This window comes from Gymnogyps californianus, chromosome 4, assembly GCF_018139145.2.
Source record: "Gymnogyps californianus isolate 813 chromosome 4, ASM1813914v2, whole genome shotgun sequence".
Taxonomy (NCBI): Eukaryota; Metazoa; Chordata; class Aves; order Accipitriformes; family Cathartidae; genus Gymnogyps; species Gymnogyps californianus.
In genome coordinates, this window is record NC_059474.1 from 45,495,594 (window position 1) to 46,072,309 (window position 576,716).

The 576,716-nt window shown below is 36.2% G+C and overlaps 1 protein-coding gene across 2 annotated transcripts; it reads left to right on the forward strand.

The window, feature by feature from the left end:
• Nucleotides 1-43,536: 43,536 nt before the first annotated feature.
• Nucleotides 43,537-481,811, forward strand: FSTL5 (follistatin like 5). 2 transcript variants are annotated; one of them, XM_050895669.1, is made up of 17 exons: nt 43,537-43,584; nt 149,399-149,460; nt 182,028-182,166; nt 205,046-205,079; nt 263,449-263,697; nt 334,873-335,069; nt 346,063-346,183; nt 384,658-384,824; nt 406,691-406,811; nt 414,848-415,009; nt 417,110-417,244; nt 435,102-435,128; nt 439,458-439,576; nt 446,712-446,861; nt 453,090-453,197; nt 454,760-454,884; nt 480,904-481,811. In XM_050895669.1, the coding sequence occupies exons 3-17, from the start codon at nt 182,044-182,046 to the stop codon at nt 481,604-481,606; spliced, it is 2,541 nt and encodes an 846-aa protein (XP_050751626.1). In that variant the 5' UTR covers nt 43,537-43,584; nt 149,399-149,460; nt 182,028-182,043; the 3' UTR covers nt 481,607-481,811. The 2 variants fall into 2 exon arrangements, with proteins under 2 accessions (XP_050751626.1, XP_050751627.1); XM_050895670.1 differs by lacking the exons at nt 43,537-43,584; nt 149,399-149,460; nt 182,028-182,166; nt 205,046-205,079 and adding an exon at nt 442,838-442,845 and having other exon boundaries at nt 263,454-263,697; nt 439,458-439,568.
• Nucleotides 481,812-576,716: the final 94,905 nt, after the last annotated feature.

Genomic DNA, 576,716 nt, shown 5'->3' on the forward strand with positions numbered 1-576,716 from the left:
TTAGCTTTTCCTATTTCAGACAGTTTTTGCTGTATTTTTCATAGCCAGCTGTATGGGTCTTTTGCTAAGACTATTAAACTATGATCTATGGCTTGATATTAGTTACGCTGCGCTCACTCTTGTGTTTTGTTTTTTTAATTGATCAAAGATCTTTTTTATTAGAAATTACTAATAACTTTGGAGAGCTAGCTGTTCTTATCTAATCCAAAACAACATTTACTTAAATGCCTACAATCTGAATTCATTAACCCCTCACTCACTGTCCCAATTAAAGAATATTCTTGAAAGCTATAGGCATACCAAGTACATATTCATAATAACTGTAATAAAACACAGCAAGATATTTTTCCTTTCATGTTCTAATAACCATAGAGCTGCCCTTACTTTCAGACTACAGCAGACCCTGATTAAAAACCTGAAGCTTATTCACGTTTCAAACAGTTTACTCCAAATTTATCTATCTTAGCAATTCCAATGCAGCTGCATACTTAGCAATGTGTTCTTGGAAGACCCTTGCCATTTCCCCCTGGGGGTGGCGGTGCCTGCTGGAGTGCTGCCGTGCTCCCTTCTGTCTGTCCTCTCTCTAGCTTGCTATGTAGACTAGCAATCTGTAGAGCAGGCAACAAGCTGTGAAAGGCATTTACTGTCCTGGTGCTGCTTCAGTTCTGTCTTATTACTGGATATAACGGCAATACTGTCCAAGAAAATAGAGGTTTTTAGCCTGCTCTTACTTCAGAAGGGTGAGTGTTAGTTTGGCCAGACTTCTAGGAAGACTCTAAAGCCACCTAAGTTTGTACAGCAGCTAAAAGAAGCACTTAACTTAGTCCCACTTCTGTGCCATTACTTTTCTTTTGTTGGCACAAGCTTTTGTGCAGCTGTGTGTTGAAATGAGTTAGGGAAACAATCCAGGTTAAAGTTAACACAATCAAGGAAACAGACAGAAATGGTTACTTTGAAATCCAGCTGATAGGTCAGACCTGATGATAATACTTAGAAACCCTGTGATCAGAGCCTTTCCAAAGAAGAATTATTCAGAACCATCCATCACATATATTTTCAAGAAGAGACCTTGTTAGGATGCCAGGTCTCATCTGAGAGATTGCTCAGATCTTAAGTAGTGTTCCTGAAATGAATGGCAAGGATTCCACTGATATTAAATCTGATGTTAAAGGCTATATTCTGCACCAGATTTAAAAAGTAGATTTTAGGACATCCATGAACACTGAACCACCTGTTTTTATGTTAATTCATGTACATTGTACATCTCTGAATTCAGATCCACAAAGCAGAAAGAACCTTTTAGCGCTTAAGGGGAAAAAGGATAAAAGGCCTTGGAGCACTTCTCAGGTAATTGTTTGGGGCATTTTACAGTATAGTTCCACGTTTTTATTCCCTGTGAATCAAAAAATGGGATTTAACAGATGTATTTCCTTCTTTGTAGTCTTTTCAATATTGAAATTCATGCAAGACATTTGGCCACAGCCAAATATATTTTTTTTAATAAAGAACAATTTTTTAATTAATTTTGGATCTAATTTTACTCCCTGTGCTGTCAAGACATGCTTCAGTCCAAAGTCAGTCAATATTCTATATTGCATCTGCCTTATATAGAGTATACGCAAAAGAGTGAATAGTTTATACATATCATGCACCATATGAAGAATAATTCAGCAGATTGCTTAGAGTGCCACCTTTTATTGTGCTCTTTGTGTTGTACATATCAGTGGGGTGGGTTCTCCATTACGTATAGTAATGAAAAAGATGGAACGAGAATAAGGCATCCTTTGGGATCTTCTCAAAGCTGCTCAGTCACAAATTTCTTTCAACTTTATGATTTGTCAACAGAATTACGTAACAAAGATGAGGTTTTACATACTAATATTTTCATTGTTAAACCATTAACTGCTTGTATGGTAGGAAAAATCACTGTACATTTGTCCTATCTAAAGGAAATAAAGTACACACACTGTTACTCTATGATTTATTAACTTACATTTGATCCTTTTTTTAAATTTGAGCACTTCTCATAGACATAAGCAATGCAATACCATGTTTAAAATGTAGGTAAATCAAGGAATCATTCATTATACCTTGAATATCCATAACACAACACAAGCTCTTTTTACAGCAAAGCAACCTGCACACTGAATTTATGGCAATAGCATTCATATAACTGTAATCAGTAGAATAAGTGAAATAGCCTGGAGTGTGAAGAAAATCAAGGATTAAAGACAAGCTAGAACATTTTAAATACTTACTATTTCTTCTCTAGCTACACATTTTCCATGTAATAATATATTATGCCAAATTTTGTCCCCAGTTGCACCCAAGGAGTTTCACTAAGGGCAGTACGTATGTGTGATATCAGAGTAGACAGTCCAGTGCACAAAACACAAATAGTGCAAGAAGAGCAGAATTTAGAGACTATGGAAGGGATGGCTTCCAAATCCATGGAGAAATAAACAAAATGAGACATTATATTCAGTTTATTTAGTTATACAATAATCTTTCATTTTGAATGGTGTTGCAGTTTCTAAAATTTATAATGTTACAATGGTATGTATTTTTACAAAACAGAAGTTTTAATACTTAATACATACTTAACCAGAAAATTGACTAGAAAATGCATACAATGATGAAGGAGTGAGATGTGGACAGAATATGGCGGTACCTAAAGAGATTTTAGTATACTTATTTTAGATATCCAGTCAGGTCTAAGGGCCTATTTCAAAACAGCAGATATATAGCTGTTGAATGCACACGTTGCACAAGCAAACTCTGATCATGTATTTGGTTGAATTATTCCTTTTGTCATCTGCAGGCTTTTTCATTGATTAACAGTGGTCTTCTCATTTACAAGACAGGACTTTCTGTTGTTTTCTTTTGACTCATGTAAGTGGTGACAGGAATAGGGCCCCGAAAGTCTTGATCACCCATGTTCTCTGAAACAGAGAAAATATTCAGACATGATTTGTGTAGCTATGATCTTGTCGTTTATGTTCAGCTTGTGATAATTATTTACTGGTCACTTGAGATTAGCTGAATATATATTGGTAAAACCACCATGACCAGATGGAATTTTAATGCTACAGAAGAGCTTTTTGCCATTGAGATCCTTCAGAAAGCATGCCTAAGGCAATACTGAAAAGTGAGGTTGTGTTCTGTATTTTATATGACTTTTCCAAGACATCTTTATATCTGTTTATCTGATAAACTTAAACATACTATCTTTGTATATTTAAGACAGATAAACTTAAAAAGTACTATCAAAACAGAGTCTAAAATGCTCACTTCTTGTTACCAAGATGTCTCCCATTAATCAGTAGTTCTTATGGTATTAGTAACAACTCTAAAGAGTTATAACTGCTCTCTAGAAGAAAATGCAAGACTGCAGTAATTCAGGATGAAGCTGTTCTATTTCTAGTCAGTTCTGACATGTTTGATTTCTTCCTTGTTTAATGTTCAGATCATAGCCAACATGAAAAATTCCAAAAAATCACAACATTTTGCCTACATCTAATGACCTTAAAGAATAGAAGAACATATTTTTACTCAGTTTCTTCATGTTTGATACCAATGAAAATTTAGGGAAAATTAAATACAAGCAGAAATATTAACATATTGCAATTATAGAATCATAGAATCATAGAATACCTTTAGTTGGAAGGGACCCATAAGGATCATTAAGTCCAACTCCCTGCTCCTTGCAGGAACACCTAAAACTAAACCATATGACTAAGAGCATCGTCCAGACACCCTTGAACTCTTACATGGTTGGTGCCATGACCACTTCCCTGGGGAGCCTGTTCCAGTGACCAACCACCCTCTCAGTGAAGAACCTTTTCCTAATGTCCAATCTGAACTTCCCTTGATGCAGCTTTATACCATTTCCACGTGTCCTATCGCTGGTCACCAGAGAGAGGAGATCAGCACCTCCCCCTCCGCTGCCCACCTTGAGGAAGCTGTAGACTGTGATGAGGTCACCATAGCTTCATTTGATTTCAGAGCAATGGCTAAAGTCACTTTGTCTTTCAAGACTCAAACACAAATTCAGTCCCAATTGTATAAACTTTGTCAATCCATGAACTTCGGGAACTATGGGCGGGTTCAATAACAATCTCAACCCAATAATAAGAACATGATATAAAATGCTAACTGTAGACCATTTCTTAGTCCCTATAATATTTAGCTGTTCTTTTTACAATACAATAGTTAACTTTTTCACAATTGTATTCAGTCTTAGAAATTGAGCTGCTTTGATGCAAGTTCTCTAAAATATCTCTGGTTTATTTTTTCAATTATTTATTTCTCTCTTTCCACCTTATATTATTATAGATGAAATGTATCCTGGATTACAAGTACTAAAAGTTACTGAAACAGCTCGATATAGCAAATCTGGATGTTTGTTGTTCCAGTTATAACAAACCTTTTTGCAATGTGGTAATACAATCCAAATTCCAATAAACTGTCACTGATATTTTTAGTCAGGTTTACTAACAAGTAAATGAGTAAACGACTAAGACTATTGGGTTAAATCTTAAATGTTTAGACTTCTCTCGACTTTAACTACATCTGGAATCTTTTCAGTAGGAACAGCTAAGTAGTGATATTTGATTGCTGCTTCTGTACATAGAGAAATTAAAGAGGAGGTTCTTCCTCTTAATGCTGTACTCAACCGCAGTTTGGTATTTGTTTTTTGTTTTTTTTTTTGTTTACTTGCTTTTTCTGACATTCCAAAATAATGCAATATTGGCTGAGTGCATTTTCTGCAGGTCCAAGTCTTGTTCTTCATGACTGTTGTAGTGAGGTCCATCCATTTGCAAGAGGCTTCAGGGAAAATTGAGTTCCCTTTTTTTTCCTTCCCATATTTATTCCTTTTTTTTCCCCTCAAGCAGGTTACAAAACATGCAATGGGCCAGATTAGTTTCAGATTTAAATAGGGCAAATTAAACACGTGTGATTTAGCTAGTTGTGGTTTCATGTATTTAAAACTCACAGGTTCATGTTGCTAAAAGGGAAGGCCTGGTGAACCATTTCCTGGCAAAAAAAAAAAGCTCTAAACATTCATTCCCTTAAATAAACCTTTTATCTTATTTTACATATAATTTTTTCAAATGTTTCCTAACCATAATAATTAGTACATCAGGAACCCAATTCTTATTGGCTTTACAGACCAATCTTTTATATTTACATAAATCCTACATCAACAATGTTTCCATGGTTACATAATTCAAATGTAACCTTGCAAGTGGCTTATCAAAATATCAGGTACTAAAAAGTGCTGGAAATGAGTCTACATATCCCAACCAAACAAGTATAATATTCTTTGTTTTCTCATTAACTACAAGTTCTTCTGTATAAAAATAGTACTCCCTAATCAACAGATTGTGTCAATCAAAATTCTCAAGCCTGCAATTTCTCTTTTTGTTTTTCCTAAAAGCTGAAAATATTAACAGAACCTATTGGCATGATTTTGTGATTTCCTGGATCAGCATCACTCTACTGAAATTTGCTTTCAGAAAAGATTTTCCTTTTGGAGGTGGTAATCTAATCCACTTGCTAGAATGTCTGTATTTCAGTGAAAGAGGACTTCAAACAGCTTTCATCATTACTTTATTGATCATCTGAGAATGAAGATAGCAGAAAGAGCTACTATTTTTCATGAGTGAAGAGAAATTACTGATATTGATCAGTTGGTGATGTTGGGATGGATTACATATCATTAAGTTGTCTTTTTGAAATGAAAGATAATAATGCCATTCAAGATACTCTCCTGGGTTTGCTAACAAATACGCTCTCCTTATTTTTTTTTTTTTAACTGATAAATAAAAGACTGCAAGAGGAAAAAGGCAAAAGACAATCCTACAGAACTTCTTTTCTTGCAAAAGAGATGCAAAGAAGAGTGCCCATTTGGAAAACTGATTAAATGGTGATCTTTGAGGTTTTTATTGATTTTTTTTATATAGACACTTGAGGACTATTTTTCAAATACCCTTGGAAAAATCAGTTCTGCAGAAAGTTTTGTTATGGTTTGTTTTTTCCCATTTTTATGGCCTTCTACAAATAACAGTTAAATATTCCGTTAAACTGAAAACTAAAGCATATCCTTTACTGTAGTGGATGTACAGATACTGTGATGATGGATCAGTAAACTGAGAATTTGATTGTAAGATAATATAATATTGTAAGTAATATATCCAGATGCTCAAGAATACTAGGTCTGTCATTTTATGTTTTACTTAGTTCTATTATTCAATTTTTTAATTTTACTTTGCATATAAAAAGTTTTCTTAGACATAAATTCATCAAAGTATGCAGAAAACACTCTAACAGTTTTAGTCATGTATAGTAGGAATACAGCTGTCTTTCATTAAAGTGATTGATAAATGTATTTTGGACACTTATGTAAGAATTCACACATTTTTAATCCATTGAGACTATTTCTCTAGTATCATCTGCTGAGAGATGTGGCTGGAGTAGGGGATTCCACTCATTTTGTTTGCACAGAAAAGACCAATTTCTGTTGGGATGTTCAGCCCGGGATGCTCCCTGGCTGGTGCACCTTCCCTGTGTGTATGGAACGTGACCTGTTCCTCTCAGCTTTCAGGGCATGCTGCAGGCTCCATCTGTCTCATTTGACTTTTCAAAATTAAGGCCATCAAGGCATAAACTAAGAGGTAGTGCTAGAAGGTGAGGTGAATTGTTAATATTTCCTAGGTACTGATGTGACTTGACTAAAAGTTTTATGATTTTTCTTTCAAGTTTATAACTGGTAACATGCTCAGACTGCAAAAATCACTGGGAGTTTTTTGACAACATCAGTGATTAATTGCTGAAAGCTTAACATTTCATAGGATTGTGCATGCACGTGATTTTGAAAAGTTTCACCTTCCATTCAGTGTCAAAACAACCCTGTGACTAATATAAATAAATTTAACAATCTGTGCCATGAATACCTATTCTTTCACAACATCATCTCAAGAGCTGGCAGAGAAGTGCTTCTGGACAGTCGTCTTATGCTCACTTAGCCTTTCTTAGGTGAGTTATTTCAGTGCGATCAGACACCTGCTGGCATCTCAGATAAAAACGAGAAGGTCCCAAATGACCTTTGAAGAACAACACATAAAAGGAAAAGCCCTGTAGCTACCTCATTGTTTTTCCAGACCATTTGGTTCGTAGTCTTTTTAGGAAGAAAAAGTTCATCATAGAACTTTACTTGGGAAGAGCCATAACATTGGAGACAATAAAAATGTACTTCAGTAGGTAGTGGTCCTCTACAACTTTCCCTTCCAGAAAAATTTGTATAGTAGTTTAATTAGTCCTGCCCCTCCAGAGTGCTGGTGCTTGATATTTGCAGTTTCTCGCAGTACAAAGTTCACTTTTTTCCTTTTTCATTAAACCTTTTACAAACATAGTAAAGAAAAGCACCTCTGATCACCAGTCATGTGTTTCACTTATTACTGTGCTTAGAATTTCTGGTACAAAATGCTTTGATTCTTCTTATTTTGTTGTTCTTGTTTTGTTGTGGTGTTTTGTTTTGTTTTAAACAACAATTCAAATATGGCAGTTGGACGCAGACTGTGGTAAAGTCCAGACTGCAGCACTTCATACACATGGGTCTAGATTCTGCAAAACTCCTCTGGGAAGCGGTGAAGGAGAATGCAAAAGGGAGAGGACTGCAGCTGTCTAACGCTGTGATCTCCTCTCTGTAAGGTTAGTAAGCTGTATCTTGCTCCGTAATGTCCTGCTACTTCTCTCCTCCTGAGTTGGGTCAAGGTAGTGGGAGAAAGTTACATATATTGGAAAGAAAGGTGAGGGGAAAAGAGCAGAACCTGCACCTGATGCAACTTGACAGCTTCGTCAACTTTTTATTATTTCAGAGCTGCCTAAGAACTCACAAGGTGAATTTTTCAGTACAACTCATGAAGTGTAGCTGACTTCAAGGTTGGCAGAATTAGGGGTCAATAACCCTCTTCAGAAAAGTACTATACATGTTTTGTCCCTTCTCGCATCCCCTAGCTGACTATGCAGAGATAAAAATGAAATAAATGTGGTTCTGAGTGCATGCAGATTTACTATGCAATGCTGTTGTAGAATTTGAGCATTACGGATTCAATTCCATATCATTATTATTCAACCTTTTTTTAACATACAGAAGCTCGGTTGGCATAAAAATTGTAAACCCTCATTTAAAAATTAGACCGTTTGTTCCCTGGGACATTTTTCATTTAGAAACAACATTTTTTACTTCAATTGTTTTTTTTTTGTTGTTGAGACTTGGCAGACTGAAGAGTCTCTCAGGGAGTCACTTATGTGAAAGTTTTTAGTTTTCTTGGGCTTCCCCCACTCCCTCCCCCCATGTTGCACTCTCTTTAGAAGAGGTAGCAGGTCTCGGTATGTTAATAAAACATTTTTATCCTCCTTCTCCTGTTCCTAACTTGTTTAAATTGCTAAGTCTAGAAATATTTACAAATTATGCTGTATACCTCCCTTGGTACAACAAGAAAAACAGGAAAAGAATCTGCTAGGCTGAAACATAATATTGTAACATTAAGACACTTAAAAATGTAACATCTGATGCCTGGATTATTTCCCTGTTGATCATTCTCAGCCGATGAAATAGTAATTAATCATGTAATTCGTAAAGTGAAGAATAACAAAACCTCTATGTAGACTCTGAGGAACCCTGCAGATTCTAAATTATGTACCTAAAATTGAGACACTTGTGACTACAGCATAATAGTTCAACTAACGCATCTCTTCTAGCCTGCTGCAGATATTGGTACTTAAAAAACATGTTGTCAGTAAATAAAAGAAGACATGATTTGATATTTAAACACCAAGATATTAGTTTTTTTAAAAACTTATTGTCAGTAAATCAAACAAGATTTGCCTCAAGGAAATATGGTAAGGACAATGTTTTGCCTCGTAATGTTTTGGTAAAATCTGACTCTTTGGATCAGGGGAATTCTGAATCGCTATATAGCATCCTACCTTCTGAAGTCTCTGTGTCAATATGAAACTTGCCTTCAATTTTAAAAACAAGAGTTGCCAGATCTCTATGCATATTATGTCCCTGTTGAACTAAGCAGTAAGAAAGAATAACATCAAATGACTGTCCTGCTTCTACATGTTGATTCTTCCCATGTCCATTACAGCCCAGTGTTCTAAATGAGCTTTCTAAAAGTAAGACTGTCTCATCCTTTATGTTTGCCACATCAGAAATTTAGTATTAGTGGTGAGGTCATCTTAAAATAAAGTAATTTTAAATTCATACTTTGCTCCCTCAGTCCCAAAGGCAAGACTGAACAGAAAATCTCATGGTCTCTACCACGTAATAAGAAATATTCATTCCAAACCACCTCTCAGCATCTTGCAGTGCAGCGTTTCTGATGAAACCACACTACTTTGGTTGTCGATCCCCTAGTGGAGAATAACATTGGCAAAGACAATGTTAATAAACCCAACTTCAGCAATGTCAATCCTTAAGAGGAGACCAAAGGCTACTTTCAAATTATTTGAGTATCCATGAATTTCTAATGATAGCTGATATTTTTCTGGGCCCACAGAGTAATTGTTACTTAAAACTATTTAATTTATTCTCAGCTGATACTTGATTTCAAAGAAACAAAACATTGTAACACCCAAAATCTTGCATGTGGAAAAAGATTGGGCAAAGTTCAGTAAAAGGAGAAGGAAATTACTCCAGGAAAACACCCCAAAAGAAACAAGACATGACATAACTAAGGAATGAACACCAATTTATATGTAAGTTGTGTTTCAATTCCCAGGAACACATAATCCAAAAGGGAATTTATTGGTAGATATTTTATGGTATTTATCATCATGTACATCTAAACTTCAAAGCATTGACTACAACTGTCATTACAAGAGATGACATTTCATGTTTGTAGATATAATAAATTACTGATGTATGTTTTCATCATGAAAATATTTATGATTATTCATGTGTGTTTGGCTGCTTTCTCTCCTGCTGCTTAAGTGTGCACCAGTGTGGGAGCAGTGTAATTAAGGAATTACTAAATCTTACTTAGCATTGCTATATTTCTTAAGCAATCAACACTTTATAGAGCAGAGTAATTTAACATAGAAAACTAAAACTCAGTGTGAGAACTGTCAGTAGATTTTGTCTCAAACAGCTGACTCTTGCTGCTGACAATGGAGTCTAAATATTAGATACCTGTGTTAGCCCATCTTCTCTGCCTGTTTTTTTTATAGCTTAAATTAGTCTTCTCTTTGTCCTCCTATTCTGAACAAATGCAGATGTATATCAGCTTTTCTTTCTCACAGTTTGGTGCTACAGACTTTCATTTTAATAGCAGATTTAGAGTGGGCTGTTTCTAGTGCCTAGTTATCAGCAGCATTTTTGCTGGTTTCTGAATCATTGTTTGAGACATCTGCCTGCACTGTCAACCTGAGAGCTGTCTTTAAAATCATACATCCTTGACATATATAATTAACTAGCTTGGAGAAAGATGGTTGACTGAAAGCTGTACAGGGTCAGGAAAAAAGCCCATTACTTGGCACATATTCATATGACCTAATTGACCTAACGGAGCAGAAGGAATTAATAATGGTTTCAGTCATTTCTCCTGCCATCTGTGTCTCTCCTTTTACTGTGTTTAACATTTTCAGTTTTCCCGCACAAGATATCCAACACCTTTCTGCTGAAGATGACCACAGTTTTGTCTGCTTTTTACTGACAGTATGTAATTGTCCACCAGGAACGAAGGCTGAGAGGACCAACTTCCGTTAGGTGGAAAACAGATTGAAGGGTTTCAACAATGGTGTTGACAACAGATCTGCAGAAATGCAGGTAGTGAGCAGTGTGGATGGCATGCTTAGAAGGGAAAAAAAAATGCTAAAAAGTGTAGAAGGAAAAATATCACTTCAAACTGTATTAGGCATCTGAATTGGGGCATTATTGACTGGATATCACAAATAATATGAATTTATTTTAATTCAAATATTAATCTGTGTTTTGAAAAGCACAGATATTTTGAAGTATTGGATCCAGTTCTTGATTTAAGAATTTTTCTAAGCAGGTCATGTGTAACTCATCCTGGATCAATTAATATTAGAAAGTGGTTGTCAGATTCACCTAAATGCCATTCCTTGTCACCAAAGTAAAAACATTTAGCCATTCTATGGAATACCATTCCTCCGTATTTAAGCATGGGCCCACTTTTCATCAGTGTAAAGGATCAGGGTGTTAAAAACCTCAATGATTCTAAATTGTTGTAATTTCTGTGAATTTGCACTTTTTCTGTAATATTTGAAAGAGACCTGCATATTATGAATTAAGCTGGAGTCATGTTTCAAATACATCCTGTGCCTTTTTCCTTTTGTTATTTAAATGTATATTACCTTTGGTTCTGCTGGAAATTATTTTGTCCTCACGCGCTATAAACATGAGTTTTGCACGCATGACTGCACACGGAAGGCTTAATCAATCTATCTTGAGCATTGTGGTAGGATTCTTAAACTGACTTAATATGTCAAAGTTTTGATTGCACATTTTGCAACTGAGAATATTTGTAGACATACATTTTGTCAGAAATATGCTTTATCCTTTTCACAGTTCAAGGTGAGACTGGGCAAGGGAGAACCACTGAAAGGGTTCCTAAGCAAATAAACAGCATCAAGCTCAGGATACTCTTTGGGCCGAAAACAGTTACATGATAGTAGATTACTTGGGAAATGCTTCAAATAAACTTCTTGCAACTTGGCAGCCTTTCATAGCCCTGCTGGAAAGAGGATGCTGGACTAAATGGTCCTTGGTCTGAATTAATACCACCATTCTTACACTCTAAGTTTTAGATTTACATGACTTTTTCCTGAGGAGACTATGGCTGGAGTAAGACTTGCTTTGTCTCTGAGAAGGAAAATTGACTTGCTGATTTTGCAAACAGGATTAAAAATAAATGCATAAAAATTGGTCTGCTTGTAATTATTAAGACTTCCAGCCTGCTTCAGTGGGCTAATATTAATGGGAAACAGTAATATTCTGGTCTTGTTTTTAATAACTTACTGGTTGTAACAAACATAGAATCTGCTTGATTGATTTCTTTTTAATGTTTTCTACTGTTCTAGGTAAGAAATATGTCCAAGATTTTCTTTTTATGTTATATAACGTGAACGTAGAGTAGTTCAGTAACTTTAGTCAAGGTGCATAGGATTTTCATTTGGCTAACCAAGTAAAAAAAGGCAGTAGCTTTCCATATTAATTTAACACAAGCAATATTTCTTATTTAGGTAGTATATTTGTTCATTAGGACATCTTTAAGCATATTATATTAGGTCATAAGCTGCTTCTCTTACCATGAAAAAACTTTGGCTATAAAGATCAGAAAAGAAACTAAAAAGAATAATTTCATAGAAAGAACTATATTATTCACAGGCCAATATTTGTACAGGTAGTATAACCCTACCCAAAAGTTATAAATAAAGATACTTGGACTTTAAACAAATATAATCAGAATGTGACCATTATAAACATTTTTTCTTACAGCTTCAGAGAGCTGAAAAGATCATGATTCAGTGCACACTAAAAGAGCTAATGTAGTACCATTATTTTCTAGCTATTTTAGCAAGTAACTTAGACATTGCTTTATGGTCTTACTAAGCCACATTTTGATTCTTTCAGGTTGCCTTTACTTAGATAACATAAAAAACTCAAGATTGAATGTTTATCTTTAGGATGTTTCTTGGGAAACATCTTTAATTGAGAGATAAGTATGACTGAACGTGAAAAGCAAATGAAGAATGCTATAGAAAACTTAAAGATTTTAAGTGTCTAAGTGAATATGTTTGGATTTTTTTGTCAACACCATCTTAAATTCAAGATGTAATCTTTAATTTCAATTCATAAAATTACTTTCATAAATATCCTTCTGTGTTCTATGTCTCGTTACTCTTAGTGATATGGGCATACTCTGAGTATCATAGTACTTGCGGAATACTAGCAGCTCCCACTTCTGATGAGACTATTAAAGCTAGGTGTCAGATTAGGCCTGACAGTTTGGTATTTGCCAGATGACAAATTATAAGCAAGGTTTTGGAGGGCTGTCATCCTGGACAAATATAAAATTAAAACATCAAGTCCTTTTGCAGATGTTGTCCTAAAGTTCAAAAACCGGCCTCTTGAACTTGTGTATTTACACAGATTCAATAGAAATTAACTTCAAAATGTAATGTAAAAACTGCTTTTCATCTTTCTGGGTCACATTTAATAGTACACAGATGACATCAAAACTAAGTTTAAAAAACAACATTATTTACAGTCCACAGGAAATTGGAATTTTTAATTTTAGCTTTGGTCTAAAGTTGATTGAAAATTATTTTAAAAAAATGTGATTTACTGTCTCTGAGGAAGGCCTTCTGGGATTTTAGATATAAACTCTCAAAATCTGTCCCTGGACATAACGAAGTTCATAGCATTCAGTGTTATTTTCTGGTGTAAACTAATTTGCCACAAACTTTGTAATCTGTCATGACTACTTTTTTGGTTTTATTTAACAGAATTTATATATTTAAATAATATAATACACATACATAAAATTTATCTTCAAAAATGTTTATCTTAAAGCATAAGAATTTCATTTAAACTGCAGAAGAAAACTGCAAAAGTAGGTACAGTTCTAATAGCTTTCTTATGCTGCTTCACTAAAATACTCCAACACAGCCTAGAACAGAGGGATGTAGACTATTTTCCAGCATGCTCAGCACTTGAATTCTGTGTTCTTAATGGCAAAGGGCTGGGTGCCCCTTATCCACTCTTACAATCATGAAGGGGTATTTCAGCACTGATGGGCATCTCTTCAGGCATCCATGCTTGTCAGGTTCCTTCCAGCAACTGCCACTTCCCATGCACCCAAACACCCATGTGCCTCCTGTGAGGCAGCGAATGACAGCACGTGGGTACATGTACCTCCAGTTCTCTCTCTTCTCCCCTTGCCTGCCAGTGTTATTCTTCTGTTTGATCTCCATTGTATCTTTGAATTTAGACAATAGAATCACACTTTTACAACTGTGTGTGAAGTCTATATACTTCCTCAAAAAAGGACAAACCACAATCCATAAAATACATGCTTAGGAGTTACTGTGCTACATAAGCAATGAGAAACTATTTTTTTACTCAGTCTAAATATATGAAAAACTATAGCGTATTATAATGACTCTAGCTAGGTAACTAAAACCAAGAAATCAATTATTATTTTGACTCTCAAAACTATGATAACAAAAGCCATAGCATTAATGCAACTTCATCAACTAAAATATTTCTACCCCAAGTATATCTTTTTCTGTTTGAAAACTGAGTATATACTATATCTCTGAAAGAACTATTTTGCTTGTACAAATATTTTGGCAAACTGGTTTACAAAACTTTTCTGGTGCAAACCAAAACTTAAATCTTCATAGAAGCATAAATGTAAATTCCTTTTCTGAAATACTTCAACCACTCTGAGAACAAAGTGTCATTGCACATACTTCTTACAGAGAAAGAATTATAGTATTTACCAAAAAATTATCCTCATGTAACTCTTACAAATCATTGTACAAAGAAAACAAAGGTCTAAACTTCATTTACCATGATCTCCTCCACAGAAAAGAAATTTTATAACAGATTTATCTAAAAGAATAAAATACACTATCTTAAACTCCAAGGGTAAGAGCGCTATACAGATGTGACAGTCTTCCTATAGTCATATAATTGCTGATGTCCCTTGCTGAGACACAGTAACTTAATCTTCACAGTGCTCTGGATTATATGTTAGACAATTTCCACTGTCTGTGGTAGACCAGGTCTAGAACAATAGATAAATTACGTAAAATGTTTTTGCAGATTATACACATGCTACAGATTTAGAGGGCCACTATATTATCACGTATTCTACTTCTAATATTGCACAAAAAGCACTGGATGTTCCTGTTTTCATAGACCTTCTTCATGTGAGGAAATAAAGTATGCTGAATCTGTTCTTCTCCAGCCTTCACATGCAGTGCCATCAAGTATACCAACCTGGAGGGGGACTGGAAAAGTGGCTGGAGAAATAAACTTGGAATTGATAAAGGTGTTCAGTGATTATTTCTGTTAGTACAGAAGAAGTTCTCATAAGTTACTGGAGAAATCCTTTGAACCCTAGCCTCTCAGGTAAGCCCTGAGAAAAAAAGTAACAGGATTCATTACTTCAGTCTGCCAATTTAATTAGGTGAAAGAAATGTCCATGGTTGAAAGCAGTTACTTGCATTTTATAATTTGTTCTTTGCTTTTTACTTCAGGCTGTGTACAAAACCAGTAACTCACTCTTGCAGAATCTATTACTGTACTTTGAATCTACAATGAGCAATATTTGCAATAATTTAATGGGAAAAAATGAAGTAAAACTCTTGTTCGTTTATCTTGTCTTGAGCATGACAGGTCAGCTTCAGATGAATGTACAGTTGCTGGACTGTTACATTATGCTTAAGACAGCTTTCTAGCAGTAGTTGCTGTATTGAAGCTTTTTTAAATTTAGTTTAATATTAGCTTATAAGTATGAACTGTTGTCTACATTGCACTTAATGAAAAAATAAAGCGCTGGCTTTAATTATTTTCATTAAAATTTGTGTTCTCATTTTAAGGAGCCAGTCTGATGTCTTGCATACCAAGAGAACTTACTATGATACAAGAGTGTCATCTAGTGAATGATTTGGGTGAAGGACACAAGACCAAATGCTTCGATAGTATCCAGATTTTGAATCATACTATAAGTATAGCTGGTTAGACAGCAGAAATACTCAAAGCATTTTAAAACTTTTCTTCTGATCAACGCTACACACTAAAGAAGAATTATTTGAAAATTGTGCTATTAAAAGAAAAAGGATAAATTGCCGTTTACTGCTTCAAGATATGGTACATATCCTTCCTTAATACCTTCAAATTTCATGAAGTCCAAAATTCCAAAACTCAAAGTCTAAATGTAAAGTAAATTAAATTAGAAAGTTAATTAGAAGTTTTCTTTTTCTAACAGAAGCTTAACATCCGAGTTGTTGAAAACCTTAAATATTTATTTGCTTTACCTTAGGAAACAATAAATAACTGTTTTCTCCAGAAGGGTCTGAAAAAGATACTACCTGTGGAGAGCACTTATGTTAAAGAATCGTTTATGCCTTTATGAAAGTTAGGTTAACTCTGCAGTAGTCTATTTTAATAGTTATGCCAATGTGTTATGTCTGCAGTGGAATAAAAGATTTAAGGTGAATCTGAGCATAAACTCTATTCTTATTATAGAGTCATCTTGTTCTTTGGTATTCAATAAATCAGTGATGCATCAGGAAAGATAATCAGGAAATACTTACAAAATTGTAGCTACAAATTGCAATTCTCACTAAACAGACCATTTTGTTGGGAGAATGAGGAATTTCACTGCATGTGAAGGACAAAAATCTGTGTTAGGCAGTGATTGTTGATAACTTTTATCCTACAGATAGCTACAGACTGGGGGAAAAAAAGAGAAGCATATTTTGAGTAACATGGTGTCATGGTTTAACCCCAGTCAGCAACAAAGCACCACGCAGCCGTTTCCCACTCCCCCCTCCCAGTGGGGTGAGGAGGAGGAAAGGAAAAAAAAAAAGTAGAACTCATGGGTTGAGATGATAAGAACAGTTTAATAACTAAAGTAAAATATAATACTAACAATAGCAATAATGAACTATAATAATAATAGTAATGAAAAGGAATCTAACAAAAAAGGAAGGGGCAGGGAAGGAAAAAAAAAAACAGTGATGCACAATGCAATTTCTCACCACCCGCTGACCAATGCCCAGTTAGTTCCCGAGCCGCGATCCGCGCCTCCCAGCCAACTCCCCCCTGTTTATACACTGGGCATGACGTTCCATGGTATGGAATATCCCTTTGGCTAGTTCAGGTCAGCTGCCCCGGCTGTGCTCCCTCCCAGCTTCTTGCTCACCTGCTTGCTGGCAGAGCATGGGAAACTGAAAAGTCCTCGGCTTAAGATAAGCGCTACTTAGCAACAACTAAAACATCAGCGTGTTATCAACATTATTCTCACACTAAATCCAAAACAGAGCACTGTACCAGCTACTAAAAAGAAAGTTAACTCTGTCCCAGCCGAAACCAGGACACATGGCTTTATTTTTAATTACACCAAAATTATTCATTGTAGGTTTTTGATGTTATATATGCATTCAAGGGTACTATAAAAAGAATGCTCATTGAAGTTCATTAGACTTCTAATCTGAAAAATTAAATGAAATTTAATTGTAATGAAATTAAATTTTCGGCTGAGCCACTTAAAGTGATAGCAAATGCTATTTTTATCCAGACCATGAGAATGGTTCATCTGCTTCATTTCAGCTGGTCCTTTATGTTCTTCCTATTTGTAATCATTCCTATTTGTAAGCGATTCAGTCATGGCTGACTTTTCATTGTGGGTTTATTGATAACAGTTACAGGTTCAACACTGTTCTAATCATCTGAAGCATGGAAATGCTATACTTTGAAAGTCTGTAGGCTTGAGAATATGGTCAGCAGAAAGCTACCCTTTTCTGGTAATCAGCATAAAATAGAATTAGCCACTCATTGTAATACTACCACAGATGTGTACCTGTCCCCAAAACACAGGTCTGTGATAACTGCTTTAAAAAGTTGCAGGACTATCTTTTCATTATTATAGCTAAACACTTTTTCTTGGCTGAATGTTCTTTTCCTAGCTATGGATTCATTGTGAACTTAGAATAATGATCATGTTTTGTAAAATCTTTCAGTTTGTCTTCAGTTTGTGTGTGCTGATTCTTTCCTTTAAGAGTACTGTCAAATTGCTCTACTCATTAACCAAGCTGTGGACAGTATTTTGTTATCATAATAAAAAATCAGGTTCTACTCTCTATGTAATATGTGGCTCTAAATCTCTTAACATGTTGAAGTTGGAAATGCCCTTTAATAATTCAAGCAATTACAATTCTTTTATTCTTTCATACTTTATTCATGAAGGAACATTTTTTCACATTATGATCATTAAGGATCATCTCTCCAGAGAGATGGTCATTCTTGGATAATGCCGACATCGGCTTCTCTTCTGCCATTTTTCAGACCATGTTTTCCCCCGTTTTCTCCTTGTAATGGCTTATATGTGTAATCATGTCCTCCTTCAGGGAATGTATCTCTCTCCCAATGTAGGAGACAAATCTTGTGCAGTCATAAAATCAAGTTTGCCTGGAATTAAAGAGAAAGATTTTAAATTGTACTATTATACGTAAAACACTGTAATCTAGCTTTAAATGAAAATAGTCTTTGAGTGCGTTGCCAGAGGCACTGTAGCAAGATCTATCATGCTACACTGCCGACATGGCAGATTTCATTCCTCTTCCCAAACAAAAGCCCATGTAGCTTCTTTGAGTTCTGAATGTGCATTTTTCCCTTAGTGTGCCATAAACAAACTTGGGATTTTTTAGGTATGTCACTGTTAGAATTACATCTGCTTCCACCCAATCTTCTTGCCATCTGTTGTATAGACTGCTATCTCTTGTAGAACAATAGCAATCTATTTACCAGTTTGTTTCTTATGGTACTAAGTTTCCAGCTATATTTTCTATTATACTGCTGGCAGCATGCTCAGAGCTGCATTTCCTGCCTTTCAACAATCTTTGGAAGATGAAGTGTTCTCTGGCACCACACTGAGACAGCCCTAGTTCAGACGCCCATGGAAAAAAATCAGGAAGGCAGTACAGCTTCAGATGCAATGTGTTCCTGGAGGTCTTGCAGCACCACAGACCACAAGGCCACCATGTAGTGGGTGGCCCTCAGCAAAAGAAAGATGATGAGGAACACCTCCATGATTGTGACACAAGGACTTTGCCAAAACAATGAGAATAGCACCAAACCCCCCCCATTTGGAACCATTCTGATTGGCTTCCTGGTAGTATTAAATCATTAGCTGCCTGGGTCAGTCTGCTAGATTCTGTCCTGGCTTCTTCCATCTGGCCATCATCTGGCCTGCTAGCCCTTCCTTGGGACAAACAGCTGCCAGGCTTTCACACCTAGGAGTCAGCTTCTTCTCCAACAGCCGTACTGAGCCCTCCTACTTACACAACTGACAGTATTTATGACAGCCTCTCCCAGGTGCTTGTGGTGGTAGTTACATCTGAGTGAGATCTCCTGTGTAAGGGAGATTTCCCTGAATCATCTGGGCTGCAGGTACAGTGCACTAGTGATTCAGAGTCTGTCTCATTCGATCCTCATGGAGAGGAGAGCAGCTAAGGCTATTCTGGAAAGATTTGAAGAGAAGGTTAAAAGCAGCAACTTGAAGCCACTCCTTACTCAGAGAATACAGGGGGAGAAGCACAGTAGTTCCCATTAAAAGGCCAGTAGCTGTGCTTCCTCAGCTGTACCCAACAGAAAGATCATGCTTGTGTGAGCAGCTCACTATTAACAGCACCTTTCCTCCACGTAAGTGCCATCTGTCCCAACATAAGAGGACATACTTGCTCATGGGGTTTGTTGTTTTTCCCAGAGAATCAACTGATGCTCAGTGATGGGGCTGAGGGGGACCCTGCCACAAACACTCACCCTCTAGCAGGACTGCACAACTGAAGGTAAAATGTCTTTGCAAACTCAAGTCTTCCTGGATGAAGAAGGAACATAGGACAACTTAGCTAGGCCACAGAGGACATCTTCTGAAGGTCAAATACACTGAGTAATGCTGTGTTTAGGAGAAACAGCTTGCCTTGCTGGAGGGCAATTCACCAGGAGTGTAAGCAGATGGATGAAGGCAGTGTTACACAGGTAAGCTCACTCCTCTTGCTGCTGTTGTGAGAGGCCTGCTAGGGTGTGAATGAGGCATCTCACAGGCTGCTCCAGTGACCAGATCTGCAGCTATCCCAGGGTAACTGGGAAGCCTAGGTGGACTATCCCCTATGCTGGGCATGCAGTTGAGCAGCACCTTCCACAACAGCCTGTTGGGAGGCACAGGAGCTGGTGTCATCTGCTCAGGAAGAAGAGGGCATAGACAGTAAGGGCATATCCTAAAAACAGGGGTCATTTGTTTGTTTCCTCCTCCACCTTCTTTTTTTTTTTTTTCTTTTTGTAGTACAGGGAGAGAATTTCTGTCTATAGTCTTTTGAAGACTGTGAAGGTCCTTAAGCAGTAGGTGGGAGGATGGACAAATGTGAACTAAGCTCAAAATGACAGAATGGATAAGGCTAATGACTGTATTTGTAGTAGCTGTCAAAGTACTAAATATATTAGAAATAATTTGCAATGTAAAGCCAAAGACTCCATTGACTTTTCAAGGCTGAAGAGGGTTGTTCCAGAGCATCTTCTCTCAATTCTTGGAAGTTTTGTTTTGCCTAGCTGGTAAACAGAGACAAACTGAAGAGTTGTTCAAGACTCTAGCCAAGGATTTAGAGATAGATTCTTCTGTTACATGGCTGGATAGCACTATGAAAGAATCTTTAGAACATGCCTTAGCAAGGTACTGAAGTAAGCAAAAAATTAAAATGTTAGCCTTTTGGCTTCTTACACAGAAGTCTTGTGCTTAGAAAATGCAGATTCTTTTGCTTTATTTTAAATCTAGGAGAAAGATGCACAGGCTAGGAAATTTCTGTCATACAGCCTAAACCACCTTATCAGCAAGAGTCCCTGTGAGAATGAATTACACAGGCTGTTCAAAACAATCATGTAATTGTAGTTAAGAGTCATTTGGAGTGTCATACGATAACTTAAATAGTTTTTAACAGTGTGTGTGAATAATCTTAGCTAGTCCATGAAAATAAGAAAAGCATTCTGTTCAATTTCACTTCTTTTCAATTATTTTTAGTCAATCACTTCTAAAAGCCACTCCAGGTGAGGTACTTCCTCATCTTAATCTTACCTTCTCATTTATATCAGTCTCCAGGAAATTGAGATGATAGAAACATTGAAGTAGATCAGGTTCAGAATAAAATTAAAATATCATCATAAAAATGTTGCCTCGGAGCATGTGATATTTCTGGAAGACAATGTCATTCCATTGACACTTTTATTCCTCCACTGAAGTGGACTGAAAATGCCAACCTTGTATGTCCATGATGCAAAAATACAACAAAGGAAAGCAGGAAGAAAGAGCAAAAACTTATAGGGCTTTTTAATGGGGAAATTGAATTAAAGGCTTTGATGTATACTACCTAAAGTCTGTGGTAATAGCAAACAATGAAAATGCTACAGATTTGAGAAAAAAATTAATTTCCTAGAAATAAATTAATTGGAAGTCTTTGAGCTGCACTTCTATTCAAAGGATATTTTGTTCTGTTGCTTCTTAAGCAAGTATCAAAAAAGGGAACTGTAAATCAATTTCAGATTTTTGGACTAAGTGCTTACGATGCTGGCACTTTCATGTCTTTACTGTTTCCTCTGGTGACCAGTTCCTTTAAAAAAAACTGGGCTCAGATAATTACTGTACTTGAGAGAAGTGTGCAATATAGGTACAGTGGAAAATCCTGTACAAAGAGCAGTTTCTGACTTGAGTAAACTCACCATTTGAAATTTCTCACTTTCTTCTGTGATATGCACACAACTTTTCAAAATGAAAAATTAAAATATCTGTATTTACATAATGTAATATGGACTTTTTTTGTGGAGGAGAATATGATGCTGTTACACTAAATAATACCTCAGAATTGCAGTTTAGCGGTGGGAATGAAGTGCAGTTCAATTGCAGCAACATTGTCAGAATTAAGCTTCATATGCGGGACTACATAAGATACTGTTAAGTTTAAGGTACTTTAAACCTCGTGCCCTTCCCTTATATATGCCTAAGTCATATGTAAGCATGTATTGTTGTCAACTTCAGCTGGACTGATTTCCTTTCTTTGAAGCTTTAGTGATAAGCACACAGAGTTGTATTAAAAATGTCCAGGGTTCCTTTTCTTTCCCCCCCGCCATCCTCAACTTCCCAACCTGAGCATTATAAGTGTCATTAGTGAAACTATTGCCATTCTTGGTATAGATCTCCAGTTGCAGAGCAAGCTTTATGTACTAAGATGAGTGGGTTTTCAGCTTATTTCTGCAGTTGAGTTTTCAATACTGCCATTGTCCTTACATGAAGCTATACGGTAATGTGCTACTTAAAGTTTGTGGGGGTTTTTTTAAGCATATTTTGAGCATAAAGTTGGACTAGAGGTCTCGTGAGGTCCTTCCAACCTTAATTATCCTGTGATCTGATGAGTGTTGCTTCTGAGGAAGAATTTTTCATGCTTGGTGAAATATGCTTCACATTTTTCATAACATCTTGAAAACCTGTAGAAAGTTTAAAAAAATTTCTTAACTTCTAATAAACAAAACCATATTTAGTAAAACACTCCACACATTTCAGTTTTTCTACTCAGAGAATCTATTTTTCAAGCTTTGTTTTTTCACCAAATTGCATAAAATATGTAAATTTTGGCTGATTTTTAATTGATAAAGGAGACTAGATGTGATTTTAAATTCAGTATTATTTTTGCTGTGAGAAGTAACTACATCAATGACCTTCAGCCTAGAGGTTCTAAACTTTTTCTTTAGACATTTTACTAGCCTAATATAGGAGGATCACCTCTTAAAATGTGTTTATTTATCAGTTCATGTCAATTAAAATGCTTCATATAGATGTCAGAAGGAAAGCATACTTGCTGTTTTTCTCCAAGCATCTGGAAGTCTGTGAGGGTTTTATGTAATTCAGATTACACTGGAATATGCATTACTGCATCTGAAAGTGGTCTCAGTATGCTCAGTATGTCTTTATTATTTCTCACATTAACTTCTTTTCTTGTTGTATTTTGTAGTGTCTGGGAATGGGTTGCTAAACTGGTCTTAGTGCTAAAGTGAAATATTCCATAGTTCTTCGTGCCAGTTTAAAACCTTTGAGTTATCTTTAACTAATGGCCTGAAACATTTAAAATCATGACTGGTTTAAAAAAAAAAAAAAAAAAAGCCTTGAAGTTTAAGTATTTTTTCAACATGTAACATTTTAAATATGTAGCCTGAATGAATGGCAAAACCGATCTCAGAAGAAATTCTTCAATCAATCATCCTCAGGCTGACTTAAGAAAGAAATACAAAGAACATTATTTAAATCATAGAATAATTTCAGTTGGATGAAATCTCCAGAAATCATCTGGTCCAGAGCCAAACTTAAATTCAACTTTTTGCTAAAGAAAGTTCAGCCTGACATTTATTATTGAATCTAAGTAGTAGATTATTCCATCAGTTCAAAATAATCTCTTTCCAAAATGTAAGATAAATGACTACTTATCAATTATATATTGATTTATGCATGCTGAGAATGATGATTTATGCATTTTATTTTTTTTCAAGGTGCAGACAGACTTTAACTCAATAGCAATTGTGCAAGCAAATTACTTCTTACAGCTTGTGGTAAAGATTGACAGCTAATTTGCAAAGATAATGGGATTGCGCCTAACTTGCATGCTTTAAGTACTGCTCTTTAGCACTTCCAAACACCTGTAGATTCAATTTTTTTTCGAGTTTGTTGCTAACTTTGGAAGCTCTACATTTTAATATATTCCTGTTCTCCAAATACTCATTTTCATTCCATTGGAAATAACATTGAATGAGACTGAATTATATTATCTTTCTACTAGAAGATGATAGAGCTTTGATTAAGCTAATACTATAACTTTTTCATAAACACCTGGAAAAAACAGGTAGGGTTTTTGTAGTTGTATTAAAAAGCCATGTATTTTTTGTCAATGTTATCTTGGCCATATAAATAAATCATATAATCTAGATAAATAGATCAGCCACAACAAGAAAGGTAACAAAGGCATTCACTCTGCTAACATAAATTCTCTTTTGTAACAGGATAAAATCAGGCCCTGAGTATAACTGTTTTGTTTTTCTAATCTGCTGGGAAGGGAAAGAAAAATTGTCCTAGTAGTGTGTCATTCTTATTAGTTGTGATAAACCTTAGGAACACCTCAAAGTGGAAGATATCTTTCTCTTTCAGGAACCAGCTAAAACCTGACCATCCTGTCTTATTACTAAATTCAGATACTAAATGTTAGAAATTTCCAGAAGGTGCTGAGTTTCCTAAGGCATGAGTGTAGCAGGTGTAGATCATTGAAATTAACTGTGACATACAGGAAATTATAGAGATAGGAAATAGGTGCTTTTCAAAGAAAAGAGGAAGGAAATGGGAGAAACAGGATTTGAAGGGGAAAAAAAAAAATACACCAGCTAAGCATGGCCAGAAATTTTAAATTTTAATTGATAAGGCTCTATTTTTAGATTGCAAAACAGAAGTTGACTTCCAGCTATATCAGTAGCCTTAATTTTGGTATTTTTGACTTTTTGATTGCAACTTTAATGCACTTCATGAAAAGTTACTTTGTGTTTATTTCTGTTTTAATTTAGGCGTATAAAAATAAACATATAACATGTTTGAGAGCATTTTTTATTGGAAGAAAAGAGGAATATTACCCCTGAAAATCAAAGTAATGGTAATACTATATTTGCTAAGCCAAACTGATATCATCATTAACCTTTGAGATAGGATATTGCAGCTTTGGAAAACCAAATAGATTTAAAGGAAGAAACCCCTTTGGAAGGATGGACTGCCTTTACACTTTTTCCTGAAATAATATTCAATGTTCCTTTCTTCTTCAATAAAAGAAAGCAACAAAACCAGAAAATTTTCGTAACTAAGAAAACAGATCTTTCAAAGTGCTTACTGCAAATTGAGTGTTCTCATCTCACAGTGAGAGCCTGCCCACCTCTGGATTCTAGCTCAGCTTAGCGATTTCAGTAGTTAACACATGCCTCTGTATTTTGCTGAATTGAGACATTAGGTTATATAAGGAGTGTTATTTGCATAAGTGCACTCATAGAAGGTTTAGAAAACAGTAATTAAATATAGAAGTATCCTGTGGATTTTACGTTAATTAGTGCCACTTTCCATAACACGCTGTAAATGGGATATACTAAATAAATGTGTCTGATGCACAGCTATATAGTTGTTCACAATGGATTTGAAACATGAGAGAGTCACTACAGATAATCAAGACATCAGTCTGTGGTATCCACAGGTACTTTGATGTGATATGGTAAATATTAGTTTTTCTTGAAGCTGTTCACCTTTCACTGAGAGCATCTGAGGAAGAGTCACAGCAGCCTCAGAGGTGACAGAAAAAAACCTTTTCCTAGAGACCTGGAGAAGATGGTACAGAGTTTGTCTTCTGGGTTCACAAATACAATGAAAGTGGCTGGATAGATGGCCAGCCTGGGGAAAGGACCATATTCTAGAAGAACACGGTGATTAAGGGAGGCTTGTGTAAAAACCATTTTATATTATACTTGTTCTGAGTCTGCTTTAAAAGCTGTTTGTCAGAGCTGTGTGTGCTGTTGAACACCACTTTAGCCACACTTTTTAGTGGCAATGAAGTGCTGTCCTTAGCAAGAAGGCATTGTTGTGGGCTGCTCTGCTTGCCACTTGTTAGTTGCTGCACTTGTGCTTCTTCCTGCTGCATTAACCCCTATTCCTGCTCCTGAGGAAGTGCCCAGTCTTGCACCAGACTTGTCAGCTCTTTACCTAGAATCTGCCTTCCTTGGGCCCGGTTTGTGATCACATTCTTGTTTTTAATTTGCCTAAAATATGTAATTGTGGTGTGATGTAATTCCTGGCTTATCAAGTTTTTTTGGATGGCTGGCTTGGATCCTGCGTAAGTTTCTTGCTGAAGTGCTTGGTGCCACCTGAAGGTGCTATTAGAAAGAGGATGCAGACAGCCCATCCTAGGTCTCACAGAGGACCATCAGACCTGCTTTGCATAGGCAGCAAGACCAAAGAAATATTTCTAGTGTGACCTGTCCTTGGCTCCATTCCCCTCGATCCCTCTAGTTCCTCACTTGCCTTGTTTTGAAGTGTCCTGGTCTCTAACTTCTGTATCCTAAAGTCCACATAACAGCCAAGATGTCCTCAACCTAAAAGGGGGGGGGGGAAGTTTTATGCTCAGGTGAAATTAAAATGGAGTTTAATGTTCAGTGGGTATTGTACACTACTTCAGATGATGATGGAGCTTTTCATAAGGTAATGCAGCTGTTCTCAAGTGCCTAATTTATTGAGAAGCGGGAATGATCATCACTAACAATTTTTACAGGTTCTCAGCATCCGTGTAAGGGAAGGACAGAGATTTTTCACGAACACATTAGTTGTTTGCAGCTACTCTTTTTCTTATGTTTCAATTTTTATTTTCTTCTTTTAAATTTGGACTAACAGTTTTGTGCGGTAACAAGTTTAACTGGGGTTGGAAGTACTCTATTTAAGTTGTGAAAGTACCACAGTTTTTAAGCTTTTCTTCTGCCGTAAAAAAACAAGATGATATAAAATATTCTGGGCTTAGAATGCTGTAGTTGAATTGTACTGCCAAACTGATTCTTTATTTAAAAAGAACCCTGTTGTGAAAAAAAGATTAATGTTATTGCTCTGCAGTAGCTTTGCCAGTATGTTTCGGACTCAAAAGTTTATGAAACTTTGTTCTTGTTAGAGTGAATGTTTAAAGATTTGTGTAATTTTTTGTAAAGCTAAAATGCTATGATTTTTGACTTTTCCAGTTCTTGTTTGTTTAACAAGGACTTCATAAAGTTATAGTAGGTTATACTGGAATCTTTCCCATAGCTTAGGTAAACTTATAGATATGTTTCATTACATAGGAATCAGGAAAGCTGTGAACTTGAACTTGGAAGAGCTCCACTGATTTTACTTTTCTCAGGGAGACTTCCAGAAACTGGGACAAATTTAAATTTTAATTTTGTGAGTTTGAATAAATGCAGCCTATCCAAGCTCTAGTTTAAATTATTTTATATGAGTTCGCCAGATCTTGCTTTTATTATAGTGGATCATAAATTTTTTGCTAGCAACTTCTTATTTCTCTAGATATAAAAAGTGCTAAAATTTATATACAAACATTTACTTATATATGCTTATTATTCTAATGTGTGTATGTATATTTGATATGGGGAAAGGTCAAGAATGCATAAATATTTTTGTATTTCAAAGTAACAGTTTACTGCAAATTTCTGAAATGGTTTGCAGAAAAAAGAAATGGAAAACACAAATGCTCCTGAAAATGGTAAAAACTGTTCTTAAGCACCTCTCAGCAGGACAGCATTTTGCCTTTGGTGGCTGGGGAGAACAGGGGCAGGAAGAAGACCCCCAGGGAAACGGAAGACAAGACACAGCTTGTTGCTGGATCTGTAGAAGCAACAAGAGCAGGAATGGCGTAATATTAGGAGCTGCAGCCTCTCAAGAATGTATTCTTATCATCTTACAGATTCAGAGGGGAAAAAAATATTTAAATGAGGCCTTTAGCTAAGGCTTTGCAAAGTACCCTTTTTAAAGCAGTCTACCGGAACTCAAAGTAATTTTGGTTAATATTGTTGGTCGTTAACACTACTGGCCACAAAAAAATTTTTTTTTAAATTTACTGGTATAAACCACAGCTTTACCAGGCAGAGGAAGAGTGCTTTTTATAGTGTGAGTGATGAAGCCTGAGTTAAGGATAGTTTTTTCACGTGGCAGAAAAACTTTGACTGTGCTTTGCAAATACTGCCACCAAATGACTAAAAAGAACATGTAAGGGCTATGTTATTTCTCACTAGGACATTAAAAATATTCCAAAATGTTTAATGAGTTTTCATTACAAGTATTCTTGCTACAATGACTTCTCCAAGGTCCCAAAATTCTCACTGAGGTGATAAGCAGAGATGACTACATTGTGCATTTTTGAAAGTAAACATCTTCTGGTTAGACAGAAGATTCTGAAAACTACAGAAGCAAAGTTATAGAAGAATGCTGTTTAGAGAAGCGATGTCTAGCATTGTTGAGAGCAATGCTTTTGTCAACTGCAACTGGCTTAATTGTGTTTTACTTGGGAAAGGACTGTGTGAAAAAGAAATACTTAAGAAATATGGAAAAAAGTTAAATAATAGGTTTTCCTGATTTTAGCCAAAAAACCAAAACCCACAGTGGTTGCATCCTACCCTGGAATGAGGCATATTTAAAAGAGTATGTTTACAAGATTTCTTGCCCCCATTGTTATGGGAATTGAGATACGGTAACACGGACTGCAACAGCTAGAGTGTGAAAATTCTTTTTCTGTTTCAACTTGTAATGACATCCTAAGCTGCAGTATACAGCAGTGGTTTGTACCAAGAAAAAGACCACTAAGTGATAAATCCCACATACAAAGTTCACTTCTAATTGTGTGATAGAACAGGATATATTTCCATACTGAAATGTGAATCTTTGTGTGTGAGCAAAAACACCTAATACTGTGACAAAGATAAAACAAGATGATGATTTTATGATATAATTAAGAGACCAAATCTACCTCCTGTTTAAAAAAAAAAAAAGTGTGTGTGTCTCCTTTGTCTCCTTTTACCATTAGTAGCTGTTAGAGTTTTCAAAGGATGGTCAAAAAGTCACAAATCCTGTTGAATTAGATAGAAATACCTAACTTGGTAATGAAACCATCCAGAGAATTGCTGGTTCTTTTTTGGAAGCTTGCAATCAGCACAGCTAAGAAAGGCAGGGCAACTAGAAACAATACCTGTTTTTATATTGTTGAACAACTGAGTCAGGAGTAAGGTTTCTTGGAGTAGGCTGCAATCCTAATGATCTGTCAGTTCAGTATTAAGAATATAGTTATGTCTTGTGGTCGAATCATAGGTAACTATTCATAGAAAATGCATTCATTCATCATTTATGCCCAAACTCAGGCAAAACAGGAGGACAAAGAATGATTTCCTGCTTTTCCTGAATAAGAAGCTGTCTTTTGAATGTAAATCTGTTTGTCATAGCTAAAGGCATAAGAATAGCTCATATTACCAGACAATTTAGGCAGTTCTAAGAAAATAGGTTAAGTGCTTTAGGAGTACTGGGTCATTCCTGTGGGATGGTCAGAAATGAAGATCAAACAGGAGAAATGTCCCTTTTGCCCAGAGTTCAGCCACAGCAGTGATTTTTTTAATGGCATATGAATTGCATGAAATGTCTTGTCTTTGACTTGCAGTGAGTAAAATGCTTATAGCAGTACAATCCCTATGCAGAGATGAAGGAGAGTACAGGACTTGCATACAGCAAATGTGCAGACTGAAAATTGCAACAAACATTGATTAGTAGAAACATTGGCTACCAAGCAATTTTCTTGGGCCAGTAGAGATGCATCCTGTGGACTGTTCCCTCAGTATCAGAACACCAGATGAAGTTTTATTATTTTTGCCTATTTATTTGTAAATAAATCACTGTAAATATCTATAGAGTTGAATAAAGCTATTTACATATTTCTGTTTCCAAAACTGCAGAGTATGAAGAAAAATAATTTTCCTAATACTGAAAATTATACGGAAGAGGTCTACTAAGGATGAATGTAACATGGAAGAATCTATTTTTGATGGGACAGTTAGCTCACTTACTATTTTGAGCCTACTTTTAATGGGACAATTAGCACAACTAGGATTTCAGTCTCCCTTCAGCTGTTTATAACATGGTTTCCAACATTTAACTTTGGTTTTGTTGTTGTTTTTTTTTAATGTGCTTTTTGGTTCCAGTATTTCTTAGAATCGGTGAATGATTGAATATCATTTTATTGTTATTTGCAGACTATTAGCATAGGTTATGTACCCTTCAAGAAAAAACAAATTCTTTCATGTGTATCTCAGCATACTGTCAACTCTGGGGAAAGAATAGAGTTGAGGAAAGACATTGTCTTTAAAATCCTTTTTAAAATCCTTCTTTCTTGTTCTAACTGTCTGTCTTCTCCTTTTACCCTACCACCCAAAAAAACCCCAAAACCCAAACAAACAAGAAAACAAACCAAACCCAACCCAAAACCTACCCCCCCCCCCCCCCGCAAAAACAACCAAACTTCCATTATGTCTTTTTAATGGACTGTTTTATAAATGAGTAATTGTCACAACATTCAGAAGATAACTAATTTCCATAGTATTAAGAAGTAGTAACATGTAAAAGTAAGAAGACTTTTTTCATTGCTTTAATGATAATGCTATTGTACCAACTTTTTAGAAGGGAAAACAGAGAGAGGAAAAAGTCAGATAGTTATTTAAAGCTGTGACACTAATACATGGTTCTCTTCTTCTCACCTGTGTTGGGATAAGAGCGCTCCAATTACTGTTGAATCTGCTGTTAATCATACCAATCTCATTGAAGACATTTTCTTCATTTTTTATTTTTATTGTTATTTTAGAACAATATTGTTTATTACAATATTTGTGGTTATTTATAAAAATACTCATCAAATATTAAATGCATTTCCAGTTATTATAAGATTGCAAAATTGCAAATTTAGGAACTTCAGGTTGGGATGTACTTGCATTCCATTTCTCCTCCCACTTCTGCTCCCACTATTTATTTTCCCCTCCTCGCTATTGCTTTGCTTTTATGCTCTGATATTCATCAGACTTTTGATCAGTTTGCTCCCCTTTTCAAACATTGTTCAGAGATAAACCTCTTATGCAGATTTCACATGGAGAATACTGGTATCTGTAAGCTTTGCTGTCCCTGATAAATGCCATAGGCTTCTGTGTTGGGTTTGTGTGGCGGGGGTTTGGTACCAAGGGAGGGGCTGCAGGGGTGGCTCCTGTGAGAAGCTGCCAGAAGCTTTCCCGGCTCCAAGTCGGACCCACCACTGTCCAAGGCCGAGCCCATCAGCAATGGTGGTAGCGCCTCTGGGATAGCGTATTTAAGAAGGGGAAAAAGACTGCTGAAAAACAGGCAGTGGAGAGAGGGGAGGGAGTGAAAGAGCCATGCAGACACTGAGGTCAGTGCAGAAGGCGAGGGAGGAGGTGTGCTGGAGCAGAGATTCCCTTGCAGCCTGTGGTGAGACAGCAGGCTGTGCCCCTGCAGCCCATGGAGGTCAACGGTGGAACAGAGATTCCCCTGCAGCCCGTGGAGGACCCCGTGCTGGAGCAGGTGGCTGGGCCCAGAGAAGGCCGTGACTCCATGGGAAAGCCCACGCTGGAGCAGTTTGTGGAGGGCTGCAGCCCGTGGAAAGGACTCGTGTTGGAGAAGCTCGTGGAGGGCTGACCCCTGTGAGAGGGACCCCATGCTGGAGCAGGGGAAGAGTGTGAGGAGTCCTCCCCCTGAGGAGGAAGGAGCGGCAGAGACAATGTGGGACGAACTGACCACAACCCCCATTCCCCATCCCCCTGCACCACTCGGGGGCAGGAAGGAGGTAGAGGAATCGGGAGCAAAGCTGAGCCCAGGAAGAAGGGAGAGGTGGGGTGAAGGTGTGTTTTTAAGATATGGTTCTATTTCTCGTTATCCTACTCTGATTTGATTGGTAACAAATTAAATTGACTTCCTGTTAGTCTGTGGTGTCCAGCTGCCAAAATATGTAAGCTTTTAAGGCTGTCTGTAGCATTTCCTTTTCCTCCATAGAGTTCAGGTGAAAACAAAGACAGCAAACCAAATTATCTACAGAATATACTTTTGAGAATTTCAGTATTTTTAAATTCCTCAGATAGAGGAGGGGATGGCAGTACTGCACATTCAATCAAGTCATCTTTATGTTCTCTCGCACTTTAATCCAGGCTGAAGACATGGCAGTTACCAGTGGGTTAAAGCTTTCTAAAAACCACAGGCTAAAATAATAACAGTTGGGAAGAAATTCTACTTTGTCAAGTGAAAAATGCCATCCAATACCATTCGTTATTAAAATCAGTGCATAATTCAGTCTTGTTCCTTTTAGTTCTTTTTATGAAAAGAAGAAAAAAAAAATCTTTTAGGCCTAATTTGTTTCCATGATCCACATCTGTGCACTTGGAGTACATTCTTCCTCATAATAGCAGCTGATGAGACAACTGATGTTTACTCTAAACAGGGCTGGAAATTTAAAAAAAAAAAAAATTAGATGATTTTTTCCCCTTACCCTAAATTTCACATGCTCAAGAAGGCTGTTAAGTACTTCTTTGCCTAAAGCAATAGCTACTCGACATTAAGAAAGTGTGAAAGTTGTATTTATAATCAAGAGCTAAGAGTGCAGGAACGTGTGGTTTGGATATGTGTGAAGAATGGCCCAGGCCCTTGAAATTTATTGAAGGGCTTGCTACAGATTGAAAAGCATATCTTTCCTTACCTCCTCACTCTTTCTGGTACACCTTTGCTTTCTAACCTCTCTTTTGCATCTATCCTAGTGCAATTTCTGAAGAATATCAGCTTTTCAAATGTACTTTGCTGACCCTTAAGGAAGGCAGTGTCTTTTTTTTTTTATGTTAAGGACCTAGGGACCACCTCACCCAAAAGTTCCACTCTGTGGGGTTCCCCCTCTTCTGTCTTTAGTGGAATATAGCTGCGGCCAAAAGCATGGAAAAGGCATTTTTTGGTAATTGTGGCCTGCCCTTTCACATAATAGGTGGCTGGCAGTGTAAAACAGTGGCGTATGCAAAAAGTACAGCATCAATTCCACTTAGGTTTTTGGGTATTTGTTGGGGCCATTCTCAAATTTTCACTGGCCAGCCACAGCTCTTCACCTATCCACCCTGTTTTGTTAAGCCTGTTTGAGACATCTGTACCCATTTTGGTTGCACTGTTGTCCTGGGTTCGGCTGGGATAGGGTTAATTTTCACAAGAAGCTGGGAGGGGGCACGGCCAGGGCGGCTGACTTGAGCCAGCCGAGGGGATATTGGATACCATACTGACGTCATGCTCAGTATAAAACTGGCGGAGCTGGCGGATGGGAGGGGAATCGCGGCTCGGGAACGGGCTGAGCATAGCGTGTCGGGTGGTGAGCAGTTGCATTGTGCAACACTCGCTGTATACATTCTTTTATTAGTATTATTGTTGTTATTGTTTCTTCTTTCCTTGTGTTGTCCTATTAAACTGTTCTTATCTCAGCCCACGAGGCTTTACCTTTTTCTTTCGATTCTCCTCCCCATCCCAGCGGGCGGGGCGGGGGGAAGGAGTGGGTGAGTGGCCGGGTGGTGCTTTGTTGCCGGCTGGGCCTAAACCACGACAACTGTAAATAGAGGGGACTGCGGATGGGTTTTTTTCCTTGAGTTGTTGTTATGGAAACAGGCATTTTTGCCTTCCTGAGAAGTCAGAAAAGAAACAATGTAGTACCTTGCTGTTCTTCCTAGTGCCAGGTGAGAAATGAATCTGCTGTCTCCTTGAATCTATTTGAGGAGATTTGTATCCATCCATAATTCCATCTGTTTACTGTATAATAAAGTAGAGAAGGATTTGCAACAGTGCTGCTGAAGGTGGAAGAAGGAGCACCTACACCACATTTCCCACCCTGGTTGGTTACACTGTAAGGCAGGGTAGGAGCTAAAACTTTGTCACATCACACTGTCATACTCATTTTCATTAATAAATCCGGGGACAGCTAGGATGGCCTGGTGATGTGCCAAGTAGCCAGGGACTCCAAAGGAAAGAAAGACTTTTGAACATAGCAGTCATCCGAGGACGAAAAACAGGAATTAAAAGTTAGCACAGCACTGGAGGAAGGGACTCTGCCAGCTGAGAATCACCTCACCTGTATGAGCTGAATGTGGGAAGGTCTGCTTAATCCTGTGAAGAATCTGTTTGCGACACAATAGTCATGTAGTGTTTACTGACTACGCGGTGGAAATTCCTAAATGCTCGAGGAGGTTTGAGCTCTGCAACTATTAAGAGTTTCATGAGAAAAGTCAAAGTAATTCTTGTTAGCCAGGGTATACTCTGATTTAGATAGTTTAGTGTGTTCATACAAGCTGAGCAAGTATGTTTTCCATCATTCATTGTCGAACCTCTTGGGAACAATTCGTGTTGCTCAGTGTTCTTCTGAAGATCAGTTTGTTGGAGGATTGACCTTTTGCTTAATCTTCTCTGGTTTGCTTTGGTGCTTTCCATTGTGTAGGCACTTTTTTGCACCTGCTAAGCCTTTGTTGTCACTGCCTTTTCATGTAGTCCTGGTGTGAATCTTGAAGTTATGATGGCTTTGGGACAGAGGTGAATGCTGTCCCTGTGGATGTTCATTCCACTGAAGATCATATTCTATTCAGGCTAAAGACATTTTTCCTTTTTTTTTTTTAATATTATAATCCTTAATTTTTGCGGTGGAGAGGGAGTAGAAGCTGGTGATTTTTACTGTTACCATTTGAAATTACCTTTTTTTAATATTCATGTAAAAGACAGCAATTTTTTTATAAATTATCAAAATAGAGCTTGAACTGATTCACAGAATGTATGGCATCCATTTCACAGAATGTATGGCATCCATTTTTACATAAAATAATTTCTAAAAATACCTATCTTATCCTGGAAAACCTGCTTGGCTAAATATTGAAATGAAATGTAGCAGCTGCTACAAACAGATATTCCCCCCCGCACCAAACAGTGAGGCTAGAATTTGACTATTCAATCATTCAGGGAGAAACTGAACAGAAGCACAGTGACAGTTTAATTTTTAAAAGCTGCCATGCCTTTCCAGGTAGCACAATTGGACACTATTTAAGTTAGGGAGCTTTAGGAAGCTTAAACCTGACAGATATGCAAATTCAGTAAATCAGCAAAAGCTTTTTCATCTTGGATTTCGTGTCTAGATGGGTTGCCTTCAGCCAAAGGCTGAAAAATACTGTATTTGTTTTCCTTTATTTTTCCTTCCCTTCCTTTCCTATTTTATTTAATTTTACACTGCAGCCTCTACAGCATATTAGCTTCAGTAAAAAGAGAGTAAGATAGATTTTGTTTTCAGTGACTTTTCAGTTGGCATTTTCATTTAGTATAGCTCACCAGGAGGTTCATGTTTCTTTCACAAAATTACATGAAAAGGTTAGACAATTCAGCCATTGAAATAGTGACTTTAAAACCTCAAAACATGTCAAATCCTTTTCTTAACAAAAGAAACAAGTGGATTATATGATGTTTTCCCTGAATCCCACAGTTACTTATCAATAGAATAGGAAGATATTCAACCGTGAATATTGTAAAGAAATTAAACATTTTTAACGTAAATCTTTTTTTTTTTCTTTGTCTCTAGCACTTGCAGATAACTTCTTTGTAAAGTACATTTAATTTTGCTTTAAGAAGCCAGAAAGATGCTGGTAAAAACTGTGGAAGGACTATTCAAAGAACAGAGACAAATAAAATTTTAATCATCCAAGTGTTATGTAATTAGAACTAATTGACATTTCAACAGCATCCATGTGGAAGTATAGCTCTCAATTTTTGTGAAGGAATATACTAACTAAATAACACCCAATAACATGTTCACAGAACGTTCATTATTCCTTTGGATACATACTGACTGATCTAATGAAAAAAAAGTGCGAATATTGTTAATATTTTGCAAATCTGAAAAAGTAGAATTATACCCTCTCTGTTCTAATATTTTCTGTTTGCTTACTTAACGCTAGTTGAAGAGGAGCCCATATTTTCTGTTGTTTATATCCCCAACAGGAAAGAAGATTCATGTGTTTGGGTGCTATGTCTTCATTTAATGAAGGTAGAATTAATGGAGACCTGAATGCTACCAAACCTGGCCTAATTTTACTCTTGCTTCCTAACCTTTCCCTTCCCTCCCCTGCTTCCCACTACTTTTTGTGACCAAAACCAATTCAGCTACAGTAGAAAAACACGCACAGTTGTAACACTGCTTATCCACCTCTCCAGTCATTTCACATTATAACTTTGCCATGGCCCTTACTTTGCTGATGCAGTTGTGCCAATCCTTGCTGCTTCTACAAAGGGATGGGTAAAATGCCATTCCTTCTGCTTGCCCAGGGAAGTCTACATGATAATTTGATTATAAAATACATTCTTTGCACGCTAGAAGAAAGAAGCATGGCAAAGCTGTTTGCACAAACTCATTTGTGATTCCTTGATTAGAAGTACTTATTCAATAACAGGCTGACAAAGGCTCCCGAGCAGTCATGTTTGGTGAAAGAGAGAGAATGTTGTGCTAAGAAACAGGATGTAATTATTCTACACTCCAGTTTGCTGGGGACTATGAACGCACCGTTCTTCGCAGAGGCTCTGCTCTGAGTGACTTTTAATGTGCAGCACAAAATCAGTATTTGTTTAGGCAGACATGATCTGGATATATATACCTAGAGCTGGAACCCTTGGAAGAGAGAGATCAGCTTTATTTGGTTGCTACAGAAAAACATGGTGGGAGTTTTCTGAATGGAGGTTCCCCACTTCCAGTACAGACTATTTCAAGCACTCCATGTTTTATGGACTTTGCCTCCAAATAATTAAGATGTTAATCATTATCTTGATTGTCCTTCTGTCTCTTCCACTGCTGCCTCATCTTGCTGGTATTAGACTGTATATCCTTTAAGACTTGATGTTTAGCAGTTACTGGTTCACAGCATAACATATGCGCTTTGAGGATAAGAACTCTAAAAGCTTTTGTAATTGCCTAAGTGTAAGAGAAAAAAAAAAAGTCCTTTGCTTTTAGCTATTATCAGAACTCCTCTATGTTGAAAGCGTCAGTGAAAGATGATTTGACATATTCTTCCCTACAGGGAGAATATGAATATGTAATGTTTGCCTTCTCAGGCTCACAGATATGTGCCATGTCTGCTGGCTTTCCACTAGGACATGAACCATTTCCCATCTGGAAGTCATTAATATGGCACTGTACTGGTGTTATGGAAGTCCAGTGCAAAGGCAGGCTTTATTAGTGCTACCACTTTCTTACTACTACTGCTGTCTGCTGATGTGGCTAAATGGCTTCTTGGCTCATGCGTCTGTGCAACGGCGTATCAGCAATAACCATAAAGAAATGCTCACCACTAGTCTCACTTCTATGACAAATGCAGTAAAGCATGGGATAGCACTGCTGTATTTTCATATTTTGTCTTGTGTTTTCATTATTTATTTGAAAGTGGGGTTGTGGTATTTGTATGTGATTTCAAGATATATCTTCATGAATAAATGATAAATCTGGAACATGGAACTGCTGAACTTAATCAACTATTTATAGATGGAGTATTATAACTCATGTTTTTCTTTCAAACTGACCATCTTTGAAGTGTGCATAGATATAAACTCTCCCACCAGACTTCTTTTCATTTAGCAACTATGTATATATGGAGCCAAGCACAATGTGCTTAAATTAAAATAAAAGTAACATGGACAGTTTTCAGCAATTCTCTTTCATTGCCATCTATTTTCAAATACTGTATTGTTTCATTTTTGTCATGGTATACCTTATTATGTTTAGCATTTACATCTTATCCGGAACTTTATTGGCCAAGATTTCCAAGAATTGCTCTTTTGCCTAGATGTGAAATGGGAGTTTCATCCAAAAAATCAGCGTGTGGTCAGGCCGTAATCTACTTTTCAAATGTAGCACAAAATTACAGTTTCCTCTGATACTGAGGGTGACAAACAGGAACTGTGTAGAGGGCTGTTGATTAAATTGAACAGGTCGTGTGCCAGCACAGGAGGATGTTCCCAAAGCTTTACTAATAACAGAACTGTTGGGCTAACAGCAGGCTAATTTGGAGAAGAAACTGCCATGTTTTTTAGGTGGTAATTTTTTTATTCTGTTCATAGCGCACTGTTGTCCACCAGGTTAACCCATGCATCTCAATTAGCTGAGAAGCATAATAATAGTACTCAATAATTCAGTAATCTTTGAAGCTTTTGTGCAGTGGCCAGCCATGTTGATTGATTTGCAGAGGTAGAATCTTTTACTATGACTTGATGCACATAACTTTTGTTTCTGTTAAGGAACATTAAGAAATGGCTTAGATTTGTAGCTGATGTCTGTAGCTGTTAGCAGACCAAGTGATTGACAATGTCATCTAATCCCTTTCGGCCTGATTCTGTGATACGGATATAGTTGGGAATGAGATGCATGGAAAAGCAGAAAGGAAATTTTTAAAATATATGAGCATGCAATTAGAATAACAATTTCTCTGTTGCAAAATGCATTAAGAATATGCCTGCTTTGCAGTGCTTGCAAGCAGCTGCAACTAAAATAATCAAAGTTGTTGTGTCAGATAATTTCATGCTAATATGGTGTCCTATTGCCTTTTCTAAGCACAGAGTAGGAAATGGCACAGTAAAGCATCCTTGTGTGATATACCCAGAGTTTTTAGGACCCTTCGCAGTGTTTGTCTGAATTATGCTGAATAATTCATGGTAAGCTAATTAGTTAATTAGTGTTCCATTCCAGTGGAACTTGCACTATCTCCGAATTTGGTTTTCTGTCTTTTTGCTGTCACATTACATTCTGAAAAAATGACAATACAAGTCCTATCTCTTGCATCTAAATTATTTCTCTACAGCATTTTTCTCAGTTTACAAAAAATATTTTGTCCACTATCTGTCCTAATTTTGTAAGTGTCTTGTTTTATTTTGTATCTGCCCCTGCATCTGTAACAAAAATTCTGCACGTGAAATGCAGTGAAATGTATCCTAGCAATGTAGGCTTCACAGTGCTGAGAGGGGTAGCTAGGGTAGAAGCCAGTGCAGGAATACAGGGGTATAAGCGGTATAAACTGATGCTGTTACTCTGTATTACGGCGCTATAAAGGCACCTGAATGGGACACTCAGCTGGAGCTGATGACAATACCTTAAGCTGTGTGCTCTTAAGCTTCCCTGATTTTAAGCAAGTTCTAGCATTTACAGTTTTCTGAAGCACTCTGACACCCCATTTAAACTATTACCACAGAAGCAGAGCTCAGTGGCTCCCTATTTTTAGGGCCAGGGATAAAGCTTAGCTGGTATACATGAGCTTTGTAAGATTCCAAACAAAGCACCATATTTATGGGTATGCACAGGATGACATGAGCACATGTACTTTCCATGCCTCACTTTTTCCTTGCTGTTCTTCAGGCATGTACCAAAGCCTTTTGTATTTTGGGTTTTACTGTTATTGTGGTTTTTTTCTGGATTACTCCTCTCCTCCTTCCATTTAGAACCTGAAATTTTTCTCCTCAAAATTTCAAAATACAGCAATGTTTTTTTCGTAACTTCTACTCCCTTGCTTTGCTGCTTTTTCTTTGGGAAAAATATTTTTCAGAATTAAAGACAAAAACATAAGAGACAAAAATACTGGTTTACTCTACAAAATAGCCAAGTCTTTGTCTGTGGGGACATCCGTTAGATTACATGATCACCAAGGTCTAGCAGTCCTCTACTGTAATCTTGAATTTTATCATCGCTTGTGTCTTCACATTGAGTTGGAAAGGGAGAACAACAAGGAATGGAGATAATCTATGGATTAGAATTTTTTTTTTTTTTAATTTTAAAATAATACTTAAAGGTGTTTTATTTCCACAGATTCAAAATCTCAAAAAGAAACTAAAAATTTTAAAATTAGCTATCCCTGATTTTGAAGTAAATATGATAGGAATTAAGTACACATGACCACCACATTGCATTACTGTGTAAGAAGTGAAAGATCATTGCATAATGAAGGGCATGATCATTTTGCATGCTCAAGATCAAGGTCCATGATTCAGCATCTCTTGAACTCCCTCCCTTGTCATGTCCAGTTTTGTACTGTCAGACATGTTTCAGCTGGAGGGTGGCAACTCCAAGCTGACACAACAAGACAGGAGATTCTTTTGGTGCCCCTCTTCAGCTGCTTTATTCAGCTGCAAAAATAAAGAGTTTTTGTTGTTACAGAAAGGCTGTCCATAATCCAGAAATTACCAGTACCACTTTAGGCTAACAACTAAAGCTAAGCTCTTGAACCTTTCCTCCCAAATATCTGGGAAGTGGTCACATAGTCATACACAGAGCCTTTACAAAGTTACTGAGCTGTGGTCTCTGTGAGTGCTCCTCTACTTAGGTAAAGTGGAATGGTCTGTCTTAAACCACTAGTGGGTGAAGGCTACCCAGGGTCTGGAAAGAGTAGAGACTGCTTGCTCACCTGACCACCACATCTGAAATACAGGGTGAAAGCCGGTGACCGGTAGTAAGGCTCAACTGCTTCTGTATTCTCTGTCTGACTTTTTGTCAGTGATCCCCTGCCTTGCTACTGGGTTTAAACAAAAGTCTCTGAATTTGCTACGTAGAAGAAATGATAAAACCCTGTAGGCAAAAAAAGAAAAAGACAAATTTCAGAAAGCTGTCTTTTTGCTCTTCTAGGTTACCAACTCCTCATATACCCAACCAGGAGGCAGTGTTCTTGCAACAGTAGCTGATCAGGCATGAAGTGGGCGCAAAATCTTTGCACACAAGGCAATGATAGAAGAAAGATATCTCTTTAGAGCGGACAGCAGAGCAAGGGGTGGGAATTTTATCAGTTCCCCAAACCACCCTGAGTCTCAAACTAAGAATGGTTCCAGGAAACAGCAGAAATGAGGAATATCACATAGATTACAATATGTAAGATGTGCAGGATTCACACTCCTTTTCTGGGCCTGCACGTTTCCCACCATAACTTGCCACAGCACAGGAAGAGGCAGGGATTGCATGTGAAGAGAGAGTTGCTCCCAATTGATGGTTATTTTGGAAGTTCTTGTAAAGAACTATGAGTGTGTGGCTGTTATTGCCTTTAGCAGGTGTGACTAATAACAGGAAAATACGCTATCAGATGAACAACTTCTTTCCCTGATAGTCATTATGTCTTTTTACATGCTTGTATCATTGGCCAAAAAAAATAAGGTAACTATGGAAACACAGAAACATCACCCAGTGTTTTCTTCGCTCATGTTTATTTTTAACACTATTGAATCTAGTGAATGTTGCTTCACAGGTTGAAAAAGATTTTTCTGAATGTCCTTTCTTATTGTGTAAAAGGTGCAAATGGGGTTTGACATAAACGTTCAGCCAGATTTGATTTAAAACACTTCTTGCTAAGGATATGTAAGGAACACAAGATATTCCTATTGCATGAAATTTTTGCCAACCTTTGTGAAAGTTCAATCTCTCTCTCAAATTTTTGTGAACTGAATTAGTGGCAGCTCAGTTCCTGAAATGAGGAAAAGATGGTCATGGACCTCAGTATGAGAAACACTAGCTTAGGGTTTTCGAGTACTTGAGTGCATGCTATTGCAGTCTTACATAGACAATCACAATTTTTGAAAGTACCAACAACTGAAGTTTGTAAGAACTGCTTGATTTCCATACCTTGAGAGTTATAGTTGCATACTTAGGTTCCTAAATATTGATTTAGGAGTTGAACATTAGAAATCAATCTTGTATGTCTTTGCCAGCTGCTTCTAAACACATTCTATGAAGAAAGGTGTCCATCTTTTTATCGGGCTGTGTAAGTTCATGCTGTTGGTGAAAAGCAGAGGTGTTATTGAAATGCCATTGTTCTTAGATTGATATTAGCACATAAATAGTGATCAATGCCATCAGTAAAAGTGAAGGCATAATTTTAAAAAGGGCAAACATTTTCTAGCTCTATCACTGTAATGAGCTGAAATTTTCCTCCTTCCCTTTCCCTCTTCTCCTCTCCTTTTTTCCCTACCCTCCCAAATTTTCACAACAGCAGTAAATTTCATTTCAGTGGTAGCCTACATATAATTTGAATCCAGTAGAATTTTGTAAGCCAAAGTTGACAGAATGGGGACACCCATTTAGAGGAAAAAAAAGAAGACATAAGACATACACCACTTCTTCCCCCCCCCTTAAAAACATTGCAGCATTGCTATTTGAAATCAAAGTAGCTGATATGTTGCATGTGCATATGCCCTGAATATGATTTCTTGTCAAAATCATCTTTCTCTAATGAACATCCATTGCAGATCTCAGACCCTCGTGTCAGTTGCATCTAAAGTAGGATCTAGTGAAATCTCTGAAAGTCTCCTGAATTCTGCTGTATGATTATTTATTTTTAGAAAAACAAACATTTTCTTTTTTTCAGACTTCCGTACCAGCTTGCCATGCTCCTCTGTTTTGATCCTGCAATTACTCCTGTAACTTAGGTAGACTGAGCCTTTGAGGTTCTGTAGAAGAACATATACAATATCCTAAGTCACAGACCTTACAGTGTGACCAAATCTTCCTGTGTGTTGTGGGGAATACAATATCCAAAAAATCTTATCAATGGACACAACAGTAGACAAGCTGAGAACTGTATTAAAATAATTTTCTTGAATGAACTTCCGAAATAGACCTTGGAACACAATTTGCACATGAGTAAGTGACTTATCCTTCAGTCAGAGTTCTAAAACTGGTCACTTTCCGGCGGAGACAACCAGCTCAATGACATTCAGCAGCACTCCTGCACAAGATGAGCCTTACTGCCTTGCCATAAATCATGATCATTTCTCAGTCAACATTTTCCTTCATCAGTCAACTCTTTGTCAGTTCAGCAAAAATATTGAAGACTTAATATAAGATTTCTTTAAGACAAGCTTTCTACATTGTACTTTCTACATCAATTTCTACATTCCAATGCCATTAAGTTTTTACCTTAATGTCTTTCCAAATAGGCACCGAAATTACAAATCCTTTAACCTCTCTATAGGGAGTAATGTTGAATTTCTAGTAAAAAAAAAATCTTATGAAGAATACTTTGCAGGAAAAAATTAACTGTAAAAAAATAAAACCCAAAATGAAATTATTTAGTGATTACATTTGAATGACGGAGCATTTAATGGCTTAAACAGTCAATATTTTACTTGTAAAAGCAAAATATTTGTTTCTCAGATTGGAGTACTAAATCTTTTTCTACTTTATTCAATATCGCTTTTGTACTCCCTAGAGCATTTCAGTTACAACAAAACATTAAACACAGTGCTACCAATGAATAGAAGCATTTTGCTCTTATAAGCATATACAAAGAGAGATATACACAACTTATCCTCACCACATGAAATCTAACCTAATTAATAATTTATCTTTTTTCACTATAGTAATTGAGAATGACATTTTTCCATTTAAATAGTAGCACAAAACATGCTAAAGGTTAAGTCCTCTCCTGCAAAGACAGCTGAAGATTTTTGAGATTCACCTTTCTTTGGCTTTCATACTGTCTTAGGACAAGTCAATATTTGTGAAGCTTTTTAGGAGCACCTTTAGACCAGATGGTAACTAGCCACTGTGATATCTTTTTGAGATGATGGAGAAATGACTTAAAATCTCATCTTGCACAGTCATGCCAAAGGCTCCACGGAGCCTTTCAAATCTCTGACAAGTGGCTTTAATACCAAATAATTGATATTCTTTAAATGCTTTCTCTTAGTGTTTCCATCTGAAGCTGCTCTATTTGTGTGGACCCGCAATGTGATCATGTCTTCCACACCCACATGATCATGCTGACCATTACTACAACTGTTTTTTTGGGATGATTCACTTCTTAACCCATTGATTATTTAATAAATAGCAGATGTAGTCTACTAGTAATGCTTGAGGAATTCCCTTTGAAGGATTACTACTGGCCATGTGATTATAACCCTTACCTGAGATATGATGAAACTTGCGTTCCCATGTGGAACCGTTTAAGAATTTCCTTCCCTGATCTTGACCAGAATGTTCTCCCTGAGAAAAAAAACTGTTTCTAAAGAGGGTTTCATTGAAGCAATTACATTTTGGCAAGGTTTTTTCCCTACTCAGTCAGTATTTGCCGAAGTAAATGGTGTCAACAGAAAATTTCTGACAAATTCTGGTCTCCAGGTAAATCAAATTTATGTTTTTTCCTGTAATGATATGAATATTTATTTTTCCTTTTGAATGTTTTTTTTTTAACTCAGTCCTTAATATCTGTTCTCCTAATTCCAGTTTGAAATAGGCAAAAACTCCTCTGTATATTGAGAAAGAATGAGATAAATCCAAAGAAGTAATTTTCCCCAGGAATGGCTGCAATTAGATTTCTCGATGAGTTTGTGCATCTAGCTACAGCTTTGCGGGGAAGCAAAAATAAAATAAAATTGTATCTAATTATATTGTACAGGACAATATGTGTATGTCCTATTTAATTACTAGTGAGAATAACTTAATTTATAGATGAATGAGGAACAGAATGTAGATGAGGAACAGGATGTCTTTGGAGATACCAGTGTATCAGACTGATAAGTTAAAGGGACATATGCTTATTGTGGTGGATTTTACTGAAGTGCTATCAATTTCATTGTGCAACTAGCACTCAGAGAAGTGGAAGAGAAATAATAATTAATGTGGTGCCTTCTAGCAAATCTTTTCTTTCTGTCTTGTGAAGAAGATAAACAGAGGTATAGCAGCTTCACAAGCAGAATAAATAATAGTTTGAAGTCAACTGTATGTAATTTTGCTGGCACTTTTCTTTTGTAGAAGCAGAATATTGCAGACCATGCTTGTCCAAGTCACAGTCTGCCACACACCCCATTGGGACTTTGCTTTTCCTGTGTAGGTTTCCATGAAATCCTTAGGGCTGCCATCATTATTTCCTGCTAGCACACAGTAGCTGCTTTGTAGTTTTCTGAGAAATGTTGAGTGGTCTTTAGGGGAGACAGTGAAAACTTAAAAAAAAAAAAAAATCAAGGTATTAGATCTTCATTTTCATGAAGGGTCTGAAAAACAGCAGGGAGCACAGCACATTGCCAGATTACCCCCTGCCTATTAACAGAGACGGTAGAAGAAACCTTGCAAGAAAGGTTAGGGACCTGTTGTCACTGTGTCACTTGGCAGCGTGCTAAATTGTCTAAACCTGTAGAAAGCTGACAGGCCTACCTGTGTGCACACAGTTCTGCGTTCTGCTGAAAATGGCCTTTGACTGCACGTAAGGCAACATATGCGGATTTTTTTTTTTTTTTATGGTCAGTGAACCCAACCTTGAAGGAGGCTCAGAAGTCTTGGAGATCTATCAGATGCAAATATCAGAACTCTTAACAGTTAAAGCCTGTTTCCAGAGGGGGAGTTGGCCCTTAAATGGGATTGAAGGCAAATCTTTACCTGTGGAAGTTCAAGGTATTTCTCAAAGGCTGTTTACTGGATGGTACTAAGGACAGATTGGTTATGAGTCCCTGCTTCACTATTACATATTGGTAGATAATACTGAAACATTTAATTAAAAACGTGTTTACCATGAATTGTTATTTTGTTAAAAATGGAAAAAAAATTAACTATTAGAATAGACTAGAATCTAAGCCTAATAAAAGGCTTTAACTATGTGCCAGAAGAGACACCTGAAAGAAGGTGTCAGCCCTGTCTCTGTATTAGGCCTTGAGTAATTCTGGAAAACATAGGGTTTTTTATGATTTTAGGAAATGAAAAAATTAATTGTATGTAACTCTAATTCTAAGTGGAAAATTGTGGTCTGAAGAAAATTATTGTAGCATAAAAGTATCAGGCCAAGCTGAGTTTGTAATCATCCACACGTGCTTGTCTTTTGAATGCAAGCCTTAGAGTACAGGAGTTTGTTTTTCTTTTCAGCAATTGTTCTTTACTGGTCAGCAGCACTAATCGGGAACCAATATGGTGAAGGTACAAGAACTAGTTCAAAAATTAAATAGGTGTTTGTAAAATACTTTGAGTAACTTTTGTGGAAAGTGCACTAGAACAAGTGAAAAACAGTAATGTTACTGTAACTGTTCATTTTAGCTGTTTGATATCAAATGGTAGTGTTTTGGAGATACTTTTAAAATATTTCTCCAGGAGTGTCTGTTGATCCTACCCTTTGTGTTACACCATTCTGAAAATATTTTTTTATGTTACAATTCAGAATACCTTGCTAAGATAATGAGATCTTAATTATATCTAATTATGCTTTTCTCATTTTTAATTTCTCTCATGCAATTCAACTTACTTTTACCAGAACCCCAGCAAAAGAAATTAGCTTCAAAACTGGATAATTTAATTTTTATTTCTGTCATCCAGCTACTTATTTTATTCAGCTTTATCAAGCACATTTTAAATCAACATGTTTACTTGTCACAGTGATCACCAACAATCAATCTAAATAGTCTTAATCAATCTAAATAGTCTTAATTTCCCAACTGCTTGGAGGATCTTAGTCTCATCCTTCCATGGAAAGAGCTTGAATTAAGTTTTTGGAGGACTTTTCCCTTATTACGTGAGCTAGAGTAAAATGGCTGGCTGACTCCATAAGGACACTTGACCAGAAAGCAAAAACCACAGAGGCTTAAACTTCTGTGAATCAGCCCTTTAAGCAGCAGGCTCCCACATTTCTGGTGACGGCTTTTGCCTGGGGTAGGACATTCCTCTCCTGTGCTTCACAGCCATGAGGTCAGTAATATCTCATCCTAGACAGACATTCACTGCTGCAGATTCCTGCAGAAGAGAGCTACCATGGCTAGAGGTAGGGAAGGTCTTTCCTCTGGTTTAGTCTTTTCCCCTGGTAATACAATGTATCTTAAGGAACTTAAAAAAAAAAAAAAAAAAAAAGAAAATCAGTCTGTCCGCTTGAAAAAAATGCTTCTACCAGTGCTTCATTCTGTTTCTCATGTTCTTGTATTTCTGAGAAGACACGTTACTGAATATACTTGGGGGTGGGGGGTGGGAGGAAGTATGCCTTCCACATAATTAATGGCATTTCTAAATATACATCTTTTGATCAGTATTTCTAAACTTGGACCCATCTGTTTTTCTAACCAGTTATGCAATCAGACCAGGAAACTTTTAGTAGGCTGAGGTGACAACGGCAGAAGAAAGTCACTGTACCTTGACCTTAATCTTGTGTCTGAAAAAGCATGCTCCTGCTTGAAAAAGAAAGTAGGAAAACTTTAAACATAAAAATATAATCCTTTTTAATCACATGGCTTGTGCAATAAATTAAATACATCTACTATTGCAACAAATGTCTGATTAGTACCTTTAGAGATAATACTATTTATTTGCAGCTCAGCTGCAAGTGAGGCTTTAGACCAATTCATGTTATGTTCAGGGGGAGGAAAAAAGTGTATGGGGAATGTAATACACCAAAATTGAGTGAAATAGGAGACTATAAATAAGGAAACAGTTATTTCACTTGTCTGAGGACTATATAACTAGAGAGATTGCATGGCACATTAAAGGTCATTCACTACATACATTTTGTTCTTAGTTAAATAACAATGACAAAGAAGGAAATCTCATTTGGAAAAAAGAGATTTTCATGGTAAAAAGAACCATATCTGATATATAGCAGGGATATTGAAAAAGAAGAAAGAGAATAAGGTCTTGGTTGTGTGATCTGTGCCTGCTCAGGTTGATTAGAGATTTTAGTGGTAATCCAGGCTTTAAAATACTTTTAGTTTCTTGTATCCTGAAAACCTGAATGCATTTCTTGATTTGAGGAAATCTCTGGTCATTTTCAAGTATAAAATAACATTTGAGAACATGTTTCAATTTTCAGAACATTATTGGAACTTGCAAGATATTTTAAAGTAATTTGAAAGGCAGGGTCATTTTTATGCATTTTTTTAATATATACATAAAATGGTATGTGTATATTTTCCCCTATACCATGTGCTGGGATGAAAACACATATCAAAATATTCTGATTGTATTCTGATAATTGTAGGTGGACTTCATCTTCTAATTTTGTTCCTTCTCAAGTATCTCTGGCTTTTTTTGTTTTTTCAAGTAGGCTGTGAACTTGGTGATATTTTTCTAGTTTTGGACTCTGCTGCTCTCTTTGGAGCAGCTTCTGTCATGTCTTATAGCACAATATAAAGAACAATCACTCTCATTTGGAAAAAAAAATGAATGCATTTTAGAGGACACACACTACTTAAAGAAAGGTCACATAAGTCTAAATATAATACCTTCAATAAAACATGGTAACACTGAACTTCCACCCCCCTGCCCCTTAGCTTCTGAAACTTCTTGAAAATGATCATTATTAAACTGCAAATGCTACAATAAAACTTTTCTGTAGCATGGGGACCGAGAGAATGATTTACATAAAATGCTGGTGTATATATGCTTTGCAGCATTGTGTGCTATAATTGAAGTCAGACAGAGCATATTTTTGTCTGAGTGTCAGGTATTTTTGTAGCAAATTATCTTGTCAGTTAATACTGAAAAATATCATGTTGAGATGACTGACAGTGTATTCAAGTTTAGACTGAATTTCAGAAATATGTTAACTAAACTAAGTTGGGAAGCTAAATTAAGAGGAAAATAAGAAGTTGAAACTCTTCATTTTGAAATTCCATCTCAGAAAGTCTGGTCCAGATCTGCCAGTCTCAGATGTCCTCTGTAATGTGTTGGTTTTCAGTGCTGCAATAGTGCCACACTAGCTCAGTTCTCCCATAGCTCAGTGCTTATGCACCTATGTCTTAAGAAAGCTGGGTACAAATCCTCTTTCTGATCCATTTCGAGCAGCAAGATTTCCTTAGAAATTTTAATTGAGAGAGATGACAGTCACTTTATAAACCCTTTGTCACAGCTTTTGTTTCTGTTTTTTTAAATAGAGAAGAAACACAGAGCTGTATGACCACAGCTGTGTAACCTGTGTAATCATGCCAGTGTAACCACAGAACCACAGAATGTATGAGTTTTGGAAAATGACAACTTCACATAATGTTCCTGCATACAGAGCAGAGATTTGATTTCTTTTTACAGTCTAAACCCTCTTTCTGGTTGATAAAGTAGTAGAATGGTTGTTATTGATTCCCGCCCCCCCCACTGTTCTCTCCCTGAAGATTTCAAAACAGTTTTTCAAAGATTGATTTACATCTATGAGTACAATCCAGCTTTGTGGGTTTTGATCTGGATTTTTTCCTGTTTTTATAGAGAGGTATAATACTAGCAATGTTTTGTAATGACAGTGGGAGAATAATTAATGTTGGAAATGGCTTTTTTTAAAAAAACAAAAAAATTACCCTCCTAATTCTGTTCCTCTATGTTAGATAAGTGTATGAAATGTGATGGTTCAGTGTTCTGCAGTGTTGAGATGAGCAATATTATGGAGTTCGGTAGTGCTGTACTCTGACATTTATTGCATAAGTATCAGGATTGCATTCTCCCTGTTTGCTGGACTATATGCTGATCTCTCTGTTGCTGGATTTAAAATTGAGTAAAGGAGACAGATTTCCCCCCCCCCCCCCCCAAGATTCTCTGGTATATCTGTACAGCATTTGCAAATTTGTGTTACTTATTTGGCATAATATTTTTAAACCCATTATGTGTTCTCTTTCTCTTTTCCAGCTTGTGTGGCTGCACAATAGGATGTATTCTTCAGTAGACTAGCTGTTCTAGTGATTTCTGATTATGGCTTTCTATGATTTTACCAGAATCCTTCTAGCAGAAAAGGAAGTTTATTAGAAAAAAAGTACATGTAGCCTTTTAAAATGTTTTGAAGGATCACTTTAAAGCACATGCAAGTTTGGTAATCCTTGCTTTAATCTTTTCCATTTTGATTGACACATGTCATGTTCCAAAGCAGCTGTGATTCTGGGTGATGTGTTGTCCACCCCTGGCTGTCCTGTGAGCCTCAACATACACTTCTTGAGCAGAATGCACCACAAGTTCTGACAGGTTTCTCAGTTTCACTAACATGAACAGATGTTGTGCAACATTGTCATACTGTATTTTCTAACATGTACTGAGAAGAAAAGATAGCTGACCAGATTTCTTCTTGCTGTTGTAATAGCATATAAGGTCACTACTGACTCAACAGCAAGCCTTGGTCCTGAATCTTATCCTTGATTACTAACACACATAGATAATAGGGTTTCTGAAGATATATTCTCTCTCTCCTATTAGGAAAGGAAAAGGCAGCTGATACTACTTTTTATAGTTTATTCACTAGAGGATCTTTACAGTTTCCAATTTTCAATGAATTCTTTAATAATGATAAGAACAAATCACAAAACTGTATTAAAACTAGTTGGCTTACAAGGTTTAACTGCCAGGACTTGAGAGTGTTTTCTCCCTGGATCTCCTGGTTTTATTTTAATGTATGCCTATTTTTGTTACGATGCCATCTTGGGGTAAGACGTGACTGTGCACTAGCCTTCCAACTCCATGGTCTCCATCCTACTGAGGGTTGGAAGGAAACCTGGGTGCAACAGGAGGTTACGTTCTGCTGAAAAGTGTCTAGTCTTCAGGGTGAATAGAGCCAAAGACTACACTGACTGTGGTCTTAGGAATGTCTTTTTTTCCATTCTTCTTAACAAACAAAACAACAAAACAAACAAAAAACCCTCTCTGACAAAAGTCAGAAGTTTTCTGATGTGGTTCTGGGGGCTGTTTAAATCAGCAGGAGAAGCTGACAGAGTTGCAGTTTTTGACAGAATTATGTGCAAAGTCATGTTGCTCTGAGCACGGTATGGATTGATAAAGATAGAAACTTCAAGCTGTTAGTAGAGAAACTTTCAGCCAGTGCTCAATGTAAAACATATTTCTGGATTTATCCGTGTTAATAAGGAAGCAATCAGATCTGAGCCCATTACTATTTCTGCTGTGTCTGTTTCCATGGTGTTCTTTGCTGCTTTTTTCCCTCTTTTGTCTTCAGACACACACGCATACATGCTCGAGATGTGGAAGGGAGGGGAGGAAAAAGAGACAGCAATGGCAATCCCTCCTTCACCTCTGTAAGTCTTGCGTACCTTTTCATTTTGGATAATAAGGAGTGCCTGCATGTACTCGCAGGATAACCCCTGTGGTGTCAGGAAGGTAGAAAGAAGCCTGATGTTTTGCTGTATCTACCTTGACAGCCATGTGGTGACAGGCATGTTAAGTATTAACCGTACTGCATGTGGCAATTAGAAAACAAGAGACATAAAGAACAGAAGATTCAGTATAAAGGTATATGAAATGAAAATATCAGTCAAAAAGTTGTTCTCCTCTCCCTGCCCCGACGCCTCTCACGCACATCTCTAGTATCTATGTAGCGTTATTCTTCTCCGCATTTTTAGTTAGGGATAATGAGTTAAATAACAACCTTCGCAAGGCTAGACAAGATTTCTGTAATGGAGCTAGGTTTGAACAAGCTGATATCCGAACTTGTGGCTTCACAATTTCAAAGTGGTAAATTCCTTCTCAAATTTACGTGGTTCTTTTGAATTTTGGAGCTAATATCAGCAGTTAAGGCCACTTCCCATTCCTACTTGATTCTCAAGAATCTACAGACAAAAACTTGTTGCTCCCTCTTTAAAATGTTGCAACAGCCTTGAAAAGGATGGGGTATTACCTAACTGTATCCATATACAACAGAAAATAATAATTGAACAAAGTAAATATTGCATTGTGAATTACAGAGAAAATTTGAATTCAATATCTCATTCTATGCCTGTAGCAAAGAGTGAAGTATTCTTATATGTGTGAAGACAGGTGTTGGGTTTGTTTTTTCTGGGTTTTTTTGGTTGTTGTTTTTTACTGAAATAGTGCAATAGTCAACACATAAACAGAAGCTTTTCCTAGAAACTGAGTTACTGGTAAAGGAAAAAAAAGATCCAAGAAACACAATCTGCATCACTTTTAGTACTCTTGCTCTACAAGATCTTATTTCCTTGGAAACCTATATTTTCACAGACAGAAGTGTTTCGTGGGTTTTGACAAGATTTCTGTAAGGAAAGTTGGTTGTTTTTTGGGTGGTTTTTTTTTTTTTTTTTGATCCAAGGCGAGGTGTGAAGGCAAGTTGGCATTTCCCTCCCTATTAAGCATTTCTAGAAGCAGTGTATACGTACCCAGTTAGTTACTTGCCAGTGAACATATAAGATTCAGGCTACGTTCCAGCTGAGATACCGAAATCTTTTTTTTTTTTGAAAATAGATGAGGAGGTACATACATACCCTTCCCAGCCTCAGACTGCGCTGATCCTCGGAGTATGAAGTCAGGGGCTTGAATGGGGGGCTGTTCTAATGTTTGTTAGTAATTTCTTACCTTATTGAGAATAAAACCTGTCTATACTTATGCACTGTTCCACCCTTTCCAAGGCTGGTACGATATTAAGAGACTTTACAGCAGATTCTTGTCCCTGTTTTTTCTCTGGATATTGGAATCAGAGAGAGATTGTGCTGACAGTTTTTTTTGTTTCAAAATGGCCTCGGAATGAGGCTGTCCTGTCTTCCTTTCCAAAAGAGGAAAAGGGCTTCTTTAGCTTTAAAATGAAATTAATTCCTGTAATCTCGGGATGTTCTAGCTCTTAAATACCTAATTTACTTGCAGAAATACAAAGTCTATAGCAATATTTTATAGGGATATCTTTCCTCAGTTGTGTCACGGTCGTGGGCTGTTCAAAGATGGGTAAATGGATGAAGCAATACATTATAGCTATTACATGAATAGTCTAAATTATATCAATAGTAAGTCATTAACAACAAATTAGACCTGTTCATTTTACCTGAATGTTGCCTAAAATAGTTGTGGTAATGTACACCATCTTAAATGGTTTTGTTATGGTATGGAGACTGCATGTTAGTGTACTGTAATGTCTTTTTGTAGTTTTAGAGTTCATATCTAAGGCATTCAACACAAGCAACATGCTTCATATGAAATCAGAAACATTCAGCACCATTTTAAAAAGAACAGTTTCCAAATTCTGATTTATTTTTTTTTTAATTTTTTTACCTTCAACACATGGATATAATTACTTTTCCTGTGCCCAATGCATATGAGGCTGGGAGGAAAGTTTAAAAAGTAAGAGCTTCAAAAGTTAAAATGGCTTATCCAGGAAAACTGCAATACTATTAACATATTTCCAGGATTCTTAGTCCTGTGATTTAACCACAACACTTGCCTTTTTTTTTTTTTTTTACCTGCTCATTTGCATTATAAAATCAGTCTTATGTGGTTTATTATGAATTTTGGGGGTGTGGGGGTGATGGTGTCTTTTGGTGGCAGTTCTCCCCCAAAAGGCCTGCAATGCTGAAGTGGCCTGTTATGTAGCTTACACAGAAATTCTGGACCTCTGTCGACATGAAATGCCACATAGTTTGTTGCAACTACAGTGATTTAAATGTTCCTTCTCAATCCTGTCTCCTCAGAATAGAAAAAGTAACATATTTCCCAGATATGTATCTTGCACCTAAATATATAACTTAAAACTTTTTCAGAAGTGGCCACAAAATGTGTGCATTGGTTCATGAGAAGTTTGAACTTCAATAAAAAAAGGAGAGATTTTTTGAGATTTAAAAAAAAAAAAATCCTTGTTTAAAGAAGGTTTCTACACTACCCACTTTTGGACCTTTTTTTTTTTTTTTTCCTGCTGGAAGTAGAATGGTGGGATTTTTTTAATAGCATGGAAGACAGCCTTTGGATAGAAAAGTGCCATCAAATTTGCATGAAGAAATTTTTAAGGAAATAGAAATTAACGCAGAAGATTAAATGATGTGTGTGAGCAATTAACCTCAACAATACTAGAATGAACCTGGCTGAGTAGCAAGAACACCAGCCATCCTGCTGCCATGTAAAGACTGTAAGAGTTTTTTTGTTGTTGTGTTTGTGGCTTCCCCCCCGGAGTCTCCTCCTGTAACTTTCACTATAAAAGGGAACTATCTGGTGGCAGTGCAGGCTTTTTACTTTATTATTATGCATAGTTCACAGAAGGTACTGGGAGTACATGCACTAATTTCTTCTTTCTTCAAGTTATTGTTGTTCCCCTAATGCATATGTTTTTAAAAAAATATTTTTCTAAACCTTGGTTTTCAGTGCAGAGACTCTTTTCCCCACTGTTTCAGTCACATGCCAGCAAGTTGCTAAAAACCAAAATGCAATTTGAAGAAACTGTGTTCATACACTGTAAAAAGATTCAGTATGAGGTCTTTGAACTCCCCAGCCTAAACAAGAAAAATACTACCTTCTTTAATTACTGCCAACACACAGTATATGAGTCTCTTTAATAAAGCCTTCCTTTTTTTTTCCTGAGCGACTGCATTTGCATTTTGAATAGTTGCAGAACAAATGCATTTCACCAGAACTTGAAGGGTTTGTAGAGTGTTTTACCATCAGTAGCACCTTTTAACACAGAATGCTGTTGAAAGAAAAAAAAAACCCAAACCAAAAGAAGTATATATAGATTAATAAACCAAATTACGGAGGAAATGGTTAGCTTCTTATTGCTTGAAAAATCTATTTAAATTTATTTGTTGGTTGGTTGGCTACTTCTGATGCTTTCCTAAGAGGGTTTCACCTTGATGTTGTTGCTAACCCTCTCAATTTTGTTCCCTGCCTGCCCAGCTACAGTCAAATGTTAATTTTACTTCCACAAAATTTAGTGATTTTGGACTTCAGAAACAACTCCTTTTTGTGGTTAACTAGATAAAATTATTCATGCTATTACCTATTTTATTGAAACAGAAAGGAATATAAACTGTATCTTGCTTCCCAAAGAGTTAATAAACACTGTATTGACACATTTTTGAATGACTAATTAGAATGTTATAATGAACTACGAGTATTATTGTCAACTATTTAAGGCCCTCTGACTCCAAAACTAGATAGTTTCCTATGTGTAGTAGACTACAACGTGCGGACCGCATACAATATAGACTAAATCTGTATTGGCTTTCTTACCTGTGCTTGGATCTTGATGTACTTAAGGGTGCTGCTGCTGCTGGAGAGGTCTTCTTGTGGAGTCCGGTCTCACCTAGATTTCTTTTCTCAGGTTTAAGCTCTAAGGGGGGCTGTGAATTGAGCCTGCTGACACCCGCTTTTACACCCTTGGACTCCAAAGCAGATTTGCTGCTAAGCAGGCAGGGAGTTGCATAAGAACTGGCGATCAACCTGAAAGTTCATTTAGCCTGAATCACCTTTGACTGTAGCCATCAGGAGGTGTGCAGGGAAGAGTAAATATATAGTCGTTTACATACATAGGAATGCTTTTCCAGTATACTCTTCCAACCTTCAATAATTTGTGGCTCAAGTCTTCCTTAGCCAGAGGAAAAATCTTTACATTACGGAGCTGTCTCCACCCTGAAACTGTGCAGTGACTTCTTGAAATCTTATAAAATATTAGCATCCACAACATCCCATGGCAAGGAATTTATAGGTTGATTGCACATTATGTGAAGAGCCATCTTTAGTTTGTTTTAGAGCCTATTGATTCCTAGGTTGATTTAGTGGTACTGAGTTCTTATATATGAAGATAAAATGAGTGATCACTTTCTGTTAACTGCTCCTGATTTGTAGACTTTTATAAAATTTACAGCAGTTAAGTCTTTTACAGTCTGTGCCCTACTATATTTGGACTTTAAATAAAAGTTCCGTATCTTTCATCCTTCTTGTTCTTTCTGTATCTCTTTTAGCTCTATTATGTTGTGCACACAGTTTTGAAACAGCAGAGCAGCATGGGGATGTTCTTCATTTTGTTCTCAACGTTGTGTTTTGCTTTTTCTGATTCCTGCTGACCTTTGACTGGATGTTTTCACAGAATCATGAACTATAGCCTCGTGTCCTGAATGGTCTGATTTAGCTCACTACTGCGGTGGGTAGACCCTGGCTGGATGCCAGGTGCCCACCAAAGCTGCTCTATCACTCCCCCTCCTCAACTAGACAGGGGAGAGAAAATAAAACGAAAGGCTTGTGGGTCGAGATAAGGACAGTTTAATAAAGCAAAACCAAAGGTCGTGCACGAAAGCAAAGAAAAACCATAGATTTTATTCTCTACTTCCCATCAGCAGGCAATGTCTGGCCACTTCCCAGGCAGCACGGCTTCAGTACGTGTGGTGGTTGCTCTGGAAGACAAACATAAATAACAAATGCCCCTCTTCCTCCTCCTCCTAGCTTTTATTGCTGAGCAGATGTCATGTGGTATGGAATATCCCTTTGGTCAGTTTGGGTCAGCTGTCCTGGCTGTGTCCCCTCCCAAGATCTTGCCCACCCCCAGCCTACTGGTTGGGGGGGGCAATGTTGGAGAGACAGCCTTGATGCTGTGTGAGCACTGCTCAGCTGTAGCCAAAACGCTGGTGTGTTATCAGCACCTTTCTAGCTACCAATACAGAGCACAGCACTAGGAGGGCTGCTATGGGGAAAATTAACTCCATCTCAGCCAGACCCAATACAACTACCCTTTGCTATGTGTGTTTTAAATCAGGAGTAAGGGGCATTCTCCTTCCTCATTTAATACAGCACTTCATGGTTGATGGAATTCCACATAGATAAACATAAAGACTATATCATGACCTATAGTCTAAAGGTGTCGTGGGAGCTCTCTAAGATGAGTGTGCTTTATGGTCCTGTAGAGCTGGGTAAATCTCTTTTGGACTTGGAAAAATGCCACAGAATTCTCCAGTAACAGATAGCCTAAAGATTGATTACTTAGGCTTCATTTTTATTGATAATAGACAAGTACAGACTTCATTTTATTATTTGTTTGGGGATTCTTTTTTATCTTTATCTAGTTATTTCTTTCCTCATCCCAAAGGTACTGCCATATCTTCCTGAGAGTTTGATTTTATCACTTTGTAAATTGTGCTCTTTGCTTTAGTCAAATCAGGACAGCTGAGAAATACTTAGCCCTCTTCTGGACTTGGAACTGTCCGAGAACTAAGAGCAGCTGTCTGACTTTGCTTTTTTGAGGCTTGGTTTTTGGTTTCTTTGATAAAGTTTCTTGTTTGAAATCTTTTATCTGAAGGCTTCTTGAATACTTGTATCTTTACCTTCGATGAACAAAGTCATGGGGATAAGCAGGGGAAACTTCTGTTAGTGACAGTGGTGGATTTAATATGGTGTTTTGTATGTGTGCGTGCATGTGGTTTTTTATTTCCTGGATGCTTTTGTTCCTTAACTCAGTAAGACAAAGTCTTAATAGTAGGAAACCCTCAAAGAAATATCTCAGGATTTTAAGAATTTTTGATGAAAAATAGCAAATTAATAAATACTTAATGAAGAGTAAAGAATGTTTTCTTTCCTGTGAACCATTGAATATAGAAGTCAAACTCTCTGAAGCAAATCAACAAAATGGCAACATGTTATAAAAAGCTAGCTGGATTGATTGAACACAGCAAATGAAATCTGTTCTGTTGGACCTGAGGAGACTATTACATAAGCATCCAAAATTTATAAGCACTAACTGGAGAGACAAAGTACTAAAATTGACTGCTCCTAGGGTGATATAGAGCTATATTAAATGGGTTGCGTTCTGATAAATAAATCTAATGGGTTGCAGAATTACCTCCAAACAAACAAGGTCAAATTCTGTTGCTTGAAATCTTAAAGGTAAACTGACAAAGCAGTATAGCAATAAGCAATCATTCTCTAATGTAGAAAACAAACATGAAGGGCTAAGTCCGTAAAATTGCTTAGTTGTGTTGTCCATATCAGTAGATAATCTAAAAATGTGTTCTCAGTCTCCGGAGATTCCTTAAATCCCACAGATTTGACTGAAGGTGCAGATAACCCCCCGCGTCTTGCTGTGGTGGAGGCTGACTCCAAATAAATTCCTGCACCCAGCATTCCTGTAGTCTTCAGGGGAAGCTATTTCTGTAGGCAGATTTCTAGACACAAACCCAAGCTGAGTCTTGCAAAAGTATCAGCATTCACTTCCTGAAAGCTTCCTTTAAACAAATGTTCTTGGGTCAAATAGATCAGGTTTAAATTCCTCCTTCTGCTCAATTGAGTCTGATACTAGAGTTATTGTGATGTGGGTCTGTAGCAGCCTACTGAAAATGCTGTAATTATATCCATGTTTTCTTGCCAAGTTGCAAAGAGCGTAGCCCTTAGATTTCTTTGTATCGGGCAAAAGCTGAGGGATTTCCCTGTACTTGTGATGAGTATCCAAAATACTGCAAAGCTGCTTTCTTCTATTTCTTTTCTTTTTCTTTTTTTTTTTTTTTTTGTTTCATCAAGCTTTTGAAAACTAATTGTGCAAACTCTGAAGCAAAAGCTACAGCTTTGACTTCTTTTCCTCTCCCCTTTTACCAGTTAGATCAGTTGAATCTCTGAGCCTGTAAGATTTCATGGTTTAGCAGACAACTCTTCTTCTGCATTGAATAAGTCTGAAATATTAACGTGAGCTTGAGAATTCAAGAATTTTGGTCCAGGGCCCATGGACATGCAAATGTTCCATTTGTTTAAACGTTCCTTGGCCTGATTCTTCTCCACCAAGAATAAAATACTATCCATACTGGAAGTTTTGAATTATGTTTCTGCAGCAGAATTTGTATTTCAGCTTTGACTGGAAGTGTAAATAGGGCAGATGATTTTCAACAGCAAGATAAAATACCAATCCATCTCAAGAGTTTTGCTATGAATGAAAGACTTTTAGTGAATGATGGTGAAGTCTGAGGAAACAAAAGTTTAAATGTTACAGTATTACGTATATAAACTTGCCAGATCACATTAATAGCAACAGCTGTGAGAAAACACAGTTGTAAGGGTATATATGCATTTTATTTATTTATACAGAAAAATGATACAGGGCCTAAACTAATCTTGCTCCAAAAGGTGGCTTGCTTTATCTATTTTTCTGACTCTCCAGCTGCTTCTTAAATATAGCTGTCAGTCTTTTTCAATGAAGGTGTACAGCACACTGTATATACTTGATTGTAACAAATACGCCAACCTATTTTCTACAGAGCTGCCAGCCAGCCAGCCTGTAGTAACTATTGGTCATTGCTCTGAAATGGAATCAGTGTTGCTTAATAGTTATTAGTGTAATGGATAATCTGTGCAGCAATAGTTCTAAGAGGTCCAGTTCTTTAAATGTCTTCTCTCCCCTGAACAATTTCATATTGAGAGACATGGGAAAGGGGAGTGAGCACAAAATGGTACACAAGAAATTTGAAGATCTCTCCATTTTTAGGGGGATTTTCAACATCTTGGGATGCAGCGTGTGTGATGATTATAGATCTATGTTGCCAACAGATTAGTTTTTATAGAAACAAGGCTATATTTTCAGGTGCTTAGAACTGACATGTTTTGCTGAAAATTGCTGGGTGTCAACTTAAATTGCTTAAGGCATTTGGTGATCTTTCTGTAATAAACGTAGAAACACTGTCTTTAGTAGAGGGTGACTCTGCAGAAGCTGTGGTATCTCAAAATGTATAGCTTGTCTGGATGAGGTGAATTTAAACAATGTCATTGCTTAGTAGAGTGCCTGGGGTTTTTTTGCTCTGTGTATGTGTGTGTGTATATATCTATATCTATCTCTCAGCAAGTGTATCTTCAAATATGCTACCTACACTGGGTATGCTTTGACCCAGAACTGCATTACTGTTGCACTGGGTTGCTCTGGGTGTCTGAGGACAAACCGATCCATGATGGACACAGGCAGGCTGGGGGGAGAAGTTTTTCCAGTCAGTGCAGAGGAGGCAAAAGTGAGGATTATAGGGAGGAGAGAGTAAGATAACTCAGAGGGACTTTGCCATTGAGATGATTCTCTCCTAATCATCACCTCACTTCAGGGAACGAGCTTATATGGGGAGCGTGTCATGCTCCCTGCTCAGAGAGGGCAAGGTGCCTGGCAGCTCACTAACTGCAGTCTGGTTAACAATGGTTATGAGTCCATAAAAGTACTGTCAATCTCCAGTGGCTGGAAGACTTCCTCGCATGTGGAACACTGCGGTGCTAATATCTCTTCTTCCTTCTGATCCCTCTAACAGGGATTTGAATTGATTTTTTCCAAGATAACCAGTGTCACTGATCTTTTTGATTTTTGGGTATGAAAAATTCTGTAAATTCTGAATTTTTGAAAGCTTTATTTTACTAAGGCATTTAAAAAAAAATAAAGAAAGGTTTGTGTGCGACCACAAGAGGGAAGAATACATTAATTTTTTGACAGAAATGCTCAGTTCTTTTCCTGATATCACTCACTTCCACTTTTCCCAGCTTCTGAGATTTCAGAATAAGGAAGGTGGGAAAGAGCACATTTCATCCAGTCTTCTAATCTCTCTATTTAAACTGTTTATCTACAACTCAGTCAGTATATGAAATAATACCTTCAGTTATTCTCCATGTAATCAGTATGAAGTGGCTAAGTTTGGATAATAGCTCTTTCTAAATTGCTTCCAGAAAGTATGGAGGAAGTGTTTGATAGATTTTTGTTGTTGTTTTACTTCATTTTGTCAAGACAATATATTCTACTATCTTGTTCCACCTAGGTCTAAACTGGCCCAAGAATGGAGTGCTAAATTTTAAAGTGAAGAATGTTTTAACAAAACCAATTGGAAAGCTAAATCTGAACAACTTATTTGCCTTTGTCTGGGTAATAAATAATACAAGGAAACAAAAATAAATTTGTCTCAAAGAAGTTGTCAAAAAAAATTGTATCTTATAGCAACAGATATTACTGGAAGAAGAACAGTCATTGTCTTTGTTCATGCCCCGAGCTTGATCAAATACCATGAAGAAAAGAGAAGCCTTCTCAACAATAAATCCAGGCAAAGTACTTATTAATATAAATCCTTAAATAATCTGTTGAAGATTTTAGGGGAGGAAAAACATTGTAAACTTTTTTTTTAAGCCAAAGTATTCATGTTTTGATAACTTAAAAAAAAAAAAAAGAAATATCTATTCAGAAACTTGCTTAATAAAGGGGAAAATTTGGCAATAAACCCCCAAACAAACAGAAAAAGAAATATTCCATTTGATCTGAGACTTCTTTATTTGTTGTTCAGCCAGCACAATGAAAAATCCATTATTCACACAGCTCAGCTCTGCAGTAGGCTCTAATACAAAAATACACTACATCAGAACTGTGACAAACTGAGACAGAAACATTAAATTGATAAAGCAGATCCACACCAGAGGACCGTACCTTGAAAGTTATATCAAGCATTACGAGAAATTGTGGGGAGTTCTTTGCATATTAACCCCTTTATAAATCATGCGCATACACTCAAAATTATGTGAGTTTATTTTTTTTTATTCTAGTTGTGTGTGTGAAAGCAGCACTCATTTTCTGTTTTTTCAATGGCTTTATGTACAGAAATTAGAAAATATATAATTTTTCACTGTGGGCGCACATCATATATTTTAAGGAAGGCCTGTGAAAAGCTGCTCATGCCATGGAAGCCCAGCAGTATTTCTAGCGCTGCAGCTCAAACAGAAGGCTGCAAACATTTTTGAGATATTTTGACAGCTTTTTTCCAATCAGTATCAACAGAAATCAAATCCTTTGTGTTCTTGTGTGGTTTGAAGGGGAAAATACAGGCCTGCAAACCATCCCAAAGTATCTAATAGCTGAATAATTGTGTCACATATTGAGAAAGCATAGGTTTAATTCCTGTCTTTACCTCACAAAAGAGGAGTGCCTTTTCACTGGGTTATAACTTCAGTGTGTCTCCTTCCTTTTAAAGTGTTGGGGTTTTGTTGTTCTTTTTTTGTTTGTTTGGTGTGTTGCGTTCCCCTCCCCCCCCCCCCCCCCCCCCCCCCCCGAATTGATTTGCTCCTGACAAAAGTTTAAGTTTTAAGAAGTGTAGTTTTCTAGCTAAAGGTCATTTTGACGAATTCTCCAACCAGCTTCTGCTAAGGAATAGTATTCTACCTGGTTTTAAAAGTCATTTTAATATTCAAAGCATGATTATTTTTAGTGCACTTTGCTGCAGAGCAATAAATATAGAAGCACCATAAATTAATACTTTTTATAGATGGTATACTGAAACTTTTCCTACCAGTGACAGGAATACTACAATTTCTGTTAAGTTTTAAAATGGTTAGTTTCTAGCCGTGGTGCCAATAATATAAAAGGAGCAAAACATGGGAGTATTAATATTTATTATCTGAAACAACAGAGTATGGTAGAAATGTCCTAAAGCCATATTTTCACTTCAAAAGAATGGCTCAACATGTTGTTTGCTGAAAGACCAGAAGATATCTGTTTCTGTATGTACTCTAAATGAGTAGATAACTTAGCCCAAGAAGTGGAATCCTGAATGGACCTGACTTACAGCTTTGTGGTTTGAGTTCATTTAGTACTTCAGAAGATGTTTAAGAAGAAGAGAATAAATAAGTTGTTGCAGATTTGCTGGTGAACTTGAAAGTGCTGACCATATACATTATGCTAAAGTTCAGGGTCATAGGAAGCTTAAATTGTTACAGCTAAATAATGAGACTTATGAACAAAATTGTTGTCTATGCTGAGAGAGGATGGGGAGAAGGAGGAAAAAGAAATACTGGTGTGTTGGGGTTTTTTTTGTGTGGTGTTTCTTTTTGTTTTGTTTTAACTCAGTGTGAACTCTGAGTTTTTGAGGCCTGGGAGCAAACATTGAGACTCTAAATATGGAATATTGTAGTAACAGCTGCTACCACTGATGCCTTATCAAAGAGTAATTTGTTCTTTCTGTTACTCCAGCCAGTTTTTACATCATTCCATTAACGTTATAATGAAAGTACACAGGGAGACGTAGACTTAAAAGCGGCTTTGGCATTCTCGGGCAGTCCAGGAGTCTCCTATAAAACAGGTTCTTTCCAGCTTCCCCAACTCTTATGCCGGTTGGGCAGATCCACAGTAGGAAGAAAACATGTGCCTTTTACAAATCAGAGCCTGGTGGTTCTTGAGGATATGAGGGGTGTCTTGGTGTTTTGAAGAATTGACAGTCTGTTGTGGGTGTATTACTTAAGACAAGCTAAGGGAATAGAAAGTGCAGGGAAAATAGTATTAACGGAAAAAAAAAAAGAAGAAAAATCTTGGACTCTTTCTAGATTCTACAGGTACTGTGAACTGTATTACGTGGAAATTGTAAGCTCATGCTTGGTGTGGAGTTGTTGAGTGACATACTTAGTGAGAAAGGATGCCAATAACTGCAAAAGCCCATAGATCTCCCACAATGTATTTTATTACCATTTTGTTTTCACTTCCAATTCTTTATAGCGACTTACTGAAAAAAATGAAAGTCACTTTCTGTTTTATCTGAGCCATTCTTCAATGTTCCTATTATGAAAAAACTTAGAACATTTTGACTAGTATTTTCTTTTTAGACCTTAAAAAGAGAGAAGAAAATAACAAGTCCCTTCTAGAATTTTCTGACAGACTACTTCCGCATCCAAATTTTTATTTTTTTACAAGTTCTTGGGAGATACATTTCTCAGAATATGTTTTTTAATGTGTCACAGAAATAAATTAACACATAGAGTTTTATTAGAAAAACTGTGGCAATTTGTGCTCCAGGATAAAATTTCAGCACTTGCTGATAGCACTAAATACAAAGAAACCAAACCATCTTCTAGAAAAATATGCAGATGACATAAAAGACAACGTTGTTATTTGTAAAGTGAAACCAGGAGTACATGAATTTGTGTCTGAAGCTGAGTTAGTTTGTGTGTGTAGTTCATGTCTCAAAGCCCATTAAATGTCAGTGTTAGGCTGTTAAAATTTCTCATGTTTTGAAGCAGAGTGCATGCAGTTCCTATGAGGGAAACAAAAAGCATTTTTATTTGGCAGAATGAGAATATGACATTGTGGAAAAAATATACGCAGCCTGGTATGACAGATGGTGAGGATTGCAAAGCAGCCATTGGTATTAATATCGAATTTAAAATGACCTAATGGTTATAAGTTTTTTCGCTATATGAATCTATGGTGTGTATAAATTGAGTTCAATAGGATTTGCCTGACGCAGATGCTCTCTTGTTTGCTTGGATGGAGCCACTGTAAATGGTCTGATTCTGTTTTTGGGAGATATGCAGGTACATGTTTAAAAGCCTGCCTTCTGTCTCTGAAAGGATTTGGTTTGTCAATGCATTCAAGAAATGTTGCTGTTGTGTGCTTGTGTTCATAAGAGAATGGGATTGTTGGGCTATGTAAATAATGCTGCATTGGGGCACTTTCTACCATCCATTTTAAGCATGGTGGAGGGATGTATCTGGGAGTGAAATGGAATTTTTTCTAGGTAAAAGGACAGAAATAGCACTTTATTTAACCATGTATTTTAAGAAGGCTAACCAGAATTTTAAATGTTGGATGCCTGCCCTTAAGCTTGTAAGCTAAAGCTTAAGTATATGTGGTTTGATTTTTTTTCAAGATGTTCAGCACTTCTCATAATGTTTAAAGGATACACTAGGTGCTGAGTGCCATTAAACTTCTGACCCTTTTATTTAAAAACCACTAGTGAGATCAGAAGGTTAAACTGGACTGACTTCTAACTTTAAAAATTGTCCTCTGATTTAATTTTCTAATCTTTGCTATATAAAATATCAGGTATGTTTTTGCAATTTTAATTTAACAAGTTCATTGGTATGTTCTCATTATGTGCTCTATCCATAACAAAGTGGCAGTAAGACAAAGATAAAGTATAAGTTCTGTTAAAGCAGCTCATTTTCTGGATAGTTGTACACAGGGATCAGGCTCAGCACTGAGGAGGATTGATGTTGTGAATAACATCTAGCTGAATGATAAAAGCTAGACATTGCAAAATCCTTCAGAAGATTGTTATAAATTTTATTTAAGCAAGGCTAGGCCAGGTCAAGCTGTAATGGCTGAAAAATGTGACCGTTTGCTAGCTGCTTAGTAAAAAAAAAGCCAAAACCAAACAACAGTTTAGTGGGGCTACAATTACATCTCCCATTTCAGAGTTTTTTATTACAGAAATTGACAGAAACCTAACAAATGATATTCTTTTAAAAGCTGGTCATATACTGAATAAGACAATAGGAATTATTTTGTAAAATTTGCATAGTTATGCATAATCGCCTTCATCTCTGGGGTCATATTATTCAGGAATATTCAAGCAAACATCTAGATGTCAATGAGAGTATTTTTAAATTTGTACTCTCAAAAAGAGCAGTTTCAATTTGTGTTTTCAATTTGTAGTTTTGCAAGCTAGAGGATAAGTTATAAACACCAGGAAAATACTTTTAATTTCAGAGACATGTTTATTCAGGCATTTCTATTTTGGTATATTCCAATCTTTAAAAAAAAAAAAAAAAAAAAAGTAAAAGGTATTTTAGAAAGCCATTGACGTGGGACTCTTTGGGGAGAGCTGCAAGAACAACACATATGGACGAGCCCATATGTTCTTAAGATGCTACAACACTTTCAAATTTGCTGACTTCCTGGAACTTTTGGATCTATTTCTGTCCAAGCCCAATGTGAGTGGAATTAGGATGTTTTATTTTTACAGAGAAGTGACCTAATCTAACTGCCTTTCATGATGTCAGAGACTTCAAAATCTAGTATCTCATTTGGATTTAAGTATTTTTTGAAAGGAAGCTGAACAGAATGAATGAGAAGAGCAATCAGCTTCTCATTTTCAATAACTGTATGATAGGAATATAGCTGCTAAAAATACAGTGTTTCATGGTAACTGTGTGTTTGGAGGGAGAGGCAAAATGGATGATATTTAGCTGGGTTTTCTTAACTAGTTTCCACAACCTGCCCTGCATAATTTCTTTAAGGATACATACTCCTGCCCTTTGAAAGTTTTATAAAATATACCGGGAAGTTAGACACTTGCTAAGAAATCAATTTGCTATTCCAGTAAGTGTTCCAGTTACTGAATTTCACACATGAAATGAGATGCATTAACCAGTTACCTTCAAAACCACTCTTGTGCCAGATTAAGTAAAATTTAAATGAACTATTTGAATGCAACATTCAAATTGACACCACGTTTATATTTCTTTATAAAAGACATCAGTGAAGAAAAGAGAGATCTTTTTGATTAAGCAGGGTTTTGGCTCTAGACTTTAACTGACATTATGGATAACTCCTTAATGGACTTACTTGGAGATTCTGTCCTTCACTTTATCTTATCTCAGGCTGTGCTCTGAGGGAGAACCATTTCTTATCCTGGTTTATGCATGCTGAATTTAATAACAAAAGCTTCCTTGGAAACCTTCAAAAGGTCTAGAAAAATACATTCCTTTCTGAAATATATTTACATCTAAATGTTTCAGAAAAAAACTTGGCACCCTTTTAAATAAACTGGGGAATGTGTCTCTCACCTGGCATTATAAGCATCACTGACAGAATTTGGGATACCTCTACGTAACAATTTCTTGGTTCAACAAAGGGTAAAACTGTTTCCTAACTTTCAGTGTGAAGAATCATTTGTGGTGAAATGTCTTCCTATGTGAACTTCCTGTTGTATATAACATTGCACATGATCAAACATGCTAGATACAAACATCTAAATACATGAATGTAGCTCATTATTGATTCATGCCTTAGACTAACTGTGAAGGTAATTTACTGCTCTGTGATCCCACGAAGTTTGAGATGATAGGTGTTGGTGAATTGAGCTGTTGAGAGACAGAGTAGTGCAATATTGATCATTCCTTTAATGAGCAAGGTGGTTTCAGTCCCTTACAGACCTCAAGAGATAAATATAATTTTGTTACCTCAAGGACAATTAACTTCCTAAGTTTATGTCCCTCGCTGGTTACTTCAACCAATTCTTTCCATTTAAAATATATGCCACAGTTTAAAGCAAGACAAATGTTACCAAAAAAAAGTTATAAATAAATAATTCAGCTAACACCAGTGAAAAATTCTTCAATAATGTATTACTCAAAAACCTGTTAGCCACCCCTACCATGAATAATAAATATTGAATAGTTGCAGTGAAAAGGTTCATAATGCACTGCAGCTAAAAATTGTTCAAGTTGCTGTAGGAAGACTCACAGTAAAAGTCTTTATTCCCTTATGGTTTTTTTAAGTACAAAATTTGGCCACATCAGCAAGAAATAACTGAATGGTAAATAAGTTGACATTGAATCCCTGTACACTTTATATCCATATTATGTGAATAGAGGATTTTCACCTTCTTTCATGCTTTTATGAGCACTGAGAAATGCTGAACTACTTCTCATTATGTGACTATATTAAACATAGTTGTCTTAAGTTCACAAGTTTTTCTGAATTTTCAAGAAAAAGAAAAACATAAAGGTATACATTTCCTCAATTTGTAGAAATGCTTGTAAGATAGTTCATGTACTTTTTATCTTGATTATTTCACTGTGCAGGATGTCAGCGAAGCATTTCACTTGGCACACTGCGGAAAACAGAAATGAAAAAGAATAGTGAGAACCCTGGCCCATTGTATCTTCAACATGTGTTGGACGCTCATTTTTTTCTCTCTCACACATACATTACTTTAACGTTCTTTACCTGGAACTGAGTAGAGATTAAACCTTGAAGAACAGTTGTCTGAAAGATTTATGTCACAGAATGTACCACAGCAGGATGAGAAGGAAAATACCTTTTTGTTCTTTTGTCTCTGGTCTGTTGTGATTCGTTTGCCAGAATTGTTTTCATTTGGAAGCTCAGATTTGTTTGCCTGCTTGACCAGGATGCTCCTCTTTGCCAACTATGCTGTCATAATAATAGCTTTGATACTAGCTATCTGTGAAATCACTTGGAAAACTGAAGATGGTGAAGAAAATAACAGCTCACTATCAGAAATTCTTACTACAAGTCTGTGTATATATGCTTGATATATCTGCAGAAGTTTCTGAGAGAACCTTCGTGTATTACTGTGATTTAGGACCTACCAGCCTAAGAGAGGTTTTCTGATTAAGCATATATTCAGTTTCTCAACTTTACACTGTATGGCTATACTCCTCTATCTTAGTAATAACAATCTATGGAAGATTATATATCTTTACATTTCTATAACTTCATAATTTTCACCCAATTCCTATTCCTGTCTTTAACAAAATAATCCTAAGTGAGTAATCACCTCAGGAAAGGATCAACGTTTGTACTGCTAGCTAGATGACACACACAGCGTTAGAAATTAGAAATCATGATTTACCGAGCAATCATAGACTATAAAAGTAACAAATAAATCCATGAGCATAAGCTTCTGGAGTAGTTAGCAGACTTTGAGCATTATTAGTATCTATTCCTTGTCAAGAATTCTTCCCCCCGCCCTCTTTTTTTAATGCAGATACTGGCACTTTTTCTTGTTTTAGCCAAGGAAATCCTGTCATTTATTGCTCCTGTCTACCTTTGTGTTAATGAGTCAATGTTATGACACGCATTTATGTGGAAAAAGTGTTTTCACTGAAGTTATTGAGAGCAACAGCAGAAGTACTGAGAAGTTTCATTTGAAAAGAATAAGAAAATATTCTGCCCTGTCCAATCAGACAGGATATTATTTGATGTGGACAGAATAGCATGCTTAACAAAAGTTACCCAAGATAACCGAGTTGACAAACCTTAGAAACTCATTTAGTATTTCTGGATCTTAATATTAGCTGTTAGTCTGATGGGGAGTGTCTGCCATCTGGTGGCTAAATGTGCAGTGCAATTTAAAGGTGAAGAACGAGATGTTCAGACGTCGAGGGTTGCCTTCATTGTCTGCAAGCAAATGCTATTAAGTGGGGACAAAAAAGTCCTGTTTTGGAGTAGATCTGCAAAGTTAATCTAATTTTGGTTGCCCTGAATAGCTGATATAAGTAACAGACAGATGTAATCTTAATGAATGCAATTTTGAATACACTTGGAAATACTGGAAATACTGAAACATGATCTTTAGATCATATGTCTGTTAAAATGGAGTATGATTACTTTCCCTGCTCTCCTGTTGGGGGGGGGGGGGGCGCGGAGGGAGAGGGAAGTCCATCAAAGTGCAGCAATAAACGTGCTTAATTTGGTCAGTCCTAACCACCAATAAATGGTTTTTCATGCAGGTGATCTTGGCCTACTGAACAGTGATGATGGTATCTTAGCTAGGCTACCAAACACAATGAATTGCTAAACCCAAAGATTTACAAAGAAAAGGAGGACTGCAGCTGAATGTCTGGTTGAAATCACACCCAGATATAACTTTAACTTTTTTCCTGCCTGATTAATATGTAATTTACACCAAGTCAGACATCCTTGCATTTGCACATGTGTGTAATTAGGCTGTGGGGATCCATCAAAATTGTTAAACTTCTCTGTTTATTTCTTCCTTCCTTCCCTCTCCCCTGTGGCCTTTAGTGGTTACTTTTTAATCTTCTTTCCTTTTATCCTTTACTGCTACCTTGTGGTGTATGGTCGAAACATCATTCAATGTCTTTTTTTTCCTCCCCTTCACTTAGTAAAAATGTTTAAAGAATGCTTTAAAGCAAAGAATGGCAAGTGATTTAGTTGTACATAGGCCTCCACTAAGCCTTACCTTGTATTTAAATATTTCTCTGCTTTTCAAGTACAAGTGGAATATGAACACCACTGAGATATGTTTCAGTCTGAAAGTTGATCTGACTTCCTTGGCATAGAAAATGCAGTTCTGAAAACTACCTACTTCTGGTAAAACATTGAGAGGAACAAGACCCTCCAGACACTAGCATGGGAAATTATTAAGTATCTATCCTTCAGAGTACTGTTTATTTATATAATTCATATCTCTCACTTTTGACAAATGAAATAATTGCACAGCAATTGCTGTGTAAGTGATTTCCCCCCTTCCGCACCAGCATGTTTAAGGTCTGCCTCTTGAATTCTAAGGCAGACCGTGACATCTTCCTAAAAATTAGAATAAACATCCATAGGTAAGTCAAAGGCAAGGGGTCTGAAAGAGTAAATGGGAAGGAGGAGTAGAAACATAAACTGTAACAAAGTTCAGAATGGATACAAGAAATGAAATTGCTGGAAGTAGTGGTTTGTCAATTGCCTTTAGTTGTATTTAAGACAGTTACAGAATCTGATACAAACTTTATTGTTGAAAAGGGAAGTTCCCAGAATCAGTTTTTTTACAACATATACATATTTTCTTTAAAAAATTCAGGTTTGCAGAATATAATTCAGAAGTAGACAACAAATGCAGAGTTCTGTTTCTTTCTGAGTCTTTGTTACCAGCTTTTGTAGTAAATTAAATGCCAAAACTTTGCAGATTTCTACCATTTCTACCCATGCAGATATTTCTACCATTGCCTTTCCATTCTTTTCTGTTTGGTGTGTATAGCATGTATGTAGCTCTTCAGCTTTAGTAACCAACAAAAACAATGTAATGTTTACTCCTCTTCTCTTTATTTGCCATATCTTTCATATGTAATTCAAATTCCTGTTTTCTATTTTCTGAATTTCCTCTGCTTTCTGCTTAGTTTTTGAAGTTGAGAGACTGTTTATATGAGACTGTTAAATGAATTTACTACATCAAAGATGATTGCTGTAAGTCATACGACTTCCTCCACCATTTATTACATTTGATTGGTTTCTCTCAGATTAAAATGCTGTCTCTAGCATGCACACTGAAAATTTTCTTGTACATCCAAGGTCCACTGTTGTCTTAACCCTGACTGAAACAAAACAAATCTATAAATTAAGTATAGTTCCATTGGTTACTTCCATCTTCATATTTGTACCTTTTGTACCACTAACACTTCCGTAGTCTGGTTTGTAGTAAAGACTTTTGCTGTAAAAGTTAGGAAACCAAAAACAGTAGCCTAAATGTGTCCCCATCAGCTTTCTTCCCCCTCCCGCCCCCCCCCCCCCCCCCCCCCCCCCAATCCCTCCCATGATGCTCAGTCCAGGCAAGATTTATTGACACTAAAAATAAATTACAACTAGTAGCTTTCATGTGAAGCTTCATGCTTTTGGTAGATACTTTCAGGTTCTTAATTTACAATAAATAATGCAGAGATTAAAATTCTGTTTATTTCTTTTTCTACACTAGTTAAAATTGCCCACAAAAAATGACATATTTCCATTAGCTCCTGTGATGCTACTGGTTCTGTACTTTTTTTGTCTTCATACAAGTCCTTTCTGGAATTTGCTATTTTAATGAAGGCTAGTCATCATATATTATGACTTCACATGACTTCAGAAATGCAGAATACAGTCTGATTTACTAGCGGTGAGCTTTCATGTCCATCTTTTTCTAAACGTTTATCACCAACTATTAGAAAAGAGGCATTAAAGTCATTGGCCAAAAAAAACCCTTTAACAAAAAAGGTTAAAAACCCTTAATCACATACAGAGATGAGCCAAGTTTAAATTTAGTCAAACAGTTGTTATAACAAGATTATTCTTGTGTAAAGCTAACTCAGTCTTTTAGCATAAATGTTAATACACACAACATGTCAAAAACTCATGTAGTTCTAATAAGGTACTGAATAAATGGAATGCTGCTTTGTTCAGCAATGACTGATACTTAAATTTGCTATTTTTTAAGCCAGTGCATGATTATGATATTCACTGATAGCAGTGGTAGGTCACAAAGTTTTAGGTCGGTTCTCCTTTCTGTGTGTAAGCTTAGTCTATTAAAGTTATTGTCTCCTGAATGTGCACAGTTGTGTCGGGTTTGTGTAGCAGGGGAGGGGCTGCAGGGGTGGCTCCCGTGAGAAGCTGCCAGAAGCTTCCCCAGCTCCAAGTCAGACCCACCGCTGGCCAAGGCCAAGCCCATCAGCAACAGTGGTAGCGCCTCTGGGATAGCATATTTAAGAAGGGGAAAAGACTGCAGAAGGAGAGAGAGTAAAAGGCTGGAGGAAGATGGAAGAGGAGCATCTACAGTAAAAAGAGAAGGAGAGGAAGACGATGGAAGAAGAAGAGGAGCTACAGTGAGGAGAGGAGTGGGATGTGAGAGAAACAACCATGTAGATACCGAGGTCAGTGCAGAAGGCGAGGGAGGAGGTGCGCCGGAGCAGAGATTCCCCTGCAGCCCGTGGTGAGACGGCAGGCTGTCCCCCTGCAGCCCATGGAGGTTAACGGTGGAACAGAGATTCCCCTGCAGCCCGTGGAGGACCCCATGCCGGAGCAGGTGGCTGGGCCTGGGGAAGGCCGTGACTCCGTGGGAAAGCCCATGCTGGAGCAGTTCATGGAGGACTGCAGACCGAGAAAAGGACTCGCATTGGAGAAGCTCGTGGAGGGCTGACCCCTGTGAGAGGGACCCCACGCTGGAGCAGGGGAAGAGTGTGAGGAGTCCTCCCCTCCGAGGAGGAAGGAGCGGCAGAGACAGTGTGGGACAAACTGAGCGCAACCCCCATTCCTGCCCCCCTGCGCCGCTGGGCGGGGAGGAGGTGGAGGAATCAGGAGCAAAGCTGAGCCTGGGAAGAAGGGAGAAGTGGGGGAAGGTGTGTGTTTAAGATATGGTTCTATTTCTCATTATCCTACTCTGATTTGGTTGTTAACAAACTAAATTGGTTTATTTTTCCCCAAAATCGAGTCTGTTTTGCTTGTGACTATAAGTGGTGAGTGATCCCTCCCCATCCTTGTCTTGACCCACGAGCTTTTTGTTGTATTTTCTCTTCCCCATCCCACCAGGGGGGGAGGAGTGAGCGAGCGGCTGCGTGGTGCTTTGTTGCTGGCTGGACTTAAACCACGACAGTCCTTTGATTTGGAGCCAGGGAAGCTTCTAGCAGCTTCTCACAGGAGCCAGCCCTGTAGCCCCTCCCCCACTACACAAACCCAACAGAACAGTTCAGACCCAAATATTCGAATAATAGTGACCCTCTTTACTTCTTTCAGTAAACCCACTGTGTTATATGTCAGTTCTCCTGTCCTTTTCCTAAAAAGTCACTTGGGCTGCTTAAAGCAATGGGGACGTCCATTAGCTGCTGCCTGTAAGAGGCCTCTGCTGAAGTCTGCTGGGTCACAAAACTTTACCTGCCAGTTCTAATAATTTGGGCAACAGATATTGTTTTTATTGGTACTGTACTGATTTTGGTCACTTTTTTGGCCTGCTTGATACAGGGGGAAAAAAGATAACTATACATGTGCAACCAGCCTTATGTTGTTACTGCAATGAGTTAGATGACCCAGAGTGTGTACGATTACCTTGCCTTCCCCTTCATCCCCCAAGAAATGTTGGCCAAAGTGCCCCAAGTCTTCAATGTGCACTGAAGGAAGAATACCAGCAGTTTCTCAGGTGGGCTGGATCAGGGGTCTAGGCACAGAGAAATTATCCAGAGCCCTGCCACTAACCTTCAGGAAGTCCCAGCAGGTCACTGTAGCCTTTGGTCCCACTTCTCATTCCATTTTGGAGCAAGAAGATCTGTAAGGACATCAACTGCTCATAGCAGTCTCTTATCGCTGTCTAGATGGGGACGAAAAATGCGTTTAAAATGCCAAAATGCCCTATAAAAAAGAGTTGTCAACAAAAGGAATGTGAATTATTGGGGAGGGGAGGTACTGGATGTAGCACACTTTAAATCAGTATTGGAAATGGTTTAGAAAGCAAAGGCCAATGTTATAATGTACTCAGAGGAAGAAAGTCATGCAAACAATAAAAACAAACTGTTGGAAGTTGAATGAGAGAACTCTGACAGCCAATGTATAGATAGTAGCTGTTAAAGAAGTGACACATCTGATTTTTTTTCTTGTGTGCACAGACATTTGTCAAATTTATAGAAGAATAAGCTGTCCAATGACTGAGAAATGCCTGGGAAAGTTATAAAGCATAAATCCAAGCTATAAAACCGTCAGGAGACGTATGTATATAAATGAAAAGATGATGCATGAGAGGCTTTATATAAAAAGTTTTCAAATAAAAATATGAATATTTTCTATAATAATGATGATAATTTGTTTTCCAGAAAGATATAAAGGAGTTCTATTAACAGTAGAGTAGTTCAGCTATTAAAATCTTCTTGTGTGTGGGTGATGTCCGATAAACCCAGAATCCAGGCATGGGTCAGAGTGTAGTGTCTGAAAAAGATTTCCTTCATAGTTGTGGCAGGAAAGGTTATTCCAAATAGTGAATTTGTCGTATCAGGTTACATCATCCACACAACAAGCCTTCTCATTAATTGCAGTAAAATGCATCAACTCTACAAAGAAATTGGGTTGCCTTTTTGCTTTTTGTTTTCCCCAGTTATTTTTCTGAAGCTCTCCCACAAAACTATTTCTAGGCTGTTTGATATTTCCTGCTTTGATGAACTGTGACGTTATTAGTTATACCCAGTGGGACATGCCATTTTCTGTACAAGCAGTTCATATAATTGGCATTCCTGGGGGAGTTCAACGTCTGAGTGAACAGTACCTACCTGAAACAGAACGCGCTCGGGGGTTGATGTCCCATAAGGGAAGATTCTCCAAGGCATATCTGATGAAGATCATGACCTAGACGGTAGAAGCAATTGTCTCCATGTTTGTTGAACTGTTTAACTCACCACTACAACTGGTCTGTTAACTAAAGCACCAAGGACTTACTTTTTCTATCTTTATTCTGCTAGGATACTGGCAATGATGTATTTCCTCCTTGTACTTCCAAGTACGTTGAACAAGTTTTGCACGTGTACAAAAGCAAAATGCCTCCCTTCTAACAATTGGCTGAGCCAGTGTTACAGAGTTAAAAGGCTTTGGTCTTGATATTTTTTTTTTGTCTCCCTTTACTGCCGTTTAAGTTAAAGGCTCCTTTACCTGAATAACTTACTTGTCTTAAATAGCATTGCAGAGAGATACTTTCATGTGCAAATGCTTGGTTATGGTATGTTGTAGCAAAAATGCTATAAGCAAAGGGAGACGAGATTTCTATCAGGGTATGAAAGTAATGATCTTAAAGAAATCTCTCATATGAAATGAAGCACAGAATAACATCTTTTGAATGCAAAATCCAGAAACACAAAATGTATTTAAAATAAAAAGGGAAGTCAGTCATATTTACTTGTATCAGTGGTTCCGATGATAGCTGAATGATCCTTAGGGATTTAGAAAAGTAAAAGGGTCCACTTTTGGGGAAGGGAGGGCATAGGAGTGGGGAAGGGAACATGTGGCCAGACATATTGCTAAGGTAGTGGTATAGGTTAAGATGCTGGTATAGGAGCATGGAAGTCCTTTGGGCTGTGGAGGGCTTTTGCAGGCTTTGAAAGTCTGCGCCCCTTCTGAGTCTTGACTGAGCTATTGCATCTTCAGTGTCTCTCCACTCCAGCCCCAGTATTTCTTGGCAGAATACTCTGTTGTACTCTGCAGGGTGTTGCCTTCTTCACTCCTTCCTACCTTCAGACATTTCCTCTTGGATGAGGGAAAATGATCCCAGAAGATAGTATGTATGCCTTGGGGATGGGTCTTGAGTGACAGAGGGGGAAGGAATTTTAAAATACAGATTGATAACCATTGACCTGGATCACAAGAGCTGCATCATTTCCAAAAGATTGCAGAAACTCTTCCAGAAGCCTGTTTTCCTTGACTTTTTCTTATTAGCCAGGAATTTGCTACAAGAGCCAGCATGGACAAATGCAGCACCTATGTTAGGGCTAAAGGAAGCAAGAGGGACAGGTGAAAGCAATAGCTCTCTTTTTTTGAAGTAGGCCACCCCTCATAACGATACATTTTCTCTTTTACTAGACATTGGGCAAGCCCCTACTTCTTGTTTAAAAAAAAGATTAGAAATCTGTTTTGCTGAATCATTATCCGGTTAGTATTTTTCAGACCTTTAGTTTGGATAAGAGTAACAGTATATGCAAAAACTGTTAGCTACTAGTGTTTTTGGTAACTTGGCAACAGCTAACTGTTAGCTAATCAGTGTCTAAAAGTCCCTGGGTTATACCTTACACTATTCCAGATGATTTTTTTTTTCCCCCCATAAACGTGTATGTGTGCAAACACAATAGGAAAGAAGTGGGGAATAACTATATAAGCTTTGTGTGACGGTTTTTGGAAAATGACAGTATTTTTCTCTGACAAACTGCTTTAGATTTGATATTGTTTATTTTCCCAGCAGATTTCTCTGTCTTTGATTTAAATAGTGTTAGAAACCGCTTCTCTATAGCAGGACAGAAATATTTTTGGTTCATAATGAAAATAATTTATTGCTGGCTTGCTATTTGTATTTACCATTAAATTTTAGCTATCTGTGGTCTAAAAATGTTTTATGAATTTTTTTGCTCTTGTAAAATGTTTTCTAGGTAATGAAGATATTGTTCATTTCAGGTGACTGAAACTGTGGTGTCAGTCTTAGTGTTTTCCTCTTGAAATAAGTTCCTTTTCTGAGTTGATACTTTTTTTTTTTTTCTGTTTTGGTTTATACTGAAATGACACAGGGCAACCTTATTATTTTCCGCTTTCTTCCAAAGTAGGGTTGAACAAATTTAATTATATGCCATGAGAAAATTATTTCAGTAGTCCCAAGAAATCACAAAATTGAACCAAATTGATTATATAATTTCTCCTTTTTGTGGATTAGTTTCCAAAATAAGATAAGGAAAAAAATTCTCCTCCTTTTACGCAGTGTTTACTGAAGTGTTTCAAGTAATAGGAAATCTAAACAACCACATCTTTTCCAAACAGTGCCTCACCTTCCCTGTCACCAGGACAGTATGTCTCTCTTACTGATGTTTACTTTTGACTTGAACAATAATATTCTGTGGAACAGAGAATGAGAAGACACAGAAAGGGATAAAGCTTTCTGGACTGTATTTACAGAAGTCCCCAAAATACAAAATATCATTTTATCTCCAGTATTTATACTGTATTAACAGAGATCTTGAATATAGATAACTCGGGAAATATTTCAGCCTTGCAATAGACATCCTATGCAATATCGATAGTATGAGTTTAAATGCTTCAAAACTAGGAGGAAGTACAATTCAAATTTCCTGCTTTCCTAAGGCACTGTGCAAAAGGTAACTATCAATATATCCAGCATTATGAAAAAAAAGTAAGCTTCACGTAGTCAGGTCTTCAGCCTCCAAAGAAGAAGTGTCATCTCAGGATCCTAATGTGCTCTTCTGACCTAGCTGTCCAAGCTCCAGTAGGGCTGGAGTTCAAATACACTCTTGTGCTTCTTCCTTTACATCGTCTGGCTTTGGATAGGGAGCAGTGTTTGAGCCTTCTGTACCGCTGATTTTGTAGTCTTCTAATAGGCGAGCTGGATTTTGAGCTAGAATACTAGAATGATTAAAAAAAGTGAAATAGGCACACACTTGTGTGCACAAAGGCATACATACTTTATAGATTTATATATATATATATTTATATAGCATTAGGGGCTGCCAAATCCAGTAGTCCTATGGAGGAGAGGCTGTCACAGCTCCATGCCCCCAAGTCTACCTATATTCCCGACAGGCACACACACGAACGTATGTATGCAATGCATACACGACATCATAGACAGAAACATTCAGCACTTACATGAACAACACCAACAGCCTCATCCTGTTCCCCTCTCTGGCTGATTAGGAGCAAGATCTGTAAATGGGGAAAAAAAAAAAAAAAATGCAATGTGTATACAATTTATACAGTTGCTGGACCTAGGCACTCAGTCTATCCAGTACCTGGCTGTGGATCCTGCCTTCCCCAGTTGTCTCCTGCACAGAGACACACACATGGAAATGGGTCTCTCGGTTAACATCTAGACCCACGCTCTCTCCAGCAGCTGTCCTGGCCCTCTGGTAGCCAGCTTCTCCAGTTGTCTCATGCTGAGGCATACACACATAGCTGCTCACAGGCCTGTTCACCTCCTTGCCAGCTGGCCCACCTCGATAATCACTAGCGATTACACACTGAGTTACCTACCCTTACTCACTCCTGTTGCTGGTACCACAGACACATAGGTCCCTGTGACCCATGGTGGGACTGCAGTTGCTGGCACTCAGACCTCCATACACTCACATGCTCACCAAATAGAGAGTCCCCCCACCCAGGAAAATAGTTAAGCATCCCGTAATAAGTCTTGTGCAATTCCCAAATCTTCCTTTCCCTGCATCCCGTACTGAATCCCATGCTCGCTGTTGCGGATGGAGTGATGCACTTCACCCGCAAGAGAGAAGCAACAATGTACTTTATTGATATAAAACAGTGAGTTAACAAAATTCAATGATAAATGTGACAGTGGTTTAACAAGATTTGATGGCAAGGTACACTTGATTATTTACTGCATAGAGGACAGGGTCAGACAAAACTGTCAGGGAGACCCTCCCATTGAGTCATGAGGTTCAGAAAGGACCCCCTTGCATTCTAAACTCCTACTCAGAGGGGAGTTTAGGTGTGGCTGGATCCAGACTTAGTCCCAGACTTGGTCAACAGTTTATGTCTAAAGGATTATATATGCACAATCAATCCTTTATGTCACTTAGCTAAGATTTCAAAGTTTCAGCACTCTTATTCCCAATTCACTTATCGCGTATCTGACGTGATAAGGATTCTTTCAACCTCGAGGAGTAACCTTGAGAGGCGTCCCTGCTCAAGGGGAGATCCTGATGTGCAGCCCGCTGCTGTGCAGGAGAGCTCAACGGGCCCTGGGCTGTCCACTACTTATGGCGTAAGATGATTGACTTATAGTCATACTTGCATACCAACTGTATTTCGGTTGGCGCATGCTCAACTAGCCCTTGGCTATTGTATTGTTATGTGTCTCCCCCAAATCCGCTTTGAGCCGGATGCAGCCATCACAACCAGATGCATCCATTACGACCACCACTGGTGGTTGTCACTTGAGCAGGGTTACGGGAAATAAAGGTTAGGCTGGGGGGAGGTGGAGCACAGCATCCCATTCCCATAGGCTGTAACCCCCTTCAGTCTGTAACATGCTCAGGAGAGCCCCTTCTGTCAGCTCACGGTGATGGGCATCCTCCAGGCCATGGGGCTAAGGCTTTCCTGGGACAGCCCTGGGAGGAGCCAGGACACGGACTCCCATTCTCTAATTAGGCTATTGGGGTTCCCCCACCTGCCGTTGTGCCTCTGTGCTCCTTGTTGTGTGTGGAGATAAGCTTTTTATCACATAACCTAACATATGGCAATTCAAGCAATCTCAGAACTTTATAAATTACTGTGGAGCAGAGGTGTTCCTAATTAGGGTATTTAAAATTGAACATAGTGACCTAGAAAAAGCACAACATCATGATTAATAAGTTTTTTAAATTCCAGGAGGATGGTAGTAAAGCTAAGCAATAAAAAAGACATGTAATATATGAGAAGAGAAGCTTTGGCAAAGCATAGAATATCGCCAGTTTCTTCACGTGAGCCTTAACTTCAGTTTCGGAAGCACTGATACAGAACAGATCTGCACTGCAGGCGTGCTGGGCTACCTGCAGCAGCTACAGGCTGAGGTTTCATGGCCTGTGACGTGTAGAAGGTGAGACTGCATGATCACGATGGTCCCACTGGTTTTAAAATCTGTTACTTAATGAACTGACAAACTCAATTATTTAACAACGCCACATGTAACTCCCTTCCCTTCTCTAAGTAAAAGGAAATTTCCAGTTTTCTAAACAGAAATAAGAAAGTGCCAAAAAAGAAAGTACCAGGTGAGGGCAATATCTTGGCTGTTTGTTACCCACCTCGCCTGGTGAAAAAATAATGTACCATAAAAGCAATATAAGCTCAGTTTATTGGCAACAAGGGAAACTAACAATAAATTATAAAAGAGAAAATTATCCCCTCAGTTTCAACCACTAATAATTCCTATTTGATACCTTCTAGTCTGAACTGTCTTATAAAAGGTCTGATTTGGTAAAAGATTTATTTAAAATCAAACTTTTATCATCAATTTACCTTGTGAGGCCCTGTTTGTGTCTCGTCAGTAAAGGAAATTCGCTGCAATTTTCCGAGATGTCTGGAGGTGTGCGAGATGGGACCCTGTTTGTAAAGCAACCTATCTTACAGTTCTGCAAATAGAAGAGCATCTCTGCTTTTGAAAGAGTGTTTTTCTATCATCTTCTCAGAAGGGGGTGACTGATCAAAACATTGTACTGAAGATGTCTAAACAAACCTGACAGTTAATATGTGGACTGAAATAATATGTTAAAATTGCATTTAACCAGTGAACCCTGGCAAGACCTAACACTTGGTATACCCTTTTCCCCTATTAGCTTGTTCCTGCTAAGCAAAGTGTTAGAAACAGAGAACAATAATTATACAATCCTTTCAAACATGGCAAACCTCTTTTCTCTCACACATCACTATTTTCAACACCAGCCGATGTTCTGCACTTAGCCTCAGGTATCCAACAAGGTTACTTGCCTCAGGCTTCTCTAAATACCTTTCAAAAAAACATTGCTACTTCTTCTTCTCCCACTTTCTACCCTTCACTTTCCAAACCCTTCAGTTACCAAATCGTGCCTTCAATCACTGTGCTGTCTCTGGAGAAGAGTCATGCAAGCTGTGTTGCAGAAAATTTACTTCTCAGAGAACATATAGCTTAGATGGACTTAAGAGAAAGTGAACAGCAGACTAAACTGTATTTATCCAACAATACACACAGAGCAGGCGAAGGAAACATGGCTGCAAATGTACCTCCTCCCAAACTAGCAGCTTCTAAAAAAGGAATATGAGCCTGAAATTGTTCTGTACTGCCACTTCCTGGCAGAGTCTGCAGGAATTCATTTAAAGAATGCTTATGTGTCTCATAAGCATCCCCGTATGTCATACTGCTGCTCTAACTGAAGTGTTGACAAAAGATACTGTTTATTACAATGACATACTGCGATGTTGGCCAAATGGCATCTATTGTTGGTCAATAATAGCCAATTGCACTGTCTAGTTATGATCACCTTTTTCCCAGTCAAGGGTTGCTAGCAGGATTTTGCTTTATGTCAGTATTTTTGGCAATCCACAAGGACTTGTATTAGTGCAATACATAATGTCCTTATTGTTTTTTAGTCCATTACATGTTTCATTATGTCCTTTGAAGAATATATGTTAGTCTTCAGTAGACAGGTATTTGCAGATAAGGTTGTTGTGCTTTGGGTTTTTTGTTTTTTTTTTTTTAATCTGAGTATAAATAAGTATATGCACTTTTTGTGTGCTTTTGCATATTTACTGGCTTTCCAAAAGCAAAACATAAAAATCCTCCTACAGCTTTGCCAGCTGACACTTTTTCATGGATCATAGTATTGTAATTGCTGAATGACTGTGTCTAGTAATTTACAATCTCCTTCGTGTTCACGGTGGACTGAACCGTAGATGCCAAAAGCCTCGAGGCTTGTTGCCTCTAACAGAGTGGAGACTTCACCTATCTCTTTCCCCTGAATATCACATCCTTCCAAGAAAATGGAGAAAGCATGCAGCTTCTTTCAGCTCCTTGCCATGTTCTTTCCCTGTCTGAAAGGTTTATGTATTTTTTGCAATTGACTTTTTGCTGTTCTAATATAATATACTCAGGATTTCAGAATCAGAGGTGCTCTTTTTCCACTGGCTTTTCTGGTTGGGGTACTGCACTTATAAATAGTATGGGCTGCCTATGTTTCTGGCTCTTAAAACACAGACTGACCTGTGATTATAAACTGCAAGATCTATATGCTGGGGAGGGAGGCCCTGTAATAAAACTTGTGGTCCTATTGCGATAATTTTTTGGAGTCTACAGCATTTGTGGTTATTCTGTGCATTCCAAGTTAGTAATGATAGAATGTCATGGTTTGTAAAGTATACAAAATGCTGTGCACTGAGGTAAGGAAGGGTTTAATAGTTTGGTGAGGGCAGCAGTAATCTCTGTTGCATAGTACCTGCCAGAGACATAAAGTCTGGGCAGAATCTTTTGTGTACACCAAAAAAAATCAGAGGAAAAGGAGAAGGCAGAGTTTGGAAAAAAATGGCAATTATGCAAAGCAAAGAATTATTTTATGGAGTCAGATGTTAAAATTGCTCCAAAGAATTGAGGTAGAGGCTTTTTGGCAAGAGGGAAAACTGAACCAGGTTTCCTCAGAGCAATACAGAGGATTCTTCTCTTGGAATCAGAAAATAGTAAGAAATGTCATGAATAAGTTGAAGAAAAGAGAATATATTGGACTACATGGGAAGCAGAAGTTTCAGAGAACTGTGGTAGATGGGATGGATTTTGGATTTTATGTGATCTGTTCTAAAGGCTCAAGGGTGTGACTGGCATGACAACTCCTGTGTTCTTACTCAAATAGTAAAAACTAACTTTCTTGCACTGTCAAAGAAAATGAGTAGTTAATGTCAAGTCAATCTATCAGTGCTTATTTATTATAATTGAAAAGGAAATGTAGTAGTATATCAGAGCAACAAAAACTAATATCCCCATTCTATGAATAATAAGTGTTTAGGGAAGTCCAGTGATTTTACTATTACACAACAACTTTGAGAAATGGCATTTACTAAAAAGGCATGTGTTTGTTTACTAGAATTTGTTATTACCATAGATCACCATGTAATAAAAGCTTTTATTCTTTCTACACCAATAGATTGTAAATAGGGAAAGTAAGAAGAAGGGAAAAAAAGTGATGGGTTGGAAAGGCAGTACACACAACACTGGAACAATACTATTGAACAGATTTTGTTTCTTAACCAGAGTTAGTTACAAAAGTATTTCACCTTGAGAGCGGTTTATACTTTAAACAGTGTTACACAGCATCCTCTGCGAGACTGTAAGGCTGACATAAACTGAATAAAATGATAGTACAGTAATAATTGTGTGCAATTAATTCATTTATTCTGCAAAATATGGGAACTGAAAATATAAGAATGTGAATACTTAATCTATATTAAGTATTGTAGGTAGGCTTCTGTCTAGTTCCCAAAGCTATGTGAAAGGGTCTATGAGAAAGGGGCAGCAAACTGCCAGGAAACATGAATTTTAACTTTTTAGAAATCTCATGAAGCTATCGTTTGCATAAATGATAAATAGATTCGACATTAAAATGTTAGCCAAATATTTAACTGATGTGCTTAAATGAGTGTAATGCAAGTAGAAAACATCTGAATGTATTGTTCTTACATAATAAACAAAATACTGCATTGAAGAATGTGGTATCTAAACTCCTTTAAACTGCCACTAGATGGTGACACTAACTTTTAAACAGGTTGAACTTGATCAGCTATGTAGCTTTTTCCTGCTTTCCGTGCAATACTGAAAGCTGCATTTCAGACTGGTGTGTGTATATCTATCTATCTATCTATCTATCTATCTATCTATACATACTGGAAGCAATAATATCCACCAACTATGTAAAACTGGAAAAAAGTGTAACTATTTTTTATTTCAAAATAATTTTTAGAGCCATTTCTGAGTAAAGGTCATTCAGCCATATCGTATCCTACCTTACCCTCTTCTTCACAATGCATTGCGTTGTGTACATTAGTGAGGATGTAAATGTCATGGAGCTACCATTTTATAGTTCAGTATTAAAAAGGACAATACTAGTCATAGTTTGGAACACTTCAGGAAGCTGCAAAGCAGTTTTTGGAACAAGAATTTATGGAAGTGTTCTGTTCAAATACGTGTGTTTACATATTTCCTACCATCTCAGCAGCACTGTGCAATAGATTCTAGTTTGCAGATTAGAACTGGAGGTTTTTGGCATTGAGAAGGGTATGTAACTTCATGAAAACGCATTTCATGTGTAATATGAGCTACACTTTTGAAATTCTATTCATTAAAACATCTTACCAGACATTAAAGTGCACACACACATGTTTTGCTGAATAAGGGCTACTTAACAGTTTTGAGTTCCGAGAATAATTAATAAACAAGTATTCTACTGATTTCAGTCATCTCATCAAAACAACAAATTCCTTTAATTTTGCAATGGATAGAATTTCACCTCTGAAGCTTAAAACATTCTTTGGGTCCAAAACAATATGTGCTTTGAAATTGGAATTTAATTTGGCATCTTCCGGAAGACAGACAAACTATTCCATGCTCTTTCTCCTTCTGCCCCCTTCACTCCCCTCAGACTTTTAAGGCTGCAAATAAATCTTTTCAATTTCTAGTAAAATCTGTGTAGCTTAAATATCTGCAACTAATGAGCATTTTATGTTAGCACCATTTTCTAGCCTTTTAGATGTCTTCTATCGGTTGTTCTTGGTAATCAATGTATATACAGCTCCATTCATCATGGAAAATTCTCCCAAGACCTGGAGTTTAATGCTAATTGTGAGGCTTCTGGTCCACTCATAGATTTAATAGAGGCTGTCCAATTCCCTCTGTTAGTGACATGCAATCCTATGCATGCCCATCACCATGATGTACCGGAGCTCTGAAGCCCCTCATTTACATTAAGGTTGCCTCTGTTCCTGTTTAGCCTTACTTACTTATGCGTAAGTATTAACATGTAACTCTCTTAACGGATGTCATTGAGTCTTCCATCTCTTATTTTCCTTAGCTGAAGAAAAATTTATCAATGTTCTTCAACCTAGTAGGCCATTATATTGCAAATTTAAGACGTGGTGAATTCAAGGTGAAAGTCTTGTCAGAATCACTGACAGCAAGACATAACTCATCTCGGGTTTGCTCAGTGGCTGCTCCAGTTTACCCATACACAGAAGAATGAAGTAAAGCTGGCTTATAACCAAGGTTTCAAAAAGTACTGTACACTAGATATTTTCATGTAACAGATTGGCGAGACTGTTCTCTATCAGATTTAAAAACTGGAACCTTGGATAAAATGTTCCAGTTAATGCGTTCAGGATAGAGCAAATTTTCTCTCTGGGAAAAAGTGAAACTTGTATGAGTGCTAAAGTAACCTATAACTGCAAACTGATATCTGTAGAGATTTAAAACTCTCAGAGTCAGCTAATTAATATCTATCTGATAAAGAGGACTAGATGTCTATGACTTTCAAGAATAGCTACCTCCTACTATGAATAAAAACATTTTGTTTTCTGATTATATGTTGAAAGTTTACTTCCTCTAGGGTAACGTTCCCCGTAGCTTTATGTTTCTTAAAATTATTAGCATGATCATTATCCCTGAACAAATCTGCTTGTTATCAAATGAGCATCAATGTTTAATTCTGCCCTATGAAAAGGCTGATCTATCTGGGAATGTGTCAGTGTGACAAACATTAGTGTTTTAGTTTGGAACAGAAGTCTGCTTTTCAAGTGAATAGCCCAATTGTTTTTGCTTGCTGTGCTTTGGTTGATGTTGCGGAGAAGTCTCTGAGTGCTTGAACTGGATTCCTCTCAGACAAAACTAAATTACAGATGCTCTCCAGCAGTGTGCTCAATGCACACCAGCCATCAGTGGGCATTTGGTTCCCTGAGCCAGAGTGGAGCTAGTTGAAATAACCTCTAAAATTCATACAGTGTGGGCAGTAAGTTCTCAACCCATTTATTCAGTTTTGCTGATCTTCTCTTGCTCGTCTATGCTAACTGCTAAATACTCATGGTCTTGTATTACCAAAATCCAAAGATTCTTGCCTATTTATAAAGTCTGATTTTCTTTTAGTAACACCCAATCCCTTAAATTTGCTAGACAGAGCAAGAGGAGCTGTGGGGGCACAATTAAAATCTCAATGGCTAAATAAAAATTTTCCTATTGCCCAATAAACCACATATTCAAATGTATAGTTGGGAATTGGGAAGGGTTAGGTACTATACCTATAAAGTCACTTCTTTAAATTATGAATGCTATTAAAGAAGACCAGATGTCCCACTGAGCTAATTTTGCTCCCAGTATTTTTCCTGTAGGTACTATAAGAAGTAATTATTCTGGCTTCAAAATAATGAAGTCAGCTTGGAAGAGGACACGTTTTCAATAAACATGCCAAAAATTACCTCTTTTGTAAGTGCTATTTCTTAGAGTTGGCTGAGGAAGTATTACTTGTTGTTTATTGCTTTGTAAGAAAGCCATTCCAGCTAACTAGTTTGTCAAGATTATTGACCCATGAGAAAACAGCACTCGTTACAGAAACAAAACTACAGTCCAAGCTTTAGATAATTTGATGTGAACACTGTTCACAATTCATGATACTGAAAATTATTTATGCCAATAAATATGCTGACATGTCCCTACTTCATTTTTCAAGCCTGGTTCTGCACAGGTGGTGGGAGTTCTCAAGTCAATATTTCACAATGAGAAGCAGGGAATGGGCCAAACTGTGCTCTCCAAATACCTTCCTATTCCTAATATATTTCTATAGTTTTTTAGCTCCCTTAACAAAACCTCATGAACTCAACTACCTTATAATTACTTCCTTGAAAGGCATCTGCACTGAGAAATCTGAACCACCAAGTATACATACTTGGTTTCTACCTTCTATATGTTTCTTTATTTCTGCAATGTTCCATCGTGGTCATGCTGCATGTGTTTACATAAATTAAAGTATTTTTAATGTACAAGATTTCATTTCTGCTCTTCACTTTCAGTCAACTGTTGTCTTTACTCGGAACTGAAATTTTTCTTAGTCAGTCAGTGCAAGACTTTGCAAGTTAGCACTCCTTCATTTATTTAACCTGTGTATCTGCTAAGCAGGGTGTTGCCAGCAGGGAAGCCTACAGGAATTCCTAGAAACATCAGTACTTTGGATCGTCAGATGATGAGATAAAAGATATAACAGACTCTCTTTTGCCCTAAAATGTGTCCCAGTATGTTCCTATTGATGCAGAAAGACAATTGCCATTTCTTTCATACAGTGCTGGAAAAGCTGGTTATATGGCCATGAAAGGTGCTGTTGATGGATGTTTTGCACTGTATGCACTTCCCTTGCTGTTAGAAAAATGTTTTACTGGAACCATAAAGTCTGAGAACTGAAGTTATTTGTTTTAATAAGAGAAGAATGTACTAACTTTGTGGTCATAGAAGTCATTAATAATCAAAGACAGGCTTCTTTTACTTAAAAACAACAACAAAACACCCAACAACAAACCCAAAACTTTTCCTGTTAACTTTATTTATCATGCCTTATGGAGTTTATTTCTCCCTTGACATCTGCTATTTATTATTTAAGAGATATAAGGAGAAAGGAGAGAGATGTTTTCAGAACAGATTAAAGGAAGAGAGAGACTTAATGCTGCAGAGAGGAACGGGCATCCTATTATCATAAGGCAGAAATTACAGAGAGGAATTATTCAGAATGGTGCTGAATAAGTGAGAAGTAATGCTATCTGTATATATTATATTTGAAGTATTGCCTGCTCCAGTTGCTTAGGAAAAATAAATAAAACAAACTCCTCCGGTTAGCACTTGCAAGTTTTTTAGCTGATGAGACTTACATTGTTAAGCTTTCCTCCAAAATCATGAGAAATACCTAAGTTCTTGAAAATGCAAGGTTATAACATAAATATAACACAAACATTATTACATGAGTCAAATGAATTCCAACACAGGGACAAAAACCAGGGAGCAAAGGTCCACAAACTTCAATAAGTGCTTGATAAGAAACGTATCAAATCTCAAAGGTGTGGTTGCAGAGACTAAGTTCAACAGGATGACAGACAAAATCTTAAATTAAGCTCATATATGCTGGTATGTTACATATTGACATATAAGATATACCAGTAGTCCAGCTTTGTGTCTTACATGTGGAAATTCAATACTAATGTTGGTAAATTGTTTTGTGATTGTTATTCATGGCCTATATTGCCAGTAAGTTGAGTTCTACAGCATTTCATTTCATATTTTACACTGTGCTGCATAATATATGGTCCAGTTGTAAAATGCTTTTTACCCACAGGAGAAAATTTTGCAGGCTGACATGTAAAACATTTTCAGGGCTTTCTGCCTAGTGGAAGATTACACCTCATGCACATGCAATACATAAAGAATTTTCTATTGTGTGAGGAGATATAACTGAAAGGCAAGAGGAAATATAAAAGTAACATAATGGATTATTACACAGACTCAGAGAAATAGAGAGAATTATTATCTAGTGAATGTTGCAAATTATGATGCCATATTTTGAAAACTGTGCTCTATTTTTAGAGCACATGCGAAGAAGGGTGTGATTATAATGTAGCCTGATGAGTCTTCACCAGGCAATGGGTGAAATTGCAGTAGCTAGCAGCAAGTGACTGTGGTTTCTCTACTATCAGCATCATAAATAGCTGTACACATGACCTAGATGTTTCTACGTTGCTGATGGATGAACAATGAAAGGAGAAGAAGAATATGGGATGTACGTTTTTTAACAAGTGAGACAACACTATCGGCATGTAAAGTACAGCATTCCTCATTGCCAATACCACGCAAGTGTGCACCCCATGTGCATTTCAGAAATTTATGTAAATTTAAGATTAATTGAGCATGAGTTCCCTCACTTCATTCTCTTTGCATAGCTCAGGAGAGTAGATATCGCTACAAAATGTGGCCAAGCTGGAATTTTAGTTAAGACAGTACAGTAGTCCTCTGCAATTGATGATTTTGGTAAGTAGGAGGTAGTGAGATCACATGTGTTGTTATTAGGGATGGAGTATCAATAGTAATCTGTAATGCAGTTGCATCAAGGGTACACTGCTAAGCAGTGCTGACTGGAGACGTGTCATCTCCTAAATATGATGGTGCCAGACATGTAGTAGGTATAAGTATGATACAGGTCCAAACTTGTAGTGTGTACAAGTATGAAACAGGCCTAGTGATCTCAATAACTGCTGAAGGAACCTTGTTTAGTCTGATTCTGTAGGTTCTAGAAAGTAAGTCCTCAGGGAGAACAGGAGCATGAAGTTGTTAAGAGAGCTTTCTAATTCTGTAGAACTGAGAAAAGAAGGAGAGAGAAACTCAATGGAAAACATATGGGATCTCACTCAGTCTCATAAGGCAATTGGCAGGTGACTTTTACTCGCTTTCCCGAAGAATCTTAGTGACGTCAAGTAGGCTGTTCATTGCATAATTTCTCTCAGTTTAAGAGGCAGGAAGGTGATGCTATGTTTGTGAAAAGGTAAAGCTAAAAGTTACTTCTCATCATCACCGAGCAGAATGAAAGGTGGTGAGAGCACGAGTGTATAACATAGCTTTTAAAGATGGGACAGGAGATAACAAGGAGGGATTTGGGAGAACCAAAGGTCAGGTGAGATAAGTGGGGGAAAAGAGGTTCATCTGCCAAAGATCTTAGAATCATAGAATTGTTTAGGTTGGAAAAGACCTTTAAGATCATCGAATCCAACTGTTAACCTAGCACTATCAAGTCCACCACTAAACTATGTCCCTAAGCACCACATCCACACGTCTTTTAAATACCTCCAGGGATGGTGACTCAACCACTTCCCTGGGCAGCCTGTTCCAATGCTTGACAACCCTTTCGGTGAAGGAATTTTTCCTAATATCCAATCTAAACCTCCCCTGGCACAACTTGAGGCCATTTCCTCTTGTCCTATCGCTTGTTACTTGGGAGAACAGACCAACACCCACCTCGCTACAACCTCCTTTCAGGTAGTTGTAGAGAATGACAAGGTCTCCCCTCAGCCTCCTTTTCTCCAGACTAAACAACCCCAGTTCCCTCAGCTGCTCCTCATAAGACTTGTGCTCTAGACCCTTCACCAGCTTTGTTGCTCTTCTCTGGACACACTCCAGCACCTCAATGTCTTTCTTGTAGTGAGGGACCCAAAACTGAACACAGTATTCCAGGTGTGGCCTCACCAGTGCCGAGTACAGGGGGATGATCACTTCCCTAGTCCTGCTGGCCACACTATTTCTGATACAAGCCAGGATGCTATTGGCCTTCTTGGCCACCTGGGCACACTGCTGGCTCATAGTCAGCCGGCTGTCGACCAACACCCCCAGGGCCTTTTCTGCTGGGCAGCTTTCCAGCCACTCTTCCCCAAGCCTGTAGCATCGCATGGGGTTGTTGTGACCTAAGTGTGGGATCTAGCACTTAGCCTTGCTGAATCTCATACAATTGGCCTCAGCCCATCAATCCAGCCTGTCCAGATCCCTCTGTAGAGCCTTCCTACCCTCAAGCAGATCAACACTCCTGCCCAACTTGGTGTCGTCTGCAAACTTACTGAGGGTGCACTCAATCCCCTCATCCAGATCATTGATAAAGGTATTAAACAGAACTGGCCCCAATACTGAGCCGTGGGGAACACTACTTGTGACCAGCTGCCAACTGGATTTAACTCCATTCACCACAGCTCTTTGGGCCCGGCCATCCAGCCAGTTTTTTACCCAGCGAAGAGTACACCTGTCTAAGCCACAGAGTATACCCAAGAAGGGGAGTAGCAGAAATGGGAGGGAATATTTTTCATTTCTGTGGCCTTCAAAGTGGCTATTAACCATTATGAGGTCAAAAAGAAGATAAAATATTTCAATGGCAATTCTATAAAAGCAATAAAATTCAAGAAAATCTAAAAGTCAAAAAATGCACAAATATGCATCTTATTCACAGAATCACAGATTTGCAGAATGGCAGAGGTTTAAAGGGGACCTCCGGAGAATATCTAGTCCAGCCTCCTACTAGAACTGGTTGCTCAGGGCCATGTCCAGTTGGTTTGAATATCTTCAAGGATGGACACTCAACTACCTCTCTCGGCAACTTGTTTCAGTCTTTGACTACCCTCACAGTAAAAAAGTTTTGTCTTGCATTTAAACTGAATTTCATGTATTTCAATTTGTGTCCATTTCCTCTTGTCCTGCCACAAGGCACCTCTGAGAAGATTCTGCCTCATCTTCTTTGTTCCCTCTATTAGACATTTTTACACATCGATTAGATCACCTCTGAGACTTCTCCAGGCTGAACAGTCCCAGCTCTCTCAGCATTTCTTCATATGTGAGATGCTCCAATCCCTTCGTCATCTTAGTAGCCCTTTGCTAGACTTGCTCTTGTATGTCCCTGTCTCTGTTGTACTGGGGAGCCCAGACTGGGACACAGTGTTCTAGATATGTCTCACCAGAGCTGAGAAGATGGGAAGGATCACCTCCCTCAACCTGCTCCCTGCAATGCTGCTCTTAATACAGCCCGGGATGCCATTAGCCTCCTTTGCCACAAGGGCACATTGCTGAGTCAAGATCAACTTGTTGTCTCCCAAGGCCTCTTCTGCCAAGCTGTGAACAGAACTTGTGAATTTGTTTAAATTTTCCTTGACCTGATCCTTCTCCATCGAAGTTAAGTACTCCTTGCTCTGGACTTTCCTACTGGTCTCAGGGGACTGGGATTGCTGAGGGCCAGTCTTCCCAGTAAAAAGTGAAGCGAAGACAGTGCTGAGTACCTTGGCCTTAACCTTGGCCTTTCCTTTCACCAGTCCCTCTGCCCTATTGAGCAGCAGGCCCACATTTCCCCTTCCTTTTGTTGCTGGTGTACACGTCAAAGCCCTTCTTGTTGCCCTACATGTACCTTGCCAGATTCAACTCCAGAAGAACTTGTACTTTCGTAACCCTGCACGCTCAGACAACATCTATATTCCTCCTGGGTCACCTGTCCCTGCTTCCACTGCCAGTACCCTTCATTTTTACATCTGATTTTTGTCAGGAGCTCCTTGTTCATCCATGCAGGCCCTCTGCCACCTTTACTTGATTTGCTGCTCATTGGGATGGACTATTCTTGAGCTTGGAGGAGGTGATCCTTGAAAACCAACTAGCTCTCCTGGTCCCCTCTTCTCTCTAGGACAATCTCCCATGGGATTCTTCCAAGCAGGTGCCTGAACAGGTCAAAATCTGCTCTCCTAAAGCCCAAGGTTTTGATCTTGCTGTTTGCCTTAATTCCTCTTCTCAGGATCCTGATCTCCATCATCTCATTACCACTGCAGCCAAGGCTACTCCCAACCCTTATATCCCCAACCAGTTCTTTCTTGTTTGTAAGTATGAAGTCTAGAAGAGCATCTCCCCACATTGGCTTCTGTATCACCTGTATCAGGAAATTTTCATCAATGCACTCCAGAAACTTGTGCCCTTGCCTATACCTGCTGTGTTGTCTCTCCAGCAGATAGTGGTGGTTCAAGTCCCCCATGAGGGCGAAAGCCTGTGAACATGAGGCTTCTTCCAGTTGTCTAAGGCAGCCTCATCTACTTCTTCATCCTCATCAGGCAGCCTGTAGCAGACACCCACCAGAATGTTGCTCATGTATTCCTACCAATCCTGACCCATCAGTTCTTAGCTGGCTCGTTACCTGTCCCCAGCTTAGTTCCATGCATTCCCGCTGCTCCCATGCAAAAGGTGACCCTTTCTCCTCACCTACCTGGCCTATCCTTCCTAAAGAGCCTGTTTCCTTCATGGTAGCACTCCAGGCATGTACGTTGTCCCATCATGCAGCTGTGATCCCATTGAGGTCATAACTTTGCAACTGCATGCAGACCTCCAATTCCTCCTGTTTGTTCTCTGTGCTGCATGCGTAAGTGCAGGCTCTTTGGAGAGGCACCCAGTCATGCTGATTTCCCAGAAAAGGTACAAGAGCTTTTCCCCTGATACTGTCCTGTAGACGTTCACATATTCATGTGCATGTGCTTGAAGTGGACCCCTTTCAGCCCTGTTTGTTATCAAAAGGTTTCTTCCGCCCATAGTGCTTTTCTTGCCAGCCTGGTCCACCGCTTCCTCAGTTGATTGTTGGTCATCATCTCCCTCCCCTGTCATTCCTAGTTTAAAGTTCTCCTTACCAAATTGGTCAGCCTGTTGGCAAAGATGCTTTTGCCCCACTTGGTCAGGTGTGTCCATAAAAAGTATTTGCTTTTTGTTTTGGAAATATAGTCTTAATTCCATGCTAGTAAAGCTTAAATACAATTTTACAGCTACCTTTGACATTGAAGAATAAATCAGTGCTGTGTGAAACACTGATAAAATCTTAGTGCATTGGTTTTCTGAGATATTATGAAGGCATTAAAGCTTCCTGCACAAAGGAAGTCTAATTCCTAAGACTCTGTGTGGCAATCAATTGAACAAGTGTCATTATGCTGAGCTAATGTTTGTTCAAACACGCATGTGAGAGAGGGCAATTATAGCACCTGGCTGACTAAGGTCAACACACTTGTACTGAACACCTATTCGTAGGAAACAATTTGGGGTTTTAATGCTGATAGTAAAATGGCTGACCAGTTTGTCTTTGGGGCAGAATTATGGCAGCCCAGTGCCGTTTAAGATTCTTGTTTTATTGACTTTTCTATTTCCAAAAGTTGTTGTGGTCTTGATATTCAAATAGCCTGCAGATTAAGCTTAAGTATAATAGCTTTTTGAGAGTGAGTATCACACCTGAGTTACGTTCCCTGGTACTTGTATCGTTCCTTCTCTGCTCTTTTCTTCCCCCCTCCCCCCCTCCCCCCCAGTTTCTTGATGATTATTTTTCTTTCTCTTCTCTTGTTGCTCCTTTAAATTTTATTTTCTTGTTTCCTAAATGAACCAGGAACTTTTAAAGCTATAGTATGTGAATATATTGTAATTCAAGGAGAAGAAACATCTTCATCTCCTAGTGTCTTAGAAAACTAAATATTGTAGATCTGTAGTATTTGTCAAGTATAACCTCTTCGTTACTATTTCTGAAGACAAATGAATTACAGTTAATGGAAAAGCTTGAAATAACTACAAAAGGTGCAAGATAAGGCTTTAAAACAAATTTTTTTGCTTCTCTATGACCTTGAAGTTTGCATAGTTGTTTACACCTCTGTGAAGTCACTGTAATAATCCCTGATGACAAGGTTACTATTTTGTCATTTTGGAATATAAAGTTTGCCTAGGATTTATAAGGGCCATGGAAGAAACACAGTTAGAAAATCAGTTGTCCTCCACACTTGCAGTATTGATTGCTGACTGAGCATATTTTAGAATAAAATCAATTTTTTATTTTGATTTTTTAATTTTTTTTTTAAGAACAGTAAAATTCCTTTCCACATGTACTTTAAAACCCCTGTTGTTCTTTATGATAGCTCCCTTCAGTATTTACAGTTATATTCTTACTTGCTTGATCAGTCTTGCCTGGGCTTGGTTATGGTAACTGTGATTACTGAGGGACTAAAAGCAGATTAAGGGAGAAAACCATTCAAAGCCAAGTCCTAACTGTTGTAAGACCACAATTGCTACAATTAACTTATTTCCAGCTCTACATTTTCTTTTTCTTTGTATCAAAAAAGGTACCATTCCTTTTTCTTTTACTCTTTTGATGTAGTGTCACCAGAAGATTAGTGATGTCACACAAAAAATCTTGAACATTATAAACTTTCTTCATTTTTTTTACTGTGGAAAATATGTTTCATAACCCTTAAATTTTCCTTATGGTTAGCTGTTGGAATTCACAATATGTATTACACAGATCTTGTTTGGGCAGTTGTTACTCAGGGAAAGTCGTACAAATTTACGTGTTCTGTAAAAGGAAACAAGCAGTGTGTCTCGCCAGACACTGACTTTCTTCTCCGTCTGCAGAACACACTTGAAAAATATTCCAACGTAAATGTAGCTACGGTGTCTAAAAGCTTTTTAAAAGCCATATAAAACTACTTGAGACAGAAATAATGGTCTTCTCTTCATCAGTAGTGAGAACAGAATGTGCAGTCAACAGCAATATAGAAAAACAGAAAAAAAATTTCAAGAACTTTACTAGATTAATTTCTCATACTGTGTCAATCACATTGTATTACCTGAGCTTTTAGGAAATGAGTGTCCCTAAAGGATTTTGTGATATGTCAATAATCTTGCTATGTTTTTGAATATTCTGTTTAATATACAGGTATGTAAGAAAGTCAACTATCATCAGATGTGTCATATAATTATAAGCATAATCCTAATACAGAAGTGTAGTGATACTGTCCTGAATAAGCACAAGCTATACAGAAACATTCTTCTGCTTCTGTAAGTCTCTCCTTTTCCAACTGGGGACTGTTGACAGGAAGTAAAATGTCTAAGTGTAGCTATTTGAAAAAAATCCTGCTGTTATTTTTCAGTTAAAGGAGGTTATTTTGTAGCAGGTTGAAGTATGGTTACTATAGTATGAGTGCACCCTGCTTTTAGTTTTTCTTCTGTTCTTTTGTCCAAAAAAAACCTTATGAAAGGTGCTGAGAGGTTCAGATGGGGGGAAGTGCTTCTGTATGTGTAAATAAAGGACAGAACTGAGACAATGCAGTAATATTCTCTGAATACATTTAGGATTTGGATTATTAGCTATCCACTTGTAATTTGAGCCTTTTGCACTTTTTCTGCTTCAGAGTGATGTACGGAGGAATGAACTTTCAGTCACATTCCTGAGTCAAATGAGTTATTAATATGGCCACACACCTGTGCATATGCTATTTGAACATGAAAGCAGAAGCAACTGGCTTAGCCATGCATGTAAAAAGTGTAATGAGCTGTATTATAGCTTGGGTTAAGGTTTGACTTACACAAGTAAGAAGAGAAGAGATTTGGATGGATGGAAAAACACTCGGCTTGTATTTATTCTTCTGTGACATAATTTTAAAATGTCACTTAAAGTAGAATGTATCCTTGGGCTATCTAATCTGTAAGTATATAATTACAGATGGCCAACAAATGTTGAGCTGTTCTAGTATTATAAATGAGTATTTGGGTATGTCCTAATATGATAGACCCAATGAATACATTTGTCACAGTTTAATTAGAGCATTTATTATGGAAGAAATTATTAAAAACTTTATTTATGACATTGAATATTTAAACAAAGTTTATTCTTATTCTGTTGGGACTTCCACAATTCAATAGCCTAAATTAAAAATGAAAATCTGAGGGAAGAAAAGGAAGGAATAAAATTATTTTGGCAGATGGGGTAGGAAAGGAGCATGAAACAGCTGGAGAGTACTTAGAATATGACAGTGCTTTTCTGTATTTCTTTTTTGTTGCTGCTTCGGGAGTAGAACAGAAAGCCAGCTTCAATATATGTCCCATCAAATAAGTATCTGCATGAATTACAGAAGTGGCTCTTGCTGGGGCATGTTTTTATCTCTGTGCCACAGACATCTTCAGTTTAAGATGCTTGTCATTCTGGTGTGCAGCCTTTAACATTCGTTTTGTCTGTTCTCTCTTGTGGTGCCAAACAAACAACTTCTTAGCTCCACTGTCTGCATTTTAGCATCTGCTATGTCTTTGCATGTGACTATATTCTCCTTCATATGTCTGACTGCCTCACTAGTGTCAAAATGGTTCTGGTTAAGCAGAAGGAAATTTTTTTATAATAGGCCTGCATAGGCCTCTTTCCAAAGGTTTCTAACCAGTTTTCTGGGTTATTCTTTCCTTCCTAGTTCCAGTGATACCTTTTCTTTTTTCTTCCCCCAACGTCCCATTTTTCCTTTTCCTTTTTTTTTTTTTTTTTTTTTTTTTTAAACAGTGGTTTGGACAAAAGGTTCTTGTAGGACTGAGAGCACTTTATTTTTTTCATTGTTTCTCCAGTCAGTAAGTACCTTCTTCAAGTAACGCATCTTCCAGAACTAAGAGGATTTAAATTATTAAGAAGTGTTAGACAGCTTGGCTTACCCTGGCTACTGATCTTTCTGAGGTTTCTTGGATTTCCCTGAAAAACCAAGAGACAAGCCAAAATTGAATTGCCACATTTTTTCAAAATCGCTAATCGCTTGCTCCGGGTGGCTCTATAGAAGTATTGACTGGCTCTTTGGTTTTGTTGGGTTTTTTTTTTCCTTTTTTGTTTTTAATGCTCATTTCATTAGTATATCTCAAAAAAAAAAATTACAGTCATTCTATTAGTGCTTTACCAACAAATGCAATAACATTCTCCAATTTTCTAGATGAGAAAAATGAAGTACAGAAAAAAGGAAAGGAGTTGCTTGCCTACTGTCACTGAAGGCCACTTTGAATTTCATTTTCCTCTGGTAAGATTGATTTTTTCCAGAGGGAGTGTTCTCTGTGTCATGATGATACACGTGGAAAAAAACAACAAATCTGATTTCAACTTTATAGGAAATTATTAGAGCATCCTGGTAACCAGGCTTGTGTTCCTGAAGACTTTTGAATCTCTTCTTGTGCTGATGATTTTTGTCCACTCATATTGATAATGGACATATTCTTCTAATACATTCTCAAAAAAATTTAATCTTTGCCTGGGCTCATGGATAATCCTGCAGCAGTGTTAAATAGACAGAATGACATGGGTTTATTTCTATGTGTTATAATGCCTCAGCTAAAGTCACCTGTTCGCAGTTAAGGATATTTCATGTCTTTAGGACATTGAATTAATGTATATTGTGAAAGTGTCTTTTTAATTATATGCAAATGTTTTTGGACTAATACTTGAATGAGCTAGTGTAATACTTTTTGTAGTTCGATTTACTATTGCTTGTAAGAATCTTGATAACCTTCAGTTAAAGATTACTAGAGGCAAAGATATCTCTTAGTGGTTTGGGTTTTTTTCTGGCACTTGCCTTATAGGAACAGTAATAGGAGCAAAAATTGCTCCTTGTTGAAGCAATTTTCCTGTTCTGATAGATTAGTCCTGAGGTATGCAGTTCCTTCTTTTAAATAAAAGAAAGTAAAGGATGCTGCTACCATACCAGATCAAGGCATGTCAGACACTGAGGTAATAGGGGACAGACCGAGGAAGCAATCTTTGATTTGAGCCCAGCTGTTCCTCAAAATTAAGCCCAAGTGACACTGCCTGGATCACCAAGAGGTGTAGCTTCTGTTGGGTTCTGAGGGAGTCAGTGATGCTTATTAAATGAGTTAATCAGGAAATTGAGTACAGAGAAGAATTATTTTCTTATACTAGCAATTATTTTCAACAGCCTATTTAACTAGAAATAGTGTTTCTGGTTGGAAAAATCTGTGCTCATAAATACATTAATTAAATGGCAGTATGCAATATACTCTAATTATAGTTTTATGTTCCTAAATATAACACAGAATGTTGTGTTAATTCAGTCATAACTATAAGTCTATTTTTAACCACATACTACCTTAGAGTATATGTAGTAAGAAACTTTCTGTGGTAGCAGATCTTTCAAAGAATGTGATGATAATGTTAGTGCTGCTAGATAAACATATTAAAGTATAAAGTATTTTCAAATTAATTCTTATATCAAATTTTCCTATGGCTTTTTCCAAGACACTTTTTTTCATGGTAGAATATCCATTTGGAATCTAGCTCTAGGAGCAAAACAACTAGCCTCAGATGTACTTTGATGGTGACCATGTTTAGTCTAAGTTCGTGAGTTTTTTCAAAAAGCAATAGGAAGCCATGTTACTAGTCCCTTAATATAAATGCTTATTTTATTCCAAAGACCAATCAAATATTAATTTGTTTTGTCAGCTACAGATAGAGGATCAGAAATATTTATATGCAGGGAATTCAGAGACGGTGCTTGGAATTATTCCCTGGGTTGCATAGATAGAAGTGTTTAATAATGCTTTTGATAATTGTATCCAACCACATTTATATTGTGACACTAAGCAATTTCTTATATATGTGTCTATTATCTAATTCTAGAGTATGGTTCTCAAGATGGAAAAATTTCAGGGTCTAAAATTTTAAAGTTATCTGTAAAACTTTTGTCTATGAAGTTGGACATAAATGGACATGAGTGGAATGATCATTTTATTCTAACTTTAATATTATGTATATTAAATTGAGTTTTGGTGTCTATGGTTTGTTCAGTAGACATGTTTATATGTCTCACTTATTCTACCGTGACAGAGCAGTAAAGAAAAAGAGTTTTCTAAAGAATGACCTGTATAAGAGAGTTTTAAATTCATCTGTGCTGCCCATTTAGGCATGCTCAACAGATTATTCATTTGAAGATGTTTTTGCTTGGCAAAATAGTAGCCATTTCTTCACCAGTTCACTAGTTTACTTCTTGTATTAGATGCTCCCTCATTAAATACATCGAAGGTCAGTCAGAAGCATGAGGATTTTTCCCTGGTTCTGTATATAGAATTAGGCTGTCAGCAATTTTTCTTGAATTTGCTCTGACCATTTGTTCTGCTTGAAGCATTTGGTTGCTGAAGATGGCAAAAAGTTTTTATTTATTCTAAGGATTAGTTTGTGATTATGAGTGCCAGTCGCTGAAAAATACAGGCCATTCTGCTAAGGAATAGCAGGACAGGTTATTAAGTGTTTGTATGGGAGGTATTTCTACTTACCAGTATCAAGCAAATCTTCTCAGTAGAGGTCACAGGATATCAGAATCTGTGCTAAATGGCACTTCCAGTGAGAGACAACATTAAGATCAAGCCAAACCTAGGAAACAATCAAGACAAACCCCAGGAAGCAGATGATTTGAGATTAAAATTAAAAGGCTATGATAATCTGTCAATGTTTCTGAAAATCTAACCCAGACCACTATGTTACAAATCATTAGCAAGTATAATTTATGCATAAACACTTAGTTTCTATTCCATGGGGAAGGAGATGTCTCTAGATGTTTTCTTGTTGAAAGCCTGCCCAGATTTTCTTCTTCTGGAATGAAAAGATGTGCATCACCAATGAAAGGAAAACTTAAAATGGTTCCCACACTTTTTCCATCATGTGCAGGCAATAAAAGTTATTAGGACACTTACTACTCCTGTATTGTCAGAGTCACCACAGGGCAACATTCAGCATCCCAGATGGGATTAGGCCGGTTGATGATCAGAGGCTTGGCTCACGACTGGAATCAAATAAATCTGAAGCATCTTCCTAAATGCTGTAGAGCTGACCTCAGTTTTATGTTTCTAAATATCTGCATTTATTCCGAATTCTGTGGTCATCTGGAAGGAAACACTATTTCCATTTTTTTCATTACGTGGGGAAGCGAAGGAAAGCTGAACAAGAACAAAGAATTATATTAAATCTATCCAGAAGCCATATGTTTTTTCCTATGTGCTGAAATGAACTGTATCATTCCCACTTCTACTATATTTATTATTATGGCATCTGAGCAGAAGTTAAACTTGCTGATTTAAAGATTAGACAAATTAAACTGATGCTTTTCTGTCTTACTCCATACAACATATTCAAATGGATTTACTAGATGATATTATTTTAGTTTCCCAGATTATGATTCAGGTTATATATGGTGTTTTGTTTTTGGTTTTTTTTTTTAATTCAAAGTTGCTCAGCTCAAAAAGCAATAATGGATAATTCTTGTATTACAATTTGAATATATACATCTCTGTGTATTTCTTTTTTCCTCATGCTTTAAAGTATTTATGAAAAATATTTCTAATTCTGTCATGTATATTTTGTTGTGTACTGAATTTAGGGGCATTATGACTGATGAACAAAAAGTTTGGAAAAAAAATCTGAGACATCCTGAGAAAAGCATGAAAGATTTAACCTTAAAAGTTTTTAGATTAAGTAGATTCCTTCTCAGTGTGTGATTATGCGAAGGAGAAAAAAAATAGAAAAAGAAAGATCTGTTTAATATTTGAATCGGGTTGCTTTTTATTTTGCTAATTAGCCTTTATTTCTACTATCACAACCATGCTTAGCTACAGAGAAGACAGGTTGACAGAATGTCTTTAAATCTCTTGTTGACTGAAGATTAAAAACCAAATCACTAAGATACTGAAATTTTCTATCAGCTGCTTCCTGGGTGCACATGGCTTCAGACTCTTACTGAAAACAGTGCTTTTTGTACAAAATGCTGCACCAGCTGAAGAGCGTTACGGCATTAATCTCTGACCAAACAACCCAGCAGGCAGGACTCCTTTTAAATTGTGTTATTACAGAGTAGGATGAATACACTTGGGATGAAGTTCCATGTTATTCTCATATCTGTTGTGGGTCAGAGTACATGGTTCTTTAATTCTCTAGATCAAATGAGCTCTAAACTGTAGAAACGTAAGAAGCTTCTTCAACCCTGGGGTCTTGTTTCTTAGCCAGATGGACTAGTCAGGATGCATTAGAACAGGAATGTCTGCTTGGATTTGCTTATAGAAGGAGAGGTGCAATGTTGACTGCACAGCTGCTACATCAGTGTCTGGAAAATGACAGTGATGCAATAAAATCCCAGTTGCCAGGCATGGAAAACAGACCATATACAAAAGAACACAAAAAACTTAATTTCTGCTAAAGTGCCAAAAACTTACAAATCTGAAGAGAGCTCATCTGTCCCAAGCTAGTGTATGTGTTGTAGCTGTGAATGAGGAGAGTCAGCCCTGTGACTTGGCCACCTATATCAAAATTAGTTACTCCTATTAGTAAAGAGCTTTGGGAGCAACAGCAGAAGTTAAAAACTCTAATGCACTCAAACTGTAAAAATATAGGGCACCCTTTTGCCACTGCCATGAATCGCCCATGATTGGTATTTTTTGTTCTTGTTATCTTTGAAATTTTCCTATGCTTTATTGATGGAATGTTTTAACTGTATTTGTCTGTTGAAGAAAAAGAAGGATAAAAGGTAATTAAACAAAGGTGAAATCAAGAAGTTTTTTATTCTCCAAAAAACCTGCTTAATGACTCAGATTCCCGAGTGCCTTTTTATCCCCGGGTATATATGTACACTTTATGTTAAGTTGGAGCCCAAATTTGAACTGCAATTCACTTCAAATCCATACTAAAATGTAATTTATAAGCTGACTCTTACAACTTTTTGGGTGCCTTGGGTTAGAGCAAGTAAACACACTGGTCTTGATTCTCAAATGGAAGAAATGACAAGTGAAAATATCAAAGTGACTTAGGAAACAATCTATGCCTTGAAAAGATGCCAACCAGAAATAATGAGGCTAGCTACTGTTTTCCAGGAATTGTGTGATGAAAAGATCCTAAAGTTAGTCTTCAGTCTTAGCTGAATCTCTGCCTTCCACCTGAGAGCTGAAGCATTTTTTTCCTCTCTCTTTCAATCCGATGATAAACAGGTTAATTTAAGCCATCATGAGAGCAGAGCAGGAACATTCACTCAGATAATTGTCTTGTTTGCTGTTGGCTATTGCTTGTTAATGAGTCCTGTGCCTCTCTACTGCAATTTGACATCCTGCTGTATTTGTGGACACAACAGCAGTGATGTCTGGAGAGGTTTTGATGGGTTATCTGGAAGAAAGTAAAATGACTTATCCATTACAGCTTACCTTGAGTTAAACACTAGCAACAGGTTGGAATAATAAGCAACAGGCTCCTATCAAGCAAATCTAGCTGCACTCGTATCTCTGCGATAGGAGTTTCCACTGATGCCCTCAACGTAAATAGTAGGGTTGTTGTTGGGGTCAAATTACCATAGGTGGTTGTTTTCTTTCCTTTTTCTTTCCTTTTTTGTTCCCTCAGATCTCTTTGTTATGTACCTCATTAATTTACTTTTCCCACTAACAATCATCTGCATTATCTCCTGCTTTACTCTTATCTCCTTTATCTCTTTATCTCCTGCCGGTCACTAGGGCTGCCAGCTAATCTGCACTATGCAGCTCTCACAGCTACAACTCCTTGCCTTCCTTTCCCTGCTTCCCAGGCTTTGAAGCTCTGAAATGGAGGCTGCCATCAGGTAGGGCAAGACAATAACAAAATAGTAAGGGAAATCGTGTTGAAATCATGCCATACAGCAAGGTCACTTCTACCTCAGATACTCCTTTCTTATGCGCCTCCATCACAGCTTTGTGCAACACAATGGATATAGTTTCCATTTCTGCAGGTGCTTTGACATTGTATCACTCAACATTTCAGATTACTTGTCCCTCAAAGTTTGTCCAGATCCAGTATATGACTCCTTTTCCAAGGTGTGGTTGTCGTTCAAATGTTTACCTGACTCAATGAAGGGTGGGAAAGAAAGTGATTATCAGCATCAAAGAAAGCTGTCCCATTTCTATTGCTGTGTGAAAGGAAGACAACTTTCTTCTCCAGGACTATCTAAACTTTCAGCTGACAGACTGTCATGGTTTAACCCCAGCTGGCAACTAAGCACCACATAGCTGCTCACTCACTCCCCCCCGGTGGGATGGGGGAGAGAATCGGAAGAGTAAAAGTGAGAAAACTTGTGGGTTGAGATAAAGACGGTTTAATAGGGAAAGCAAAAGCCATGCACGGAAGCAAAGCAAAACTAGGAATTCATTCACTACTTCCCATTGGCAGGCAGGTGTTCAGCCATCCCCAGGAAAGCAGGGCTCCATCATGCGTAATGGTTACTTGGGAAGACAAACGCCATCACTCTGAACGTCTCCCCCTTCCTTCTTCTCTCCCCAGCTTTATATGCTGAGCATGACGTCTTATGGTCCGGAATATCCCTTTGGTCAGTTGGGGTCCGCTCCCAACTTCCTGTGCACCCCCAGCCTCCTCGCTGGTGGGGTGGTGTGAGAAGCAGAAAAGGCCTTGACTCTGTGTAAGCACTGCTCAGCAATAACGTAAACATCCCTGTGTTATCAACACTGTTTTCGGCACAAATCCAAGACATAGCCCCATACTAGCTACTATGAAGAAAAGTAACTCTATCCCAGCCAAAATGAGCACGCAGGCAATCAAAACTTTAGTATCTTACTAACCACCAGAAAATAACAGAATAAAACCTGAGCCATCCACAGAAACAACCATAAATTATATAGGAACTGATAAAGGAGTATTTTCACAAATGGTAGGCTGCCATTTTTGCAAGTGATATGTTTTGTCTCAGATTTTTTTATTTAAAAAAAAAAAAGAACACTTAGTTCTCATTTCTATGTCAAGTGATATGACACTTTAGTCTGGCTTACATAGTATCTGGAGTGATGTATCAAATCCAGGGACCATTGCATTAGATCCCCTAAATCTTTATCAATCACTTATTGGGATCTAGAATGGAAGCATTTCTTTTGCATGCAACGTTTCTTCAGCTGCAATATGGACCTTCTTTAGAGCTCAAGAGATCCCATGTACACCAGACCCAACTTCTGAAAGTTCTGTTCAAAATGAACCAGTCATGTGACTTTTCTGCTGAATGCCTTTAACAATTTGTGGCAAGTAAGCAGTTGGTTTTATTTTCATTCAGAATCAATTTCAGCCCAGAGACCAAGGAGTGAACAGTCATAAAGACAGGAAATTTATTTCTAGGTGAGAACTGACATGCGTCGTCGGAGTAATTCGGAGAGGTTCACTTTCATTTATTATCCTGTACTTGCTCTTTTGGGATCTGGGATCCTAGCTTCTATCACTAGTGGTATGTAAGTACTCAATCAGCTTCTTGAAACTGGAGGGTGAAGAACACAGCAGAGGGAGGAGGATTCCTTTCTTTTAATTTCAACTACAGCTGAATAATTCAATCTTGAAATAAATGGAGTGTGTTATTCATTAGTGTTCTCAGCCTGAAACTTTTCTTTAGCTATAAATACGTTTTAAAGATTTAAGAGAAAAATACTTCTGACTTGGAGAAACAATATATTGATGAAAGATTCGACTGTTTTTATATGAAAAGCATATTTCAAGTGGTTAAATTACATATGTGACACTTTTTCTTTAGTGAGTTAATTTTGTAATTTTAATTATCTGTTAGTGACATGAATTTTATCTACAGTCTTAAAACTGTAAGTGTAAAAGTTTGGACTGAATTGCAAACTAAAAGTACTTGCTAACTGCCACATAATGACACTAGTCTTTCTTGCAAAAAGATAGATTTTAAGGGGAAAAAATGCCCAGAATCAGCATGCCAGAATGAGCAACAGATAAAATGTTCAGTGACAATATTTTGACAAAAACATACAATAGAACAATATTCATCCAAGTTAAAGATGAGGCATAATGTCTTGCTTTGATCAGTGACCAGGATGGCAGAACTATTTCTTAGTGGATGGCACGGCCTCTGAACAAGAAACATAAACAATCTAGTCTGAATAAGAAAGGGTCTTGTTATACTGCTTTATGTAGCTTACAGAAGAATTTGTACACACACGTATTACATAGGATTTAACACTTTGGAGAGAATTAATAGTTGTAAAATTTCCTTTTTGGTTTTAACTTAATGAAACCTAGAAGTTAGGAGGTGTTAATTTGTTATGTATTCTGCTTTGAGAAGGTGATCTTTAGGTCATGATAAACCTGCACAGGAGTTGGGAATGTAAATTTCCAAGGCTGATAACCTATCTAGCAACTTCGAAGGAAAATGCGGCCTTATATGCTTTGTTGCTCTAAAATGATTGTACTCATAAGTTGACAAAATAATAGGCAAATGAACTTAAATATCATCTGTAAACAAATGAAAACATATCTTACCCAATCAAAGCTGTAATTTTGAATAAAAATCAGTTTATTGTTAACAGTCATGTGGAATAAAGTTAATAACTGCTTAATTCATTCAAGTGAACACCAACAATATTTGAAAGTGAAGCTGCTCAAAACCTGAAAGACTTCACAAAACAGTAACTGAAAAGGAAAAGCTGCTTTACCAGCTCTTTATAGCAATGACACAGCCCTTCAAGGCTACCTGTATTGAGGAGGCATATATTTAATCTTTATTCTTCATCTGAAACAGCTTACAATCAAAATCTCATTTCTTGCATACTTTAATGCAAGTTCACAGTTTTCAAGCCAGGATAATAAAGGGTGGTTCAAATTAATTTTCTAAGAAATGAGTGTGAAATCCTGTTGCTTAATTATAACACACATTGATACACCAAAGTTTATAGGAAAAATAATAAGTAAGCTGCAGTAAGAAAACATAGAAGTGATAGAAAGAAGTTACTTATAAAACCTTTTAATTTTTTTTTTTTTCCCCAGCTTGCCTTTTCTTCATGATAATACATCAGTAGGGCCATGTTTTCCTGTGAGCCATTGCCTCTTATTCTCTTTAGTTGACTAGATGCATGTAGACCGTTCAATTTTAGTATTCTCTGTGGTTAGGTTAGCTGCTTCTGTTCCTCAGTCTTGTGCGTTTGTTGTTGGACCGTATATCATATTCTTTCTTAACAATACGACATGTTACAGAGATGAAAAATAGAATAAAAAAGAGATTATTTTGAAGGTTCCGTTTTGATTATAATGGCGATTTGAGTTTTTCTAAGTTCTAGAAGTCTGATTGTTTGGCGCATGAATACTTAGTTATTCACCACATTTTATTCTTCCTTCATGTTTTCACCCACTTTTCTGTTTCCTCAGCGTTTCTCAAATATCCCTGGTCCTTTTAGGTAGCAAATAATTAGAGCAGGAAGGGCCATTTATTTTGGTTACATATGTGTTCCCTCTTGGTAAGTTTCCCTTCTTAAAGACAACTTCAGCAAAATGCTAAAAGTTGCAAAACTTTGACATTTCAGACATATTTGATTGTATTTGAATAAGCCTGTGTCCCCACAGAATTAATTTTTTTGGTTTCACCTAATGCAAATAGAACAGTTAATATTTCAACAAGAAACTTAGTACATGTTAACAGAGAATAACAAAACTGGAGAGTAGATTTGAATCAATTGAGCTTGAATTGCAGAATTTAGGCAGATAGTAATTTTCATAGGTAAATTTTTTAAAAAAGTCTTCGTACTTGCTGAAAGATATGATAATGTTATTCTACAGTTAAGTAATTTGTCTTGGCAATTATGCATAGTAGAAAAAAGGTAACAAGTCATGTTAATAATTGCCTTATTTTCTTATACAGTATACAAAACCTCATTATAGTAATTTATTAGTTATTATATTTGAGGAAATTAGTCAATATATTTTCTTGGTGTGCTTACTTGAAGAACAGAAATAAAGAGTTCTACAGGAGACAGATGGCAAAATAATTGCATGCTGAATTTATTAATATTGAATAGAAAGAGCTACAACATCAACAGTTGTGAAAGCTGCTGTCATGGCCAGCCTTACCTTTGTTGTAACTCCCACACACAGCTTTGAAAATGTATCCCTTAACAGCTGTCTGCTTAAATGGTAGCTGTAGAGTGAATTCTAACTTCTTTGACTTTCTAAAAAAGGAGTCAGTCACTGTGTGGCTTATTAACATAATTAGTTGTCATAAAGATGCAAGCCTAAAGATGTACTTGCTAATTAGCCATCTGAAATCTGATGTTTCTTCCCCTTCCCTTCCTTCCCCCCATTAATCCTTCTAATTTTTTTGGAGAGAAGTGAGGATTGCATCATTACTTCTGAAAATCATTGACTCCGATCTTCTTTCATCCTGAAGCATCTGACCTGGGGAATTCAGATAAAGTGGACAATTTCACGTTACACAAAAGTTGTTCTTGTGTCTATTGCTCTTTGTGGGTTCTGTGGGAGGTGGAATTTTTCAAGTTTTTAAATGGATCTTTTCACACTGTTGGGAAGACATGTTAAAATGTCAATAATAGGTTAGAAACTATGTTCTTGTTTTACCTTTATACATTACAGAAGGCTTTCTCATGGTCAAATGAGTATGTCATCTCTGCCACCTCGTGATAAAATCTGTAAGGAAATTCGCTTATACTGCTATCAGTTTTGCACTGCATAAAGGAAACTTATACCCAGTTAAGTGCTGAACTCCCAGTGAAATCAACAGGAATCTCATGTTTTAGGTGCCTATGAAAATTCTCTGGTACCTAAGTGAATCCCAATGACACAACTACCCTCAAATCTCTGGCTTTTAAGGAATGCTTTTGTATTTCTGCACAGGGGTGGGGAAAGTAGTCAAATGTTCAGGATAACCAACTTGAACAGAGATGTTCCTTTACAGCAGAGTGCTGGTACCTTTTTCTCTTTCAGTCTTTCCTGCTATTACTTCTAAAACTCATTTACATACTGACATATTTTGTAGTGTAAACTCCCAAACACTGGCATCAAAACTTACATATATGGTGTAACACTTCTTGCGATGAGCTTAATGTTGTGGAATTCATAACAAAGGTTTTGACTGCTAGAGCAATCTGGAGTTCCAGATGTTTGCTTTATCTAGCTCTAGATGTGGGGGAAGGAACATACTGTGACCCAATAATGCATATTTTTAGTTATCTGCTCCTGATGAGAGGAAATAGAGCCCAGAAATGGTAAAAGGCTTCTGTTCGAGCAAGATGTCTCACAAGGACAATCCCAAACGCCTGTGAAGCGTGAAGCTGACAACAGAAAACATGAGATACTCTCTGCTCTGGATAATTTAGGATCTAACCTAAAGTGCATATGTTTAGAATTTTTGTTTAAATTAACTGTACTGTTTATTTTAAAAGTGGTAATCACCATCTTTTGCATCACAACTTCATGCAGAACTCAGCTGGGAAACAGTAGACCTGGGTTTTGTACCATTTTTTACTAGAAGGTTTAATGCCTTGTCTCCTAGGAAAGTATCCTAGTGGCCTAATTAAAAGCCAAGGTAGCCTCTGCTGGCCTCTGCAACTGTGTAAATTTCGTCAAACAGAAGCAAAGAGAAAGGAAAGGAGCGATAGGAAGGTCTTGCTCCTTGTTCTTGCTCCCAGAATTGTTTTTGCATTTTACAGTTTAGGATCAAAAAGATGAAATTGTCCTCTGAATTAGCGCTAGGAGTCCTCAGTTTCAAGTGAGTGGACTTTAGGTCTTCTCCTTTTTGCTCTCTATTCTTTTGATTCCATGGATATCTCTCTCCAACAGAAGGCTGGAAGCTAGCCCTATCTGATTTGGCATATAAGCTGCTGCTGAGGGCTCTTTTGCATGTTAGGAATTGGGACTCCTTGGAGGACTTGGCCGCTGCACCTGTGTTCTATACACTAAAGACTTTGGCAAATTTTCCTGACTGTTCAGACTACAGACGTTCTGATTGTGCAAAGAAACAAAAATTACACACCCAGAACACTTTTTAGTTGAATAAGGAACCATCTTGCAAACTAAAGCACCCCTAGACTGGGAGACATGCTGAGCAGGGTTTTGTGGATTCAGTTTGGGGTTTATCTAAGGTAATATTTAAAAGCCTAAATCTTAACTTGGATTTAAGTGTTGATGTACACTGGCACAATGCCAGTGAAGTTTGGCACCAGTCTTTCAGTTACCACCACCAAGATTCAAGGTCAAAAAGTTTTATTTAGTAGTTTCATATTAAGCATTACACAGAAAATTCAAGATGCAGCTACTGCAGGGGGCCTTTCAACAATTAACAGCTCGGAGCTTATGAACAGTAAGCAAGCAGCAAGTTGGTGAAAAAAAAAAAAATTAAGAAGTGTTCAACTAGCAGACAACTGTGACTGCAGACTTTAGTAAGAGGGAAAAATATACCTGCCTACTGTGTCAAATTAAAACACTGGTGGCTGCATTTCTTCCAGCATGAAGCTGAGCAGTGTTTTGCAGAGTATGATTAACCTGGAAGTGAAAACTACAAGTATTACAGTCAACATTAACATTTCTTTAGAATGTCAGACTGAATTTACTGTATGTCTATTTTCATTCCCTAGAGAGTTAAAAAGTCAAACAGAAAGAGCCCCACAGTCATATGCAACACAAGCATTTGATAAGCAACTCTGACTTACTGTTTTGCTTTATTGAAATTAGTGTTTGATAATAATTGGCAAACATATTGACAGTTCTCTGACTGATGTGTTCTGTGCCTCTATAAAACAAGTAAAGCAGAGGTGATTGAATTGATACATCACCCCTACTCATTCTATTGTTGCTACTGTAAATTTTATTTTTACACTTGTTTAGAGGAGAAATGGTTAACAGGATGTACAATTTAGATTTGAGAAATATATTCATTTAAAAAAAAAACAAAACCAAAGCAAACACCTCCAAGCCATAACATTTATGCTGTACAACCTAAACAACGTACAATGTTGTCCTTAACTATTCATAGTAAGAGATAAAGAATGAAGCTCTAATGCTAAAAGAAATCATGAACTTTGATGAGAAGAGGCATATTCACCTAACAAAAGTGAAAATGAGATTTGAATGGTAGGTATCATAGGAAATCAAGAAAGCTCTGCAAGGGAATTAGTAATTACCCGATTATAACCTTGTGGGTTTAGTCAAAAAGTTGAAGTGCATAGGAAACAGTATCAACCAGAATAACTATGGCAATTGAATTACATGTGTTTGTGCTAAAAGCAGAACAAAATTTTACAAAATAGTTTTTGAGGTCACAAAAATCTGGCAAAAAAACCCAACTGACAACCCCCCTCCCCAAACTGAAATGGGTTCGGATTGTTGTTGCCATTAGAAAATTTAGTAGTCATCAGAGCATGGAATATGAATATGGCAGAAAGTTTCAGTTAACATTTACAGAGACATACATGTACAAAGATGTATAACACATGTTCCATATTTCTCAGAAACGGTCAAGTACTGAACTCACTTATTTTTTTTTATTTACGCAACATTGCAGTGTGCATTAGTGAACAATGTGAACACCACTGCTCATGCCCCCAAATTATTACAGTATCAGCAGAAAAGTGGAGGTTTGAAATTGCTGACATACCTGATACTTCAAACTAGGAGTTAAGCCTGGAAAAGAACCCTCTGTTCTACATCGCATCTTGTTTCTCTGTGTACTCACTATAGGTCAGTTTTCAGTGTGCTGCCTGCTTTGTTTTGCTGCTTTCAAAGTAGCTTGTGCTTTTAGAACCATTAAGAGAATAGTTGGCTCCTAGCTAGCTAGTTTATTTGAAACAGTTATTAGCAATGAATGTGTATGAGTATATTTTAATTTTAAGATAATCTCTTCTCAAATTTAGCTGGAAAGTTATTATCTGAATTTAAAATTATAGAACATTGAGTTAGGTAATTTCAAGATTATAACTGCTCCCAGCCATTTTTAATGGAGTTGTAAAATTGGAAAATCTGATCACAAGTCTTCTATGGTACGAATGCAATGAGATTTGCTTAAAAATCCTATAATGTTAAAAAAAAAATAGAATTGTTTTTCATCTATTCTGGATTTTTTGTTCTTGCAGTTTAAATCTGAGCCATTAACATATGCTCAGAGACAATTCCAAGGTTTATTCTATAATCATGAGAGAGAAGAGTTTACACTAAAATAAAAAAAAATGTGGATTTGTTAAGATGTTAAGAAAAACACAGAAGACACCAGGGGATGTAGTATTTCTGTTTCTCTATTTGGTTAATATCATCCATGTAAGTAGTTCTGCTTGAGTTCATTTCTCCGAAGTTAATAGGAATCTTTCAATTGCAGTCTTTCAATAGAAATTTTACTGTGCTTTGGTTTAGGCTCTGAGGACCCTATTTATAAAAGTGTTTTGTTGCCTAAAGATGTAGATGAGCCACTAATGCAGGTGTTTTTGAAAACCCTAATACACTGATATATCTTTAAAAATGTGTACATATTTACTGTATGAAAACTTTATGCTACTGAAGGTGTTTTGCATTGAGTTGCCATGATTATCGTCTGTAGAAGGTCTGTGGAGAATAGAAGACAGCAAATCATCTTAACTACGTAGCCCTCCCAAAGAAACATAATTAAAAATGTAATTTGCCCCTTTGCAAGAAATGAGTTCTAACATGAATGCTTCAGTAAACAAATCTACCTATATAATTAAAGGAACACGCAAAATCTATTTAAAGCTCACAGAAGGAGAAATATGATATAAGGCCATCTTAGTGTTTCATCCTACAATCATTTTCATTGCCAGTGAGACACAGGTGTACGCTACATAAATAAGAAAAAATATGAGTGTGATGGATGTGATTATTATTCATCTCAAACATCCTTTTTCTTTTTTCCTCCCTGTTCTAATTAGATAGTTTCCAGCTGTTCAACATTTGCTGCTGAGATATGCCATTGGAGAATCACATCCCAAACAAAACACAACCATTCTGAATACAGCATTCTCTTAAAATAGAATTAGAAATGTTATGGTAGATAGTTAAACAGAGTTAGATAGACAAAAAAATCAGTACTGCAACTAAAGCAGTGAAGAGAAAAATGCATTTAAACTTAATAATGTAAAAATAGAATGAAAGCCATATATGCAGTGGGAGGAGAAGGTAAGGTCTCTTGCAAAAAAAAAGTGACTTTATGTGAATGAAAATTACTCATGTATAATTCTATAATGGTAAAAAGTGTTACTTGTCATGAGCACGGAAGAAGCTGCACCTTTCTGCAGATTAGCTGTAGTTGAACCTAACATCCCTAAATATGGGCTGGACTCTTAAAGAAGTAAAACTGGAAAAATGGTAGTGAAGTGCAGCTTAACAAATTTAGGCTTGTCTGGTTTGCAGTTTGGTGTGATTCCCCATCGTGTGGCAGACAAATGTTGCAACCAAGTCTCTAGAGTGGGACATGAAACCAAAAATCACAGGCAGTTGATGTGGGCTAAAGAAATGCACTTACCTACAGAGCCAGAGATTGATTGTTAGTCTGATTAGTTAAAGGAGAAGGTGGTTACAGAGAGTTCTTGACCAGAGGTGTATGATGTGGAACATTTCTTCCTCCTCACTCTTGGATGCAGCTGTTTTTATACGTATGTATTTTCTAACACAGTCTGTTTACTTGCTCTTTCTTCATTGATCTGCAAATTCCATGCTATGTCTGAGTCTTACAATCTACGGGATATTTCATTTGCAGTGGATGCCTGCTCTTTGTTCTCTCTCTGTTACCCTGAAAGTCAGTTTTTCCCCGCTACCAAGGTTGCAACTCTCCAGCAACAGCTAACTGACCTTTACAGATTCATGTTTGTATCCCCAGGGCCTCTGTGATCATTTTGTGCTTGTACTGTTGGGGTCCCCTGTTAAGGTCACATTTTTTCTCCAGTGGTCAAGCTGTAATTTCCTGGTAATGTAACAAGTGTTTTATTAGCACAATCTTTTCACACATACGTTCCTGTCACAGAGTCATTGAGTAGTTGACTCTACAAAGATAGCCTAGATGCCATTAGGAGATATACAGATAGATACATATATATGATGCTTTCAGAACTACTTGTTATTCATGTCTATTAGTTATGGCAGCAACACTAGTACATAATCAAAGTTGTTTCGCAACACAAATAATGAATTGCTTTTCTTGTTTCGTTGACTTAAAAAGTCTGGGAAAGGCATCATACATAGTAAGCCAATGTATGGCGATTTTATTCAGCTGCCCTTGAACTTCTCATTTCCTTTCTGCATTTAAATATATGAAGCACTTTGAAGTACTTCTTTTTGGTGGCCCACAGGGAGAAACATGAATAAGTAACATTATGAGCTTCTCTGCCACTTTCCAACTACATGTACTGCCAGCCTGCCCCTGCGTGCTGGCACCTGAGAGGTGTGCATATGAGATATGTAGGTAGGATGGCAGGAGACCCTCGGGCAGCAGCCAGCGGACTGCACAAGCACCCGGCTGTCTTCTGGAGGGGCTGGATGTGGCTGCACAGGCTGCCTGTGGGCAGAGAGTTAACACAGGTGCTGGAGTGGTCCCTGATGCCCTCAAACCCTGCTAATGAGTGTTAGGGGCACCTGCTGCTGCTCCTCCCAGCTGCCTTCACCCACGCAAGAAAGCAAGTTTCTTCTCCCAGGGCACAATACACACTTTTTTTTTCATCCCTGACGTCTTTCCAAAGGATCAACAAGATTTTACAAGTGTTTTTCCTTGAGTTTCTTACAGCTGTACAACTTGTGAGTACAAAGCAGGATGTTGCTGTTTTGTTGAGCACTGGTAAATACATGCAGACTTGCAACTTTAAAAGTCATCTGTAAGTGCTGGGGGTTTATTTATTTATTTACTAATGAATAAAATCCTTGCAGTGTTTCAGCTACACAGTTCAAGAAACTAATATAAATGTTGAAGTACCTCTCTGTTTTCTGTAATTAGACAAAAAATGTGTAAAGACTTAAAGCTTTATTGCTAAGGGAGACATGCAGGGGAAATTTAAATTATGCAATCTGAGCATTCAAAAAAAATGTAAAGCAAAACTTCAAAGTTATTGCTGCTGTGGAATAAGTTTTCACAATTCTGGAGTAATTTGTGATGAAATACTTCTAGCTTTTTAATATTGTTTAGTTGCTAATGATTAAAGATTGTTTTGAGATTTGCTAGCTAATTTCTTTATTTTTTTTCCTATTAATTGTAGATGAATATGAAAACTTTATGGCTTTTGAGGTGCTAGGTTTTAAAATTTTGCCTGCTTCTTGTAGCGTCTTATTTGATAACAAGCTGCCTCTTTCTTTATAGACTTGATTTGTCATATAAACAGTAACTGTTAGTTTAGTATTTTTTTTTGTTCTTAAGAGATTTTCACTAAGGAAAGAGTATAATCTGTGAATTAAAATGCTATAATTTTTTACAAAATTAATGATAAACCAAACTTCAGGGGAAAAAATTGCTAGAGAAGACTTAAGAAGACAAAAGAATACTTTTTTTTTAATTTCCCAGGTTTCTGCTATTTACAGTTGGGGGGGGAATGGCTGACCCTATATCCTATTAAGATTGTTTGGAGGAATTATTCAGATGTGAATATTATTCTTTCTGTTATGTGTCTTAAATTCCAAATGCTTATCAGATGCTAGCAAGAAAAGGAAAAAATTGAGGATAAGGTTTTCAGCTGTTACTGTGCCTACCCTTAATGCGTATATGCTCAAATTGGACAGAAGCGAGTGTGAGATCCTTCCTCATGGCTATAGCTTCACGTATCCTCCAACTTAAGGTTTTCTTGTGGCTTAATGGTAATATTATTTTTTTTCTGTTCTTCCTTGCCTAAAAGCTCACGCTCGTCTATCCTCTCAGCTTCTCCTATTTCATACTTTCTTAAGAATTATATTTGCTCCTAGCCAAGCTTGAGGATTAAAAAAACATTCAAACAAATGTTAGCTCAAGAAATATTTATGTCAGACTAGGTGATTGCAGATACCAAGCTGCTCTAACATCCTGGGGATTCACATACAATAGCTGTCTTAAACAGCCACACATTTGATGAGTGTTTTCAAAATCCCACATTCTTGGCAACAGTATTTTATTTATGCACAGCTCATTCCCTATAATGACAGTTATTTTGGCTTTGAAACAAAGCAGATTGTGGAAAAGCAGTGACAGAAATTCAGAAGTGCTGGCATTTAAAGAAAATCATGACTAGTAATTTTTATTTGAATTAATTTTTTATCTAAAGATGATCTATGTAACCATGCATTATAATTTTTTTTTTTAATTGCTTTCCGTATCTTCAGTGATAGCAAGAGTAAGCAGTCAGAAACCAAAAACTGTGGTGATGGGAAGGGCAAACATGATCAATTGTGGTGTTTCTGAAGTAGAAAATGAAGGATTTAACTCTACTGACATCATTAATAGGGGATAGGCTTAAGAGACTCTCATGCTCATGTCATCCTACCACTCCTTCCAAAACAAAGCATATCAAATGAGATTTTGTAGTGGCTCAGATTCAGATTGATATCTTGTGTAAAAACTGTTGCTTTTATTTATTTGTATTGAGCCATAAAAGAGTTTGGCAAGAGTTGCAGAAACAGAGTTGAGCATCCCTGCTTGCAGAGACTTGAACACAAATAATAGATATTTGTAACTGAGGTGATACAATGCAGCATACTCTGGCATATTTTACCAATGTTTTAGGATAAAATGTTCAGTTCGGAACTTATACTTCCACTGACTTGTTGGAAGAGAACTTTCAGGGCTGGAGGTGGGTAGGTTAAATAAAATATTAACCTGCCCTGTCAAAAAGTTCGGGGAAAAAGAACTCTTAATTTTATTTCCCTATTTTTGCAAATAAAATTTACATTAGTTAATGTATGGAGATGTTGAAAAAAAGAATGAAGGTTACTTGACCCTGTCTCAGTGGACAAGAAGGATTGGCTTGGATGTGTAAACCTAAGGCAATTTATAAGACTTGTTAAGATGCTGCTTCACACGTACAAAGGTGTGTTAGCATTCTGTGTTGCAGACTGTCTGTATATGTACGCATGTGCTCTGTGTGTGTGTGCCTACTGGGAACAGGTGCTTAGTCTCACTACTGGTTGGACCTGGGGGCATGGACCTGTATTGGACTACCAGATCTGGCCCTATTCCTCTAACAAAGACGTTGTTTCTGGATACAGCTGATTAACAGCTTTTTTTATCTAAAGCAATGTCTGGCTCATGGTTGTACTGGAAATAAAATGAAGTTTCTGCCATGCCCATTTATGTTTTGTGCATGAGGAGGAACAAACAGTTTGAGACCCTGACCATACAGGGTCTGACCAAAATTTTCCCTGAACCAGGTACCTTGTCTTCGACAGTGGCCAACAGCCTTTGTCTAGGAAAGCGTGTAAGTTCTGAATGTGGTGTGGTGCTTCAATAAAATGCTCTCCACTCTCCAGCACCTTGAGGTTAATGGAAAACTTAAGGAAAAGATAAGGTCTTTGTAAACTTTAACACTAAGACAAAGTAGGCCTCTTGAAAGACTGTCAGTTGGAGAGTAGCCATGTATTAACATTGGTGATTTCAGTTTAACCATGGCTCAGCACAAGATATATGTTTCAGTAAATAGTGGAATGTAAAATACCAGTTCTGTTTTACAGAAACGAAAGTACTACTGAATTTGTTTCTGTTTTGTGTCTCAATGATACTGAGATACTTGGGTGTTTTGGTCCATTTAAACTTTTGGACTTCACCTTTAGGCAGAAAGAAGGAAAGTATGGTCATTTACCATCCTAACAGGTTGTAATCATACAATTATGTGTACGGAAAACATGAGCAAGGTTCCCTCTTCCTCCAGTAGTTTTCCTTGTGATTTTGTCCGTGCTTTATTTGCTTGTTTCCAATAACTGTCAAGCCTTGCATTGCACTAATGAAAGAGGGTGTGTGTGGGTGTGTTTTAGTTTGTTTATTTGTTTGTTTCTTTTTAACTGCAATTCTGGCCATATACAAGAGAGCTTCTCAAGAAGGAGCACTTGTGCAGGAGTATAGTACAGGAGAACAGTACTTCTGCGGGGCTTAACAGGACTTACTGCGGGGCTCAGAAGCACTGTAACACTGTTTCCAAATTGTTTCTTATCTTCTCAGAGTTTAGATTTATTTAAGGCAAAGAAGGGATAAATCCTGCTAATGTTGTAATAGGCCTATCACAGAAACAAATGCTAATCCTATTTGAACTACGACTATGTTTTTCTGACTGCTTCCATCACCTTTAGGAAACCAGTCATTGTATCCAATAGAAATTGTTTGAAAGGTGAAGTATATTCACTGTTTTCACTTTGCTTAGTTTATTTGTAATGATGAAGGCCAAGAGCTTGTATCTTTCCTATTCTATTCATAACTACGTTTGTGTCTTTTTTTTAATCAGTTATGGGATAACTTAACTTTCCATTATTAGTTATCCTCCTTTTTAATGATTCTTTCTAGTTCATCTGTACCTCCTGCTGTTAGTATCTTTTTACATATTTTATTTTTCCATGTCCTCTTCTGAAAATACTCTTAATTATTGTTCCACATCTGACCAGTTTCCCATCAAAAAGTGCAAAACTTGTTCATTATGTTGCTTTCATGAATTTTTTTTTAAAGTTCAGAATTTTTTTTTAAGACTTGGGAACATATTTAGGTGTGCTTTTTCTTATACATCTGAAGATACATCAACCTTTAAGAAATTTCTATGAATTCTTATGAACTGTTATTCATTAACTAGAAAGAACAAGTTCATTAGTGTAAGAATATGATAGATATTGTTGAACTTTTCTGCAGAATTCCTGGCAGTTTCATTAAATATGAATAATTTAGTGGTCTTTTAATTAAACTTTCATGCACTGTTCATGAGCAGGTTAGTTTTAACCCTAATATGTAACTCTAATTAAAACAAAATGTTGTAAGATTTATTGCAATAAAGAGGCCTAATTTTTAAATACAGACTATCTCCAGTTTAAATGTCAAAATACCAGAGTCTTAAGACTAGCAAGAGCAAGCTTATGTCATCTGTTAAATAAAATCTCTCATTCTTTATTGTGAATATCTTTCGCAAATATCTTAAAATTACTATTTCTTTTCTCATTATTTTAGGGTGATCAACACCTTCTTTTTCACTTTCTAGCAAACAGTTGAATCTAACAAAGAATTCCTATCACACTGTATTATTTTTACAGCATTCTTGTAAGGAGGTACATAGTTGGTGTATGTATTTTCTCTATTTATGTGAGGCACCATACTTGTCTCTGCTAACACGTAACTCAAGCTAACAGTTTTCTGTATCTTGAAGACTAAAATTGGCTGATTCCTGTATGTTTTAATTACGTGAACATTTTAAGAGGTAATTATTTTTGGAAACTCAATTTAAGTAAAGGAAGAAGCAGCCATATTTCTAGCTGTGTACTAAATTTTCTAAAGGAGGGTTTGAACTTGATGTTGATTCCACAAGGTTCTTCATTAGCCAAGCTGCCTTATTTATTTATAATTTTTACAGCAAGGGCATATAAGTCACAGGACTTGAATTATGTATTTCTACACCTCTTCTAACGATGTAGTTGAGGTGAATGGCTGAGAAGAATCTCAGTACCAGAACTTTAAAATAGATTCAGAAGGAGAATAAATTTCTGAACTGAGTATAAAATGTTGCCCTCTTCACGCTGTCCCATTTTAGGGTGTCTTGGCTACTGGGTAATGACACGTATTTGTTTTGGTTTTGTGCCTTAGGTAGTAGATTTGATTCTAGATGAAAATTCTTGTTCTAAACCCAAAGCAACAAAATAACATTTTTAAATGCTTGCATGTTTTTTGTGTTTTACTTTTATTATTCTATACTTTTTTTTCTTCTATCCCTCTAAGAAAGTTTAGTGTTCTATTGAACATGCACAAAAACCAGCACCCTGTGCCTTATGAAGAAGACTGCCAGTGCAGTTTAGCTGGGGAATAATGAAGTGAAAAGTAAGGCTCTGCATTTAATTTTTTTGCTTCTGTGCACATTGCATTATTTCAAGCGTCTGAGTCATGGGCTCATTTGCTGAATAGGTTATTGAGTCACTCTTCAGTCATATGGTCATTTTTCCCATAATGTGTTGCAGCCAGAATTGTGGAATCACCTCACACACTGAGGTCTGCTTGACCTCTGTCAGCCTAACAGTCTATGAAATTTTAGTCATTGATCTGAGCACAGTGGATATACTGACATAAAATGTTCAGAGAACTAGCTGTATAGGTATTCTTATAAGAATTTCAGTTAGTGATTTGCATTTTATTTTTAATGCTTCTTTTTAGCTGTATTTTTCCTGAATAATACACCTTTTTTTTTTTTCTTTTTCCTCTGTCACTTCATGGTTTTTTTGAGCTCTGGAAAATTCTAAAATTGCAGAAAGAGATGTAACCAAGTGTAGTCTGAATAAATCATTGAAATGTTTAGTGAAATAAAATCCGAAGATCTGGCAAATAGTTGCATTGTATTTGTACACTTGCTATGTAAAACAGTGTTCACATGCTCATTTTTAATAAAGATGAGAAAGTAAGTGATATGTAAATTCCAGATTTTCCTTAGTCTAAGGATTGCCATTATTACCTTGGCAATAAAATCTTCATTTAAAGCGACACGTACTTAGTCATCACAGTGTCTGGAAGAAGTAAATCCAGACCTGTGTGTTTTTAGTTAAAAGGGCTTGAAAACTCTTTCTTGTGCTCTGTTTGTTCATGGACTCTTGGCTACCCTCTAACACTGCTATGGTGCTGAGTGACATTTCAATGACCTAAGCATGCATTTGCTGTCATGCTGCTGATGTGTTCCCCCCGCCACCCTGAGAACGGGACTTTAATGTCCACTTACAAAGGAGAGGGAGTGTGTGTGTAGTACTCCAAAGCATTCCATTAATAACTGCAGTAACAGTATGCAGTAAAAGTGTAAAGTTTCACTTTTATGAAACATTACTTCTGGATAACTTGTTCAGAGACCGGGATGTCACACTGAATTGGCATTGCAGAGAAGTACCAATACTTAAGCTAGCATTGTTACTAGTTTAGAAAAATAATTTCTCAACATTTTGAGAAGTCATTCTATTTGCAGCACTGAAACCTGCTAAATGTATTGGTAAAAGTGAAAGGAATATAGGTGGTAGGGATATAGAGGACAATAGTTTTAAGAAGTCCTGATATGTGCTCATAAAACTATAACGAGCATACCATCTCCTTAGATTTTCCTCTCTTTTGCTCTATGTTGGGTTTGAACCTCTGCTGAAACCGTCTAAGAAGCATAGTCATACTTGTTACCACATTTAAGCACCTCTTGCTCCCCTCTTTAATTTGTAAATTAATTTGAAATTTGTGAAGTAATGCTGGCAAGCCCATGGAACAGGAGAGGAGAAGGGAGAGCAAATACTGAATACAACAAAGGATATAGAAATTAAAAGAAATATTTGGGGCGGGGGGGGGGACGGACACCACCAACCCTTCTGCTTCTACCAAAATCTGTATTTGACTAATGTAAATGCTATATGTTAACCATTTATAGTCACAATGTACCACATACTTGGATTTATTAAATGTTCTTCATATTTATTACTGTGATCTTTTTACTGTCTGAAGCATAGAGGACTGATCAGGTTTCTGCATTCCTTTCAGTGTATGTGCTCCCTTGGTGCCCTTTCCACTCCTCCTCCTCCTCTTTTGAACAAATTGACGTTACTAAGAGATGCATATCAATGGAGATACTCTGGTTCAGCAACAATATCTTAACCACAGACTGGTGTAATAACAATGAAAAAAAAGTTAATCTGCTTACCAGGTGCATATCTCTTGCTAAAAAAACCCCAGCTCTAGCATGATACATTTTTCTGTGTAATTGATAACATTTTGTGCCTGTCAGGACATCCACAGTAAATTGTTAAACCTACATGGTAAAGGAACTGCTGATTGTGTTTGAAGGTCTGGGTGTATATTGTAAATATTACTGGGATAAGAAGCTGTAAAGCTGTAATTACAAAATCGCTATACAGTAGCTCTTTTTTATATATTGCATGTTCATCTCTTTGAGTTATTTGGAAGTTATGCTAGTCAATGTGCAGACATCATTTTGTGTTAAAGAACTGTCATGTCTCCGTTGAAAGTCTGGGTGCCTTATTCAGTGCGTTCTGAAACAGAGAGGGGGAGGCTGACGGAGAGGTGTGTGGAGCAGCAGGTTGTTTCTGGGACTGCTGCGTCAGGGTAGAGCATTGAGCACACTTGTACGTGTGTGCGGTTGGTCTGAGGGAAGCACACCCCTTTCAAGGCAATACTGGGCAAACCTCATTTACAGGAGTAATGGTAGGCCCACGAGCGCAGGAGTGAAAGGGGATTTTGGATGCAGTCACCAGCTACAATCATGCGTATTTGTTTCCTGAGTACCATGAGTTAGCAGTCTGGTTTGTGTTGATAATTACTAATGTCTACTAAAAATATATTGTATATAGTGTTCCTATTTTTGAAGTCTTTGAAATTTTGCTAAGGACATATTAAGCTAAGTAGATAAAAGTTGTTGTTTTGCTTTGTTTTGGGTTTTTTTGTTTGTTTCTAGCAGAAATTGAGTCAGTCCTTTAGTTTTCATATTTGGTGGGGGATTTTCAAATCCATGTATATGTGGAACCCAAACAAATAACCTGATTTGGCAGTGGGAACATTGATTTCTGTTGCTTGGTAAGTTTGAAAAGATTGAGCTGTACGTTTTAGTACAGTTATAAACTTGTTGGCTTTTTATTTATCTTGGAAGGGTTAATACGAAATTTTTCATTATTTTATATAAGGCCTTTACTTAACTGTTGTTATTTCTGAACTTAAAATGCAGAAAAATCTGAGATTAATTTTGCAATCTTAATTATAAACTAAATATTACTGGAAGCATTAAATATTGACATGAAGACATTGAAGTATATACATTTGCACATTGCTCTTTGATATTTCAAAAGAATGTGTGTCTATTTGACATTCACATCTGATACTGGCTTTGAGAGTCCTGTGACTGATACCTGGCTCTAATTTCACTCTTAAATGTGCTGTATTTCCCTCCGCTTTTTGACTTTGATGAGAGCTGCTCAAGATTTACAGGCAGAAAGAGTTCTGAATTCCACTCCAAGCTTTGGAGAGTGTAGTAGGATGAATCTTGTGATATGGGATAAGCTTTCCTACAGCAATGGATATCTTAATTTCACCACTTTCAATGGAATTACATCAGTTGGGCAAAACCAGGTGATCAAAGGTTATTGACCTGTGTTTCTGGTCATATGTCAGTTTAATTTTTGCTTTTCAGTCTTTCAATAAAGTATATTTATGACTTTGACCAGATATAGGGAAAATGAATGATAAAAAAAAAAATAACTGATTGGTTTGTTCACTGATACAAGGTAGTTAACACTGCATTTCAGCAAATAGAGGAAAATTAACTAATGGGTTAAGGAGTATACAAAGTTCCTTTCAAAAGAGACAGATAAAATTTAATAGTTTATTCTGGTGTTTGCAATTATTATTATGTATGGGTTTTTAAAATGTTGGTACGAACTGGATATTTAAAGAGTATGAAAATGATTTATGCTTCTAGACAGAATATTAAGAATATCAGTAAAGTGAGCCACAGGACACAATCGTTACAAATAGAGACCTTATTTGGATATTTGTGAGAAGAAGGTGGCTGAATGATAAACAAGAGATTGCAATTTCAAAAGCAATTTCAAGGTAAAAAGTCTTCCTTTCACAAAAATAAAAAAAATGTAGGTGTGGTTTTGCTGAAAAACATTCAGTTTTATTTACTGAAAGATTACAGAATTTGCTTTTAATTTACACGAAGAATGCTGGGACTGAAATGTGCATTGTTCTCAAGGGTAATTCAAAAGATACTTGAGCATTTTGAATAGTGTTCCTTTTTATTTTAAGCATGTTATGTTCTTTTTTGCAAGTGAGTCATACTCTTCTGCCTACGGTAAAATAATTCTTCCTATAGAAGAGAGTATCATAATGACTCTGGTTATCTCTTGGTACCTTAACAGATATTAAGACAATGACAGTATTACGTATATGGTACAAGAATAACAGGAAATTATCCTTCTTCCTTTGACACAATTTTTTTCCCCATGACTTCTGAGAGAACGTGGTGGTGCTGACATTCTGCAAAGTTCACTTGTTGCAGTGACAAGACAATGACTGGACAATTGTCAATATAATTAATTATTGTACCCGAAAAGGAAGTATTGAGCAACTAATGCTGGAGGAGAAAGAGCGATTGGAGTATGGAGGAAAGGGATGGAATGCTGTCACTGTCTAACCTTTCCATAAACCTAGAATTATAATCTTGGCAGCTAAGAAAGAAGAGACATCCAAGATGGAAGTAATGCTCATTTAAGAAATTCAAATACTGCTGACTTTAAGAAATATTTCATGGAGCCTGATATATTTGACATAAACCATTTAGTTATAATCTCAGCAATAACAACAAAATAGCCTTCTCTCCTCTTTCAAACGTAGTCTGAGCTTTCATTACAGAAAGCCTCCCTTGAAGGATTTTCTTGAACTACCATTTCATGGAACTTGTGTAAAAAAGCTGCTTAGATAAAGTATATTATAAGTAGTAGTAGAATAAAGACTTTGACTGAAAAGCAATTTCCTAACAAAGTCTAATGTAAACACCCTGTAAATTATGGACTAAGGTAGATATCTTTTTACATAGTTGGACTGATGCTTAACTTTTTGTTACTCTCTGGTCTAAAGCAAGCTTTACACCATTAAGTAGAGGTTGGTTATATCATTAAGAGAGGTTGTAGAATCTCCATTCCTGGAGAAATTAAAAAAAAAAAAAAAAAAAAGGCACAGCAGAGTACAAGATTGGATCTACCTGGCAGAGGTTGGGATGGGAAACAAAGATCTCTAACAAGCAGTGGCTCCGCATCTAAGATGATAGTGTTCTACGTGATTTATGAGAGTGACGTTATAGGTTATCATTAGATGTTATTGTGGTGGTGTTTGCAAATTCTGACTTGTCTGTTTGACATGTTGTTGCATCTACCCCCCTCCTCTTGGATGCCGCTTAGCTTGCTGGGGTCTGCCAGGTCCTTGACCTCCTTCCAGGGAGTCCCTGGGCCACCTCCTGTGGTGCTTGCCATCTTCAGGAGTAGGGATCTTGTCCTTATCTAGCACCTTGACAGCAGCTGGGGAAAAGAGAGGCGAGCTATAATTTTCCTCAGTATTTCAGAGATGTAGCCTTCAGATTTTCTGTTTATGGAGGCCTCAAAATCTTTAGCTGTTAATAGTAGAGTAGTCCATCCATTCAGGGGAAATATAGGAGGTATGAGCATGTGTGGCATGTTCTCCAGTAAGCCTCAGTTGAGTAAAGCAGATTTTTGTGTTCCTTCATTTCTATTAACTATGACAGCCTAAAATTCTCAGTGTTATACAACTGTTTTTCATTTTTTTTTTTCCCCCTAAGATATTTCTATTGCTCTTTTTGAAGAGTAAAATCCCTTAGCTGAGACTCTTTGGACAGAGAGAAAGCAATAATAAGACAAAAACGTTCTTCACCTATGCAGGAATATGTGTGTCTTATTTATTGCAGTATTTCAACTCAGCCCTGTCATTACCTTAGATCAAGCATTTGAATGTGTTTGTGTCTTGCTTGGTGGGGCAGACATGTCACCTTTAATATCATGAAGGTGAAGGAACCAATGAATAAAGCCAAATGCTGTAGGTATGCAATTACAAGTGTGTGGGAGTTTGCACTGATCTTTGAGTGATATGCAAAACTGTCTATTAATATTTCATAAATTATTTTCATAATGTAGTTTTAGATAAAATTCAGTATATATATGTCAGCTTAATAGTGTTTTCAGTGAATGCAGCAGAAGGAATCTGATTAGGTTGTATAGAGAAATGATTCATAAGCAATTAAGGAAGCTTTATTTAAATCCCGATTTTTGCATAAAATAATTCTAAATACAAAATAAATATATACTGTAATTTACTGGAGACTGCTCGAGGTTTTTTGGGATTTTGGGGAGGTGGGTATGTGTTTGTTTTTGTGTTTTCCCAAGAGAAAATGTCAACAGTGATATTTGCCCATGCCAGGCCAAATTATCATTATTTACATTATAGTATAAAAGTGCCATCAAGCATTCAAATGGAAGTTAAACCATACAATAAACAATGCTTACTATATTTTACCAGTAGATACCTTGTTTTTAACACTAAAGATTTCTTGTCCACTTCCAGTCACTGTTATAGTTAATGTGATCTCATTCAAAGCATACTAGGACTAAGAGAAATTACTTTTATTATTATTACTTTTATTTATTATTATTTTTGTACATAGGGTAATATTTGGTTTGCAGCTACCTGATTTGACTGTATGCTATTTTGTGTGGTGAAGCCTCTTGGGTTCACTCTGTATATCAGCTTCATTAAGAATTATTCTGTACAGAACAATTTATCATCTCAGAAATCATCTGCACACAGCTGCAGCTAGAGTCTTCCTGCTGCCAGATTTATCTGCTTGTCTCAGATAGCATCCTAGTGTAGACTCAGCCCAGGTATTAGCAGCTTTCAATGTACCTGTAAAATCAAACCCACTAACTAGGCCAGTAGAACATGTCTAGGTTATATATCTGAAATTACTACTGTCTGAAACCATTTCTGTGCTGTCTGAGCTTTTGCTAGTGTCTTCATTAAATGCTTGTAGCTCGGAGCTTTGCACCTGTCAGAGTAGATACATGAAAGCATAAACTTGAGCCTTTTTGAACCCTGGGGGACTGAAGTGTTGTTTTAAGCCAAAGAGTGCACCAAGTGCTTTGCTGTATTTGAGCCTTAACACATCATGCATTTTACAGGAATAAGCTCATGCTTCTTTATGTGAAATTAAATATGCAGGTGCCATTCTCTATATGCATAGCGCAAACTTTGGCAAATGCCGCTCAAGCAGTCACTGAACTTCAGAAGTTTCTAACTTAACAGCATGAAAGTCACCATCTTGATTTGACATCATAAGAAGCATCCATTATCTGTGTTAGTTTCTTAGTGGCTTCGTACATTTCATACAGAAACAGTAATGACACAAATATGGTGTTTTTAGAGTAAGTATTTGCAAGATGTCAAGATACAGCTTAGCAAAAAAAATCTAATCAAAATAACATAAGTTTTCTAATCTCAGAATCTCTGAGGTGCAATTGTACACTGTACTTGCTGTGACCAGAATCTCTCAAATCCCTCTATCTCCTTCCCAATCACACATGCACACAATTACAGAATTAGCATTCAAGAATAAATTGGCAGTCTTCTGACATTTCTAAAAGTTCTATATGGGGGCAAAAGCCTTCCGTCCAAACTCATCTGTTTTGGAAACTGGCTTCAGAACAAGACTTTAGGGTAGAAATATTTCAATGAGCTCAATGCACACTAAAATACTCTTTATCCAGTCCCTCTGGAGGTGCTGTAAAAGAGTCTCCCAGAAATGTGTAACATCATAGCTCTTTGCAATTTGTTTGATAGAAAGCATATGTTTCTGCATATAGAAGACAAAATAAAATCTTCCAAAACTCTGGGTATGTTTAAGTTGTGCTGTTAAATTTTACAGACAAAATCTGTAGTACTCCCTATCGGATGTATATATATTTCATTTTGTGCTAATTGGTGCATAGCCAAATTCAGTTAAGAAGGAGCACACTGGAGTGAGAGGAGTTGAGCTGAGGTATTTGAGACAGGCAACTGACCATGACTCTTACTTTGTGTAGTGTATATTCTGAAAATGCCATGTGTAGAATCACTAAAATGTGCAGTCATTGAACACAGTAATCAAAGGCAATCAGAAAAAATTTAATCCTTTTTCTTGTGTACATATTATATAAAGAGAATATCTTTCTAGGTGTTCTATTTATTTTCTTTGTTTATACTTAGTGAACAACCCCATGAGGTACTCATCAAATATTCTCTGAGGGGAAAAAAGTATTTGGTGGTTTTGATTCAAAGATATATTTAGCCATAAAGTATATTTCTGTTTTCAGACAATTTTTACAGCTATGGATGGCTGCAAATTTAAAAGTCTGATTTCCAGAACAAGTAATAATCTTGTTTTTTCATGAGTTTGCATAAAAGAAGAAGAAAAAAATAAAAAGGTTGATTTTCTTATCATAAAGTTGTCTACTAGAGTATCGTGAAACAAAAGAAAGACAATGAAAAGTGGGTAGGAGGTGGCAATGTTCACCTGGAACTGAAGTGCTAAAATATGCATATCAAAATATGCAGGGTTTTTTTTGCTTAAGTAGAATAGAAAGACTGCTTACTGACTCCCGTTATTTTGATTAATATCTAGATTAATATTTAAATAGTAATGAAAGTGTTCTAGGCATAATTCAACTGTTGTCCATGATCTTGTTATTCTCATGATACTTGACAAAACTAAAGCAAATGTTACGCTCAGTATCTTGTTACAGGGAAAACAAAAACACACCTTTTAAGGGAGGTCAAAATTTGTTATTTTCTTAATTGAAATCTTGACAGACTAATCTAAGAATTATTTTTGGCAGTTCAAATTTAATTATTACAGAAAGAGAAACAATAATAAAGAGAATACTAGTACAGAAAAAACATAAAGTTAAATAATAATACAGTTTGTACAATAAACAATAATGCAGTTAAATGCACACCTAGTAGTTCTTAATCTTTCACTGTTGTGAGAAGTAATGAGGGGGAAGAAGGGAGGAAAATATGGCAAGTTGTCAGCATGCTTTTGCCTGAAGAACTCTGATCATGATGTTTTTTTCCTCCTTGCCCTAGAACTTATAAAACTTGTGACATCTCTATGTTTGCTAGAACATCTTTGCACCTTGTTGTTTCTTCACTGTTCCGCAAATGTGCTCTGTGGTGTGTTTTACGTATGTTAGATGCTTGTTTCTTTGTTCTGTTACCCCCAAAACCAGTTTTGTCCAGAGTTGGATTATTGTTTCTTCAACTGACCATTAGTGAGTAGTTTGCAAACCCAGGGGTTTCCATTGCCAGCCTGTGCTCCATCTCTTGTCAACCCAGGTACTCCTCTGTGCTGCATCCAGCACTGCCACTTCTAGAGGCCTCTGCTGTCACGCCAGGTCTCTATTCCTCTACACTATGTCATTCTACTGAAGCCATAGATACCCCACTCTACACAGAATAACTACTTGCTGCTACCACATATATAAAAACTATGTGTGTGCCATACAAAGATAAGTACATGTATACCAAGTTAAGCATACCCATCTGGTTGTTAACAAATTCCTGTTATAGCTAAACCAAGTGAAAAGAAAGCTTGAGGCAGGTCAAGACAAGCTCAAAGCAAGCAAACCTGATAAGCCTTAGTCCTGAGGCCTTACAAACTCAATAGGAAGCCTGTGACCTACTACTAGTGATGGCAATATTGTATTTATAAGACCACAGGGTTACACAGATAATTTGTTGTTCATTTGCTTCTGAAGGGACAAACCTGAACAATGCTGCTACTAGGCAAATGTATATTTTTATTAGGTATTTACATCTCATTTTAATTGCATGAAGAAAGAATACATTATTTGTAGTCAACGCAAATATTGACACCAACTGAAATATGCATGTTTCTAATCAGAATAAGTTATTAGATTTCCAGACAGTTATGTCAAGAAGGTCCTGTTTATTGTAGGGGAAAAAAAAAAAATCTTTCAAGTCATTTTGCTGTTGGCATGCATACCAGCAATAGCTAATGTTTGGGGGAAATAACTTTCACCTGTGTACTCACGTAGTGTCAAACTGCAGGTATCTTGATAATATTTTTCAATATTTACAGCATACTTTATGAATTTTAAACAGTATTTATTTTCTTGTTCTTTTTTTTAACGAATGCAAAACAAAAAATTTGATTGACAGCATTTCAATTCAAAAACTGTAGCTGTTGAAAAACTCTAGTATGAAGAGGTAACATTACACTGAGGATCCAGTGTATTGGTTTTTATACCTGCAACACATTTGGATTTCTAAGTCTCTGTAAAATTAGCCCACAGACCTATTTTGGTTTATCCACTTGTTTGGAGTTTATGTATAAAATTGTCTTACTCTTTTTCAGTAATAGTCTTCCCTTAATTAATAAGCTATAAATTGTTAATATGTTTATGATGTGATCTTTAAATATAATCAGAAAGGTATAAGCTTAAAGTATGTATGTTATAATTTCCATAAAGACATGCAGCCATTTCTTCCAGATCAAGCAAGAGCTGTAGAAATATGAATCATTTTTAGAATCATGAACAGATCTTGGGAGGTCGCATTGTCCAACCTCCTGCTCAAAGTTAGATCAGATTGCTGAGGCCCTTGTCCAGCCAAGTTTTGATATCTCCAAAGATGGGAGTCTCCAGACTCTCTGGAGAACCTGTTCCGATGTTTGACAACTCTCTCTGTGAGGAATGTTTTCTTGCAAGTAGTTGGAGTTTCCCCTGCTGCAATTTCTGCTTGTTGCCTCTCCTTTCACTGAGCACTTCTGCAAGAGACCAGGTCCATCTTCTCTCTGGATCCCTGTTAGGCAAGTAGAGGCAGCAATTAGATGTTCCCTGAACTTCTGATCTCAGACCCAACTCTCTTAGCCTCTCCTCGCAGAGGTCTGACAGGGTACGGCTGTGGTGAGTAGTTCTCTACCTGTTCCTTTTGACAGAGAATGGTGACCTGCTTGAATCCAGTCCATCTGGTTATTAAATGTTGCTATTCTGATGCTGCTTTTCAATGGCAGAAATAGATGAAGTAAAAACAAAGAAAAGGGAAAAAATAGCTGACTTTAAGTTGGCTATAGAATGTAGTTCAGCATTGTAGAATTTCTTTCTCATGTAGCCTAAAGTATGGGACTTTCTCCTTCCTATATAGTATGATATGATGCTTCTTATACCTGTGTTTTTCAGCACACATCTCTAAAGCTGAAAGGTTTATTAGTTTAAGGTTTTCATCCCATGAAATAAAAGTGGTATTACACATTATATTTCTTTGTTTTCAAAGAAATATTACAAGGTTCTTAAAAGTGAATCTTATTTGCTTTTATTGAATTGGTCTAAAAACTGGCCCAGAACAATAGGAATAGGAACACGGGAATAAAAGAAGACAATCCCTTCATAGACTAGTGAAAGACATTTAATTATTCCTTTCATAGGGTGACCAAATAACATTTTAAAGTAGGTGGGGTTGGGAGGCCGCCTTAGCCTAAATATACCTTCAGTGTTACTCCTGGGACTGTTGGGTTGAGGTTTTCTTTGGCCTGACTTTATAACCAAGGGTATACCTTTTTTTTGTTCCTGTCAGTATTATCTTTCCTTTTACGTGGGAAGAGAATTTTGTTTGCTTTGTTTTTCACATAAGGCTTTTTTATAAACATGAATTATTTTCCCTGTTGGTCTGGTTTTTGGCGAAGGTAAACAAGCCAAGATCCTCTCCTTTAACCCTCTAGCCTGTCTATTCCCCAACCTAGGATTCATTTATTTGCTTCAGTTGTAGTCTGAATTCATCTTCCTTGAAAACAAGTGATTATGCAGTCTTCATGTGAGTCTGTGTGTGCTACTGCCTGGGGGTTTTTGTGTAGAACTAACCTTATTTCCACACAGGAGCTGTTGTTTCCCTCTTTCTTCCAGGAGCTTATGGTACAAGAATATCATGTGCTGGTACTTTTTTCAGGCCTTTGTCTATCTTTCCTATATTTATGTTTACTTTCCATATACATAACTCCCCAAATTCCTCTCACCTCTTCCTACGAAATGTCCTACAAAATTTGTTGCCTGCAGTTTTTTATTCAACACCAAAATATTTCTTTTTCTACTTGCTTTTAATCTTCTACTAGTATTGCTTTTTAGGTTGGCCCTGAGACACCCAGAGCATTAAAGGAAAGCTCTGCAGTTCTTCTTCCTGATTCTGAGCCTCTCAAAAAGGAGGCTAAACTCCAATGACTGGCTTTATATATAAAATAGACAATTTCAAATTTTTTACATTAAAATTCAAGTGATTTGGTAAGAGAGGAGTAGGACTAAAAAAGTCTTGTAGACCCTTTCTTAATGAACAGCTCCTCACTTCCAGGCTTGGTTTTAGTCAGCTCCGTGGCTTTCTGACTTTCAGTCCTGTCTGCGCAGTTTGGTCTGTAGGACTGTGCTCGTTCTGTCCTGGAGGAGGAATCTCTATCAGCCCAGTCCTTTCAACTATTTCTTGGACTCCGCATAACCTTCAGATTCCCAGGTCCTTGCTGCTGCTCCTGCTGATCCCACCTTGGACTCTCTTACTCCCCATGGGAGAGGCAGTTTTCCCTAGAGAATCTCATTAGAAATGTCAGTGTTCTCCAAACAAAGGCTTTCAAGCTAACAAAAGTATAGTGAGAAGAAACATATAAAACAGCCGCTAAAACTGTGCTTTGAAGCGCTTTTAAAAAAATTTAATTCAAACACAATTTGACAGTCATAGAACAGTGATATGTCTAAGTGCAACACCAAATAAACATGCTGGGTGTAGGGCTGTTTCTATTCAGAGTGCTTAAGATTTTGCTAAAATAGATACTCACACAACTCAAAACAAAGTTTTGACTGCCAAGAAAAAGATAAGGGCAAATTCTAACAATTATTTGCAACACATGTAAATTCTATTTAACTCTAATCAAAGAATATCTATGATTTAGGCAGAGTCATAAATTATAGGGAAGCCTATTTTTGTATATCTAGTTTTGGAAGAAAATGTTTGGGGTTTATTTTTGGTTATAAGGTTACAAACAGATGAAGAGTGAACAATGGGTGTGACACTGAGATTTTTTTTTTAATAAGACATTTGATATGTTACCTCATGAAACTTTGTTTGCAATATCAGTTTCAATTGGCTTGAACATGAATATTGTAATGCTCATTACACATCTTTGGAGGAAAAAATAGTATAGCTTGATTGATTAGACAAATATGATACTTGAAAATATTTTGTAAGTATATATTTGATCAATTGAAAGGAATGAGAAACCATTAATTTTTTGCACAGCCATTTTTCTCTTAACATAAATATTTCATTTGTTTGTGATGATCTTTTTGTTTGTATTGTCCTGTACTTCACAGTCTGGCTTTACTAAAGTCTTCCTTTACTTATACTAATTATGATTTTATGTAAAATATGAACCTTGTCAATGTAGTAAAAAAAGCATAGGGTAGCTGTTGAATTTCCAGGTGATAATAAAGGAAACTTAAGAGCCCCAAAGTTGGAAACTGAGCACTTTAAGAAATTATGTAGAAGCTTGCTGAACAATCAAATCGGTGTGAGAATGAAAAGACAGGAAATTTGTCTCTGACTAGAGGTTATATACTAAATGAAAAATAAAAGTAACATGGCCTTGCATCTAAGTTTCTTTCAAGGAAAACTTGTGGATCTCCACATTCTCTGAACAGAGCTAAGTCATCCATCACTTTTGAAAGCAAAATAAAATTGATGTGGTTTGCTATATTTGATTAGAAACCATCGGGCACGTGCACAAATGAGTAGGCAGTGAGCTAAGGAATAACAGATTTACCAAGTGAAAATTAGTACAATTTATCTTGAAATAAATTACCCTGCAACAGAAATGCCTCTGAGGTCATATTAAAAAACAATAACGTATTTCAAATGATGTTTTATATACTAGTCTTATATGAATTTTATTTTTTAAAAATGGTTTTACTATGACTAACTATGATTATTTTTCTGAGGTAATTTTCTGTCTTTGTCTTGAGCTTTTTTTTACTTTTAAAATAAAATTGTTTATTTCTTTATGAAAGACAAACTGTGAAATATTTTGACTAAAAGATTATGGTGCAAATCTTTGCGATGGTTAAGCTTCATACTTAGAGTGGAGAATAAACACACATTTACCACTCTGCGGAGTAAAATACATATGCATGTACATACATATGCCTGTATGTGTATATATATACACACACACAAATCTGGGCATCTGTGTACGGAAGTAGATAATGCAAGTGAAAGTATCTATAGCAAAGGATGCACTTTCCATTATCACCTTTTTATATATGTAAGCCTATAGGTGAATTACCTTTTATTTCTCATTATAAGGTAGTCATACTTTAAGTTCATAAGGATCAGCTTCCTTTTGTTGTAATGACTCAGGTGAAAGTGGAAAACTCTTCAGATAAAGTCAAGTGAAGGACCATATTTGAACTGATCAGTGCAGTATTGATTCATGACATTCTTGGTTTTTTGTGGTTTGTCATTTAACAGGAGTTTTTTTGGTCATTTTAAAATGTCTTCAGTCCTCTCACTAAGTGTGGGATAAATTTTGGTGGTTTCACTTTTTAATAATATATTCTTAGGGTATAGGATGGCGTGAGTGTGTGCAGGTGTTAAAAGGAGAAAGGATGCTGAGATGAAACTGGAGAGCTATCCTGGATGATAGGAATCTGAGTAGGCATTGGCCTTAATAAACTGCCTTATCACTTGTGTCAGGCTTCTCCTTGGAAGACACTAGTTTCTTCAATTGAGAAATACATTACGAAGGCAACTATAAAAACATTATATTACAGAAACAAATATTGAGCTGGACAACCAAGAGAGAAGAGAACTGGTGTGAAACAGGAAACACTAGCACCTCTTCTAGTTTCCATTTTCTTCATCTCTCTTCTGTTCTTGTGCTTCATGCTCAACTGCTCTGAACCTCTCACCTGTATGCTAAAAGGATAATAGTATACAAATGAGGAACAGTGCTGAGCCAAAAACTTGACTTTTCTTACAAATAAGAAAAGCATGCATAACTTTTCGGTTTGTGTTTCTTTTTAGTTATCAATAGAATAAATAAACAGACTTTACCCTCAATTGGCTTGTATATCATTATTTACACATTGTTTAGTCAAATGTTGTTGTTCAAGTCAAAGGAAAAACCCTGGGTAACTTTGATAGGACCAAGACTAAGGTCTTAGGGATTGATTCAAATTAACTTTAGTCTCTTGACAAAAATTGTGATGAGCATGGAAAAGTATAAAATATCATCTTATTAAAAAAACTCTAAACCCTACTAGTGACAAAGGAAATTATACTAAACTCAAGTGGTCTGAGATACTTGAGTCTTGTCTTTGGTTAAGTCAGTGTGTATTTGCTGTGATAGCCAACTCTCCTATCAAGCCAGTACTGGTACCATTCATTATTATTATGTATGGAATTATGAAGAAAAATATAATGACAAGGAATAAGAAGTGCAGAAAGTAAAGTGAAGTGCTCAGGAATTTACTAAAAGTGGTTGGGTGGTAATGGAATGGCAGCCTGAGTTATGGATATTTATGTGCATCATAGCCAAAGCTTCTGTACATAGTTGTAGGGAGAGTCAGCCAATACCTGGGAGATCCTCTGGTGGCACAGAACTGCTGCAGAACCAGCTTCTAGGTTAGTCCATTTTGCTTGTGTAATCTCAAAGCAAGACAGCCCCACTGGTACCCCACTGACTCCAGCAACCATGCTGGCAGCTAAGAGAAGTCAGAGGTTTGCAAAGTCTTCTTGCACAACACTGGCACAGTAGCCAGATTAAAAAGCGCACAATTTCTTCTGTGGGATGGTTTTCATAATTATACTGTGTATCACATAGCTATTTAATTTTGGGAAAATGTTTGTATTTCTGATGTACTCACAAGTTAAACACCATCATTTTAAGTAAAGTCACATTCTAGTGTGATCTCTGCTCTTGGGAGTTAAAAAAGGGTCAAAAGAAGATTTAATTTGGGTGGGATTTCTAGAATTGTCAACAAATTCTAACTTCCACAAATGTAAAAATTAGAATCAAGCATACAATCTATCCTAATATTTGTCACCAAATACAAAGGTAAAGTTATCTTATTTTTTTTTTAGGGAATTATTATTATGATCTGAAAAACAAAAATACATTTTTCATCAAGAAAGAAATAAAAGTAACGAATGAATATTAGAACATTCTGACATGAAAAATCTTACATCCAACTGAAGTTTCACTTTTATAGTTTGTACCTTGTATTAATGTTGATACAGACTTGTGTATGAAGATACACGTATGCAGTGTGTGTATATTTATATATATACTATGCATACAAAAAAATAGTAAGGGTTGGTATTTGTGCAGAAAAGATTTTTGATCTTGATGCTGCTTTTATGTAGGAATTTTTTTATTCTGGAATCTTATGTCTTTTTTTAATCATTGCCAGCCGTGTTTTTGGCAGTCATCTTTAAAACAGCAACAGTAATGAATCAAGAGTATGCTTAGGAAGTTTTAACATCAGCTTTTGAGGTCCCTAAAAATGCTTTGAACTGGCCTAACAGTGATAATTTTTTTTAATGTGAAAAAACCAGTCATTATTATTTGAGCCATGTAAATGCATAATCTTTATTGCCCGCAAAAACTTTAAAATGAGAACTGCTCTGAACCATGTCAACCCATGTTTTTATTTTAGCTTTGTTTGTCTGTCTTAATTGAATGCCAAGATTCTTGCTGGACTCCAAAGCTCAAGTATCGATAAAAAGTTTTATGTATTGTAAAATCTATTATAAAACCAATAGAAGTGGTTGACTGTGCTACCCAGCTAGCCTTTTCTTTCTCTGTGTTATTTTGTGATACTCTACATTCAGTAGAATATAGTACTCTCTTGCTCCTGTGTTATGGTAAAATAATACTAAACGTACGAGAATAGCTGTGTGACAATGAGGCCTTTGTCACCGTGTTGTGGATGTGTTTGTGTGTATGTGAGACAGCAAGCCAAGGGCTGTGGATGTTTCTCTGTCACAGAGACTACTTTCAGCTGTGATGCCAAGAGTGCTATTAAAGCTGGTATTGCTAGTAATTAGATGCACTCATCACATTTACACTGCAGTCTTGGATGTGAAAGTAACATTGGTATAGACATTGATGATCTAGGTATGTGTAAAATTATCTAACTCATTTAACTAGGTTTGACTTAATCAGTGACTTGGTACAAAAAATATCTTAAGCATTCACTGTCAATCAAGGAGAGCTAGGCAGAGGTTATGACACTAAATAAACATTATTTTTAAAGTCTGATATTGTAAGAGATTAGTGTAGTAGCTCCCAATTTGTGTGAAAAAAACTTTAGAAGCAAAGTGTTTATAGCCCAGTTTTAAAGACTAGTCAGAACATGTGAGTGTGGCTGGTGAATATAGGCATAGATCGGGATAACATGCTTGTAGGCAAGATTTTTCTCCGCTGCCCCTGTTAAATCTGTTGCATTTTAATCCTCCATCAGTTTCAATGTGTCACTTAAGTAGCTACTGTGCATAACGGTGCCCCTTTAGCTGTTTTGTTTGTTGAACAAACTCAGTTTATTCTTATATTAATTAAACATTTATAAGTATTTATTACTGAAACTGTACTCTTCTGCTAAGTTTCTTTTTGTGTCATTTTACATTGTGGAAGCCATACTGGTATTTTGTCTCTGTGACATAAAATCACCTACATATTCATCTTTCTCTTTAGGTAGGACCTCAGTTTATTATTTTGTCTCCACAGTTTAAATGTGGCTTTCTGTTTTCTAATTTTCTCTCAGTAAGACTTTTTTTATTTTTTTTATATCATAATTTTTTTTAAGTGTCCCTGCTTCAACAACAATCCATAGCTCAGAAAAAAAAAAGTTAAAGGAGAAATAAAATCTTAAATGGTGGAAAAATTTGAAACCAATATATCTCTACCTATCCATAACTGACTGCTGTTTTTTTGAGGGGAGGAGATTGTGGGAGAAGGCTACAGATTGTAAGTGGTTGGGGGCGAGCAGGGAGAAGCACAATCAGGTGAGGGGGCTCTTCTGCTGGGCCTCATGTCCCAGAGCTGCATCCTCCAATCTCATAGAGAATAGTGCAGATCATGGGGTGTCGTCAAGTTAAAACGTGAGTTAAACTGTGCTGTATTTCAAGTTTACAGTATTTAAGTTTTTACTGTGTTTCAGGGGCAGGGGACTGATAGCAGTAAACCAACGTTTACTTTTTCCTTTTCCAGCTCCTAGGTAATGTATAAGACCAAGTGAAAGAAGCAGTACTCATTTTCAGGTATCCAAATAGCACAGTTCTCATATTTATTCAAAACTGCCTGAAGGCTGAAAATCACTAGCCTAATTATAGTTCTTATAGTAGAGATCATTTGTGAGCACAAATAATATCATTCAAAGCAAATAAAAGAAAAAAAAAAAAGGATAGGTCCTTGGAGATCTAAAAGTCATGATGGAAAGAAGAAAACAGGATGCTCTGAAGTGGTAAATTTTAATCTGATGAATAGCAAAGTGTTGAAAAGTCTGAGCATTCTGTAGCAGCCGTGTTGTTTTGTCGTCAACAGTCTTCAACAAAATAAAGGGAAATGAAGGAGTGTTGTAGTATAACCCCAGCCAGCAATTAAGCACCACGCAGCTGCTCACTCACTCCTCCCCCCCCCCCCCCCCCCCCCCCCCCCCCCGGTGGGATGAGGAGAATCAAAAACAAGTAAAACTCGTGGGTTGAGATAAAGACAGTTTAATAATTGAAATAAAAAATAATATACAATAATAATTGTAATGAAAGGGAAGATAACAAAAAGAGAGTGAAATATAATGCAAGAAAGACAAATGATGCACAATGCAATTGCTCACCACCTGCTGACTGATGCTCAGCCAGTCCCCGAGCAGTGATCCACCCCTCCCCCCCAGTTTATATACTGGACATGATGTCATATGGTATGGAATATCCCTTTGGCCAGTTTGGGTCAGCTGTCCTGACTGTGTCCCCTCCCAGCTTCTTGTGCCCCTCCAGCCTTCTTGCTGGCAGGGCATGAGAAGCTGAAAAATCCTTGACTTAGTAAAAACAGTACTTAGCAGCAAATAAAAACATCAGTGTGTTATCAACATTATTATCATACTAAATCCAAACCACAACATTATACCAGCTACTAGGAAGAAAATTAACTCTATCCCAGCCAAAACTAGGACAAGGAGCAATCTCACTCAGCATATATAGCATTTAAGGTACATCAAGTACGTGTTTCAGAAGAATAAGAGAAAGAAAAGATAGGCAGAAAACTGTCAGGATAAGCCCTTTTGGTATATATACACAGAATCTCAATTTACCCTGCTTCTTTACACATGCAGGATTAGAAAATGAAAAAAGGTAACTTTCCATTTAAAAAAGCCCTCCAAATTATATCTTTTGAATTAGAATGCCCTCATTTCACAGAAAGGGCAGGGCAAGCCTCAGAATAGGTGAAATCCTGCCCTCTTGAATATATGGGATATTTTTTCCTCTGAATTTGAAAGACTTACGATTTCATAAAGTCTCCCAGATAGACTGCACAATAATCTTGCCCAGATGAGAGGATTTTAGATAAAAATCCTCACTGATGCTATCAGAGATTTTCCTGTACAGATGGGAACCACTGAATCATCTGGCCATTATACTCTTTTGCATAGGATTTAATAAGATTAAAGAGAGTTAAAAAATATGGGATAAAAATAAGAGACACGTAACTATTTTGCTGAAAAGAGCTTAAAGAGAGGGGAGGTTGACAGAGGCACTCGAAACAGCTACTGGTAAGCATTCACATAAAACAAGAAATGATTGATCCAGATGAAAGGTAAAAAATTAAACCTAGTAAAAATAAATGGTGTTTGTACAATGCCTGCAATTGTATAATTTAAATGTCCACAGTATGATAATTCTACATCTAATAGTTTATCAGATTAGAACACATTTAAGCATTTATGTAAGGAAAATAGTAAAAACCAACCAAACAAAACCTACAAGTGTCAAAGTGCAATTCCGGATTCTCCCAGGTACAGTTTTGGAAAAAGTCTTTTCCACATTCTTGTTGATTGAATGATTTCCCTAGTATGAGACATCAAATATTCTGAGCGTGATCAGGAAAATGAATGGCATTAGTGAAGCTGGGAGACTGCAAACCTGGACCTGTATAACACTTTTCATCTTATCTGATGAAAGTTTGCATGTATTAACTCTAAAATTAACTTTCTTAAGGTCATTTAAACATTAGCAAATTTAGAGCAAGTTACGTAATCTACAGATTGAAAGTGTTCTCATACAAAATTAAACTGTTCCGTTTCTTTCTCAAATTAGTTCCCCAGGTAGCTGCACTAGAAACCAGAAGGATACAGAAAGTATCACTCTTAAATCAATTTGACACCAGAGAAAGTTCATATTTCGTAAAGAAGAATTGATAATCAAAGACTCAGGCTTCCTGTAGCTGGAAGCTGGGTTTCCACCACAGAGTTATGATATCACAGGCAAGTTTGGGGTTGGAAAGGAACTATTTTCTCACATGAGCAAGATGGACAAGTTCAGTAAATTGCATTATCATATTTGGAAGTATTACAGTAGTTAGTCTACTTATTGAACTAGTTGTAGTGACCTCCTTAATGCTCTGATTCTTTGAGATAGTCTTCTGCTGCCTTTCTAAGGCCTTTGCTTTTTCAGCGTTGCAACCACAGGGACTGATGTGAGGAAGGAAAGAGATTGTTTTCCTTTAATATGGTCTCTGGGTAATACACTAACAAAGTAACACACAGAACTTAGATCTCTGGGTAATACACTAACAAAGTAACAAACAGAACTTAGATCATTGTAACAATACCCCAGCTAGCTTAACTAGAAAATGAAACACTAGCAAACAAAACAGAAGTGCACAACTCTGAATAGTTAAAACTATGATTTAGTGGTAACACGTAATTCTTCCAGTTTCTGTGGCAGGATATAGGAACTTATACACCATAGAATGTATTTTTTTCTTCTAAATTAGGTTTCATATTTATACCTTTGGTGGTTCTTTTGATTGCTAGACATGCTTAACTGTCTTTGTGTTAGGCTACTGACACTTCATAAACATCAGCTATTGTTGGAGAGTATGAATGGGATAGGGTGTAGAATTGTTATCACATGTTTCTGTAAAACAGTGTTCAAGAGTTTCCACAAGTGCTTTGTTCTCAATTCAGAGTCAAACCTCCTTAAAATTTTCTGGATATCTCTGTATAAACAGTGCAATTGATGAAATAGAACAGCGTGCTAAACCATCACTACCAAAAGTGATGATGCCGTCATGGGCATTTTAGCCAAAATCACGGTCACTGTAGGTTAGTTTGAGTGCTGTCTTGCATTTCTCTCCTACAGTTTTTGACACTGACTGCAGAGCTAGTCTTTATGATGTTCACAATTTTTGTACCTGCTTTTTGGTAGGTATACTTTGACTAAAACTCCACACAAAATAAATGAACCAAGAACAATTTAAAGTATGTAACAAGAAATTAATTTGGGGCTAATCAGATTCTTGGTTTTAGTAGTTTTGGCAACATTCACTTGAGCTGAATTCTAGTTGGATAATTAAATATCTATTTGGACGTGGTTTCTTCAGTCTGGTTTACTGAACATAATGGAAATCCTCTAATTGTTTTCAAGAAATCAGGAATTCTACCTCAAATACTCCACATGCTGCCATTCCACTAAAAATGCTCAACATCCTTTGGAATAGGTGTTTCAAGGACCATTCATGTAAACTTGTTCCCCTAGAAGAAAAAGTGGACAAAACCTCAGTGACACTGATGAAACCTAAAGGCATAACAGCTAGTGTAGCTTTATGAGGGGGATGATGCCAAGATAGCAGCTTTAAAACACCTGGAGAAACGCAAGATATTCATTACTTGACAAAACTCAAAAGAACACTGAAATGAGGCCCTTACAAAAGGGCTCAAGAACTCGGAAATTAAGGAGGTGAAAGAAGTACGGGTATAATTTTGAGGTTTATATTGAATTTGGGAAAAAAAAAAAAATCACATGGCTATGAAGTACAATAAAGACTATACAACTAAGATAACTATATCAACAATTGCTTTTCAGTATTCTGAAAATGTGTTGCTTTCAATATTTATGAGTTTAGTAAAAATTTAATTATTTAGTGATTATTACCAAGAGGCTGTCAAGGTCAGTAGTGTTTTTTATAGCACTGTTTGTTTTAACATAGCTGGGAGATAAATAGATGGAAAACTTCCTTAATTCTTCAGTTAGCCACAGCCCACAAAATCAGAAGAATTAATCTTCTTCTGTAAGGAAAGAATATGTGAGTAGATGATTCATTTTAAGTACATGTCAAGTTCTAAAAAGGAAACAACTTCAGTTTTTCATCTTAGCTGGGATGAAGGATGAAATTTGAAATGCCCACATCTCTCAGGAGAGTACTTCCTCTTCTAAAAATTCTGATCTGAATTGCTCAGTGGAGTCCTACAGATCTACATAAGATGCTTTTATGTGCACTGTTCACATTCTGAGTAATGTAAACTTGCAAGGAAAGGAGGAAAACAACGTAGAGTGAATGTTTAATGTTCTACAGATTGCTCCACACGTTAATTTTTTCAGTAACACAGATCACACTTCTACATTTACTTTGCAGAACACTACATATGACAGATATATTATAGCACACCAAATAGTTTCTCCCCTGTTTCATGTTTGATGAAAAAGGCAGAAAAGATAATGGAAAACTCAGTTTTGAAACAAAAAGCACAGCTGCTAATGCCAGCATGAAATTTTGAGCTATATGAAGCAAGACAAAATAGAGTATGATAAGGTGTGCCAAAATACAACAAAACATTCATATTGAGAGTTTTCTAATTATTTTACATTTATCTAATCAAAACAAACACTGCTGGAAGAGCTCAAGTAGAACAGGGATGATTATTCTTCAAGTCTTGATGCTTAAAATTAGGTATCTAAATCTTCGGTTAGACTCTAAGGGAGTCTGGAAGCTAATAATGCTAAAATACTAATCAAAATGTGAAGTTGGATGCTTGTGTAACAAGATAATTGTCTCCTTGCTTTAGAGTCCATTGAAGGAAACAACATAAGAAAAGTCTCAGTCATATGCTAAATAAAAACCTTTGCCCTACACTTCAAATCACTAGAACTGTCCTTTTTGGGAGATTTGGAAGACTGTATCAGACTGTATCAGGAATATAAAATAATGGCTACTCATAAAAGGAGACATGTTTGGTTGGTGCAGAAATATCTATAGATTGTTCATACCTGAGTTCCAAAACAGACAACAGTTCCAAAAGCTGCAAGATGGAATCAGTTGGAAAAATCAATTACAGCTTAGATCAATAGGAATTTTACTTAATTCCTTCAAAGACAACACATGGAAAGAATTGGTATAAACTGAATAATGCCTTATGATAGTTCTCCTAATACTACACAAAAATTTGTCTATCCAAAATAGGCTGTATGAATTGACCTGTACACAGTATACTCTGCAGGCTGGTTATTAGTATGTCAAGAACTGTTAGGTGTATATATATGTATAACGAATAAGGGCAAGTTGTGTGGTGACCTTATTTTGGGTTTAATTACAATCAATTAATTGTTTCAGATGGGTAATGAATGAGAGATTTGAAAGCAAGACTTGAAAGCTCGGATAGAATTTTAAGCAGGTTGGCCATACATTCAGGTGAGGTTTACTGAACAGTCATTGCTTATAGGTTTGAAATGGCACTTCTACATCCTAACATGAAGGGTTAGTCTTTGACGAAAGTGAACTTGGCAAATACTTTGCAGAATTGGATAGAAATAAGATCCATGCATCAAAATATGTCTAAATAATCTAAATAATTTTGCTACTTTGTTTATATGACAGTGCACTTTTTCATCCTTTTCCAGCTAGCATTTAATTTTGCAACCATCACACTGTTTCGTATGTAGTCATGCACTGTTTCGCACACAGTCAAATAGATCCACTGGACCAGCTGAATACTTAGTTAAATGGATCCACAGGCAGCAAATCAAAGTGCTTGCTATAATACTGCTTTTAATGTTTGAAAATAGATATGTTATACCAGTGTCCTGGTTTCGGCTGAGATAGAGTTAATTTTCTTCTTAGTAGCTGGTACAGTGCTGTGTTTTGGATTTAGTGTGAGAATGATGTTGATAACACGCTGATGTTTTAGTTGTTGCTAAGTAGCGCTTATCTTAAGCCAAGGACTTTTCAGTTTCCCATGCTCTGCCAGCAAGCAGGTGTGCAAGAAGCTGGGAGGGAGCAGAGCCGGGGCAGCTGATCTGAACTAGCCAAAGGGATATTCCATACCGTACAATGTCATGCTCAGTATAGAAACAGGGGGGAGTTGGCCGGGAGGGGTGGATTGCTGCTTGGGCATCAGTCAGCGGGTGGTGAGAAATTGCATTGTGCATCACTTGTCTTTTTTCTTGGGTTTTATTTCTCTCTCTTTTTTTTGTTATATTCCTTTTCATTACTATTATTATTATTATATTTTTATTATTCTTAGTTAGTAGTGTATTTTATTTTACTTTAGTTATTAAACTGCTTTTATCTCAACCCACGAGTTTTACTTTTTTTTTTTATTTCCCAATCCTCCTCCCCATCCCACCGGGAGGGGGGAGGGGGGGAGCGGCTGTGTGGTTAGTTGCTGGCTGGGGTTAAACAACGACAACCAGTTTCATTTTCCTGAACTGTTTGTTTGTTTAACTCTACTTTTTCTTATGTTGCTGTTGGGGTGCTTTAGTATATTCACAGCACGATGAACTTGGTTTTGCTTTTGCATATTTTGTTTTAAAGTGAGGCTACTCCGCTGACTATAATTGTACCACCAAATTTAGAAAAAAGTGAGAGCATAATCTCAACAAAAGCCCTGAACTGATATTCAAAGTTTAATACTGTGTTTTATTTTAAAACTGTATTTCAAAGTATGTTTACACTAAATAAAGCTGCACTACCGATAAGTTGTATATTATCTTAGTCTGCTTTTCTACTACAACTAGACTGACACCTGTACCTGACCTAGTGTTAAACTAGCTACTGAGGTATCTCCATGTTGCTTGGATGGGGTTAGCAGCCACAGCTGGGATAGATAAGAACTTCACACTTACTAATTTTGTCTTACATCCACAGAGACTTAGACTACAATATGGTCCTGTGTGAACAGCAGTTTTAAATAAGAGAATGTAATTTTGCTATGCTTTAATGGCTGATTTAAGCAATTCTCCTCATAGGCCTTTGTATTGTTTGGCACCTAACACAGGTTTGAGTGTAACATGATTCTATTTTGAAGGGCTTTGGGTAATTTTCCGCTATCCAGTCATATTTTTGCTGATTCCACCATAAGCTCCATTATGTCCAGTAAAGCCTGTAAGTAGTGTGTAGTACTGGAATGCATTTGAACAAATATTTTCCTGTTGATTTTTTTTTTCCTCCCCCTTTATTTTTGGAGTGCTATCTAATAGAGCTGAGCAAATATATCACATGAATAACTCATTAATTTTGCCATTCCTGTATTTGCCAAATCACTGGTTCTCAAACATACTCATTATTCAAACTTATGTGGGAATTTATTAGGTGAATAAATCTTCATCTGTAGGCAATTTTTAATAGATGATTATGAAGATTACCAATTTACATTGGGTTTATTCTGTTCTGTAATAGGAGATGTAGACCTTCTAACATGACTTGCAAGTTGTTGTTATTTTCAAATAGATGCTGAACTGAGTTTTGTTAGTCCTGCAATTCAGACTAATAGTTTTTGTTTACAGTTTCCTGTTCTTTGGATGGAACTGTTAATGGAGCCATTAACGATTCATCCCTCAAACTTTCTCCTCTGCTTCTTTCCTTTTGAACAAAATCTTGCTAAGTACTTCCCAGAAAAAAAGCAGGTGAAACATGAGGTGGCCTATCCATATCTCTTTTCCCTTTCCTCTACCACATGTACTGAGTTTTCTTATCCATTCTCCTCCTTTAGCCCTTCCACTTGTTCCAGGAATTTAATTCTATTCTTCTTTCCTCCTTCTCAGCTGCTTTTTTCTATTCCTCAATTCTTTATTTTGTCTCTGTCACTTCATGTTATCTCTACTTCCTGTACTCAACTGTCCAGAGAATCTTTTTGTCTGTGATCTTGTGTTGCCATTTAACCTCTTTGGCTGTTCCACTGGTGTTTCTCTCAGGAAATACCTTTTCCTGAAAATATAACCCTGAGTCCTATGTTTCTGTGTTTTAACCCCTTGTCGTCTTCCCCTGGTTTTAGTACTGCCAATTCAATATTGGTTGTAAGTCATTTTACCTAATCCACACCTCTCTGTCTAAACCGCAACTTTAGATTTTCCTCAATCACCCCTCAAGATTGTGGAAGACACCATTATGTTGTGAATAAAATACTTCCTATAGTAAATGTGTTACCAGTTGCAAAAGACTGAATTTATGTTGTGAATGCGACAGCATGATTGCAGGTGGAGTAAGGAGAGGGTTTCTGGGTTTATCCACTTGGTTGCAGCCTTGAAACTTGTCTTCTTCCTCTTTGGTGCTTAGTAAGTCACTAAGAACAAACACCTCATAGGTGATTAGCAATTACATGTGCCTGAAGAAAATAGTTTTTGAAAGTAGACACCCATATGTATTCACTGAATAGAGAGCCGCTGGGGAAGACCAGTTGTGGTCTGTGGGAACAGAGATTGTGCTAGAATAGATATGCTCACAGAAAAGGGCAAATTGAGCATGCATATTGCACCTGCATTTCAAACCTTGTGATTTACTTAGCAACTTCATAGTCTTTTATTAAAGCTTTCTAATGTAATTTTATATGAATGTCACTTGATATCTTTAACATCTATACTTACAAGTAGTGTCTAATATATTTTTATAATATATGCGATGAACTGTGTAAATCTATGAATTCTGAAACTTCAGAAGCTGTTGACTTCCTGACTGAAAACAAGTAAATGATTTAGCAGAGATGCAAATGTAGAAGTGTGGCATGTATTTTGATCTGGTTCAAAAATGTTGACAGTATAACTGTACTGGATGTATCTTTGGACTTTTTTTAGTGAAAGAGTACAGTGCGTGTATATTCTGTAGCACACATTAAGCAAGTAAGCACAGCAGGTGTATTTTACAGTGAATATAAATAGTTTTACTGAATCAATAGTATTGGATTATATCAGGCAAGCAGCACCATTTATGTTAAAAGAAGTACATGCTGTGATTTTTCTGAACTCTCTTTGATGTTCAGTTGTGTGTCTTTTTCTATTGTACTAAAATATTAAATCATCACTACTGATGACTTGTAACCACTGCTTTCAAATTTACATGTTGATTGATAAGGCAGGATTATCATGTGATTAAGGATGAATAAGAAATGGGAAACTTCTGTTCCCAGCAGTGTCCCAGATTTCTTTTGTGACTGCTTAAACAGCTTAGCCTATCGGTATTCTTTTTCCCATTTAAGCAAAAAGAGGACATCAATGTTTTCTTTCCTTGTGGAAGTATACAGGAGTAATGTCTCCTGTATTTGTGAGTACTAGTATGGTAATCAGACATGTGTTAAGGATAAACACACAAATTTCATTTATAATGAATTTCAACTACTGATTTATAATTGCTTTTAGAAACAAAATAAGATTTTTTTTGTGCTATTTTTCTTCCAAATTTCATTATATTCATATGTATCTGAGTAATCCTTTTAAAACAAATTTCTATAAATTCAGAAAGAATGAAGAAGAACCACCTACTTGGCCTGTTTCTAACTCCAGTAAAAACTACTTGAAGGGTAGGATATACTGCAAAAAAGAGATCTTTTAACTGAATATTTAACAAGCTGTAATGCACTCTTTTTTTTCCTTTTTGAGTAAAGCACTTGGAGAAAATCTGATATTTTTGACAAATCTCAACTTTTAAAATATTACTGTACTGGTGAAAATAGATTTTTACATTTAATCAGATAGTATGTCATATGTAATTAAAAGTCTGTCATTTTAAATTAGCTAAGTTTTGGAGGAGAGTTAGCTGAATCCTGAAATGGGTTCACTGAGATGTACAAGAACTGAAGAGTTTCAAGTAACCCTTTTACATCCCTCATATTATTTAAGAAATGTCTGACTATTAACACTTCACACCATATTACTGGCAGGAGTAAGGTGGTTTCTTGTGAATGTCAGAGTTTATAGAGTGACCCATGAAAAATGAAGGAAAATGAAGGAAAATGGATACAGAATGTAAGACTGCAGCTTTAATTTTGTCCCAGGAACTACATTATAGGTAAGAAGTATGAAGATATCCTTTTTTGCATTAGGATTTGCCAGCATAAAACTGGCACACTAGCCCTTTTGCATCATCTCATTCCTCTGTACAGGACCAGTGGCAAAATGGTTAAATATTAGTTGCAAGGGGGAAAGGAGAGATTGGGATGCAAGGGATGAAATTTCCATATTCCTTGAACTTCTTAGCTTTTTTTGTCCTGTTTTTCATTTTATGATTCACTCAGGTTGTTATAATGTTGTCTGGAAAGACAAAGAAGGATTCTGGCTGAGTAGATCTGTGGACTAACTGATACGTAAGACAATGAATGACACTGTCTCCCAACTGAAAAGTTCATTGCATTCTTTACCATATTGTTGTAATGTCAGTATGAGCTTTTGATGAAATTTATCTCCTAAAGAAGTGGAAAATTCTGCAGTATCAAAGTCACAAATACAATAAGCCAGAATATGTGCCCCATTTAATATTCTTTGTGCTCTTCTGGGACAGGCTGATTGCTCTCAAGGAGAGACAGGGTAAGATGTGCCTATGAACCTTATTATATTCTCCTCTTGTTCTCTAGAACTGTAGGAAATGTCTCTTACCCTGTACGGATACTAGAGTTCACAGACCTGCTTGCTTCAAAGTCAGTGAGTGCATTCTTTGAAGAACAGGTTTCTTTTTACTCTTAGTACAACTTGAGGTGGAATGAGACGTATGATGAGATACATGGCTAGGAGTGAACTAGGCTACACATCAGTGTATATTAATTTAGACTTGTGTTCCAGACACGCAGTCACTATTTAGAGTGGCTTATTCCCTAGCAAAACCCACTTGAAAAGAAGCGATCATGCTTCATCTCCATGACACAGAATTAGGACAAATGCAGGAACTCTCAAATTGTAGGAGCAATGATTGTCTAGTGCTGTAATGATCAGACAATTCACGGATGCTTACAGACTGCACGGGGCATTTGAGCACATCTGATGTTTGAACACTGCCACAGAAGTCTGCATGGCTTTTTAAAATTTCTGTGAAGTTTCATTCCTATAATTATGCACAACGTAAACAAAAAGATGGTATTTTAGGTTGCAGTTTGCTGTGGCTGCACAAAAGAATATTTTTGTATCTTGTTGAGCCAACTTATCATTGCTGCTCAAGGGGATTTTTATTGGTTGGGGAAAGGTTACCTAAACTGCAGTGATACTTTATATTATCTATATGCCACTGTGCCTCAACCTCAGGTTAGCCGTGTTGTTGTTGTGGGGTGGTGGTTGTTGTTGTTGGCTTTTTTACAAGGTATCAGACAGATTTACCTAGAGCTGGTAGGTGACTGTTACAGGTCACTGTCTTTTGAAAAGCACAAAAATATATAAGGGAAGACAGAGGCCCTGACGGAACTTCTGCTTAAAAATAAATCCAGCCTAACAAGGCTGATATAGGGTGCTTGCTACTTTATCGATAAAATTTCAAAAGCTATCGTTTCTGTAAAATAAGTTAAATGATTATTTTGTATTCTATCACAAACTAGCTAAAACTCCTAGCTACACAGCATCTGTCTCCAGAACTTGCCCCTGTGGGGGACTTTAAGGAAATGAGGTACAGAACAGAGAATATTCCATGTTAGCGGACAGAAATAAATCATGCCAAACATGTAAAGATGTCAGGATCACTACCATAGAGCTTCATAGGTAAAAATTCAAAATTCAAAGTATCTAAACAGGTTGGAAAATCAACTTAAAGACTAAACAAACCTAATCCAAAATCTTTGCCATTCTTGTTAATACCTAATCCTTATGAATTAAATTTCTCACTATGGTTTTAGTAAACTCTTTCATACAAAATAATTTTTCAGTTTTCTAGATAAACACAGCATAATATATTCAGCTTAATACATATTTAAATACTCAAAATTGAATGAGCTGCGAAATTATGAAATGTAGAGTAGTAGCTCTTTCACTTCCATCAGTGAATACTTTCAGCTGTGAAGTTTTCTTATTTGGTTGTTTACTTTAAATGCTCTAGTCAATCGAATGAGGACTGCCCAGAAGAGAAAAAAAAGTTAGAATTAATATTCTTGTTTAAATCTGTTAACAAAAAAAGAACTTGTTCCTTCTTTCTTACCCTTTCTACAGGCTCTTTTCTTTAGAGTGCAATACTAAGATTCCCCAATAGATGCCCTAAGAGATCTCTTATAAACATCACGACTAAGTACTGAAATTAAGTATCTTCAGCTTTCTCTTTGTGTGTTGTGTTTTGGGTTTTTTTTAATAGAATCTGTGCTATCTGCTATCGAGTGGTATTATATTTTCAGATTTCAATGATAATGAATAATGAAATTATTTGATCCCAAACAAAGCTGAAAGAGGATGGATGATAAGAAATTAATATTTATCCTCATTGCTCAATTATTTTTCAATAGTAATTTTTAATGTGTATATTAATTCTGTAGTGTATTATCTCTTTACTGTTTAATCAGTTGTTAATTTATATTCACAAGATGAGAATAGGGCAATGTCATCTTGTCAGAATCATTATCATTGCAAAGTTGCTACACAGTGAAATGAACATATAGCATTTATTTGATTAGAAATAATGGAGAAATCTACAGATCTAACCTCAGAGTCTAGGCTTTTTTTTTTCCCTGAGTTTACATCTGTTGTTTTGTGGTATACATTTGAATTATTTTGATGAATTTCAAAGACAGGTTTCTTCTGTGTGAACACTATTGCATATTCATTTTATTTAAGGACTTGTGTCCTTTTATGAGAACTGGCTTTGAGGTGATATGGGGTAAACCTTAATGTGCCTTTATGATCCTTTTGTCATTTGGGAGATCTCCTGTGCCAGATGGTTGGCACAACCTTTCTCCAAGCCACAAGTAAGCTAATTTTCTTCTCTACCATTTGCCAGTGTGCCATTCTGGTGCTTGTGATGCCCTGCTGTTATAAAAGCACCGTTCCAGGTCTCAGTACACTTTATTGTGCTTTTTGATCAGGACAGAGTTTATAGTGGATGCATTATCATCTTTCATTAAAACATTAAACAGACATTGAGTGAATTAGACCAGTGGAAGATGAGGGAAAGATGTATGTGTCCATACTTCATGCTGTGTATGTGTGAGAGAGAGAGATTTGGAGGATTATTCATGCCATCTCATGTCAGAGCAGGCTGAGAGTTCTTTTGCTGTCATTGACTTCAAGCTAATCAATGATCTTCACCAGTAACAGCTGCACTGAAGGGGCAGCTGCCTTCTTCCAATTAAAAAAAAAAAAAGGAATGATCTGTTAAAAAGAAGTGGAAATTAAACCCTACAAAGAGCAGTACTTTGGACTGTATATTTTGAAATAAGATTGCTTTATTGCTTGAATCTATGAGATTGCCTAAAACTATTTTTGGTATTAAGCTACAAATAGAAGTGTGTTTAAAGTGTTGAATATTCTCGATTCAAACAAAAAAAAAATTTTTTTTATTTTTAGTCTTGTTTACTACTTTGTAACTGTCAGGTTAGCTGGGACAATAAATTAATTGATACTTGGTAGTATCAGATTTTAATATCCTTATTCTTTGGTAACTTGATAATTCTATTCACGGGAACTGTTTTCTCATTTTGAATGTTTAAAGATATATCACAGAAAAATAAAATGTTGTTGTTGAACTTACAGGTGGTGAGCAGTACCAAGCCATACAGAAGTCACTGGAATAATCTGAAGAGTAACAGTGCAAGGTTCTGAAATTTCCTATTTTTTTCCTTATTGATTGCTAATACAAAAGTCCAAGCACACAAAAAAAGATTTTAAATAGCTTTAAAAGTGCTAGCAGTAGAAAAGCCAAGAGAAGAAAAATAGCCACTTCTAAAATACTATGCTTACTCTCTAATTCTGCATTTATTTTGCATGTGATGCTGTTTACAAGGTAATTAACCCTTTCTCCAGAATAATTTGTGGTAGAAAAGGAGATCCAAATTAGTCAAAGAAAGTGACTATTATTCTAAATTCAGTGAGTTATGGATAGGCTGTAAAGTATAAAAGCAAATGTTTTGGTCAAATACTGAATGGATTACTAAACAACTTCTATCATGTGTTATTTGCATTGACTTCCCCTTAATATTGAGACTTTGATCTTCTGTTTGTCTTACATCAAGTTTCCTGCTGTATTGGATCCTATATTAAACAGTGCCTCATAAATACAAAATAGAGAATATTTATTGTTAATACCTATAGTCTTAACAAACATAAAACAGCTTTGAAGTTCATCTGTGTTTCTCACCTTTACAAGAAAACATTAGTACTTACTGCACAGCTTCTCCTCTGCCCAATATAAGAATGGCAAATGCTTAAAATACAGTAATTCAGGTAGAAAAATGAAAACCAAACATAACTGACTGCCAAGCACATGGGACTCTTAAGTATACCAAACTTTGAAAATTGTGTGGTATACTATGTGGGATCTGGTAAGATACTATCATAAACGACCCAAATTAAGGTTATGGAAACCAGAAACCTACTACTAAGCATCAGCAGTCTCTCTGGACTAACAATTAATTGTTAAACACAGAATAAATTCTCCATTAAAGTAGTGTGCATTGGTCTGCATTACATCAAGTAAAGTAATATCCCAGTGCAATACTCTGTGGGTGAAAATGTTTCAACTGCAAACAGTGATGATGTAATGTATGGGTCAAAAAATAATGAAAAAAATTTAGTTAATTCACTTTTTTTTTTTTTTTGTGGAACAATAGAGCAAAGAATACACAAAATAGAGCTCATAAACAATATCCATTGAGCAGAAGACAGAAAGCTGTCAGGATAATAAGCAAAATTTATTTTCTAACTGTTATCTGTGATAGCTGATACAGAGCTAAAAATATATCAAAGTAATTTTAATTAAATATGAGCTTTGTAAACTGGATGTCCCAGTGAGTGTCCAAACAAGAAAGATGAGCATGATCAGATACACACATTCAAAAATGCAAGAATGCCAAGATACCTTAATGCATTTACGCTGTTGTATTATTATTTACACTCAAATTTAAGAGTGCAAGTCCTTACAAGGTTTAGAGATTTTCACAATTCGTTTGAGAGTCTTCCATGTGCTATTTTTGGGGTTCTTTGTCTGCCAGTTTGTGAAGCCAAGCAGCAAGCTATAGTACATCAGACCTTGCATAATTTGATAGACTTCCTGACTACTTAATTAATTGGGTTATATAAAACATTTATGTAATTCTTGATCATTTGTTTCATGTACTTTCACAATGGTAAAGGAGAATGGATGAGCAAGGTCCCTGTTCGCCCTCACAAGATTTCCATTTCTGCTTAGTTTGGAACAAGCCATTTTTGGGTTTACCTCTGTCCCAGGAGAGTTTCTAGTGCAGCTGTGCTAGTGGGAAGCAAAGTTGACTCAATATCAATTTTGCACCCCAAAAATTGCCATTAAGTAGTGCGATTTTATTCTGTCTGTACTTTGCAAAAAAACGGAGAGGGCTTAAGAGAAAAAAAAGAGGGGAAAAATAGAATAATAGTGGTTCAGAAATGTTATCTGGATGCCAGCCAAGCTGGCTTTATGATAACTGGCAATTATAAAGGGTTGGATCAATGAAAGTCTGGTTGATTTGGCTTTATATTCTACACTTTGTGTGTAAAAGTTAATCACGTTTCTTCTTGCAGTGCCATGACCTAATTAGCAGTCCAATAAGAACTCCCTTACAAAACAGTGAAAAGCTAATGCAATCCAACCTATCCCATTTTATTATTTCCTATGTTAACTAGTTCAGTTCTTTAAATATGGGATTTACTTAGTTTTGTTTCTCATTACAAGTTTATTCCACATGTAGACACGAGTATAATTAACCTAGCATGCTAGTGTACGTCAGAACAGCTGACCTCTGTCTGGCTTTACCCGAGTCATGGGTGATTTAAAGACAGTTTAATACTTTAATCTGTAACACGTTTTCCCAAAAGGCCCGAAGCAGGTAACCTATAATGCCTTGAAGAGTAGATACTTAATTTTTGTAATGCTTTCACATTGAAGATTAAGTAGCTACTCTTTAAAAGCAGCGGAATGGATAGTAAATTAATTTAAAAGTAATAAATCAGATAACTAAACCTGTTATCTCACAATAAAGCAGATTCAAGGGAGCCTTCAAACTATTGTTTCTTTGGTTGACTTCACAGAAATATATTTCTAATTTTTTAGGCCGTTAGCTTCTGGATGTTTTGTTTTGTTTGTTTCTGTTCGTCCAAAGGTACCTGTTTTCCTTCTTATAAACAGAGGATGTAATTAATAGTCTTATGTCAGGGTGATTTTTTTCCTTGTGTTTTTCATAGCTAAAGATGATTCACAGTAACATGTCAATGTTTTTGGCACGGGTTACCAGTGAGGAGGTCTACCTCAACACTCAGGCACTGAAACTTGATATGGACGGTAGGAATTACCAGTACAGGCTGTGCGAAGCCTCCAGCATACTTGAGCTTTCAGATAGCCCGTTGATATATTAAAGCTTATAAATATTGCATAACATCCACCCTGCTTTAAAAATGGAAGCACAATAATCCTCCGCGCTTCGGTTGGGAACTGCTCGCTATTTCACAGCAGTTGCTCTTCTTTCTGCTGGCGCGCGTGCTGCAATCTGCCCGAAGTGCTCTGGGGGCAGCCGCTCGGGGAGAGGACTTTGGTTTCCGATGTTGTGTGGGGACCAGGCGAAGTGGGGGCGGCCGGGGGACAGGGAGCGGGGCGATACCCCTGCGGAGGGGAGACCGACGGGGAGGGGGGGAAACAGTGAACTCCGTCAGGGCAACAGCCCTCCGAGCGGGCGGGGAGCCCTTCGGCGAGAAGGGGAGGTGAAATACGAGACGTTGGTTTCCTACGCCCCGTAAAAAAATATACTAATAATTAAAAAAAAAAAAGGGGGGGGGGGCGGGGGGAGGAGGGAGTTGCGAGCAAGTTTTGGTACACGCACGGTGATGCCGGCAGCCCCGGGGGTGCGGGGCGGGGGCGGGGCGGGGGGCGGTCCGGGCCGAGCGGAGCCGAGCGGCGGGCGGGGGCGGCGGCGGCGGCAGCAGTCGGTCTCGGCGGCGGCGAGCGGGGCCGGTGCTGTCCGCGGCGCTGCGGGTGCTGAAGGGCGGGCGCCCCGCGCCGCCTCCCCGCGGCGCCTCGGGGCCGGGGGACTTGCTCTCCGCGCCTGGTGTCGGCGGGAAGCGCGGTGCCGGGAATCGCTCCGAGTTTTCTCCGGACTGGCTGGCTCCCTCGCCGGATCGCGGCGGGTCCGCTTTTGGCTTTGTCAAACGAAGAAGTGTTCCCCTCTCTGCCATTCTTGCACGGGGACCCGGCCGGTTTTTTTGGGGTTTTTTTTTGTTTTTTTTTTTTCCTTGCGGACTTTACTGACTCTTGGATAAGGTAAGCAGGAATATTCTTTTTTTTTTTTTTTTACAGCTGATATCTTCATATAAGCGGTAGTGGGGTGAAGAATGGGATGGAGGAGCTCACAATTAAAGGCAGAGCAAAGTTAGGAGCTTGTTAGCCCTCAGGTCGGTGTAGGGGCAACACTTGGAAAAGAGGTGTGCAGTTTTCAGTGAAAAGGGCTCTGTAAACAAAAGATGAATCTAGAATGAGAAGTTACAGGCTTATTTTTCTTGAAAACTTGCTGTCAGGGTAATGTTTAAATGTTTGAAAATATTTTATTTTAAAAATCTTAAGTATTACGAAAAGATATCAAAAGACATTACAGAAGCTGCTTTGTGTAAACGCCAGTTTTGGGGGACAAGAAAAGCTCTAATTGATTCTGTCTGGGGGAAGAAGAGATATGTAAGGTCATTCTGGGAGGTAGAGAGCAAAGTAGGAATTAAAGAGGATTTAAAAGCATAGCCTCATGTTGCTCTGTTCTTGTGCGTGCCTGTATGCGTGTGTAACAGAAGGACGGTGATACCTTGTTACTTGATGAACAATTTAACACTGCAACACTGTGAACTTGTGAAACAGCACCTTTCTGAAAGGGATCGTCCCCACCTCTACCTCCAAGGTCAATGTGGTGTGCCTGTGCCCGTGAAAGTTGTGGATTGTTTCCTTTGATATTGACTGATGAATGTCAGGCCTTCCTCCAGGCTACAACTAGGTGTAAATGCAAATTTCTGATTTAATAATACCTTATTATGTTGCTTTATAGGACTGCTGTTGTTGGTAAATGAATGGAACTGGGAAGTGTAGGCAGATGAAATGTCTTGCTATTTCAGCAGCGTTTAACCTTTCACAAGCTTGGTAGGGCGCTCTGCTTCACAGAGGGGTTTTCTACTGTTTCTGTTAGTTGTCAGAGTTCTGCACACGCAGAGCAGAGTGCCACGCAGGGATTCCTGCACACGCAGAGGGCCGTGCAGGGATTTCTGCACGTACAGGGCAGAGGGCCATGCAGGGATTTCTGCACAGGCAGAGCACCACGCAGGGATTTCTGTCTGAGATTAAGGCTGATTCCAGAAGGAATGGGCTGCTGCTGCTTGTAGCCAATGCTACTGAGATGGCTGAACAGAACAAGCAGGCAAATGAGGTCCCCACCCTGTATTTTTTAGCATTATGTAGCGCTTCATATTCTTGTGGCTGTGATGAATTTTGTTTGGAACTGGGACCTAAACCACAATTGTTTCTTTACGTAGGTGTCCTGCACAAGTGCTGGCAGTTGTAGTAACTGTGAGTGTGAGGTAACTTTTGCTGATGAGATGAAGCTGATGAGACTGTTTCATATTATTATAACATTTTTTTACTCCTGTATTATTTAATATTAAGGTGGGTTGTGTTTACTGAATATTTTTGTCAGCTAGAATATAAAGATAACCATTGGGCAGTGGTACAGAACTACTGAGGAGTAAAGTTGAAAACAAGCAAATTGAGGAGAAAGGAGCTTAAGTTACCAAGGCTTTCACTAAATTTAGGTAGAAAAGGTACATATGGTTTACTGTTCTCTCCCCCCCTCCACCCCCACCCCCCCACCCCCCCAATTATAAAGCAGCTATTGCCTTCCTCTCTCAAATGATAGGGAAAGAAACTTTATTATACAGCACTTGCACTGGTTGCAAACCTTCGTTAATAGTCTACCCATCAGCTAGGACAGCTCTTATCATCTGTCATTGACATGAATATTAATTTACCTTGAAATGTTCTGATATAATTATAAATAATGATACTTTTTAAAGTATGAAGATTCAGGATGCTTGCTTTCTAAAGTAGACATTACAAAAATATTTTGGAAAAGTTAATTTTGAAGCATGTGGTGCAAACATTGCATTAACTGAGGAAAAAAACCCCAACAACAAAACAACCCCAACCCTTTAATTATATGGCCGAACTTTTGATGTTTAGCTGTAAATATACAGGGTCTGAATCTGCAAATTTTTGTTCACTTGAGTAGTCTTTATTCACATACACATAGTCCTGTTAACTGCAAAAGGGACTATATCCATCATTACATGAGTAAACGTCATTGATGTTGCTGAGATCAGTCATTTTACCAGCATCAATCAGATGATGAACTTTGATGCTAAAACATTAATTCTTCACTTTTAAATTTATGTCTTCTATCTGATTATATTTTCTATGTAATGTTTTGCCTTCATTTGTATTGGGCTGCTTTATTTTATAAATCATGTTTAAAAAATGGAGATTTGAAATGATATATAGACTCTCAAGGAAGTAAAATGGCACTGCTATTTTTCAACAAAATGGTGTTCTAAATATACATATACATCAAGTGTGGTCCATAGCCATTTTGATCATCTGTTCCAATTAAAAAAAGTCTGTCTTCAGTAGTAATCCTTCTTCAAGCATATTTGTACACTCATAAGGATGTGATTTTCTATAGTGTGCAGTTCCAAGACCTTTAACAACACCATTCAAAAGTTGGAGAAAACTGGATGCTAGTGACTTGACCAAACAGCTCACTGTAGAACTAATGCAACCTCAGGGAGAAGCTTTGTCATAAAATCAGTATTCAGGGAAACCCGCTGTTTAAAGTGCTGCTTTATAGACCCTGCTTACACTGACCAGCACACAAAGATGTGCATGTGAGGGCATACACTTACAATTATTGATGATATCAACATACATACAACCTGTCAAGCATCCTAAGCTTACATTTGATAGTGGATCACTTGACTATTTGCTGGGCTATAGCCTTTGACAGTAAATGGTACTCAGTAAAAACACAAATGCTATGGTTGCTCAGTTCTAGGTGTGTTCTAGATCTACCTAATCATGCAGGTCTGTCATTCTGATGGTTTTTTGTGCGAGTTTATCCAATAACCCTCAGTATTTGTTTAAAAAAGTAAAGATATTCAATCCTAGAAAAAAGAACTGTTACAATCGCATGAATTATGTCTCTAATAAATAGCAAACTTTTTTTTTTCCCCTTGGGATAAATGCAGGCAGCTCTAAACTCTTGTTTTATATAACATTTTAGAAAATGTAAATTTTGTGTCACTCTGACTTTTAGAGATTATAAAATAATAATGAAGGCAAGGCTCTTCTTGGTTTTGTTAGTTTCAAACCTAAATAAAAAGGTGGAGCTCCAATACGAATAGTTCTGCCTTTTAACAGTTCTGAACTTGGCTCAGAAATTTCAAAGGTAAGAGGTCAAATGAAACTTAGGTAGCCAATTCTGAATATTTTTTTCCAGACTTGCAAATATTATGGGATAATTCAGGACATTAAATATCGCAGGAGTGAATCACGGACTCAAGAGGGAGTAAAGAATCAAATGCCACTCTCAACTTTGTTCTTCCGTTTTTCTAAGCAAAAGCAGGAAAATAATCGTTAATTATTCAGTGTAGCTCGGCCTATTATGCTACGTAATTTTAAAGCAAAGTAAATAGATTAACAAGTTTATTTGCAAATCTGTTTAATCCTGTTTTGTAGTTCAAGCTTTTTTCTTTTTTTTTTTTTTTGAAGCATAAGGAATAGCTGTCAACAAATGAAAAGGCTGAGAACTTGTTTGCCTAAGATATTATACATATTTAATACAGCATGCTTTTCCTTGCCTCTTAGTAGGCAGAAAAGACAAAGAACAGTCTTTTATATTTTTAGAAGAACAGTAAGTTGAAACTTTGTCTCTGTAGTAAAGACATATTGAGAAGGCTGTGGGTTGAATAAGAGTTGTGGTTGACCAGCACCTTTGAAAAGTGCTGTATGAAACTCCCTCTAACACCCCCAATATCAAAGATTACTAATGCCCAGGGAATGTAGTCAAGAGAAAACGAAACCACAGGCTAACTCTCTTTTTGTGCTATTTTACAGATTCTTTCTTTAGGTTTTGGGTTAATTGAGTAACCTCTAGTTACAAAGACTTGTCTCCTAGTAGGTAGGTTATGTTCCTTTCCAGCACTTACATTTATTAACAGATGACTTCGTTCAGATAAGCCAGTGCAGATAAAGAAATTTCTGCACAGTTAGTGTGGCAGAATGGTGAAAATGCTCCCCATTTGCCAGTATCTCTCATTTTCTCTTTGCCATTGATACATCTGGTTGTATTGGCTGAGTATATGGACCAAGAGATGTAATGGAATAAGTTCAAATCAGCCAAACTGTTGTGGTCTAGCCAGGCATGGTTCCTTACCAAGTGGGTATGGGAATGACTTGAAAATATGTATTTGTTATCTGTTTTTAGCTTTATTTGATAGCAAAGTTTATGCAGGTATTTACCCTTACTACCCTAGAAATGATCATCATAAGTCTATTCAATTAATCACACTTTTTACCATACACTAAGTGAAATGAGTGGTGAATTATTTGGCTGCATTGCTGAGTTGTGCAAATCTTAAGAAAATAAGAAGTTGTAAAGAGTTAAATGAGGGGAGAGTTGGCAATGCTTGCACTGATTGCTTGAAGTAGGTTGAAGTTCATGGTTTATTTGCATTTGAATTAATTGAGATTGGTGTCCAGCAGTGCTTTTCAGAGCAGGCTTCAGAAAGACTTTTTTGTATAATAAAGTACTTGAAAATGTTAGTTGAACTATGAAGGATGTTTAAAATACTTCTTTCTTTTCCTGACAGAGCGAGCTTTTTTCTCATTTTCCTCTAAGTAAGGCTCATTGTAATTCTGAAATATTTTTACCATTGAATGGGCGTTCTTGTGTTAAAAGCCACTATCATTTTTAAATCAGTATATTAAAAACTTTCTGAAATCATTTCTAGTTTCTTCACAAAGAAGTTCTTAATATCTACAAAAAGAAATAAAGTAATCTTAAAACAGCTCATCACATTAATCAGATAAAAAGTTATTCCTTACTAAAAATGCTCTTTTATTAAATGATAGGAACTTCTAGATTATTACTTTGCATGCTTTTGCTTCCATTAGGAAACAAAATATTTTAGACGCTTTCTGCATTGTAACTCTGAACTGTACTTATTTTCATTATTGTAACACATCTTTGTCTTCCTAAATAATATGTAAACCATTATATTTTTAATCACATTTAAACAAATCAATGAGTGATGAAACAAAAACAGGTAGAAAATTTTCTTCTTTCATGACAGGTAGTGGAAACAAACTTATTTTTCAAATAGCTTGCAGATTGACATGCTTCAAAGTTGAACTTTTCAAGTTGTATATCTTTTTTTTAATATTTTCTTTCATAAACTTTATTTAAAACACCACTATAACTGAAAATATATGTTACTTATGGGTTTTATTAAACTTTGTCAACCATAATTACTAGGAAAGAAAGAAAAAAAGTACTTTCACATCATTGTGGCAGATCGATGGAAATCTTAATTCATATACAAGAGCAATCAAAAAAATAAATACAACTTTTGTTTCTATTAGAGACTGAATATAGTACCACCAATACTACAATTACATAAATAGTCCTGTAGCATGAGGACTGTATTTGGTGACAGTCATGCCCTTCCAGTGATAACAAGAAACAGGAGCAACAAAAGTATTGGATGCATGAAAATGCCATGATATCTAAGAAGATTTCTTTAAGAAAAAAGGTAAATAAAATGCAGAAAAGTGGGCATAGTAACTGTGAAAAAGTTACTCCTTATATCCAGTGTGAACCTCCCCATTTCAGTTTATGCCCATTGTCTTTTTGCTGAACTCGCTCCAGTCTATCCATAGTTTTCTTGCACTAGGGGGCCCAAAACAAGACACAGTCCTCTAGATGCAATCTAACTCAAGATGCTGATGGCCAGCATTCAAAAATGTTGCAATATGTATCTACATGTAAAGACAGAATACATAAAAATAATTGAAGAAGGGAAGTAAAATAGATTAGGAAGAAAGTTATGAATTATATATTCCATAATTTGCCACAAAAGGATTTCTTTTTTTCCAGGAAAGCATAGCAATATGGCCTCTAGTAAAGACCAGCATAAAAATGCCTGTGTTGACTACCATTCCTAGGACGTATTTATTCCCTGTATGAACTCTAGATGAGATTGCACCAAGTACAACTATATATAATTTTTAAGGATGTATTCTCTACATGGAAAAGTTACTAAAATCTATGTTTTCTTTTAAGAAATTATCCTTGGCAGCATCTGATTTATTTTTTTATGCAAGATTCAAACACATTTAGTACTTAAAGAGAAAAGAGTAGTATCTTCTTTCTGAGAACAAACTCTAGTATAATGGAAAACTAAACGCACATGAACGAATGACCAACTCACAAATAACTATCTTTTAGAGTTGCAGAAGTCCAACTTTCTATTAATACAGCAGAAAATAACCTATTGTACTTAAGTAAAAGAAGAGATGTACCATGTTCCTTTTGAAAATGCTTTTTGCATTTGCATTTTGCTTTCAGGAGATGGAGAATTATTTTGGCATATTTTACAGCGTTTTTTGTCACTTCTGCATCACCTTTTCTAGCAGTGTCTAATTTTTCCCTTCTAAGGGTCTGGTTTGAGTCTTAAGTCAACAAAAAGCAGAAGCCTTCATAAGACACAAAGTTTGTATGATATCTTGCTGACTGTTCAGTTTTTATGAAAGATTTTAGATTGTTGAACCTGTAGAATGAAATCTGAGACCACGTACCTTTGGTAAAGGCAGATTTTCTCAATGTTGTCCAGGTATTCCTCAGGTCTGGGAGGTGAATGCTCAGAAAATGGTCAGAAAGACAGTACCTTTTCCAAACATTTGCTCAGTTAGCCCTACAATATTCATAGGAGTGCAAAACCTGATATTAAAATGAAACATCTTATTTTAACAGTGAGTCCTTCTTTTCTTCTTCACTCTGTTTCAAAATGGAACCATGAGTTCAGCTCATCATCTGTTTTAGCAGTGGAAAGGCCACAGAGAAGGAAGAGAGACTCTTTCTGACAGTATTTTTGGCTTGTCCTTGTAAAATGGAATTAAGTCGCATGGGTCCTCCCTCTCCTTGCAGCAGCCAAGGTTAGCCATAACCTCACCTTCAGTGAGAAATCGATGTTTTTAATCTTGAGTGCTGATTTTCAAATTGAAATACAGTTCATCATATTGCTGTTCTTCCATATTATCAAGTCCTTTGACAAAGATAATTCTTATTTAAAATAAACCACAAGACACACAGCACCAGGTTATGATAAGTTGAAGACTGATCATATTTTGCATTTATTTCCTATTCCTTCTAAGGTGAATGAATCTCAGCTAGTATAGTGGAGAGTTAAAATATTAATTTTAAATTTGTTCGTCCTCTAGCATACATGTTATGCTTCTGTCTTCCATATATACTACCTAATTCTTATGTAATTCAGAAACCCAGCAATAATTAGTACTATGGTAGTATTTTAACATGAAAATTATATTTCTATTTTAGATTTTACGATTTTTTGCTCCAGGCTGTTTTTGATAAACAATAATATTCTGTAAAAAATATTTTACACATTGATGCATAGGCTGATTTAGTTCTTTCCTTGGGACACTAAAAGAAAAAACATAATTAATATCACTCCTGAGATTTAACTTTTGTGTTATGCTAATTATTCTTTGAACTGGAAACAGTTTTTCAAGTGAATTTAAACTGTGTGGCTTAGCTATAATTACATTTTAGTCTACTGTCTAATAATAGGCTGATTCTCTTCTTCTATGCTTAGAGAATTATTGTCACAAATGTATTTGAACAGTTTACATTTGTATGTTCTTGTTGCAGTCAGCAGGGTGGGGGGAGGTTGGCTGCCCCTTGGGGGTTTCATCTGAAGCATCAGTAGAGTGCTTCAGGCATCAGATCTTAAAACTGGTGTCCCCTATGGACCAAAATTCCAATATTTTAATATATTTGTGTCCTTTATATGTTTTCAGCGTGATAGTCACATTCGTCTACTGCTCTAGGCTCTCAGCTTCTTCCATGCATAAGTAAACTTTTAAAAGGGCTTCCATGCCTATCTTTGTAAAAATATACATGGTATATACATAAAAAGTTAATAAAGCTATACTGAAAATTTGATTTATATTTCCAAAGCCTCGTAAAACAATATCAAAAATACCCCCCCCCCAACCCATGTTATCATCACTAATGGGACAGAACATCTCTCATATTAATAAAGAGATATAAATGAAAGTTTGTGATATAATTTGCTGAATGTAATGAGTTAGAGTGTTTTTATTAATTTATGTGCTACATCTGACTCGTCCATGAAGTGTGTGAAGTAATATGGCTAATAATTTTGGTTTTATCATTCTCTGTTTTCCTTGTGAGAGACAAAAGGTCCAAATTTAGTGAGTTAGTCTTGTATTTTTGATAACTCCAGGAACAAATACCCAGTTTATCATGTGTAAAAGCTGGAAGTAAGCTTAAAGATCTGATCATGAAGCTTCTTAATGTTTAAAACATAAGCAGAGATTCTTGTACCTTTCTTCTTCTTTCTAATAAAGAAAGTGAATAGTAGATTGTATGCATACATAAAATTCTGAATTCTAAAAATCTGTGTTATTTAAGTATTAAATTGAGGCTCTTCCAAAAAGAGTTACAATGCTATATATAAAGTATTGTAAAAATCATTGATAGGTTTTTTTTTTAAAGATTCGAAGTAAAGACTCATTTTAAACTTCCCATATGTCTGAGATTCTTAAGGCCTCAGATTATCATTTTGATTTTCAATATCAATTTTCTTATCCCAGCATGCAGCAGAAGGATGCTGTGGCACATTGATTTATATCTGTTAACACCCCTGTAAGATCCAGTTCGGTGTTTTTAAGAAAGGAAAAGATTTGGTCATTTTGGGGGTTCTTTAGCATTGGTTAGCCATTTCTCACTGGAACTGGATTTCTGAGGTAACCTTTGGTAAGGTCCACCAATCTACAAGCCACGGCTAATTAGGGAGGGCAAGAAGGAATACCATTTGCTGAAAAGAGTTATTACTATCACACTTGTCTAGGGACAAGTAGCTTCTCAGCATACAGTTTGTTCTGCGTATAGACTAGGTTTGTAAGCCAATAACCATTATGAAGTTTTCCTTGCTTTTGACTAGTGTCTGAGGGATCAGTTCTATCACAATCCTGTAATAATTTCATCAGAATTATTTGTGTGGGATAGATGTAATGCATAACTAACTTTCTTCTGTTTCTGGTATTTCTGTCCAGCAGTAATTATGCACTTCAGTTTTCCTGTGTTATATTTCGTATTATTGTTTTCTCCCTCCTTTTGATGGTCATTTATTTCACAAATGGCCTCTTTCCCAATAAAATAATGCAGGTTTTTTGGTGTTAAAGATTGTGTATTTAATTATTTATAACAATTTCTAACATGTTCATCTTGTAGCCTTTCATGGAATACAAAATGTCAACTGTAAGACTTCACAAGTTAAAACACTTCCTTTAAGTAACTTAAACTGAGGCACAAAGAAATAGAAAGGAGTTACAGACGACAATCAAACTCCTTTCAGTCATCACACAACGCAAAAGCTGAACGAATATGCAATGTGCAGTGAAAGTTAATTTATAAAGATGAATGATAAAAGCGAAGCTTCAGAGTTGAAGTTTCCTAATTGAAAATGATGTGTCTAGGCAAATATATTCATCTGAAGTTTGTTAATAAGTGGAGGAGAAACAACCCAGAGAAAGGCTCTTATATAGTAAATTATTTTTAGAATTTAATCATACTTTATATAAAGCCGGGGGGGGGGGGGGGGAAGCTGGTACTATCACTATATGAAAATTTGATACCTTTGAGTTTTCAAACATGAAAAAAGTACCTGTTAAGAAGTGTTAGCCATAAATTTGTAATTTAGTATGTTTCTGAGTTTACCTAGTCTCTTAAGATTATCAAGAAATGGAGAACAGAAAATAAAAGGCTATGCTTTCTAGGAGCTGGGCAGTAAGAATCCTGCTACTTCTTTTGGCTTGTACTAATATAGATCTATACCCAGAAAAAGCCACATAACTGCTCACAAATGAAGGGTCAGAATTTGGCAGAACTGAGATTAAAGAACAGAATGGAAAGTGAAGACAAAAATCAAGTAATTCTACATATAAATTAACAAAAACTTCAGAATGTGCTCTTAAATATCCTTGGGGGGGAGGGGAAATTATGGACTGAGAAATATTTTTTCTCTTGCTCCATGTTAAAAGACAGTGCCATTTTTCTCTTCAGCAGGAGTTAAATTTTAGTGTAAAATATTTAGGCAGAGGGCAGAAGCCTTTGACATATGTCACTAGAAAAACTGTTCTTGTTTGCTGGATATCATAGCATCTGCTAAGAGTAAAAACATTGATGAAATAATCCTAAACCAGAAGAACATAACTCATGACCCACCAAAAAAGAGTGAAATAATGAGGTAGCTACTTCCTTTAAAGACACAAAGGAGGGCAGTCCACAATAGCTAAACTTGTGACATTGTGGCTACTTTTCTTTCTCCCAGTTTCTAGTGGAAAAAAATTGTGGAATTACTCACGAAAAAAGAAAAGGGAAAAAAAATAGCTTTTCTGTGCTCCCAAACTGACTGAAAACTGGTAAGGTTACATTTACATTAATATTATCATAGCAGGTTTGCATCAGTAAAAATATGAAGATAAATCAGACACCATATGTGCAGCTCCACACTTAATTACTAAAAGAACGTTTCTGTAATGAAGATTATGGCATTGTTTTGAAATTTTCTTCCTCCTCTTTATCCTTGCATGCATGTTATTTCTGGCCATCTGCAGGAAATATATGAAATTAGAGTCAGTGGGCAACTCTAACAACAGAAGAATATTAATGGTAAAAACCTGTATTACTAAAGAAGGCTCCTAAATTACTGGATGCTCACCAAGGGTGTTGTGACCCACAATGTCAATATAACCTTTTTTCTGTTATGTAATGAAATTAAACAACAAAATCCCAAAACCTAGAATGCTGCTTTAGAATGGATGTTTACAATGTCAAGCTAAGTTAATGTCACATAGTGAAAAGAAAACTTTGCAGATGTCATCTGCAGGACGAAAATCTATTACTTCTGTCTAGATAATTCAGAGAGTCCCAACAGCAGAAAAGTCTTCCATGTTGCTATGGAATTCAGGGTCAGGTTTATAGTCACAACAATATAAGACAGATACCTATGTACTTAGCTTGTTTAAACAGCATTTCAATTATATTTTAAGTACGTTGATTTAAAGTTTATTGTGCTCACTTTGATATGATAGGACAAGTAAAGCCATGAATCAGAGAATAAGCTATGTATTTTCACATTGTAGCTAAATAGATAAGTCCTTACTGGACTCTGATATCTATCAGGAAAAAGAAAGGTAAAAGTATTAAACTATATTGATCCATCATTTTGCAGACAGTCACTAAATGGAATTGGTGGAATGATTTAAAAACATTCTTTGTCTAGTTGAAGTGAAGATGCTTTTCCTGTGTTGTGTGAAGTTATCGAGAAAGCAGGTGTCAGGCGCAAAACATGTAAATAGTATAATTACTTAACGGTTTTACTTAAAGACCAGTTTAGACATCCTTTAGTTTGTCCAGACCTAAAAATGAAAATAAAGCATCATTAAAATGCTAAGAAATGTCAAGCAGCCTGTGCTGGAATTAAGATTAGAAAATATTAGCAAAGCTTTCATATAAAACAAACAAACAAAAAAGATTTCTGTGATTATAAGACTTATAAAGAGAAAGCACTACACTGTAAAGCAAAAAGTGAATTTTTAGAGCAGTATTAATTTGATCTGTGTTTGGGGCACTGCTATCCCTCCCATCCTGTTATACCCGTTGATCAGTCTTTCCTTTCCTTCTGTTGACCGATGGTGTTCACGTGAGTGGGTGGTGAGCTGGACTAGGGAGCTGATCTGGCCAGAAACTAACCTTTTCCTCCACTACCTCCACCTCAACTGGTTATCAGTTGGAATATCATGGCCTAAGATCAGCTTAAGCTCATGGAATGAACCAGCTTTTTTCAAAATTATGTAGAACTGATTTGAACTAGTGTGTTAGTATGGACATAGAGTAGGCTGTAAAAATAATTGTCCAAGATAAAAGTTGAACAGAACAGCAGAGTCCTATGACTTCAGTCACTGAGCTGCAGGTAACTACTGCCCCCCCTCACCCCCCAAGACATAGTTTTAAGCTTTTCTGTCAGGGTTTCTGGTGGGACGCTTTGTCCCTATGGTATAAATTCAAGTGGGTGATGATAGCCTTATGGGAATGTTATTCTAGAAAGAGATTGCTGGAAAGCAAACAGTGTTATAGCTACATTTATCCTCCTAGGCATGTTTCTGATATCCCATTATGGTGGGAAAAAAAAAAAAAAAAAAAAAGAGAGCCGGAAATAGCTGGCTTGCCTAGCTTTCTACAAAATGGTTCTGAAGTAGTTTTTAAAATCCTCTTTCTAGATTTGTATCTCCCTTGGGCTTTTAGAGTAGCCAAAACTGGGGCAAAACGTAGACCTAAATCCAAACTGTCTTTCATGGGTGATGTTCAAAAGTCAAGTAACTTTGGAAATAAGGGATAATTTGGGATTCTTTTAATGGCACTACTCTCTTTTTTCTAATGTGGTGTGTATTATCATATTGTGCACTCAGGACTGTGGGGAACTCTAAGGCTGTAGTACTATTATGGGCCATGAATAGGGAGCAGTACCTAGCAGCACCTCTCAAATTGGAGCTTGGGTTTTCAGTTGGCACTGGCTTTAAGCATAGGAGGCTGCCCAAAGCAGCCAGCTATTGGGAGAGAGAAGCAATGGCTCTGCTCTTGTTTTGTTTCCAAGCGTTCAACCCGGAAATTGCAGCCTGTTGTCAATCCTTTATTAAGTGAGAAATTAGGGAATATGATCAGTATGCACTGCTACAAGGGATATCCCCTCTCCTTCCTTAGCATCATTCCCTTTCCCCTCATCTCCTGCCCCATGCCAATAAGAGGAACAGCGAACCTGATTCTTCAGTACGATCCCCTGTGTTTACTGCCTTTATCCTTCTTTGGCACTCTCTTCTTCTTCCTGCTGGAACTTTCTATTGCTACAGGAGTAACTTAGTCCCAGGCCTTGTTTTTGGAGGAGGCAAAGAGAGAAGGCTTGAACTGGGTTTGCCATCAGCTGTGATTCGAGATGATGTGTGTGCTGTCTTGCTCTGGAGGATAGATATTGTTATCCCCTCTCTTCATTGAACATACAGATTGCCTCATTTATGCAATTGTATGCTTAAGACATTGAAGATGAGAACGAAAGGTGGATTTTTCCCTCTATCTGTAGACAGGGTAATCCTGTTTTCCACCATGGGCAATCCTGCTTTTCCACCATGGGCCAAAATGAGAGATTCTGAGAATACAAGAATGATTATATGAAACTGATTAATATGAAAGTGACTAATTAAAGACAAAAAAGAGGCTATCTTTCATCTGAATAGCCTCCATTGAGGCTCTTTTCTCTGCTTAGTAGTCAAGTAAGAGCTGCAAGAGTATAAATGTAATTGTTCTCAGATTGTGTTATGTGTTGTTGAACAAGATGAAAACCTTTTTTCTGCATATATACTCTCCTGCAAAATAACTTTCAAAAAACTCTTTTTCTGTTTTGATTAATCAGTGGTGGTTTGCAGAAAATCTCACCTGGATAACAAGAAATATTTGAAATTGCTGAAGGGTAGGCATTCCCAGACCTTCAAAATACAGACAGAGGCAAGAGGAGCTTTCAATTCTAATTGTGTAGGGACACTTATCTGAGTCAGCACTGAGGATGCATTCACACCAACAGTAACTGATTCATCAATAAAGGGCCTGTGGTTAGCTGCAGTACTTGGACGTTTGCCACCAATTATCTGATTGGTGTTTGTGGTTGAGCAGTAGGAATGCAATGTTCAGCAACATCTCCTGGCTCCTTGTCATAGAGTGTTGCGCTTCACAAAGGTGTCCTAGACAATCCTGGAGTCTATGTGGTTGACTCAGAAATTGGGAACAGTGTCAGGGTGGGATGAAAAAGGGAGCACAAACTTATGTCTCAGGGAGGCGGGGTGATTACTCTTGAGGTTGTAGTTTCAGAGCGACAACTTTATGTGAGAAGAGAGATGGGATGCTCTCGCCTATACTCACAGTTCATACTAGATGTGATATGGAGTGTCTGGTGATGGCCGTACCTAAGCCATCTAAGCTTTACTTTCTTGTTGAAATGTAGGTTTTTTTCTGTTAAGAGGCTCTTAGTGTTTCCTGGCACCATAGATGGTCAAAACTTAGTTCCAGTCAATTTTACATGAACTTTTCCCTGTATTTCTATTGTATAACTAAAACTGAAGATGTTTACCTTTTTGCCTTTCCAAAACAAATATATATATATATATATATATATATATATAAAAATATTTAAAACTTTTTTTTTGGTCAACAAAGGAACACAAAAATTTCTTGTTAATATATCATACAGTGGTGGTGGAGGAGACACAAAATTCATTCCTTTCACATACTGACCGTTTCATCACCGTATATTGGCTGCTCCTTTGTTTTGTATTATCCTCATTCCATTCTTCTTAGAAATGACAATTTTTTTAGCTAATGAATTATTGAAAAATCTTATTTTACAATCCATTTTAGCTACAAGCTCATCAGGACATTGTAGGTTTTCTGGTTTACTGTCAGCTTTCCAGCATCCATTCGGAAGGCTTTTGTCTAGTAGCTATAACAGAGCAGTATAAAACCATATGAAATAAAACTCCGTAAAATAATATAAGGCAGTTAAAACATAGCAGGAAATGAAGGTTCTGATCCTAATGAATGGGATTGTGAGCATACAATAAAAACAATGCATTATTTTATTAGAAATATCCATGCAAAATTCAAAGGCGGCTGCAGTTGTTCAATGAAAAATTAGTATGATCTATAATGATGCACTAAATTTACTATAAATAGTAGAATGTAAAAGACCAAGTCAGCTGTGACAGTCAAAAAACATTTTTTTTTCATCAGGTATGACAGTGCAGGGTGGGGTTTTTTTGTTCTATAAAATCTCAGAACTGTATGTGTTTTCTTCATATTCTACTCAGTCTATTCATTTCATTTTATATAAGGAGAGAAGATCCTTCTTTTATTCTCTTGGACTTCAACATCCAAGTGAAGCAGCAAGTCTAGCAGACATCAGAATTTTAATTCAAATTGGGATCAAAGACATATCTTCAAACTTGCTCCCACAGTATTCCCAAAGAATGCAGCTAAACTGACAGGTTCTGGACACTTCCCCAGTTGATGGATCTAAGAAAGCTCTTGAATACAACACATTGTGCTAGCAACCCAAGCCAGCTTTATGACTGACAGAACAAGTGCAATTTTTTGTATTTCTTTCTGACTGTGCTGAATTCAGGCTCATGAAGAAAGTTGACTTCTGCAGCAGTAGAGAAGAAAGAGAGAGAAGTAATTTTCTGGACCCAACATACTAGATGTGGATTTTAGAGTTGTTTTCATGTTTTCAATTAGGTCAGGATTTCATCTGTAGTTGACTTAATTATATTAATGCAGGCACTGGAGGAGACCACTTGAGGGCAAATGTATTTTTGGTTCAATCCTGATAAGAACAGACTGCCCTCAGCTACAAAAAGTCCTTGTTTATTTAAATAGCTGCAACATTCATCAGTCCTTTTGGTTACTGATTGAACTGTGGTTCGATCCAATGATACCAAAATCTGCGTGCATCTTTATTGTCTGCAGTGTGATGATTTGATATTTCCTATCAGTGTTTGTACTGTTGTGTATGTTCCTCTCCATCACACCAGGGTGCATCCATGTTGTTCTGCTAAGTGTTCATTTGTGTTTAAGAAGACAGGGAGCTCATGGTTGCTTGCGTGTCATAGACTTTCCCATATGTCCTGGTTTCAGCTGGGATAGAGTTAATTTTCTTCTTAGTAGCTGGCACAGTGCTCTGTTTTGGATTTAGTGTGCGAATAATGTTGATAACACACTGATGTTTTAGTTGTTGCTAAGTAGTGCTTATCCTAAGTGAAGGACTTTTCAGTTTCCCATGCTCTGCCAGCAAGCAGGTGTGCAAGAAGCTGGGAGGGAGCATAGCCGGGACAGCTGACCCAAACTAGCCAAAGGGACATTCCATACGATAGAACGCCATGCCCAGTGTATAAACTGGGGGGAGTTGGCTGGGAGAGGCGGATTGCTGCTGGGGCATTGGTCAGCAGGTGGTCAGCAATGGCATCGTGCATCACTGGGGTTTTTTTTGTTTTGTTTTGTGGGTTTTTTTGTTTTGTTTTTTTGTTTGTTTTTTTCTTTTTTCCCAATCTTATATTTTTTGTTATATTCCTTTTTGTTACAATTATTATTATTATATTTCATTATTATTATTGTTAGTATTATATTTTACTTTAGTTATTAAACTGTTCTTATCTCAACCCACCAGTTTTACCTTTTTTTTCCTGATTCTCCTCCCCATCCCACTGGGAGCAGGAGGGAGTGCGGCACTGGGAGCAGGGGAGAGTGAGGGAGCAGCTGCGTGGTGCTTAGCTGCTAGCTGGGGTTAAACCTCGACACCATATCCCATTTCTCCGTGATATGTCCTCTAGCTATCTTCCCATGCTACAAAGGCTGCTGAAACACTACTTCCCTTGCCCCAAACTACCTACCTTCTCTCTTTACATGTTTGTTTTTTACCACCTGTTTTCCTTCTTTAGTCCTATATAATGTTTTTGTTCAAACTCCATTAGAGGTAAAAACACCAAACCCGTCTATTCCAATCTTTGCAATTTTCATGGTGGTCTTAAGCCACAACCTGCAGGTGGGTTGACTTTAAACCAGCTGAGTTATTGAAAAATCCCTTTCACTGGATAGCAAAGATGGGACCCATCTCTGTTGGCTAGAGCACTTCAACAGAGCAAGTTTCATAGACATAAAGGGATAAAATAATAATATTAACCAGAATACTTAGTAGAAAGAGATTCTCTAAACTATCGTGGTAGTTTGAATTAATGGTAGGCATATCGTGGTTTAGCATTCGTTCAAGGAGTTCAATAACACCAAGGCTTCAATGTTTTTGTTGGTAACTGATGTTTTACCAAAACCTAAAATGTCCTTGAATAACACAAGGGAGAAGTAGGGGTGGTAGATTAGCATGTCATAGCAAATATGGAGGAATTTTAGTCTTTAATTTAGCGGCTTACCTGTGTAAAAAAAAAAAAAAAAAAAAAAAAAAAAAAGTTGTATCTTGAGTGGCCATTTTGCCTTCTCTAGGATGACATATTTGCTCAAAAATACACTTAATTTACTATGGAAGTGTCAACAGCTGTTGTTTCTTCTTACATTTAATTAATGTTTGCAGTATTTTATTTAAGAAGACTAAATAAAAAACTTGAAAAACAAAATATTAATCTTTTCTAGCATGCACAGAGCACACAGTTACACAATGGTACGTTAGGTGTTAATTTACAAATTTTGTAAAATGTTAACAGTACCAAAATATTTGCCTGAGTTCTAAGCTGGCAGATTTTATCTTTCTGATTTCATAACAAAAAGCTGAACCATCGGTTCAGCTACTGCCATGATGATAGGCATTAGTCCTCTAGGATATTGAGGAACCAGCTGTAACAAGCTTTCTTAATGAGGGAAGAAAGAGACTGCCTTGCTGACAGTATAACTTCCACAAACTAGCACTTGTATATATCAATGATGGTAAAAACACCAGTTTCCTGAGGTTGATAGTGAAGTCTTAGGAAAAAATTAGATCAACACGCACAACTCAGTTCTAATAAAAAAAGCTCCTCTGAGATACATGAAATACAGTACCCTCATTTTGTTCTGCTTTCTGTAATATTAAAGAAATTGTAAGGTTGCAGTTGTGACATCATGTGAAGAACATGATAAGAAAGGTTTAAAATTGCCATTTCTCATCTCATTATAATTCATTGAAACCTGGGTCACTGACACTAAGACATCTGGTGCCATCCTGTAAATAAATAAATAAATAAACTTAAAATGGTAAGATTAAATTAGAGCATGAAGTTAGCAGCAAAGATTTCACCTAATAAGTGTCCCTGCTGCATCTGTGTTCCAAGTGTTTTGACCTTTCAGAAATGCCCCCGGCATGCTCAGGCCACTTGTGTCCAGGCTCACGAGAGCCACCTGTAAGCCTTTAGGCCCAATTCCAAAGAAGCTCTTCTAGAAAAGTCCTGGGCAGGTGCATCTTGCTTGCATCCCTCCACAGACACTTGCTGCCTGGGCTTCTGTTGTTATCCACCAGCACCTGACAGTGCAAGCAGCGTGAAGGCAGAAAGAGAGTAACAGCAAAAGGCAGGGAAAACCTGGCCCTTGTGCTGCTGGCTGCTCACCACAGAGGTGCCATGGGGGATACATCTCAGAGCCACCTGATGTGTTTGTAATGTCTACACAAAGACCAAGAGTGGTAGTACAGGACCAGGAGTGCAAGGGTCTGCACTCCACCTTCTGCTTGTGCAGCATGATAGTTAAGAAATTTAAATCAGGAAAGGAGTGAGGAGGAGATGGACAGGAGTCAGCAGAAGGCAGGATTCATCTGGCATGGTGAGTGCTTTTCGTGAGATTTTTAAAAAATGTATTTCTCTGCTTGTGTGTTCCAGCACACGAGCTGTCAGCAGCATCACTGGCTGTTCCAAAATGACTGTGCCAGCCTCTTTCACTGGGTGAAGGATGAAGAGCGTGTGCCTGTGTAGTCAGTGGCTGTAGCTGCGTAAAGTAGCTGCTGAGAGACAGAACAGATTGGTACACAGATGTATGAGCTGTTGGCTGCCGTGGCAGCGCCGCGTTTCACTGTTGCAAGTCCCAAGCCTGCTGTACGTAGTTAAGGTGACCTAAGAGCTCCAGTTCAGAGCGTGGCTGCCACTTCTGGAGGAGAACTGGAGGGTGACAGCATGAAGTGTGCTGTGTGTGAAAGCTGGCAGCAAGTCCTGGGGGTGAGAGCTGCTGTCACGACATTGTGATCTGCTTTCCACGTAGCATTTTAATGAGGACAATCTTTGCTAGATATGGATTATGGCTGCATTCATAGAGAGAATCTGATACTGTGATTACTTTGTAAGAACCCCGTTTTTGGTGTGATAGCATGGCCAGCTTGGAGATAAGATATCTCCTGTGAGGTTTTTGAAGACGCAGAGTGCATGTGAAGATGTGGGGGCAGTTGGGTGTGGTAGAGTAGAGGCAGGCTAATGGGAGAAGACATACTTTTGGCTAAAACTTCTGCTACTTGTTCAAAGCTCATGTAATATAATAATCTCTATTTATACAAAAAAATACCTTGTTTGCAGATGCCTTTCTGCCATGAAACCATAATGGTAGATAAAAACATTTTAAGAAAGGGTAACAGTGTATTCTTTCCTGGCAGGTATTTGCATCCATCAGTATATACAATGAAGTCCTCAAAGTCACAGGCAATGAAGCATGGTTTATATTTATTACTGTAGCTGTATTATAAACTTATTAATAACACTGAATATGGTGACAGAACTTATGCTCTCTTTCTGATCCACACAAAATAGACAATTAATTTTATTCTTTTTTTTTCAGATTAATAGTATGTAAAAGACAAAGACTGACATGTCCTGAGGGTATACAATACTACTCCTTGATATGTTGAAAATGACCTTTTAAATAATGTCAGGTTAATCTCTGATGTGTCACCTCTCTTAAAGGTAGGAGGAACGCAGTGAGCTAGCCAGTATTTAAGATTTAATTTATTATACTTTGTAGGTGCGTTAAGTTGATTAAATCAGTTTATTGGGGTGGAATGGTTGTATTTTCAAATGAATTATGTCTCTGTTCGTAATGCCAAATATCCTGGCTAGTCACCATTTAGTAACACAGAACAAAGGCATAATAGCTGAGGAATTTTGGAAACAATTTCTTTGAAAGTGGAAAATTTCTTAGTTTTAAATATATATACATTTTAAAATAGAGCATTCTCATATTTAGGTATATATTTTCATTCTTCATATAAACTCTGGCTAAGCTAGCTTTCATTAATTATTTTTTTTTAATACACTGTATGTATATATACATTATCACATTTGGAACTGGTTGTGTATAATATGATTTTTTTCCATCTTCTCTGTTTGTGAAGATTACAGCATGGGGAGAGGTAAAATAGTGCTTAGTATATATTTACTAAACTCTCATAAGAGCAACATCTCTCCTAGCCCAACAGTTCCAAAGGAAGAGTCAGGCAGAGAACAAAATTTACATTACCAATGAACTGCTGAGAAGATTTGGAAAGCATAATAAACTTTGAGAGGAAGCACTCACCATGGTATTCTAGAATACATTAATCTTGATTAGATATTCATAAGGAAGGTGTCAGAACTGGGATTTAGTTTTTGTTTTCCACAAAATATTGAACTTGCAAGGGTGAAAAGTACTAGCAGGAGAGAAAACGGAGATAGAGGTTCACATCACATTTTCTGAAGAATTGAAAGAAGTTGTCTCCAACTCAGGGGTGACTAGCTCATCCACAGGGATAACTGTGGCAATTCTGTGAACTTTTCATGTAGTTTTCTTTGCTTTAAAAAAAAAAAAAAAATCACTGAAAAATATTTGAATTAATTGGTATAATACTTTTTACACATCCTTTTATGGAAATAAAAATAGATAAGCAGTATTTTCCCTCACCACCAAAATTTGTTGTTGTGGTGGCTTAGGAGCTGAATAAATGAACCAATTATTTTCAAAGTAGTTATTTCTTTCTTACTGAGTGTAATATTGTCATTACTTTTAAGATAAAGCAGGCAACATGCATCACACACAGGTACCATAAATATCTGTAATTTGTGCATACACATATTGAAGTATAATGTAGAAGTCCTGATACATATCAGTCTAACGTGCCTTTGCTTACAGAAGAACGTACATTGAATTTACTAGTGATAGCTAAAGTTCAAAGAGGTTGGATATTCAGTTTATGTAAGACAGTCTGCCTCAGAACTTGGATGTGTGTTTGAATCCTATCCCCATTATTAATACTATTTGAGGGTTTGAGTGCAGTAGAAATATTGACGATTATTCAGCATCAACTACCATATTTGGAAACACAAAGAGTTTAATGCTGTAAAATCAATAGCCTAAGCTAAGTAGAAGAGGTAATATATAATTTTATGGTATTTTGCCCTTTTTTTTTTTAATAAGTAAAATAGTGATTTAACTATAACTGAGCATCTTGCAGCATAAACCATTTCTGAGACAGTCTGAAAGTTTCAAGGCTAGATTAGCCCCAGCTGCTCCGCTGAGCAGACTAAATTGTGTTTGATCGCATTGTACCAAATGTATTCAATGACCGCATTTTTAATCAGGAGTGTATACCAAGTAGAATTTTACCAAGTAGAATTTTCTTTAATGAAATAAAATATTTCATGCTTGTGCTTCATACGTTTCAGTAGAAAACTGTGATTAAATCTTTCTTCTTTGCAATTCTGGTTTGAACAGAGTGTTTTTCCCCCATCCCAGTGATAAGGGTCAGCTTGAAGAATATATATACCCTCATAAGACAACTAAATTGTAACCAAGTGTTTTTATATTAATGGCTGCAAACTGAATACATGAGTAAATATTGTTATAAAGAGGTTTTCAATATAATAATGATTTTGGAAATTTTATGAGAAGAAGATGATAGAACAGTAACATAAGCTACAAATTATATGGGGCAGAACAGGTTACTTGCTTGAGGAATGACCTTATGATCTCAATTCCCTTACCTAAATGAGGCAAGTGAGATGCCCTAAGGTATTCCATCTGACAGTTCAGGAGGTACAGCTCTCCCAGCAGTGTTCCTCACCCAAGGGTTTTAAGGAACAAACTTGTCACAGAATAAAAGAATCCTCTTATGGATAATACTTTATCAAAAAGTTTCAGAAGTAACTGAAATGGAGAGAAGTCAATAGTGAGAAAACTGCAGTGTGCGTCAGTCATGAACGCTCTGGAAATGGGCTAAAAAGATGACAGAGCTTTCTGAGAATCAGAAAGGAAAATCTAAATTTGATACTGAAGAACTTATTTTACAGTGAGAAATAAGGAATAACTATTATCTGTTTGACATTCTTCACTCTATCCCTCCTCAGCTTTTAAGGCAAATCTAAGACTGACAGAGAACAATGCTGAAGAATCCCACAATATAGATCAGTTTAATGATAAAATAGCAGGTGAAACACATTGTTAATAAGAGAGTTAATGCACATGAGGAAAAAACCCCAGCACCCTAATTATTTACATGCAATGAGGGAAAAAAAAAACCCCACACCTTAATTATTTACATGCAATGAGTAGCTGTAAATTAGCTGTTTGCATTCATAGGACATAAGATATGGGAGTTATTGTTAATAGTTGTCTGAGAATTTCAGGTCAGTCTTTAGTGGCAGAGAAATCATATATATACTAAAAGATGTGCTTGAATATTTTTTATTTCTCTCTATAGTTTAACCTGTAAGTTATATTATAAATTATTTAATATCTATAATTCATTACATAAACATAAATGTATATAACAAATTCTAAAATATAAATTATTATAATTTCTATTATCAATCAAAATATTTTAGAGTATGAGAATTATTGGGAAAGGAATATGGAATGACGAGGAAAATATCCTGCGATCTAAGTGCTTGGTGCATCCCTGTCTTGAATACTGTATTAGTCTCTCGTTAAATTCCTTAAAAAAATATAATACAATGAGGAATGTACAGAGAAAGAAACAGGAAAACCCAGAGGTACAGATTGGTCTCTGTTTGAAGAGAGAGTAAACCAAATACATTTAATAAACTCATCAGATTTCCAAACATCATTATATGAGTATAAAGAAGCAACACTCTTCACACTCACATGATGTTATGGAAATAAAAATATACATAAATTAAAAAAGGAAGCAGACAAACTTAAGGAGATAAAGTCCATCAGTGGATATGAGACAAAATGGCTAGCTGCAACTTCTAGCTCAGGCAGTAAATGGACTTGGGGGAATATACTAACTTGTCCGTTCTCTCCCTGTTTCTTTACTTATCCTTTAACCATCTACCATTGGCCACAAATTTAATAAGAAGTGCTTATTAAACAGTATTTGACTCTCTTTACAGTATCACATGAGTGCTTAGTGCAAATAAAGAATTGGAGCAAGGTTTTTGGAAATAAAAGGTATGCTTTTATTAATAGCTGCTTAACGACAGCCCCTGGTGAAGTAGGTGAAAATTAAAATAAACATACAGGATAAAGAACTTTCAAACATTAGAGTGGTGAAAATATGGGGTGGAACTACTTCTTATTTTTGCAAAGTCTTAGAAATAACTTAATACTTAAATAATTTCAGAAGACCAAAAGATGTCAGATGATACTCAATCGAGATCTCTAGAAAAAAGCAGACTATTTGTAATTATATTAATCAACATGTAAGTTATTATCTTGTCTTATCTTGAAATCCTTACAGGTATGTAAGAGCTGTATTGTAATATGTGGAGCTTATATTTACTTAAGTATGTTGCATGAATAAACACATCACTGGAAAAAATGGTAAAGGTCAGGAATGTATCTGCCTGACAATCTGATTTCACAACTTTCACAGCACAAGCAAATTCACTACACTGCTTTCTGGGTGATGCCTCAGTGACGTGACAAACCCGAGAAGAAAAATAGCTATTCAATAGTGTTTCACTGAAATTGTCAAATATAATTGAATAACACTTGCTTGTTTCTTGGAATGTTTCTTTCAAAGCTGGTCTCTCCCCTGTCTTCTCTGGCTGTGCAGCTGCTTAATTCAGATCCTAAGTTTCAGTCTGTGGCAAGTCCCCTGAGACACAGAAAGTGAGATCAATGCCTTATTCATCTTTGATGAAGGCGTACAAACCATCCTTCCTCCCCCCCCCCCCCCCCCCAAAGTTCTCAGAAATATATATACTGTCTGGGAGATTAAAGTAGAACTTTTTTCCCCACTTTTCCAAACAGTGATAGCAGAAAAATACAAAAGACTAAGTTGCTTATACTCAGAAGCTCTACATTTGTTGAACTCTCGTATTTCAAAATATTTATTAAAATCTGTATTAATAATGCTTAAAATCTTTGATTACGAGCATTTTCCTATGAAACATGGTTTTGCTTATAACATTTAACTGCATTAACCATTTGTTTGACCCCAAAATTCCTTAAGCCCACTAACCTCCAGTTCTTGTGAAAGGTATTTTATATAATATCCTGCACACTTAATAAAAGCATGCTAAGTAACTGTAGTCATTCATATATTCAAATTTAATGATCTGTGAAAGTTTGACAGCTTAAAAGTCAGTATGTCCACCATGACTTGAAACAAACAAAAAAATAAAAGTGAAAATAAAAGTAGTCATATAACAAAAAACCTAAAAGCAACTGCTATTCAAATATGTAATTCATGAAGTTAAAAATACAGAAGAATGTTATCCAAACACTGAAACATCAAATCCTGTCAGATGGTAATCAATGAGTAAACAAGATCTAGATCAGTAATACAAATTTGAGTTCAGAAATATGTCATTTTGCCTCAGACTGCATGGTATAAGCATCCTTTAAAAACACAATTTCTGATTGTTTGATAATATAACCACTAGAAGTAATGTACAAAAATCCTTTTCTTACCATTTGTGCTGTACTTCCAAATAGAATTAAGAAGCAAGTTATTTTAGGTATCAAGAATATATAGAGTTAATACCTTATTTCTTTCTGTTCATCTATACGCAGCAACAAAATCTGGAGTTGTAATGAAGCTTTGAAAAATCATTTTTATTCCTTCTCTGTAATTCAACTTTTTAACAATGTAAGTCTTTAAGGACAGATCACAACTTTTCTTAAAATAAAGACTTAATAATAGCATTGTTTTAAGGAGAACTGTGGTTTTGGTAGTAGTTTTTAAATAAATAGCCCCTTAAGTTGTGCAATAAATTCAATAGAAAATTTATGATACTTTGAAAAAAATGGATTTTTTATTTCTGAAAAGGCAAATAGTAACTGTGGACATCCTACGTACTTTTGGGATTTTAGGTGGCATCTGTCCAAAAAGCTGACTGCTTTAATTTACATTTTAAGTGTTCATCCAAGTAACAGGCAATGAAGTCAGAAACTGAGCATGTAATAATTTTCTCTTCTTTTGGAGAAGTACAAAGGAGAAGCCTTTCAAGGTCAAACAATTTTCAGAACTATAAGGACTCTATTCTTTTCACCACATGAGGCTAAAATATATGCAGTTTAGATGGGAGGGTGGTGGAACATAGCTGCTCTTAGCATCTTCTGTGAAATGAGACTGTGCTCCAACCTAATTTTCATTGTACGGAGAGATATTCCACAAGTGCACAAAGGGGACAAAAGTTCAACTGTGCATAGCTAGTTTTAGCATGCATAACTGCTAAACTAATCTGATTCTGACCTTGGAAGTCAACAATAAACTATTTTCAGAAACTTTTTTTCAACAAACATGAATAAAGGGATGTTTTCTTTGAGATTAGAAGTTAAGATTCTGGTACTGAGAACTAACACAGAGGCAGTGAAGGAAAATGCCATTCCATGACATACTTGAATTCTCAGAGTTCTGAAATAATCTTTTCTGGTGTTTCAAGTCAGTGAGCTAGATTTGTTGTAATAACCCCATAGTAAAGGTCCACCGAACATCTGATTAGCAGTTCTGTTTTGGTGGAAGTATGAGGGGAAGCCAAGAAAACTTTTTCATTGTGTCACTTCCTGTCATCACTTTAATATCCAGTTACTGAACAGGTGTAAAAGAACAAGCCTTAAGTTATTTATGTAAAGTACCTCTCTGTGATAGAGCTGGTTGTCTTTGTTTCAAATCGTTCGCTGCTTAATGTATTCTGAGAGAGATCTCCTAGGAGAGATACCTCTACTATGTATATTAGAAAAGCTGGAGCACCAAAAAAAATGTACTTGAAGTAGGAACTGTTGGAATAAGCAATGATAAATGAGAAGAAATCTTAAATTTGATTAATAGGGAGACCGAGAATGAGATTGGTTTTGGTGGAACAAAAGATAGGTGGTGTCAAAGTAGTATGGTATATTAATCTCAAGCTTGAGTTTGAGTGAAAAGTATGAAAGCTAGGCAGGCTGGTAGAAGTCAGCTGGAATGAGAATGAAACAGACAGCAACCATTAGTGGTTTTACCAAGTTTAGTAGACTAGTCCCCAAAGAAGGGTAGCAGACTTATGCAGGATCGCATTACTGAGACTGTGAATAGAAGTAAGGCTGGAGTCTATTTAATACCTTTGATATCTCCACAGGAATTAATTCTATGCAGTCCCTACCTTTGGGTGACTGTGAGGACTACTGCTATATGAAGAATGATAGGAATCAAAACCACAGTTTGTGTAACAGTATTGCCAGGAGCATGACCGTAAATGATACAGGATAATGAGTGATCCCAAATTTGTTCACATTTTATGCTCAGCTGATTTCCTATAAAAAAGGAAATGTTAGGCAGGAGTTTAATGTTCTGTACACACTCTGGGCTCTTAGGGCACACTTACACACTTATCTTTATTCTTATCAGAGATTTCTACGTTAGCAGGGTAAGTGCCTTAGAAGCAACATAGAAAGGGAAAAAAATAATAAACACTCATGCATAAGTCAGCCTGCATGGAAGTTGTTCATCTCTATCCCATATTACAGGAGTAAATAATACAGACAGAACAGAATGACTTGCACATGTCTCAGAGTGATGAGGATCAGTTTGCTCTGTTTGTTTAGCGTGATACCTTCAACACAGATGCTGAATATCAATAACAAATATCGAATATCTCTAATAGGTACTGAAACCACATATGAAATGCACATTTGTAGGTCCATTAGGAACCATATAAGGAAATTCTCATGGCATATGTATCTATAAAATCTGTGAGTATGATTGTGACAGGTCTTCCATAGTTCTGATCTTATTTTTATGAAGTTATAATGTCTTTGTCCAGTCAAAAGCAGCTCTGACACAAATGCTCCATGATTTTTTCAGCATCTCCTGCAAGGATTTTCTTATAAATTTCAGAACATAAGTTTGTCAAGGCCTTTAACATTAGAAACTGTTCTGTGCATTCCTCCAGATTTTGTGTATCTCCCTTTCTAATATCAATGTCTAATATCCTAATTTTAGTTCTAATGGGTCACACCTTAACGTATCATGGTAGCTGGATAACGTAGGACTAGCTCATGAAACCAGTCCAGTTTTGTTTGGAAAAATCAAACTTTTTCTTCATTCAAATAGGAAGTAATTTTTTGATAACCTGGTTTAAAATATACCAGAACATTACAATCAGCACTAACTAGGTTGTTGCAATGACTGCAGGATGACAACCTTATGGACAGAGCGCAGATGAAATGGACAAGATCTATAACTGTGCATAATTGTATGCGTACCACATTGTATGCAATCTACCAGATAGATATTGGTATTTACTGTTAAAATATACCTTTAAAATATAAAGTCTGAAACTTAATTTTAACATTCTGGTTTAATATTAAAATTGCAAATAGGTGAGTATCCTTCTGTTAATTTCTCTTTCTCTGAAACAAAAGGTTGCACCAACTATTAAAAGTGGCCTTGTCCTTCCCCTTCCTCATTTCTTTATATAACATTTCAATTTATGAAGGTGAAATACGTGTAAGCAGTCTGCAATTTTAAGCTTTGCATAAGAAGAAAGATTGGATGTAAAGAGTGTTTCTTTCAGTTTTCAGTGCATCATAATAAAGTTTCACAGGTTTGTTTCAAATCTGTGATTTTTAGTGTTCTTACACAAATTTCAACAAGGTGCCATTGTTTATGCTAATAAGAATAGTTCTTGAACCTCTTCTGTACTCACAGTAAAAGACACTATGTTGCAATGTTATGAAACATCTGTTAAGAATTATTGTAAAGTCTCCTCTGGGATGACAATATTTTTCTTGCTAATCATAGAATAGTGTTAGACAAGTATGAAGCAATACACATGTACAAAACTGTACCAACAACAGGGTTTGAAACAACTATTTCTGAAGACAAACAACATTCACTATATGTCGTTAGTACTAACACAAAAGTATTTAAGTAGTTTCCTGAAGTGTCCTGTGACCTAACAGTTCTTAAAGATGTCATTTGCAATTTTGAATTTGTTTCTAACAAGTAATAGAACACTGGTGCATTTACCATGGTAATACTTTGACAGTTCAGGCTGTTGATGTTCAGGTTTGTCAGTTCATGAGTTGTAGGATTCTGAAACAGAAACAACCAAAACCCCAAACCAGTCAAAGAAAAGTTTTTCAAATAATCTACCCTGAATTTTGCACTTGATTACAGTGAATCCTGGGGCAAGATGTGGGGAGTTTACTTAATAGACTGGAAATATTCTTATAATGCTGACATATGCAACAAAGCTTATAGACTATATATAATTTCAATAATGCAATTTAAAAATTCCTCCAGAGTATTAACAGAAAATACAGTACTTTGCTTACATTTTAGACATCAGTGCTGGTAAGATAAACATAATAATAGATGTATGCCAGATATTTTACACTTTTAGGTTGTGAACAGTGCATCACAGGAGACTGTATTTAAAAGAAAAAGTTGATGAACATGTCACTGATGATCATCCTTTTTCCTTCATTTGAGAAAAAGTGTTGAATTTTTCACCACTGCTTTTCTATTATGTCCTATCTTTTCTGAGGCTTTTACTGGTTGTTTCCTCATTGAACCTCTTGTATGAGTATTGAATAGTGACAAGAAAATGTTCAGTTCAGCACAACCGAATTTATACTGTGGTCCCAAACACTACTACATTTTTTTTTCTTTTTCTTTTTGCTGTTGTGCCAGATGGATTACCCTTTTTCTACTATATTTGTTCAAGTCCACAAATGGAGCATCAGTATTGTAAACTTCTATGATATGACTTGTGCCAAAGTAATGTTGCAGTCTGTCACTGAACTTTTAAATTTTATTTTGACAGGAGCAGACCTGTAAAGATGTTTATGTGGTGGTCAACTGTTTTACTTCTTGGATGCATTTTGCTGGGAGCAGACGGGTGGCCAGCCAAAGAAGGATACAACTTTAGGCCCTATCAGCCCCTAGTAAGATTACGCCACAAGGTACAGATTATTCTCTAGCATTTCTGGCTTTTCTTCCATGATCAAGGGATAAATTACACACTAGCCTTGTCTTGTTTGTGTTTATTGGAGTAATGTTCAGAAATTAACTTTTTCAGTAACAACACTTGCAAAAATGTAGACTTGATTTGACAAGTAAACAGGAGCTGTTTTGATTTGAAAGCCCAGAAATCTTTCAAAGATGGTGAGCTAAGCTCTGTTCTAGTTTCACAAACTAGAGATTATGTATATCAACAGAAACTCAGAGAGATAACCAGGAGAGGTTGTCTCTTAAAGCAACTGTTAGCATCTTCTTAAGGTGACTTGTCCCAGTACTCACTGGATTTCAGACCAAGCAGCAGCCAGGGGAAATGCCTGTCAAAGAAGCATGGCGTTGAAGTTAACTGATCAACAAAAACTTGTCTGCATGAGGTAGATGTTCACAGTGCTCGCTGAAGATAGGAGTTTTGAACTGTGGCATATTGCAGATGTTTCCTGAGATACTGGGTTTCCCAGCTTCAAGCACCATATATCATTCAAATTTTGCCTACCTGCCACACCTTTGTCATGAATCCAGGACTCCCAAAACAGTTCTCAGCTAACAAATCCTGCTCTTCCTCTGGTAGCTAGAAGGGAAACTGCTGTGGTGGTTCTGTAAAAGAAGGAAAAGGGCTGTAATATCTCCATGGGCTGTCTGAAGCTAGCATAGATCTGATCAACTTAGTTTTTTTCTTGGTATGGTAGTCATGGGAGCAATATCTGAGGAGGCCAATTGTGATGATGATAAAACTTCTTTTCCCCCTTCTTCTGAATCTGGGTGCTTCAACTAGAAAGTCTGAATTATAGCCAGAAACTCTGAAAGTTAGTTTTGATTAATGTTTCAAGATCTGGCTACTTTAATTTCTCAATACTTTTTATGAAAATATGAAAGCTATTTCTTCTTGGTCCTCAGTTCGAAAAAAATAGTCCACTATCAGGTGTTACTATCTCAGCATATAAGGAGGAGAGACTGATAACTGAGTTCTCAAATGAAAAAAATATTTGCCTATTAGCTGATTATTGTATACTATGTAGGTTAAATATAGAAAGTTTCTAACAGATGGAAAATAAAATATTAAATTTTAAATTTCACTATAAAACTGTGCATCAATCAGAATAAAGAATGCATCAGGCCCCAGTCAAGTAAATATGTAACTGTATAAGCACACAGGTGTTTACACTGAGTATTTTACAAAATCAGAAAATTTGTCTAATCAGTTTACTTCCATTTGTCAGCTTTAAACAAAATAGCACACACACACCTCCTTTGAAATCTAGAAGGAATGAGAGAGACTAGTAATGAAGCCGTGGAATGAACCGCGTGAGAGAGAAATCTCATGTACAAAAAAAAACCCAAAACAAAACCACGAAGAATGTGAGAAGAATCAAGGGCAGGATGTGAGGTATAGTGAACATCATTTATGAGATTTAGATGGTCTCTGACATTAATGATTGTATGTGGAACTAATAGTATGTTGCTGTTCCTTAATAATACTTCTAATCCTCTGATAACTCTTTTATAATACTTGGACTAGGCTGTCATAAACATTTCAAGTTTAATATTGGGGATCACACACACACGCTTATGTCCACATACACATATATATACACATGAAAGGCAGAGAGACTTTTCCTCTTTTTTTCATTCCTTATATATTTTTGAAAAGCATATATAAAAATATGCATACATATAGAACAGAAGCAAATGGCACATCCTGTAAATAGATTTTGTATTTTTAAAAGAAGACAAAGCTTAAAGGAAAAGAAAATGAATGCTAGAAAAAAATATAAAGAAAAAGGAAAAAGAATAATGAAAACATAATATACAAATTTATTCTGAAAAACAAAGAAAACATGGTGGGGGGGGTTTCTAGGCAATATGTCTAGATAAAAAAATGGTTTGCTGTATAGTTCAGCTTTTGTTATTATGGATACATGTTAGTATAAAAAAACTAGGAATGCAAAACTTTTCTAAAATCAATTTTTAAAACCAGTTCTGGCACAGATACACATGTTCAAAACATGTAAATAATATGGTAAAGGAGACTTTCTGCTTCAATCAAACACTTAATATATCAAGTGCCTAGATTAAGTTATGCGAGTAGAATACTTATTACAAACAGAAGATGATAACGAATATCAGCAGAGTCATATTTGCTTTGATCAAGCAATATGTATGCAAGTTTATGAGTGCAAAGATTTAAAAAAAAAAAAAAAGTAATCACTCTTCCTCTAATAAAGGGGAATTTATCCAACTTGGATGGTAGTCCAACCAGAGCAACTCCAAATGTCAGATTGCAGAGAAAAAAAATCCTGCTGGTACTTAGGTGTTATCTTGAAAAAGTAATCGTGTTCATGGTTAGAACAGACATTCATATCATAAATATTCTGTTGTTTTAAAAGGGATTATGAACAAATTCAGCTCCTCATGCACAGAAATTACAAGTAGGCATTTAGTCTGAATGCGTGATAATCTGAACGCGTAAGAAAAGCATGCATAAGGAAAAACTTTATATATAGGGAAAAACTTTATGCATAAGAAAACACTTTTTTACTGTGAGGGTAACCGAGCACTGGAACAGATTGCCCGGAGAGCTTGTGGAGTCTCCATCCTTTGAGACATTCAAAAGCTTTCTGGACATGGTCCTGGGCAACCTGCTGTAGGTGACTGTGCTTGAGCAAGGAGGATGGACAAGGTGACGTCCAGAGGTCCCTTCCAACCTCAACCATTCTGTGACTCATTATAATACATAATTCATAATTACATATAATAAAATATAATTTAGATATTTTTTAAAATTTATATATACAACCTAACAGTTGTGAGATTTTACTGATGAAACTTAAAAAGGTTTAAAGAGATTTTTAGAAAAACATTTTAGAAAATCTTTTACAAAAGATTTTTTTAAAAGTTTTTACAAAATCTTTTAAAAAAAGATGTACAAAATGTTTCTAGAAAATCTAAATGTTATGATAGCAAAAAAGAGACAATATTCCTTAATCCACTGCTTTAATAGGTTGATAGTAAAATGTGTGATGAATTAAAGTGAGAAGTTCTTCATGTTTTAATAACAAATATTTGTGGCACAGATTTGGTTGATAGGTTGTTCAAAACCTTTTGAAATTATTTTACTTAGGAAAACATTGATATTATCTATCTTTGTACTGTCCCTTAGCTTCCCCCACAGCTTCCAAAACCCTTCTACATCTTCAATAGTTAATTAAGCCCCCTGTCTTGAATGACGTTTATCATTTACCTGTAACAAATGATCCAACTTGCATAACTTGAGACAGATGAAATATTCAATCTTCTTCAGAGGACTAACAGTACATATCAGGTTTTATTAACTGTTTTATACATCATTTATCCCCATCTTCACCCCACTGTTCTCGTACAAGGCTATTTAGCCTGTAGCTTTTCACTAATTTTCAGGCCCAGGAGGTATGTAGTTTGGTTTTTTGGTAAGTTTATGTTGGGATGTGATTCAGAGCTGTGTGGTTCCTCACATCCTGGTTTGCAGAGGAAAGCAAGCCATGCAGGTAGATCACCAGGAAGTCCCAGCATGTTTTGCCAAGTGGGTCACTTGGCTTTTTAGGGAGCTCTAAAAAATTACCTAAAGCTCCAGTTTAGAGATTAGAGAACCTTCAAGTCAAGAGATTGCCTTCATGAGTTTTCAGGTTTCTGTGTATACCTGTGTTGCATTCAAAAAATGTCTATGGACATACATTTTTCCAGTAACAGAATATTCAAATACATCATTATCCTCCTCCACAGATGGTATTGTCTGTGTTCTTGGTTTCCATAGATTTTGGGGTCTTTTTTTAGATTATTTATAATAGATTAAATATGAGGACAGATACTTTAACAATTACATGGCAATATCTCATGCTATTTTAGATAGAATAGAATGTATAGCTGATTTAATTCTTATGCCACAGTTATATGGAACTCATATCCTTCTTCAGTGGTGGAAATAACTAGGAGAATCGGTATTATTTATAGAAATTTTCAGTGCTGCAATGTGTGACAGCCTGCATCCAGGTTTTCCTTAGAAGATAATTGTGCTGCCTTTAAGAAACCAGGATTTTCACTGCCAATAGAAACCACTATTTTTCAGTCTCCAATATTACTTTTTTTGTTAAAACTGTGCAGAAAATCATAGTAAAATATGCTTAAAGTATATAGATAACTAACTTCTGAGTCTGGACTGCAATGTTTCTTTGGCTAATGTCAGAGAAGGCTGACGGTATGTGAAGTTGCCATGTTTTGGCACTAACTGAAAGTTAGATCTAGTGCTGTGGATATTGCCAATTTCCCAACTTTGCTCTTTATAGCCTTTAAATATGCAGCAATTTCTTACTGTGTAGAAATGCATTTTTTTGTGTTTAACTTGATCTGTAGGAATTAACAGACTATTCTTCAGCAGACTCTCTAATTTATCATATGCTGTATTAATGAAAAGTTCCCACTTTGAACAGTTTTCTAATTTTGTTATACATTAGTTGGAACTGCTCTAGTATTACAGTGGAATTTTTAATATCCAGTACCTAAGATGAGCTGCTGACTTTCAGGTATTAGGTTTATTTTTCTGGAAATTTTCTAACAGAAAATCTGCAATAATTTATAAAATATAGGTCTAAGAGCTTGCAGCAGTTCATGCCTAAATTATAATTGTGTCCCAAATTATAATTATAATTATGTTCATTTGGCCACGAAGATCAAAAGTTTGACTGCATCATTTATATATGAAATAGTCAAAACCAGGAAGAGATGCATTGGCTTGAACTAGAACGGAGAAAGAATATTACAAAGCACTCCTGAAAATTTTATTTTCAGTCCCCTTCCCTTGTTAAACTGCCATGGCTTACACTTACATGGTTATGCTGAAAAGTATTAGGCTATGTCTGAACAGCATGTGCATTTCTTGTTATGTCAGTTAATCCTTGGTTATTCATTTGTCAAAACACCAGAAAAGTTTGTAAGGGACTTTCCATTTGGGACTCTTCTTGTATTGCTGCTGAAGTATTGCAAGCAATTTGTTAATACCTAGGTTCCCACCTAAAATCATTAGGAAGTATTTCTAGCATCCTAATGAATTTTCTTCTTGTAACTTGCGTGACTCTGACAGAAAACAATGTTTATGCAATGGCTTCAGTGAAAAAGTGTGTGCTCTGAGATTTCCAGGTATAAATGGGCAGGCGGCAGCCGACAGAATGCTGACAGTTGGTTTCTGATTCTCTGTCAGAGGCTAAGAAATATGGAATATAGCCTGTACATTCACATGTATATTCCAGAGCATGCCAGCTCTGCGTATCTAACTCACGCACATACAACCCTCCTCTGCAAGCCAGGTGATTCACATAGTTTAGCGGGGAATAATATTAACAACAGTGCCTCATTGTGAATGATACCATTATGGGTAGGGAGTTGTTTGTTTTTAGTCTGAAGGGACAATCAGTGAAGATTGTTAATTTAGTCATCGTCACCTGGTTACCTTTTACTTAGGCCCAATTCTGATCTTATGGAGTTAAGACCATTACATTCATTATAGTCAGGGTTGTAATGCCTAACTAAGAGCAAGCACTGGCTCAGCAGAGTGGGTGGGGGTAGGATGAGCAACGCTCAGGGGAATCTGGGTAAAGGAGAGAGGGAAGAATTGAGGAAATTTGAAATTCGGCCTGGGCCCAGGTCTCAGCCTTGACTTGGGCCTGGGCCTGGACCTGGACCTAGACCTGCGCAGGAGCTTCAATCAGGAAAGAGCTTTTTGTCCAACTGAGCAGGTGGGTACAGAAGGTACAGCAAAGGGGACATGCTTTGTTTTTAACAGCTTTCATGGACATCTTCTAAGAACGGATTTTGCCATATTGATTCAAACTGTTTCCAGCCTTGTCCTTGTTTTGTCTTATTTTATACCAAAGGGCTAGTGGGATCTGAGTCAGATGTGCAGCAGTCACTCTTGTCTGTGTTATTTCTCCAGACTAAAATATTTCTTTTAACTTCCTGTGAAAAACCTGCCTCTCTCCCTTTTTCGCTCTCCCTCCCTTCTTACCATTGCTGTTTGCTGTTAAACTAGGCAGTTCAACTCTGATTCACATTAATTTAGGCCTCAGGATTAGGTCACTTTAGAGGTGTCTAGATTAGATTAGAATTAGGTCCAGTTTAGAGGTATTTAGGCAATTAATGACTTTGTCTGAATGAAACAAAGCAAGAGAAAAACATGTAGTGGCATAAGCATGCTCTCCCAGTTTATTGAAGACAAATTTGAATGTATAAGCACAAAGCACAGAATACATGTTCTGCATTTAGGTTTTTGCCCAAAGTTCTCCCTCAACTAATAGCACATTCTGTGTTATAAAGAAACACCTGTAAAATACAGACAGACTGAGTGTTCAATGATTTTATTTTCATTTAGGGTATCATAGCCAAGAAAGAAATGCACAGAAAGTAGTACTTCAGGGTTCAAAAACAGCCTGAGATTTCCTTGTGTGGTCTGGTCTCCAAACAACCTGAGGTTTATAGTTCGCAGTGTTTATCTGGAAAGTATGTTTGCCTGCAGGATCTGAGAAATCATAAAATTTGATCCTCTAAAATCCTCTGTCCTAGAGAGTGAGAAGGTAGGAAAAAATCCATTGCAGTAATATGCAGCAGTGAATTCTGAGGACTAAGAACAGAGCTTTTCCTGAGCATGTCAATGCTGCTCTCAGCTCTAAGGTAACAAGAGAATTTTCTTCCTTCTGAGGCTCCCTGAACACAGTATCTATGTCCTATGCAAATTCCCAGATTTCACTTAAGTAACAAGACTCACTTTTTCTTTTTTTTTTTCCCCTGTTAATCATTTGTCTAACTGTAGTCAAGAAGTCTTATGAAACTTTTTTTATTTTATTTTGCTTTTCTCAGGGAGAGGGAGTATGTTCTGCATTCTAATCTGTTTTTTCCTGTGGGCAACAGCATTCAAAAGGCATGGCTAATATTTTTAAGTCCCATTACAATCATTGTATATTAATAAGCTGATATCAATTAAACATGTTATTTTTGCTATCTCTCACTACATGCTCAAAGCATTTTTTGAAAAAGTCTTAGCAAAGTTGCCTGTAAAATCTCTCTGTAAAATTTCTTCAATAGTTCTTCTTCCAACTAGTCATTGTGGAGGGAAAAAAAGGATGTCAAAGTCTGAGATTAAGGCAAGTGTGAAGTTCTTCTTTCAAGCTGCTTGCTGATGCTTCCATTGCTAATTTATTCGCAACACCTAGCTATAAACTTTTAGTCAAATCTATGGGGCTAGTGAGGGAGAAAAGGTGCATCTTTACTATTGCACTGAACCTCTTGCTGTACTTATCTTTTGTGTTTTTGTTACTGAAAATCACCACTGTGGAAAAGATTGATCTCACCCAATTATTTTAAAGGATGATGAAATCCATGTGTATTATCTACCTTTTGATTAACATTGCCTTTTTAATTTCACGTCAGCTTGGTAACAAAGAATAAAATATAAAGTAGTGGTATATGGAGGTAGTTATCTTCTATAGTACTCAGCTTGGCCTTCTCTCATTGCTTTCTAGGAAGAGGATTTCCAGTTAGCCTCTGAATAGATAAGACAATGGTTTTTGGGCCTTTCTGGTGTTTGGGAGTTGATGCAAAGACAATCTGTATCGGCTATCATTTCTGATTAGTATGTTTTTTCATATTCTATTACAATGGCAAATCATCATCACAAATTGCAATCACAGTAGTAGCAAAATAAAACCAGAAGAGATTTGTTTTATGTATTACTTGGGATGCTTTGCTCCTGCTCAAATTTGTGCAGTTTGGATTTCTAAGATCATGAAAGAGGCCAGATACTTGAAGAGCGTGTTTCTACATAAGTTTGTGAGATCCAGCTCTTTTCCATGCCTTCCTTGCTGACTCTTGTTCTTCAGATCCTCAAGACTACTCTGTATATAATTCAATCTCTTTTAATTTTTTTTCTATCAGCCAAACATTTTATTTTATTGTTTTCCACTGCTGCTTTTTCTCAGTCATTTTTCCCAAGGATTTAATACCTATTTTCATTACCTAGAAGATGTAGAGTTTTATTATCTTTATTAACCTTTATTATCTTGGTTCGTTAAAATGAAAGCATATCCTGTAGCATAGACAGTGCTTATAATGTGAAAAATAATATGCAAAAATCAATATACAAATTTTATTAAATAAAGAACATGACGTATAATAGCTTTATTGATGTGCAGACAAACTGGGACGTACCCCAGACTCATTTTTTTAACTAAATAACAATCTAATTAGTTTATGGTTCGTTTTTCATCTTTCTGATTCTAATTAGCTATTTAAATTCGGTTTTAAGATGAAAATAATTATGTACTTTAAACATTTGTTTTAAACATCAGTATATTGTGCATCTATACAGTGATACATTCCCAACTAAGTAAATGCAGCATTGACATATAGCAATAATGTTTTGTAAGAAAACTGTTAATTACATTGGGCTTGAGTATAAAATTAAAGTACAGTATTTGTGTACAATTAGACTCCTTTTAAATTGGCTTTAATTAGATTGACTAAATATTAGGTCTTACATCCATGACTCTTAAATATCTATATTTTAAAACATCCTTAAGACTTTCAGTCCTATACTTTGTGTGGCAGAAAAACAAGTTCAGAAAAAATTCTCTCTCTTTAACACTAGGAAAATATCTCACTAGTTTTAACACTTCTTCATTGGTTAATTTGTCCTAATTATTTTTTCAGTAGTAATTTTGAACTGTGATAGTTTTGCTGAGAATGTGATGTGCAGTGGGAGCACAAGTCTGGTGTGTTTTGGGTAAAACCATATTTGATGAAATGCTACTATACCTTTTTTTTTTTTTTTTTGCTTTTACAATATCAACTGTCCTGATCTCATGTTACCAAGATATCAGGTTAAACAACCCATCTGTACTTCATGTGAACCATGGCTTTTGTTATCTTGCAGTAAAAGTATTTGCTATCACAATATGTAAGCTATTTCTCTAGCGTTTATTTTCCTGATCAGTTTAAATTTTTTCATTTGAAAGCTTTGCAAAGGACCCATGGTAAGAAACATAGATCTGTGTTTATGTATATTAGGTTTAGGTATATTTGATTTAGATTTCTTCAGCAACCTTTCCTTTTGAGAATTTTGTAACTGGAAAACTCTGTGACTTTATATCCGTTTTTTATAAAGCAAATTATCAGTACGAAAGTCTCATAGACTTCTGTCCTCTCACCTTGTGGACCTTTGTTACTGTAGTAGTCTATGCTTACCTTAAAAATGCCTCCAGTTCTGGGTAGGGTGACTCTGCATAGATTACAATAGTTGTCATGACTTCTTATTTTTACTCTTCCTCTTTTATATTTGCTGGTAGGATTATATAAGTAGTCCAGCTCAGGGCATTCTATTTGTTTCTGATAACAGATTCCATGGTAAATCTTACCAGACAAGAACACTACATCCATCAGTACGCTCAAATCCCTTCAGCCAAGAGCTAAGGGAATGTGAAGTCTTTCAGTTTCAGATTTATTTTCCATAAACAAATAAATAAAACCAAACAGCAGCAGCAGTAGCAACAACAAAAAAACCCAACCCCAACCAACCAAAACAAAACAACCTGCAAAAAACCCCAACCCCAAAACACTGGTTTTATTTGCCTTTCAAATAATGGGGCTAAACGTTAAGACACCCATTGAAAACGTTAAAGGTTTTGGTAGCTCTGCTCAGGCCTGACACATAAAGAAAATGGAGAGTCTGATGACAACTTAATTAAAAGATGTCTTAATTATGTCTATTTTGATTGTTATGCATTGATATGACTATGCTTAAATGCTTTTAAGAACACGGAAGGTTAAAGCCTAAAACATAAGTCAAAACAAAGATCTCCCAAACTTTAATAATAAAAAAAATGTTACTATTTGACCTTGTTGAAAGTGATCCAAGAGATGAGCATGAGATTATTGTTTTACTTGACATGTCTTTTTAGCTCTTCGGCATTTTTAAGTTTTCGTTTAATGTAGTTTGTTAACTATGCTACATTTATACTGTTCATATAAGTGAACATGTATCAACAATGCAATATATGAACCATACATTTATATGAACTACTAAGTATAATAGCAATAAATATTTCTTTAACATTGCATGATATTAATAACATCTGCTTGATGATTATTGTTAATTCTATGAAATAACTTTTTGCAATTGAATTCCCCTACTCAATGCATTGTAACAAAATATTAGTTTGAATTAAGAAAAATCAAACAAGCTTATTCCTTCTGTGTGCCCTCTTCCCAAGAAAATAAACCAAACAAAAATCATCAGTCATTTGTTTAACATGTAACCTATAACTCTGGGTATGTAACCTGAAATAAACAGCCTATAATTCAAGTGTAATTTCTAAGGAGAAGTGAGGTCTATCACTCTCCTGAGGTATCAGCACAATCTTCCATTCTCTAGAGTGGTTCATGGAAATGCTATTAATTTCTATTAGTCTTACCTGAGGATTATACTCATATATCAATGCAAGTAATACAGAGTTGATATTACATTATCTTAATAGAATTTATTCATCTTTGTTGGTATATCTAACATTTGATGTTACATCATTTGATATAACAATTCTACTAGATAAAAAAGTACATTAAAATTAATAGTAACTATTGTATTACAATAAGTTATTCCTAAAAATTCTGAAAGACCAATCCCATTGCAATTGAAAATTTGTGTTGTTTTTTTTTTTTTTAAAGGTCTGAGAAACAATTGCATTAGCTAGTCTGACTTTCCATACAAAGGTCTCCCATTTATGTCTGTATTCCTTCATTCCTCCTGTAAATGGGGCATGAGTAAAGCATGCCTTTCAAAAAAATTACTGATTCTTCAAATACTTTCTATACCGTAATATTTTCAAATAATTTCCCTTGACGGTTTATTATTAACAATTAGTAAAGAACTGAGTTTATCATTTGGATATATCTGTGTTCTCCTTCCAATGACTGCTTCCCGATATCTACTCCATCATTAGACAGAATGCAATGAAAGTCTTTGGTTTGGTGCAAGGAAATGTTTGCAAGACATTATTCATAGTTTATTATTAAAAACAACCCCTACTTTAGCTGTGTCTACTAGTATCAGTCTAGGGCAGGGAAGAAAAATAGATGTCTTTTTAACATATAGAGAAGGAACTATAACTAAAAAATACCCTATTATCAATTAGATTAGAACTTCAGATATTTACTGAATTGCTATTTCAGCTCTCTGCACACTCTTTTTTTTTTTTTAAAGCTACTTGTTTCCAACACAAACTCCAAGAGAATATAACTCAAAGCTTTACGATACATTGCCTACTTCACAGTAGGGAGACTGTAACCAATTGTTGGTATATCTGTAGTGTATATAGCTTTACTTCATGATTAATTTTGAAAAGTTAGCTGAAATTCAACAATCTAATACTGAGCTAATCTTGAATTTTCTAACATTCAATATAAAAAAAAAATCATCTTAATTTTATTTTCTAGTTTCCTAAATGTCACACGGTGGGTAATATGGTATAACCTTTCATCAAATCTCTGGTTAAAATGAATGTATTCCTCAAATATATAGTTGAACACTTTACAAAAGGGCAGGTGCAACTGATTAATATTCATATAATGAACTTCTCTTTTCCTTTGCAATACTACCTCATCTGCCTTTGTAAGATTAATAGTAGAAACAAAATATTATTCCTAGAAATTTCTCAGCATATTGGTTTTAATCAACACTGGTAGATATACTACAATTTTACCCATAATTATGTCCTAACACAGACTAAATATTACTTGCATTCCTGGATTATAAGAAGGTAATTGCTGTTGATGCTTTCGTGTCTATACTCTCTAATTGTCATTCTTTCTGCAGATTTTCTTTTATCTAGACAAAAATTTGCAAAGAGGAAAGATAAGATCTGAATGAGCCTCAGACAGGCTGAATAATAAAATGCAATGCACATTATGTGGTTTTTAGAAAATTACACTTTAGAAAATTACACTTTAAAAACATCTCTGAAATTTAAAAAAAAAAAAAAGGTTTTTAGGAAAATTACTCCCATTAATGTCAATGGGAATTGTGCAGCTAAGATCCATCTGTACTTTTTTTGGGGGGGGGGGCACGAAATAACACTATATTGTCAGGAATTATAATACTTTTCAGTAATTGTGAGGGTACCTGGAATTTTAGGAGCTCACATGAGGGGGAAGATAATAGAATACCCATTAAATACTGTCCCTTAGAATTTCCAGTGATAATTCTGTATGCTAAAATATTGCCTCTTGGAGATCTTTCTCCCCCTTCTTTGTCTACTCAAATCTGGAGTATCCTCAGTTTCAAAATAAATATATATGCTGAATATGATTGGCTTATAAGCTATAGGAGATAAGTATATTCATCTACAGCACCTTATCAACTGTCCTGTGTTATCTCATTTCTTTCTTGGTAGGCTGCAAGAAAGTACATCTTACACTGTCTATACATGGGAAAGCAATTCTACACTGAATGTCTGAGCATTTAAAGCTTAATGCAAAATATGCACAAATAGCAGTAATCTACTTCTGTATAGCCATCATTTTCATAGCATTCCTAGCTCCTCCAACCTAGCTGGGGAGAGTTGTAGCCTGGATTTGACTACATAAATTGGCTTATGCAACCTGCTGTATATAGGCTGTTTTGGTCATAGTGGTACATGTTTCAATGCAAAAGTATATACTTCTTCCGCTGCTTAAACCATGCATTAAATGTTTTAATGATTAAAGCATTATAAAAACAGCAACACTGCACAGCCATATAAAATTAGTAAAACCTTTTTCTGTCATGTGCTATGAAACTGCTTATAAATTTAACATGTATTTGGTTTGTCATCAAAGAACAAAGATGAAATCATCATATTAAACAAGCTATAGTTATGTTGTATTTCTGTAAGAGTGAGCTGCCTAAGAAATTTACCCAGTGTAAGCTTCTGTGCATATTCTGTTGATTTTTTTTTTCCTATTCAGTTCAGAACTGTGCACAGTTGTTTTAGGACAATTGTCCTAATGAGAGCAGTGTATGTATGTAAGGGTAACAGCCTGTGGAAGAATTGATCCTTAAAGTCAGCATGAAGATTTTCTTTGATTTTTCCATTTTAAAAAAGACAAAATTTGGAAAACAGGCCCTTCTCTGCTTCAGTAAAATGAAGGAAAGACTATATTTGGCCTTTGCCTATTGTTTTATTGGGCCCATAGAATCCTCAAGATTCCTCTTGGACAAGATCCTACATTGGAAATAAAAAGACAATAGAAAACTTTACAATCCTACTAAATAGCAATGTTTTAGTGAAATAAGAATCCTTGAATTTAAAGATAAGATAAAAATCAAACTACTTCTCAGCTTCTTTTCAACTGCAATAGTAATCAGGGCATATAGGCCTAACTCTAGGGTGCTTATTTCCCTTGGGAGCTACCTGCAGCCTGCTGCACGCAGGTCTTTTTACACTACGCAGCAGTTCTAGGAAATGTGTCCACATGAATCATGACCAATTCTACCAGAAGAATTGTTGCTTTTAAAATGCATTAATCTTTCTCTCTCTACCTATTTTGGAAAAGAAGTATGATTTTGTAGAATGTACCACATGGTGTATACATTTGGTGTATACAATGTTACTGTGACATCAGCATTAAGCTACTTCAGTTCAGTTGATACTGAAGAACATTAGGAGTTAGACTGTAACTTGAGCCTAGAGCAATTGTTTCACCTTGAGGACGAAGGCTTTGTCTGCTCTGCTTTACATGGTCCAAGGCTGCCTTTAACACTAGTATGAGCCCTACCGACACATCTAGGTGATTTGCTTAAATGCACAGTCAGACATGCCTAAATAGAAAGACTATGGACTAGCCTTTGTGTAGAGCTTCTATGGACGGAAAGTGGACAGAAGAAAGCGCATGCTTTGTTGAAGCCTGGTCTGAAGATAGTTTTCCTTGAAAGTTATATAGGCATAGAAAAGATGATGTGGAAATTTTGCATATCTTTATTTCTTCTCTGCTTCCTTTTTGCTTTGAGCGTTTGTAATTTGCTGCATGCAAAGAGGAACAACTGCTTCATAGTCCCCTTCCTGGGTCTGCCATGATTGTTCTTCATATTCCTCACGGATCTAAATCAGCAAATCAAGAACCAAATCAGCAGATTTCACAGTTCCCCCCACCTCTGTGGTTGGGTTTTTTTTTTGTTGTTTTGTTTTTAATGAAACAAATCTTTCACTCTTGTATCTAGGCTTCCCAAATACTGTTGGGTCCCTTTCATAAGGGTTCATGAATTCAAGACTTCATCAAATTTTCTCCAGAGGTCTGTAAGGCTTACTCTAAGACTGTAATACCTAGTAATACCTAATCCTGGAAATGTCATTAATTCTGAAAACTTCAACAGCTTTATATTTATCCTTATCTCTGCTTAGCCACCTTGCTCCACATCTTGTTTCCTTCACACAATCTTACATTCATGTGGTGCGTTGATGGATACAAGAACAACCTGTGGCATATTATTTTCCCAGAATTTTCTGCCATAAATGGTGGCAATCTCCAACAAGACTGAGCTGTCTATGCAGAATACCAATGCAAGAATCCTGTTCCAAACTTAAATTACAAAGTTCTCTGTAGTAAATAGTGTTCTGACAAGAGCAACAGGAAAATGGATCACTTTTTGCTCATTCTTTCTTCCTTACTGTAGTAAGCAAGGCTTTGCTTACTGCTACTTAACAGAATAGCTTTACAAATATAAATGTTGTTGCTTCTGCTTTGCACGCATTTTTAGTTTAAATTGCAATTGTACTGCGGTTGCTGAGAGTCTGATGAAGTCTGGTTCTGTGAAACTTTTTGGAAACGCAAGTGTTCAGCATAATGTCATTGACCAAATTGGTTCTGAGAATAGTTTGCCAAATTGTCTTGTGCTATATGTGCACCTGCTCTTTCTATGGCTGTGACCATGCTACTATTTCATCCATGAATAAAAAGTTTCTGTACATGTATAATTCAGATTTCTTGTAATTAAAGCTGTTGTATTAATATAAGCTAATATGTTGTTGTTCAACTACCATAGGTTGTATATGTTTTAACAACATGGTAGAAATAATTATCTTGGTACCTCTCTCAATGAAATATTATCTCCAATAACAATTGTTCCTTTAACTATTTTTTTTTAAGTTACTATATAGTAACAAAGTACCCCTGCTGCAGAATGAACATTAAAGGTAATGAATACAAAACTAATTTTCTGCATTTTAACTACATTTTATGTTATGACTAATGATACATTTTCATTACAAAATGTTAATCAAGCAAATAAGTTTGCACTCCCTCTTTCTTCAGAGTTTCTGTAATTAATGGTTTATGTTTATTAAATTATTTTAATTTTTGTCAAATATCAAGGACAATCTACCATATGTTTTAGACTAATTAGCACTTTGTTTATTTTAAGAAATCCATCAATTCAGCAGCTACTTTTTAAATAGAGCCAGCATGGAAAAGGAGAGTTTGCCTGAGTTTTGCAAGAAAGAAATAAGGCTCCTCCTCTTTATCACTAGCCCACTCTGGCAGACACATACCCAGATCCTCAGCAGATGATTCAGGCACAGAGATGAGTGAGGTTCTAGATGCAATATAAGTATGTAGTTTGTCTTTTAAAAACACAGAATTAAGTGGAAGTCAATATGCTTCCATGTGCAACATCCATGGTTTATAAGTACCAACTCTTCTTTCAAAAAGAGAAAAACAAACAGAATGCACGATACATATTTAAATGGGGCTAAGAAACTAGCTTTACTGTTTCGAAAATGGCTGGTGGATTTTGTTAGTCCTCGAATATTACCTACCTTTACACATTAGCGCTGGTCTTTTTTTATAAATAGCTGTGTACCTTCTTTGGAATCACTGTACATTAAGAGTCCCTTTGACCATGCTGTTCTACTCCCCTTATTGCTAATATGAAGCCCTTTTTCTAAATAAAATTTGATACTGCGCCAACATTATTTACCAAACATGTCACTTCTGAACAATGATGAAGTCAAAATGTTAGGATGTTTTAAGAGATATTGATACTATTTATGTGTTAAGACAAAGAGAAAATAGCACTAGAAAAGGAGCTTTTATACGTTGCAAAACATTTCTGTGTATATTTAAATCGGTTACTTTACAGAGCCGAGTTTGATATATATTGTAAACAGTTTATAACTTATGATTTGCCAGAATAGTGATTTGTGTGGTCAGCCATCCATGATCATTTTTAGTTCACAAACACAGCAGAAAATTTGACATTTTCTCCACTTTCATCTACTGTGCTTTGAAAAGTTTACATTGAATTCAGTCTGTTGGACACACAAGAAAGATTTCTTTACAGTTCTAATATGTTCTGCATCGAAACATTTCATCAGGCTGATACAATGTGATGCAACACAAAACCATGCAAAGCCATGCAACTTGTCTGATTAATTTGGTTGGGAACTGTTAAATTCAAAACCATTTTGCTATATTGAAGCAGATAAAAAATCCTGGGATGCAAGATGGTTTGTTCTGCCTACAGATGACTTGTAGCAATAGATAACAATATCATACTGTGGTTCATGTAATCATTCCAGTGTTATTTAGACAGTAAATATGACTTCTTCGATTGTTAACAAGTGAGGTGAAAATATTTTGTTTATATATCATAATGCAATACAGGAGAAAAATAACAGAAATGTGTGTAAAAGCAGGTCTATTAACTCTTCCACACCACAGTGTTTATACAGAATTAGCGTGTTTTACTTAATACAGTGATATTTGCACATTTACATGCTTTCTAATAGCATATGGGTAGAAATTTTTTATTTTCAGGCCAACTAGCATCACAACCCTAGCATGCTGCAGAAATGCAAGAGGAAATATCTGTCATGATGAACAATTGTTTGTTTACCTTTCTCACATTCCAGGATTCTGAGAGGTTTGTTTGTTTGTTTGTTTGTGTCCCATCAGGACGAGCCGTTCCTATTTCCCTGAGCATCTCAACTTAATTTTCCCAAGTTATAGGTGCTTATAACATTTACTCACTAACATAAGTCATTGCTTCCTAGTGGTTTTCTACATAAATTAATTCACATACTTTATCTTTTAATAGTAAGGAAGAAACCGGATTTAATGCACCTTCAGTATAATTTTTTTCTGTATTTTTTAACTCTGTTTTCAGTTGAAAAGTCTAATATTATAGCAGGCTTTCCCTAGGCAGAAGGCTAATTTCACAGTTCAGAGATGCTACACTCAGTCTAATCACTGGTTAATCTTGAAATAACTTGAGGCTCACAGACTTCTCTTTCTATCTGGATGCACTTTGCTGCTACCAAGGGTCTTGCTGGCCCAAGGCATATCGCTCTGAGGCTGGTCTATGATCTGCTAGCAGAGTTTTTTCTTAGTAGATTGAATGGCAGCTTAAAATTAAAATTTGAGTCTTTTGAGAAAACTAAACCATGAAAAGCTGCTCAAAAATCTTCAGCTGAAATTAAATAAAATAAAGATATTAGAAAAAAATAAGGTCTTCAAAGAAAATGAAAGATATTTTCAGCTAATGCCTTCTTTCCTTGAAATTTGGGTTTTTTTGGAGTCACTGAAATCTTAACACATTCCATTAAAAAAAAAAACAACCTTTTTTTTTTAAATTTCATCTGAGTCATTTTCTCTCCTCTCCTAACTTTGCCGAGCTTGTTGCACTCTGTTCTCCCTAAAAAGTCTTTCTCATCCTTTTTAGTGTTTCTCTTCTCCTTTGATACCAAGATTTGTTTTTTAAGATTGCTTTCCTGCAAGGCTACTCTGATCTAGTAATCAATGCTTGGATTAAGTCTTCAGAATCTACTTATTGTAGTGTAAGCTGCAGACACTATAAGCTTTGCAGCTTTGTTAGAAAGAAATTTCCTTTCTTCTAATTGCAAACTAAAGGAAGGGAAAAAAGACTAGTGAGCTTTGTGAGACTAAACAGTGTTCATGGAGCCTATAAACTGCAGTTTCTGAATGCTGACATAACTTGGCTACATCTTGGCTCTAAATCCTTTTTTTTTAATAAGCACAAACTGCTTATCATGAATAAGATTCCACCAAGTTTACACTGGCCTGTTAAAGTCCAGTTTCTCTCTCTGACCTCTAAAGAGATATAAAATGAAAATAAAAACAAATTCTCCTTTGTGAAGACTAGAAGAAAGTACTAGATAGATCTAAACCAAATGCTGACTGTAGTTTAAAAAGAAACTTCAAAGGAGTTAAGCAATACTAGAACTCTCGCTTTAGTTTTAGTACAGCATGAAAACCAGAACCGCATGAAAATCAGAGCTTTAGTGTTACTTGTAAATTCAGTCTGTCATATCATATCCTGTATTTCAGGAAATACCATTCATTGTATTTAGGAAACATTAAGCATGTATGTGAAAATGCTTTACAATCTAGTACACCGTATTTTATTGTCAATAAAGGCAGAAGTACTTTTTCCTTCTTTTTTTTTTTTTTTTTTAAATATCTGACCAGTATTTTTAATGTAGTCATGGAGAAATTTGAAAACATACTTTCCAGATAGGTACAGGTTTTGACACACTTCTTTTTTTTGAAACAACAAGAAAAAAAGTCATTGACTTCAGTTTGTAAGATCAGGTTGCAGGGAACAACACAAATATTGCATCACTACCCATATTATTTTACAAAATGAGAAAAGTTGAAACAATATGTTTTAGTTGTTTGGAGATTAGATGGCTTCATTTTTTAAGTTAATGGTAGCTAAATATTTCTATGTCCCTGTGAATTATAAAATACTTTTGCATTGTTGATTATAGCTTTATTTCTTTCATCAGTTTCAGATCTCCTTGGTAGAGTTTAAACAGCTATGTGAGTGCACAGAATTAGTTTCAGGTGATATTTTTCTATATCACTCAGACAAAGATAGGTAATAAGTCTTATTCTGAAATTATTTGCATGGTAACTGGGAAAAATGCTATCAAAAGGTATACTATTAAAAGACATAAGTATTGGCGTAGACATTAACTTTTTTTCCATAGATTTATATGTACAATCTGGACATATTTAAGACTAAATGAACCTGATACGAGCACCATAATAACAAATCCTTGGTGTACATAGATAGAATAAAACAGCACAATTAGTACTGAATTGTAATCAGTACACTTTCTTTTTTATCAACAGGTTATAGATTGTTAAAAATACCACTTATAAATTGCAACAAAAGCAAAAAGAAAAAGTTATGACTTCCTCTTTTTGTTCAAATTAAAAAAAAAATAATCCTGCAATAGAAAAAGAAATTTAGAAGTGTTTTGCATTTAGCCTATTCCCAATGCCATTTTTTACTGGTATAAGCTTATAAAACAGCCAACTTTTGAAGAATTGCAGTACACAAAACAAAGAGCATCTTTTTGAGCAACTATTGTGTAAAATCAAAGTTTGAAATTTTGGGGACAGATTACTGCCTTGAGTAAATTCTCACAGGTTTTTCTCAAGTCATTGAAGACAACTAGCTCAGTGTATATTTAACATTGAATATCAGGTTATGCAGCACATTGTTTACTGTGTTCATTCTCATACAGGTGATATGAAGGTGTTTAGTGAATACACGCAGTTACGTACAAGTGTGCTATTAGGAAAACTTCTTGAGTTACATACTTTCAAACTTTCATGTTACATGGACTCCAGCATTTCTGAAGAAATAACCGGTTGGTCAGAAAATAAAATAAACCTAAAAATCCAATTAGGAGAACATGCTATGGTAGCAGTTATTGCTTGAGTGGGAAATAATTCTTCAATGTTTGCCAAGCAAATAACAGGATGTGTGTCAGACAGTGAAATCAAAATGAATAAATGGAAGAGCTGTCAACTTTAGTTGTAGTTTCAGAGTATTCAGAGTGAGTCATTTGGTGAATGAGCTCATTGAACTTGTTGCTTTTTTCTTTTTTTTTTCTTCCCCAATTTCAGTGTGTATTTTACTTGTTTGTTTCTTATGAATGAGTTTTTACTACTAATACTAAGCAGGGAAATCAGGCTCTTTACTAAGATATTGTTATAATGTTTTAGATACGGAAAGTAGAGCATTTAAAAAATACGTTGCTTAAAAAATAAGTTACTACGTAAATATACCATTAATTTTCAAATGGATTTTCATACGAAGTTTTAGCATGTGAAACAAGTAATATAACTAGAAAATGTGGCTTAATAAATACTTGCTCAACTAAAAAAGAAATAACTTCAGCAGCACTTAGACTTCATTATTCAGAAACAGTTGTAGAAGAATTGTTGTGCAAGTAAAATTACAAAAGGTAAAAATTTTTCTGAACAATTATCAGAATGTATATTTATAGGAACCTTGAGGCTGGAAATGGTTGTGTATTTTCAATAAAGTATTGCATTGACTTAATTTTTAGTTCAAAATAGTAAAAAGATAAATTTCAGCCATCTAAACCATTTGAGTTAATAACTCCAAAACATATGTTTTTTTCATAAGTAATTTTTAATGTAGTGCTGCTTTGTTAGCTTGATGGCAATAAGTCAACACATTTAACTTGATTAAAGCAAGTACCTTTTTCACAGTTTCTGATTAACAAGTTTGTTCTATAAATATTTACAAAATTTGAGACTAACACTCTGATAGCATAGTATATGGCTGATGGAGAAAGTATTTTCTTAGACTCTTATGGAAGGGATTCAGAGATTTGCAGGGGAAGAAAGCAGAGCTAGAATTAAGCACAGGTAAGCCCCGTACTCTGACCTGAACTAGAAATAAGTGGGTCAGCCTAAAAGGTTGTGCCTGGTACCTTTGAGGTAAAACAGCATCCTCCAGATAGATGTAATAGTTGTCCCAATTCCTGGTAACAACCAGTTAACTTGTCCTGTATTAAATGTGATACTTCCCTCAGGAACTAATTGACTGATTTATAGTTTTAGCCTGGCCCTTCTGCCTATGGTATTCAAGCCCTACTGCTGTCCTATAGTGAGCACTGTATCAGGCTGCTCTGTTCAGCCACCTTATATTGAGCTCATAATGGAGTTATCATGTGCCATCCAAAGGCCTTGTGTCTCATCCAAAGGCCTCAGGTATCGTTGTGCTTGTTTTACTGTGCCTATTCTCCTTTTTCTCTGCCACTAACTTACATTTGGTGGATTCCTAATCATCAGCCTCACAAGTATTTGTCTATTACTTCATAAACTGTCAAATGCCAACTTAAGCTAGCCATGACCCATTTCATACATGCAATATGTTCACACATACCCACTGGTTGACAGAAGTTCAGCTCTTGGTATTAGCATTGAGAATTAATGCTATATTAATATGTATAAAGGTTATACAACAGTTATTGTTTTAACTGGAATATGAAATAAATGTCCACCACTGTGGTTTTAAATTGCCTCTGAGTTGTTTCTTACCATGTGCAGATGATGTGATACTGGTCAATCATAGAATAGTTTGGGTTGCAAGGTACCCCAGTGCTAACTCTTGTTTTAATTTTCTCTCCGGCTTTCTGCCCTCCTTTCTTGTTCCTCTTCATTAGAAGTAATAACTAAAAGACTTATATGACCAATGTCTCAAACACAGACTTTTTAAGCAATAACAGAACTACAAATTTAGTCTTCGAGTTGTAGAAGATAGGTATTTTTGCATAACAAGAAATAGAAAATCTCTTACTCCATGAACAGCTTGCTCAGGTTTAGTCTTCTGGATGTAGGTGTCAGAATGATTTGCTCTGCTTATTCAAAAAAGAGATTCAGAAGCTTTATCAGCTGATTGTTTTCTGAACATGGAAGTTTACATCCATTTTTGTGTGGTGTTGCCTCAGTAGAAGGAATCTTTTCCTGTTACCTCCTAACATATTTTTATGTTATTTTTAAACACATTTTTACAGAAAAATTATACAGTGGTATTTCAAAGAAAGTCCCAAATGAGAAATAACTAGGTAACAGTGCTATGGGAAAAGATTGGTGGGTTAGAATGAACAACTAAGGGTATCATAGTGAAAAACTTGTTGACTGTGTCATACTGTTTTTTGGGAAGGGAAAGGTTATTTTCAAATATGTCAGTATATGTTAAGTGTTGCTGATGCAGTTGTAGAGCTGATGTATTTAAAAAAATCCTTAGTTCTAGACAATTCTGAATTGGCATATTGGAAGACTTTAGGCAACACGTATTAAAAAATTGTTAAAAATAGAAAGAGAAGACTGTAAGATAACAAGCAAGTGAAGATGACTATTTTGCTTTAAAGATTAAATGTTTTCTATGTTCACTGTGATGCAAGCAAGTCAGGAAAAATAAGAAAAAAAAAATTAGTTGTAGTTGAGGGGATTTTGGCAAAGTTTCATTCAGGATGAAACTGAGGACAGTTAAGCACTGCTTCAGGGCTTACAAGGTTCTGGAACACCCTCTCCATATCATGGAATAATTTAGGCTGGCAGTGACCTCTACAGTTACCTAGTTCAACCTGTTGCTTAAAGCAGATCTAACTTCAAAATTACATCAGGTTGCACAGGGTCTTGTTCAGTTGAATTATGAGCATCTCCCAAGATAGAGGTAAAGTGACAGAGACTGCACGGCCTCTTTGGACAATGTGTTCCAGTGCTTAATCACTGTCATTGTGAAAAAATGTGGAAAATACTAGGGGAGTTTAAAAACAGGTTATGTAGGAATCTTTCTGCAGCAGGCAAGGTGTAGCTGATTTTATCTTGGAGCAGGAAGAAGGATGAACTAGACTGTTTTGGATCTGTATGTGTATGATTTTTGTGGTAATTAATTCTGTAAATAATGTATTTTTCTACTTTTAATTGCAGCAGGAAAAGAATCAGGAAAGCTCAAGAAATAAAGGTAAGTGCTAATTATTTTCAAAATGTGGAGATTCTTGTAATTATCATGAATCTAACACCCGTTGTTGGTAAAAAATTATCCAGACAGATTGTTTGCTGAATATTTTGGTATTTGAAATGAGAAAAATATATCCAGGAAAGGGGGATGAAATGTAGAAAGTAAATGCATAAGCTACTATTTTTGGAACTCTGCTTGAGATGAACAAGGCTGACTGCTGTAGTCTGGATGGGATGGGCTGTACAGCTTCTCACTAAGTTTGTGTCCTTGACTATGGGTGTGTATTATACTTCAATGAAACATCAGTACCGTCACTTTAACTTCTCTCTTTCCATTCAGTAAATCCGTAACTGGATGTGATTCCACTTTATGCACAGATTAATCATGTTCTTAGTAGGCTGCCTTGCAAAACTACTGTCATCTGTGGTTTTTGCATACAATTTTTTTATACATTCACTGCACCTTACTCTGTGCCAGTGGTTAAGCACTACATGAAATAGCATATCCAGGTTAAAGAAACAGCCTTGTATCAAGAAAATTAAGAATTCAGAAACCCAAATTATGGATTTCATGCTTCTTTCTAACATAAAGTCTGTTAAGAGACAGAACACCCAAATCTCTTGGTTAAAATTTTGCTAAGCAAGCAATTAAAAGCAAAATTGCCAATAGAGGCAAAGATTGGGTTTTTTTGCTATTTTAGTTGCTTATAGAGGTAGGCTATGAAGTAGTTTAAAAAGGAAAAAAAAGGAAAGGTAGAATAAGAAAGAACACCAGTTAAAGGTTACAAAGAGAAGAGGGAAATAAGTGCCAAACTAACGTATATCTTTTTTTATTGCCTTAAGAAACAATGCTTAATCATATCACCTGTTCTTAATTCAGTTATTTATGTATCACAGTACTCATTAATCTCAATTTCCTTGCTTTCCCTCACACTAAGGCTATACATGGGCATCTAAAGACAAACTAAATCCGATGGTGGTTCAGAGTTGTGTCAGGATAATTACATTGTTCATGATGATACGATAATTTACCTCATCTGAAGGACCTATGGTCCTTCATTTGAAGAGTGTGCATGATAAAATACACCAAAAAAACCCCTTCAGTTTCAACCAGTGTGTGACTTTTAGTTTTCTTTTCTAAGGTAGTAAAATATAAAGTTGAATCATCTCTAGAGGTAGTGACTGTATCCATGATGTATTGTTCAAAAACCTTTCCTGTCTTATGAGTTAATACAAATTATATAAAAGACTGTGAAAGCTCAGATTAGATTACAGAAATAAGATATTTGTGAATACTTAATTTTAGAGAAATTACAAACTTTAAGCCTCTATCTACAAAGAAAGATCCTGAAATTGGCCATTCTTTGTGGATTTTTATGACTTATTTCAGTTATATTATGCTGTTTGACACTCCCCCTCCCACACCCCATCCGACCCTGTTTCCAGGTGTATGGTCATTATGGTATACATTTGAGGAAAAAGTAAAAGTATGAAGAAAATAATGAGCTGGTTGGGAGTGCCCATCATATTCATTAGCTGTTAGTTTAGTTAACTCACCACAGAAACAATTTTCAAAGGCTTATAAAATATTGCCCACAACTACAGCCAAAGGAAAACATTAAAGGGAGATATCCAATATCTCCAAACAGGCAGTGAAATTGGTGCTCAGCTGCACAAAATTTGTTGTGATTATATCTGTAACATCTCTTGAGGAAATTTTGAATCTACTAAACTTCCTGCATGCTGTGCATGTCTCTGTCTAAACTGACAATTCAACTTGGAAGATTTCAGTGGTCTGAAAGACCACCACACCCAGAGTAGACTTTGGAATATATATACACAGATATGCTGAATTGCTTAATGCTTTTTGGGGGTTGTTTTGTGGTTGGGGTTTTTTTGGCTTTCTCTTTTCATATTCTTTAAATTTGTTATTTGTTGTCATATGTTCTTTTTCCGTGTCATTGCAAAGTTTCAGAAAGATATTTTTATTTCACTTGTAACTTACGGCATATAAGATGTTAGAAGTGTTTCTGCTTAAAATACTGGTTGGTTTGGATGAAACAAGGCTAAATGAATGTTTCAGCATAAACGTTCCTGCATTGTCAATGAGTAACTACGCTTCACATGTAGTATCTAAATGTGTTGTGCTCTGCATGTGTTCTTGTGAGATAGGTAAATTATCCCCAGCTTCTCAGGACAGGGTTCTAACAGTATTCCTTACACTCTCCGCATATGACAGCTACTGTATACAGTAAAAGGACAAAACCTTTTCCTGTGGTTCCTTAAATGTTCTGAAACTTTCAGAGCCAACATTGTCCTCTTAATTCAGAGGACAATTACAGCTCATGTTAAACATCCCTACCAAATGAAACTCTGGAGTCGCTGGTGTGCCTCATAACTTCCACTGATATCAGTATTTCAGTATCTAACTTTTATCAAGAGTTTATTTAGGATTGTATTTTTATAAGAGGAGGATATTGCAGCAGAATTGAAGTAAAATGCCTTTTGCCTTCAGCAGGATCAAGACATTAGTAACAAGCACCATTCCGTATCTTTTATTATATTATAAATGCCTAGTAATTTTTAATTTCACTTCATTTATTGCTATAAAATAAATCTGATTCCTATTCATGTTTTAGTAATGTTGTTATTGTTTTGTAGTGTTTGTTTTTTCTCCTGACATTTTTCTGACCCACTTGTTTTTCCCATCTGTTACTTCTGCTGTCAGCTGCTAAGTCAATCACACCAAAATAGAAGCCAATACTCAAACATGTCCTGTTCTGACACTAATCCCATCTCTCTCTGATCTGTGATATTCTTTTTCTTGTTTCATTTAATGGATAACAGATCTTTGTATACACTGTTTGAGAAAAAAGCAACACTGCTTTTATGTAAAATAATACATTAACTTCTTACAATTTTGGTGTACACTGGCAAACTTCCTTATACTTCTGAGAATTTTTCATGCATGAAAATGATTATCACCAGTGCAAAATACAAAGGAAATTAGTTTCATAACACATGTCTTTAATATGAAAGAAATAACAGGGCAAAAAATCACCAGCTAAAACCTTGCTAAATTTTTCTTACTGTTTTGGAGTCACAATTTGACCTTTCTTACCTCTCTTTTCCAGTGTTAACTCCTTCAGACAAATGAACATTTTATTCTAAACCTGTAGTGGATGATAAAATAGATATTTTTGCGATGAATTGGAAATATGTTTGCCAATATCAGAAATTGTGTTGTGTTTAAACAATGTGCATAATTTTCTTCCCAGCTTATGCTTAACTTTGGAGATTTTCAGGTGCTTTTAATAAAGTACATTATAAACTTTAAAGTGGAAATTGTTTCTGATAACTTTATTTTGGAAAACTTTTATCTCTGAAGAACCAGAAGGTTGACTAGTGACGCATATCAACTATTTGCCAAACTTTGAAGTCCTCTCAGTTACTTTGCTCAGAAAAAGCATGGGCACACTGGAAATAATGAGTCACAAAATATTTCAGTTAACTGGTAATGTTTCAGATGATCAGTTCCTAAACTCAGTCACAGTTATTTTGAATTACAGTACAATAATTTTCTTTTTTAAGAACTAAAAATTAACTTCAGTATAGAAAAGCAGAGTGTAATATATGTTTCTGAAAAACAACAGCAGCAAAACCAGAGAAAATCTACCAGAACAAAAAAGCTAAAAACCAGTTTTGAATTTAGGCTGAGAGTAAGGTCGTCATTTGGCTGATATTGAACAATGAGATGATATTGTACACAATTTGTGTAACTCTGCCTATTTGCTTTAGCAACTTAAAGAACAGTTACTGAAAAATATAAAAATTGCTCCAGCTAGGATTTGGAAAACATACACTTTTCATAGCACTTGCAAAATGTACATGCAAATAATTTTAATGATATTAATTTGAACACTTTTACTTTAAGTACACTTTAGAGACTGACTGTACAGTATAGTGTTAAAATTTTTGCTAGCTACTATTGATCTGAGCTTTGAACGTCATTAACACCCAAAACTAAACAGGAGAATATTGGCTGACAGTATTTTAATTACCACCTGAGTTTCTCATTGTATTCAATCCTTCTCATTTTATGCTTACCTTAATAATCTGAATGTGAAATCATTGTTGACTCACAGATCAGTTTCAAAAATATAATTCTCTATTATTATGAACATAGTGCCAGACTCTTCTGGTATCATTAACAAACATCTGTTCCTTTTATGATCCTTAGGTACCAAAAATAAAGAGGATACCATATGGGTATCACTTGCATATCTTACTTGCTTTAAAAGTTAACATACCTGCACAACACTTGTGGCCTTGTCTGGGATTCCAGATTAGTGTTGTAGTCTTTTCCTATACAATAATTGTAAAAGAAGAAGGAGTGAGAAAAGCTTAAGATTGTTCAAAATTGAAAGAATTTAAGGGACAAAACCAGTAGGGCCTTAATTAAAGCAATAACTTCTAAAAGTGACAACTTATCTTGAGATACTCTCAAATGCCAGTGGGTGAGCAAACTGTTATGTCTATCCTGCAATATGGCTGGCTGTTATTATTTTTGATAATGGACAAAGCTGTGTATATTCTGATACGGAATACATGACATCAGTGTCTTATGGCATGTTAAACCAATTAACTATGGCAAAAAATGCACTTCATTACTTTCTGTAGTGTATCCAGTGATACATTATGTCTGCTCAATCAAATTATTCTAAATTCATATTTCAATAGACTTGTATTATGTGAGTATGGTTAGAATCTGAACTGCAATCCTCCTGGATTGAACTGATTACTGTAGTTTGTTACACTGTAGTGATCCTTCTCTGGTAGAGCAATACATATCAGAAAAAAAGTAGTATTTTAGAGAATATACGTAACAGCAGGCAGGTTAGTAAATGTTTGTCTGAGAGTGTTGTTTTCATTGGAATGCAGCTGCTAAATAATCTGACCTACAGCGTTCTTTGTTCTGAAGTTTTTTTCTTTGTCGTTATATACCGACTTACCTGAGTGAATAAACTTTTAAGAGGTGCTATGAGGATTGTTCGAATTAAGTGTGCCGAATACTATCCCCTTTATCCTATTCCATTCTCCTCCAAAGCCTAGTCAACTGAAACTCAAATCTCTTCTGTCACTTAAGAATTGCCATAAGAAATGCAGCTCTGTCTTCAACCTGAACAATTCTCCATTCTTTTTCATTTCCATGCTCTTACAAGAGACCACAGATACAGTGTTATTAACTGAATGTTGTGGGGTTTTATTTATTTATTGTTATCTTGGAATGGCTTTAGCATGATTACATTTGTAAAAATGCCATTTTTTTTTTTTTAGGTTCTGAATCAGTTCAGAGTCAGATTATGAAACACACTGAAAAGAAACAAAACTCTTTATCTGTGAAAATAATTTTAATATAACAGTTAATCTTACAATCTTATTTTTGAACAGACCTGAAGCTCATTGTGAGAAAGTGAAGTGTGTGGGTCAGAGGGTCAGATATCTGTTCTAGGTAATATCTTTGACGACAGTGCAATTACCCAGACTTTGAAAGTATACATTAAAAGCAAGGTCTGTGTTGTACTATACAGCTTTGTGAAAAGGCTTTCTTATTTATTTTAAACAAAGCATTAATTGATGAAGCTGAATTCCAGTTTTGAGATCTATCTGTCAACACAGCACAGTATTTGTACAGTAACCTAGTCAGACTTGCTACCAGTGTAAAGCCATGGAGATAAACAGAGTAAACGGCAAGACAATGTTTGACTCACCAGTTGTTGTCTTGAGGTAAATGTTCTTTATGTTAGTCAAGAAAGTAAGTAAAAGTACTCAAGTAATAAGAAGTGAACACAGCATGGTTCAAATATAACAGAATTGCAGCATTTACCGTATTTTAAAATACAGATACACGTTTGTCCTGGTTTTGGATGGGACAGAGTTAACTCTCTTCTTAGTAGCTGGTACAGTGCTGGGTTTTGGATTTAGTGTGAGAATGATGTTGATAACATTCTGATGTCTCAGTTGTTGCTAAGTAGCGCTTATCTTAAGCCAAGGAGTTTTCAGTTTCCCATGCTCTGCCAGCAAGCAGGTGTGCAAGAAGCTGGGAGGGAGCAGAGCCGGGGCAGCTGACCTGAACTAGCCAAAGGGGTATTCCATACCATGGAACGTCATGCCCAGTATATAAACAGGGCGCAGCTGGCTGGGAGGCGCGGATCGCGTCTCTGGCATAGGTCAGCAGGTGGTGAGCAATTGCATTGTGCATCACAGGTTTTTTTTCCTTTTTTTTCCCCTCTTTTTTTTTTTTGTTATATTCCTTTTCATTACTATTATTATTATTATATTTCATTATTACTATTGTTAGTATTATATTTTACTTTAGTTATTAAACTGTTCTTATCTCAGCCCACGAGTTTTACCTTTTTTCCCCCATTCTCCTCCCCATCCCACTGGGAGCAGGGCTGGGGCAGGGGGAGTGAGGGAGTGGCTGCGTGGTTCTTCTTGGCTGCTGACTGGGGTTAAACCACGACAACATTCCGTACCAGTGAAAAATTGTCTGCAGTTTTACTATGGTGGTGTCAGGGGATGAACAGCATCACATAGAATTTCTTGAGTGTTATATTACAAATGATGTCCATATTTCAGCGTAGGAGTTATTTCTAACTTTATGCTGGTTGACTCTAAAGTTTCTAAGTCCACTTTTGCTATGACAAGTATGTATGCTAAAAAGATAATAACTAGGAAACAAAAGAGCCAGAATGAGTCTGGAAAGTTTTCGTAAATTACACAAAAATTCACAGCTGTCGCTGTATATTCAGAAAATGAATTGGAGTAACAAGATATGTCTGTAATTTTTCTTAAATGCACATGTCCATTATTTCTCCCACTAATCTAGAGCTATGGGAGGAGGTCACACATATCCTGATGACCACTACAGAGATACCTACTGACATATATTACATATATATTATCATATACTTACGTATTTTATTTATAATTATAATGGAGAAAATGTGAAGACAAAGATGTTCTCCAACTGTGTTTTATTGTATTCATAATAGAATGAAATTCACGTGAGATGTATCTGACTTGTTAGCAGCTTTAGGAATTATAAACACAAAGAATTTCTTTCTTCTTTTGGTGTTCTTTATGGCAGAGAAACGGACATCTGACTTCATTTTTCTTCTCATATGTAATATTCATGCCATTCAGAAACTTGGAGGGGAAAAAAATGGCCCGTGTCAAAATTCCAGGCAAGAACTCTTCTTCTGCAAAATGATATATCTATACTAACAAGAGATGTAATGGTTATTTCTGTATGTAGTAGCATTGTAGAGCCAACACAAGAGATTGGTATCCCTATCTAGTTTTTTTGTTTGGTTTTTTTTTTTTTTAATTCATCCATATCCTTCTAAAATTTAGGTTACATTCTGTCAAATTGTTAAATCTATTTCAAAGTAGATGTTTTGAGCTTGACTAGAGAGAATATGCTCAGCGATATTCATGAAGTTTCTCTCTAGTGCACAAACACTTCATTTGAACAAATATAGCAGAGAAGAGATTCAACATCGTGGGGGGAGGGGATTCCTGAACACTTACTGGAATACATATTCATCCCTGTTAAGACTCTACTAGCTTTAAAGAAGTCACTCAAAGGATGAATGTAGCAATTTTGCTTATTTAAATGTAAATGTATTGGTAGTCTGAATTTTAATGATGTGTGACCCACAAATGATTTTGAATAGCAGTACAGTTTGACTAGCACTCTGAATTTTTTTGTTTTTTTCATGTAAATTCTGTTTAAAAGCTTCCATGTAAAAGTAGCTACTGTTTAACTTGAACACTCTATTGAAACATTTTGGAGAGTTTCTTGTGTTGTTTCTGGTGTAGACTGAGAAGAGTTAATGAACATGACTTTCTTTAAGTTAGTCTATTATTTTATTATTAATAAAATTGGGTTTTGTAAGTTAAAAAATTATGCTAAAAGCTTTGTACTTTCATATATTAAGATTCTCCTCTGTGCTTAAGACAAGACTGGATTTCACTTTAATTGAAGAAATATTCTGAAATATGTGTATTTTCAATACTACTAGCTTTGGTTTACTACTTTCTTCTTAAAAGAGGTACACAAACCACAGATGGTTTTATGAAGTAATTTGAATTAGCTCTTAAGCACTGAAGACTTGTACTAAAATCATAGAGAGAATGCAATGCAATGAAAAAGTATACTTGGATTCTTTCATATACATAATATAAACATCAGTGCAGTGTCTGTAGGCTATGCGTGTCATGTTTCTCACATGTAGTGAATATTCATTTGATTACGCTAACAATAGAAAGCTAAGAATGTAAAATGGGTCATTCCCTGTGAAGCTTACAGCTCTCATGGCTTTGGTGCATTTAGGCACACTGGTTTAAAATGTTACCCACCTCTTCTGCATACCCTACTCCTGTGCAGAACCTTACCGTTCTCGTAATGAGGAGCAAAATATGATTTGTATCAGCACCATAGCTATCTTAGTTAAGTTTGGCATATAATAGCCAGTGAAGGCAGGTTATTTCACAGTACTTGTGATGTAGAAGGCAATTGTTATGACTCAAAATAATCAAATCAGAATGATAGAAAGAGCAACTTGTGTGTTGTGTTGCAGACTGTTGAAGCAAGATAATCTTCATATCTTAACACTTTGAAGTTTTCCTTTTAGAATAGATTTTCATAAAGAATAGTGTATGTTAGAAACTATTATAATGCTGTTACACTAAAAACTTACATTTTATTTGTAAGTTAAGTATACAATGTAATAGCTAAAGAATCAGTGTTAGAATTTTGGGGAAAGCAACTTTCATTACTCGTTTTTATTCCACTATAGAATAACCCTGGCTTTATCAGAAGATCTCAATATTGTCTCAATATAGTCTTATCTAAAATAGTGTGCTGTGGTACCTTGTTACTGAACAAAAAGAAGGCTATGATATTTATATCACTGAAAAAGATATACATAGAGATCCTTTTAAAAATCCACAAAGATCTTTACAAGCTCTACAAGCATGCTTTTTTAGATATGAACTTAAAAAACAATATAGACAATAGTTCAATGAAACTGTTCACAAACGACTATTTAGAGGAAAGGAGTGGTTGTCCTGAAAGAAAAAGTGGAGTCCAGAAGGAGTACGTAACATTCAGAAGCAACAGATCACACGTACTGGTATTTCAGAAATAAATTCTATTTAACGTACTTTGTTTAAAAATAAATACGTGTGAATAGATGTCTCTAATTCATGTACCATGCCACTGTTTTTTATTGTACATTTATAACACTAAAGTTTAATAGCTATCAACATAACTTGCAGATAGGTTTTCTGTGCTGTTTATAGGCTATAAAACTTTTCTTTTAAGAACACTTATGCAGAAAAAAATGACACATTTGTGTTACACAGGTGAAATTTCCTTACTCATACCATCTAAAAGAGAATGACTTTTTGCATTCATTGTGAATTCTTTAGAATGCTATCCATTATATATTGGGAACATATTTTCTGATATCAGATATCTCTTGCAAGCAACTTAAAGGACAATCAGAACTTTACATAACCTTGAAAGATGAGTCTGGTGAACATGATTTCCACCCCCACCCTCACTCCCAATTATTGCAGCACTGTATATCACTCAGATGCTAGTTGAAACAATTACAGTATTCATTTTTTGCCTTACTCGTTGCATAGCAAGAGTTGATGCACTTCATTATCCATTAAGATCATGTTCTAGTTTACTCCAAGCACGCTCTTTTGCCACTGCTTCAGACACTGGAACACGATTAACAGTGTCAGATCCTTTTAACGTTTACATCATAACTGGAAGCACATATTAAAGTGAAGTGCAAATTAAAGACTGCTAAAATGCCTGCCACTAACAATTATGGTGGGGCAGTATTAAATTTCTCATTTGTTTCCAAAGGTCAGATTAATAAAGCTGCATGGCACATTATCATAAAGGGTGGACCCAGCTGTCTGTTTTGATTATGCTTAAAAGTCTAGTGTTCCTAAGGAGACTTTGCAAGGAATGAATACATCCATTTTAACTAGCAATGTAAATGTGGGTAATTATTAGACCCTTTTCTGAAGAGATCCAAAGCAGAGGTTGCTGTCGATCAAATGTCTTTCTGCTTTTCAATTTACAAATATAAAAAGGTTTCTTTTATAAATTCCTTTCAGTTTTTAATCCTTAAATTTTAAATAGCTCCCTAAGTACCTGAAAAGCTAATTCCTTAGATGAACCAGCTGTAAACAAAACTGCATCAAATATTAAAAATAGACCTATCTATATCTATTCCAACATGGCTTAATGAAACTTTGTGGTTTGTTTTTTTCCCCTCTTTCCCTTTTTCTTGATTCAGAAACATTATCAAGAAACTTATTAAAAGAAATAGTGTTTTTTTCCCCAGAAGATGAGGAGCAACAGTTTCCTGCTATTTTGTCGACGTGACAGAAATATGAAAAAATATTCTCTATCGTTATTCGTACTGTGAAGAACATAGGGATCTTTAGGAAAAATGTCAATTGTATGTGTATCTAGTACAGATACCTATCTATCTGTCTATCTAATACTGTACTAATAATCTGGTACCCTGATATATGAATAAGCAAAATCCCATGGGTGTTACACAAATGAACATAACTTAATATTACAGGTATATTCCCCATTTGGTACTTAAAAGAGCTCTAAGGTTTTCAATTTTTTGGAAAACAAACTCCAGGTTTGTTGCCAGGTATAGAGCAATTCTTTTCCCCAGAAAATTTACACTGGAACTGATCCCCATTTATGCACAATATCTTCAGAAAATAATTTCAGCACAAAGGGACACTACTGGGCTTTAAATGAGGAAAACTTTATCTGCTGAAGGTGTACTTTTTGGACCATATAGATGTTAGCTAGCTATAGATACTCCACAGGTTAGAACTACAAGCAGTTTAACTATTTAAATTAAAGAGTTTAATTCGTCTAAAACAGTGGATAGATAGTTTATAGCTTAAAATTCAATTCTCTAGAGTCAAATTAAAAAATATGTTTACATTGCAGCTATTCAAGTGATTAATACAAAAAGATACAACACTTCTATGATTATGTAGTTGCATTCATCTTTAGTAAATGAACACAACTTTCTACCCTTTCTTCCTAATAATAAAAATTCTGGGCATTTTTGAAAATAGCTTTTTAAAGGTTTGTTAAAATGTAAAAATGAATTAGATACTGTAAAAAAAGAAAAGAAAAAATAATTGTGGTTTTTTTTTTCTTTAAATCCACATAAATTAACAAAAATCACAGCATTCTGTGAGGAAAAAGGAAACTACTGATTTAGCAAGAAGTTGCCAGCAGAGTTACTAAGATATTCATCTGCATATATTGCTGAAGGAATTGAATGAGTTTCAGGTTTATATTGAAAATGAGATTAAATATGATGGTACAAATTTCAAGGAACCAGAATAACCTTTTTGCTATAATCAAGGTTATAATTTTGAAACAACAAATGAAAAAGGAGGAAAAAAAAAAGAAAGAGGAGGGAAAAAAAAGTTAATCAACTGTATGATGACTTGAGTAACCAACATGTGATAAAGAAACAGATGTGTTCATAACATATCAAGGAAGGTTTTCCTAGCAGAGATAGAGAAATAATAAAAAGTATTATATATGACACTACTTAAACCTCATCTGATCTCATACTGTATCTATGTCTGAATGTTCATGTTTCAGATTGAATTGAATTTAATCTTGAACAGGTACAGAGAAGGGCTACTGCAGTGATCAGACAGTATTTTATAAGTGAAGATCACAGCTTGTTTTGCCTAGCAGAATGGAAGACTTGAAAGTGTTTTGATAAAAATGCTTGAAAAGAGTATGGAACTGCTGACATGAAAACTTAGCTAGATTATCATTATTTTAAACAAGAGGCAGTTCTTGCATGCAGCAAGATATTTCTATGTGTGCAGATTATTCCTCTTTGCATGAATTAATATGAGAGCACCAGATTTAAAAATGCCATGTGTGATTGTTTGCAAATGATAAAGTAAAAACGGAATGAAACCTGTTTCACGAGGAATTTCCCTGGTTCTGTGGAAGTAAGGAGGAGATTTGGTGTTTTGCTAGTAGACAAATTTGTTTGAGTTCATGCAAAGTGATACATTAATGAAAAAAACCCTCAGGAAATTGCCTGAAGGAGATGGTAGAAGGACCCACAGCCTCTGCTTTAAATTGAAGCAAGACTTCCCTTATCTGGAAGACAAATTTAAGGTAAACTGTTTACAGGGCAAGGTAATATGCTTCATTTGGGATATGATAAAACCTCTGTTTTGTTGCCTTCTATTTCCTGTGTAAAGATATCTCTGTGTAGCCATGGCCTGGATCATTTTCTCTAAAGCTGCTTTCTTCAGTGTTCTTTCCCACCTGTGCTCCATTTTGTGTAACCTAAGTCTCCATTTTTCATACCAGCCATTCATATCTTTGATGATTTGACATGGCAGAAAGTAATCCGTGTTCTCAGGAGAGAACATGTGTAAGGTTTTAAAATGCAACCTCCCTTGAATATCCAAGGGTAGGATATGCCTTTGAACTTCCAAAGCTTTTTAGAGATCAAGTATTTGAAGTCACTTCTAGCTTTTTTCATAGTCATGGAACACATAGCTTTCAGTTTCAGAGTCCAAAGAGGAGTGGACTTTATGGGATAGTCTGAGTGAAAACAGTTCAGGTGAACGCTCAATTTGGATCCTGTCTTTGCCTGTATATTGTTTGTCATTTGACCTATGCTTCCATCACCTTGGAGGGCCTGATGAATCTTCAAGAAAGAATTGTATTTTATTAATTAATATTCAGTCAAATATTTTCTAGTCTTTAAGATGTTATCTGAAATCCTAATAGGATAAATTCCTACTGATTCTTAAAGATTTTTGCATGTATATGATGTATGGATAATTGTCAGAAAAAGCTTGTCTTACAAAATTGTAATAGCTGACAATAAGGTTTGCCTAATTTTGTTTTGCTCAGATACTGAAAGGATAGCCATATGGTATCATGGCAACGGTAGTAACAAACTGTCATTCTGTGTGGCCCTGCATAAGTACAAGTGGAGGTATTTGGCTGTTTAGGCAACAGTTATTGATCAAAAAGCTGTTTATCAGCATTTCCAGCCTGGGAAAGAAATACAATAGGACAGATTTTTGTCCATACATCTATCACAATTTTCTTGCTTAGGGATTGGTTAAAAGGTAAATCCATGGTTGATAAAGTTCTGGCCCTTGGTTAAACAATGTAAGAGATTTGACACAAATGATTACGCATCTAAATACCATTCTATAAGCAAATGTCTTTGTATCCAAAAGCAAAATGATATAGTAGGATGCTTTCTCCTCTTCATGCTTGCTGGACTTTGTAGCATGTAGATTCTATTTGCACATATGGTGCACTGGCTATAAATTTTTGTTTTTCTAGTATTTGGCTTCCTGTCTAGACTTAGTCTAACCATAGGCTTAGATCGCTATGCTGGCAGGGTCTGAATACAAAAATTCTCGATAATAAGGTTCAAAATACTCTCTATTTAAATTATGCATAAACAACACAGATACAATTGTGAATGCTGGCCCACTAGCAATAATCAGTCAAATCTTGATGTTTTTATTCTCTTAAAACACCATAAAAATCAATGATGGCATTGCTTGAATAGAAATTTAAGAAAAAGTTTTATTATGGTTCAAAAATAAAGAAATCTGAGAATATTAAAGTAATCATTTTTCTTAGCTTTATAAAATCCTGTATAGAGCTGATTAAATGAAGGCTCTCAGGAGGAAGGGAAGAATAAAGAATTTTAGCAAATAGAAAGGCATACAAAAATCCCATTTGTAAGTGCCACCAAGGTTCTAATTAGCACACATTTATTCTTCCTCGTAAAATGTAAAAGCTGTGATTTTGTAGCTTTAAGGATAATTGCCCACTAAAAATGCACTACAAATGGGGAAAAAAACCCAATAAAATAATATTCTGGTACCATAATTTCTATGCTCAAAGGATCATTTATGTAGCTTGCACTCTGGTCTAATTCAAAACCCCCAGAAACAATGAAAAATCTTGTTACTCTATAATTGTCATTGACATCTCAAAATAAAAGCAGTATATAGATTTACGAGTATGATTAATGAAATAAAATTGGCAGAAGTCGTACAGCATCATAAAATCTAAAGAGAATGTATTTATATTGCTTAAACGGAGTCTTTCTAGGGTGGTTCAACATGCTCCTATGTAAATGTATATGAATAAACTTATACAAATACATGTGTATATGTTCACAGACATACACACACATAAAATGTCAGGACTGAGCCATAAATAGATGAGATTTTAGTTTTTAATTTTGCTGTTTTGCAAATTTAGTGGGGAATTAGTTGTGTGAAGAGTGAATCTAGGCTCCCACTTGTTCACAATGAAGAATGGCACAGTTACTAAGCTCTTCAATATTTCCATCAAAAATGCAGATTAGCCTTAAACTCTTTTTATTATAACTTGGTAAATACTATTTAATAGTATATATTGACACTAATTGACCAGTTCAGTTTTTTTTTTCTTTTGTACATCATTGAAACATTTGTTATCTTTACATCTGGAGGTAGAAAAAATCTGTAAAACAAAGGGTGATTTCACATGATTTCACATGATCTACACTTCTTTACATTTTTATCTAATGAAATTATAACCCTTGTGCAGGTAATTGCTGTTTTCCACTTAAGTTTAAAAACTTAATTTCAACGTAGGAAAAAAAAAAGATCAGAAGCTTAAGTTAGATGCATAAGGCAGTCAGTGCAAGTATTTTCTGTACCTTGCATTAGTATAAGGGCAGACAGAAAACATGCTGTATGAAAAAGTATGAAACTTTTTTCCCGTAGAAATCTTGACAATCATGCTGAATGCAGAAATTTGCCTATGTGGTAAAGATGGCTTTAAATTACATATTGGGATGGATGCTGGTAATACTATAGATAATTTTGCACGTGGTTGGTCATTATTCAGACTGTTCATAAATTGGCAGTAGCCCTGGCTGGATAAAGCCCTGAGCAACCTGGTCTGACCTCATACCTGACCCTGCATTGAGCAGGAGCATGGACTAGAGACCTCACAAGGTCCCTTTCAAACTGATTTACTTATGACTCCTGATTCTTTGTTCTGTGCATTTCTAACTTTGCTTAAAAACATGATTAGCTTGACAGAGACCACTCTAAACATTAATCGTGCAAAGAAAAATCTTACAAAGTTACTCAATAATAAATTGTTTTCACAGGCTTATAAGCTTTGCTGGTTGGAAAAATGTATCAACAGTTTTTAAGTGAACAGCAAATATGTTTGACCATCCCAAGTACAATTTTTAAAAGCGACTGTTTTCACATGTTGAATGGCTGTATTATTAGAACCCATTTCAGATCTCTGCAACAGAAGTTTAAATATTTGCTTTTAAAAATAATTCAATGTAAAAGAAAAAATATTGTTGAAATTTGGCATTTCATTCTCTTAAGGGAAGTAGTCAGGCTGCCCTTATGTAACAGTAAAAGCAATGTCATGACATATCACAAAGATGAGCTCTATCAACTAACAGGCTTTTTAGATTTTTTGTAATGTCTTTAATACAAGCCCTGAGTACAGGCTTTTTTCTGCTCCAGAAGACTGGGAATTAGTTTGTTTCCCTTATTTTCTGATCATTCTGTGCTTTGCCTTTGTATGAAGGTAATGTTAAATAAATAAAAAAACTAAAATGAGCAAAAAACGCCACCTCATCATCTCCATATCTGGTGCAAATTATTTTCCCTTGATGTGCCTGCATGAAAGCATTGTTGAGTAAAGTAGTATGTTAGTGGAAGATGGAGTTAAGGATTTGCCATCGGACCCATACAGTAACTTAGAGTAGACAGGAGTAAAATTTTCCAGAGGCACAGCAATGGAACGATTTGCTTCTCGAAGGCTTCACTCACAGATATTTCAACAGTGTAGGGATTGTTGTTTGTTTAAAATATGTTTCTGTCTGTGTTTTCTCCTTACTATTGAAGTAAAAGAATGTGGCATACTTCAAAATGTATACAGAATTAGTAGCGAGGACTGGAACAGTAAGATGTTTTTTGGTGCAAATTGCATCACGTGAATTTCAAATTTCTGATGGCAGATGTTGTTGCTGAGATGAATAAAAAAAATGTGCTAGTCTGAAAAAAAAAAAGTTATTTGGAAAAAGTTTCAAACTGTTACTTCAAGTTTGTCTTGTGGCATCTCTTTGTTTCCTGCTTGTGGTCAGTAAAAAATGTGTAGAAAGAGAACATCTACCCAGAACAGAAATGAGAACCTAGGAAAATGCATTTCTTGTGAACTTTTAATAGGCTTTAAATGCATATTTAAAACACCCATTTGAAGGTATCATGTCATCTATTGCAAGTGTAATAAAAATAGCAGGAAATCCTGAGCCTTTTCCCATCCATTTCTTTATTTCCACTCCAATTTGAAGCGTTGGATTAGGTAAAATTTGGAAGCGTAATGTAGTTCAAGATTAAAACACATCAGCTGAAGTATCCAGTAACATAGATGTTTCTCAGTTTGAGTTTGGCTTTTTGGGGGGTTTTGGGAGGTTTTTTGGTAAAGCATGTCACAAAAACGTAACTATCTGCATGACTGTATACATTCAGTCTGGATCAATGCTCTTTAAAACATTAATGTTTTTCATATGTCTATATTCTAACATACTTGCTGGGCATAATAATTGCTGAATGTGCAGGTGTGTGACCTGTTATGATCCTCTTTCCTTGCTTATTAAAAAAAAAAAGAATCTTTTTGTGTGCCCACTTATCTTTATAAGCGATCAATTGCAAATGACATTTCTTCCTTTCCTTGCCTCTCCAGAGAGATATTATAAGACATGAAGCATGTTTACTTTCTTCTTTCAAGCTTTTCTGTACTGAATGAGACTGCCCTTTTCCATATGTCTACTTTATTCTTCCAATTGTGGCAAATGCTTAGAGGTAAGGGGAATCATAAATGCAAGCAAGCTACACGCTAGCCACACAGAGCACGAAGGTCAGTACCGTTTCCCGCACTGGGTTTACAGTGTCCCATCAGACACCTTAGCAATCTGATCTAGTTGCTATCAGAAAAGTCAATATTTGCATTTTGTTGAATATGCATGTCCACCAGTGTTTGGAAAAAGGGCTATTTGGTATCTGTGCTTGTATGATTATCTTGTTTGCATTCACAAGATACTATCTGCAAATCCTCTAATGATTCAATGACAACGCCATACGGAGTTATTTCATTATTAGGATTAATTCTTTGCTATTCTAAATTAAACAGGCTTAGAATTTGATGTTCTTTAATTTCAGCTAGGGCACTGGAAGGACAACTTGAAGAAAAATATCAAAAAATGCTTTCATTCATAGAACACTAAGTGTACACAGAAAAGCTAATTTAGTTCATGGTATGTTTGTGTATCACTTTTTTAAGAAGTCTTGAATCACATTGGTTACTAAGAAACATTAGTTTACCTGCAAACAGTAGTGCAAAATAGATTACTGATTTTTAAATGGTCTAAAAATTATCTGATTAATGGAATTTTAATGAAAACTAATTTGAATATGAGGATTTTTTAACTGGTGTGCAATCATGTTTTGCAGGCCATGGAGTCAAAAGGTGTTCTGTATTGGCAGAATCTTATGTACATGTATTGAGCCTGATTGACTTCAGTGGGATTCTACAGGTGTGCCGGATTTTGACTGCAGACAGAGACTTAAATCAGAGCACATCATTCTGAAAGCTTTTGTAACACAGAAAAAAATCCTTTTCAAAGATCCATGAAAGTATCTTAGCAATACATTTACAAAATTGCTCCCTTATGCTTTGGAAAATATTGGTTAGAGATCAGTCATTTAAAAATTTGTAGCTCTTTTCAGACTGATTTAATTCACGAAAATGCTCTTGCTTTCAAAATACCAGTGATACAGACTATCATAAGACATTATGAAGTCACTTGCCAATAGTGTGACTTTGCATAGAAAAGTTCTACATTCACTGATTAAGTTGAGGTAGAAAAGGTGGGCTGTGCTTAGCACAAAAATAGGGGCCAAAGAAATCCTGCCATCTTCCAGCAACAGATGGAAACAATGTATTTTAAAGTTTTCTTTTGAAATGAATACCTGTCTGTTAAACATAATTTTGATCAGTCAATTTAATCATGCCTTGTCATCCAAGATGGCATCTGTAGAAGATGGAGCTGGACATCAGAGCAAGCAGGGAAGTGTTTTAAGATACTAAGAGGGAGACCTGGGCACTTCTGGCACCATTCTCATAATAAGAGAGAAAACCTGGACACCAGTGAACCAATTTAGTTATTTGTGCCTTAGTTTTCCCTTGGTGTTTGACTCAGGACTTGTGAGCTCTAGTAAGCTTTACATTGACTTTGTGAATCACATCATGCATACAAAGAAAGCTAACAGACTCATAACTTTTTACTCTGTCCTGAATGTTTTGTAACTTGAGATGGTGACACTACTTTGAGAAATATTAGAAGATTTTCCACTAAACAAGTAGACAGAGGGGAAAGCTTTTCCAGAAGTCAGTGAACAGGAGATCCTAGGGGCTAGATATGTTCTAAATAAAAAATAAACAGTAACAGTTTATCAGCCATGAAATACAACAGCAGAAGCTGCGAGGATAACGTTAAATTTAAAGCTGTCTATAGGATGTACGTCCTCTAATTTGAAGGAGTGTTCATGTCATGTTAATATCTGGTTTTGTCAAAGTTACAGAGCATATATGTAATCCAGCCAGCTACTGAAAATGACCTTTATTTGCAATATCTGTATGCCTTCAGTTATTAGCGGCTCTTTTTTTCTCAAGAGCTCTGCAAGATAAGGTAGGCCTTTCAGAAGTGGGAACTCAAATCCATATTTCATCAAGTGAATTTGTTAGAGCCACGCAAAGCCTGTGGTGAAATGACTGAGAGGCAGATCCCTGCCTATTAAGTCTGTAGTCTGCCCAGTCTTTCCACACAGATATATGATCATGAGCTTGAAATATACATTGTATTCATTTAAATGCCAATGCTTATGTATGGATTTCTGAAACTTGGTCATGTCATGTGTAAAACAGAAACTGAAAGCCAGTTTCAGAATGGAAAAATCAGAAATATTTTAGATGTGTAGAATTCTTCCACTCAGCTTTTCAAGGCACATAGAAATGCCTTACTTTTGGTATATTCCTTTTCATTATTATTTTCTCACTACTAAATATTCCATAGTTTCATCTTTTTTTGTTTCTGTGTGGGGTTTTTTTGGTTGGTTTTGTTTTGTTTTCCTGAGAGAAGAAGGGGGTATGTCTTGCTCCTTTTTTGTTCACCTTTTATATTTTGACATGTTTTTCTGGAGTTAGAAAGAATGTCATTGTGAAGAATATCAAACTGACTTTTTGGCTGTTGGGCTGAAATGTTTGGCTAGCCCTATACTAAATAAATAAGCAGCAAATGATAAATAATGGAGTAGTCATTTTATTCTACTAAATAATGAAATTCATATAATGAAAAAATAAACCATTCCATTTTATGTTATCTTAAAAATTGATAACTAGTTTGTGGTTTTTACATGATTCAGATAACAGAAAATGTGAAATACATTTGGATTTGATCTGCTTCTTCCCTTTAGCGATACAACTATGAGGCTTAGCAGAATATGTATTATCTATTCATTTCTGAAACCAGAAATACTTATGTTACAAAACAGATATTTGAAAAATAAAAGTATACTTTTTTGTCCCTCAGTAGAGTAACAGTCTTTGATTATAGTCTAAATGATAGTCTGAATAGTCACTGGGATTTCTTCAAAGATATGAATGTATTAGCTAATTGCTTGGTACTAAAGTTATATTTGCTTGTATTTTAATAAGAGAGCTGCAGTTAATAGATGGTATAACATTGCCTGCTTTTTCAATTAATGTCTACAAAATTAGTGTTACCTTGATTCCAGTTTGCACATAACGCCAACAGAGCGCCATGTGCTTGGCATGCAGATTTACACAGGAATGTCTTAAGGGGATGTCAAGTGCTAGACTTTCTCTTTTATAGTAATTGTGTTTAAGATAATGTGTTTGCTGTGTGTGCTTTAGTTGCACATTTCAAGATGAGCTGGAATTTTGACTGAGCTTTTGCAGTGTGTTATCATACTGAACAGATTTGGTATAAAATATACAGTGCAGCAAAGATGTATTATGTACTTCTGTTGTTCACACTTCATATATTTTTTTAGAACCTCAAAAGTAAGTTTATTGCCAAAATTGTTTAAAGCTTAATCCAAATGACACAAAAAAAATCTGGATGAACCTGTGAGCTACAAACTGTAACACTTCTATCTTTTTGATGGATTTGTATTTTTTTTCCTATAAAAAGTAGTAATTTTACTGAACTAAAATACAAGGAAAAATTAACATAAAACAAAATTGGTCTGTTGCAGTGAAGATCTTGTACAATAAGAAATGCAAAAACTCATGGTTATATGCCAGGTGAGCAAACCTTATTTTCCTTTCCTTTTCTTCATTTCTATATTCTTTAATATTTTAAATTTTTGAGCAGTGCTGTGAAAATTCTGTTAAAAATAATTGATTAAAATCCAGCAAATCCAAGCAACCATTTGTTTTTGAATGCCATAAAATAAAGCTAGAAAACTTTTTTCCTTTTTTTTTTTTTTTTTTAATAGTTTAAAAAGCTGTTGACTAACAATATAAATGTTTGAAAAGACGTTGAAGTTAAGGAAATAATGCATTGGAATATGTTTTAATTATTGTCATTTGGTTTTCCGAGCTTATTGTTTGGACAGATAAATTCTATATTGCTTATAATCACTTCATTTCACCATTAAGGGAGTGGGAAATTTTGAAGAGAAATTAGAATATATAAAAGTTACTTTTGATATGCTAAATGAGTGATGAACTTACGCCTCTATTGAGGCTGCTGAAAAAACAGTTCTGTACTGTCTAATGCTTTTAATACACTGCTACAAATCAAAAAGCTACTAAATGACATGGAAACACTTTTTTGTCACTCCAGACAATAATATGATTTTTAATAGAGGAGTCCAAGGTTACAGGATTGCATTCCTTAGAGGACTTAAGCAAAAGGCATGCATCCTGTAAATGGGAAATGGGTTAAAGTGGGAGATATCATTTAGATTCCTATGCAAGCTTTCTGAGTAAAACTTCAGTGCATATAGATTTTCAGGCATCTACATAAGGGTAAACTTGATGTTTGTATTCTTTGTATGTAAACCGTATGCAGAATAGGAAAGTATCTTCCTATGCTGCAACATTTCAAAAGCAAAAATGAAGATCTAAATAGAGGGGGAAAAAAAAGGTCATTATTTTAATGTCATATATATATTTAATGAAATATCATTCCAAAATTATTTTCCACAGATATTTTCAAAGAAAAGTTAGAACGTTCCTGGAAAAAAAATTAAATTTATCAGTGGTGCCCAATGAAATTTTTATCTGTAACACTCAATTTTTGTAATCTCTTCTATAACAGCACTGAGCAAATAATCTGGTTTAGATATATCTTGCTGCCTTGTGTAATGTAACTTTTCAACGGCTTCCAGAAAAGAGCTAAGATCTCAAAAGCTATATTGTCCATGAGCTGAGAATGTGTGTGTATACAAATTATGGTACATAATAGTAGCAGAGTATAATATGCACTATAGATTTATTTATATTTATCTTAAAATAGAACTTGACTCATGAATTACTGAAAATTACAATAGGAGAGCAAGTAGTCATTACAATTATTTTTGGGTACCGGGAAAAATATTCATCTTTTTTTCACTACAATAGTTGTTTGAGTGAAAATCTTTTTGGGTAGGGTGGACTTGAAATATTAAAATATCTTTGACTTATCATGTCAAAATATAGCAGCCAGTTTAGGAGCAGCAGTGAGAGACCAAAGCTATTTGATAGGATAAAACATCAGTGAGACAGAAGAAAGCCTGTGAGAGTTGTAAGCCATCCACAGATAAGTAAAATCTGAATCTGAGTGCATATCAAAGATGGAACTGGTTGGAAAAGGTTGATTTTATGGTTTTAATTAATAATTAGATGAAGATATGTTTGTAGTGATCTGGTTATACAGTCTGGTAAGAAACACATAAACTAGACCCTATAAATGTTATCTGTTGACAGCTGTCAGATAGATGGCAACTCTAACTTTAATGCAAAAACAGTCCAACCAGTGCTACAAACCATGTTTTTTTTATGGGTGAAATTAGTTAGCTAGTCTTGTGTTGAATAATGGAGCTTCTGCCAGCACAGAATCTAGAAGAGGAAAGGAACTGAATAAGAAGGTGCTCTAAGTCTGCAAGCACAGTGTGCAGCTGTGGCAGTTGAAGGGAAGATTCAGGAAACAGGTATGAACTTTTAATGTTAGGTTTTGAGTAGCTTACTCAGAATGACTTGTCACTTTATTTTCTTTTTTCTCCCCTCTAAACACTGGGCAGGAGTCACTTTCTGAAACGAAGATTATGCTCCCATTTTGTCATGTAGAGGTTAATATGCTCTTTTAGGATGTGAAAAATCTGAATTTGAGTCAGGTCCTACTGATTTTACTGTTGAAATTAGACCATAATACAGCTCACAATGGTGGGCAAGACTGTAAGTGAGAGAGAATTTGACCTTGTAGGTTAGCAGATATTTTGTTTGTTTTAATTCAACCTTAGGTGACTGTTATTTGTCAAGAAGGTCTGATTAGAAGTTTTTCTAAAGATTACGGTGTTGAGTTCATGAAGCAGCTGCAGATATTTTGTGTTTTAGTGGCTGTCATCCTGTAACCTTAAAAAAAATCCATGAAAGAGCACAGAAAATTTTTTTAGGCAGCAGAACAACCACTGTTTCTGACTATCTTGAGCTTCCTTCCTACATATGAACTATTATAATTCATGTAATTCCTCTGGTCCAATATGCTCTTGAATGCTGATCTGGCCGATGTAGGTGCTATCTGTGGCTATAGGATTGCACATATGTCTCTGTATTGAAGATTCCTGCATGTATGGGTTGTCTAACCACAGATATTAGAGTCCAGTAGTATAAAATGCAGAAATTGGTGTTAGCTCACACAGTACTCTTGTGTAGCTAGTTCATATTTCAAGAATTCTAGTAGAGTTCCAGACTTTCTGTGTCTTTATTTTTGGCACTAAATGACAGTACATATTGCACATACAGCACATCAACCCTGGTCAGATTTTCATGGAGAAATCATATATCTCTGGAAAAATAATACACCTGCACAGACCTTGCTTGTCATTCTTTAATGTCCTCAAGAGTTTTAATCTGAGAGTTTCTTCTGTTCTTTTTTCTGTCAACTTTTCTCATGGTACCTCCTTACCCTACAATATACAAAACCACCCTCCTGACTTTTAAACACTAGGTGGATCATAAGTCATATTCTTCTGTGCCTAACAGATATCTTGCTGATTTGGTAGCAGAATTTTGAACTGAAGAGCTAGCCCCACTACGAGATTACATTTGTAATCCTTGCTTGCATTAAAGGAGTCCAAGCTTTTGTCTCAGAGGAAACCATCAAAATATTTGCAAACCACTAATCTGTTCAGGGATTTTCTGTTGTTTATCTAGGGCAAGTCTACTGGCTAGTGATTCTCTTTAATATTTCCTTATTTGGAGGAAACACTGTTAAGATACGCAGGACAAAAATAGTATACAAGATAGAAATTAATCATAAAAATATCAAACTATCATGAATGAACCCACATAGAGTCTAAAGTTGGTGTGGTCACATGTTTATCATTCAAAAGTAAAAAAAATACCGAAATGCAATTTAAAAAATCTAACTTTGATCTTGAAGAAGACATCTCTAGTTTCTTAAAATTGTCTTACTGGACTCAGCTGGACATTGTTGAAATGTCTAATTACAATAGAAAATGGCTGTGCTGTTGTTAAATGTTTATATTGCAGTGTAAGATGCTGGTGAATGGAAAAATGTTATATTATTTGATGACATTATTTGTAAATTTGCTCGGGAATCACTAATTTTGACTTGAGAGAATTGTTGGAAATTTAGGAGGATGGAAAACAGACATTAAAAAACTTAGGTAATCAAGACTATATGCTTAAGGTATTATGTTTTCACTGAATCAAGTTTGTAATCTACAGGAGAATTTGCAAAAGAAAAACTAGATTTATGTCAATATGCAGGAAGATTATTGTATTTATATTGAGGTTGCCTAACATGACAAACGACCTTCAACCTGAAGAAATGAATCTCATATTTGTTTATTTTTCATTTCAGTAGCAGGAATTTACTTCAATATTTCTGTTGTTCTGGGATGTGGCACTCTATCATAGAGAAGAGAGGAAATTTTTATGTCTCCCCAAACCATCTAAGGTTAAAATTGGAATTCTACCAAGGATCTGGAAGTTATCGGAACTCACGCAGATCACAGTTTGGTTTCTGATGTGAACTTCTCTATTAACAATTGGGCAACAACAGTCTGTATCAGCCTCTCTCTTTCAGAGTTTAGTTCTGTGTATAAAGTGCATTTATATACCAAAACCAACAAAAAGACATAACTGGCAATTGCAACACAGAACACACATAGGGGAGGAAAGACTGCGAAGATGAAAAGAATGCTCCTAGCAACAGTCATGACATAGACACAAAGCAGTGCCAAGAACCTAATAATAAGGCACTTACATTTTGAATGTTTGTGTTCCTTCTCAGGGGTTGTAGAATGTTACTACATTCCTAACAATTTATCATTATGTTCTTGGCTTTAGGGAGACAGGTATAAGAATTGAAAAACCACTATTTTCAGAAGATGTTTGTAGCATATTTTGGATTAGTGAATATGGAGCATATTAGTACAATGGAGTGTATGCTCCCATTGGCTTAATTGTGGCACCACAGTTTGAATTAACTATGTCTCCAAGGTTTAGAGACAATGGTAGAAATGCAACACAAGCCACCAGACCTCAAGCCCAGTGTATCATACCTTAGACAATATGGTTTCTGAAACATATCTATACCTGCAGGTACCAGAATTTTTAGTAGTATGAAAAACAGTGGGAAAAGTTGAAGATCTGAAAACAATGTTTCCCTTTTCTTTCCAAATCTCATTTTATACTATATCTTGAAGCTAAAATTGGATTGGATATTATGCAAATAAGAACAGCTTTAATTTCACTAGTTAATGTGTGTTTATATGGTACTAATTCCTTTTTTTCTGGGGGCTGGTCACATTACCCACCACAGTAGGAAATAAATTTTCTGTGCCACATTTTGTAGTTAATAGGAATTTTGTGCTATATCTGCTATGCTATCAGTCACTTTCTTTCCATCCCCCATCTATCTGTACTGTCCGTAGAAAACAAAATTCTTTGATAGGTATATTCCTTGAGTATTGATGTTGTTTTTTCTTTATAAAAGGTTTCTCTTTGGTTTGTTTTTTTCTTTTTTTTGAGTGAAACATGGTGAAAATACTGTATCATGAAAAGTACACATGTTTAAAACTAAATAAGATAAAGCCACAGAAGCAGACAAATTACATTTTCACATTATCTCCTTACTGCAGAAAAATTTTAGGTTTATGTAAAAGTCCCCAAAGCTTGAGAACTGGAGCTTGCCTAATACATACTGGGATTTCTTTAGGTGAGCCTTTAACATACAGTGTGAGTTCAGTATTCCTAGTTAAGGCATTTTTAATCAGAAAGCATGACCTAACACAGGAAATGTTCTAATTTCTGAAATCCACTGAGCCTTTGTAGTAGTAGTTCCAAGGTACCATGCAGCAAAAATGTATAATTGTTAGGAACAAAAAGCTCTAATATTCCTCAGTAACACCACTATTCTAGTGTTGATGATGATATATGCGAACTATACAATGCACTCTCATGCATCCCACAACTGCAGGTAACAGTCTGAAAAGTCTGGCTGCTACCAAATTTTCTAGGCTCTATGACAAAGAAAATTAAAAAAGACAAATGAGGGAACACAGAGGGACTTGTGTTCTTTCACCTCTCTGAAATGGCATTTTACCTGTAACCTTCCCATGTTCTGTCATTTACCCTAACTCTGGATTTGTTTCTGTGGTCTGTAAGTAAGTAGGGTATCAATTCCACTGTGATTACAGAGCAGAAATACACCCCTAAGCCTGGTTACGATGGGATTGCAGAGAAAAAAGAAAGTTTCTGACCCTGAGGAGAAACTACAAAGATTGGGAGGGTTTTATGTTGGTGTGCTGAGAAACTGAAGATCAGATGTAGGAGATTTCAGGCTGACATGTGACTTTTGGTACAGCTTTCAGCAATAATCAGTTTTTCCGTGGTTGATTTCACAACCGATACTTTAAAAAATGTAATCTACCTTAAATACTGAAGGACAAATTTAGCCTATCTGCAATTTCAGGCTTCAAAAGTGTGATGTCAGTGTTTAGAACATGAACTGTTCGGGTTCTTCTACTGCATTGCCCACAAGTTACTCCAAAGCACTCGGGTCCCTCCCCACCATCCTCTTCAAAAGAACAAGATGTATTTTATATATTTTAAAGTGATCAGGAATCATACTTAAAATGCATTGATTTTAAATAGCAGCAGGCTTATGAAGTTTTATTTCTACTGCAGATAAGATTTAAGTTTTACATCATGCTTACTGAAAAAAAAAAAGTGGAAAAAGGCTACATATTTCTCCATATTAACACGTGCGACATGAACATAGCCACAGAAGCCATCTATGATTCAAGTACAAGTTACAGAGAGAAATTAATTTTAAGAGGATTGCATATGATTATATGATTGTAGGTCTGACCTTCCCACACTTTCAGTGAGCCACAGATAAGAGTCTTGTACAACTTTTTAGAAAATTTGTTTGTTTTTAATATGGAACTTAAGGCTATTTAAGATGCTGCATGTGACTAACCCTTAAGGACAAGCAAAATTATGCACTAGTGAATACAGCTAGCAATGAAATAGGCAAACAAATCCGGTGACAATGCTAAAGTGAACTCATCTTGCATTCATAAGATGATGACTGCCCTTGATGAGTGTAGTGAAACTACTTACTAGCATTAGGAATGTGTTTACTTATGAGAGGTATTATAGACCTAGCACAAAGGGTTTAACTGCTGGATCAATTTTTGGTAGCATAAAAATCTTTTTGAAAGCCTTTCTCTCTTTAATAAATCTCCTGGTGGTTATTCTGCCTCATATAGGTTGGGTTTTTTGCCTTAACACTGAGCTCTGTCCAAAAGTAAATTAGCTGCTTCCTAGTCAGTACATAGTTAACTACTCATAGCTACCTGAGGATTCCTTATATTTTTCTTTTTCTTCTTTTATAGTCTGGCTTCTTTAGAAAATGAAGCTTATGGAGTAATATTTTTTTTTTCCCTGTCAGTCCCCTCATAACAACTTTTTAAGCCCATTGATCAGATTGAGTCAACTTTGAAAGAAATATTGGAGTCTCAGAAATACATTCTACCAGTTTTGTCCTAATCAGCAACTTTACAAAATGAACTACTTAATTAGTATCTCACAGAGAGGAAAGGACATGTTTTCAATATGTGCTGCACATGAGTAACGGCAGGCCAACCACTATATACATGCTGGCATGTCATTTGGCTTATATATTTGATCTAGTCACCGTGTACTCTGCCTATTATCTGGTAGCATGTTATAGGAGACGTGGGTTTACTGTGAAAGAGGAGAAAATTTTGGGGCAAGGGAAAGTAAAAAGAAAAGGCAGAGCTGAGAGACAGAAGACAAAAATCTGTGAGAAACCAAGTTGCATTAGGCTGATGGCTCAAAGAGCAATCTATATCCTTTATTTTTAATTCTTACTGGATATTGCCAAATGATTGTCATTTTCTCAATAAGGAACCGATGTAAGTTCATAAAAGAGATGGAAAAGGCAAACTGGATCATAAACTTCATTTTTCTGCAAAGGGAAGACTGAGTGCCTTCCACAGACTACACCTCAGATGTGGTGTAGGTAGTACTCAGGTTTTAAACAGAAAAGTGTCTGCAACATTGAATCTTAATCCTTATACAAGCAGATATGTGGACCTTCTTATTCATTTTTGTCCATATATCTCAGGGCTGACTCATGTGGGCTTTGAACACCTGATTCAAATTAGTCATTAGCCAATGGGGTTAATATGCCTGTCTTCCCTCTCTGGCTCCCACATCTTCCTCAGAGGAAAGCATGACCTGCATGAACAGTTTGCTGTTGATGCACAAAGTGGTGTGAACTGCTTTATTTTACTGTAATGACCAAGAGAGCACCTAGTGTTTAGAGAACTAAGTATTAATATGGCTTAAATCTGCCTTCTGACTGATTTGTATTAAATGAAGCTTGGCTATCTTAAATAAATTTTATAGAAAGTCATCCAGTATCAGTTTGCATACGGTGCTATTGTAATAGCACTACATTGTTTATGAAGTATCAGTATTATTCTGTGGTGTTAATATGTTGTTTATGGGAGCATTGCTGTGTAATAACAGCTACAGTGGTACAGTATTCTGTGGGAGAACTAAATTATTAAGATTCCTTCTTCTGACCTTTACTAGAATTCAACAAATACATATGAAAATTATCTTGGGGTCAGTGAGGATTTTTTTTCACTTTTTTAAAAGTTTAACTTAGAAGGAATAGCAGGAGGCATTCAGAAGATGTGATTATTTAAAGTTGGAGTAGTAGAAATGGGAAAAAATGAAAAGAAAGAAGTGCTAGGTTCTGTACTTTAGGAGTAAAGAGACAAAATTCTGTTCTGAAGTATTGCGAATGACAGCAGAGATGTGCATGTGTATTAGTGCAGAATGAGCAGTATTCATCATTTTCCTTTTCTGAAATGACACCAGAAAGAATACTCATTTCACTGCAAGAGGATGGAAGAGATGAGGGCTCTGAACAGATTATAAGACTCCTGTACTGTGTTATCTGTTGTCAGATTTTTATATAGTTAAAGCTTAACCCTAGGTGTACCCTCTATAAGAAATTTTATACTACTGAGTACCATTAATGTGAACAGTATTAATGGAAAGCAAGCTGTGAAGGGAATAAGAATTGCTTTGGGGAAAATTGGAAGTATACTCAAGCTTGGACAAATTTTTGACTGAAGTTGCTGGTCCTCTTTTGTTTCAGAAATAAATCAAAATTCCATAGTGACAGTGAATTGAGACTTCTCAGAATTTATTGTAATTTATTCAGAGCCAAGGGGCTTTTTACCCTCAGTAAATCCTATTGACTTCAAGTGTTTTAAATGTGACCTGCTTTAACATCCTATGCCCTCAGCAAAAATCAGACTACTGTCTATTACGGTCTCAACCACCGTACCTGGTCGATTTTTTCAAGTGAATGTCTTCCCATGGAGAATTTTTTTTCAACAAATTTATATTTTCTAATAAAAATCTATGTAACTGAAAAACATTAACTAATTCTGGCAAGAACAGTGCTTTCCAGTCAGCTTCATTCAATATGATCACTATTCTCTCAGTATCCTTAGCATGAAAATGCTTACTAGTGCATTTTAAACTCTTCTGTGACCCTGAAGTATGTTGAATAGTAAATAAAGCAACTGAGATGACTTTCACTGTATTTTGTGATTTTATCACATGCTGGAAAACGTGATGAGAGTTGAAAATCTGAAGTTAAAGTCCTCTAGCAGAAAACTGTATTTATACTTACTTGTTCAGCAGGATTCTTTATACTTTAATATTTTGGTTAATTTCCTTTTGATTTTATAAAGTACTTGACAAAAGCATAAAAGATCATAATGATTTTTCCAATGTTCTTTATCAGAATCCCTATGAAAAGGAAGAATCGATTTTTGAACACAGAGTTTTTCTCATTCCTTCATGTTGCTAATTGCATCATATTTCTTCAGTACAAGTTCAATTTTGATTTTGTGGAATCACTCTCCATATATTATACGGACTAGATTGATAAGAATCCTAACAAACACAGTATGAGAACAACTGTAGTACATTAACGTATTATTTACCTGACAGGTCTACTTTCTCTAATGAAATATTTAGCTTTTAATATTAAAGATGTACTTGAGCCTTTTTAAATAACATGCTAAATTCTTCCTCACCGTTTGAGTTACTTTTCTCTTTAGATCAGTTTCTTCTACTCTTTTTGAGCAGTCGCTTATTTTATTAGGAACTGCTTTAAAATTTACCTCTTATGCATAGAATTATTCACAGGGCTAGCTACCATGTATGATGGAGCATGGCAAAAGAGTCTAGGCCCATAGCAATACCTGGTAGATAATTTACAATTATTTTACTTTGGGTTTAGTATTTAGATATTAGTAGGTTTTGGCACGTTACTTTCTTGAAGGCAACATAGAAGAGACTATTATTTAGAGACTGGATTTGCCTGACGAATATGCCAGCTAATAAAAGTTGGTAAAATGTGCTGTTTCCCCCCTTTGGGTTTAAATAAGAATCTATGAGAATATGTAAAGTACTGACAAAAAAACCCTTGACCTAGTAATGAGGAGTAGGACCTACTGTGCACAAGGAGAGTTTAGATATTACTAGGTGTGTTTGGTTTTTTTAATGCTAAAATATCAATTAACTTTTTTCTAGTTTTGTTACATATATACAGAAACATTTTTTATCCAAGCACAAAGTGCTGGACTTCAGGACTGATTAATCCAGAATTTGAAAAGATTTTAGATCATCTATTTCATGACAGAAGTACTAGATTTATTTGAAGTGCCTTCGATATGTCCAGGAGTCCATTTATGTCAATTTAATAGTTTGGTTTCAGAATGATGATTTAATTAGGATGATCTTTTGATCAAAATTTGAATGCTATAGGTGAAAAGAAAATCAGCTGGGTTTGTGGCAGGAAGATGTGTAGTGGTCAATGCATCCTCCTTTTGCACAGTCCTGGTATCTCACACGAGATTTTTCTGGAGGAATTTTGGCAACTGACTGACCTTTCTTCTTGAACTGGAATATATGAGCAATGGCACCTTCCCCCCATATTTGTGCTCCTTTGTCAGCAACAAGGATCCCTGTTTATGTGACCTCTGCTCACTAGCTTCTTGAAGGGCTCTTTGTGTTCTCTATCTTTACAATTGCTTAAGTTCTTAGGAAAAAAGACAGCTCACTATTTAATGATCGATAATTTCTTCTTCACCTATGTTAACTGCTGACATCAGTGTGGTCTGGATGTTGTTTTGTAGTTTAACTTTTGATCCCTCAGAAATATTTTACTTAGAAAGAAACTGAATCATAGATTGCAACTTGACCATATCAATGCACAGTTTTACAATGGAGTTTTCTAAAGAGAAATAGTAATTTCTATTCAGCTTGAATCTGTTCCCTGTTCTCCATGAACAGAGGTTGGTTGACTTGTCTACAGATCATTGGAAGCTCATTCTGAAGCTAGTCTTCTTTGAAACAAAGCCATAAGCATCCTTCTTTGTATACACATCACTTTTTAATTTGTAGAGTTGTGATATAGTCTATTTCTCCTCTCTATATAATTCTTATGTATATGATGTTTACAAACTGTGCATTTCTCGCATAGTGGCAATACAAAAAGTATTCCAAAGTCACCTGGTCATGCATTGTTTGTAAGAGTGTAAGTCAGAAAGATTGGCCTAGGTAGACCAAAATAAAAAAATGAGACTCTGTCACAACTTCCAACATCACATAATGATGGATTTCATTATTGCACTACCAGAAATGCAAGAAGAAATAAATACAGAATAACAAAGCTGCCTGCCAAAGCTTTTCATGTTAAGTAAGTTTTGATTGACTAAGCAAAAAGGTATAAGTGTTTGTGAATTGTGAATCTCAGAAAGAGGGAAGTTTCTTTTCTCTCTCGTTGGAACAAAGGAGAAGATAATAGAAAGGAAAGAAGCTTTTTGGAGGGAAGGAACAGGAAATGCTTGACTGGAACACCTTATTTCCCCAAAAAGAGCCATTAGCCATTTTTTCAACTATAAGGATGGCCAAGAGTTATGGCAACAAAGCAGCTTTTTCTTAAGGAGCGGGAAGGAAATATTTTTTTTTACCCTGCTACACTTCCATTTTACTTTCCAGAAAGGATAGCAGTATTAGGAAAAGCAATTAAAGAGTTCCAGGGTAACACCTCTTTCTGTCTGAAATACAGAGAAGAATGCAAGTGTCCTTTCCTTTTCATGTGTTCCTGTTTACACACAAGCTATGTGAATTATGTTATAGAATCCTTGACAAATAGCTGTCAATAATGGTTCTTTTCATCTCACATCTTACTTTGTTGTTTTCCCTTCTTCAGAATTGCATGCGTTACTATATTTTTTGTACTCAGAACATAGTAGTGCATGTCAATATTCCATAAATTCAGTTGTGTAATAGCCTGGAACTCACAGTTTATAAAATAGTTGGATATGTATACTAATACAGGGATAAAGAGCTATTTGCCTGGTGATAGATGTTACCAGACTTATTCATAAAATGTGTTTTTCAGTTCAGCCTCAGATTTTGTTGATGTTTATTTTTGAAAGACTGTGTCAGCACTAAAATTAAAATAATCTAGTTTTTAATGCTATTTGATTTGATTTTATGAGACGTTATATAAGATGAATTATGCATTATTTCATGCATACTTGCAATGCTGTCTTTTTAAGAGTAGATTTCACTTTAGAGTAGATTTCATTTCAATTAATTTCATATTTTTATTTAACACTTGAATCATCCTGGCCTTTGGGTTGTGGGTATTCTACTGTTTTCTACTTCAGCTTAGGGTTTATAGACCTTTATTTTCCTCCCATTTCTTCACATGCCTGTAACATTTAGCTTTTCTTCTTTGTTTTTGCATTGACTGGTCTTGAGGAAAGCTACATTTTCATTGAGATTGTTTCAAAATGGTTCAAAAGCAGTAACAGAAAAATAAACACTGAGTTTCTTTAGATAACTCTTTATTTTCTAATATTCCTCTTATTCTAGGGGAAATGTAGAAATGATAGTCTTTCCTCACTGTCGTGGTTTAACCCCAGTCAGCAACTAAGCACCACGCAGCTGCTCCCTCACTCCCCCCGCTCCCAGTGGGATGGGGAGGAGGGAAAAAAAAAAAGGTAAAACTCGTGGGTTGAGATAAGAATGGTTTAATAACTAAAATATAATACTAACAATAATAATAATGAAATATTATAATAATAATAATAGTAATGAAAAAGAATATAACAAAAAAAAAAAAAAGGAAGAGAAAAAAACCCCAACAAAACCCCGAACAAAACAGTGATGCACAACACAATTTCTCACCACCCGCTGACTGATGCCCGAGCAGTGATCCACGCCTCCCGGCCAACTCCCCCCTGTTTATAGACTGGCCATGACGTTCCATGGTATGGAATATCCCTTTGGCTAGTTCGGGTCAGCTGCCCGGCTATGCTCCCTCCCAGCTTCTTGCACACCTGCTTGCTGGCAGAGCATGGGAAACTGAAAAGTCCTTGGCTTAAGATAAGCGCTACTTAACGACAACTAAAACATCAGAGTGTTATCAACATTATTCTCACACTAAATCCAAAACACAGCACTGTACCAGCTACTAAGAAGAAAATTAACTCTGTCCCAGCTAAAACCAGGACAATATCCACCCTTTATTCTATACCATTTACGTCATGCCCAGGTCCCACACTTTCTGATACATTTCCAATTAATCACCACTACTTTTCCTGTCTTTTAATACACACATGCAGATATCATTCCTGCAGTCTATGGGCCATCTCTATCAAATGTCTGTAGAGTTCCTTCAGTCTGTGACTTTGGGCTCCATCTGTCATAACAGTCTGGCTGGGCAGGAGGGATGGTGCGAAGTCTGCTCAGTTGGCAGAACAAGATCAGGCTTTGGTTTGATGCGGCAGGCGGGTAACATTGGGCGCAGCAGGAGGATGGTGCATAGTGTTGGACTGCTGCATGCTGAAGTCAGTCCTGGTTCCATCACTACTGCATTTCACTCAGTTTTATCAAAGTTCATTCTTCATTACTCTAAGTGATTCTTACTGTAATACCATTGACATGGCATATAACAATTTCAATAATAATGGCATACAGTGGCAGGGTTATATAGCAATTAACATCATACAATTTAATCTATTGGCTGTTCTCACCCAAAACCAAATCCCCTTGAGGCACACATCAGACTTCCCCATTCTTCCGCATCACCCACCAAGTGCACTCAGGTCCTTCAGCAAAAGCAATCCCACGAATGGGTTTGCCTTTGCCTGAGGCAGGAGTAACCCAGACTGTCTTCCCTAGCATATTCTTCATGTGCACTATGGGGACTTTATCCCCTTCTACAGTATGTAAAAGTTCTGATTGGGCAGGGCCAGCCTGATTGACAGATCCTCTAGTGTTGACTAACCAGGTGGACTTTGCTAAATGTGTATCCCAATGTTTGAAGGTCTCATCACCCATTGCTCTCAATGTAGTCTTTAACAATCCATTGTATCTTTTGATTTTCCTAGAGGCCAGTGCATGATAGGGGATGTGATATACCCACTCAATGCCATGCTCTTTGGCCCAGGTGTCTATGAGGTTGTTTCAGAAATGAGTCCTATTGTCTGACTCAATTCTTTCTGGGGTTCTGTGTCGCCATAAGATTTGCTTTTCAAGGCCCAGGATAGTGTTCTGGGCGGTGGCGTGGGGCACGGGATATGTTTCCAGCCATCCAGTGGTTGCTTCCACCATTGTAAGCACATAGCGCTTGCCTTGGTGGGTTTGTGGGAGTGTGACATAGTCAATCTGCCAGGCCTCCCCATATTTATATTTCAGCCATCGCCCTCCATACCACAGAGGTTTTAACCACTTGGCTTGCTTGATTGCAACACATGTTTCACATCCATGGATAACCTGTGCAATAGTGCCCATGGTCAGGTCCACCCCTCGATCACGAGCCCATCTATATGTTGCGTCTCTTCCCTGATGGCCTGAGGTGTCATGGGCCCACCGAGCCATAACAAATTCACCCTTATGTTGCCTGTCCAGATCCACCTGGGCCACTTCAATCTTAGCAGCCTTGTCTACCTGTTGGTTGTTTTGATGTTCTTCAGTGGCCCGACTCTGAGATACATGGGCATCTATACGACATACTTTCACAACCAGGTTCTCTAGCCAGGCAGCAATATCTTGCTACAATGGGGCAGCCCAGATGGATTTGCCTCTGCGTTGCCAGTTGCTCTGCTTCCATTGCTGCAGCCACTCCCACAGGGCATTTGCCACCATCCATGAGTCAGTATAGAGATAAAGTATTGGCCATTTTCCTTGATCAGCAATGTCTAAAGCCAGCTGGATGGCTTTCACCTCTGCAAACTGACTCGATTCACCTTCTCCTTCTGCAGTTTCTGCAACTTGTCGTATAGGACTCCATACAGCCGCCTTCCATCTCAGATGCTTTCCTACAATGCGACAGGACCCATCAGTGAACAGGGCATATTGCCTCTCCTTTTCTGGCAGTTTATTATATATTGGGGCCTCTTCAGCACACGTCACCTCCTCCTCTGGTGATATTCCAAAATCTTTGCCTTCTGGCCAGTCCCTGATCACTTCCAAAATTCCTGGGCAACTGGGATTTCCTGTTCAACTTCGTTGTGTGATCAGTGCAACCCACTTACTCCATGTAGCATCAGTTGCATGATGTGTAGAAGGGACTTTCCCTTTGAACATCCAGCCCAGCACCAACAGTCGGGGTGCTAATAGGAACTGTGTTTCAGTACCAACCACTTCTGAAGCAGCTCAAACTCCTTCATATGCTGCTGATATCTCTGTTGGAGTATAGCGGGCCTTGGATCCTCGATATCCCCAGCTCCAAAACCCTAGGGGTCGGCCTCGGGTCTCCCCAGGTGCTTTCTGCCAAAGACTCCAGGTAGGGCCGTTCTCCCCGGCTGTGGTATAGAGCACATTTTTAACATCTGGTCCTGCCCGGACTGGCCCAAGGGCTACTGCATGAACTATCTCCCGTTTAATCTGTTCAAAGGCTTGTTGTTGCTCAGGGCCCCATTTAAAATCGTTCTTCTTCCAGGTCACTTGGTAGAGAGGTCTTACAATCAGACTATAATTTGGAATATGCATTCTCCAAAAACCTACAACACCTAAGAAAGCTTGTGTTTCCTTTTTACTAGTTGGTGGAGACATAGCTGTTATTTCGTTGATCACATCCATTGGGATCTGACAACATCCATCTTGCCATTTTATTCCTAAAAACTGGATCTCCTGTGCAGGTCCCTTGACCTTACTTTGTTTTATGGCAAAACCAGCCTTCACAAGGATTTGAACTATTTTCTTCCTTTTCCCAAAAAACTTCTTCTGCTGTGTTGCCCCACACAATGATGTCTTCAATGTATTGCAGGTGTTCTGGAGCTTCACCCTGTACCAGTGCAGTCTGGATCAGTCCATAGCAAATGGTGGGGCTGTGTTTCCAGCCCTGGGGCAATTGATTCCAGGTGTACTGGACGACCCTCCAAGTGAAAGCAAACTGTGGCCTGCACACTCTGCTGCCAAAGGGATTGAGAAAAATGCATTAGTGATATCAGTTGTGGTGTACCACTTGACTGCCTTTGACTCCAGTTTGTATTGAAGTTCTAGCATGTCTGGCACGACAGCACTCAGTAGTGGCATGACTTCATTCAGGCCATGATAGGCTACTGTTAGTCTCCACTCTCCATTAGACTTTCACACTGGCCATATGGGACTATTAAAAGGTGAGCACATCCTGCTGATCACCCCTTGGCTCTCCAGTCAACAAATCAACTTATGGATGGGAATCAGGGAGTCTCAGTTGGTGCGATATTGCCGCCAGTGCACCCTTGTGGTAGCGATTGGCACCTGTTGTTCTTCAACCCTCAGCAACCTCCCAACAGAAGGGTCCTCTGAGAGACCAGGCAAGGTAGCCAGCTGCTTAATTTCCTCCATCTCCAAGGCAGCTATACCAAAGGTCCACCAGTACCCTTTTGAGTCCTTGAAATACCCTCTCCTGAGATAATCTACGCCAAGGATGCATGGAGCCCCCAGGCCAGTCACAATGGGGTGTTTTTGCCACTCATTCCCAGTTGGGCTCACGTCAGCCTCCAATACAGTTAGCTGTTGGGATCCCCCTGTCACACCAGAGATACAAATGGGTTCTACCCCTTTATAGCTTGATGGCATTAGAGTACACTGTGCACTGGTGTCTACTAGAGCCTTATACTCCTGTGGGTGTGATGTGCCAGGCCATCGAATCCACACAGTCCAGTAAACCCAGTTGTCCCTCTCCTCCACCTGGCTGGAGGCAGGGCCCCTCTACTCCTGGTCATAGGATTCTCCACTCACTGTAAATGGACTAGAATTCCTTTTCATAGAATCAGGAGTAAGATCAGCCCTTCCACTCTGTCGGCCACACCGTTCGCAGTGCTCACTGGAGGCTGAAGCAACCGTTTTCCTGGAAGAAGCCTCATTTGTGGTTGTTTTTCCTCGCAATTCACATACCCGTGCATCTAGGACCGAGGTAGATTTTCCATCCCACTTCATCATGTCCTCTCCGTGGTCAAGCAGGTAAAACCACAGGGTACCCTGTGGTATATACCTTCTCTCTCCTCTCTCTTGCCCAGAAGAATACCTTCTCCTAATAGCTGAGGTATTGGTCCGTACAGGTGGGTGGCCAAACTTATCCTCAAATCGCTGGAACTCTTGGGACCATTTCTTGGCTAGTATGTCTGGCAGGTTCTCCACAGCCATGATGAGGGAGGAAGTGAGACTTTCTTCATATTGCCGGAGTCGGCCAGCGAATTCATCTACTGTTGGTCCCTCTTCATCTTTCCAGTCCATTACTGCCAATGAGTTGGCATAGGACGATGGTGTGCTCTGTGTAAACTTCTGCCACATGGGTCGTGAACATTGGACTTCATCTGGATCTGTGGGTAACTGCGCATTGTCCGGATCATAATAAACCATCTCCCGCACAGCTAATTCCCTCAGGTACTGGATACCTTTTTCCATGGTGGTCCACTTGCTTGGATGACATACAACATCTTCCTTGAAGGGATACCTTGCCCTCACGCCTGACAGAAGTTGCCTCCAGAGGCTGAGGGTTTGTGGTTTTTTTCCAATCGCTTTGTCAATGCCCCCTTCCCTAGAAAGGGATCCCAGTTGCTTGGCTTCCCTACCCTCTAATTCCAAGCTACTGGCTCCATTATCCCAGCATCGGAGCAGTCAGGTGATAATGTGCTCACCTGGACAATGGCTGAAGTCTTTTCACATATCTCACAGCTCACTCAAGGATAGGGATCGTGTGATTATCTCTGGTTCTGCCTCTTCCTCCTGTTCTTGTGATGACCCTGGTTCACCTTCATCCTTCGCTAAGCAAGCTGGTTTTCTTGAGTATTTCTTCTTCTGTACAGGGGCGACTGATACCAGCATGGGTTGGTTCTCTGGTTCAGCTGCAGTGCCTGTCACAGGGGTTGGAGTGGCCGCAGTGCCTGTCGCTGAGGTTGGAGTGGCAATGCCTGTCATTTTGTTGTCAGATCCAGAGATCTTTGCTTTCCCTTGAGGGTACTGAATAGTGTTGAACAGGGCTCGGTAGGCATGGGCCAGGCCTCACCACATTGCAGTGATTTGTGTCTCCCTGGAATTGTCTGGGTGACAGCATACTTTTTCCAAATGTTCTACTAGTTTTTCAGGATTCTGCACTTGTTCAAGGGTGAAGTTCCAAAACACTGGAGGTCCCCACTGTCCTAGGCATTTGCCCATGTTACCCCACACCCCCTGCCACTCATAACTCCCCAGCCTTGGGGCAGATCTCTGGGTGATCCTCTTAAATAGTTGTTTAACCCTGAACAAGACCCGAACCACATTCAGGAACAGGCTAGTTCCTAGCAATAGAACCATGTTAGTTTCAAAATTCCAAGGATACTCAAAATTTTCAAAATTCTAAAACGCTACTGTAATTAGCCTGGAGGAGAAGGGGAAGGTGAAGGAAGATGTCTCCCTCATAGATTTGCTCTCTGAGGAGAAAAGGTGAAGGGTGTAATTATTAATAGTTTCAGCTAGATAGCTCCTGAAGTACGGAGATAACGGCAATGCTGAGTACAAATACCGGATTAGTCCCACGACCGATAATTTTATCGTACCACACACCAATGTTACATAGTACCACAAAGTGAAAACCTTAATCCACCTCACTTTATGGGTGATAAGCAGCAGCACAGGGACTATATATGGCAAGTAGGGGGATACATAACACAACTCTAAGAACGAGCGCCACAACTCTGAGAGCCAATAAATCAACATTGTGACCAGCGATTGTTAAACTAATATGATGAATGCTTATAACAAATTCGTTTTAACACTCTCTGGTCAGATCTGTCGTTATCTCAACCCTTCGGGCCCCACATTGGGCCCCAAAAAGGACTGTCATCGTTTAACCCCAGTCAGCAACTAAGCACCACGCAGCTGCTCCCTCACTCCCCCTGCTCCCAGTGAGATGGGGAGAAGAATCAGGAAAGAAGGTAAAACTTGTGGGTTGAGATAAGAATGGTTTAATAACTAAAGTAAAATATAATACTAACAATAATAATGAAATATAATAACAATTATAATAATAATTGTAATGAAAAGGAATATAACAAAAAAAAAGGAAGAGAAAAAACCAAACGAACCAACCAACCAAACCAAAACCCAAAACCGACAGTGATGCACAATGCAATTGCTCACCACCCGCTGATCGATGCCCGAGCAGCGATCTGCCCCTTCTGGCCAACTCCCCCCAGTTTATATACTGAGCATGACATTGTATGGTATGGAATATCCCTTTGGCTAGTTCAGGTCAGCTGCCCCGGCTATGCTCCCTCCCAGCTTCTTGCACACCTGCTTGCTGGCAGAGCATGGGAGACTGAACAATCCTTGGCTTAAGATAAGCGCTACTTAGCAACAACTAAAACATCAGCGTGTTATCAACAGCATTCTCACACTAAATCAAAAATACTGGACTGTACCAGCTACTAAGAAGAAAATTAACTCTATCCCAGCTGAAACCAGGACACTCACATTCCAGTCCTTGTCACTAGCTTTTTTTTAAGAATTGCCACGCTTGAGGGAATTAATCTTGCTCAGAAAATTTTGCAATCTCAAGAACCAATTCCTACTGCTATCTCCAAGTCTCTTACGATTACTTTTTTCTACCCAGAGTCGAAACTCAGGCTATTCAAGGCCCAGAATTTACACCTGACTGAATTAAGGCAGAATTGGATTCTCTTGGAAAATATTAGGAAAGTTAGGACAGGTAAGAAACATAACCATGCAAAATAAGGCTTTTGTGGAGAAGCAATAAAGCAACACACACCCCCTTGCATTACTTTACATTGCAAAAAATTGAATTTTGTTTTTTGGTACTGAAGAGGATAAAGCCTGTAGTTCAATACAAGGCTTTTGTGTTTTATTTTGTTTTGCAAAACAGTTGTCTTGCTTAGTTCCCTCATTTTCTTAGAGTATTCTGAAGCTGAATTATTTTCTGCATGATCACTGGATGCTTAATTCAAGTCCACCCAGAACCTTTGAATATCACAAACCAAAGTGGAGAGTTCAATAGAACTTTTGACAGATAAATGTTTCAAATTACAGCAGGTTAAAATACGAATGGTTGTCGTTTTGGTCTTCAATATTTTTTTTTCCCTTTTTTTGTATAAGTTATTAGCAATGGATTGGTACATCATATGAATAGGAGGATATTCTTACCACTGGAAAACATTTCAAATAACTTGGTATTGAAAGCAAGTCATGGCAGACATGTAGATTGTTAACACATTTAAGATCATAACACAGACATGCCTTTTTTCTGAATGCTTTGGGTGAACCAAATAAACAAAAGGAACCAGATGTTTTACTATTTCTTTAGCTGTGTTTTGTGTATTTCCTTAGATGTGAACTTAGGAACCAAAATCATATGCTTAAGATGTTTCACTTTAATTTTTTTCCTGTCTTTGTATCTTCCATCAAACTCAAGTTCAGTCATGACAGATTGATTTTCAAAGCATTACATTGACTGTTTTTTTCAAGCTGATGGCTATCCCCCAAGAAGCCTGAACTGCAGCAAAGGTTCTTCGTCCCTCTCACAAATGGGAATAAACAAAATAAACTTAAGGTAGCCAAAATGATCTTGAGGCTGAATTCAGAAGTGAGAAATAGGGGTATGGCCCTTGCTGTTGACCATTAGATTCTATGTACTGAATTGAAAATTGGGGAAAAAAGTAATACTTTGTTCATCTGCTGTTTCTTGTGGAGTGTTTTGTCTTAAAAAGGGGTCTGTTAGATATTGTTATGAGATTGCACATTATTTTACAATCAAAAGCACTAAATACTATCTGAGAAACTGTCAAGATAGATTTTCCTTTTTATTAAAATACAATATTAAAAAATAAGAATAGGGTTAGAAAAATCACTCTATCCACGAAACACTTTTTGTCAGTTGTTTTGTTATTTGTTTATATATTTATATGTTTGTTCAGTATGAACTTAGCTTGCTCTTAGTACTGTTTGTAAAAATCTGCTGTTCACCATGCATGAATTCAATAAAGAACACAGCTCACTCACTGTACTTTCATACCAGTTTAGATCCAATAATCTAGGAAGGGTCACTCATGAGCTATCTGTTAATGTCTGTACTGTAAAATGATTTTTCCTTGATTTCAGTAAAGAGAAATTGATAGAGACACAAAAAACACACAGCATGACTTCTCATTTTTGCATTCCTGAAGTTAAGCAAATGCTAAACTAAACTAAGTAGTCCATTTGTAGGAAAAAAACCTAAACAAACCAAACAAAACTCAGACCTTGAAAGTCTACCAATTTTAGTCGTTACCATTTGGTATGCTTTCTGTTAGCTGCAGGAATCATATGGTACCACCACAACTTCAGATGGTGCACTTAACACTTTGCTCAATTATTTTGAATATTCTGATTTCATGTCTTTGTTCTTTGCATGCACTTTGAATGTTCTGCATAACAGTGCATACACAATTATTTTCTTCTAGTTGCAATTGTTCTATAAAAGCCTAAGCACAAAGACATAATATTTTTTTGTAAATGGGCACATAAATGTTGAGATTGTGTATGCAACAAATAGAAAGACAGACTGTGTTGAGCAGAGAGCACCACTGTATCTGTTAACAGCAATCTTGTTTAATATGACATCATTAAACAGTTAAAAGCAGTTGTATTTGTGTCCAGCCATTAGTGGCTAGCTCACTAATGAAAACCAACATGAATATGTTAAACTTTGTGAATTTTAACCTGGAAAACACATAAAACATTAAAGACTTTAAAAATTAGTATGAGTCAAAGAATTAAAAATATAATTCATTTTTAGCTTTATCAAATATTTTTACCCAGGAAAAACTTTCTGGAAGATTTTTTTTTTCCCCAGAAGTTGTTTTCCCCCTTGTTTTATTTTGGTTTTGTATAATGGTTATTAATTAGATGGTAGTAATGAGAGAAAAGAGAGAATGTTAATTTTACAAGGTCTCAAGCTGTTGATGCTATTGAATGTCTGATTCTTTTTCTTTAAGATCAAAACAGGATCAGCATAAAAAAACAGGAAAAGAGAAGGCTATCTAAGACAGAAAACGCAGCTTCTGCCTCTGGGGAGGTTTCATTTGTACCTAGTTGCTACAGAAACACAAAACAAGAACATGAACTTAAGAGCTATTATCATACCTGGCAAACTCCTACAGTTGTTGGGGGTTGTTTAGGATAATGCTTTGGGTCAAGGAGTCATAGCAGTGCTCATCGCAGGTAGAGTTGTCCAGAGCAGACCAACCGGTCTCTTCCTAGATGATGGTTACCTTCAAGGTGAAGTGAAAAATCAAGCTGGAACAAAATCATTGTAGTGTTGATTTCAAGAATATAAACTATTAATCAATTCATCAGATTAAAATAAAACCAAACCAAAGCAAAACAAAACCCCAGGCAAAAAGACCTTATAACAGATCATTTTCTCCTGAACATACCTTTCATCAATAATTATTTAATGCTCATACATTGTTTTAATGAAAATTACCCTCCTCAACACTGCGTCCTGAATTGGGCAGTGACTCATGATGCAGATTTAGAAATTCATATCCTCCATGGCCATGCATGGTCCCAACACCCCAGCATTCATCAGTTCAATCTAAGCTCACTATGTAAATGTGATAAGTGGTGTAGACCTAGTCTGAATACTATTTTGCAGTTTATGTAGAATATGAGTTTAGATTTTGGGACCACAGATCACCACCAAGGCTGGAATAGCAGCAAGGTTTGAATCACTTCTTCAGCAGTCCTACCTGAGATGTATGATGTATGGAGCATTAAAATAGATAATTTCTCAGAGAAGAAAGCTTTCCATTTCTTGTTTTCATGGAAAAATACAAGCTTAGGAAATCAGGATATACTGGGGAAATGTGCCAAGACATTTACTGGGATAGGGTTATTGCCTCCAAAATCAAACTTTTGGTCAACAGGGAGAAAACTAGTCACTTCACAATAACTTGCTTACAGCAGTTGAAAATGCAGGAAACCCAGAGTCAGGGTAATTATTTGATATTTCTGCATCTTACATACTCACCAACAGAGTATTACAGGACTGACAGCTTCAACAGATCAAAATCATGAGATTATTTCCCAAATCTAGCTTTCAAAAGACTAAATTTATTTTAGTCACATTTTAATTTCCCAATACTTCTCTAACAACATGGATTTGATAAAAATCATTTTTAAACTGTCCTATGTTATATGCATTAACCATGATATTATTTTGGAGAATGATACTTATGTTTACATGTATTCTTTATACTATTGTACACATGCTCAGCAATTCTACACATTTTCAGAATATAGCTAACATTTCAGGCTATCTAAATATGTCTGTGAGACATTACCTGCTCACTACCTGTCACATTTTACCTCAACAATATTAAAAGAGTTCTGCAAGCACTGCAGACAGAATCATAGAATCATAGAAGGTTTGGGTTGGAAGGGACCTTAAAGATCATCTAGTTCCAACCCCCCTGCCATGGGCAGGGACACCTTCCACTAGACCAGGTTGCTCAAAGCCCCATCCAACCTGGACTTCAACACTTCCAGGGATGGGGCATCCACAACCTCTCTGGGCAACCTGCTCCAGTGCCTCACCACCCTCACAGTGAAGAACTTCCTTACTTCTAATCTAAGTCTACCCTCTTTCAGTTTAAAGCCATCACCCCTTGTCCTATCACTACATGTCCTTGTAAAAAGCCCCTCTCCGGCTTTCTTGTAGGCCCCCTTTAGGTACTGGAAGGCTGCTATAAGGTCTCCCCGGAGCCTTCTCTTCTCCAGGCTGAACAACCCCAACTCTCTCAGCCTGTCTTCATAGGAGAGGTGCTCCAGCCCTCTGATCATCTTCGGGCCCTCCTCTGGGCTTGCTCCAACAGAAACTTGTGTAATGTAGAGTTATATTTAAACCGATCAATTTAAACTGATCAAATATGAGTGAGTGAGTTCCAAGACACGAGGCAAGCACATTCTCATTTGTTTCAGCTGGCATCACTGCCTTGAAATCTTCAGCATCTGTTTTACCATAGCATGCAGGTAACCAGTTATGGGAGAATGTGCCTCCCTCGATCTCTGCAAAAATCAGTTTGACTTGACTGTGTTGCAGAATCCATAGAATTTTGATGATTTTTTCTTGCAGAGTTAATCTGTGGTGCTCCTATGGTATTCCTGTCAGTGGAATATTACTGTCAAGACATTGTCCACTCAAAATGTTTCTTCAAGAAGGGAAACATGGGATGGAAAGGCATATAATTCTTGTGGGGGTGAGGAAGAGGGAGGAAGAGTTGAGTTAAATACTTGCACGTTGTCATAGCATACATACTCAGACAAAATCACTCCACTCCAGTAAAGTTATGTAGAAAAAAATTAGGCCACATATATTTATGAATATTCTTTACACTGGCTATTAAATTCAGGTGGAAAATTAAGCATAACTATAAAGGAAATAAAAATCATTCTTTCTAGGTGATGGGCTTTCCAACTATTTTTCAAGAAAGGTATATACAAGCTCCAGAGAGCTTTACACACAAATACATTTTGTGTGTTTTCTAGAAGTTGTAGCACTAACAGAATTCTGTTAAATTCCTTTATGAATACATGTGTAGCAATACTATTAAACTGTCACTTAGCTTTGGTTGGACATTCAAAAAATTATGCAGATTAAATTCTGTATAAAATAATGGAGAGGTTTAAAGACACAATTAACAACAAGTTTGTGCTAACCAGCATGGCTGGAAGTACATTGACATCCAAATTCTTCAGAAATAGCTATGGCAATTTATGGATTAAACTGCTTTAAAAGAAGTGCATACCAGTTCCTATTCTTATTTGTACTTTCCTTGTTCTTTCCTAGACTGTAGTACTATGCTACTTCATCTGCACACAAAATAAAATTAAGACAGTAAAATAAGCTCTGCCATGACTTAAAATGTATGTAAGCATTATATGAATGTTACCTTACATTGCAGTAATAAAAAGAAAATAATAGTTAAAATTCAGTTATGCTTGTATGTAAGAATAAATGTACAGTGTAAAAATATAACTGGTTTCCATAACTTAGTTATGGAAAACTAAGCAAGTTACCTGGGTCATTCCAGTAACTTTAAACTAATTATTCAAGTCACACAGATCTCAGATTTCTTTGCCTGTTTTCAAACTGTTGTAAATTGAAAGATCAGCTGGCGGCCCTTAAGCACAGAGCAAAAAATATTCTGCATTATAATTTCAGTCATTTAACTAAACTGTTTATGATAAAAACAATTGTAAAAACGTAGTTCCAGAGGCATTGCAATTTAAAAAGGATTTGTGATGAAATGTTTATTTCTGTTGCAATTAATAACTTAGAGTTGCCAAGCATAAACAGGGTTTGTTGACCTGCAATAACTTTCGATTCAGTATAATACAAAAAAAAATTTAGTAGCTCAATATACTTATTCCCACAGCAATGTTTATTTCTCTAGTTATAAAAAGTAAATTTACATCTGTGTCTCATTTCATAAATTACTTGAAATCACTTAAGAAAGTATAATGTATAACAAAACATTTAGCTTTATTAATGTGTATGAAAATTACTCTTCCTTTTGGAAATTACATATACAACGAATATAACGGGATTTTCATTCATTTGAAAAGTTTCTGCACTTCAGTAGCTAAAACATTGAAACAATTGACAGTGACTTGGTAGCAGTGCTGACCATAGTTTGCAGTTTAACTTTCTGCCATTTTCCGATGGGAAGAAATGCAACAGCTGAACCAGAGGTGTGGCAGTTATGAATCACTATAGATGTTCTTGTAGATAGTACTCTCTTGAATAGCAGTTTAAAATGATCTTTATGTTTTTGTACAATTAATTCTGTAGCTTGTATTTCTGAAATGCTTAAGGATTATCTATTACTGTAGCCCTAGATTAATTCACATGTAGCCATGCTAGTGGGTTTTATCAATTTCTAATATTATCCAAGAAAAAAACTTTTTGCCATATTTATAATAAGGACAATTTGTCACTAGACAGAAGTTATGTCAACTAATACAAAAAACATCACAGTTGGAATATCTGACTGGAATTTTTCTTTCTGTTGAAAGCTAAACGCTTTCTCATTTATAAAGGTATACATGCATTTTCTTGTAAGATTGATTTTCCACTATGTAGGAGATAGGATTGTTTGTATTTTTACTTTAGTTTGCTTTTACATATTTATTAGAAGAACCAAAAGAATAAAAAGAATCGATTCTATAGTGAACTATTTCTACAAAGAGTACCAGACTTATAAAATTGAAACTGTCTTACTGTGGTTTAGCCGCAAAACTATTCTTTAATCTTTTTTTTTTTTTAGGAATTATATTTCACAGAAAATATTCTTAGTTTAAGCACAGAAGTAGAAAAAAATTTCAGTAGTCACATTGCTTGACTGAGTCATCTCACCAGTGCATTACATTCTGTGAAAGAAATTACTTTTGTATTTATTTGAATGGACGTCTCTGGTTTAACAGGTAATTTTTCATAAGTATAAAGACTTATACATAGATGCAGAAATAATTTTAAATAGACTGTTTATGTGGACTATTGCTTTTATAAATTTTTCAAAAAGGAATATTCTCATATCGTATGTCAAGATGAAGTTTTTTGATACTTCACTTCTCCATGTATTTTTTCTTTTCATGGAGCGATATTCTCTCCTAACAGAGATCTGGGAAAGCATTTTGCCTTTTCATTTTAGTACAGTCTAGCTTTTAGGGTGGTTTTTGATAATTGTAGACATTTGGGGTTAACTCTAACTCCTTCAGAAAAAAACACAATTTTGCTGAATATGTGGAGCAGATAGGAACAATCCTGCTCTGAAAAAAGAGGTGTATACACAGTGAATTTTGATACGCATCACTTTATAGCTAACTTAAAATTGCAGAATTAAGTCATGAAAGTTCAAGCCTGTTTGAGATGATTTTCTTTTAACAAGGTCCAGAGGCAAATGATATCGCTTCACCATGTATATGTCTATTCTTTGTAAAGACATTCTTTTTAAGACTCCTTTTTACTGTCTCTAAAACATTGTTTTCAGGTATTGCATGCCTTTTGGAATGACATTTACATCCTGTAGGGTTTGCTGAGGGTTTTTTTTGTTAAGTTTTGGGGTTTTTTTCTTTCAGAAATCCACACATGGGTCATTGGTGTCAACATTTGTTAGCCGAATTAAGTGTCTTTGAGAGCTATACTCATATATACAACTATGCATTTTTTTTCCTGTCGTTCTTTCTGAAGGACTTGTAAAGATCATAGCTTGCCTTAATAACACTTACACTGTTAAATCTCATGTGTTTATGTTCCACACAGGTAAAGGACATGGAAAATATTAGTCTTTTACTACTTTTGTCAAAGAAAATGAATTAGAAATTCTGTACATAAAAATTATTATCATATTCTTCTAAATACACTTTTTCCTAAAAAATTCCACTGATTAACAGTTTAGATTAACTTCCTCCCCGCCTCCCGCCCTTACCTTGCTGGATTTACTAATGCCTACAAAGCTCTCACACTGTGTTCCTGGACTGGGTCTGTCTGGGATGGAGTTAATTCTTCATAGCAGCCAACATAGTGCCGTGTTGTGGATTGGTGACCAAGACGGTGTTGCATTTTAGCTATTGCTGAACAGTGCTTGCACAGCATCAAGGCCTTTTCTTTTTCCCACTCTGCCCCCCTCAAAGCAAGAAGTTGAAAGGGGACACAGCTGGGACAGCTGACTCGAACTGACCAAAAGGATATCCCATATTATATGACGTTCTGCTCAGCTGGGGGAAAGGAGGAGGAAGGGGGGGACATTGGTGGTTAAGGCATGGCCCTCATGTGTGCTAGTTTCCAGGAGGTGGCTGGGCATCTGCTTGCTGATGGAAATTAGTGAATGAATTCCTTATGGAATTCCTTCTGAATTCCTGGGGGGACTGAGCAAGCGACTGGGTGGGTGCTTACCTGCCGTCCAGGGTCAACCCACCACAGTTCCTTAGTAACAACTCAAAAAAAATGAACAACGGCAAATTTACTGGGAGCAAATGTTTCTAATCAGTAAAACTGAAAATGCTTGACATTTCTTTTTTAGCTTTCCTTGAATAGTAATGATGCTGCACTTTAGCCATATGGTTTAAATGCTGCTCAATGTCTATGCTACTTTTTCTAGTAGAGGTCCCTGGGGAAGGTAGCAGAAAGCCATCACAGCTCTTTTCTGCAGGGAGGGCTTTGAAGTAAAAAAACCCAACAAAGCAGTGTTGTTTCAATATCTAACACAGGAATTGTATAATATCTGGATTATGGTATGCTAGATTGTACCATGGATAATTGAATGACCTTTTTAGTGCCAGCTACCTGATCAGGGGATAAGTTAAATTTTCTGTTTATAATGTTGTTTCATATAGGAGCATATTTAATTCCAGGGAAAGCCACATATATCTATGGAGGAAACAATAGTCTTTTACTATACTATTAACTCAAAATTGACAAATCTGTTTTTCATGTGAAAAGTTACCACAGAGGAACAGCTATTACTATTGTGTGATACAGTAGTTACTACCTTGGTTCCTGAGACCAAATCCTAACAGCCATTCTAATTTTTAACTAAGTAAAAGGGAAATTCCAGTCAATAATTTAACTGAGAGTTTTGCTTATTTTGATCATTGTTGCTAAAACTAATCAGTTTGGCTTTTAAATAACAAGTAAGCAATACTCAGGTTGTTTTGTCTGACTGAGAACTAAGCTAGCCCTTTGTGATTTTCAGCAAGCTATATTTCAAATAAGCATTAAAATGTTGTTCAAATGATGACCTTTTCGAAACTGCTGTCGCTGTGATGCACATTTCTTGCTCTTGGTGACATTGGGTAACATATTTGGCAGAATAGAGAATTGTCTGCTGCACTGCAATTGAAAAGCAATCAACCATTTGAATAAAGGTCCATGTAACTGTGATGAGGCAAATGTGTCATTTCCCACTTTGTTTTAGAGCATACACTGTCTGCCACTGGTTTGATGTTGAATAATAAACACTTTTTCAAAAGACAAAGATCACATGTGAGAAAGAAAAACACAGTAAATGCTAGGTACAACTAAGGATTTAATTGAAAGTAATGAATTGCTGGCTTGAAACTGCTCGAAGGATATCAGTCTATATTTACATGTAGACCCAGCAGTGCTCTTATTCCAAATCTGTTCAGCTGTTTGTTTCAGAGCTGTATATGTTTTCCATTCTCCTGTATAAGGCAAGTAGCGTGTCTTGAGCCCACAGATAGTTTTACCAATTTAATGGTCACTGGTCAAACGTTAAGGCAGATGATCAACGAAGGCGATTTTTACAAGGCTTAGTATAGTGCCACAAGATCACCTCCTAACAGTGAAAGAGACTTTGGCAACACTTTCTTGGTTCCCACGAGCACGTGAACAGTCCTAGCCAGGACAGTAATTTCACCTGAGGGAATCCGCAGACCCCTGGGCTATGAGGTTGCACACAAGACCTTGCTGTCTGGGCCCTGGGCACAGGGCCAGAGCACTGCCCAACAGCATTCTGGTGGCGAAATTGATTTTGGTTTAGGCAGAAATCTGAACAGCGTGCACTGCTCTGGAGGAAGGGCTGTGCAGTGGAGTTGTCATAGTCATGTGTTATGCTCTGATATCAAAGCAGATGCTTAATAGCTAGCCCTGCGAGTGAGCGAGGAAGTTTATAGAGGCAGGAATCCACAGAAAGTCGTCTTAATCGTAGGAGGAGAGGGCTGGGCAGCTGCTGAGCCTCCTGGTGCCGGGTGAGGTGGGGAAACCGCCCGCGGCTGCTCCGGAGGAGCTGGGGAGCGCTGGCCGGGGAGCAGGCGGCGCAAGAGAGGAGGGAGCCCCGGGGCAGCGGGCGTGCGGGCTGCGCCTCGGCACCGGGAGAGGAGAAAGCCCCAAAAGCGTCAGCTAACAAGAAGGGGGAGGAGCAGGTGAAGGCTCTGGAAGGTGAGAAAAGTTTCTGCCTAACAAGCGGAAGTTTTTATGTAGTGCTGGTTGCGGTTGTGCTTTCATTTCTTCTCTTTTTTTCTTTCTGTGGTGTTTTTATTCCCTGTCTTCAATTTGATTCAAGCAGAGGAGGTATGATTTGATTTTTCTCTTTTCTGAGGAAACGAAATTCTGTGAAGTTTGCTCAAGATAGCTGCAGAGTGCTGGTAAGAGAAAGGGATTCACATGGGCAAACTTGCTAAGCTGACCAATAGATACACTCTTTTGGGAGGTTTCAATATTTCAGGTTAATAGCTGGGTATGCAACACTTACAAATCTTCTTGGTATTACAGGGTTTTTCTTTTACTCACTGTAGTTTTGCATATTTATTCCTTTGGAAGTGTGGCACTTTCTTCTCTTTTGTTCCTAATTTACCTTTACAAGGGAATGAGAAAGTCACTTTATTTGAATACACAAGACAAGCATTCTCCTAAGTGTATTTAGCTTGACTTTTAAGGTAAAAAAAAAAAAAAAAAAAAAAGCATGTGCAGTCATAATGTCTGTCTATTTCTGTTAGTCAGTCCTCACTGATAAATGAGCACACCAGAAGATTTCAATCAAATTCTAAGGAGGTGCAAATCCTTACAGTACTTCCAGTCCCCCTACAAAGGAAAGGGGCGCAGGGGGGAGCTTTTTTAGTGTGTAAGTTTGGGGGTGTCAGGCAGGGAAGAATAGAGGAGAGGACAGTACAAGACCCAGCCAAAAAGTCGTTGTACACACAGGCAAAGTAAACTGTTTTATAAAGTACTCCAGCTTACTTGGTTGATGCTGAAAGAAAACCACAGCAAGCTGATGATCAGCCATGTGTACGATTTACTGTCAGTCCTGCAGGTGGGAGCAGGGCTGAGGGGTGTGAGCTGAAAGTGGCTGTCGCTGAGGGCCGTGGACCGCAGCTGCAGGTGCTCACCCTGCCCCTCCATGGGTGTGGTGCTTGCTTTTGTTTTTTCTTTTTTTCCGCCCTCCCATCTTTGAACCACTAGTGCTGCCGATACAAAATTCTCTTTTGCCTCTGACACTGTGAAACTCTGAAGAGATCCAAATTGCTGCTTTCAATGACAGCTAGGGCTAGCAGATTTATGGAAAAGAGTACGTGACAAGGATTTGCTTGACAGAGCTGTTAAGAGGAGATCTTTCTGGTGCGGAAACGGGAATAGCTCACTCTTGTTTCATCTTCTTCAAAGCAAGTTTGTACTTCTGCTCTTGAAAGCCTCTGGGGAGGAAGAAAAATATTCTAGCAAAAGTTTATTTCTGCCCCTGAGGTTTTTTAGGAGGTCTTCCTGTACAACTATTTTACACTTTTAAATCATTAGAAAATACTGATTTAAGTAAACCTTGCATTGTTTTATCTCTGTGCAATTATTATCTTGAACTCCATATTTTTAATCCTACTTTCTGGTTTAAAACTGCCCTCACGTTTTATCCACTGATTTTTTTTTTTTTTTTTTTTTTTTTGGTAACTGAATATGTGCAGGCATTTTGTTGTGGTTAGAGTGATGTAGCACATTCTTGTGCCTATATATTGGTCATCTTTTGAAGTTCTTTCAGCTCCTATCTCATTACCTCAACGTTACAAGGTTATAACTTAACAGTACAAGGCAGCAGAGTCCCTCAGACTTGTTCATCTGTAATTCCCTGTGCTGTTGAACTCCTCCTCAGAAAAATTCTTCACGTGATCAGCCTTTTGTGAATACTCTTCCACCTTTATGAATGGGGATCTATTCCAGGTGGCATTTCTCTATTTTGTTGATAATCATTGTATTCAAACTCTATGACTGTGTTTGAATTGCTACTATAATGATTTTCCTTGTGGTGAAGGACCATAATTTTAAGATTTTTGTCTTCCACGAGATTTTTTTTCTTCATACCTGTGACATGACAAATCTTACTCCTTTCTCTTCTACCAAATTTAATCAGACAAACAAGCGGTTCTTTGTTTCTGTTGAAAGGAATGAGCTTTGGACTTGACTATTGTACCTTGGGTTTTTTATTCTCAACTTTGTTATTCTACAGTCAGGAAAAATGCTACGATTTAAGTAATCTTTCTCAGCTATAATTTCTTGCCATAGTTCACCTTCCTCTGTGTCCTTCTTCTGCCTCCACTACTGTATGTAGACAAAGAACTTCAGAATGTATTGGACAGTTAGTTGATTTTTTTTTTTTTTCTTCCTGTGCTTCTTCTTAAGCTTCTAGACAAATGGGGGGGGGGGGGGGGGAAGTTGAATGTGAAGAGATGAGAAAGGACTTTTAAGTGGAAACACAAGAGAGATCTCGGAGTTTAATATCACTTTGAAAAGAATGTGAGATTGGATTATTTTTAAGGCTGAGTCTTTAAAAGTTAGGGTTTCAAAGGTGATTTTTGGAGCTCTGGGGGTATTTTTCCTTCTACTTTTATGAGCTTCATGTTGTAGTTAGTGGTATGAAAGGCTATGTAAATTGAAGATGCCCTATAATCGTTAAGGGTAAGTCAGTCACAGAAAAAGAAAAGTGAATAAACACGGAGCATGAATTTATATTTTTGTCACTTTAAGAATTTGCAAGAAATACTTATGTGTCTGTATATAATTTAAAGAAGACACACATTAAAATCACTTTGTATGCAAATCCATGAACATGACCACAAGTGAGATTTCTCTACGCACCACCACCCTGCCGCAGGTGACCGTATTCCAGAGGTCCTGTCTCTTCAGAAAAATGTATGAAATAGAAATTCCTAGTAGTGCATCCAAAAGCTTGGCTAAGCTGGTTAGAGTTTGGAATGCAAATAATTTAGTAGTCAGTTGTTAAAACTGTATTGTCTGTTACAATATAGGCTCACACAACAAATGAACAACCAAAGATGCTACAGTTTAAAATTAAGGTATGTGCTATGGTAAGGCACTCTAATACTGTATTTAGAGAATACATTGGTAAGGACAGTTCAAAATCCTGTATCTCTTTAGTTTATAAAGATATGTGCTGTTAGTTATGTGGGGGAACTTTATTACCATAAGCGTTATATTGACAAATTCTGAAAAATTCTTATTTACTCTCAAATAATCCACTCTTTTCTTTAAATTTTTTCCCCTGCCTGAAATATTCTTAACCACAATAAAAAATGCTAAATTACTGAAGAAGTTCATGTACCAAAAGTGCTGGATAATGAGTAATGCAGACTTAGTGTCATGTTCAGTCAGTGTAATTACAAGCTGTTCTTGCTAGTGATATTAAAATTTGTTGAAGAACTGCTGCTAAAATACTACAGCTTTAAAAAAAAGAAAAAAGTCTAGAGCTTTAATATTAATGAGCAGATACTCACAGTTCATGCTGAGGTCATGCTCAGTGTTAAAGACCTACCAGTGTTAATGGTAGGTGGTGATCAATCTTATTCCTTCTCCCCACTGCTCTCCCTGAGATATTTCTGCTTCATGTGAAATTGAAGGCTACACTGAACACTTACCAACATTAGGATTACAGTCTTGGTTGGGCCTTTCATAGATAGTATATTGAAGAAAAATACAGCTGTAGAGTTGGAATTGTCATTTACAGAATCGCTTTAAATAAGGGGGGGGGGGGGAGGGGGGGAAGGGACTGTTGACTCCAGAAATCAGCATTAGTTATTTGTACACAAGATATCAATGTATTGTCTCCAAAAATAACTGCCACTTTGTTTTAGATGACATGTAGATAATGCTGCAAGTTATGATAGAAGCCATGAATGCAAATTATGTTGTTAGGGAAATAAAAAAAAAGTCTGAGTTTGTGAGAGAGGGCTCAACATACAGAAAGCCTGTGTGTGTTCCAGCCTAGGGCCAATGGAGAACGTGGTGATTCTTACTGTCATGAATTTCCAAAGTTTCCGTGTGTAATATTTCTCTAAACTGATTAGTTAAAGGAAAATTGTATATTCATGTGAGCCTTTTGCATGCTAAAACATCCACTTAATTCCCAAGTGTAAATGAGGCAATCATGACCTAAAACTTGCTCAACTCTGGGTGCTGTTGAGCTGGCCTTTAGCTAGGAAACATGTACGAGGAATCCTAAGTGACAACTTGAAACTGTATTTATTAAAATTTGTCATAGAAGAAAAGGCAAAACAATTTTGCTTTCTCTATTTTTTTAAAATAAAACCTCTTCTCTGTTTGTTCTTTCATTTTATGTCTGTTTAGAGTTTAAGTTTCAAGACAATCTAAAAAACCTACATGACTGCTTTGGCTGTCTTAGGCATAGTACATTTTTAATGATATTTCTTAAAGTGTGGGGTTTTTTTTAACTTAAGGCTATGATAATTCAAATGTTTCCTGACTTACTTTCAAATTGAACAAAGTACGTTTTGTTTTCCACAGTACTATAGACCCTCTCAGAATGCATAGGTATTACACTTTTTTGGCTGAAAATTCAGAGTACATAGCTAATATGAGTACACGCTTTCCTATTGTTGTGTTGTGGCACTTGACAAATGCAGACTTACCTATCATCACATAAGCAATACCAATTAAATTGCTGGAAGAAGACTAGCATTCATGGGTAGATTATTTGTCATCTTGATTTACTTGTTCTCAGTTTCTTAATACTGAATATGCTGGGCTGCTTATCTTCTCTACTAAATTACTGAATTATAGCCAAATATGGGAATGTAAGTTCACCTTGGACTAGTTTACTTTCTAAATCTAAATGCTTAGATAGAAGAAGAGCCTTCAGAAAAACGTGGTGAGTTTTTGTTTTATAACTTGGAGGGAGGTGGTGGTGGTCTTGTGAATGGGTGCTGGATCCTAAGCAATTTTGTCCCAGGAGACTTATCTACACTGGCATTAAAAAACCCCAAACAAAAAACCAAAAAAGACAACCAACATACCCCAAAAAAACTTCCATTATCACTCTATCAAAAGTATACATCCATTAATAATAATTCCAGGTAGGAAAAGTAATAGTGGCGATTTCCTGAGAGTCACTGGAATAGTCAAGTGTTTCCTGAATGGGCTGCAAGTCACAGCCCATATGGGTTTAAAAGATGGCTTCTTGTTTGATAATGACAGGATTCCTGTAGCTTTGTACCTAAACATGAAGCAGCTCTATTCCAAGATGGGAATTATTGCTTCCTAAAGGAACCACCTTTTTTTGAAACATAAAATGAAATGAAGGATTTGCCAAATATAGTGATTCTTGCAAGTTGGGCTGGAACACTGAAAAGCAGCAGAAGTTGGTTTTGTTTGAGGGGTAGTTTATGTACTCCGTTTTCATTCCTCCTGCCATGGTACAGACAGGAAGGCAGCTGCAACTTGATGAAAAGCATATTGGGTAAGAGTCCTGAATACCCTGCAATACTGCTACCAGTCAGAACTAACACTCAGGTCTGTCTGACCAAACACAGTGGATCAGACCAGTAATGAAGCTGTGCTTTACCTGCCTTTATCAACTAAACCTTGTTATGATTACAAAAGTTCTTTGTCTATCCGGTTTTTATTTCTGTATTTTTAAAGACTTACTTGGCAATGAGCTAAGACTTGAAGATGATGCATGTGTGTAAACAAAAAGGTTACTGACATTGTTGTATCATCATATTAGGGTCAAACATCTTACTTTTTTTTTCAGCTCTGACAACAAAATGCTAGTGCTTTTTATCCATAGCTTGTAAGCAACTCTTACTGAGGTTATTCAAAACATCTGGTATCTCCTTTGTTTCACTGGCTTATTCCTCTGTGAATTAGAAGTCTGGTTGTCCCAATATTTCATTAATAATTCCCCAGAAATGTAAAGAGGAAATGTAAGTATCTGTGGAAAAACTTCCCTCAGTAGTACTTAAAATAGTTCTTTGCAGTTGTTTCTTTATTACTCAGTTGCAGCACTTAATGCTTTATCAGTTACTCAGGTGAAAGAAAAAAATCCAAGACGACTGCATGTGCCCCGCACCTTTTGCTAATTTGATTTGATCCTCCACAATAAAGTTAGTATTTTGACGTAACTGATGAAGATCAAATCCATGCCATTACATATAACCTTGTTCTCTGTTGGTAGTCTAAAAATTCCTAGACTGCTGTGTCACTAGCTTATTAAAAAAAAAAAAAAAAAAATTACTTGCCTCTAAACCTATTTATTTTTCTCTCACAGTAGTTATTTAATATTTATTGGTTTGTTTACATTTTCCGAATTGGGTGCACTTCTAGTTCAAATTTATATCAAAGTTATGTTTGTGAACATTTTGTCACCTCATTTGAAATTGCATGGGTTTTGTTTATTTTTTTGCGATGAGTGAACTGGTAACCATTAGGTGGTGGACTTTTTAAGAATAAATATTTAAACTGCTTTTTCTTAAACATGTGCTATAAAACACTTGAAACGCTGCATAGCTGCTCCTTTTCATCAAATACATTAGAAGATCTGCAAGTTCCTAAATGAAAAATAGCACAGAACAGTGCTTGTTAAACATGTTGAAGGCATTAAAAATAGCTGAACTTAAGGTAAAGACTATGTTTGAACAAAGAATCCTGCCTCTATTGAGGTTAATGGGAATTTTATTATCGACTTAAATAGAAGGAGTTGTGTATGCAGTGATGTATGCAAATATATACATTGTTTTGGAATAATTAATGGTGTAAAATGGAGACATTTATAAAACATCTCATAACAAAGTAATATAGTTTTTCATTAGGACAAAAAGCTTGCTTGTTTATTGATGTACATGATTGGTATATGCTGATATATACCAATATTATAAATATCAGTGTATATTATGCAAATCGTTCTCCCTCATCTGAAAGTAGCTGGTTTGCATTCAGGCATCAGATTCAATTATAGTACTAAAATGAAATCCCAAATGAAGTCTCAAATCGGTTTCCACTTTCACAGCAATATACAGCACAGCACATTGTTGAGTCACCACACACCTCTCAATAATTCAGAGCAGTTGTCAGATTGAGATCTTTATCTTCCAATTTAGAAAGCAGAAATAATAATGATTTATGGACTTTGGCCTCAAATTGCAATGGTTCTATCACTTCTTTGAAGTCCTGCAATTCTGTCATGTGTGTACATGACCCGTGCTGTAAGGTACTCTTGGACACTGCAAGACTGTATTTGAGGTTGGTGGTAGTAGAAGGAAATTGGATTTACATTAATTTCTGTCATTTAATGTCTGTTGCTTGTATATAGTGGTGACATGTTGGCACAAGGAGTAATATTTTCAAAAACTTACGGGAAACTTTTAATGTTGAATTGGGTTTGCCCATTTCAAGTCAGTTTGGTGCACGAGCAGTTAAACCCACCATCAGCCTGGTCTATACTGTTTCATCCATGTGTATAAAAATCACTGTAGCGTAGTTATATCAGATATACAACATCTGAGGTGAATATGTAGTCCTCTCAACTTTGTGCTCAAATTGTTATAAAATAATACAGCAAAAGCATTTGTCATATTAAAGCAAAATTTCATGGTTGCGTGCTCTCTGTAGTATGTTTGTCTGTAGAAAATTTGTGCTGTATGAGAACACAAAGAATCAAAGCACTGTTGTCTTAGGTCTAATAGGCCTGTAGGCTTAAGAAGAAAAAATGGTAAGAACTGTGAAGGGCAGTGTCTATGCCCACATTTGGAGACATTTTAGTATTTTTATACTTATTTTAGGACACAATTATGGTATCAGAACACCTACATAACTGAAGTTTTGGTAATTGCAATTGACAATTCTGTTTGGTTTTTTTCCTCATCGTACCCTTTCCCTCCCCAAGAAGTGACTGCATAGTTAGTTCTTTGGCAGTGTCGTGGTTTAACCCCAAATGTAATTAATATCTCAAAGCTACTTTTTTTTTTTTTTTAGGGTATATGGGTCAAGATGGCCATTTCGGATCATGTGAAAACAAGTACTGTGGTCTGGGTAGACACTGCGTTGTGAATGGGGAGACTGGCCAAGCTGAGTGTCTATGCATGGAGCACTGCAAGCCGCATTACAAGCCCGTGTGCGGTTCTGATGGAGAATTCTATGAAAACCATTGCGAAGTGCACAGGGCTGCCTGTCTGAAAAAGCAAAAGGTCACCATTGTACACAACGAAGATTGCTTCTTCAAAGGTAAGCGCGGCTGAACAATATCTGGAGTATTGCTATCAGGTATGTTTTTTCAAGCAGTTCAATTAAAGCTCTATATAGGCTGCACTGAGTGTACAGTGAATAAATGACTCAAAGTTATTACAGTAACTTTTGCACTGCCACATGTCCTCCTTGTTAGTTTAGCTGGCATCCTCTAGCACAAATCATCTCACTTCAATGAGCTGCTTCTGAGACCAGAAAAATTCAAAAAGGATCTTACATTCAGAAAACAAATATTCTGAGCATTTTGTTTAGTCTTTCACAGAATTCTTTCATAAACGCTAATCTGAACTGGGGGGGCAGGAGCGGGAAGAGGTTCAGTATGCCTACAAGATGCTGTTACATGATATGGTAGTCACTGAAAACAATGACTCTCTATATATGATGATGGCAATTAAAGATTTTTGCTTTCTGGTTTATTGTTAATCAGTTGATTTTTCGGATCAAACAACTGTGTACTTGGTTACTGTATTGATTTTTTTTTTTTTTTTTGGTAAATTTTATCTGTTCTAAGCTTTACATTTATCAAGCTTTGGGGTTTTGGGGGTTTCAAATCCACATACTGGGTTGACTTATTTATTTATTTGTGGGGGAATATTTCTTCACGGATAAATTTTAAGTTTTAGACAGATTGGGTATTGAGCTCAAGATCAGAGAAGCTGAGAAATACACCTTATTTAAAGGAGTAAGCTTACCAGAAAATACTTTAGTATTATGTGTCTGGAGAATAATATTTTATAAGCAAATGTTCTATATACCTGATTAACATTACAATAGCAGCTAAGTAGCTATAATTATTTAAATAATACCTCTCATAACCGAATGATTTATAGTTGATCTCGAACATCATGAGTTCTACTTAATGGTTTGAAAATTGGCCTTTTAAACACTTACATGATGAGTGGAGTTAAAGGATTGACGTGCTAAATGAAAGAGATCTTCGGTTTACAAGTTGAAACTCCATTGACATCGCTGAGAAATGTATGTCTTACCTAAGCTGTGCATGAAACAACATAGACAAAAAGCATAAAATCCTTCACAGAGCCATGTCTGAAACATTTGATAAATGTGTTTTGAGGTAGTGAAAGCTACCTATGTCAAAGCTGTGCTCTCCTGATATGCTGTTTTTCTAAACCAGGGCTTCAGATTCTTGTCCCTTACGTGCATTTTATGTAGATTATTTATCACTAAATCTGTTAGTTACATTTTTCTTCTTTTGATTTTTTTTTTTTTTTTAGTCCCATTGTAGGCTGACAAGTGGTGCAGGTAAACTTGGAACAATTAATAGAATATACTAACTGTTCTTCCCATTCCTGTGTCTGACATAGGCATGCCCAGATTCATTGAACTCCTCCTTTTTTCATTGTCACTTGCTATTTTTATTTCCTCACACTAAATTAAATAATACGTTTTTCCCAAGTATGTGTAAAACAGGCAAAAAACAGTAATTGAAGTAGAAAGTTTTAAGTATCTCTTTGTCTTTCCTTGATGATTGAGGCTGTTATGCAAATTGTACATTTTTGACATGGATCAAGATAATGGCCATCCTAAATTAGAAATTATTTTTTCTCCACTCTTATTGTAATTTTTCCATCAGTTGCTTATTGGCATGTCGTGATGTCTTGCATCAGACGGTGAACAATTTTTCCTAATGGCTTGATTAGATGTTGACTGTGACCCTTTGAGTTACTCAATAAACTGTCTCAATTTCTTCTGGTATAAAGGCAAAATATATTCTGCAGAGAAGTTAGTTACTTTTAGATCCATAGAAAAGTGGATTATATTACAAATATTTTCTATACCTGTTGACTCCTCTATTTCCCACCTGTGAAGTCCGGTGTCCTGTGACTGGATGTCAGTGAATGCAAGTTCCACAATCACTTTCAGAGGTGCTCTCAGGCCTTAACTCTCTAAAAATGTTTTAAAATATTTAAGATTGTTCTAAGAACGTAAGAGAACTCTTTAGGAAATCCTTTGTGATCTAAGGAACTTTCTGTCTAAGAAAGTTCTCAAATTATTTTTTCAACTGCTAGGAGAATGAAGGAATGGGGAAGTGAACAGCTGGCTGGCTGCTAGTTTACTTAGCCTCGGTGTTTATCGTATTTGTGGCTTTATTAGTTTTTAATTCCTGAACAGAATATAGGAGAAGGTAAGAGAAAAGGGAAAGGAAATAATAGAGTGAAGGTAAGAGGCAAGTATATCAAGGAGAAAAGAGAGATGACTAAGTGCCAGGATGGTGAGTTCAGTGGTGGGAGGAAGAGGAAACATGAATGAAGAACTAAAGGCTATACAAGTGATAAAAATCAAAGTTCATAGCCTAGGTTATTCATTAGATCTGATATTGACTGTGTGAACTAGGAAGTCCGATATGCTGATGCCATTCTGGTTTGGCACCACTTTTATTGGCTTGCTGACTATATAGTTCTTTGGCTAGGTGGCCTTTGCATGCTCTCTGCTTCCAGTGTCCTGGCTGTTCTCAAGCCATGTACTTTGTGTTTCAGAGCAGCTTATTGCTTTGTGCGAGAAAAGAAATCCAGCCATCTGGCTCACGCTACGCTTGATACTATTTTATAACCCCTTCCTGGCTGTCACTAGCTTTAACAAGGCCCAGAGGGTGGTGATTCAAATGGACTAGAGTTGCTTTACTTGGTGCCTCCACCACTATCGTCGTTCTGTGAAGTGGCACTGTGAAATTAATAGCTTTGTGCTGAATTTAGAAGGCTGGAGGCATTATTCTTTTTCAGCTTCTAAAAAGCTCAGTTGGACTCTTGTGTGGGACAATGTACTGGGTGGTGAATGCCCCACGCTGGGTGTCAAATAAGCTTCAGTTATGTTTTCATTCTTTGTGTTAACTTCAATTACTTAATTTTCCTAAATCCAGGCTAGTAAATCTAAGTAAGAGACTAAAAACATCCCCATGACAAACGTCATATTTTCTTTGCACTCTGAGCTTCTTGTACATTTTACATTAAATCTATTTCTATACAGTGATACACTCAATCATTATGACAAACTGCAATTTAGTAGGAATTCTCGGGAATGTAACACATACTCCTATGTACTAAGACTTTTATAGAATATTTCTGGAATAAAGGTTACTTCATATGTAAGCTTTTTACTTATAAGTAGCCTCTGTAGCATCCTTATGATATTAACGTTATTTTACTTCTCTTTCTATTTTTGTCTCATTTTTCATTTGGTGAATCTTTTAATCAGTTAAACAGTCTGTAAGCTTCAGATTTCTTACTAGTGTTATTAAAATGGCTAGATTTCTGAAGGCTGCTATAATGTTTGCTTTTCAGTCTGTTCCCAAAAGAGAAAGTAGAAACTTAGGTAAGAAAGTTTGCTGCTGATACTAAGTTGTTCAGGGCAGTAAGGATAAGAGCCGACTATGAACAAATTCAAAAGGAGTATGGGCAAACTGGAAAAAGTTCAGAAGATGTCAACAAGAATGACCAAAAGTACTAAATGGCTTATAAGGGACATGAAGGAGGCTTACAAAAATCATCAGGGCATGCTGAGGGTGTATACGAATAGACTGCCTTGTATTCCAGTAAAAGAACTAAAAATTATCAAATAAGGCAGCAGGAACAGATTGAAAACAAGCTTTGGTGTTTGTTTTGTACACAGCAGATCTCATGAGTAAAAGCAACATAGGATTTCACAAGCAGACTTTGCAAATACTAGGGGAAAGGCTGTAGGCTTTTTCTTTTGAAAGAAGGCTGGGGGAAGTGAGTTGAAGTGAACTAAATCCTAACAGTAGCCCACAGGAAAGATCTAGAACACCAGTCTAGCCTCTCCAGTGACTGCAACAGGATTAGTTCAAAGACTTTTTTTTTTTTTTTTTTTTTTTTGGTGTGATTTGTGCCCTAGGTGAGTGTGGTCTTAGACTGATTCCTAAAATATTGACACATTCATTTAGAAGCACGACATTTATTTAATCTCATTTGATGTTCATATACTTCAAAAGTAAGCATGTAAGTCTCTGTCGTCTTATCAATTTCACTTCAGGAAATATTTCATCTGGTCTTAAATATAAATCTTGAACACTCATTATTTAACGTTGATCATTAGCCAGTCTTTCAAAAGAAATTCAGGATGCGTTAATCTGAATGACATTCTGTTGCAGTGTTTTCATTGCAAAAGAACTTTTTTCTAAGAAGTCTTTGCTTTTTTCTCTGGCTATCAGTTGGCTTCTCTGTTGCAGTTCTCAAAAACATCATTATTATACTCTTTCTGAAAGCTTGAATTCCTGCAGATAGCATAAACCCTTAAGGTTGCTGCTGATAAACTGTCAAGCTTCAACTATGTGTTGGGTTTGTGTGGCGGGGGGTTGTGTGGTGGGGGAGGGCCTACAGGGGTGGCTCCTGTCAGAAGCTGCTAGAAGCTTCCCCAGCTCCAAGTCAGACCCGCCTCTGGCCAAGGGCGAGCCCATCAGTGACAGCGGTAGCGCCTCTGGGATAACATATTTAAGAAGGGGAAAGAGGCTGCTGAAAAGAAAACCTGCAGTGGAGAGAGGAGTGGGATGTGAGAGAATCAGCCATGCAGACACAGAGGTCAGTGAAGAAGGCGAGGGAGGAGGTGCACCGGAGCAGAGATTCCCCTGCAGCCTGTGGTGAGGACCATGGTGAGGCAGGCTGTACCCCTGCAGCCCGTGGAGGTCAACGGTGGAGCAGAGATTTCCCTGCAGCCTGTGGAGGACCCCATGCCAGAGCAGTTGTCTGGGCCTGGAGAAGGCCATGACTCTGTGGGAAAACCCACGCTGGAACAGTTCGTGGAGGACTTCAGCCCGTGGAAAGGACTCGCATTGGAGAAGCTTGTGGAGGGTTGACCCCTGTGAGAGGGACCCCATGCTGGAGCTGGGGAAGAGTGTGAGGAGTCCTCCCCCTGAGGAGGAAGGAGCAGCAGAGACAATGTGGGATGAACTGAGCGCAACCCCAATTCCCCATCCCCCTGCGCCGCTGGGTGGGGAGGAGGTAGAGGAATTGGAGCAAAGCTGAGCCTGGGAGGAAGGGAGAGTGGGGGAAGGTGTGTGTTTAAGATATGGTTCTATTTCTCATTATCCTACTCTGATTTGATTAGTAACAAATTAAATGGATTTATTTTTTCCCCAAGTCCAGTCTGTTTTGCCTGTGACCATAATCGGCGAGTGATCCCTCCCTGTCCTTGTCTCGACTCATGAGCCTCTCGTTCTGTTTTCTCCTCCCCATCCCACCGGGGCGGGGGGGGGAAGTGAGCGAGCGGCCGTGTGGTGCTTTGTTGCCGGCTGGGCCTGAGCCACAACAGCAGATAGCATACGCCCTTAAGGTTGCTGCTGATAAACTGTCAAGCTTCAACTATCATTCCAGATGTATATTCAACATAAACTGGATTATGAAAAGAATATGAAAAATCTTTCCGAACTCTATCAGAAGACTAAGTAAGAAAGATTCTGCTTGATCTTAAGACATGTTTGATAGAGCATAGGAATTATTTAACTTGTATTAGAAATTCAGCCCACAATCTACTTTCACTTAGTGCAACAGTTATGATTTAAGATTAATTTCTTAGGTATGACTTCATGCAGGGATTGTATATGTTTTTAACTGTTAACATTAGTAATTACACATTCACAGAGTGGTAAAAGTCACTGTTAATGGCAGGTATATATTCTGCTTCTTTCAGCATTTTGTTGGAAAGTGATGCTCTAACCAATGGAAAATTGGTTCTTTTTATTGCCCTTTGCAACAATGACCTAAATTTTACCACTGTTCCTCTAGTCCACTGTCCCCACATGATTCATCTGCTTGAGTTGCATTGCTCATGAGATTTGGAAGACTGTCATTTTTCCTCAAGCATCTGTGCAAGATTTGTCACAAACATCTCTCTTAAATTGCCCACAATTGTCTTAAATTGCCTCAATTAACAGAGATACAAGGCCTACATATGTAATATCTGCTGCTGAATGTGCAGAGTGAAGTTCAGTGCAAGATATTTATGAGAACATGAATTTAACATGCTTAATTTAAAAACTAAACATTCAACATACCCTGCGTTCATTGCTGTTGGAGATACTGTACCACTTTGCAACTAAAACCTAGAACTCTACTCTTCTTCCTCCTTTGAATTAAATTCATACTTCTAAAATGTAGGATGGGGCAGTGACAAGCCTCAAGCACATTATAAATGTAGGATTTTTTGACTGGCTAAAGACATACTGCAAAGGCATCTTATTTTCAGTAGCTGGAGCAGTCCCAATGTTTTTTATTAATTCCTTCAACACTGGAATAATTGTATTAATAAGCTCTAACCTATTATGTATTTTGCATTCATATAGTGATGAGGAATTAGTGTTCTCTAGTTAATCTCTGTACAAAACTTAATGAAGTTTACAATTGCTTGTAGGGGCATCACTGCTGTTTGTTACCACACAAAGAAATGGGTCTATGGAAATCACAGATTTTCACTGGTAGAAGAATTTGAATTTTCAAACTTTTTCTGCTTGCAGTAATGATGTTGAATCTGTTCAAAGAAGCTGCATTTATACTGAAACCTGCATTCTAAAGTCTCTATTAAGTCACTGAATCAGACAAGCAATGTTTTAAATGTAGATGTGATTACCCAGATTGTCTATTTTCTTAGTGTACATGGCAATTCAGTGCCTATTTCTGATAATATACTTTACTTACAGACTGTATGAGCTTCAGGAATTTGAATGAAACTACATTTAGTGTTTTTGGTTTTGGTGGTTTTCTTTTTCCCCCCTTTGTCCTGGTTTTGGCTGGGCTAGAGTTAATTTTCTTCTTAGTAGCTGGTACAGTGCTGTGTTTTGGATTTAGTGTGAGAATAATGTTGATAACACGCTGACGTCTCAGTTGTTGCTAAGTAGCGCTTATCTTAAGCCAAGGAGTTTTCAGTTTCCCATGCTCTGCCAGCAAGCAGGTGTGCAAGAAGCTGGCAGGGAGCATGGCCAGGGCAGCTGACCCGAACTAGCCAAAGGGATATTCCATACCATAGAACGTCACGGCCAGTCTATAAACAGGGGGGAGTTGGCCGGGAGGAGGGGATCGCTGCTCGGGCATCGGTCAGCGGGTGGTGAGCAACTGCATTGTGCATCGCTTGTCTTTTTGTGGGTGTTACTTTTTTTTTTGTTCCTTTTCATTACAATTATTATTATTATTATTATTAGTTAGTAGTGTATTTTATTTTACTTTATTTATTAAACTGTTCTTATCTCAACCCATGAGTTTTACTCCCCCCACCCCACTGGGAGGGGGAAGTGGCTGCGTGGTGCTTAGTTGCTGGCTGGGGTTAAACCACAACACCCTTCTTCTCCAAGTAAATGGGAAAGAGTGCTTAAGGGGAGAAAAAAAGAAATAGTTTCAGTGATTTTTGGCTTAAAATGGAGATAATGTGTTTGCATGAGCAGTTTCACAAATGCTTACAACTCCTACATATTTGCCAAATATAGTACAATAATTCTTCCAAATCAGTATACCTGGATAATATTTACTAGAAAGAGAAAGAACCTCGAAATCTTTTCATTAGATCTGCATATATTGTTCATTCTTGCTCTAAATTAAGCTATTCCTAGACATTGTGGTTTTTTATGACTGAAGTGCGTCATTCACCTTCTTTTACTATAACAAATACTGCATAAAGTTCAAGTTTGCAGTTCAGTTTGCATTTGGTTGAATAGTGCAATAGTAGTTATTTCGAAGTGTTGTTTATAGAAGCAGATGATGTGCAGCTATCTGTTTTACCATTCCTTCCATACAAGGGACCATGATGTGAGAAGGACCCTGTAGCATAGGACCGGTATGATGAGAAGTTAAAGGGATGAGCCAACAAAGTGCCCTTGTGACAGAGGTCTAATAGTATTCTGTGCTACGTTAGACAAAATGTTAGACAAAATATTGCCAGCAGATCAAAGGAAGTGATCCTTCCCATCTGCTCAGCACTGATGAGGCCATACCTGGAGTACTGTGACTAGTTCTGGGCTCCCCAGTACAAGAGGCACGGGCATACTGGAGAGAGTTCAGTGAAGGGTCACAAAGATGGTTAAGGGACTGGAGCACCTCTTCTGTGGGGAAAGGCAAGAACTGTTCAGCCTGGAGAAGAGAAGGCTCAGGGGGATCTCATCAATGTATATAAATACCTGAAAGGAAGGTGCAAAGAGGATGGAGCCAGGCTCTTTTCAGTGGTACTCAGTGGGAGGACCAGAGGCAGTGGGCACAAACTGAAACACAGGAGGTTCTGTCTGAACATCAGGAAACACTTTTTTTTTTTTCACTGTGAGGGTGACCAAGCACTGGGACAGATTGCCCAGAGAGGTTGTGGAGTGTTCTTCCTTGGAGATATTCAAAACCTGACTGGACATGGTCCCGGCAGCCAGCTCTAGGTGGCCCTTTTTGAGCAGGGGGATTGTACCAGATGACCTCTGAAGGTCCCTTTCAACCTCAACCATTCTGTGATTCTGTGGATAAACATCTCTGAAAAACACCCTTACTTATACATCTTTGGCCTAGTTTTGAAGGGACAGAAAGTAGCACGCAGTGCTCCACTTCAGCCAGTAGTTTCCAGTACTGTTGAGGGAGAATTGGAGAGAACAGAGGAAGAGAAACAGAAGCAGAGTTCTGGCAAAGTGTGATCACTGGAGAGGTAGTGTTAAAGTCCTACTAGCACCCTCCCTTCTAACCTGGTAACTTGGGCCTGCTGTTGCAGCTAGGACAATGCAGATCACAGGATAGATTTTCTTGGCTCTCTTCCTGCTGATTTGGTACTGTCATAAAAGTGTTGACAAGTTGCTAGGAGTACAAGGATCGTACAAGTATGGTTCAAGTAATCTCTGCATCCTCAATTTCTGTGCTCATGTGGCCTTTAAAAAAAAGTTTTGGAAAAGGCAAAAAAGCCACCACAACTTTTTATGGCATTCTAAAATAAATATTGGTACTGTCTAATATTGAGAGTACCAAATGTGTTCAAAACTGAAAAAACAACAGGCAACAGCAGTCCATAACGTAACCACACAATGACTGCATGTACTCCAAACTTAAAACTTCTTGCTGCCAATTATAATTCTTTAATTATTTTTGTCAAATTGGGTTATTTTTAAATATCAAATTGGGTACTATGGGATAATGAAAATTGTTACACAGTAAATCAAACTAAATTTAAACTGTTTTGTCATAAATTTATAGAGGAAGTCTTGTCTTTAGGCAGACATTTAAGTGAGACTTTTTTTTCAGTTTAGAATAAAACAGAGCATTAAGTTAATGCACATTGGTTTGTCTAATGCAAACTTTTTAAAGTTTTAATTAAAATCATGTCAGAATTATCATTAGATCTTGTGGGAAATTTGTGTGATGGAACATATTGTTGGCCTTTAAAAATCATTAGCAATTGGATACATATACAAGGCATTGGCATAATATTTGTAATTCAAGTTGGCTAGTACATGGTATACCAACTAAAAAAAGCAATAGCTTCTTTTACAAACACTGGAGAGAAGTAGGCATGCAAAAATGATCCCAAATTTCCATTTCTGACTCCAGTAGCTAATAATTGATGGGGAAAGTAAATCTACGGTGGATAAAACCTGTAAGTTAAAAGCTGCCTCTTATGGTTTGCCATTTACTCTCCTTTAACATAGGACAGTAGAAATATTTGTGGGTTCACAGTAAACAAAAGCTAGGAAAGTAGTGTTGCCTTTTCAGGGTTGTTTGTTTTTAATGTGTAGTGCCTTAGTGGAACCTGAGAAATGGGATATGATTCAAAGTATCTTAATCTACATAGTTGGCAGTACCTAGTTTAGGCAAAATTCTATCAATTTCTGTAAACATTGTAGGTTTTTTCATACTTCTTGGAATCTACTAGAAAGTGCAGAATATAAGTAATGAGATGTAAGAGCCGGACACTTCCAAATTCAAATTCTTAGTAGACTGCTACCTAGATAACTTGCAATTTTTCCCTTCGTTTCGTCTCATCTTGTGACTAGAACATGTTGTGGTACAAAGATGACTTCCATCTCCATCCATGCTTGTGATGACAGCTATCAGATTATAATTATTTTCTTTTAATTTTCAAAGTTATGATATAGGCAAGTGTGAGAAGTGACCAGAAAATAATTAGCTACAAGCAGTTTCTAACAGAGGAAGACTTGGGCAGTATACTCTGTTAATTGTGTCATAGACAAGTAAGTAAAATAACTAAAGTAGCACAATTTTGATGAACGTTGTAGTGTATATATTCTATTTATTGCCAGGACTGGGCAGATTTTATATACTAAATATATTACCTTAGTTTAAAAAAGAAAAAGTTAGTTGTACTGCTGTAACAGAAAGCATTGCAAGCAAAAGACAATAATTTGAAGCTTGGCAGAGACCTATAATAAGTGGAGTGATCCAGTGACAACATTTTGTTTGTTATGGAATTGTTGATGCCATACAATACTCCTTTTAACATAAGCTACAATTAAAAGAGAACATATTATCAAATTAAGGGACAGACTTTGTCCTGAGATAAAACAGTCTTGGCTCATATTGAAATTTATATGGAATGGCCCAAAGAATCATCCAGCTGAAACTGATTTTAAAAGATTGATTTCAGAAATTCAAAATAGTTAATTTTTGCCTCAGTCTAACTTAGTTCTCTCTCTGACTCTGAACTTCTCCCGTTTGTTGTCATTGAAATCAAAGAGCTTTGCTACTGATATTAAAAAAAAAAAAAAATTATAAAATTTACATTATTTGAAGTTTTTACTTTTCATGAAGAAACTAGATTGCTTGAAAAAAAAGTTATTTGAGATTAGGAAATGTTTCTACTGTCATTAGCCTTAGCAAATGTACTCTTCCTGATACTCAAGCACAGAGTAACTGAAATTTGATAAATTGGGCAATGAAATCTAATTAGATCCTTTAGTTTTCTCTTTATCTGGAATGATAATGTGGATTTAATTTAAAATTCTTGAAAGCAAACAACAGAAAGAAAGGAAAACAGATTACAGTAAATAGGTTAAAGTGTAGCCCAAAGAAATAAGCTAAAGTAAAATTATACAAAACTTGCACTTGCTAAGAATGGTGTTTTAAATTTTTGCATTTACTTGTATTGGCTTTGGGTGCAATTAAATCCTGAACTATACACTGCCAGGAAAGTTTGTCTCTCTCAGGGCTGGAACAGATGGTGGAATTTTTTTTTTCTTTCTACCATTTAGAGACCAAGACTGCTGAATCTCTAGAAGAAAAAGTGTTTTTGCCAAAGAAAACTGCTGATGTTGGCCTTAAAGCAGTAGAGTTCTTAGCTGTATTCTCTATAGGGTTATTAGAGACTCCCGGTAAACATGCTGTATATTGAAGCTTTACTGTTAGCAGTGTTTTAATACAGATTTGATATCTATCTAATAATGTTAGTTGTACAGAATAGAAAAAGTGCTACTGACTAATAAAATTGCAAGTTTTCATTTCTTATTCAGCCTTTATTTGTCAGGATATCTCACTGTGCGAGGAGGAAGCTACGAATTTAGCATTTCCCAGTCATCACTTTGATAATTAAAAGAATAACAATCTAAATACATAGAGAATCTTAACTGAACTGTTGTTAAGAATATGGAATTTACTTGTGTTTATGATTAATACCACCTGGAAAATGAGAAAAAAGCACTCCTGGAATCTAGTAAAATGGCAAGTCTTGTATATCAGTAAAAAAATCTGAAAGTGAGAAAAATATCTTTGTGGTGTTAAATACTAATTATGGTCAAGTTGTTTCATTAGTGCTCCTAAATTTAAGACAACTGCTGAATGGATCATTTCTTTGTTATTTTCCTATTCCAGCTTCTCTTTGATAAAGGTTCTTGCCATTCGAATGGAACATAAAGACTTTCATTGGTCCCTAATGATGCAAACTATAGTTGTACAATCATCATTTTGGAATATGAGCTCTGTGTGCTCTTAGATTTGCTGTCATTTTATCACAATTGTAGAAGCATCTTTAAGTGTATTTGCTTAAGCAGATGGTGAATGGCCACACTGGGAATATATCCATCTTTTTTACTGTATGATGAAGTTTTAAAGCAGACATTTTAGCTACAGTGGTTGGAAAAACATACTTTTGTAATAAACCTTGTAGGAAAAAACCTGGTAAAAGATTTTAAAGTCCCTAATAATGCTGAATATATGAAATCAGTATATATTAGATGCATGAGGATAAGTGGCTTATGCTATATATAAGAATGCTAATGCTTCTTTTAATCTTTACAATATTTTTAAATTAAGTATTTTTAAAAGAAATTAGAAATCATATGTTTCAGGTTTTTATATAGAGAAAACCCTAAGTGCTAAGGATTACTGGGGGGAAAATCCTTCTACTTGGTATGGAGGTTTCTCTGACACTATTATTTGAGTGTACTCAGGGCCTGATTCAGTCCTTCCTACTGAGTCTAAAGAAGATTAGGTTCATTGAAGTCAGCCACCTGAAGAATAAGTGGTATATTGCAAGCATGAAAGATGTAAAAGGGAGTCCAAAGGAGGAAATACTGGGTTAAAAGCTTGAAATAAATAAGCCTTAAAAAAAAAAAAAAAAAAAGAGTTAATTGGAAAACGCTGTTTTATTGCAACCATGCTGTTTATACCAATAATGTGATGTTTGTTCTTACACAAAATGCAATCAGGTTGGTGCTCTGAAGTCTGGTTTTAGATCACTATCTCAGGCCAAGTCTAAGTCTTGAGCTGCCCATTTGTCTTGTTTGCTAATTTTAGTATTCAAATGGAAGATACAGAATCACGGTAAATAATAGCAGTAAGGAGGAACACTCTGAAGATTTTAAATAGTATTTCACAGGCCTCATGGTTCAAGCACTAACCTTAAAGGTGAGAAGAAAGATGAAAAATTTTTTGTTCCAAACTGGCAAAAAGAAGCTGTAGCTTAGGTTTTTTGTAAAGCTGGCTAATACCCTGCTGCATGGCTGTTCCAGTGACATGTTAGGATCCCTGGACCATTTCCAGAGGTGTTGGGTTTGTCTAACATCAGAACAAAAATGAAAACTCAATCTTCAAAATATTTTTTTGCATAGGAAAGTTAGTTTTAGATAGTTCATTGTCAATGAGTAACAGAGAGCTGACAATAAGAGTCATAGGGTAACGAATCATAGAGTGCCTGTATGCTGAGCTGGGACTTTTCCTGTCAGTATACCCTGGGATCGTCATCCCTAATGATGCAGGAACCATGTCCTGATTTCTCCCTTACTTGCTTAATGTGTTCCACAGAAAGTAAGGGTTAGGGAAAAGGACACAAGTTAGTCAGCTTGAATGTTGTCCTGAAATGGTCTCAGGATTTGCCTGAAATGTAAATCCAGACCCAGAAGCAAGGAAGAGCTCCTAGCTCCACTGTTCTAGACATAGGCATAGTCCCACAGTGAAATGGTGCAGCATTTTGTGAAACTGTCTGTCTCTGAAAGGTTGATGATTTGGTAAACATCACAGCTGGTGGCAGTTCCTCACTTATAATGGATATCTTTTACCTACTTCATATGTTTTAAAAATTGACTTCCCAGTTTAACTACATTTGTAAAAATTTTCTTGTATGATCCCTTTAAAGTGCTAAAAAGTTTAAAAGTATTCAGAAAATTCTGATGCTTTGAAAAAATAAAGTTAGACTTGCTTTGTTTATCACCAGTGTTTGTAGAGAATATGTACTCGAAAAAACCAAAAAAAGAGATCCGAAGGAACTCATATTACATTTCCTGTGCTTGTTGTGGAGTTTTTTGTTGGGTTTTTTTGTTTGTTTTTGGTTTATTTTTTTGTCTTTGCTTAATCCTGTTTGTATTAGACTAGGAAGTAACTCTGGAAATAAAAAAAAAAAAAAAAAAATGCATTTCCATTAATCTGTTTCTTTCTGTGGACTTACAATAAGGTATAGTCCTGTTCCTAGGCAGCGGGAAGTCTAAATAGACCAAAGATAGAAAGACATTAATAGGTTAAAGACATTAATAGGTCTTGAGTTAACAGTTGATGGGGAGACCCAGGAGCTCAACTGAAATATCTGGTAATAAGAACTTACAACCTTTATTCATTATTGTAATTCATAGATGAATGAGCATATGTCTATGCACGATACGTATAGCCATTAGAGTTGTCTTGATATCCTCTTCATAACACCAACCTGTACATACATATATAACTTTAATATCAGTTAAAAAATCTCCCACTTCCTCCAAAAAAATAGTGTTTAAAAAGAAGAAAATAAAATCATTGCTTCATTTTGTCAGTTGTTTTACTCTATTTGCAAATATAAGTGGTGGTGGTGGCAGTGAGGACGCTTTCAAGCCTCGTGGGGCCCGGTTGTGCATCTTGACATTCCTGTTTCGTACCGTGAACGATCTGTGGATGGGGCCAGTCCATGGTGTCCATTTTGCATACTTGTTTTTGGAAAATGAAAATCTGGTTTTGTTGACTAAAAAGGGTCGTTTCCCTGAACAATGCTTTTATTCAGATGATCAAAAGATTGGGACTCTAGGATGCCTTGTGGATGCATTTTTCAGTCTACATCTACTAAGAATATTTTCCTGAGTTGTATACAAATGCTTTACCAAACATTCTGGACTTTGAAGTGAAAGGAATTTTTGAAATGAAAAGTGAATGGTGGCACAGATAAATTTCTAATTTTGTGCTTGTTTTTGTTAAACTTCAGACAGTGCTTTACTCCTTTTTTGACAAAGAGATGGGACTCTGAAATGATAATTTGATAGCACGGAAAATTTATGCAGAGTTCACCTGATGAATGGTTCAATATTTGCAGTATTTAAATGCTCTTTTATAATGCATAATTTAAGGATTTGTGCTTTCAGTGCAGAAGGCTGAATGGGGGTATTGTTATTTCTAAAAGCCAGAGGAGAAATCAAAGAATAAAGGATCTTAATTCTCTGTCTATTGTAAGAGAAAGTGAGCGTACATAAGATTACAAATAAGGGTTAAATACCTTCATTTTAGTAAGTAACCTGTTTTATTTGCTTATTGGACTAGTGGGAAAGAGGAGGTTCACTTCCCAAGAAGCTGAATGCAAAATTTATGGTAATTACTTGTGAAAATAAAAATTAACAGGAATGTTCACCGAAAACTCTTCCATTGTCACTTTGAAAAATTTTATTTTGAAACAATTATTTTTAAAAATTGTAATACTGGCAGAAAACAGATGGACAAAGCTTTTCTTTGTATAGAGCTGAATAGATGCAATACTACAAAGCCAAGGTGATTGATCCATAGAACACGTATAATAAAGCCTAATAACTCTCCAGAAATGGCATCAGCTTAAATTTATTTACAATATTTATTTATGAGCAAGTCCATAAAAAAGGAAGGAAAAGATTGCTCACAAAAAAGCTCCAAATAAAAGCTAAATACTTAGAGTTGAGAGATCCATCTTTTCACTAAACAAGAACTGTTATTATGCAGGTGATGCAGTGCAGCCACAGTTTTGACCAATCAAAACAGGATTTCTTTTTGTAAGGTTATAAACACAAGTTTCAGTAGAAAGAGAGTAGAAGGAATAACTTGGATTTTCTCTTCAAACTTAAACTTGCTATTTTACTTTATGCTTTGCCGTACACTGCTGTGTTGCCTGGTCATTGGGAGTGTTGTGTGTGACTTTTTTTTTTTTTTTTTTCCCCCCTTGTGTTCCAAATGATTTGCAACAATTTTTACTTTTATTCTCATTTTTTCAGAAGTAAAAGCTCAAAACTGCCAAAAGACTGAGAAACTGAAATACTAATGACATGACAACAATACTAATGGAATGACAGCTATGTAACCAGAAGAAAGTGATAGTAATTAGCCAATGTTCAATGGATGTATGCTATCACAATCCTTTGGACCTGATAGGGACATGAGACACAAACATCATGAGGAAATGACAACTTGTTATAGAGAACTTCCAGGATATTTAAAAAAAACCAAACAAACACCCCCCACCCCACCCCCCAAAACAACACCCCCAAAAAAACCCAAACCAATGAATTTTAGCTTTAATACAAAAAAAGGGCTCGGGTGGAGTAGTAGAAATAAAAAATTTGAAGTAGTTAGCGGTAAAGAAAATTGTAGTTTATACATAACTGATAAGAGATGGACGAAAAGAAAAATCTCAGGAGTTCTTGAAGTTCTTAAGGAAAGAATGAAAATTGTCTCATACCTTCTGCCTCTTCTCTTACCTTCTGCTTTTTCATGCTGTCTCAGTGTCTAGAAGTTGCCATGTTATACCACTTCGTTTTAGTAGATACCCATTTGTTACACACTAACTTAAATCCAAAGGAAGGATTTATTAGAGGAGCCTTGATGGTTTTATCTTGTGCTGCTGAGATTGAGTTTCCACCTCTCTATTTTGAATCTCTACGGGGAATATTTTCATCAGTATGAACACTAAATGACCAGTTCAGACTTGCTTATGGAAAAAAGTTCCTTGATTACCTGATTATCATCTCCGCTGACAATAAAAATCGGTCTGCTCTGGGCAGCATTTTTAAATGTTTTGGCGATCTGAATTTTATTGACTGCTAATAAGATGCAGGAAGAGACATCAAATAGCTTTGGGATGTATTTCGAAGTACAGGCATTTAATAGCATTTTAACTCCATTTACAGGCAATAGCACCATTTCCTTTCTTAATAGAAAAGAAACCTCTTAAAGGTAGAAACCTATCAATTGAACTATTTTCCGTTTCCTCCGCTGACATCCAGTATCAACTCTCAAATACCTCCCATACTGTTATGACAGTCATAGCAATTCAGCCAGCCTAATAAATATATAATTATTCCCTTAATTCACAATTTGAAAACAATGCCTTTGAACAGTCCTTCAGACATGGTTTTTATGGGATAATTCATAAAATTTCTTTACATATCTGTAAGCCTTTTGCTGACTTATCATGCTTTGGGAATGCACAATATTTTGCTTGTGGTTGCAGATCTGAAAATGTTTTCATTTTAATTGAGTTTATATTATAAAAAAAACAAAAGAAAAAACATCATTCCTGGTAAATTATCTGGTATGTAAAAGTAACAAAATTGTCAGTGGCTAAAGTAACACAAAGATTGCCTGTAGATATAATGTGGATACACATACAACACTACTAACAACAGAGACAGGACTCTGTGGTATTTCTGATTTAAGGCCTAATATTAAAGCCATGTCAGTGGTTGTCTTTCAGCTGACTTCAGTAGCTACTGAGCAACTCAGCATAGTGTTATGCAACAACTTAGCACACTGACCAGTTTAAATGACTGTGCTAAATTTACCTCATATCATCAGTTGGTGAATCACTTAACGGTGTTTGGCTGCTTTGCCGTGAATGTAATAATCGAGTTGCATTTCTCAATGCTAACTCTCAATCTCAGTAACAAAAGACTTGTTACTGTCAGTTGCTAGGAATAGATACACCAAAAGATATAGCTGCCAAATTTTGACCAGCTGTAGGCATTATATGCGGCATAAAATATTTAGTCATCTCATTCGCACATAATCACTTTAAAAGGATGAAAATGTTTTTTGAATGCATAAACTTATTGCTGACTAAAGAAATATTATTAGAAATTACTGTAATTAAAATCCTCAAATGACAAACAGGCAGCACTGGTGCAAATTTTCCATTCACGCTTTTTCGCCAATGTGCTTCGTCTCTGATACAGAACTAACAAAAGTGTGCTCCCCATGCTATACATGTCTTGGCGTCTTAGCTGAGTTCAAGGGGAACTTTAAATTTATTGGCAAATAACTTGTTGGCTGTTGTTACTGACAGTAGTGGGTGGTCTCTAGGATAGAGCTGGACCTTGTGTACGAAGGGTCAGGCAAGAGGTAAGCTCTGTAGAAAACTGCTGCTGTGTCATGGAAACAAAATCATTTGCATTTGTCAGTGTGTAATAACTCATGCAATTCGTAGGAGGGCATTACAATTCTTTAAACTTTCCATTTCTTCTGCTGGGAATATGAACTATGTTCAGTGGTCTGCCTGAATTGTTATGTGTCTGTTCTACCTTATTTGCTAATATAGAAAATAACTACAATTTCCATTATCGGGTGTAGTTACGTGAGTCTTCAACAGAAGGAATTGTAACTGCATAGAAATATTAGCAGTCAGTAGAAGAGGCATGTGGCACAGCCAACTGAAGGCAAAATTGTTGGGGGAGCATCACACTAGCGTGTGTGCGCGTGCTCACGCTCTCTCTGCCTCTCTCCCTTTCTTTTTCTTATTGCAGACAGGCATAATGTACATGTGTCACTTCGCAGGTCTGCTACTGTTCTGTCACTATGTGGAGCTACACTTTATTTGTACACTACAAACTCAGGCAGGTCTGCTGAGGATAGTCTACCTGTAGTTGCTTGACCATATAAGGTTTAAGATAGCAGCTACCAACCACCTCCATAAAGTGAACATGAGGCCATCAAGTGTGACTGTTTTTAGCTACGTGTACTTTTCCAGAGAGGGATTTATAAATACCATGCTAAAATACATCCTAATAAATCAAATTCAGTATCTGAAATGATTTGAACAAGTGTGCACAACAAATGAGTTTTGCTGTGCACAGTACAGAATTCTAATGCTGAACTAGTAGATGATTTATGGTTTTACAGTAGTAACTCAGTAGTAATTTAAAAAAAAAAAAACTGAATTAGGAACATTTTTTGGTAAGACAGGTACTCAGTAGAGTACAGTACTTGCATGTTCTAAAAAGAAAGGGTTAATACCTCTCTAGCCATAATGAGAGCAATGTCCAGCAGGGGGAAAAAGAGACTGAAAATGAAGTCTTAGAAGGGGTATCAGTGATGGATGAGTGAAAAAATTCCTTAAGAAGTGTGATCACATCTCTATCGGGAGGAATGGATGAACCTGTGACTCAGGCAATTCTAATGCAAGTAGTTGCAAAATGAAGTATCTCTGTAAATCAATATGAGGAGGAAAAAATGCTTACGTTTTAAACCCACGGAAAAAAAAAAGGGAAAATAAGAAGTCATAAAGAAAATATTTTCAGGCTTGCCGATTGCAGTCTGTGATACAATTACTTCTATGAACACAAATATCATCCAAGCCTTGAGCAGGGAAAGGGATTTTGGAATCTGAAGACAAATATTGTGTGACTGATGTACAGAGTTGTTCTGTATTTAAAACAGATCTTTAAAAGATTCATTTCTGAGCTCTGAATCCTTCATGTCATCCTTCAACAAGAAGGAACAATGCTATTCTGACTAATTAGTTAAGGAAGCAATAGTCATGGAGGTATCCAAGATGTCCCTTGGAAGATTAGTGAATATAAGATCCAAGATGAAAAACAATTGCAGGAAAACTACATGAGATCTTTAACTGAGGAGCCAGTCATTTTCTGTACACTACCACAATCCTTTAGCTGGAATCTGTAATTTATGTGCTAGTGATTCTTCCAATAAATTAATTAGATAAAACACCGTTGAGTTCCTGCCACATTTAACATCAAGAATTTCTGAAAGCATAGTCTGCTTTTGTGCGGTGCTGGTTTGAATTTGATGTTGGATGGCAAAATGGACTTTGAAAATGGAATGCAATGGTTTTTATGCTTTTCACTGTCTTTTAGACAAGTGAGAAGTAGGTGTGGTCACATTCAGGCTTAATTATTTTGTTAAATAATTGTTATATGGAAACTGCTACTGTCCAAACATAAAAAATACTAGGCTGACCTTCTTTGTAAGCATTATAATTTTATATGTGGAAAAACATTGTTAGACTTATTTTTCGGGAGATAAACTGTAAAGTGGGACAAATTTGTGACAAGTGTTTGACTAATAAGTGTAAGATATGCAAAGTATATTTTGCCAACTTCTATTTCATATTCCACGTACGTTATGCAAAGTGAAACTGTGTTAGCTTTTGGAGTTTGAGTTAATGATTCTCATTATTTTTAAATTGTTTATGAGCTGCAAATATCCATAATGAGTTGGCTGAAGTTTCGTTTTATAAATTTGAATGTAGAGCACTATTTGACTTGAACTGGTGATCATATACTTAGATTTTGCTTGCTGAGCGGTTTATGACCTGAGGAATATTACATTGATGATGTTTCCATGAGGAGTATACTTTTTCATCATGGCAGATTTACTGAAACTAAAGACCCCTGAAAAGTTAATACGTGCATGTTTTGTGATGATGTCATAAAGAATGATTTTTAAAATGTGTTTGCAGAAGGTAGTAGGATTAGTATTGCATAGGAAGCTTTAATTCTGCATTTCTGCTTAACAATACTGTTAAGCAGACCGGCTTACTGTTTCAGACACATTGTTACAAGTTTTATCTGTCATTTCTATGCTTTGGAGAGAAAGCTTTTACTTTTGTGTACCTACTTCACTTTTTCATGTCCTTTTCAAAAATTCACTCAGTTTTAGCTGAACCTATTGGTTAACTTGCACTGGTGCATGCTCAGTGGAAGTTAAGTTTGGCACAAAATAATCTCCAGAGATTTAATCTGAACTGAATGTGCTGAAGTCCAGAGATGGAAGGTTTGCACAGAGATCTATCTTGTGATTAAGTTCCTGCTGGAATTTAACTAGAATAGAAAAAAAGGAGGAGGTGCCCTTGCTGCTACTCACAGCAATATAGAATAGAATTGAATAGATACCATAAAACTTGCAGTTTTTCTCTAAATGTGGTGGCTAAAGTAGACACAGCATTAATGATGATAATTCTGACAAATCCACATCCTCAGTGACAAATTTCTCATGTATAGTTTTTTTATATGGGTATCATCCTGTGAAAATCTCTGTACATAAAGTATATATAGTATTACTGACTGGAGAGTAATCCAATTGATGTCTCTTTACCAATAGAGGCTATGTAAGATATCATAGTGTTGGCTTTTTGGTGGGTTTTTTTTTTCCTTTTTTTTATATTACTGTGCTTGGGAAAACAAGCTTCCAGTGACAGCTGCTCTGAATGCAATATAATACGTATCTGTTCTATGAGAGTGATCATTTAAATTCTGTTAGGAACAACTGGATAAAATGTCGGTCTGGTGTACATTCTAGATCTAAAGAATTTAATTAATTCATACTTTTTTCTAATTGTATTTAAAATATTCTATGCCTTAAAATTTGTAAGCTGCAGACGCATAAAAGCTATATAGGTTAGGGTTACTTGTAGGGAATTAGTTGTTGGACTTTTTTTTTTTTTTTAATTGCTTTGAGTTAAGAAATAATAACTGACTATAAGACAAGTTCATGATCCTTTTATCTGACCAACATGCACATATTAATTTCAGCAGGATAAACACAGTGCAGCATGTAAAATCCTTATTCAAAGAGTCCTGATTTTTGCTGTTTAGACAGTGGAGTATAGGTTTGGTGTTGTCAGATATGTAAATATTGTTGAGAGATTTTTGGATTCCCTAAAATGTATCTGTATCTCTCCCGTAATGGACCTGTGACTGCAGTGGGACTTAATAGGCTGTTCACTCTGTCTTCTGGTCTGCAGCAGGAGTCACGAAAAGCTGACTCGGCTGAAGTCACTGAGCGTTTCCTCGTTGGCTTTGTTATGCCTGGTAAATTTCATCACAGAGGGGAAGAAAGGACTCATAAGGAGGTAGAAGTAATACCATGTATCACATCACTTGTTTCAATGTTAATTGGCATCACTTTGTAAGAAGTATTTTATGTATTCTATGTCCTTACCTTACGTAGTCAGTGTGTAGGAGTTAAAATTAGCTTCTTATAGCTTACAACTAATCTTCACGGTTAGAAGAAACCTGTTTCAAATTATTTGGCATTTTCTGGGCAGGGACTGTGGTTTTGGTGGCAAGCGTTTGTGTGATGATGTAGAAAAATATTATTTACTAACTTTTTCATTGATACTTGCTTAGAAGACTCTTGAAAGTAAAGTGATATTTCGGTATAATGGCCTTGTAATACGTACAAGGAAGTTACCCTCTGATTAACTGGTGTATGATTTTGATTTTTTTTCAGTTCATTTTGTTTAGAGTTTTCATCAAAAACCAATAACTAGTGAAAACACAGAGTGTATATAAACTTCACTACAACTTATCTGTTATTTCTAGCAACATGGTTGCTAGAAATATTGAATGGTAAATTCTTTGGAACGGAGAACTTTTTTAGATCTGGCACAATGGAAGCTCATTTCACTCTTGAGTTATGATCATTAAAATGCTAATTGACACTGAATTTAATAGTTAATTTTATTTTAAAAATTGAAACAACAAGAAAAACCTCTTAGGAATTACCAAGAACATATTTTGCTAGAAACTAATCTTTTTTCATCTCATTTCAAGTTACTCTTATGTGTGGCTGTCCTCAGACTAAAAGATAACAAAAGGTAGAATGTTGTTTTGCTTCAACAATTTGAAGTTCCAAATCTTGGATAGCTAATAGCTTGCAAATATAGAGATAATCAAGGCTTACTTTGGCTGATATATTTAATATTTCGTCTTGCCTTAACAAAACCGTCCTTTGCCACTTCTCAAAACTGCCATGTGACCTATGCTTCTGATACTTTCTTAGTATATACTTAAGTGTAGCTACCCAGTTGTAAAAGATATTGTTACTTATTATAATTTTATGTAGAAACTTAAGAATAGCAACTGCAAACTTCAGATTTTTAATCACATTTTTTATTTCTCTCTCACAAATGCATTCATAACTACATTTCTTGAGATTCCGAGCAATCTAGTCAATTCTCATGATTTATAGCTCCCTTCCCTTTTATTTGAGCATTAAATATTAGTAGTATTTTTCAAATTAAAGCTGTTTACCGGGGGATGAAGGGGAGAGATTGGTTTTATTCCTCTATGCACTTAGTATCCTTGGCCTTCTTAACTTTCATTTTTCCTTTATGATAATTTCTTCTTAATTTCCTTTGCATATTGCTTTGTCTATTTATTTTTACATTATTCATCAATGCAAAACATAGTTTTTTAGAAACTCTTATCTATATTTAGCTCTTCTTCAGTTAACATTCATGCCTGGGTAACTTTTTTTTTTCATTTGGCTTATCTTGAATTTTTTCTGAATCTGGACATGATCTAAAGTAGCACTGAATCTTCAGTGCTGAAAAACACAAACCTATAGTTGCTGAGTTTGGGAAAGCACAGACTTTCAAATATATCTTTTTTAATTATAATTATTTCATGGCTTAGCTATTCTACTCAATGTGCTGGCACTATAGCAAGGCACATACCTCACTGACGTACTGTAGAGGAAACGTGATCATTCTTGGCACTGCATATAAGTATAGTAAGAGTGATTAAGGCAGATTAAATGTCTACCTAGTTTGATATCTTGTTTTTCATGACAGCCAGTAGTGGATACTTCTGAAAAAAATCCAAGAAATAGAACATGGATATAGTCCTTCTCCCTGGGTATGTCTTCCCAGTTTCTAGTAACCATGAATTTGAGGACTCAGAGGTCAAAATTATGTTTGTATATCACGTTTGATATCCCACTCCTGCTACTGGCCTTTTCTGCAACTAATCCCATTTATACTTTTCTTTTATAAAACCTTCTTTAAGAAGGAATTCTTCAACTGAATTGTGCCATATATGAAAAGGTCTTCCTTTTGTGTTTTAAATCTGCTGCTTGGAAAGTTTATTTCCAATTTCATTCTTCGAGTGAGACAGATAATTCATGGCATGGCTATACCCTGCATCACTATGCATAAGTCTGGGATTTTCAAGCTACTGAAGTACTATTTCTATGGCAAATCTTGCCTTAATGAATATTGTAAGATATACTGGCAAATTGTTCTCTCAGAATATAGCTTTTTGAAGTCTATTTTACTTGTCTTGCTGTTGTTATTCTCCTTTTTTGTTTTTATTAATTATAAAATATTGTCTAGTAATTAGCTTCAGCATATCAAAATCTATAGGACTCAGGCACCATATATATGTAATTTTCAAAGTAAGTGTCCTAGTTGTCTTTTCTAATGGAGAAATATTGTAGGTTTTTGGTGGAGGTTTTTTTTGGTGTTTAGGTAGCTTTCTATAAGTAATTGTGAAAAATTACATTTGAACAACATTGGGAACTAGTATAAGATGAAACTTATTGTGGTAGCAGAAGAAACAGGTGTTGGAAAGAGTCATTTAAACAAATAATAGGAGAGGAAGGGGTGTTGATAAGGCATGGCACTCAGAAAATACTGAAGCTAAATGACATAGGTAGTCTAACAAGAAAGACTTCTTCAGGAAGGTAATGAGAAGGTTCATTGAGACAATTGCATAGTAACTTTCATTGTAAACAAAGATTTGCCCCAATCCCAGCCAAGTCCACCCCAATCCCTTGGAAAGTAAGGACTGAATTAATCCTTTTTTTGTTTGTTTTGTTTTACTCTGGCATCTTAATTTAACATTTTAACGCAAAAAATAAGTGCGCACATTTCTTTAGATAAAGACCCAAGAGCTTGTTGCTGCCAAGGTACATGACTGTCACAGATGTCCTGAATCAGATTGCTTGGAATCTGTCTGGCACAGAGTCAGAATTTCAGTGTTTTTCTGTGTATTTTACCTGTAGGGACTCATTTTGCTAGGTGTACTCTGAGCTCTGCTGAAGCACTTGTAAAGCTCTTTGAAATGGAGGTGTTGGTGTCCCTCTTGCATTCATCAGGCAGGTGATATGGGAAACAAGAATCAGATGCCAATCAGTCTCCATTTGGGGTGGAGACTCTAACTCAAGAATTGTACCTCACAACAACAGTGCTTGTAATTAACTTTGAGGGTTGGCCTATTCTGATTGAGAGTCTTAAAAAGTCATTGTGCCAGCTAATGGGTGGGAAATATTCTCTAGCTTGTTAGTTGGAGCACTAATGTGGAAGGATCAAGTCCTAGTCCTTACACCAGTTACTGTTTTAAGCCATGGAAGTTCAACTGAAGAGATTAAAAGGCAGATTTTTCATAATACACTCCAGTCTCATAGCTAAGGAGTCTTCCTGGGATGTGGTATCTGAGAAGGAATAACTTGTCTAAAGAAGGTTTCCAAGTTTTTCATTTTTTCCTGTGAATGTCTGAATTGTAAGAAATATTCCCCACTGTTTCAGTTATTAAAGCTACACTCCATTTCTGATTGCTTTGTGAGTCTGAAGGCTTTTGTAAACAGAATCTAAGTTAATTTAGAGAGTTTAATACTGATTTGAAATGATGTAACTAAGGGCACAATTTGGTCCCAAGTGGTGCTTTGATATGAATGTGGTAGTTATGATACAATCACTCAAAATTCCTTAACTGTGACTATTAGAGCTAAAAACTTTGGGGATACAGTTAGCTGGCTGGCCATAATTAAAGCAATTTCTTATTGTAATCTGACTTTAGTCAGGCATACTTGAGAGCTGAAATTAACCTTTTTAAAATTCCCATCTTTCAGGCCTGAGAGGTCTTTGAAGCGTGAGTATATTAGAATGACTTTTTTGCTTATTTTATCCTGCAGTAGAGAATTTTTTTTTTCTTTCTTGTGGCAAGCTCTTGTTTAAGTCAGCTCTCTCTGAAGTAAGTCTTTTGCATCTGTTTGTTCATTTGAGTCTGGATAAGCTAATTTCAGAGTAAGGTAGACTCAGTTTGTAAGAAAGTGAGACTTTGATTTTGGTTACCTTGCCTAGTTCAGTTCTCATTTATACTTATAAATATTTGCTATAACTGATGGCAGAATTTCTGGTCAGAATAGTCTGCAAAGATACATCCAGTATTGAGAAACATATTTTGTAGAACTAGTTGCTACAGATTGAAACTACTAATCAGCAGAAGTCCTGAGATATCAAGTAAAGTGCTGAGAAATGGTAATTTTGTTTAGGAGTTTCTGGCATTCATGGGCTCTCTCTGCTTTTGTACTGGTTTCCTTTTCTCAGACATTAAACCATTGCTATTTCATGCTATATCCTAATCTTGTCCTTGCCCTGGGTGCCTCTCTTGGCTTCTCTCAGTCTGTAAAGTTCTGGACTATCCTAGTTTTAAATTTGCAAGAGAAGCTTTTCTCAGTGTCACAGAGAGAAAATTGCACCAAGTATTTTTATTCTAGTCTTAGAATATTTTCCCAGATAGTTAAATATTTTTTTTATTTCAATATCATTATTTATGTTTCCTATGACAATTAAATCCTCTCCAACCATATTATTTAACCTTATAAATATATTTGAATTGTTTGGTTTTTTGGTCCTAGTTGAGGAGAGCAGTTCATATTTAGTTCACCTAAATTTTGTAACATAAAACTCCCTCAGGCATTTGATTCCTTCGCTGTTCTTCAAGTCTGTTCTAATTGGCAACAATTTTCTTGTCATATGCCCAGAACTGAACACACTGTTCCAGAAGCAGCTGTGGAAGTGCAGTATACCAAGTACCCAAACACTGTCATACGTAGCTTTTGGTATACACAGCCTAACACTGCAAAGGCTTTCTTGCTACCAGTTCACACCAATAAAATATAATGTTTTCTCTCTTAACTCCCCTGATTTGATGTTGCTCTAAAAATGTCGTCTTTTTTATTCAACAACTGTTCCAAATTATTTTTCCCAGTCTAATCCAATTTCATTATTTTCAGGTTATGTTTTGAAAATCTTTGTCTCATTGGTATTGCTTTATCTCTGGTGTGATTTGTATATTTCTTCAGCTTATTACTTATTGGATCTTCTAGGTCATTACTTGAAGATGTTGAGTACTAGGCCTAATAAAGATCTATGTATTATCATAGAAGGGAGCTTTCACTGTTCAATACACACCATGCCTTAAAACTCTGTTGAGTGTAGATTATCAGTATTTTCTTCCTTTATGAATTCAAGTAAGTATGAATTAATTTTGTGACTGTGTTAAATCACTCACTAAAATAGGAATAGTTTTCATTCATTAGATGGTTTCATTTTCCTTTTCCCTGTGCTCTTCTGAATAACTATGAAATTCAATCAGAAATCCTATGGCAAAATTGAATGACTGTTTTCTTCCCTGTGGATTAACACTTTCTCCCCCCCCCCCCCTTTTTTTTAAATTAACTTTTGATATTGCTTTCTAATGTTACTTTCTCATATTATTAATGCAGGCTACTAGGCTGGTTTAGGTACAAATGACCCAACATATTTTATAGGCCTAATTAAAGTGAACAAGTATATCCTTACATCAGTTCTAGAAAAAGAAAACATCAAAATTTTCCCTCTCACAATGTGGTATGTCCTCTCTCATAATACGTAGAATATAGTTTTCAGGGCCCAAAGTAGTCCTTTATTCAGCATATTGTTTCATTTCTCGTCCTTGAAGGTACATACATGAGAATTTTCAAGATAAGACCTTTAGTTACAGGTAGGTGGGTAATCTAGTGTAGAAATTTCTACTTGGACACTTTCTGGCTCCTGTGAGAATGAGCTCTCTTCTCTCCCTCCATGTGCCCCCTCAGTGCTAATTCTTCAGCCTTTCATGAGGATAGGTGGAAAGGCAGGCATTACTAAAGTGAAAAGCCAGCTTGGGAAAGGAACATATCCTATAAAATGCCTTCCAAGTACAATGTTTTGATTTTTATCTGAACATGTAAAACTGTTTAATGTATTATACTGAGGCAGAGATGATAACCATTTATTTGAGCCTGAACATTTTTTTTCCTGAGCTCTGTCTGTATTGTGGCCTTAATGATACAGATTAGCACTTGTTCCTTTCATACTGTATTTGATTGGGTATGTTCAATGAAGTCAAATTAAGTTTGAACTAAACAACATTAGCTTACACTTTCCTAAACTTTATGGCATCCTTTATAGTTTTTGTATTCCTTTAATATTTTAAACACTTTAATTCTTTTTAATAGATAAACTAGAACAAGTTAATGTGTGCTACCATGTTGCTCCTAGCTAGCCGGGCTGGAGTTCTCAGGTGCGTGAAGGGCATTTCTCCTGCGCGCTCAGAGTGACAGTAACAACGCAATATAACCCCTAGCAGGCTCTCACTTAGAAAGAATGAAGTACATGTCTGTAAGTTTGGTGGTTGTTTCCTAGAATGTCAACAGAAAAAATAGCAACTCGAGGTCTCTGTGCGATTGCAGACTCCAATGACTCTTCAATTTTTAGCTCTGTTTTACCCATCCTGTATCATACAATTAGTCCCTTCTCATATAGTAGCTCCTTCCCCACCTCACCTGAGTGCAACTGTTCCAGTCTGTTCCTCTTTTAACCCTCTGCTGATCAAAGCTGTCACTGTCTTCTTATTTCCATTATAGCTCCTTACCCTTTTGTCTGCCTGAAAGCCTAGGATGCTTTCTCCTTTATTATGTCTGGACAAGAAAGACACTGAGATGATAGCTGCAATAGAATTGCAACTTGTTTTCAGTTTCTAGATCTCTTCCCATAATGTCCTTTGGCTTTTGGCAAAAGCAATTGGGGATGGGATCTACGGTATTCCTGGATGTGAGGCATGCTTGTTGAAGTAGGAATCTTCTTGTTATTTAGCCACCAAAGTCAATAAAAGCTATGTTGAATATATTATTTTTTGTGGATTTATACTTCAGGTAATGCTGGAGGAATTATTGAAAGGAAAATGTATCTTTGTAGTTGCAGAGGAAATACTTCATTCCTAGTCAGGTTTCAAGCGAGTGTGCTGGAGACATTCTTTGTATTTATGGGAAATAAGCACTCCAGAAATTATAGGAAAGCTGTAACCTTTAAAAACAGTGGATTTTGCATATATTATTATATGAAACATCTAATGGTCATTGTTCAGTTTTTAAAAGGAGAAAAATGACAAACAATATTGCAGTCCAAATGGTTAAATTTTGGCATGGTTAGAATAATGTAAAGCAGGGCATGTAACGGAAAATGCTAAATTAATAATTGTACAGAGAAGGACCTTAATAGCAGCAGTCCCCTGGCAACGAAGTAATGGCAATAGCATTTAGCTCTTATATAGCAATTTCCATTTTCAAAGTACTGCACTTATTTAATAGAATTGGTAGAAGGGAAAACGACTCTCGTCTAGAGCTCTCCCATTACTTTACATCGTCTCTCAGGACTGAGTGAGGAACCCTTCATAAGGGAGAAGACCTTAGAGCCATAAAGAATTGCTTCAGTCCTGTAGAAAGAGCTGGCTGATCTCCTTTTGTGTGTTCTAAATATAAAAAGGACATGACCAAAACTAGAAACATTTACAGAAGAGTGGAAACTGGAGAATACCAAATGTTTCTACCATTGGCTCCTTCTAACCAGCAGAACAGATATTTCATAGTATAGATTTTGTAGAATAAAACTCTAATCCAGGGTTCTAGAAACTAAAGACAATTTTAATTTGTATCTCCTCTCACAGTGGAATATGTCTGACAAATTTCTTAGGTTTTCTGACCACTCAAAGTCGTGATACTCTCAAAGACGTTTTAAAAATAAACCTATTTATATAACTGAGGAAAAAAACAGGGAGAGATACCCTTGTGAGATCAGCATTGACCTTTAGGGAGTGAGTCCCTGCAGCAGAACTAGCCTTTTTGCCATATTTTGTGATTTTATAGTTCGGTAGCAAGGGATTCTTTCAGAAGCTTTCTTCATTGCTACTCAAGAATATCTGTAATTAAGTAAAAATGAGATGGAATGAATGTGCAGCAAAGGACTGTAAACATATTTACACATTTTGATAAACATTCCTGCATTTTTTTCCTCTTGTAGCTTTGATTCATCTGCATCATATACTAAATGGAAATGAGCAAGATGTAAAATTAATCCACCCTTGTAACTGTCTGAAGAGAGTAATTATCTGATGCTTGCAAGCTGTTTCTAGAATAGATCCTTCCCAAGCTACATTAAATTTTATTGTATCTGTGTTTGAGTCTCAAATTACGGTGGATCACATCCTTTAACAATATAAACAATGTAGCTCCACTAAAGTCAGTGGAGCTGTACATATTTTCTCTTATGGGAGCAGTACCCCAAAGCATGTAAGTCCCCATTGCAAATTTGACGTTACAATAAATGATAGCAACTGATGTGTGCTTATTCTGAGAAATCAGTATATGGATAACTTACGATGCCTGGTTAATTGCATTCAGTTCCCATATCAAAGGTGCTCAAACTGTGGAGCCAGGGAACAAAGCCCTTAACAACCATCACTGTTTGCATAGCAGAAGCTCCAGAACAACAAGAAAACATTCCGATTTGACAGCTAACTCTATGATAAGTATGCACAAAGGAAAATATCCTCTCCTGGAAAACCAGTTTAAGACTTTTGGGGAATGGAGAATGGAAAATTGGCAAATTAAAGGATAAACAGCTGAAAAAGGCAAAGGAGATAAGTTGCTGCTTTTCTATTCATCCTTTTTGTTGGTTGTTGGGTTTTTCTTGTGTGGTTTTTTTTGCTTGGTTGATTTTGGTTTTGGAGCAAGTGAAATGGCTAAGTCCAGTGCCTCACCTGAGCACTGAGTCTCACCAATGAGCCTCTTAATCTTTGTAAACTCTCAAGTTTACAGACCCCAACCAAGAAAAGCTAAAGACATCTGGATCTAGTCCTGAGGAGCTCTTATCCTGATACTAATATGCTGCAAACGGGGAACCTTATCAAACCTAGAAAGCTCTCTTATGCAAATTTCTGAGATAGCTAGGAGATTGTTTTTATAATAAATGTTCGCATGCTCATCAGCGGTAATCAAGTATAGTTGCAGGAACCTGTGGGAAATTCCAGCCAAGTCAGGCCAACACTGATGGAAACTTTATAAATTAAAATAAAACTTAATTTGAGAGTTAACAATTCAAACATTTAAATATGGATTGGTTTTCTAATTTGTCTGCAGGACATTAGAAATCTAGTGCTGACAAGTGAGGAGGAGGAAACACATTGACTGAGTGGGAGGAACAGGGGTATTATCACTTTTTTTTCTTTGCAGCAGTTGGATTTAGGTTAACATAACTAGCTCATGAAACTGCACCCTTACCCTTTTCTAGCTCTTTCTTGTACCTCTTTGTGCCATAGTTACTTTGGAATATTACTTTAAAAAAACTAAACACACACAACTTTAAGAAAACGATGCAAAGTGCTTCTGTACAGCGTGCTGGAGAATGGGTAGAGGACAATCAAGAGTCTAGCTACGTAAAGCTGGATATGAGAGATACTACCCAAGTTCTGAACAGTGGAGGAATTGGAGAGAATGTAAGGATCTAATATGCTCAGAAATGTCTTCCTGAAAATTCATAAAGTTTTCTCTAAGCGATTTTTCTGAAACCTGGTGGAGAGAATTGACGTGATAAGCCAATATTAAGCCAGGAGTTCAAAAACTTTCTAAAAGATCTTGACCTTCTGTGAGTTACTCTCTCTTTGTTAAACTTGTAGCACATTCCAAACCTGTTTTTCAGTAGTGCAATAATGATTTCCAGACCTTGTGAAAGCATGAGTGAAGCGGGTACATTATCTGTCTCTGAGCATAATTACTAATCACATTGTATTTCAGAAATGAAATGCGACTATTAATACTCTGTAGATCAAATAGGATTCTCTTAGTGAAAACTGAGTCCATTTCTGTTAGAGAAATGAGGCATAAAAGAAAGGTTTATGGAAATCTAAGCTCTTCTTTTTTGCTTTTCTCCCCATACTGATGCATTCTTATTTTTGGTATTCGGCTTCATAAATTACTAAAAAATAGATACGTTAGCAACATAAAAGCTCAACTTTCAGCAAATGCTTATGATTAAAGTGCCATTGGAGTATCAAATAGAAAGATAAATCATTAGCCAAGATTTTTCTAGATTTTACCTTGATGTTTTGCATTGCTTGTGGTGTGATTTTGATCTCAGTGATCTGCTCTTCAAGATTTTTAAGCAAAATTTTTTTGTCTTAACAAATGCTGTGAACTCAGGTTTGAGATTATAAAATGGAAGCCGCAAAAAGTCTCGTTTGTTTTGTCATAGATGGTGTTGGCCAAATCAGTGTCTGGAAATCAATACATTCTATCTTATCAGGCTTGCTAGTGGGTAGATCATCATTCTCACTCTTCTGAGACCTGGCCTTTATTTCTGGCTTTGTTACCATGTTTCTGGATAGAGCTGGGGTAAAACTGGAAATTAATAGTTTCTGGGAAGCCATAGTCCCAGAAGCTACTGAGAAAAGTAGGGACTCTTCAATTAGTCTCCATGGATGTTTAGACAAAGTTGAGATTTTGCAAGCCTTTAGGGTTATGGGAGTTAGTTGTCAGCATCGGAACCTTGTTTGAAAATTCTTAGGTGGTTCCAGCCTTGACAATCTCCCTTGATTATGTGTATTGGGGTTTCCGTATGTTTTTCCTCACTGTAAATTGAGGGAAAATGATACCTTCTTTCCTCTGTGAAGTGCTATAAAATCTACCGATGACGGGTGTTATATAAAGATTTTTTCCAAGAGGCTGGAGCTGTGGAAAAACGTGTCCCCAGTGAGGAAGAACATTAAACTTAGTAGTATTCATTTACCCTGTCTAAATGTGTTTTCTAAAAAGAAATCAAAAGAAACTTGCATTGAATTTGAGCTTTTCTTAGCTGGTGAAACACTCAAGGGGAAAAAAATAAAAATCTGTTCTCTCATCTCTTAGGGACTGTAACACTGTAGGCAGAGGCTTAGTACATTGCTTTCTCTAATTCTTCTATTATGTGAATTATCTTCTGCTGACAGCTTATAACCTATTTTTACAATAAAAATAATTCTTGATACTTGATCATTCTTTTGCTGCATCAAACTGGAGCTCAAAGCATTATTCCTAGATATTCTCCTCTGAAAGTGTAAGGTTGCTTTTAAAAAATTCTTTCAGTTATGGCTTTATTATTTGATACTACAATAACTCTCATCATGTAACTTTTATTTTTGCCATTTTGAAAGCACCAATAGTGGCCATTTTTGAGAAAGTACAAGAGTAAAAATGTGAAAAAAAAATTTTAGAATCATAAGTTGTTTATAAAATCATAAGCTTTGATTGTGGTTTAATCACAAACACGAGTTTGAGACTACGTCAGATTTCCCTTCTTTGTCCAGTTTCAAAGCTGGTATTTTTCATTGTCATTTAAGTACTTGTGCCTTTGTGGGAAATAGGTCACTACTGAAAAATTTTCCATTTTTCTTATGAATGGGGTCATATAGGTCATCATCCTCTTCGCCTCATTATATGTATGCTTTACCCCTGCTATTACCTGCTCTTATAGCCTTTACTTCAGTTTTGAGGCCAGTTCCTAAAATATTTGATACAGAACCCTCCTTTCTTGAATTAGCATTTAAAAAAAAAAACAACTCTGCTGTATGTTATGATAACTGCCTGATTCTTGCTGGGTTTGATAACAGATGTAGGAGAATCGTTTTCAGTGGAAAATGACATATTCCCTAGAAATGTATAGAACTCTGCCTCAATGACGGTTATTGTCATAGCCAGATGAGGAGGTCACAAAGCCTCATAATTTATTTTCCTGGTTTTAATGCATGGCTTTGGTAAACTCTGGAAGAAAGCTTGCATAAAGAAGACACTGTGAACCAGAATAAATGCTGTTAAATTAGATTTATGCAGTTTACTTTGCTAGGAAATGCTATGCAAAGGAAATCCTAAGCACATGATTTTAATACTGCATGAAGGCGTCTGCTGAAGATCTATAGCTTCTGTCTCTAAAATAAAACAGTGAAATGTCACAAAAGTATATAAAACTGTACCAAAAGCTTTTCTTGCATTGCCAGCTGAATCAAACTGGCCTTTTAGACTTGAGGAGTACCCTGTCTCCCATTGTGAGATGCTGTGCTGGATGTTATGGGAGTGAGAAGGAACTGTGGCATTAAGCTGATGTTGGGAGTGCGCCTATTACCAAGGCTGCTTTGAATACAGGTGTTGTGGTTTAACCCCAGCTGGCAACTAAGCACCACACAGCCGCTCGCTCACTCCCCATGGGTGGGATGGGGGAGAGAATCAGAAGAGTAAAAGCAAGAAAACTCGTGGGTTGAGATAAAGACAGTTTAATAAGTAAAGCAAAAGCCACGCACACAAGCAAAGCAAAACAAGGAATTCATTCTCCACGTCCCATCGGCAGGCAGGTGTTCAGCCATCTCCAGGAAAGCAGGGCTCCATCATATACGTAACGGTTACTTGGGAAGACAAATGCCATCACTCCGAATGTCCCTCCCCTCTTTCTTCTTCCCCCAGCTTCATATGCTGAGCATGACATCATATGGTATGGAATATCCCCTTGGTCAGTTGGGGTCAGCTGTCCTGGCTGTGTCCCCTCCCAGCTTCTTGTGCACCCCAAGCCTCCTCACTGGTGGGGCGGTGTCAGAAGCAGAAAAGGCCTTGACTCCGTGTAAGCACTGCTCAGCAATAACGAAAACATCCCTGCATTATCAACACTGTTTTCAGCACAAATCCAAAACACAGCCCCATACTAGCTACTATGAAGAAAATTAACTCTACCCCAGCCAAAACCAGCACAACAGGGCACTACTAAGCAGTAAACGTGCAGCTGCTGCACATGACGGTGGCATTCTTGCTGCTTCATGGCACTGTGCACTGAAGCTGATGAGCAGATTCTGTATGAGAGTGGTCACTGGTGGTGTCAAACATGGGGTGATGAGCATAAGAGAGATGACATTGCAGTACAGCACTGCAGCACAGCACTGCAGCATCTCTAGCACTGCTTGACCCAGCAGGCAGTTGTTTATACATCCCAGCACTGCAAATGGGTGAGATTACAGGCTTAGCAAAATGAGTGTGTGTGTGTGTGTGTGTGTGGAGAGTAACCACAGGCCACGTGAGTAGCCATCAAATATGATTTGCAGTCCAGTACTTGTGAGATCTGATTATTTGTTGAGTAGCTGAAAACATCTCTGTCAAGGCTCTATGATGAATTAGAGAAATTTCTCCTTTGTCTCCACTGAAGCTAACCCAGTATCTCAGTTCATTGTCTATTCAAGACAAATTGCTTAATCTGTTTTAAAAGATCTGTAAACCATGTCAGAATTTATCAGTAAGAGTTCTTAGTATTAACCTAATGCAAAAAGACTGTGCATCTTTGTCCATCTGAATCTACAAAAGCTATCCAATTTAAATCCCTTCCATGACCTATTAGTCATCCAAATGTTTAAAATTCATTGGTCAATGGAAACTGTATGTTATAACACAAATTCAGTCCAAGATTTGTAATTCTTTTTCAACCTATGTGTACAACCGGTAACTGGAATGGCAAGAGTTACTTGTTGAAATATGCAGGTAACATACAACTTTATTCTATGCCTTTGTTCAAACTGGCTCTGAATAAAACTGAAAGACATAAGTTGATGATCAAAGGGATGATTTTTTTATAAGTCATTGAGGAGTGACTTTGGTGGATGGGACTGTACAATTATATATCTATGACTAGAATGATGCAAGATTCTTCAGGGATATTTGCTATTTGAGGACTTGGAGTCAAAGAATATACTGTCATCTAGACAGGCTAGATTGCCCCAGGCAGCCCCAATAATTAACTTCTGGTATGTTTTGCTTTAAGGTTTAGATGTCACATTCTAGAATAAGATTATGAGCGTGAAACTTGAGTATATACTAAAATCCAGAGTCAGAGTTTTTCTTCACTATATTGTATATCCTTAATCTATGACGGGCTACCTGATGATCTCAGGTGGAAAGCACAACTTAACAGTTCTTGTCCAAGCAAAAAGTAATTTAAAAAGAACGATGTGGAAGTCTTACCTATGCAGGAATCGGTTTTATTTGGAGGCCTGTTCAAGAGTGTAAATTGAACTCTGTCAGGATCTAGGGAAACATCACTGTATGCTGTTCCAGTACTTGGCACTTTTCTTGAACATTGCTTTCTCTAGCAGCAGATATGTATGTACAACAGCAGACATACATGCCTTGAAAGAAAGACACTAATGAAGTATGTCATTCCACTTCATGCATCTTCTGATGAGGATATATGCACAAAAAGGTGCAAGTCATGTAATTTCCATTGCTTAATGCACATCCTGAAATGCAATCTGACATTTTTTCTGATGGGCTTAGTATAAATTTATATAGAGAAAAATTTTGGTTAAAAAAAGTACAGAAGCAGGTTTTTCTTAGTAAATTGTCACTCATCTCCAAGTTGTAGGCCAACTCTTTATGCTTGTAATCATGTAAATACACTAGAACTAAAAAAAAAAAGCATGTATATGTTTGTACTAGCAAAAGAAATGATGTTCAAGTTTTCAAAGTGCCCTTTTTTTTCACCACGTACTATATGATTTTAGTCATATGGATGAATTTAAGTCTAGTGTTCTGCCATCTGTCTTTCACAACACTGTAGTGTGTTAATGATTTTTTCCTCAGTCCCTCATTGGAAACAAAATCTGTTGTTGGTTCTTGCTTGAGTACTTTTTCCTAAGCCTTTACAATATGTCTTGGCACTACAGTGAGTCTGAAATATCCTTTCACCGGATGATAAGTTAATGATCAGAGGTGATGAAATTCAAAATGATGTTCTTACAGCACACCTGCTAATGCACAGGAACGTTGACTGCAGTAAGGCTTTTATATGCCAACTATGTTTAGTGAACCACTATGCTAGCTTAAAGAGATGACAAATTTAAAGTTTAGTTTATTCTGAGGCCACATTTGTTTCTGAGATTTTAAGGAGAATCCATTTCTATTTTGGTTTGTTGCAATGCTCGTCCTGATGGTATTACTTCTTGAAGAAATGAAAAGAGAACACACTATAACATATATGTGCAGAAAATAAAATTTAAGAAGTACGTATAATTTTAGATCAGCAGTTGTGTATTCCTTCAAAGGCTTATAGGAACTGTTACATGCCTGGACACAGATGTGCACACTGTCTTAAATAGGAAAGAATATGGAGATAAAACATACAGTGGTTATTTATCTTGGAGACACTTGCAGTTCCCTGATACAATTATATTTAATGTTAAAAAGTCTTTCAGATTTTATGGGAATACCTCTTAGAAGTGTAAGCTTAAATTCTTTGTGTAAATAAAGAATAATACATTGAACATGCAACTTCAGTCTATGAGCCTATCCTATTTGTACTTCAAAGTTATCTTCAGATTTGAATGTTTCTCCCTATAACACTGGGAGTACTAAAACCAGTTTCTGGTCAATATTATTTGCTTGTGAAAGGTCAACAACACTCTGCTTAATAATTTTGCTTTGAAGTGGCTTATGTATTCCAACACAGTCATAGACCTCTTCAATAAGAATTTTAGTAAATTTTTTAAAACTCAAAAAAAATATATAAACACACATAAATAATATATATTCAATGACAACTTGATAATTAAATGCACGCAAAAAGGTTTAAGCTTAAACTTTCATGTATGAATTACCTTAATAAAATCAATATAACCTTATGTGATGTATTATAATGTACATGCTGTATGGACTCATGTTTTGCTTAGGGTTTGGGTGAAATATTGTAAAGGTTTAGATTTTAGCTACTTTTTGGAAAAGTTGGGAGAGAAAAGGAAAAAAAAAGAAAAGGAAAAACTGCCAGGCTGTTTGTAATGACACAGGGTCATTATAAAGGACAGGATCTTGGGTCATTAAGAGCAAGCACCTTGTGCCTAGACCACGTAAGGTAAAGAATGATACCTTTTAAAATTAATGGAAATAAAGGTTCTTTTTATTATTTTGAGCCAACATATCCTTTGCTTTACAGAAAAGATTTGGTGATAGGCTGTTATACACCAGAGAGTTAGGTAAAAATCGGTGTGGACTGAAAACAAAGACCTTTCCCCACCTTCGCTCATTTTCTGCAAAAATAAAAACATTGGAATTCTTCATTTTCTCAATCGTGGGGATATCTTCATTATAAATTCAGCCAGCGCATGGGTAAAAAATGGTTTTAAAACCTCCCTATACATTTGTCTTCATTCTATTCTCAGTCTTTTTCTAATGCTTTAAAAGGAAATAATTCTGCATAGAGGAATTTTAAGAGAATTCATAAAAGAATATATTTCTTTTAACATGGAGCAACATACATGTGTAATTAGCTGGACGAAACTAAGTTAAACAATGCTATATGCACATTTTACAAACAATGTTTGAACTCAGTTACAAAAAATCCAGTCAACTACTTCTGATGTTTTCTTGTTTGCACTGTACTCTGTTTGGAAACACATATTCATCTCTCTTATGTCACCTCTCATCAAAGGCTCCTCAGAATGCATTTCCAGCTGGGCTAATTACCTCTAGCTGCACTGTTTCCAGTATTTTGCCAATCTCAATTTTATTATAAATTAATCTATTATAAGCATTGAGGAGGTAGTAATGCATATATGTATATGTAATTGTTATATGCCTAGCAAGTCCCGCCCACAGTTAGGACTGGAATGCCTATTAAATATTTTTTAATGTGGATAAAATGTTTCTTTACTGACTGCTGCAAATTTTGAGTTTTGCAAAATATGAAGGACCCTAATATTTCTACTGTGCATAACACTGTATTTTTGGTAATAATTTTATTCTAGCAAAGCTTTATTTAAAATTGTTTGTGAAGGGTAACAGACGGTTGATACATAGCCATTTCACTTCCTTAGGCATGGTGTCAGCATTCATGGAATTAATATAGAACAAATACTTAATGTCCTTTGGATTCTGGTTGTCTTAGACTTATGGAAGTCCTGACACCAATTACAAGGAGCAACCACATTTGAATTTCTCTGGGGTGAACACTCTTGGATCCTCCCTCCTAATGTAATAAAGTGCACTCATATCACATTTCTCAAGCTCAGGAAAGTGAAATGGCTGCTCCATCTGTATGGCTGCTGTAACTTTATGATTAAGGGACTATTCATAACATTTAGAAAGCTTTAAAGTCATGTAAAAACTAAAATTAATTTTAAAAAAATATACCAAATTTATTAATGAGTTTAAAACCCCCATACTTACATTCTAAAGTTTTTTTTTTTTTTTTAAGATTAAATCTTACTAATTAAGAGCTAAGGAAGGTTCATATATTGATATACAAAACAGTGTTTTTCCAGTACACTTTAACTACTCCAAGTAGTTTTAATAACAGGCTTGTTTGTCCCATTAAGCAACAATGTGGTTCAACTATTTGCTCTAGTAATTCAGCAGTAAGATGGAGTCATTGCAACTCCACCATTCTCTAGGCGCACTGATGCAACATAGCTTTGAGTCATATTCGTTCACATAAAATGCAGACAACTATTTACAAAGTGCTGAGATATCATGGAATAAAATGGAAATGTTCTTTTAAAAAATAAGATTTATGACTCTGTAAAGGTGCAACCTCAACTACATGTAGGATCCAGTCTTAGAAGGAAGCAGATCTCTTGGAAAGAAGATTGTGTATTTCCTTTCTTTGTCCTTAACTGAAATCCTAGTCTTAAATGTTATTTTCCTGGGGGAACGGCAGCCTGTATTTCTCTCCCCTCAACAAAAGGGTATGCGGTCCTTCATATAGAAGCCTTAGCTACCCATAATAGCTAGAAATCTTTTTTTTTTTAAAGTCATGTTAACTAGCTTTAAAATACTCATAGGTGTAGAAGTCAACAGCTGTGGCCCTAGAAATTTATTTGAGGGGTTTGAGGATTAAATTATAATATTTGAAAGGTTTTTGGCTACCTCTAGTCTTAAAAAGTCCCAGATGTGTAAGCTTTTAGTAATTGCTTAACTGAGATCTCTAGCATTACTGCATAATTACGGTTATAAAACTACTAAATATATACAAGCAAGCAGGACCTACTCCAGCGTGTTTATTCCATCTTGCCAAGATATAAAGGTGCATTGCTGATTATGTCCTTATCTTATTACAACTAATAGTGTCGACTAGTTGTTGTTGTTTGGTTGGCTTATCTGTAAAACTTGGGTGTATTGTTTAGCTGCATATAAACACATTTCATATAGATGTTCAAAGGAAAGTGGAAAGATAGAAATAGGGATTTTTTTTGGCTTTCTGATTTGATTACTCAGTATATTGCTATGCATATGCAGGTGGCAAAATGTGAATACAGGGCAATAACCATTATGTTCATTTACTTTGCCATTTAGGAAGCACAGATGTTAACTATATAACAACAAGGTGGTGGTTATTGTAACAGTCCTGCTGTTAGGTCCTCCTGATATTACAGTAGTTTGCTGCTTTGGCATGTGCGAGACATTTATTGCTGGGAACTTGTAACTGTATTGTATAATTTTTTTTAATAATACTGTTTTCAAACTTGTTACCGTCTTAGAACAAAGGAAAAAAAAGGAAGTTAGCTTTGTATTTTCTTCATAAGATATTTCTCATTTGAATTTCTGACATTTTATTCTCTAGGGATGCGTTCCCTTGCTGCCATGAACAGATATACCTAACACGCATTTGGAATAACAGACAAAAAGTACTGCTCTGACTTTCTAAGGATCTTGCTTCTTCTATTATTTATAGTTCTGTGAATTGCTGTTGCTACTTCGACTAACAAATATTTGTCTTGAATGTTCAAAATGTCCTGGTGATGCCACTTTTTTTCACTCATGTAACCTAAATGATATCAATATACAGAATATAATTGGATACATATGTCCCTTACAACTGCAATCTCAGTGGATAAAAGATCTTGGCTCTTGGAGGACAAGTAGGAAATTGAAGCTGAACAATGAAACAAAGGTCAAAGCTCCAGGGGAGATTAAAAAAAACCCCTTTAGTAGAACTATCTATTTCTCTAAAGTCTCTATTCATCAAACATTTCCTGCCCTTGAGTTACTAGGACCTCAGGGCACTTCTGGAATCCTCAGTGACACTACTAACCATGTAGTTATGTCTGCTTAAAATTAAAAAGGAAAAAAAAAATCTACCTGAAAGATGAGATATCTTGTAACACACGGCTGCAAAGTTGATGATCAATGGTTCAAGTTCAATTATTGATAACTGTACATGGAAATAAAAGTCTCAAGTCTGAGAAATGTTTCAACATGTTTAGAATTGAGCAGCCTGGTTAATGACAATAGTCAATACTGCTGCCCCTCCTCTGTTGTACTGTGCTCCCTACACCAGCTCACATCTTGAATATCAATTGAAATTCAAGGTCTAGATTTTAGCCGTCAAAGCCATTCATAGAATTATTCTAAGCTATGAGAGACCATCTCTTTTAGTCCATGGCTATGACCTCCCATAAGAACTACATTCCTGTGGAACAATGAAACTGCCAGGCACTTTAGGACCCCTGAGCACAGCCTGTCAGCCCAAAGCAATTCAGTTCACTTCTGCTGTAAGAGAAAAATGCAAAAGAGGACACAAATACTGTCGGCACTGTTGAGCAGAGAGGCCTCATAGTATAATTAACAAGCCATTCAGATACCAGAGTAATTTGCATGTCATAAGCGTATGGGGTTTTTTCTTCCCAAAAGCTTAGAGGTCTCTTTTCCAACTGTTGGTTCATTCTAGTAGTATTGCTTTAACTTTTCTGTATTATAAGTAAAAGAAAGTTGCGGAGTTTGCAGTCCTTTTTCCTATTGCTGATCCTGCAGAGAGTTTCAGTTGTTCTATTTCATGCTAAAGCCTTTGAAGACACTTATCATAGGCATTCAAAGTAGCACAATACAGAATATAAAGTATTTCATAAAAATCTAACTATATTGAATATTGAGAATATTGACTTGGTCTCTTCATATGTCAAAGGGATAGGCAGATCTCACTGAGTTACCACCGCTGCTATTGTCAGGGTATAATTCAATCATAAATTTTGCTGAGCCTTCATGATAGTGCAGTACATCTGGACTTCATGAAATAAACCAAAAATACTTTATTGGACTTTGGAGCAAAATGTTTTTATTTCTCTGGAATGATGCTTCCTATATGTTTGCAACATGCAGCGCTCTCAAATAATTTTTGGAAAGAAATGGCAGTTCCTAAACCCAAAATCATATCTAAGTTTTTTTCCTATTGCTTATCTGTTGCTTTTTAATCTCTCTGCAGGTCCACAGTGACATTGACATTAGTTTCTAACAGTGCAAACATACCTGTTTGGTTTTTTTTTTCCCTTGAATAAAATGTCAGCAGGTGACAATTCATGATTCACTGGTACCATTTTGTAGTTTTACAGTCCGAAGTACAGATGAGATAGATTTCTTATCCCTTTCGGCGGGTGACAAAGTATTAAGTTGGGATACTTATAGCTGAAAATAGTCTCTGAGAACTAGGATTGTCCTGGCTTTTCTGGTAATAAACCTTCTGTGATCAGACATACAATCAAGTTACCAAAAAGACTGCTAGTTAAATGAGTGTCTTACTGCTATGCCATAAAGACATTCACATGCACCTTTTTTTCCAGTAGCAATCATCTTATTCTTGTATTCTTTGAGGCTCTCGCACAACTACCTCTCTGCAGTGTACTTCCCAGTACTATCAGTGCTTTTGGAACCATACTGGCTTTCCCTCTTGAGTTTAGTTTACAGGCTGTGGAATAGCAAGTTGTTCACTGGCTGGTGGCTTTCTTATACTCCACTTGAATGTCATCCTTTCCTCTTAGTCAATAAAACTTTTCTTACCCTTTTTGTCCATGCTGAGCATATTATATTGAAGCCTTTTAAGTCAGGCAAAGTGATATAATAGATTGCTGCTTTTTTTATCTTTTTCCCAGATACTAGGTATCCTAGCTTGTGACATTTGCCTGAGTAGCTCACTGTGGTGCTCTGTGTTTTCTGACACTGAATTCTGCTCAGCTGTCTTACGACATTCTTCTGGTAGGCTTTTGAATTCTCTATTATGACTCGGTTGTCTCTGAGAACACCTTGCTCTGGCAAATTCTAAATGCTTGGTGAATTATTACATCATACTCCTCCAAAAATCTATTTTTATCCTGTCAGCCTTTTGATGAGGTATTACATTATTTCCTTCCATAATCCCAAGAGTAGCATATTATTATGAGTTGCCCATTACTGTGGGTTTTATAATCTTAAAGGGATTTGGGGGGCGGGGGGGGGTGATTATTGTGTCAAGATTTTGTTGTAGTTGTTGATTCAAAGTCTGTCTCCTTTTTTTGTAATTGTGCTATTTAGCTTTATAAAATTAATAGAAACTCATTAAAACATCAACTTCTTCAGAACATGCAATTGTCAGAAATCAAGCTACATTTTGATGTTTCTGTGTGGCATCCATCACTGCAGATACATAGAGTGCCATTAACTAAGTCTTCTCCACTTGTTCTCCCTAGTTCCAGCATTTTAACTCTGGAATTATACTTGAGGAACTTTGCTGGGCAGCAAATATGAAACTGCTTTCATGTAGCCTCTGACTGGAAAGACTCATTGCAGAATAGATGGGGCAAGGGCAAGAGGGAGGCAGTGCTGTTACACAAACATCTGAAAATAAGTGTAGGCTGGGAGAGAGAAGAAAATATATATGTTTACCCTCTTCTTATCCTCTTCTGGGATTGGCAGGTAGCCCATTTGTCTCAAGACAAAATTATAGGCTGGCCACACTGATCTGAATGAATCAGTACAGATGTTTTTCTGTTCTTATTTTTGTTTAGCCATTAATCTAGATAGATTAAACCCATCAATTTTTGTGGTCATGAGAACTTTATGTGAATCAACAGTGGTGCCATCAAATCTTTTAAACCACAAAATTAAACCCAAGAAAATTAAAAATGGTAAATTATTCAAAGCCCATTTTCCTGAACTGCAAAGATTACTATGATACTTGAAATAAAATTGCATCAGTGCTGGAGAAAGCCTAAAAAGGAGAGAGGTCTTTTCCCTTAGAAATTGGCCTGGGAAAGAAGAGTTTTAGGAGCTTTTGATTCTATGTTAACTTGCCTAGTGTTTCCTGCTTTTGAATTATCTTCTATACAGTGCAGAAGTTGTATGGGTTTCCATTACCAAATAAGGAAGAAAATCATTAAAGCACTTAAACTAATTGTCTGGGATACCAGGAAACTAACTGCAACTGTCATTTTAATAATTAATTATATAATCCAGTCAAGGAATTTGAAGATGGTGTACAGATAATTGGTGTACTGAATAGTCTTAATCTTCATGAAGATGACATAATTTTTCTTGAATATTCTTTCCTTAATTAATATGGGTGAAAATTTTAAGCAATCTGCGTACAGTACTTGCAGCATTTCTGGAATGCAAAACCACATATCTGCTTTATGTAGAGCATCATTAAGGGCTGACCTTCCAGAGACCCGCCTAGACCTATGCTTGGTTATTTGAAAGAGAGGTAGGGATAGTATAGTAGTATGGCAAGCAGTCAGGAATCTTGTAGTAAAGTCAGTGTCAGTACAGGAGCAAAGGACTGTAATCACCAATGTGAGAGAGAGACAGACAAAAAAGACCGAGGCGGTGTGTCCTGTCTTCCTAACAGCATGTGAATCTCCTTCAGCAGCTGAAGTACCAGAATCTAGATTAACTTCTCAAAACATGTGAATTTTCGAAGTAATCCATCTACTCTCATCCTGAATTTCAAGCCAAGGGTTTGACTTATGAGGAATCTACATATGCAATGCAAAGTGTTCTTTAAGACATGCTGTGGACCCTATTTAATTCTAATACAGAATTTTAATATAGAGATTGAGAGGAGGAAGAATACGTTACTAAGGATAATGGGGAGAATACAAAATACTAGAGAGATGAGATGAGAATGGAAAAAAGTGAAGATAAATTTTCAGGAGGTTTGGAGGTGCTGAAGAAAGTTCAAAGGATATTGCTGTGCGTGTAGAAATATTTATTGAGTATTTTCACTGAGGATTCAGTGCAAGATAAACTACTTTTCCCCATAAATAAAGCTGTATTTCTTTCTTGAAATAACATGTGACTACACCCTGTAGTTCTTACTATCTGAGCTTCAATGAAAACAGTTGTGTGCATTGAAATTCTTTCACAATTTATTATCAATTAATTTTAATTATGAGTTATAAGCAACTTTAGTGAATTTATGCTTGGTTTTGCTAACATCAAATAGATAGTTTGGCTGAATGGTTTCAAAAAACTCATATCACACTTTCCTGGTTTAGATTTAAAAATATTTTTGGTCCCTCATGTCATTGTCCTGTGTATCTTTTTTTCAAAACTTCATGGTCAATGACTTGCTCATAAACTAATCTGTTCTGAATAATTAATATGCGGACTTACTCTATTGAATTTCTTTAAATCAGTAAATCTGCAAATTATACTTTTTTCAAAGCTGTTTGTAATTAAATAGAATTGGCTTGTACTTAAGTCTTTTGGTCTACCTTGAAAAAATAAAATAAAGTGGTACTGCATGTTACATTTGGTACTTTCAGGAAAATTCTACCTTATGGAAGAAAGCTAGATGTTGTGTTTTGTCTTGTTTAGACTAAGCACAATTTAATACAATTAATTGTCATATTTTATAACAGTAATTTACAGAAGGACTTGGCTTTTTAAAATGCAAACAGTCAAGTGAGATAAGAGAGGTATTTCAATTATTATAGTAAAAAATCATTAGAATGCTAACACAGCTTTCAAAAGATAAGTTAGATGTATTCAGGATGAATGCTCTATGAAAATATATTTTTGGCATTGAGCAGAATTCAGGTTTTCATCCCACACACACACTTGTTTAAAAACTGATTTAAAGTTCATTAAGTCCAATTAAGCATTAAATATTTCAACTGCTTCACTTCTAATTTTCTTCATTTTTAAATCATTGAAGTCCATAGTAAATACAAAATAAACAGTGTAGACTTGTTTTTAGCTGTAATTGAAAGACAGCAGAAAAATCTAAATTTTTTGCGTGAAATTATTTAGCCGTTAAATGGGTTGAAATTCAATTAGACTTGACATAAGGAAAACATATCTTCCCATCATGTTAGTGGGAACCACAATTTTTAATTTTCTAGCTACAGTTCTCACAAACCAATTCTACAGGTCATTTTCTAATAATGTAGATCTCACTGTGGGCTAAGAACAGGACATGGAAAACGGCTTTGAAAACTACCAGCAGTAAGCATATGTGACAAATTACTGACTCCAGTAATTGAGCTTTATCCATGGACCTATTAAGAAATGAAAGTAATTCTGTAAACTGATTCTTCATTTGGTTGGCTAAGTTAGTAGAAGTTTGTGGTTTCTGCCAAAGCTAAAATTTCTCTCTGTGTGTGTATGTATGTTTGTGTTAAAATACTTTAATGTATTAAGTAAAAATAGGGTTGTATTTTTGGTCAGTTTAATTGCCTTTTCCTGAGTTTGTTGCATTCCTGTTGGCTTTGTAGACTAAACATGCAAAGCAAAACTGCTGCTATTTTCAGCAGACTAGCAATATTATCATTGACTGAACTGGATAAATGCTGTTTCTAATGGATGCATGATGGGTCATGTCCTTCAATTTACCTGTGTGTATAGCCATTCAAGTTCTTTGAGTATCTGTCTTGCATTACTAAAGAAAACTGTTTCTGAGTACACATTACACTTGAAATCAGGTATGACTACTTCCCAAATTGCACACTGTTCATCAGAAGGTAGTCATCTGCCAGCAAATCATAAAATCCGTGTACTGTTTCTTAAATTGTTGAACGGGTTTGGGTAGGATTGGTAACGTATGTATGTTTCGTACATTACTAATTTGAGGTACAAAGAATCTTTTTGGGAACAGCTTTGCTCGTTTTAGAAACTTACCAGAAATATATTGTATGATGAGGTAACAATTCTTAGAGGTCATTTTAAGATTAGTTTTGCAATTTCATTTGAGTAAAGCTGATTAAGGAAAGCTTCACCTAAAGTCTAGAACATGAAAATCAATTAACATTTTGGAATTGCATCTAATATTACTATCTAGATAGAGCTCAAATACCCCAGTAATTATAATTATATTTTAACTGTTCACATACTTTTTTTCTTAGTAAGAAAACACATTCCACATAGACTGCACAGATATCTAGGCTATTGTTCTGGAGGGGGAAAAAAAAGCAAACAGCAAACCAGTGCCCCAACACTATCATCTTAACCTGTTTCCAGTGTGCTTTTAAAAATGAAATGGATCATAAAATCAGACAAATATTAAAAGATAAGTTATATTAAAATGCAGATATTGGTTAAATACGATTATGTCTTGACAAAAGATATTTTTCATTGGTTTACTGTTTTACCAGAAACAGGGATTAACTCTCTGATTAGTTTCTTCAAATACAACAATATAAAGCAGAAGTGTTCTTTCTTTTAGCTCAAGAAACATAAACATTTAATGGGACCTATAAATAAATGATTGTTTTTTAGTGTATAATTTCAGAAGCTTCAGGGCTTGTAACTTAATATTATATGAGATTATCAAGACCTTTGTGGATGAGGAAAAAAGATGTTGTTATTAGGATATTTAATAGAACCTATTTAAATTGATTTTTGGGGTATAGATATTCTTTATCTTTGAAGAGATAATCTTTTCTTTCCATATATAATTTTTATCAAAGAACAAATCAATTTTCTATATAGTAATAAAATATTATGAGAATGTAAAAACTGAACTGTGTTTTATAATTTCAGTCCTAGTGTTTTTAGACCTGAAACTGTTAGATTTTTACACAGGCATGGAAATAGAAAACAAATCTCATATTCCGTTGGTCCAGTGTTCACAAACATATATCTTCTGGAATAAGCAACTGTCAACTGTGAGCTGAAATACTGGGCTGAACATTCTCTGCTAATATAATACCTATCTTCTACAGAAGATCATTCAGTGACCTGTGTTTTGGCATTTCTTAGGAGCATGATGTGACTGCAAAGAATCCCCGGTATTATGGCTGTCCTGAAGAAAGCAGTATCTAAAAACTTTGAGCAGTGAGGAAAATGTAGGACTGAGAGAGAGCTCCGAGTGCTTACAGGGCTGGGTGAGCGGTTTACTGCAGTACTCTGCCATTTATACAGATGGTGTTAGCCAACAGGTAGTTTTCTGGGTGGTTTTCCATAGCTTTGCAGTTGCTGGTGGCATTGAAGCTTCAGGAGCAGCAATATGTACCTTTGGCAGAGAATTCTATTAACCTACTGGTATCCAAACTCAGCTGTGAAAAAGGGAGGTGATGACTCTTCATTATCTTCAGATAGCAAGTCAGTTTTTCCTAAACTTGTGAACAGTAACTGTTCCAGTATGATGTGTACTAATATGAGTTCATATCAGTGGGAGATGGGGTAACACTGCAACAAAAAGCTCTACTGTTTGTGCTTCCTTCTATCTCTTTTCACCTTTGCTTTGCTAATGAGAAACACAAAACAATGGAACCTGTTAGTAGACACGGAGGAGGCTATAGCTTGCGAGGAGCTGGGACTGCAGGAGACAATTTAAAGTACATAGGCAGCAGCTATTTTAAGTCTGAGCATGTGTTTTATCGTGAGTGTTTCTATGGGCTTCTTCCCAAGAATGCAAAGTAGTCCTGCACTATGTATGATGATCAAGGGACCATTAGCGTGGTCATGTCTGACAAAGTAAAAAAGAGAGCGTTTACTTCCTTTTAACGTCTGAGCAGAATGCTCCTAATTTAATGCAGGACTAACCATTTGTCCACAGCAAGAGGCTGAATTTGCTTTTGTTGTAATTTACATGAGTCATACCTCTGCAAAATCCTTCAGCCATCTGCCATCAGTCAATAAATCCTTTTTTAATTTCCATTAGTTCTTATTAGAAAGACTGAGGAAATCCACCCATCTGTTTGATAGAAACGTTATGGCCACAGGAAAAGCACATCAAGACTTTTGTCACTCTTTGCTTTAGGGGTGGGGGGGATAATAATCTAGAACAATTGCAGTAATCTGTGGAAATGTTCAGTGTGTGCTGCTGAGAGAATCTTTGCATATTAATACATTGAGTAATTGAGGAACAAAATATTGCGATAGTCCAGCAATTCAGTGCTAATACTAGAGCGCAAAGTCTCTTTTGCTTTTAACATGATTAATTCTACCGTAGTGAGTAAAACAACCTGTATAACAAGTCAGAAACAGTCAAGGAAAACTTCGTGGTAGAGAAATAGAATGGGGTAAGGGAAAGAGATGTGTGACCATATCCTAAAGGCAAATTCACAGAATATAAGTTCTTCTGAAAAGGTAACATTTGTATTTGCTGAGCATGACATATTATTTTTTAGCATTGAACAAATAATAATCTAAATAAATTGGACCTAATTTTAGTGTCAGACGGCAAAAGGGCAATAACAGAAACCACATCTGTTTTGAAAGCTGCTATTTAAACAGCCAGTTCTTGTTGCTGACCAAATATTTCTGTTCTGACAAAATATTTTTCTTTGTATCTGACAATATCCTAATACATACCAAGAAATGGTTATATTACATTATGCCTGGTGAAATTCTGCTTAGAGGACCTCCTTTGGCAAAAAAGTCACCATCAATATTGTGTGACGAGAACTAGCTTTGAAGGAAAATATTGACTACAGACTCTGTTCCAGAAGGTCACACTGTGGCAGCATGTGTTAATGATAAGAGATAAAATAAGACTCAAAGAAGTGCCTAAATATATACCCACTTGTGAATATTAAACTGGAAAATTTTCTGCTGAGAAGAGTTTCTGAGTGTTCCTCAACTCTTTTGCTGAGATATACACCATAAAGTTAGTTAATGCTCAGAGTTGAGTTTAGATTCCTATATTTGACCCTTTGCAAGAAGCTTTGTAGCAAAGCAATTACAGTGTCTTGTTCAGCATGAATTGCAGTATATACTTATTTTTAATAATAGTCCACATATATGTTGAAATTCTGGATGCCAGAAATGTTTGTTACTGGTAAGTGTTTTGGCTTCAGCAGTATCTATTGGGGGTGTTTTGTGCCCTTGCATGGATAAAGAAGTCAGTGCCCCCCCCCCCCAATCCTTCTTTCTGTCTTCCTGTCCTGATAATCTGTTTTTTTTAATCAGACCTACTTACTTTTTAAATATTTGTTCTTACGGTTATGATTTTCTTTTTACGTGTTTGGTTGTTTGGTTTCTCTTTGCCCTGGGGAAAAAAATGGAATAATAGATTTGTTAATCTGCCTGTGACCTTCACAGCTCTGGAATTGCTTGGCTGTTGTTCATAACACACCTGGCACATGTGGACTTGTAAATTTATTCTGCTGAGGTTTTTTTATCTGTCTTTTGCATAATCCCTTAGAATTGTCAGAAGTTGGGAACCTAGAAGATCACGCACAGTTAGGATATAGATTGGTTTCTCAGTTTATAGCCAGAGTGGCTGCTCTCAGCACCTGAAATGTGCCCGAGATCATGGCTTGTAATCAGAAGCTTCCAACTGTGAAAACAAAAACGGTTGATCTGAGCCAAGGAATGGGTAAGATACCTTTAGCAGCAGAAACCTCAGTACCCATGCCATGATTGCCACCATCTGCCCTGCTAAGGAACATGGCTTGGTGAGGTGATCTCACTTTTCTGAGTACACTTTAGTGTCAGGCCTCTCACATTTAAATCTTTTCTGAAATAGATTTTCTTTTCCAGTTCCTTTTCTTTGAGTTCTTGGTGCTCTCTGGCACTTGTTCAGTATCTGAGACTGAGTCTACCAAGTTGCCTCAGGGATACCTCTGAAGCCTGGGCACTCATTCAGGCCCAGGAAGGCTGTCCCCACCTTCTTTAAGGTCAGATCACCTTTATCATCAGGAGTACAGATTCTGAGAATAGCCTGTAATTCACTTCTCTGGCACACGCTAATTTACTTAACATGAGAATTAAGGCCATTAAGACAAAGTGTCTTCCTCTTCATGAGATCATTTCTCTATTACTTAGAATAGGCTAGAGTTGAGGGGCACCCCGCTCTGTCTCTGGTGATACATACCATATCCAAATGAATTTAAAGCGTTCTTCAGGAGGATTAAAAAAAGTACTGCAGACTCTGTACCTTTAAGCTGAGAAGTTAAATGAAGAATTGAATATCTGCCCAGGCAAATAAGTACTTTGACATAAGTGACTTCTTTAAATCTCCCTTCTTATGACTTAGGTTATTCTTAAAGTTGAAAAGGCCTTGCAGAAGAAGCCCCATCACATCCACATCTTTTCGGAATAAATGTAAGCACTGTGTTTGGCCTAGGTAATAGGTTAATATTTAGTAACCAGTTTCCACCTTTAGTAGTATGTCTTCTCATATTACTGATACCTTTTTCAGAAGGACTTGTGACTCTATGAAGCTGGCCATGTATCAAGTATTAGATCTCAAAAGCAGTCCCAAAATTCTTGACCATTTGTCTTGACGGATTTTTGAAGAATAACAGATTGCACTGAAACCTCTTACAAGTCAGAAAGGATGGAACTGCCTTGAAGACTTGTAACACATTTCAGCTGACCTACAAATGTAACTAGAACATGCCTTTCTTGGAGATGTGTATCATGGTTCCTTGCTGTTTCTGTTTACTCTCACACAGCAGTGTACCCTTGCTGAATTAGCTATGGTTGACAGCCTTTAATGAAGATCCGTATTCACAGGAAGGACTCAAAGTAATTTTAAGTGGTCAGGGCATTGCTTGGAGTCACTAAAGTTTTGAATTGACGTGGTGACAGTTCCTTAGGGTTTTAAAGAAACATTAATTTAACAAAAAGAGAGTTCTTGAACTCTGTCACATATACTCGCTTCCCATTCTTTTCCTATTCAGTCCAATCCAGTGATATATTATATGCAGTATATGCACAAGGGACCATGTTCCAATTTACACACTGATATTTTGACCCATTTATTAAAAGGCCAAAAAAAATTTCTTAGCTCATTGTAGCAGTCACAAAGTATAAATGCACATGTGGACTTTGCATCTCGGAGAAGTCTGGTTACTGGTGATTAAATTTTATTAACATTTACAATCTGTTTGAGACTTCAAAAACATATTTTGAATATTTGGGAAAGGATCTTGACTATCTCTTCCAACAACAGAGTGGGTGAAGTTAGAAGGTGAAATAAGCTTATTAGTTTATAAAGGTGAAAATCTGTATCTAAATCCTATTTGTTTTATGAACAGCTGATACATCTAATGGGAGAACAATGCATTTCTGAGAAGTACTGAAGTGAGAATTTTTGTATTCCTGTTTTTCTTTAAAACAAACCCCAGGAACATCCCCCTGCCAACCCAGATGTGAAGAATGTCCATACTTAAAACTCTAGAAAAAGAAACAGAGCAGTAATACCAATAGCTTTTAACATATTCATCTTTAAATAAATTCAGGGTTGTTTTATTCTTTCTAAAAGACAATTTTGTGTCCACCCTACACACTTCCCCTTTACTAGTCAGGGAGTGTAGAAAAAAGAAGAGAAAAAAAGATCAAGTTTCATTCTCAAGATTATTTGCGGAGTGACTCTGTCTGGAAAGCCCGCAGTGTATTAGTTTGGAGAACAAGCAGGAAATCCAGCTTTTTCAGGGGGCACTGAACACATAATGCACAATCTAAGCAACTGGAACTCTCATAAACAAATTGAGTCTTGCAAAGCAAATCTACGTAGTGCTTTAATCTCACTTTTCTCAGGGCAGGAATAATAGTAATAGTCATAATAATAACAAAAATAATATTCCTTGCCTCTACCACGTGAACGTTGTGGAACCCCTTGTTTGTAAATGATAGAATTAAATCTCCGAATTTGATCTCCAAACGAGGCTAAGTTCTGGTTACCTGTCAGTGGTGGAAAGCTACAATCTTGGAATCAGGGTAATATGAAGCTCTTTTCCACCTTTTTTCTTCTTCCTTTTTCAGTCAAGGTCTAGAGGCAAATTTAGATTAAACCTGCTCAAACTTACAAATCATTGAAAGAAGAGTGTCATCCCTTCACACAGTGGGGTATGTACCACAGTACAATTTTCTTTCCAATGTACTGCTTTTTCTAAAGAGCTCAGTCTTTAAAACCAGTTTTGTATGCCTATGGATACTAGAATTAGAAGACTTCAAGACTAATAGTAGTTAATACATGCTTTTTATTTCCAGATAGGGATTTTTGAAAATACACTTTGGGTGTCTAATTAGTGAGGAAATTAACCCTGAATAAAAATCTTGTACTAGTATGCAGAATTCAGTCATACTGAATCACCAGAGATTTTGTCACCATTTTTCAGTGCGTATAAAGTATGTTTTTAGACAGTACATGAGTTTTCTGTGAATTCCTTATATTTTAATTTTGAATTAAATGAGTTTGCAAAAATAGAATAGAGTTTGACCAAATCCACTAAGTAATCTGATAGTAGTAGTACAATTGTATCTGTATATTTTTATCTCATGTATGGAAAGGAAATATCTTTATCAAGATATTAATTTCTTTATCACAATGTTGTATTATCTAAATCAAATCTGTGCCTGCTATTTCAAGAAACCAAACAAGATGAAATTTATATAAAATTTGTTTGTAGAGTTTCTTAAATGAGTTCCTAGACTTGATTGCTATTTAATACAAAAATAAGAACTGAGGATAATTGTTGTTTATAACTACAATTATTTCTATGCAACTGCTAGTACTTTATTGTAGTTTTCCCACTGTATTCCTGTTTTTCTGAAACAACAAAAATATAATAGCAGCTAAATTGTTCTGCTGTGAATGTAGTTATGTTAAGCAGTCGTATCCAGTTATTATTTTCCCATTCTTAATTGGATAATTGACACTTTTCAAAATATTAAATGCTTTGAACAAACAGTTATCTGATATATTATTTACAAATGAACTTAGCTGTTGCTTTGTTATTTTTAGTGCACATAAGTATACATATTTGTATACACGGTCTGTTTCTGACAACTTCCCAACATCATATTTTCTCCAGAACAGTAACAGCAATATCACATGGCAGGGGGTGACTTTTTAATGGCAGTTATTGTTTAATGTATCTACTCTTATTTTTGAACTTGTTTGACATTTGTTTCTGTTGTTTAGCAGTCTGAAAATTCAAACAAACATGTTTTCACAATAAATTTGCACTTGGAGTTTCTGTGTTGTCCAGGCCTCTCATCTCTCATTACTTTCCTGCTATTGTAGTTCTATTAACCAGCACAACTGCCACTGTTCTTTGTTAACACAAGTAACTGGAATATTACATTTGAAACTGGAACTGATTTTGCTCTAAAATAATATATCATATCTGATGATAGAGTAAGGTATTTTGAAAATTAGTTTTTCCATTATATTAAGGAAGCATTTGAATATAATGATTGCTTCCATAGTTTGGAAAGATGAGGAAAAATTGACCTGTTTTTCCTAATCTATTATTTTAGAGTTTTATCAGATATATTAAATGCTATTATTAAACATTTGCACTTTTTTTTCTTAACAAATATGTAGAATTTTGTTTCACGGTCAAGGGTCTCTTCAATTTGCAGATGCTAGTATAATTCAGTCACTGAAAGCTTATCTGCTCTTGCTGTACATTGTCTTGGCGTTTGCACTCTGACCAGGTAAAACTCCTTGGAGGGAGAAAGTGGCTCCTTCTCCGTAGACCGGCTGAGCCTGTATGGCTTCAGGACTGTGTAGAAGCTTCACAAAATATATGGTGGGGCAGAGCATCTTAGTATGGTTTGAGATTAGAATACCCCTAAAGAGGAATACCCCAAAAGGCAACATATAATGTTGCCTTTTCCTCCTTCAGAATTTGTTTTTAGAGACTGGAAGCCTATTTACTTTAAAAAGAAAGCTTTGAAAGGAGGAGTTCCATCTCAGGCCTTCAGCTGACATTGGATCCTGTCACTATGTCAAATTCTTAAAACTCTCAAAACCTACTAAAAGATAGTGAAGCTGTTTTGTATCAGTAAAAATCTGAAAATGAGATTTAAGTAGTCACTGTTGTATGGATAAGAATAGAAATGGCAGACATGGGTGTAACATTTCTATAAATGGACAAGAATTGTGTCCATTTTGCATGTTCGATATTCTGAAATCTTACACCACCTCCCTTCATTTATCTGCGAAGAGGAGGTGCAGGGAATTAAAACTGTCCGCTTTGCCGTAGTTCCACAGTCTGTTGTGAGAGGATAGATGGACCCAAAACTGCTGTGCGGCCCATATTAGTAAACGGTTTTTGTTTTAAACTTGTTTTAAAGTGTTAGATGTTATCTTGTGTTCAGTGTCATGTTTACATAGATAAAACAAACCACCTATTTCAGATTCTTTATATAAAATATAGTAACTATAAAGATACCTGTTCAGGAAGCAATATATGTGTTAGGTATTACAAAGACAATCTTCCATAATCTCTTAGCACTGTGCTCAGTGATCCCTAAAACGATCCCAAGAAAAGCCATTAACGAGGCAATACAAACATAAGTAAATTTTAACATTATCAAAGAAATATTTTATTTAGATTGGAAGAGTAATAAAAAAAATTATGAAAACTTTCCACTGTTTATTGGAATGAAATAATACAGAGCTGGAATATGTTTTTCATATCTAAAAATTGTGATAAGAATTATTATATGGTATTTTCAGCCACAAATGGTCTTTCAAGTCAGCTGTTCTCATTTAGTAAGAGTATAGCTTGATTTTTTTTAATATCTATTTTTATCCTAAAAACGTAGGATAAGTAAAGTCAGAGACTTTTGCTGTTAAAAAGAAAAAAAAACCAAAACACAAAACCAAAAAAGCAACAAAAAAAACAAAACCCAAAAAGTACTGTTCCAGGAAAGAAATAAGTTTGCAGAATCATTAAAACTATTCAAATCGTAATTTCTTTCCATGCTTACTTTGAACATTAGCTCTGTTTGGTGTATACACTGACAGATGTCAGAATCCATCAGCAAAATTAAATTAGTGCTGAAATAACATATTTAAATGTGTTCTTTTTTTTCAGATGCAAAAGATGGCCTGCATATAACTTACTTTTGGCATCTTAATAGTAATGATTGACACACATATGGTACTCTTTATAAAGACATCTTGGTATGTCTGACACTTGTCTTGAATTATGGTTAGGAGACAGTCATCATTGGGGTTGGAAGGCAGTTGCATTAAATTAGTAACAAAACACTATCCAACAGTCACAGAGAGAAATCAAAAAGATTATAATAAATTGAAAGTAGATTTAGGACAAATAAAAAAAAACCAATCCCCTTCATTCTACTTTAATCAAGCAAAGTGATGGCATGAAAAGCAGAGAAGATCTTAAAATGGTAGGAGATTTTGTTGGATTCTTGTTACCTTCAAATTGTTTTGGTTTGCATATCTCCTAGATAATTTTCTTACCAATGGAGTATGCAGAATTAGTTGGGGGGGTTGGGTTTTTTTGAACAAATATATTAAAATGTGTGATGGAAGTGTTTCTTGTCAGGATCTTTATCACAGTTGTTGACAGCGATGAAAGTCCTGTGTCCAAGGCATGTGGCTAGTGCTGCTTATAGAATTCCTATAGCTGAAGCTGTCACAAGGTCATTTGTTTAGGTGACAATTTGAAATTTCATTGAATATAAAAATTCAATTCTGATATGTACCTGTAAAGAAAAAAATTAAAGTTCAGTTATATCTGAAGAGGCAGAAGACTGTTTACTTGCAGAAAAGTAAGGTAGATTTCTAATTATTAACTAATTTTATTATATTCGCTTTTGAATAGAAATTTTTTTATTTGAATTCATATTAATTTAAATGTTTTCCTCTAGTTTTTCAAAAACTGAGGAAGAAAATACTTTCTGTATCTTTAAAACTTGTCTTAAAATAGGATCATATATAAATCACTTCAGTAAGTAAAATGAAGCATATCAAGACCAAATTCAACCAGATTGCCTTTTTTAATATTTTCTCTCTAAATTTCAGTTGAAACTTATCTACTGTATGAACTACTACTATGAAATAAACCATAGTAACTTTTTGCAGAGTGTAGACATACCTTATTGAAAAGTATTTTTGATGGAACTTGAGTTGTTAAGCACTATCGCACACTTTGCACACAAAATACAATTATATAAAAAGTGTCTTGACTCTTCAGGAGAGTTGAGTGTGGTAGAACTTTCAGGACTCTCTTTATGCCATAGGAACGCAGCTATTCAGAGGCCATTACTTAAAGAAACAAAAGACTAAAGTGAAATCATGACAATACACTCTGGAAGTTCTTAGAACAAATTGTTTCTTAGGTTAGGAAAATAAACTGCAAGTAATGTATTTCTAATCCAAGTGGCATTACCTCAGAAAAAATTATACCAAACCTAAGAACACCCTACTGATTCTGAGAAGTGAGATGATGGGTGGAGAAATGTGAAAATTCTGTAATTCTCATGAAAATTTGTATCATACACTTTCTGGCAAAAAATAAAGCCACTGAGTTAACATTACATGACACCAGATTTCAGCAATTTTCTGTCCTAACTTTCCAACTATTGACTTTTTTTTTTGTATGGAAAAATATCAAGCTTAAAAATCGAATATATATTTTCAGTTGTTGTGTACGTGCATCTGGTTGGTGTTTTTATATGTATGTGTGTGTATATACTTCCTCCCTTGGAGCAGAAATTCTGTGCCCTTTGTATGTCTTATTTTAAGCTTACAAATATTTTTCTAAAAATCCATTTGCATGTAATTCTTGCTAGACTTTTAAGTTGTGGTATGGATACAGTCTTAGGTTAGAAAGGTTAGAAATATAGTGTGATAGAAAGCTGGGAATTTAAAATTTGGGCTTTAGCCTTACTCTATATACAATTATAAAATGCTGAAGTTTCAGTTAAATTTCAGCTTTGCTTGCTCTGGGTTTTGGTTTTTTTGTTGTGGTTGTGGTTGGTTTGTTTTTGGTTTTGGTTTGTTTTTTTTTTTTAAAGAACCAAAACCATTGTTTTTAAAGTAAGCCTTGTCTAATTATACCATTTCTTTCCTAAATAGTAGTTGAAAAGATGGCTTTAATTTCTTTTAAATTTTGGAGAAGTTCAATCTGAATAAATGCTCCCTGCTTTGAGAGAGATCGGTGTCATAAGTTAGTGATAATCAGTAGACTTTTTTTTTAAGTATGTGAAGGATTGTATCTAGAAACACAGAATCAATATGAAACTGAATAGAAATGAAACTACTTTTAAGTATGTAAGTCTGTGAATAAGGACATTTTCTGCTGAAGGTTAAGTGCTGAATAAAACACTTAAAAGCAAAGCTTCAGTTGTAAGAAAAAAAGCTATGAATTTCATTGCAATTGGTGAAAAGCTGAAGAGTCTAATTTTTTTTAATGTCTTTCTGCATCAAACCACAGATGAGGAATAAAGATACAAGGCTGTACATAAAGACAGACAGTAACATGTTTGAAACAACTACTAGGTCAGCAGGCTTTTTGTAGCTGTACAGAGAAATATCCGACTAAAACATTTATTTCTTTATAGTGAAGCTAGAATAAAATTATTGATCTACTCTCTCTAGGTAGCCTTTTCTGTGACTGTCTGTGAAAGGAAACAATGATCCAAATTCTGTTTAGGGATGACTGGTCAAAATACATTTGTGTATAATCCTACAACTTTTCAAGATACACACTGCATCTCTAAAAGTAAGCGAAAGTGAGCTTATGTAGGCCTAGCTTTTCTCTTGCATTATTTTACACAACTCTAACTTCAAGGATTAGTATGAGCAAAAATTCAGATACAAGTGTGTGTGATGCCAAATTATTGTTAAAAGAATATGGAGTTTTTAATATTAAACCTCCACAGTGGGTATTACCAATGTATGATTGCCACAGTACTTTAACTTCACCTCATCCATCATGTAATAATGTTGCAAGACCTGTGATAAGATGTGTCATTATAAAATGCTAGCAGCCATGTTTACAATAGTTAAGCCCTTCATGCATAACAAAAGGAGATACTGGTATCTATCTTTCTATCTTCATAACACAATGCTGTCTTTTCCTACATCACCTTTCTTTCTTTCTGGAACAGTGAATTAGTTAAGCATGTAGAAATTTAAAGTATAGTAGATGACCTGGTAACATTAAAATAAATGGGGCTGCGCACAGGTCTCAGCAAGGTTTCTGATTTCACTAAAATCCTTTTGATATCATCTTCCCAACCATAACTGAACAGTTTTCAAAATTTGTTTAAACCTCAAAATACAATGTCAAGCTGTCCTGGTTTCAGCTAGGGCAGAGTTAATTTTCTTCCTAGTAGCTGGTACATATAGGAAAATAATGTTGATAACACACTGATGTTTTTAGTTGTTGCTAAGTAGTGTTTATACTAAGTCAAGGATTTTTCAGCTTCTTCGTGCCCGGGCACAAGAAGCTGGGAGGGGACACCGCCAGGACAGCTGACCCAAACTGGCCCAAGAGCTATTCCATACCATATGACATCATGCCCAGTATATAAACTGGGGGAGCTGGCTGGGAGGGGCGGATCGCGGCTCGGGAACTAACTGGGCATCGATCAGCGAGTGGTGAGCAATTGCATTGTGCACCACTTGCTTTGTATAGTTTAATTCTTTTAGTATTACTATTGTCATATTATTATTATAATTATCATTGTTTTTCATTCCTTTCTGTCCTATTAAACTGTCTTTATCTCAGCTCACGAGGTTTTTTTCCTGATTCTCTCCCCCATCCCAGGGGTGGGGGGGGGAGTGAGCGAGCGGCTGCGTGGTGCTTAGCTGCCGGCTGGGATTAAACCACAACACAAGCCTACACTAAATACAGCAGAGAAACACTTAACCTGGAAGTGATACATGAAGTTGTTAAGACTTATCAGCCTGATCACATGCTTATGCTAGTGCCAGACCAGTATGGTTAGATTACATTCTGGTGTGGATTCAAAGGCAAATTACATGCTCCTTTACTTGAGTTTCAATTTATAAATCTTGTTTTCCTCCTTGTATTGCCAAACGAGCATACTCCCTTGTGTCTCTGTGGGAAGGATGGAGAAAGCAGAGAGCAAGTACAGAACTATGATGCTCAACCAGGGAAGCACTATTTCTGTCTCTTCCTTAGGCCAGCTAAAATCAAGTTTCATCACGTACACTTACTGACCTTGGTCCACTGTAGCTCAGATTTCTCTGAATTGCTTGAGCTTATACTGTAATCGTGCCTCAAAGATGAATAGCCCTGTAGAATGTGATTCCCCCCTCCTTCCTTCTGGTTTAAAAAAACAAAACAAAACAAACCCCTTTGTATTGACCTGACAGTGCAGAGGGTCTCAGGACTTGCCTGGTCTTGCCTTGGCCTGAGCTGATTTTACTGGTTTCAAAAATTGCCTAGAGGTCAAATGACTATTGCCTACCCTGTTTACCTTAAGCTCTCTCAAAACTGTATATAGATAATTTATGCTTAAGAAATAATAGCCTTGTATTTCAACTGAGGTTGAGGGAAGATTAGTCCATTTTCATATTTAACCTTGTTACCAAAAAGAAGCAGGTTCTGATAGTGAAAGTTCTAAAACTAACCTAAGCAGATGCTGAGACTGAGGAGTAAGAACCTTTCACTGTACCTTCATATTCTTCCTGATGATGATCTCAGGATGCTCTTGACTCCTTATGGCCTTTCCCCCCCACTCTTCCTCAGAAAAAGATTGAAACCTTAGTACGTAGAGAAAAACTGCAAGGGTAAGCGTAAGATAGATATTTCAAGAGGATACTAGGAAGGTTTTTAAAGTAAATTTTGTCAGTGTTGTTGAGGATTTTCTGAATTAATTAAATTGGGCTAATAGACTGTTTAAAATATTAATTGGAATAAAAATAAATTTTTGGTTCTACATATATACACACACATAAAATTAATTCTCTGTTTCCTGTAGTAAAAGACTGAATGTAACAATTCCTGTAATTAGCACCAAACGCCAACTGTGCTGAAGGTGAAACAAAGGAAGTGGTGGGAATATGTGATGGAGGGGAAGAAATAGGAATGGAGCAACAGAACTGTCCTTTTTAACTATAGTGCTGTTTTAGTTAGGCTTAACCCAGTCTTGAGACCTCACCTTCATAAACCTGTAAATACTCCTCATCTCTGGGAAGCCCTTGGGAAAAGGAAGACTGTGACTTAATATAAGTGTTGTTTCATCTCTTTCAGTAACTTTTTTTTAAACAAGAGAGCCCTCTGACAGATGCTTCCTGAGAAGCAAAAGCAGAACTCTACACAGATTTATGGCTAAGCTTATATCCCATAAGTATTTCCCTGCTGGATTTGGAATACTTTTTAATCTATCTTTTTTTAATGTAAGCCTGTAGAGTTTCATAGCTTTCATAGTATCACTCTAGATACTGCAAGCCAAAAATTGTCTAAGCCCTGTGGGAGGAAGACTAACAGCAATGGTTGGGTTAACTCCACTAGAGGGGAAAATAAAACGCTGCATTAAACTCCTGTCTCAACCTTCATTTTTAGCAATGCCTTCCTTTGGAGCACATTGCTTTTCTCTTTTTCTCTCTCAGTTTTTCTTTTAATAAGGTAGGAAGGACAAGGAAGTCCAGATTATCTTTGTATTAATGTTGTATATGAATTTTTACTTATGAAATTGAAAGGTTTTTTTAATGCATGGGACGTAGAAAAACTGGTCTGAAAGCTTGAGCTGGATACAAGAAAACAAAAAATGAGGGAATAGGTAATCTCTTCAGCACATGTTGGGAAAAGAAGAATAACATATCTGATTTAATCTGATATGTTTGGAAAATTGGGCACATTTCTTAAATGTGCCCATTTTCATCTCTTCTATAGTAGAATACACTGAGGTAAGCATCTGAGACATTAAGAAATTTTGAGAAGTGATATCACTGGTAGAAATTGGTGTGGATTTATCAGTTGTTTGAAGGCAGGGTCAATCCTGTAGAAGAGTTTTGCATTTGCCAGTTACATACTGACTCTGCTTAAGGTGTTTGTGATGCTAACATGCAGTCCAAACAACCCATACATTCAGTGTTTTCTTGTTCTGGTTTCGGCTGGGACAGAGTTAACTCTCTTCTTAGTAGCTGGTACAGTGCTGGGTTTTGGAGTTAGTGTGAGAATGATGTTGATAACACGCTGATGTTGTTGCTAAGTAGCGCTTACCTTAAGCCAAGGATTTTTCAGTTTCCCATGCTCTGCCAGCAAGCAGGTGTGCAAGAAGCTGGGAGGGAGCATGGCCAGGAGAGCTGACCTGAACTAGCCAAAGGGGTATTCCATACCATAGAACATCATGCCCAGTATAGAAACAGGGGGGAGTTGGCCGGAGGCACGGCTCATGGCTCGGTCATCGGTCAGCAGGTGGTGAGCAATTGCATTGTGCATCACTGGGGTTTTTTTTCTCTCCCCCCCCCCCCCCCTTTTTTTTTGTTATATTCCTTTTCATTACTAGTAGTAGTAGTATATTTCATTATTATTATTGTTAATTTTATATTTTACTTTAGTTATTAAACTGTTCTTATCTCAACCCAGGAGTTCTGCCTTCTTTCCCGATTGTCCTCCCCATCCCACCAGGAGCAGGGGGAGGGGGAGGGGGAGCGAGGGAGCGTCTGTGTGGTGCTTGGCTTCTGACTGGGGTTAAACCACGACACTCAACTGTGGAAAGTGATATTTTGATCGTTATTGTCAACCTGCTATAGCCTTCAAATGTCATCTTGAAGGTGAAAGTTTATATGACCTGTTTTCTTCTGTCAAGAGATCTGTGATATGTTAACCACTCTGCATTAACAAGTAGAACTCCCACACACACCACTACCCCAAATGCTGATTTTGGTGCTTTTCTTCATTTCCTAGTTACTTTTTTGATTAATCTTTCTCATTCCATATAACATTTGTTCTAATTAGTCCTGGGAAAAAAAAAAATTGAAATAGTATTACCCATTTTTCTATTTTCTTAATGCAAATTTGATTCAGCTTCTAATGGTATTTAACCTAAGCAGTATATCTTTAAGGAAAATCTGAATAATTTATCTGAACTATTCATTGTTTAAGCACTGAAAAGCTGTTTATATATGTCTCCAGATAAGACCAGACACCAGACTTGTGCAAATATGTGTAATTAAGTAAAGTTATGACTTCTGTCTTATGATCTATAGTTTTGAAAGATCAGAATGGTTAAGAGCATTTTAACCAGTAATATTTGAGGAAAGGACAGCATTATTCCTTATTTACAAAGTGGAGCTAAGGCTTTGAAAAGCTAGCTTCAATTCTATTTTATATACCAGCTATGGCAATCACTTAGAAGTATTTGCCTAAGGACGATGACAGATATAACTTTAAAATTTTGTATTTGTGTGCCTGTCTCTGGATAGTAGGGTGTTTACATATGTGGGAGGTATTTTTATATGTACATTGGATATAGACAAAGCTGCATTGAAAGTTCTTGACAATTCTTGTAGCTCCTTGGACCTATTTACACAGAAGAACTGAAGTCCTTAACACCCATGTATCTAACTTTGACAGTAATGCTGAATTTAGATTTATATAATTATATGTCATTGGGAAGTACAGATGCTACAAAATAAGACATAAAGCAGCCCATGTGCTGATTGAGTGCTGTATAAATTAGCTAAAAACCAAAAAAAAACCCTCCAAAAAACAAAAGCCAAACCCAGAGATATTCAAAATGTCAAATTTTCTTTTTTTTTTTTTTTGCGCTCCAAATATGTAAAGCTGAGCAGCTGTAGGGCCAAGTTTTGCAGACCTAAACTCTCATGTTTTTAAAAAATGGTAGAAAATCCTCACCTTTTATTTAAAACCTAGCTGCAACAGGGAAAAGTTTTGATGTTAATCTCTATTTATCCAGGAATTTTTATTGAAAAATACTAGTTTTGTGTGTAAAGTTCTCCTCTCCACCCCCCTCAACCTCTGGACCATAGATCAAAAGTTAGGTCTATGTACAAATGAGATTGCTTCTCTTAAGTGCAGTTCCAGAGCTTCAGTGAGGAGAGCAGAGAATAAGGGTCAAAACTGTTGAGTTCTAGATTTGGAAAATAAGAGTTTAATATTGGAAAATAAGATATTGTGAAATGATGTCTGAACCTGAAGTTTCTGTCAGATAAACCTAAGCAATTTTGGTGGTTTAAAATGTTCCTTTATCTGTTAGGGCTACAAGTAAGATTACAGCTTTCATGCTTCATCTATAGAGAGTGGATTTTGAAAAATAGCTGCATGGATGAAGACCTTCAAGTTGTCTCTTGTGTTATGTTTGAAACTGAACTGATATCAGATGATATCTGTAGTGACTTCTTCATCCTGTGTATGAGGGTGTATATGTGCACATGAATGTGTATGTGCGTATCTGTATTAGTTTATATATGTATATGTGGGTGTATATATATATGTTATCTTGGATTAATTTCTCATTTTTGCTCCATGGAAAATAATTTGTAATTTTGCAGTGAATCGTTTTGGCTAATTAGATTATTCTGAATATGTTGAAAATGCATGTGGAAGATTAACAGTAGGCTTGCTGCTTATCAGGTCTATTCCATTTCCAAAAATCTGATTTATGTTTTATATCAGTTTTGGAATACTTAAAACTGTTCATATGCAGTATGGTCCACTGAAAACTAGTTGCCACTTCTGGGAGATCCAAAGTTATTTTAATTTTGAAGGAAAAATGGCTTTGTGGAAACCATTTGTGCTATCTAGATATAACTCAGCTCAAAATCATAAAATATCGCAGAAACTAATTGTATCTCAGTAGCTGATGACTTTTGTGGAGGTAGGCACTCCATGAATATTAATGATTTGATAGCTCTCTGATGTAAGAGTTGTTCCTCCTATGTAGATGGAGATGCTAAGACAAGGAAAGGTTAAAATGCCTGTATTAACCATGAAAGTGGTGAAACAACTGAGAACAGAAATCAAATCATTTGTCTTTATTGCGTTTTTTAAATTATATGTTCTTTCTTTCCTTCTCTATGTATATTAGTATTTTTCTAAAAACTGTGTAATACAAAAATCTGATATCTGAATTTGGATTTAAGGAGTGACACCTAAACATTATCTTAGCTGATTCTTTAATATTTTTCTATAGGTGTTGAGAATAATGTGCATATTCATTTGCTGAGTTTTCATAAATAACGAGTTAGTTTTGATATATATCTTTCTCTTGCAAATTAAGAAAGACTTCAATTGTCAAATACAACTTTTTTCTGTATTATGGGCAAATATCATCTATTCAATACTGTCTAGGAGGACAATAGCACTCAAAATCTAACTTTCAGCTGTTTCCTAGGTAATGGAGATACAGCTGCAAAACTGTTGTACTGAATGGAAGGAAACAGCCAAGTGTTTTCACTTTTCTACTATTTTTGAGTATGAATTCAGTAAACCCTAGGACTATCAGTATTTCAGAAATTACAAGGTATGGGATCGGAGAGTTGCACTTGGATTCCAGTGTGTTTGTTTTGTCCCTTTTAGGTTTCTGCACACCTTCTACGTTTACATGGACGATGTCAGAAAACTTGTAAAATAAATCACGGCAGAGGTTTTTTTTTTTTTTTTTTTTTTTTTAAATCTGCTGTGTAGTAGAATTGGTCCTTTCCATGAATGAAACAAACAAAAACCCCAAGAAAACACAAAATTTGCTGTTACTGCTTTCTAGTAATTTTTCAGAAATTATTTATTTGTGTAGGAAGCCTAGTTCACAAATGGGGGGGGGGGGAAGTACTAGGAAACTGAATTTAGTTAGTAAATTATGCACAATGTGTGGGTTAATTTTTCATGTATGTAAATAATTATGTAGAATTTAGTAGGTCTTTTTGGAAGTAATATAATTGTAGTATATTCCCAGTAGTTTGTCTTTCTCAATTATGTTAAGCATAAATTATTTTTCCTCACTGTAAAGGTTGTCGTACTTAATCCCCATTTACCATTTGTGTGTTATTGAGACAGCTATTTCACAAGTAATGCTTACTAAATTAAAACATAAATAAAACAACTCTAAGTTCTTCTCTGGGCTGCTACTCCAGCCTGGGGGAGGTCTCCTGTAAACAGAGCCTCATTCTTGTAATTTAAACATCTGCTTCACATTTCCTTGAATATTACAGTAAAAGGCAGTCATGACAATGAGATAAGATGGTGATTTGTTAATGAAACTGTGCATTGTGTTGACTAGCAATGTCTCATTGTTTCCTTGTGATCCTCTTATCTGTCAGTTGCATCCATCGATCATGTTTGTCCTTCTGTTCAAGCCTATGGAACCTTTGGTGTAAAGACTACTTTGAATTATGTATAAAATGAAAATGTTTTAATGTAGTATAGCTGTGGAAAGCTGTTTTATCACAACTGTAATTAGCTTAGATCATAAACAAAGGTTCATCTGTCACTAGCCTAAAATATATTGTTAGAATGCATAGTAAGATTTAAAAGGTGGGTGATAGATCAAAATATAATAATTCAGATTACTTTGCCAAACATAATGAAAACTAAAGTGGTAATAGGAAAAAAAATGGATGTAGGCTGTGGGGTAGAATTGCTATAAAGTGTTCAGGCTCTTTTTGAAGAGTATAGGTTACCTGCACTTATGTAAGTATATGTACTATAAGTAGCAGACAATACTTTTCTCCCTATTCTCTCTTTTTTAATTTGCTGCAGTTGAAAAAAATAGTTAAAATCACTTTCTTCTCACCGATTTGTTAAACAAGTTAACTAGTGTTTGCAAGTGATAGCTACTTTTACTTATATGCTTACTTTTATTTATAATAGCTAAGCATATTGCCTAGTTTTTATTGCAAACATTAAAGTTTGAAATTCTCAATCAGTATGATAGGCAGGGGAATAGGAAAGGTAACTAACCATTCATCATGTGCAGCATGTACCCTGTGTCTACCCAGACCCCTGAACGTCTGTGCTCCCCCCAACATTTTATCAAATGGATACCTTTTACACTGTGTCAGAAAGAAAAATAGTTCAGGTTATTTTTGCATTACGTATTATGATCTGTCATGAACAATACCAAAAAACCCCAAACTCTAGGGCAACAGAAGCCAAAGCATTTATTTGTAATGTTGGTTCTTTGTTTTTTTTTTTCCCCCCTCAGGTCATTTTAAGATACTGTAGAGTACTACCAATGCGCTTAAATACCTGAGTATTGTTCTCCCCAACCTTATATGAAACCATGTGCTCATGTGCAATGACCTTGACATCCTTTTCAGATAAAGGGATAGGGGAATACTACTTCCATATTGTAGAGAACTGTGGCACAGTGTGGTTGCAGGGAGTATGAAGCTACTGTTTATAAATCTGTCTTTTATATGAGTCAGGCTAACCTATTTAGGTAAGTCAGAAACAAAATAGCATCTGTCTTAAACCATAAATGATGGCCAACAGAGATTTTTCCGAAAGGTGTTAGCAGTATTTTCATCATGAGGACTAGCTTTCAAACAAGTTAGTGAAGCACTAAAAGAATCACACTAGGCTCTAGCAAATGTAAAAAACACACACTAGAAGCCAATGGACTATCATGGCTGGGACTGTAATTCAGTCAGGTTGATCTGTAGAGTGAGCAGGTACACAATGAGAGCAAATTACAGCTATTATCTTACAGACATGGTACAAACAACCCCATAAAGAGGATAGGCTTTAACACCATTGTTGAGTATAAAATAATCATCTGCTGAGGATGTGTTGTAGAGACATGAAATTGCTTTGTGAACTGTATTCACCTTATTCGCAGCTGGTTTTCAACAGAATGCCATTGTGATTAATGTTTCAGTATCTATAAAAAAGCTGATTTTTAGATGATTAAATAACATCACCTTTCCTTAATTCTATTTGCTTTAATATTAAAGAGACATTAATATTTTCTGTTAGTAATTAATACAACATATTGATGAGTTTGAGCTACTTTTCAGGTTAAAAATATTTCCAAAGGACATCACAGGAACAGGAAAAATAAAAATGAAAAGTTATCTTAGTGTAGAACACCTATAACAGATTTTAGCAACCTATTCTCAGGAAATTATGTTCTTTTGTTGACCAGGTAATATAAATCATATATACACTAATGCAATGTAATGTAAGATATTTTGTTGACACTGATGTTGTGGTAGCTGTACTAGGCAGAGAGTGTGTCTAAAAGTTTAACAGCCTTCTATTCTTAATTTATGAATGAAGTTTTTCTACAAGTAGTAGTCAAACTTGTGGCAATAGCAATCTCTCAGATAAATTTGTATTAGGCAGCATTTATGTTGTATATTAAAAAGAACGGTACAAATGTTTTTGCCTTCTGGAAAAAGTAAAAATAGTTTATAACCGTGTAATATATAATTGCTCTTATGTGACTATTATGCTAGTTTCAGAAGTGTGTGCTATGCAATGGGAAGTGTATAAAAAAGAAATGCTGTAGAAAATATATTGTTTGTATTCTTTCTTCTCTCTCTGAAGAGGTATTGTGAGAGAATTCATCATTCCTTAAGCTTTAGATCTAAAGTGAAGGTCTAAAGTTCATTAAAATGTATTTATTGGACTGTGATTGAACTTCCTTTAAAACTTTTTTCCATAAACTCTGTTTTGAGTTAAAAGTAGGAAAAGCAACTAATTACAATGCTTTTCATGATCATGTGATACATAATTTTCATTTTTTCTCTAATTTACACTGCTTTGTATAATCTCTCATGTAGAAATGTTTGTGCAGCCCGTGCAAAAGTTGTCCATATTTAATAAATAAATAATCTTTAATGTTCTAATGAACACTAACATCATTGTTTTCTTTGTAGAGGTGAGAACTTATATTCAGTTCTTAATCGATCATTGAAGTGAGAGATATTGTCCTGTGCCTCAAGGGGAAAAAAAATTGTCAGAGTGACTTTTTTGTTCATTTTCCATTTCTTTTTCTAACTCACACATGCAGCGACTCATCAAAGATACTGTGACAAATCCAGGATTTAACAGATATTATTAAGAAATAAACTGCTTTACTTATGTTGTGTATCTCTAAGGTAGAAATATCTCTTTGCGGTTTTAGAATTGCAGAATGAGAACTGTTTGATCAAAAATAATTTACAGGGGATAAAATCTGGACATAGTAACTAGGTCTGAGCAGTACTGTATCTAAGAAATAGGATTTGTCTTCCCCGTGCCCTGCCCCCCCCGCCCCCCCCGCGCCAGGAGTATAGGTGAAATGGTGTTAGACTTCAGCTGCACCAGAGTAAAACCAAACTCTCTCTCTGAGAATACCACAGCCAGAAAAGTTATCTAGGGGAGACAAAGATGATACTTGTTTTCTGGCCCAGTCTTTTGGAGTTCACCCAAATGAATTAGAGTATGTTAAAGTTAAGTGCTCTCTTCCCTCCTCACCACCTGGAGCCTGCATCCATTCAGATGGAAAGGTTTGCTCACTGCAGCTCCAGAATGGCTAAGGAATAAAAATGTTTCCCTACTGAGTATTTCTGCATTAGAACCCTGAAAAGCAGTCATGTAGAACTTGACTCTTACAAATCGTATGCCCTCAATCTCCATGCCTCTGGCAGGTAAGGACAAATAAGCAAATACTATGTGTATCTTAGGCTGTAAGTTAATTACAGCTTGGTTTTGTTTATTTCTGTTACTTCAGTTGAGATTTTCAGATAGCTACATAACAGGCAGTGGCTTTTAGAAGAAAAAAAAAGCTAGAGTGGTTTTGATTCCTAAAAATGTTTTTTCTGCTTTTACGATTTAACTTCTATCGTAGGAGTCATCCTCTTCTAGATCTGAGTCTTCCTAGGATAGTGAGAAGTATTTAGGAACTTTTTCTCTCTCTACCTTATGAAATGGTGATAGATGTGTACATAGTGGTACAGTCACCATAATAATGCATATACCATTAAATACACCAAAATAATAAAATCCAGTCTCATACATGTAAATTATACATTTCTTAAATGGGATCCACTTGCAAAACAAAACAACTGCCTAAGCAGTTTCTGTGATGTAAATAATTGTTCCTCATTAATACTTGTATCTTCATCATAGCATCTGAAAAGAAGAATGGAACATAGCTTTCTTTGCTAATCCATGTATTGCTCTAGCCTTGAATTCACTACTTGAAGTTAACTTAAGTAGTAGTTAACTCTATATGTTTGCAACAATACATGGTATTTTGCTGGTCCACATTTACATATCTCATCTTATCAAAAGACTTTTGAAATACTAAGGTTATCTTAACAAAAACAAAAAACTTTAAACTGTTTCTCTGTTCAATTTAAAATATACAGCAACTGGTATAAGAGAATACCAGACATACACTATATTGTGCTTTGGTTTAGAATAAGTAGTGACTGTAATCACTATATGTAGGACATTTGCTGTAGTAATTTCTCCGTTATGGAAGACTTGATAATGAAAAGAGTAAACTAGGTCTTGTCAAATATATTCTTTCTCTTCCTCTGGCAATCCCTCCTTCTCTCGTTTAAATAAGTTTGGTATGTCCAGTAAATGAAAACGTAGAGCTGGCTTATGAGCACTTAAGTGTAATTTTTGCTTTCTGAAGTCAAATATTATTATGAAATATATTCTTTATACGTATCATTTTCTATCATATTTGCAGGTTTTGCTGCATATATTACATTACAGTATTTACTTTATGAAAGTTTATACAAAATGCTTTACCAAAGGTAACATTTTAAAAAATCTTCAGATGCACCTCTCCAGAATGATCTAAATGAAAAAAGTACAGGCTTGGAAACTGTTAAAACATTCCTTAGTTTCCATACACAGAAAATCTTGTCTACAGAACTGTCATGGTTTAACCCCAGCTGGCAACTAAGCACCACACAGCTGCTTGCTCACTCCCCACCACCGAGTGGGATGGGGGAGAGAATTGAAAAAAAGTAAAACTCGTGGGTTGACATAAAGACAGTTTAATAGGACAGAAAGGAAGAAAATAATAATAATAATATAATGACAATAATAATACTAAAAGAATTAGAGTATACAAAGCAAGTGATGCACAATGCAATTGCTCACTACTCAGCAACCAATGCCCAATCAGTTCCTGAGCAGTGATCCACCCCTCCTGGCCAACTCCACCCAGTTTGTATACTGGCCATGACATCATATGGTATGGAATATCCCTTTGGCCAGTTTGGGTCAGCTGTCCTGGCGGTGTCCCCTCCCAACTTCTTGTGCCCCTCCAGCCTTCTTGCTGGCTGGGCATGAGAAGCTGAAAAATCCTTGACTTAGTATAAACACTACTTAGCAACAACTAAAAACATCAGTGTGTTATCAACACTATTTTCCCACTAAATCCAAAACACTGCACTATACCAGCTACTGGGAAGAAAATTAGCTCTGTCCCAGCCGAAACCAGGACAAGAACGTATCTAGAAGTGCAATATTTTTTTGGCCTTGATCTGAAGACCAGACAAGGAAATGGTATGGGTCAAACTACTACAGAACAAATTCCTTACCTCATAAAGCAACCCTGTTGGTATAGTTATAAGAAGTTAATACTTTCTGCTTTTCCAAATTTTTTTTTTAATTTTCTTTTAAACTCTTAATAAGAAATCAAATTCAAAATAATCTTGTGTTGTGTATTTTCTTTTCAGGGGCTAAATGCAAACCTACCGAATACACCAAAGTGAAAAATATGTTACTGGATCTACAAAATCGGAGATATATTGCACAATCAAAAGATAAAACCGTTGATGAGAAAATGGCTTTAAAGAAACTTCTTGTAGATCAAATGTTTAATTATTTTGATTCAGACAACAATGGACTTGTGGACACTAATGAATTATCTCAGGTAAGATTTAGATTTTGTTTCCATTACCACAGTAGCTATTCAGTTGTCTTTGTCAGGACTTACACACGTGGAATATTATGTCTTAGGATGCTTTCAATTTAGAAAATATATATGAGTCTCTGAGGTGAAAAACCTCATTCAAGAGTTTTGGAAAAGCTGAATTATTCAGAAATTCTGCAGTGATTATTCAGAAATTTAATACAATGTTTTGGGATATACTTTAGGGGGTTAGAATACTATAGGTTGCTTTGACCATGAGTTGTTTTATTATCCACAGCATGAATATCATAAAGTATGGATGTATTTTAGGAGTTGAAAACAATTAAAATGATATTTTAAATCACTTCTGTAATACTAAACAAGTATTATTGCTTTATACAAGTTAGGGCTAGAGAAGTACAGAAGTAGTCTTGGAAAGAGAGTTCATGATAGTCTCTAAACAGCAAGCTTTAACTAATTACAGATCTAAACCAATAATTGTTGCTCTGGTAGGCATGACAGCACTAGCTTTAATCTGTCTAGGAGGGTTAACTATTAAAGAGTGTTGTTATAGCAAATGTACTTTGATTTACTAGGTAAAGTAGAAGTCCACGTCTGAGAAACCTAATCATGGCTGAGCTATATTAATGAGTCTAATACTAGGCAGCCGCTTAAAAATTAAAGAAAAGTAAGATTTGTTAGATGCCACTGTCGATCATTACCCTATGTTTTAAGTTGCGTGGCAGTGTTAAGAAATATTTACAAATGAATATATAATACCTAAGATGTTAGGCTGGAGTTATCATTTCCATACAGTTAACTTCTAAAGTTTTAGTGGCAATTTCCAGGACCAGAGGTTGCATGCAAATATAAATATAATTTCAAATAATAAAAAATTACCCATTTCAAAAAAAAAAAAAAATTAAAAATTTTGGTTTTCTGTGCTTTATAAGATTGGGTTTTCTTGCTGGTTTTTAGACTTTCAGAACTTTGGCTTTCAAGGGAATTTGGTGCCTGTATATATTTTACAAATAATACTTTTTATATGAATATACTGTATGAATACATAACATCCATAGGAGTCACAGATATAGATATGCAAGTTATATTTAATGCTTATAGATATACATCACTAACACTTCAAACAAAGAGATAGTGATTAGTGCATTGGTTGGCAGTCTAAAGAAACTGAATTTTAAATCCTTCTTTATTTTACCACTTGAAAATCGCTTGACTTTGTTGCCATAGCCCTCACGTAACTACTGGAAAATAGTTGAACACTTTCACCACTACAAATCCACTATCTAATTATCAGTGAATCATGCTCTTTTCATTAGAGGAGCATGACTAAAGTACTAGTGCTGAAGGTCAGGATCAAAAATATTTTGCAGAATTTCCAGGTTTGTATAAAGAAACAATTCTTCTCTATTCAGTTGCTACTAGTATACTTTTTCTCTTTACTTTGTTTTTGTGTCAAATATAGTTTAAAAAAAAAAATACTTCTTCCGTTATGGTGTTTTCAAACTTTCTATACATACTTTTCCCACATACTTTTTTCTATAGAAACGAATTTATAATGACAACTATAAAGTAATGCTTTTTCACACGTATGGAAACAGGTCAAACAGCCTTAAAACCCAAACATGGTGCTTTGTGGTTTTGCTAAAATTTATTGCAGAAACATCAAATTATTCAATCTAAAGAATAATGTAAAATAAGTTCATTGTTAGTACTGTGTGGTTTGTTATTGCATTTTTTGACAAGAGACACGATGAATTAACCTGTTGCCCTCAAAAATGGTTCTTTAGTCAGTTTGAACAGAGAAGAAAAAAAGAGAAGCTATACCTGTTTCTTGTGAAGCCTTCTCGATAGCAGAAGCTTCAGCTGAGAACCTTTGTCTCTCATATGACAAAAGGAAACATTGAATCGCCTTTGCAAAACACAGAATAGTGTACGGCTTTGCAGTTAAGAACCCAGCTCCTGTATAATCTCAATATTTGTAAATCTTTGCCTTGATCTGATGGAGGAAGATTTTAGCCTGCATATTTACTGAAAACAGACCAAGTATGTGACTCAGTTCTCTCTGAAGACTTAAAACAAGATGACAAGTTAAAAGAACTCAGAGCAGTATCTTCAAATGAAATGCATTGTTTTTCACAGTGTTATCTTTGAATGTTGAAAACTTCACACTTTTTTTTTATCCTCCTGTGGTTTAGCCCAATGAATGTGTTTTGTTCAAGTTGAACATAAAAGCTTGATAAATCAAGATGGTTTTGCAAGGTGGGATTAGACTCTTGCTCTCTTCTGCCCTTAGTGTATATGATAGCTATCAGTATTTCTAGAAATTGGAATTGCTGTAGTAGGAGAAAAGAAACAAAAAGACCTCTTCTTGAATACACTATCTGGAAGGTATAGATTCATAATGTGAGAGAAGTCCCTCCTACTGAGAGAATGCTGGGCCCATTAACTTTCTTGAGTATGTGATTATTGAGGGGGAAGGGGGGGTTGTGGCGGAAGAATGTTAGAAAGGTCTTTGAACTTCCTCAGGGCTGAATGGGAGTGTATTGGCTTTGCACGGCAAGGTTTTGGCAGTGGGGGGGCTAAAGGGGTGGCTTCTGTGAGAAGCTGCTAGAAGCTTCCCCTGTGTCTGATAGAGCCGGTGCCGGCCGGCTCCAAGATGGACCTGCCGCTGGCCAAGGCTGAGCCCATCAGAGACAGTGGTAGCACCTCTCGGATAACATGTTTAAGAAAGGGAAAAGAAGTTACTGCACAGCAGCAATTGCAGCTGGAGAGAGGAGTGAGAAGATGTGAGAGAAACAACTCTGCAGACACCAAGGTCAGTGAGGAAGGAGGGGGAGGAGGTCCTCCAGGTGCCGGAGCAGAGATTCCCCTGCAGCCCATGGGGAAGACCATGGTGAGGCAGGCTGTCCCCCTGCAGCCCATGGAGGTCCACGGTGGAGCAGATATCCACCTGCAGCCTGTGGAGGACCCCATGCCAGAGCAGGTGGATGCCCAAAGGAGGCTGTGACCCCATGGGAAGCCCACGCTGGAGCAGGCTCCTGGCAGGACCTGTGGCCCCATGGAGAGAGGAGCCCATGCTGAAGCAGGTTTGCTGGCAGGACTTGTGACCCTGCGGGGGACCCATGCTGGAGCAGTCTGTTCCTGAAGGACTGCACCCCGTGGAAGGGACCCACACTGGAGCAGTTCGTGAAGAACTGTAGCCCATGGGAAGGACTCACATTGGAGAAGTTCATGGAGGACTGTCTCCCGTGGGAGGGACCCCACGCTGGAGCAGGGGAAGAGTGTGAGGAGTCCTCCCCCTGAGGAGCAAGGAGCGGCAGAGACAACGTGGGACGAACTGACTGCAACCCCCATTCCCCATCCCCCTGCACCGCTCGGGGGGGGGAGGAGGTAGAGAAAATAAGGAGTAAAATTAAGCCCGGGAAGAAGGGAGGGGTGGGGGGAAGGTGTTTTTAAGATTTGGTTTTATTTCTCATTATCCTACTCTGATTTGATTGATAATAAATTAAACTAATTTTTCCCCAAGTCGAGTCTGTTTTGCCCGTGATGGTAATTGGTGAGTGATCTCCCTGTCAATCCACGAGCCTTTCATTATATTTTCTCTCCCCTGTCCAGCTGAGGAGGGGAGTGATAGAGCGGCTTTGGTGGGCACCTGGCATCTAGCCAGGGTCAACCCACCACAGGGAGACATTGTTGTATGCTTGAAAATGTTCTCAGGATTAGGAGAATTTTTCTCAGTTGTGCTCATAATACAGACAAAATTTTGAAATCTACAGACCTGTCATAAATAATAGTGCCTGTCTGCATTTTAAATTTAATCGTATTAAAGGAATATGAAAAATAACATGTTTGTTGTAGAAAACAACAAGGACTCCTGAAGTTAATTTATGTTCACATGAATATTGAACTTCAGTTTTTAGTGCATCTTAAATTTTACATCTCCTCAATCTTGCTGTGCGATGAGTGCAATCAGGCTCTTGGATTGCATTTTATTATCTCATAGGTGTCCATATAGTCATCCTACCTAATGTAAAATTGAAATGAATCAGTTGGAGATTGGAAATGGTGACAGCAACACTCCAAGTTTTACTGAAGTATTTTGGATCAGAAATCATAAGGTTCTTGCATTTGCATCTTGATGCAAGAGAAATGAATATTCCTTTCCATAAAAAGCAAAAATAGTGCTTTTTATTAAAAAAGCTATTTCAAATAGTGAGAAAGTTTTAAAAAAATATTTCAAGTATTATAACAATAAATTAAAAATTGGCAGGCTATTTTTTTTTTCTTTTATTTGAACAATTCTGGCATCTGGGTGTAATTTTTTTCATGGCTTTGTAGTCTAATACAGAATTACAGTTAAAAAATAATTATAACTCCATTACACAGTGTAAATGTCAGACAAGGTAGTCTGCAATGAAGATAGAGAAGCGGTGGGATTATGTAGCTCCATGCAGGCTAAATGAATATTTTTTTCCCATATAAATTCTTCTCTGACTTGACTGCTTTCACTGCTGAGCCTAACTCATTAAATGTTTTAGTTTCCAAATCCTCTATTGGCAAGTCAGATGTGGCTTGATTCTGAAAGGACTTACTGATGACGTTAACCTTTTAGACCACTCTGTTTTGAGAGGTAGGTACTAATCAGAAAGAGTATCTACCCTTCCAAAAGGGTGAGCTATGAAATAGGCAGAATTTTCATCATCTTCATCACCTCTGGTCTAACCTAAATGCAACATATCTGCAAGATATCTAGAAAAGTGGGATGGTTCCTTGAAGGGTTTGTTTTGTTTTTTTTTTAAAGCACTTTGAAATAATTTAAATGAATCCAAAATAAACAAAGATAATTGATTCTTCTGGTTACCTGTGAATATTCAGTTGTTAACAGAATCACTTGTTTATCTATTGTCTTTTATCTTATGAAAAAACAAAGAGGAATTTAATACAAAGTTATAAATGGAATGTCAGTGTTTCTATCACTGTAGACTGCTTGATTACTCTATATTGTTGTTGCTGTATAGAAGAGAAAAAACATCAGAAGTGTTATGAGGAGACATGGGAATAAAATGTGTTTTTCCCATGATGAATGCACTTATTCCTGTATGGTGGAATTGATATTTTATAAATAGTAAGCCTTTCCTGGTTACCATCAGTGAAAGATACATAAGCTCTAAGAATACTTCATCTTGCTCAACAGTGAAATTCAAGTTCCTTCTGTGTGTGAAAGTGAAATAATCTACACTTGATTAGTCTTTGAGCTGCTTTCCTTCTATTTATTTCTTGTGAGCTGAGAAAGCAAAGTTTTACAGAAAAGGGAAGTAACATAGTCTGAAAGCAAGTTGAATATATAATAATAATAAATTTTCCTCTTCTTTTCCTGCTTTTTAATGATCTATTTTCTGGCATCAAAGGAAGAATTTAGCATCCTTATTTATAAACTAATAACTGTGATTTCAAATACCTGGATATATTTCTTTTATTTACCAGGTTAGCATAGGACATATGAAAATATGTTACATTTTTATAAAAATTCATCCTTACTTCTGCATTTTATTTTGATGTTTTCTCAGTGTCATTTGATTCCAGTTAGTGAGACCAAACAAAAACAATTAAGAAACAACAAAATGAACCACTCTCAGGAAACTGTACTAAGTTCATCACTGTTTCAAGGAATGATAAGTGGAAGTTAGGGGAACTACTATAAGATTAAATATGCCATTTTCACATATCAGTTTAATGTGCTTCAGTTACAGGTGACATCAGAAATACAGATTTCTCATAAAGTGTAATGAACCTTTGAACAGTATTACATATCCACGTGTGCTTGTGGATAAATACACAAGGCTGGGGTGTGGGTGTGTGTATGTATATATAGCATCTTTACATAAAGCATCAATTTGAAAGTTCTAATATAAAATGTATAAAAAAGAAACAAATTTTAAGTAGGAAATTAAGTACTATTGTCTTTATGGCAATGTGTAGGTATGTGTACTTATCTGTAAATCTCAGGAATATAGTATATAGAGACCATCAATCACAGGCAAGGAAAAACCCACTGACTGACAAAATTTTTGGTAAGGTGGACTGATAAAGGAAATGTGTTATTTGTGATCTAGTTTCATAACATCTGCAGACTTTTCATTGTGGCTGTCAGAAATCAAATTGAAATGAATGAAACAGTCTATTCTGACATGCAGTTTGTCATTTTTAATCAGATTATCTTTCCCAGTCTCCTAAAATTTGGAGTAGTACTGACTAAATTCCTGAGAGGTTTTGAACTTAGCTAACAGTACACTGTTTCATAGGAAATAAATAATTGTGTGCTATATCTTTAAAAAAATACAATATTTTCCAAATAATACAAATCCCTCCTCCTTGTTTCAAAGAGCATTCAGTTCTCAAGGATAAGGTTCATAGTTTAGAAAAGCCATATTTAATTTGAAAATTTAGATAAGTTTCTAAGTTTTCAGTATTTATGGGGTTTCACAATGAGCCATAAATAGAGCAGCAGTTTTGCTGTATGTCGTACCTTTTACCTGTTCATGATATGGAAAGTAAATACTTCACTGTCTTTATGGAAAAGTAAAGAAAGATTTGTGAGCATAAATATTTGTGAACATTCTCTGGTATGAATTTTCAACTCAGAAGTCTGAAATCGAGTAATCCCATGTATGACTTGTATGGCACAATCGTAAAATTGTGCAGGTCATCTTAATCAGGCTTTAACCTTTATAGTAAGAATTTTGTTTCTAACATGTGACTCACAGAGAATTTTGCCTGTTTCTATCCTGCCTCTCTAACTAATTACTGTCTGTTTAGTTTAACCAAGGAGTAGACAGGCTGAGTTTAAAGAATGGCTCAAGAATCAGTTTCCTTGAATTTTACTCTTCTCTCCTCCATGGACAGAGATTAATAGAATTTAAAATTTAAGGCACACTGTTAGATACTCTGTGATACACCATCATCTAATCTAACTTGTGTATCATAGACATGGAATTTTATTCTATTTGTTCTACACTTTTAATTAAAAAACCATAATGTCTTGGTTTTGGCTGAAGCAAAAAAGTTCTACAAGGAAGTGTGCAGCCTTGATTTGAAAACATCAAGGAGAACTTGTTCCTGTAGCTTTTCTTTTTTGGTTTCAGAGGTGTTATTCATTTTTCCTGTCCTATTAACTTTTGTTTGCCAAATTGAAGCATCTATATTTTTTTTTTCCCTGTGAAGTTACCTATTGAATGCGATATGGTTAATTCTTAGTCTCCCTTTAAAAAAAAAACAACAAAAACCAAAAAACCCAAAAACCAGCAAACCCCCCAAAACCTATAAAGATTGATTTTTCTCAGCTCTCCTAATGTAAAGTGTCTTCAGCAGGCTTCTGATTACTTTTATGAATCCTTTCTAAGTTGAAAAGTTCCCTTCTAGTTTCTCGACATTAAATTTTAATATGTGCAAGTCAAAACTGAATGTTGTGTTTCATTATCAGTCCCACCATTGCCTTTCTATCCCCAGTTACCTTGTTACACTTCAAAAAAACATGCTGTTTGGTTAGGCTACAGAATGATCCTGGAATTTATGAGGCTTCCTTATCCACAGCAAATCTTGCCTCTTTTTCAGATAAAATGTTTTCAGGGCCCATTTATCCTCATTAAGGTATGATCTAGGTTCTTATTTTCAGATGAACGACCTTACTTTTGGCTTTATGAAAACACAGATCCTTTTCCTGAAAACGTCCAACCATGTGATCCATTTCATTCCGTATGCTGCCCTGTCCTGCTCCTCATCATTATTCACCTCAACAGTATATAGCATCTGCCAATTTTCTTTTTATATTTATTTTTAAATTATCAAAAAGGATTGGGATGAGACACCAGACTTTCAAAATCTCTCTGGATTGTTTCAGCCTTTGATGATTCCTTACTGACATCTATTTTTTCAAGTTTTGCAATTACAGACATTATTATTCAGGCAATATATGCCTTATTGATACTGTATAGTATTATTTTTCTCTTGTAATAATATGGGGTGTGAAATTAAAAATACCTACAAGAAGCTCTTATGTTTAGCAAGCTGCCTTTGTAAATTAAATCCTTTATGTAAGTAAAAGAAAATGAAAAATGGGGTTGTCCGACAGGCTGTATTTCCTAGAAGATGGTGTTAAAATATCATGTCGTGACAGCATTTAGAAACACAAAAACTATTCACAGTCTTTATTTGGGAATTCCACTGTTTATTTCTCGAATCAATACTGACAATTTTTCTTGCCCTGTTTGAATATTTGCACTGTGTCATTACATGTCCTACCTTATGGAATTTCACTGATATGTGAAGGTCTGCTAAAAGGTAATGTCAAAAAGAAAAAGGTCTCCTCAGCCTGTGAGTTAGGGACTCTTGTGAACAGGCGGTTTGATCCTGATGATTTTGAAACACTTGATGCTAACATAAGTTGCTAAACCACTTCTCTGTTGGCTAATGGCTTAGTAAGTAGTCAGCTTTGCTTTGCTAGAGTCTCATATAGGTTGTAATTTCATATCACAGTCGATCTGATCTAACTGCAGGCTGCTACAGAAACAGGTAATTTTTCAAAATCCAAATCCCCACACCCTAATACCTGTTCTGAGTTGTACCTCTTGTGATAGAATACTAATCCCTCACCCCTTCAAGAGAAAAAAACAACCAACCAACCAACCAAAATCTCCACAAAGATTAATTTTGCTTTCAGTCAGAGAGTTGATCTGATCCACAGATCACATTGCAGAGTTGGGAGATGGCTAGATCCAGCACAAGAGAATTCCCATTGAGTAAAAATTGGAACAGCCTTTTTAGCGGCATTAAGACTAATCATGATGTGAAATCACTCCTGTACCTTTTAAAATCTGTCCTCACGGACATTTTTGGAGGGTTTATCAAAACTGAGTGAATTTTCCAAAGAACCCCAAAGTATATAGCCAGCATAAAGATGTCTATGTATAAATAAATATTGAATCTTATCTCTCTAAACAAAATTATGGGTTTACTGAAGAAGAAAATTAAATAATTGCCAGGAAAATAAATCATACCTGTCCATAGCATCATTCTGGGAAATAACTCGATCATTCTGGCTAATCTTTTTTAATTATTATTTTTATTTTAAATAGAATTGACCAATTATAAATGAAAAGCATCATGAGACAGATTTCAACTCCAAGGATTGAAGCTGAAAACACTAATATGGAATTAAAAATGTGGTACTATAGTGGCAGGTGTTGGTGGGCTTTAACAAAGATTTTATTGCACCACCACAGGTGTAAAGTTTAGTCCTTGTTTGGACAATTGAAGCTAGTGGGAACAAATCTTTTAAACTATTTCAGACCACCTTTTATGAAAAACAAGCAAAGGAACAATGCTTCCCACCCTAAATATTCCTTTTTCATGAACCAACTGTGATTTTAAGCACTTTTCATGGCCTTGAAATCTGAGAGATTTCTTTTAGAGTGAAGTTTTCAATACACACTGTTATATCTTTAGTACTACTTGTATAGCTATAGCAGGCTTAGAGTTATTAATTTTTCCCAGGCTACATTTTTGTCCTTTATGTACCAGCTGTAAGATTTACACAATTTCATTTTTTTTCTTAATTCAGTTTAATGTGAATTTAATTAACAGGCTTTTAAAGTATGAGAAGTAGCTAGTACTAATATTCAGGTAGCGTAGTATGCATCTTTAATTAATAATAGCTAAAGCTGGTTTTGTGGTGATTTTTCTTATCTTTGTGAATGGTTTTCAAACTTCCTAATGTACTAGCAAGGTTGTTATCCTTTATAATGCTTTTATATTAATATATATAAGATTACTTCTGGTAGGATAAAATGTGTCCTTTCTCTTTGTTCTAATGCTCCTTTTATTCTCTATTATTTATTTAGATATTTTGTATTTACATGAATAATAACTGAATGCATTCCTTTCTATTCCTGCTGATTCCTCTGCAGAGCAACTGAAACACAAAAGCCTCTGTATTCCCTGTTTTTCAGAAGCTATCATATGATAATACAAATGTAATGGTTTTGCAGTTATTTTGGGAGACAGGTAGAGGGTAGGAAGAGTAATTATTTTACAAAGACATTAACTATAGTTATATTAATTTTTTCTGTGCCTGGTACAAGACTTTGAACTGTGCAACCTTCCAACAAGGAGTTGTATTAGGTTTGGTTCTTTCAGTTATGTGATAGTGTTTTTAATATGTGTACCATGTAAAATGAGAATTCTGAATATTTGTGGTTATCAACATCTTATAAATTCCTGGGATGGAATCGAGCTAGATATCTACAACATATACAGACTTTAAACCAAAATGGTGCACAAATTAAAGAACATTTCTCTGGGAGAAGTTCATTGGAGTTAAAAATCTAATAGCTATTAATTATGATCTATTTACAAAGTGTATGTTCCCCCATTGAGAAACAGGAGCCTTTTCAGGCCAGCTACTTTTATAACAGGTCTTTGGGAAGATAATCAGCTTGTCAAAAGCCTGTAAGAAGTTGATACAATTAGTAAGGTAATAGGAGTTTATTTTAGTTATTTTTGAAAATGTCTGAATTTCTTCTTTGTGGTTAGGAATTAGACTGAGAGGAAAAAGACATTATGTCATGTGTACTTGGGAAATTGTTATCTCAAGTATATTTGAATGTTTCTTAATCACCATTCCTATACATGTAAAGTAAAATCAGCTTTAACATTCACAGTGTCTTTATAGTGCTTCTGTCTATCCCCATTATATATATTCTCTATATATTCTAAAAACTTTTGTGTAATCTCAGTGACTCTGTCCTAAAGGTATTAACTTTTAAAACTTCAATAAATAATTACAAAGTAACTGGAAATCCCTGACTTTACACAGTTGCAGTTCATTGCCCCACAGCAACCTTAAAATGATCTATTAAATGATTATTAGAAACAATTAATTATACCAGAGAACTCTAAGAGCTCAAATGTAATTTCATGGTTATAATTTTCTTGTCAGGTAATAAAACGAGATGAGCTTGGCAAGGATCTGTCTGACTGCTCTCTGTTCGATTTGCTGAAATACGATGATTATAATAGTGACAAGCACCTAGCTCTGGAAGAATTCTATAGAGCTTTTCGTAAGTACAAAGATTAGTCTATTCTTCTTTCAGTTTTCTTTTCTCTCTCCTGCTTTGTTTTTCTAAAATGCTATTTTTTTATTTTTAAATCTTGATACCTCCTGATGCTGTACTTAAACAATGAGTACAATTTAACAGTCATGATATAGTAGAGAACTTCTTAGCAGAAATCAATGATTCTGCTAGTCTCTGAATCAGAGATTCATTAGTGTCAAGATTTCTGAGGGATTTGGTAACAGAGAATTTGTAGATAATTTTTCTTAATGACAACATGCATTGATAAGTCTGTGTTGCGCACAAGTGGGAAGTAATGTGGTCAAGACATAATCAATAGAACCAAAAAAGCTAGAATACTTTCCCACACCTTGTATTTGTGAGTGCTGATAAGACCATTTCTGACAAACCCAGCAACAAATGCACCACTTCTATTAGGTGCCTTATGTCTTCACACGACTCAGAGAGATAGATTTGTGGTTTAGTTTTGCCAGGTATTTGTTTTCTGAATGCCAAAGGTGACTGGGGACAAATATGCACAGTACATACAAACATCTTGACCAAACCACTGGGGTATGGGTCAACATGTGTCCTGGTTTCGGCTAGGACAGAGTTAATTTTCTTCCTAGTAGCTGGTATAGTGCTGTGTTTTGGATTTAGTAGGAAAAGAATGTTGGTAACACACTGATGTTTTTAGTTGTTGCTAAGTAGTGTTTATACTAAGTCAAGGATTTTTCAGCTTCTCGTGCCCAGCCAGCAAGAAGGCTGGAGGGGCACAAGAAGCTGGGAGGGGACACCATCAGGACAGCTGACCCAAACTGGCCAAAGGGATATTCCATACCATATGACATCATGCCCAGTATATAAACTGGGGAAGCTGGCTGGGAGGGGGATCGTGGCTCAGGAACTAACTGGGCATTGGTCAACGAGTGGTGAGCAATTGCATTGTGCACCACTTGCTTTGTATAGTTTAATTCTTTTAGTATTGCTATTGTCATATTATTATTATTATCATTATCATTGTTTTTCATTCCTTTCTGTCCTATTAAACTGTCTTTATCTCAAGCCACGAGGTTTTTTTCCTGATTCTCTCCCCCATCCCAGGGGTGGGGGGGCAGTGGGCGAGCGGCTGCGTGGTGCTTAGCTGCCAGTTGGGGTTAAACCACGACAACATGGTAGTGAGTAGCAGAAAGAAGATAAGAGCTTTTATATGGTATGTTACATGCAAATAAGATACATCCATATATTTTGTTATATCCAGATCAGAACTGATGATTTTCACTCTTATCTACCTCAAATCTAAGACTGAATCTTGAAATCTGACTTAGGTTTCAATAGCTGTTGCTCCACATTCAGCAACCTGGCAACATAGCAGATCAAGTTTGTGCTCAGCTCTTCCTATAATTATAGTTTGATTATGCATTGACTAGTCCATTAATGTATCTTCATTTTGAGTCATTACAGCCTGTTGCTTTAGTCTTCTTGTACTTTATCTTTGGACAACTGACAGCTCTTAGCCACTTTACATGATGTCAAATGAAAAAAGATCCAAAGCTACTTATAGTGTTTAAAACTAGAAAGTAACGAATGGATACTAGGAAAAAAATGGCTACATGGAAAACAGTAAGAATAAATATGAAATTAATCATCAAGAAAGACTGCCTGAAAGTTTCCTAGTTTTGCCCATTGAATTCTATTTTTGTTTCCCTGGAAGTCTTTCAGAAAGTGTGATTTTTGTTATACTGCTTAGCTGGACGAATGGCTTACTGCTTCTAAAAAAACCTGATCCTGCTTCCTGACATTATCTGATTGCCTTTCTTGCAGTGTCCTGACACTCATGGTCTCTCCTCTGATTCACTTACTAAATCAGCAGAAAAATATTCACCCTCCACATCCCACCCCCCAATCCTGCTTATTTTCTGCCGGTTGGGTGACCTGAATTGAACAGTGAATGGTCAGACCATAACTCATGCAAAAGAAGTGAAAGGAGAGTACAGCCAAGAAATAAGGGGGAAGAAGGAGAGAATGGGAGATGTTAGGACTTTGTGGTAGTGAGATAAATTAATTCATCTGTACCAGCAAAACACTGGGAAATACCTTAATTCCTTTATCAAAAGTTGTGATACAAGTCTGACTTACCAAAACATACAGAATTACATAGCATCTACAGAAACGTACGCGTGCTTTATCTACGATTATATGGATAGATGTTGTACATGTAGATCTTGATTATATGCATGGATGTGGAAATATATATGGAAGCATTTAGGATATATAGCAATCCAAGAAGGTTAAAGACATGTTTAAAGCATTAGCATGCTGTTTGCAAACACTGAGACCATGTATTAATGGAAGCATAACATTGTTCTTCCAAATAAGACTTTGATGTGCCTCTGAGGGACTATTTTGCATAGCTGTAAAACTCCAGACATAAGGATAGCTTTTTGTTGTATATTTTTAATGGACTTCTGAATAATGAAGATCATTTCCATATGGTATGTTAAGCATTGCCTTAATATGAATGATAATGGAAACGTTAGATTACATAAAGTTAGGATTTATTTAGGTTTCTTAGTTGCAATACAATAGTGGAGAAGACCCTATTTAAAACTATAAGGGTATCTTGAAAGATGATTTCTAGAGCAAGATTCATTCTTCTGTGTAGGGTTTTTTAACAAACTGTCTACATATTCATTACATCGTTTAAAAATGAAACCTAAAAAAAGGTATTAGTTCATTGTACACTGTATGCCCAACAGGCCAAAGGTATGTGACATACCATTAATCTCTGTAATGAAGGCAAAACAAATACTCTTGAAATAAATTTGAGGATTAACTCTAGTTCCGTTGCATTTGGTCTTGAGAGAGTTTGAATTCAGTCATTCTGACCTATGTCAATCTCATTAACAAAAATTACATAATGCTATAAAAGTATACTAAGCTAAGCAAACCCAAAACAAATTAAATAATAGCCACCTGGTCATTGGACTACTGCTCTTATGGCTAAACAAGCTGACCCCAAGCTGAAACCAAGCTCTCCACACAAGCCAAGCCAACCCCAGGCAAAGCGAATGTGACAGCCCCAGTGCAGAGGCCTGTGTTGTTTGCTTAAGGCAAAGCCTGTGACCTGTTACTAGTAATGGCAAGTCTGGATTTACCAGGATACAGAGAATTAATACAGACAGGGAACCAGATTCATGTAAGGAAATACATGCAAGAAGCACTCACGTCACATCTTCCACACATCATTCCACACACGTGTGTCTCCTCATTTAAGCGTCAACCTGTGATAGAATTAAACATTTTAATTTTCTTCAATAAAGTGAAATAGGAATGTTGAAAATATTTATTCCAAACAGAAATAAAGCTGAAATTTTTTCCAGAATTTTCTTTAAGTATTTAATCATTTCAATTTTGCATTCCAAAGTTATAATTATGTTATATTGTAATTATGTATTATGATTTTGAAATTATCATTTTGTACAGTATGGAAAAGATTATTTTTCACCAGCTTGGACACTTTGAAACATGTAGAACACATCGAAACCAAAATAGGAAGGATTTTTTAAAAATAATACTTTTCATAACTATGTAACGTGTGAAAGATTATAACTGAGTAATAGTATTTGCAGGGAATCATCTTCTAAAATATTATGGTCTTATTTGTTATTTAAACAAATTTAAAAGACACAACTGTTATTTTAAATAAAAAATACCTGTAGAATTTTTGACCCCTCACACGGGCCTCTGTCCATTGAGCTTGACAGTCTGTTTGTCACGGGTTTTTCATTCTTTTATCTCCGCCTTTTTCATCTACGTTTAGAACCTAATCTCAATTTAATACCTGCTACTCCCAGTGGATTTGCCTCTGTCTCTAATAGCGGTAGAGTGGTGGATTTGGGAACTGTTGAACTCTCCTCATTAAAGTTTGTCTGCCCAACTGCTGGAACAAGAGTTACTGACATTTATTCACTCAGAATGGCAGTGGAGAAAATTTGGGTTTGCAGTGCTGGAGAAATTGACCCTATTCAAAACTACTGCACAGAATTCAAAAGGTTTTTGGTTTTTCTTTTTTCTTCTTTGTTTCTGTAACTCTAATGAGTTGCTTTTTTTAAGTATGGAGAGGGAGTGGAGGAAAGGGCATAGAACAGAAGCAGTTCTAATGCCTTGTTTGTTAAGACACAGTCACGTGAGCACAGAATTGCTAGGACTAGGTGGTAGAGGTAGGGGAGGGGTGATAGGGGTCACAGCACCACAGTTTTTATAAGTGGCAATTCCCCAAGGGTACTTTTGAAGCCAGTTTGTACCTAAAGCTGCTAAAATATAAAATGTACTATAGATAACAAAACATACTTTTAAGATGTTTGAATTTGGTGAAGATTAAACAGCTCTCATTTTCTAAATGTAATTGTTCATCAACATTCTCTACTCAGCACAGGATCATGCTGCAGAGAAGAACCTTTGAAAAAAATGAGAAGGCTGGAAAAGGGCTGAGAGAAGGCATTAGGGATATTTGTGTCATCAGGCTGAGCCTAAAAAGGGGATAGTAATAATCGAGCATACAACTAGCATGCACATTTCTAGCTGTGATTTCAAATGGTATTTAAAAACACTTTGATAAGATCTTGAACACAGTTGGATAGGATTAAAAGTCATCTTCGCTATGCTGTTGAACAACCTACTCCCTTAAAGTGGTTTCTTTTTAAAGGATTAGGCAATTACACTTTATTTAAATATGAATGCATATCTGTGGGATTAATGATCAGTACTGTTTCATTAGCATTTGCAGGTAGGAATTTTTTTCATTGGTGTACTTAATTAGAAATTTGACTGACGTCTAAAGGTTGTAAATTCAGAATCAAAAGTGACTGTAGATTGTGCTGCTTTATGAAGAGTACCCCACAGATAACAGCAATTCTATTTTCTCTCTAGTGGTAGAGATTTAAGGGCAAAGATTAATCATTGCCTGTTTTAAAGGTATTAACATGCACATAAATATATATACATATATACATATACATGCTTGCTTGTATTCTGTGAATTACTTTTGACAGTCTCATTTTATCTGACAAAATGAGTTCAAAATAAACAGGACAACCAAATCTGAATAACTGTATGCAGTGGAATAAAAATCCTTTTTCCCTTCAGAAGGTCAGATGCTGAGGCACTAACAAAGAAAATGCTAGAGAGGGTGCTCTCTGCCTTGGAGGTTTGTGCCAAGTCCAGGTTCATAACATGTTACAAGCAGATGAAGATGCTTACTGGCTTCTGTAGTGTTTTACATACTGGCAAGACTGATCTGGTTTTCTGGGTATCGGCTGTTTTCACTCATGTCATGAGGGGTTTTTTTTGGTGCTATAGCATCTATCTACTAGATATCTGTCTACTAGATGCTGTAACAATTTAACTAGATCAATAGTGTGTGCAGAGAGGAGCCTGAAAAATTATTTCCAGTATTAGAAGAAGATAAAACAGAAAGTTTAGATCTAGCTAGGTTTTTGGAGCTTGGGACTGAAGGAATCAGCTGGTTTGGTCCTCTACTGCTTCGGCCACATCATGTAAAATTCTATCTCAAAAGTGATCCAACTCCATCTCAGTGTTTTGTTTTGCTTTTTTGTTTTCCTTCCCCAGCCAGCCCCAAGTTGAAGGATTTTCTATCAGTGAATGGGTTTTTTTAGACAGGGAAAAGTATATTTAACTTTTTCTGAAAAGGTGGCTGAAAACCTAAGATGATGGAGCCAAACAAAAGCTAGAAAGGGGGAATACAGATTCTTGAAAGCTTTGTCTTCTATAAACTAAAACTCAACTGATGTGCTTCCTTCATTTTTCAAGGATTTTCTTTCTTTGTGTAATGTCTCCTATGGTATCAAGATAATTCTGTGTTTGCTGTAAATGCTGTCTCTTTTTGTTTGTCTTCTAGCGTTCTTTTCTAAAATAAATAATCTTATGTGTTTTCCTCCTTTAAAGTACCATCTAAAATGAAATTTCAAAGTAGGTACTTCAGGTGGCCTTTGTGGTGGGTTGCAAAACCTCAAGGAATACCACAAGCAAATAAATAGTAATAAATTATTCTGTTTGATCACTCAGCAGATGCAGATATATATGTAGGCACTTCCCTTTGTGATTGCAGTAGAAAGAATGACGCTAATTTAGACACTTATGAATAGAACTGATTGGATACAATGAATACAAATAACTAGTTTATTGTAAATAATAGAACTAAATGCTCTATGTAACAATTGACATCCTGCATAAAATGAAGAAAAAAAAAAGGCAATATCTTTCAGAATTTTTTTCTGTTGTTGGTGTAGAACTATTTTTTATGTTATCTTATGCTCAAAAAAGGGACCATGGCAGGCCCTCACACTGAGGACTTGAGTGTAAAAATTACCACTAGATGTACAAGAAATTGTCAGAAAGAATTAGCCAAAACAAAATATGACCTAATTTTATAGTCCCTTCTATTAGTGATGCTTTATAGTTTCACTGGAACTACTTGTGCTTTCAGGTACCACTCAACAGTATTAACAGCATCTAACCTGTCGTGCAGCTGTTATTCAGGATCATGTATAGTGTTACTGTACCTGCTTTTGCTTTATATATTTAAAAGTACCTTCAGTTTTGAAATGCTGTTCAGGTCACGGATATCAGATTGAGATTTCAAGCACTCCTTATTGCCGAGGTATTTGTATGAAGTGATACATAAACCTACAGTAACAGCAGCTATTATAGAAGTTGATCTGGGCTAAAATTACAGAACTTGTCTTTGGCCTTAGCTTTTAGGAGGAAATATGAGGCCAGTCCCTAATATGATTGTTAAACTCGGTGCTTTGTTGTGTCTTGAATCACGTGGAAAGGCAAGCAGCAAGAAGCCCCCATAAATACAAGACTCATTATGATAGTATATTTTTAGTTATTAGATTCTCTCAGTCCTCAAAAATGATTTGAAAACATCACTGCTTTCATTATGAGAGCTTTACTTTTATCTTAATTTGTCAAATGCAGTTATTACAGGCGCATGTTCAAAAATCCTTTTTTGAAATGTGTATATTTATTTCCAAAGCAAAATAGACCAGAATTTAACAACAACAAAAAAATCTAAATATAAAATCTATACTGAATTGTTCATTGAAATAAATGAGATTTCCCATTGGCTTCTATAAGTTATCCTCAAGTCCACAAAGCCTAAGTCAAAAAATACTTCCTGAATTTATACTTCCAATGACTTCAGTATGAGGTCCCAAATATTGTATTTAATGTGGAATCTGAGTCAGAGCTTTATAACTATGATGAGTCTTCAATAGTAAAACAGATTAACAAGTAGTAGACTAAAGATTTTCTGAGGGAGGAAGAGCTCTTATTCTGTCTCCTGCTACCATTAATTCCTTTTCAGCAACAACTAGTGTGTATTAGATTATTCCAGAGGGTATTATATTTCAGTACTAACCTCTGAAAATACCATTTAACATCATACTGAGTAGGAGCTATTTGACTTATCGATAATATTTTTCTGCTCAATGTAATCTATCTTTCAAATTCCTACCTGTGCTACATGTATTTTCAATCTAGAGATTCTCAGCTGGAAAAGAATACAACATCTTCTGTTGAGTGGGCAGAACTTTAAACTGATCATTTCAAACAAGTAAATATTTAAGGTAATAAATATTGTTTCATGGATTGAAGTAGTGTGCCTGAAATTTCTCACACACTACTAAGTCAATTCATTTTGATACCAAGTGATAATAAATGCCAAATGACGATAAATGTGTTTGTTTGGTGCCTCCCCAGTAAGACTGTGTCTGGTTTTTGGTGGGTTTTCAGGGTTTTTTTTGTTGGTGATGTTCTGTGGTTTGGGTTTTTTTAGAAATATTTTAATTTTTTTTAATTAAAAAAAATCTCTGAGTAAAAAGGGCCCTTTTAAAAAAAAAAAAAATCTTAAGTGCTTCTCTTTGACAATGTAGAAGTCCTCTGAGAAATGCTAAGCTGTTGGTGTACTTTGCCTGTTCAGATCTGGATCAATGTAGGAGATAACTGATTTTAACATACCTTCTTCATAGCATACATTCAAAAGATACTTAAATAGTATCATGCAGCTGAAGATTTTATTCTTTTAAAATTTTGCTGGATTTTTGCCTGCCTTCTGGATAAACACAAAATGAAAGATTTTATCAAAGTACTGCAAGATCAGATATTGTACATGCTTGTTATGAAGTTCTGATGAGGTATGATATTCATCATTTTATGTAGCCCTGCTACTGTCTCTCCTAGGCCGCAGAATGTTTGCACTAACTTGGGTAATTTAAGAACTGTATAAAAAGTGTCAAAATGAACTGATCATGTTTAGGTGTGAATAAGCTGTTATTTCCTAAGGCCAGATATCTAGAAATGGAGTACTAATAAAACATGATTACATTGTGATGCTAAATAAGTTAGTTGCAGTTCTGTAAATTTAGAATTTGACCTTTTGCTAAGGCCAGGTGCCGAAGGTTTTTTCCTTCATGTTTTGAGGGAATAAAGTAACAAATGTAAGGCCATGTTAAGTTTGCATGAGTAGATGAAACAAATATTTCACAAGGTCTTTGGCTATCAGGAAATAATGAGGAAATTTGGAGGTTTTGTTTATGAACCTTGAGTTCTGCTGACCTCTAATCCCATCAGTGCATTTACCTGGGAGCTTTTGCTCAGTTGGGTGATGTAGCTTGCTAGAGATAGCACTGTGAAATACGGGATTGCAGAGGATGAAGATTGGAACCAAACACCTTGGTTATAGTATCATTGTTTCAGACAAGAGGATTGACAGAGATTGACTTGCACAGTATTTGCTATTGGTTCAAAATGCCTGAGAATGAAGTCTCATATGCCTTTCAGTGAGTTTATTTCAATGCTATGGAGAATGACATAGAATGTTGAGGAAAAAATAAACACCGAGCAATTATACATGTCTGGTTATGGTTAGCGAAGTCCCCCAGTAACTGATCTATTAGTTGTTTCTCCAGAATCAGTTATCTGTGGTGAGTTACAGTACTGTTGCAACTATTCTGTTACGTTGCTAATTCTGAGAATATTTTCATCTTTGCGAAGCAGTGTACCTGTAAGATTAGGCTGTGACTGGTGTTCCAACATCCACAAACACCTTTATCTAGATATTGGAAGGAACACTTCAAGGCAAATTTAAAATAATAATTTATAATCACAGTTTCCTTTGTTAACAATTTTAAAGGAAGCACTCTTTCTCCATAATGGGATGGGGAGAAAGGGGGAGGGGATGAGGAGAAAATACTGACAGAGCATAAGGAGTAATGACTGTGCATTAAAGGAGACAATCACTAGCTAATCCACAAGCAAGAAAATTAAGTATCTCTACTTCAAGGCAGAATTACTCTTCTGGAACTATAATGAATATTAATAGAGTCATAAAATATTATTTAGTAAGAAAGCCTTGATAACCATTGCATTACTTGTTTCTTTTGCACCCATGGCATTACCTCTTTATCTGGATTTCATAGTTAAAATTGGTCACCAATTTCCACTTCCAGAGTAACTGGCTATAAACACTGTTAGCCAACAATAAATATTCATTTAAGCATAATTTCTAAAACAATTTTCAGTATTATCATTATATTAAATCTCAATACCAGTTACCTTTCCTTTAAAAAGAACTGAAATCATATTTAGTATTTGACTTCTTTAGGAAACAACGTAGAGAAATCCTTTTCCTCTTACAAAAACCAGAGTGTATTAGTCTGAATTTAAGACATGGGTGAAATATTCAAAACTGCATCTCAGCTATTTCCTTATGTGCCTAGATAGTTGTTTTATTTTCCATGCAGCTGAATGCACCAATTTAAAATCCATTTAATAAAAGGAGGTCATTACTGCATGTTGAAGTAAATGGTTTATTAGTTCAGCATTAAATTTAAATAATAAAACGTTTGGAAAATTAAAAAACTTTATCGGAAGCACTGCTAACTTGAAATCTGAGGGAACTTTGTTGTAACATGATAAGACTCAGCGGTCATTTGTCAGTTGCACTTAAGAAACAGAAAAAAAGGAAAAAAAGGTGGTTCTAATTTATTGCCCCAAGTCATCAAAAGGGGAGTGTTTGATCACTAAGATAATTTAAGGATTTCAGCTTAAGACTGAATGAATAAGATGCCTTTTCTGTCCAAGAATCAATTTATTTATTTGGAGGATGTTTTGAGCTGCTTTGTGTTACTTCATGCTCCATACAAGGTTGAGTTTACTGGTGATTCTTAAATATCAAGCACTAATGTTCACTTTAGAAAAGCGTTACTGAGTAATTTTATTAAAAAATTTAGAACACGTTGCTTCATCTTTATACCTCTCAGGCTACTATGGAGTCCAAAGGAACAAGCTTTCCCAAAAGAAGGCTGTCGGGTTTTTGGTTTGGGGTTTTTTTTGGTAACTCATCTACTCTGCTTGCTTGCTTTGGTTTTGTTCTCACATCTGGGTAAATAAAAATAGAACAATTATTACAGTCAGAAGAAGATTGTAAAAGGCTTTTAGAAATTCCTGAGATACCTGGATCTTTTAAGCATATCTGACATTTACACTATAGAAAGAGAATCTGAAGACACAGTTTTGAACCTAGATTATATGAAAGTACTTTGGAAATGCTGTAAATGGAGTTAACAAAAAAATAATTCCAATTTTGCAAAGCTTGTGAGCTTTTATGTAGACCTTAGTGTTATAGAAAAGTGTATTATAGTATACTGGGAAAGTTTTTTGATTGAATGCCCTCAAATATCCATTATATACAATAATGAAAAATTAGCTCAAAAATGTCTCCATTGCAAAGAAATATATTGGAAAAGAAACCCTTTTAGTTTACTCCGTTGTTCATGGTGAATTATGTTCTGGCAAAGTGTTCTTATTTCAGGAAATTTCATTACTAACTTCATTTCCAAAACATAATAGCACAATTTCAAGTTTTACTATAGTATTCCTTCATAGCTTTTGAGTTGTTTGGTTGTTTTTTTTCTCTCTGATATTGTGCTTCCATGGTGTGTTTTGATTTGTTGTATGTTTTTGCAGTTTACAACTATCCTAGCGCATCCATATATGCCATTGGCAATAAGACACTTTTTTTGGCCAACTGAAATAAACAGTGAATGAAATATTTGGATCTAAATATTTTATAGAAAACTTGAAAGAAAATGTGGATAAATTAATTTTCAATATGAAAATTGTCAACATATTACATTTTAAATAAAAATAAATGAAGTGATTTATCTTGGCATCCTAAATTAAATGCTTCAATAACCATTTGAAGTTTCCTATCTGTGTTTTTTTCTGTTTTATAAAAGGGGAATAGTTTATTTTAAAATTGTGTGCTGTACACATAGAAATGTGTATGAATAACATATATGTACCCTTAGATAAAAGTGTGTAGGTATATAGTTTAATCTGATGGGTGCTTTTTAAGGCACCCACTTAAGACGTCGGATTCCTATTTGAAAAAGCCCTCTTTATGTCAATTTTGAGAGCACCTTCTGGCCAGTTCCACACTACTGGGCTCTAAAGTTGCCGCAGGGCCCTGACCAGGGAAAAGAGTGGAAGTATTGGAAAGAATTAGAAGAGTTCCTTGCTTGGTGACTCCCTCAGGCGTATTTTTCTGTTCCATTTCAAACTTCCCAAGGAAAAAATAGCACAAGTAGACATGTAATAGGCTGGAGGAGAGCATCCAACTTACCAAATGTTATACTCTTCCTATTATGTCTGCATTTGTTACAAGGACACTCAAACCATAGTAACTGCAGTGATCTTCATAGGTCGTAATATACTCTCACTGTGTTCAGAGAGGTGGACCATTTTCCTGTCTATCTTCTATTTATCATATAGTCTGCCTCAGTTTTTAGTTAGTTTTTTAACTTAAAATAATTTCCTCTTAGTTAATGTTTTCAGGCCTTGGTTTTGTCTTTCCCTCCTCATTCCCAAGTCAACAAGGAATAATTAAATGCAAAAGTTGTGCTCATATAAGTGCTCTTGACCCATATGCTGAAGGATGCCATGGAATAAGAGGGAGAAATTCAGAGCAGCTATGGGATTTCTGAGCTTTTTTACCCTGTATTTGACAACCTTTTTGTAGCTTGTTCATAAAATGTGGTAAGGAAGAAAAATGAAAAAGGCAGTGATTTGCAAGGGGTTTCATGATGCATCCCTTCGGAAAGCAGAAATGTATATCTATCCTACTAACTTGCGTCTCCTGAACTACTTTGAACTATAGGGAGGAGAGGCCTGCTTCTAAATCAAAATCATCTGTCTAGTAAGTTTTCAATGCTCAGCTCATTCTAAAGATCTAAAGCTACAAGGTTTGGAGAGGGTAGGACAATTGCAATGTTAGTTAAATATGACAAATGCATTATTTCTGTTTTCAACCTAGCTTTTTTTTAAGAAGCATAATAGAATAAAAAGTTGATTTCTAACTTCAGAAAGATTAACAAGTGACTATACTACCAGCCCTTATTGAAATGCACTAATTATCTATAAATTTGGTTTTGTTTTATAAAAATGAATAGATTTATCAAATAGCTAGTGGGAATACTTAATTTAAAAAAAAATCCTTAGAAGATATCTTTTAGGCTTAACTTTTTTTTTTTGAGGAGGAGGTTGTTTTTGTGTATCAATATTGTAATCTAAAAAGCATTTGAAAAAACATTCACTTTAAGAAAACTATATGAAGTTTTTTAGAGGCAGAATATTGTTCTCTAACACATCTAATAATCTTATTAGTCTAGTTTGCAACAGTTGCTAGTACACATATTAGATAATACCAATCATTTTAGTGCATTCACAAGATGCTTAGATAAAAGGATTCCATTGTGACAAATTGTTACTTTTTACTAGCTGATAACTTCATTTTCTGAAGTCATATATTGAATGAAGGAAAATGTAATTTACATGTTGTTATTTTAAGTTTTGAAAGTAGGATCAATTTAATCCTGTAGTGATAGAACTATTTGGTATGTTTGAAGATATTCATGAAAAGGTCTTTTTTTTTTTAATTTTATTTTATTTCAATAAGTCTTGATCTCTTGTCATCAAGCATTTGCCTAGTTAATATACCACAGATCTCTTAAGTGTTTGTAAGTAGCTTCCCATATACTGTCACTGCTAAAAATATTTGGATGTGTATAGAGTTAAGGAATGTGGCACCCCAGAACTTAAGCTGCTACAATTCCATATAAATATTGACAACTGTATGGTTAGGAGGGGAAAGAATATAAAATACTCCAGTCTGTCAAAGCTATTTTTATGGTCTCAGATAATGGTATTCTAAACTGTGATACTTCTTGCTCCTCATCACTCTTGGCTTTCTAACTGCTCAGAAACAAACATCTGATAATTGCATATAATAATTATTTATGTATTCATTAGAGAGATACATGCAAGCTGAATTCAGTAGGAACATTTATGTATGTGTGGGTTGCATATATTTGATGAAATTGTATATCGTGCTAACTCCACTCCCTCTGATCACTAGAGCCATTATTTACTTGGATGACTATTATATGTTTTATATACAGCCTAAAAACATGTGTGCAATTATCCAAATGTATTTTAGATGCTTTTGGATTTAAAAAAAGCCACCTACACAAAACCCCATTCTTCACCCCCCCAACACCCAACAAAAAACTTAACATTTTCTACCAAAGGAAATAAGGAAAGAAATAAAATAATCCTGTGGTTGTGTTGTATACAGAATTAAATTGTCAGTAGATTCTCAAGCTAGTTTTCTAAACAGATCATGCTCTCAGAGTATCAAATCTTACGTTAAGTAGTGTCCTGGTTTCGACTGGGATAGAGTTAACTCTCTTCTTAGTAGCTGGTACTGTGCTGTGTTTTGGATTTAGTGTGAGAATAAAGTTGATAACAAGCTGAAGTTTTAGGATAAGCCCTACTTAACAACAACTAAGTCAAGGACTTTGCAGTTTCCCATGCTCTGCCAGCAAGCAGGTGTGCAAGAAGCTGGGAGGCAGCATACCCAGGGCAGCTGACCCGAACTAGCCAAGGGGATATTCCGTACCATGGAATGTCATGCTCAGTATAGAAACAGGGGGGAATTGGCCGGGAGGGGCGGATCTCTGCTCGGGCGTCGGTCAGCGGGTGGTGAGCAATTGCATTGTGCATCACTTCTCTTTTCTTGGGTGTTATTTCTCTTTTTTTTGTTATATTCCTTTTCATTACAATTATTATATTATTATTATTCTTAGTTAGTAGTGTATTTTTTATTTTACTTTAGTTATTAAACTGTTCTTATCTCAACGCACGAGTTTTACTTTTTTTTTTCCTCCTCCCCACCCCACTAGGAGGGGGAGGGGGAAGCAGCTGCGTGGTGCTGAGTTGCTGGCTGGGGTTAAACCACAACAAGTAGATTAGCAAATGATTTATACGGAAATGCAATTTTGGCCATAGTAAAAAAGAAGGTACCATTCAAAGGCTATGAAGCAGAGGTATATGTAGTGCAATATTGTGTCAAAACATGTTTAAAAAAGATGCAAAACTGTGAAAACCTAGAGGAGGGGAAAACCGTATAAGCCTTCTCTATGCAGTTATTTAGTATAAGAATAGGGAAACTGATTGCCTAAGATGGAAGAGATCCAAACAATTTATCTGGCTACCACTCTGCCATGAAAAAATGATTGGAGAAAGTGTCATTTTTTTAAAATTTGTTTTGCATTACGATTGTAATTCTTCCCAACCTAGACATATGGTAGAGAAGTATTTGTTGAAGGGAATAGTTAAAGAGTTTTAAAACTTGCTGAACACTCTATTTAAGAAACAGTTGACGCTAAACAAAGATTAATGTTTTGTTTGTGCTTATGAAGTGCTGAGTTAATGTCTACTTTGAGTAACAACATATACATATTAACAACTTCTCCGGGTTAGAACAAAGATACATCTAGTACAGTATATTTGCTCTAAGGTACTTAGGGAAGATTACAAAAGAAGAAAAAGCATGTAAGATTCCTCTAATATACTTTCTCTTCTCTAGTGATTTTTGTCTCGGAGACTGCTTGTCTTTAATAGCTCTTGATGGATGCCTCACTCATAAATTTGATTCCATTTTGGACCCATGTGAAATTAGCATCTACAACATTCTGTTTCAGAGACTTTCGCAATTTAATGACTTCTGGATAGAATAAGTATCTCTTTTTCTTCATTGTGCACACCTTCTGTTTAGTTTATTTAGTTTGTGTATGATGAGAAACCATGAACAATTGTTCCATATTCCTAGTCTCCAAGACACTTTTTTTTTTTAAGCTCCTGATATATCTTTGTAGTCATCTCTTTTCCATTCTGAAAAATCTCAGTCATTTAATATCTGCTTGTATGGAAAGCCTCCCACATCTTTGATCATTCTTGTTGTGTTTCTCTGTTCTTTTTCAAGTTTTATGCAATTTTTTTTACAGAGGGAGGGACAAAAAGCAAACAGTCAAGTTGCTCATGCAACGTGGATTTATACAGTGGCATAGTAATGTTTTTCTGTTTGGATACCAGCCTTTGCCTAATAATTCTTTTTATTGTCATATTGTCAGGATTGAGTAGATGTTTCCATAAAACTGCAAATTGTACTCTCAAGGCCTCATACGAAGCAATAATAACCAGTTCAGAGCCCATCACTGTGTAAACAAGACTGGGCACTTTTTTTTCCCCTTCATGCAGTACTTTGAATACTGAATTAAATATATTGAATTTGGCATGCCAGTATCATAAGTAGGGTCTTTAAGCAAATCAGCTTTTATGTTTGCTACCTAAACTACCTGATTAGTTGTTCTCCAAAAATTCTACCTCAGAAAATTTTATCACTTCGTTTTCTTACCCCTTCTCCTGGATGATGTTGAACAACATCTGTTCCAGTGGAGGTCCAGGTGGAACTCCACTGGTGACTTTTCTTCATTAGAGACCTGCGAACAGACTCCTTCAATGGAGATGTGAAAGAAGATCATTTCCCAGCCCATGACAAGATCTGATGAACATTGTTTGTGAAAGGGTAGATCAGAAGCTACTGTTAGTAGGACTGTAGTATACAAGACTGAAGTGCTAAGAACCAGAGCTTAATCCAGTCTGTCTTTAGTCTGTTCTTTAACCTTTGTGCTGATCTTCTTAGATGCGTAGCCCATTGTCTGCTTTGATCTTGGGGAAATATACCAGGTACACAAAGCCAAGAGAGGAATACACAGAGTCCTTCTTGTTCTTGGAACGTGCCACTGTGCTCAACACGAAGTCGTGGTCCTTTGCACAGTCATAGAGTAAAACTCTACTCAGCGAATAACGAAAGTTAGAAACCTCTGTACAGTCAGGTAACAGAGCCTACCTTGAGTTCTGATTTCTTTCTTTTTCCCTCTAAAAGTAAATATTCACATCAGCCAGTTGATAGATTTTTCAGAATCTCTTTCATCCTAAAACTGCTCCCATCTGTGCTTATTTCTATGTTAAAGATTTCTATGAGGAGCTGCTTCATAACTCTAGTCTTCAGATTGCGGGGAACTATTGAATAACAGTTGCATGGCCCTCCTCTTTTTGCAGTGGAAATATAGTAGTTCTGCTATGCTTTAGGCTTTCTAACTACATTTGCAGTTCAGGTAGTTTAATCCTGAATTACTATTTTAGAATATTGTCCTGTCGTTTTCCTGACAGAACTGTATGAGGAGATAGTATTTTACAAAGTTGGGTTATTATAAAACTCAGGATAAGTCCAGAAATCTTAAATGTTTAGAAATTCTATTACCATTCTGAGAAAGAAGCTTTGAAATTTGAAAGTGAAATGAAGCTACACAGTAAATAAAATGGGCAAATTATTAAATTTATAAACTGAAATCTTCATGCATAAAACTGTGAATTACCAGGGCTGTCAACTCTCCTTTTAAAATTCCCATTTCAGTATTGATTAGTTCCAGAAATATTTCATAGATTGAACTGCTGCATTTTACTTTCATTTGAGGTAACTGCAAGTATGCAGTATTGATGTTCAGCATCTGTATTTGCAATAAACAGAAGGAGCATTAAATTTGGATCTATACTAGTAAAATTACTTGAAAATACTTATGCTAACTCTTAGCATTTAAATAAAATGTTTTTGCTTGAAGTAGTCATGTGCAAACACAACAAACATACAGAAATTGATTTTTGCATAAATTCCTTTGTTTAGACAAATTCAACAATGTATTCTACAATAAATAAGGTCAAAACCAATTATCACTATTACTTAGTGAATTAGCACTTCCATGTTATCTGGATAGGAAAGCTATATTTAACACCTAACTTCATTTCCTGTGAAATTTGTTTTCAAGAGGAAAACAGAAAACATTATAAGGAGTAATGGACTACTATGCCTTTTAAATTATGTATTATTCCTGATGCACATTAATCTACTGGCCATTCTTACCCAAATGCTGTTTTTATTAATTTATTGCAAGATATGTGGTTTTCAATATACAGTACAAGCATAGCTCATAGCAAAATCTGGTTCAAAAAACATTTGTGCCTATTTTTGAATAATATAGTGTTATGATTTTCTAATTTGTTCATCATGACTGCATTACAAAGAGGTGGTCTAGATTTACAGATGTTTTAAGGTTCACTTTAACTGTTCAATTGTTAATCTGAATAACTGAATAAGGAAACATTCTCTGATCACATTTACCTTAAGATACTTTGGAATATACTGAACTTGTACAATGATAGAATTTGTGTATTTGAACCAAGTTTTTGCAGGTTACTGGAAAGAGAACATTTGATAATAGCTGAGGCATTATGTCCTCTGCTTCCCAATGATTTAATAGATCCCATAGAAATAAGGAGCTGCAAAAATTCGTTGCATCTTGGACAATATATCAGTCGAAGCACTGGATGTTTATGCTGCAGGCTACAAGGTTGATTAAAAATAGCTGAGTTATCTTTAAACTAACTATTAGATAAAAGTAGAGTTCTGGACAGTGCAACATGTAGCTTGCATGATCTAATGCACAGCAATCTGCAGCGGAAAGGCTTCTCCTTTTAAGTAAGCGAGATATTTTGGATAGCTTTATACTCCACAGTGGACCCACTTTGAGCATCTGACTACTAAGTTTTTTTGAGATCGTGTGTTATTCAGGTGAGACTGCCATTAATTTCAGTTGATTTCATTGGCAGTAACTAGAAAGCAGGTAAACGATAGCACTGGTGGCAAGAGTTGCTGAAGAGACAAAGCACACAAGAAGGCAGTTTAATACAGTGACGGATAGAGAGAGAAAGAAATTTGCTAAGCAAAAAGATGCAGAAGAGCCTATAATTAGCCAACACTCCCTCAGAACCTAAAATTGAAGGCCATGATCCTTGGTCTTTTCTCTTGGCTGCCACCAAATAATTGTGGGGTCCACTGCAGGAATAGTGAATGGTGCCTGTAGAAAGATGGGAAGCTATGGCAGCTCTCAGGTCTACAGTTTCTTAGATCAATTTGGAGTTTTGTACGCTCTAAAGATCTAAATCCATGTAAGCTGGGCTTTCAGTAGTTCTAGATGGTGGGATTTTTATCATCATCATCGTTTTAATATGATTTATAATTACAGTCTTTTAATTAAGATATTAAAAGAAGTTTGTATCAACTTTACTTGACTTTTTGTTACTGCATGATGAAGCAAATTTTAATTATATGTTTGTGCATATGCCTTGGCGTTCCTGTCTTACTTGATAAAGAGAATGAAGAATGAATCAGAAGTATAGCGTAAAACTAGCTTTTGTCTGTTAAGGCCTCTGCCTCTTCTATCATTGAAGCTGGAAGGTGTTTAGTGAAAAAGGCAGATAATTACAATAAGAAAAAAGAGAAAGCTAATGGTAAACAAACGTGTGTTTTTTAAGTGGCAAAATTGCCTTTGCTTTTGCATCAAAGCTCCTAACTAGCATAATGCATCAGACTAATAGTTCATTCAATTTAGCTGAATTGTTTAACTGGACATGATTGCATATTCCTCACGTTCACGGTATGAATTTTGAGACGGGTGCATCTGCAGAGGTTCGGAGTACTCTTTCTTAGATGAAGCCAAAATTAACTGAAGCTGTACTTTGAACAAATAAAATGATATTCAGACAAAAAACAGTACCATGTTGTGAACCTAGGCCTCTTGAACACTTTGGACAGTTTAACCTTTCTTTACCTCACTTCCATGCCTGTACTATATGATGTTAGCATTATTGCTCCCTAGACTCACACTGAGACATGAAGGCATGCTGGCAGAGTTTGTAAAACACATAGCTTTCCCTTCAAAGCTCTTGATGAAGGCTTGAGGGATACTGTTAAGAGCTTTTCAGAAATCCAGCTAGACTGCATGAGCTGGATCACCTTTGCCTTTCGCAATCCTTACCACTGCCATTAGTAATTCAGATTTGTCACAGGCTCCTTCATAGCTGGGATCATTGAATCGCAGAACATGTCAGAGGGGAATTCTGGCAGGCATTTGGCCAAACTCCTTTATTCACGTTCAACTTGTGGTCTGCCTGGATCCTTGTCTGCAAAACTGATTTCTAGTCAGCTGAATCCCTGTATTGTTACATGGGCTTACTCTGTCCCAAGTGCAAGACTTTTCATTTGTCTTGGTAGAATTTCATAGTTTGTCAGCCCATTCCTCCTGCTTGTAAAGATCCCTCTGAAGGGCAGTCTTGCAGAAGTATGCTTCCTGATCCTGTGAATTTGGTGCCAACTGCAAGATTTCCGAGGGTGCATTTTGTCCTGTCATCCAAGTCACCAATGAAGATGTTAAACAGTATCAGCCCAGTACTGAAACCACTTGCAGTGAGCTGACCCTTAGTCTATGAAATGCTGACCACTGCCCTTTGAGCCTGAAGGTGCAGTGAGTTACTTATAGTCCACTCACACAGCCCACACCTCCCTAGCTGGGGCCCAACAGTGCTGTGAGAAACTGCATCAAAGCCTTGCTAAAGTAAATGACGTTCACTGCTGTTCCATTAACCATATGGCTCATCATTTCATAGTAGAAGCCAGTTCAGACTTAAATTCCATGCATATACTCTGCTAAATGTTCCCCCCTACATAGTTGAGTAAATACAGCTGTTTCACTTCACTAGGAAGTCCTCTGATGTTAACGTTGCCTGTCTGTCTTTGCAGCCTGCAATTTTGTTGACATTGTATTTTAAAAAATTTTATATAAAATTATCATTCACTCATTACCAGTCTCTATATTTGAATTTGCCATCATCACAGGGTGTGTAATTTGAACTTATTTATTTAAAGTTCAAAAAATTACCATGTAGATCAGTTTTATCACATAAGACCACTCATGAATACTTGTGTGCCACTGTTTCCATGGAAAACATTATTTTCAATTTAATGGCATTCCATTTTTATCATTCCTAATTTCTGGTACGGGGTGAGCCTTGTGTTGGTGATGTGCTAAACATTTACAACTGGTCTTATCATGAATCGTGATTGACTTTATTCCTCATTGGATTTCCTGTGAGGATTTAGAAAATACAGTGTATAATCCTCCTATATGTTTATTGGTACTTTATCAGCCTTCTGTGCATTCTTCAAACTGAAAAGGCTTTGTTTGAAAGTAGTCAGTCATCATGGTTAATTAATTGTATCTATCTTAAAGTTTTTTGGATGTTTTAAAGAAAAGTACTATTGGGGGTTAAGTGAATGAATATACTTGATCATTAAAGTGTCAATGTGAGATGTCTTTTAGAGTTGCATTAAACCTGAAGGTGGGGGTGTTTGTTCTGTTCCTGGCTTTTTCGACATCACTTTTTCAATATCTTGTGGCATTACCTGATTTTGGTAAATCAGCAACCTTGACCCAGTTATCATGGAATATTCTTCTCATTGAAAGGAGTTCAATCTTTTAACCTTATTATTGTTTAGCTAGAACTATATTTACTACATGAAATTCAGTTATGCCCCATTCATACAGAGTATAATGACAAAGTTATGACTGAGAGGTTTGTGAAAGTTAAGAAAAGAAAATCTGTTATCGGTATTTTATGCTCACTAATCAGCAGCTTTCACAACGGCTGGGAATTTGTAGGCTCCTGCAAATCAAAAGCTGTTATCCAAGGTAGAAGTTGAATATAGTCTGTTAGGCAAAATTGTCTTTAATATCAGGTCTTCTCTCTGTAACTTGTTTTCCTTATGCATTCTGGAATTAGATAAAAAATGAGACTTACTAGGGATAGACAAACTGATTTTAAAGTGACTCAATTTTTGGTACAATTTTAGTTTAAATTTCAATGCTGATATAGCTTACGGAGAATATATGGTCTCTTGTCTGCCAGATGAGTGACAGGGAACCTAGGGAAGGCCTCCCTCCCAGAAAGATGGGGGCTGAGAAAACTCTGATGCAAATGGTGACATCCTGTGAAGTCGGAAGAAAAAGGACTTCAAGGACATATACAAGCTAGGATGAATTTCTTAGCAGACAGCAAACAGTTGAATTTAGGATGGGAATTAAGTAATAGGTAAAACAAAAATTATATTTTGGTGTAAGCAGCCCAGGAAAGTGAGTGGGATTGGCTTGAGGAAAGCAAAGAAACTGATACTTGGACTGAGTCTAGGTAGAAATTGCAATCCGTAATAAGTAATATGCTATAGTTTGGAGGCGGGGGGGAAATCAAGATGGTTGATACGGAAGATCTTGTGAAAAGCTTTCCATTTTTGCTCTAAAACAAATTCTAATGCAGTTGTCTGAACTTTATGTTTACAACTCCAGAGGGGTTTATTAATTAGCCTGGTCCTATTTCACCCTAGACAATCCTTTCTCTTTATTTCATTTATATTTTATAGTGAAGTTGTTCATAAATGGATTTTCTATTTGTATATGTGTGAGTAGATAGACAAGTCCCAAAACTGCATCCTTTGACTTTGTGCTTATATCATTGGAATAAATTAGTGGTTATCATAATAACTACTATTATTTTCTTCTGACAGCATTGGTTTAATCTCTTTAATCTTTGAAGTTCTCAATTATGCAGATTTAAACTATAGTAGTCAAAATAAGTTCCTTAGATATGAATAACTTAGGAGCAGGGTTTGTTTTTAATTTAGGGCTCATAATTGTTACAAAATCCTAGACGTTTGAGATTTCAAGCTTTTTTTTGCTTTAAGAAAAAAGTAATAATGTGTGGGGTTTGGTTTGGGTTTTTTTTGTTTTTTTTTGTTTTTTTTTTTTTCTTTAACAACATATTATTGTACAAACACGATGATAGGACTTTATTTTCTTTCTTCCTCATGGGAAACTACCTCTTCCATTTCAAGTTAAGGAATTCCTTGGGTTAAGACAGTAGTATTGTTGAGTTATTCAGCTAACAGGGCAACTAATGATAGTCTATGTTCTTATTCTCGCCAGATAATTTACTCTTGACTCGTTATTTTAGTGTCAGCACCATAAACTGCCTCTGACTCAGGCAGTACTGTATTGATGGGTGCTAAGACAGAATTCAGGGGAATTATCACTATATGCTTGCCTAGTGTTTTCTTCCCTGGACATTTGCCATTGGTCGTTATCAGTTACAGGATACTTCTGTTCTTACCATGTGGATTTCTTGATTTGTATTTAGGGTGGCTTTAATACACACCCGTGTTACTGTGATAGATCATGGACCCTGTTTGTAGAGCTATGATGTTGTAAATTCAGACTACATTTCGAGTTTAGACTGCAAAGGTTAATCTTTGTGGTATGTGTCCCGTTGTGTGTGTGTCCCCACCTCATGTTTGTCCCCCATTCCGCCCCACCCCCTTTCCTTTTATCATTTGTCTTCAACCATACTTCGTGAAAAGCATTACCAAGGAGAAGCACTTTTCCAGATTGGGCATTTATCAACTGTTATTCAGTAGGAATATTTGTATTTTAGAAGCTGATCAGGAAAGCTGTATCTTCCTCTATCTGGAGCCTGATAAAATAGCCCAGCTTCATAAGCCCAGATCCTGAGGGATTCTCCAGAAGAGAGTGATCTGTAATAGGGGGAAGTGAGACTAAGTTTCCTTTTCTAAAAATTTGTAAATGCTTGATTTTAAAGTTTAAATCTGTATCTGCAATATGCATTGGATTGTTCTATGCATGACTGTAAAACTGCACGGTCTTGGATGGGACGCTGGAAAAGTTTGAATTTAAGCTATGGTAGTGTTCCAGAGAAGTCAGGACTTGACATTGCAGGCAGCTGATCGCCATTCCAGGTCTTGGCAAAAAGCTATACAGGAAGATCAGAAAAGAACGATCTAAAGAGCTGTTTCTAGATTCTTTGGTTTATAGAAGTCTAAAAGCCATGGGGATCCAGTGTCTGGGTCCACAGTGAGATTCTGGTGGATGATCTCTACAGGACGCACATGGAGATACATAATCACACTTATTGTTATGTTGTTATAACTACTGTTATATTGTTAACTATTGTTATATTGTTACAACTACTCTAAGTAGTTATTTAATATTGATTTATATTGGCTAATGTATTGGTGATCACTGTTTTGAGAACAACCTTTCTCTCATCTTGGAACAAATTAAAAGGTTAGTAGCAATAGAAAACAATCCTGTTAATATTTCTGTACTTAATTTTATATACTCCTGCTATTCTGACACCAAATTGTAGTCTGGTACCATCTTCTAAAGGATGTACTATTGTTCAGAATAAGATCTAAATGTGAATAAAATATCTGAGATAAGATATTGGATGTAAAATAAAGCACTTACTGTCATGATCTCCCTGTTGTCCAGACTAGCATAACTTACTGGAATATTACAGCTCCCTTCTTCCCATACATGAGGACATGTGCGTGTGGCAACAGGTGCATCTTGCCCAAAATTCAGGCAGGAAGTGGCAAAGGTGCATTCCTACAGACTCTGACTTGTGAGCACACTAAGTTGTGCCCCCAAGCCACAAGGCAGATGTAACCATGAACTCCCCTACCCGCGCCCCCCCCCCCCCCCAGTGATAAATCCAAATACGTGAATTCCAGATCTAAAAGAAACTGGCTGACGCTCAGTTCAATATCTAGAATTATTACATAAATAGTATATCTGAATATATTTAAGAAAGGACAAGTAGAATTAATAGGATCAGTGGGTGTGAGTAGTGAGGCAGAGAAATAAAAAGGGAAGAAGTGCTGGGGAGAAATAAAAGGAGATGAGAATAAGAAGAGATGAAAGGAAAGAGAGTGGGCAGAAGGAAGGAAAAAAGTGGAGCCTATTCTAAATGCATCTGAGCCTCTGTGTAGCTGGGAAAGCAACTAGAAGAAAAAGCAAAGATTTATTAACAGTTTTTAAATGGAAGTAAACCAGAGAAGCTGCCAAAATACTGCTTTTAAATATAACAATCTTGTTTAAGGTTCTGTATATGTACAATTTGAATAGATATTTTTTAGAGTGATTATTGATTTGCAAATGAACACTGAGGTTGTTGGATGTCAACCTCCTTGTTTGCTTTCTGTGAAGTATCATTTTCATATATTCTTTTTTTTTTTCCTGAGGAGAGATGCTTTTTGAAGGTATTATTGAAAAGCCATCTTTTCGTCTTTTGAGTGGAACAGATTGTGTCAAATTATAAGTATTTTTCAAAGCGTTTCCCTGGGGAAAAGTATCCTGGTTTTAAGAGTTTTATCTACCTTGACAAATTCCACTTTAGTTGGGCTATTCAAAAGCATTGCTTAGGCTGCTCACAGCTGCAAGTACAGCCCTGTTGTGGGAGTTTGTAGCTTGATCTGGCCCCATCACATTGCTTCCTTGCTCTTCTCTGAAGTTGTTGCTGCTCATTACAGATTCTGGTGCAGCAGAGGAACATTCAATGTTCTCTTCAGCAGAATGATCCCTTCGTACTACTTGTTTCTGTCTACATCATTCCAAAACTGAAAAGTCAGCTACTAAATTTGTAATTAACCCAAAACTCAAATGAAGAAATGCATTGTTGTTGATAATTCTGCTTTGGAAACAAACAAAACCACACTGATATTTAACTGAAGAAGCATAAGTAAGAAAACAAGCAAAACAAAGACTTTCACTTGAACATTTTCTGCCCTACTAATTAAATATAATCATAATTTGAAGACAGTGATATCTGTGCAATCACATATATGCCCATGATGCAGATCCATGGCATCCTCAGCTTAGGGCTCCAGGTACCTTTCTCTGTTTTTTTAATAAGTCTAATGAAGTAAGAATATATTTACAGTCACTGTAGAAAGCAAACGTATCTTTCTTTACATTTCTTCTATAGGTTCACTCACTATAGTCAGCATTTCCAGAATCTACAAAAAAATCCTCAAAATATATTTTAAAATACATATTCCTGGTGTACATAATTTCCAGTGCACAGAAACATGTCATGAAGGGGTTGGTGAAATGCATAGAAGTAGGCAGGATGCATAGAAGTATCAAATTGAACCTGTTCAGAGACTTGGCGATGTGCATAACGAAGTTGAAGTTAAAGTGATGTTATAAGGAAAATTAGTTGTTTTGGGAATTGTGCATTACATTTGGCAAAGATGAACAACTCCTCTCCCCAGAAGAAACAGGATAGATCATGTTATTATATTTATTTTTCTCCCTTCTTGAATGCGTAAGCACAGCTAAAAATGAATGTAAATAATAGTGACACAGAAAATTTCATTCAACCTAAGTAACCTCCAGAATTTTTCTGTTAGTATCTGGTTTTATATGCCTTTTTTTTTTTCCTTTTCCATCTGTGGTTTTTGGCTCTTTTATACATCTTTCTTAAATACCTTTCTCACTACCGTTGCAAAGACTCATCACTGCAATTTTGGAAGATTTGAAGTTTAATTATGTGCATCTAAAAATATTAACTTTAGAAAACTAAACATAGATTCCACAAAAAGTTCTGAGACTAAATTTAACATCCCATCAATGTTACATCAATATTTGGTAATCTTGTTTCCTGCTATTATTAATTTTAAAAACCTGCACATTTCAGTCCAATTCTGCAACAGTTGTTATTAACAATATACTAGCATAACAAGAACTATTTTTCTTTTTTAAAAGAAAACATCTAAAACTGAAGCACAGGCAGTATTTTTTTACCACAATGTCAGTGCTGTTGTGGAGAGTCATCGTATTCGCCATATTCCGAACAAAACCCACTTATTCTCTGCTGAATTTACAATGGATACAAGTGTAAAGTGTTAAATGTTTCACACTAAATGAGAAAATTAGTTTCGAGTCCATGAGGTTTTTTTTGAAATTATAATGTATCTCATTTGAGGTACATATGTTAATATAGCTCAACGATCTGCTAGATTCTCATTTCTGCTTTATTTTTGCCCAGGCCACTTTTAGCGTATGCTGTCCTCTTATCTTAAAACAAAAAAAGACATTTTTTGTGGATTTTAAAAAAGTAACTACCGCTGCAAGAACAGCTCTGTTTAAGAAAATGTCACCGGAAATTGTTGCAATGCTGTGGATGCACAGTGAATACGTGTGTCCATGCAAATGACTGGACACGTGTCTTAGCTGTGGGTGTCATATCATCACATGTCAAGACAGGTATGATTAGAATAGGTCATTTGGCATATTTTCTTAAACAGTGATGTAGCATTCTAGGTGAGCGGGTTTATCATATTTTCTGGGCTGCTGTGGTTTCTGTTGCTTTTGGAAATATTTTTAGTGTACAACTGTTTTAATTATATCTTAGTAATCTTAAGTGTAGTCTTTAAATTGGGATTGAAGTCTAAAAATGGCAATAGGTTATTAGGAAATCAGTGTTTCATTTACTCTGAGATTATCTTCTAAACATACTTCAACTTTTGTTACAACTTTATTGGCTAGAAATATATTGTTGTATAACTTTGAATATTGAGTTTATAAAAGTTGCAAGTTTATATATACACATAAACCTAAGATACCATATCTGACTACTTTCAGATCAGCAATTCCAGTAACATGCATCAAATCAAATTTTAACCCATCACAATAACTTTGAAATTTCCCTTAGGATTCATTGAATGATGCATAAAACCAGTTACAGAACATATTGAGAGGATACGTTAAGGTAGGGCAGGCAGTTTCAGTCTGGTGAGATGATAGTAGAAACAGGAGGAAGAGAGATTTCTTATTTACCAGCTCCTTTACTGTCTCTTCAAGAGATGTAAATTCATAAAAGCTGGAATTCCATTCTTCTTTGTAAGGAAAAAGAACTGGTCTGTCAGTCAGGATATGCAAAGTTTGGATTGTTTTGCTTATCCCTAATAAATAATCTATGAGAAACAGGCTGTCGATGTTATGGGAGTAGATTACTGATTTCCCCTGCAACAGAAGACTTTGAAGCCATATAGATCGTGAGTTGACTTTCTTGGCCTGTGTTTTCCTCTAGGCTGAAAAAGTTCTCATAAGAATTGAATGGCCCCTGGAACCTCAAAGGATTCTCATAACAAGCCAATCTGTAGGGTGAACCCTTTATCTGCACTATTGTAAATATCCTTACCATAAGCAGTAATGACACTTTTCAAAACATGCTCAGGTTTACCTAGTATTCCTGTAGTACTGATACAAGAATATTAGGCAAAACCTAATACATATGGATTTGTTTATGTTTTCCAAAGTGGCTTTAGCCAGATTTGAAAGGTATATCTTTACAAGTTTCTTATTTCATGTATTTCCTGTCCATAAAGCAATTCTCCAACTGTCTGATCTGGTTCAGATGTTGATACAAAGTAACCATGGTAGAGTGGTCACCTGAGAAACCCGATGAATATATTTGGGTTGTCAGCCGATGCTGCTAATACTGCACTTCTGGCAATTCTTGATCTTGTGTGATGTATTAAATGAGGTGCAGCCCACAGCTGCACAGAAACATTCTGTGTTTCTCTATACGATGACAAGGGAGTCTTAAAGAATCAACAGCTCCTCATATTTCCCTGAACAATGCTTCTGAACTATTTTTTAATGATCCTAGTGCCCTGCAGAGCAAGTGAAAGTATATGTTTTATGGATTTTTATAAAGACTTAAGTGAATCGTTGTAGTCCATGTTGCACTCATTTATAACTTGAGTCCTGTTGAGTGCTTTAGGCTGTGCAGATTTGTGAGAAACATAAGGTCCTGAGGAGGAGTTTGATTCAATGGACATAGCAAGTGAAATTAATTTAATTAAAGTAAGAATGAAATTTAAAACACATGTATAATGAGCTTTGAAGTTTTGTTTTAGTTTTATCAGTTTGTGAATTAGAAATTAGCAAAAAGTTATTATCGCTGATTTTCATAATGGTTGCCATCATTCACATTTAAAAAAAACATAGTTAAAACAAGCATTTGTAATATTTAAGCAATGCAGAAAAGATTCTTTGACGTTCAGAAATAATCCTATTAAAAGCAATTAAAAATATCAGAAGGGTCAATGCACCTACTGAGTAAAATGATTTTTGGGAGGTAGTACCCACTGTTCATTAATTCAGGTGCATTACAGTTAAATTACTTTTTTCATTAAAACTGTTAAAATACCTTAAAATATGTTTTGCTTAGTTACAAATAGAGCATGTAAACACTGTAAAGAAAACTTAGAAATCACATTCGCTGGGTGAATTCTATGTAAAATAAAGCAGCATGCCACCCAGTGGGGTGGGAGGAGGAAAGGAAAAAAGTAAAACTTGTGGGTTGAGATAAGAACAGTTTAATAACTAAAGTAAAATAAAAAATACACTACTAACTAAGAATAATAATAATAATATAATTGTAATGAAAAGGAATGTAACAAAAAAAAAAGAAATAACACCCAAGAAAAGACAAGTGATGCACAATGCAGTTGCTCACCACCCGCTGACCGATGCCCAAGCAGTGATCCCCTCCTCCCAGCCAGCTCCCCCCTGTTTCTATACTGGGCATGACGTTCCATGGTATGGAATACCCCTTTGGCTAGTTCAGGTCAGCTGCCCCGGCTCTGCTCCCTCCCAGCTTCTTGCACACCTGCTTGCTGGCAGAGCATGGGAAACTGAAAAAAATCCTTGGCTTGAGATAAGCGCTACTTAGCAACAGCTAAAACATCAGTGTGTTATCAACATTATTCTAAATCAACACTAAATCCAAAACACAGCACTGTACCAGCTACTAAGAAGAAAATTAACTCTATCCCAGCCGAAACTAGGACATGGTCCCAGGTCCAGCTAGTCCAATACTTTCTCTCAACCATGGAGTTAAGTTAATATCTAGAGAAGTGTAAGAATAACATCATTATACTTTGTTCATACTCTCCCAAGTGCTGGTGCGATCTCTTCCTGCACAGGTAAGCTTCTGGAATCCGCAATATCCTTTAGAAAAGAGTTTTTTCAGATCTATCACTTCAAGCATGAAAACTACTGTCCTTCATTTTGAACCTGGCCTCCCACTTGCTTATTTTGATGGCTTTCTAGTCTTAGAAGAAACAATAAGCCACCAATACCTTTTCCAGCTTTTCCATGACAGCTATGATTTTATAGACTCCTGTCAAAGCCCTCTACGTCATCTGTTTTGTAAAGAAAAATCCAAGCCTATTTGATATTTTTTCATATTTTAACTGCTCTATACCCTTATCATGCTTGCTTTTCCTCTGAGTTTTTATCTACTTTGCAGAGCTACATATGGTATTCATGTGGACAAACCATGGAGCAAAATTATGGTTTTTCTGTTTGCTTTTAGTTCCTTTCCTAAGAATTCCTAGTCTTTGATTTAAATTTTTCTCAGCTAAAGAGGACAGAGTTGATAAAACTACTTATCATGACTCCACTGTCTCTCTCCTGCCAAGTCAACTTACAGCCAATTGATCTAGATTTGAAGGATTGCTTTTGCTGTTGTATAATACTTCCCCCCCCCATTGAATTTACCTACCATTTTATTGTTCTAGTTCTCAGTCTCATAAAGTCCTCGAGCTACTTCTCACAGTCTACATTCATTCTTACTACTTCAAAGAACCATTAAAAATATAGACTTTGCTTCAATGGTAAACACTTCATTAGTGCATACATTGATAAACTTTTGTAAGATATAATCATCTATATTTTATTTAGTCCTTTTACTTCAGCCGATTTTTTTTAAAGTTTTTTTAAAAAAATTTGCTTATGTGGTCATTTTTGGTCCTAACAAAATCAGAAGATGAAAGCTGTTTCAATAATAAAAGAATTTGATGCTAAATTCACTAAAGCAAGAGGTCAGCTGACATATTCTACTTTATCCTGATTTTTAAACCCCAAAGTATTCTTAATGTTTCTAGGTGTTTGAATAAAGAATACTGCATTCTATATTTGTAAGAGGAAATAGAAACTACAGGTTTTTTGCTTCATATTTGTCTTTCAGAGAAGATCTAAGTTCTTCCATGAAATAAATGTTTCCTAGCATGACCTATCAATCACTCTCCATTAAATCTCATTGACTAGTATTATAAATAAATGCAGACAGGATTGTGTTCTCTTTCATCGTTTCTGTTAATTTTCTTTATGGAATTGGTTTGTACAGGACGTCCTAAAAACATGAGCTATTACAATATAATTGTCAATAAAAAATGATTTTCAAGTCTCTTGTCAGCAAAGATGAAAGATGAATAAATGTTAATTATAATGGTAAGTCTGTTAAGAGCTTTTGGTTTTGAATAACAACCATATTGCCATAATATAAAAGTAGAATCCTCTGCTATGCTGGCCATAAGGCTGGAAATAAGATCTCCTGAATTTTAATCCAAGCTCTGCAGCTAAAACATTAAGGAGTTGTGAAAAAGTTATTTATGCTTTTTTTTTTCTTGTGTGTGCTGTTAAATGGATTATGAGAACAGAAAAACTCCTTTGCTGGCCTAAGACCCTGGAGAACAGCCACTCATGAACCATGTTCTGTTACTTCTCGTACTGAAACATTCTACTAAATATGCGAATAATATGTTTATAACAAATTCAAAGCAGAAGATACAGCAGAAAATGACAAAATTAGTCATGCTAATGGTGATGTGTGCTGATTTTAAAATTGCTGTAAAAGAACAGCAAAATGACGCTGATGAAAAAGCTTTTGTTATGTCATTTTGAGGAATGTGGGATCAGTGCCGGAAGAGGAAAAGGCACATTACCTAGCTGCATTTCAGCTATTTCAAGCCACCAAGTAATGCTATCCATTAACTACAGAGCTTACTGTAGTCCATAGACAAAAGGCTTCTTTGTTTGATTTTAAAAGGTGGTTGCTTTTAAATTAGGTTTGAAATAAGCAAACAAAATAAATACAGGCTTAATGTGGTCTTCGTTTCAGATAGTGGGTACCAGTCTGCATAATGTTCATTAGTTTAGACTCAGAAGAGTGTTTTGTGGCTGCTATGAATAAATACACACAACTTATGTAAGTATATGAGAAGGTTCAAATTGTACATTTGTTAATGGAATTAAATTAACTGAAACAGTCTACAGTTGCATGAGATCTTCCTCCCTTTAATAGATAATCAATTATAAAGTAATATACAAAGTCCCAATTTAACATTTTCTCATAGTTTTTTAGCTTTCAAAAACTTTTATTCAGAGTGATATTGTGGCTTTTCTTTACTGGTCATAAGATACAGTAAGGAACCACTTAATCTCAAGAAATTTCACAAGCTTCAGTGTTTCTTCTCCTAGTAGCCTGATTTGGTATTTTAAGATCACACATGAGTTTTATGATTGTGTACCATCCCCTACAGACTGTTTTGGGCCATCAAAGGAGTTGGAGATAAAATTTTTTTCATGTATAGGGAGAGAACTGTAATAGCCCAACTTTTACGACCTATTCGTTAACTCCTTCAGAAAACTCAAATAAATCCAAGTGTAACAACTCTTTTTATAAATATGCTCATTTTAGAGCATCAAAATGTTCCATGTGATGTGCCTCAGTCCATTGTACTTAAGATAAAATCAGAAAAGTTGATCAAAGCACTGCACAGCTATCACTATTTTTTTTTCCCTAGCACTACCCTACCCCTCCAGCTATGGTTTAAAAATAGTGATGTCATTTTATCTGTTGGCTTACAAGAATATTGATATAGCTTAACTTATACAAAGAATGATAACTCAAGATGCATTACTCTTGAACAAATAATACTTAAAGTAATGTTCCATTATTGATTGATCCCTATTGCTGTTGGGATATTTTTGCAAAATGTCAGCTTTGAAAACTCCTTTTCCCTGCCTTTCACAGTTTAATTACTAAATATTGGGCAAACTAAGAAAATTTAAGCCCTTACACTCTAGTCTAATTGATCATCATTTACAGTATTTTAATACCTTCCTCAGAATTATTTATGCTTAGCTGCTTTCACTTGTATTGGTCAATAAATTTTAAAAATTCTCCTAAGGTGAGCTGCATGTAGAGCTAAAAGCTTTATGAGTGAACACACTCACTTTGTACGTCTCCATGTATTTTAGGTTGTAAGCTATTTATGGAAAGCTATTTGAATGCATTGTCTATACCTTTCAAGAATTCCTGTCTATGGGACATGATGAGATGGACAAATACTTTAAGCTTAAAAACAAAAGTAACAATGATGTATGTAGTAGTTGCGTTCTACAGACGTATTGACTGAAGTTTTTCAGGAAAAGATATGGATTAGTTGATACATTGCACTTTTTTCATTCAAAATATTGCGTACAGTTTAATTTCATGTGTTTTCAAGAAGGATGAATTCAAGCTGGATCAAATACAGTGAAAACTTCAGTAATGAAAAACATGATGGCAGAACCACAAGAACTTGACTTGGTACCATTAAGCAGAATGAAGGGGAGGGGAGTATGCAGAATGGCTGTAGCAGCCAGGAGATTTGTCAAACCCTTTCAACCATGTAACACACTTTCCTCAACCAACGCAGGAGTGTCTTATATTTAAACCATTAGGGTTTTTTTAATCTTGGGTATTTTTGAGCCCCTTCAGTAAGAGTTCTTTTTTCCTGGTCAGTGTTAATGTTTTAAAATGTCTTCCCAGTAATTAACACTTACTCTGGTTTCACCACTTTTGTCCTCTTTTATAATCACCTCTTTTTATGTTTCTTCCAACCAGATATTTTTACCTATTCTATTGTTCATATCTCCTAACTATACCTCTAGCTTTTACTTAAATGGGTTTTTTTCATTTTTTTGTTTGCCTTTCTCCCCTTTATCTGAAAGAACGTATCCAGTGACTTTTTGTAGTTAAGAACCAGGGATGCGTGTCAGACTGATATTGCATCTGGAGGAGTTACAAACAAACTCATTAGTACAGTGTACCATAGTAGAGCATTCACGCTTCTGATAACAGCAAGCTATAAAGGGGTAAAATCTACTGGCTACTTACATATAATATTACTGCTCTGTAACCAACAATATCCTAATTTATGTTTTTCTTGGTGTTGGTATTAGTAAACTGAATTAATTTCACTTCCAATTTTTCTAAACCTTTACTCTGCTTTTTCATTTAAAATTAAATAATCAAAATGTTTGAGACTAAACTTCAAAGAATTATCATTGCTCTACAAGGGCAATATGGAGAGAAAGCTAGGAGTCATCCTAGCAAGTGGTATCTCCCAGTGCCATGGCTTCAGTCTCTGGCAAAAAAGTATTTGCTCTCAGAAGAAGGGTTATTTCTTTCAGGGGGGAAAGAAGAGATGGTAAATACATCATTTAGTTCCTGGGCCTATCTCTTGTGTTTCCAAAGGAATGACATGGAGCCTGGGCTCTGACAGAGGTGCTGCCCTGTGCACCTGAGAATGCTTTGCCCACACCGCACCCTTCCCCCCACACCGGTGTTTGCCTATTCCACCCTGGCTGCAGACAGTTCATGAACAGGGATTTTCAGGGAGTTACCTGTCAAAGAGCTCTGCTTCAGGAACTGCTCTGTAGGCTTAGGGCTTTTTGGGTTGGGTGGTTCTTTTTTTTAGGATATTTTTTTTTTTGCGTATATTTTAGGAGAAAATATATGCAATAGTTTTATCTTTGTAAATTAAAGTTAGAATATAATTTATATATAATATTTTTCCTATTAAATAATCATTTAAAATATACATAATTGTGCATATATTGAGGTTTTTTACTTAAATGTTATTCAGTATTTTGAGGGAAAGCAGTGATTCTAGTACATTTATTAGAGTGGGGTTTTTTTAATAACTTTTGTCATGGTTTAACCCCAGCCAGCAACTAAGCATCATGCAGCTACCTCCCCCTCCCCGCTCCTAGTGGGGTGGGGAGGAGGAGAGGAAAAAAAAAAAAGTAAAACTCAGGGGTTGAGATAAGAACAGTTTAATAACTAAAGTAAAATAAAATACACTACTAACTAATAATAATAATAATATAATAATAATAATTGAATGAAAAGGAATATAACCAAAAAGAGGAAATAACACCCAAGAAAAGACAAGCGATGCACAATGCAATTGCTCACCACCCGCTGACCAATGCCCGAACAGCGATCTGCCCCTCCTGGCCACTCCCCCCTGTTTCTATACTGGGCATGACGTTCCATGGTATGGAATACCCCTTTGGCTAGTTCAGGTCAGCTGCCCCGGCTATGCTCCCTCCCAGCTTCTTGCACACCTGCTTGCTGGCAGAGCATGGGAAACTGAAAAATCCTTGGCTTGAGATAAGCGCTACTTAGCAACAGCTAAAACATCAGTGTGTTATCAACATTATTCTAAATCAACACTAAATCCAAAACACAGCACTGTACCAGCTACTAAGAAGAAAACAAGCTCTATCCCAGCCAAAACCAGGACAACTTTTAAGAAATATGTAACATCAGTGCATTGACCAGTTCCAGGCAGGACAACTGTTTCTTAATTTTACAAAGTCTTGCATTCAGCTGTTTTATTACAATATAGGTGTGTGACAGAGGTTGTAAATGGAATATAAAAATATTGTATTGAAGATTGAGAGTTATTTAAATAATTCTTAGGGAGTTCTCTAGCAAAATTGGTGTTATCATCTTACATCATTATTATTATCATTATTATTATGTATGGCAAGGCTATCATTACTATTAAAAATGTGGCAGTTTAAAAAAAATAAAAATCAGATTAACTGTTAACATCAACAAAAAAATACAGTAATGTCTGTCTCTATTTTGATTTCAGAATACCATCTTTGCTAAGGTAGCAAATGTTAAGTTTTACACCTGATAGATGTTCCCTTTTCTAGTGTTGCACTCTAAAAATTATTACATGTCTATAATAGTTACTGGCCTTCTGTATACAGGCATCCATAGTAATACTGGAGTTAATTGAAAAAAGACTTTGAATTCTTGTGGAATTTAAATGGGCTATCTCAGTTTATCATGTGAAGGTTAGCATTTTTCATAGCGGGCCCTATAGCACAAGCTGATTTCATGATCGTTACTTCGTGACTTTCCTAAATAAAATAGTGACTTTAGAAACAGATAATTACCCCTTTATAAATGGAGTATCAGAATATTTATCTGCCTTTTGAGATCTTTGCATAGTGAATTCAATAAAGAAGAAAAATATTTTAACTATCAGTTGTCTACCAGAAGTTGAGAGTCATTCAGTAGCCATGCAGGTATGTCTCAGGAAGTCTGCATGATAGTGTCACTGAAGAACCATCTCCTATAACATAGGAGCTGAAATGCTTCTGATGATGCAGTAAATTTTAAAAACTACAGTAAATAGCACAATATTCAACTTAATAAATTTTCTTTTCCTTAGTGTAACAAATTATGTCAGATAATGCGTCTGGTTAGAAAAAAAAGAGTCAATCTCATTTGTGCATGTCTGGTGGGCAGTATCACTTGAGTTTTGAGTCATAGAACATTCTTTCTGGAAAAGAAAAGAATCAGCTTTTTTTTTGGTCTAAATATAAAATTAATATTTTTAATCGCACAAAATTGAACCATTGAATTCAATTATAGAACAACAAAGCTTTCTTTCCTGAAGATATTGACATGCCTCTCTGCTGCTTGCATTTTGGGGGGAAAAAAAATAAAAAATGTGTTAATTACAAAGTATTGTTTTTAGAAGGCTACAAAGAACCTATAAAGGATCTTAGCTTGCTTATAGGTTGCTGCTTTGCTATACTGGAAGGATTAATGTCTCTTTTATATGAAAGTAATTTGGTAATGAAAAGAGAATAGATACACGATGCCTTTTGTAGTTTGCTTAAAAAATGAAAGATTAAAAACCTAGAGATTTTTCATGCTTTAGCAGCTGAGTGGAAAAATTGCTATTTGGATGATCTTTAATTCCTATATAGCTCTTTTGTCTAATATGACAAAATCCTTACAAATGTAGAATTTTATAGGTTATGTTTAATCAGGCATACCACAAGTGAAAAGACAATTCTCAGCTGTTCAGCCTCTAACCTATAGGTAATAACACAAGAGGGAAGAGTATACAATGTCATCAGATTAATGTGTATCACTCTTTTTTTATGTAAGTGTCTAAATGAGTTGTGGGACATAGAAGTGATGGGGCCTTCTATTGATATTAGAGCTGTTTAGTCTATGGATTAGTAGAGGAAGTTTCAAGGTCTGGACTCTCATTACACATGTCTAAATTTTTAAAAGATTATTTGAAAACTTGAATAATGATAAACTTTTGTTTAAGCTGAAAAGTGAGAATTTTTTTCCCTTGAATTGAAATGAACATGGATGCTTACATAATTTATTTTTTTCTTGTTGAAATTTGTTCAGTTACTTTGGTTGTAGTTTGTGTTATGGTACAAAGGTAGTTACTGAAGTAATGCATTATTTTTCTTGCAATGTGAAATACCAGAGGCAATCAAAAATAGGGGAAGATATACTTTCCATAGTGTTAAGTTGAAAGGGTTGAGAGTACGTCTCTACTAATATTATTTACTTGTTTTTGCATCAAGTAGATTTGTTCCAAAATTGTATGCCAAAGGTTTCCTTAAATTAAATATAAAAATACTTTTCCTTTAAAGGCTGCACACTCTGTATTTACCAGCATATTTGTTCACACTATATTTAATTTCATTAGGATTTTCTTTTTTTTTTTAACTTATAAAATTTACTTTGTATTGCAATCACACATTTTTTTCAGATGTTTCACATACTATGCCATAAACTGTCTTTGCTCTCACAAGATATTAAGTGAGTTTGAATTTGCTGCGCTGGTGTTAATTTTAGAAATGGCGGATACTTTTCAAGAGCAATGTTGAATTTTCTTCATGATTCAAACAATAACTATGAATGTGAAAAAGCAGTTTTGTGTTCCTCAAATGTCTCATTGATTGAATTTTCTCATACACATGCATCCATGCAGAACATGTGTGTTTGCATGTATTCTTGGTGGTTTTGCTTCTAAATGTGTTAGCAATTAGTCTGTCTTGAAGAAAAACCAAAACACACACACACACTCCAACCCCAAACAAAAACCTATGACACACTTTTGAAACAGCCTCCTCTAAATTTACTGTTTTACACATATTTTACATTGGGGTATTCTAGGTAATACTAAGGCTTGGCAAGCCTTGTGAAATAGCTTATCAACACCAGCAATTTCTACTGTGTTGCACAGTAAATGCAAAAAATAAGCAGCAAATATTTGTGGACTGAGATAATTCACAACATTTCAGGTGATGCACTACATTTACTTCAGGTTTGTTTTTAACTGTTATACAGTATTGTACTCCGTACTTCTACCAGGTGCTATAGTCCATCCTGGTTGTTGATTCTGTTCCTTGGCAGACAGAGCAGTTTTGGAATTGATGCAATAAAGTGCTCTGTTTTTTTCAGTTTTTCTTTCCCTGCCCCCCCCTTTTTCTCTTTTTTTTCTGTATTTAGAGAGATTTATTCAAGTACACAACTATTTATTATTCTGGCTCTGAATTTCTGCAGTTGTAAAAGGAATTGTGTTTGACCAGAGAAATGTAGTAGAAATTATTTTAACACTGTTTTTTTAAAAATGACATTAACTAATGTGTTTGGACTATGATTAATGCATATTCTTCTGAAACTGAAATGGGAGAGATTACTATTGTCAGTTTGATCTGGAAACCATGTTTTCACTGATATCAAGGAAAAAGCCCTGTAAAAACTGGCTTACCAGAAAAGAAATCTTGTACCTTAATTTTATATTCTGAATGCAGAATTCACTTGGTTGTCCATTTCAGTCTCAGTGCTGTATGTTTCGTACTCTGAGCTCAGTTTGTATTTTTCTTTTCTGAAAATGAACCCATATGAATGACTCTTCTAGCACTATTGCCATCTTAGTTCAGATGAAGGTGCTGACTACTCTGCTGCATTGGCCTTAACTGTCAAATAATGTCCAGTGTCTGACTTTGGGTACACTGTCATGTTTATTACAGTCTTACCTCTGAAATTCATTTTCATGTTAAATGCTTCTCTTCTTACAGGGTGATACTTGTCAGTCAATTTAATTGAAATGTCATGCTGACCTTTATTTGAAATACTCTGAACTTCCTGTGGTTGTTGGAAGTCCTTTTTGCTTTGATTCCAATTAAAACCCTTAAATTACCAGTGTACAAAACCTGCATGCTAATTAACCTTATGAAACTGTCTGCTAATTAATCTTACAAACAATATATCTTTTGCAGAGGTAGTTCAGCTGAGTCTGCCTGAAGATCAAAAACTAAGCACCACTGCAGCAACAGTGGGACAAAGTGCTGTCTTAAGTTGTGCGATCCAGGGAACTCTGAGACCTCCCATCATCTGGAAGAGGAACAATGTCGTTCTGAATAGCTTAGATTTGGAAGATATCAATGTAAGTAAGAGAAAGCTCTATTTAACAGCTTATTATCAAAACTTTTCATAAAGAATAGAAAAGTGATATGTAAGAAGCTCCATACTCCTGATGTTTCAAAGAAAAGAAATGGAAATGATATGCCTGCCAAACTCAGAGTTTTTATTTTACAGTGTATTCAAACCCTTTTTGTTAAGTATAGAGAAAACATGTTTCACAGACCAATCATTTAAAATAATAAATATAGCAATAAAAGCACATAAGGACAAAATCGCAGCCCAAAATACAATCAGCATTATACATTCAGGATTATACAGTCTTCAAACATCTAAAAGAAAAAAGAAATCTGTGAAACAAACATTTGAAGAAATGCATAGTGACTTAGTACAAACAGATCCTAATAATATTCTCTTGTAATTATTCAATAAAAATGCATTTTTTCCAAAATAAGTATTTTACTACAAAATTGGTTGTTTTGCTCGTTCCTCCAAATACTCAGCAGTGTATGTGATACTTCTCAAAGAATCACCAGTGAATATTAGTATAACTTAGAAATCTTTTTTTAGGAAGGCAAATATTTGCCACCTAACTTTGCCATGACCTCAAAATATGGAGCAAAATAGAAAATGAAAAACATAATTACATCTTCTGACAAAACTCTATAAATAAGCTTTCAGCTGTATTTTGTTTGCTGGTGGGTATGCTTACTTTTCTTTGGCCATTTTATATTAGCAAAATTACAAATGTGGATAAACCATTACATCAGGGGTTGTGCTTGCTCTCTGGCTCAACTAAGTCTGAAATCACTGGAACTGTTACATATGTGGAATATCATCACAATCAAATATCTAGTTTGTTTATTTTTATTTCATTTTCTTATGAATGCTTTTATTTCTAAGGTGGCAATTGTACTCTCACATCACCTTTGTTTTGTTTGTTGTTTTTACATTAGTTCTGTTTGTAAACTGAGCTTCCTCACAGTGGTGCTTTGTAAAATAAGGGACAGTTTCAAAGCCCATCTTCCTTGAATGGTAGCTTTAAGTCACTTGAGAGGCTTAGGATAAAACCAGCATCCTCTGAGAAGTTCTCAGTTAAATACTTGTTGCTTTTGTTAGTTTGGTATTAATCATATGACTGATGTTCAAAAGTGTCTTGCCCACGTTCACAAGCTCCCTTCTGCAACATTTGTTAGCTTTCTGTAAATATTCATGATGCTTGTAAATAATGATTTGGAGTTCTTACTAATCACTTCTAAGTATAATACATGGCATGAGCTGTAGATAGAAACAGGAACATGCATCTGGACACAGAGAAATAAAAGGGAAATGATGAATGGAAATAATGAAGCTAACAGCTCAGTTTCAAACTGAAAGATTCAGTTGACTATTTGCAGATGTGAAAAGAGCAAGTGTTTTCAAAGCCTGATACATACATTTTGAGTATGAAAATTAAAAAAAAAAAAAAAACCAAACCAAAACAACAGAGAAACTTCTTGTGCCTGGTGCAGGTACCCAGGTGTTGGCAGCGGGGGCTGCAGGGGTGGCCTCTGAGGGAAGAAGGACATAGCCAGTTCCAGCTGGTTCCAATGGACCCACCGCAGGGCAGAGCTGAGCCCCTCAGCCACACTTGCAGCACCTCTGGGAAAACATTCAAAAAAGGGCATAAAACACCAGAGAGAGAGAGAGGAGCAGAGAACAAAAAGAACGAGAAACAGCAGAGGGAAGTCCAAGGCTGGAGGAGCAGGAGGTGCTCCATGGTGGAGCAGATATCCACAGCAGCCACACTGGAGCAGGTTTATCTTGAAGGACTTCAGCCCATGGAGAGTCCTGGCTGGAGCAGACAAAAAGGATGAGGAGAAAGGAGACGCAAAGAGAAACTGCTGTGTACCAACTGTACCACTCCAACCTTCTGCACTACTCGGGTGGAGGGTAAAGGAGTTGCGAGTGAAGGAGTGAAGTTGAGCCTGGGGAAGGGGGGGATGAAAGCTGTTGTTTTAACAATGTATGTCTTTTTGTTTCCCACCACCCAAATTAGTAATTGCTTGTTTATTTTAGTTGGCAATACATTAAGCTAAATTTCCCAAGGTCGAGTCTGGTTTGCCCACTATGGTAATTAGTAAGCAATCTCCCTCTCTTTATCTCAACCCATGAACTTTCTCATTCATATTCCTCTTATTTTCTCCCCCTGTCCTGCTGTGAGGGGTGGAGGAGGAATGCGTAAGCAAGCAGCAGGGTGGGAGTTTGGCTATTAGCCAGGACCAACCCGGCGCACTTCTGAAGTACTTATCACAGCTGGAATAGAGTCGCGTATGGAATTTTTGAGGACTCATAGGATGCCCAATTTGAAGTTAGATTGCAGTGGTGATCAGACGTTCAAAGCAAAGTTGAAATTGCTAGAATCGGCCAGATTTGTTTATATTTAATAGGAGAGGAGGAATGTGTGATGGTGTACTGGATTGACAACCCACAAACATAAAAAAAAATGTCTGCAAAGTGATACCTGAGTGCTGGGATGATGTCTGTGTATGCATTTTGTGTACAGGTACAGTAAGAACTGTAAAGGGAGTAAAAGCTTCCAGTGACAGGAGCGCATAATTCTGAAGATGAATGTATTCATCATTTATTTGTTAGCTTAAGAAAAACATAAACAAACTGGAATGCTTGGAAGTCTTTTTAAGCAAAAATTATGTTATAGCTTAGTCTTTTAATATTAACAGTTTAGTTATGAGTCAAATATAGAAAGAGAATGATAGATCCAATATCCATGGGGTGAGGCACTAAAATTAATAGCACTCATATATAGGCGATATTCATCTAATATGTCTTTGTAGATAAACTAACAAAGGGTGGAAGAAAGAGTTAATGGAGTCTGGGTACAAAAAAAAAGAACAGGCAGAAAGACATTGAGTTAAATTAGTCCCCAGAGTCTCTTTTCTTCAAAATTTATTTTACATGTTTCACTGTTTGCACTGATTTGATCCCCCTATATTTATTTCTAGATCTTCCCTTGGTTTGTTTCTTTTTTTTTTTCTTCCTTATTTCTTTGGTCATTCCATACCTTTCTGAACCTTGTTCATCATATATTCCCTGTTTGGTTCTTATAGTTTCACATTTGCTTAAAGGTTGTTATGTAGCCATAATTTAGTATCCATTCAGGCAACATAATAAAAATAAAACCTTGGGGAAAAGAAAAATAATTGGACAAAAAAGAGTGATGGTTTATATTTCACTGTGGAAAATGAATTTAGTACTTAAATAAATATTAACTTCAAAGGAACAAATGCAGAGGGAAACATAGTGTGCTCCAGTTTATGTCACAATTTAACCACCAAAGAATGTGTTGTACTTAGGCAATTTTAAAAATTCAAAACCCCTAAGTCCTTGTATAATTTAAGACGTCCCCAGAGGCAATGTATTCTAGGCTTTACTATGGCTATATTATAAAATACAGTCATGTTTGCCTAACTCTGGGAATTATTTACTCAGTTATACAAGAACCACATCCGTGCATCTCAAGACTAATAATGTTGTGTAAATAGTAGTACACTTTCTGAAAAAACATGACAAGCACTGACCTGGGAAGACAGATAATTTTTTTTTTTTTTTCCCAGCAAAATGCATCAGAGCTCGTCATAACCGGAAGTCAGCACATACACAGGAAACCAATCAGACTAAGCAGTAGCGACAATGTGATTTTGTAAATCTTAGCAAGTGCTCATACTTAGAAATTAAATTTATGCACTATTGCGCTTCAGGGAGGGACAAACTCAGAACAATATAATGTCCTAGTGTTTTGCCAAATGGAAAAATGCAACAAGAAGAAGCAAAAGAGTCCAAATCTAAACTCAAATTGTGACTGTTGAATTTCTATTTTGTTGAAAAATAGTCTACTCCTCTACTGAAAGTATACAGGATATATGTCTAAGGCTGTCAACTATCGAGTGGCTAAGAGCCAGTTTTAATTAATGAATAGTGTTATATACTCTAAGACATTTTAAAGAAATATTAAGAAATACAGTTTGACTTTAAAAGGATGATAATGAAAATTGTAGTTAAGTAGTGCATTTAAAAAATGATAAAATAACTTAGAGAATGCTATCAAGTGTGTGGTCAGATATTAATAACGTTACTGATAATATCTAGTCGGTAATTTTAGAAGTCCTTAGTACTCCTCAACTCTTCTTACGGTACTTATGATTACTATTTGTGGAAGTAATGCATCTTGCTACTGATCTTTCTCTTATTGAAACTGATAGGAGTCAGGGATAATCAGCATCCATCTGAATGAAACCATGAAAAATTGTATGCCTCTGCAAATTTTACTTAAATCGTAATATAATTCTGCAGTGACTCACTACAGAATTGATACAGCAGGACATTTTGCTGATATTTTAGTACACATCTAGAAAGGCTTTTTTTCTGTTGGCTGTTATCCTGCATCTTAAATTTCTTATCTGTCTTTCCACTTACCTCTTTGAATGTTTTATCTAACCTGTTGTTCATTATAGAAAATAATTCTCACTTATGGAAAATTTAAAAATAGCAGATTTTTTCCCAAATGCAATACATATTTTTTTTTTATGTTAGTTCATTCACTTTTTAAATAGTTTTTAGGTCTCATTTTACTTTCTTCTTTTTCTGACCTTTTCCTTCACTTTTGCCTTCAGCTTCTTCCCTATACCTGTCAGCAATCGCACTTTTCTTGCAAGATGTCTGCCCTTTATACTTACATTTATACAAGATCTATTTAGATGACTTGTCCACATGTGAAGCTTAATATCTGCTAACATACTTAAATCAGTTACTTTTTAAAAGAGTGTAGTTCAACTTTTACTTTCTGATAAAAGCTCATGATATCTTTCTTTAGGCTACCTTCATGGGAAGCATGTAATATTTCTATTTTGGGGTTTTTGAAGTTATGTATAGATTATCCTTCTCTCAAAACTTCTCATTTGTTCATCTTGTTAAAATTAATTTATAGATTACAACTTTCACTTTTTTGGTATCATTCAACAGTCTGTATTTTCTTATTGATATTTTTCCCCCCCTCTTCTACCCTCCCAACCAAAACCCACAACCCCAAAACACCATAATGGAGATGCCATTAAAAGCTAATGTCCTCTGAAAGAACATGCTCCCTTCCATTCTGGAGAGTTCTGCTCAGCAATTGATGACAGAAATGTTTTCAGATTGTCCAAAATGCTAAGCATATTTCCTAGAAAGCACTCCTGATATCTGCCCTCTTCCTTCCAACTTCTCATCCTTTTTTCCCCCTTTTTTTATTAGTGAGAAAATTCTCAGGAGAACCTCATGAATTACTCCCTTTCACATTGTCTTCTCTCATGGGATACTATGGACCCAAATACAAACTTCTCTTTATACATGGTTAAATCATTCTTAGTATGACACAGTTATGACTTTAAGGCAATGGTCATAAATATCAATGCCCTATCTGCCAAGAATTTTTTTTGGTGTGTTTGTATTTATGACAGATTCCCAGGTGAGCCAGAGATGTCAGGGAAATATGCCTCAATCTTTTTTTCTGCTCCCCAAAGACAATTACTCTTAAAAGTAAAAAATCTCAAAAAAATTTATTAGGATATAAACTAGAGGACTTAAATTTAAAGAAAGTAAGGATTAATAGGCAAAACAGAATAGAAATTCAAAATTCATGTAAACAGATTTCCTGTTTCTCCAGTGTCCTAAAAGAGGGAATGCCTGCTTCCAGGGTTGGCTTCAGTCAACTCAGTGACTTTCTGAATTGCTGCAGCAAGCTCTGCATGGTCTCGCTCCATTCATCAGGAGGGTTTCATCCTCCCTGAAGCTTTGCCATTGCACCTCTGATCTTACGGAGTGTTTGCTGTGACTCTCTCGCCCCTGTTTGAGGGAAAGTGTAGGGATCTTATGATGTGAAGGGAACACAAGAACCTCTTTCCCTTCGGCCTTTCATTCAGAGATAATGCTCCTAACCTCTTTCTTTTTGGAAGACAACAACTTATAGTCCAACAACAAACAAATCAAACTGGTGGGTTATAATACCATAGTCAAAAAGCTGCCAGTCTTGTTCAATACAAAAACTGGTTCCTGAACAGCTTATTTTGAACTTTCCTTAGTAAATAATAGTTAAATTGCAATGCAGCAATTGTAGTGTTGTATCTTCTATGTGGTCCGGCAGTATTCTGTGTGTGTTACAACCAGGTTATATGAAGTTCAATTTAACAGCCTAGTTGCAGGTTTTCCTCATACGTTATGCTTATGACACCTCTTAAACCCATCTGTTACATCTCTCTCATACCTTTTCTACTGAATTTTTTAATGAAATGGTTGGATTTGATTAACAGTGACTCATCAAAGTCAGCACATTTCTGTTTTTATCTGTGTTGAACTGCCCTTTATCTGTTACAGTCTTTCTTTTAAGTAGGATGTATTATTACCTTTTCTATTTAATGGGTCAAATACCAATTTTTTTCTCTATTCCATCTTAAAATTAAAGTGAAAATAGTTATTGTCAAAGATGCCAATCAACTTTATCAAATCTCTAATGCTTTTTTCTGTACTTATAGATATGCCAAAAGTCTTGACCACCAGTGCAATCATCTCATTCAGTTCTCTTCCATCCTTTAGTTTTCTCTTCCCTTTTTTGGAATCTGATTTTGAGTCCTAATTAATTCTTTAGCAGTGGGATAAATCACTGTCCTGGTTTTGTCTGGGGTAGAGTTAATTTTCTTCCTAGTAGCTGATACAGTGCTGTGTTTTGGATTTAGTGTGAAAATAATGTTGATAACACTCTGATGTTTTAGTTGTTGCTAAGTAGCGCTTATCTTAAGCCAAGGACTTTTCAGTTTCCCATGCTCTGCCAGCAAGCAGGTGTGCAAGAAGCTGGGAGGGAGCATAGCCAGGGCAGCTGACCTGAACTAGCCAAAGGGGTATTCCATACCATGGAACGTCATGCCCAGTATATAAACAGGGGGGAGTTGGCCGGGAGGTACGGCCCCCTGCTATCCTACTAGACTTAATGCTTTCCACAGCTTTGATAAGAATTGTGTGAAAGAGTTTTATAGGACGCAAAAAGAATACTAAGGTTTTCAGGGTATTATTTTAGAAAAGAAGTCTCAAAAGAGCAACCTGGACCAGGCTACAGCTAGCAGGAAAGGTCAGTCCTTCTTAAAAGCATGAGAAAGATGCTTTGTTAATAATGGCCTCCTGTGGCTCACAGCCCTGACTTTCAAATCATCGCTGTAGTACATTAAATAGGAGGGCCACATCACCAGTAACAAAAGTGCTTTGATATGCAAGAGTCTGTTTCACCGAACAGAGAGGCACAATTGCTTAAACACCAAAAAAAGAAACCTTTTCTGCCCCTCCCTCCCAAGCATCCCAGGAGGAAGAATTAAGATAGGTAGGACATAATTGCCTATTGGGAATTTGGCTCAACTGGCATTTATATTTTAAATAATAATAATAATAATAATAAAAAAAAATCCTCCCGAAGCGTACCAAGGTATTGATTCAGTACTGTCTCATAAAGAAGATTGCCACCCACCTGTAAAATTACCAGTACCACTACTTGCAAAAGTGACATGAAGCAAATTACTTATCCAGATCAAGCCTGCTTAATTTGTGAGCTCTGAGAGGATTACAACAGAAGATGGTATGTTTGCCATGATTTTCAAATGACGACATTTAAGATTTCTCTGAATCAGACTGCTCAGTGATCTATCTACCGATACTCCCAGTACCATGTATCCATTCATATCTAAATTTTATTGATGATCTACTTTAGCACAGACCGATTTCTCTTTCATCACCCAAAGTTCCGTGCCATATGTAAATGCTATCACCTTCCTGTGTATTCTTCCTTTCCTTGTCATTTTTATACCATTTTATATAGCTCTCTTGATAATCTAGCTCTTTTCAAAAGCTTGCATTCAGAACTTTTTCTATTTGGATATAAGTAACCTTTGTATCTGTGGCCAAAGTGTTTTCATTATTCTGTTAAAGAGGGGAGACGAAATAAACTAGAAGTTTTCCTAAATTTAGTATGAATTACGGCAATGCCTTTATCTGTCAGTACTTTTAATGATTCCTGTAATTTTGCTTGATTTTCATGTAGGTTTCTATTTCTAGTTCACATCTATATAGCTAAAATGGTGAATTTTACCTGTAGCATGTTTTATAGTGTTTTAATAATTTTTATTTGTTTACATTTACCATGATTAATACTGTGACAAATTTACATGTCATGATCATGAAAACCTTGGAACATTGGAAACTTTGTGAACAATTGCTCAGTAAACCAATGGTGCTCTTTCTGCGTCCATCATCTGGTCACGCTTCAACTGTGAGCTGAAGAAAATGTCTTGAGGATGGTCATCTCTACAGTCTCCTGACTATTCTCAGCTGGGCTCCTTTTGCCTTTTATTATATTTGTTGCTCTGTCTTCTCCTGAGTCTCATTTTGGCAATGCTTTACAGGTAATAAGATTGATACAACCATACATTTTTACACAGTCTTTGGAACATCTGTACAGTAACGACATATTTTCATGGTTACTCGCCTGAGTTGGACTTGTTATATCTGGAGGTGAAAGCTTCCATTTTCTGTTTTCTACATTCCAAAACATTCTGCCAAGCCCTGATGGAGAAACAAATTTTCAGTCTTTCTTGGTCTTCACAGGATTACTTTTTCCTTTGAAGCTCACTCTGGACTCCATCTAGTCTGATAAAGAATGTAGATGTATTCTTCAAAGTGGGTGGGAATTACAGAAAGGAAGATGCATTTTTGCATTGGGGAACAGATGCATTAATGATGTCCATCTAATTCTCCTTTCATGTATGCCTGGCTATTGTAGCACTTAGAACTCCAACCAGAAGTAGGGAAGTTGAAATAGTGTTCCTAAATAATACCTAGTTTGGTTTGGTATAAAAATTTATCCTACCCTCGAGTAAGGAAAATTCAGGCAAATTTACAGAGGATCACTGAATCTGCATCCTTTATTATACTTTTGTGGGTAAAATGAGATAGAAGTGACTGGATTTTTGACAGTTATCCAAAAATACTTGCCAAATATGTTTTTGTTTTGCTGATGATTAACATTTTTCTTCTAGAACTTTCTAAGGAAAATATCTTAATGTTTTCCAATGTTAAGTCTTTTTATATAGATATTTAATTGAACACTTGGGGGGGGGGGGGGGGGGGAAGAAAAATTTTTAAACCTAAAATAAAATTGAGAGTATCTTAATAAAAGAAAACATTCTTGTCCACTCTCATCTGAAGTAGGTTATCTTGTCTGGTTTCAAATCAGATTTGGGTATCCATTTATTCTTAAGAATTTTAATAACAGCAATAATTATGCATTTCATTCCAAATTGTCCTGTTGCTTAACTGGGATGAGACTATATCTTCCTTTGTAGAGTATGTGCTCCTTCCAAGCAAAAGTCTGTCTTTGCAGACCTGTTTATGTTAATGAGAAATAAAATGGAATTTCCACACTCTGGCACAGTAAAACATCAATGCCATACCACTTTTGTCTACAAGATGTTTTAAATTTTGTGCAGCAATTTGGCAAATGTTAGTAATTCTATGAAGTTCCTGCTATTGTCACTTATAATTAATGGAAGATGACTGAAATCCTGTTTTACCTTCATGTTTTTGACATGTTATACATTAGTTTTAACATCAGACAAGAAATTCATTCGTGAAAAAGGCTTTGAAGTTTAAGCTGTGAGTGTTAAAAAATTAACATTTTAAATTCTAGTAAAAGGAAGGCAGGGAAAAAAGCTGCCTTTTCTCCCACCCTTCTGTATGAAAGATCTTATTTCTGACGTGAATTCTATGATTGGTTAGCAACTGTTGACGATGGGGTTATAATTAGAGTAAAATATAAATGAAAGCAAGGGTTAGCTAGAGGGGTCAGCAATAGAAAAAGAACTTCTGTGCATTTCGGTCTTCCAAAGTAAGACTGTACTGTATGTAAGAAAAATTTGTATGATAGTATTTCAGTAATCCAGTTACATATGGTGACAGTAGCATAGAAGCTTTCCAATGAATGGTGCTGTCCCATTGTTTAATATGAAAGCATAGGACAAAGGTGAAAAAAGAAGGTATAGTATGTATAGCTTCATGGTTCATAAAGGACTTGTACTTCTAATGAATCTTTGGGTCCATTACAGAAAGCTGTAGTTAAAAAAGCAAAAATTAAATACAGGAGACAAATATAAACAATAATGGTGTACTGAGAAGTAAAATTATTTTGGTAGATCTCATAGAATCTTGAAGTCTGTAAAAGAGTTAGCTATTGTTGCAACAAAAGAGGATTACTTATTGTGATTGGCACAGCATTAGTAAAATTGAAGCAGTGGATGTCTCACAGAAGAGAGAACCTGTTAATTCAAAGAGAGCACAAGAATATGCTCATGACTCAGTGTGATACTCTGATTTGCATATAAATCTTTTATATAAGTGTTTTGGTTTTGTTAACTGGAGTTTATGGTCTTATTTTCAACTGTGCAATTGAAAGTACTTGTGTTTGATTTTTTTTTTTTTTTAACTGTTATAGCGCATAGGAAACATATACCTCAATTAGGCACTTTGCTTCAAAATAATACACAGTTTACTAAGAATTTTGCAAGTAGCAGGATATGGTAAACTTTATATGTATAACAAATGATGTGAGTGTTTAATAGGAACAAAGTTGCTAAATATCAGCAAGATTTCTTTACTTTGTTAATAACAGCCAGAAATATTAATGACTACTATTCACAATCCCTTTAGGAAATGGGGAATTTCCATCGTCATTTCTGTGACTTGAAGATAGACTAGATCTAACAGAAAGATATGTACCAGAAAGAAGAAACACAAATATCTTACTGGTCATAATGCGTAGAAAAGATGAGATTTTGTTAGTTCAGGATTATGCTATTGTATTTGTGTAGGAACAACCATCAAATTATATGATACCTGTGGGCTTATTAACTTTCTTCATAACATCTTGGCTTCATATTAGTAAAAAACCAGAAGTCATACTTGGTACAGCTCTAGAAAATATGTTTGTCAGTGCTACCACATGCTGAAACTTTTTTTTTACAGACAACTTTCTGAACACTGTAATTTGTCTTGTTTTGTACCAGGATCTTCTTGCAATAGCTTACAGTTTACATGATCAGAAACCATGACCAGAGGATGCAAAAGCTATCACTAAAAAGTATCATCACAATTCATTTATGTAGAGAAGGGAAAAGAAAAAAAAAAAAAGGATTTTTCCTACAGAACCAGTTTCAGTGGTTACAGTGAAAGTCTTGAGGTAGCTGCCAATGACACTGAAGTGTCTTTTCTTTCATTGACATCAAGGAATTGATCATGCCTAGTAAAGCTTTCTTGTGATAAAAGATTAGACTGATGAACATGTAATGTATTAGTGGTTTGAGGAAAGGCAATGTGCGTGTGATGCTTGCAGATAACTAAGATTGGTATTAAATGTAAATTTGTCTCAGCTTTCAATGTTTTATTAGTGTAATTCAGGCTTTGCTTGTTGTACTCCAGCTCATACTAAGTGCTTAGTTCAGATTGACTGGGATTTGCTGTTTGCTTAAAAGGCTCTAAGAAAAATATTTTTATGAGTATTGAGTGTGTCAATCTGGGCTAGACCCTTGTTAAGTGAAGCTGCTGTGCTAGCATTCAAGCTGTCAATATTTTGATTTTATAAGCAAAGAGCAAAAGATGTCAGTGGACAGATGTCACTCACTTTGTTGTATGTATCCAGGTGTATACTTTAAAAAAATCTTTTGTATAGGAATTCCATTCAAAATCTTTCTAAGCATGTATGTGCCTGTTTCTTATATAGCATACTTGATAACGAACTGACACAAATGGCACTGTATTAATAATCCAAGTAATGCATGTGACTGGCCTATTTTCTCTCTACTGTTGTCTGGAGATCATACATTAATGCTGCATATAAAATGAGAGATCATCTTAAAGAAAACTATTCAAGTTACAGTATGTTTTTTTTTTCCCTTGTACCCTAAGAATAATCTAAAGTGAATCATTCTGATTTTCAAAGTCAGGTTTGAAGGTACTAGGTTTATTTTTTCTTTTTTTCCCCTGTATCTCTTCTTCAGCTACCACATAGAAGATTCCTTTCCAATCTCTATCTTTTTTTGTTTTAGGTACTTTTGTCTGCAACATATTTGAAAGCTGTATGTGTTTTACAAGGTATTTTATTGCCCATTGGTTTATCACATGTACAAAGGGTAGTTTGTAATTGTCGTGGTTTAACCCCAGTCAGCAACTAAGCACCACGCAGCCATTTCCCCCTCCCCCCTCCCAGTGGGGTGAGGAGGAGGAAAGGAAAAAAAAAAAAAAAGTAAAATTTGTGGGTTGAGATAAGAACAGTTTAATAACTAAAGTAAAATATAATACTAACAATAGTAATAATGAAATATAATAATAATAATAGTAATGAAAAGGAATATAACAAAAAAAGGAAGGGGGGGGGAACCAGTGATGCACAATGCAATTGCTCACCACCCGCTGACCAATGCCCAGTTAGTTCCCGAGCCGTGATCCACGCCTCCCAGCCAACTCCCCCCTGTTTATATACTGGGCATGACGTTCCATGGTAGGGAATACCCCTTTGGCTAGTTCAGGTCAGCTGCCCCGGCTGTGCTCCCTCCCAGCTTCTTGCACACCTGCTTGCTGGCAGAGCATGGGAAACTGAAAAGTCCTTGGCTTAAGATAAGTGCTACTTAGCAACAACTAAAACATCAGCGTGTCATCAACATCATTCTCACGCTAAATCCAAAACACAGCACTGTACCAGCTACTAAGAAGAGAACTAACTCTATCCCAGCCGAAACCAGGACAGTAGTAAAACCGAATTTATCCCACAGAGGTTTTGCAGAATGCGTAAAACTTGAAGACACTCTACCTGCCTGTCTTTCTCACTCCTGGGTAGTTCAGAAATACATGGGATGGACTGGATGAAAATTGGATGAAAATTTTAGTAATAAGAAAGTTTAAAGGGTTATGTTTTTATTGTTTGTAGATTCTCTTGCATTTGTAAAGAAACATCTTGAGAAATTTGTTTCTGTGAAATAAAATAAGTGAGTTTATTACTTTAAGATGAGCGCAGTTCAGGAACCAAAGAGATGAATTATCATCAGAGTAAGAAAAGGGGTTTGCACTCATGAAACTAAAACTGAAACCCATCATTTTATGCAATAGGAAGATCAAAAACTCCAATAAACTTTATAAATTTAAAACAAAAGTGCTTGTAAGCTAAATGATTGAAAATAAATCATGTAATTATGAAGAGTTGATCATTTTAGAATCGGGAAAATTTAGGAAGTATTCAATGATTTCTCTGCAATCTTCCTACAAATGAAAAGTGTTTAAAGAAAGAAAGTGGAAATGGGGATGCTCTTGCTTATTCCACAGATTTGACCCTAAATTGAGTCACCTTGAAGTGTAAATTGTGTCAGTACTTCTGCTTCTTTGGGGCCTCCTAGCACTTAGATATCCCTTTGGAATGTGATCTTATACAAGTAAACTGCACGGCGCAAAGCTAGTTTCTTTTTGAAGATGTAGCTTGGAGTGTAACAATAAACAAATCTACAATTAACGCCGATTTAAAAAAAAAAACCTGTTTGGGGGAATTGTAATAAACTGGTAATTGGGTAATTATTATAAATTCATGTCACTGGTTATGATGTTAAATTGAAAAATGTATGAGAAACGAATGTCAGATAGCTTTATCCGATTAAATCTGATTATATAACAATTTGTTTTGTTAAAAAGGAGTAGAATTTAAATGGTATATGAGTCATTCTGAATATCTCTGTGTGTAACATGAACCAATAAAAAAGACAGCTGTATCAGAGCATGCTGAAATTTCCATTTAAAATAAGCTGTATCTACTCAGTTGGAGATTTTGAATGTCTAAATAAATTAGCAGTCATTATTGCAGATTCATAGCAAGATAGCATAAAGTTACAGAGGTTTTTTGGGAAGTAAAAGATTAGTGATGTTTTATGGCTAGCCTCAAGAGCTCTAGTACTTTGGCAAAGCTGTCACTTATGTCTAGTTCATATCTGCCATACACAAGATCCAAATTCTCTTTACACGACTACGTATAAAATGAAGCTGTTATTCTCACGGGTGATCTAGGAGTGAGGGGTTTTATGGCACTTTTCTACGTGGTCCTTCTTCAGGCTCTTAGGAAGCTTGTAACATTATTAGGTTTCAAAATAGCAAAACCAATTTTTAATCAACTGACATAGTTTGAAAAGCACAAAGCTGCTGCAAGTTTTCCATAGAATAATGGATGTTACATTTGTTAGATGTTACTATTTCCTCATGAAGTGAAACTGCAGTCCTTACTGCAGTGTCCAAGAGAATAAAGGAAAAATCATACATCTCTACTTATTTAAGTAGGTACAGTATTATTCTATTCATTTCTAGTCAGAGAAATAATATTTTTTTTCAGATTTGCTGAATACAGACAAATCCTGTTCAACTAATGGTCGGGGCTCATACATTACAAAGTCTTATTTTAGGAAGAGATAATAGAGGGTGATCTCTGCATTGACCATTTGTAAGACAAGCTTAGGAAGATACGCACGAAGACTTCCTCAAAATCTGAGATTTAGTTAGATGTTCTGAATTACTGAATGATCACCTTTTTCCCCATTGGCAATAGAGTGATGCTAGGAAGGCTACCTTGCTGTGCTGAAAAACAGCCTTTGTAAAAATCACTCCTTTTTTTTGTTTCCAGTCTCCCCAGTGTCAAGAAACAGAGCGACCAATGAAATACAGTGTCTAATTGTAGCTAGGAAGTTTGTTTCCATGGTCAGCAGAGAGAAATAGGCGGTAACTCAAAGCAATGAGCAAAAAGAGATCCACTGAACTGTCCTATGAAAGGATTTTGCTACCTTTAGCTTTCTCAACTGACTGTAAAAGAAGCTTAGGAAGATTAATTTCCCTTGACTAAAGTTAGCCTGCATTAATAACCATGAACTGTTGTCTGGTGTTACATTCTTCAGAATAGAGTTTCTTCTAAGATCCTGTTGCTTTCTACTGGATATACTATACTACTACTTACTGTATCACACTGTGTTCTTTTGTTTCTTTATGCTTTGACTTGATTTACAATTTTCTGTCAGGCTGGTTCTTCAACCAATCTTCTTGTTCTTATTGCAGCTGTAAAATATGAGATTGAGAGAAGGTATGCAAAATTTGTGCTTAGGAAATTTAGGTTTTGTTTTCCCTCTTGAGCTAGAAGGAAAACTTGCCAAATGCAATTATTCTCAGATTTCTTCATGGAATTTAATTTCTTTCTGACATGCAATAGCAAACCTCAGAGTTGCATTGCTCTGCCAACATGAACAGAGAAACTGATTACTTGGAAAGCAGGAGTTGTAACATTGATATTAGCATGAAAAGCCTGAGCTGAATTTATCTGGCAAACCAAGCATACATAAATGATTATTTTAAAAAATGTTTCCAGTTAACCCTCAAAAGTTTATCTACTCTCTGTGTCCTTGTAATAAAGCAAGTTACAGATACTGAAAAATAAATATGTAAAATATGAACAAAAATGCAACATTAGCACTACTGGTACTTCCATGAGTCAACTGAAATCAAATGCTGAAAGCATGGAGGGATATATACAATAAAAAGGGGATTGTGTATACTGGCTGTGTTTTACAAGCAAACAACTGTTGTTTCGAAAATATCTAGATGGCTGCAATTATTGGTGCAGCTTTCCCTTAGCAGACCAATGCAAAATTTTAATTCTTAGGTGCAAATTATTTTTCTGATCAGTTCAGAGACAGATGATTTTTTTTTTTTTCATGAGAAAATCAAGATTTCTCTTTAAAAAGGAGGCAGGGAAAGTCCCCACCCAAATTGTGTTGTCATTATAACTGAGCTAGTATAACAGCGTTACAGTGTTTACATTATTAACCATCAGTAAAAAAGATACCAACCAATATAATTTTCTTCTTTGTTGTAGGTTTGTCAAAGACTGCAAATAGTAATACAGGTTTCATATGTAATCAAAAAGCTATTAATTCAAAATATTTGGTGCTTGATAATTCCATTCATTAAAGACCCAGTAAGCTCATATTTTCTGTCTGAGGATAATGTAACTAAGAATTCACATCTCCAGTTCTCATGTGCTCGTTCTTGTATTCTTTTCTTTATTGTCCTTGTTATTTTTTCTTTTTCTTTTTTCTTTCCTTCCCCAAAGTGTGGAGTTTTGGAGTTAATGTTCATATTTTGAAGTTCTTTAGAAGTTGAAAATTTTAAGGCCATAAGAAGTTTGTATCAGTTGTTTCTTCTGACCTACATAAAACAGGCCCCCTAAAATCAGTACTGTGAAAGTGTGTAAGTGTAAACTTTGGTGCATAAAAATCACCTTTTTACTATGTACCAATGTTGAGGTACTGGTGCTTGCTGGTGTTCCAGGAAACACACATAGAATTCTTCAGCTGCCAGAAACTGAACTTACAGAGGGGAAATTTCAGAACAAGATTCTTAACCAGTTCATAGATCTCTTAAATACAGTATGTTCAGCTTTATAAAATGTTTGGATCTCTGTGTAAAAAGCTGAGGCTGAAACACTGGTCAGAAAGTTATCATCTAGGCCTGAAGAATTACAGGAGTAAAGAAAAAAATAGTAAACCGCCCTCAAACAACAAAAACAAACAAACAAAAAACTCCACATAAAAAACAGAAAGAAAACATTTCCTGTTTTTTTGAGTTCAAGATGAACCGTTTGGATCACTCAGTATGTGGAAAACTCAGGTACCAAGCCCTATTTTGAATTATGTACATTAATGATTTAACTGTGTTATTTGGGACTCTAAGCACTAGATCAAAAGTTATTTTGTGAGGGAGTTAGACCTTGTTTTCTAGAACAATTGTGTTTTCTGATTTAAAAAAAAAATATTAAAAAAATCTTCTTTCAATTTTGAGTATAATGGCTTCAGACCACCTAAATCTAGACTGCCTTCCCAATTCAATTTTCTGAACTTCTTAAATTCTTTGAACTGAATTCTCGGTTATATGTTACAAGTGAGATTTGGGCAGGGAACAGTGTGGATGCACTGAGCAAAAAGGAAAATAAAGACATGATGTTTTTCATTTTGAGGGAGATGTTTTTTGGGGGGAAGGTTGTGATCTCTAGATGAGAGAATACTCAAGATCTGGAGTACAGAAGGTTTTTATACAAAGCAAAAAAAAAAAGTTATTTAAGAAAACAATATATTGACAATAAATTAACTATGGTGTAAAAAACCCCCCCAACCAAAACAAAAATATCCTAGTCTCTATGATGATGAACAAATTCAAGCAGTCTGTTTCATTATACATTCTCCTGTGGGGAGAAAGCTGGCAACAGTCTTTCTAGAGCTGTTAATGAAGAAGTGCAGACAAATGATTATACGACTCTCTCATATGCAAAACATTAGCATATGAAAGCAAGCTATAAAACTGAAAGAAATAATTATTGATTTAAAAATAAAAATCACCTTTAGGTTTCTGTTGTATTAACACTAAGACAACTAAGCAAAGATTCAGTCAGATGAATGTTTTCTTTCCATATTCCTTTACTCGTTACTTGTGACACATTTCATGATTCTTAAATGTCAAGTCCTTCAACAGAACAGAGTTGCAGTGGAATCATTGTTAAAATAATTGTTCAATTCTATCTTTTTTATGCATGACAAAAATAATTAGTTTCTCAATTTAATTCTGGAAGTACCATGCCATTTCTATTTGAACAGTAGGCTATTTAACAAAAACTGAGCTTTTAGCAATGGTTTTAGGGTCATCAAATAGTTTTTCAAAAGGTAAAAACCCCCTTTTCTATATGTATTGCTGTTGATGTTTGAAGGCTCAGGTTCAATGATCCCTCTGTGCGTCTGCATAGATGCAGGGTTTTTCAGTAACTTGGCTTGTGAGTTATTCTATAAAACACTAAAGATATGTCAAAGTTCAGCGTCAAAGAACTCTGTTTATACTTCACCATCCCTTTCCAAACACTGCTTACAACATTATGTTCTCTTTGTATTGAATTGTTTGCTTTAATTAATAAAACAGACATTGAACTCAGTATAACAATAAGCTAGGGACATTTGTTTTGTTGTTGTAAAAAAACCAAACCAAACAACAAAACAAAAAAACCACCACCAATAACAACAAAAGCCGTCCATAAATTTCAGACTCTCTGAGTGATGAAATGATGATGTCATGTGGGAATCCTATTGAAATACTGATGTCTCAGTAAAATAATCACAGGGATGTTTTATTGATGGTTTCTATGAAAAAGAAGGGAGAAGTCTTAACACAGACATCCGTTTACTTAGAAAATAGTTATGGTACCTAAAGACATCGTCACAGTACAGTGAATCAGTCATAGGCTTGGAACAGGTAAATGTGCTTCAAAGCAATATCTAATAACTTAGCATAAGCAAAGTTAAATTAAACTAGTCTCCAGACTGCATGGTAGCAGCTAAATGTTAATACACTCCATCCTATGTCTTATTTTTTTCACAAATACCTTTGGTAGAGATTAGGCAAAAAATTTTAGACAGCAATAACATTAGCCATTTGCTAGATAAAATGTAAGTACCTCTAGGGTGGCTCTTTTGAACAGCTGTTCTTCATTCTTCTACTAATAACTTGAAGAGCAACACTTTGAAAACATGTGTTTAGCTAGTAAGGGGAAAAAAGTTAATTGAACTTACTGCTTCATACACTTTAGAAAGAGATAAAGATAAAAAATATCCAACTAGGAAGATTGTTGGAGTTATTCAGGTGGGGTTTTTTGAAGGGAAATCCAGTTGTACTAGTTCACATAATCAAAGTTAAAAAGTAAGCATTAAAGGGAATTCTTTTTTGATTTTCCTGGTGGTAACATATAATGGCATATTGAAGACTTGGTAGAAATATTGCCTGTGTAACTTCAGTGCTAATACAGAAAGCTATAGTTATCTTAAGAAAGGCAAGTTATTGACAGTCTTACCAGGTGGGTTAATTTTTAGGTGGGTTATTTTCTTCTCTTAATGGGCAACTAGCAGAATCATCTGAAGCACAGAGCTGTGCAATGTGAAATTTAGTTGCCCAAACACCTTTGGGCAAAGAAATACAGTGAGATATATGTTTTCCGAATAATATTTTGAATATATTTAAGGAAAGAAAACTGAAAAATTAAAGGGAAGTTCATCTAGATTTCAGTTTTCACGTTTAAATTTCAATCTACAAGAAGACTGAAGATGTTCTAGTGAGAGGCGGCTTGAGTGAAATATGGGCATAAAATCACTGAGATTGTGTTCTCTGGGAAAGAACTAAAACTGGAAAGTGGGGACTGAAAAAAATAAATCCCAATAAATTGGGAAAGTGGTAGGTGCGATCATGGAAGAATGTAAGAATAGTCATAATGGACCAGAGGTTAATCTAGCCCAGTATTTTGTCACCGATAAAGTTCAAAGGATAGAATTTAAGAATAAAGCGGCACATCGTAATATTTTTTTTATCAAAGTTATTTTACTGTGCAGCTTACAGACTCCCTGAGTGAGGTATTATAGCTGAGTTTTCTGTTTTCAAAAGTTTTTGATAGACTGTTCTGTGACTTTGAAGAATTTACAGAGAAGGTTACAAAGTTTGTGAAGAAACAAATAAGGAAGAACTATTGGGGATATAAAGGTCAGGGCAACCTTGGCTGCAGTGACCACAAGATCGTAGAGTCGAGGAGCCTAAGAGGAGGCAGCAAGGCAAAAAGCAGGAGCACAACCCTGGACTTCAGGAGAGCAGACTTCAGCCTGTTAAAGGACTTGCTTGGAAGAATCCCATAGGAGAGATCATGCTGAAAAGAAGAGGGGTCTAAGAGAGCTGGTTAATTTTCAAGTATCACCTCCTCTATGCTCAAGAATGGTCCATCACAATGAACAAGAAATCAAAGGCAGCCAGAGCCCTCTATTAATGAACAAGGAGCTCCTGACAGAACTCAAATAAAAAGGAAGAAAGGTGGAAGCAAGGACAGGCGACCTAGGAAGAACATGGAGACACTATTTGAATGTGCAGGATTAGGAAAGAAAAAGCCCCCCTGGAACTGAATCTGGTGAGGGACATGAAGGGCTTCTACAGGCCTTCAGGACTATATCAGCAACAAAAGGAAGACTAGAGAAAATATAGGCCTGCTGCTGAGTGGGGCACAGGACCTGGTGACAAAAGAAGTAGAAGAGGCTGATGTACTGAAAGCCTCCTTTGCCATTGTCTTGACCAGTAACGTTTGCCTTCAGGAATCCCAGATCTCTGAAATCAGTTTACAAAAGTGGTGCTTCTGTAATGAATCACTGAATCTAATGAGACATGTAGATATTGTAGCTTGGTGATTATCCCTATTCTAATGAATCGGACACCTGTTAGATACTTTGAATTCTATGTATAAGCCTCTGTGTGTGTGAATATTTGTGTTGCATATAATTATAATGTGTATATGTGTATATTTTATAGTACTGTATTCTGTGGTTAATCACAAGGAGAGGATATTTTAAGTTTTTTAAAGATTTTAAAGGCTATTTAAGTTAAGGAGTATAAAATGGCTATAAGCTGACCATGAATAAGTTTAGGACAAAAATAAAAATAAAAATGAAACTGTATTGTATACATAAGAATATTGAGAAGCTTTGAAACAGCTTTTTAATACACAAGAAAGGTAGCTGAGTTTATGACAGACTATATTAACATTAGGCATACTATTACAGAGCATGGATTCCCTTCAGGAACAGGGGCTGACCTACATACTGTAGAAGATCTGGCATACTTTTTCCTAGTACGAAACTGACTGTGGTTTGCATGTTTTTCATCATAATTTATACACTTTATTTTTTGAATTAAATATTTTACAGCAGAAACTACTAGGCTGAAAGACATTTTTCATAGTTTTACATTTCTATTTTGTATTCTTTGCTCAAATAATTTAATTGTTGTTTTATGTAAATACACTGCATACATAACAATAAAAAGATTGCTAGGTGAGACTGAAAAGAAACTAAGTGTCAAGGAGTGTCCTTGAAAAAGTAAATCATGGAATATAATGTAGAAAAAAAACTTCTAGCAGGAGTTGTGCAAGCACTTTAGAATCTATGAGACATAGACTGGAAGAAGCTAGATTAGACTAGGACTGTTATTTTAGGGTGGTCCTTGCAGACATGAAAAATAACAAGGAAAAATAAAACACTGGCTATTAAATGTTCCATACCTTTTTACAATAATTGGCATAATTTACACCTGGTTGTAAATTTTAAATGACATTATATTAATTAAAATTGAACTGAGAATTGAACTGGGAATTGAAATGAGGGTCAAATTTTGCACTCTAATCCAGTGGAACCTATATGCCAATTAAAGATATATAAAAGGGTGAAGTTAAAAATTGTGACTTAAATGGAAGAAAAATGAGGATTTTTTTTTTCTGTGTATCTGCTCATTTCAAAGGATGACCACACTTCCACAGGATGTTATTTACCTTGTTAAATTGTGCAGAGATTTAGTTTTTCTATCTGATCAGATCCAATCCTAAAGAGCTGTTCTTCTGCAAATAACTATTATAGCTAAATAAACAAACATACTAGTTCTGCAGAGTTTAAGTAGTTGTTAAAATAAAAGTTGTATTTTCTTTTACAGACACAATATATGTGGCAAGATCAAACAACTCCACCATGCACAAATATAATATTCAGATTTCAGATTACTGTCAGCTATTCTGGTTTAATATTTGTGATGTTTGATATTTGCGTCACAGCTTTGTTGCCAAGATGAGCATAATTACTGTAGAGATGCAGGCGTAATTATGATAACCTTGTTTTTAATCTTTCCCGGTAGGATTTTGGAGATGATGGGTCCTTGTACATTACTAAGGTTACCACAACTCATATGGGAAATTACACCTGCTATGCTGATGGCTATGATAAGCTCTATCAAACTCATATTCTCCAAGTGAATGGTAAGGAAAAATGTTCTAATTACCAAGTCATAAAAGACTTAGATTTGGTTTTTGTTAAGCAGATCTGTTGTTGCTGGTTTACTTTTTTTTATATTGTGTTACAGCTTACCAGAAAAAGAGATACAATTTTTTTCCTTATTGTTCTCCTATAAATAACCTTGCAAAACAATAAAACACAATAATTTTCATTTATTACTTCCATATGAATAGTTATTAAAAACAGTAAAGATAGTCCAGCAGACTTGCTCTGCACTGTGAACTATTCACCTGTGAGGATTATTAGTATGCTATCTGCAGAATAATAAGTATTTTTATATATACATATGGATATATACAGATAAAGTAGGTTTTAGTATTAATTTAGTAATTCTGGAGAACACACTGGGAAAAATAAGTGCATAGGTCTCGTGTTAAGAATGTTACATTTAAGATTAAAAAAATGCACTACGCTAAAAGTTTTGTAATAGATGTAGGCTTCTAAATTCACATTTATTATTTTGAAATCTAACCATGATTTTAGTAGATTAACACGAGGCATCTGGATTTGAAATCTTGATCTTTACATTTTCCTACATCAGTTCAAGTTCTAAGGACCACTTCCCTAAATTCTGTACTTGGACAAAACTTAACTGCAGTTGTTACTGGTGCCCTGAAGACAGGCCTTTCCCTTCTTTTGAACAGTAGTACCCTCTCCTAGCTCGTTCTCCTGTATGTAATTTTTTTTCTAAATTATTTTAAGCAGTTGTTCTCCTCCACTGATGAAGGGTCCAACTGTACTTTATCCCCAGTGAGGTTTAGTGTCTTTTTTTTGAGTGACCTTGTACTTTCCTGTTATTTCAATGTTCATCTTTGACTCTTAAGTCTACCTTTCTGCAGTAAACTACCAGTATTTGTCATTCCATGTTGATACTTAATCCTATCCAGAATCATGTTTGAACTCAATCTTCTCCTGCAAATTTACTTTGCATTAACAGGCTCTAACTTTCTCCTGAAGGATACTCTAGACCTAGTTGCTTGGCCACTGCTGTTGCCATTATTCTTTGTTTTGTTACTTGTTAGTCAGTTGTATAAACCCTTATTATAATTGAATTTTCTTGACATATCCTATCCAAAAATGCTGAAATATTTTCTGTTATTCATACCTTTCATTGATATTCACACCAAATGCAGCTTCCAACATTATTTTGTCTTTTAATATGATTCATTCTTCTTTTAATAGCCTTTTTTTTCCACTTTCTGTTGTTAATATCCTTCACACTTTAAATGACTTTGACATTTAGTGCTTGTTTGCAGTTTTCTTAACATGTTGTCTCTGCCATTGTGTTTCTCCAGGAAACTGGCTTAGAATATCTAATTAGAATATCTAATTTTTTTTTTTTTTCCAATTTCTTCCCATCCCGACCCCTAACACTTTGTAAATGGAGTGTCCTCCCTGCACTAACACATGGCATCAACATCTTTTCCTCCTTCAAATTTTTCCTCAGGGATTGTTTTCTGTCATTTAAAAAGTCAGGTAGCAAATACTGGCTAAACTAGTGAGAAAACTGAAGTGCAGTTTACTCGTATTTTAATTCCTGCAGACATAGCAGAATTATTGGTGAGCTGCGCACATTAGAAGGTCCTTGACCAACTTTCTCCTCCTCTGTTTTATGTGTTCCAGTTTACTCTAATTTATTAACAAAATTATATTCTTGTCAGCACCCTGCCTATCCCAATGTGTTAATAATCCTGAAGAGGTGCGTTGCAACAGTTAAAATAGTAGGATTCTTCATGTCTGGCTCAGTTCAGCACACAATGAGGCAAAACTCTACTTAAGTTGAAGAGGTTTTCTGCAAGACTAGAAAGTCAAGAAACATAGTTTGGGAAAGGTGAATGAGGACAACTGTAGATTTTTCTGGTGACGAAGTGACTTTCAGGAAATGGTATTTTTCATCTGGAAACCACTGTAAACCTTTATGGTGCCAAAGGCAATCACTGCTGTTGCTCCTCTGTATCTTTCATATAAATTTAAAGTTATCCAAACAAATTGACTAGTCCATGTTTGCTCTGCTCAGATAACTGCTGTTCCACAAGTCAGGATTGGAGTGGTACCTTCTAATACGATTTTGGATGTTGATTTTTTGGGGAGCAAGGAAAAGGAGAAAGGAGTCCCTTTGAGCTATAGGATCATTTGCTGTGCATACTGTAGATAAATGGAATTAAAACCATTGAGTTTAAAGGTCAAATGAACAGCTCTTCCACAGTTTAGATCTGTACTTCTAAGCAGTAATCTTCCTAAGCACAGGCATGATGGTCAGTACTTGTAGCTGTGATAATGACTAATTAATATAATGATACTTGTATTAACAGGAGAGTCAGACAAAAGGTTAATGAGATAATGACGCTTCGTTGATCACAAACGTCTAATGTGAAGGTTCAATGAAAACAATGTAATTAGATTTTAAGTTCTTTCTTGATTTCCATTTGTGTAAATCTATATTTCTAGAATAAATATTCATATATTTTACATCAACTAGTTTGCAAATATATATATATAATTTTTATTTCTTTTTCTTTTAAGATTAAAATCTTTAGGAATTTTTTTTTAAGTTTTGAATTGACTGGTACAGTAGTAAAGAATAATGAGCTTCCTTTGGAGTCTTAACAACACAGATAACGAGCACTGTAACAGACATGTTTTATGGTGAGAAAATTGAGTCTAATCTTATACAAATAATATAGTGAAGTAGATATTATAAACAGTATTATAATAAGTTGGTATTTAACACTTTTTCCTATAAACTATAAAAAAAAACCCCAAAATATAAAGTTGTAATGGGGCAGGAGTAACTGTTTCATTAAATAATGATAATTATTAACACTTACATAATACTTAAAACTTTCAAAATGTATAATTTTGTGACTGTATGATTCTGAGACTATATAAATCTGAGCCTATCAGTTTGATTTTTATTTTTTTTTCTCCATATAGCTGTGTTATTGAAATTCATTCCATCTGGTATTTTTCCTGTACTGTTGTTGACATCACATGTCATAAACCCTATGAATTAGAAAGTCTGTTCTCAGATAATGATAGGTGTATGCAATGGTCTTAGTGACAAAAGTGACTGGTCTTAGTGATTGAAGACAAAGAGGAGCTAAGTAATTCAATCTCCTATAAAATATCTATAATATCTACTCCATAATTTTTTTGTTAAAATCTGCCTTTACTTAATTTGTATTTCAGAAGGATTTGTATCATTTCCCTTATGCTTGTTTATTAGCTTCTGTTTTTTTCCACAGCAGCCATTCAAAAGTTTATAGAGGAATGCTGGTAGAGGTCTTCTAAACAAAGTAGTAAACAGTGGTCAGAGCAAAAAATCTGTAACAAACTCAGATATTCTTGTAATATGGGTTGTTGTATTTGGTGGGAGGCCACCTGTCTCCAAAATGCCCTTTGATGGTATTAATATATTCAGTTAACCACTTTATATGTTAATATTCAGCTATTTAAGGCAACAGAAGAGTATACATCAGTTAAGTGAAAAAACAGAATTTGAATAATAAACCAAGATTTTTTCCTTATGTTTATGTCGTTGCTTATGTTAGTTGAAGTGTTAAAGGAGCATTATTAAAAATTATTATTCTTTCTTGTTATTACTGTTCTTAGGATTACATGAATGTTGTATCTACATCTGACACAAAAAACCTTGAAAATTGCTACTGAAAAAGCTGAAATACCTAGAAAGTTTGTGTTTTCTCATTAACTCAATGTTTATCAAGTTACAGATCTATGCTGTCCATAACCAGAGATGTTAATATTATTGATCACGTTGGCAGTTATAGACAGATACCTAGAAGAGTTTAAATATTATTTTTTTTATAACTCAGTTATAAACTGAGTTTATAACTCTATTTTACAAGCATATACATGTCATAGCCTAGATTTTTTTCAAAGTGTAAATTTGAGGAATTTCACTTTTGGAAAGCTGTTTCTAGACAAACAAACAAAATGTCATTAGCCATATTATAAACAAAAAGGTAGACTGCCTTCAAATTCAAACCTGCTTTAAAAGTGGTATGAGTTTATGGTGTATGTTACAAATCAACTTAATATACATGTAGCACCAATGTGACGTTTTTCTTTCTGTTTATGTATTAACAACGGTATCCTACTCCCTAAGCTTTCACATTGATTTACAATGCAAGTTCTCTGCAGAGAGGTGAGAAGAATTTTCCCCACCTTAGTTTCAAGGCAAAAGGCCAAAATTTTGGTATCTTAAGGTGAAGAAGGGAGAGTCCAGACCCTCAGCCAGATATAAATCAGTGATTTATAGTGTCTGAAGAATTGTTTACCACCTTTGTTTTTCCAGACAAAATATCTCAGTTTAATCAAAAAGAAGAGTTACCGTATACAGCAATACAAGAACTTAGTTCACTATATATATTACATGTTTCTTTCTTAAAAACATACATTCTCCCTGGATTCCAGACAGCTTGAACAGCCTATTTTCTCTCTTTTTTTTTTTTTTTCTTTTTTCCCTCCCATTAGACCTGACTGAAATAATCTTCAGGTTTTTTTATAGCAGTTGTAAGATGTATTGAATAGTTACGTATTCACCGTATTTGGAACCAACAGTCTCACATGGCTTTTTGAACTGAATGATAAGGGATGTAGGATTCATTCAATTATGTATTATATGATTCTGCTAAATACAATCATGCAATGTCTTCTCTCCCGTCCCTTTTTTAACCTATGTAATGACCTCTGCCTTATAAAGTAGGCTTCTTTAGGTTAAGATATTAGAACATACCTCTTTGAAAGTCAGTGTGAACAATCACATTATTTGTGTACTTAAAACTTGCTTTCTGGTAATATTTGTGGTCAGTTACACAAAAAAGTAATTGAAATGAACCCAAAGAGTTTACATCAAACTTGTCATATCAAATTAACTTTTTAGACTGAGCCCACACTGCACTAATATTTTAATTGCCTGCATGCCTCAGTTTCACAGTTCTTGGCAGCATATTACAGGTAGGCTCCAGGGTAATATAAAATAAAAAGTTATAATGCAAAACAAGGGTTGAGAAACTTTTCTAGTTGTATAGATAACCTATCAGACAGATTTGCTGAGGAAAGTGGGAAATGGCAGCAAATGGAGGAAAGATAGGGCAAGAAATAAACTCTAGTGTCATCCAAGTACCTCTCTGTCTGGGAAAACACTGCTAAAAGGGAACAGGATCTACTACAGAAATATGGGATAGTAGAAGAAAACTCAGACCTGCTTTCACTTGAGCAGGTCCTCACCTTCACGTCTCCTAACCCTTGAGTAGTTAATTTAGCAACAATAGCATCTTGTGATGCAGGGTTTGACTTTGTTTGTTTGTTTGTTTAGGAAGTATTTGATTTCATTTACAACATTTTCTAAAACTTTGCTAAGAATAAATTTGCCCGAAAAATATCATCTGCCTTTTGCCCAACCTAAACTAATACATTCTTTTTTCTATTCAATGAAAATTCTCCAAAATTGGACTGTTAAAAAATTTCTCTTCACACACATTCAGTAGAAGTCTGTCAAGGTGTAATAGTTAAATACCCATAAGTTCTTATATGCAATGAGAATATTTCACTGGCACAAAAAAGACAAGAAATACCCTATCGTGGGTAGTCAGAATGCGATGAGTTGCAATGCCTTGCTATTGGTCCTAAAATTTCTTTTGTGTTGCTGAGACGTTTGAGAGTGTTAAATGATGGCAATCCCGTCTCTAAGGAGATGGGGCTACTTGCTCATCTCGAGGCAAGATGGAGAAATAAACTATTTGGCTTTGATGCAGTGGGAAATCTGCAACATGGGGTAGGCCACCTAAAGGACCTTCTGTCAAGACATGCTGAACAGGGCAGACCTGAAAATTGGGCCCTAGGAAGTGAGGCAGAGTAAGACTGGGCACTGAGGTGCCGAAAGAGGCTCAGGCCAGCGTGCAGTCGAGTGGGGCTCAGTCTGAGGAACATAGTGGGGAAGGCAAGGTCTCAGTATGGAACACACAGATTCTATGGGAGAGGAGACAGAACAGAGAAAAAGTGGAGGGTGAACAGGAATGGGAATGTCAGGCCTGAGACGAAAAGTAGAGATTTGCGTCCATAAAAGCAAAGTCCCTTCCAGAAACTCAATAGAAGCCTTAAATCCCTGATTTTTATATACTCTTGCTCTCAGCTGGTAGTCTAAGCGAATAGCAGCCATAAGTTTCACATTTTTAATCTTTTTCCATGTTCTTTTATTATATTTTTGCAGTTTGCATATTGGGGTTATGTGTAATTTTCTGTGTATATTATTTGAAAAGACCCTCATCTCTAACTGGGTTTAAAATATCCCTGAAACCTACTGATTTTTGCATCCTGTCTGAGATACAGTACATTTGTGTATTTCTTGCAATGTAGAAATCTGAGGCATTTCTATGCTCTAATAGGACAACATGCTGGGACATTTCTTGTAAACAGTTGGATAGCATTTGAAAATATTTAATCTCGTGCCAAAGTAGACACAGTTAATTTTTGATCTTGTTATCTTCTTTCATTATCAACTGATACTTCATCCTCTACCCAGCTGTGTTTTGTGACACCAGCTAAGTATTCCACATTTTTAAAGCTGCATTAAACAAAACTTCAGAGAATAGGAAATAAGCTTCTTTAACCTTCATTACAGTTAGGTTTTTTATTGTTAGACACAACCTCAAGCAAGTTCTCTGTATACATAATTAAGGATAAGATCAATAATTATTCATCTAAAAAATCTACACAGCAAGATTTTAAAATCTTGCTTAATCATTGATTACCAATAGGAATACATCCACTGTGATGTCATATGCCCTGTCTCTGCCGATACTGATGTATGCTATGTAGCAGATTTTCAGTTGGTAAGCATATAGTGCAGCAAGTTTCCAAACCTTGGAAAAATGATGTCAACAGTTCTTATATTTTGCTAATAATGAAACTCGGAAGACTAGTCTTATAAATGTCCTTTTTAATATCTTCGTTAATGATCTGGATGATGGGTCAGAGTTGTACTCTCAGCACGTTTGCAGATGACACCGAACTGGGAGGAGTGGCTGATACACCAGGGGGTCATGCTGCCATTCAGAGGGAACTTGACAGGCTGGAGAAATGGACTGGCAGGAACCTCGTAAGGTTCAACAAGGAGAAATGCAAAGTCCTGCACCTGAGGAAGAACAACCCCATGCACCAATATATGCTGGGGGCCACCCAAGCGGAAAGCAGCTTGGCAGAAAAGAACCAAGGGGTCCTGATGGACACCAGGTTGAACATGAGCCAGCAATATGCCCCTGTGGTAAAGAAGGCAAATGGTATCCTGGGCACAGGAGCTCCTGTCTGAACATCAGGAAACCCTTTTTTTACTGTGAGGGTGACCGAGCACTGGCACAGGTTGCCCAGAGAGGTGTTAGAGTCTCCCTCCTTGGAGATATTCTGAAACCTAGATATGGCCCTGGGCAACTAGCTCTAGCTGGCCCTGCGTGAGCAGGGGGACTGGACAAGATGACCTCTGGACGTCCCTTTCAACTTCAACCATTATGTGATTCTGTGATTATGTTTTATATAGGTAAAATTGATTGCTGATAGGTGTTTTGGAGAGAGGGGAAAGGTGGAGATGAAGTGTTAAAGAAAAGGTTTGTGAAACAGGACAATTACAATCTCTGTACATCACATCATAACTTACTGGTTGTACATTATTCATATTTTATAAAGAAATTTAAGGAAAAATAAAAATCTTATTACTCAACCCCAAACTATTGAATTAGAATTCAGGCTTTTTTCATTGATACCACAGGCAGTGAAAAGAGTTTTTTCTCACAGAACATTCTTTCTGCTTCATAAATTTACTGTGACAGAGTTCAGCATTGAATGTCACCGAATCTGTGACTAATACCGCATCTGTGTGTTCTTATATATAGCTGCAGGAGTCTTTAGAAATGCTTATAATTATTTTTCTTAAAATGAATATAATACTCTTCTCCATTAAATTATAATTGTTTCCTGCCTTCAGTTCCACCAGTCATCCGCGTCTATCCAGAGAGCCAGGCAAGGGAGCCAGGTGTGACAGCTAGCCTTCGGTGCCATGCTGAAGGTATTCCCAACCCACAACTTGGTTGGCTGAAGAATGGAATTGATATCACTCCGAAGTTATCAAAACAGCTAACTCTTCAAGGTAAAGGGGCATATTTGTTGTTTGCTATGGGTTGTGAATGCTTTATCGGTGCATCCTTTCCGTACTAGCTGTCCTTCTTACATAGTTTTAACCAAGTTTATGAAGTCTAAGCTGAAACGTTTCAGAAGATGTCTTCCAGTTACTCCCCAAGATACATATCTTCTCTGCTTTCTCTTTGTTAGAATAATGGTTGTACTTACTGACAGGATTACTGGTAAATTCCAGTATGCTCTTCTCTATTCACAAATGTGCAGTTTCTGAGTAGAGCAAGCAGTCCAAGACCCAGTCCCAACCCGGTATTAGAATTTGTCACTACAACTATATTCATGCCATTCAATGAGTACTCAACACTAATATTTAAATTGGGAAGCAATGCTTTTGTCTGTAAAGATTTATTCTAATGCATTGATATTAATCTAGTTATTTTTCATGAGTCCAGATTTAAATTTAGATCAGAACATGGACCAAACTTTCCCTTCACTGCAGCTCAGTTGAAAATAGAAGTTTCTTGATTGATAAGAATCTCAGTGAGTCTTGGGGACCTGATGGTGGAAAGGACAGGAGGAGAAATACCTGAAATGGATGTGCTGTTTTCTGAGGGATCTCAGCAGACCTCCAGGGGAGTGCAAAGACCCTGCATAAAAAAACCCCCAAACAACTAAAGGAAAGTCTTACTTTTAATCAACAATAAAGGCCGCTCTATGAATCTTCTATGAATCTTCAGGGCTCAGCAAATTCAATGAACCTGCCCAGCACCCTGCCCAGCACAAAACCTTCTCGCTTCTGCAGTCCTTCTGGTGATTTTTGATGAGCCATAGCAAAAAAAAATATTGTGCTGCCAGTGTTTCCTTCAAAACTTTCTCTCATTCATCTGCAAAAACAGGATGTGTATTAGGATAGAACAGCAATCAGGCTGCAGTGTAAGAAACAGTGGGACAGGCAGAAGGCAAATGCTTCTCTGAAGAGAGTCTTACCTTCCCTATAGGTGTCATAGTCCTCTGTTCTTTCATGGCCCTCTCTCCGAGATACATGTGAACAATTGCCTTGCAGAAACACTTTCCACTATGAGTAGAAAGTGATGGACTTCTCGTCTATAGCAATATTCTGTTAATTTCTCCTGTGGGGATTTGAGTGTAATTTTTTTTCCTTCGCCTCTGTATCATATATTTATGATAAATAAATAAAAATGGTTCTTCTCAAAGCAAAATACATTTAATTCCATTTGCTTGAATGTACTTATTTGAAATAAAATTTTGAAAATCTCATTGCATTTTCCCTGAGTTTTTGCGAGGTTAAACTATCTATGCATTAGCTTCACGCAAAAGATGGTCTAGAAGGAATATTACACCATAACCCAGTGCCCCTTCTAGTCCATATTTTAGAATGCCTATAGAGCTGTTTTTGTAAAATAGATCCTACAGTTGAACAAGTATACCATACTTAAAATGCAATGAATCATTGGTTACGTCATTATTCACATCACATTAATTAAAAGACTTTTACTTGTGAAACCTGGACTGTTTGTTAACATTCCTACTCAAGCTGACATACAACTCCTGAAGTGGTTTCCACAGATGACTACACTGATGTAAGTGTAAAGTTCCAATGCGCCTGTTTTTTCTGTTGTTACACTGCATTCATATGAAAATGAAGCCAGGTGCCTCTGGTTACTAGAAATAAATAGTTTTATTAAAATTATTATTTATGTTGAAATTTTAGCCCATTACGTTCCATGGAAACCTGCATTATTTTGTGTAAAGCCAGTGATAGTGTCAAGTGACGAAATGCAACATAATAAAAACATAATATTTACCTGATTTTAAAGACAACCATAGTCATTTAAACATATATAAAACCTCAGACGGATATTTGGCTCTGAGGTGCAAAATCAGCTGAGGTATTCCAGATATCTGTGAGATGAATAATAGTGCATGTAATTCACTAGTCAGTTGAATACCTTTGGATTAGTTTGGCATGCCTCCAGGTTGTGAATTCAGGAATGAAAATGGTTTAATTAGTATGAGCAGAGAAAGCCTTCTGAATGTATAATCTGAAAGCACTGTAGCATGTCTGCATGTTGAATTTTTCCTCTCCTTTCAGCAAATGGTAGTGAGGTTCACATTAGCAATGTGCGCTATGAAGATACAGGAGCGTATACTTGTATTGCAAAGAATGAAGCAGGGGTGGATGAAGACATTTCTTCTCTTTTTGTAGAAGATTCTGCTCGAAAGACCCGTAAGTATTATGAGAAGTATAAAAATACGTGTAACCCTCACTTAAACATTAAATCAGTATTAAAAACTATGAAACATTAAATAAATTAAAATGAGCATGTGTAGATAACTGATTAAAAAAAAAGTTTAAATAATGATATCCGAGAGTCTCCGAAGGCAGAGTGCGTAATCTGAAGTTTGTTTAGAAGTAAAATGAAATCTCTGATTCATTCTGTGAATTGACATATTTTTCACATGGCTGTTAAAATTTGGATAGTTGTCTCACAATAGATTTGTTGCATATGAAGGGAATATGAAGGGAAAAGGAACTGGATGCCTAAATAAGGGAAAGTAGTAGTCCTGGTGTGGTTTCTGGGGGTAGATGGGGGTGTGGGAGGAAGACCTTTTCCAGTCTTTCTTCCTGTATGTTCTTGAGATATACCAAGAGTCAAACTTGACGCTCATGACATGAGAGTCATCACAGGACTTGATCTCACCTGCTGGAGTGCTCAGCAGGTCCAGATCAGTTCCAGCCTGCCCATCCTGTCTTGTGCCCAGATAACTGTGGCTCTCCAGAAATGCAGAGCAACAGTGACCACATTCACTTGCTAAGTTGGGAGTTCAATGTGCCAAAGAAATCTCTACCACTACCAAAAAGTAGCTTTCTTTATCCTCTGCTGAATGGTAGTGGGGCTTATAAACCCTGTTTACCTATTATATGTCTGCCTTGATACTTCTTTCCCCTTCCCTTTCTTCCCTCTGCTGAGAAAAATCCATTCCTGAGTTTACACTTCACCCGTTTGTTTTTGGTTTTTTTATTGTTTTTTTCTTTTAAATATGTTACTTTAATGAATACTACATATTCATTAGAAATATGTCTGGTAAAATGATAGTTATTTTACTAATGAGTCTGATTGCATTAACTTAAGGCATTCCTATTTATCTAGAAACTTATTCAACAGTGCCAAGTACTCAACAGAAGATACTAAAGGCAGAATTAGTAGCACTGCAAGTCTGCCTGACACTTCCTGTTGCAAGACACTAAGTTCAGTTACATATAGGTTTATTAAGCTTTGAATGTTTCAGAGGAAATCCTCCATGCAGAAAATGTTATAATCCAAATGTTAATATCTTCACTTAGCTGCTTTCAGTAACACTAATTACAACTGTCATTTCAAAAGTCTTAACATGTTTTTTTTAAGTGTCATGAAAATGACTGCTCAGACATTTCCAAGAAGGCAGCTGAGGATAAATAAGTTGTTTGATCATACTGAATTTCTAGTAATCTGGTGATATGAACTAGCTCGGTCACCTCCATTTGTCTTTTGCAGTCTGTGAAAAATATTGTGAATGTTGCCAAATTACAAAAACCTGACAAACTAGAATTTGTTTGTGCCTGGTTAAGACTTGTTTGGCCTTAACAACAAAACATTTGTATCCAACTGTCCAGTTTCCAAGTGTTTTAGTTACCTAATTTTTGTATCCTCTGAAGACCTGATCTACAGTGATTATGCAGGAATAGCTACACCAATGAAAAATACTGTTTTCAGGAATTGTAATGTGATGCAATAATTTTAGATTAGCTGACTTTACAGGATTTGTAAATCACATGCTATGCAATGAACACTGCTTGCAACAAACGCTTTAGAATCTACTTGCAGTAAGTTGTTATGATGACCGTTGGTGTCATGAAAGTTGTAAATGAAGGAAGACAGAGTATAAACTCAATTATTTCTGAGACAATTCGTCCAAAAGACACAGTCTCCTTCCTTCCTATAAAAGTCATTTGCCCTGCAACTTCTATGTTGTATGTTGAAGGGAGGCATTTTACCATTGTGTTCCTTGGTGTCTGGACATGGTTTCCTAAAAATTGGTGGATGTATAAATACACATATAGTCCATAGCTGCATAATTATATCATTCAAATACAGGTGCAACAGATATTTACATGAGATGCTTACTCTGATACTCTGATTCACTCACTTTGGCTCAGAAACCCATTCCTGTACACACAAGAAGACTAAGGTACATACTAATAAAAAAAGCAGCTACTATCAATATCATTATCACAACTACATGAACAAACTGCCTTCACAGGTACAAATTTTGACAGATGCAGTTTAAAAAAATGCTTCTGTTTAAAAAAAAGTCACTTTACAGGGAGGAGTTGCTAGCATTAGAAAACTGAAATTAAGAGTAGAAGGGCTTTATTATTAAGTCTTCTCTGCTTGTTTTTATATTTCTCCCAAAACACTGGTTCATGCAGCAAATTAGGGATTATGAGGGAAGAAAATGACATAGGTAAAACCACCTGGGTAGGATTGTGGCTTTGTTCCCCCACCCACACATTCTAAACACAATGCTGCTACTACTTTAATTTAAAGCCTGCTGATTAGGTCACAAGTTACTTTCTAAAGATAGTCTCTGGTGATGTAAATGTGATTTCATATGTTCTGATATAAACTATACCTGTCATAGATGACATTTTTATAAATAGTTTTGCTTTTATCCTCCTTTAAGAGAATAAAGCAGATGTATTTACTTTTTTAATCTTTTTTTTTTTTTCCATACTGGAGTACTCCCTTCTGGAAATCTTAGGATATTGCTTTGTACAACAGTAGAACAGATTCTCACTAGCTTGTCAGTTAATCTGGGCTTGTCTACTTTTTAAATGTCACATAAGGTAAAAATCATAGCAAAATAAAAACATTTCAGAACAATGAGTTGATTGGCTATTGAGAGGGTAGTGAGAACTTTTCAGTGGAGCTCTAAAATATAAGCTACAATTGCACTGCATTAAGCATGACAGTAATTTTATAAGCCACATAATGAATACAGAACATGGTTCCATTTTTACCAGTGTATGTATTTTATTTCCTAGAAAGTTTAATAGTCAAAGGAAATGTTCACTTTTGTACTTATCTGACCCATTGTTTATGTGCATATGAAAGCTTTTGGTTTTTAATGCTACTTTGCATAATAAGGTAAATTTTGGTAGTTACCTGTGGAATCTCATTTTCAACACATCCCAAATTTGTTATGCAGAAAACTCAGTACAGTTCTTTGAGAAAATTTTAATGTATGTAGCAGAAAGGGCATGGCTAGCTCATTCCTTTGGGAATGGGTAAACAGCTCCTAAGAGAAAATCTTATATTTTCTGGCACCTCTGCCTCAATTAAAACCAGTGCCTTTATGAATAAATAGATTGTTAAATAATAAGTGAAGCTTTCCTTCACCTGTGTGCCTAAAAAAGTTATCAGATTGCTAGGTTTTCAAAATTCACGGCATTGGTTACAGAGGCATCTAATGCATGTGTCTGTATTATAAACAGAAAAGAAATAGATTGAATGTCAAACCTATACTGAATTGTGGGAAGTGTGATGCTAGTAGCAAAAATAAAAATATATAATGTACAGTATGACTTAGAGGTGCCAGGGCATTGTTTATTTTAAAGTTTCCAGTTTCAGAAATTTGAATTCCAGTTCCCAAGAAAAGTCAATATACTTTAATGATAATGATTCATCATCAAGATGGTAATTTGAGATGGAAGTGAATGGAAAATACTGTGAAAGTGTTTTGTCATCCAGACCTGTTCAGTAGATGCCAGCACTGAACATTGAACCACTGTTCTGTCACACATAGGTAAATTTTTTAATAGTGGATGACAGTCTCAAGAATAGTTTGGCCTCTTCTTAGCACGTCAGCCTTTTTCAATGTGCACTAAAAATAAAATTTCTGAAAATATGGTTTCATTTTGGCATTGTCTCAAGTGAGAGGAATTAAATGATTTTCTTTAAAAGACCTTAACTTCAGCATTGTCTTTTACTAGTTAACTCATTCTGTAGCTGAAATTTGATATACTTAACATCTGTGTCCAAACACATGCACACTTTTTGCTAGATTGGTGAAGTTGTAATGGAAATTTTTAGTTTATAATGCCTACGTAAACATCTGTTACAAATACTGGTGATAAATATCTGGTGTTGTCTATTATCAGATCCTGTTTAATTCCTCTGATATCGACCATTTAGGTTGAAGCATTCTGTTATTGCTGTCTGTCTCAAACAACAGCTTTTTTGTTGCTTTTAATTTTTAATATTTCTGCTAATATACTATGGCCACTCCTGAAACAGACATTAGGAAGAAAACATGATTTTACTCAAGTTAAAAATGCTACAGTCATTTTACTGAAAGCTTTTTACATCACAGTCTGGGACTTGATATTGGTGGTTCATGCAGTGAGATTATCACTAGAACATACTACAATAAAAATAATGATTTCTCCGGTGTTTGACACAGTAAAAATCACCAAGAAATTGGTGATTTATATAGTGGGTGGACACTTCCTGGGAGTTTGGTAGAGTTCTGAAGATGCCATTTGCACTTAGTAGACCCAGGCTTTAGGACTATCAGAACAGAGTAGATTCTCAATATAACTGCTTTTTCTTTACTCCATGGGCTTTTGTGGATGTGAAAGTGAGGATAACTTTCTTCTTGTGCTCTTGGCTCTTCTTGGTTCCTTGAGTGATCCTCTGAGTAGCATCCAAGGAAAGGTAGGTAAGGCGGAATAAGACTGAGTAAATTGAAGAAGTGAAAGAGACCTGGGGAGAGGGACAATGGAAGAGGCCAATAATGTGAGGAAGAAAGGGAGAATGCAGGCAGCAGCAGGTGAAAGAGGACAGGTTAGTGAGAACACTTAAACACTGAAGGAGAAAGATTGGGAGGAAAAAGGGATAGGTGGACAAGGGCAAAACGATCTCTTAAAAGCTACATAATAATCCTCCATAAGATGTGGAGTTGCATCCAGGAGTATCTAGTCACTTTAATGTCTTGTCATTAAATTTCTGTGATCACACAGTAACAGTGTATGTCTTATGCTGCTGCTCCTTTTTAATCCATGTAGAGAATAACACTACTTCTAGTACCAAGTAACATAAGAGAGATCTCTGAGAAGACTGAACTTTCTATTGTTCTAGTAAGTGGAACATTTTATGTAACTTGCCTTTTTAAGTAAGACAGCATACTGGGGTATAAATGTATATGTCCTGGTTTTGGCTGGGACAGAGTTAACTTTCTTTTTAGTAGCTGGTACAGTGCTGTGTTTTGGATTTAGTGTGAGAATACTGTTGATAACACTCTGATGTTTTAGTTGTTGCTAAGTAGCGCTTACCTTAAGCCAAGGATTTTTCAGTTTCCTATGCTCTGCCAGCAAGCAGCTGTGCAAGAAGCCGGGAGGGAGCACAGCCGGGGCAGCTGACCTGAACTAGCCAAAGGGGTATTCCATACCATGGAACGTCATGCCCAGTATATAAACAGGGGGGAGTTGGCCGGGAGGCGTGGATCACGTCTCAGGAACTAACTGGGCATTGGTCAGCGGGTGGTGAGCAATTGCATTGTGCATCACTGTTTTTTTTCCTTCCCCCCCCCCTTCCTTCTTTTTTGTTGTATTCCTTTTCATTACTATTATTATTATATTTCATTATTATTATTGTTAGTATTATATTTTACTTTAGTTATTAAACTGTTCTTATCTCAACCCACAAGTTTTACTTTTTTTTCTTTCCTCCTCCTCACCCCACTGGGAGGGGGAGGGGGAAACGGCTGCGTGGTGCTTAGTTGCTGACTGGGGTTAAACCACGACAGTATATTAAAGGAAAATCTGCAAACATGAAAAAAAATAATCAAAAGAATATTTGTAGGTAGAAACAGTCTATAGTGTGAGATAATTTTTATAACATTTATTTATCTAGTTGTTCATGTATCATTTTGACCATCTCTGACAGAAAGTAGTTGGTTTTCCTGATCTAAGTGTCTAAATGCAGTTTTACTAATGAAACTCTCAGTAATTCTTCTTCAGGCTTTGAAGTATGCTGCTTCTGTATCAGACCTGAAGAAGGGCTTGTGTGTGTGAAAGCCTGTCGGCTTTTTCCAACAATACCAATTGCTGCAGAGCCAATTGTGAAGATCCTGACTGTCTTCTTGAGAACCTCTGTGTAGGTGTTGGAAGGTTGCTATTAGGTGCTCCCAAAGCCTTCTCCTCTCCAGGCTGAACAAGTCCACTTCTCTCGTTAATTTTCTTCCTGGTGTGCATACATTTTATAATGTGGTCTTTGTTCTCCCTTCTTCTTCCCAGCAGGGCCCTTGCCTGAGAATTTTTAGATTTTGTAATCTCTGTTGGAAAAGCTGTATTTTAATCTGAGAAAATTTGGCCTTAAGCTGAAAGTAAATGTTTCATGAAAATGCTCCACTGTAACTGGAAACTACTTATGATCATTATGACATTTTATACAAATGTAAAACAATTTTTTTGCTTTTCCCACTAGATATTAGTCTTTTCTGTATTAATTAGCATCTTAGATTCATAAAGAAAACAAAAATTCTAATTACCTCTATTTCTTGCACCTTTATTGTCTCTTCATGTACCTTTTCAGAACATTCATTTTAAAGTATCATGATTTTGATAGTCAACAAGAGCCATTCAGCATGTACAGTGAATAGATCTGTACATCCTACTCCTACAACAGTAGCATCTAAAATATTTCTGAATGTAAGAACTGTGCTGTTTTAATTCTCTAGAGACTGGAAACTTTTTGTTTTGTGAATTCCATTTTCCCTCAAGTTTGCAGTTAAATCCATCAAGGATGAGATAGCTGATCGGGGTGATAGCTGGATAACCCCTGCAGTGACTGGTAAAAACATTCTGGGGATTAATGACCTGGTCCAAATCTCACTGAAGACAGCAGAGTCTCCCCTACTGTCGTGATCCTCTAATAATACCTGAGAGAACTCAGCTGTGTTGGAAGGAGTCTCTGGCGTAATCACATTTGTAATACAAATAGCAATTTAAAATCTGGTTTTAGTTTCATTCTAATGTAGTTTGATTTTTCAGAACAGATATTTCATGGATTCATAGATTTAAGCATGATGGAACCATTTCATCTAACTCTAATCTATCTTCTCCATTTCACAAGACATTAAACTGCATCCTGTTCTGCCTGAATACAGATCTAATGCTTTGTTTGCCTGAAGTGTATCTTCCCAGAAATACATCTACCTGAGTTAGAGACACAGAGTCTGAATCCCTCATTTCTCTTGGTATTTGGCTTTACTAATTAATCAGTTTCACTAATACAGAATAATGCTTAGTTTCCATTTTGAAGTCAGTTTTTCCTTCAGTTTCCTCTTTTGATTCCCATTTTTTTCCCCAATAAATTGACCTCTTAAGAATTCTTGCCCTATGAATATACCATCATGAAATATTGATTACTTTCTCTCACACACACTAAATAGAAGTTTCTCATAATAAGGCAGTTACTGTAGGACTCAGACAGTCTTTTTGCCTTGAGGATTGTAATTGGGTTTGGTACGGTTTTCTTAAAAAATGGAAACTGCTCTTTGCAGAAGCAAATGTATTATTTGTTTCCTTAATGTTCTGGAAAAAGAAATACTTATTTGGTAATGTTTTGCTTCCACATCCACTGATCCCTTGTCACTTTTTTCCACTAGTATCAGCAGTGGAAGTTCATATTCGTATGTTTATCTACCACATGCCCTATATCCTATCAGGCCTCACTTTGCAAATCCTGCTCCTTCCCACCTGTCTCAGCCCCCCAGTGTAGACATAGTCTGCATTACGTTTCCCTAGATGCCTAAATTTGCATTTGGCTGTATCAAAATGTAATTTATTTTAGAGATGTACTTGACAAAGTAATTCAAACTACTTTTTGAAACTCTGTTGTTTATCATAACAGGTAATTCGCAGAATTCTTAGGAAATGATTTTATGTTTGTTTACAGATCATTGATGAAAATGGTTAAGCTTGTCTTAACTCTACCCATTGCTCTGGATGCATTCCAGCACTGTCTTCTTCACCGTTTACTAATGATTTATGAAAACTACTTTTTCAGATTAATCAGTTTGTCAGTTTTAATTCAATTAACATGTACTTTACTACTATTGTATAACTCTAATATTTAATCAGAATACTCTGTGTTAACAAATTAGATGTTTAGCAAAGTTCTGGGTTACATCTATATGAATTTTTACATTACCAAACTTCTAATTGCATCAAAGAATATAATCAAGTTTGTTTGGGAAGACCTGGTTTCCATTAGAACATATTAGCTGACCTATAATTATATTCTCGTCCTTTGATTTCTTGCTGAATTAAATTCTGTGCGAGTGTTGTCTATTCTTTTGTCTGGGACATATATCCCAGTCTAACTAGCCTACAGCTACTTGAGTTATTAAGTTTCAGGGAGTGGGGGAGCTACTAGGGGCATATGTAGTGGTACTCCTCTTGAACTTTATGATATATTCTGAAATTTATTCAAAACTAATAGCACCAGACCAAACATCCGAAACAACTTTTTGCAAGTATTTTTATGTACTTCATTTGGACCTGTTTATTTTAAATGTTTGTCTTGACTGCACATCATTTACCCTCTTTTTTGTTCCTTTGTAAGGTAGAAAGTATTTAATCAGCTTCTATTTTCAATTATTATCCTGCTCCTGTGCAAATACAGGACAAAAATATTTATAGAATAATATTGTCAATGGAACATTAAAAAAAAAAAACTAGTTCATATCAGTTTGATACGCTTGACTAGCTCTGGTATCACAATGCTTTTCTTCTACCGTTAACAACCATTTGTGATGATTTCCGGGGCCTGTGCTGCTGCATTGGTGTAAAGGAAGGTGCTGGAACTTCTTCTGTTAGCACAAAAATGGGATGTTAATTGTAACTAAGGCTACTTCTTTTCTTGAGGACTGCTATTTCTCTCTTTTTGTAAACGGGAGCTTTATTCTAGTACTCCAGCATCTCTGCAGTAACTGATAAAGGTGGCTTTTCATTTTCTAGCTTGCAGTACATGCAGATGCATTTTAAGGAACTCTCAAATCTTTTATTAACTGATAGCTTTCTCCACCATACTACTGGATTAGCAGCATTTAAAGCATGAGCACACAAATTCACAGCTCCACTTCAGATTTGTGTTGATGACTACCTTTGATAGTCACAAACACAGATTTGGATCAACTCGACTCCTGGAAGCCATAAGGCAAACCAAAATCATCAGCTTGCTCTTGTTGAAACACTGTGTGGAAGCTGAAGAATTTAAATATAAAACAAAGATAATTTGACAGTTTATCTTGACAATATATTTATAAGAAAAGAGGAGTGGGCAAGATGTTACTGCCTTTTTTGTTGATACAAAGTACAATAATAATCACAAATAGAGGAGGAAGAAATGGCAACTTCCATCTGTGTGATTTATTTATTTATTTATTTAGGTTACATTCAGGTAGTATTAAGACCCATGGAATTGGTCCAAATTTCAATTTTTAGTCAAAGTAACATTAGCTGAATATGGAATATAATGCTTACCTAAGGAGTATAAATAAACCATTTTGTGAGCTTAAAAAAAGGTACGACAGAAAAATTATACTAGCATGGGAATATTTAATTGAAATAATGGAATAGACTATATCAGTGTAATCTACAGATCTAAAGAAGAAAATCTGACAGTACAGAAAACAGGAAAATAAAAAAGATTGATCATCCAAAGACAAGGGAATACTTTCAGGAGTGATTTTCAGATACTTAAAATTCTTATCTTCACTACTAGTAAAATATTTTGAAATAAAATAACTTTAAAAATCCATGTATTTTTTTTTCTTTCTCGATGACTTTGACAGGTACATCAGTTCTGTTTCGGTTTCTTCTCAGTTTCAACTTAGCATAATCCTATCAAATGAGAGTCATAGATCATGAAAACATGTGCTGTTCCGTTAAAAGCTAAAAAGTTTTGTGGGTTTGTTGTTGTTTATTTTATTTTCTATTTTTTACAATATTTTTATTTCTCTTAATGTTTTTCAAAACTTCATTTTATAAAATGCAGTTTAGTTTGCCATTGATAAATATAACTTCTTAAGTATTTCTCTAAATTTTATTCAGACATACGTGTGCACCTTGGGGAGACAACTGTCACAGTAGAAAGTTATCAAGTAATGCTATTAAGGCATTTTCAAGGCCAATTTGACAGTACTTGATGATATTTTAATATTTAATAGCTTTTACTCTTGGTCATCAATCACAGACTCTTGTGTTACTCAGTTCACCCACTATGACGTCATCATATATTGCAAAACAACAGATTCTTTCACCTAGTCACACAAAGCAGGATAAAAATTGTCTGCCTCATGCATTGTGTCTTGGGGCTAAATTTAAAAAATAATATATCTGTTCCATGCCATTAAGTAGATATATTTCTAACTGTGCCTTTTTTACGTAATGTTGTAGTCTTATCACCTAACAAGAGATTATGTGATCTGAATGCTACTGACTTGACAGGTTTATGGCCATCATAAGCAACCAGGCATCTCCACTGTCTAGAACTTGGAATGAGACTAAAAGCCTTTTGACTGTGATTTATGGCCTAAATTCTCTCTGAAAGGCTTTATGCAACTTTAATAGAATCTTCCTGTCACATCTTATACTGAATGGAACCTATTTACCTAATTTCCTCAGTGATAATTTATGCTGGCATTTTATTTTATGGCACAGCTAAACAAGTTTATACTTGTTGACAGCATTGTAGGCAAAGACTTTATTTCAAACTTCCAAGCATAGGGTAGAAATTCAGCTCATGAACCATTTTTTCTTCCTACTAGTGTAGACTGGATTGAGTTAAGTCCTGAAGGAAAGGACTTCAGCATGATTCATTATAAAGATTTATAGAAAATAAATTAAAGAACAGTAAGCTAACATGGTCATATTTGACCAAAAGTAATGTGTCAACTGTGACTTTTAACTGATAAATAATAGTTTAATATTCATAAAAATAGATATTTTGTTATTGTATTAACCTAACCTGAAATGAAATTAAACTGCATGTCACATAAGAACAGAATGGAATTTTGATAGAATTTGTATTGACGTAACTTTAAAAATAGTTGAAGCAAGCAAGAGAGAACTGAAAAAAAAAAAAAAGCGTTTGTTTGCTTCACAAATAAATTAAGGTTTATATATATTTATATTTGTATATAAACCCAACAAATCTGAATTTCTTCTAAAATAAGAATAAAATTAAAAGCAAATACGTGCATAAATGTTTTCATTCTGCTTGATAGTGGAAGTTGAGCAAAAAGTATATCACCTTAACCTTGTCTTCACTTTTAGCACTATTATTTTAAAAATAAAGATAATAATTAAAAACTTGTGTGGCTCAGCAACCAGATAGTAATGATAGTATAGATTTGCCCTGTAACATAAGGGCATGTGTTTATACATTAGAAATACGAGAAAAAAGAGTAAGATAACAGATACATTCTCTTTATGATGTGTATATGATTGACCAGAACAGTTGACAGTGGAGATGGCTATCAGTGAAGTAAGCAGACAGCATCCCTTCAAACATCTTGAAATTACTTTTTTATGCAATTAAAAGTCCAGCAGATTATGGTGGGACAATTCTGAAAAATAATGTTGAATTCCATACTTCTGCCATATGACCTTATTGCATCTTCCTCATTGTCCTATTTTCTATTACATCTACTTGTGACCTCTTGCCATTATGGGATTGAAGGCTTAGAAAGGGACAGTGGTTTCCTATCTGATGGTGCAAAGTCTAGCAATGAGCTGTTATGAAACTGTTGATTTTTATTTATCAGCTGTTACGTTGTGATAGAAATTCAGGTAAAATACTTACAGAATTTTAAATACAAAGCTTGTGTTTTGATGAGACAAAACCTGGAATTAACAACAGTGGTTCTATATTCACGAATAATCATTATTTGCATTCAGAAGATATCAGTGGATTCCCCCCCCCCCCTGTTTATTGGAATAATATGTAATGCAGAAAAGATGTCTTTCTGCTGTTTTTCCCTCTTCTTAATGCCATTTTAAACTGCATTGTTCTCTTAGTGCAGCAAGCTAGGAAATTTTTCAGATGTTAAGGTTTTAATTGATATCCATTTTGTTTGAGTGCCAGTGCAAAAAAATAACATTTTATGAAAATATTTTATTTAGCTTTCATGATATGTAATGCCAGGAGAAGAGAAAGGAAAATTTCAGATTATTTAACCACACATACATAAAATAGGTACAAAAGAATGACAGTTTTTAATTAAAAAAAAATTAAAAAGTTAATAGATTTTAAAAGCTCATTCAGCATTGGATAATGACTACTGAATGAGGGATGGAAGAGGGAAAACTGTTTCTGGAAGAAAATGAAGTATTGTACTTCAAGAACAAGTTTATTTTCTGAATCTTATTGCCCTGATTTTTTTTTCTCTGGATATATATAGTATTGTGTGCTGATTACTGATAATGTGAACATCTAATTATATTGCCAAAAGGAAGCAGAAGAGCTACATTTAATCTCCGAACTCACTGAATGTCAATCTTACAAAAAAAAAAAAAAATTAGATATATACTTTATTTCCAACTGTTATGCCTTAAATGTTTGAAAAAAAGAAAAGTAGAGAGGAAGAACACTGTAGTTGACATAGTTGAAAGCTTTGACATTGGCTGTTAAGACAGAAAAGTTAACGTAATGACATTTATTACCAATGTGATAAGAAGGAGTAGAATACAGAATTTATTTGGAAAGTGACATTGTAGTACCCTCTTATTCATTTAGTAACAGAAATAACATGGATTTTTGCAGTAGTTGTTTCCAGCCAAAGGGGATAAGAATCTGTACTGCTGTTACAGTCTGCTGCAGAATTTCATGAAGTACTAAGGACAGAGTTTACTAAAAAATGTGCAACCTGTTACCATTCAGCCAACACAGAAAATGAATAACAAAGATGAAGAGTAGGCTTTCAGATGTTATGTTAGCTACTCATAATCAAAGGCTAGGTCTGAGCACAAAAGCATAGAATAGCTATGTAAGGACCATGAAGAGTGATTTTTATGGAGCTGTAAGTGTGCTTAAAAAAAAAGAAAGAAATCCTCTTTCAAGAAAACATGGATTCTCCCCTGTTCTGCACTGGGTGGGTGTGGGGAGAGAGAGGCACAATGCAGGGTTCTTTTTGGATGTCAATATAAAAGACCCAACAACAAATGGTGTAATAACATAGCTGCTTTAATAAGATAGAATAAGAAGAGGAATATAGATAGCGAGTAAATCTTACATCCCTTCAGATGCTGGGCACCCCGCATTCATGTGGCATCAGATGAACTCCAGATGGATTTTCCCACAGCACGCTGCGCAGATCCTGTCCATGAAGAGGTTCCCTCTCCCTCCCATACAGTGGCAGCTTTTATCTTGTGTAACAAACAAAACCATATATCTTCTGACAGGTTGCAATGCTATCTCTGTCACAACACCCACCAGTGTGCAGCTCAGGCTATTATGGGCATTCCAGCGTATACCCTTGCAGCAGCTACCCATGCTAACACACAGGTTTCTCAAGCCTTAAGTACAAGACCCAATATAGCAGACATAGCCTGCTCAAGGTCACTAACTCCTTGAATACAATGTCTTCTGCAAGGCTCCCAGTACATCTCCTGATATTATTTAATAACTGTATGTTGTCTGAATACCCTTGTTTTTATAAATCAGGGTAATAGGGCATAAGAGATGATGGTGGTGTTCTGTCTTAAAACCAGAAAATTTTACTGAGATCTATCAATAATTATGTATTTTTACATCTTGAAGTTTATAAATATGTGAGAATTGAGCATAGAGTGTGGCTGAAGATGTTAATTTTTGGTTAACCAAAAAGGAAGGTAAACAATATGTTCCTTAGCATACTTTCCATCTACAGACGATGTACTAATTCCAGCATTGCAGTCTTTATCTCAAGACTGGACATCTTTCTTGAATAGGTGTTATAGGACAGATTAAAAAAATAAATGAGGTTTCTTGATCTGTATTAGGTGAGGTGATGGCTGTTATTTATGATTTTATATTGCACTCTTAAATAATGTCTCATTTTTCTTCAAACTGATTTGTTAATTTTAAAATTATTAAGTGTGGGGCTTTTAAAGCACTCTTTTCATCCCCCCTTTTTTTTTTGAGCAAAGCTCAGGACAATACATATCATTTTGCTTTAACACAAATTAATGTGTTCTGTACTTATCATCTTAAATCATTTCATTTGACGCTGTGTATTTCCACACAGTTGAATAATTGTAATTACTTTTTATTTTCTTTCCGATGTCACCCCTAGAAAAAAGACTGATAAAAAGTAGAACTTCATGGCTACATTTACGGGACCTCAAGTGCCATATATTACATGGTTCTTTCCTCACAATGTGAAGAGAAAACTAATTTTAAAGAAAATCCTCCTGGTTGCCCCGGGGAAATTCATTTGCTTCATTATAGAAAAAAGACTATATAAGATGACATAGACAAACACAGAACTGTCATCTGAATATAGAGCCACTGTCTGGGCATGCAGGGATAAAGTTGGAAGTTCCAAAACCCTCTTGGAGCTTAATCTGGTGAGGGACATGAAGGGCAAAAGATGGACTTCTATAGAGACATAAGCAGCGGAAAGAAGGCTAGGGAAAATATGGGCCTGCTGCTGAGTAGGGCAGGGGGTCTGGTGGTAAAGGACATGGAAGGGGCCAAGTTGTACTGAAGGTCTTCTTCACATCAGTCTTTACTGGCAAAACTGGCCCCAGGAATGTGAGACCAGTGGGAAAGTCTGGGAAGGAAGTCTTCCTCTGGCAAGGAAGCCTTACCCGTGGTGGATAGCATCAGATTAGAGACCATTTAAACAAACTGGACATTCACAGGTCAAAGGGCCTGGATAGGATGCACCCACAAATGCTGGGCAAGCTGGCCCATGGCATTGCAAGGCCACTCGATAATCTTTGAAGGATCATGGTGATCAGGGGAGGTTTCTGCAGGCTGGAAGAAAGCCAGTGTCACTCTTCAAGAAGGGCAAGAAGGAGAATCCAAGACATGATAGGCCCATCAGCCTCACCTTGATCCCTGGGAAGAAGATGGAGCAAAGAACCCTGGAAACCATTCCCAAAAACATGAAGGACAAGAAGGTGTTTAGGAGCAGTTAGCATGGATTTACAAAGAGGAAATAATGCCTGGTCAACCTGACAGCCTTCTGCAATCAGGTGACTTGGCAGGGTGGATGAGGGGAGGAGTGGATGCTGTTTATCTTGTCCTTAGAAATGCTTTGGACACTGTCTCCCGTGATACCCTCAAAGACAAACTGATGAAGTACAGGCTAGATGCACAGACAGTGGGGTGCATCCTTCTCCTGTCTGTCTAGGTACAAATGACCAATTTAACACTTCGACTTAAGCACCTTAGCATTCCGTCTTTGAAGTTGTCAGCTTTTGTACAGAAAGACTTGACTGCATAGTGCTCGCAAAACTGGTGCCATATTTAGTTAATGGGAAGGACAGTACTGTATTGTCTCAATTTCTTCTCTTGGTCATGGAATATCTTTGGGGAGACTTCAGTTGCTTTCATCCTGCAGTGAAAAAAAATATTTTCTGTAGCTCTAAAGCCATAAGGATATAGTTCTCTCTTAAATGTTCTTTTAATACAAATCAACACCTTTTTCTTCTTGTCTAGACTAAAATAATTCAAGATCTCTTAAACTTTTCAGTCCATTGTTTCTGTAGTTGCAATACTGATGATCTACTGATTAGGTCTTTATTTAAAAAATAATAGCTGTCAATGAAACATCAAACTAATATTCCATCTCATGGTTGCAACTTATAGTCAGAGGTCTAGTTTAGGAGAATAATCAAATAGTTTAAACATAAGCAGCCAAATGTTATTTAGGAGAAACATGTTAAATACATGTTCATGTCTGCCACCGAAATATACAGTAAACCAAATCCATTTTGTGATGTCAACACTGGATATAAATCTAAGAGTCATAGTGGTATTAGCAGTTTAGTCACCAATAAGTTTCACTCAGAGCAGCTGGATGTCTGGAGGACACATACTCAGCCAATGTAGTCAAGACTTCCTTCAGAGCTAGTCTCTTCTGAAAGTAACAACCTGAAATCAGAAGAGCAAGTATAAAGGTAGATGATGGAGAAATAAATTTAAAACATGTGACCTTAGCAGCAGTTCAACAGAAATTCTGCCGCCTGATGTAAAGGTTTACTACTCAGCCTCAGTAAGTGACAAGACGGCACACTCCATTAATCTTGGCTTTTGGCAGTTTATTGGATCCTAACAGTTCAAATATTAAAGGAAAGGCAAGGATGATATTTGAAAATAATGCACACACAGTAGCCCAGAGAATTAAGTTGGTTTAAAGATAATAAAACACAGACTGAGCATGTTTGCAAGCTGCACTGATGTTCTGTGTTGGGAAAGGGGAACTTTTTTATTCTAGTATTCAGTATCAATTCACTTCAGCAGTATTACTGCTACTTCCTACTTATATGGGGACCTCTCGTTTGTATGCTTCAAGGCACTGAAGGTAAAAACTAATCATCACCTTCATTTTATCAAGGGATAACTGAATGACACAGTTTAAATACTGTGTCTAAGGTCATATAATGATGTAGCTCTGTTGAAAGAATTTGTGAAAAAAAATTGGGAGACAAAAAATAGTAGAGGAGAGGGAGAGAAAAAACAAAAGCCCAGTAGCTCTGTTATCCTAAGCTTCTGAGTCATGAGCTTGTCAGAAAGCAGATCGATGCTTTTTCCAAGGACCCTTCTACATATTTGGGGCTCTCTATATTCTTTCTGAGCTGAAGAACAAGAGAAATGCTGCACTGCATGAGGCAAAAAGCCCGTCTTGGTCCTGTCTTCAGCAGTGCCCAGTAGAAGATGCTTGGGAAAATCATAGTATCTGGGACTTTTCTGGAGAGATAGTTATTCCTGTTTCTACTCTCAACCTCGAGCAGTCAGCAGTTGAGAGACTTTTGTGTACCAACATCATTTTTAATAATGTGTCTTCCATTACCTTTTCCAAACCTTTTTTTAAAGCACATTAATGTTTTTAGCTTTTGCAAGACTGTGTTTCAATGAACATCACAGTTTCATTATGTCTATGTGTGACATCTATGTGTTCTTTGTGTTGTATTCCTTTCCTTTAAATTTTTCCCTATTTCTTAAGATCATTACTTTACAAAACACTTTGGTTTTCAGTGATGGTGTTTTAAACAATTTATTCCATGGCATGCTGAGCTCTAAATATTTTAAATTTGTGAAATTATATTTGCTTTCTTTTTATTCTCCCCAGGCAGAAAAAGCAATATTAGGATAATTAGTTTTCATTGATCTCAAAGGTCTAAAATCCAATTGTAAACAAGATGGCCAAATACAACTTACGTTTTCATGGAAAAAAACAACTTAAACACTTAGTTGGATACCATGCCATCTTATAGTTCCCATTTTGGTCTTCCAAAGATAATGGCAAACATTATACAGCGTGACTACTTTGGTAGCATGGCTGTGTTACAGCAATACAGAAGAATATCTTGTATGCATTTTAGTTTTGCATGTTTCTCATAACTATGTCCTGAAATAAGTCTCTTCAAAGTCCAGTGCTTAAAGGAAATTATGAAAATTATATCACCTGTAATTAATATACATAATTTATGTGTATGCAAACTCCATGTACTTTTTGTAATGGATTATGAAACACACTATTGATAATGGCTAATGGAGTTAACTTAGGGGGGGTGCATGGTGTAACAAGGGGTGATGGGGTTTACCCTAACCCAAATAACTATGATGGCTAATCACAATTTTGTCATGTGACATAGAGAACTTTGTTTAATTTTATTGTTAATTCACTGTTTCCATTGATTTACCTGTAGAAGTATTTTAGTGAATCAGAGGTTAAAGCATCATAATTATTTCTGAATTGAAATATCATTTCATGTTTTTTTTCTTGTTCATTTGTGCTTTCTGTTCTTTCCTTACATGCTGCAGTTGCAAACATATTGTGGCGAGAGCAAGGTACTAATACAGATGGCTTTTTTTGTATTTTCTATATTATGATGAAATGCTCATCTATTGTTCCTTTTGTGGGTTTTCTTTTGTTGTTGTTGTTGTTCATACTCTACAGTTACAGTAATTACCTTCCCCCTTGCAACATTTGAGGGATTTGATTTAAAGAAAAAACATAGTGGAAAATAATCCTTTAAATGCTCATGCCTTTGTGAACTGCTTTTCCTTTTGGGAGAGAGAGAAGGAAATAAGCTGTTCAAAAATTTCAGACAATTACTCAAAGGGATACAACAAGAAGCTCAGATTTAAAATGTAGACCTTTAACTTTTTGTTTGTTTGCTGACATGATAAAGCTTCCAACCAATCAACCTATATGCTATTGGGACTGATCTTCTTGTATAAATCATTCTTATTTGACAAAATTATAATCTTAAACAGTTTAATTAAAATTGAGGTACCTGTTGTTTCTTAATGAGACAAAGCATTTTCTTCTTATACTCAGGAAGAGTTTGTAAATAAGTGTTGGGAGGGGGAATGGAGGTTTGTGGTTTGTGACCAACTGAAGGATAAATATAAATACAGACAGTATCAGGTGTTAATAACACAGAAAGCATGGAAAGTATATTTTACTGACAAAGATAGGTATCAATTTTCATATATATGAGATAATCTCATAAAGCATATTGCAGAAAAATATCGTAATCGAAGTGTTGTCATGAGCTTTCATTTCATTGCTCTAAGTAGCCTGTTCTTAATTTAAAGTTGCAATTTAGGAATGAATGTATTTCAGGAATAGGAAATAGTTTCAATTATTTCCATTGGAAGATTGATAATACTCTAAGTGGATCAGGCTGTGCTATGAATTCCTGCTGCAAATGGTATTTCTGCATGTTTCTTAAAGATTTATTTTCAATTCATTTAAAGATTAAAAAAATTTGATATTTCATTTGCCTAATTACATAGTAACCTTTGGCATTTCCCAATGTGTTTACAAATATGAACTAGTTTTATTTTTTATATTCCTGTTTTACCGGTTGCTTAGCTGGTATAAACAGTCAGTTCACTGATTATAGTGGGGCTCAGCTGTGATCGTCCTGCTCTATTGGCCTTGCAGAGTATAAATGACATGTTCAGAGTTTCATATAATTCCACTGTTAACAATTAGGCTGATGCACAACAAGATTCTAACACCAAAGTTTTCAAATGTATGGTATTCTCACCGCTTATTGGGAGGGTATCGCTTGTGTTTTAGCTTGAATAAAACTGAAAACATGATTGGCACCCCCTTGATTTTTTAGATGATTGTCTCTTCAAGTCAAGTCCTGTGTTGCTTTCAGTGGTTAGAAAGCACTTAGGAAAACTTAAATTTTGTGACAATAAAGACCAATTAAAAATAGTAGCTTACCAGAGTGCTTATGGTAAAGACATTCAAATTTCTCTGTGACTATTGTGAAACTAAACAGAAAGCAATTTATAGTAGAGGTTAAGAATGTGAAGCGACAATATAATCTCCTAAAGCAGATTTTCTTGATTTCTCCTGCATTTCTCACTGGCCAATCCTTGTGTTTCAACAAATATTATTACTGGTTGCAATGCTGGAATTCATTTACAAGAGAACAATACCCTGAAGATGCCAGTAACCATCACCACTAACTTCTCTGGGCCATGCATACTCATTTTCTGTTATCAAAGTATTAACAGATAGGAAGGGAGGGATGGGTGATTAGTAGGACAATTAAGATTGTGAAACCATAGATAGGCCTTAGTGCCTGCAATGTATATTTGTATATGGGGTACACAAAAGCCTTATCACGACTGCTTGCTTGTGTAAGTGTAAAAAGAGTATGTGTCAGAAAATCTGAATGGATTTTGAAGGTACATTAAATTGTATTACAATAATAATACAATATATACACACACATAAATATATTCGTATATTAATCTATATGCAAAAAACCCAAGACCACCACCATTTTTTTCAAATCAGTGTTAGCCAGTTTTAAATGTAGATTCAGTTTAAATGAAGCAAATATATTTGCATTTATTGTTGTTGCTTCTGGCACTGTATTATAAATGTGCTGGGTTGTTTTTGGTTTGGTGGGGGAGGGATGCAAGGTTAGGTCAGATGTCTTTAGAGGAATAGCTCCTGTAGTTGTGAAGAAGTGGCTTGCCTAAGTGATTAGATGCTTGTATAGATTAGATATTTGTACAGATATTTGTAGACACATGCTCAAAGGGAGAGTTTTGGGGTCATAATAACTTAGAAGGAGGGGATTATTTCATTGGATCCACAAGTAAAGGTTCCTTGTATGAACTGACTTCCCTAACTCCGTATTGAAATGAAAGATCATTTCTTACTGTGTCTCCTTCACTGATTTTGAAGAACAGTTTGGTGAACATTATTATCCAGACATTGGAAATAAAGCCTTCAAAGTTTGGGCTAGGTTACTGTACACAAATATTATCTGTACATTGGAAAGCCTGCCTTGGAGTATTGACAACTGGGGAAGAAGTTTTAGGAGTCTGTTTATTGTGTCTGTATCACTTGGGGCTATCAGCTGATTTACTTCCTCATGTTCTGGTATTACCCTGCTAAGAACTATAATATACTTTAGTCAATGAGACCAGGGAGAAGGGAAAACCTTGTTTTGTCCCCAGCCAGCTCCACATATTTATTTATCACCAAGATACAATAAGCCAGTTGCTCAGCTGTAGATCTCAACACTGAGTTCACTGGTAGGGGAAGCCTAACCTCAGTCAGGCTTATCTACAAATTCCAGCTGTTCTTACAGAATGCAACGTCAGGCATTTTTTAAAGAAAGACCTTGACATACTGTCTTACATAGGCTGTATAAATTACCTGCAAAGGCATACAAAAGTACCCAGTGGCCAGAGTGGGCATATTGCCCTTAGTGCGCCCTATGCTCAGAGTAGACATGATTGGTAAGTTTTCCTTGAACCTGAGCCTGCTTCTATGCTACACCAAATGCAGCATAGACAAATTCCTCTCCCACTTTTTGGTAACCTGTTAATAGATAGATTTGATATAAAATATGGAAATCCCTGCTTGGAGCCTGTTCCTTCTTTCTTTTTAGGAAAACTTGGCCAGAAGTAGGAAATGATTCCACAAGATTCCTCAAAGATAATGGAACTTGCTTGTTCTGGGCATGGCCTGACAACCTTATGCATATTACTACCTTTTACATGACTGTATTACCTATGTGATTCCTAACGGGGACTGGAACTTTTATGTACGTGTGTACATACAGACATCTATACACAAACACACACTTCCCTCCCCCTTAATGTTCTCATTATTTTATTTGATATTAAGATGTGTTCTCTCTCTATTAACATAAGTTTTCCTTCAGAATTTAGGATAAGCAGAATTTCAGACTCAAATTTATTTTTCCTGAGTTTTATTCCCCTGTGTTCCTATACCAAATATTGTTATGTCAAGTGGAAGCTTAGGCCCTGTACCCAGGATACCTGCACATTTTTATCGTTGTAGCCCACAGTTTAGCTGTCAGAGTTGGTTATAATGGTAATTTTATGAGTACTGTGATTCTTCATAGAATTTCACAAATATGAACTGATCATCCATCACAGCATCCACATAGCAAATCAACAACTGTTGTCTTAATTGGCACATGGTAAACTAAGGACAGTGTCCTTTTTTGTGGTCATGAGCATGCCCACAGATATTATGAGACTTCATGCTACAGATCTGGTTCCCACCTTCTCCACAAAACATTACATCATGCCTCTCATTCAGCAACATTGTGGTAGAAGGATTGAATAGTTCTATAAACATTTGTGGCCCTTCAAACTTGGAATGAATATCTGCCCAATTCTGGCTTTCCAATAAAATACAGTATAGAATGTTTCCTTTTCTGACTGAAAGAAATGTCAAATAAGGGTTTATAACTAAGATTCAGAACTTCTCTTTCAATGTTATACAGAAATTACTTTAACTCTTCCATCCCTCAGAAAAAGAAAAATAAGAATACATGGAGAATTTATATTAATTTGATTTCAATGTAGATGATTTCACAAGATCACTTTCGTTACTGCAGCTGTCAAACTATGTATTTCTAGATCTGTATTCATAAAGATACTGTCTTGCCAATGGAGAAAACTATGTGAAATTCTGAATAACGTAACAGTTTTGGTTTAGTTTTACAACAAAAGATCCTATAGGATTAGCTGTATTAGCACTATACACATTAACAAATTAATCTCGTACCAAAAATGTGATGAGGTTTGTAGTTCAAGACAAGGATTTCCTTTTTTGTCATTATTTAATTTTATACATTTCAATGTGTTTTTGTTCCTAAGGTCTGGGAATTGGGAACATGTTTTATGTTTTTTATGAAGATGGCATCAAAGTAATACAACCAGTGGAATGTGAATTTCAGAGACATATTAAGCCTAGTGAAAAACTCCTCGGTTTTCAGGCAAGTTATTTTTTTAAATTTATTTGTAGTGTTTTCTCAATTATAGTTTTCTTTAGATAAGAATTTATTATTGCTAGTTTAGTGTTTTCTGCTTGATAAATTCAGACATGTCTTCTCAATTAATAAGTAGCTTATACTGGTGGACTCAAAACTTCCTGTATTTTCCTTGATCAAATTCAAACTTTCAATCTCTCTTTTAGATTGAATATTCCCTGTATACTTTTCAAGCGCTTTATTTTCTTCGGCTGTCTTTCTCTTTTCCCGGTCCTTTCCTTTAACAGTTCTCAACTCTTTATTTCTGGATTGTTTGTTGTTGTTGTTGTTGTTTTTTCTCCCCTCCCCCCCAGTTAAGTGCATCTCTGTGAATCAGGGACTGATTCTCTCTCTATTAAATATAAGAACTAAAGTTATTATTTTTAATGGTTTCTTTTTCTACACTGGGCGTTTGTCTATATTAAACTGTCAGCTATCATGAGGCAAATCCCTATCCTGATAAACACTCTTACAGATCCACTGGAGTTAGTAGCGATGATTGATGCTTTGACTCCAACTTACAATTCATATAAGTAGTTTCAGTAACTTTATTGTTAACAGATTTATGGCTGATTTCACCATATTCTGTGCATTTATGGAGTAGTTTCCATGTGTCGCATATTTAAAAACAGTAGTGTATTCTCCACTTCCATTTATTCTTTTGATGTTTTTCCTTTACTACTAATCAAATTGCTAGCTGACATGATGCATGTTCTTACAGGAACACTTGGTACTAGTCACTACATTAAGACTTGTTCCATATGATCTATCACCTTTCAAAAATAATACCTTTTTCTCATTATTTGGATTGGAATGAGTGACCTTGAAATACATAATAACCCATGAGCTGTACACTTTGGGTTTTTTCCCTAATACCTAAAGCACGCTGAAATAACAGCAGAACTGTCTCAATGGAATTTGCCTCTTCAGTTATCATTATTGATGTCAAAGGCTGCTGTACTCAGCAGCAAGATTTATTTTAGTGTGAATAATTATGCTTTGAACAGCTAATCATACCTTGATTTGTGCTGCTTAAGTGAAATTAGGTTGACACAGCCAAAAATAAGCCAAAAAGCTTTTTTTATGGCTGTTTAATTCAAAAGCTGATTATTTAAGCAGTCTGTTAAAATTTTATTGGTCTAAAGTGCAGCCTAGATTTTAAGTGTATTTTTATTGAAATGTGGTAATAATCAGGATGGATAAGTCAAACTTGTTTCCTTTTTGTAGCTTTCAAACCTAAAGTAGCATATTAATTATATCCTCTGGGAAAAAAAAAAAGAGACCAGGAAAGTAGGCTACTTGATAACTTTCATTTTAAAGTAGGTATAGCCTTGTCCTTCTTTGGATATCTTTGGTTTGTGGATAGGTGTGGTAAATATACAGCCAGAAATTAAGCTTTGTACCTACATGCATGTCATTTTGCCTATTAAATTCAACAATATTTCTACTTATTCCCCTGAACACATCTTCCCTCGCATATGGTGGTTAATAAGTCTTTATTCCTGCAAGAGAAATCAGAAATATTTGGAAAATATATCCTTATGTTTTTCTATTCATAGTGACATCATTGTTCAGTCTGCATGCCAAAAACAGAAAAAAATGAGAAATAGTTTTCAGTAAAAAATTTTGAAATTTTCAAAAAACCCGTTAAGATTACTTTCCTCCTAGAAGAAGGATGAAACACGAGTTTAAAAGAATTCCCTGCATATACTGCTGATACTATGACAACAGTAGTATATTCTTGAAAAAACTCATGGACTATGAAGCTTTAGACAACTGTTTCCTCCTTTGAAGAATATCATATCTTCCTCAAGCCTCTTTGGAAAATCTGTTTTCTCTAAATAAGAATAATAAAATAACCCAGTTATGTCCTAGGATCAGATTTTTATCAAGTTCAGCATGTGATTGTTTAGTGGTAAGAGTTCATGTCATAAGTTACTTGTTAGTAATTCTCTTTGACTCTGTCATATAACTTTACTAATCAGAGATGTTGGTATACTGCATGTTTTGAGGTGGCTTTACGTAGCCTTTCACATCTATGGCAGTTATTGCTAATAAAATCTCCATCACTTATCTCTTAACATACACCTAGAGGAAATACATGCTTGTTTAAACCTTTCCCATTTCTTTAGGCTTTTCTGAATTAGCTGTTCAAGTGATAAGTAAAACCCCAGTAGACCTGTTTCATTGCCAGACATTTGCTAAAGTATCGGAACATTTCTAAATTCTGCAGCGCAGTTTAGGTACTAGAAGTACCAGAAAATGTCTGGATATTACATGTGATACTGCACTGTTCCTCCCCAGGTTTCCTGTTTGCCTGTCAACAAAATAAATTACCTTTAGCTGAGCTCCTGTAAAAGAATGAACTCAGATGTTTCTACATGGCATTGTATTGTATTGTGAACGAATGTTGCAGTAGTTACACATGTACATATTTAGGTATGCTGATTTTGCTAAAGGTCAATACAATTTCTCAATAACTATATATTTGAGAATGCTTATCTAAATATTTAACTGCCTCTTATGCAACTGAGTGTCAATACAGCAAAGCTCTTTAGTGTGTGTCTAACATGGGAATCAATTAGAATTTCATTGTGTTTAAAGTGAAGCAAAAGAGTTAGTGCTTTACTGGATCATCATGGTTCACAGGAAATTAGAAAGAGCTTCCTCCTCTCCTTCCCAGAATCTCCTAAATTACTTGAATCTTCTGAATTAATATCAAATGAAAGCAGACTTTTATTAGGCTGATAGTGACAATTCTAGAGGCATAGGGGCAAAAATAAACTTATTTTTGTTTTCTGATGCAGGTTATCGTTTAGTTATACCAGCTTTGACAGCTGGTTGTTTAACCTGTCGTCAAATCGATTCTTAACCATGGTCCAAGTAGAGTCTTTCAGCTGTTAAATGTCTCACCATTCTGAAGTGTTTGGGACATTTTCGTCACTAACATGCAACTTCTATTAATTTTCTGCAAATTAGTATTACCCAAAGCCTTTAAATTCTGATTTTTATGCAAAAGTGTTTTTATTTTCCCTTCCCAATGAATCCCAATTAGAATAATTATTTGAGGAGGCTGGGGGTGGGGAAAGAAGTAATTGAAACATATGCCTTTGTTGAGACCAATGGAAAAATCCTTTTGGTTTCAACATAATCCTGATTTCCTCTTTATTACAAGACCTAGCACATAATGGCCATATTTCAGTGAACTAGGCCATCTCACACTTGAAGTTGAATATGTGCTGGAGGTGGGAGCAAAATACTTGATTTCAAAATAATTGATGTGACTACATGGCAGAGCAAAGTTTCCACAGGAAATGAACGTGAAACACACTTGTTAGTCCACAGAAATTGCTTTGGTTGACACTCTTACAGCACAGTGTCGTATATGCAAGACTGTTAACCTTTGTTTGTTGAAAAAAATGTATAAAAGGTCCACAGTCTGATTTTTACTACAGAATGTCAAGTAAACAGTAACTTAATATAGAATAGGTGATATATAAATTCATGTCTTAATGCATGCACTGTTGTAACCTGTTGATGTCACCTTACGCTTAGACAGTCATAGCATAGATAGACATTTCATTATACTGCTTAAAGAGCTTGACTCAAATCTTGTTAAAACACTGAGGACCCTTGCATTAAGGGTAAGTTTATAAACATAGGATTTGCACATATAAATTTACAAGTACGTGTTTTGCCTTGAGAATTTCTTGCCCCAGACTACCTTGAAAAACTTTCTCCAAGGATTTATTTTCCTCCATCTGCTGACTTGTTACAGGGCAAGTCACTTTTTGATTAAAAAGTCTGGGGGAAAAAAACAATGAAATAAATTAATGTTTTATCAGATGTTAGCTTTTTTCAGAGAGAATAAATTAGGAAAAAGTAAATTGTTCACGTTTTAATTAGAAGAAGAAAATGGTGGGTTTATGCTTATATTTTAAGGAGAAATTATTTTAACCAATTACCCAACCACTGGGGAAATTAATACAGACCCTCAGAATTACTATCTGTAATGTAAAAGAAATCAAAACTGTCTAATCAGATAAATGTTAACTGTTCAAAAGCAAGATTTCAGTTCCATTGACTGAAACTATTTCTGAGGCATCTAGATAAATGTGGGTGTGAATAACTAGAGAAACAACTGCATAAACCAATTCATGCTGGGGAGAAAGACTCTATTTTGGATGTGAGAATTTTGGTGCATAATTTCACTGTTACTTTGGAGAAACACTTTTTTTGCTTTTATTTTAATTTTTCAGTTTGGGGGCAAAGTGAGAGTTGGCATTGGATTATAGAAATTTATGACAACATAAACAATATTCTAGAACCAGTAAACTGCATTTATATATGTAGATTTATTTTTACTTAATATTTTTTACTTTAGATCTGAGAAAGTGTCGTGCTTTCTACTTGTTGTATGTAAAGTGGAACAAGAGGAGCAAGTTTTATGAATTATATCGATAATAAGAATCATGCCCTGTAGTGTCTCATTTAAATATGTATGTGTGTGCATACATCTATATACATAATAAACCCCCTATATTTATATTGCTTTTACATTTAAATAATATTTAGAAATACACTTCAGTCAGTATTTTAGACTTAGATTCAGGAAAATGTTTAAGGAGGTGGCTTAACTCTGGATATAGTTATAAGTGTTTAACTTACAATATTTTCCTATTCTGCTATACTTCACACAATGGGAAGTATGATTAGTGTAATCATTTACACTAATCTATATGATGCCATGTGAGACAAACCTAGATTCCTTCAGCAGGAATTGGTGTTATTTTTGAATAAAATATTGAATGCGTCTTTGTAGAATTCACAGCACCAAAACCTGGTGTAAACCAAGGTGAGTCCCTGAGAGACATGACTGAAAAGAATGACACAGTATAGAGTTGTTATAAACATTTACAGATGCATTATTTGAAGAAGGTATTCTCTGAGGAAGAAAGGGGACTGTGTAGAACAGTCTAGAAGTAGTTACCTGTTTCGATAAAACATGGAACTAAGAAAAGGCATATTTAGAATAAATATAAAAAGTAATTTGAGATCAGTAAAACAATCTTCCAATTGAAGTGACAATTGCACAGAAGGCAAATGACAATAGATCATTGATCTGATGATTGCACGTCCTATTAGAAACATACTTGTTTATGTTGACACTTCACTTTATGCAACGAAAAACTTTCAGCCACATTTAAGAATGAAAGTCCCATTTGTCACCATGCCTATCATTCTTTAAAAAACAGATTTTAAGCAACTTCTCACTTCAAACTGCATTTTTTTTAGCAGTGCAAAATAAATCTTACTCTTTTTACTTATTTCTAAGCTCTGCTGAAGTTCCTGATTATGTGCCATCCCATGGTACCTGAGTTTAGTAACCTTTCCTTATCAATGTGATTTCTGAAAGACCTTCCCTTTGTTGAGGTTTAAGAACCACCTAGGAACAAGCAGTGGCTTTCAATCTCCTGTAAAGAAACTCCCTCTGTTAGAGCTGGAAATTGATTTATTTCTTATTTTGACATATAAAGATTGAGGGTATTTTCTCAAACGTAGAGGCACAGCAGGCAAAGAATGTTGATGATACAGAAAAGTTAGTGTTGAAATGCATCATCTTCTTCTTGAAAAGCATTGCTTAGTGCCAGATATGTTGTTCTGTCACATTATTTTTCCCCTTCCTTTTAAAAGGAGTCTGATGCGTAGAAACAGAATTCTTGTTTAAGATCTCATCAACTCTTGCTGTTCATTCTACATTGAAGTCATCATCTGCTGACATATCATAATTATTTTCACAGCGACCAGTTATGATGTGTCAGACAGAGCATTCTAAATTAGGAATAAGCAGCAGATAAGTGCTAAAAAGAAATAATACTTATGATATGGTGAAATTGCCCCTTGTGATGAAAGGAAGAAAAATTAACAGGGAAAAGAAGAATAGGTCAGGAAAACAAAGAAGCCTGACACATGCTGTACGTCTCCAAGCAGAATATTTTTCAAGTCCTTGTTTTTACATAAATTTAATGTTCATTATAGGAAAAAATCATGCTATTTCATAAAGGGAATTTCCAAATATAGTAACGTATTTGACCAAGTAACTTTTAATTTTGATAAAAGCAAGATTTCACTGGGAGTAAATAGTTACAAATAGATAGATAGATATAAATATAAATATATATGATGAGTGGGAATATATTTATATAAAAATATGAATAGTGAGCATGTAAACTACAGATAGCTATTTTGAGTGAGAGTGTTATAAAAATATGTATTATGAAATTTTAATTCACTGAAGTCAACAGGCATTTTGCTTTTTTTTTCCAAATTCATCCTTTTGCAGGTATGGAAGGGCAGAGGGGGAAGGAATGATAGTAAAGAAGACATTTGATTTGTATTGGGTTTAACACTTGTGAGATAGGCCATGAGAATGTCTTATAGCAGAAGTAGCCAAACTTCTTGACCTTTGAAGCAACATATCAGGACTCCATGTCACCAAAAAAGCAGATCCCTCTAACTCCTGCTGCTTTGCCCCTATACTATGTGACAACTTGCACCACACCTTCTCCTCTTCCTCTCCATTTATACATTATCATCTTCCCAATTTAGTATGTGCCTGCCTTACTGCTGTGTTCTCAGGTGCAAGTGTAAGCCATGTCTATAACTGCCTTCCTTTGCAAGATACTGTGATGGTGCAGATGCAGGAGCTGCTAGCTACTGCACAATAATGAGACATTGTATGTCTAATTTGTTTTTCTGTTTTTAAGGTCTCCTGGCTCTTGCTCACTTTATTTCTACACATATTATTGTTTCAAATGGGTTTCTTTCTCAGGACAACAGTGCTAACTGCCTGAATGTCTAGAAAATATCCAAAAAAGCTGGTGTATGGTTTACACTAAAGTACTTGTGAGTTGTGTGATGCTTATAACATGCAGTTTGGCTAACATTAGTCTATGTCCTAATGTCACCTGTCCTTTTTCCTTCCCTAAATTTTCTCAGATTTTTTTTTACAGTTAAAAAAGAAAAAGAGTATAATTTGTCTTTCTATTGCATTGTTGACTGTTTTGAGTATTACAGTTTCCCTGTTTCTGTTGAATTATAGGATGAAGTCTGTCCCAAAGCAGATGGAGATCCTGTTCAGCGGTGTGTATGGGCGACTGCTGTTAATGTAAAAGACAAGTTCATTTATGTAACTCAGCCCACACTTGATAGAGTTCTTATTGTTGATGTACAGTCTCAGAAAGTTGTACAGGTATTTATTTCTCATTTTTAAGTTAATATCTAATTTGGACACAAGAATTTATGGTTTCCTTCATATTTTGAAAAAAATGCAGTTAGCTTGAGAGTAAACACAATATTTAGAAAAAAGCTCATCTACTTTTGACATTTAGCAGCAGTTTATGTTTAGTGACTGTTCTTGTCAATAGGCAATTGGAAGGGAGAGAATCAACATGAAAATACCTCTTATAAATATTAATCAAGTAGTTGAGGAAATGAGTTCTTTGGGAAGTTTCTGACTTGAGGTACTTTCACTTGAAAATGAAGATTCATTAAAATAGAGTCTTATCACGGGAATGTGTCTATCAGTTTTGACAGGAAAGGTCAGGAGGTTAGGTTTGGCTACAGAAGGTGGACGACTGTTACTCAGTATGCTTTTAGACAGAGAAATTACTGGAATTGTGGAAGACCCAACACCACCATTATCCAAGATTGGAGACTATTAATTTGAACTTCTTCTCTATTCCTCTCTACTGTGTAGGTAGTACTATCAGTTTCTCAGTCTCTGGGATGCTGGAGATACTTTGCTTAGTCAAAATAATTCATTGGCTAAAAGAGAGAACTCAATGCTATGGTACAGGGATAAATGCACTCATATAGTTTGTGGAAGACCAAGGTACAAGGCAATGCTAAAATGAATATTAGGTTTTTTGAGCAGTACAGTTCCCTCAGGAGAGCCTGAGAGAGTCACAATATACTCCAAATGGTCAGTAGTCTTACTGGGTTGGAGTAAAAATTTGATGTTTAGTTGCCACCACTCAGATCAAATACTATAACCACTGTACTCTTGTCTCTCTTTCTCTCTCTTTTTTTTCCTTTATGTATCCGGTGGTATCAATGATATCATTGTACTATGAGGTTAAATAGGGGATTTACATGAGGACAGATTTTAGTCTGTGGAATTGTTAGAGACATGTGAAAATGCATGTAGAAAATAATAGCCGTAAACTCATTAAATTCTAAAAATATATTTTCTGAATATGAAGAGAATAGTTAAAGTCTTAAAATGTTTGTGTTAACAAGGCATATGGAAAAGGCAAAATCATAATATTTTTTACTATTTGGTTTCTGCCTAGTATTCCCACCATATTACACTATTTTTCATTCTTTTTTTTTTTTAATCAGACACATAAAATAGAAAATATTTCATTATACAGTCTTTAGTCTTTAAGGATGATGTAATTTGAACAGAAAGATTAGTTTTATTTCGCTTTCAGTGGCAAAAAAAGTCAATCAATTATAGCTGGGGACTGTCAACAGTCTTGTCAGCAGATAAGGGGCTTGTTTTTTGGTTGGGTTTGTGTGTTTGTGGGTTTTTTTTAAAGTACATTGCAGATCATATAAAATCTTGAAATTTACTTTAAAAGCAGGGTTCTTCTTTTTCTGAAATAAAATTATTTCCTGGGCAAAGAGCTCTGAAGCTAGTTAATAACTTGTTAACAATCCTGCTCTGATTCTCAGAAGAAAGGACACTTGTATGTGAAACTGATAACGAGGTTTTGACACCACACTGGGTGTTCTGATTCAAATTTTAACCATACAAACATGCCTAACATCTACAGGGTTACTTATAGTATCACATTCATAGAAAACAGATGTTCCTTAGCTAAATAAAACATGCATTTTTTTAATTAGAAATCCGAATTGTTAATAAAAATATTTAAATAAAGCTTTTCTTCATGCCTTTGGCCTTTTTAGCTGATAAATGAATGAAAATCTTTAATGTATAGATTATATATTGTATATTAGGCTCCAGGGAGACCTTATTATGGCCTTTCAATATTTAAAAGGGTCTTATAAGAACGATGGAGACAGATGTTTTAATAGGGCCTAGAGCAATAGGACAAGGGGTACTGGTTTTAAACTAAAAGAGGGTAGATGCAGACTAGATATAAGGAAGAAATTTTTTACGATGAGGGTGGTGAAACACTGGAACAGGTTGCCCAGAGAGGTTATAGGTGCCCCATCCCTGGAAACATTCAAGGCCAGATTGGACAGGGCTTTGAGCAACCTGATCTAGTTGAAGATGTCCCTGCTTATTGCAGGGGTGGGTTGGACTAGAAGACCGTTAAAGGTCCCTTCCAGCCCAAACCATTCTATGACTCTGTGATATTAGTATACATATGTATTACGTATATTAATGTAAAATTTAAAAATACAGAGCAAAATTACAATTATAAAATTACATTAACTCGACAAATAATTTTAATAATTTTGCATTCTTTAAACATCTGCATTTTCTACCTTCTATATTCTATGTCAGCTGGCTCAGTAGACATAGCTTCCTCAAAACCTGACCTATCCAAATATTGACAGGGACTGAGAAAATGTTTTATTCAAAAAGTTAATAATAAAAATGTATTAATTTTTTTGTTCTTTTACTTTTTTTCATTAAATTGACCTTTGCATATCAAAGTAGAGATGAACTGAGTGGATAATGAATTTTTGTTTTCTGAAAACAAGACTTTTTTTACAACCAATCCAATATGTTTCTTTAGGAAGAGAGACTAAAAAAACATAGTTTTACTGCAGTCCACAGATTTGAAGGACTGGAATCTCTGGCAATGGTTTCCCTGGTCTCTGGCTGACATTCATGTGTCATCTTGCTTTCCTACAGATGATGGATGAAATACCAATTTAATTGCATTTGTTAGCATTTAGACTTCAGTGGCAAGAGCATATTATGCCTTTTGAGCTCACTGAAAAATGTTAGAGAAGTTGGAGGTTCTTTTAAACTTAGGTTTTATGGAATAGTTTGATAGGTAGACTCTTCTAATTTGCCTTCAGTTACATTAGTTATTATTTTACTAAGTACTTTACCATTAACTGAATGTTTAGAGATACTTACCACAATGATGTATGTTAATTAAAAAGTAAAATTCAATAAATTAGCCACTAATTAAAAGTACACCCCTCCCCCAGAAATATGTAAAGCTATTCTCCAGTTTTTGGATGCAGTTAGATAGGTTGCTGTTCTATCACATAAATATTCAAGTTTCTGTAATGAGCTGGAAAACAGACATACAGGATGCCTAGGTGTTACACAGAGGTTTGTGCACTAACTCTGTGCTCCTTAGCAAATATATTGACCTAAAACTCGATACTCCACAAGCCTTCATGCTAGTCCAGGAAAAAAAACCTGTCACTTTCAAATAAATCTTATTTTGAGGGATAGAATAGCATTGCTTTTCCATTACTTTAATAATATCCAGATTGTGAACTTAGGGAAGTATAGAATGAAATTTATCCCATCTGTGGAAACCTGTTGAAGGAATGAAAGTCTCAGTTTTGATGGTTCTAGGAAGTTTAGATATTAATGATAAATTATCTTTCCATTTCACAATACTTAACACAAACATTTGGTAAGACAGTATGACTAAGGGATAACAGATGAACCAGATAAATAAATTAAACCAAATGTGTTACTGTCACTTTGGGCACCTGAGCAGAACTTCTGCTATGTTTTACTGACCTGAATATTATTTCCTAGGATACACTTAGCCAAATACATGGGAAAAGTACTATGAGACTTGCTCTGTGTCCAGCTTAACCATGCTGATATTCAAAATAGACTTAAAAAAAAAAAAAGACAAGTAAAAGTAATTGCAAACAAAACAAATCATGAAAGCACAAAACCTATACAATCTTTTACACATAGTATAAGACTATAAAAAATAAAACCACTGCTGATTCACAGATGGCTTTTAGAATTGAAGTAAGGCTAACTTGGAATTTAGTGAAGAGTCAAGAGATAATTTGTTCAGCATTTCTTATAACAAGCATGGCCCTATCTTCATTATCTTTTAACAATAAATGTTTATTTTTTGTTTTGTTTTTTGCAAGCAGCAAGGATTTTTCTAACCATTAAATGTTGCTCTACTCATATCATATGCACATACACAAACGCTCATACAAACAGGAAGAAAGGAAGGGAGTTCTATTTCTCGGTCAGACCAGTCTATTTTCATTACTTACAGTATTGCCTAGCACAGAAAAATAAAATAAAAATGTAATTGATTTTTGGAAAATAGATACTAAGCTGTTCAGAAATGAGAGCATTTTCCTTACTAGACTGCCTTTTCTCTAAGTGTCATATTAATACAGAGGATATTATTTATGTTTTAATTATTTCTAGTCTATATCTTAAAGAAGAAACCACCTATCTGCTCTGTAAAACCAAGTTTTCAAAATGCATACTCCAGTAGGAACAAATGTGGAGAAAACTTTATATTTTGAAAGTGAGCAGCACTCTAATAAAAATTCTGTCAAGGTGCAAAAAACATAAATGCAACTAAAAAAGTATTTGAGAGGGCTTTAAGTTGTGTAACTATACTGTTTTCTGTGTAAAAATGTTGGTTTGGTTTTGCTTATTATGGTGTTTTCTCTGAAGTACTATTATATATGTTATATTTATTCCTTTCTACTGTGAAAGTTAATGTAAAAGATGTGTGTACAGGTGCATATATGTAACAACTAGGCTTGAGGATGATTTATTTCTATGACAACTATATTTATCAAAATAAGTACTTAAAGAGCAGACTAAATTGAAATGTATTGGAAACATGGATGGTGTATCTTTAGAGAGATATATGTAGACTTTTTGATTTAGCACAGGTAATTCTCATTATAAAGTTAAGAGTATTTCCTTTCATTTGTAAATTCTTGAAAGCAGGCACTGTCACCTGCAATTGTCCAGTATTGCTTAGCAGCGCACCATTAACTGGGATAACTTAGAGGCACGCTGAAGTAAACAGAGCTCATCATCGTTCAGTCCACACTGTGCTGCTGGCAGATCAGCCTGGCTAGCTAGAAACAGCTGTGAAAGCCTACTTCCAAGAAGCTTAGCTCCTTTCTGCTGCTGGCTCCTCTCTGGGGAGCTGCATTACCTGTGCTTAACTCCACGGGCAATTCCTCCTTCTCCTCCTCTTGGCAGTGCCACGGCCCAGACCCTGAACGCAGCTGGCACTCATTCAGCAGGACATGTATGGGTCAGACCTTTTGTCTGGGGAAGCCAAAAGGAAATTTGACACACCTGAACAAATTAGCTATACAGCAGCCCGAGTATTATTTTAGACAACTTGTCTTCTAGCCTGCAGCAGAAAAATGTTACCAAACACAAATGACCTTTTTCAAGGGGTATCTTTCTGATTTTAAATGAGCCAGTGAGCAACCTGGCTTCATTTTCCATTTTCAAAAGGAAAAACAAATTCTGCCTAGATGAAGCTGTGGCTTGCAACACCTCAGGAGTACAGTTAAGTATCATCAGCAGTCTCAGCCAGCCATTACTGCATTATCTTGAGGATCTACATCATTAGTTTAAATTAGGTTCACTTAATTAGCCAGCTGGTACTCTCCTTGACAAACTGATAAACAAGCTGTGCTTTACAGTTCCATAATGGTGAGACTAAAAACCAATTTCCACCTATTTTTTCTGCTTTAATGATGAAAATAGAAAAGTAATCCCTCCAGTTGTTTACCTTGTGCAGAATGTCTCAATCAAATATGTTGTCCTCCCATTTCATACCTCTGAAGTCTTCAGTTCTTCTCATAACAAAGGAAGTGTAGAGCTCAACTATCCAAAAGGTTTGTGGTCTCAAGAGACAGTGCTCAAGGTTGTAGGGAAAACACTTTGGTTCTAATCACAAGTCTACCAAAACTAGCAACCGTATTGGAAAATGTAGGAAAACAGTCTTTCCAGCTTCAACAAAAATATACCCAGTTTAGCAGAGATAGGATTTGGGTGTAGCAACATTGTGTTGGTTATATGCAGGACTGTGTAGTAACACCTTGCATTTATATCAGTATGTGGCTTGAGAATACTCTTCCCTTTTTAGCCATTTTCCAATAATTGGTGTAGTTTTTAAACTGATATGTATAAAGTGAGAGTGACGGTAGGGAAGGAAGGTAAGTACTTTCTTACTTGATTTAAAACCTTTGTTTTCAGCTTCTTAATAGCTTCAGTATAATGTATTTTTGATACCAAATGTTAGAGCACGTAATGAATAAACATCACTTTTTCAGCAATTTCGTAACTTTGAATTAATCAGAGGGCTGTTTCAACAATTGACAACATAATTTTTAAATACAATCTGAAAACATCAGGAAATGCATGTCCAGTCATCATTTTAATTCAAGCATATATATTATTTTTCTTTTGAAAATGTGACAGAAACTAGGGATTTCTGTTTTTATTATGCTTCAGGCAGTAAGTACAGATCCTGTTCCAGTGAAACTACACTACGATAAATCACATGATCAAGTCTGGGTGCTGAGCTGGGGAAACATGGAAAAGAATTCACCAACTTTGCAGGTGAGGTGATCAGAATGATTATATGCAAGGAAATCTAGACAAGTTGAACCTTTGTTTAATTGCAACGTTTTGTATGTTTTCCTTTAAGGATTATTATCATGGCCCCAGCAGGGGCAGTGAAATGATTTCAGGTAACCAGAAAACAATTCAGACAGCTGACTTCACTAAAAAAGTTATTTTCAACACCCTTACTCAGAAGTGACAATGCTAAATTGATAGAAGGATAAGGAATACAGCTGAAAGCAGCAGTGTGTTTTGTAACTGCCAGTCTTTTGAGAGCAAATGGTTGCTCTTTATGATGTTTTTGTCCCTAATTAGAGGATAAACTGGATTTTAGACATATTCCTATTTCACTAAAATTATATTGACGCTCTGGAGGTGGCAAGTTCCATCTTTACTTATTGCTTTTTTCAGATTTAAAATATTAAAAATCTTTACTTTTCCCATGCCTCTGAGCAGTGGCAAGCCTAGGGACAGTCACTAAAGAAACATTTCAAGAAGCTGTACTTCCCTTCCTACTTTTTCACTACTTTCTGTCCCCTATTTAAAGTAATCCTCTGAGAATATGGTGATCATCTTTATGTCATAATTTCAAAATTCCTTTTTGTTTCAACTTATTTTCCTTTTCTTTAGAAGTTAATGAAATCCTTGTGTATTTAAAAAAAATATATGTAAGATAAAGAATAAGAGAAATTCAAACACAGGGCTCAAGCAGAAAAATAAGTAACATTTGAAAACACCTTCTTAGCACCTACAGACTCTTAGTAACTATGAGTATGCAAGGTAATTTGTGGGAGTTTAGCTGTCACTCCTCCCCAGAAAATGACTGATAATTGAGTCAGTCTTGTCATGTTTTAAGGCGACTAATCATCTTCACTCTCACTTTCCCTTACAGTATAGATTATCAATTATTTTCTTTTTAATCTGCTCTTAAGTTGCATGTGTGTGAATATCATAGTGGCTATTATATGGAATTGTCTTTTGTTCACCCATAAACTTTTACCTCAGAGAAGGTCCAAGATTTGGGGATTCAAGGAAAATTGGTCCATAACAATTTAAGGAATGTGTAAACTCAAATCAACTTGCTCTTCTCAAATATGTCTGTGCTATGTTGAATTACCTCATGATTGGCAAGAATTAGGAATATGCATAGGCATAGTTTCCTGTGGATCAGCTGATAACATCTTTTCACTCTGGCTGAAGTGCTTAAGAAATTTAATCTCACTCTAGGATCTAGTGTAAAAAAAAAGGTAAACAAAAAACTTAGTTTGCACTAAGAACTGCTAGAGGCTTTCATAATGTAAATGAATAAATATGGACTCAGTGGTGAAAAAAAAAGGGAAAAAAGTAAATATGAAGATTAAGTGCTCAGGTATGTAACAGTTCTCTGAAATCTGTAATGCTGATCAGCTTTATTTACTGTCACTTGTGTTCCTTTTCTTGGTAACTGAAGGATAATACAAGAGATGGACTACAGAGGCAATACTGTATTAATTTATTTGGATAGAGATTAAATTTTGAAAGCATATTGCTATAGTTTATAATGATGTTACTTCATGTAGGTGATAACACAAGCCAGTGGGAGTGTTTCTCATCACACAATCCACACTCAGCCAGTGGGAAAGCAGTTTGACAGAGTGGATGACTTTTTCATTCCAGCTACAACCCTTATCATTACCCATATAAGGTAAGTTTTAGCTGAATTACAATTAACTTTCAAATGAGCTATAACATTGTCTCCAAAGAAAATATAATTTAAAAAACTTGAAAATCTGAAACAACACAGCCTACTTCAATATTGCTTTGGAACACCCTTCTTCACAAACAAACTAAATATGAGTTTTATTGAAAACAAGCTAGATATCAGAATAAACACATTTATTAGAGTTTTGCTTCCTTATCTCACCAAACTTTCAAAAGTTCCACTGCTCTATGTACTAAAATTGAGATGTAATATCATCTGGGGTTTTCTTGAGGAATTGATAATTCAGATAATTCCCTAATTTAGGAGTATAAATCTTAGTTTGTAAATAACACTTACTAATTTCTTCTACTGCTCAGAGCAGTTGCCATATGTTGTATTTGCCATATTGTATTACATGTATGTTGTATTGGAGTTATTCTCTTGAGTAACGGACCAGAAAAAAACCTTTTGGAATTTTAAAAGGAATTGTGATACAACATAACTTAACTCTTTATGAACTGGCTTCTCCTGTTCATTCAGTTCTTTCTACCTGCTTTTTCATCAGGCTCTCTGGTTTTAAAACAGACCATGACTGAGCATGTAACATAACCTCTGTTTAGATGCATTAATAAAATCGATCTTATTTCATGGGTGCTGAGTATGTGATGTTAAAATGGTTCATATTGTAATCCATGCCAGGAAACACTGTAAATTCTTGGGACCTTAGTTATTTCTCTCAGTGAATGTAGGATTGTCTTCGTGTTTGTCCAAAGAACAGACAAGTTCTGGCAGTGATAGTAATACTCAAAGTATGGAAGAATGGAACAAAGTGACCAGCTGGATTTTAAAAGACATATGGGACAGAGAAAGAGAGTGTGAGGAAAAGAGGGCAACACTTAATATAGGCATAAAGCAAAAATCTTTTCAAGATCTCCCCAAGGTCTCTGAAATGAAAATCTATTTTTATTCCTCAAAATACATTAGTAAGAATGTGAAATATCATTTTCTTTTCATATTTTTTCTGTAACATTTCTACCTGTAAGGATTGAAAAATTCTGCAGTCTAGGATTTGTACATCTGAATATTGCATTAATGTGTGTTAGCACTTTGTATGTTTAGGACTGTTTAGTTTCTTTGCAAGCTGACACAAACCCATTTCAGCTCAAAACACCTCTGCAAATAATTAACTCAATTGTTTATTCTGCTCTTCCAAGTTCAAGTTTCTATAGAAATGCTTTCATTAGGATGATCTTAACTGTCCTACAATTATGAGACATCATCATTCACTTTTAGCTAAAATCTCAAATCATGTATGTAAATATGCATCTCCATTAAAAAAGATATAATTTCTGATTGTAGTGAGTGGTAGTCTTTTAAATGTGAAAACATGCAATTTAGGATGATTTTACAATTGATTCCAGAATTTACTCTATATGTGCCTGTGATGAATCTAGTCTTCTGTAGCAAAAAACATTTGGCTTCTCTTAAAGCAGTTGTTGATGAAAGATAATTTTTTTTTTATTTTCTACAAAACTCTTAACTAACAAGTAAATTAACAATCAGCTACATACAATTTAAAAAGGAATGTGTAAATTAATATAGCAGAAAAGTAAAATGACTGTAAGTACCATTACTGCCATGTTCTTGAATTGAGTAGATAAATGCATGTTGTGTCCCTGAAGTAATCTGCAGTCCTCACACTCAGCCTTAGAAAAGCATTAAATAATTCTGCTACATTTGGAACAGGTATGCCTTGAGAGAACAAAAGTTACTGCTTCATAAACCAGCAAGTACTAGAGGTACTACCCCAACAGAACTGACATTTAGATACATTAAACTTCACATCAATAGGAAGAGAAAAAGATAGATAGGGAAAAACATCATACAAGGAGGGGAACCAGGACTCGGAAAAGAGAAATAGGCCCAGTCGAAAGCTAGTAAGGAACTCATCTTGTCCAACTCAAACAATTTTAAATTGATATTTTGCCTAAATAGGTCAAGTAGGCACTTCCTGCTTTGCATGGTGAGTCACAGCTACCTTCAGCTGATGAGTCATTTGACCTGTCCTATATGCAACTTAGGAGAAAAGAGAATTAAAGAATAAAAGAGAACCCACAGAAATAAAAAAGGAATATGAAATTCAGTTAAACAGTGAAAGAATAAAATTGGATAAGTGACTGCAGATATATGATAAACACGTATATCAATTCAGGCTTAGTATAATTATCTTGTGACTTTTGCCTTTTTTTTTTGTTTTTTGCATTCACATGCTAGATAAAGACCAAAAGAAAATTTCTGAAGTCTGACAAAAGCCTGCAGTAGTTTGTCCAATGCTAAAACCATAGATTTGGGGGTTTTAAGCAACAAAATCAATTCAACAGCAATTAACTGTTTTTACCTACTCATGAACTTACTTGAAATGTGAAGAATCTTATTTAAGTTTTTTAAAATGCTATCTAATTCTGAGTGCCTTTTATAGAAAAGAAAAAAAACCCATTATGTAGACAAATATTGTATTTTTATTTTTTATGTATTCTTTCAAGAACTATTTATGTGAAGTTAGTCAGTCATTAAAAAATTTACCTTACATAAAATGTCTGGCCTTCAAGTACTTTTGATTTTTTTGTTTAAATAAAGATGAACTATGTGAGCAGTGTGTCAGGAAAGGTTTTAAATTAACTGTATTCATCAAATTAGTAGTAATGTAGAAAAAACTGTCTATTAAATCTAACTTGTCACCAGTGAACAATAAAAATGCTCAATAACAGCATGTGTTTGTTAAGGATGTTAGGCAACAAACGTAGAGCTTAGGTGTATTATTCTTTGGTGTATATACCAACCAGGGGAGCATTTTATGGGTGTGAATCGTGAAAAACAGCTTCATACAGCTTTCATACAAGGGAAATAACCCCACTGACTGAGTTAGCTGGTATAGTTAACTGCTCAAGGGCCCTGTTTACTCTGTTAGAAATCAGTTCCCTTTGACCGTGCAACACCAGCCCCTTCCAGAAAAATGAAAGCTTTCTGTAGCTAGGTGCATTTTTCACCTGTAAACTAAAATTTTGAATGATGGAGCAGAAGACAGAGTGTGCATCATACCAAATTAGCATCTAGAACCAAACTTTCTGTCTGAATAAAGGCATTTCTGAGCAAAAAAGGCATACCACTTAAAAGTATGAATTAAGTTTCGTAACACAGTTAACACAAACCATCTACTACCATCTACAGTGTATTACCATCTACTGCATACTCTGTCCAGTCAATTATTCTTTAATCACTGTAAAGAACAAGGGACACAAAGTAAAGATAGGTAGGCTTGTTGACACCTAGGAACAGAAATAAGGGTGAATAATTTAAAGCTATAGTGGGTCATTAATTTTTTCTTTTTAATAACATCTAAAATGTTAATTGGTAATAATACATATATACGTATTTAAAACTTGTTGCAAATTAATTTTATTTAAGAAGTGATGGAACTATACCTTTGCTTTACCTGGGTGGGTTGTTTTTATATATGAAAATGGAAACGGGCTGCCCATTATTAAAAAAGAACACTCCACGCATTTTAATGCTCTCTTGGGCAGCAGATAATTTAGGATGCACTTCCCCCAGATCAGACATTTGAAGAGGTACAAAAAATTTTGGTCTGAGGTAAACAGTGATTGATCCCAAGAAGAAGAAAAAAAAAAAAATTCCCTGACTTTTCCTATCACAGACTGAGGCAATGTTTGGCTGTACTTACAGTACAGCAGGAGTCAGGGCAAATAACCTTTTGGTTTGATAACCAGCAAGAATAACATTCATGCTCTGAACAACTGTGATGAGCCATCAAAGCAGCAGCTAAGCAAACTAAGTAGGCATGAGCCAAAAGAAGTAGAACAGACCAATTCTATTATTTTTAAACCCTCTTTTATAGTTGGTGGATAGTTGATATGTGTACAGAAGAGGACAATAAAAGAAGCTTTATCATTTTGGGGAGAGAAATGTGGTAGGTTCAGTACAATCAGTTAGTTTTGGGGGGCTGGGAAGGTGTCTCCCTCTCTTTTATGTTCCAGTCAAACTATTTCCTTCCACTGCTGAGATGGAGAAACAGTTTTGTGCAGTGAAACACCATTAGGAATCAAGCAATGTTTTGGCTGTAATCCTTTTGTAACTGTTAACCATTTATAAACATATATATTTTAAAAAAAGAAAATAGATCTTAGTTTTAGTAAAAATCTACTAATTACTTCCCTGATAATGTGTAGAGCACCCCAGTGATGTTTCCAGATAGCAAATCCCTGTTTGTACAGAGAGCCTCAGATGCAGATAGATCAGGTTGGCACCCCATGATAAGGTTCTAAAAATGTGACTTAATTCTAGAATTTTTATGTGTTTTTTTGACAAGACTAGTTCACCTTCTGACTCTAAGGGAGGCATTGCCTCATGCTCACCTTTGAGCATTCCTTCATGATGGAAATAAAATTCCTTCTTTTCCTCACAAAACTTTTAAAATGCAAGAAAGTCAGAGTTTCCCATGGCTTTTCATGAGTTTCCTGTGCCAGCCAATTGTAGTGCAATGCACAAAAATTCTTAGTCAATCAACAATGAAAAAGAAGCTATGGCACAAAACAGTAATAATTATTAATAGAAAGGACCCTTAAAGAAGTTTGCCCAGGCTTGCTGTTGCAAGTCTGACAATTTCAAAGGGAAGAAATTATATGTTCATCTTGCATATCTTGAAAAAGGACTGTCCTGCTGTCATCATCAGCTTTGTTTTACCTCTGAAGTGCACTCACTGCGAATATGTGTTGAATTATACCAAGAGAATGAATGAATGTAAAGCATTGTTTTTCATGCACACCATCATGCCCATATTTTCAGTGCACAGAGCTTGAAAAAAAACATCTCCCCCTCGTCCCAGTTGTGTTGAAAAGTTATCAGACATTGGAGCCACAAAAGTCAACAGGATGAGATCTATTAATCTGTAATAAATGCTACAAATCCCAAGGGTTTTTTTTCAGTTATTACTGAAGCTTATTCCTTTTGCAGATGCACGTTTTAAGAACTGAGTATATATATTTTCAATATTTGGCCTTATACATTTACTGAGAAGAAAATTTTATTCAGTGAACTATTTTTTGTGCCAAAGCAGTTCAGAGCAACCAATGATCTTGTCCTTAATTGTCTGCTAATACCATTCCTTATCATAAAAATAGACATTTGCAATTAGTATGTGTGATAGCTGCAAAAGATGACTTGTACAATACTCATGAAAATATATTCTTGGAAGCCTAAGGAGCAAAAGGCCTGATTATTTCAGCTCCACTGTTCGTAAATCGAAGTGAACAAAAGATAATTGGAATAAATTAAGGTCTGTCATTACGCTACTGTAAAATGTTTCAAAAGCAATATTAAATGAACTCACTGTAATGGAGTAACTCTAACTTTTTAGATGTTTTAATCTTTTAGCAAGTATTTTAAATGTCATATAGTTACCTGACCTAACAAGTGGAAGAATGAGCAATCAACTCACTGGTGAGACGGCTCAGGTCTGACTAGAGTTAGAACACTCTCAGTTTGAGTTTTTTCTCTCTTTTATTTCTCTGTTGTGTATGGTAATAGGGGAAGCAGTCTTTCTAAAATTATACTTATTCGTTTGCACAAAATGGTCCAAAACCTAAGCTTTTCTTTAAGAGGTAGTTGGAATGTGCTGCCAGTGCATTCCTGTGAACCTTCTTAAATGAAACCCATGTGGGGTGGTGATTCAATAAATTCACACTTCATTCTAGAGTTTAAGCCCCTGCAGAGGTGTGAAGTAGCTGAACGATTGTGAGAGTATTTTCAGTAATTCCATGCAAATAAGCAAACAGAAAATATTATTTTGCTTCAAAAATCCTCCATAATCAGAAAGAACTTCCTGTTCAGTGGTTTACAAGTCAAACAATGGAAGTGTTAAATGCTGAGTCAACTGTAGACAAAGCATCAACAAAAGAGGTAGAATTAATCTGAGGGTTGAATTTTTCACATAGACAATATGATTTAGCTCAAAGATAAGGGGAAATTTAATATTTTACAAATTCAGTTAATAAGGCACATTAGGGGAGTGGAAAGTTTGAAACAGTTCTTAGTTATCAAGCTATAAACATACATAGTGCTACAGGGGAAATAACTTGAAAGCTTGAGGAACTGGAGAAAGAAGCTCAGTAGTACCAGGGCAAGCAGAGAAGATCTAGGAAGTAGCTGCAAATTCTAATAATGATTGTGGAATCTATCAATGAATCCTACACGGTGGCGCAACACACAAAGGAAGTCCATCTGGATTAGGGGTTCACTCTGCAGTCTCCCACTCTGTAAACTGTGTCTTTGTGAGAGTAGTGCTAAATGGAAACCTTGTAGTCATTCTTTACCCTCTCTGTGTGTTTGCTCCCCAAAAGGAGGACCCTTCTGGTCCATAAATGTGTTGCTTTTGAAAAAGAAGCTCATAGGAACTTCTGGGAAAGATGGAGGGGAGACAGTAAAAAGTCTTTTTCTGCATCTTTTTTGCTTTAAACAGTGGATTTTACAGCATTTTTGTTCCAGAGGGAATATGAAGAATGAAAGATTGAGAGATTCAGTTCAGACAGTTTAAATGCTCGGAAGCTTATTTTGTTCAACTACCACCATTGGCAACAGCAACTACTGTTGATATAAGTGCCTCTTTAGAAAATGTGCAGGTACTATCAAACCTATATCCTCCACTTCTTTCCTCCTCTGTTCATACGTCCCTCCCAAAAAAGCTAGGAGTCCATAAATGTAGCCACTACGTATCTTCAAACTAGGAAACTCCCAATCCTTTACGTACATACAAGGTATGTCATGTGCCCATACTTCTGCTTCATCTGTATCCTCATTCAGCTCCGCTGCTATATTCTAACTCAAAAGGATCTGTGTTTGCGGGCTTTAAAATGTGCTAAGCAGTAAGGATTCCCAACTGTGTCTGTGGAAAAGCACCTACAGAAATTATGAAGTAACTGCCAGCACTCCACAAATACACTTAAGTTTTGCTGTCATTGAAATCTGGCAAAGACCAGATGTTCTGAGGTGTATATGACATCTTTTAATCCAGGTCATTTTGGAATTCATGGAGAAAATATTTTGAATTTTGAAGTTCTTTTTCAGCTCAGTGTTATGAAGTTTAATTAATAATTAATTGCACATTTAAATGTAGCTAAAATAATATTTTTCGTAATGTACTGAAATCTATGATTGTTTCTAACCTTGTAATATATGAGTACATATGCACACACGCACATATATAAGAAATCAGTCTTGAAAACTCTCTTGTTTCTGGAATCAATTATCCTGCATGCCTTTTCCCTTGTCAGCTGACAATGCAATACAAATGCTGCTTGACCAATTTATTCAATTGATGCTCCAAATCTTTTCCTCTTAGGTAGCTTGAGTAAAACTTCACAAAGCTCTCAAACTAAAAATGCCACTCAACAGAAGAAAAGATTATATCAAAAAACATTTCCACTTCAGTGTGGCTGTTTAGAAATGAAAATTCTCTTCAAATGTTATCTAAAACATGAGACTGCAGCCAGCCTTTGTAGTGCTATAAAACTATAGCATCAGTAAAGGAAAATTCCTTATGTTCTACTTGTCTTTTCCCATTAGCTCAGTAAATGGCCAGAACCTGACTTAAATAAGTCTAGTCAGCTCTACTGAAGCAAAGGTAGTTTTGCTAAACTGTAAATGTTGTTCACACTGTAAGTTTTTTCCCTTTTGCTTGTGCAGAAGTCATTACAGGCATATTTACCTTTGGGGTAATATGATCTGTCCATCTGAAGTGGCCAAACCAACTACTATTATAAATAAATAAATAACAGTTGTACTTGTCTCCTAGTACCTATCTGCTTTTAAAAATTCAGCATGTATCAGTATGTGAAAATACATGACACAATGAAATGTATAAAAATGTAATCAACTATAAGAAGAAACTAATTCCTGCAATTATGGCACATCATCTGTTGTACCCAGTGATTAGAAGGTATCTTATCTTAGCGCTGCCTTAATTACTCATTGGTTTTCCAAATAAACCAAACTATAAAGATTCATTTATTAGCTTTGAGGCAATCTTAGAATTATGTAATTAACCATTTTTCTGTATGTTTGCTAATAAACTACCAGAGCACAATTATTTAAAAAAATTGTGCTGGATCTGGCTTAGATGGAGTTAATTTTCTTGATTGCAGCCAGAATGGTGCTGTGTTTTAGATCTATGACTTTGGAATAGTGAAAATTTGTTTGGAAATTTTCATTTGTACATTTTTATTTTTAAGCATTTAGAATAGATTTTTATTCATTACATTTAAGCTTTCCTATTTGATGTTGTGTTACAAACCTATCTTCTAATTTTTAGTAAAGTTGAGATGCTTGTATGATCATATGAATCAAAGACTTTAAGGAAACTTCCAAATCTACACAGATAGACTGTTTTGTCTGTATTCTTTCCATGGGTTCCCAAATGTCAGCATGCAACATTTTCTTGTGGATAAAATATCCAAACTTCCATCTTAACAGAGCCGCCGCCACCACCACCAACCCCCACCTCCCGTATTATCTACAAATTAGAACACAGCAACTTACCATGACATGCCTGATTTTTTTTCCCATGATAATCTTATATTTTCAATACAAATGTAATCTCTGGTGCTTTTATGTGCCAAAAATCATATTTTATCATATTTTTTAAATTAAAAAAAAATCTTTTTTTGGTTCAGTCTAATATTTTTGTAATTTGGGTCAGTAGTAAAAAAAGGAGAGAAAGGAATTGTGGTAAAGTTCAGTATTAGTTCTTTTGAATATTCACATATCCCCAGCTATAAGAGTATGTGAACTTCATTTTTAAAATGAAGAAAAAGATCTTTTGAGACTATTTTGACATATGTAACTTATCACCTTTCTAGTCCTTATCTCTGCCTCGTTATTCATTTTCTACTAGTGCTGACTATTTCTTTTGGCATATATAAATTTGGCTGTGCATTCTATATGACATCTACCCACCTTGATGTTACCACATTTTCTGGAGTGCCAGATGTTCTTAATCCTATCCTACTTTGTACTGACATTTAGGACCATCTTTAGGAATGTCTTTTGTTCATTTTGTATGTGCAGTTAGCCCTTTCTTTGACTTCTATTGCTTTAAAAATGAAGTGATTTTTTTTTTTTATTAAATTGCTAGCTCTCCTTCCCTACCAGGTACAAGAAAGAAAAACACATTTGCTGCCAACAGTACAAATATAGTTTTGCTGACAATAAGTTCCTTTATGATATATGACAAATAGTTTCATAAGCTCCTGGATTCTAAAAATCTAGAAATTAAGGTGCTTTCTTTTGTCTTAAAATTTCTTGGATTATTTTCTTGTGAACACTGTAATAACTGGACAACAAGTTGCAATAATTAAAAAGTGTATTGTATATACACATTGCAAGTGTTCCACAAGAAAGCCCTCAGACAAAATTAGGAACAAAATTAGGAAAACAAAGTTCAAAGGTCAAAGATTGTTATAGTACCCAAAAGAAAGGCACCATTTGTGCTGGTGAGCAATAGCTATTGGGCAAAATCCGCTTAGCCTTTTGTTATCATCAAACAACCATTTCTGAACTGCAGAAATTAAAGAAAGGTCTTTTCTCAGCAACCTGCCAGAAAAGAACTATTCTAGGCAACAATAATTTTGTGAGTCCTGAGAGAAAGACTGGTATGCCCTTGCAATGCTGACAGTTTTTGAAATCAGAAACACTTCCAAAATGAAAAGTGTGTATTTTATCTAGAGGTAAATATTTTATTTGTGCAATATACTACAGTAATTGTAATAGAAAATGACAATAAAAAAGAAATTATGTATTTTTAAATTACTTAAGTAAGGAAAATTAATTCTGTGATGGTTTAAACGGTATGAATGCAAGGCCTCTGAAGTAAAGTAAATCAGTGTGAACAATCTTCCTTAGAATCACCTGTGTATGGATATAAAGTGAAGAGTAATTTTAACAAAGGAAATAATGGTTGCAGTGTTGTATGTTAAGCTCTTAGAAAATCCTTAGTTAGAGGGAAAAGTGCATATTTTTTTTGTTGTGCTGGTGACAAAATCTCAAAGGACCAGTGAAGGCAATTGAGCTATACAGCTAAGAAAACAGTTCTTAGACCAATTTTCCTTTTTCCTTTCCTTAATTGTTAATATTTCCTTCTCCAGAGCTACTGTGGATAACTTAATTTCATCAGAAAAAATGTTTGGTATATAACACACTTCTATTTTGGAATTTTGTTTAAATGGTAATACTTTCCCATGTTGCCAGATTAGAAGCTTTTAACAGGATCAGGGTCTACCCTGATCCTCTAACAGACTGTTCTTGGGCAGTTAATGCATTTACTTTGAGTCCCAGAAAACTTTTGGTCAGCAGATTTTATCAAACTTTGTAGTAATAGAGCTTTATCTTCCTGAGTTTATTTTTTTACATAAATTTTGAAAAAATGGTCCCTAATGCATAGAATGCTGAGTGGCTTGAAACACAAATGACAATACTGCTGTTCGCTTCTTGTACAGACAATTTTCATTGTAGCTTATCTAATTCTCTTCTTTTACTTGCTTTCTGAGAACATAATTTTCCTTAAGTATTTGATCTCAGATATCTCTTTAAAAAATGTCTATTGACTTCATGAGGGTAATCTGAGGGCCAGAAACAAAAAGGAAAGAAGATACCTGTTTTTACATCATCATCATCATCATCATCATCATCATCTTCTATTCTGTTGATCTTTCTGAACTCAATAAATACAGCTTTACGTTAATATAGTCATTTTAGAAAAAGTATAATGAAATTTATCCTCATTTCTAGGAAAAATTTTCTTAAGCTTTTCTTTTTTCATCTTTGTAACCAGTGCTTAGATATTTCCTCTTTTATAATGAATGCAGTTGCAGTAGTAAGCAATATATATGGCTTGTCTAAAGGAAGTAAATAACATACAGGAAGTCAGGTTGTTAATTTACCGCTTGTTGGCAGCTCCACACTAGCATCTTGCTTGGCTATTCTTTGTGCATAGGAGATGCAAACTAACTTGCTCTATCTGAAGGGTGGAAAAAAATGATACCTTGCAAAAACAATTTTGAAGATGCAGTGTCAGAATTCACATGTCTTTGGAACTTTGTATGGAATATCTGGTCCATTATTAATTCATACTTTACTTGACTAGAACTTCCCATCAAAATAAGATTGTATCTTCACTAATTTTTATAGCTGCAGATCTCAGTATTATCTTTCAATCTGAATAACTACTGGAGATGCAGTATTATTACAGGATGAACTGAAGGTTTTCAAATCCAGCAAATGAATATAAACTTTTTTCATACAGGGCTGCCCTAAGTCCTGCCTTGAGCTTCAGTTCTTCTTCATGAATTTTTTTCTCTTGTGACCTTTGCTTTAGTATGTTTTGCACAATAATCTTGTATAAATCTCACAGTATTATAAAGGCAATAAATAAAGGTAAGACAAGTTGGGCCTAACTGTGATACAGGTAATTCGAGTAATAGTGCCTCAGTAGGCTTGAATTTCTTCCTGGGTTATCCATGCAGGACCCACGCTCTAGAATGAAAAATTGTGTAACACAGGTGGTGTACCATTCCCTTGCACAGCTTTCATAGTTTCTGTCTGCACAAACATAAATACTTTTAAAATTAATCTTTTAAAAACAGGAAAATTCCTAAACTTTTTAAATTGGTAGACATAGCGTGATTACTAGCCCCATTCCATTATATTTAGTATTTCTTGAAAAATATTTGTTATAATTTGCAAATACAATGTCTGAATGAGAGATATTAAAAGTCGTATGATATGATTCCATCTTGATATTTTGCAGTAGACTACGGTGTTAGTTCTAACAGACTATGTCAAATACTTTAATAGTGACATAAAAATGTAGTTCACTAAGATATGGTGATAAACAAAGTTACGTTTGGAAAATTCATTTGTAAGATTTGCATGCAATTCTTAGAGCTCTGCAAAACCCTAAGAAGATAAAAATGAAAGGCAGACTCTGAAGAGCTCTTATTTGTCTTTTTGATGATTCTCTAGCCTTGAGAAAATATTGAAGCTGATAGTTATGGTTGGAAGAATACACTTCTTGTGGAAAGCAAAGTGAATTCATGGTTTTCTGCAAAAGCTACCCTTTGAGAGCTGTGAAAACCATCTTCAGAGATCCCTGAAAATTCTGGGAGGGACATCCTCTCTGCTTTTAGCTCTGTTTTGCATGGAGACTTATACAGCATTCTTCTGTCTATCCAGGCACTTGTAGCAGTGCTAGCTGCTCCTGTAAGCAGTCATTTTAATTTCTGACCACAAAGGGCAGCTTTAACAGCCTCTGCAGCTATGTGATACCTGAACTTATTATAACGGCTTGGAGAAACAGACAATCACATTTCAAGCATAGTTGTAGCTCTTACATCCTGATACAGTGTTAGTCATTTAAACTTCAATTTTCCAAATCTGTGCAAATTTTTATAAGGCTGTATTTTGGATATTATGCTTTCATTCTGATAGGATGCTTATGGTGAGCGTGAGGTTCTGTCATGGTTTAACCCCAGCCAGCAACTAAGCACCACGCAGCTGCTTCCCCCTCCCCCCTCCCAGTGGGGTGGGGAGGAGGAAAGGAAAAAAGTAAAACTTGTGGGTTGAGATAAGAACAGTTTAATAAATAAAGTAAAAATAAAAATACACTACTAACTAAGAATAATAATAATTGTAATGAAAAAGAATACAACAACAAAAAAAAGAAATAAGAAAAGACAAGTGATGCACAATGCAATTGCTCACCACCCGCTGACCAATGCCAGAGCCACGATCCGCCCCCCCTGGCCAACTCCCCCCTGTTTATATACTGAGCATGACGTTCCATGGTATGGAATACCCCTTTGGCTAGTTCAGGTCAGCTGCCCCGGCTGTGCTCCCTCCCAGCTTCTTGCACACCTGCTTGCTGGCAGAGCATGGGAAACTGAAAAGTCCTTGGCTTAAGATAAGCGCTACTTAGCAACAACTAAAACATCAGCATGTTTTCAACATCATTCTCACACTAACTCCAAAACCCAGCACTGTACCAGCTACTAAGAAGAGAGTTAACTCTGTTCCAGCCGAAACCAGGACAGGTTCAGATTGTAGGCACCTAGATTTAGGTGTGAAATACAGTGTCTCCATGGGTGTCAGCTATCTTCTGCTATAGTTAATGGAGATTTAGTCTATACAGATAGTGGAGTCTAGAAGGCAATTTTGCTCACCCCCTACAGGGCTCTGGCGCTGGTCATCTTAACAAATTCTCTAGACTCTGTTGACTGTATGGACTAGATCTCTGCTGGCAAAAATAGCAACTTAGATGTTTAACTCGTATGCAGACATGCATAGTTATGCATAGAAATGTAGGTGTCTGCAGGAAAGGAATAGTACCTGTAGAGAGTGATTTTTGTAGTGAGGTGTTGTGGTGAGGCTGAACAGTCATAATGGCAATTCTTCAACCTCCTTAGTGCCTACTGATATGATCGTAGAGGAGGGAAGCAGCTGTGCTTGATTAGGACTGCAGAAATATGTTTTTTCTTGCTTATTTCAAAGCAGTAAGGATGTAAATACAAACAGATTGATATTTTTATATACTCTGGAAGATACAGGGTTAAGCCATGTATTGTTTTTGTCATTTTTTATTTCCTGTATCAATTTTTAATAAACTGATGAAAAGACCAGATTATAAAAAATACAGTGCTTAAAATTACACTGGCCATTGTGGCAGTGTACTCATTTTGCATGTGTGCTTAATCTAAAGTACCGCTTTTTTAATTTTAAGGTGTATTACTTGAAATCCTTATCAGAACCACCCAAAATCCGGCTCTGTGTGGCTTGAGATCTGGCACTGCTATTCTAAATGATATATGATACTGAAATACGAGCATTCAACTATCCAATTCATCAAATGTGTCAAGAAAATGTTTATCTTTAATCCTAAGAGGACAGAGCTTGCTTAACCCTTGAGAGGACAAGGAAAGGTCATCACTTTAAAGGATCCTACCATTTGACCTGAAAAAGCATGGGTGGGCTCCTCACAGGCAAATTTGGAAGATATATGATTGTGCAGAGAGGAGCAGTGAAAACATTTGGAGCATTAGGAATGAAGCCCAGAATATGTGAGGCAAAAATGATTTTTACTCATCCACTTCTGGTATTAGAAGAAAAAACAGTCAAAGGAGAGATGCCCTCGTGCATGTTTTTCTCCCTATATTTCAACTGCAGGCTGAGATATTATACCTGCTATATATACACTTACACATGTATGCATATTTACGTTACGTAACACATGCACTTTTTATACCAAATAATACACACCTCCATTAAAACTCTGCAGACTGGAAGCAAGTAAACTGCAGTATGTGAGAGTCCTATTTCATGCAGTCTCAGCACTGCATCTGTGTGGTTTTATCCCTCCCTCTGTCCTGTAGGATTTAGATGACAGAAGGGTCTGAAGACAGGGGAATTCTTAGATGCTTAAGGATGTTTTGCTACACACCTATACACAGTCATAACAAAATGGTAGCATAATCCTTGTCAGTTTTAATCAGTTTCATTAAATATGAAATGCAACAACTCACAAGATGGGTGTTTGCCCTATGGCTACATCAACTGCCTTCAGAGAAGGCTGGACAATATACAAACTCCTTGCGTAATGGCTATGCATTTTGGTTTGAAAACAAAGTCAACACTTCCCAGATAAGGAAGAGATATTAGAATGTGGCACTGCTGAAGTTCAGGCAATAATTACCGACTTTCTGGCACTGGGAATAAATTTCTCATTAAGCCTTTCCCCAATACTAGAAAATAGGAAAAATTTTACTTAGGTACTACTGGGATGAAGATGGGGAGCTATGCACATAAGTGTGACATCTTGTGACCAGGATACCTTGAAGTAACAGATATATAAGAACAGTGAGATATTTAAGAGGAAAAAGGAGTTCTTGTCCATTCCTCAAAAGCAAAATATTCCCATTGTGCTATGCAATAGCCAAAGCTACTTAGGCTGAACAGGCTTGATAAGGAAAGAACTTGACAGGAATTTTATATAAAACCAATGTTACTTTTTAAAAAACATAATGAACTATTTTTCTAAGGTAACAGGGGGATTTGATCTGGTTTCAAAGTAGCTCACCACCTTAAGGACGGTGATTGAATAAGTGTTTTGGACTTGTGAAAGGGAGCTAGCTATATAAATCCTGTTGTGGTAATATACTCTGCACTTGCACCTTGTTTCATAAGTGGAAGTCTTATATGTTGTATACCATGTGAGGATATATATTAAAAGAAAATTTGTTTTTACCCTTTACACCTGTCACAAACAATGGAACTTAAGGTGATGGAAATTTTGTGAAAAATAATGTGAAAATTGGATGTGATAAGAGAGAGGAGAGTAAGACCTGTAAAAACTGGTTATGTGGATGTATAACGATAATACCCAGTAAGATTTCCAAAATTAATACCTTTTAAAATAGGAGTTTAACATTTGTGCTTCATGGCATAAGCTACTTCTAAATGATGGGAAAGTTCCTGTGAGCAAGTTATTCCAAACCCACTTGTTGAAAGATTTCTCGTACTCTGAGGCATTTGATACTCTGATGAAAGAGAGAGGAGTAGTTTTGGCAGAGCATTAATGGGACTTGCTATATAGATTCCTTTGTTTGTCAGCTTGGCAGTAAGAGTTTTCAGGTTAACAGTTTTGCAGTAGTTAGGGAAATAGGATAGTGATAATTATGATAACTATTTTGGGAAAAAAAATTATACAGTTCATGGGTTTAGTGTTCACTGGTTTTGTGTTATATACAGGCTTACAGTTGCATAAAACTAGGACCCAAATCCCATATTTTAAATACATTTAAAATGCTTTAAAAATACTTTTAAAAATCAGGTCTTGAATGTATATTGTGAAATAATAGAAGAAGTAATAACTTATAACATGTTGTTAACTTAGTCATTATAATTATTCTACTCTTAAATATGTAGGTGGTTTTTTTCATTAAAATGAGGAAAATAAGGCACTCATCCATATAAGCTTTACTTCATTTTTTTTTTAAAATGCATTTTGCAATTAACACTTTTTAGGATATTCTTCCTGTCTCTTTTAAGTTAGTTTGGACAAGTCATTTTTATCTACCTCAGTTTCCCTTTGTTTGGGTACTGTAAAGCTCATTAGCTTTTATGGAAAGCTAATGACTCCCTGTGGTGGGCTGACCCCAGCTTGCAGCTGAGCCCCCACCTAGCGGGAGCAACGGCTACTTTGGAAGGAGTTTTATTGTTGAACATGATGTTATATATCCTGGAATATCCCTTTGGTCAGTTGGGGTCAGCTGTCCCCGCTATGTCACCTCCCAACCTTTTGCCTACCCCCAGCCTACTTGCGGGGAGGGCAGAGTGCGAAACAGAGAAGGCCTTGACGCTGTGCAAACACTGCTTAGCAATAACTAAAACACTGGTGGGTTATCAATGCTTTTGTTCACAAATCTAAAACACAGCACCATACAGGCCGGTATGAAAAAAATTAACTCCATCCCAGCCAAACCCAGTATGCTACTCATACAGAAAGTGCTATAGAGTTGCTAAGTATTATTATTCCTATTTCCTTTAACTATTTGTCACAATGTATGGTTTAAAATCTTGAAAATTTAGGATTAAAATCTTTATTATTCATTCATATGGAGTGAATGAAGAAAGAATCTCAGATTTCACAGTTCTAGCATTTACTCCAATTGGAGTGATATGCCCACAGGCTACAGATTCCCACTTGCATTAACTGTAAAATAAATTATTGGAAATGTAAAGATTTGCTGTCATGTCGTGCAGGCTTGAGTTGCACAGGATCCCAATATGCACTCTGACAAATGGCTTTATATGCTGTCTGATATTGTGCATGATTTCACTGCATAGAAGAGACATGAGGGTTGAGATTCTCATAAATATTAACCAGGAATTAATGAACAGTGGGAGGCTTCTGCATATCAATCTATATGAGAGGAAACTTTGCATTAAATACACCACCATCTATCTATAAATCATTTGGGAAAAGTGAAGGTACTCTCAAGTATCACTTGTTGTTTTCCAACAGCCTAATCATAAAAACCAGGCTAACAGTACCTAGGTGACAGATACAATTTCATCGCATGATTATGAATGGCTGTATTTTTTAAATCCTTTTAGAAAACTAAGTGCTTTTGAAAAGTTATAAGATTATGGTAACTTTGGGGTTGAGTTCAGCTATCCACAGAACATATAGTAGTAGTGCAGACTTCTTTACTCAGATTTAATAGCTTTGCTTTATTTTGAATGGAAAAAAAAAATTAGGATAGTGAAATCTCAGCCCATGCACTTGCTGATTTGGTTTACTGAGACCTCCAACAAAACTCTCTTCCTAATATAGATTTTGTGAAATGTTCCTGTTACACTAGGCCTATAGACACCACTGGAGGGACAACATTTTGTTACAGCTCTGGCAAATTACCCTCTTTGATCACATATGGCTTTTTTGGGTCCCCCAATCCACTAACCTGTGCAATCCAAAGCTGCCTTTAGCCTTAGTGACTTGCAATACTGTTTTCTGACAAATTTGGTAAGTATTGTTTTTTTACAGTTGCTCTTGCCTCCTCATCAGAAAGACAAAGGCCAACCTGGCAATGAAAGCAGAGTTAATAATCTGACGCTGGCATGCTGAGAAGGTTCTTAATACTGGACAGAAGGGAAGTACAGACAGATTCACCTGGTGGTTAGAAGGCACCAATTAGGTTATTGGACAGTGGGCTAAAATTTATTTGCAACTGATCATTTCTGTGTGCAAGCAGGTAACTGTTCTGAAGCAGTTCTCCATGATCTATCACTGTTCCTCCAACCTATCCACCATGATCTTCTACATTTAGATCAATAAACATCAAAGGAATGACCATCCCAGCCTTAGAACGTCTTTCTTCCCAAGTGAAATTATAACTGTTACAGTTGTATAGCTGTAACCTTATACAAGCAATTCACAGACTTCCTGAATGTGGAGACCAATGTGTTATCAAGGGGGACGTTTATTTTGAAGATATATGTGTGTGTATGAAAGATCAGTAATTGTAACAGTTATTAGTAACTCATGTGTAAAATTCATAATTAATTAAGACCAGAAACAGCGTCAGATTAATTTTTAAAAAAACAGCTTTTTTCTATACAGTGGATGTAAAAGTGGCATCTGAACCTCAGGCCTGCAGAAAGAGAGATTCCTTTGAATACTACTTTTTTTCTTGTGTGTGTGTATGGTCTAAGGTATTGTGTCAAATCACAATTAATTTCATGAGATTTGAAACACTTGGCTGCTTCTTAAAATCTCAGCATCAAATGACTGAGTAGTATAAGATTAAAATCTACTGTACTTATGCAATTTTGATTGTATGAACAAAGCCAAAAAATGGGTGTTTTATATATTCACGGGCTAGAAGAGACCACGAGAACATCTTGTCTGACTTTCTGTGTACACTATAGATTTTAAACATTTCAAATAGTCATCCAGAGATTCAGATAATGAATCTGATATTTCTAAATCTACAGCTACTTGGGTTTGGCCAAATCTTCCAAAAAAGAGCATAGACTTTGCGTGGAGATTCCCACCTAAGAAAATTCATCACCTCTGCGGTAGTTTGTTGCAGTGGTTTATTATCCCCTTTGTTAGAAAAAATTACCTATTTCTAATTTAAATTTGTCTGGTTTCAGTCTGCAATCATTATTATAATTCCTCTGTGAAATTAAAGACAACATTACTAAACAGTATGTCCTCTCCATTCAGGTATTTATATGCTGTAAATAAGTCATATCTCAATTATATTTTTCATAAGCTAAATATATTGGACTCTCTTAGACTCTTGCTTAAAATCATTGTCTCCATCCCTCAAATAATTTTCAGATTTTTCCTTGCCCCTAATTTTTTAATATTCATTTTTAGAAGGGCAGAAATAAAACAACTTAAAGCATTCTTAATTTGGTCTCCCCAATGTAGAATACAGATATGAGACTGTTGCATTATTCTTACTCACCTCTCTCTGTATATTCCTCCAAGGACTGTACAAGGGCTTTTGGATCTTTTTTTTTGACTCATTAGACTCAGATCTCATATTGACCTGCATGTCTGCTATGATCCTTAAATCCTTTCATAGTCACTGCTTTTCAGGATATTGTTCTATATGCATGTCCTGCATTCCTCATTCACATGTAAAGTTGCTCGATTTTACACTTGGCTACGTTTGAACACATTTTGCTTAAATGAGCAACTGACTAATATAATGACTTTCCTGTCATTATTTACAACCTTAGTGTCATGGACACATATTTACATCTAAATCGCCTGTGAAAATTTTGTGAAGTATCAGAGTTGGTACCAAGCAGAAGCAAAACTTCCCGGCAAAATGATTCTGCATTGACAACTACTTTTTATTGGAGAGAAGTTATTTTTTGTTCAGGTATCAGTTTTTATTCCAAGAAAGGTATGCCCTCCTGATATTCAGTTACCTTCAGCGAAGTCTTCTAATAAAAAAATTAAATTAGGTTTGTCTGACAAAGTTCATTTTTCCATAAACCCATGTTGACTGCATTGTGTTTGCATTTTTCTGTGGTTGGTTCTCGTATCATCTATTTTATTATTTCCCTGGGATATGCATCAAGTTATTCAGCTTAGCTGGGATACCTGGCTTTATCTTATGACTATGTCAACAATCTTCTTCTAGACTTTCCAAATTTTCCTGTTATTCTGAGATGTATTACAATGTTAAGAGCTAGTCAACTCTTTCAAAATTATCAGGAACAAATTATCTAACCTGACAGATACATGTTCCTATAAAAACTCTGTTTATCATCTTCCTCAGTTGCTAGTGGCTTGGAAAATATTTCCTCATCTTTAGGTAACAAAAGTATAATTTCTCATTCTTTGGGGTTTTTTTTTGGTTTCTGGTTGGTTTTGTTTTTTTTTTTTTTACTCTACCAGACATGGAATCCTTAGCTTTCCTTATCAGTTTTCTTCACTTCCCCTTTTCCCTTCTGTATCTTCCCTCCAGAACTTCCATTACTTTTTCCATCCTTACGCCTCTGCCTAGCAATTCTCATAGACTAAAAATCAGTCACACAAACCTCACAGGCACATGAACAGACCTCTCACTTGATTTGTTGAGCTTCTCAAAACCCCAGCCGCACAGCTCTCACTGAGACAGGCAGACAAACAAATATATCAAACACACAGATTGCCAAATCCTTTTACATCCAAGAAGACTGGCAGCTTTGAAACTATTTTTTTCCCCACTTCTTTTTCATCTGTATTATTGGGATGTTTAGGTATTTCTGTCTCTGAACAGCTTTACTGAATTTTAATTGGGGCACTGAAAAGCTACAGGCAATATGACAGGCTGAGAAAGAATTATTTGAACAATAGTATTGATAAAATCCTATTCTAATAAATTACTTTTGGCAGCCATACTTCTGGTTCTGGGGAACGGTAGGTCCTTCGTGAAGGTTTACCAGCTTCCCACTTTGGATCTTCTCTCCCACCCAGGTCCAAAGTTCTGTCTAATTTTAATATTCACAAATATTATTTTGACAAAGTGATTTCCTATATTCTTATTCAAAATTATCTATTTTAGTTGTCTGTACTTGCTCTCATCTGTCTTTTTAGGACCTCAGATGCAATGCTAGCCTGTAGCATGATCAGTTAGAAACCATGTTGGGACTTAGATAACCTGTATTTTCACCCAGACTTTGCCAACGGATCATTATATAGCCTTAAGCAAGTCATTCAGCTTCTTTCTTCACTTGCTGTAATATATGTGAAGTGCTTTGAAATCAGTAAGTAAAAACTGCTACTTAAGTTCAATGTACTATTCTGCTCACATAGCTGATCTTTTAGTGTACTCAGCTGCAGAAACATTATTTTCTAGGCTAACTTTACATCTGTGTCCAAAGTAGTGGTTTTTAAAGTTTGAACTAGAAAACATTATAAAGCAAAAGGTCTTTAGCATGTTAACATTACAAGAAAGTAGAATTATATTTTTCCATGGCTAGAGAAATTGCTACTTAAAGGAAGGAAGGGAGGGCATATCTCACAAAGCTGTGTTTTCAAATTCAGAAATAAGCAGAACACAATGAATAGCATGGATAGTTGTAAATAATTTTAAGTCTACAAAGTTAAGAAGATTTAAGAACATTAAAATGAACAATCACAGAAAAAAAATTGTATTAAACTGCCCCTTGCACACTTTAAAAGTAAGATGCATTGTAAATGGGTATTCAGGTATAGCTGATTATCAGAATATATATGATTAGCTGCTGCAGCAGGAGATTATAAAATCAAGTATCTTAATAGCTTCAGAGCCAGGGACAGTATATCTCCTAAGTGCAACCAATACAGCACCAGGATAAGGTTGTCACAATCTTGAAGCCAGTTTCTTTAGTTTTCAGGTAAACTCAATTACCAAAGCTGAAGCCACTATTTAAATTGCAAGAACAATCTATCCAAGATACTGTAAGCTTTTTACTTGTGGCTTTTGGACTGGGAACTAAATGTTACAAAGAGATAGATAAAGCTGCATAAGAAACTAGAATGCTTTGGAAATTTCTGGCTGAAATACTTGAGACATATGTTATCGGCTGGTTTATGTTTTAAAATGTGTTTGTTGATTCGCTCTAGAGTAAGGATGTGATTAACTCTGAAGATCTGGAGTCCTGTGCTGTAGACAAACATCCTTTTTTTAAATCTATCTGTGCTAGCGGGAAAGTTTATACCCACATTCTGCTCTGGCTCCTAAACTATTTCGTTCATACCAACCAGGTTAATCAACAGACACTATTTAAAGCATTTAAATGATTCCACAATAACTAAATTCATTTTAATGGCATACATTGGGGAATGCTTATGCAAACCTCTTAGCTGGCAGAATTCAGAGGATTTATCTGGCAGAAGGTACCACCAGATAATGAGAAGCTGGAGGACAAACCAATGGCAACATCCTCCTCAGTGGGGAAAGCTAGTTGTCAAGTGTGAGTCTTTCCACACCTTCAACTGGTGTAACACTTGGGGAAGGTGTGTAAGACCTTATCTTAAATTAAACTTTAGAGAATATATTCATGGTTTTGGTAATCAAGGGGTTTATGCAACCAAAGGTAACATAAGCGGAGTGTACCTGTTCAAAAACATACTATGCTGGGAATAATATTTGAGAAGCAAAGATTAATAACTTCTATATTCCTCTTGAAATCAATGACATTTGAATGCAAAAATATCACATAAATTGATCATTAACACTGCTTAATCAAGTACTCATAAGTAAGGCAGATTTCTTTGAATCAAACTGATTTAAATCCATTTTAATCGTGATTTAAATCAGCAAGTAAGAATTGCTGATTTAGATAATTGATGCTAATCTTGTTTTGCATTTTTATTTTACTTCAGAAAGAAAGGGTCATTTTCATCAGCTGGAATAATCTTTAAAATAAATAGAATTGCAAGCAACACAAAGATTTCTTCTTTTTGCTTGTCAGGTTGATATGTGATATATGAAAACAGTTGTTCAAGGGTTTGTCCAGTTTAAAATATATTTATTTAGATTCTTAAATTTGGTTTGTGGTAGAAAATGGTTAAAAATTAATTTTTTTTTTTTTTTTAATTACGTGTGTTTTCTCTCAAGTGGGATAGAAACTAGAGCACAACTCAAAATATACAGTAAAATTTTAAGTCTTTTTCCTGAGTTAAATAAAAGTACCATGAAATGTGATGGACACACATATACAATAAAATGTATCAAATATGTTTGAATGTTAAATGACTGATTTATTACAGAAAACAATTTTTAACTACGTTTAATACAGTATCTGAAAACAATAGGCCAAATACAAAAGTATTTATATATTTAATCATATAGATGGTGTCTGATGGAATTTTCAAAATCACATAATTGCTTTTGTGTATGTTTATGTATATGTGAAAATGTCACTTGGATGAAAGTCTGTGGTTTAAATACCTATATAAGTTAAAAACAGCTTTGTGAGAGCCTTTTCTTTCTCTTTTAAACAAGATTTCCTATTTTTCCCCGTTACTTTGTATTGGTACACTGGAGGAGAAAAATAATGTTTTCAAACCAAAGTCAGCTTACCAAACTCAAACAAAAAAAGTTTTCTTTGTGTTTGCTATTGAAATTGAGATCAAAAGTAATTAAAGGAAAAAATGTCTGCAATGTGTACTTACATTAAAATAGATTAAATAATATTGTAACAGCTGAAAATGAAGTATTTAATGTATTCAGTACCTGCCATCACATTGACCTAAAATGAGATATTTTCCCTTGCCTTCACATACCTTGCACTCATTAAAAGAGTGAGAATTGAGAAGAGTTCATAAGCATCATATTAAATTTTTAATTTATGCAAATGACATCACTAATTGATAGTAGGTTTATCTTTTAACACAGATATTCATAAACTTAAATGTAATTTAAGTACATTTCTTCTAAGAACAGACATTTAAAAAATCATATTGAGTAGGAGCAGACCTAAGTGAAAAATCCATTTTTCTTTGAAAATAATAATTTTTACTTATTCACCTCAGAAGTCAAGTAATTTTAGTGTATTCCTAATATTCACCAATTTGTGTTATTGAATTCATCTTCCCAGAATTATATAGATTAACTCACTTTTAAACAAATTTCTCCATGCTTGGATTAACCAGAGTAATTTTTGTCCTGTGTTACACTGTTCCGCAGTAATCACAGATTCTCCCATGTATCCAGTTTCTCCCTCTAAAAATACCCTAATCTCTCTTGCATGTACCAACCATCTTCTTGCACAGCAGTATGTCCACTTTTCTCCACGTTCCTTGTCTATGTTTTCTAGCCTGCCACCTGTACATGTTAAATCTAAGCCATAGGATGAATTCCTGCTGAGTTCACCCCACACTTCCCTCTGCAGGAGCATGGTTATCCTCCACTCAGCCATCAATCTACATCACATGAAGCCAACCCCCACATTACAACCTCTCCTCCTCAGATGTGGCCAATGGATTCCAAAGCAGTAACACCGGAGTAGGGCAGGGATGAAGAGAGGGCGGTCTGCGTGTAATTACATGAACCTAACTGTATTTGAAATAGGGCTGAAGATTGATTATACACAATAAACTTGACAGGTCAAGAAGTTTGGCTGAGTTTATATTGTGTATAACATTAACTCTAATGTAACTTTCTGTATTTGTTTTTGTTGCTTTTACATTTTCTGATTTTTTAGTGCTTGATTTAGCAATCCAGATATTTCAGTTTTGTTTTGCATTTGATATTAACGAAACCAACAGTGATGATAATGTCTAGCCCTCAGTCAATTCTCATCCAGAAAAAAGTCCTTTTAAAATGCACTGGGTTTTTTGGTTATTGTTTCACAGGAGAAAAGATTAAGTAGCAGATATGTATAAGTCATTGTCCAGAATGTTGTGAATGCTCTTGGACAGGTCACTGATTGTTGCTTTACATTGGAAACTGTTATGTAAAAGACAATCAATAAGCTAATTCTGTTGTCCTTTTGTAACCACTGCTCATGTGTGTAACGTTGGTTATTTAACACTGAGTTATACCACAAACATTTGAAATGTCAGAAAGTTGCTTGCTATTTAACCTTTTCTATTACAGGATGATTCTATACATAATACAGTACAAGTTTGTTTCTCATGACCAAAAATTGCTTACTACATAATAACGGAATCAGGAATTAACGACTTTATGCCTGCCCAAAAAGATTAAGAAAACGATAGTATTAGACGGCCAAAACAGCTAAAAATCAAATTCTGCCTGCTGATCCTAGTCTTCCTCTATGACAGAACAACAGACCTTGTGAATAGAAAAGTAGCAGTAATTGTCAAGTTATCTTGACATAACTTTTGTAAAGGCTCTCTCACCCTTTTTCTAACCAAGACAATTTAATTCATATTACATATATTTGTAAGTGGCTGAATAATCAAGGACAAAAATGATCTCATGATCAACTCAACTCATAATCGTGGGCAGTCTGATTCACACTGGCCCTTCTTTGGGTGGGAGTTGAACTAAAGGAAATCCAGAGGTCCCTTCCAATCAAAATCATTCTATAGTTCTGTGATCCTATGATACTGAAGCAGTATGCAAGGATTTTGGAAGGTGTGAAAGCTACTTAGATTATAAGCAAAATAATATACTTTCACATGACTCCATAATATTCAGAGCGGTGTTTTTTGCATATATACAGTCAAATGATTGTACAGTCAGAACTTATACATTAACATTAGAGAATAATCGTATAGTTTATATTTAAAATGTTATAAATATTCAGCTGTAGGATTTTAAAGTTTAAGCATATTATTTACATTCAGTGAAAATTCCTTGATGTATGGAAAAGCATAAAGGGTCATTTAAATTGTAAGAAATATAGGGCTTGGATAGTTGGGAGGCATAAACCTAAATCCTTTTACGATATTAATTTCTACTGAATTAAAATGAGGAAGATTCAGATAATTATCTGAATAACAATGAGCGCTGGGTTAAGTCGATGTTCCCAAGAAAGTCGAAGAACTATGTGAAGTGAATTAAAATATGTGGGATGTACTATCTATTGATATTTAATTTTTTTCTCCTTCCTGGCTTTTGTAAAAGTTATAACTAAATAGATATGCTCAGAGTAATGTTTACCTTTTCCCCCATGTCAGTAGGAAAAAAACACTTTTCCCATTAATCAGATAAAAGGTTTTTAGACATTTTATTTGATGCACTCTAAATTACATTTACAAGAACACTAAAATTTAAATATTATAAACTGCTTAATATCTGAAACCTCTGAAGCTGAGATATACAGCAATACATTGCTGCACATATTAACTCATCTACTTTGCTTATAATGGCTTTCCCCATTTGTGCATAATGCACACAGTAGTTCTGACTTTCTTTGATTTTGTGCTTTTCCTTCCAGGTTTGGATTTATTCTTCATAAGGATGAGCCTGTGCTCCAGAAAATTGATCTAGAAACTATGTCGTACATCAAGACAATTAGTTTAAAGGATTATAATTGCATTCCTCAGTCACTGGCTTATACACATCTTGGAGGATATATTTTTATCTGCTGTAAGCCTGATACCACTGGGGCTGTCCTACCGCAGCTTATAGTGGATAGCGTTACCGATTCTGTGATTGGATACAATGGTGACATAACAGGCACGCCACATATCTCTCCAGATGGACACTACCTTGTCAGCATTGATGATGCAAAGGGTCTCATGAGGATCCAGTCCATAACAATGAGAGGAGAAATACAGGATGCATTTGACATTCACACTAATTTGCACATATCTGATGTAGCTTTTCAGCCATCATTCACTGAAGCTCATCAATACAATGTCTACTGTAGCTCCAGCACACAAACTGATGTTCTCTTCATGGAGCTCTCCTCTGGCAAGGTTAAGATGGTGAAGAGTCTGAAGGAGCCTGTCAAGGCAGGTGAATGGCCTTGGAACAGTAAGAACCGTCTTATAAAAGACAGTGGCCTTTTTGGTCAGTATCTCATGACCCCTTCCAAGGAATCTCTCTTTATCCTGGATGGACGGCTCAATAAGTTAAATTGTGAAATCACTGAAGTTGAGAGAGGCAACACAGTAATTTGGGTTGGAGAAGCATAAGGATCTGTGTTAGATATTTACCGAATTAATAGTTTTACAGTACATTGCACTTAAATTACACCATTCTTCAAATTTACACAATTTTCATTTTAAATTGTTAGACCCTTCTATACCTGTTATTTCTTTGACTCAAACACAGTTTGAATCAACTTCCACATAAAAGTTATGAAAACAATGGCTATTTGATAATGGTACTCCTTATTAATTATCAGCTGAGATTGTGGTTTTTGACTGAAATTACTAAATATTGAAATTGATTATAAATATCATATGTTATTTTAAAGGAAGTAGGACAAAAAAACCCAGAAGCTTCAGGGAATTTAATACGATACTTTGCATTTGTAAATAGAAAACTTAAATATGATTCAAATTTTGGTTTGATTTGCTTCAGACACAAAATAAGACCTGTTGTACAACCTTTGACTCTTTAAACTGAAATGTTATGTCCTGTTCTGTCCAGTCCACTGTTTAATCTTTTTGTGCCTTGAAGCGAAACTCTCACATGAAAAGTAAAGCATAGAAATTGTATAATTTGTTCCTACTGTGGCTACAGGATTGCTTGTCATTGGAAAGAAACTTTTGGTATCAAATTTCTAGTCTCAAGTTGTGGAACATACATGGAGAGAAAAAAAAGGAGAAATTATATTTGCAGTGTTTTCTGATCACTGCGATTTGAGGAGTTTATTTTTATCGTGAGTCTTAGTTGAGAGAGCTGCTTGCAGAAGCTTAACCTTTTTTTAAAAAAAAATAGATGTTAGGTTTTTCAGCTATCACAGGGTTTCATCAGCAAGGAGTTGTGGTTCTACTAAAGAGAAATATTGCACTTATCCTTTCAGAGTAAACCACATTCTAAAAACCTGGCTTCACTTGTATCGTTGAGGAAACTGTATTCAAAAACAAACAAAATGCATTTCAAGAAACTGAAAATGCAAAGAACTGAAATCTAAACCCAGTAGATAACATTTTTGCTTATGCATTGTACCATTGATCCATATTTGTTAAACCATTTGGTTAGCTCAACAGGTTTTCTATTCCATGCATCCAATTGGATTAGTGCAAAAAACAAACAAACAACAAAAACTTTGTATTTTTTATAGTTTGTTTACTTAGAATTCTAATATTAACAATGGTTAAACATGTAAATGGGAAAAAAAAGATTCCTGGAAGTAGAATAACAAGTCAGTAGGATCAGAAAGCCAGCAGTAAACAACTATCCAGACTTAGAGCAATGACTTAAAAGTTTGGGAGTATTTTTATTTTTATTATGTTTTTGCTAAAGAATGCTTATAAGCTCTTAAACTGACCTCCATTTACTGAAGGCAATCAGAAAAAAATATCTTTTTTTAAACAAAATTTTACTGCAATTTAGATTGTGTAAAATTGCTTAGAAATCTGGAATTTTCTAGCATTGTAATCTTGTGTGCATTTAGCATCCTGCCCTGTGTGGTACAGTAGATCTCTCTTTAGCTTGAGCAAACCTCCTGGTAGGTAGATTTAACTAAGATAAGAGTCTGCTTACATTTCTAGCTACTGAATCTGTTTTCCTTTTTAATAACTTTTCTCCATTGTGAACAAACAAGAATCATGTAAATTGTCTGTTACTCACTTACTTGCAGTAGTCTGTCTCATGCATTTTTCTTCTGTAACTTACACCACGTGAATGTTCTGTATGTAGAAAATGCTTGACAAAAGGAGAATAAACCCCATAAATTTTAAACAGTCCTGACTTTGGTGAATGCTCCAATGTAGCCACACTGAAGTGGCATGTACCACAGACTTTATTTGAAAGCAAGGTAAAAGGAAGTTTATCTGCCTATTATTTTATATATATATAACAAAACGTATTTTTATATATATATATAAAATAATATATAGTGGGGGAAAAAAGCTTTTTAGAAGATCTTAAGTAACTGGAAATGTTTCCCTTGGCTGCTACAAAGAAAAGCTCACCTATTAATCAATTAGGCACAGAGTAATTATAGACACATGTCTATTCTCATGCCTAGCCTCTGGAGCCAAAATCCTCTAGTCTAGAAGCTGTACAAACGTACAAGTCCAAACCAAGAAGCATGCACTCCAGTAGCACAGCTAAACAACTCCCTATCCAGTCTGCTCAGTGTAGGTGGATTGTATGCTTACTTTGCCCTCTCCTTGCCTAACCATTAACATTAAAGATAAGAATTGAATCCCATGACGATAGTGAGATTCCCTTGACAAAGAAAGCTGTCCTGTGTTGTGCATGATCTCTTACAATCTCTATCAAAGCCAAGTCAGTTGTCAGTTTTGACAGTGTCTTATTCTTTTGTATTAGCAACACTTGGCAATCAGAGAAGCTTTAAATCTTGAATAAACTATGTTGCTCATTGTATGAAACAGGAGACCAAAATCTCTACTGATAAACTTAACAGATTTGACTATGTCAATAATAGCACAGTAATTTGTATAGTATAGAAACTGTCCCAATCAGTTTAGAATTCTTATTTGAAACCAATTTTTCTATTTCCACCCTAAGAATATCTCTGACTCTAGCTAAAGCAGTATGGTAAAGGAATATTGCCAATTCCCTGTATTTTGTTTAGCTAGTCCAGTGTAATAGCTCAAAGACCACAGTTTGTTTCTTTTCCATTGTTAAGGAACTGAAACAGGTTTCTGGTGTCCAGGAGTTGTTTGATCCCATTGAATAAATGAAAAATCAAACACTGTCTTCAGTGTTTCAAATTTCCCTTAATACAAACCCAGATGTAACAACAGTTGGTTTTGAATCCTGTCTTTCCTAATTGCTGTTGGCAGCAGAGGCAACGAATGCCTTCTTTTAATTTGTGGTAAACATTCATATTTTATTTCACAAGCTGTTACAAACTTTCAAGATTTAGGACTTTCTTACAGAAATACATTAAAGAAAAGTAGTGGAAGATAATGGAAATGTAATGGAAGAAGCCAAATGTACATGACGACCAAGTTCTGTTACAGCTGCTGAAAGTTTCCACTATGTTCCTGTACGCTAACGACTTTGAGAAGCGCGTGTGAGGACAAGACGGAGTGCTCTTCACCAGGGATTGTGATGATAGAGCTGCTTTTGCTAAGGTATTAAAAAAGTATATTATTTATAAGACATGGAGAAAAGGCTCTGTCAGGCTCTTTTAAGAGTCACCAAAGGAAAGAAAAAATGGTGCCAAAGTAAAAAAAAAAATGTTACTTTTCCCTTCAGTTTGGCAGTAGACATTTTTAATAGTCCCTGCCTGAAGGTATCTTTTAAACTACTTTTCCATACTGACAAACAGCTAGTTATTTGCTGCACTACTATATGTACATCAATCAATACGTACGAGGGATTAAAAACAGAATTTTTTTTTAAATGTTTCTCTTTTATGAACTAGTACTAGATTTGATCTTGCAATTTTTCACTTTTTGCATGTGGTCCAGAGTATCATCATCTGTCTTTATTTGTATACTTTCTGACTGCTTGGTTTATAATATCAAATTGTGAGAGATTGCTAGTTAAGCAACTGCAAAAATAGGTAAAGTGAGCTCAGAACAACCCCTTCAGTGCATTTAATTATATTTCCCATAAACAAATTATTTCAAACATCTAGACATATGGTGCCAAAGAGTTCATAAATCCAAAAATAATGTTTTTGCAAATAGGTAAGAAATATATCTTGTATAAGAATGTCTTTAAAAACTTCAATGGAAAAAATGATGAAACAAGTTTAAAAGAACTCTACATATTTTTGTAAGTGATATCAATGAGGTTAAAAGTGTAATTTTGAGTTTTTATTGAGCCTCCTGCTCACACCATCATTAAGTAAGGCTGTATTGTCAAATACAGGTTAAAGGGCATCTGAACATTTAAGACTATCATAGTATCACTTAGATTTTAAATAGTGACTCTTCATCAGCAGTTTCAACTTCTTTCAATTAACAGAATCTTCTGAGCTTGAATATGGTATTTCTTTGTGTTATTGAACAGCTGTTTTGTTACACTGAGGCAGTGTCTGCATTTCAGTTAGGAATGAAATATTCCCAAATATGGAAAACAGAATAACAGACTTGCAAATTAAGGATGTTGTATTAAGAAAAGAATATAGTTATTATGTCATTTTGCCTACTTACCATAAGATACTCAGTTTGATTTCAACTGAAAGAGCATCATCAGCTTAATTGGGACATTTGTTTTTACCTAGTGAAAGACCAGTAACAGGATACTTTGCAGGATATTTTGTAAATAAATTGGTAGGTCTCAAATAATTCTAAAAAAAAAAAAAAAAAAAATTATTACCAGTCATATGTACTCATTTTTTCCCCTTTTCATGGTATTTTAAAATGAACACCTGTAATGCATTTCAAGAGCTTCTGGAAAAATGAATCAATTAGTTGCTACAGGAACGTGCCTAGTGAATATTATAAAAATTCAAAATTGCATTAACCAGCATTTTCACTTACTCTCTTTATTCTGCCAATCATTCTCTCAAACAACCTTAGGGAAAACCAATACAGATGGATAAGCCTTGTAAAATATTTTATAGGTCAACAGATTCTAATTTTGTCTGATTTAACTTTATTGTGTAAATATGTGGATTTGAATCAGGCTATGCTGTATCCTGGACAAGTGCTCTCACCACTGGATAGGGTACAAAAAGGAGGAAGCCTTCGCTTGCTCTTCCTGCATCTACTTTGTAAAAGAAAAGGAAGGCCACATCTTCAAAGACTGTAGATGGCTATTTTCAGCTTTCTGAACTCAGATGCAAAACAGCGGGAGGCACCTTCCAGCTGTTCTCCGTAGCAAAGTGAAGTCATGGCGGGGTCCTACACCCTGTGTCAGTTCCATTAGCTACCTCTAGGCCATCTTTTTCATCCGCTGCCTCTCCAAGCTCTAATTCTGAGGTACCCAACATTTTCCATTAACATAGAGGACTCCTAACAATAAGCTCAAGAAAGCCACCTAGCAACAATACCTAACCGTAAGGCACTTCTGACTAAATTAGAGCTAAGTACTCAAGCAGCATGTATCAACCAGTAGCAAGCAATGTGACCTGACCGTACCCTGTTTCTGCCAGGTTGTGGCCAATTTCAGAGCTTCACTGAAGGAAATAAACCCAGGATAAAGATTATTATGAATGAAAAAAACAACAAAAAAAACAAAAAAACAACACCAAAACCTTCCTTGCTTGCACAAGTAAGCAGAAAAATGCTTAAAACAGAGATCATATACAAAGAATAATTTTGTTTCCTTTAAAACATCTTTGCAAAATATCAGACTTTATAGGACTGTTATCACAAACTTATTTTCCACATTTATTTATAAAATCCTCCAAAACTTTACTAAGGTTTGTGTTAAAACAGTGAAGGTTTCCAGCATAAATTTATTCATGACTATGCCATTTGTTGTGATATAATTCTTTGCCTTCAATAATTCCACTGCGTCTTTGACAATATTTTCCAGACTGTATGTGTAAACGATTGCCACAACTTCTCACCATTTTTTTCGATTAAGTTAGACAAATACTTGATCACCATGGTTGTTTTCATAGCTCTTACAGTTGAAGTTCAGCTTTCTCGAATACAGATGGCCTGACTGAAAGCATTAATCTGAATGAGGGGAAGAGCTGGAACTCCAGTTGCCCTTTTTTGCTGGCAGCCCTATGAGGACAGCTGAGGTAAAGGGGCTTTTTCAGCCTGGAGAGGAGACATCTTCAGCGAGGCCTAATAGCAGCCTGCTAGTACCTATGGGGAGGTTATAAAAAAGATGGAGCTAGATTCTTCACAGCCGTGCATAGCAGAAGCACAAGACACAACAGCATAAAATGAATCAAGAGTTTCAGACTGGATATAAGGAAAAGCTGTGAGGACAGCCAAGCATGGGAGCAGGTTGCCCAGAGAGGCTGTGCAGTCTCCATCCTTGGAAGTTTTCAACTCCTGCCTGGATTATGCCCGTCTGACCTTTAGCAGAACTGGCTTTGAGCAGGGTGTTGGACTAGAGATCTGCCAAGGTCCCTTTGAACCTGAATTATCTTGTGATTCTATGATTATGACTTGGGGATGGAAACAACAGCAATCTTAATTTGTTTCAGTTGTTTAAATTTCTGACTGAGCTTGTACAGCAGGTATTTAAATGTACATTTGCAAATGAAAAACCCAAGTGTTAAGGTTGGGCTGAAATATGGCCCAAGCAAAACTCAAAAAGTAATATGTTTTGTCACTTGAAATCCTTAGCTCTGAACATCTCATCTTAAACCAAGGATATTATCATTTTGAAATCTGGAATACATTTCTTGGCTTCCAGGAAATCCCAAGCTGATAATAGAACTTGCACAGGATGCGATATGTGAAGGTAAGTGCTCCTTTCTAAATATCTGAAGAATAGCTATAGCAGAGGAAAGGGGTACTTGAGAACGCCATTGTAGATAAGGTCTCTTAATGCTCCAAGACAGCATAGGTCCAAATGTGAACATAGCCACTTAAATGTATCCTTGGTCACAACTCTTCAAGTAAAACTGTTTTGGGGCATTTCATTGAGACTTAATAGGTACATTTATAGTATGGTTCAGTAGTGGAATAAAAGATTTGTTACCTTGCTAATCAATTTGAGATAGAAGAGCTCATGTCATATCTATAGTCATCTCTCCAAAGGAAACACTTTAATATGGAAAAGTCCTGTTCATGTCTCATCAGTTTGTATTTTGCATTTTGGTTTTCATTTTAAGCAGGTCCTAAAGAAACCTACTGATGACTTTTGTTTTGAGGTTAGCAACAAAAATGTAGAACATAGAGGAAGAAAAAAAAGACGTATTTAAATATTATTCAGCTGTAATGACCTATAAGTATGAATTAAATTTTCTGTGAATACAGTTGTCAAGATGTGGAAAAGCATAGGCTTAACTCTGCATCTCAAAAATCCCAATTTCAGCCAAATTCAGAAAAAGACAAGACAGAACATACTAGGTGAGAGAGGAAAAAGTCATTCAGAACATGAATATCTACTAATTAGAGAGATGTGAGATGGAGTCCAGCAGTCAAGAACCTTTGCATTTGTACCACATTGACAATGTTTCACCATGACCAGCCCTGCCCCCTCTTCCCCCCCCCCCCCCCCCCCCGCCCCCGCTAATGCAGGAAAACTCAGAGGAGAAGGGCAAAAATAATGAGCTCAGGGAAGAATGTAAAGAATGACCACCAATTATTGTAAAGAAAGCTGCACTTTTAGGGGGACTGGAGAGTAACCTTTGTTTTAGATATACAGTGAGTCATCAGGTTGTATAAACAGCTTTCCCTGAGATAATTAGTGGAGAGTAATGTCTTTCTGAACTAGCTAGAGCAGCATGGGGGGAGAAAGTGTATATGTGTCTCAACCTAGCATTAAGTTTAAAAACTGGCCAGCTAATAAAATGAACTTTGAAGAGAGCAATGGGCTTGACCTGGCTTCAACCCTCATATTCCTTCCTGGTGACTGGGCACACCCAGCACCATGATGGTGAGCGTATAGAGATTGGTAATGGGAATCATGTTTTCATGGTGATTCAACTGCATACTGCAATAGCTATATTGTGCTTGTGTTGTGATCTCAGTATACTGCTGTATCACTCTACTAAATCAAAATCCCATGCAATGAAAATTATATCAAATAAGTAAATTTGTTATTAAACTTTAAACCCTCCTTATGTGGAATATCTAAAAGAACCTAGTCAGAGGACTTTGGACTCTGACATTCACCCACTACCACTCCATTTTATATGATAGTGGAATGAAAAAAAATTTTCAACACTTACAGTACTTCATGGGATCACAATAAGAATGAAATCTGGAAGAAATGGGCAAAATCTTAGTTATGCTGGTATTAGCGGTTCTATCATAGTCAGTGAGCATCACATTACACAGAACACAGTAAAGGCAACAAAGACAATGTGGTGAGCTATTTCATTCTTGTATTGGGCAAGGAAGAGATTATGATGGGTCTGTAATCTAAGAGTTAAACTGGTGTCTTATACCTACAAGGCAGACATGTTTACATTCCTTGACACAGGTAATTTAAATCAACTTCCAGATTGTTTGAGGGTTTTGTGTTTTCTTTTTTTCTTTTTTTTTTTTAAATAGTAACATGGAAAGAAGTCTTCAGTGAAAGTGCTAACAAGACTGTGTGTTCAGAACAAAAATCTATTGACATCAGTTTTATAAAAATTCATAACCAGGAGTTAAAAATACATATTTCACTTGAATCGCTCCTATCTGTCGCCGCTTCCTGGGTTAAATGCCCTGTTTGGTGTGCCACTACTTTAAAAATGATTTTAAAGTGTCTTCGGTGAGCTATCTTTCACAAAGTATGACAAATTCAGTTACTGGTAAAAGACTGAAAGATACCGAAATTGCCTTTTTCTATTTAGAAGTAATGCATGAAAAATTGCTTCTAGCTTATGAATATTAAAATTGTTCTTATTTTAATCTAATAGATGAAAAAATAGCTTCTTGTTATTAGTCATGATGTTAATGTTCTTATTTTTAATCTTCCTGAGGTAGTGTGTCCTTTATCTTTCCACAAGGATGGACAATAGTTCTCTCATTTTGCAATACTTCTTTTTATATTTTTCTCTAGTAATGAAAACTTAGGTATATGCTTTCCTTTTAATTAAATGTGTATTAAACCTATGGCAAAAAATAATGTATTTGCCTGACAATATTTTTCACTGCTTTCCATTTATGTGTTTCAAGAAAAAAACCAAACCACACATTCACCATCCCCCAGCAACTCCCTGGAGTCTTCCACAAGAAGATCCCTTCCCCCAGCTGGCCCTCTACATGTTTTCACTCATGAACAAAATTTATTACAGTTTTCATCGTATTATAATAATGAAATATATTCTTTTAGTTCTGTGAAATGATGTCACAAGTTTAAAAAAAGGATTTCCCCCGCCCAGCTTCCTGTGCAAGGTGTGTAATGCAAATTATTAATGTGAATGCTCACTTTAAGAGATAATATAAACTGTAAGCATAATTATAAAAAACCAAAAAGAATAATCAGCATTATTTTTTCATCTCAGTAGACCTATGCTAAATCATTGTTAATGACGCAGCCATACACTGTGAGGAAGTAAAAGAAACAGCATATTTATATTGAAGATCACATAAGGAAAAATTATTGCATAAATGAGAAGGGAAGAGGAGATAGGTCTCCAAGTTATTGCAAAATTAATTCTGAAGTGTCTTAATTAAAACTGTAAATAAATAGCCATTTCCTCTATGATTACTGTAAAGATTAACTAACAAGATACACTTGTAAACTGTACTTGGACGCTCTTTCCAAATAGAAAGTTTCTTCCGATACTTTGAGAGCAGAACTACATAATTTACACTGTTCAGGCTGGACTGTCAGACCTCCATATCCTCTCCTCCACTGTTTGGTGGCTTCTGGCTCCTTTGTATATCCAGTTAAGTGGACTTCTGGGGTGGCATTCCTATCTTGTCCTCTTTTCCCTTGTAAGCTTAAATACAACATTCAGCACTGCTATGGCAGCCAGTGAACCTCTTTCCCACTAGATCAGCATGACCATTCCAGTTGTATCTGATGCCCAAAGCAATTTTGGCCGAAATTACTTATCATTTTCTCTCAAATCCTATTAAATTTCCACAAAATGCTGCTTTTATTTTGCTTGCTTTGTTGAGCTGCATTTACCTTGGCTAACCTCAGTCTTGTGATGAAGAGATATTTTCCTGCTTCTGTCTGTCTTTTTTAAAACCCAAATCAGACATCTTTCATGCAGTTCACTAAAGGGAGGTATTGGCCTCATTTTTTGCATCTCTGTTTATTCTGGAGAATGGGTATCTTGTAGAGCTAGTCTTTTATATCCCCTAGCAGCAGTACTTGGTGTGTACTAAGAAGGTAAGCCATGAACGAGAGGCATCACCACATCAGTCAAGATCTGTGTAGCAGGAAACAAAAGCAATAAGCACTACAGTACTTTCATCCCATGTTTACCTCCTGCTATTTCACATGCTGGGGATGCTGACAATTACAGGGAGATAGAGTAATGGCTGTTGTTCGGTACGGTTTGACTGTGGCTGGGAGCAAGCAGGTAGAATACTAACCAATTCAGCACAGGAAACTTCAGTGGGTTTGGGCTCAGTAAGTGGTGAAGACAAATGTCAGTTCCAGATTTCAAACCAAACATCGCACACAACCCTCCAAAACACGGGGTCTAACAGAATTCCAATCAATGCCAGGGCACTGCTGTCTTGGGCTGAAGAAGTTTTCTCAGAGGAGCTGAAAGTCCTTAAGGTTGCTTTATTTTTTATTATTATTATATTATTCATTATCGCTTTTATCATTAACACTAGTTTTGGCACCCATATCCTGTTGTTCTGTAACAGAAATGTTACTACTTTTATCATCTTGGCTATATGCCCATAGAAGAAATGATTGTGTGTCCCTATTTTTTGTGCTTGCCCTCATTCTGTTTACTGACGTAAGTAATTATGCATAAGACACAGTAAAGCTGTGATGGTCTAAGGGTAGAAGCAAGGCCTCCTCGGAGGGGATAAACTGTTTATTAACTACTTGCCATAATGTGGAAAAAAACGGAAAAGTTTGTACATAAATGAAGCCCTTCTTTAAGAAAACCTAAATATCTGATGAGCTTTACCTAAAAAATGAAGGGCTTATTTGAGCAACACGCACACATTAGAGTATCTAAGAACCTACCTGGAGTTCCATAGAGTACGCTTCTGGTTTCCTAAACATTTTACATGTGTCAAGGACTGAATATCCTCAGTTCAACAAATGTGACTGTTCTTTAAGGATTTTGTTAATACCATAATACTCCTACTGCTTTATCATCTAGAAAGAGTTTTGTCATTGGATCTATCCTTTTTTTTTTTTTTAATTAGAAAACTGTTATTTTTAAGATCTAGTAAACCCTATTTTATTTAGAGGTTCATTTACTGACTGTAGATTTTCATTGACTGAGATTGATCATGTTTGACACACCTCGTAGACAGATGATAATTTAGTAATATGTAAAATTACAGAATTAAATTTCCCTGTTGCTCCTCCAAATATACTTCCATTTGAATGACAGTCTTTTGGGGACTTGAGGGTACTGTATTCCCACTCTCTGTTTTATCATTTGATATCAATATAATTCCAAACCATTCTTCAAGAATTTTACTTTTTTACTGACATATAGACATATAATAGAAAGGAGGAAAATAGAAAACTCTTTTCCTCTTCTTACTCTAAGCTTCAGTAATTCTGAAGTATTTTTCCAATTACTAGTTTATACAAGTGAACTGCATGGTTGAAATTCAACAACTCTAGTGTTCAGTGCTGTATTGCCAGCCATCTCTTCTCTTGCTGTTCAAGGCAATCTTTTTTTTTTTTTTTTAATTGTAACTCTCAGATTTCTGTCGGTGTTTGTATTATTATTTGTACCTGAGAACCAGTTAGCTTGTAGGACGAGCACAATTTTATAATATTCTTTTTCCTATTGACCAGAACAACTGTGAAATCTTTCATTTAGTTAAAAACCTCTCATTTCATCAGAATAAAAAGTCTTCGTAGTATCTGGAGTCAGGACTTCACAGAGTTCAATTGCACTTTACCTAAAATATGGCTCTCCCTTTCTCTAGCTATTGAGTAACAAAGTGCATTTGCTTCAACATATTCTAGCGCGAGACAGTGATAGGGAGGATGATACCCATGTTGTGATCGGTGGTGGTCGTCGAAAGTTTCTTAACAATGAAAGTAAACTAGAAAAGTAGTGAAATATTTTAAAATTTCAGCTACACCCAAAACATTAGTGTAGAGCGCCCATAGTATAGGAGGAAGCCAAAAGGAGAAAATCAACTATTGACATTTTCCCTTCTAATTCAAAATGGTATCACGTATTATTGATTTTAAATGCTGTAATAAGATTTATCATTCTTTCCAGTTAGACTGCATCAATTAAGAAGATTTCTAGGGGAGTCAATATAGTAATTCTTCTGGCTTTTTCAAATATGGACAGTGTTAGGCATATCATAGATGACTAGATAATTGCAATAAAATGCTATTCATGCATTTCATTTTCCTTTATAATTTTAAACAATGTATTGAACTGCTTCTTAGAGGTTTCCCTTTTCAGTGCTCCCAATACCAACATTTTACTTCTTTGCACGAGCAGTTTATCCTCCATCTCCTCATCAACAATGACTACATCCAGAATAGTTATTTTAGTGATTTTTAACTATTAAGTAATACTTCTCTGTCTGGGCAGAAATAATACACTTTGCCTTGTTCCTTGAAGTTTAACAAAGCCATTTAATTCAAAGTTCTATCAAATCCCTTTTCTTCTCTCGAGTAAGATGCTCGTAATTTTCAGTTCAAGAAAGGTCTCTCTATCAGGAAATTTTTGTCAGTAATAGTCACAGGAATGGCTTTGGCATTGTATATGAATTACTTACAGAAAAGTATTAGATGGATAATTGCATGACAAAATATAGTTTGTTTTCCTTTTGGCTGTTTGAAAGATATTGTTTTATCAGTGGATAAAAAAGAAGCCCAACTTAATATGCCATTGGCTGCATTTGGGAAGAACAGAAACTTCAAAACACCTTTCTTTCTTTACTGGTGTTCAGAACACGTTGGCAGGAGAACGTGGGCATATAGTGTTATATCTGTAAAGAAGCCTGAGCATTTTGAATCACAGAAAAGAGCTGGAGAGTGATTTACCTTTATTTAGCCTGTTTTTCAAGTGCATTCAAACCAAGATAGACTTTTCATTCCCTTCAGGTGTTTGGTAACTAGGACAGGAGAACAACCTCGGCACACTCCACTGGCAAATTCAGATCCTGAACAGACCTGAGAAGAAAATACAAAATACAGGAAAGTCTAAGATGAATATGAGGCTGAAACGTTTATATCAATAAAAAATTATTTTGCTGATATAGTACTCAATCTGCTTTAAGAATCAAAAAGAAGCTATTTTTTCTACTACAAAATACTCTACAGCATTCCGTTTGGATTTCATATGCTGCTTACTGTGATTTCACTGATTTTAGTGAAGTTGCTCTTGTCTCCCAGTAGGGTAAATCAGACCTGGTTTCAACTTACTGTTTCTGAAACTGCTGAATATCCAAGATTTGTGGAGAATGAAACAAGTCTGTTGTAATTTGAAATTTGAGAAGAGAGAAAGAGCGAAAAGTGAAAGCATGTGAAAACATGGCTGAGTGCAACAAAGCCACACACTACGGAGCCATTACAGAGAACAAACACAATGGTTTCATCCAGAGTACACATGACATGGGGATGTTCATTCTGTTAATATGTAGAGTTCTCTCCAAATAAATTGAAACATGAAATTGTATGTTCTAGCTTGCTGAAGGGTAAAATTTGTTACCAGGTGTCGTGGTTTAACCCTAACCAGCAACTAAACACCATGCAGCCGCTTCCCCCTCTCCCCTCCCAGTAGGGTGGGGAGGAGGAAAAAAAAGTAAAACTTGTGGGTTGAGATAAGAACAGTTTAATAACAAAAGTAAAATAAAATACACTACTAACTAAGAATAATAATAATAATATAATAATTGTAATGAAAAGGAATATAATAAAAAAAAGAAGTAACGCCCAAGAAAAGACAAGTGAGGCACAATGCAATTGCTCACCACCCGCTGACCGATGCCCAAGCAGCGATCCTCTCCTCCCGGCCAACTCCCCCTTGTTTCTATACTGAGCATGATGTTCTATGGTATGGAATATCCCTTTGGCTATTTCGGGTCAGCTGTCCTGGCTATGCTCCCTCCCAGCTTCTTGCACACCTGCTTGCTGGCAGAGCATGGGAAACTGAAAAATCCTTGGCTTGAGATAAGTGCTACTTAGCAACAACTAAAACATCAGCGTGTTATCAACATTCTTCTCACGCTAAATCCAAAACCCAGCACTGTACCAGCTACTAAGAAGAGAATTAACTCTATCCCAGCTGAAACCAGGACACAGGCTTAACTGTCATCTCAGTATTTACATGTGCTTAATATAGTTTGAGCATTTCTATAAAGAAACAAAGATGATGGAGGGCTGGACTGAAACAGAACTTACACTGAACTTTGGGGGTAGGAGTGGCGTTCACAACCCACAGCTGAAAGCCCTGGTTCCTCTGACACAGCATGGGGAGAGTTGGTATCTCAGGAAGAAGATGCATAGAAACCATCAAGCTGAATGGGCTTTCTCATTTTACCCATTCCAACATAAACAAATCAGGTGACAATTTCCGGGCTTCTAAGACGTGCTTTTAGATTTGTGTGTATTGGATATTGTGGACAGGTATTTATTCATTTGATCTAATGGCAGAATGGCATCAAGCCCAGGGTAGGAAGACCCTGCAAAATTAGACCCCGCTGTTTGTCTGACACAAAGAGCCTACTCTTTGCTGACACTTAGGTCTGAAATAAATCCTCAAATTGCTTAGTACTGTTAAAATATAGTCAGATCTTGATATGCCTAGAAACAGACACTTTGTCTTCCAGAAAATATGTCAGAGGAAGCTGACATGTACAGGAGAATTTAGGGGCCCAAGTTCTGGAGGCAGATAAGCACAGGTTTTATGGATCTAAATTTTGCACTCAGGCATTTTATATGTTTTGTAGGTCTAACACTTAAGATGATCAGGCACCCAGTGGAATTCACAACATGTGAATGGAAGTTTTGTGAGAAAACGTAAGTGTTTTAAGCACCAAAATCTCTTGTGCCTCACCAACCCAGTGACATATGAACATTTTTTCAAAGAAAATGTGTATAAATTCTAGCCAATATAGTCCATACGTTGCTACTATGAGCAAAAACTAAGTAAATGTTTTATCCTGTTTAAAGGACATACACGCTGGGGCTGATCTCAAGGCAGGTCAAGCAAATCCTGACCATTTCTGACCCATAAGGTTTAAAACACTGAATGAAAAAGTACTGGGAGAAATAACCACATACCAGGAAACTAGTTCACTTTATTTTACTTTTTTAAGCAATAGAAATAAGTGGCAATATGAAAAACCTGAGAGAGCTCTGCACTATTTCACTGCAATAACAGCTACTTGGTTTCCACACTCTTGCAGATTATTAGCAAATGCCAGAGTTGCTAATTGTTGCTAAATAAGAATTGCCCCTTTGCTCCACAAAGTAACTATTGTGGCTTGTCTCTTATCTCTGGAAAAACGTGCAAACAAGGCCCTGCAAGCAGGAAAAAATGGGCCTTCTTCAGTTTGTTACATTCATACTGTCCGACTCCAGTTAAAAAATCAGTGTGAATAGGACAAAAAAAACTTTAATCAGCTTACTGGGAACCTCAGTCACAATAGTGGCAACGTGCTCTCTGTTAACATTCCTTTGTTTTATAAAATCTGAAAGAATTTTTCTTTTCTCCATAATATTCTCTAATGCTAATACTTGAATTGGAGCAGTATGTGGCTGTATGCCATATCACATTTTTATGCTGAGCAGAAGCATCATGTGACATTCTGAGGCAAACACCTTTATCCTGGAACCCCACAAGAACTCAGTGGGATCCACTGGCTTACGCTGCACAAGATGCCAAATTGTCTCTGAATTTAGCAGCAGCTTTTGTCACACTCTCAGGCAAGATGCTACCTGCAGGTAAGGTGCCAGCCATCAGCAGGATCTCTCCAGTTGCTCCTGCTTTCCGTTCCTTCTTAACATACAATGAATAAAGCAATGAGGGAGCAAAACAACTTGTGGTACTGCTTCCTGGGAAGCAAAGATCTCATGAACACTTACACCTTGGTGAACATATTTACAGTTGGACTTGATGATCTTAAAGGTCTTTTCCAACCTAAATGATTCTATGATTCTATATTCTTAAATGAGAGTTTGGACTCACAATGGGAGACTATAGACCCCTGTGTAAGTCGTGCCACAACTGTGTGGCACTCATTCTGCTGAAATTGTCTTTCCAGTCTAGGTATAGCACTGCTGCTGCAGAGCTTGTCAGGCACATAGAAGGCCCCTGGGATGAGGCCCGCCTCCATAGAAAGACCTGAGACTCAGTCATCCAGCTGAAGAGTCAAAAAAATTCTTCCCACTCAGATGCAAAAGTCCTGGGATCTTCTTGCAGAGGACAAACTGCTGACAGGATGTCTATCTGAATGAGGGTCACCTGAACAAGTTGAGGGTAGAGATATGTGTCCTCAGTCGACTTCCACAGCGTGAGCTGGGTAGGGGTATAGATCCTCCTGCATTTCAAAGGACGGTGACACTGTGCAACATTTTAAAATCTTGCTGCGTAGCAGAGTGATTGTAGGGCTTGTCTTGAGCAATAATACTGCAACTCTAAGTCTATTGAAGTTTTTAGTGCCCAAAGTCCAGCAATGCAGCCTTCCAGCTACAAACACAGGGAAATTCTGGATCTTCTCGCCTTGTTGAGGCTAAGACTAGCGTTTGAAGTAGAGGAGACATGAAAAAGACATGAGAGGGGTGACATAGTGTTTTTTGGACTGCTGCAGCATGTCAGGACCCTGAGGGCACCAACAGGCTGCGCAACCCCTTCCCTCCGTACCCAAGGGCTGCCTGTGCTCAGGGCCATCCGGGCTATGGCACAGCTGCGTAACCTTGGGTCAGACTGCTGTGAAATCAGCTAAGAGATGAGAAACAGCTGTGAGAAGCCCCTTTAGGGTCCTCGCTCAGCCTGGGAACAGCACTTAAGCTCAGACCCTTGCACAAGTTCTGCTGCCTTGCCCTTTGCTGGTCTTTCCAGCTTGGCTTTCTGGCTTGACCTTGGACTTGCCTTTTCACAGCAGGCTTGCCTGGTGATCTATGGACAGCTGCCTGACCCTGCTTATTATTGCTGTTTCCTCTCTTCTTGTTTGGGATCTATGGCATTGAAGTGCTTGCTGGTGATATTGCAGCCTAGCATTCACCCTTTGCTACTGGCTTGCCATCCCCCAGAGAGCAGCTGGCTCCTGCTGCTCCCTGGCATGATGCTTTAAGAGCTGGTGTGGGGGTTTGACCCTTGAAGGTGTCATGGCTACAGCTGCAGATGACACTGATCCAATGAATCACTTGACTGAGCTTTTCATGGAAAAAAGATGACTGTGTTTCAAAAACTAAAAATGAATGCTCATTAGTAAGACAGGCTTTCCTATTGTTCTAGCAGTTCTGAACTTTTCCATATTGAACATATAGATTAGAAATAAATGGAGTTTTTGACATGAGATTTCATTAATACCTTGTACAATGGCATTAGTATCTTCATATATCTGCTGGGAATACCAAAAATACTATATTTTAGTACACTGTTTACCTTTTCTACAGCTGTCTCCACATCAATGACTTGGGGGTAGCCTATGTTCAATTAGTATTCCTCTGCCTTTCTAGCTTCGTGCAAAGTCCCGAACCACTGCTATTGGGTTTCTAAGCACCACACATAAATTGTATGCTGTTAAAATTCATACTGTTTCTGTTACTCCAGTCATTGTACTGTCCATGTCTTTTCTATACAAACCTTTAATCAAGAGTTCTGCTGGATTCAGCTTTTCAGGAAAGCTCAATGAAGGGATTACTACTTTCTTGACCCAGATTGCACTGTGTCATGAGTGAAACATTAAAAGCTCTTCATTGCTATGAAAGCTGAGGTAGCCTTGCACAAAAGCAGAACTTGGACCTTAGGATGGGGGAATTTTAAAGTCAAAACCAAATGTAGGTTAGCTGCCTCCACAGCCAGGCTATATTTTAGCTGGTGTTTCTAGGATTATGGTTTTAGACTTTACTAAAATACACTTTGTTAAAATGTTTTGGGGTTTTTAGGTCTTAAAGAACAAAATCTCATTTTTTTTGTGTGAGGTTATATGAGGTAATCAGCTGTAGACAGGTCAGTAACAATGTTATCAGTCTAAGTCAGGGCAGTCTGGGTAGACTCTGTCTTAGCATCTTCTCTGCTCTCTGGACAGTTTTGCTGAAGGTACTGCAAGCTGGAATACCTTCTCTCTGTCTTTAAATTCATGTGGCACCCTTTTGTGCTTTGTATTGGGTTTGCGTGGCAAGGTTTTGGTAGCAGGCGGGCTACAGGGGTTTCTTCTGTGAGAAGCTGCTAAAAGCTTCCCCTATGTCCGATAGAGCCAATGCCAGCCGGCTCCAAGATGGACCTGCCGTTGGCCAAGGCCGAGCCCATCAGCAATGGTGGTAGCGCCTCTGGGATAACATATTTAAGAAAGGGAAAAAGTTACTGTGCAGCAGCAATTGCAGCCAGAGAGAGGAGTGAGAATGTGTGAGAGAAACAACTCTGCAGACACCAAGGTCAGTGAAGAAGGAGGGGGAGGAGGTGCTCCAGGTGCTGGAGCAGAGCTTCCCCTGCAGCCCATGAGGAAGATCATGGTGAGGCAGGCTGTCCCCCTGCAGCCCATGGAGGTCCATGGTGGAGCAGATATCCACCTGCAGCCCGTGGAGGACCCCACGCGGAGCAGCCGGATGCCCGAAGGAGGCTGTGACCCCGTGGGAAGCCCATGCTGGAGCAGGCTTCTGGCAGGACCTGTGGAGAGAGGAGCCCACGCTGAAGCAGGTTTGCTGGCAGGACTTGTGACCCCGTGGGGGACCCACGCTGGAGCAGTCTGTTCCTGAAGGACTGCACCCCGTGGATGGGACCTACACTGGAGCAGTTTGTGAAGAACTGTAGCCTGTGGAGAGGACTCACGTTGGAGAAGTTCGTGGAGGACTGTCTCCCGTGGGAGGGACCCCATGCTGGAGCAGGGGAAGAGTGTGAGTCCTCCTCCCCTGAGGAGGAAGGACTGGCAGAAACAACATGTGATGAAGTGACCACAACCCCCATTCCCCATCCCCCTGTGCCGCTGCGGGGGAGGAGGTAGAGAATTGGGGAGTAAAGCTGAGCCTGGGAAGAAGGGAGGCATGGGGTGAAGGTGTTTTTAAGATTTGGTTTTATTTCTCATTATCCTACTCTGATTTGACTGGTAATAAATTATTTTTTTTCCCCAAGTCGAGTTTGTTTTGCCCGTGATGCTAATGGCTGAGTGATCTCCCTGTCCTTATCTCAACCCATGAGCCTTTCATTATATTTTCTCTCCCCTGTCCAGCTGAGGAGGGGGAGTGATAGAGTGGCTTTGGTGGGCACCTGGCATCCAGCCAGGGTCAACCCACTACAGATTCGTTGAAGTTTAGTAACTGCAATCACTGAAATGAATTTCAATGAAGTATATACAAAAGGGCTTCCCTGCAGCTGAGCTTTTTACGTTACTCTACAAACTTCACAAGACAGTTTGCCTGAATGACTGATGCATGTACAATGGAAATTCCTTAAGAATAGCAAGTTGCAAGTGTTTCTTGACATATCTTTTTTTCCTTTTTTTTTTTCCCTAGTCTTCGCCAATCTGTTTTGCCTGGAATATGTTCTCACCATAGAAAAGCAGGTTCTAAGAGTGATAATTCATAACAATATGTAAGAAGAGACATGTGTTGTTCCATGTACCAGGTGTTACAATAATTCCTTTAGGTCTGTATGTAGAATTAAAACATTTTTTTGCACTGTGAACTCGCATACAATGCTGTGTGTGATCAGCATGTGATTTTCTAATATAATTTACTTTTTGATTGGACATATCAAACATGAAATGCATTCAGCAGCATCCTAGCTTCCAAATTCATGTCCAATCTATATAGAAATTCCTTCTTTATCATAGCAAGTCCAGTAATTTTTTTTTCCAGATGTGCATTATTTCCATTTAGCCATGAACACAGAGATGAGTTATTGCTTAGTAAGAATCAGATTCATCTCTGGAGAAGCTGTTTGCACAATAAGTCTTGAGGAAGGTACACTCTAATAAACAACACAGCCATCTAGTGGTGAAATTGTAACCCGGCCTTTTTGTATGGCTAGACATTTACTTCAACACTTGTGGGCACCACAAGAAGCATCTCCTGGATTCGAATCTTCGGTGTGACAATGTTGAAAGCAAATGCTGTATCTAAGTCTCTTGTACAGTGATCTGTATATTCAGGGAAAATCCATCTCAATACACTTAAGGTACAAAAAATCAACATTCAATTCATGGTAATTTTTGGAAGTGTTAGCAAATGTGAGTAGGTTTTTATTTGGTTTTGGGTTTTTTTTTCTTGTCAATACTTCATATTTTTCCACCTGCAGAGTGCTTTAAGTGCCATAATACATTTTTACCTAAATCTTTGACCTCACAATTTTAATCTCTTATTCAGATCCTTCTATTTTTCATTGCATCTTAGGCCCTGTTGAGTTATTTTCCTCTTTCCAAACTGTAATGACTGAGCAGTCAAATTCTTTGACTGCATAATCTACTAAAGCAATTTGCTCTTTCAGTGAGCTCCACCTGACCATTATTGTCATATTTTCCCTACCTGTAGGCTGTTAAGTATAACCTTTGCCATGACCAGTAAAATGCCACAGGTTTTGTATTGACCTGATAGTGCAGGTCTCAGGACTTGTCTGGGCTTGCCTTGGCCTGAGCTGCTTTTAATAATTCTCTGTTGGTCTAGTGATTAATGCCTAGTTTGTTTTAGTTAGGCCCTGTGAATAGACTTTACTGTAAAGGTCTGACAGACCAGGTTATTCATTCATTGCCTAAGGAGCAATAGCCTTAGAGCCCTTACAGAAAGTGAAAATAGCCCTAGGTGAATGCCAGGATTGAAGCAGAAGGGATCCTGTACACACACCTAAACTGAAGCCCTGAATGGAAATAACTCAGGATGCTGATGGACTGCTGCAACAGTTTTCCCCACCACTTCTCTGCTCGATGGAGATCAGTGCCATCAACCTTGTGACTATTTAAATGGTCAACCCAACCATTTAAAATGACTGGGAGGTTAAAAAATCTTTTTTGAAAAATCTCATCCTTTGTGTGAAATGCAATGTTTGTTATAAATTCCACAGATGTATACAGCTGGGTTATTGTATCTTGACTCCAGCTCTTTTAACTGTTCCAGCATTTGAAAATAGATGAAATAAATATATAAATGAAATTAATCTTTCAAAAAAGAAAGTCTATATAGTTTCCATGAGGAGGAAAAAAGTTAAGGGATAATTATTTTCAAGAATGGACTAAGAATTTGGAGTACGAAAGGTAGTTCCATCATTATGCAGACTACCAGAACTTAGAAAGCCAGTATGTGTAGCTCTTGTGAATATTAAGATGTTTTCTTAACATTTTCTTAGTGTTTTCTTAATACTTTCTGGATGCTTGAAGATATCTCCTGTTGGGTTCCTAAGGCAAGTAGCATGAATTCAATCCAATATTTCAAGAAGGAGTCATTAACATGTGATTTGTCATACACAGTATACTCTTCCTTCTGGAAACGTTTTGCCAGAACTTTGCTTTGCATTTGCAATTGCTAGCATAATGAATAATGTGTCATCTTTTTTCTTTTTTTTCCCCCTCAAACAATAGATGTTGTCAGGTTTTGCTGTTTCTGAAAATTATTGCATTTTAGGACTTCCCAATAAGAGATGGATTAGCTTTTAGTCTGAATATATAACAGAGAGCTGGCTATGCAGATAGTTCACAAAAGATAGTAGGATTTTTTTGCCTCCAAACTTTCGTAGCACTATTTTTCACTTTTGCACTCTGCCCTCAAAATTACAAAAAAGAGATGGTTAAAAAAAGATCCCAATCCCTTTTTACTGAATAGCAACCAGGTTTCTAAGATTTGTTGGAAAGCAAATGACTGCTGATTCACAATGATGAAGCTACCTGTAAAAAGTGTCAGTGTCTAAATCCACTGACATGCAACATCAAAGATTTGGTTCTAGATTCATGCTCCTTGCTGGAGAACTGTCATAAAATTCTCAGCACTGTAGCACAACTACAAACAGTGTAGTAGTTCTCAAGAATTTTCATTACAGTAATTATCTACCTATCTACCTACCTGCCTTTTGGTCTTGCCTCTGAAACAGAAGAGGGGCAGAGGGTAGGGAGCAGATGGAAGGTGGGGGGAACAGTCCGGGATCTTTTTATGCTGTTGAAGATGAAATTGTGACTATATTCTGGATTTTCAAATCCGTAAGTTACTATCATGTGCAAAAAATTAACAAATACAAATTTGCATGAGAAAGAAAATCAGCCATTTTCTAGAAATTTTTTTATTGCTAATACAACAAAATACTTTTGTCCTCTAAATTTACCTCACTGTTGCACAGGGTTAGAAATTTCCTCAAAACCCCACACTGACCTGTAACTTACAATGATGTAGCCAGAGCCCCGGAATCCAGCTGAAGTCAGCTGCCTTACAACTTTTCTGTTCCAGATAACATAGTCCAAGTCCCTTAAAAGTCACCTTTTCTGGAGGGGGAAGAAAACCAACCAACCAAACCTCAGTCTTTATCAAAAACACAGTTACACAGCAGGAAATTTGCATGACAGAGGAACTTTTAAGTCTCCTTCACCGTAAGGAAATGAGAAACCAGGGTTATTCTATTATTCTACTGTTGGTTGAGGTGAATTTTCTTCTTACTAATATAGTGTTAGCAGCTACTACCTGTTAGAGGAAAATATATATTCAAGCTTGAAAGCAAATTTATTTGGACTAGTGACAAGTGGGAAATCTGTTTAGCAGAAGCTGCCTGAGTTCTTAAAAACCCTTTAGGACCTGTGGAGTGTCAAAGAGAAGGACTAAGTCAGGGCATTCAGATGACGAAACATGCTGCAGATGCTAGCTGTAATGACAACCTGCAAATCTGTCTCTCAGATGATTCCTTTAGATAAAAGTAAAAATACATATATATTAGAGTGACATTTGTAATCACTTTTTCCTGTTTGCAATCATATATTTTATTCTGTATAATCCTAACTTCTTTCTTTCTCTAGATGTCTTTCAGAGGCTTCTGTTCCACTAGCAGTTTACCAAAGTACTATCTTTAAAAAAAAATCCAAAAAAGTCATGAAGCATGACTTGCCTAACAAATACTCAAGCAGTTTACCAAGCTGGTTAATCCTACTTTTGTGAAACTGATACTAGATAATTTCAGAAACAGAAGGCTTTTTATGGTAAATGCAAAATGTTCCTGTCTTTTCTGATTCAGAGGTTAAGTGCTTATGTATTACTTCTGGGTCAAATCTTCAGATCAGTTTGTGAAACAGCATGGAGAAATGGCATCCCTGTTTTTCCAATAGGTATTAAAAATAATGCTCTAGATCAAATCTCTAATTCAGGACATCCCTAAATTCTTATCAGAAGATGGAAAAGATTGTTCTCTACTTTCTCTCTTTCTTATATGTTTCTTAAACAATGACTACTGGCTTCTATTAAAGCAACACAGGAGATCAGATGAATCTTTGCTACGAGTCTGTAAAAGTTCTTACAGCTACTAGAACACAAGATAAACTGGCTTCAGTCTTTTAGCATTAGTCTGGGTAGTCTAAACTATGGTACTCCGTATGACTTTTGTGGTATCAGCAGTAAGAACATCATATCTGTATGCTACCAAGGTCATACTGTATTAGAGCATACTCACATTTGAATTTTCACTAACAAGGTTTTTTTGAGCAAAGTATTTGCTAATCTTTGCTCACTGTCTTTGAACGGTGCAGTAGGGAGGGGAAGTATCAGGCCTACTTTCTCACAAGACCTCACTATTTCTTAGGCTATCACTTAGAAATTATTTCAAGCAATAAGGCTCACGTTGCAGCCTCATTCCATATGACCGAAATATCCACAGAACCTTTGTCATTGACAACAAAAACCCAGAGCAAAGTCTTACTCTCCTATTATTTAGAAAAAGCCTTATTGCCCTGTTGGGATGTCAGTGAGATGCTTCATAAATTTCCATAATGATTCCCCTACCCATCATTAGGATTAGCAGTGCCAGTTGTTAAGGGTGTTTTCTTCTTTGAAGGCCAACTCAAATGCTTTGCTCCTTAGGACTAATTTCTCGATAATGTTCCTAGAGCAGGGCACAGCCAAAAAATATTTTCACCCATAGACAATTTTCAAGATTTGATATTTTTTAGAAGATACACTACCAGCAAAGCATTTTACTAAACCACTTAAGAAAACTCTCTTTAGTCCAGCCTCATGTGTTGGCACTTGCAGTTTGAAAGCAGTCATTTTTATCCTTGACTCAGGTGTGTGTTCTGACCACCAAGGGAGGGAGTCCTTCCCTTTTGGCCTGCTGAATATTGAATGTAGCAGTTGCAAAGGTGGTAAATGAGTGATTATAACAGGGACTGCCTGAGACAAAGGATCCTAGATCTACTAAGAACTAAGACAAAGTAAATACTTGGATGACAATCTTCTCTAGCTAAGTGGAAATCCTTGTCTATTTCTTTTATCTTTGTTGAGTTTTAAACTGCTATCTAGAACCAAGAAACATTTGTTCTGCTGAAACCAATGGATTTTCCTTGAACATTTGATTCTGAAAAGATAGATTTTTTTTATATATATTCACTGTTTTTCATAATTATAGCCATTTTCTAACAGATATTGTATATTTGTAGGGCTAAAGAGTTCACTTGTTACTGACAAGCATAACTAGATTTATGTCCATTGTTTTTAAGGATTACACAAGGAACATGGATTTGAGAATTAATTTGTTTTACCTTTTTTTTTTCCCATTGGTAGAACAAATAATTTTTAAAGAAACCCTTAAAGGATGTAAGGATGTGCTGGGGCCGCAAACTAGACAATACTTTGAGATTAATCTGCTTGCGCTTGAAGTTCATTAAAGCCAAACTAGCATTCATTAAAACACTGGTGGCAACAATGGATTTGTTTCAACAGAAAACTTCTAACAAGATATAAACAAATACAGAATCATTTTCTACCCAAACCTCCACCCTGCTCTCCCTTTCCCCTGTTTACTAATTCTGATACCTGCCCCTAGCTCTTCCTTGCAAACCTCCTTATCCACACCTGTGAAGTGTGTTTTCCATGGGGGGGTGACTGCCCAGCTGAAGCTATTTAGGTGCTTTCAGAAAGGAGGACTCCTCCTTTCTCTCTAGGAGAGAAACTTGTTCCACAGAAACAAGATTTTGTTTAATCTCCAAGAATAGAGTACATCACAGGTTTTTTTAAGATTCCTTTTAGAATTTTCCTGTCCCAGAGTCAGAATCACTACTCTTCTTCTGATCAACTGTTATATGAAAAACAAAATATACAGCTACAGGCAGGTTATGAAGACCTTTTCTGTAGCAGCAGGATGCAAAGGTAACTGTATGATGAATCTCATGTCTTTTTTTTTTTTAAACAAAATATAATCATTTAGCTAGAACTAGAAATTTCAAGTGTCTTTAAAATGTGCAGTGAGGTCTGTAATGATGGATAGACCTTTAAGTGTATTTGATATGAGCTGCTGACTTTAATGACATACAGTACTCTTATTAGTTCTGAAAAGATGATAGAGATGAGACAGTGTGAAATGGGATTAGGCGGTGTTTGCATTAACCTTTTGTCTTAAAGTTTGTGTGTCTCCTGGGATTTCCAAGATTGTTTATTTTGTTTTGCATAACTTAAACTGGAAAGTGGCAGTGGTGAAATGTGTCCTGAACAGGTTGCGGTTAGCAGTCTTTCTGATTCTGAATGATCTGTCTGAAAGGGTGTGGCAACCTCTTAAAAAATAGAGCAGTCACTCTATTGGCAGCTTGATGTTTCAGGGTAGAGTCTCTGAGCGGAGCTGGCAATCTCTCTGCAAGCAATGGGAGATGAAAGAAATGAATAATGGAGAAAAAATAACAGTCATGAAATTGTTTGGTGTGTTGCTAAACCAAACTTGTAAGAAATTGGATGCTTTGGAGGTACTAGATGTTATTTTTTTGTAGTAGGAGTGGAGTTGGATGAATGTTTTATCACGGAGGACAGAACATAATTGTCTGGCTAGTAATAGCCAAATAGATATCTGAGAAACCAAAAGCACTGAAAAGGTTTATTTTCTCTTGTTCTCTAAATGTTTATATCAATTTGTTGATAGATTATATTGCTTGGTTGAATTCAGCTCTGATGAGAAGCTTTCTATTAGAAAACTAATTCTGACTTTTTGGTATGCAATGTTATCTGAGAATATTTGGTAAAGTGGTAGTCCACTTAAAAGCTCCATATAGATGTGGAATGATATTATGTAAAATGTTATTTTTCAACTATCGGTTAGCAGTCATTCACCTGGACATAATGTACTATCTACTGTTCCACAGAAACAAGGTTTTATTTAATCTCCAAGAATAGACTACACCACAGGTCTTTTAAGATTCCTAACAGAGATGTCTCCTTTGAGGGTATATCTATTGTGATACTTGCTAAATGCCTTGGATGAGCAAAACCAGCATACGCCAGCGTGGGGCCTGCTGCAGGTTCAGCCAAAGCTGTGGGCAATTTAGAGATACAAATAAGATGAAAGAGAGTGAAATCTCCAAAGGTGATGATATGCCTGTTCATAAAACAGGTGTCTGTGAAGTGGCACATATGGTCATGGAGATGGTCCGTTTCGGGGAACTGTGGAGCTCTGCATAGAGGTGTGAGGAGGAGTTGGTGTCATAGTCCTTAATAAACTGTGTCCTGACAATATCTGCAATTAAATAAAAAGATTAAAGATTTATAGTGTAAAGAATAAGCAAGATGCTTATGAATATATTCTGTGAAAAATGGAGGAAAAAAGGTAGTGTGTGGTTTGGTTTTTTGGGGTTTTTTTGAAGGGTATAAATAAAGGAATAAAGAAAGAATGGACACAACTGCATTAGTTAAGTTGTGGAAATCAAAATAAAGCATGTAATTCTTGAAAAATAAAATGAGAATGAGGAAAGACATAAAGCTGTTATACAGTGAGAATTGGGGTCAAGATCTGTAATCTGGATCAGATCCAAACAACTGATATTTTTGCATTAACACAGACATTGATGTGAAGAAAAAGACCACATGCTTACTGGGAAATGAATTGGAAATTTTTCGATGTAACTTGTTAGGAAAGGTGTTTCCAGTAGAAAAAAAGGCAGTCTTAAGGTTGTCTTGTAAATCGCTGATGAGACCTCTTGTGTGTACAACTTGCAAGTTGAACTCAAAGTTGAACACTCCTTAATCACACTCCTTAAGATCTAAATGTAAACCAGCTTCTTGAAAAATGTGCCGAGATTATGTATTTTCCACCTGTTTCCATAGATTTTGAATTTATTTGTGGTATTACTGTCATCTGACTTGTGAATTTGTTCCATTCCTTAAGTGCAAAAGTGCCCATTCCCTCCTTTAATTTTTTTTTTTCTTTTCTACACTTCCCCTTCCAGAAACACCTGCCAGTAGCCATGGTTGAGGAAAGAAAGAACTGAATTCCGTTCATTGTGCTTCTTGCTTTGAAAGCCTCTGAATAGGCCAGATTGAAATATGTCCTATTGAAAACGCTTAGGTTTTTGTATTGGGAGTGATCTCTCCTTACAGAATATTGATATTCTTCCTTTTGTGAGAGGAGGCTGCAGCGTTTCTTGTTTCTAAAGAACGTATTTCAATTTCACAGATGAGATGCATAATTCCAAAAGAATATATACTGAGCATTCTTTAAAATTCTGATTAAAGATGTGCCCCTTAACAGCAGGAGGCCAAAAATAGTCATAAAGCTGCTTTTCAAACTAGGGGGGGGGGGGGCGGGCGGGCGGGAATCAAATATGAAAGTAAATTCCAGGACCACTATATATACAGAGTATATTCTTTGCAGAAAAGCACTCTAGCTCCTATGTAAGAAAGAAGAGAGCCTCGGATGATAATATTACTTATGTAAAGCATGCAGCTTGGACCAATATCTTTTCATTAAAAAACTTCAGGCAATGTCATGATAATGTTTACAGGCATCCCATATTGTATTATTCTATTTGAAATATTTTTCAAGTATGATGTATCTGATAAGCGAGACAAATAAGACTGTGTTTGTTTAAAAAATATAACATAAAATGTATTTAAAACATTTTTTAGAATGAAGGTGGGGAAGAGCTTGAAGTTCCTGTGCTCATTTTTTTAAAATAAGACCTCCCATGGATAAGGTTGTGGATTGAAATTGTAGAGCAAAGTAAAATGTTAAAAACATTCACTGGCTAAAAGTGAAATGAGTAACAAGTCAAGTAAATGTGTTCTTTCTCAGAGATTCCAGTCTCTACGTGTGGGGCTTTCTTTTTGTTGTTTGGTTTTTTTTCTTTGCAATATCAGATAAGCATGGTTGAGATCTAGCCAGTGGGATCTAGAATGAGCTGAGCTATTCTCCATGGTGGCAACTAGTCAGCTGAATAGCTCTGCCTATCTGAACTCTGTGATGGGAGTTCAGAAACCTGGCTCCAATGTAAATACCTAACTTTGAGTGACTCGATCTCCAAATGGATCTCGTCCCGAGAGACAATACTGAAGGGACTTGCAATGATTTAAGCTGGTAGATACAGCTGATATTATGGCACAGATGGATCTTTGTTAAGCATGGCTTTTTTGGTACTGTTATGTTTAAATGTTATTGAATGCTTCCAAAGTTTCAGTATGAGAAAATAATGAGTGTTATTCTGACATTTCTGCACTTTGAAGTGGCATTTCAATAGCGGGGGAAAAAAAAAACAAAACACCAAGAAAACCCACAAAAAACCAAATTGGAGCAGGAAGGAGATGGCAAGATTGAAAGGTTAATGTGTGCTTGTGTGCATTTTTTTTAGATGGTGAAAAAGTAATTACGTAAACTTACATTTTAAATGCATGCAGCTTAGGATAGACGTACTTGAAAACTATACAGAGGTCTTTATTCCTTAAATGTACATGAAGAAGAACATGTTGAACATTAGAGTAGCTTATAGTCATATTTTGTGGTGTCCATTTAATGCTGATTCACAATAGAGGCTGCTGATATATCATAAAATAGCAGTTGTCAAATGTCTTCTACAGTAAGAGCCAGCCTGCCCGCTTTTCAAATTTGAAAACAAGGAATAGCCACAGAGTAACTCAATGAGCTATCATCAGCAAAACAGGGTGGGCAGAACTTGTACTTCCTTATCAGTGAGAAGGTAGTTGCACTGAAAGCTTTTTTCTGTCAGAAAAATGCTGATTCAGGAAAACCATCTATTTTGTTGGAATGTATTGGTTTTTGCAAAAATTGTTGTTTGGGGAGGCTGAATGCACAGAGGGGGGCATGGTGAAGTCAGTCAGTTAAAGCATTTACTTGGGATACAAGAAACTGGTTCTGTCTGATTTCTTTTCTTTTCTTTTCTTTCCTTTTTTTTTTTTTGGCAAGTATGTGCTCCTGAGCCCTCAGCACACCAAATGGGTGCTCAAACCCATTGTGTTGATGGCAACCTGGGCTATAACTGTTTTTCTTATTGTGTCTTTTCCTGAGAAGTTCAAAGATATCATTTTTGTTCTAATGTGAGATGAAAACTTTGATATTTTCTCATGAAACTATACTCCTGTTCTCCAGGCAGCCCTGGAGAACAATGAATGATAGGTATCTCAAAACCTTCAAAATAATCCACATTGTTTCTGACAGCTCTGACAAGCAGAATGCTATTAGCTGAGTCCCAAAGGACAGGTTAGTAGACCAGCCAGTCCCCTACTGTGAACATGTTTATCATCTCCATTGTTTTCAAGATTATGAAATGGACAATTCCAGAGGGCATGGGTTCTGCTTCTGCAAAATAGAAGCTCCAGCATTAAAGCAACTCCAGTTGCCCAGTACACAAAGGTAAACATCAGTGTCATGTCTGAACAGTTCAAAACTCAAGTTAAAGAAATGTGGTTTAAAACAAATGAAAAGAATTCTTCCAAACCCTCAGAGGAGTCATTGGAATAAATTTTTTATTTTTTTCTGACTCGAGGTTTATGTTGATGACTTTTTCACAAAATAACTAAGCTCTCAGTTGATTCAAGAACTGTTGCATTCCAATAATTTTCTTCTTTCCCACTTCTTTTAACTATTACTAATTATTTATTAGGTTGCTATCATTAGTGGGTCAAATTCTGCTCAGCTAGGGTTTTGGCATTTGTTTTCCTTGATCAGAGTAAAGAATTTAATACATGAGATAACACCCTTCCATTCTCATTGTAACATATGCAAGGGAGAACAACCTTCTAAATAGCCAAAATATCTTTATTCTATGACTAGCTGGAAATGCCACAAGAGCTCATTAGATCAAGGATTAGCAGAGATTACCATGTTTATTTGCAATATCTTAGCACTTCTATTCTGCTGCAGAAACAATGAATGGAAATTCAAGGCTAAATGAATCTGCTGTGGGGAAAAAAGAACCAAAAAAACCAAACCAAACAAAAAAACCAAAACACCCCCCCCACTCCCCCCCCAAAAAAATAACCACCCAGTGTTATTCAAGTCTGTTATACTTAAGCAGAACACCACCACCACCACCCCCCACACAGAGAAATTTGCTAAGGATTTATAAAAACATTTGCCCTTTCAATTTTATCTAGTTATTCAAGCTCTAAAATATTAATGGGTATTTTGCTTTTAGGAGTTTACCTGAACTGTCTCTGAAGCTGTATTGCAGTTTAATACTGAAGTAAAGTATGTCTTAGCTGAAAAAGAGGGCTATGAAATACTTGCATTTCAGCAGTTATCAAAAATGCCATCCTTGGACTATTTGTAAACTTAGCAAAAACAACATGAGACTGACGAGCAATTTCTAAAAAATTATTTCTATGGAACTGTAGCTCTTCCCTTCTGACTTGCTCCTATTTTATATGACTAACTGATACACGAGAGTTGCTAGTGCATATTTAACTCTTCTCAGCTAAAGGGGAGTTAGGCAATCTTTCCTTATGTAAAGAAACACATTATAATGAAGTAGCAGACCTTATATAATACAGAAGAATTTTTGAAATATGTGGTTCACACTAATGCCATTAAGGTGAATTTTGGGGGGGGGGGGGTTGCAATTTTCTAAGGGCCTGTTTAGGTTTTACAAATGTATTTGTGAAGTAATTATAACCTCATTGCAGTTACTGAGCATATTTCATAGAAAAATATCATCGTGTAATGATACTGAATTATTTTAATGAACAAGACACATGATGTTGTAAATATGAATAAAATTTGAAGTTTAACATAGGAGACATCCACTAGGGGATCATAAGTATCATTCAGTGTAAAAAGGCTCCTCCGCTCTGCCCTATTTTCCTTATTCTGCCTTTGAATCCTGGCATCAGAACCACCTTCCTTTTAGTTGTGTAAGAACAGATGTCTCTCCCATTGGAGCCTGTCTCTCTTATCCAGCCAGAAGGCTCACTTTTAAGTTACATGAGGTAAGAGGTAGTCTCTCTCCCTATGAAGTTAAGTGAGCTGTCAATCTCAGCCCCTGCTGACTGAGGAGCAGGGAACCGAGACCACAATGGTACAAGAAAGCCGTACTTCTGATACGCTCGGATGTCAGGAAGAGATTCATTAGAACTAAAATGCCATTCTTGAAAGCTCTGCCTTCAGTGCAGCAGTTGCTTTTGTTCTCTGCTAGCCTCATGCTTTCACTCCTTGGGATAGCTAGACCACATATCCAACAGCAAAAAGGATTTAGCCTTCACATGTAGACCAGAGAGACCTTGTGAGGATAAGTCATGAAAATTGGTGGAACAATAAACCTGCTGCATTGCTGTATCTAAGTGAGGTTAGAATTAATGCACTGATGGTCTTTGGTACCTCAGTCTTGGTGGCTTTTGATAGGTTTTCTTGAGCACAAGTGTTTCTCACAGCTTTCAGTGTTTGTTAACAAAATTAGAGGTACAATGAAGAGACTTTTTCCTCTTCTTGATTTCCTTTACACTGTTCATATGCCCCATTAAAATCATAATCTTTTAAACTGTGTTCACACCATTGAAAAAACCAGTAACAAATCAGAGTATATCTGTTGTAACTGAGAACTTACAGAGCACATGTAAACTGCATTTTTAATATATTTTCACTTCTAGAGATTTTATAGAAGGACAGATTTCCATACCGAGACTTAATAATAAGACTGTCTTTTCTTCCTACATGCCAAAAAAAAGCAGGCACAGCACAGAGAAAAGCATATTTTAGTTTTACACCCACGACACAATACTTCCTATTAGGCAGTTGTGTTTTTAGCAATGGAGATTTGAGGTGCCGTTTAGTCCTGTTGTAAGATGGCTAATTCTTCCTGTGGAAGGAATAGTCATTTAAGTCACAGTTGTGTAATGTGGATTTGGGACTCTAGTTTCCCATGTCCCACTCTGTAAAATCAAGATAATAGTCTTCCACATAGGTAGCACAAAGATAAATACATTGTTGATGATGAAGCTACCCCACCTTTGGAACAGGCATTTATGAATATCTAAAATGGATTTATAAGTTCTGTGGCAAACTCCGAACTTTTCACTGGAGTTTTGCATGGCTTGTAACTGAGAAAAATTCGAAGACTGCAAATAGTAACCTTGCTTCTGTATACTAGGGAATTGCTGATCCTGCTATACATGTAGTCGCAAAACAGGAATACATCAAATAACCTTATGATTATGCTTAAGCACAAAGAGCCTTTAGTTTCTTTGTAGTCGAAGAGTGGAACAAGCTTGCAGCAGTTTTGGGGACAGCGTCTTGGGAAAAGCAGGAGTATGAGAAACTGTTTGCTGGCAGGCTGAAGTTGTTCAAATGCAATTGTCTTTGCTGGAGTTCTGAAAGGGGTGTTACACCTGTGAATTTTACAATTCACTGCTGATGTTGCCATCAAGACACCTGCTCAGGCATACAAATAATTGTGAATAAATCGACCTTGGGAATTTGGTATTCTCTGTCGTTATCCACTACTTTCTTTTCCAATGAATTAATTGCAGCACCTGGAATCAATTCTTTGCCAGCCACTGGGAAATTACAGCAATATCTCTTTCCCCAGAGTTTTGTACTTTTATATTGTAAGTATTGTGTTCAACATCTTTTTTTTTTATACTATGACTATGTATGTGGATGTCTGAGTTCTCCTATAAAATTAGGAGAACCTACCATGTACTCTTTGCCACAAAAAAAAAATCATTCAACACCTTGCAACCTGAAGGAACATGGTAAGAACTCTAGGAAGGAGAAGCACCAGTCTAACAATTTGAGGGCTTTTCGCTAGTTAATGTCAAACACTACCAGAGAGATTCTCTTCCTGTACTTATATCTAACTCATCTTTTTTTGCTGTAGACAGTCTAAAATGCTCTACAGAGACAACTGCTTGACTTTATCACAGTAATCCGTTACTTTAGGGCTTACAACCAGGATAGACTTTTTTATTGCTTTTTTATCTGGAAGACACTGGCTGTCATAGTACTATGAGAACAAACTATTGTAGAAATCTGAGTTCTTCCCGTAGACTGATATTCCTCAGATATTTGTGTATATGGGCAGGTCTTACATTCTGCTTCCATGTGGGTATTTTTCTAAAAACATCTAGAATTCTCTGTTGACATGATAAACCTTATACTTAGCTTCATAGTGATTTGTTTTAATTTGAAATTATTCTTACTCCAATGTTCATTTGAAACACGGACCATACTCAAGTGAGTTTCTTAAAGAGGGATAATTTTTAATATTGTCAATTCAGACCTATAACAGTATAAGCAAGCAATGTTAAATTACAGCTCAGTAAGGCAGGACATTTTGTGCTCTTGCACAAAAAGCTATTAAATTCAGTAGTTAGTACTCTCACAGAGCCTTTTTTATCCTGTTCTTTCTTGTTTGCTTTCATTAAACTAAAGTAACAACATCTTTGTGCTGAGAGTTACGTGTAAGTGAAAAGTGGAGTGGGAATTCTGAAAGTGACTTTTTTATTTTTATTTTTATTTTTTTTTAATAGATGTTGTCAGGTGTACAGGATTTTCAGACAATGCTAAGTACTTGCCTTCTAGAAATCACCCTCTAAGTGATTTCAGACTGGGAATCCAAAATGACTAGCAGTGCTTGAAATTGTAGGCAAGGTAATACAAAATGATGCTTTATTTCATTTAGACCTGAATGCTGTCAGGAACTAGTCACTGACATTCACTTGCTGCTGTTTTCCAAAATGCTGATAACGGTCGTCGTTGAATACATTTCTAAAGGCATTTAGCTGAGGAGAGGTGTTAAGGGTCTGATTAAAAGGTCTTATGCATAGCACTGAGTTTCTTGTGCTACATGCAGATCAGAACAGTTCAACAGCTGGTTTTGGGTTGGTTGTTTTTTTTACAGTATGACTTTTGGAGGTCTATCAGTACAAAAGACGTTGGGGTTGTTGATGTCTTGTGTCATTGCTGCAGCAAATGATATCACATCAGCCCTTTCATAAAACAATTAACTTCTATTTTTAGATGACTCTGGAAGGCTGTTCCAGAGTCTTTTATGGCTAGATAATTTTTGTCCTAGATCTACAATATTGTGGTGGGTTAACCTTGGCTGACTGCCAGACCCCCACCCAGCTGCTCTCTTGCTCCCCCTCCTCAGCAAGACAGGGACAGAAAATAAGATGAAAAAGCTCATGGGTCGAGATAAAGACAGGGAGATCACTTGCTAATTACCGTCATGGGAAAAACAAACTTGACTGGGGAAGATTAATTGCCAATTAAAAATAGAGTAGGATAGTGAGAAACAAAGACAAAACTAAAACCACTTTCCCCCCATCCGTCCCTTCTTTTCAGGCTCAAATTCACTCATGGTGCTTCTACATCCTGCCCCACTGAGCAGCACAGGGGAATGAGGAATGGGGGTTCAGAACAATTCATTTCTGCTGCTTTCCTCTTCGCTCTGTTCCCCTGCTCCAGTGTGGGGTTCCTCTCACAGGATACAGTGCTTCATGAGCTGCTCCAATATGGCCCTTTCCATGGGGTACCGTCCATCAGGAACAGACTGTTCCTGCATGGGCTCCTCTACATGGGTTGCAGTTCCTGCCAGCAGCCTGCTCCTGTGTGGGTTCTCCACAGGTTGCAGCTTCCTTCAGGGCATATCCAGCTGCTGTGGTGTGGTGTCCTCCATGGGCTGCAGGTGGATATCTGCTCCACCATGGTCCTCTCCATGGGCTGCAGGGGGACAGCCTGCCTCACCATGGTCTTCACCAGGGGCTGTGGGGGAATCTGCTCCGTCGCCTGGAGCACCTCCTTCCCCTCCTTCTTCACTGACCTTGGTGTCTGCAGGGCTGTTTCTCTCACATTTTTCTCACTGCTCTCTCTCACAACTGGCATGCAGCATTTTTTATGTTTTCTTAAATACATTATCACAGGGGCACCCACCAGTGTTGCTGATGGGCTCAGCTTTGGACAGCGGTGAAACCGGCTGGAACTGGCTCTGTCTGACATAGGGGCAGCTCCTGGTCTCTTCTGACAGAAGCCACCCTTGCAGGTCCCTACATTTATAACCTTGCCACATAAACCCAATACAAATATTTATTAATAACTTATACTGAGTAGTATGAGGCTTTTCTCTATCTGCTTTCTGTTGTGACACTTTCCCTGAGGAGCAGTAAAAGTGAACTGCCGAATACCTGTGTGACCTGATGTTTGATATCCACATTTAAACCAGAAAATTTTTCAAAGGGTATTTGTCTTGCCTTTTCCTGGTTCATGAAGAAACTGTTTAATAATTCCTATAAATTAGTTTTAAGTGTCACTGAAAAATATGTGAAGAGAGGGGAGCTGTTTTGATTAAACATCAAATCTCATCTAACCTTAGCAAGTAGGATATACCTAGTTAAATTTAAGTTGTAGGTTTTCCTTTGGTTATAATAATGCACTTTTAAAAATGTGATTGTATTTAACTTAGGTTTGACTTAAGAACTCATAACAATTAAATTTCCTAACTTGGTGTTGTAATGATATACATAACAGCTTCTTGGGTCACGATGTTTCTTCCATCTTACAGATTTCATTAAACAAATTAATTTTTTTAGCTACGAAAGTAGATAAATTTAATGATTTTTAGTGTTTATTAAAAATATTGTATAGCAGAAGGAAGAAATTATTTGAAGTTTTGAAATGTTATTAAAGTAAACCAACTATGAAATTTTGAAAATTAATGTACTACTTCCTGTTAAAAACAAAGTGCTTTAAATCAGAGTATGTTCTTAATATTGCAGTCACGCATAAGCACCCATTAGAACAACAGCACATTATTACCAATTACTCGGGAATAATGGAAGCTTTACAAAGCTTTCAGGTATGGTAGCAGAAACTTTCATCAACTATGACAGTTATGAATTGCTAAAAATACTTGTGAATTGGAAACCGAAGGTCACATCAGCTATTTCACTGATAGTTTTGGAGACTTACAATAGACTTGCTTCTGTAAAATAATGATTTTATAGGATATGCATCACTTCCTGCTCCAGTTAGGAGTGATCACCATTATTTGATTTGTTGAGTCTGTTACAGTAGATATGCTATTTCACTGAACATTGACATGGATGCCTATGCAGTTGCACTGCAGCATGAAGCAGTCCTTTGCAGTGCTGCAGACAGCTCACACCATGACACTTCTGCCTACACTTTCTTTTATTGATTAGTACTATTCCCTGGGATTTACTTCACCACTCCAATGACCTTGCTGAGCAGATATTTATAAATCTCTGAAGTGTGCCCTGACAGTAGAGAATTGATGAAAAGTATCTTGTACTTATTTAGAGATTTTAATTGTTTATTATAGGAGATAAGGTAAAGCCTTATTCTTATATGAAACCCCTTGTTTATTTTCACTTTAGGAATGCCAAAACTTAAATTCTCCTTTGTGTATAACACCACAGGATCTTTATGATACAAAGCTTTATGTTTTTATATGTCTCTCTGAAACCCTGATGTGAAGAACAGCTTTGAGCTGTGGAGCAAAAGGAATGCTTCCTTTTTTATTTAGACACAAAGGTGATGAAATCTTCCAGCAAATGTTATTGCAGTTTATGCACTGGCTTATGCATCATGCAACTGCTGTTTGACCAAGGGATGAACAATAAGTATGGCATTTATACTCAGGTCTTCTGTTTGGCACCAAGTGAGGGTTACCAGTAGCAGCACAGAATTACTTGCAAAGAAAGCCAGTCATCCTTTTATAATTTTGAATTTTTGGCTAAGAATGAGTTAATAAAGTGTTTCATTTTACTTTAGAGGCAAAACAAGCATTTAAACCAAAGACTCTTTATTGGCCAAGAATTCTGGATTTCTTGAAATGTGTAAAGAACCCTAAAAATGATGCTTGTTTGGCTCATATTTTAGGTGTGACTGTCAAATAAAATATTTACAGGCCCCTGAATAGTTCCACTCTACAGGCTATATCCTCTTCTGGTGACAGCATATGACTAAACAACCACTTTTAATTGCTGTTATGGGATCTCCATAAATCACAGTGATGAATGACAGTAAACATATTCTCCACAGAAATTCTAAGCATACCATAACTTACTATCAATGATAACAGCAAAAGATGCAAGACTAATTGAAAATCAGATTTCCCAGGATGTAGCATTGCTTACTCTAGCCCAGGTTTCCATGAGAAGGGAAAAGATAACACTGTTTTTGATCAGAGTTCTCCACTCATTTTAAGTGAAAGCTCCATCTCTGCTTGTAGTCTTCAGATGAGCTAGAGAGATGATGTTCTTGGAGTCTTAGCCTGTCATAGAGGTGAGTATGTGGAAGAAACTCTACATTTAAAACTGGAGCTGGGAGCTTGACAAATAAATACAGAACAGCTTAGCCAGATATACTGATTACTCATCTTACTTCACCAGTGTCAGCCACCACACCTCATGCTATTCCTACTTATTGATAGTTTTGCTGGTGCTGGGCAGGACAGCATCAGGAGGGGCCGCATACTTCTGCTTTGAGGTGGGTTCTCCCACCTCAAGAAAGTGAAAGCAGTGCATCTATGAAAGGAAAGTTGAAGAGAGGAAAAAATAAATTGTTACCTGCAATATCGCAATATGTGAGTTCATTTAGGATCTTGTCCAGTACACTCTCAAAAATAGGCTTCAGTGCCCTTAAGCTCCTTTCAAAACAGCATCAGAACAAGTAACATGACCAGGCTATTATACTTGAAATACTATTAAATAGAAAGTATCCTCTGGCTTTAGTAACCTGTCTCTTACTTCATGGATTTTTGCCAATTAGTAAGAAATGAAGTCAAAGAAAAACATATATATATATATATAAAAAAGTAACTTGGGTTTTTTTTCTGTACAAAGTTAATGCCTTCAGATATTTTTCAGACCTCCACAAAAGCCAAATACAGTACACTTGAAATGAAAATGTATTCTTCCTTAATGTTAAGAAAGCACAACTTGAAAAAATGTTAGTCTTTGAAACTATGGGATTCTTTGTGGAACACTGTCTCTTTAAAGACCAGCATGTACAAGAACATAATTTTCAAGAAGAAGCTATAGAAAAGAATCTTCCCCATTAAATGTCATAATGTATTATAAGCTTTGGAAAAGCACTTATACTAGTTATAAAGTATGACTGATCAAAAAAATTTGCAGGTTTGCACGGTTTGTAGATTTGATTAAAGGCTCTGCTAGGTAAGTCAAATCCTCCTGGGGTGGTTGCAGAGGAATAGCAACCTAGAATAGCAGAAGAAACTGTGTCTTATAGTTAACACACTGCATAATACCCTGATCTACTAAGTTTTGCCTTTTCTGTTTACTTCCTTGGATGTTCAGCAAATCACCTAATTCTTCTTACAGATTTTTGTCTGTTTGATAAGTCTTTACAGTTGTCAATACTTTGCAAATACTGAGATGCATGTATGACTTTACTTGTGCTCTCTCTAACTGTCGGTCATATTCTAGCACTGTTTATTTGGGGGTTTATTCAGCAAGTGTGTAGCAGAACTTGTTACTTTACCAGAAGAGAGAATAAAACTGTAGTATATGCCTGGTAGAAAACCAAATGTTTTCTAGTTTTGCTCAAAGTTACTATCCAAACTACTCAGTACGCTTCTCGGTGTGAGACAATGGATACCATGTGCCTATGATCACTGATGAGGAGTCTTTCTTTTAGCCCACAGTCCTTTAGCTCTACATATTTAAAGGGTCTGCTTAAAGTTAAGTGTTCCCCTTGAAATATTCAAGGATTTTTATTATTTGTGAATGTATAGGGTCATTTTGGAGATCAAATAACATTCTATTCCTTTAGTTTTAATTATTTCTGCAACATCAAAGTAGGAAAAGCAGCTGGGCAACAACAGAGAGATCTGCTGGTTAAACAACTTCATGACTAGTAAAGTGGCAAAAAAAATTATTAACATAGAAATAGATCCATCCTAGTTTGAAATAAATTTTCAAGACCAGCCCCATGAGAGATGTTTTAAATTTGACTACAATTATTTTTGAGAATATTTAGGAATGTGACAAATTGAATACCAGAAATAGAGCAAATCTATGCCCTACCTTGGAAGGGAAGCCCTTACGAGACTGTCACGCTCTTTCCATTACTTAAGAGCAAATTCTCCTGTTTTAGGTCGATTCTAGGAGCAATCATAACAGGTACTGAGTAGAACACAGAAAATGCATCCTCTAAAATCTTTTAAAGGAATATAGTGCTGCTCATAGGAATTTTTCTACTGGCTACTATGTAAGCACTGCTCAGGGAGTACATGTAAGTTTCTGTGATCAGAGCAAGCTGTTGCATATGTTTGTTGGAAGAGACTTTCTTCTTTACCAATCCATTTCTTTTGGTGCTGATGTCAATACTATGGTTACTGAGAAATCATTCCACATAGCTGGCTTCTAACATGTTCTGAAAACAACTGCCTTTAGACCGTGGATTTTTCTGAGCTCTTAATTTACACTTCTTCAGCTGCTGAGCCTTTTGAGAGCTGTTTGATTTTTTTTTTTTTTTGAGATCCAAATAGTTTCACTGTGGGCTCTGTCAAGCACAGCAGCTTTCCTAATAATTACTAAGTTTATTTTGACTGCTATTATGCTTTAAGCTGTCATTTTTTCCAGAACTACCTATTGTAGCCCCAAATTTTGTTTTCTTTTAGTAGTAGGCCCATTACTATATATAGACAACTGGGATTTTTTTTTTATTACTTGCATCACTTCACACTTTTATGTTCAATTTGATCTGCCAATTTATAATCCAGTAAGTTTCATAAAGTCTTCTGCAGTTCTTTGCAATCATCCTTCAACTCTTCTATTTTGAACAATGTCATTTCATCGGCAACCTTTGCCACTTCATTGTTTTTTCCCTTTTCCAGGTCATTTATGTATTTGTAGTGTTGAATAGCATGTAACCCAGCACATGTGAAACCCCCTTCGCAGCCTTTCTCTGCTATAAAAATTCACCTTATCCAATATTTCAGCAAATTGTACAGGACCTTCCTTTTATCCCATGACTACTTAGCTTGCTTAAGAGACTTTGGCAAGTAATCTTCTTGAAAGCTTTGTAGCTGACAGTATTGGTCAGATCTCCCTTATAGAAGAACTTGTTAACTATTTTAAATGCTAGTTCCCAAGCCTAATGGTACTCTTTCACTTTTGAAAAGTCATTCTGACTCTGGTATCATACTTAACGATGTTTCTTTTGATGTATTTTGGGGTTGTTTTTTTTTTTTTTCTTTGTCTCTTCTGGTAGTTTCTGCTACCTTTCCAGATGGCAAGCTTACAGGCATTTGTTTTCCAGGATTTTATCTGGAAGCCTTTTAAAATAATTAATGCCACTTTTTGCCAAAGAGCCTGAATACAATTACAACTTATCTGTATGTACACCTGGCTACCCGGGTACTGTCAAACAATACTGTTTTGGCAGCATGTAGCTCAGCACGTACAGCAGCGGTAGTACTCGGATAAGTACTGACATAGTTACACTGCTACAGTAAATCACCTTTGCGCTTTTGAAATTGGGTCATATATCCAGATGAGCAAGCTGTGGTTGCAGCTTGACCACAGTGTAGAAATACCTGAGAGCTTCCCTGAAGAGGAGATTTGAACCTTATCTTCAACTCTTTAGAGAAATATTCCAGCTACGAGGCACATGTGAGGGAGAAACAATTCCTGGTGCTGCAGTCTTTGGGGGATGTGCCTGGTTTAAGAATATTTGGAGGATGCTTAGAATCAGGTCTAGATAATCTGATGATAAAGCAATGCCTTTTGATAGTACTGATCAAGGATTTCAGGCAGCTTTTCTGTTTTTTCTCATGTGCAGGGTCAGAAAGGGAGCCATGCTTCAGTAGGAACCTAAGCAACAAAGGAGTTGTGGTTCTTTCAGTATTAGGCACCAGCTGAAAATGTCGATTTTTTTTTTTGTTTACATGGTAGACTTCGTGGGCTAAGCTCTTCGATTTCTTTAAAAGTGGGAATATACTTTTGTCTTTGAAGAGTATTGTGACAATACACTTAAAATTCACAGTACTTGTATAAATGGAAGTTACATAGATGTCAAAGAAGGATTATTCAGATATTTGTTTGCAGGGTGACCATTATTTCATCAAACAAAATAAAGAACATGTCCATATGATGTACACTAGATTTTTTTTCCTCCTGTTTGAAGGTCATAGCTAGTTGCTCAGTAATCCCAATAGTGATTATCTGTGCTGCAAGTCTTCCTTTGGATGACAAAGTAGAGAGGTAGGGAAGCTGAGAAGGCAGGCTTATCTGACAATCAGCAGTGAACAAAACATTTTTATGTGAAATGCCCCATGTACTCTCGTGAATGTCAGTGTGGAAGAAATTGACCTTTATATTTCATTCATGAGACAGAATGCCCTTAGCATATGAAGGGAAACAATTGGATTTGCTTCCAGATAAAAGCAAAAAGTTGGTGAAGATGCTAAACAGAGAGTCACAGTTTTGTATAAGCTGATTATCAGTAAAGTGCACCTCATCTGTTCTCTTTACATGTGTTAGTCTTGCTAAGAGATAATATAATACTTGTTTTTTTCAAGCCATCTTAAGCTTGGCTTGGAACTTTTACCATCCAAAGACTAGAAAACAGCTATAAAAAATAAAAGTATAATCTCCTGCATAACTATGAAAAGTTTTAGGTTATGAAAGAAGTGAACACTTAAAAATTGACATTGTGCTTATGGTACACAACAAAGATCTTTTTAAGGTGTGATGCATGTTATGTTGGGATCTGATTAATCAAGGTTTCTTGGATTGCAAATTAAAACATGGTTTTACTTTTGGACAAAGTTGCAGTGCTTTGGCTAAAATTGTAGAATCATTTTTCAGCTGTTACTATTAAATAGGGTTAGCTAGTGAAGTTCAAGTTTCAGTAGCAAAGTTCCTGCTGTTTAATGCACCATGTGAGTGTTTGAGCTAGTAGGATATAGTGTCGTGATCTCTGTCACTCTTCATTTATGACATGTGAAATGCAAGCATTATGATAAGAGGAATTATCTGAGTAGTTTAAATGTTTTCAGGTAGAGAAGAAAAATGAAGTAGCATCTTGGGTTTAACTATCATTCTATTCATTAGCTGAAGGACTGGCATCACTTCTTTTTTTCCTGGGAGGTTTTTTGAAAGGAAAGCTTTTTGAAAGAAAGGATTTAGGCATTCAAATCTAGAAGAGGATTCAGGGATGTGAATCCCCAGTTAAGAGCAACACTTCTCTACAGCTTACTTTAAGATGCCTAGGCACTAGAGAAAAATGAAATTTAAGATTCTCCTTTCCTGAAAAGTTTTTTCAAGGCTTTTCAATACCGTAAGCCATATCTGAAATTCACTGGCCTAAGGATAAAGAAAAAATAACTTAGTTATTTCAGGAACCACAAAGGAAACATAAGCTGAACCCCAAACAAACAAATTTTAAACTTAGTACTGCTAAACGGTTCCCTGTACATTTCCTGGTGAAACTGGTAAATAAAAAAACCCTTATTTTTTGGCTACTGCATTGGGGAAGTTAGGTATCTATCTTTGCCAGTGCTCTGTCTTCTGTAATCTGGCTGTTTGTTTTGGGTTTTGTTTTGTGGCAGTTTTTTTTCCTAACAGAAAGAAGAGGTATATTTCACTTTACACTGTAAGCCAGTATACAAAGTATTCAGCTGATGAGCAAGCTGACTTGTTCAGAGGGCTGGAGCACCTCTCCTATGAAGACAGGCTGAGAGAGTTGGGTTGTTCAGCCTGGAGAAGAGAAGGCTCCAGGGAGACCTTATCGCAGCCTTCCAGTACCTAAAGGGGGCCTACAAAAAAGCTGGAGAGGGCTTTTACAACGGCATGTAGTGATAGGCCAAGGGGTAATGGCTTTAAACTGAAAGAGGGTAGACTTAGATTAGATGTAAGGAGGAAGCTCTTCATTGTGAGGGTGGCGAGGCACTGGAACAGGTTGCCCAGAGAAGTTGTGGATGCCCCCTCCCTGGAAGTGTTCAAGCCAGGTTGGATGGGGCTTTGGGCAACCAGGTCTAGTGGAAGGTGTCCCTGCCCATGGCAGGGGGGTTGGAACTAGATGATCTTTAAGGTTCTTTCCAACCCAAACCGTTCTATGATTCAAAATCCTTGCTCTAAGTGCCAAGCACTTGGTGGGATCAAGATTTCATTGGTGGCACACCACAAGCACCATAAAGCATGGGCAGACTTCAACAGCAGAATCCTGAGCATGGGGGATTAGCTAACTGCATTGTTAGGCAATCGCTGAATGATGCTCTATTATCTCCATGTTGGAATTTCCAAGTCTTTATATAGATCTGATCTTTTATTCTTACTCTATGGTTTATTAAGTTGATTTTTTCTTTTTTTTAAATTACCATGAAAAATAAAGACGTAGGTATAGACAGAGAAGGCCTTGTAAAACAGCTGGAATCCATCAGAAAAACACTATCTAGAACTGATTGAGGATAACCTTCCTTAAAATCATGTCTCTGGCTGGCTGGAGTTGTATGTATGTGGCGTGACAGTCCTTGAGAACTGTTGAGGAGAATCCAAAACAAATCTCTGTTCTAAACAAGTCTGTGCTCCCTTTGATTTATCAGCTTCATGCAGTAGAACTTGTCTGCTCTGAATAAGCATGACCTGAGGTGATCTCCAAGTAGATTAGCTAACGAGGTTAAGGCAGACAGTGATGAAAACATGACCATAGAAAGGAGGCAACAAAGTAAACATAATGCAAATAGAATCTTCTCGGCAGCAGATAACTCAGTTTAGGTCCTTTGGTTAAGAGAAAATGGAGCTACTTATGTGACTGTGTAGCCTCTAGAGCTAAGGAACTTTTAAACATTTAGTGAATCATCTCTGATCTCGTATCCACAGAGATAAAAAGTAAAATATGAAACTCTGTAGTTTCTGCATTGGTTAAAACTGAGACATGAATTAAAGATACAACTATCTTGATTTGGGTTAAGATAACTAGCTTAAAAAACTATAAATATTTATTAGCTGTTGTGTTACAGAAATAGTAGAGAAGTAAAGAGTGTTTCATGCTGAGAGCTTATTCACTTAGAATAAAGATATGAAAGTGCATAGAGGGGGAAAAAAAGGGCTAAACTTCAAAGCTCATAGGAGAAAAAGACTTCCCGAACTGACTTTCCTGTTTTTCATTCAAATGTGAGTATTTAGGAAGAGGAGGTTTCAGGAAGAGTTATAATCACACTGCTATGGAGTCAGTATAGTTCTGTACTTAGAGGAGGTCACTATCTTCTCTGGGAAGAAAATGCAGTTTTAACATGATATAGTGGAAGAGCTGAAGATTTTAACATTAACAATATGGCTAGGATGTTTATGAACTTTTTTCCTTAATTTAATAATATTAATAATATTATATTATAATATTGTATTTCCTTTTACCTCTTTCTGCAGCTCCACTATTGCACCTTTCTTTGTCAATGATTTTCAGTGATTTTCAACTTCTAATACGCCTTCCTTACATCTTATTATTCACTCTACTACCCTTTGATATCAGTCAACATTTCGAGTCTAGCAGCAAACACCAAAGTTAAACTCAGAGAAAAAGTTGGGATCCAGATTTGATTTAAGTAATAATTCAGTCTTAGTGAAGCATAGTTATTTTTTCTATTTTTATATACTTTGCATGAGGTAAAAATGTGTTCATGATGATACCTCTTGTGAGTATACTGGTAGGATTTAAGCAACTTTAGGAAAAATGTAGAGGATATAGGTTGCAGCTTGAAGAATATGCTCTTTGTGGAGAGCTTTGAAAAGCTTTGAGCAAATGCTTATATTTTAGGGAAATGAGATATAAATAGAATGGAGTTTTTATGGTCAACAATTTTATTCCTAGTCCTGGGAGAGAATCCTCTGTTAGAATATACTTGTTCTTGAGAAAGGTGCCACTAGTGAGTCACACAGCCCTTTCTGCCTCCCTCCAGAAGTAATGTACTTCAGTGGTTGGAGTGGGAGGTGTTGGGGGGAGGTGGGAAATCCACTCCAGGTTTTTCTTCATATACATTAGTTGCCAAGAAAAAAAGGTGTTTTAGGTAATGATTGATAACCTTAAACAGAACATTAACTTAAAGGTGTCTGAAGTGTAAAACAGTTGTTTCAAACTCAATTTTTTTGTACTATTTTTCTTTAAGAAATGCTATTATTTTTAACCTTAATTAGTTCAACAATTCTATTACTAGTTGTCTGTAAAATATAGACATTTTTGACCCCTTGCTGATCTTGTAGGCAGACCTCATACAACCCCTTTTTGACCATATTCATATCCAGTATTTTGGTCTTAATTTCCCTGGCAGTTGATTTAATTTTATTGGAATTTTACATGTACTTCCAATTCTAGTTGGTCAAACTATGGGTTTGTTGCCTTTTTTTTTTTTAAACTCTGGCTATGGACAGTGATGTTCATAAGCTGCAAAAACAACATACTGCAGTGCAGTTTTTTGCCTGTCCATATCAAATAGGACTTGAAATGCCTTCTTGGATCATTAACTGCGGTTCACTACTGATGCAAAGCATCAGATTACACAATCCCTCTTATTTATCTCTAAATTAATGTTTTGCTTTCTGTGAGGTAAGATTTCTCTTACATTAAGTGATAGACAACAGTCTAGACCTCTGTCATCTTTTGGTTTTCACTTTGACAGTGACTTCTATTTTCTGAAGAGAGGGTCTTTGTGGACTTTTATAGGTAATTATATTCACAGTAAAAATGGGGATTCAGCAATGCTGCATTGTTCATCCTATGCTGCAAACACTGTGCTATTAAGGATATCTCCAAAGGGTTTTATCACTAAAACCTTGAAGAATGCTTGGCAGATCAAATCACATTACACACTTTTCAATTAAACAGTCCTGCTTCAGTTATGTGATAAGTAGCGTGTGCATATTACTCTTGAGTATTTCTGCTCAACGATGCTTTGAACACCTGGTTTTCCTCCCATTGTGACATGTTATCATATCACATTTACCACCTGGGGAAACTCAAGACCAAAACTAGAACTTTAATAGGATTTTGGTTTTGGCATTTGCACTTAATTAAAATACTCAAGATCAAGCCCAAGAGTTCTTCTATATAAAGGCATTTCCACGCCTCAGTGGAATAAATCTTCCTTAGAAACACATGTTCTGTGGTGTAGCTATTTACGTCTTCTGGGGTTTGTAATGCTGCTTTACTATCCTGCATGCTGCTTTGAGGTCAAAGAAAATGCCTACTTCATAGTGGCTGCAGGCAACACTAAAGATATCTTGCCTGAAAAGGTGCCTTGCATCTAAAGGACTTTAGCTAGCGAGATTATAGGAGCAGTTGTATGCAGGTTGTGTGGAGAAAAGTTGGGGGGGGAGGGAAACCTTTACCTTTTTTCTATAGTAATTTGAAAAGCACTTTGTTAACAGAGAACCAAGGCTGAAGAAATTTGAGAGATGTAACTGAACTGATTAAAAGATAATTGTGTATTTTGCTTGCCACAAAGCTGCTGAAGTATCAAACTCGAGTATGAGCGCTTCAGTAAGACCCTTTGTCCTTCAATGTCTTAATTTTCTCATGTGATGAATTAGGATAATCAAGTCTCTTTGTATTTTCAAGCATTCTAAATTTTAGCGCAGGGAAGCACTTGAATTATTTCCAAATAGGAGTAGCAGAAAAAAACCCAACATATGTGGAGTATGACAGAGCATAAAGACAAAACCTGATGTCATTATTTGTGTTCCAACAGTCTCTTTTTAACAATTTTTAAAAATTATATCTCAAATGAAAAATTCAAGCAAAGGAGAGGAACGTTAGTCCCTCTTTTTCCTTTTCCACCCCTGATACATTTCTTCTGATTGATGACAACTTGCTATCACATTTTTTTTTTTGTTATTCGTTAGGGGAATAGACTGAGTTTTATATATCCCAGTGGATATCTAGTTGCATAGTTTCTCCCCAACCCCCCCTACCCGCCCCGCCGAATGACTAATTGAAACTCTTCTTGGTGTTTTTTTACCAGAAGTTTTTCAACAATGTATGTTCATTACGCAGTTTGTTAAACTGTATGCTCAGCTGACCACAAATTTCATAAATGTCAGGTTTTTGTTTTCCATGTATTGTATTTGTATTTTCCATGTATTGTATTTGTATTGTGTGTACATGAACAACTACTTCTGCTTTAAGTTTGTACTCATTTTTCATTACAATGTTTCACTGGAAATTAACTACTTAGTATTTTCAGCACAAAATGAAACACATAATCTATGAAGCCATAGTTTAATTTAAATTCCCACTGTTGTGCAAGTTCACTATTTTTATGGTACCCAACTCATTACATATGTACATAATGATTTCCCCCCCGCCCCGTATTTTCAGACTAATCCTGAAATCTTACCTGAAAAAAAAAAAAAAATCTGTATTTTACTTAGTTTCTCTCTGCTAAATGTAGTATCGATAAACTGGACTTGTGTATAAGGAGAGTAAACAAGTATGCTGGCATGAAAAAACATCTTGAGGACTGTCATGGAAGGGAGAAAATTAGACGAACAGAGAAAGGTGGAATTTAAAGAAATGGAGGAAAATCACATGAGAGAGACAAATCTGTCAGAGTGCCAAACAGATTTAGAAAGACAGGATTAAGTTACAGCTGGCAGTCTTCTCTTTCTCTATTTCACCTCTTGCTTCAGTTGCCTCAAAATTTAGGTTACTTAAAAAGATACTTAGAGCCTCTGTCAGGCTTTAACTTCCGAGGAGACTTTGGGTCGAATATCTTGCTCTATTTAATTTTGAAAATGGTGTGTTTAAAAAAAATTTCACTGGGAAACAGTGTTTTCATTGGAAAAAAAAATTACTAATAACAAGGGAGTCTAGAACTATAGATTGTATCTAGTCACCTGTTATAACAGAAAAACATATAGTATGTACATATAGTGTCTCCTGACAATGCTGGTTGTCTATAAAGAATGTCTCTGAATGACCTGAAAATTGAAAGTCATCAAATACTTTCTAACATCACATAAGAGACTTCAGGTTTTTTTTTCTACTGAAGGCCTTAAGTCACAAATAAAGAGGAAGATGAGTTGTTTCGTGATTGTATTTACACCTGAAGCTTGTGCATGTGCTTATTTCTTATTTTTGTCCTTTTCCATCTTCTTTTTTCTCTTTCACCACTTGATCTGTGACCACACCAACTTGAATGGTGCTACATAACACCGTATGATGTTAAATTATCTTAGGTGAGATTTCTCATAACTATAACAAAAGCAACTTAGATTTAGAACATTTATTTAAATTAATGAAACACAGAGAAACGATCATGTTCTTTACTATAAGTTGATGTTGCTGTGCTTTCTTCAGACAGGTCAGATGATTTACATTTAATGAAAATATGGGTCTGAATTTATTTTTTTATTTTATTTCTTTTTTAATCTGATCCTCAGTGCATGGGATCCTTTTCCCATATGTGTTCAGTTGCTGGTCTATATACAAAAAACTGTGAAGATTTTCGTTGTTTTCAGTACCCTGTGATTAGTTCTTTAGTAACCAGATCTGATGCAGACAAATCTTTACATCTTTACTTCAAAACAATGTGTAATGGTTTCTTTTTCTTATCAATTTTCTTATGTAACTTCACTGCAACAAGTGAACAAAAACATTAACTTTATAAGTGTTTCTTGAATTGTTCTTCAGTATAACACTTCTCAGGCATAGCTACTAAAACATACATAATGATAGCTTGCTCTTTTGTAAAATGTTTTGCAGATGGAGCAGAGAGATGATATGACTTCTCCAAGCTTTCTCAGTAGACCCACAAAAAGATTTCTTAAGATCCATTTGCAGTCCAGCTGAGAGAAGAAACCCCAGAACGATACACTTGCAAAAAATAAAGTTTTGTTTACAATATATATTCATTTGAATTAGTACAGAATTAGTTAATAATTAATTGTGAGCTATGATTATTTAAAAATAGCTTTACAATTAAAATATTATTTGCACTAATTAATGGAAAATATAGGCCACCATGAACGTAGTGCAAAAGGGATGGAGACCATACACAGAAATTAAAAGCAATACCCTGGAAAGTAATGCCAAATTAAGTTTGCATGTCTGCTTTTACTACTGACAGAAGAAATAAATCATTCTTACAACACTTCTTCTACAAAACAAAACCAGATTAGCTCTGAATAGCTTCAAGATTATTAAAACTTGTATACAAGGTAGGCATAGCAATAGAATAAATTCCAGAAATAAGCCAACTTAATGCATTCTTAGAAAGTAGGCGTTAATGTGCATAATATGAAACTAACAAGCTAGATGTGATACAGCTTGTATGACATTTAAAATACATTAAAAAGTTCAAGTCTCTTTTTAACTGCTTAGTTAAATAGGCAAATGTTAGAACTTCATGATTTTGTTCCTGTAGCTGTTGATGCTAGGTACGCAACAGTTTTATTAACTTAGTTTAATTTTTTTGCTTTAGTTAAATACACAAAAAGTAATATGTCACACATTATTATGCATCGTGTTAGAACCCATGGTAAAGCAGATAATTTCCCTGATTTTCATGGCATTGCATATGAATTCAAAATCATCTTGCAAGAAGTTATACTATTGGATGTTGCTGAAGAGATCAGGATTGCCAACAGCATAAAATACAATCGTGTGCTCCCATTAAATTAATATGTGTGTGTGTGGCAAAAATCTTCAAGTTAGCTTCTGGAAGCAAAAAGATATCCATAATACAAGTAGCCTTTACAATGTTAGGTATAGTAGATTTATTTCTGAACTGTGTTCCTGGAGTCAGCTGACTTGCTCTCACAGTTCAAGAGGACACTGTGCTTGAGCTAGACAAATGAACTGTAAACCCCTGGCTCAGCTGACTTCTATGAAGTTCACTTTAGTCAGTGTTTCAAGGAACAGACTACTGAAGTGAAGAAGTACTGGTAATGCTTAAGAGAGTCTTTCAGAAATTAGAGCGAAGTCTGGAGATTTAAGGAGAGATACCGTTTCAATTGACCTACACCAGGGTAAAGCAAAAAGCAGCCCGGTCACTCTTAGCAAAGCTTGAGGGATATTCTGAGCAGTGAATTTTTTTATTTTTTCCTTTTTTTTTTTTTTTTTTTAATGTAGCCCGTCTCCTTTTCTAAGTGTAAAACACTAGGTTATCTAATGCATTTTGTACATCTTTAATTATTATCTGGACTTAGTCTCAGAAGTTTGTTTTGCTACTTGCAGCCAGCCAGCATCTTCAGATAAAACCAGTATTGTAAGCTCTTCAGATTACTTCATATCTTGTCCACGTAATGAAGAAATAATTTTACTTAGATAGTGTGCTGTTTTCTACACCTACAACATCTTATCTATTGTCAGTGCACTGTGTGAGTAGTTGCAAGAATTTTGATATAAATCCTCCACCCATCGGCATCTGATAACCAGACAAAACAAAGTTGTGTGTGGAGAGGGGGGAATAAAACTTTAAAATACAATGAAATCACTTGAACTGCAGGATTTTGGATAGGCAAGAGCAAAAAGTAGTAATTTTTTTTAAGAACAGGAACTGTCTCTTTTATGCAGGAATAATTTCCATGTGTGCTGAGTTGTTGTTTGACATAATTTCTTAAAGTTACTTAAATTAAAAAAGGTAATCATAATAGCATATAGATATATAAAATATCAGCAATATTAAAAATAGAGTAACATTTTAATTTTTACCCAAGTGTCCTCAACTACTCACAGCAGCCCATCTTCATGTTGCAGATTATTTGTTTGATATGTAGCATTCTCTTCACTGCTGTGCACTGAGGTGTTTTATTCATGAATATGGATCTCATTGGTCAGACAAACTACATGCAGTTACTGCTCCAAAGAGATTACCATTGACATAAAATAAGAAATAGTTTATAGTTATAGACAACAGGACTACAGGGAAATGACGACATACATTATTCAATATCATAGTCAGTGCTCTATGTACACCAATAGCTTACTATTGTACATCCAGACAAGTGACTATTTCAATAAAAATGAGGTCTTAAAATTCTTCTTTCAGCCCCTGTGCTGTATAATGCAAGTTCAACCCTATAATCTCTTTCAGAACTGAACAGGTCTGTTAGAATCATCTAGATGAAATTCTTATCCTTCTCTGGTAAGACTTAAAAACAGAAATGATCATGCTTCACTTAACTTGCTGCAAAAAGCCCTGCTAAGAAAGAATGAAGATAGCCTTGTGTGGGTTTTTCCTCCACAAACCAGGAAGTGTTACTTGGGAGAAATGTTGCTGTCCGTCACTGAAATGTTCTTTACTGAAGCCCTTTTGGGTGGGCATAAAACCCCTTCTGTGGTTGCAAAGATGTTACCCTGCACAGATCTGTAAGAAATACAAGGATATAACTTGTTATGCTCAAAAGTATTGATTCTGAAATATCTACTAATATTAAATAGGAGTGGGGGCTTTTTTCGGGGGGTGGAAGGGAGCTATTTTCTTTTTTAAAGTATCTAGAGAAGGGAAATGGCATTCTGACAGTGATATTAGCATTACATTGCACATAGTTCTGAACTCAGTGAGAATGCGTTCCTAAAGGAAGTAAATCTTCAATGTTCCTTAAAAGGGGAGCAGACTGTTGTGATATCTTTCAGAGGGAAAATATATGCTGAAATAAAATCTTCCTATTTCTTTAGTGAGAAATGGAGAGATGCACTTAAGCAATGTTCCTGTAACATGTGTCAGCTATGGAAAGAAAATTTACAGCTCCTCTCTGGAAGCTTCAACAAGATATCACTACTATTAAATAACAAATAGAAAAATGCCAACTCAAAGCTACTTGATTCTGTTGCAGCGCAGCAGATCTAAAAGAAGAAATACAGAATAGTAGAACTGCTTTGTGCAGCTGGGTGTTAACACTTCAATTTGCAAGCACTGTGGAAATGACAAATTTCTAAAAATTGACCCCCTAAAATATACAATACTCCAGAAAATCTGAGATGAGCAGCAACTTTTATTGTGTCCATATATTATTATTGGTAATCCAGGGATATTCCATGGATGAGACAAGTAAGAGAATGTTTACAACATAAAACTGAGACGACGCTTAATGATGAAATCTTGGTAGGTTTTACACATAAGATATTTGTTTCTACACTACTTTCTAACATTAAGACCAAAACTGTGGGTGTATATAGCCATCCATACATAAAGACACACACACACACACACATATATATATATAGGGTCCCTATTTTGTCTAGCTAAAGGAATTACAATTTCCATTCACCAGCAAAAAAGGTATCCGATTTGAATTACAAGAGCAAATGATAACTAACTTAATGTTCACTAAACCCCCTTCATCTTGTAAGGGAAGTTAAAGGAATTTATTTCTGTTATTATGTACATTTTACAGTCCCTTTGACTTTCCAAGGTAGTGTGACAAGGTGATGCTGTGACTGAGTTAAGACCTATATGTTGCAGCATGTTCTGATTAACATTTTTAGACTACTATTAGTTTGAATTTAAATCAGTGTTCTCACCCATATGTAAATAAATTGACCTTTTGGGCTATGTTGTATTAACAGAATCTTGCAATTTCAAGTAAATTATTGTTTCCTTCATTCCTGCACATTTTATTGTCAAAGTTAGATTATGTGCTCTATGCGTGAAGAATTCATCCTGTGCAAGATGTTATCATAAAGTTAGGAATCAAATTCATTCTATGGACGTTAAAGCATATAAGGGAGCCATTTAATTTTCCCTTTAAGGTTGTGTTTGTTTTGTTTTTTTTTAATATGATACATCTAGTGGTGTAAAATTAACCAGATGCTTTCAAAGGATATTTAGTGCATTCATAATAAAATATACTGTAGTTGTAAACAAGAAAAATTAAGTTGTTCCCTCTTGTTCTTTGAGAAGTTTGATGAAAGGATAAGGGAAGAGTTGAATCTGAAATTTAAAGTGGAAGGTTTGTTGGTTTCGTTTTTGTAAGACAAAAAATGGGAAGAAGCCCTATTGTTTCTCATTTAGAATCTTGAAAGGTGGAAAAGATTTAGGAATAACGTGATGGAACTGCAGTACAAAGTGCCAATAGAAAGGATCTGATTCCAAAGATTTTTAAAAGTGTAAGAAAGAAGTGGCTATTAATAAAACTTGATATCAAGAACTTTGGGATTTTATACTTACTCTGTCTTCTCCTGTTGCATCAAAATCCTTTCTCAAAATCATTAAAAATGCATAGCAGATGTTCTCCTTTTGATCTCCCATATCAAATTATAACTCTCATTATTTTCTAATTATCTATGCACCTTTCAGTATTTGAGTTTGAAATATAAAAAAAAAAAAAATTAACAGTGTATTTCCATATTGAAGATGACAAAACGATCTTTAAGAGACAGGTAAACTTCTACAACTTTATTGTGATACTGTATTTCATTGGGACTTGTTTGGCAGGGCAGGAAGTTTTTCTAACAGCAGTTCAAAATGTGGAAACAAGTGTGGTGGTTTTGGTGTGGGTGGTGGCAGGGGTTTATTGGTGGTGGTTTTTTTTTCCTTTTTTTTTTTTTTTTTTTTTTTAAAAACAACTGCTTTGGTGGTCCTCAGCTTTATTTGGAGAAAAAAAAAAAAAAAGGTTTATGGTGTAAAATCTTGAGGATGTTAAAAAAAAAAAAAAAGAGGGGTGCAGAACAGATGCAATGCTCACAGTTCAGAGAGAAAACAATGTTAGCTAATATTTCCAAGATTTGGTTGGTTGTTTCCTTCTCCTTTTCACAGGTAGACTCCAGATTTTAAGCAAATGATCTTCAGACCTACCAGAATAATTAGGTCCTAACATTGTACATTAGCTATGTTCCTGTACAAAAGATTTATTCACTTTATGACCTGTTAATGACTTGTTGAAACAAAAAAGTGCTTTGCATTTTGTCTCACAAAGGGCATTCAAGAGTTGTAAAGCATTGGTTTTTTGGTACAAAGTTCTCGACTCTGGGTTAGAACATGTTTTATTTCTTTTCCTAATTCAGGCCGTGGGATGCAGGCAGGGATAAATTATTACCAGTAACATTATGATAGTTAAAATTTCTGTGCGCCTTGATATTGAAAGTATATTGCCGTAAAAGGAGAGTATCCTCTCTACTTGTATGACAATCTAAACTTCAAGGGAAATAGCTGAAGCTAAAAACCATAAATCTCATTAAAATTATTATGTCTGAGAGTAAGCAAGAGCAGCTAAATGGGTAGATGAAAAATGTCAGCAGTAGGAATGTGGATAACAGAGATAAGGGATGTAAACTTGGCAAAACTGCTGAATTGTTGGATGTTTAGTAATCACTAAACATCTGATAGTCTTCCTATTGCTTACTATGATAGTGTTTAAAACATAATCTACAGACTTTAACTTGAAAGGAAAAAAACCCACCCTGACAAGTTCTTTGGTGGTTTATTTTTTTTTTTTTTTTTTTTTTTTTTTTTGGATGCTATGCTGGGAAATCGTTGGGAATCTAAGAGCTTTGATCTTCATGATGAGCATTTCATTGCTGCATGCAGAATATTGATAGTGCAGATCCTCTGAGTAGCCAATGACAATGGGCCTTACCCATTGTGGGGAGATGCAGAATTGCTTTATGATGCAAAAAGATTGATGCTATTTCAATAACAGTGGCTGAGATTTCACTGCTAAATTTACAGTGGAGTTACTGGCAGAATCTCCTTTACTTTCATTTTGCAGTGGAAATATTTTTCTTTGCCCCTTCATAGAATGGCTCCAATATCATCCTATCGCTCTCCCCAGTAACCTTGCATACGATGCTCACTCTCTCGTCTTGCTTTAGGAAAAGGAAGTGGATAACTGGTGCTTCTGTAGGAACAGATTAGTTCTGGTCTTTCCCTGTAAGCTTTACCAGTGCTGTGCCTTCCCCATCAATGCCTGGTGCACCTTCAGCCCATTTGTTCGCTGTGATAGCTGCAGCAGCACAGCATTCAGCTCATGAAATGTGGTGATCTTGGACAATGAGATAACCAGAATTCTAACCATGGGAAGTTTTATAACACTTAGCAATACCAGAAAAAACAGATGGAGAAGGAGCTGGTAAGGTCCAGTTCCCTTTATCAAGTCTGTCCCAGACTGTTCTGGGAGCCAGTACCCAAACATTGCATAAACTAATCCCCTCCACAAAAGGCTACTAACCATGGAGTGGTAAAGTTATGCAGCGGTTAAGATTCAGCAGTTTTCAGTCTATTGTATAATTACAGCTACAAAAACAATCTGGTAAAACTTTAAATTTAAACTTTGGCTAAAAGTGTGCTAAAGACTATCGAGAGAGGGGAAGAAAAGAAGAAAGGCGTGTTTTTCCTGTGGCATGAAAACCCTGTCTTGGTTTTGGCTGGGGTAGAGTTAATTTTCTTCTTAGTAGCTGGTACAGCGCTGTGTTTTGGATTTAGTGTGAGAATGATGTTGATAACACTCTGATGTTTTAGTTGTTGCTAAGTAGCGCTTATCTTAAGCCAAGGACTTTTCAGTTTCCCATGCTCTGCCAGCAAGCAGGTGTGCAAGAAGCTGGGAGGGAGCATAGCCGGGGCAGCTGACCCAAACTAGCCAAAGGGATATTCCATACCGTACAATGTCATGCTCAGTATATAAACAGGGGGGAGTTGGCTGGGAGGGGCAGGTAGCTGCTCGGGCATTGGTCAGCAGGTGGTGAGCAATTGCGTTGTGCATCACTTGTCTTTTGTTAGGTGTTATTTCTTTTTTTTGTTATATTCCTTTTCATTACAATTTTTATTATTATATTATTATTATTCTTAGTAGTGTATTTTATTTTACTTTAGTTATTAAACTGTTCTTATCTCAAGCCACGAGATTACTTTTTTTTTTCCCCGCTCCTCCCCATCCCACTGGGAGGGGGAAGCAGCTGCATGGTGCTTAGTTGCTGGCTGGGGTTAAACCATGACAACCCCAAATATGTAATACTAACACACTGAAATGCTTTATTTAAGAGGTATTTCCTTTAAACTTTATAGTTCAATAGTTTTAATGTTTCTTTTAAATAAATACCTGAACAATATGTTTATACTTCTCTAAAAAACATTAAGTAGACTTTTTGAGTGTCAAAAATTACTTCTGATTTTTTTTAATGAAATGAACAATTAATTTTAATTGGGTTTCACTTTAAACTATTTTTAGTAATGGCTTTTTAATTTATTTCATCAAAAAATTCTTTCTTCATATTTATAGTTTTTATTATGATCATGAAATTAGCTTGTTTCTCTGAAATTGGCCTTGTATGCATATTCATGTAACATGAAACACTGTCTAGAAATATTAAGAAAAAGTAATTTTTTTAAGGAAAAGCAGCAAATTATTTTTCTGCTCTTTGCTAGAGTCAGTAAATGATTAGCTTCCATTGCCCTTGTGAAGAACAAATATACCTCAGATTGCACAGAATGCTGAAGAACAGTGAACCCTGGTGTGATAACAGCTGCTGAATGTTGAATTCTAACAATACTTAAAACAGCTGCTTTCTTCTGGGAGATTAATATTAAACACTGCAAGTAAACTAAGGCTTGACAAGACTTGACTACTGAAAACTTTTGGGCAATTTGAGATTACTTAGAATTACTGAATAACTAGTAATTTTTTAAAGGCATATACTCAAAATTCGTGATGGTTTTCAAAATAGTGCAAGACCATTGTGAAGCTTGTAACTAGGGAACATGTAAAGGAAGAATGTAAATTCTTAAATAATTTTTCAGGAACATTAAAAGTTGATAATTTTATTATTTAGATTAATTTCTTAACTTATTAATTTATTTAGATTGATGGGGGTATGTGGAGGGAAACTAATACTAGATGCTTAAAAATGCTTAGAGTTTGCAAAGTTGAGGGACCCAGCACATAGTTCCCAATAACTGGTTGCTGAAAGATCTCCCCTGCCTGATTCAGGCATTCAGGGTGGCAGCAGGGGGAAGGGTTCTGTAAAGGTATTTTATTCATAGAGTATTACATAAAGCTTTGAACATTGGTTACGAGTGGAAATGACCTGTCTGTTGCCTCAGTAGTTAAAATGCTGTCCTGATAACAGAATACATGTGGAAACAGTACATGCAGTTCATAAATTGCAAGTGCTAAGGTAGTGTAATATAAGAGAAACTGTGAGATACAATGAATATTCGGTTTACACTGGCTGTAAACTTATAGCTAAGTCAAAGGTCGCTTTATATTTAAACAAATATAAAACTTTCCGACTGAAAGCTGTGCATTAGTAATAACTCAAAAAGACCCAGGAGTGGCTATAATAGACTTGCACAGAAGTTGGCTTTGGAAGTTTCCACAAAACTTTTTGTATATTTAAAACCTAGCTGTTTCATTTGAAATATCCCGTATTAAAAGAAAGGTTCTGAAATTCACGACACCAAGCTGTGTGGTGTGGTTGACACGCTGGAGGGAAGGAATGCCATCCAGAGGGACCTTAGCAGGCTTGAGAGGTGGGCCTGCGCGAAATTCATGAAGTTCAACAAGGCCAAGTGCAAGGTCCTGCACGTGTGTCAGAGCAATCCCAAGCACAAATACACACTGGGCAATGAGTGGACTGAGAGCAGCCCTGCAGAGAAGGACTTGGGGGTGTTGGTTGACAAGAAGCTCAACATAACCCAGCAATGTGCACTTGTAACCCAGAAAGCCAACAGTATCCTGGGCTGCATCAACAGAAGCATGACCACCAGGTCAAGGGAGGTGATTCTCCCCCTCTACTCCACTCTCGTGAGACCCCACCTGGAGTACTGCGTTCAGCTCTGGGGCCCCCAACATAAGAAGGGCATGGACCTGTTGGAGCAAGTCCACAGGAGGGCCACAAAGATGATCAGAGGGCTGGAGCACCTCTCCTATGAAGACAGGCTGAGAGAGTTGGGGTTGTTCAGCCTGGAGAAGAGAAGGCTCCAGGGAGACCTTATAGCAGCCTTCCAGTACCTAAAGGAGGCCTAAAAGAAAGCTGGAAAGGACTTTTACAAGGGCATGTAGTGATAGGCCAAGGGGTAATGGCTTTAAACTGAAAGAGGGTAGACTTAGATTAGATGTAAGGAGGAAGCTCTTCATTGTGAGGGTGGCGAGGCACTGGAACAGGTTGCCCAGAGAAGTTGTGGATGCCCCCTCCCTGGAAGTGTTGAAGTCCAGGTTGGATGGGGCTTTGAGCAACCTGGTCTAGTGGAAGGTGTCCCTGCCCATGGCAGGGGGGTTGGAACTAGATGATCTTTAAGGTTCTTTCCAACCCAAAACACTATGATTCTATGATTTGGTTTAAACAATTAAATTTAGGGAAAAATACCACCAAAGCTTTTCATAATAGGGAGAAATCTGATTTTCAGACAGTTCCAGTTGAGACACTGCTTGTAATTTTCTGTATACAATGACTGAGCTGAAAAACATCTGACAAATCTTAAACATCATTAAGAATTGAATGAAGTATACTCTGAAGTGATTATAAACCCTCTTCCTTCAATGAACTGCCTAAATAGTAATGAATGGGGAGTTAGTCAGAGGGTCTGCTAGCTGTTGATGTTGATTCTTTGTCAATTGATTTTGTTTATAAAAGACTTCAAACAAAGTTGGTGGGGGGAGCAACAGTGCTTGGAAGGAACTTTTCCAGGGTTAAACAACAAATCATCAGTGTATTTGATACAGTGCTCAGTGGTAGGAAAAATATTGCTTATCTAATGGAAAAATAATGATGCAGAAATTTATGAAGTAAAATACTGGACATTTAAAGCTGGTTCTTAAACCATATCTAATCCATTCTTCCATGCTTGTGCAGGCCCTCTGGCTTTTCATATTCATTGTTTTTGAAATTAAATGTGGACGTGCTTAGTTGATATTTTCTTGGTAGAGAAGCATAAAATTACACTGTGCTATTAAGGCATCTCTCTGTTCCCAAGAGTAGTGTGGACCTTTTAAATATCTATTTTCATTAGAAGAAGGAATTTGTTAGTTAAATTGCTTGAAGCTCATTTGGGGATGAAACTTTAAAAGTAAATGCTGTCGGATACAGATATTTTAGTTAAACTAGTTATTGAAATCCTCTATTAAGATAAAATCTTTACTCTTTCATTCTACTTATGTACACCTATGTTGATTTAATTATCTGGAAAGAATATAAGGAACCATATAGAAACTGAAAAAATTTGAGATTTTTTTTCAGTAATGGGAGTGACTTGGGTAGTATTTCAGAGGGTTTCTCAGCCCTTCCCTATGTGATCTAGTAGGTAGGACATATCTAATGTGATTTTTGCAGTCTCCTGAACACAAATCCTGCTACCACAATGTTCTCTGGTAGAATAGCATTTCTGGTGGTATTTACTTCTTTATAATGTTGCAAGCTAGACAAGGAAAGAGACAGACACTGAGTGACAGTTCCCACAATGCCCAGTATTACTCTATCCAAGTAAAATGCAAGCTCTCTTAAGGCTTCCTTTAAACATCCTTCACGGACTAATCCTATTTATTGTTTACTAATTACATCTTTTAGGACAGTGGATTTAAAACCAGCTCTATCTGAATTTTTTACAATGGTCTGCCTTTCTTCATTTTCTCTCCCGCAGATCTCCTGTACTGTTCCTCTTTCACTATATATCAGATCTGGTCTGTGCAGGCAGAAAGCCAGTCAAATACAAAGACTATAAAATTCTGTGAAACCCAGCTTTAACAACAATAACAAAAAAATCCAAAATAAAACAAGAGATTTGGGGATGTTATGAATAAAAATGAATTGGTAATTTTAATTCATGGACAGTTTATACCCTAACGTACTTCTTAATTGCATTTTAATTCTTTGTAATTATGGGTGAAGGGTTCCATTTTAAGCTTTCGTTCTGCGTAGAACAACTTGCTAGGCTGGTGACATGTAAATACTTGAAATCCGTGACTGTACTTTTGCCTGCACACAAGCATATAGGAGCTGGGTCTAAACCACAGTGAAACCACTCTGCTGACCTCACTGGAATTCAGAAGAATGTCTGTATTTGTAACTGAGATAGATTTCAGCATATTCAAACTGAAAAAATAGTTTTTCCATCAGTAATTCTTCTTTAATTGACTTTAGGTAAGACATGAGCAAAAAAGTGCTTGGAATTTCCGCTTTACCTAGCCTCACACAGTCTTGCAGATTACACACAAGGACCAAATGGATTATGAAAGTTGTAATTTTTTTTTTTTTTGTAGTTCTCATAAGCAACTGGTTGTTCTCACAGGAACAATAAGCATCATTTTGTTCCCCAGTTCATCAGCAGAAAACCTGACAGTTAAAACACAGAGCTGAATTTTTCTTATTCCCTAAAGACCATAGGCCGGGATAGAATGGGAACTAGATCTTCATATATTTATTTCAGTGCTTCATAAAATGAAAGAAGTGCTCTGTACGAAGAGACTAGCTGTAATCATTACATGACTGCAAATGCTTTTTCTCTGCCTGGAGCATTCTAGTGTCCACCACCAGACTTCTTTAATCTTCCAGCTTGCTGACTTTTCTCTCAAATTCCCAGAGTAAAATCCATTTCTATATTAGATTATCTGAGGCTACTTCGATTTCTATGTATCTCCTGGTTAGTGCAGTACCTGTAATGCCCCGCAGCTGTCTACTTTACATCATGACATATAAAAATACCTACTGTCCTTCCTTTTCTTCACCCTTTTTGAAAGTCTATCTTTGAATCACTAGTGAGTCAAAAACATTCTGAACTTCTTGTTTGATATTCTTGTTTCTTCTTCAGCAAATGCAGTTTTCTATCAGAACAGCACATTCATCGTACGCTTGTGTATTTGAACAACACCAGCATATTACCCACTGACAGGGGAATGGTTTTATGCAAAACTTAAGTATGAAACATGGTCTGAGTGACAGGGAGGGCCACATAGTTTGTTTCCTATCTCTCATCACAGGCAGCATGTCGTGAGGTTATGCAGGGAGAAAATTAGGAGGACTAAAGCCCAACTAGAACTTAATCTGGCTACTGCTGTAAAAGACAATAAAAAAATGTTTCTATAAATACATTAGCAACCAAAGGAGGGCTAAGGAGAATCTCCATCCTTTATTGGATGCGGGGGGGAAACATAGTGACAAAGGATGAGGAAAAGGCGGAGATACTTAATGCCTTCTTTCCCTCAGTCTTTAATAGCAAGACCAGTTGTTTTCAGGGTACCCAGCCCCATGAGCTGAAAGACAGGGATGGGGAGCAGAATGAAGCCCCCATAATCCAAAGGGAAATGGTTAGTGACCTGCTACACCACTTAGACACACACAGGTCTATGGGACCAGGTGGGATCCACCCAAGGGTACTGAGGGAGCTGGTGGAAGTGCTCACCAAGCCGCTTTCCATCATTTATCAGCAGTCCTGGCTAACCAGGGAGGTCCCAGTTGACCAGAGGTTAGCAAACGTGACGTCCATCTACAAGAAGGGCCGGAAGGAGGATCCAGGGAACTACAGGCCTGTCAGTCTGACCTCGGTGCCAGGCTGGAGCACCTCCTCTATGAGGATAGGCTGAGAGAGTTGAGGTTGTTTAGCTTGGAGAAGAGAAGGCTCCGGGGAGACCTTATAGCAGCCTTCCAATACCTAAGGGGGGCCTACAAGAAAGCTGGAGAGGGACCCTTTATCAGGGAGTGTAGTGATAGGCCAAGGGGTAATGGCTTTAAACTGAAAGAGGGTAGATTTAGATTAGAAAAGGAAGTAATTCTTCACTGTGAGGGTGGTGAGGCACTGGAACAGGTTGCCCAGAGAAGTTGTGGATGCTCCATCCCTGGAAGTGTTGAAGTCCAGGCTGGATGGGGCTTTGGGCAACCTGGTCTAGTGGAAGGTGTCCCTGCCTATGGCAGGGGGGTTGGAACTAGATGATCTTTAAGGTCCCTTCCAACCCAAAACACTCTATGATTCTATGATCTTGAGTGCCATCATGCGGCACGTACAGGACAACCGGGTGATCAGGCCCAGTCAGCATGGGTTTACGAAAGGCAGGTCCTGCTTGACTAACTTGATCTTCTTCTATGACAAGGTGATCTGCTTGGTGGATGAGGGAAAGGCTGTGGATGTTGTCTACCTAGACTTTAGTAAAGCCGTTTCCCATAGTGTTCTCCTGGAGAAACTGGCTGCTCATGGCTTGGACAGGCATATGCTTTGCTGGGTAAAAAACTGGCTGGATGGCCTGGCCCAAAGAGCTGTGGTGAATGGAGTTAAATCCAGTTGGCAGCTGGTCACAAGTGGTGTTCCTCAGGGCTCAGTATTGGGGCCAGTTCTGTTTAATATCTTTATCAATGATCTGGATGAGGGGATCGAGTGCACCCTCAGTAAGTTTGCAGACGACACCAAGTTGGGCAGGAGTGTTGATCTGCTTGAGAGTAGAAAGGGTCTACAGAGGGATCTGGACAGGCTGGATTGATGGCTGAGGCCAATTGTATGAGATTCAACAAGGCTAAGTGCCGGATTCCGCACTTGGGTCACAACAACCCCATGCGATGCTACAGGATTGGGGAAGAGTGGCTGGAAAGCTGCCCAGCAGAAAAGGACCTGGGGGTGTTGGTCAACAGCTGGCTGAATATGAGCCAGCAGTGTGCTCAGGTGGCCGTGAAGGCCAATAGCATTCTGGCTTGTATCAGAAATAGTGTGGCCAGCAGGACTAGGGAAGTGATCGTCCCCCTGTACTCGGCACTGGTGAGGCCACACCTCGAATACTGCATTCAGTTTTGGGTCCCTCACTACAAGACAGACATTGAGGTGCTGGACCGTGTCCAAAGAAGAGCAACAAAGCTGGTGAAGGGTCTAGAGCACATCTTATGAGGAACGGCTGAGGGAACTGGGGTTGTTTAGCCTGGACAAAAGGAGGCTGAGGGGGAGACTCCATCGTTCTCCACAGAGAGATCGGTCTCTCTTCCCAGGTAACAAGTGATAGGATGAAAAGAAACAGCCTCAAGTTTCTCCAGGGGAGGTTCAGATCAGATATTAGGAAAAATTTCTTCACCGAAAGGGCTGTCAAGCATTGGAACAGGCTGCCCAGGGAAGTGGTGGAGTCACCACCCCTGGAGGTATTTAAAAGATGTGTAGATGTGGTGCTTAGGGACATGGTTTAGTGGTGGACTTGATAGTGCTAGGTTAACGGTTGGACTTGATGATCTTAAAGGTCCTCTGCAACCTAGATGATTCTATGGTTCTATGATTTCTTATACAGATGATCTGTAATGCCACCATGGCCATCTTTACACTCCTTCAACACATCCCAGTTACTGGAAGCCAAAATGTAGCAAAGGTCAAAAGAAAAGCCAAAAAATCAGATGTTAAGCAGATACCTTTTGAATTCCAACACCAGGTCTCACTAAAAGTCTTTTAGAGGTTTCCTGCAACTTACTTAGTAGTGGTAACCTCTCTCTGATGTCAGCTTTGCTTAGCATAGCAAACTGTGAGGGAAATGAGGTCATCAGGGATGTGCGTTTTGATTGATTGTAATGGCCAGTCTTGGTCTTGACATGAATAGCTGTCTCGGATGCAGCCTTCACGCTCCAGGTCACTTCGTATACTTTTTTCCATGTGCACGGAGAGAATGCAAGCAGGTTATAAATGGTGCAGAATTACAAAGCAATTGCTTTTTGGTGAATGCGTGCAGTTGATGAGACTAAGCTAGTTACTGCTTAAGCATTAATATGTTTGCCATCCCCATGACCCCAAAGGTGTCTTTGCTGCCCAAGATTTTGTTGGTCATGTGTGGAAGGGTCAACCTCTATTCTTCCTTGGAAGGGGCTGATCTTCCTTGTTGCTGAGATGCAGTTTTCAAACTCCCTGTATTTTCTCTAAAATAGTATGCCTTTGCATATTGGTGTTTTCCTCTTTAATCTCTGAGCTTAGCTTTGACTGCAATTTTACCTTTCCTACCTAGCTTGGCTCTAGTCTATGTTTTTTCTCACAACTTAGCCTAGTTTTGAAAACACAAAAAATATTGTGTTGTGGTGTCCCCTCAAAACTAGATGTTGGAGTGGAGACAGCTGAGCTCTGGAAGGGAGGGTCACACAGGCATTTCACTTGCGGCTTTTGGGGGGCATGGGGAGGAAGATAGCAGACGAAGGTTGTTTTCTGTTTCATAATGTTTGCAGAGCTAGAAGAAGCATAAGGCGCAGCAGCATTAGCACGGAGGTGTAATGCGTCTGGTTGCAATTAAATTAACATATCACTGCTCTTTCCTATTTCCATCTCAGAAATAGAAAAGAATAGGCAAGACACTTCCCATTTTTGATAAAGGCAGAGATAATGCAGATAGTAAAGGCAGCACATGTTGAAGGAGTAACAGAGGACAGAAGACTGGAATAGAGGAAAGCAAGAGAGGAGAAGCAGTTGTTCAAATGTATATAAGGGTATAGCTGTTAGTAAGTTCTGTCATGTAATGTATTAGTATGTGTAACCTTACCTTAGGATCTGGAAGTAGAAGTCAAAGATGTCTTTGAGCATGGAGTAAAGAGAAGGGAGACAAGGAAAACAACTATTTTTTTTTGGTGTATAAGAAAATAAAGAGGAAGAAACAGATGAAAAGATAATTTAGGTAGTAAAAAATATGAACTTGATGTACAAATGTTCTGAAGACAGAGAAAGAAAATGGAATAAAGACCTGGTAAAAGTGAGGACATGTAAGGAATGGCAGCCTAATATATAAAAGAAATACCTTCATTTCTATTTACTTCTTTGTTAAGGAAATCCTGATACTTATTGATACAAATATATGGGTCTATTGATGAAGGAAATAGGCTTATTTACTTTGACAAAAAAAAAAAAATATTCTTGGATCAAGCTTTAAACGCTTAATAAAAAAGGTGGTTTTCTCTGATTTTCACCTATTAAAGTAATTAGACTTTGTCGATCACTGCTGTCCAGTTGTCTGTCTTAAAGTTGCAATATTTTTTTCCATCGTACTTATCATAGGACCGCCATGTTGTCAGGTTAGTATCATATTTTGCTAAAAAGTCACAGGAATTCTTATCACTTGTATATAAATTAAGGACACCATTTTTCAAATAGATGTTAAAATCTATTTTCATTTGTTATCAGAAAGTTAAATATATTGTCAAGAAGAAATATTAGCAAGTGTCATGGCTGATATTGCTTCTGTATTGTGATACTGTTGTACGCTAATCAAATGCATGGTAGATATTTATGGCTATGTGCAGGATGTCATAGAAGTGGTGTGTAAATGTTATCATTGCAATACAGATTTGTAAGTCATTCATCCAGAAAATCCCACAACAATGGATAACGCATGACATGGCCAACAGCAATTTTCACTTTCATGAGGAAGGCTCTTCATGGCCACGTTAGGACTATTTATTCATGTAAGCTTCTACATATTATATGTATTATCATCTGTATTGTAGTCAGAAACTCCTGTCTCTGTTGATTGAATTCCCCTGGTAGTTATTCTAAGTTCTCCAATATTAAGACCAACTGCCCAAAAATTATACGGGTAAGAGATGGAAAATTTCCAACAGCAGTAAACAGGCTGTAGGATTTGGCACTAAGCAATGAGTATTCTGTATTGAAGAAGACTTCTGAACATAAGCATTTGAATAAAAGTCTTTTAGAGTGATTAATGTTATTGGAGGGTGTATCTAAAAGGCAGCAGCACCAGTAATCTATTTGCCATTCATTTCTGTACAATTTATAAAATTATTACCTTCTTAGAGTATTACCTACTACTTCATGTAATCATAAAAATTTATGATGTATACCTTCCAATTGTTTGTGTAGGAAAAAAATAATGAATAACAATAAAATATGATTTGTGAAGAGAGTAGAAGCCACATCTTCATTTTTAATGAACTTTTTATTTTCAATGAAGGTTATGTTGTATTGAGGCAAATTGTCTTCCTCGGTTTAAGAATACGTGGTCTGTCTTCTAGCTTTCTATATTCTCGTTATCTGCTTAATGAATGAACCACAGTAACTATATCATCCAAAGGTATACTGTATAACAACAAGACCTTTCAGAGAATATTCATTCTATAAAGGTGAATTTTATTCTTTCAATGAAAAAATTCTGCTTGATTTTGTTTTTTTTTTGTTTTTTGTTGTTGTTGTGGTTTTTGTGTGTGGTTTGTTTTTTTGTTTTGTTTATGTGTTTGGGGGGTGGGTTGTTTTGTTGGGTTTTTTTGTGGAAGAAGTACTATATCCATATATTTGCTGACAATCTGTACGAAACTAGTATTTTTTAAGAAGCAAAATGCAGAATTTAACAGTATTTTTCCTATGGTAGCTTATCCTTCAAGCGTTCTGGACGTGTGGGAAGACAAATGAAATTAATAAAATATGGATAGTGTTAATGTACCTTTAGTGAATACAGGTAGATAATTTAATAGAAGTACTCAACCCATTTTTAAGTGAACTTGCCCAAAGGTATTCCTGGAAAGAACTCTTCAGCAATTCTTGTATCCCATGAAATTATTTTAGTTTCAAAATCAGAGAAAGAGGATGAATGTTTAATTCTTAAGTTATTTCTCTGTGGTTCTCCACTCAGTTTTTATTTCCCAGTCCTATCTAGCCAAATTTCCTGCAGCCTTTAAATGGTGAATTAATTAAAACTATCTCTTGCTTTACTGGATGAATTTCCAGAGTAGTAGTATACAAGTATACTTTTATCATATAATTACTAGTACTCCTGTCTGTTGGCAATTTTATTGGTATTCTTATTTTGTTTTCCATATCACTGTACTGTGATACTTCCTTTAAAGCAAACAAAAATACTGAAGATAGATTTCCTAATAGGGACGATAGAAAGATTATGTTAACAGTAAGACTTATTGCTACAATCCTTAAGAACAACACAGAACTGAAGAACATTCCTGCACATCAACTCAGCTCTCTAGCCTGTTGTGTACATGTTTCACATAACAGCTAGTATACGATTCTAAATTACTTCATCAGGTATGTTTGCAAATGCATAATTTGCTTCGTATTATGTTTGTAGTGAATTACTTTTAACATAATTTCTTGAAAAATCAAGGTACACAACAAACTTCAAATTTCACAGTGGATTCTGTTGCAGAATTAAGAAAGACAATAGCAAAATGGGATTCAAATTGAGATTTGAACATATTGTTGTTTTTCTCTTGCACAAGTAAGAGTTTAAGAAAGAGACCATGTGTAAAAATGAGTGGGAACTTGGCTTTTGCATTTGTGGCAGATCTTCCATAAAGAAGGCATACTTTGATTAAGGACTATTTAAAATAAAAATATATCTGGCAAAGACTTTGCATTCACCTCAAAATAAAATGTGGGGGATTATGCTGGAGCCAGATGCCTGGTTTCTGCAACAACTAGGGTTTATCATTTCTGGATAACACAGTAATCTGGAAGTTTTGTGCATCTTCAGTGATTCAGTAGTCTCAAACTGGACTGTATTGGTACACAGACTTCCTATCAATACTTACTGTGCAAGAATAACTTTGAAAATTCAAGTAATAACGATGGTTTTCCTCCCTCAGGATACTTCCTGCATCCTGCTAAGAGCTAGGATGAAAGCATTGATGGTGCTACAAGGGACAGAGGGCTCACACAAACTACGTGAGCTGATGTGTTACTGTTAAGAAAGGATAAAAAAAAAAAAATGAAATTTTCAAAACTAAAAATAGAAAGATCTTCATAAAACGTAGCATGTGGCAACTTCAAGGCTTCTGATACAGATCCTTTAGCAGACTTCGGTGATATACCAATAGCTTTCAACCTCAGCAATCACCTCTTCAGACATGAGTTATAAAATAAATGAGTATTTTTCATGAGGGACCTGTGTGAACAGATTGACATCTCTGGAAAGTATTAGCTTATCTTTTTCAGTAACTAAGTGAAATAAAATGAAAAAATCAAAGCTGTAGGCTCTCTTGGGATCCAGTACAGTGTAGAACTCCTTCTTTATGCTTTTTTAATGAGCTCTCTACCTTTCCTACTATACGTAATGGATTATTTCTTTCCATTCAGATCAAGTAGATAGATGTACCTGAGTGATAACTGAAACTGCCATTTGGGATGTGTGAAATGTTCAATACGAACTTCAAAATCCTGTTAATTAAATTTGTCTTTCTAGAAGCAATTAGATATTAAGTGTTTCATAAAAAAAATAGTTTTGCTATCAGAGACTTTAATTGTTGTAGAACAAGACGCCTTTTTTTTCTTTTTCAAATTTTGTTGGAGGTTAATTGGGTTTGGTACGACTTGTTTATTTCTTTGTCTAAATAACTGACGATAGCTCTAATTTGTGTGTTCTGTGGGGACTGTATTGTTTAGAACTATTTGAAGAAATAACTGGAAAAATGTTAAGTTTTTAATTTTAAAGATAAAAAAATCTTTAATTTTGTACTTCATACTGCTAGTAGAAAAGCTTTTAATTTCTCTCAAACAATATCTAATTGATTATGAATACTTTCTTGGAAAGAATGTATAGCAGGGTGAAGAAATCTGAAAATTTTTTAACATCTTTTCTGAAAATGGTATTTGGAAACAGCAAAATTACATACAATGTTAAAAGCTCTTTAGAGGTTAGAGAGGGAATCTGTGTGCTTTCTGTAGTAGCGAAAACAAGTAGCTGAATTGATGTGGCTCAGATGATAAATATGGAAGTACTCAGGAGCTAAAGGAACTTTGGCTCTCTCCTTAAGACTGACTTGTGCACTGTATCCTGCATCATCATCCTATGTAGGGGCTACTATAGCTACAGACTTCCCCCCCAAGTGACAGCCCTTCTCACTGTAGCCTTTGTGAATGAAGCAACCATGCTGTCATTTCCTACACCTTTGCAGCTTCATACCTATCACCCACCATATCTTGAAGGCTCTCTTTCTACCGGCTCTAGGTCACCAGAGTTTTTAATCTGTTCTAATCATGTCAAAAGAATAAAAAGCTACTGGGGTCAAGGATTCAGTTCAGTTTTTAATATGAAAGTCTATCAGCTATCACACCAAATAGAAAAGTAAGCAACTTTTCTTTATTGTAAGAGATCAGTCTGACTTCCAGCCGTAGAAAGAAATCTAGGAAGAAAATGGGAAAAGCATGGAAAAATCAATTGGCTATAAATCACTAGATATTGAAGAATTACAGGCAACTAATTTGTTTTTTTGAAAGTGATTGTGAGAGAAAATAATAGACAGCTTAGAGTAAGTCATATCACAACTTCCCGCTCAGCTATTTAAATTAAGTAATGTTATTTCACCTCATCATAACTATTTAAATCACAAATAACAAAAACAAAGATGTCTGGAACAGAGTAACATACTAAGGAACTGTCCATGCTGGTGCTGCAGCACTGTAGTCTGGGAAGTAAAGTAGTATGCTTTCTCACCTGTGAAAGGGTTAGTTCTCTCAGTTTTAATGAACCTTTTGGGAGATGGCTCCCTTTTGTGTAATGCTGGGAGAGGGGGAAAAAGAAAAAGGAGATATCAGAAATTGTTAGACTTTTATCAGTCAATCATTCCAGTTGCTCCTGTATTCTAAAACATGCAGAAGTGCATTTCACTTTCTTAAGCTATACTATACTTGTAGCACTCTAACCTCCACAATCGTCTTTCTTAATTTTGTTTCATCTTAACTTTGCTCCATCAACTTTTTATTGTGTTTCTTCTCACTCATTTCTATTACTGAATTGAATTTAATTTGGGGCAAATTCTTGCAGAGCACTTTTTCTTAAATTGAAGTTATGGTCTTTCACTGATGGCTAGAGATAATCAGATCAGTGGATTTAGTTCTCATGTCTATGTTTAAAGGCAGCTTAAGGAAAAGCAATTTATGTGAGATTATTTTACCTTTATGTTGAGTGTTAGCCTTGCTCAAGTTAACAATCATTACTCTCTTCCTACAAAGGGAGCGCAGTACCGCTGACCAGCATAAATTAGTCTTCAATAAATTGTTCTCATAGCTGACTTTTGTTTGTTTACATGAGAACCACAGGGCTTTCTTTGTTAGCTTATTGCATTGAAGGTTTTGTTTAATATAGATCTGGTTTCTGAAGTTGGCTTTGTAACAAAACAAGTATTTGCTCGAGTGGGGATAGGAATGGTATCATTTGCTGTGCATATTATTCGAAATAATGAATAACAACTAAATACAATGAAGTTAAACTCACTTTGAATCACTAACAATGATGAAGAGTTACATTATGTTATGGAAAATGCAAGTTAACAGTGTACTTTGACCAGTTCCACTGTATACTTTCCAAGTATACTAAACAGAACAGATTTAAGCATTTTCTTTTAATAATTTCTGCAAAAGGACATATTTGAAACAAATGTACTTTCAGTTGAGCTTTGCTTAGTTAATAACATAAAAATTTCGGAACATTTGGGACAACCATCAGTTTTTGCTTCACTGAGCATGCAGACACAATTACTCTTATCTCTAGAAAAGACTGCTTTTATAGGTCAGGATTGAAGTGCAGTGGTGCAGCACAAGGTAGAGTTACTAATAGAAAAATAAAAGGTTTTTCTGTCTAGAATTTCATTAGCAAAGAAGGATTATTGTGGAATTCTTGAAGTTTCAACATCAAACAGAGAGGTAAACACAGAAATGAAGAACATAAACAAAATGTTTTCTAGCAAATATTTAGTATCTAGGGAACTCATTTTCCTAGGCTTTTCCTGTTTGTGTCTTGAAATTGGTCACTGGTTCAAGTAGAGGCTTCAACATCTCGTATGGTTAGCATATAATTTCAGCCAAAGATCTGTTGGGGTTTTTTTTGGGGGGGGGGGGGGGAAATAGACTTTTTTTAGCTTATATGTTCTGTTCCATTGTTCTGGTGCCTTTAAGTAATTAAACTCATTTTTAGATAGTGTTAAAGCTAAATTATGTTAGTAATTATAGTACAATGATAAAACCCCAGGCTATTGATCCTGATGATATTTGTACTTATCTTTTTTTTTATTCAGTGCACTGTTTGAAAATGATTTATTAGTGCTTCAGGCTATAGTTAGTAAAATGAAAGCTCTGAACTTAAAATTTCCATTAAAACCCTTTGGTGATCCCCAAGTCTGTCATCTATCTTTGCCTTGAGGCCACAATCATGCATGTGAATGAAAGTAACCGAAAAGACATTTGATCCCACTTGTACCCCACCTATTTGTTAAAATAATTTCTTTTTCTCATGCAGTCTATGTGTAAACAAAATTTGGCACTTCAGGAGAAAAGAAAGGAAGTTACTTAAAGTCACTGACAGTTCCTATGACTTAATTTGTGCTGGCCAAGGGAAACTGGAATACACATTGATAGTATAGATGATTTGTCAGTCTTCTTGCCATTGCATATGTTTATCTTGCCTCGTCAAAGCTGTTGAATATTTTGACTTGGCAGTGAAGGGGTTAATCTCAAGCATGTGTTCCCAATTATAGCATTTTACTGCCTAGGTGAAGGAAAACCACACTCAAGAAGTCTGTATTTAACAAAACAAGTAACTGAATGCATTCTCAGATAAGCAGAAACTGATGGACAAGTTCGAACAGTTTTTGCCAAGAGGAAATTTCAGGTCCCAGTAAAGCTTGTTCTCTGTAGACAAAAATGTTTTTTCAGCTATGTGTGAGTGAAAGGAGAGGGAGAGATAAGGATAAGTGAAATACTGGAAATACTTGGAAGAGATCAGATCTAGGATTTGGTTGAACCCAAGCTGAAATCTAGACGTTCTCATTCCTCATTTCGCTTCGGTAATAAACCCAAATGTTACTTTTCCCAGAGGAAAAATAAAAGTGCTGTAACTAGAGAATAGTCAACAACAGAAAACTTTAGTAAAAATAACTGGAGTACAAAAGAGTAGAAACTACTATTTGCAGAGCACAAGGCAAAGGGAATATAAAAAACACATTAAAAAGTTGTGACTAATATGTTCAAATACTAAAATTGACTGTATTCAGAAAGCAGGAGAGATTTCTGAGGCCTCATGCTTCAAAGAGGTTGTTGCTCCTAGGGAGATACTGGAACTGCTTCTCCAGGATGGCTTCTTATGGCTGAAATTGCTCCATGCTTCTGGGGTCTGGGGCTTCACTTGCTGCCGTGGTTCAGGAAAAAACATTGCAGTTACTGTATTGCTGTTAGTTATTGTCCTGGTTTTGGCTGGGACAGAGTTAACTCTCCTCTTAGTAGCTGGTACAGTGCTGTGTTTTGGAGTTAGTGTGAGAATAATGTTGATAACGCTCTGATGTTTTAGTTGTTGCTAAGTAGCACTTATCTTAAGCCAAGGACTTTTCAGTTTCCTACGCTCTGCCAGCAAGCAGCTGTGCAAGAAGCCGGGAGGGAGCACAGCCGGGGCAGCTGACCCGAACTAGCCAAAGGGGTATTCCATACCATGGAACGTCATGCCCAGTCTATAAACAGGGGGGAGCTGGCCGGGAGGCGCGGATCGCTGCTCGGGCATCAGTCAGCGGGTGGTGAGCAATTGCATTGTGCATCACTGGGTTTTTTTTTCCTTTCCCCCCACCTTTTTTTGTTATATTCCGTTTCATTACTATTATTAGTATTATTATATTTCATTATTATTATTATTATTGTTAGTTTTATATTTTACTTTAGCTATTAAACTGTTCTTATCTCAGCCCACGAGTTCTGCCTTCTTTCCTGATTTTCCTCCCCATCCCACTGGGAGCAGGGGAAGGGGGACGGGGAGGGAGGGAGCGGCTGTGTGGTGCTTGGCTTTTGACTGGGGTTAAACCACGACAGTTATCAACACTGAGTGACTATATAACGCAAGATATAGAAAAAGATCTTTGACTTCAAGTAGGAAGAGTAAGAATTAAAAAAGAGTAAGTGGGTTGTAGTTGCACAGAGGTGCAAACACAGGCTGTTATTTAATATAATTGAAAAGTGACAAGTTCCAGTTAGGTTACTCCAGAAATCTTCAATTTCTGAAGGCCCTGTGAGTAAATGATTTCAGATGACTTAAGGCTTTAATTCCAGCTTAGCTGGAGAAGCAATTCTTCTGGAGGATCTGGAGGATTTGCCTAGAGAATCTAGAGGCAATTCATAAAAGGTGAGACACCTAGCTGAGGCTTTTTTTGTCTTAAAAGTGCTTTGATTAAAATACATAAATAAATAATATCTAGCAATATGTTTCCTTTACCTAAGCTTGTGTATCTAAAATTCAAGTACCTAGATTAGGCTTGTCATGCAGACTTCTGTAAGAAGTTGTAAGAGAAAGAGGTCCAAACCAGAAGCCAATCCATTCTGCCTGAGGTCAGTGACAGTAATTTTCCTCTGAAAGTGAGGTTTAGGCTCCTTCAGTCTTGCATGCCTATCTCTTAATCAGCTGAATCCCTCCTAAGTGACTATTTTGCAACACTAAGCTGCTGGCTATTTAAGAGGATTATCATGTATTTGTGGATAGTTCTTATTTAAGTGTTCGTATACTAATCTTGATTTTTCTGATTTAAATTAAATTACTTCTGATGACTTATAAAATAAGTTGACAGGTTTACAAAGATTTGCATGTTGAAAATTGCTATGTAATTAACAACTCTTGTCAACATTTTAATCAGATGATCAAAATTTGTCACTGAGAAATTAATAAAAGAATATTTTTATAAAAAGAGGAAAGTAATGGGAGAGCTGTAAAAAAAAATCAACCTTTACTTCATTTTTTCCTCTGATTACTACACTAAATAACAATCAAATACATCAGTGATCAAAGTATTTAGATTGTGAATTCCTTATAAATTAGAAATAGTTCTTACTGTTTGTTGTATTTTGCAACAAAATGTTGTTACTAAAATAGTTGTTTATGTTTCTCAAATTCTTAGCTGGAATGTAAGCTGACCAAATTAGTCTTCAGTATGCGATATGGTCAATAAAATTCTGCTTTTAGAGTTTACCTGTTTTCTGGTAAGCAGGGTTTGAGATGGAAGGCAGTTGCAATCAACAAAATTAAATGAGTGTTACGTTCAAAATTGAATGAGTGTTAATGTCTTTGTTCAGTTATAGACTCATTTGCAAAAGTATCACAGCTACATTCCCAGAATAATAATATACCATAGACAAAGTTACTCTAAATACTAGTTTTGTTGAAAACAAAAATTTGCAATGTTACTTTTGTAAAATGTTTCCTTTTTATTTAGAAGGGAAAAAACAACTTCTACATTGTTCTTTTTCTCTAGTTTTTATTTAAAAAAAAAAAAAAAAAGAAAGTGTATTCATGGTTTAACGTGCCATTCCGATTCAGTTTTGCTGTAGATGCATTCAATCAGTTCAGCTGAAGTACTTTATGAGAAGGGGGGAAAGAATATCACCACATTTTCATTGTATTCTTCAACATGATACTTGGAACTAATGCCTGTTCATTTCCTCTATGAAGATTATGTTCTAATTTGAGTTTGTTGCACTACATTTTGCATGAAAACAACGGATAGTGTTTTTTTTTTTTCTTTTGGGGGGTGCAGGGGCAGCATGCACAGAAAAAACTAGCTAAAGAAACAATGAAATTATGATTCCCTACACTGATGGTTACTGAGACCATTCCCTTCTCCTATCTGATGAATGGAAGAAACTGTAACCTGAACTTACCCTCTTCTCTGCTGGAGCTTTTTAAACTTTTCACATGTTGAGAGCTTTACAAAGAGAAGAAAGCAATACAGTTATAAGTTTAAAATGTTCACCAGAAATGGTTTGCTCTTTTCAAACTTCACTTTGTTTTCCTGAACTTGCATTCTTCTGCCTCTCTATTTCAGACAAAAATCACAGCTTATCTCTCAAGAAGTTTTATGGTCATTCCCAAGATCTCTGTGTTGCTATGCATTGTCATTACATGGATGTCACAGAAACTTTAACAGTAACAAAGCATGAACACATTGAAATAGTAAGTAAAGGTGATTTAGATTTTTTTTTTTCCCCCAGTTTACTTTTAGATTGAAATTAATGACTTGTATTTCTTTTTGTGACAAGCCAGATGATATACTCTAATAGCTCTTTCTGAGAGCTGTGCTAGACGTGAATAGAATTAAATAAATCCAGGAACTGTAATGAAGCCTGATGGGAACAATGTATTATTACATTACCAGTATACTGTTCCTAGGGTTAGCCTTTGGCTTGTATTTATCTGCTTTAAGAGACACTTCATTAGTTGCTCTTTCATGTTATAGGAGTTAGTTTGGTTATTATGAAATAACAGCAATGTCCATAGCTATCTTCTTAATTTCATTATTTATTATCAGTTTTGACAAGAAAAATAAATGAAAAATAGGTAGCTGAAGAATACAGACTCTGAATTAAGCTTTTTTTTTTTCCCTTCAGCAAAAGTTCTTCATATCCAGATACCGTAATTTGTTTTGATGTACTTCATGTCTATAGGGAAGACCTAAACACATAAAGTATTTTTTAAGCCAATTGTGAATTCAGAAGGCAGTGGTTCTTCCTTAGGAACCACTAAAGTTGTTTATAACAGGAAGATGGGGGGAAATGTTTTGAAATGGTATCAGATAACAAATTAAGCATGGCCCAGAAATCTCATTAAGTACTTTTAATTATTTTGACCTAGTGTTTATTTTAAGGATTTAATACAAAATATAAAATAATATTTGCATACGTATAGCATAGGTTTGGGCCTATCTGTACGCAAATAGAGTATATCTTAGTTGGTGAATATCCTTAAAATGGAGAAGGGAAATCTAATGATATAGACCTAATTTGGGAGGCTCTGTTGATGCTAATATTATTTTATGGCTTGAAAAATTAGAGGAAGGCGATAACCAGGATACTTGGGTTTAGCTGATATATAGAGGGTGTTTGCTTGTGTGTGTAGGGTGGGTTTTTTTTATTTTCATAGCAGAGATGAGAATGTTTGCAGGCAACATGTATCAAATATTACCAGTGTGTGTGAAAAGCCTGGGAAAAATCAATGCCCAATCAGCAAAAATGCGGTCTAGTGTAACAGGACATACGCTCCATTAGAAAAGAGTCAAAACGTGTAGGTTTCAGACTTTTTACAGATTCAGGAGTACATTAATACAACATTTGCTTTTTTAAGCATTTAATTGGTGTAACATTGTAATTGGTGCAATAGAGCTCAGAACTTGAATTCTGTATCACTGACTTTACAGCAAAGAAATTCTTTCCTTCCCCAGAACTGTCCTATATTTTGCACTCAGGTCCCCCACTGAAGAAATGAAGGAAATCACTTAAGTGAGTGAAAACTCAAACCAAGTTAGTCTGTTGTGGTTGTAGGTTTTTTGTTTTGGGGTTTTTTTGAAGTGGAACAGCAGACATTGCGTCATATCTATCATTTCAACAACCTGCCATCTTCTTCCAGTTGCCTGATGCCTTCTTAGTCCCTAACCACTCATTCCTGCATTACAATCATGCTTCAGTCCCTGTTGAGCATCCTCCACAAACTTCTTCCCCTGTCATCATCCCTGCTCCTTACTAGTAGCATGCCTGCTGTTGCATCTGCGCTTACTGGGACTTGATGCTATGATATCAGTCACCTTGTGTTAGATACACAACATGTACATAGGTTGCTCTTTGAAATTCTGCAATTTCAGAAATCATATATAAAACGTAGGAAGTAGGAAATCAAAAAGTATCATTCTTCCTTTGCTGAAGGGGAGGTGGCTCATGTTAGTGTTGAAGTATTGGCATTAGTCAGGTGTTGTGTCCTTAACTGGAGAGGATAATGCTGGAGTGATTCTCTCTTTGCTCTCCCTTGGTTCTCATTCTCATAAGGACTTAACTCTCTTGCGTATTTTCTTGTTATCTCTTTTGTATTATCTTCGTATTGGGCTGTGTCAAATGTACTGCATATGTTCTCAGTCTCATTTGTATCCTGTAAGGCTACTTCTACCCAGCTCTAAAGACTACATTCCTTTAATGACCAGTAACTAACCTTATTGGCTTGTGTTTTTACCCTTAGAGATCTCTGTTAGCATCTTGGGCTTCTACTATTAGGGATTTCTGTTGAACTAGTATTATTCTTGTCATTCTGAATGCCTAGTGAATAACATCCCATGTTTACCTTCAGTAGGAGTAACACCATGTCCTTTTTAACCTTTTGTCACCCTCTTGCTTCCCTCCCCCGCCCCCCCGCTTCTGCCTCTCATCATCAAATTTTATTGAATTTGGAAGTCATTTTGGCAATAAGAAGTGATCTTAAGGATCTCTCCAAAAAGGGTTTAGAATCAGTACGTTAGGAGAGTGTCATAAGAATGTTATTCCCCACAACAAGCTACTTGCCTGTACCCCAGAGCATCACTGTCATGCAACAGAACCTGTGACATATGGACACACTGCTTCACTAGTTTGCTAGGGGAATAAGACATCTTTAGACAAAATAGGAATATGGTCTGTGCGCGACTTAAAAGATTTACTCTATTCTTTAGTCATTTCCACAGGTGTGCAATTTATACACCTTGATTATTAAAAACAATATTATCTCCTTTATTATTTTATTATACTTTATTGAACAGTTTTCAGTTGCAGCTAATGAGCGAAGGTAATCAATAGTTCTCAGAAAATTTGAAATTGATTCATACTAGGCTCTTTCTATAGTAATTTATTTTTTGAAGTATGATAAAATCCATGACAAGCAGCAAAATGCATTTGCAGAATTGAATCCCTGTATTAGCATAACTGTAACAAGAATTTAACAATGACTGCAGAAGCATAGCTACAAAATGATAGCGGTATCCTGGATTTTTTTTTTCCCCTCTCCACTGAATATATGCGTTAAAGGTAGTTGCATTTTTATAGAAAAAAATAATTGCTTACACTTTGCTCTACCGGTGATATTCTGTATGAACACTAATCAGTCTCAGTGAAACTTACTGTGCTCTGCCTGATATCAAGCAGAACGAATTAAATACTCATTAAATGTGTATTATCTATGTTGTTCAATACATAACTGTCGGAAAGAAGTAGGCAAAGAAGTAGCAATAGTGTTTTCCTACATCTCTTTAAGCAGTTAAAATGGTTTAAAAAGGAAATAGAAGAGACACGATTTCCAAGAAAGCCTTGGATTTTATCTGTGCTACACTGCATGAGCTTCTGATTCTGATGACACTGCCGTAACGCATGTGATTTTAAGAGTTGTTCCTTGCCATGATACAAACATTACTAAGTAATATTAAAAAGCTATAGAACCTTGCTCCTATTCTTTGCAACCAGTCTAATAATATTATTTGATTCATTAGGTTGGCTGCTACATGGATTAACTACATGCTTAAGCATAACAAAGGCTAATAACAGCTGAAGCAGGCTTTCAGAGACTCCTATTTTCTTCTGGTCCTCAAGATAAATAATCGTGTAATTCAACACGGTGATAGTCCGTAGGTGGATGTCACTGTCATGTTTAATGATCCACAGTTTGCTTTTTTCCTTTGTGTATAAACCAGAGTTTGGGAAAACTAGCTGTGTTACTTTCCTTGGGCTGTGATCTTTCTGCTCTCAAGGCAGACCTCTGGGAACCGACAACTGCTCAGAGGTGCCTGTTGCTTCAGCAGGGCTGCTCTGGATATATGTGTGTCAGTGAAATAAGCTGCATTTTGATTAGTGGAAGTCTTTTTTTTTTTTTTTTTTTTTTTTTTTTTTTTAAATGTCACTGGGAAACTTGGTGATGAAGTTGCAACATCTTCCAACAATTTTCAGGTGTCAGAAAATGGACACTGACATTCAGGGGATTTACCATTATCAGTCAACACTACATGACCATGTCGCTATACAGAACATTGTGCTGTCAGCTACATCAAACTAGGGTAAAATTTCCTTAAGATTTTACCCAGCACCAGTGGAAATAACTAGGTATCATTTTCTCCTGCCCTGGTGGTGATGGTGTAATACACAGTTAATATAATGATGTAAATGAGCTTTACAGTGCTTGCTGACTCCAAGCAGTGGGATTTAATGTGAGCAGTGGTAGCTTAGCATCCTGAATATTAAGACTTTTCATATATGGGAAGAATAAGGAAATATCACATCCATGGGGAAGTGTGATATCTTTACAAGTAGGAAAACGTGAAAAAAAAAAAAGCTTTCAAATAAAAGATGTTTTTAGGGAGGATGAGACTGTATTGACAAATGACTGCATATATTTATGACACCAAAAAGAACAGTTAGTAGGATGGTCTTTGGCATGACCAATAGCTCTGACACTGAAAAAGAAACATATTAATGTCAGAGGACATGCTGATTTAGATTGCTCCTTTATAAGAAATCTATAAACGTTGCATTGTGAAAAATGTAACACACTTGATCAACAGTTATTTTTTGTACCTTTCATTCTTTAATAATTTTAAATATGAAATGCTCAGTAAATTAAGTCAGTGATTCCTAGAGTATGTTCTAGTTGAGTGGATTTAATTAACAATTGTTATTGTAGTAAAGTAATGTCAGAAATCTGTGAAACATCACTATAAGGAATTTGTATTAGTTGTCTGTTTAGTCCAGAGTTTTCCAGTCACTCAGCAACAATATACAAGTGGTTATCTTCCCAAAATCTGGGAAGTATTTAATCCTGGTTTTCAAGATCATTCAGAAATGCTACAACCTACTGATCTTGCAGGTGTATTTTCATTAAGAAAAATAATTGTAACAAGGAGGATATCAGTTGCAGACAGCTAAACAAAATGGAATGAACAATAAACCTGTCAAAAACATGTTCTTCCAATATGTATATAATTTCTCTAAGGAGTATACGAACATAGATTTAGCAAAATTGTAAAGATAGATGTCTGTCTTTTCTAACTCACTCAAAAATTCTTTCAGAGAGTAGTAGGCCCCTGCCACAACCATTTAGCAGAGAAAGAGAAGAAATGTGTCAGTCCTAGTGCTGAATTATCCAAAGCAATTGGGTTTTCCATACTGCCTATGAGCATCATAGCAGTAAGCAGTGAGGATGACTCTACAGCAGCAGCTGCTTTTGCCTCTGTGCTGCCTTGCTGTAGGCTAGTCTGACTCCTTACCACCAGTGTTTTACCTCTTGGCAGTGATGAGACCTCTAAGAGCAAATGAGTGACTCTGCACCCGGCTCCTGCTGTCCCTGAGACTTTATTCCTCTGTGTAGTGGAGCTACAGTGGTGTGTCCGCAAGGGAGTTTGCTGCTGCTCTGGGCATCTGTCACCAAACACCTTCCGTTCCACGCTCCTGTGGACACAGCTAAAAAAGTCGAGACACAAACTCTACCCTTCTCACCATTTTGACAGAAAGCATATATGCTTCTGATATTTAAATCATAGCATTGTCATGCGTCTTAATGAAATCAGCAATAGGACAATTTATTTATACACCATGCACCTTACTGAAACATTCCTGATTACAGAAGTATCTATTTATTGGCTGTTTGGGGGTTTGTTTTAGAATGCTTCCCTATTTTGGCTATATTAACAAAGTAGTTTTTTGCCTGATAAAAGTTTGGGTTCCTCTAGAAGAATTTAAGACAGAAGGTCCAGAATGATATATTTTGAATATCCTGTTGTGTTACATGTACATGCACAGATTTGCCTTTCATCTCTGGGTAAGAGGCGGGAAAAAATTTTTGTGGTCTTGCATGAAACTAAATTTTCTTGGTCATCTTTACCTATTATACGTCTTTACATTTCAAGTAAAACAGTAGAAAATTGTGTAATTATCCTGCTTATAGGAAACAGAGAGGAAAAAACTCTTCACCTTTTATTTTAGTAGATTTCAGTGATGTCAGTGCCTAATTGAAATAGGGTAACCAAGAAATAAATGCTCCTATCATATTGGAGCAGATGATACTGCCCTAGGGGCTGTGGTGTCTAAATGAGCAGTTTCAAGTTTTCAGCAAGTAAGATTTCTGTGAAATAGTTACAGCTATGGCTAGAGTTCAGTTCTCTCAGTTAAGACCATAATGCAAGACATGGCCAAAAATCTTCAGACAAGAAAAAAATATGCACTATTCCTTTTAGTGAAAAAATAAAAGTAGCAGCATAGAGACATCTTTTGCCTGTGTTGAATAACATTTGCTCTGGGATTTGCCATCACAGAAAGCTGGATACTGGCAGCTTTCAATTTGTGGTGATGACCTCCTTTCTTAGTGCCAGGACTCTGCTCAAATGTGCTAAGCAGTCTTGGCTTCTTTGCACCCTGGAGAGGTAACACAGCCTTAGGCTTTCCCTGAAGTCTCTCTCAAATCAGTTTTCATACTGAGTATGCACAAGACAGCTGCTAAGTTAAATAAGTTTCTGTGATTTCTACCAAGCAACTTAATTATAAGCTAGTTAAACATCTTCCAGTAGAACCGTGTGAACAGTCTTCTCAAACTTCAGATGCCTGCAAAAATCAAAACCAAATAAACAACAACAAAAAACCCAAACCAAAGCCAAAACCCCAAGAAAACAACCCAAAGCTTGCTGGATAGATGATGAAATGATAAAACCATGCACCTATAATTTCAAAGTCATTCTCAGTACAAGGAAGAAAGGGAGCTGGCAGAAGTGCTGAAAAGTTGTAGGAAAAGAATGTGTTTATTTTCCCAGGTGTACCTGCATATACCTTGTTCCATGTATTTATGTGTGCATGTATGTATTTTGTTGCTGTGCTTACCTATCTTCCTTTTGCCTGACAAAAAGGACTTCTGATTCGTGTTTACAAAAAGTGAGTAACGTATACTATGACCAGGACTAGAGGGGCCCTGCCTCCAACCAGGTGGAGGAGAGGGACAACTGGGTTTACTGGACTGTGCAGATTCGATGGCCTGGCATGTCACATCCACAGGAGTATAAGGCTCTAGTAGACACCAGTGCACAGTGTACTCTAATGCCATCAAGCTATAAAGGGGTAGAACCCATTTGTATCTCTGGTGTGACAGGGGGATCCCAACAGCTAACTGTATTGGAGGCTGACGTGAGCCCAACTGGGAATGAGTGGCAAAAACACCCCATTGTGACTGGCCCGGAGGCTCCATGCATCCTTGGCGTAGATTATCTCAGGAGAGGGTATTTCAAGGGTACTGGTGGGCCTTTGGTATAGCTGCCTTGGAGACAGAGGGAACTGAACAGTTGTCCACCTTGCCTGGTCTCTCTGAGGGCCCTTTGGTTGTGGGGTTGCTGAGGGCTGAAGAACAACAGGTGCCAATTGCTACCACAACGGTGCACCGGCAGCAATATCGCACCAACCGAGACTCCCTGATTCCCATCCATACGCTGATTCGTCAACTGGAGAGCCAAGGGGTGATCAGCAGGACTCGCTCACCCTTTAACAGCCCCATATGGCCAGTGTGAAAGTCTAATGGAGAGTGGAGACTAACAGTGGCCTATCATGGCCTGAATGAAGTCACACCACCGCTGAGTGCTGCCGTGCCAGACATGCTAGAACTTCAATATGAACTGGAGTCAAAGGCAGCCAAGTGGTACACCACAACTGATATCACTAATGCATTTTTCTCAATCCCTTTGGCAGCAGAGTGTGCAGGCCACAGTTTGCTTTCACTTGGAGGGTCGTCCAGTACACCTGGAATCAATTGCCCCAGGGCTGGAAACACAGCCCCACCATTTGCCATGGACTGATCCAGACTGCACTGGTACAGGGTGAAGCTCCAGAACACCTGCAATACATTGAAGACATCATTGTGTGGGGCAACACAGCAGAAGAAGTTTTTTGGGAAAAGGAAGAAAATAGTTCAAATCCTTCTGAAGGCTGGTTTTGCCATAAAACAAAGTAAGGTGAAGGGACCTGCACAGGAGATCCAGTTTTTAGGAATAAAATGGCAAGATGGGCGTCGTCAGATCCCAATGGATGTGATCAACGAAATAACAGCTATGTCTCCACTGACTAACAAAAAGGAAACACAAGCTTTCTTAGGCATTGTGGGTTTTTGGAGAATGCATATTCTAGGTTACAATCTAATTGTAAGCCCTCTTTATCAAGTGACCCGGAAGAAGAACGATTTTAAATGGGGCCCTGAACAACAACAAGCCTTTGAACAGATTAAACGGGAGATAGTTCATGCAGTAGCCCTTGGGCCAGTCCGGGCAGGACCAGATGTTAAAAATGTGCTCTACACCGCAGCCGGGGAGAATGGCCCTACCTGGAGTCTTTGGCAGAAAGCACCTGGGGAGACCCGAGGCCGACCCCTAGGGTTTTGGAGCTGGGGATATCAAGGATCCGAGGCCTGCTATACTCCAACTGAAAAAAGAGATATCAGCAGCATATGAAGGAGTTTGAGCTGCTTCAGAAGTGGTTGGTACTGAAACACAGCTCCTATTAGCACCCCGACTGTTGGTGCTGGGCTGGATGTTCAAAGGGAAGGTCCCTTCTACACATCATGCAACTGATGCTACATGGAGTAAGTGGGTTGCACTGATCACACAACGAAGTCGAATAGGAAACCCCAGTCACCTAGGAATTTTGGAAGTGATCAGGACTGGCCAGAAGGCAAAGATTTTGGAATATCGCCAGAGGAGGAGGTGACGTGTGCTGAAGAGGCCCCAATGTATAATAAACTGCCAGAAAAGGAGAGGCAATATGCCCTGTTCACTGATGGGTCCTGTCGCATTGTAGGAAAGCATCTGAGATGGAAGGCGGCTGTATGGAGTCCTATATGACAAGTTGCAGAAACTGCAGAAGGAGAAGGTGAATCGAGTCAGTTTGCAGAGGTGAAAGCCATGCAGCTGGCTTTAGACATTGCTGATCAAGGAAAATGGCCAATAGTTTATCTCTATATCGACTCATGGATGGTGGCAAATGCTCTGTGGGGGTGGCTGCAGCAATGGAAGCAGAGTAACTGGCAACGCAGAGGCAAATCCATCTGGGCTGCCCCATTGTAGCAAGATATTGCTGCCTGGCTAGAGAACCTGGTTCTGAAAGTATGTCGTGTAGATGCCCGTGTATCTCAGAGTCGGGCCACTGAAGAACATCAGAACAACCAACAGGTAGACAAGGCTGCTAAGATTGAAGTGGCCCAGGTGGATCTGGACAGGCAACATAAGGGTGAATTTTTTATGGCTCGGTGGGCCCATGACACCTCAGGCCATCAGGGAAGAGACGCAACATATAGATGGGCTCGTGATCGAGGGGTGGACCTGACCACGGACACTATTGCACAGGTTATCCATGAATGTGAAACATGTGCTGCAATCAAGCAAGCCAAGCAGTTAAAGCCTCTGTGGTATGGAGGACAATGGCTGAAATATAATATGGGGAGGCCTGGCAGATTGACTATGTCACACTCCCACAAACCCGCCAAGGCAAGTGCTATGTGCTTGCAATGGTGGAAGCAACCACCGGATGGCTGGAAACATATCCCGTGCCCCATGCCACCGCCCGGAGCACTATCCTGGGCCTTCAGAAGCAAGTCTTATGGCGACACAGAACCCCAGAAAGAACTGAGTCAGACAATAGGACTCATTTCTGAAACAACCTCATAGACACCTGGGCCAAAGAGCATGGCATTGAGTGGGTATATCACATCCCCTATCATGCACCAGCCTCCAGGAAAATTGAATGATACAATGGACTGCTAAACACTACTCTGAGAGCAACGGATGGTGGGATCCTCAAACATTGAGATACATATTTAGCAAAAGCCACCTAGTAAGTTAACACTAGAGGATCTGTCAATCAGAAGTTTTGACTGGGCAGGGCCAGCCTATGTACTGTAGAACAGGATAAAGTCCCCATAGTGCACATGAAGAATATGCTAGGGAAGACAGTCTGGGTTACTCCTGCCTCAGGCAAAGGCAAACCCATTCGTGGGATTGCTTTTGCTCAAGGACCTGAGTGCACTTGGTGGGTGATGTGGAAGAATGGGGAAGTCTGATGTGTGTCTCAGGGGGATTTGATTTTGGGTGAGAATAGCCAGTGAATTAAATTGTATGATGTTAATTGCTATATAACCCTGCCACTGTATGTCATCACTACTACAGTTGCTGTATGCCATGTCAATGGTATTATAGTAAGAGTCACTCAAATCACTGAAGGATGGACTGTGACAAAACTGAGCTAAGTGCAGCAGTGATGGAACTTGAACTGTCTTTAGCAGCTGGTGCCCAACAACTTCATCAAGATCAACATCTTCAACCCGCAGACTGTGGGCATGGGCCGTGCCAAATACACCAGCTGCAAGCTCCAGATGCAGCATGCAACAATCTGACACCACACATCATCTCTCCTGCCGTGAAAGACTGTTATGACAGATGAAGCCCCAAAGTCATGGATTAAATGAACTCAATGGACATGTTAGAGGGATGGCCCATAGACTAAGGGAATGATATCTGTGTGTATACATATATAGTGTATACATATGTATATATACACACACATCTCAAAGATAGGAAAAGTGGTAGCGATTAACTGGAAAGTGTAGGATCTGGGCATGACGTAGATGGTATGGCATAAGAGGTGGATAATGTCCTGGGTTCAGCTAGGATAGAGTTAATTTTCACATGAATCTGGGAGGGGACGCAGTCAGGATAGCTAACTTGAACTAGCCAAGGGGATATTCAATACCATATGATGTCATGCTCAGTATATAAACTGGAGGCGCTGGCCTAGGCAGAGAGGAGGGGTCGTGGCTCGGTAATGGGCTGAGCATCGAGTTCTGGGTGGTGAGCAATTGCATTGTGCATCACTCGCTTTATATATTCTTTTATTAGTGGTATTGTTGTCATTATTTCTTCTCTCCTTGTGTTGTCCTATTAAACTGTCCTTATCTGAACCCATGAGTTTTTACCTTTTTCTTCTGATTCTCCTCCCCCTCCCACCGGCGGGGGGAGGATTGAGCAAGCGGCCACATGGTTCTTAGTTGCCGACTGAGCCTAAACCACGACAGGCAGTCCAAGTAGTTCTCCCACGAATGCAGTGTAGTCATACGAGCTGGGTTGTGTGAGTTGGTGGACTGTGCAGGTGCTTGTAGTGTATCAGGGTGGGACTGGCCTTTGTGGGATACGCAGCAGGGGAGGGAGAGTGAAGGAGTCTTTCCCCTTTTTGGTTTTGTGAAGGCCTTGGTACTAGCCGGTGTGGTGTTGCTTTAACATCATTGTCTCGCATCCCTTGATGTGGTATTACTATGTTTGTGTTCCAATGTCACCTGTGTTGAATACACATGATCTATGCTAAAATGAAGAAAATATATAGATATATGAGTGTATGTAGATAGATAGATGAGCGAGTAATGAGTGAATTTTTCTTCCTTAAGTCCAGGACAACTTTTTGCGTAGCTGCCTAAACACAAGTTATAATTGTAGCTCAGTTCATGACAGGCTATATCTACTGTAATTTGCCAGTGTATAACTTAAAATTTCAAAGTTATGGAAGACAACACCTTTAAAAGTCTGAGGCCACTGATCTCATCTTTTGAGGAAGAGAAGTGTTTGCTGGAAACTCAGGCTGGAGAGCAATAAATCCATCAGAAGCCAAGAAATGCTTGATGCTAGGAACAAAACTGAGGGTCTCATTTAGAATAAGTACCAATAGGGGGGTGTTTTCACCTGCAGGAAGATTACATCCTTTAAATCAACTTTCGTTCTTAGGGTTTTTTTCCTGTTTGCTAAGAAGCAAGATTCATTCTAGACCATATGAAAGCCCCTCCTGCTTTGATGTAAAGCCTTCTGGAGCTTATAAATCACAAAAAACTTTCTGTTTCACTTCATAGCTCCCACATCCACAGTTCCATGTATTCAGTATGTCATTCAAAGTGGATAGAGTTTCATCAATCTTCAAAATGTGCAATGGGATAAATTATCAATGTTTAATTTTTCACTCTCTCAAAACTTCAGTCACAGAAGAAGAAAAGCAAGCCCATAAAACAGATGTCTACTTGGAGAATATAAAGATAAATCTTTACTCAGATCCAAAAGAAGCAAAATTTTAACTGATAGCAGAACGTGAATCACTCTTGTACCTCATCTCAACTCAGTGTTTTAAGAGGAGGAGAGGTCTTTGGCTTAAAAAAACCCCAAAAAACAAAAAACAAAACAAACAAATGCAAAATAACAAAGCCTTTGTAATTGTTGTGAAGCTTCTTGTATCTCCTTTTGGAAGCAAGCTGTTTGACTATGATCAATGATAGAACAATATTATGTGTAAAATAATTAATTTTAAGCTGTTAAGAAGTTTGTTAAACAGATGGTAAGTAACAGGGTGCTAGCCTATGCCACAGGAAATCCTTTCCAGTTTCCATAAAAATACATATTTCATTGTCTGTACAACTGGAAATAAATTATGTCTTTCAGGGCCTGTTTGTTAGTGAAGTAGTTCACTTCTGATAATATAAAAATTATGCCTAATTATATTTAGATATGTTATCAAACCAGCTTGTGACTGCCACCAGCTAGCATACTACTTGATCTTCCCTGGAACTTAGAGCTCATTTTATTCTTCATTATGTAACAGAGTAATATTCATTTTACCATTATCCTCATATGGCACTAAAAATCAAAGTACTAAGTCATGATTTACTACTAGCTAATAACTATTGTTTGTAGAGCTTTAATCTTACATATAAAACCAATGTTGGTCATTTAGTCTTTCTACAAGTCCATTTTTGCCCTAATATCCCTTTAATTATAATGACAGAAAATATGTCATGGATTGGTTTTAAAAAAAATACAAAACCCCCAAACAACATAAAAATAAATAAATAAAAATCTCTAAAGTTCATTTCAATATGTTTATTTGCAGCTAATTCCATAATGAGAATGTACTATGGGGAAAAAGCATAACAAAAAGGTTGCTATGGGCTTTTCAAAAGGGGTATAGTTTTAAAATTGAATGTGTCAGCCAGGGAAAAATGAGAGAAAAAAAAATCTAAGAAAAATAGAGGATAAAAGAGACTACACCTCCAACAGACAGGAATTCCTTCTCATCAGCTGTAGGACAAGTGACTGATGTGACTACTGGTGTAATTGTTGTAGGTAGGTTATCGTTTGATCCCATGATTTCTTCCTGGTTTATACTGCTCTCAAGTAATTACTGTGTGCTGGTAGTAAACTTGCATTCAGCTGAGAAAAGAAAAAGGAAATGCAAAATTTGTCCTATTTGAGGAATATCCAAAAAAGAGTGTCTAGATTTTATTTTTTTTTTTTACCCTATAATCTCTTCCATGCTCTGTCACAGGCTTCAAGCATGAAAAGTCTTTAAAAAAATTTATGCAAATTGTTGTCATAACATGCTGCTAGAGCTCTGTTATGCTTGCTCACCTGAAGGTCCATTCTGCACCCCTGTTTGCTGCCTCCTTGTCCATTTAAAAGAAAGAAAATAACCCATTAAAGACCATCTTTTCTCTTTGCACAGCAAGTGTAATATCTATACCAAAAGATAACACTGCTAATTTCTGCACTGGCACAGAAGAAAAAAACATGATCTATCCTCCCTTCTCTTTGTACATAGGGTTGCTGATACCAGGTATTAAAGTTAGAATACTTATTTTATCTTTTCAACAAAACCATGGAACAAAGTGGTTGTATTCTCTTTATAAAGCGCTGTAACTATTGCCCATTTTATAGTAGCAATTTAGTTTTCCCATTCCTTTGTACCAAAAGTATAATCTCATAAATGACTATACTACTTAGCTATTTTGATATTTCAGTGCTTCATCTAAAAATAACGTGGTTTATAATTAAAAATGTGTATTATTTAGAAACTGTCCAAAAATTTATTTATGCTCTCTGTCATACACTGCATCATCAGTAATTATTATTTTATTCACACAACCAAGACTTCAGATCCAATCCAGCAGCAGTTAGTGGTATAATCCATTTTCCATATTAATCTCTATGACAGCAAATATTCTCATTAAGACATCACATCATCCATTTGCTCCCTTACTCAACCATACGTATTAAAAATGATTGTAACAAGTGAAATCTCATTACAAGGATCAGAACAAGTTTTAAACACAGATTAAAAACACCCCCACCCCCCCCCCAAAAAAAAACCCAAACCGAACAACCCCCCAAAATTAGACATGAGCAGACTTTTAGAGCCATTAGTTCTCCAAATACATATTTTTCAAGATATTCAGCTTGTGAAATTTCTCTGGATGGGAAAGAGGAAATAGTGAGCACTGTTCTGCTACTACAATTTACTGATGCAAGAGGAACAGAGCAGGCGTAAAACATGTTCTTCAAGTGTTCAGCATTGCTTTTGAGTCACAGGAGCAAGCACCCAGAGCTGGACCCAGATAGGACTCCCAGGTGCTAGTTCAGCTCTAGGACTGCTCTGATTCTGCCACAGAGAATAGATTACTTGTTTTCAGATTTTTTTTTTTTTTTTTTTTACTTTAATGTTAGAGTATCAAAGAAATTCAACCTGTACACTGTATGGGACGGTTTGTGGGTTTTATTAGTTTATTTTTTGTAATGGATTTTATTAATTTATTTTTGGTAATGTGTTTAGTACACGTACTTTATGTGTACTAAAGTCTATCAAAAAAATTCATATTGTTTTCCCGTAGGAAAAAAATAACTCACATCTCATGTTTTCTGAAACTGATGTGTGATAAGAACTTAGTGTTACAGCATTACTGCTTTTTATAACAGTTCTTGGTTTGAATTAATTTTAAGTTTTGTAAAATTAATCAATCTTTTTTCTTCCAGTTAGTGCTAGACACTTCCTTGCAGTTAATAACAAAAGTTAATAGTCTGTGGTACAGATAAACAACTTTAATTATTGTTCTGTTTTTCAATATACTGTATACTGCTTTTGTTCCAATAGCATCAGTTTGGCTTGTTTAAAAAAAAAAAAAGTTAAAACCAAAAACAACCAATAACAACCTGCAGCAAATAAATATTTTCTTGTATTTCTGTCTTCATCCTAAGAAAAACACCAACAAACAAACAAAAAAACCCCACACAAAATATATCACCACATTTAAAAAAAAAATTAAGGTCAGAAGGTACTATTGGATTATCTAGTCTGTGTTTATGTGTATCAGTAACCATTGTCTGTCTTCCTGTACTGTCAAATATCTTATGAATATGTAAACAGAAACACAAGATCTGACACCTTTCTGTAAATTACACTTTGCAGTATAATTTCCATAAAGCTACCCAAGACTTCAAAGGATGGCTAATCCAATACTTTTCTGATAGTTTGCCCTAACCATGAGCCAAGTTTAATTTCTGTGTTCTAACTGAACTAGAATCTTGAACTTAATTTACTTCATTCATTTTTGGCTTTTTTTTGTAAGAGGAAAAATACCCTTGAGTCTGAAAATTGGCCTTTCCCTCAGTGTTCAGTTTTAGACCTGACTGTCAAACATTTTGGTATTTATGATGGTTGTAACTGTTTCCAAAAGTTATTCTGATCAGTTGAGAATAAGATGATGCCAGTAAAACCCAGTTTGGGGTTATAGCAGTAAAGAATTTATTACCAATGCCATGACACAGGTAAATGCTTATTCCCCTACTTCAATATCTATTTAAAGATATTGACTTCCAAGCAGGTGGCTGGTTAATCTTGAAACCGTCATAAACGAGTGTAATGTGAAGGTGAGTGTAGTGTGTTTAGTGTTTGAAAATGGATATTTTTAAATGATTACAAAATGCTTAGTCTTGTTACTGGTAGTTTGAGACTGTATGTCTCCCAAATGAAAGTTCCTGCTGCCACCACAGTTCCAAAATCTGCATGTTACCTAGAAAAGGTTGCATAATAACATAGCTTATTCTCTACATGGGTTTTGGTTGTCTCCAAGAGCCAAAGGTATTATCTTGTCTGCTTATATTGATTAATATGGCCCATATTCATTAGAGATCCTATATACACTAGTTCTTAATAACTTTATCACTGACAACATACAGTGCTAGTTCCTACCTCCTTTGCTCAGCTCCTTCTGCTCAGAAAGTTATTAATGATTTTAACATTTGTCCTACCAATCACCCGGCCTGCTTCCAGTGTTGGCAATCCACATCAAACCAGCACCGAGCCTGTTATCCCTTTACTGATATCTTTGAACTAAAACAAAACTGCTTCATATTTATTAAGACCTTCTTTAATGATAGCACAATGACTCTGTAACCTGGTTTTGGAAAAACACTGGCATTTTAGAGCCAGTAACCACATAGCATACAGGTATGATTTTGAGGAGAAAATTGTTTTTATGAGATTTCGGATTCTTGGGGGCTCCCTTTACACAAGCTAAACTGTCTGGTATGAGGCTGAGCAGAAAGGTGCTGTCAGGAGTGAGCATTGCAAGGAGCTCAGCTCGGGTCTCCAGTGGAAACTGTCAGCTATACAGATCTGGAGCACAAAGCATATTGTCACTGCCACTTCACCAAATGACAGTAAGGACAAAGTGGAGAAAATGTGCCCTCTATTAGAAAGGGATAAACAGATCATATGCTCAGAGAAATTAGAAGTCAGGGAAATGCGAGACCCTTCCCTTCACCCCAATCTTAGAGAGCAGTTGAGTGCCGTGAGGGAATACTAAGCACTGTGCTGTGCAACATTACCGTTGCCTATGTGGCATTGCAAATATCTCAATTCATGCAATATACTTTAAAAAAAAGAACCAAAAAGAGCGCTCGGAAATATCTGTTTTGCCAGGATTCATAAATTTCTGTGGTTTTGCTATATGTAATCCCTAATATAGGCCAAAATACTGTCCTCAAAATGTCTTAAAAGTAAGTACATTTTTTTTTTTTTTTAAAGTTAAAAGTAGTTTAATGGTGTTACCGAAATCAAGGGAAAACTCCATTTGATTTCAGTAGGATCAGGATTTCACCGATATTTATAGCTTTTAATATGCTGGATCACAATATGATGTTGTATGTGACAGAGTCAGCAAAACTGCCATCGACAAAAATCCTCCTGTGTCTGGAAAAGTAAACATATAAATGAAATTGTTCTAAAAATATATGAATACATCATTACTTAAAATTATTGATCTGGTTTTCTGTGAATAACCTCATTCTAAGGTGTAAAAAAAGCAAACCAAAAAACCCCAACAAACACCTAATATCATGTAAGGACTTAATGGATGCTTTATTTTGGAGTCATTGGTTTTATTGTGGAAACTACAGCTTACTCATTGATAGTAAAAGGCTAAACAAAATTATTCAACAGGACTACCTGTAAATATAGTTGCCCAACTGTGGCCCAGAATCAGAATCAAGGAATGGATTTAAATTAATTAATTAATAACAGTGACATAATAAGACATTGTCTAATGCAAAAGATCCTCGGATAAGGTAAAAATACCATGCGAAGATTACATACATCTATTTAAAATAATATTTCCGCACAGTGTCATAAATGAAAATATTTTTTTCTTTTACAGAACAGTTTGCAGTTTATCTTCACAAACTTTTTTCTAACTGATTCCAAGTCATAATTTTAAAACTATTTGTATACTGAGAATCCCTTAAGGAGGCAGGAAAGAAGTTATATAGACTACCAATAAATTTCAAAGGTAAGTGGGTGGCTATCTCCCTTGTAAACCTCCTTTAAAAACATAGGTTTCTAACCCTGTTTCACATGGGGAGGGGGAAGGCAATTATAACACATTCAGAAAAATAACTGTCTCAGATTTTTTTCACCAAAAGTACCTTTTTTATGAACACTTTGTTTCAAGAAATTATGATGAAACAAACATTTTTTGGTAATGAATGTTTCCTGTGGATCGTGACAATGAAGCTAGTAAGTCATGTGTTGTTAAATTCAACCTGCGTTCTAATGCATGGTATGGATGGAACAACTAACATTTTCAGAGATTTCTCATTTTCCAGATCATTTAGTTACTCTTTGCAGGGTACAAAGTAATTAGGCTCCTTCATAAAGGTCTCTCTTTCTTAGTATACAAAAGCCTTTCTTTATCCTGTGCCGTACTCCAAGTTGTCTGCTGATACTTATCCTACAGAAGTGAGCTCTCAAATAACCCATTTGGCCACTGAAATAAAACATGAGCTCTGAGAACAGTACTTGGAGTTACTGCCAACATAACACACACTAACTTCTGAAAAATTTGAATATTTTAAATCTTTCTTACCTTCAGTGATGCAGCTTCAAAGAAAAGGACGGTAATGCAAACACTTTAAATACTTGAATATGTTGCTTGAATACACTGTAGGTCTTGGAACATCTGTGAATATTTTTGCTTTGTATCTGTTAGGCAGCACTTTTAAGTTGTTTGCACCTTTTTTTAACTGTATATAAATAATACATGATATGTATTATTTTAAAAAATACAAACTGAATATGTACTTATCATTAATACATGTGCAAATACTTTATGTATAAGTGCACACATTCCCTGCTTGCCCCCCCGTATGTGCCACTTAACTGTTTTCTCAGGTTAATTTTTTGTGGTACATCTATAGTGTGTATTTTAAGGTGTCATAGAAACAAACTACTTTAGATGAAGTGAAAAAGTAGCCACAGCAACATGACACATCATGTTACTGCAATTGCACCGTTCCCAGTCCCCATTTAGCTTGCGTAGGCATAGTTAAATTATTTTACAATACTTTGTCTTACATGCTATAACCTCAGTCTCTGTGCTGTCATATGGATTTTTCAGACTTTGAGAAGAATAGTGTCTTTGCTTCTTGTTTTCCCCCCAATATTATTAGTGTGTGTCTGGGTTTTGGCTGGGATAGAGTTCATTTTCTTCTTAGTAGCTGGTACAGTGCTGTGTTTTGAATTTAGTATAAGAAGAATGTTGATAACATGCTGATGTTTTAGTTGTTGCTAAGTAGCGCTTATCTTAAGTTAAGGATTTTCAGTTTCCCATGCTCTGCCAGCAAGCAGGTGTGCAAGAAGCTGGGAAGGAGCATAGCCGGGGCAGCTGACCCAAACTAGCCAAAGGGGTATTCTATACCATAGAGCATCATGCCCAGTATATAAACTGGGGGGAGTTGGCCGGGAGGGGCAGATCACTGCTCTGGCATCAGTCAGCGGGTGGTAAGCAACTGCATTGTGCATCACTGTTTTTTTTCTTTTTTTTTCCCCCTTTTTTATATTCCTTTTCATTACTATTATTATTATATTTAATTATTATTATTGCTAGTATTATATTTTACTTTAGTTATTAAATGGTTCTTATCTCAACCCACGAGTTCTGCCTTCTTTCCCGATTCTCCTCCCCATCCCACCGGGAGCAGTGAGGGGGAGTGAGGGAGTGGCTGCGTGGTGCTTGGCTGCTCACTGGGGTTAAACGACCACAGTGTGAAAAAAATCTGTGCGTGTTTGTGTATAGCAGTATGATAGATACCTATATAGAAGACACTTGTATTCATGAAAAGGTTCCCATTCTGGAGGAGGTTATATTTTTCCTGTGTGCTTGACTTTACCAGGCAGAAGGTACACACTTTGTTATTTGGTGAACATATTCTCTCTTTAAGTGGGATAAAATCCTGATTTATAGGGTTTTAATTAAACTATCTAATGTTGCTTTCTTATTTATCTGTTTACACCCTATTTTTCACTGTAAGAAAACCAAAGTACAAAGGCAAAATTGTCCTGTAGCATACACAGGTGAGAAGGGACCCTAGCTGTCAGTTAAGTCCTCAGTCTGGATGTCTGAGGCACTGGTAGGCTGACACAGACAGTAGTGCACACCCATCTAGCCATTATGTGTCTCTAGGAGTTGTTAAAACCGGATACCTCAGGAAGAGTATAAAACCAAGCCAAGCATGTAATTCCACTGATACTCTCAGCTTTCTGGAAGATTAGGATTTCTGTGTATTCAATAATCCTGGACTGCTTTGCTTATGTCTGATTAAGAAAAGACTTAAGATGAACTCTGGAGCTCTGAAAACGGAGACCCTGAACATCTTTTTTGATGTTACTTTACCATAAGCTTGTTTGAGTTGAATCGCTTGGCTAACAGTGACGTAGTCCACCAGCAGACAGCCTTGGCTCAGTTCTTCCAAAGCATGTATGGGTGTTTAGCTGCAGGAACATGGTGAACCTTAGGGTTTCCTGGCCCTGGCTCTGCCTGTCCTCAGCTCATGTTGGGATAGGAGGTGGCGCCCTGGCTGCTCCTTATCCATGGGTTTCCATAAGGGGAAAAGTTTGGGAACAAAATGAG

What these genes read in the sequence shown, in the direction of transcription:
- FSTL5 (XM_050895669.1), top strand. Translation starts at nt 182,044, where the DNA reads ATGTTTATGTGGTGGTCAACTGTTTTACTTCTTGGATGCATTTTGCTG. An exon ending in CGAAGATTGCTTCTTCAAAG is followed by an intron (nt 263,698 to 334,872) that starts GTAAGCGCGGCT and finishes TTTTCTTTTCAG; the next exon opens with GGGCTAAATGCAAACCTACC. An exon ending in AGATTCTGCTCGAAAGACCC is followed by an intron (nt 417,245 to 435,101) that starts GTAAGTATTATG and finishes TACATGCTGCAG; the next exon opens with TTGCAAACATATTGTGGCGA.